The sequence below is a fragment of the Danio rerio genome, chromosome 22, assembly GCF_049306965.1.
Source record: "Danio rerio strain Tuebingen ecotype United States chromosome 22, GRCz12tu, whole genome shotgun sequence".
Taxonomy (NCBI): Eukaryota; Metazoa; Chordata; class Actinopteri; order Cypriniformes; family Danionidae; genus Danio; species Danio rerio.
Genome location: NC_133197.1, coordinates 19,495,427 through 20,017,500, shown reverse-complemented (window position 1 = coordinate 20,017,500; position 522,074 = coordinate 19,495,427). Strand labels below are relative to the sequence as shown.

General features: G+C 35.6%; 5 protein-coding genes, 3 long non-coding RNA genes and 1 other non-coding gene across 27 annotated transcripts in view; 4 read left to right on the top strand and 5 right to left on the bottom strand.

Annotated features, from left to right (window-relative positions):
* eef2a.2 (eukaryotic translation elongation factor 2a, tandem duplicate 2) overlaps positions 1–11,100 on the bottom strand; it is an 11,112-nt gene extending 12 nt beyond the window's left edge. Inside the window, exons 1-14 of one of the 7 annotated variants that reach the window (XR_012397481.1) lie at positions 11,022–11,100; positions 9,629–9,843; positions 6,120–6,301; positions 5,749–5,963; positions 5,472–5,644; positions 5,286–5,391; positions 4,914–5,166; positions 4,607–4,802; positions 4,156–4,513; positions 3,728–4,081; positions 3,178–3,360; positions 2,955–3,087; positions 2,530–2,866; positions 1,760–2,375 (exon numbers count right to left, since the gene is read on the bottom strand). Coding sequence is in view for 5 of the 7 variants with exons in the window: in XM_073936675.1 (XP_073792776.1) it covers positions 2,673–2,866; positions 2,955–3,087; positions 3,178–3,360; positions 3,728–4,081; positions 4,156–4,513; positions 4,607–4,802; positions 4,914–5,166; positions 5,286–5,391; positions 5,472–5,644; positions 5,749–5,963; positions 6,120–6,301; positions 9,629–9,843; positions 11,022–11,024 (2,565 nt within the window). In the remaining 2 variants the exon portion in view is untranslated. 7 annotated transcript variants of the gene reach the window in all.
* A 1,593-nt stretch (positions 11,101–12,693) lies between these two features.
* eef2a.1 (eukaryotic translation elongation factor 2a, tandem duplicate 1) lies at positions 12,694–20,857 on the bottom strand. Of its 5 annotated transcripts, none has more exons than XM_073936739.1 (14): positions 20,775–20,857; positions 19,189–19,415; positions 19,000–19,069; positions 17,457–17,638; positions 17,088–17,299; positions 16,811–16,983; positions 16,625–16,730; positions 16,179–16,431; positions 15,871–16,066; positions 15,306–15,672; positions 14,879–15,232; positions 14,421–14,603; positions 14,189–14,321; positions 12,694–14,100 (listed from the first exon to the last, which is right to left on the bottom strand). In XM_073936739.1, exons 5-14 carry the CDS (start codon positions 17,232–17,234, stop codon positions 13,913–13,915), a joined length of 2,100 nt encoding a protein of 699 aa, XP_073792840.1. In that variant the 5' UTR covers positions 17,235–17,299; positions 17,457–17,638; positions 19,000–19,069; positions 19,189–19,415; positions 20,775–20,857; the 3' UTR covers positions 12,694–13,912.
* LOC137489061 (small nucleolar RNA SNORD37) lies at positions 16,518–16,585 on the bottom strand. The gene has a single exon (XR_011010332.1). It is a non-coding gene; the product is annotated as a small nucleolar RNA SNORD37 (small nucleolar RNA).
* An 11,385-nt stretch (positions 20,858–32,242) lies between the features above and the next one.
* Positions 32,243–48,590, top strand: creb3l3a (cAMP responsive element binding protein 3-like 3a). 3 transcript variants are annotated; one of them, XM_073936497.1, is made up of 10 exons: positions 32,243–32,372; positions 32,637–32,750; positions 35,512–35,728; positions 35,926–36,059; positions 36,215–36,325; positions 36,417–36,523; positions 36,753–36,821; positions 36,909–36,993; positions 38,928–39,024; positions 44,240–45,951. In XM_073936497.1, the coding sequence occupies exons 1-10, from the start codon at positions 32,352–32,354 to the stop codon at positions 44,551–44,553; spliced, it is 1,269 nt and encodes a 422-aa protein (XP_073792598.1). In that variant the 5' UTR covers positions 32,243–32,351; the 3' UTR covers positions 44,554–45,951.
* A 3,365-nt stretch (positions 48,591–51,955) lies between these two features.
* rxfp3.2b (relaxin family peptide receptor 3.2b) lies at positions 51,956–58,112 on the top strand. 2 transcript variants are annotated; one of them, XM_073936143.1, is made up of 2 exons: positions 51,956–54,124; positions 54,207–58,112. In XM_073936143.1, the coding sequence occupies exon 1, from the start codon at positions 52,144–52,146 to the stop codon at positions 53,338–53,340; it is 1,197 nt and encodes a 398-aa protein (XP_073792244.1). In that variant the 5' UTR covers positions 51,956–52,143; the 3' UTR covers positions 53,341–54,124; positions 54,207–58,112. The 2 variants fall into 2 exon arrangements, with proteins under 2 accessions (XP_073792244.1, NP_001077348.1); NM_001083879.1 differs by lacking the exon at positions 54,207–58,112 and having other exon boundaries at positions 52,144–53,340.
* A 30,930-nt stretch (positions 58,113–89,042) lies between these two features.
* Positions 89,043–140,493, bottom strand: LOC141380314 (uncharacterized). 3 transcript variants are annotated; one of them, XR_012398142.1, is made up of 4 exons: positions 140,213–140,486; positions 99,935–100,018; positions 99,771–99,854; positions 89,043–89,138 (listed from the first exon to the last, which is right to left on the bottom strand). It is a non-coding gene; the product is annotated as an uncharacterized lncRNA (long non-coding RNA). The 3 variants fall into 3 exon arrangements; XR_012398143.1 differs by lacking the exon at positions 89,043–89,138 and adding an exon at positions 97,393–98,462; XR_012398141.1 differs by lacking the exon at positions 99,771–99,854 and having other exon boundaries at positions 89,044–89,138; positions 140,213–140,493.
* Positions 140,494–140,593: 100 nt separating this feature from the next.
* On the top strand, positions 140,594–514,106 carry celf5a (cugbp, Elav-like family member 5a). 2 transcript variants are annotated; one of them, NM_001130788.2, is given in 12 exon segments: positions 140,594–141,043; positions 167,532–167,614; positions 350,317–350,365; positions 419,226–419,354; positions 427,177–427,256; positions 455,217–455,363; positions 472,782–472,947; positions 500,795–501,010; positions 503,933–504,019; positions 504,511–504,654; positions 507,052–507,218; positions 508,535–514,106. In NM_001130788.2, coding segments are annotated over 11 exon segments (1,587 nt in total). In that variant the 5' UTR covers positions 140,594–140,685; the 3' UTR covers positions 507,180–507,218; positions 508,535–514,106.
* On the top strand, positions 317,981–320,552 carry LOC141380315 (uncharacterized). The gene is made up of 2 exons (XR_012398144.1): positions 317,981–319,615; positions 319,922–320,552. It is a non-coding gene; the product is annotated as an uncharacterized lncRNA (long non-coding RNA).
* On the bottom strand, positions 440,211–443,733 carry LOC141380313 (uncharacterized). 3 transcript variants are annotated; one of them, XR_012398137.1, is made up of 8 exons: positions 443,689–443,733; positions 443,063–443,135; positions 442,050–442,107; positions 441,867–441,960; positions 441,586–441,743; positions 441,391–441,486; positions 440,891–441,216; positions 440,211–440,364 (listed from the first exon to the last, which is right to left on the bottom strand). It is a non-coding gene; the product is annotated as an uncharacterized lncRNA (long non-coding RNA). The 3 variants fall into 3 exon arrangements; XR_012398135.1 differs by lacking the exon at positions 443,063–443,135; XR_012398136.1 differs by lacking the exon at positions 443,063–443,135 and having other exon boundaries at positions 441,099–441,216.
* Positions 514,107–522,074: the final 7,968 nt, after the last annotated feature.

Here is a 522,074-nt window from a genome sequence, read left to right as displayed (position 1 = left end):
ATTTCTAATCAAGATTTTTTTTTTTTTTACAAGAAATGGCTATTTTTAACCACAACAGCTTTTTAAATAATGTTTCAGTAAAAATTAAAAATGAAACTGTCAAAAAGTATTCCAATATTCCCAGATCGGTAAAGCCCATTGATAAAATTTTTGCTAAGACATAAGTGTTGTCGCCTTGTCTTATGAGCTTCACCTGTGACTAATAATGGATCAATTAGGTCTCAGGTGTGTATAAAAGAAACCCTAGTACACTAGACCTTTACATCAACTGCAACTAGACCACTGCAAAGATGCCTAAAAATCACCCTGAGACTAAAGTGTTAATTATCAAGAGGCTAAGGACCAGATCCACTGCTAATGCGTCACAGCGTCAAGTACAGAGAGGACCAAAAAATATATGTTTGATTTTTTCGAAGAGACGAGACGTTTTTGACAAGCCCAAGTCAGGCAGACCCCGCAAGACAACTGCTCGAGAGAACCGCTTGTTGAACTAAGTGACTTATCCACTTGGCAAAAGAAAATGAAACTATATTCTTTCATTTGGTGAATTCTTTTTCTTTACCATCATGTGAGATGCATAGCCGGGCTGAAAAGAAGAAGCCAAAACAGACACCCTGACGATTACGTAGCAGTTTCTGAACATCAGTGAAAGCGGCCCTGGCAATGCTTGCAGTGTAGTCTGGAAAGATGGCGATTGAATCTCAGCGGGGTCCGACTCCCCGCATGTCTCAGTACCTCGACACAATCTTGGAAATAATGAAGTTTAGCCACGATGGCCTGTAACTAACTGTCCAAATATCTCGGTGCAAGACATCTATGTGAACGCTGCACAAGTACATCTTTTTCCAGCTGTAGTGATTCTCTTGGCCTTGACACCGACATTACAGAACTTCATCCCTGTCTCAGCTACGCCTAGTATCCTAATGTTGCATCTTCAAATTCTTCCCTCCATGTCTTTACATTTCTCTCTCAGCATGATCATCTCTGCTTTTAAATCTGTTACCACTGTTTGCAAAGTTGTCACTTTGTCTGACTGTGTTGATAGCCCACCTTCCGTTTCCTCGATTGTATTCTTCATTTGGTCTTTCTCAGAGTGTATCGCCGTTGTGCTGTTTATTATTTTAGTTTTGACTGCTTGCATTTCATTTTTAAGGGAGTTGAAGTCATCAGCAAGAGCATTTTTCAGCTCAGACCTTGAGCGAGTGAAGAATCTTCGATCTCAGGTCCATCGAATCCATTTTCTCTGGGCTGACCGGAGGGGATAAGGTCACTCACAAACAGGTGATGGTGGAACTCAAAGACAAGGTGGCATTAGGCCTAGAACCAGGTGATGCGTCGTATTTGTATTTGCGCTTGTCCACCATTAGCTCATATATTTTCTCTTTTCTTATTTTAGAAACGCATAAGAAGCAGAAATCACAGTGTTTTATTATCAGGTGCTGATTTTATATCATATAGCAGGAGGTAAGCGGGAGCTCAAATCAGACACATCTTACTCCTTTGCCATGCAACTGGAAACCCCCAGAGGACCGTTTTTTTGGCTTGAAAATCCAAGGCCAGCTGATTCCTGTTCCTGTGTCAACCAGAACAGTTTGTCAGATTCTGTCTGGAAATGACCTCCATGGCCAAATCAGTGCCCGGAAGCCAACACTAAACAAAACACAATTGAAAAACCCTGTGGTATTTGCCAAGGCCCACAGCCTGCCAAAAAGAATGGACGCTAGAAAAGTGGCAGGAGGTGGATTTTTTCAGATGAATCTTTTGTTGAATTACACACAGGCATGCAAGACTGCTTTCTTTGCTATTTCTGAAGACTTAATCAATAAATTGTATGAATCCTTGCCAAACTGCATGGATCCAGTCCTTCAAGCACATGGATATCATACAAGATATTAAATTTGGGTCTTGCAGCACCACTACTCTAATTTGCTGACATGTTTTTGTATTTGCAGTAAATTTGTAAAATTTCTCTATAGCCAACAAAAAAACTTCATGAAAACTAATTCATTTCAGTGCATTAAACATCATTTAGGGGGGTTTAGCTTTTCATATGAGCTATTTCTAACACAATTTGCTTAATTAAACGTCAGGTTCATTGCAAGTGTTTCTACAAAATAGATAAGCGACAAGATTTGGTCAGGGAAAGTACAGTTTGGTCATGCCTGGTCTGAAAATTTAATTTGGAAAGTGCTTTTCATTAATGCTCAGGTTGATCTCTTGCCATTTTTCATACATGAGCCAATAAAATTATAGGTTTGAGATCAGACAGAGGAATTAAACTTGGTCATTTTCAGAGAACCTACCAGTTCATTATCAGGAATGATGTGTTGAACCGTTTAACACAGGGGTGTCCAATCCTGTTCCTGGAGAGCCACCTTCCTGCAGATTTCAGTTACAACCCATATTAAACACACCTGCCTATAATTATCACATGGTGTTTAGATCCTAATTAATTGGTTCAGGTGTGTTTGATATGGGTAGCAACTGAAATCTGCAGGAAGGTAGCTCTCCAAGAACAGGATTGGCCACCCCTGGTTTAACACATCTGAACCATTTGAAAATTAACTGTTTATTCTCTAAAAAGTGTTGTTTTTTTGTGGGAATTATAGGGTGGTCTGACTTAAAAAAGGTTCAAGTTCTTGAATACAAGATTTAAAGTCTGTGCAGTAAACCTAAAATTTGTCCAAGAAGCGATGTAAAGCTAGATTGGCTTCTGGCAAGCCCTTGCGCTTTCGTATGTCAGCCATAATATGAGCAGTTTTGGAGGTAGTATTCAATGGGTCTCCAGGCATGATCTGCCAATGATCAAACACACACTGTGAGAAGGCTTGGCCAGATGTGTTGGCACAAAGGTCAGCTGTAAAACCTGCAAAGAAAAGGAGATACCATTTACACTATGTAACTTGAATCATTAACCGGAGAAGACAAGCCAAGATTTTTTCAGCTTCACTCACCAAATGACTCACTGACAGGCAAGTAAGCCTTGAGCAAATAAATAGGAGTTCCCGTAACCTGGGACTCTGAAAACACTACTCCACGCCTCCTGACCAGTACAGCATGAATAATACCAATAACTGACTCTGGGCACTGTAGGCAGATCAAAAGTGTGGTACAATTAGAGATTGGCATCAAATACCAAAAGATCAATAAGCAGGAGTTTTAATGCTACTTTTATACCTGCATCTCCACCAGGTATACCGGCTCACTAAGCCTTGGTTCAGCTGTGAGCTGACAGCCATAAAGCACTCGGCGGGTTGCAGTAATCACTTGACCTGGACCACGGTGAATGGCAGTGGAAGTCAAAGTTGCATCATGAATGTCGAAGCGAATGCCACGCATGTTCTCTGCGCACAAGATTCCCTGGAATGAACAAAACACTTTAGAGAGCTGTGACTCAAACTAAAGCAAATGTGTCTAGTTGATAATAGAGGGACATCTTAATCCAATCAGAATTGAACATAAGCCAAATCAATCTTTGCAATTTAGAAAATTCCAGAAAGGTCTATCAAATCTATCAAGGTGGCCTTTACCCAAGAGAATCCAGAGGACACTCTAGCTTAAAGAACACTCCACCTTTGGAAGTTTATTTTACAACTCCCTTAGTGTTAAAGGTTTAATTTGATTCATTGATTTATGCCAAGGTTTTCTTCTGCCAGATCCAGAAATTAGCTGAATGGATTGAGTACGAGGAGTAGTGACATTAATAAATGTTATGCTTTTATCATACCTCTCTAGTGACCCACTGAAATCCAGCGATCACACTGTCCTTAATCTCATTCAAGTATTGCACTCTCTTGGTCAAATCTACCAAGATGTTGGGTCCAGTTCCCTCAGGGCCAAAGCACCAGATCTTACGAGCTTCAGTCACTTCCCACTTATAGTTTTCAGCAAGGTATTGGGCACGGGCATTCATCTCCTGGCTGGCAGTGACCCGACCCTTATCAATATCTTCTGCAAGACCATCAGCCAGAGGACAGGCTTTAAAGAAGAGACGACTTTGCTGGTTTGGGGTCTTGGCAAGGCACATTTTTTTGGAGCCATCACTGACTGTCTCTCTGTAGGTAGCAAATAGATCTGATTTCTGTAAAGAACAGCATGTTAGAGAACAATCATAGTTGGTATAATGTGGTGCACAATTGGACTAGCTATTGGTACCTTGAGACCATGGACCTCTTCAAGATCCTTAAGGCAAATCTCCAAGTGAAGCTCACCAGCTCCAGCAATGATATGCTCACCAGAATCCTCGAAGATGCATTGCAACATGGGATCTGACTTGGCCAGATGCTTCAATCCCTCCACCAGTTTAGGAAGGTCAGCAGGGTCCATGACCTCCACGGACACTCTCACCACAGGACTGACACTAAACTTCATCACACGCATATTGTAGGCTTTTGTGAAAGTAGTGATGGTTCCAGTCTTTACCAAAAACGGATCCACCCCTAACAGACCTACAATATTGCCGCAGGGCACATCTTCAATGGGTTCAACGTAGCGACCCATCATTAGAACAGTCCTGAAAAACACAAAAACATGTAGGCAATTCACAAATAAATGGTTATTCACCATACCTAAAAGTTTCATGGAAATACAAAACAAAATAACTTACCTTTGGATGGGTTTCAGGTAAAGATCATCCTTTTTTCCAGGGGTGAAGTTGGGCCCCATAATGCGCACATTCAGGCCAGTGGAGACACAGCCAGAGAAGACGCGACCAAACGCATAAAAACAACCTTTGTCAGATGTTGGTACCATTTTAGAAATGTACATCATGAGAGGTGCTTTAGGGTCACAATTCTTGATGCCTGAGTAAACAAACAAAACATTCAGGCTTTTACTACAAGTACAAACTCGATATAGTTACAGAACATGAGGATTTCCTTGCTACAGTTTTATACTCAAAAAGCAGAACATACCCATGGCAGCCTCATCATCTCCAGGTCCTTCATACAGGAGCTCACAGCGGTAAATCTGGGCAGTAACCGGTGAGGGCAGGTGGATGGTGATCATCTGAAGCAGAGCCTCTCCAGCCTGCAGCCAGCGGCGCATCACAGCCTTCAGTAGGAGTTTGCCCTCCATCTTCTCCTCCTCTGCATCTAGCTTGATGCCCATCTTCTCAATCAGCTTTGCAGTTTCTTCCTTTTTGAAGTTCATGATGGCATCAAATACCTTTATAGTGGCGAAGAATAAGATCTCTATGTAATATAGATATTCAGGTCAAAGTGAAGAATGTTTAAATCATCATCAATGGCTTGCATTAAAAACAGAATTGTTGCTAGTTTTCTCACTTTGAAGATGGGGTCCAGGACTAGTTGAACAAAAGTCCTGGGAAGCTTCTTGCCATTTGGGGATGTCGCAGACTCACTGAACTTGCCAGTAGTAGAGTCAAAGTAGCTGCAAACAAATGGACATAAAATGTCACGTACAAAAATGCAACATTACATTCATTCAGTTGTGTTGGAACATCCTCTCACCTGTTGCCCCAAAGTTTCTTCATCATGTCCTCCACCTTCTTGATGTACTCTTCAGGTCCCAGCTGAGCTTTACCAGCGAACTTTTTCACATAGAGCTCAGCAAACTGCTTCAAAGTGAAGGCCCATCCATGCAGTCCAGATCCAAAGGCAAGATTACCAATGAGAGGATCAATCTAAGATCAGGATGTTAAAAACATTCACAATGAATATTAGAAATAAGCCCACAGATAAAACAGAAAGCATTAATGGACCCATGACGGAGCCTTGAGGCACTCACCATGACGTTGCCCATAGGGCCTTTCTCATCCTCAGCATAGGTGGAGATGGTCACGTTGACTTTCTCAACAATGCGCTGAAAGATCTGGTACAGCTCTTCAGGGCCCAACTGTAGCTCGAGCAAAGCTCGATCCATTTTGTTAATCATCAAAACTGGTTTAATCCTCTCACCAATGGCCTGTCTGAGCACAGTCTCTGTCTGTAAGCACACACCTGCTAAACAGCAATTTGACATTTTAATAAGCCTCCAAGAGAGCTCAAGTTCAAGTTACAGAATTCATATATTAGGCATGACTATCAAAATTATACCAAGGAAGTCTTTGATTAATAAAACAGTGATTTAAAAATCAAAACTGCTATTTCTGCACATACCAGACACACAATCCACCACCAGCAATGCTCCATCTGTGATACGCAGTGCAGCTGTAACTTCTGAAGAGAAGTCAACATGGCCAGGGGAGTCAATCAGGTTGAGGAGGAAGCCGGAGCCATCTTTGCACTCTTTAATGAAAGCCAAATCCTTATCAGCAAGCTCATAGAATATGGAGATAGCACTGTGTGGGCAAACGGTGAAAGTATATTTATTAAAATGTTTGTAGACTTAAGGTTTATATTTCAGTCTTGCAATATACAATATGCCTTGAGACCCATTCAGACTACATCATTTTTATCATGACTGTCAGTTTAAGCAAACTTGTCTAGATAAAATCTTGATGTGTCGTGGGTAACAAACATGCCAGACTACAAGTTGGTTTGCAGTCAATCATCACATGACGTTTATACTGTGCGTTCAAGTGTTTCCGACAGACAGCAATTTACCTAATACATAGCTTTCTGAACAAAACTGTAGATGAGTAGATGCATTCTGTGGCAGAAAGAGCTGCAGAAGTAGATTCCCAGTGATGGCTGTAAATAAATCAGCGATATGCTCACAAACGCTAATGTTACTTCAAATCAAACTGACAAGGAAATTTTTAGCAGATAGCTGGTTACCTTTAAAGATACGTTCATATAAAATTAATTAGATCGCAAAGAGAATGAGAACATAATGAGTGGTTAAAATTTACATGCTAATTCTAAAACAGAAAACAGGGCTGTGCGATATGACGATTTATTGTATGGATGAAATATTGTTCATAATATAAAACAAAACAGTTTCATTTTTCGCTGTATTGTTTTTCATGGTTTTGCAAAATACATTGTTTATGGCAATTAGGGCTCGGTGCAGTACAGTACAGTAAATGGTTGAGTGTGATGACTTGTCACTAAAGTTTATAGTTTGCTCTTGCCCATTTTTCAAAATGTTTGCAAATTGATTTCAGAAACGACTGATCTACTGGGATTTTCAAGCACAACCATCTCTAGGGTTTACAGAGAATGGTCCGAAAGAGAGAAAATATCCAGTGAGCGGCAGTTCTGTGGGCACAAATGACTTGTTAATGCCAGAGGTCAGAGGAGAATGGCCAGACTTGTTCGAGCTGAAAGAAAGGCAATAGTAACTCAAAGAACCACTCTGTAATGGTGGTTGGTAGTAATAATTAGGTTTATATATAACTTGAATGAAGAAAAATAAAAAGAAATTTCAAAAAAACAATTTTGGTGGGATTCGAACACAGGTCCGCCTGCACCACAGTCCATCGTTCAACCACTTGTCCAAGTGATCACTGGGAAGTTTCAGAGTTTCACGGCCCTTAATCTCACTCCCAGTGGACCTCAAACAAAAAAAATATTAGGTATCAATATGTTTAATTAAACTTTGGGCGCCAGACAAGATTACCTTGCCAAAAAGAAAAACATTTACTAATACCCTGGTTAGCCACGGCTGGCATTCAACCACCATACACAATGAAAAACAAAAGGATAAATAATAACAACGCAACACACTTTAAATGAAATCAACTGTTGTATTTTTAACACACAGTACAACAAATATATATATTTTCTAAATAATAACTAGTTTTTTTCACCACTGTTCAATCTTGGTTGACGATTTTTAACAACAAAAAAATTATCACTGCTTAAGTTAAATAAGTCAATAAAATAAAAGAAAGAAAACATCAAACAAACAAACAATCAATCAAACAAACAATAATAACGTGTGGCTGAGGTAACAGAAACCAGAGAGAAAGAGAAATGTAAAGAAAGTTTGTGAAATTGAGTTGCAATGGGTGTGGATTGTATGGGTGTATGAATGAATGTGAATGACCTAAATAACTGACCCGGCAAACAACGCTGACTCGGTACAGATCCACCTTTGCTTTCGATCCCCATAAGATCCTGCAGACCCCTTCGCACTTAATCGCTTGTGTAGTTTTCTGGTCAGCCTGTCCACCATCACTTTCACACCACAGTATTTATCGTCACACCTCCATCTTCAAAGCCAACAGCTCTTCACCTTTGTATCTTTCTTGTTTCACGTCTTTTCTCCCCCACGATTTCACCACCAACACACGAATAAAAAAACAGCAAAGATGACAGCAACTCCAACAGCAGCTCTAACAACAATAACAACAACAACAACAACAACAACAACACCCCGGAGCAACCCTCAACACCCCCTTTTATGGTCTTCTATTGTGTACCTGATCTTCCGTTTCCTCCCGACCCCGGAAGAAAGGTTTTGGAAGCTCGAGGGAGGGCAGAACAGAGCAGCGCCTCCTAGTGGCACTTTGAGAAAATGGGAGAACATTTTATTCGCCACAACTCGTTACAACAGAGGTCTGCAGAAGAGCATCTTTGAACGCACAACACGTCCAACCTTGAGGCAGATGGGCTACAGCAGCAGAAAACCACACCAGGTGCCACTCCTGTCAGCCAAGCACAGGAAACTAGCTACAATTTACACAGGCTCACGAAAACTGGACAATAGAAGATTGTAAAAAATGCTGCCTGGTCTAAGGTGTCTTGATTGAGGTGTCTTGATTTCTGCTGCAAGATTCAGATGGTAGGGTCAGAATCTTCCGTCAACAACATGAAAGCATGGCTCCATCCTGCCTTGTATCAACAGTTTAGGCTGGTGGTGGTGGTGTAATGGTGTAGGGCAAATTATCTTGGCACACTTTGGGCCCATTAGTACCAATTGAGCATTGTGTCAACGCCACAGCCTACCTGAGTATTGTTGCTGACCATGTCCATCCCTCTATGACCACAGTGTACTCATCTGATGGCTACTTCCAGCAGGATAACAAGCCATGTCATAAAGCGTGAATCATCTCAGACTGTTTTTTTGAACATGACAATGAGTTCACTGCACTCAAACGGCCTTCACAGTCACCAGATCTCAATCCAACAGAGCACCTTAAGCATGAGTTAAAACGCGAGATTCGCATCATGGATGTGCAGCCGACAAATCTGCAGCAACTGTGTGATGCTATCATGTCAACATAGACCAAAATCTCTGAGGAATATTTCCAGTACCTTGCTGAGTCTATGCCACGAAGGATTAAAGTAGTTCTGAAGGCAAAAGGTGGTCACCACTGTACTAGTAAAGTATACCTAATAAAGTGGCCCGTAAGTGTATATGGCTAGCAAATAACTTTTCAATTCTGTATTATGTTAACTGACTGAATCTATAGTGATGTAGATTGTATCTTGTGATAGGAGATGTCATATCGCCCAGCCCTATCCAAGAACATCATGGAGTGGTTTGTTAGTTTACGTGCTAATTCTAGTACTCACCGGGCTGAAGCCTTGAAGGGATGATGTTGTGAAATGTCGCAGACATGGCATTGGTTGTCATACACTATGACACACTACACAAGAAGAAATGATTGAATCTCACATCACGACGGCAGTTTGTCATTTACGAATCCCCACAACACTTTGCCAAGCAAATTAGGCAAAATCTGTGAAAAATTTAGTAGTCTGACCTTAATACTCACGTTGACTTGATGGTGATGCAACGCTCTTGTTCATCACGCCTCGTATCCATAAATCGGGTTTCTCCAGCACAGGCTGAGCTGACGATACCAGCTTTTGACACCAGCCAATCTGTCAAAGTTGATTTGCCGTGATCAAAAGCTCCTATTACAGACATGTTACGGATGTTGGACTTCTTGTCCATGGTGGCACGGATCTGGTCTACATTGAAGTTCTCCTAAAGAAGTAAAATTAGGAGAAATTTAAAAGGAGGCATATTTCTAGTTTTAAAGTATGCTACTTAGTATCCTTTTTCTATCCTTAAATTTATTGCTAAAAAAAAGACAATTTTTAACAAGGTAGCTTTGTTCATTCATTAATGTTGAAAACGGATGTCCATTGACATCCATAGCAAAAACTCAAACAGGTTAAGCACAAGACAGAGTAAGATTGATGTAAAGTTGGTTTTATATTCACAAATTCCTTTAGTGACCATTTGTAACACACTCCCTATATTGTTTACCATGATGCCTTGAATATTCGGTCTGAAATAACATGCAAGTATGATTTGTATTATTTGACTGGGAACAATGTTGTACTTTGGTAGTCACTGGCTGCTAATACGATTTCACTTAGAATTTGCAAAGAATACTTTTCTGAAATTATAATAGGGATAACGTGTGAATGTGTGAATATAAAACCAACTTTCCCTCAATGAGGGCAAGTAAATCACGCCAATTTTTATTTCTGTGTGAATTATTATATAATATTATATATATTAACTTACCCCTATATAATAAGGCAATACACCCTACTTAACACCATCGACTACCAATCGATAAGCCTGGATGTACTACTAAATTCAGAATCAGAGGTTCATATCTTGCCATTTTCTAGGACTTTATTAATAGGTAATATCCATATATAACAAACACCTTCACATTAACCTCGTTTTAATAAGAATGATGTCTGTTCTAATAAACAATGCGTTTAGATTACTTGTAATTACTATACTTACTATATTATTAACTATGAAAATATGGATTTTTAAATATTTCTGAATTCTAAAAAAAACTTGTGAAAAGTTGAATATGAAAAATTAAAGCACTAAAAACACCGAGCTGAGAATAAATAAAGCTGACAGACTTTCAATAAAACAGTCAGAACAGGAAACAGTAAAGTTCTCTTATGATAGCTGCTAAACGCTAATAAGCTAATACTGGATTAAATAATCAAATGACCAAACTCTTTTAAACATTATTTGTCTAAAAAAACGTATATAGACGAAAGCAATTCAAACGAGTCACTTCTGATAGCATGTACGTCACCCTCATTATAGTCAATGTTGGTGCTTAAAACGAAACTACATGCCAACTGTAGGTTAACTATTGCATATAATTTCATAAATCGACTTACCATTTTGTCTAATGTTTTTGCATTCACTCAACAGTGAATGCACTTTCACGCCGCCTACCAGGGCGGAACCAAAGACTGTAAAATATAGGGCGGAACCGCCGATTATGTCGCGCGTTCTACATTTTGTACGTAATGACGTCGGGTCATTCTTCACTTTGGTTTAGTAATTTTTAAAATTAATTCACACTGACACAAAAATCTACAGAAAATGCATTATAATATCACTAATATATGCATTTATTATTTTTTTTATTTCGCTTCCTTAAAATCTTGACGCCTCTGTAGTTTCTGTTATGTCTATAAGTTATTTTACAGTCAGTATCAATCACTTGTTTACCTTTTTCTTGTAGTTGTGATACAGAATGGAACTGTGCAGTTATGTTTTGTATTCCTTTGATATTTACCTTGCGCATCGTGTTAATATTTACTTGTGGTTGTCAACTTAGTGCAAGATGTAGAAAACTAATTTTAGTCAGCTTTACGTCATGTTCTATCTATAAAAACCTAATATCTTGCTAACACATATTTGAGGTAATTTCCTAGCAGCCACTGCTGCCAGTTATTATAAAATGTACATATTTTGATTAAATTATATTTGTCCATCACACAAGCTGAAGTTAATTTGCATTTTTCCTTATCACATAAAAAGTTCATCCTACTCATTTGTGCACACAAGTTTGTCTGCACGTTTAGCAAATGTGTGTATCCATTTGAAAAAAATGCAGATCAGTGGCATCTATCTTAGAGATTTTAGCTCCAACCCTGATCCAACACACCTGAACCAATTAATTAGGACCTGAACAGCACTTGATAATTACAGGCAGGTGTGTTTGATATGGTTTGATTGCAACTGAAATCTGCAGGAACACAGTTGAGCACCTCTGATGTAGATCATAGGTCTAAAACTGAATTCCTGGAGGGGCACAGCTCTGCAGTTTTGCTCCAACCATATCAAACACATCTGACACAAATAATAGAAGTGTTCAAAAGCGTCTTGAACACCTAAATTAGTTGCATCCGCTGCGTTTGATTTAGAGCAAAACTGTGCAGAGCTGCCGCCCTCCAGGAATTGAGTTTGAGATCTACGATAGATTAAAAAAAGTAGATGGAAAGAGTCATTTTGTGAAGAAAGCATTTGACAGTGCACATAACCTCCTTTAGTTTTGTTATTGTCTTTGTTACAAACTACCTTTTTTATTTCAATAAATCTAAATAGGTTTTGTTTGAACCTTAAATCAACCCTAAATTAGTCACACCTGAGGCAGCTAATCAAGCTCTTCTAGGTATATTTTTGAAACTCCAAGGCAGGTGAATTTAAGAAAGGTAAACTATGCATGACAGGCCCTCCAGGACCAAGTCTGGACACCACTGCCTTAGATCATATCAACTACGGCAAATCTTGGGTTCTAGCCAGATCATTTGTAAAGCTATCTCAGCAATCTCACACAGTACACTTATAAGTGTGAAGAGTGTAATTTTAAGACTCTGATTTACATTTATTATTATGTAGTAATATCAATAATCTTTAAATAGAACAATCGACAGGATAATTTACATGGCACAATTGAAAGTATAACTGGGAGGAATAGACCTGCAATACATTTAACAGGTTAAACAGCCTATATTAAATTACACATTTTTTAAATTTTTATGAAAAAGAAGAGACGTTGCATTGCTGATCAAACAGGTTTTACATTTTATTTTTGCAGAGTTAAAAAAAACAAGACTTCCAGCCTCCTTGCATTAACATGGAGGTTGACTTCTAACATTTAACAATTACAAAATATCAATTCATACTCAGTACATGCATATTCCAACAGTACCTTCTCCAATTCATTACATTAAGTTTCAGCACAAATCACAAACTTACACTAGGAATTAAGAAATCCCATCATTAGCCTGTTGCTCCATAATACAAGGTCCCCATGCTTCTTAAATACATATGAATTCAAGCCCATCTACAAACAAATGTAGGCTCTTAAAAGTGCTTGAATTTCTGGAGTTATTTCAACAACTGTACAGTTCTGCTTTCAGAAACTGAACAAAAACTGGGAAATTCACAGACCATAGTTGAATATTACCAGTGTTAAATTAAACAAATTGTATTAAAGTTGTTTGAACAAGACTGTTTATCATTACTCTGATACTTTTAAATATTAAGTGTAAGGGAAATGTTAAAGTACAGTAAGAACTTAAGGTGCTACATAAGCTGAGGAAGTTTAATGATGTTTGATTTAAAATTAATGGTGCTTTAAAAATTCCTCGAAATTGCCGTTCATGAAAGAGTGGGAAACCCTGATAATAGGTGCCTTCGTAAGGCAGACAACAAGTCATTAGTTATGTAGTAGGAGTAAACCTTCAAGTTTGTTTACAGCCACATCAACAACTCCTGGCTATTTAATGGCAAGATCAACATTAATTTAGTGTCGTTTTATTTAATATACTTTCTCAGTTCAATATGATGTTAATTCTTCTTGAAAATGCATTTAAAATGAAAATAAAAAGTGCTCTTAGTATAAAATCTTCACCTAGTGGAGTTTAAAATTTCACAATCTATTAAAATAGGGACCCATTCAGCATTAAGTATATACAGTGTGGTCATGCCTGGTCTAAATTAATTTCAGAAAGTGCCTTTCGTTAATGCTCAGGTTAATCTCTTGCCATTTTTCATACATGTGCAAATTGAATTATAGGTTTGACATAAGAGGAATTTAACTATTCAGAGAACCTGCCAGTATCAGGAAGGTGTTTAGCACATCTGAAGCATTTCTCTAAAAAGTGGCATTTTCTTTCCTATGCAAGTTAAAGGGTGGTCAGACTTATAAAGGTCTAAGTGCTTAAATACAAGATTTAAAGTCTGTGCACATTGTAAACCTTATGTAAACCTACAATTAGTCCAAGTAGCAATGTAAAGCTGGAATGGCTTCATCGAGGCCCTTGCTCTTTCGTATATCAGCCATAATATGAGCAGCTTTAGAGGTAGGATCCAATGGATCTCCAGGCAATATCTGCCAATGATCAAACACACACTGTGAGAAGGCTTGGCCAGATGTGTAGAAGCGAAGGTCAGCTGTAAAACCTGCAGAAAAAAAAGGAGAAACCTTTCACACTATGTAACAAATCATGAACTGGAGAAGACAAGCCAAGATTTTTCCAGCTTCACTCACCAAATGACTCGCTGACAGGCAAGTAAGCCTTGAGCAAATAAACAGGAGTTCCCATAACCTGGGACTCTGAAAACACTACTCCACGCCTCCTGACCAGTTCACCATAAATGTTACCAATAACTGACTTTGGGCACTGTAGGCAGATAACAAATGTGGTACAATTAGAGATTGGCATCAAATACCATTGGCATTAAAAGATCAATAAGCAGGAGTTTTAATGCTACTTTTATACCTGCATCTCCACCAGGTATATCGGCTCACTAAGCCTTGGTTCAGCTGTGAGCTGACATCCGTAAAGCACTCGGCGGGTTGCAACAATTATTTGACCTGGACCACGGTGAATGGCAGTAGAAGTCAAAGTTGCATCATGAATTTCAAAGCGAATCCCACGCATGTTCTCTGCGCACAAGACTCCCTAGAAAGCACAAAACACTTAAATAAAACAAAGCAGTGACTCAAACTAAAGCAAAAGGTGTCTAGTTGATTATAGAGGGACATCTTAATCCAATTGAACATAACCAAATTAGTCTTTGCAATTTAGAAAATCCCAGAAAGGTGTAAAGATGCAAAATTTATCAAGGTGGCGTTCACCTTAGAGAATCCAAAGGACACTCTAGATTATAAAGAAAGGTAAAACTGTCTTACATTAGAGTTATAATACAATGAATAAATGTTGTGCTTTTATCATACCTCTCTAGTGGCCCACTGAAATCCAGCAATCACACTGTCTTTAATCTCATTCAAGTATTGCACTCTCTTGGTCAAATCTACCAAGATGTTGGGTCCAGTTCCCTCAGGGCCAAAGCACCAGATCTTACGAGCTTCAGTCACTTCCCACTTATAGTTTTCAGCAAGGTATTGGGCACGGGCATTCATCTCCTGGCTGGCAGTGACCCGACCCTTATCAATATCTTCTGCAAGACCATCAGCCAGAGGACAGGCCTTCATGAAGAGACGACTGTGCTTGTTTGGCGTCTTGGCAAGGCACAATTGTTTGGAGCCATCACTGACTGTCTCTCTGTAGGAAGCAAATGGATCTGATTTCTGTAAAGAACAGCATGTTAGAGAACAATCATAGTTGGTATAATGTGTTGCCGATTGGACTAGCCATTGGTACCTTGAGGGGAATGCAGGCATGGTCCTCTTCAAGATCCTTAAGGCAAATCTCCAAGTGAAGCTCACCAGCTCCAGCAATGATATGTTCACCAGTATCCTCAATGATGCATTGCAACATGGGATCTGACTTGGCCAGATGCTTCAATCCCTCCACCAGTTTAGGAAGGTCAGCAGGGTCCATGACCTCCACGGACACTCTCACCGCAGGACTGACACTAAACTTCATCACACGCATATTGTAGGCTTTTGTGAAAGTAGTGATGGTTCCAGTCTTTACCAAAAACTGATCCACCCCTAACAGACCTACAATATTGCCGCAGGGCACATCTTCAATGGGTTCAACGTAGCGACCCATCATTAGAACAGTCCTGAAAAACACAAAAACATGCAAAAAAAATTCACAAATAAATGGTTATTCACATTACCTAACAATTTTATTAAAAAGTGAGACAAATTTATATATATATATATATATATATATATATATATATATATATATATATATATATATATATATATATATATATATATATATATATAGGGAGAAAAAAAAAAAAAAAAAGGACCTTTGGATGGGTTTCAGGTAAAGATCCTCCTCTTTTCCAGGGGTGAAGTTTGGCCCCATAATGCGCACATTCAGGCCAGTGGAGACACAGCCAGAGAAGACGCGACCAAACGCATAAAAACAACCTTTGTCAGATGTTGGTATCATTTTAGAAATGTACATCATGAGAGGTGCTTTAGGATCACAATTCTTGATGCCTGAGAAAACAAACAAAACATTCAGGCTTTAACTACAAGCACAAACTTGATAAAGTTACAGAACATGAGGATTTCCTTGCTACAGTTTTTATACTCAAAAAGCAAAACATACCCATGGCAGCCTCATCATCTCCAGGTCCTTCATACAGCAGCTCACAGCGGTAAATCTGAGCAGTAACCGGTGAGGGCAGGTGGATGGTGATCATCTGAAGCAGAGCCTCTCCAGCCGGGAGCCAGCAACGCATCACAGCCTTCAGTAGGATTTTTCCCTCCTTCTCCTTGTCCTCCACATCTAGCTTGATGCCCATCTTCTCAATCAGCTTTACAGTTTCCTCCTTTTTGAAGTTCATGATGGCATCAAATACCTTTAGAGTGGGGAAGAATAAGATGTAATCTCTATGTAATATCCGTTTGCACATGACCATTAAGTTAATATACTTTGTTATTGCCATATCAGATTGAAAATTCTCATCACAAGATATTCAGGTCAAAGTGAAGAATGTTTAAATCATCATCAATGGCTTGCATTAAAAACAGAATTGTTGCTAGTTTCCTCACTTTGAAGATGGGGTCCAGGACTAAGTGAACAAAAGTCCTGGGAAGCTTCTTGCCATCTGGCGATGTCGCAGACTCACTGAACTTGCCAGTAGTAGAGTCAAAGTAGCTGCAAACAATGGCCATAAAAATGTCACGTACAGAAATGCAAGATTACATTCATTCAGTTGTGTTGGAACATCCTCTCACCTGTCGCCCCAAAGTCTCTTTATCATGTCCTCCACCTTCTTGATGTACTCTTCCGGTCCCAGCTGAGCTTTACCAGCGAACTTTTTCACATAGAGCTCAGCAAACTGCTTCAAAGTGAAGGCCCATCCATGCAGTCCAGATCCGAAGGCAAGATTACCAATGACAGGATCAATCTAAGATCAGGATGTTAAAAACATTCACAATGAATATTAGAAATAAGCCCAGAGATAAAACAGAAAGCATTAATGGACCCATGACGGAGCCTTGAGGCACTCACCATGACATTGCCCATAGGGCCTTTCTCATCCTCAGCATAGGTGGAGATGGTCACGTTGACTTTCTCAACAATGCGCTGAAAGATCTGGTACAGCTCTTCAGGGACCAACTGTAGCTCGAGCAAAGCTCGATCCATTTTGTTAATCATCAAAACTGGTTTAATCCTCTCACCAATGGCCTGTCTGAGCACAGTCTCTGTCTGTAAGCACACACCTGCCAAACAATGACATTTTTATAAGCGGCCCAAAAAACTATAGATTTAGTTACAGAATCAAAGTAAAGCATGCAAATCAAATTATACCAAGGAAGTCTTTGATTAATAAAACGGTCATTTGGGAAAAACAAACAAAAAAACTATTTCTGCACATACCAGACACACAATCCACCACCAGCAATGCTCCATCTGTGATACGCAGTGCAGCTGTAACTTCTGAAGAAAAGTCAACATGCCCAGGGGAGTCAATCAGGTTGAGGAGGAAGCCGGAGCCATCTTTGCACTCTTTAATGAAAGCCAAATCCTTTTCAGCAAGCTCATAGAATATGGAGATGGTCCTGTGTGGGTAAATTGGGAAAGTCCATTTATTAAAACGTTTGTGGATTTAAGGTTTATATTTCAGTCTTGCAATATACAATATGCCTTTAGACCCGTTCAGACTATGTAATTTTGTTTAATTATGAATGGTTATTTTGAGTTATCTTGATGTGTTGTGGGTACTCAATATGCCAGACTACACGTTGGTTCACAGTCAATCTTTGCATGACGTCTATGATGTGCGTTCAAGTGTTTCCAACACACAGCAATTTACAAAATATATAGATGTGCTTTATGAATAAAAACTTTAGATGATTAAATGCATTCTGTGGCAGAAAGAGCTGCAGAAGCAGATTCCCAGCGATGGTTATAAATTAAATCAGCGATGCGCTCACAAATGCAAATGTTACTTCAACCTGACAAGGAAACTTTTAGCAGATAGCTGGTTGGTTACCTTTAAAGATACGTTCACTAAAAAAAAAAAAAAAAAAATACATATGAATAATAATTCGCAAAGAGAATGACAAACTAATGAGTGGTTAAAAGTTGACATGCTGATTCCAAAACTCACTGAAATTAGGGCTGTGCGATATGACAAAATACATGTATCTCAAGGCCACAATATAGTTTCATATATTATGTTCCATTTCATGGTGTCGCAAAATACATCGTACAGTAATTAGGGCTCAGTACAGTAAACAGTGCGGACTTGTCACTAAAATTTGTGCATTGAAACATAATGCCCAATGCACACAGGGCTTCAGCATCAACACTTGATAGAGGGTGTGTCTGAAGTTGGGGCTGATGAAATAGTTAGTGTCAGCCAATAAAACTAGTCAGCAATTGGCTACTGTCTGAGCTGGTGTATTTGCATACAGTGATCTGATTGGTGGAAACTTCCGTCTGCATTTAAAAAGTTGACAAAGTCCCAACTTCTGCAACGAACAACGCCACTGATGTCAAATACCCGAGTATTGTTGCCAACCATGTCCTGTCCATTCATTTGTTTCATGTGCAGCCTACAAATCTGCAGCAACTGCATGATGCCATCATGTCAACATAGACCAAAATCTTAGAGGAATATTTTCAGTACCTTGTTGAATCTATGTCATGAAGGATTAAGGCAATTCTAAAGTCATAAGGGGGTCCAACCCAGTACTAGTAAGGTGTACTTAATAAAGTGGCCGGTGAGCCACTTTGAAACACTACTTGGCTTGTTTTGACAACTGAAAAATGTGGCTAACAAATAACTTTAAAATTATGTAATTATATTAACATATTAAATCTATAGTGATGTATATCGTCAATATCATATTGCCCAGCCCCATCCGAGTGCATCATTGAGTGGTTTGTTAGTTTAGATGCAAATTCCAGTACTTACCGGGCTGAAGGCTTGACGGGATGATGTCGTGAAGCGTCGCAGACATGGCATCAGTTGTCGTGCACTAACACTACACGAGAAGAAATAACTGAATCTCGCATCATAGCAACAATTTGACATTTACGAATCCCCACAACACTTTGCCGAGCAAATTGGGCCGAAATCAGGGAAAAAATTTAGTAGTCTGACCTTAATACTCACGTTGACTTGATGGTGATGCAACGCTCTTGTTCATCACGCCTCGTATCCATGAAACGGGTTTCTCCAGCACGGGCTGAGCTGACGATACCAGCTTTTGACACCAGCCAATCTGTCAAAGTTGATTTGCCGTGATCAAAAGCTCCTATTACAGACATGTTACGGATGTTGGACTTCTTGTCCATGGTGGCACGGATCTGGTCTACATTGAAGTTCTCCTAAAGAAGTAAAATAAGGAGAAATATGAAAGGAGGCATATTTCTAGTTTTAAAATTCACTACTTGGTAACCTTTTACTATGCTTAAAGTTATTACTCATATATATATATATATAAATATATATATATATATATATATATATATATATATATATATATATATATATATATATATAAAAAAAAGAAAGCTTTTAACTGGGTAGTTTTATTTATTCATTTATGTTGAAACTGATGTTCATTAAGATCCATAGCAAAAACTCAAACGGGTAAAGTACAAGTGGAGGGTAAGAATAATGTGAAGTTGGTTTTACATTCCCACACTTTTAGTGACAACTTTTAACATGATCCCTGTATTGTTTACCATACCTTAAATATTCGGTCTGAAATAACATGCAAGTATCAACTGAACAACACTAGCACTATTTATTCGGCTGTAAACAATGTTGCACTGAGGGAGACTAAAATTTGCAAGGCAAGCAGATTTTGTATTTTTATTACACATTACCGTCTAAGTGCCCTAACTTCACAAACTTCACGTTCAAAACGTGCTCAACCGGATGGTTGATTTGTCCCTTTATGGTGAACATAGAAAAGCAAAACTAATGTTTGCATAGTATGCATTTCTGCAGTCTGAATAGACTGACTGTTTGCTCAGAAATAACTTATGGTCAGTCACAGAATAAATGTCACAGCTTATATATTCATAAATATACTGAGATAATTTCTTTATATATATATATATATATATATATATATATATATATATATATATATATATACACACACACACACTTTTAGGATATTTTCGGAGTAAATATAATGAATTCTGAATTCTTACAACTAACGTGTGAAAATCACAACTTTTAATCAAGAGTAATGAGGTCTGTTTCAATAAAACAAATCATGTATTTAGATTATCATTTACTGTGATTACTACTGCTTACTATATTATAAACTATGGGAATACGATTTTTTTTTCTGAGTTCCAAAGAACTAGTGAAAAGTTTTGAACATGAAAAATTAAGCTCTAAAAACACTGAGTTGAGAATACAGTTAACTAGACTTTAACTAAAACAGGAAGCAAAAAGTAACGCAAGTGCTCTTATGATAGCTGCTACACGCTAACATTACACTGATAATGGATTAAAATATCAAATGACTAAACTCTTTTAAACATTATTTGTCTGAAAAAAAACTTCTAAAGACAAAAGTTAATTCAAACCAGTCACTTCCGAAACAGCATGTACTGCGCTTTCATTTTAGTCTATTTTAACCATTCTAAAGGGTTAAATCGCAACAAAACGTCAAACTGCATAAGGTTACTAACGTATAAAATAAATAACTTATTAAATCGACTCACCATTTTGCCTGATGTTTTTGGATTCGTTTAACAGTGAATTCACTATCATGCCGCCTACCACGGCGGACACAGTCAAAGAGACCGATGACGTCTACGCTCATGAATATATATACCAAGCGCGCGCTCTACGTTTCGTACGTAATGACGTCAGTGCATTGTTCACGTTTAAAGGTGAAAAACTGTTAATTAACCTCTAAAAGAAAAGTCTGTCGTCTTTTATTAATGTACTCACGTTGACACTGAAATCTAGAAAGTACAATGTAATATGTGCATTTTAAAAATGTTACTTTTCCGCCAGCAGGTGGCGCCTCATCCCTAAAATCAGGACGCCTTTATAATTTCTGTTGTAAAGTCTTGCAGTTACTGTTTTAGGTTTTACGCTATCATTCAATTGTTGATTTTTCCGTGTAGTTGAGATACAGAATGCAATCGGTAGAGGTGATATTAATCGGAAATGTATTTACAAGATCATACAGTTAGGATATTGAAGTAGTGCGTTGTGTTCTGACTGGAACCATTTTGTTGTCAAGTTACTCCACATGTCACTTTTTACAAGGTTTTACTGAAGAAGAAAATCATGGTTATTGTAGTTAGCCTTAAATTGTAGCGATGGTAATTACGCATTAATTAAGGTTTTCCTCAATTACATATGGTTCGTATAAACTGTTATATAGCATACAAAAGATGGATTAAAGCTACCATAAAACATCATTTGTTTTATTTATTTGTTTAAAAAAAAAAAAAAATATATATATATATAGAGAGAGATAATGTGTGTTTGTAATGATCTGGGTGTTGGTCTGGCAATTCATTCCCAGGTAGCAAAGAATTCTGGCCCAGATTTGACATAAAGCTGGCACAGCAGCCATTCATCCGGCTCTGGCATACAGCATGTGGCTCAAACATGGCCCAGGTTTGGAAGTGGTGGCACCGTCTGTAAGACATGGACCAGATGTCAATATTTGGCCCAGATGCCAATATTTGGCCCAGATGCTAAAATTGATATGTGTGCCCCATAAGTTTGGCCTATTTTGACCCACTTTTAAAATGCATTTTAATAATTTTTGGAGTAAATAAATATTTTGATGCACAGTTTTTATGTTTATCTTTAGTGTACAACTTACCAATGAAGGCAAAATTATTAGCCTTCTTTTTAAAATGTTTACCAAGTGCTGTTTAACAGAGAGATGTTAAAGATGTGTTTTCCCCACAAGTCCAAAAGACATGCGCTATAGATTAGATTAGATTAGATTCAACTTTATTGTCATTACACATGTACAATACAAGGCAACGAATTGCAGTTTAGGTCTAACCAGCAGTGCAATAGTAGCAAGCGCAGGATACAGGTATACAAGTTATAAAGTGCAGTTATAGAAAAACTATGGTGATGTTTACAGATGATTGTACTATGATCATTATGTATAGGTTGTATTAGCTATGAACAGAGATTTGCAATAAATGAATATATGTACAGTTTGCTATTAATAATTAGAAGTGTGCAGATAGATAAACATAATTACAAATGTATCAGTGTGTATATAACTACAGATGTCCATATGCTGTGGGTATGTACAGTTCAAATAAGTGAATCAGTGCAATGTAGTGCAATGAATATGTACAATTTTTAAATGTGCACATGTTGAATAGTGCAGTGATTGTGAAGAGCAAAACTTAGAGGAGAGTGGTGGGTGTAATAGGGGGGCAAAAGAGACAGTGAGGGGCAGAGTTCAAAAGGGAGACAGCTCTGGGGAAAGAGCTGTTCCTCAGTCTGCTGGTTTTTGCCCAGCAAAAAACAGCAGAACTATTGAATAGGTGAATTAGGTAAGATAAAATTGTCAGTGTATGTGTGTGTGTGAATGAGAGTGTATGGATGTTTCCCAGAACTGCGTTGCAGCTGGAAGGACATCCACTGCATAAAACATTTGCTGGATAAGTTGGTGGTTCATTCCGCTGTGGCGAATAGAAAATGAATGAATGAATTTACTAACCCTTTCATTCATCACAAACCTGTTTGTTTCTTTATTCTAGTGAACACAAAAGAAGATATTTTGAGCAATGTTGGAAACAGGTAGCCATTGACATCCATAGTATTTGTTTTTACAATGAATGTCCAACATTTTTCAAAATATCCTCTTTTGTGTTCCACAAAATGACAATATAATATGAGTAATTTTTTTTATTTTTGAGTATATTATTTTTTTATGCCTTTCAAATGACTAACTCGGATGCAAGATTCATATTGAGTGGCGGCCATATAACTAATCCTAAAGGCATTAAATCTGCTAGATAAACAATATGTTAGACTTTGACTGAATATGTGATTCAGCATGGTTTGGCTAAGGACAAGCATTTGATTTGAAGCCAAAGGCACAAGAGCAGCCTGATGCATGCTCTCAAATATAATGACAGATTTTGCACTTCAGAGCGAGAATGTTTCATTTCTAAACACTTAGTGCTCTATTTCTGTTTGTCTTGCAGGCTTTTCTCATCAGGTTACAGACTGTGTACATCCAGATGGCTACAGCGCCCACGCGGACTGCATGTAAAATAGAGAACAGTGGTACACAAAAGTGTTAGTGCTCATGCCGTCCATATGACGACAACAATGTAGGGCAGAAAAAAGAGACTGAAACCAAGTCAAGGTCACGAGGTCATTGAAAACAACTATTCTGAACCGAACCGAGAACAGAGGGTTTGTGACAGTGACACAATTGGACACCATCAGTCTGTCTAGCGATGAAATCAAAGTGACAGAAAAGAGCAGCTTGGTCAGGCGTGTGAGCCTTCAAACCTCTGTCTGAGTGGTAAGAAAGTATCAGTCAATAAATGAATTGAGTTGAAAAAAAAAAATAAAAAATTCCAGTCTGCGCATTCATGGCATGTTGGCTGCTGTCGCTTGAGCTTAGTTAAGTACTTTTTAGTGCCACTGGGTATATAAGTGCTGTCGTGCTCCACTTTAAAAAGTGGTTGGAATTCTGAAAGTAATTCACTGTAGATGTGCTACAGAAAAAAAAAACTTGGTCATTGGTAAGTTCTATACTGTAAAAAACATACCTCTAACAGAAGATTTCATGCAATAATACAGTGAAATACTGTGAATGTAAATCTTGTTTTTTTTTATCTTGAAAATATAAAACATTACATAATCTTCTAATTTCAAGTAGCAAACTAAGATTTTTCAATTGTGTTTTTATTGTCATATACAGTAGACTGTGCAGTTATGTTTATGGTTCTCAGTTTAGTATAAAGGTAAAAAACTCATTTTAGTCATTTAGTTTTTCATGTTTCATGTTTTTCAAAAACACCTAAAAACACTTTGAGTTCACATTTAGCTGATGATTTATTATAAAGCCTGTTTGGCATGCTGTCCCGGGAGAGAGCCCGGGGCTGCCTCCCATTTGCAAGGCGATAGGGGAGTTTGAGCTCAGGTAGATCTTGAGAACTCTCTTGCAGTAGTAGCTAATGAACAGATAGTGATTGCTTTTAAGAGATAACTACTTACTAGGAGAATGTCTATGATGCCAATTTGGATTAGTCAATTAACTTAAGTTGCATGTTTTTAGACGGTGGGAGGAAACCCGGGGACCCAAGGGAAACCCACGTTAGCGCGGGGAGAACGTGTAAAGTCTGCACAGAAATGTTGGCTGGCTTGACTTGAACCAGTGGTTCAAGGAAGGCTTAGGAATCATTTGATTGGTAAAACATAAAATTGAATAATGAGGGGCCAGCTGCAAGCAATCATAAGCATGTGATCCTCTCGAAATTAGTTTATAAGTAAACTTTACAAATTTGAGGTAATTTTTCTTGTAACTGCTGCTGCCAATATTTATTATAATTTTACATATTTTTATGGCTAAATTGCATTTGTCCAGAGGGCGGCACAGTGGCTCAGTGGATAGCCGTTTTGCCTTACAGTAAGAGGGTTGCTGGTTTGAGTCCCGGCTAGGCCATTTTGCATTTCTGTGTGGAGTTTGCATGTTCTCCGCATGTTGGCGTGGGTTTCCTCCCTTCTGCTGTGGCGACCTCTTAAAAAGTGACTAAGCTGAAGGAAAATGAATAAACGAATGAATGCATTTGTCCATCACCCAAGCTGAAGTCACAGGTAAGGGTCTGGTAGTCAACAACTGAAGTGGATTGAAGTGAATTTATATTTTACAAACCTGATCTTTTTTCCCATAGAACTGGTATTTTAATCACAGATTTATTTTTTTATTTTTTACAAATTTCACCTTTTTCCTAAAATTGTGACTTTACTTTCAACTGTGAATTGTGAAATCTCACATTTTTAGGTTTTCTGAGGCTATATTGTCACCTTGGAATCATAGGGTTCTATCTGACATTTTTTTTGTCAAAATTGAGTCATTCACATATTCTTTTTAAATGACATCTTATTTACATTATGGGATGTTTTTCTATAAGTTGTTTACATTTTAAGACTTTTTACTTAAAAAAAACAATTGTTCCATACTGTTTGCTATGAATTAGAAAAACCTTAAAGCTCATTATCTCAAAATCATTTACAACAGAATCTTATAATTCCAAGGTGACGAAATGTCTCAATATCTGTTCAATATATTAAAAATTGCAAGGCTCTAACTTTGAATTATTAATCCGGGGTTGCCACAGCGGAATGAACCACCAACTTATCCAGCACATGTTTTACGCAGCGGATGCCCCTCCAGCTGCAACCCATCTCTGGGAAACATCCATACACACTCATTCACACTCATACACTACGGACATTTTAGCCTTCCCAATTCACCTGTACCACATGTCTTTGGACTGTGCCGGAAACCGGAGCACCTGGAGGAAACTAACGCAAATGCAGGGAGAACATGCAAACTCTACACAGAAACGCCAACTGACCCAGCCGAGGCTCGAACCAGCGACCATTTTGCTGTAAGGTGACAGCTTTTCCTACTGCGCCACTGCATTGCCATTTATCAAGTGTGATTATGAATAATATAATTAATTCATTCATACCAATATTGGCTGTCTATATTCACACACTGTAGCCACAAACTGTGTTTAAACCACTTGTAAAATAAATTTTTGCATAATAGGTCCTTTTTAAAGCAGAAGAGGGAAAAAGCATCCAGGAAAAACTGTCCTTGAGTTTTCCTTCAAAAATTCCCTGAAATTTAAACTCCATGTAGGAATTTCTGCCTTCTAATTATGTCTCTAGTGGAGCAGTACGTGATCGCTTTGTAAAACAGCAGCTGATGTTTGAACGCTGTGCCTGACGCTGCTAACTTTGATGGTGAGTAAGCACAGTGGACTTACCTATATCCAGCGGTGCCATTAATGCCTGTTTAAAGTTTCCCTGCATATAAATGACAGCACAGTGTAATGGATGGCTGAAACCGTGCTTGTTAACGAACAGTAAGCAAAGAAACGGCTTCTGTAAATTCCAAAGTCAGATTGGTCCAAGATAGATTCCTTTGAGAGTGAGAAAATATTATTTTTTTAAAGCTCGGCCCACACAATAGATGATTCATCTGTAAATCACGGTAGCTTTTAAAGTTGGACAAAGCTGTTCAGCCTCAAAGTTTTATGTGGCAAGTGATGAAAAAGTCTTCAGATAAGAATAGATGGTGATGTTTTTCTTGAAGAGGAGACACTGTGCCCTATAAGATGATAGATTCCTGCGTCATTTAAAACAGCGTTTGGCGCCAAGAGCAGGACGCGAACGTCTGTATAATTCTGAAGTAAATATAGTGAAGTCATATGTTACAGTGAAGACTTGTGAAGACCGGCAGACACTGTAATGGACTCACTTTAATGTAATAATATCACCAAAATCAATCTGTAAGGGTGCGTTCACATCTGTGGTTTGGTTCATTTAGTCCAGACCAAGGGCAACAAATGATGCATTTTAGCATTTTAATGCCATTTTTGGGTCCTTTTCACACCACACTGATTGCTTTGGTCTGAACCAGTTGAAAAGAATCAAAATGCAGTCATGTGATAAAATCCACATCACCCATTCTCCAGATGTTATTGAACATATTTCCGAAACTGATTTTTGATTGGTCAGAATTAACGTTCGAGAAAATGCCAATGTAACTCCCGTAAGTAAACAAACTGGCAGACATAAAATGTCGCTTTTTACTATGAAGGATCGACTTCGCTGGCTGATTGTATCCCTGGTCAAAGTATACTATATAGTTTGTATACATCATATTAGACAAACTTTACATTTCGAGAATGAAGTGTGGTTGCGGCTGGAAAACAATGTTTTAATGCATTGCAAACAGCGAAGACGCGTCGCAAATCACTTCAGGAGGAGGAAATAATTTAGGTAAACTGCAACATGGTCATCTTCTTCCGGAAATATTACCAACGATTCATCAGGTAATGTCCCCCCCCCCCCCCTCTCTCTGTTTAAAACAAAGAGCTTGTGTAGCGAACGTATAAGAGCTTGTGTAGCGAACGCAGACGCGGTTTCGCGTCGTCCGCCTCAGTTTCGGCCCTTGTTTTGACTCTCGAGGCGTGTCCAGCTGAATTCAATCAGCTAGTGCTTTGGGGTTATATAAACAACTAGTTCACCGTCAGACAGGGAGAGGGGGTGGGACTGGACTACTAATTTCCAAAGAATGGAAATTTACTCTGATACCGTCCCTGCCAACAATCAGCTCCTTTGAATTCCATGCAGTCACCATTATCCACCCCTTCTACATAAATGTGGTTGTCAACTACCGCCCACCAGGTAAATTAGGTCACTTCCTAGATGAACTGGATGTTCTTCTCTCATCTTTTTCTAATTTTGCCACTCCCTTATTGGTGCTAGGTGACTTCAACATTTACGTTGACAAACCGCAAGCTGCAGACTTTCAGACTTTGCTTGCCTCTTTTGACCTAAAAAGAGCACCTACTTCTGCTACCCACAAATCAGGTAATCAGCTAGACCTTATTTACACACGACACTGCTTCACTGATCAAACAATAGTAACTCCACTACAAATATCTGATCATTTCCTTCTGTCTCTCAACATCCACATTACTCCTGAGCCGCCACACACTCCAACACTGGTTACCTTTCGCAGAAACCTACGATCTCTCTCACCCAATAGACTATCCACCATTGTTTCAGACTCTCTTCCTCCATCTCGCAAACTCACTGCACTTGATTCGAACAGTGCCACTAATACACTCTGCTCCACACTAGCATCATGTCTAGACCGATTATGTCCTTTTGCATCCAGGCCAGCCAGTGCCAGTCCTCCTGCACCCTGGCTCTCGGATGCTCTCCGTGAGCATCGCTCAAAACTTCGGGCTGCGGAGAGAATTTGGCGGAAAACTAAAAATCCTGCACATCTCTTAACATACCAAACTCTTCTGTCCTCTTTCTCAGCTGAGGTTACTTCTGCAAAGCAGACGTATTACCGTCTGAAAATCAACAATGCCACTAATCCTCGCCTACTTTTTAAAACATTTTCCTCCCTCCTCTATCCTCCTCCTCCACCCGCATCCTCCACACTTACTACTGATGACTTTGCTACAATCTTTTGCACCAAAACTGCAAAAATCAGTGCTCAATTTGCTGCACCTACAACAAACACGTAAGATACAACACCAACACCACACACACTCACCTCTTTTTCTCAGCTCTCTGAGTCTGAGGTGTCCAAACTTGTGCTATCTAGCCATGCAACCACCTGTCCACTCGATCCCATTCCCTCTCATCTCTTGCAAGCCATCTCTCCTGCAGTCATACCAACACTGACTCACATAATTAACACATCTCTTGACTCTGGTTTATTCCCCACTACATTTAAGCAGGCTAGGGTAACCCCACTGCTAAAGAAACCCAACCTGGACCATACGCTACTTGAAAACTACAGACCAGTATCCCTGCTTCCATTCATGGCCAAGATTCTGGAGAAAGTAGTGTTCAATCAAGTTCTGGACTTTCTTACTCAAAACAATCTCATGGACAACAAGCAACCCGGCTTTAAGAAAGGCCACTCAACTGAGACTGCCCTGCTCTCGGTCATGGAGGATCTCAGACTGGCTAAAGCAGACTCTAAATCATCAGTCCTCATTTTGCTGGACTTGTCAGCTGCTTTTGACACTGTCAACCACCAGATCCTGCTATCTACGCTTGAGTCACTGGGGGTTGCGGGCACTGTTATACAATGGTTCAGATCTTACCTCTCTGACAGGTCATTCAGGGTGTCTTGGAGGGGAGAGGTGTCCAACCTACAGCATCTAAACACTGGGGTACCTCAAGGCTCTGTTCTTGGGCCACTTCTCTTCTCCATCTACACATCATCTCTAGGACCAGTCATCCAGAGACATGGATTCTCCTACCACTGCTATGCTGATGATACCCAGCTATACCTCTCTTTTCATCCTGATGATCCCTCGGTTCCAGCTCGTATCTCAGCCTGCCTGTTGGATATTTCACACTGGATGAAAGATCATCATCTTCAGCTGAACCTCGCAAAAACGGAAATGCTTATAGTTTCTGCCAACTCGACTCTACACCATAACTTTTCAATCCAGATGGATGGGGCAACCATTACTGCATCCAAAATGGTGAAAAGCCTTGGAGTAACGATTGATGACCAACTAAACTTCTCTGACCACATTTCTAGAACTGCTCGATCGTGCAGATTTGCACTCTATAACATCAGAAAGATCCGACCCTTCTTATCTGAACATGCAGCTCAACTCCTTGTTCAAGCTCTTGTTCTCTCCAAACTGGATTACTGCAACTCTCTACTAGCTGGGCTTCCAGCTAACTCTATCAAGCCTCTTCAACTGCTCCAGAAAGCAGCAGCACGAGTTGTCTTCAATGAACCTAAACGAGCACATGTCACTCCGCTGCTAGTCCGTTTGCACTGGCTGCCAGTTGCTGCTCGCATCAAATTCAAAACTCTGATGTTTGCCTACAAAGTGACTTCTGGCCTAGCACCTTCTTATCTGCACTCACTTCTGCAGATCTATGTGCCCTCCAGAAACTTGCGTTCTGTGAATGAACGTCGCCTCGTGGTTCCATCCCAAAGAGGGAAAAAATCACTTTCGCTCACGCTCACGCTCAATCTGCCCAGTTGGTGGAATGAACTCCCTAACCGCATCAGAACAGCAGAGTCACTCGCTATTTTCAAGAAACGACTAAAAACTCAACTATTTAGTCTCCACTTCACTTCCTAATCTGCAATTGCCTCTTTGAATATCACACTAACTGTACAAAAAAAAAAAAAAAAAAAAAAAACTACTAATACTTCCCTTCTTAGACTTTACAGACCTGAAACTTGCCTTTAGTACTTATTCATTGTTGCTCTTAGTTGTGTAAATTGCTTCCTTGTCCTCATTTGTAAGTTGCTTTGGATAAAAGCGTCTGCTAAATGACTAAATGTAAATGTAAAATTGTTGGTAAAGCGCTGTCAACAAATATGTTTTCTTCACACCCCATAAGAAGCACTACAGCAGCTGGATTAGTCCAAAAAGGCACAGTACTTTTTGGGGTTGGGTCTGTTTTAGTTTGGATCATGTTCTCACCACTAATAAACCGCTTCAGGGTTCGTTTAAAAGTGTACTGAGACCACCACCCCAAGGAGGTCTCAGTACGCTTTTTTGATCCGCTTTTGGTGCACATTCGAGTGCGATTGCTATATTCACACCTGCCCAAATGAACCGCACCAAGAGGGAAAACAAACTCTAGTATGATTCAACCAGCATTGTCAACTATTTTCAACGAACAGCACTAAGCTCTGCCTGAAATGTCGCTAAATGTCGTTAGGTTACATCATACGTCAATTTGCATATTACTAACGTCATTACATTCAACGGTTTCCGTTTGTTTAACAGCCTATGGTTAATAAAGGGTCAGATGCATTGTATTTAGTGTTTATTGTACAGTATATTAGCACTACACTTAATGTATGTAAGTCAATTTAACTGAATTTATTGCTTTTTAAAAAAAAAGTTGCTAGATTTGTTGCTAGTCGCTTTTTTGAAAATTTGTTTCTAGAGGGGTCTGAAAAGTCACTAAATATACCAACACTGCAAATATACTAATACATTAAATATAGTTAAACTGGATTCAACCGAACTAAATAAGGCAAGTGTAAAAACACCCTAAATCAAACCAAATCAGTCTGATGCAAACTTATTTTAGTAAACAAAAAACTAAAACTATACAATATTGGTTAAAAAAAAAGCATTTTTGTTAACTTAAATAACAAATACAATCAAGATAATAATAATAAAAAACAAATACTAAACTAAACCAACAGTCACTGAAAAGCTAACTGAAACAAAATATTAATTATCAAAAATAAAAACTAATTCCAGAATTCATAAGGACTCAATATTTTTAGAAAAACAACAGTTGATGGTGCTTTTACAGCCAAACACACCAGTCAAAACAACAAAAAACTATTTCAATATAAGCATAAAACGAGTTCTAACTTGCCCAAAAATGTATTATTAGCATATTTAATTGCATATACATGATTTTCATATGAAGAAGATTGTCTAAATTGTGACTATTTTTCGCTGCATTTGTATATGGTTTTGGATTCAGTGTCTGTTAAAATGTTAAAGCGTTAATGTAAGCTGTGCAAACACTAAACTTTGCTCTGTTAACTGTGATAAACAAGAATTAATAAATCTAGAACTGAAACTAAGTATTTGTTAAATGTAAAATGTGTTTTAAAATATAATAAAACTAACTAAAACTAATAAACAAAAACTAAACTGAAATGTACAGCAAATTTTTAAATAATATCAAAATAAAAGCTAATTTTAAAATGCAAAACTATTTTAACCTTAATATAATGAAGTCAGAGTAATATAAAAATTATATTACAATAAAGATTACTCAAAAGAGCTCAGGTGTTAAGAACGGGATATAAACAATATGCTTATAAAAGCAGTAAAAAGACAAAGAAAAATGATTTTACATTTATTTTAAAATGAATCATCATCATTACAATATTCACTGTGCATTGTCTCAGCATTATCAAAACTGTGTAAAAGGTCAAATTACCTCAGACAGAAAGGAAAATATGACCTTTGAACTATGGATTAGGTGTTGTCCCATAACAAACACCTGAATCCCTTATTTGGAAGTGCAGTGAATTGTTGAACTGACTTTAAGGATCGATTTTCCTGAGGACTGTCAGAATAAAATCTGCAAATATTATACCTTCTTCCAGCTGTGTTTGTGCAAAAAAGTTTCCGCCATCATTGTTAGATTTTCAGGTTGCTCTTTTAATACGCTTTACCTCATCTGACTTGAGTCCCACTACTAAAGTGGACAATCTGAATGCTAAAGATATCTAGTCAGTACAAACTACCACCACATAAGTGTTAATGTTTGGTTAAAATGCAAAATAGACCATTTCTTGGGGGTGATTTCTCCCATTTTTATTTTGGTTTTTATCTTACATCCTAACAAAGAACAGCCAATCAAAAGTAGGCCAGAGAATGATGACCTGACTGTTGCGTTGGAGTTTGTACTTTGTCCTGGGTGAGCAGAGGGACACAGACAGAGTCAAGACAGATATTTGGGTTTTGCCCAATTTTTGGCATTTTTTCAAGGATTATTTGGAGTGTATCACAGCAATGGAGAACTATTCAGACCAGGTAGGTGCTAATGTTGGGAATTTCACATTCATTTCAGACTAAAAAAATGTGTATTAGATGTAGCGTATGTTATCTACCCTGCCTGGGTAATATCTCATACAGAGCAAAGTTCAGAAAAATGCTAAAGTTATCTTTCCTTCTTGTTTCAATGTTTGCTCGCTTTCAACAATTTTCTCAGCTTCCATCCATTTTCTGTCTTGTATTTTCCATTGATTCCCTCTGACAGCGTGTGAAATAAAAGCAAATATATTGACTGTTTCATAGGGCGGTGATGGGATAGAACTACTTGATTTGCTTTTTGACAAGAATGATGGCATCTTACGCTATGAGAATATGGGACAACAGAACAATCAGCTTTGGCCAGTTCAAGATCCTCATGTAAGTCAATGTTAACTAAGTCTGACTTAAATTATTTTATCAGGTGACAAATAAGGGTGCATTCACACTTGGTTAGAGTATGTAAGAGAGTAATACAACTAATACCAACGCAATCTCACAGCAATTCGTAACTTTTAATTTAGTTGCTAATTCGTATGTATTCGAACAATCAAATTCATACAATTTAGTTCGATTTGCTCATCACCCAATGTCGTTTGGGTTTAAGGGTGGTGTTGGGTGCCACACCTCCTATTTAAAATCTTACATTTTCATACGACTGAACTCTAAAGCCACTAAACTGTCAAAACGCAAAAAACTATGTTTTCTTGTGATAATTGGCTGCTAGTACTGCTAGTAATGTTTTGCTTAGTATTCATACAGTCATCATTAAGATTGAAACCTGAAATTACATAACAAACAGCAGCAAAAAAAAAAAAAAAAAGGCTCTTGTACATTTCGAGAAAGAACTTACCAGACATCTAAAACCGTAAGGATAAACTAATGCAATCTGATGACAATTCGTAACCTTTTATATAGTGGCTAATTCATATTAACTTGAACAACTCATTTGTACATTTTAGAACAATTTGCCGATCCCCCAATGAGGGGTGATGTTTGAGGGCACGACTCCGTTAAAAAAAACATTTACATTTTGATACTAATTAATTTTTATGAATAAATACTAAATAGACACTTTTCTGACAATACGTAAAATAGTTACGTTTCCTTGTGAGATTGGGCTGGTTAAACACTTTTTGCATGTGTGTATTTTCAGTTAAATAATGCTACTCATTTTTCAGTGTTGTTTGGTGCACATCAGACATGCCTAAAAAGGATAACACATGCAAACATGAAAAACTGTCATCAATTACTCACCTTCCCAGCAGGCACAGGACGTCAACATGATGTCAGATTGGTGTAGCACCACAACGTCGTAGGACGTTGCACTTGATTTGGAAATGAAAATCGGGTTGACGTCAGAACCCAACTTCTGGCCGACGTCAATGTCCAACGTCAGACAGACGTTGCGTTTCGGTCACTTTCCAACGCAACCTAAAACAACAAAACATCAACTATGTTACAGCTTGATGTTGTGTGGCTATAACCAATATGACTTCTATCAGATGTTGGCTTTTAGTTGCCATACCTGGCGAATAAATGTCAGCATTTGACGTCAATATGACGTTACTTTAAGATGTTGATGCTCGACGTTGGATTTTGGTGACTTTCCAACACAACAAAAAATTAAAAAAAACATTTGATTTCGTTATTGAACGTTAAAATACCATTGTCCTTAGATATCTTATGATGTTGTGTGTCTGCTGGGTTCACACACCAAAAAGTGCTTTTCTTACTTAAGAAATTACAGTTTTTTAATATCTAAAAAAAAAAACAAATCTAAAAATTATTAAATCAAGAAACATTTTCAAGACAAGCAAAACATATGCCTTTTTTTAATAAAAAAAACTACCAAAATAAGCTATATGCACAGCTTGGGCTCTATTTTGACGATATAGGCGCAAAGTTCAAAGCGCAGGGCACAAAAGCATTAAGGGCATGTCAGAATCCACTTTTGCTATTTTAAAGATGGAAAAATCTGCTTTGGGTCGTGGCGCATGGTCTAACAGGGTTGAGCTTATTCTCTTAATTAGTTATAGGTGTGTTTTGAAAATAAACCATTCAGAGTTTCATCTCCCATTCCCTTTAAGAGTCAGTTGCGTCGCATCATAGCACATTTGCTATTTACATGGCGGACTTTGTAAGTGGAAAAACTGAACTCTTCACCAGCGAGAAAACAGTTAAACAGAGTATCTACAGCACAAGAATGAGAGAATGAGCCTCCTTATTCTTTTACTCATGTTGTAAGCACAGACACCCATTAACCCACATAATTAATTTAGTTTGTTAAGCGCAAAGATTTGTTTCAAAACGATTTCTAAATTCAGTTCTAATTTCCACCAAATTAATAAATGAGCACTAATACCAAAGTGTGGTCAAACATTTTTTTTTCTTCCAAATACACATGCTATGCCCCATATGGTTTAAAACCTGACAGGTGGGCAAATCTAAGCTTGCTTTTTAATGAAACAAATATAAATATGCATGTAATAAATAATACTGCTTATAATAATAACATTAAACAAAAGCAAATTGTCATTAATAAATACAAAAAGCACCCCCGAGATGAAAAAGGCATGGAGGCGGTGGTTTTTACATTTATGTAGGCTAGAAATATATAAAAACATTTTTTTTTCATTTGTAAAGATATTTGCTTACTGCTGTACATCTTGTGTGTATTAAGCACTGTTTAAACGAGGCGCACAACTAACGTGCTCTGCACTGGACTTTAGACCTCCTCTCAGCTGGTCTATTGAACAGTCTAATTTAGTTCCTAAAATAGCAACGCACCAGCAATGTGCCTTAACACACCTCTTTTTTTTAGACCAGAATGCCTATGGGCGCACATGAGCGCAAATGCATTTGCTATTTAAACAGCTTGCTGCAAAACATCAAAATGACTCTTGCGCCAAGCTGAAACTAGCAAACAACAATTGTGTTGCGCCATGCGCCGCATCACGCCGGGTGTATGATAGGGCCCTATGTAATCTTTGTTCATTTTGCACATACAATGGAAGTCCAAACATAGGACCCAATTGACTTACAAAAGTAATTTTCCGAAATTGTAAATGGTTTGAAGAATATAATAAGGCATAATTCACAGTCCTCTATTTTTGACTGCCAGATGATGATGCCCCCGCAGGGCAACGAGGACTTCTTCAACGCACTTATAGGTGGCAGTGACTCTGTTTCTGGATCTCCTGTTTGGTCGCCCTCTCCTAGCGACAGCGGGATCAGCGAAGACCCTCATTCAGATCACATCGACAGTCCTCCACCGAATGCAAGCCCACCAATGGAGCCTCACATTGTCGTATCCCAGACTCAACACAGTCTCAACATCAACTTCCCTTTTGATTTCAGTGAGTACAAAGAATCTGTAAAGCCAACCATCCTGGTGACTCAAGATTGATTTACAGAGTAAACACAGATGATCAGTCTCCCACTTGTTGATTATGCATTATTTTGGTATACTTAAAAAAAATGCCCAATTCCAGCGCATTGTGAATATCTTCACACTCAAACAATGGATGATAAATAGTATTATCTGTGTCTGCAGATGGCTGGGAGACTGGTTTCCTCCCAGATCAGGCCGGAGGGACGCAGTGTGCATCTGAAACGCCACAGGCACAACCGGCCACTGGATTCCCCCTAACTGTCAAGGACCTGCTGCTATCTGGCACACCAGAGACTGTGAGTTTGCACTCAGGCGTGAAGCTAGTTAAAATACACAAGGCAGAATAGGGAAAAGGTGAACTTTACTGCAGATAAAAGGTGAAGTCGATAGGTTCCTGACCGTCCAGGCACACAGACATGCTCACTGAATTTGTTGCTTTTTGCCATTCCAGGCCGCGAAGGTGTCTCAGCAGTCCTACCAGGAGCTGATTCTCACAGAGGATGAGAAACGACTGCTTGCCAAGGAAGGGATGACACTGCCAAATCAGTTCCCGCTCACCAAGGTATGCCTTCAGCTGGCAATTGCTCCGTAATAGTAGAGTGCACTCATTTGTCTTTGTAGCTCAATGTTTCTGCTTCCCTCCCGTGATCAAGTATGAGGAGAGGATTCTGAAGAAAATCCGCCGAAAGATCCGCAACAAGCAGTCTGCCCAGGAGAGCAGGAAGAAGAAGAAAGAATACATCGATGGCCTGGAGAGCAGGTATCGACTGTTGTTCTTGAACAAATGAAGCAAAAGCGGAAGCTATACGTGTGTCGAATCACGTAGCAAAAATCATAATCCGAGCTAATGAAATTTGCAGCTACTGAACACAAACCCCCCTGGCAAGATACCAGGTTGAAGTTTACTGCTGTGTTTGAGAGTGGATTTGATTACTTACTCGGTTCTTACAGGAAATCTGTTTTTTTTTTGTTGTTGTTGTTTTTTGTAGGATGGCGGCATGCAGCGCGCACAACCATGAGCTGCAGAGGAAAGTCTTCCAGCTGGAGAAGTGTAACATGTGAGGGAATCATTTACTTGGGATCTTCACACTCCATATGTGCCCCTGAAAATCAACTTATTACCCCCCTCTCTCTTTCCATTTCAGATCCCTGATGGAACAACTGCGTCGGCTGCAGGCGCTGGTCATGAACGGATCCAACAAACCGGTCCAGGCTGGAACCTGTGTTCTGGTGAGAGTTAAAAGCAGCAAAAATTAGCACATGAAAGATACAGTCATACAGTAATCATGATTTGGGCATTTGGAAACACACCCTACACACATGCATAACAAATATTTGTACTCATGTTTTTTTTTTTCTCTCAGCATCTATACTATACAAAAGACAACATAAAATAAAAATGGCAATTAAATATTTTTAAAACACTAAATAATTTGATTGAATGATTTAATGGTACATTTTATTTATTAATTCATAATGTTTTCTGATGTTTTCATTATATTAATAAAGACATATTTGCATTTATCAGAATAAACAACAAAAGTTAGTCCAAGGCACTCGAAAAATGTGGAAAAAAGCCTTTATTGACATGGCTATTCCCTAAATCTGCGCCTACATGTTTAGACAAAAAGTTGCCTTTATCAGGGTAACATCAATTAGATGCATCTGTAGTTTCTTTTGAACACTATGGTCTCATAACCCATTAGAAGATCTACACAATACTACAATAATATATTGAACACAAGGTCAACCCAACAATCATTATTAATTCAGCATTCATCTGATTGTTTAATTGACCTTGAGTTCAATATATTATTGTACTATTGTTTAGATATTCTAATGAGTCACGAGACCATAGTTTTCAAAAGAAACTCCACGTACCTGATCTCTGTCCACTGTAAAAAGAAATCTGTTATTTTACATTATTTTACCCCAGCTTTTTTTACAGTGCTGTTGGAGGTAAGTGTTTGGCAAAATGAGTAAGTGCAGATTTAAAGAACAGCCATGTCAATAACGGTTTTAATATATGTCTTCCATATTTTTTGAGTCCCTTGGACTGACTTTTGCTGTTTATTCTGATAAATCCCTTACCCAAAGAGCACCGCCACATTATTTAAGCCACCCCTTAAGCCACCACTTTTTGTTTGATTTTGGATATTTGTATTAATATTTTGTGTGGGGAAAAATAGTAAGTTGGTTTGTAAAATTATAAATAGAATTATGAATGACTTTTAATTAAACTAGATTTTATATTAACATTGAACCAACAATAATTTAAGACATTTTTGGATTTGCCTAGAAAGATGCACTTCAATTATAAAAATAGGTCATACATTTACTAAACAAGTCTTTAATCTTTAAGTCGCAATCTGTAAAATCTTAGATTATGTTAACATGTTTTTTTATTTATCAAAGCATTAAATGGACCAAAAATAACAATATAGAAATGCGTATTATATTCTACTTCAAATAATATTTAATTTGATACATTTATTCTTTGAAGAACCCTGAATAAGACAAAATATTAAGCAGAACAATTGTTTTAAACATTAACAATAAAAATATTACATATTTTTTGAGCACCAATCAAAATACAAATATTTCTAAAGTATCCCAAAACACTGAAGCACTGAACCATTAAATGAGCATTAGTTGAAAATGCCAATTCTGTTTGAGTCCAAAGACATGCTGTACAGGTAAATTGAATATACTTAACTAGCCGTAAGGTGTGTGTCTGTGTGTGTGTGTGTGTGTGTGTGTGTGTGTGTGAGAATGTGAGTATATGGGTGTTTCCCATTAGTGGGTTGCAGCTAGAAGGGCATTCGCTGTATAAAACATATGCTGGATAAGTTGGCAGTTGATTCCGCTGTGGCGACCCCTGATGAATAATGGGATTAAGCAGAAGGAAAGGAGGCACCTGAAGAACTAAAGTCTCACACTGTGGTGCACTTTAAAACGCTGACTGACAAATGCTCTCAAAGCAATCATCAGTGTCCCTCAACATGAAGGAAGCAAGGAAACACAATAATTGCATAGCAAAGAGCTCCAATCTCCAGCTACTTGAGAGAACACACTTCCAGAACTGATGTTACAGCAAACTCGTGCTTTGCTAATGGTCGTCTGTGCCGCTAAACTCAAGTTCTCCATCTGATGCTGTCCCTCAGGTGCTGCTTCTGTCCTTCACCTTGATTCTGCTGCCCAATCTGAAGCCCTTCACAGACACCAAGGTCAGCCAACATGGAGACTTCAGCCCAATGAGAGGTGAGTTTTCTGCCTGAAACGTCTCTTCGATCCAGTCCTCATGGGGAAAAAGCCATTAGAACTTCCTTATATCCTTTCACCACTAACTCGAGAGGAAAATGTCATGCTTGAAGAACAAGGGCTTCTTGAATCTGTGTAATGTATCATTTGGTTGACAAGTTATTAGACTCTGGCTGAAACCTTATGACAGTTATTGGACGGACTGAGATGTAAAAGAATGGCAAACAGCTTAGTCATGTTCCCACACGTTGAATCAACGGCGTGGAAGAAAAGCTGTAATTTGTCCTCATCAAATCACTGTCAGTGTTTCTGAAGGGAATCAATTTTTATTCTGCAGGCTAAGCGCAGGTCATGGTTAAAGTTTGGCACACTTGGTAAATGTCTTCTTCGATTAGCGTCCCGACGCAGCTCTTTTGAAGTGAGTAGCAACATTTTTGGGAAAAAAAGAACAGGGTAAAATATGTCGCAACGTGATTTGACTGTTTATTTCACCCACGGATTTAAATTAAATAGAATTTGCTATTCATAAGTTTGATGAATGTGGTGTTCAAAACTTCTGGGGCTTTTATGTATCAAGCGGGCTCCTTGATGTCAAAATGACATCAAAAATACGTAAAAAGTGCAAATCAGTTTGATGATAATTGACTCTCTTGATGTCACACAACATGTTTTTTGATGCCAATGTTAGATGTCATTTTGATATCAAGGTGGTTAACATGCACTGTAGGGATACAGAATCCAGGGTAAATTTGGAATCGAAGGTTTCAGATGAATAAGACTTTTATTATAATAATTGCGGTCAAAAGGGATTGTTGACGTCAACTGAAGGTTTTGACATCAAATCGATTCGTTTTTTGACGTCATGCTGTATGTCAATGTCATTTTAACTTCAAGGTGCCCGCTGGGTACTAAAGATTTTATTAAAAGCAACATTTTAGTCAGTGAAAGTCAGATTTCAACAGTTTTGAAAATGTTTGTTACACTGCAAAAAGGGATTAGTTCCCTTTACTTAAAAAAGTGGATTAACCTGTTGCTTTTAAAGCGATTATTTGCCTCAACTTTAAAAAGTGAGTAAATCTGTTGCTTTTAAAGCGAGTAGTTGCCTCAACTTAAAAACGTGAGTTAAGCTGTTGCTTTTAAAGTGCTTAGTTGCCTCAACTTAAAAAAGTAGATAAACCTGTTGCTTTTAAAGTGCTTAGTTGCCTCAACTTAAAAAAATGGATAAACTTGTTGCTTTTAAAGTGCTTAGTTGCCTCAACTTAAAAAAATGGGTAAATCTGATGCTTTTAAAGCGATTAGTTGCCTCAACTTAAAAAAGTGAGTTAAGCTGTTGCTTTTAAAGTGCTTAGTTGCCTCAACCTAAAGAAAGTGGGTAAATCTGATGCTTTTAAAGCGATTAGTTGCCTCAACTTAAAAAAGTGAGTTAAGCTGTTGCTTTTAAAGTGCTTAGTTGCCTCAACTTAAAAAAGTGGGTAAATCTGATGCTTTTAAAGCGATTAGTTGCCTCAACTTAAAAAAGTGAGTTAAGCTGTTGCTTTTAAAGTGCTTAGTTGCCTCAACTTAAAAAAGTGGATAAACCTGTTGTATTTAAAGTGTTTAGTTGCCTCAACTTAAAAAAGTGGATAAACCTGTTGCATTTAAAGTGTTTAGTTGCCTCAACTTAAAAAAGTGGATTAACCTGTTGCTTTTAAAGTGCTTAGTTGCCTTAACTTAAAAAAGTGGATAAACCTGTTGCTTTTAAAGCAATTAGTTGCCTCAACTTAAAAACGTGGATAATCCTGTTGCTTTTAAAACGATTAGTTGCCTCAACTTAAAAACGTGGATAATCCTGTTGCTTTTAAAGCGATAAGTTGCTTTTACTTAAAAAAGCGTGTAAAGTTATTGACTTAAAATGATTAATGGAATAAACCATGTGCATAATTATAAAAATTAAGTCAACATCACATTTCCAAGTAACTATTTTAATTGAAGTCAACTTTTAGCTTTTAGGGCAACAGGGTTACGCAGTTTAAGTAAAGTAACCAATTGCTTATTACAGTGCACATTTCAAATCACATTTATGCATCATTTTCATTACTTTCGTGTGAAGTCAAAAATTGCAATGTTTATTTTGCTAACCCACATTGTTCACTCAAAGTCTGACCATTTGCATCCACATTTGGAGTAGTGGTCCGTCTCTCTTGGCGTCAGTTTTACAGCCTCAGCCACAATACTCTTACAAGCCCCTCTTACTGTATCATTTACACCCCACCAAACACATAAGTACAATATCGTTTTTCAAAAATGAGTGTACCCAGTTACCAAGAAGACCGTTGTGTAATTGAATAACTTGTGATGAAATATTAAACATGATGTTTTATACAGAAAAAAAACTATATTAATAGGTCAAAGAGAATACGTCCCATTTTAGTCTCGGCATTCAATTAAATTTGCAGAAGTGATTTTATATGCATTGAAAGCATATTAAATGAAAGTAATGCCTCTATGTTTATGTTCCAAACAACTTTGGTGAAAATAAAATGTCACACAATACGGAAGTGAAATATGGAAATAATTGTTTGGCTTAACAGATTCATAGAATAATGTAATACCTAGTTGTAAGTAATGCTTACTCTGACCTACAGTATACATAATGTATATCAAAATATCTTATTTTGTGTTCAAAGAAAAAAAAAACCCATAACGATTTGGAGTTTGAGTAAATAATAAATATATTTTTCTTTTGAGTGAACTGTCCCTTTTTAATACAAAACAATATAAAAGACACAGTGACATTTACTTTCAAAAAATCTAGGGTGAAATATGACTTTCTTAAAGTCCATTGGGCTAAAAGTGTTGAAAGTAACTCCATAATAAAATATCAAATCAACTGGGGTTTCCTTCAAAGACTGAAACCACAGACACACTTTTCACAAGAAGTCGGAAGCATTTTTTCTTACCTTTTCTTAACCTTTTGCAGTTCAGTCACGGTCACTGCACAACCTTCAGCCTTCCCTCTCTTTTTCAAGTACCATTTATATTTCATTGTTTTGTAAGATTATTTAAAATGATAATTACTTATGCAAGAAGCAAAGTTTGTCTTTTTCCATCTTTTAAGGTATAACAATATACACAACCTAACAAAAGTCATGTTGTCAATTCAAGCTGTAAAAGCAATAAATAATAACTTGACTTCAATTTGATCATTTAGAAAAGTGGCAGAAGGTAGATTATTTCGATGAGTCATCTGTTAAACTGCATCTCAATCATCACAAACACAGCAGAATACCTATTAGAACTTGCGTGGACCCAAGATTCTCACAGATATCAGTCAAGTTTGATGAAGGAAAAATCATGGTTTGGGGTTATATTCAGTATGGGGTGTGCGAATCGAGAAATCTTGATCAAGAAGTATCAAGAAATTTGTGCTGCCCATTACATTAAAAAACACAGGAGAGGGCAAATTCTTCAGCAGGATAGCGCTCATACTTCAGGCATTGAAGATGAATCTAAAGAATCTTGATGAACTCTGGGAGTCCTGCAAGAATGATTCTTTGCCATTCTAGATTACTTTATTAGTTAGTTATTTGAGTCATTGCAGAGATGTATGGATGCAGTCCTCCAAGCTCATGGGAGTCATACACAGTATTAATTCTTCCTCCACTGCTCCATGACTTTATATTCTATACTGTACATTATTTCTGTTAACTGACAAGACTTTTGTCTTTTGACTTTTGTCAAAGTCAGACCTTACTGTCCTATATAAATAATTAAAAATCAAGACATGATTATATATTTTTTTGTGGTAAAATAAGCGTAATCTAGAGGCCTTTGCCTTTCATATAAACCAATTCTGATACCAAATGATCAACTAGAAGTCAAGTTATTATTTGTTGTTTCTAAAACTTGGATACCTGACAAGACTTCTGTCAGGTAGTGTATATAAATGGTGAACTAGTTATAAACAATTTTTATAACCAGTGCCAACTAATTCAACTGTTCATCATTAAATGTTGTATCAACATTGAAACTGTCAAGAAATGCAAAGAACTGACATTATTGCAACCATATTTCTGTGTGGAAGGTTGGGTACAGATTTATACAGTGGCTGAGAGCTTAACGCGCTGCAATTTAAGAAAGCATTTGCAATTACAAAAAACACCAGCAAATACAGAAGCGATCTTCATCAGTTTGACAGCACACATGTTGCAAATTGGTCACAACACAAACAACTGAAGGAAATGTGCACCAAATTGGTCACAACACTTGCAAATATGCACGTAACACAACAGAAATGTTTTAAGGGGACCCAAAAACAAGACGGAACCTTCTAGATTCAAATACTGACCAATGTTAATTAACTACATGTACTTACTATGGTTAGGGTTAAGATGAGGCTAAGGTTTATGGTTAGTTATGTGTAATTAAAATTAACTTATTGTTATTCCACTGGCATGTGAAATGTTAGTAACAACCCCGCTAAAAACTCCAACAAACAATACAATAATTAGGCTATAAAAGTTACTAATGTTCCCTATACGAATACCATTAAAACCAGTACATTTTGATGGTTTATTGTTTGTGTTTTGGGACATATTCCATTAGGATTAACTGATTTTTAACATGCTACCAACAAAATAATAATAATAATAATAAGTAAAAAAAAAAAAAACAGTTTAGACCCACAGAACCAATACAAATAAAGCCAATGGAATTTATATAATGACTATTAAAACATTACAAAAGCAGTAGAACTTGTGTGATGATTTAGCTACAGGCCTATTGTTTTTTTTTCTTCAGCAGCTTAGCACATCCTAAACTAAACACAATTTCATTCATTTTCTTTTCGACTTAGTCTTTAATCAGGGCTTTACCTTATCCACCATATGTTTTAGGCAGCGGATGTCCATTTAGCTGCAACCCATCACTGAGAAACACCCATACACTCTCATTAACACGCATACATTATCAATAATTTAGCTTCCGCAATTCACATATAGTGTATGTCTTTGGACTTATGGGAAAATCGGAGCATCTGGAGGAAACCCACGCAAAAATATGGAGATGCAAATTCCACACAGAAATGCCAACTGACACGGCCAAGGCTCGAACCAGCGGCTTTCGCGCCACCTAAACACATTTAGTCTTTTTTTTACTATCAATTATAGTTATATAGTTCCACCACATCGTCACAAGTATTCTAAAGTGTCTTTGCTTTTTGTTTAACCTTTTGCAGTTCAGTCACGGTCACTGCACAACCTCCAGTCTTCCCGCGTCCTGCGCAACCTCGACCATCCGTACTCCATGACAGAAAACGCCAAAATTCTCCCGCGCTTTCCCGAGGATAAAACTATGGAGGAGATTGCGTCGCTTCTGGGAAGACTTCACAGGAGACCTCAATTCACGGAGTACGACCCCGAGTCTCACAATCATAGTTTCGACCAGCATGACGAGCACCATCACGGAGACCCCATAACCGGACACGTAGCGACGGTGACCTTGAATCCACGGCGCGGCTCCAGGCGGAGTCCTCATGCTGATGATATGTGATGGGCAGAAGGGGATTTAACCGGGGATTTGTCAAAACGCCTTCTGAAGACGGGAGCCAGCTCAAAGATTGCTGGAAGCTTTTCTTTTTCTTCTTTCTGCAAAATCTTCAGGAGATAGGCCTAAAGTAAATATTTGCTTTTTATTATCAGACTTAGGATTGAAAATAAGTAAAATTTATTTGTTTATCATCTCATTTTTAAACTTGACCCCCCCGCCAAAGAAAAAAAAAATTACCATGGATTTATATAGAGTCTATTCCTTTTTTTGCCATATTTTCAATCATATTTATACATTTAACGGGAAAAAAATGCTTAATGTGCTTTAACAATGTGATTTATAAAGACCAAACTTTATTAAATATATTCTGTGTGCAGATAGGCAGATTAACTAAGAATATGAACATTATATAAACGTTATACAATATAAAAGTTTTCCTCTCATAAATGAGAAAATGCTTGCTTTATGCTTTAGGAAAATGATATAGGCTACAGACCACATTTGATATATAATACAAATATATGTAATATGTGTGTATATATATACATAGTCATAGGCATATGATTAACATATTTTAACATATGTATTTATAATATAATTCATTAAAACATATGGATAGGGTTGGACGGACAAAAAAAAAAAAAAAAAATCGACCCTGGCATTTTGGGACAAAGCGGCCCACTTCATTTAATCAAAATGCTACCCATCTGCATGCCCTGGAATATCTTTACCAACTCCCATTATATAAAAGCACAAAAGCCATATATAGGAAATAATGAGTTAAAAAAAAAAAAAAAATTATGATTATATAAAATTTTAATCCACACTGGAACTAAATCTTGTGTGTGCCTGTGTGTATTGAGGGAGCTTATATTAAATAATGAACATAACAAAAACTGCCTGCTGACGCACACCGTTATCGTTGATTAATAAAGTAAAGATAAATAATAAAAGCAATGCACCAGAGACCCTTAAAGAATGTTTAACTCAACAATGAAACATCAAACATAGCTTAAACATTGTATATAGTCAATCAAATGAACCTAAACAATTAAAAAAGGCAACAAAAATTAGTTTGGGCCCGAACTACAAAACTAAATGTAAAAAAAAAAGTATTAGTTTTGTTTAAGTTGCACCCTATTTTGGTCATGTATAAATGTCATTAAAACCATTGTATAAATATTATTGTAACAATATAGGCCTACATCATGCTGACGATCAAAAACAAAATGACATGATATCTCATGAGATTGTCTTCTGACCGAGTGTATCTTAAAATACATGAATGACACTCCACATAAAGCTTAAAACGCATACAGTTTTTTATGATCTAAAAAGTTTGTAAAATAAAGACTTGCAAGTTAAGGAAACAGCATAGGAGGAAGTTGCTGCGGACCTTGGTGAAGATGAAAAGTAAAAAAAAAAGTATTTTAAAGTATTTATATAGACAGATAGCGTCCCACTTTATATTAAGTGTCCTTAACTACTATGTACTTACATCAAAACATAAATACAATGTATTTACTGTGCTTATAATGTAATTGAAAACACTTGTGGTGCTTTTGAGTTGGGATAGAGGTTGGGTTATGGACTGGTTTGGTGGCATGGGTAGGTTTAAGGGTGGGTTAAGGTGTAAGGGGATGTACAACAGTGTATTTACAAATGTAATTACAAAAGTTAATTACAGATGTAATTACATACATGTATTTAATTAAGCATAAGTACACAGTAAATACATGTATTTGCACAATAAGTACATTGTAACAAACTAATAATTCCTGTGTAAGTACATATTAGTTAAGGCCACTTGATATAAAGTGGGACCCAGATAGCTAACTAGATCGAATAGACAGAAATATATTGATCTTTGCAAACGCCTGCTCGCAGCTTCTGCTTTCCATACATGTGTGTGGGGCGAGAAAAAGGTGTGACTCTCGACTATTTTGCAAATACACACCGACTTACAGAGCCCAAAAGTTTGTGATTGGGTCAGCCCAATGTCAATAAAGAAAAGAACCAATGGGCTGCAGATTATGTCTGAAAAAAAACATCTTACTTTCACAGATCACAGCATCGTCAATTAATTAGGCAGAAAAAATGACTGTCTGCTAAGTGTTTTATGGGCCGATCAGATCATAAGAAGATGATTAGCCTGGCCAAAAAAAGTACGTCGGCCCAGCGGGAAACAGCCCGGTCTGCTAGATGGCCAGTCCGTCCCTATATGCTCTATGTCCAGAAAAGAAAATGCAACCCCCAAAATTGTAACTTAAAAGTCTCGTAAAGTGCTTTGAATTGGGAATTTTTTATTCGATATTTGACCTAATTTTAACTAAAACATATCATATATTTTTCGGAACACTGAGCAGCCCGTCCGCTTTTAAAACAACCAATAGCGTTTCGTTTTCTATCACAACTCTTCCGGTGAGAGTGGTTGAGTTCAATTGCATCAAATGAAAGGCAATTGACAAATGTCTTGAAGGGGGGCGGGGCATGTCAGATACAAGAGAGTATTTGATTGGTCAGAAGATTTGATGTGAGGTGATGTCAATAAAATCGCTGATCTATTTAGTAGGTAGAGGTGAAAATGCAAAGTTTTTATTGTATCTTCTAAATGCTAAATTAGTCTAAATGCTAGTTTTGTAGCACGCTAGCTTATAGATATTCTTAAGGCAAAATATAAACAATACCATTGTAAAAACTTGATTTTAATCTCACAGTTATTTTAAGCGCTTTCCTCATACAAACCATTGCTATATAGGCTCATTCTCAAAATGTAGCCCTATATACATTTCTGGAGATTGTGAATTATGTAGCCAGAAATATGTATGGCTGTATTTCATCTTTAAAACGAAGGCTACGGGGCGGTATGACCCCGTTCCTTTTCGCGCTTACTAGCTGAACTTTATTCCCACTGTTACCAGTTTGTCCAGTAGCTCGTCATGTACATCTGCGGACTTGAAATGGAGAGAGGAGTTGACCATGATGACTCCAGAAAGCGGTTAAGACAAAAAAAGAAGCCAAAAAATAAAATAAACAAGTAAATAAGAGGGTGAGAGTGTGGTAAAATGTGGTAATCAGGCAAGGGATTTTGTTTTTCTGGATTGCTTTTGGTTTTGAAAACACTATTGATTGGATTTAGGGGAGGAGGAAAGTGGGTCATTCAGTCAGTCAGTCAGTCAGTCAGTCAACAGCAGCCTCTGGTGAATTTATGCGAGAACAGAAGGCGTGAATGGCACTCACGAGAGAAATTTGAGATTCTCAAAAAACATACACAGCAGCCTCTGGTGGATTCGCGAAAACAAAAACTGCAAAAAAAAAAAAAAAACTTAGCTCCTGGGATGTATTTGGCGCTCTCCAAAATTGTATATAGAGATACTCTTTCAGAATGAGCCTGGGTTAAACCATTCATGTGTAGAATTAACAGCTTCGCCATGTTAAATATCAGACCACTGGATGACGTAATTAACCCCTCAGGATAAGGTATTAAAGTCTGCCTTGTAAAAAGTGTATATACAGTCATTGAATTTGAGTCAAAAGTTGAATTTAAAAGTGTATGATTTTCAAAAATTGGTGAATGCAAGCCAATCTGACTATTTGTACAAATGAATTAGCATGGTAATTCAGATTTAAATAGACCAACTTTATATTTTTTTCACATTGTTTTATGTTTTCATTGTATATTTTAGAAAGAAAAAAATATCCTGGTTGTGAATCACTTTTGGCTTTAATGTATATATTAAGGTTGTGATAACCTAGTATAGTAGTAGTGGTTTTTTTATCACTTATAATGAAGCAGAGGTGAATAAATAACACAGAATCACGCCATTCCAATTCATGAATTTTACATTTTGAATCCTTCAGCACATTTTTCCTAAAGAAGTGCCTTGTGTTTGTCTTGTCTTTAAAGACAGTTTTGCTTTTTTGGTATTAATCTGAAGGCTGATGTAAATTTTTTATGGACTAAGAACAAGTTGCTGTGCATAAATTGCTTTTGATAACAAATGTGCTTTTTCAATAAAATCACAGCGTGCTGAACTGTCTTTCGACCTACTTTATCGGTTTGCATTGTTGATGTATTTTCCCCAGATGAATGTTTTAAATTGTGTCTTTATGAAATGGACAACACTCTGTCTTCATCTCTGAGCTGACATCAACAAATAAATGCTTTTCAGCACAATTTGGATGTCACGAGAGACAGAATGAGGCCAGTGCAGATGTGAAGAACAGGTGAACAACCCATCTCAGGAAAAACAAATATGATCATCCCTGACAAATACAGGTTTTCATGTGGATAGTCCCGTCTTCAAGGTAAAGGCACTTCATGCTGCACGCTCAGATGAATAACTTGTGTAACACATGAATGAATCAATACATAAATGTCAACTTCAACTTTTTCTTCAGCTTTTTAAAGGCTGTAAAGTGAATAGACTTCAGCCCTCAGGACTGACAATACAGTGTAGGAAGTATTTCAAGCCATTTCCAATCAGAAATCTCTGAGAAAATACAATAAATGTACACTCACCGGCCACTTTATTAGGTACACCTTACTAGTACCGGGTTGGACTTCATTTTGCCCTCAGAACTGCCGTAATCTTTAGTGGCATGGATTCAACAAGGTACTAGAAATATTCCTCAGAGATTTTGGTCCATATTGACATGATAGCATAACGCAATTGCAGCAGATTTGTCACCTGCACATCCATGATGGGAATTTCCCATTCCACCACATCCCAGAGGTGCCCTATTGGATTGAGATCTGGTGCCTGTGGGGGCCATTTGAGTACAGTGAACTCATTGTCATGTTCAAGAAACCAGTCTGAGATGATTCACGCTTTATGACATGGGACGTTATACTGCTGGAAGTAGCCATCAGGAGATGGTACAATGTGGTCCTAAAGCGATGGACATGGTCAGCAATAATACTCGGCATTGGCACGATGATCAATTGGTACTTTTGGGCCCAAAGTTTACCAAGAAAATTTCCCCCACACCATTATACCACCACCACCAACCTGAACCGTTGATACAAGGCAAGATAGATCGATGCTTTCATGTTGTTGACCCTTCCATCCAAATGTTGCAGCTGAAATTGAGACTCATCAGACCAGGCAACATTTTTCCAATCCTCTATTGCCCAATTTTGGTGAACCTGTTCGAATTGTAGCTTCAGTTTCCTGATCTTAGCTGAGAGGAATGGCACCCAGTGTGTGTTTTCTGATGCTGTAGCCCATCTGCCTCAAAGTTCAGAGATGCTCTTCTGCATACCTTGGTTGTAACGAGTGGTTATTTGAGTTACTGTTGCCTTTCTATCAGTTTGAACCAGTCTGGCCATTCTCCTCTGACCTTTGGAATGTAAACTCTAGAGATGGTTGTGCGTGAAAATCCCAGTAGATCAGCAGTTTCTGAAATACCCAGACCAGCACGTCTGGCACCAATAACCATGCCATGTTCAAAGTAACTAAAATCATCTTTCTTACCCATTCTGATGCTCGGTTTGAAGATAATCTTGACCATGTCAACATGCCTAAATGCATTAAGTTACTGCTATGTGATTGGTTGATTAGAAATTTGCATTTCTTAGCAGTTGGACAAATGCACCTAATAAAGTGGCTGGTGAGTGTATACACCATCAAGCATAATGTTTCTTAGAATAACTTTTTTCAGTCAATAACTTTGTCTAAACTTCCGTGCAAAAAACAGAATTCAGTAGATTTTGATAAAGATTATTCTGTGCCTGAAGGTTTCTGTCTGACTCAGTGCCTCTTTAATCACGAAGAGAGACAAACTTGGATCTTTCATCCCACCATCATCCCCCTTGGGCCCCTGACCTCCAGTGTGCACATCTATTTTACTTTAAACAGACTGTCAAGAGAGCTGCAGTTTTAGTTGATTAATCTGCCATTGATTCGATGCACAAAGTTTGTAGAGAAACATTTTCAGACTCTTCACTCCACAGGGCAAAATCCGAAATCCTTGGCTCAGTAATCTTTTAAATTAACCCAACAGCTAAACAAAAGAACCAGTAGTCTGAAATCAATAAGTTATTGTGTGAATTTCTGAGTTATTTTCAAGAAATGTGGATTGCAATTAAAAGTGGCTGAATGTGGAAAAAACCTTCTGTGTGACCTGATTCATCATGAAATGAGAAAGTCTGAAACAAATTTGCACTGAATAAATTGGCACGGTGAGAGATTAAGAAAAAAAGAGTGTGGAGAGCAACATTTTAATACAATTGTTATTAATTACAGGGTACATTATATATATATGTTTAAAATGGAATTTTTGTATTATATAATATACTAAAAATAATAAGTATTAGATTAAGTTGAAAAGGTATTTTGCTTTAATTAAATTTTTTTATTAAATACTAAATAAATGCTTACAATTGTTGGATAGAGAAACTACAAATAAACTATTTTACTTATTAATTATTTGTGTGTTTGTGGGCAGGTTTACAGTCTATGGAGTTAACTTGTTAACAAAGGTTCGGCAGTGGGATCATGCCTCACTTGGCTTCCTTAACCAATCAACTACTCCCTAAAACTTATTTAAGGCAGACCGGCCCTCTAACACTGTTCTTCTCGTTCTCTTGAACCCATCCATCCTCCCTCCCTCTATTTACTTGCTTCCCATTAACATTCCTTATAACCCTCTCTTCCCTCCTAGGCTGAATCTTGGGATGCAATCACAATATTACAATTCTGTTTTGAGTCCCCATGTTTGCATGGGTTTCCTCTGGGTGTTCTGGTTTCCCCAAAGACGCCCGGTATATGTGAATTGGATTAACTAAATTGGCTGTAGTGTGTGAATGACGTACTAGTAGCCTACTAGTACTAGTACAGTTCCAGTATAGATTGTAGCTAGAAGGGCATCTGCTATGTAAAACATTTGCTGGAATAGATAGCGGGTCATTCCGCTGTGGCAACCCCCTGATAAATAAGGGATTAAGCCGAAGGAATCCTTTCTTCCTTGATGTAATGTGTGTGTTACAAAAAAGTAAACAATTTAAAGCCTGATGTAAAATTTGAAATTTAAGAAATGAACAACCAAATAAAGCTCAAATAGCATTTATATTTTCAATAGCACATTTCTTATGTAGTAATAAATAAGATGAAGGGATTCAGTTTACCTTAATTAATGCAAAAAGTACTTACGTGCTAATTTAGCAAATCAAGTTAAAAAAAATCACAAAATGGAACTGAAGCTACTTAGCTTCGTCCGTTTGAATTTTAAAACTTTAAAATTCACCAGTATGAAACAAAACAAAACACGTAAAGCTAGTGTTTCATTGAGCACCGACTGATTGTATGTGTCTGACATAAAAGCGGCGCGTGCCTGAGTGGAGCGCGGACGCGCGTCATGCTCAGCCGAGTATAAAAGAATGTGCGCGCGCGCGGCAGAGCTCAGAGATGCGAGAGTGTGTGTGAGAGAGAGGCAGACTGATGAAACCGCGCTCTCGCTGCCGGTGAAGTATTATTCCCGCAGGGAGACAAAGTGAGACGGTCACAATGAACTTGAGATAAATTAGATGAATGGATTTGTTTCTCCGTTTACATCCTTTGACCATGACAACGGACTGAGTGGGAGTCTGAAATGGAGAGGAATAACACCACACAAACTCTGGGAGAATGTGAACACACACTGGAAACCAGTGCAGTGCTGGACAACTGCACAGACGCAGGCTCTGGAAACCTGTCTTTACGTTGCTGGTTGCATTTGTTGACAAAGGAGTCAAGTTCAACACTTCAAGGTGATGGGTCTAGTTTGGCTGTGCGTGTGATGATCGCCCTCATTTATTCAGTGGTTTGTGCTCTGGGACTTGTAGGCAACTCTCTTGCACTCTACCTGCTACATTCACGCTACCGGCATAAGCAGTCTTCCATCAATTGTTTTGTGATGGGTTTGGCTCTAACAGACCTGCAGTTTGTCCTAACCCTGCCGTTCTGGGCTGTAGACACCGCGCTGGACTTCCGCTGGCCCTTTGGCAAAGTTATGTGCAAAATAATCAGCTCTGTCACCACTATGAACATGTATGCCAGCGTGTTTTTCCTGACTGCCATGAGCGTGGCAAGGTACTACTCCATTGTGTCCTCGTTGAAGATGCACAGTCGCAGAGCAGCAGCAGCTGCGGCCAAGTGGATCAGCCTGGGCATTTGGGTCGTATCCCTAATAGCGACGCTTCCACATGCCATTTATTCCACAATCGCCCAGGTCGCAACAGACGAGGAACTATGCTTAGTACGCTTCCCCGAAACAGGAAGCTGGGACCCGCAGTTGTTGCTAGGACTGTACCAGTTGCAAAAAGTCCTACTTGGTTTCCTGATCCCATTAGTGGTGATAACCGTATGCTATCTCCTACTATTAAGAATTGTGTTAAGTCGCCGGATTAGTGGTGTGGCTGGCTCTGAAACTGAGCAGGGCAGACACAAGCGTCGCTCCAAAGTGACCAAATCTGTTGTTGTCGTCGTCCTGTCCTTCTTTTTGTGTTGGCTGCCCAATCAGGCCCTAACTCTGTGGGGCGTCCTCATTAAGTTTGACCTCGTGCCCTTCAGCAAGGCATTCTACAATGCGCAGGCATACGCTTTCCCGCTGACTGTGTGTTTGGCCCACACAAACAGCTGCCTCAACCCGGTGCTTTACTGTTTGATCCGTCGTGAATTTCGTGCCGGACTTAAAGAACTCCTGCTGAGGGCCACACCGTCCTACCGAAGCCTTGCTCGGCTGCTCCCGCGCAAAGCCAAGGTGGCCGAAGCGCCTCCTGTGCTGGTTCTTGTGCAGATGGATGTTTGATTCTTCACTTTGTTTTTTTGATTGACAGGACGAAGCAGGCGTGAGGAGCGTCCTTTGGGAGCTGCCCCACTTTCCCTTCCTCATGTTCCTGAGCACTTTTTGCGCATTTTTCTTTCTCTCCCAATTTCCTTCATACCTTTTGACGCACAGCTATTTTCACATGAACCTTTGGTCATCAAGAGCCGCTGGGGGATTCAGGACCCATTCACCTTTTTTTGCTTTGCTGCATATTGGCAAGGATTTTTTTTAACCGTGAAACATGTTTGAAGGGGGAGTTAAATTATCTATATGTGTTTTTCAGGCTTTGAGAGAAAAAAAGAAGAAAAAGAAAGCTGGTGAGATATTGATGAACTCAGCTCTGTTCTTATTTAATGAGATATAAAAGTTTGATATGTGAAGGGGTTCGGTGGTTAATCCATCAATCATTTAATACATTGTCAATTATGAATTTACTTGAAGTCGTGTACACTTTTTAAAAAATTCGTCTGTCAGTGTATTCAATTCTTATGTTGTACAAAAGAAGATTAAACAAATAAAATACCAAACTATGTAGCTAACTAACAACATCATAAATGTGTGAATGAACAATCGAACTGTGCAACTATTGATTTTTTTTTCTCATTTCAACTGGATTGTCTGAATAATTAAATTGATCACAAACTATATTTTGTTATAAATTCAGAGCAAGAGATGGCATGTTTGAATCAAGTAATGCCACAAAAATATTTTTGCTAGTTTAAAATGAGCTGAATCAACATAATTATTGAGGATTTTTTGGGACAACGTAATTGTTTTATGTTCAATCTACTTAAATTTGTTAAAACAATTAAATTAACTTAATCGATTTGTGTTAGGACAAAATTAAGGAATTGTGGGGAACCCAGCATTTTTTACATTGTACACTCCAAAAAATATATTTTTGCTAGTTGTTCAAAACTACGCATTCAAAATCAGCTGAATCAACACAATTCTTGAGTTTTTTTAGGGACAGCTTAATTGTTTTGTGTTTAATCCACTTAAATTTGCAAAAACAATTATGTTAACTTAATCGATTTGTGTTGGGACAACATAAAGGAATTGAGTGGAACACAGCAATCTTTTGCAAAGCCATATCATTTCAACTGTCTTTTATGTTTAGAAAATGTTTAGAAGATATTTATCAAAATGTCCAAGCTGCTCTCTTTGTAATAATTGAACTGACTGGGGGTCTGGCTATCTACACTGTAAAGCCCCAAAAGTTATAGTAACTCAAACCATTTGAGGAAACCGATTGCAAAAAACCATTTAAGTTCAAAAACTAATCCTAATGAGTACTCTGAACTTGATCCATTTGAGTAAACGAAGCAATCTGAGCACAGTAAAACCCAATAAATGAAAAGAACTCAAACCAACTGAGTGCTGTAAAACCCAATAAGTTAAGGCAACTCAAACCATTTGAGTAAAAAAACTAATCTATTTGAGTACTGTGAACTTACTTCATTTAAGTTGAAGTAATGAGGTATTAAATTAACTCATTAAAATCAACACTGAGTTCAAAACTCCTCAAATGAGTAGAATCAACTTTCAGGTAATATTGAGTTAACTACACTCATTTCATTTGATAAAGTTAACGGTTGGGTTTTACAGTGCAGTATAAAATCACACGAATGTTTGTATAAAATCACATGAAAGTTTTTATGTGAGGAGTGGGCTGAAATTTAAATCAGTAAAACCACATAATAGTTTTGTTCATCACTGACTTCCATTGTATGGAAAAAAAACTGCTTTTGTTCATACAGGTTTGGAAAGATTAAGGTGGAATCAATATTAACAGAAATGGTTTGCTGAAAGCTTTCTTACGTCAAATATATCCTCAGGGACCTCATCAAAAATGCTTTGGCGTAAAATATCTTTCTGGGAACGCACAATGAATCATTTTTGCACTGTGAAACCCATTCCTAAGCCATCAAACAGAATAAAAATCTTTATGGGATAATTAGTTATCAGTTTTGTGCCAGAAAAACAACATTATTCATTTTTAATTAGTTTTTTTCAGTTATTTATTTGTTCAGTACTCATTACAGACACTGCTGGGGGTTTTTAATTTTAAATAATTTTGGTTCCACCAAATACGCATACTTGCACATGCCTTGCACGCAAGAGGAATACTTTACAATAAAAGAGTTTCAGCCTAGCACCATTAATCATTAGTCCTGCAATCTTCTGAAACTCTTCAAGGGCAATGTTCCTCTGACCGAACCATTTTAGATGAGACACAGATGAATTTAGGCTACGTTCGATGTATGCCTGCAATGACAATGCCAGGTCATGATAAAAGGGGAACACAGAAGCACTTTTTTGGTTATCTGTTCACAATAATTGCCTGGTAAAATGACACAGATCATTAAATAGCATGTTTAACCAACTCATAGAATTAGAAAAACACTGATGGAAACCGTGGCTACAAGTTCAGTTATTAATCTACTACTTATTAACATAAATAAATATATAAAGAGTTCATATTATTAACAGAGAGTCACCCCGGCTGAGTTTCTTTGTCTAGGTGTTGAGGGCATGCAGATGAGCCGGTGCGAGGGACCATTAATGAGCCGAACTGATTTAAAGATCTGAATCTGAACTCACTGGGCTCTATAATTACTTGTGGTGACATTTTGGCCTAAACTCAGAGTCGGTGTTGAGCTTTGTTGTCAGTATATTGAAGCCCTTGGGGTGTGTTTTTGCTTGCTGAACTTCCTTTACTGTCAGTATAAAGTGTTTAATTAACTTTTAATGTTATTATGTTGTTTGTAAAAATGTCTGTAGATCAACAACTACAACTACAACAACATGAAAAATAAACATTGCATACATTTTGATATAAATAGTGATCTAAAGGTGTAATTTATTTCATTCACATTTAAGATTCATTTCATTCAAGAGTGTTTGTAAAAATATGTTAGGCTACTTTCAATTTTCAATATTTTGAACAAAAATGTAAACCTTGATTTGGATAAAATGGTGATCAAAATTGATTTACCACATTTACAAGGGTTTATCCACAAAAAAAAGATTTTAAAAAGTTTTTTAATTCATATAACACATAACTAATACATCTTGCTGATTAAGTCAATATAGAAGAAAGCAATTGTGTGCATCCACACCACTAGGTGTCAGTATCAGTCGAAATTCCCATTTACACTGGTGCATATGTGTTTTAAAAAGCATATGTTTTATGGTTGCACCTGGCATCAACATTAGCAAATTAGACATGCCAAAACTAAGCCTTTCATGCAATGATATTACGTATCACTCCCTGATTCGTCAAGCTCCTCTCATATGACCATTACACAACCAGTATGGATGCTGGCAAAATATAGGCATGCCTAGTGAGAATGAATGCGGACGTGTTATGCAGTTTAGGCTGTATAGCATGGACAGAGGTCATATTCATGAAACACAATAAAAATGTCAGTCTGTATAAGGAGTGTTTTTCATTCTAAAATGCAGTATTGAATCGTATATGTAAATGTCACCTAAGTGACACCAAATAAATCATAAACGTCAAATCAGGAATATCTCTTGTTGATTAATTAATTGATTCACTCTGTTAAACTTATAATGGATTTTCAACCCAGGCTTATTCTGAAAACGTACCGCTATATACATACATTTCTGGAGAGAGCCAAATATGTCCCAGGAGGTAAATTTTTTTCATTTTTTTTTTCGTGAATTCACCAGAGGCCGCTGTGTACACTTTTTCAGAACTCAAATTTCTCTTGCGAGTGCCATTCATGCTTGCTGTTCTTGGGTAAATCCACCAGATAATGTTTTATAAGCAACGATTGACCCACACACCGACTTCCCTTTATTGTTTTAAAAAGCAATCCAGAAAAAGAAAAGCCCCAGCCTGATATTTACCACAGTCTCACCTTGCTATTTACTTGTTTATTTTATTTATTTTTCATTCTTCCCCACTTTCTGGAAACGTCCTTCACCGGATTCAAACCCTGTTGTTGTAGTCAACTCCTCTCTGCGTCTCAAGTCCACCAACGTACATGACGAGCTAACTGGACAAACTGGTAATAGTGGGAATGCTGTCTATGCGGAGGTAAGCAGTCAGGTGGTAAGTGCGTAAAGAAATGACTCTGTAGTTTTCATTTTAAAGACAAAATGCAGCCCTACGTACTTCTGGTATATGATTCACAATCTCCAAAAATGTATATACGTAAGGCTACGGTTTCAGAATGAGCCCATGTGGGGGATTTTATTTCCACACCACTAGGTGTCAGTATAAGTGCAAGATGAATACTATGTTATTAGGAACAGCCAAAAAAGCCATATTAGCACAAATAAAACCAACATTTTGTGTTGATTATGGCTACATTCTGCCGAAACATAAATAAAAACAATATTTTTAAATTAAATACCGCAACAGAATTTCTAAAACGACACTGGAAACCGAAAAGATCTTGCATCCACAACACCAGGTGGCAGTATCAGTCAAATACACAAACAAGAGAGTCAAAGTAGTCGTAATTAAATCTCTTATTAATTATGGCTACAACATTTTGGAAATAACACTAATACTTGAAAAGCTTGGCATGATATTGCATTCACACAACTAGGTGTTTGTGTCAGATCAGGACAGAATATATTTTTAACAGTAGAAAAATACTAGAAAGTCATACCAGTCATACCAAATTGTCTTCATACTTTATTTATTTATACTTCACTTTTATTTATGATCACATTGTTTGTTCCTCCTTAAATATAGTAATTTAGACACACCTTATAAAAACTAAAATTGAAAATAAAATAAAAGGTAAATTTAAAAAATATAGAGAAATATAGAGACTATAGAGAAATTATGCGAGAAAAAGACTCATTTTTTATTTGCTGTATTTAAATATTGATTAAAGTTATTGTAGTTATTTAGTAAAAAAAAAAAAAAAAAAGCAGCGAGTCTCTCATTTTGACACACTGTTTTGTTAGATAACAGATACGTCACTTTAAAAGTGCACAGATCTAGAATGAAAGCATTCGATTACTTTTGTAACTGTTTACGCTCATTTAAAGATTACGGGTGAAATATGCATTCAACATCAGGCATCACAAAATATTCATTCATTTTTTTTTCGGCTAAGACCTGGAGAAAATCCATGCGAACACGGGGAGAACATGCAAACTCCACACAGAAATGACAGCTAGGGTTTCGAACTAGCGACCTTCTTGCTGTGAGGCAATTGTGCTACCTACTGTGCCACCATGACGCCCCACAAAATATTTAACAGTCCCAAAATACTTTTCAAGTAAAGATCCTGAATGCCACCTTGTCAACTTTTGTTGAATCTGGAGCAACATTCCTGTCCAAAAAAATAATCCTAACTCCATGGCACCCAAACCACAATGCTAAAGGTTGTATGAGCCCTTGATTTAAACTTAAATTTGACATTAACCTTAAACCCTCAAGTCTGATTGGATGATTATAAGTTGGTCCAGGAACACGTTTCACAATGTTTCTAGTAAGAAATTAATCTTGAATGACAACCAGATGGAAAATTAAACTGCTTTCTAAAGCTAGATGGTGTCGCTAGGATGACTAGCTAGCTAACGTCAGTGAATGTATTATTATGAATCAATAATGAGTTAAGGTGCTAATCGTGAGCTAACTTTAAGAGTCACAAGAATTCTTGTGTGAATAATGGCTACCTTAATTACTTGTTAGTACATGTTGTTAATTAATGTATCAATGTAAGTGTAAGCTAAATGTAACTAACATGAACTCATAAGCTGTTAATGTTTAATTGTCTTGGAGGGGCACATTATTATGAACTCATCCTTAACTACTCATAAACTCCTGTATTTATTCTGTTGAGGTTGACTGAACACTTTATACTGTTATTCAGTGTAAACGCACATGACAGACATGCATGAGGAGTTCATGAGTAGTTAAGAATGAGTTAATGATAAGGTGCCCCTCCAAGTAAAATCATGACATAATTATACATTAACATATCATGAGTTCATGCTGGTTCAATTAAGCATAAACTAATGTTGTAATTAATACATTAAATAACAAACAATCATGTACTAATTAGTAATTAAGGCAGCCGTTATTCACACATGAACTCATGTGACTCATGTTGTAGTTAAAGCTAGTTTATGACTAGCGCATACATTAATTCATCATTAGACTACAATAAATAATGTTTAGATTACATATTTACACATTATTCATGCTCTGTTATTGTGAAGTGGTCCCCAATTTTTATATAAAAATGTATTTAAAACTATAACTTTAAAGCTAATGTCTGTGAAATATGAACTTACCTCAAGAGTAAGTGCTTCAGAAAAGTCCGCACTTAACTTTAAAACTTCTAAATTAATGAATGTTCGCTCCTGAAAGTGAAACCTGGATATGAGGTTAGAGATAATGGCTTTTTGCTCTTTTGACAGCGGCTACACACTCTGCAAGCATGGCTAATTGCCTAGCCTGTTATTATGGGATGGACTGGAGAAAGTGTTTCCTAGCAACAGGCTTTTTAATTTTTCAGCTTTACAAACACGTAGCCTGAACACCTAGTTTGAGGATTTGACGTCTGATTCATGAATTGAATTTTGCCTGTTGGAAGTAAAAAGTGATTGATCCATGCTTCTCCTTTCTGTTATTGTCAGAAAGTTTGTGCTTTTTTGTCCCCCAGCTTTAAATATGATATATACGCTGCTCTTTATCAGTCTGGCATTGTATTTGAACTGCTTTTCTTTTCTTTTTTCAGTTTGTTTTGTGTTCCTGCTGTGGGAGATAAAAATAGCAGTCAATCTTCAAACATTTGTATGCTCTATTTTCCTGTTGGGTTTGTCAGAACACTAGGTGGCACATGTTCAGTTTAATAATCCTCTGTAAACACACTGTAATTCCATCTCAACTGCCTCTTGTCATTTTGTCCAATTTGTTTCCAATTTATTCGGCGGAACTGAACAGAATGTCAGATTATACTGAACACAACAAAAAAGTATGGATTTAAAAAGAGTGATTCTGTAACAGAAACATATTCATATACATAAAATTTTATTTATTTATCGTAGTATAAAATGTGCAATGTAGATATGTGAACTCATACATTCACTAATTAAAAATGCTATATATGTTAGGAAATACATGCTATAATGATGCTATAACAGCATCATTGGCATCATCTAATAATTGTAAATAGTAAATTCTTCTATTGTAGTTTATCTGCGTTTTATCTTTTATAGTTAACTTTTTTATTAAAGAGCCCCTATTATGGGTTTTTGAAAATGACCTTTCATGCAGTGTGCAACACAATGAAAACATCCAGTGGATGTTTAAATCTGAAAGTACTCCTTGTTTAAAAATAAAGATTTTTTTTTAGCTAAAGATTCGACTTTAAGTCATTTAAATGATTCGTTATTGGTCTGTATTTTTTGCCTGTTGGAAACCATGTCGACATGAAACAATACCAAATATGTTTTGTGCTGGATCTGGTAAAACATGAACGCTCCTTTCCCATCAAATGCTAGCAGAGTGCAGGTGTGTGTGGGATCATGACTGAAGGTGAGTGAACATTGATGAGTGAAAGTTTTGGTGATTAATGCAATAATCTACCCTGCAACAGAAGATTCGTTGGCCGTTTGTTAAAGGAAAGATCAGAAAAGACTATTGATGTATGGGACTTTGTCAGAGCTTAATGAACTTTAACAGTACACAGTTAATGGATCAATTTCTTCCTCTATTTCAAAATTAAAGAGTTGACACTTAGCTGATAATCAATAAAGCGTAATTGGTATGCTGTCCCAGGAGAGCCCTGAGCTTGTAATATCCTCGAGCCCGGGGCTCCTTCCCGTTAGAAGGCGGGAGTGGAATTCAAACTCAGGTAGGTTTTCTAAGGTAATCTTGGGTGATAATTTGGTTTAGTCGATTTGCTATGGTAAATGTTTTTGAACGGTGGGAGGAAACCGAGGAACCCAGGGGAAACCCACATGAACACTGGGAGAACATAGAAACTCTGCAAAGAAACGTCAACTGGCCCGATAGGAGGTTGGACCAGCAGTGTTCTTGCTGTGAGGTAACAGAGCTAGCCACCAGGCCACCTTTTTGCCCTATCTTAAAAAAAATGGTGGGAAGTAGGGGTGGAAGGGGGTAAACTTCAAGACGAAGAAAACTGGAGTGAATAACTGGTTATTTCTAATGCTAATCATCAAAATAGAGCAGATTATAGAGCTAATGAGATGCCAGCCGTGTTGATCATGAGCATGTGATCCTCTCTTAATTATTTTAGAAATAAACCACAGGTGTAAGTGTGATTAAAATGGTTAACTCATTGTTTTCTCTACCCTGCAAAACGTGTATTTAATTGTGTTACTTGTAATTGCACCACGCGGCTTGTATCTGGTAAACTCTTTGGGCTCTATTTTGATGATTCAGGTGCAAAGTCGAACGCTCAGGGCACAAAAGCATTAAGGGCGTGTCTGAATCCACTTTTACTATTTTAACAATCTAAAAATCCGCTTTGCGCTGTGGCGCGTTGTCTAACGGGGTGAGCTTATTCTCTAAATTAGTTATAGGTGTGTTTTGAGAATAAACCCATCAGAGTCTCATCTCCCATTCCCTTTAAGAGTCAGTTGCGTCGCACCATAGCGCATTTGCTATTTACATCGCAGACTTTGTAAGTGGAAAAACTGAACGCTTCACCAGGGAGAAAAACAGTTAAACAGAGCATCTACAGCGCAAGAATGAGAGATGAGCCTCCTCATTCCTTATACTTTCACTTTCACTCTTTTGGATAAGGAAACGTGTTGTACGCACAGACATCCATTGGCTTATACATAATTAATTTAGTTTGTTAAGTGCAAAGATTCGTTTCAAAACTTTTTCTAAATTCAGTTCTAATTAACAGCAAACTAATAAATGACCAATAATAACAAAATGTGTTCAAAAAACTGAGCTATATCCAAACACACATGCTGTGCCCAAAATGGTCTAAAACCTGACCGGTGGGCAAATCTAAACTTGCTTTTAGTAAAACAAATATAAATATGCATATAATAAATAATACAGCTAATAATTATAAGATTAAACAAAAGCAAATTGTCATAAATGAACTAAAAAAACTAAACCCCCCAACGCCCCCCCCCCAACCAAAAAAAAAAAAAAAAAAAAACATGACTTTTTCGTCAAGCTGAAACTAGCAAACAACAAATCGCGCCAGTCCTTGCGCCGAATGTATGATAGGGCTTTTTATATTCTCATATCTTATCTTAAACCACAATGAAAACATGGCACATGCTGCTTTGTTTACAGATTTAAATGCATTTGTGAGCGATCCTCTGTCGTTTGTTGTTGCTATGGCCACTGTCAGCTGTTCATACCCAGGTGCTGCGGTCAAGTTTCAAAATAGTTCATCTTTTGCTGCGGTGTGGATTAATACTGAATGTGTGTTATGCTTCAGGGCAATATAGAGCAATAGAGCAACATGCTGGTGTTTAACTGTATTGCTTTAATTGCTGGATTGCTTTTCAAATTAGGTCAATAATTGCTATTTAAAACACTATCGGTTGGGTTTAGGGAAGGAAGAAGGTGGGTCAGTCGATTGGTCAGTCAGTCAGTCAGTCAGTCGACAGTGGTCTGTGGTGGATTAACATGAAAACAGCAGGCATGAATGGCACTCGCAAGACAAATTTGAGATCTGAAAAAGCGTACACAGTGAACTCAAAAACAAAAAAAACTGCAAAAAATGTACCCCCTGGGACGTATTTGGCGCTCTCCAGAAATGTATATAGGGCTATGTTTTCAGGACAGTAATGGATGCCCCAGGATGCCTCAGAAGTGCCACCACTGAAGACCACAGCAGGACTCACATCCTTATGTATCAATCTTAAACTAGCTGCTGGCAGCTTTTTTTTTCTTTATGTAATTCTATACTATAATTAATTTATAGTCCTCTGTGAAGCCCTGCTATCATTGAAATTCAATGAAACGATAAATTATGAAATCTGTCTGTGCCTGGTTGAGATAAAATGTAAGGGTGAAATCAACTTTAGTGTTAATGAGGCAAACTTTGGGAGGTTTAGGCGCCAGAAAATGAGAGACGGGGAGACGGGAGCATGTAGAGCATAAGAAAATCAGGCATAAAAAGAAAATCAAAGGTGATTCAGCACTGTGTGACTTCAACTTCTGATTTCAGCTCCATCAGCCAGAGAGGAGTGCTTTTATTCGTAGTTTTAAAGGGAGAGCTCAGACAAAAGAAAATTGTCACTTTAAAGAGACATGTTTTGCCCCTCAGGGCTCAAAATTAACTTTTTATTTTTTTTGCTGCTCCAAACTTTAATATTAAGCAGCACCAGCAAAAATTTTGGATCACCCACCAAAACAGAATGAGCACCACTACTACAAATGGCATCTTAATGGAATATTGCAATTTAAAACAACTCCAATCAAGACTAACAAAATCAAAACAACAATCTAACAAACGCTGTGATGAATTGTTAATTGTAGTGCAATAATTTAGATAATTTCAATAACTGCGAAAAATAAAATGAAATCAACTTTTGCACTATTGTTGTTTTTTTCATGTCAATTAAATAAACAAAATAAATACAATTCCGGCTACAAAACATACAAATGTAAGATTTAAAAATATATATATTTAAAATTGAAAGTTGCAAATCAGTCATTAATAAATAAATTAAAAAAATCAATCTGCATCAAAAAGAAAAAAAGAAAATAAATCCTAGCTTGTGTAGTTTGTAAGTTTTTGTTTCAGATTGTGACTTGAGTGCACATGCGCTTGTGTTTGAGAAAGAGAACGAGTGTGTGAGCTCTGCAACACAAACTCATTTGGAAATGTGCCTTGGTGTACATTTTAGAGAAGTGAGAAACATGTGCTCTTGTTAACATATGACTTCATTTTATGTTGTAAAACGAACGCTACGCGGCAGTCCGTATGGACTGCTTTTCTGGCATGACCTAGGTTTGGGTCTGGCGAAGGACAGTTCCTGAAAGCAGGTAAACCAAAACCCCAAAAAAGCAGCATTAGGTCAATTAGGAAAGCATTAGGAAAATGGCTTTTCTCTTCTAGTTGCTTTTGTAAACACTATCGGTTGGGATTATCGAAGCAGACAGGTGGGTCAGTTGATATCGAGCTGATATACTGTATTGTGCATAACGACAAGCTGACGGCTGTCTTTCATGGACATGCACGAGAAGACTTTAATATTCACAGAAAAAAACGCCCCTGGTGGATTTACGAGAAATGGGAAGTATTCAAAAGCTAGGCCCAGAAACGTATTTGAGATTGTCAAAAATGTACACTCTAGTAGATTTGGGAAAATAATGTGTTACTAGTAATGCGTTACTGTAACAGCATTACTTTTGATAGTAACTAATACTGTAACACATTACTTTTTAAAAAATGTAGTAACTCCGTTATCATTACTATATTATGCTATATTATTTGTTCGTTACTTGGTAAGTTAATTAAATTTGGCTGCAGTCTAGCCTACATCTTCCTGTTTACAGCAGCGACGCATTGTGGCCCGTAAAGAAGATACATCATGTATAAGTCGCCAAAGTGGACAAAAGTCAAGCGAAAACAGAGAGACCTCAGGCGCACGAGGTACACCAAGGGAGAGACCAAATGCGAGTGAGGTAGACCGAGTGTGTGTGCGAGAGAGACTTTAGAGGATATTAACAATACTATTAGTAACTAATATTACCATTATTATGTTTGTTGTTTCAAATAAATAAGCACACATTTGTTAACTGTATAACAAAATTGATTAGTTTAGTAGACACAGTGACACATTTCTGTTATATTTCAGAACATCCTATTTAAAGAGCCCCTATTTTGCAACAAAAATATTATTATATTTTGGTTTTGGGGGTCTCTAACAACATACTGATATGCGTGCAAGGTCAATAAACACTTTCATTGTCTTATAATATGCATTTATTTTTACCTAATCATCCTACCTTAGCAAAACCCTCCTTAGCGCGAAGCTAATCTGCGATGATTTGTCTTGTTTGGTCAGTTTGTTTCTGAATATATGATTGAGCTGGTTTACCACCAGCTACAATATAAATTTTTGGGGGGGCTGCTGGTCTGACTCAAATAAATCACAGTTTAAAAATTACTTTTTGATTAAGTCTGTCTGGTGTTTAAAACTGTCGATCAACAGTGTATTTTTCATGTAGCACTGACGTTAGAAGGACATTAATGGGAGCATTAAAATTGTTCTTTGGAAAAGTAACTCAATAATTACTTTAAACAGTAATGCATTCCTTTTTGGTGTAAGTAATCGACAAAGTAATTGAGTTACTTTTTAAATGAAGTAACTAGTAACTGTTACTACTATTTTTTAACAACACTTTGTGTAAACAAAAACTGCAAGGCAACGTTGTCCAGAGTACACATTTTTTGGTTCTCAAAAATGTAGTCCTTGGCACATATTTCTAATGAGTCTGGATTGGTGCTCTAACAAAAAAACTGCACAGTTTAATGTCTCATTACAGTATGTGTGGAAGTGATAATAACTTAGTTATCAGTCACACAGTAACTTAAACACACAGTATACATTTGTTTTGGTGAAGCAGGCATATATACGCTGCACATACATATGATGACTGTTATGTCACATCTTTATTTGCATTGGTTTATCCAACAAGAGAGCAATGTTTTTCAGGCACAGATCAGACAAAGCCTTGTAAAAACAAAGTATCTGCTTTATTCTATTTCATGTTTTCTGGATTGGGAGATGCACAGGAGACCTGATTATAGCATTTAGACATGGAAAATTCAGAACCTCATGATATATTCCCTTTAAAGGGATTGCTCAAAACCTGTTTCTTTCTTCTGTTAAACACAAAAGAAGAATGGTGTAAAACTGGAGCTATTGCTTCCATAGAATTCATTCATTCTAGACTTCTTCCTATTTTAAAAGACGACGACTATCCATTTCCAAGAGCTTTCAAATTATCTTCTTGTGTTCGGCAGAAAAAAAGAGATTCATAAAGGATTGGAGGATGAGTAAATGGTCAATTTAAGTGTTTGGATCAACTGTCCTTTCCTGTCATCATGGACCACAAAACCTTTCCTGGTTTTTACTGCATGTCTTGCACCGATAGTCTGGATGAAGGCATCTCGAGACTGGATGTAAGCGTGATAAAGCGTCTACCCGTGACCTTTCATTAGGCCTGGCTGGACGGATTAAGATGGTTAATTGTTTCTCATTAATGGCTGATTAGGAACTTAGAGGGGAACCAGAGGGAAACTGAAATAGCGGGGACACACACTTATATAGCCACTGATTGGGGCTAGTTGACACACTTTAGTGAATTATGATAGGAAGCCAGTTTTTGAACTTACACAAAATATACAGGCTGTTGACATCATGCTGTATTTTCATTGACATCTACATTTTAAATGCAGTAAATTGTTTAACATTTCTTTGTTTTCCATAAATCTCTTGTTATTAAAACTTCTGTGTTATAAAATTTTTGACCTAATCTCAAAACCATCCTATGGTGTGACTTAGACATAGTTTAATTATTTACAGCTCAGAATCATTAATAAATAACTAAGATAATAATCCTCCATATATTTCTAAAAACATAGGAACTTAATACATTTTGTCCTCAATCATGTCCTCCGATGTGACACTAATTTCTAATTTAAATTAGCCAATTTCACTGAAACTTTATTACTTGAAGGACCCCGTTGAAGATTTGTCAACTTCCCATATATGAATAAAGGCATTTTAACATAGAACATTACAGAAGAATAAACTAATGCAGATATTAAATGAAGCCAATAAAAGTATTGGTGGGAGGCCACACAGCAGGCACACAATGTCAACATGCACCTCAACACTGTGGGGACGTTGCATTTTGTTTGGAAAGTAAAATTAGGTTGACGTCAGAGCGAAACCTCAGGCTGACGTCAATTTCCAACATCCAACCTAAAGTCAACCAAATAGCAACATTTAATGATGTTACAGCTTGACGTTGTGTGGACGTTACCACTAAGATGTCTATCAGATGTTGGATTTTGGGTGCCATACCTGAAGAATAAATAATCTGACATCAATATGATGTTGGTTTAAGATGTTGGCTTCATGTTGGATTTTGGTCACTTTCCAACACCACCTAAAATCAACCTAATATCGTCGCTATTGGACATCAAAATAGCGTTGTACTTAGATGCTGGCTAGACATTGAATTTCGGTCAAGACCTAAATCTGATCTCTGCTTTGATTTCCTTCCTTCAGGGAAGAGGCTGCGTACACCATTGGCTACAAGTAACATGTATATAATGTCTTTCATTCTACTGGCAATTACAGTTCTTAACCAAAATCTCAGTTGAGGTTTTGCTGATTAGTGTGCGTTTATAGGCGTTTTAAAAGTTCACACCTAGCTGATGATTGGTTACAAAGCATGTTTGGCATCTTTCCAGGAGAAAACCCTGAGATCATAAGATCCTCGAGCTCAGGGCTCACTCCCATTTGCAGGGTGAGAGGGAAGTTTGAGCTCAGGTAGATCTCATGAACTCCCCTGCTGTTTGTAGCTAATGAGCGATTAGGGATTGTTATGAAGACCTACAAGTGGCAAGTCTATGGTGCCAATTTAGATTAGTCAAATTATTTAAGTCACTTGTTGTTGGATGGGAGAGGAGACCTGGGGGAAACACACGCGAGAATGGGGAGGAAAATTCATGTAGACTCCACACAGCAGCATCGACTGGCTTGGTAAGGACAAGAACCAGTGACGTTCTTGCTGTATAGCAACAGTGCTAACCACTGTGCTGCCCAATCTAGGAAAGGAGGAGTAATAATGGAAGGGGGCATTCTTCAAAACGAAGATGACTGTGGTATGGAACTTAGGTTATTTATGGTGACAGCAATCGTCTGATTGGTGAGTCATGTATTAGCTAATGCAGGACCAGCTGTGATCAATCATAAGCATGTGATCTTCCAGAAATTAGTTTATAAATAAACTTATAAAAACACAGATTGTGCCTCATTTTAGGGGAAATATGTGTTTTATGTGTTGTAGATACGCAAGTGTATATATTGTATTGTATTTTCTATGCAAGTGTTAACTTGACAATAAAGACAATGAAAGTAAAGTATGAATATTACTTATAAAATCTTATAAAAGCAATTAATATCCTATGCAGATAGGACAAATATAGACAGATAGACACAAAGAAGCAGTCTTCCTTTTATAAAAACACACACGTTTGCATTCACACAGGCCCCCACCATCCACTTCTCTCTCGACCCCCAATAAGAGTCCTAAATTTAAAGCAGCCCATGATCCTGATTCTCTATTCAACAGAATACAGAGAGCAGACGCTCCGCTTCCACATAAGTGGATCAAGTAAAAGAGATCCATCAGGCGTCACTCAATAGGATCGTCCGCTTCACAGGCACTCAAAGTCACTCAGAAATCAAGACCCAACTCGGTGGTACTTAGCTTTCCGAGCGAGAGGTATCAATGATAAACGCTATCTGCCGTGACCCAGCCTAATGCACTCCAGCACAGTCTTTTCACAGTCTTGATTATGTGGCGAGGGTGAGTATTTCCTGCAAACGCTCCTTGAATCCTCCATCCCTCTCTCTCGCAAGTCCAAAAAAGCCACAGAAATCCAGGAGGGAATTCATTGACTTCCCCTCAGCTTGAAGAATGAGCTCATCTCCATATTTATTAGCATGTTGACCGAGCGGACGCCTTGCTGTTCAGTTTTGTTTATTATTCTCGGATGTGTTTCCACAAACTCTTTTCATTTCCTTAGACACCAGTGCCGAACAGTCTCATGGTTCTCTGTAGGGGTTTTAATTTTATCATCAAATTCTGATTAAGTTTTCTCAACCTATTCACAAAAAGTGGCCTTTAGTTTTAGTCATGTTTTTGGTAAAGCATAAATAATTTTAGTTTAAGTTGCTTTAGTTTACTTTAATTCATACGATTTTAGTCAACAAAATTTACGCTAGTTTTTGTCAACTAAAATCATAACCATGTGACATTAATACTCATGCGAAAATACTTAAAAACGTTTATGACATTAAGGTTTGAACTAGAGATGGCTGACGGGAAACTGACTTTTCGACATAGTGTCAAGATCCCAAAGCGCAACTGTTTCATAAAATTGCACCGAAGCATGATCCGAAACACCCAAGTCATGTGACTAAAGTGTTTAGAAACACCCAGGTCACGTGACTAAAGTGTTTAGAAAATACCAGGTCATATGACGAAAAGCGATTCAAAGCATTGGTCATTTTAGAAGTGTTTCGAGAACTGGTGAATCTGCATTTGACTGATAGGGTCAGAAAAAAACTATATCTCATGTAGCCTAGTAGACCGTAAGTGTGCACAGACTGTGCTTGAGTTCAAATGTTACTTTTTTTATGACCAAAACAATCTATATTTATTTACAAAGTGTTTATTCGGATGTCAGACCAATGAAAAAAAAAAAACACGTTACAAGAACAGAGCATTTAGTTAAAAATGATTGAAAAAGATGGGAGCTTCTTCCTCTCTCATTACTGGGTAGAATTGAGGTAATAAGAATGAAAATACTACCCAGATTTCTTTTTTTGTTCCAGTCTCTCCCAGTAAATGTGCCTGTCTCAGAATTTAATTTGTTAGATAAAATATTTGGAAAATTCATATGGCAGAAAAAGAAAGCTAGGATAAAATATAAAACATTGCTTTTATCAAAAGATAAAGGAGGTTTAGGCTTACGCAATCTAAAATATTACTACTGGGCAGCTCAATTAACCGCAATAGTAGCTTGGATTAAAAATAATAAAGAATCAAGATGGGTCGAAATTGAACAAAGCACAATAAAAGAGACATCACTGTCCGTTCTACCTCTTATAAATGTAAAACAGGCTCCAAAAATTAAAATAGATAACCAATGGATAAAACATACTCTAAAAATTTGGAATAAAATAAAAAAAATGTTTGGGGGTCCACAATCTATATCCAGGGCCATGCCTATAGTAGGAAACATTGAGTTTCTCCCATCTGTGTGGGATGGTGGATTTCGAATATCGGCAGATAAAGGTCTTATAACAATAAATCAGTTATTAGTTGGAAAAGAAATTAAATCATTCTCACAACTCCAAGAACAATTTAATATTTCACCAAAAGATATGTATAGGTTCTTCCAAATAAGACATTACATTACAAACCATAAAGAAAAAGCTCTAATCATGCAAGAACCAAATAAAATAGAGGAATACTTCATAAATATTGCAGAAAAAAACACTCCAGCTAAAAATCACGTCTCCCATTTATACAAAAGATTACTAAATAATACTGTACAAAATACCGATCACGTTAAAGGAAAATGGGAACTAGAACTAAATACCATAATCGAGGATGAGGTCTGGACTGAGTTATGTGAAGGATGTCATAAAGGAATTAATAGTCAATTGTGGAAAGAATTTGATTGGAAAGTAAAAATGAGGTACTTGAATACTCCTTTTGTAATTTCTACATACGTAAAAGGACCATCGGTAGCTTTGTGTTGGAGAAAATGTGGTAAAATTGGAGACCATACCCACATTTTTTGGGACTGTTATACGATTCAAGAGTTTTGGAAAAATTTTAAAAAAGAAATAGATAATATATTAGATAGGGAGATACCCCTCAATCCAGTTGTGTGTTTACTGGGAGCACTGCCCAAAGAGATGTTTGATAAGGAAGCAAAATTTGTCCTAAGGATATTATTACTGGTTGCAAAAAAAAAAAATTATAACAGTACATTGGATGGAAGAAAGTTCTCCAAAAGTATATCAGTGGATTCAGAGACTTAAACAGGTCTATATAATGGAAAAAATGACTGCATGTCTACAGATGAAAACTGATATTTTTCTAAGGAGGTGGAAAAGTATTACGACATATTTGGATATGTATATTTAGAGATTGCTTAACCTCACCTTAACATGACTGTTATTTGATGTAACTACTATGCAATACAATGTAACTTGATGTACAGATGTATCCCCTGGAAAGTAATTATGATGGCAATACCTTTTATTTTAATTTTTTTAATTTTCTTCTTTGTTTTTTATTATTATTATAATTTCATTATTTATTTTTATTTATTTAATTTTTTATTTATAAATTTTTTGGGGAAGGGGTTGTTCTGTAAAATAAATATATAGAAAAATCTTAAATAAAAAGTAAAAAAAAAAAAAAGAACAGAGCATTTACAAACATTAATAGCTGCATAACCCTGGATTTGAATCCATTATCATGGCATGCTAGTCTGGAATTCTTACCGCTCCACTAAATCACTTGAGAACTCAACTCCACAACATGGGTTTTAATACCTCAATTTGCTTAACTGTTTCTTTGCTGAAGCTGTTTCAGAGCAATACTAAAAATTATCACTAGTTGTCACTGTAGAGACAGGTTTCAAAACATTTCGAAGCTTTGACACATTTGCTTTCGATTGTTTCAGTGTTTCATGAAGCCTCGCTCTGTCCACCACAAGTTTGAACAAAACATTAACATTTAGTCAATTAGCAGACACTTTTGTCCAAAGCGACTTACTGTAACATCCGGGTTAGGACAACAAAGATGAGGATCCACGTGCAGCTTTACTAGAAATGCCAGACAGGTAATGGTACAACAGGAGCAAACAGTTACATACAGAGCAGTCAAGTCACAGGCAAAAATATTGATATAGGAGGCAAATGAAAACCAGGAAACAAGGCAAGGAATACAGAAAGACTAGACACAGGAAACCGCTTCAGGATATTACAGGGATAAACCAACAAGACTAAGCAGTGTGTGCGGAAATAGGAGATGTCGTTATAATCCAGGTAATCATTGATGATGAGTTTTAACTGTGTGTGTGTGTCAAGATTATTGTCAGCTGTAGTGAGTGTTGATTGGCACACAGCTTTGTGGTAGTTTTAGCTCATGTGGTGGCGGATGTGTAGTTTTCCAGCGATCTGTATAGGCTAGATTACTGGTGATCGTGACACTTACAATTGAGGAGGAGTTCCGCGATTCAACAAGAAAAGTCAATAGACACAAGAAGGACTAGTGATAAAAAATTATTTGTTTGTGCTCAGAGAATTTTAGTTCTACAGTAAGAAAGGAAAGGTTTTTTTTGAGAGAGAGAGAGAGAGAGAGAGAGAGAGAGAGAGACTACTACACGTTTATACAGAGACAAAAGGAACTGTTGTTATGCGCCATTTACTAAAAACACTTCTTATAAAATAATTTTTTTATAAAAACTATTTTTTTTTTTTTTTTAAATAAATACCCTTTTTTTGAGTCATATTTCCTATATCTTCATTTTACATTTAGTTCATCTGGCCACTAGAGGGAGCCCTCTCCAGAATACTGGTCATGTACCAATTCTTCTACAATTACTTCTTGTTTGTCACATGTATTTTAGGTCTTACCACATCTGTCCTCATTGTAAAACATTTCCAGTGTTTAGTGTTTGATTGTATTGTGTTTTGCATAATGTTTTGCTAGCCTCTATGAATACACTACTTGACTTCCTGTTTTGGATTTGTTTGAGAAGTATGTTAAAAACTTGTGCCTCCACATTCGGTTCCTCACATCTAGTTTTACTTCACTGAATTACATATGATTTTTTTATACGCAATATTTATATCCTTGACCGATGACACGATACTAAAAGGCATTTAAGACTTCTCAAGGATTAAGATTTTGATTGAGAAATGTTTAGATGTTTTCCTTGCATCAGTTAAATAAATGTTGACTTAAAATATAATGAGCATTGCTTTTCAATGGAATTAAGACTGGTGCTAAACAGTCGCCACTCCCTGTGGAGGTTTCTCAAGGGCCCTAAGAGGGGCTTGAAATGAAAACCTCCACAGTTTTCAAAGAAGAGTCTCCCACACACTTCTACCTACTCAGTCTGAGTGGGAGAAAAGCCATGATCAACCAGACACTAGGGCTCTGTGACTCAGAAAGCCTTTCTAGCGCCAGTGATTTCGGGCGCCTTTATTCTCCTGAATGCAGCCGCATCTAAAAACAAGTTTCCGTCGGAGCGCCGTCTGATAATATGAAACATCGGAATAATGAACTGAGGTGGAGGAAGATGGAGCGATATTTCTCGGCTCTGCCCTATTTTCACGTCTTCACTCTCTGACAATTACCATATGTCAGTCATGCGTGGCAAGGAAGACTCATTCAATCAATCAATTCTCTCTCTAACAAACGCTACCCAAAAATCCCCTAGCAGGTGGAAACAAAGCTTTGAAAATTGCTATTGAGTAGCCTTGAGAGCAGGTGCTCAGAACCGTCAAGGCCATTTTAAACTGATATTTCAACCGAGTGGATTTTGGAGTATTCGGACAAAGGTTATAGTAGGCAATTGATGAGACTGATATAACATTTAGTTCAAAATATTAACACATTATGTAGTGTAATTTAATTTAGTTTGTTTATTATAATGTTCAATAATATACTAAACATAATTATTAATGTTGTCATTATTTTTTATTTTCTATGGAATACTTGAATCTGATTTGTCAATCACAACTTTCCAAGGTAGAGTATGAGGTAAGGCAGTGATCCCCAACCTTTTTATTACCGCGGATCAGTCAACGCTTGACTACTCTATCGTAGACTTGGGGGAGGGGCGCTGTTTCATAGTTTCGTAGTTCAACCATTTTCTCAGAGGATGAAAATCTGGCAAATAGTTGCTGTCACTCTGATATAAGTTTTATTTATGGAGAAAATTACAAAGCACTGCAGTGTTTGGGTGTTGTGTGTTTATCTGAGATAATTAGTCTACCAAAATGTGTATATTCCATACAATGTATGAAGCTGATTGGTCTGTTCTTGTCACATGACTCGTGGTGCGCTCGTGGCATTCATTCACTGGGTGTGCCTGAAAGGCGTGAGCGCATCATGCTGCTTTTGCGCACAAGCCGCACACCTCCATTGGAAATAATTAACTTGAGTGAAACGTCTATTGCGATCTCCAGGAGTTGATCTTCTTGCACAGCCATGGTAGATTCACCTGATTTGTTGATTAATAGGTTGTGGATCCATTCCTTTGGCAGTTGCAGGTCCAGGCCTTTTGCCCTTTGTAAAGAAACTTTCCAAAGACTTCTGTTTTACTCATTTTGCTGCTTGTGGGTTTAATTTAGGTGCTCAAGCTACCGAGATGTAAGCGAGAGAATATGGTCATTTTTCAAAATAAAAGATTTTTCAAAATAAAAGATCGTTTAGACACTAGATGATAAATAAAATGGAAATAATTAATGATTTGTTTTGCAGCCCGGTACCAATTGATCCACCCACTAGTTCCGATTTCTGGAGAGCGCGAATTATGTAGCTAGAGCTACATATGGCTGCATGTCGTCTTTAAAACAAATGCCACAGGGTAGTATGATGTCACTGATGGCTTCTTTTTCTTTTTGCGGTACCAACTGACTGCTTACATCTATGCAAATGACTTTTTGGCTGCTACCTGCTCGCCCAGTAGCTCGCCGTGTATATCGGCGGACTTGAGACGGCAGAGAGGACTTAACCACGACAACGGGGTTCGAGTCTGTTGAAGAGCAGTTCAAGAAAGAAGATAAAATGAAAACAAAAGGCATAAAATAAAATAAACAAATAAATAACAGGCTGAGAATGTGGTAAAATCTGAAAACGTAGTAAATATCAGGTGAGGGCTTTTCTTTTTTCTGAATTGCTTTTGAAAACACTATTGGTTGGGTTTAGGGAAGGGAAAGGGTGAGTGGGGAGATCGGTTGGTCGGTCAGTCAGTCAGTCAGTCAGTCAGTCAGTCAGTAAGTCAGTAAGTCAACAGCGGCCTCTGGTGGATTTACTGGAGAAGAGAAGGCATGAATGGCACTTATGAGAAAAATTTGAGATTTTTTTTTTTTGAGATGAGAAAGTTTACACAGCAGCCTCTGGTGAATTCACAAAAAAAAAAAAAAGAAAAAAATACCTCCTGGGACATATTTCACACTCTCCAGAAATGTATATAGGGGTACGCATCAAAAGGGAGCCCTTAGTTGTGTTTTTGTGTGTTTTCAGTTTAGCTTTTGCATTACATCTTGTTCCTTAGTCATTGTTTATTTGGTTTATTCAGTGTCGTCTCCCCCCTCATAATCTTCTTAGTTAATTGTCTTTTGCACTGTTTTTACCCTCTTTTGTTAACCTCTGATTGTCATTTGTTTCGATGCTTATATGATGTCTGCTTATCCCTCAATTTCCTTGCTTTGTTTTTGTTCTTTGGTTATTTAATAAAACTTCACAAGTCTCACCATTGTTTTTTCCTTTTGAACAACACGTTTTTCATAACAGCATCCAGCCATTCAAGATATTTTTCTTTCTGCAAGCTTTACGTTAAATTAAAGAGCTAGTAAATAGAATAGGTATGAGTTATAAAATTGAACAAATGGCCTGGTAGCCTACTTTCCCTCAACACCTTTCAAGCTGAATTGTCATTCAAACGGCACCCCAGGATTAACACAGAGACATTACAGCTGCATTTGAGCATGACATCTGGGAAAATTACTTTAGCCTCATTACATTCATAAATAAAATCTTAACACTGGCCTATTTGGCCGAGCAGCGGGAGGCTGACCTTTCTCGGCGGCCCCTGGCACTGATAACGATCACGTCCTGGACAAAGACAATAACGCTGCTGAAATATCACCCAGCATCCCTGCCTTATCTTCACCTCTCACTGTGAGTCAAACGCAAAAGTCACCATCAGCTGAGACAGCACAGCTTTCAGCCGGAGTCAGAAGAGAAAAAACAAAACCGAGCGAAACTGCCACTCCTGAGGTGACCTGGCTGATATCTCGAGCTGCAAATGGATAGTCTGGTGGTTCGTGTGATTGCTTGACCTCTATGGCAAGCCGTTTTAGTGTTTCATGTATAAATGTTCTGGTATCTATAGTTTTCATATATCTTTATTTCTTACATACACTGCAAAAAATGCTTTTCTTGTTTAGATTTTTTGTCTTGTTTCTAGTCTAAATATCTAAAATTTCTTATATTAAGAAGCATTTTTTAGACAAGCAAAACATATTGCCTTGTTTTGAGAAATAATATGCCAATATTAAGTCAGTTTTTCCTTAAAACAAGCAAAATAATCTGCCAATGGGGTGAGCAAATTAATCTTGTTTTTTCTTTTGACATAAGATTATTTTGCTCACCCCATTGGCAGATTATTTTGCTTGTTTTAAAGGAAAAACTGACTTAATATTGGCATATTATTACTCAAAACAAGGCAATAGATATTTGGACTAGAAACAGTACAAAAAATCTAAGAAAGAAAAGCATTTTTTGCAGTGTACTAGTATCTTTTCTATTGAGCCATTGTACTAGTGCTTTTTGTTTACTGCTTGTCACATATTAGATTCAGATTCAGATAAAAAAAAACACTTATGCTGTGTTCACACAAATATCGTGATTTATTTGCCTGATCTGTATCTGTTTTTTTTAATAGTGACCAGTATCTAAAGAAAAAAGTGCAGGTTTATAGACGTGTGAACATTTTGAGTTTACTTGCCTCATTCATGCATCAAACTCCCTTCAAAATAGACGCGGATGGGCAGGGCTTCTGTCTGCACGGTTACTCTAGGTAAAGTCTAGATGGGATACGCGGCTGGCCAGGAGTGCGATATACAAATCAATATAGCAGCATTTTTTCATGACACTGTATAACGATAATTGATATTTTTACAGTACTGTGACAGTTGGGTTTATGGTTGGGGTGGGGGTAGGCGATAAAAAATATAATCTATTGGGTAATTTAATAGATAGCTTAAATAATACTTGGTACAACTACTGTTTTTACATTACTGTGACGGTTAGGTTAGGTTGAGGGTTGGGGGGGGGGTAGATGTTAATAAAATACAATAAATGGGAGTTTTAATAAATAATATAAATAATTCTCGTTAACTGAGAACTCTCATTGCTAAATAGCTACTATGGATTTTATTGAGAGAACAGCTGTATTTATATGCATTAGGCAGGCTTAAAACAGCGTATATGTTTGTTTGGCATCATGTCATGACATCATGGCATCAGTCCACTAGATCTATTCAGAGGTGCACCCAGCTCTATGAGTTCATCAACTTCTCCAGAAACTATACCTAGATGAAGGAAGCTTTCAGAGGTGCTTTCGAATGAGCAGTGCCCTCCCGTGCCACCTCCTGCAAGATGCAGTCCTGGGCAATTGCCAATATTGCCCATGTCTAAATTTGCCACTGATTCCAGCAGTCAAATGTGCAATTAAACCACTAAACCAGCCCTCCTGAAAACAAGATTGATCGAATAAAAAAGCAGTGATGTTTACATTGATGACAATGTTCATTAATAGACATATATAACATGCAGGATATGCAACTATGCAAGACTCATGTTGTAATTTTTTAAAGATGTCCAAGAGATTTCTGTGAGGCACATTGTTTGATGGAATCTAAAAGAGATATCTATTATGCTGACTGGATATGCAGCGTTTGTCATTTTAAGGCGTCCCTAAAGTAATTTGACCCCTCACATCATCTTCCAAATGGCTCCCTCAAGGACAAGTGATGTTGCTGACTCACACAAATGGCCAGACAGGCTCAGAACTGGCCAATTTATCTGGCCATGGATCCTAATGCAAAAAAGTAATTGCACATGGTAATAACACAGGTGCATGATATGTTTTTGGCTTGATGAAGCTATCATGAGTGTCTCAAATCCCACAAAGGACCCCTGGATTTTGTTTTGTGCTTAATTTATGATTAAAGTTGATGAATGCATGCCGGTTGAGATTGAACTACTTTCACAGTAGCATCACACACATTTATGGCATAAATTTAAATCACAGAGAAAGAAACTCGACACACTGAAACAAAGAAACCCCACTCTCTACTGGAGTTTTAGAAGTGCTCTTGCAGAGTAACACAGACAGAACAAAAAATATATAAATGCTCACAACTGTGTCCATTACTTGGAGATCACTCCAAGTAATCACTTGCAATCACTCAACACAGAAGTATAAATTGAGCTTTTGTAGATCTGGCCGGTGGCGTCCTCCTAAATGGGCTGACTATGAAACTTGATCCACTGATCATTTATATTTAATAACAGATAAACATGATGGTGCCAAAATTTTCAAGTCATTAATAACAAAAGTCCAACAATCCAGTAGTACCGCCCAGCATGAAACAACATAAAGATACAATCATTGAAACCAGAATCAAAGAACCAATGAAGGACAGGAACTTTCTACAAATATCAATGTGTTGATTTAAGAGGTGTTGTTTTAGAATGGGTTATGTCATCCTATGAACAGAAGATTCTCAGTTAAGATGAGTGAACATTTCTCAAAAGATGCTCATTGTTTTATGCATTTAAACTGAATCCCTCAAGACCTGTTTGACAGAGATGAAGGCCTGGTTGTCATTAAGTTTTACAATTTTTAATGAAGGGAGAACTGAACTAATTATTTCCAGCTCGTCTGATCTCAGAATCTCCCTAAATTTGGACTTGGGTAAGATGTCATTATGTGTCAAATCATGGGCTAAAAATCTTGGATTTATTTTAGATGATGGCCCCAAGGTTTGACCGTCAAAAAAGCTCAGTTGTGAGAACTTTTTTTTTACTACAGTTACTTTCCAAAGCAAAGCTTTTAAAGCTTTTGAAAAGGTTTTACATGTTTTATCTCATCTAGACTGGACTATTGCAACTTACTTTACTTTAGGATTAGCCAGTCAGCACTTTCCAGGCTACAACTTGTCTAAAATGCAGTGGTCTATCTGCTGACTGGGACTTAAAAGAGGAAGCATGTTACTCCTCTCTTATGTCTTTACACTGGCTGGCCGTTCATTTTAAAGCTTAGTTTACCTTTTGTTTTTAAATCTCTAAAAGGTATGTCTGCTGTTCACCTTCATGAGGTCCTGACATAGCCTACCAGATCTCTTCGGTCCTCCAATCAGGATCTGCTCTGCATTCCCAAATCAATGTAGAGATTTCTGCATTGTGACAGGCTTTGGAATGATAATAAGACAACTTGTCAACTTCGATCACAAGCTTTAAGACTTTAGACTTAAAACTTATTTGTTCTCAAAAGCATTGGCTGTTGAGAGGTATGATCATTATTTTTAATCTGTTTGTCACTGTCTGTCTGTGTTCTGTTAATTTGTTGGAAAGCACTTTGGCCTTGAAAGTTGTACAAAATTGTAAAATATAAATAAAACGGTCATTGTTATCAAAATAGATACTAGTTTGTTTTATATGTTAAATGTTAAAACAGCTTTCCACTGAGCTCTGGGCTTGTGCCAGCCGTGAGTGAATCTCCTTCTGCTGGCGTGAAGAATCCAGTGGAAATGACAGTAGACAGAAAGCTGGTACACATCAGTCTGATTAGCTTTGATTTGCTGAAAGCGTTTTGCAGTGCTCAGGTGTTGAATGTAATCGCAGAGTATAATACTGTGACTCAGCGAATTTATAAACCAGAGGAGTGAAGCGTTAAACCTATAGAGCGCATTAGCGACTAGCCGAGTAAACATTGTGCTGGATGCTTGTCATTTATTCAGCCCTACACACCAAAATGGGGAGAAAATTCACTCTAATGTTGTTCAAAACCAAAACGACTTTGAGGAATACAGGAGAGGACAAGATTAAAGCTTCCACACTTCAAACGAAAATAGCATGCGAGTTGTACAAAAGCCTATGGAGAAACAGGGACTTTCACAAATCTGCCTCCTTAATGGTTCCTTTGAGAATATCTTTGGATTTGAGAATGAATTACTGGGATCATTTGAATAATACAGGCATAATAATAGGGAATAAACATGAAGGTTAATTTATTTAATCAATAATTACCATATATATGAAATACCACTGGAATATTGTGCATCTTTGTGCATGATGAATTAACAGCCATTGGTTCATAGAGTCAACACAAATATATATCAACTTGTAGTTAGATAAGCAAGTCATGTGATTGAAAAAATGCTCCAAATGATTTATAAAACCTTGTGATTCACCCCAGAAAACATCATCAACAACAACTCATAGGAGTAATTTGTTCAGGACTTTAAAGGCAGAACTTTTGATTTACTAATAGGATTAGTCTATAAGAGTCATTTGCTCATAAACTGGATTGAGTTTACTCACAAAGAGCTGCCTAGATTGAATCATTCATTCCAGTCTTTTTACACAGAATGTATGAACTGAGAGGAGAATAATGTCACCTTACCATACCGAGTTTTTAAAAACATTGTTAACTGTTTTAACAGTATAAAAGAAATTACATTAAATCATAAAAAATATGTATGTAGGACAGATTTTGTTAGGATTTTCTGGGGTGCAGATGTACAAAACCAGTGACGAGGGATAAATTCAGTCCAAGATGTTTATTTAAGTGCAAAAAAAAAAAAAAAAGTGAGTGAAAAAAACTTTTTTTTTTTTTCTACAAAATTATATACAAAATTTACAGAGTCAATGTGTGTTCTGGCTATGCCAACAGTTAGGCAAAAACACAATATATCGTTCTAGTTATATCGTTTAGTCATTTGGTAAGCAATGACACGCAAACAAATATTTCGCTGAACAGATCAGCCACTTTTGACACTCATAAACAATCAGAAAGTCCTCGTGCTGCAGGAATTAGGAGGTTTGCTGAAGGTGCAGCTGTCGTGCAGTGAGGGGTTCATTTGAGCAGTAAGAATGATTAATTAAACCATATGAAACGGCCCCTTAAAAGTCACGTTTCGCTTTCAGTTTCGGGCTTAGGCACGTTTTGCACTCACACACAAGCATAGACAAAGCCCAAGTGAACCGCACTCAACTGGGGCCAGGGCCAGCCAAGTGAACAGTGCCTGAGCCCGATTCAGAGCACTCACACTTCTCAAACGATCCGCTTTTTATAAATCCGATATTTAATATGGTAGTAACATGCAACGTATATATCTCACAAACATCTACAAAAGTGTCTGATAAATATGTTCCATCAAAATCATTGGTTACCTTGATTTATCCTCTATGATGTCACTGAAAATGGTAGAACTTTGATCAGTGGGGAAATGGAAATTTTAAAATGGCTGCTTTTCCTGCACACAGGTTTGGCTGTTTGGAGGTGACCCAGAATGTAAGTAGGACAGTATTATTTGTTTCTTAGTTATAATCATGAAAAATAAACTGTTATGTTTGCAACAGAGTCTGGATTGATTTATTTTAAATGGTAAATACAATAATTAAATGTTAAGCTTACTCAAACTAAATAAGGAATGAAAAATAAACAAACAGCAAAAATCATTTTGCAGAAATAAATGGAGCATTTCTAATCGCATAAAACAGTCAAGTATCTACACAAACAGTACAGTTGATGTTTCTTAGCTGGCATTTAGATTGTGTGTATAGCAGAAACTGTTTGTGTGAGTTAAATAAAAGTCGTAGTCACAGTCTATCTGTGACAGGTTTACATAAGAAACAGATTTGGAATTTAAAAAAGATAGTTGGGTAACACTTTACAGTAAGGGGTGTTCATAACACTGTCATGACACCTTCATAATCATGACATGATACATCATGAATATGAACGAGATTTTATACATGTAAACTGTCATTTACTGTCATTCTAAGTTATGCCATTTCAAATGCAAATATGACATTGTTTGATATGTCTTGGTTATGACAAACTGACCTAACCAAGACAAACATAAATTGTCATTAATCTGTCATAAACATGATTGTCATGAGGCTATTATAGCTGTATTCTGAATATTTTTTGATCACTTTTTGTTCTGTGAAAAAAAAAAGAATTTCCCAGTAAAAGTATCAATATGCTTTAAATTTTTAATAATTGAATTATTGTTTAATAATATTTTGTTGTAAAATTCAATTTGTACCACTGTAGATGAGGTCAAGAAAAAGAATGTAAGACGCTGTTATAAAATTCTTGACACAATTATAATAGCCTCATGACAATCATGTTTATGACAGATTTATGACAAGTTATGTTTGTATTGCTATAAAGTCAAGTTGTCATGTCAAAGACAGGTTGCTATACATTTTGTTATGTCAAGTTGTCATGACAATTTTATCTCAAACAATGCAATTTTTGCTTTTACAATGGCATAACTGAGTAAATGACACTTAATTAAATTAAATTCAATTTATTTTTAAAGCACTTTAAAACAACACAGTTGACCAAAGTGCTGACAACAAAAAGTAAAACAAACTTTAAAATACAAATAAATAAACAAAAAATGTCAACATCTCACGCTGTGCTAAAAGCCAAATTGAACAATTGGGTTTCAAGAAGAGATTTAAAAACAGTAATGGAAGAGGCTTAGCTAATAGACAGTTAATATTAATGACAGTTGTCAAGCAAAAGATGACATTCATTTTCATAACATGTTCATGTCATGATTATAAAGGTTTCATGACAGTCCTATAAGCACCTTTTCAAGAAAAGTGTTACCAATAGTTCTCTGTGAGCCTGTCACAATCACCAGCGATCTAATGCCCTATTCACACGGGGCATCAGCATCAATGCTTCCAATTCACTTTGAACGGGTGACGTCAAGCGTTGCCATACTGAATTGTGGGTCTGTCAGCGCTGCTTCAGCGGCGTTGCTCGCTGCATAAATTGGGGATTTCTCAACTTTTCAAGCTCCAAACAGAAGCGGCAGCCATTCAGATCACATTATGCAAATAAACCGTTTGCAAACTAATTTCATTGTCTGACGGTACTATAATGATTGCGTCAGCCCTAACTTCAGACACGCTCTCGGTCAAGCATTGACGTTGAAGCCCCATGTGAATGCACAGTGACCCTCATAGATCGCTGGAGAACATTACATTTTACTTGGATTACAATCATGTCTCCATAAGAACTACAAATCCTGTCATGCACTACCCACACATACCTGTTCCAGTTTGATTACACACACACAGCTGGGAGCTGCTCAAGGACTGATTACATCGACCATATATACAGCACACACACACTCAGACTTTGCTGAGTGTTGTTGGTTTCTAACCCTGTAACATTAGGAAGCGTTTCCTAGTTTACAAAGTCTCTCTGTGTTTTGACCCTTGCTTAGTTTTATTATTTATCCTGCCAGCCACCTGTACTGACCACTCGCCTGTTTTTTGACTATGATATTGGATAACCTGTATGCTACTGTTTACTCTGGTGTTCGACCATTGCCTGCATGACTATTCTTTGTGAAAAAAACTGCACTTGGATCCTCAACTCCGTTGTCCAGCATCTTTCAATTGCAATGCCAGACATTTTAGTATAAAAGCAATATATTGACTTCTAAATCCTCCTTTAAATGTTTTTATCAGCTGAAATAACATCAAAATCAAAAAACCACAGCAATAAAATCATGCTCAACTTAAACTTTAAATCCATTTACAGTCCTAGTAATACAGGGCAATAATTGTTCATATTTGCCGAGGCTAAAGCAAGTTTATCATTTTTTAATGAGACAAACAAGACATGAATAAACCATGGCTGGTGAGTACACGTTAACATGTGTATTTATCAAAAACCGTCAGCTCAACCGCTTCTCATTATCCTCTGCTGTTCACCGGCAAACAATGGGGAAATAATTGGTCTTGATATAGTGTTGCCATCGGAATATAAACTAGCTATGGAGGACACACATCCAATTTTTATTTAGTCTGGACACCTGTAAGTATAAAATTGAAAACTGACTTTTCTCTTTCCTCCTGTTAAATTAATACAATCTTTCTTTTTTTCCCCTCTAAATCCCTGCAGTCTTGTATCATATGAAATTCTGGATTGAAAATAAGTGGAAAAGTTAGGAAATGACATCTCGGCCTTGGATGACTTGAAGACGCAAGCAAAAGCAGAAGCGCAGAGACTCGAGCTGTCAAGGGAATGCATTTCCATATATTTGATCAGGCATGGCCAAGACAGCATGACCCCCAAGTTTAATCTACTACGCTTTGCACGAACATCCAATTGAGTGCCAGATCCTCTTTGACCTACAAAAGTCTGTAAATCCACCCATCTTTATCTTATCTATCTATATATATGTTTTGGTTTAAAAGAATATAAAAGAAGTCTGTTTGGTTTTGGGGTGAAATCACAGTGTCTGGAATTTGTATCTCCTCTATTTGTGTTTTTTGTTCCACTTGTCTGCGCTGCACATTTTTGACTTGCAAAAACATATTTTGCATTCCTCTTTGAAGTATTTTCGTAGTTTGGTTTGTCTATGAAAATATGCACTAGACCTGCATGGCACAATAAAAAAAAACATTTTGTTCAAGCTTAAAGACACTTGACTTGTAAAAATATCCTGCTGGAAATTAATGTTATTAACATTAACCGCCAATTGAGTGCCAGATTGATCCTATCAAACAGTAAGATATTAAGATAATATTAAGATATCTTAAACTTAAAAAATCCTATTAAAATAACATATCACATTTACTGTAAAAAAAAATGCTGGGTTCCACACAATTCCTTCATGTTGTCTCAACATAAATCGATTTAACATATTGTTTTAACAATTTTAACTGGACTGAACATAAAGCAATAAAGTTGTCCAAAAAACTCAGTAATTGTGTTATTTCAGCTCATTTCAAATAAGTAGTTTGAACAAGCAGCAAAACTCTTGTTTGTAAAGTGTACTTTCCTTTAAAAACAAAACAAAACAAAACAAAAAACAAAACAAATATAATTAAGATTGTATATATATTATGCAACAGTTCTGTCTGGTTTTTGAATCTGATTGGCTGATAGCCATGAAATATTTTTCAATAACAGAACTCCTACAGCCTCCTCACCTTTCTGTACGCGCACATAGCGTGACAGCAGATCAATAAGCTCACTACAGTTTGACAAATATTTCACCTGTTGGACAACATAATGTACTTTTGAGGCATTATAAGGAGAGAATGTAGTTGTTTAGATTACAACTATGCAGTTTATTTATAAGGATGGTGCCTATTTTAAATATTTATAATTTCTGAGATGCAGCATGTCTGCATCCATCAGCCTGTCATACTGAGCAGAACAAAGATGGGCAAAGACAATTTGCCACAAGATGACGACAGCGAGTGCATAATAAGCCCTTAAGGGAGAAAAACTCAGCGTAATTTCAAATTAAAAGTCGATCACTCTAATTTGTATGTTGTAGTGCTGTATTTATATTATAGTAATCAGCTAGTGTTTGCTTTGCTTTGGCTTTTTTGAGGTTAATTATTGTGATTTCCTGACTGCAACAGAAATACTAGGAAATGTCTCTACACTGATGGCATTTCATGCCGTTCAGTCTTATAATCTTAAAAGCAAAATCACCTGTTTTGTCATCACTTTAGACATCACGCTAGAGAATCATTCATATACTAGCTCTTAAGTGACGTTGGTGATGTTTCTGCTGTTCTGATGTCAGCTGCAGATGTGAATGAATGACGGAAGAAAGTATTTCCTCATACAAAAATGTTTTTAGACTGCATGTTTGATTTGTTGCCTCACAGCAAGAAGGTCACTGGTTTGAGCCTCGGCTGGGTCAGTTGGTATTCCTTTGTGAAGTTTGCATGTTCTCCCTGCATTCGCGTTGGTTTCATCCAAGTCCAAAATCATGCGATACAGGTGAATTGGGTAAGTCAAATTGTCCGTAGTGTATGTGTGTGAATGAGTGTGTATGGTTGTATGGTTGTTTCCCTAGCGATAGGTTGCAGCTGGAAGGGCATCTGCTGCATAAAACATGTGGTGGATAAGTTGGCGGTTCATTCCACTGTGGCAACCCCGAATTAATAAAGGGACTAAGCCAAAAAAAATATAAATGAGAATATATATATATATAAAATCATTGTGTCTGGAATTTGTATCTAACACACTTGTATTGTGTTCCACTTCTCTGCGCCACACACACACACACACACACACACAAACACACACACACACACACACACACACACACACACACACACATATATATATATATATTTTTTTTTTTTACACAAAACCCATCAATTGCTGTTTGTAATAAACATGCATTGTTTCTGGTAGATCACTAGTTTTAAATATATCAATTTCAATTTAGAGAAAACCCACATAAAAAAGGGAGAACATGCAAACTCCACACAGAAAAGCCAACTGGCCCAGCTGGGAGCAACTTAGCCACCGTGCCACCCTCACATCAGATTTTTTTTTAAGTTAAAAAGTGGTTTGTCCAATTAGGTGTAAACTTTTTTTAAATTTAAAATTAAAGTACAACTAACAAAATGACGGTTAAAGTGACTGCTCATTTAGAAGAATGAGTCTGTTCGGTCCTGGACTGAAATCACAATGTCTGGATTTTTTACCTCCTCTCTGCCCTCTACAACAAATGACTATTTCAGTCAGCTTTGTCATGGTGCTCAGCCCTGTAATCTAATGCTAATCTAATGCTGCGTGCGAACCCCTCCATTTAATGTTTTTATCTCCTGATGGTGCAAATGACTGCTCTGTTTCCAAAAGTACAGAGCCAGGATTCACTGCCAGCAAAAGAGTTTCTCTGTGGGTTGAACTGCTCTGAATGCTGCTTTTTCTTTTCAAAACCGGTAACAGCGGAAAAGCTGTCCATGCGGAGGTAAACGGTCACCAGGTAGCACAAAAAGAAACAGAAGCCGTTGGCGGCATCATACCACCCCAAAGCATTCGTTTTTATAGACAAAATGCAGCCATATGTGTCAGGATTCTGCCACTCCAGTCTTGTTAATTCTTGTTTTGGTGGATAGGCACTAGTCCTATCATGTCTTGTATGTTGTGCTCGAGTATTTTCAGGTCGAGCACTTCTCTTTCTCGTCATTGTCTGTCCTTGTCATTGTATGAACGCCATCCTGGTTGCACTTGAGCCATGCGCGTTCCTGCTTTATGCAGACGCGTGAGGTCTGGATGCACGCTCTTGTCCTGGTTTCTGTGTTTGTTTTGTCTGCGGCGTGATGTGCATTCTTAGCATCTCAGTCTAGTTGGTTTCGGATGGTGCTGGGAGAGAACATTCACGTTGCATATGTGATTGCCCAGCAAGTATCTTTATTTATCGTGTGCTTGTGTCTTGCGTTTTGTTGTGTTTGTGTTGTGTAGCACCTGGTTTCATTTTTAAATTGTAACCATGTGCTTCAGTGTCTTGTTTCATGTGAGCACGTGGTCAATGAGCTCTGTTTGTGTGTGAGCACATGGCTTGTCTTGTGGTGTTTGTACCATGTGCTCTTCTGTCTATCATCTCATTACATCCACCTTGTTATTCTGTTATCAATCATCATGTTTACCTGTCCGCTTGTATGTTCATTGGTTTGCCTTCTCTATTTATCGTCCTTGTGTGTTCTGCCCCATTAATTTAGTACCCATGTGTCATCATTGAATATGTAATGAAATTTTTAATGCCAGGTCCTGTCTAGTAAAGTGTGTATTTTGCCATGTTTTCCCCCTACGAGGAGATTTAAGTTATTTATACTTCAACCCCCAACCCTGACAATACAAAGCTCTGGGTACATAAGTCATGCTCTCCAGAAATATATACTAGGATACATTTTCACAATGAGCCTGTGATGTAACAAAATATTGCGCTCAACTTAAAAAGGATTGAACTTGTAAAGAAAAACACGTCACTATAACTTGCGTTTGTTCTGTTACACTGTTCTGAACTGCATAGTTTTAAATGCAAAATCTGCTTTCTCTGTGACGCATTTCCTGTTTTGTTGTATATGGCAACCTGGAGATGGATATGTTTATCATTGTGCTCATATTCAACATATTTAATATGAGCATGTTCAAGCTTAAAAAAAAAGTCTCTATATCTTTTAACCCAATTCTATTGCTTTGTGTGAATGGTCATCTTGATCTTTCATATGCAAAAATCTGTAGTGGAAGTCTATGTGCTTCGATACTTCACAGTCTGCTTAGAGCGCACAGCTTTTTTAGATCTGATATTTTAGATTTACCGTCTACCGTCTTCAGAAGGTTCGCTTTTCTGGTGCGCATCCACTCTCTAGCCATTGATCATGATATGAAAAGATGTTTTCAGTCAATGAGTTATTAATATTTTATCACAGTGAATCACTTATGAATTATGCACTCCGCGGCCCAGAATGCACAGAATGTCCTAAATCAAGTTTGTCAGATGATTCAGGATGTGTGTAAATGTAGGCCGCAATCTTGCGTATCAGAAACAAATATATCAAGTAATATATGTTTTCCACGCTTGATAAAGAACTCCATTTTATTTTCCTGTGGGCTTGCACAGAGGTTAAAGAAAAACAAGATTAAAAATTATTAAATGAAAGTCTTGAGGTGCTGTTGTTGACAGTGTGACAATAGAGAAGACTGAATTTGTTCTGACATATGGTGTCATTCAATCTAGCCATTTCACCATCTATTAGAGAGCATTGGGTTTCATTATAAAAAAGGAAATGTAAGACTCACTGAATGTGGCACCAAATTTCACTGTAGCCTTAATGGTGTATGGAAAAAGAGAGAAAGGGAATGATATATCTGTTTTCTGTTATGCTGTATGATTATATAGTCACTCAGCCAGTGCTATTAATTATTCCCATTTACTCATTGAGGGAATGCAGATATTTTGGGCACATTGTGAAACGTTGATAGTTGAGTTGCATCAGACTATATAGTTGGTACTTTTTAATCATTTGAGCATTTTGGAACAGTAGCAGCATAATCTCATTTAGTGCAATGAGGCTTAATCTGTAAAATGAAAGCCTACCTGATCCAGTTGTGTTGGAACACCATGAGTAATTTCCGCTGGCACAAACTGCTACCCAGCAGGGCACTGGCAGCTTTTAGCATGGATGCGTAGAACTAGATGGGAAGAGTAAATGTAGAAATCTGGTGTTATTTAAGTAAAGTTTGTTTATAAACTAATTTCAAGAGGATCACGTGCTTATGATTGATCACAGATGGTCCTGCGTTAGCCAATTCATGATTCACCAATCAGATAATTTGTAAGTCATCATAAAACAAATTTAATAATGTGGTCAAATTTATTTGACATTTAACTTTAAAGGAGACATAAAAATCTTGCGGAGGTAAAGCCAAAATAACAAACAAAAACTCAACAGCTAACTAAGTTTTAAACCCTCTTATCTGCACAAGAAATAAAACACATTAAACAACATCCACTAATCACAAGACAAGAGAAAACTTAATAAAACAAAAAGGCACCCTCCTCATCACATGCTTTGATCACAATAATTGTCAACACTCAGCGTTAAAATTCGACAATATCGCAGAGCAATAACAACACAAGCTTTTTCACAAATAAACAAAAGACTCTCTGAATGATTTTCTAGTCCTGTTTGAATAGACCTCACAAACACGCTGGCAAGCTTCCACGTGTCTATACCTGATTCAGCGCTCATGTGCATTCATAATGAAACCTGTCGGAAAGACAGCAGATAGAGGAGGAGAGAAGAGAACCACAACAAACATAGGCATATACAAAAACACAAAGAAAAACTCAGTACTTTAAATAAAATAAATAAAATAAAATAAATAAAATTTTTGTCTTTTAAAAATCTTTTAATAAATAAGAAAAATACATAACAACCAAAGAAATCCATGTATGCAAAGAAAACAAATCCAATTGGTTTTTCAAATTAAGTTATGTGTAATAAAATGAAATGACGCAGAAAACAGTTTTGAACACAAGAAGAAAGGAAGATGTAGAAAGGCAGTGAACGCCCAGCCAGCAGCTGAAATCCCTCAGTAGTTATTCAGCAAACCTCTGCCTTTCGTCAGTGTAAACTAATATTAGCTGCTTCAGTCCAACATCTACATTATCAGGATGATGAAGATAAAACCAGGGTGAACATTTCAGCAAGACAATGATCCAAAACAGCCAAGGAAATTCTAAAATGCTTTCAGAGAAGGAAAATCAAGCCTTAGAACCATCGAGATTTTTACACTTTGTTGGAGTCTTGAGCAATTTGTGTAACTTCTCTCTCCATATGAGAGGTGTCTTTAAGCTGCCATCATTAAAAAAAAACCTTTTATATAAAGTGTTAAATAAGTTTTAGTAGATTTGTACTTTATCCTTGTGTCATTTCATTCATTCATTTTCTTGTGGGCTTAGTCCCTTTATTAATCCGGGGTTGCCACAGCAGAATGAACCGCCAACTTATACAGCAAGGTTTTACGCAGCGGATGCCCTTCCAGCCGCAACCCATCTCTGGGAAACATCCACACACTCACACACTACAGAATATTTAGCTTACCCAATTGACCTGTACCGCATGTCTTTGGACTGTGGGGGAAACCGGAGCACCCAGAGGAAACCCACGCGAAGGCAGGGAGAACATACAAACTCCACACAGAAACAGCAACTGAGCCGAGTTTCAAACCAGCGACCCAACGACCTTCTTGCTGTGAGGCGACAGCATTACCTACTGCGCCACTGCCTCGCCCCTTGTGTCATTTCATTGTTATTAAACAACACATTTTCAGACACTTTTTTGTTTTGTTTTATTTTTATGTTTATATTGTTTGTGTTTTTTAAATTTTATTTTATTTTTTACCAAAATCTGGTTCAATTTCATGTCAACAGCTCCTTTAGAAATATTATTCACTGGAAAAAAACAATGTCAAATTCCCCTCTATTTGTATTCAATATAAAACTATAGCTTATAGTAATATGCGTTAATTATATGTTCTGCAATCTTCAATGCACAAAAACATCTGAATTACACAAAAAAAGTTATCCATTTTTATTAATAAACCTTTCATATATGAGTACTAAATTTCATAACATTTTTTTTTTCACTGTTCATACTCTCTTACCACATTAAAAGCCAAAATTCCTCATGAAATACTCTCACTTTCCCCCTCTCAGCTCCCATGTGTCATTTTCCGACATGGATTTAGAAGAAAAAGCCAGAAAAGCTAGATTGAGTAGATAGAGAGGGAAAGTTACAGGCAGGTTAGAGAGAACACCAGGTCTCTGGGGAGAAAAAAAGGGGGGCAGAGATGTGTACAGCCTGGATGGATGCCTGGCAACGAAGAGAAGATTAGAGCAAAAAATTAAAAAAGGTAAAAAAATCTGACAACAACAGAGCTGCATTCATTTTCTTAATGGTACCTGAGCCTCTGACCGAGGTCAAAGCCGTTGGGGTTTCAAGCCTCAAAAAAAAAAACAACAAAAAAAAAAAAGACAATACTGACAGATCCCATCCATCCCTCGTCACTCTGGTAGGACATCAGCGCTGACGGTTAACCTTTTCGTGGCGCCTACAGGGTTGCTTTGAAGCTCAAGATGGATGCAGACGGAAGATTTTAATTATGCCCTGATTAAACGCGAGTCTTTACGTTGCCTCCTTACCCCTCGATACTTAATCAGGGGCTGTCAGGCATCAAAGACACGGCAATTTATCAACAGCAGCACACGGCCTCCCTGCAGGTCATATACCCGTAGGGGCCCGTCGACACCCCTCATTCCGTTTCACGCAAAAAACTGCGAAAAAATTACAGATAATGGATTCCAGCGGCACAATGAAACTGAGTGTGCCAACACACTGTCATTCACGTTTGCTGAGTAAACGGCGTCTGACAACACAATGGAGGCCCGTGGATGGCACATTGATTGTGTTAGCACGAAAAACGAGTAATTCGCCGTACGTATGTGCGCATGCACCAACACCAACACATTGTAATCTAGTGCCTTGTCCTTGACAGCCCTCTTAAGAGATTGCAGTGGCGCTCCCAGAGGGCAGCGTCGAGGATGAGGATGATTCTCCAGCCGAACGGCCGCAAATTGAATCCGCTGGCAACGATTAGCGTTGGAGCAGGCGTGAGGCACTTCGGCCGTGTCCCTTTTCCCGATGAAATGCGCCTTTGAAGTTCACCTGACACAGTGTTTGGCGACTGAGGGGGTATGAAGTGTTTTTGAATGGACTGCAGGAAAAGTGCACCGCTGAGTAGGAGCTTTAACGGGAAGAAGTACACAATGGAAACAAACATCATTTAATATTGATTCATTCCTTTCAAGGACAAGCAGCGCCTACCGTTTAGGCTTTCTAAGGCATCTGAACAAAGTTTAGGATTTTAAAGTATTTGCCTTATAAAAAGGTAACAGTTTAGTTTAGGTCACAATTCCTGGTATTAAAAAACCATGATCTAACACCTCTAGCTTAATAAACTACCAATTAACTGTTTATTAACAGTAGGGTAGAAGTTGGGTTTAGGTTTTGAATAGGATTAGGGATGTAGAATAAGATTATACTTCTAATGAACAGTTAATATCTAAATAATAATAGGACAAAAAAAGCCTTAGAGGGTACAGCAAAGCATTAAGCTATATAGCGCAGCTGCGAGACTGACTGTTAACTTTAAGAGGGTGTCACAGACTGGAAAAGATTATAGCAGAACATTTTTACTTCATCTTAAAATCACCAACTTTTTTACTATAACTTTTGCTATAGAACCTACTGTACCCCACTCAAAAGACACCGTATCAATGCTTTCTTCAGTCCTCTCTGTGATAAATGTCCTGACCTGGATATTTTTTTTAATTGATGTGGGAATGTAGAAAAGTACAAAAATTCTGGGCTGAGATCTGTGTTATCTTATCTAAAATTACTGAATATCCTGTCCATTCTATTTCTGAACGATGGTTCTACATTGAATCTCACCAAGCTACAAAAAGCTATTTGGCTGACTGGCTTAGTTTCTGCAAAAAAACTACTAGCTCAACATTGGCTGCCTCCACATAATTTGGACATGTACAAGTGGTTGGTACAACTTAAGAACATTATAATGTTGGAATTATCCAACTTGGTACAAATGAGTATATTAAAGATCTGGTCTTCCGCTGCTGACAAAATCTTCATGTTTATTGCACAAAGCAATGATCAGGATCCAGAATAATTGCCTTGTTTTGAATAATTAATACTTAATACTGTACTTTGCTTTTTGTTTTTCTGTTAACTTCTATTCATTGGATACCCCAGTTTAATGAGACCGCAGGTGAGGGGGGTGGGGGTCATTGAATTGATATATTTCATTATATTGTTTTTTCAGTCTGTATGTTTTGTTAACAATTAAAAAATAATTAACAATATTTTTATTAATTAACAATAAAAATAATCAGATTAAATAAAAAAAAATACAGTTAAAGTCAGAATTGTTATCCTGTTTATTTTTTCCCCAATTTCTGTTTAATGGAGAGAAGATTTTATCAACACATTTCTCAACATTATAGTTCTAATAACTCATTTCTAATAACTGATTTATTTTATCCCTTTGCCATGATGACAGTACATAATATTTTACTAGATATTTTTCAAGACACTTCTTTACAGCTTAAAGTGACATTTGAAGGCTTAACTAGGTTAATTAGGTTAACTAGGCAGGTTAGGGTTATTAGGCAAGTTATTGTATAATGATGGTTTGTTCTGTAGACTATCAAAAAATATATAGCTTAAAGGGGCTAATAATATTGATCTTAAAACGTATTTAAAACATTACAAACTGCTTTTATCCTATCTGAAATAAACAAATAAGACTTTCCCCAAAAGAAAAAATAATATCAGACATACTGTGAAAATATCCTTGCCTTGTTAAACATCATTTGGGAAAAAAAAAAAAAAAATCAAAGAGAGGCTAAGAATTCTGATTCCAATTGTATATATCTTAATAATCTACAGGTAATAAGGCAGTAGTTAATAACATGAATTGTGACGTAAACTAAAGTGTTACCTATAAAAGAATTTGTTTTTTAGAGACTTTATGCTAATTAAACTATAATATTGCTTTAATATTTTTTTGTGTGCTTTTAGACATCCTTGAATATACACTAAATGTTGCTCAATAGTTTTGGGTCTACTGTACATGTAAATTTTCTTGCATTAGTTCCAGTGGGGTGAAGTAAATTGAACTTAATTAAATTGAAATTAATTAAATAAATCTCAGAAATTGTACTTAAGGAAGAAGTTTTAAAACTTTTACTTTCACTTGAATACATTTTTAGTGCTGTATCTGTATTTTTACTCCACTGTTTTCCTTCAATCTGCAATCACTACTTTATTATTTTTTACTTCTATCTTTTTTCTATGGTGATTGGCTAAAGTAGAATAAACAGTGCTGTGATTCCTGATCAAATTCACATAGAAAAATCACATCATTTCCACATAGAAAAAAATCTCTTGTCCAGCTCTGGCCCACACAATCAGCTTCTGCCCAAATGGCGCAGGGAATTACGGTACACGACTGGAGCAAGTCTGGCTTTCAGACAAGGCCGAACATGGAGTCTCAGCCAAGTTGATCACCCATAACTGGGCCTGAACTGGGCCACATGTTTTGGTGTGTCATGACTGAAATTAAATTGATAAACCCATAAAGCATTCCACTTTAAATGCACTATGGGTGTGTGTTTTTTCCTTGAAGTGACCCGATTGGTTGATTTTTTTTCTTTACTTAATTTTAAATGTGGGTCAAGACATTCTGTACTACCTGGGCACACAACAACCTCAAGACACTAAATCATTGCATGCAATGACTGACAGAATGTTTAGACTGCATATCATTGATGAGAAGATGACGAATGTTTCCTGTATGACTGAAATGGCCTTAAACAGTAACGAAATGTGCTACAGAATGTTACGTTTTCACACAAATTGCATGTAAACATAAACCTTTCACCGCGTAATACTCACTACTCTTGAGTACTTCTAAAACATTTCACTCATACTTTGAGTAATTTTACAAGATACTTTTGATACATTTTTGGGTTAGTAATGGTACGTTTACTTGAGTATGATTTTTCAGTGCTTTTTTCACCACTGATTAATACACAGTAATGTACTTGCAGTGATCGTCAGAAATGAAGTAAACGCAATTTGTTACTGTTATTAAGTATTTGGGGAGACTCTGCTACATTTCAATGTCAAATATCTTACTTTTTACTTAACTACATTTCACAAAATCAGTTGTTTATTGTTTTAAATGAGTGAATAAATTCAATTGCTCAAGTCACCAATCAGGGTACAGTGCATACTGTTTTAAATTGTTTTGGTTGCCGCCTGGTTGTGTCTACCAATGCAGTTTGAGAGTACCAGTGCGAAAGCTGTACCTGCTATTTCTGTGAGTCTGATGAATGTCTGTATAATACTGTTAAATGCTATTCAATTTTGAAATATCTAATGTCAATATTTGATCGCAATCATCTGTTATTGGCTCCACAAGATTATTTTTTTTTTCTATAACAGTGGACTGGTTCTTTAAAGGTTTTCAGAGTCCTCGATGTGCAGATTTTTGATTCATAAAGAAAAGTATTGAACTGTTTACTGTCTTTAAACAAGAATGGAAGCTTCTGGGTGTTTCGCTCTCTCTCCCTTATACAACCCAAGGCCTTTTACATCACATTTTGTCAAAAACCAAGAAGCTGCTGAATATTGTTTAATAGCAGCTGGAAACTACTTGAACTTGAACTTTCTGTAGGAGTCTTTCAAAAAGAACTTTGATGCTGCTGTTCATGCCTTTCGGCAACAATTAATTTTTCAGAATTTTTGGCGGAAGCAAGGGTGGAAGATTCAGAGACATTTTTAGTTCTCGCCGTCTCCTTGTGCCACCTGTCAGACGAGGTCTGCCAATTATTGCACGCAGCTTCAAGAGTGATGCATTGCACAAAACTTGGATTAACAGCCAGGAAATCCATGATAAACATTTGTAAGCCAGTTGGCAGTTGTAAAGTAAAAGCAAGTGCCCCGGAGGGCATGTAACACTCCCTCACTCCGCTACCATGAGTTAATGAGTCTGCTCTTACTGGCACAATAATCCAAACTCTTATGATGACACTTCAGATCTGATTTACTGCAGTGAAATAAAATCCCTCTGAACTAAATATATAGGGCGAGGCAGTGGCGCAGTGGGTAGCCCGTTCACCTCACAGCAAGGTCGCTGGTTCGATCCTCGGCACAGTGGGCGTTTCTGTGTGGAGTCTGCATGTTCTCCCTGCCTTCGCGTGGGTTTCCTCTGGGTACTCCGGTTTCCCCCAAAGACATGCGGTACTGGTGAATTGGGTAGGCTAAATTGTCCATAGTGTGTGTGTGAGAATGTGTGTGTGAATGTGTGTGTGATGTTTCCCAGAGATGGGTTGTGGCTGGAAGGGCATCCTGCGTAAAAACTTGCTGGATAAGTTGGCGATTCATTCCGCTGTGGCGACCCCGAATTAATAAAGGGACTAAGCTGACAAGAAAATGAATGAATTTATCTTCACGACATTACAAAGTTAAGGTAATAAGATTCAATTTTCAATGTACTGTATTATAAAACTAGCGTAAACAATTCAGCGTAGTGCGGGCCAAAATGTCATAGGGCACTTGTGAATTCTTTTCTAATTTCTTAGAATAGTATATAGGTATCACATTTTACAATAATACTGTAAAATAGTAACAAGCCTTTTTTTACATATTACCCTTATGTATTAGATGAAATGCTGTTGAGTACTGTTGAATCAGCCTTTCTGAACAAATTATTTGAATTAATGGCTCTAATTGTATACTATATAATAAGTCATTGTTCTTGATTTTGTCCTGAATGAATCCAACATAGGCTCATTCTGAAAACGTAGCTCTTTATACATTTCTGGAGATCTTGTCTGAATTAAATTAGCAAGATGCCCTTCTGGATCTTTCACTTACTTCGAATACACTACAGACTACATTTACATAGACATCTGTAATCTAGTTATTTGCCTTAATAGACAATAATATAATTACGGTGTTTACTTGAAGTGCTTGAAGTTTCCTGTAATTTTGGGTGACTTTAACTGCAGTTCGGCAGTTTCACATTCACTCATGAACATTTCATTCATGCCCCCCGTGACAAACTGGGGTATTAGACGCAAATATGGAGTAAGGACGGGTGAGAGTGCTGTGGAATTTAACTACACACGCCAAATGGAAAGAAATAACTTTGTGATGCATTTCGCGATGTGTGTGTGTGTGTGTGTGTGTGTGCATGTTTTCAAAACTCTTTACTGACAACATGTCCCTTGTTATTACTTGTGTAGGCCTACAGTTCAAAATTCATGAACAGTTGGTAAACACAAGTACATCTTATTGAACATCATTAATTTTCATCACCAATTATCAAAGTAGATTCATTTCTCAAGCAGTTTGTGATGCATTTTGGAAACAGGAGATGAGCCCCTGGTTTAATGCACCACCTGGCTTGAGAAACCTGCTCTCAAAAACTTATATTTAGTGATTCTTTGAAAAGCACACATATTCTTTGGCAGAATTTAAATGAGCTGTTTTAATCTAGATAATTTCCAAGATTAATCTAGATAAAAAATAATCTATGACCACCTATAAAAAAAAAAAAAATATTAATAAATTAACATACAATTGTCTTATATTCCATTATTGTTAAAAATAGAATTTTTGTCATTTGGTGTGTATCTGTTTTTCAGGAAAAGTGTAACACATTTCAAAGGTGGGGTCAGCATCAGATTTCCACATTTGTAAAATGAGTTTTTTTGCAATACACTTACAAAATAGAAAAGTGTGACTCGTTTTAAAAACACTCATTTGAGTCACTAAAAAATTTTGTTCCAACATACTTTTACTTTTACAAAAACAAGTGTATTTAAACTACTTGACATATGAGTAGCTTAAGTTTTGAAGCTGCATTTTAACTTTAAGCATCCAATGATTTTAATTCTCCCTTTTAAAGCTGTGGATTGATTTGCACACAGAGCTGTAGTTTCTGTCAAGATTGCGTGTGGTTGGAATACTGATCTATGGCCTGCTGACATAGCCTCCAGAAAACAGGTGAAGAGGGACCTGCAGCCAATGCCTCCTGCATAAATCCTGATTGCATCTGTCCTGCTTCTGTCCTCTAATTGCCTTGCAAAATGAGCCTGGTCTTTTGTTTCCCATCTAGCCGTGATTAGCTGCCAGAACATGCTCATTTCCACTGGGTGATTATGAATCGTGCCCATAACACACCTCCATCAAATGACACCGGGGATATGATCTGATCAGTCCTATTATAATGAGGTATTGTTAGGGAAACGCTTGATGGCCTGTTGCGGAAAAAAGTTACTGATAGCTTGATCTTGATGTGCATCCACACAACTAATAAAAGCGGTTAGTTGACTTTACTTTTAAAAGTGAGTTAACCTGAGGCCTGCAAGAGAAATGGGATGTGTGTTATCAGTTTGTAATGAATAATAGTGTTTCATTAAAATCTTAAATATTAACGACAAACATTTTTTTTTTTGATTTGGCATGCATTTTGTTTTACCACTGATGGATATTTATGAGCCATTAAGTACATCATTTAACTGACCAAGTAGAAATATCAAGAAAAAACAAATCAACAATTATTTCACTGTTTAAAATAATTGCTTCAGCCGCTCACTCAAATGATTTGTTCAAACATTCTGATTCTGTCAAGTATCAAAAAGTCCAACCCAGGCTCATTTTAAAAACGTATCCCTACATTTCTGAAGAGCACCAAATACGTCCCAGGAGCTATGCAGTTTTTGTTTTCGTGAATCCACCATAGGCCGCTGTGTACGTTTTTTTCAGATCTTAAATTTCTTTTGCGCATGCCATGTGCATCTGCTGTTCTCACGTAAATCTACCAGAGGCCACTGTTGACTCACTCACTGACATACTGACTGACTGACTGATTGACCGATTAATTGACCTGAGCACCAACTTCCCTAAACCCAACCGACAGTTTTAAAAAACAATCTAGAAAAAGAAAAGCCCTCGCTTGATTTTTACTACCTTTGTTTCTTTTTTATTTTTATTTTATTTTATTATTTGGCCTCTGTTTTTGTCTTTCCTGCTTTCTGGAACTGTTCGTCGCTGGACTCGAACCCTGTCGTCATGGTCAGTTCCTCTCTGCATCTCAAGTTCGAGCTAACCGCACAAACTGGTAACATCCATAGGGAGGTAAGCGGTCAGCTGGCAAGCACGAAAAAGAATTGCGTCTAGCTGCCCGGTAGCATTCATTTTAAAAACGAAATGCAGCCAAATGTACTTCTGGCTACATAATTTGCAATCTCCAGAAATGTATATAGGGCTATGTAGGTAAGTAATCTTTTAGGGTTGGGCGATGTCAACTGATTTGGCATTGTATGATGTCTAATGTAAAACATCGTGATGGATGATGGCATCATTGTCGTAGGTGCCAGTAAATTAACTAATTATGAATAATTGATTAATACACATATACCTGACCCTGGTCTTTGCTTTACCCATAACCAAATTATAAATTAAGATTAGTTACACACAAATTACCACCTGTCAATTATTTTTGGTGTCAACTCTGACATGAATAGACAGAGTGATCTGTGTCGTTATAATGGCGTCAACAAACATGGTTGGTAAAAAAGGTGCACAACCAACAGGAACAAACCAAATTACTAAGTACAAGCGTTAAAGCAAAAGATTGAAGCAGTCTACTGACGCTGTGACACGTTACCTGATGAAAACTCCTTCAAAGTCCCATAGTCTGTGCTGCCCCTTCAATAGCAAATAGCTGACAAATCCCGCGTTGCAGCGTAGGCTATTCGTCAGAAAAATTACAGAACCAAAAACAGCTCTAGGTTGGCTATACTGTGATATTGTTGTGAAAATTAACTTTACCCCTTTACTCCCTGCAGCCGAATCTCCATCTGTCAGTGACCGTCATCTTTGCGTCATGATCAGTCCCGTGATCCTCCGTGCCTCCTGTAATGCGTGGAGAGAAAGTGCATGCACATTTTACAGGAATTGGAAGTACATATTTGGTGATGTAGTTGAGGATCCAAATGCAGGTTTATTATGAGAATGGTCAGGCAAGCAATGGTCAAAACAGGGGCAAACAGATGCATGCAGAGAACCCAGAGTCGTGGTCGATGAACAGGTGAATGGTCAGTACAGGCAGCAAGCAACGTAAACAAACAAAACAAAGCAAGGGTTCAAGCAAGGCAAGGGAAATGCTTGATTATATTCAGAATACAGTATAACAAGACTCAACAACTAGTGTTTGTGTCTGTGCTGCTTTTAAAGTCAATTTAATCAGGTTTGAAGAGCTTTAGGAAAAGCAACACGTGGAAAGCCGGAACAGGTGTGAGTGTGTGGTGCATGACAGGATTTGTAGTCCATATGGTGACAGATTTGTAGCTCTCCAGTGATCTGCATTGGGCTAGATCGCTGGTTATTGCAACAGTTTTATTCCAGTGTGAATCAGATCATTATACCTTTTGAGAGATTGACTCAAATAGTTTCAGTTCTTATTTTAAGTTTTGTAACATCAACACTGAATGCGTTACTATTTTAGTATTATCATTATACTAATTATTATTAAAAGATACATTTAATAATATGCTTTAACAATTTAAATGCAGCTCAACATGGAAATCTATTTCTGCAGACAGATAAAAAAATGGTTCACACTTTAAATGAAAATGGATTGCTGTGAGAAATATTGCCTCACAGGGAAAACATCATTTATCTCAATTATTCAATACAAAGTCATACATTTTAGACATAAAGGGACAATTACCTTTTAGTTTTAGATCTGTGCATGTTGCAAACAGGTTTCAAAGATCTTCAGAGGTGAGAAACATTTTGGTCACATTTTACAATAAGGTTTCATTAGTTAATGTATTACCAACATTTACTAATCATAGTTTAACATTTACTAATGCATTATTAAGAGTTAAAGTCATGCTTGTTAACATTAGTTAATGCATCACGAGTTAACATGAACCAACAATGAACTTTATTTTGTGGTATGTGGTATGAACGTTTTAAAGGGGGAAAAAAGCCTGTATATGCAATGCAGTTTTGTGTGGCAACAGTCATTTAGCATGAACTTGTCAGTAAAAGCAGAATACTCCAAGCTAGTTAAGTTAGTACTGCCATTGCAAGACAGACCTGACATTTTACAGTCCCTATTACATCTCTGATGGCACTCTGAGCTGAAGATTTGAGTTGCAGACCATGCAAATGCAGATTACAGTGTGCATACTGCTCTCATTACAATCAATCTGTCAGTCACCCATTTCATTTAGATCCCTTTCAAAGCACGCCTACGATAACAGTTATTTTGGTGTGTGCCAATCAAACGTGCTTTTGAACTTGAAACTATCAGAAATGAAAGTGGCGTGCCCTCCCAACTAATAACACACAAGATTGTTTTCTTTCAAAACTACCAGTTACACATAAAGTGCAAGAAATGTAATATCAGAGTGCCATTAAATAATCCATATTTTACTGGACAACATGTCGCACATGGCTGAAACTGCATTGCTGAGAAAAAAAGAGAAAAGAAACAATAGTAAAAATGACATTTCTAAGCACAAAAAATGTACAATCGGATGTTTTAGCACATTTTATGTGTAGCTAACATGTTTTAAACTATTGTTTAGCTTATAGCATGTTTTAGCACATTGGTAGCAACAATTACAGAAGGAAAACAGCAAACTTGTTGTTATGTTGTTAAATTTTACATATTACTACCATGTTTTAGTAAGTAATAGCATGGTTACTATCATGTTTATGGATGGATGGATGGATGGATAGATAGATAGATAGATAGATAGATAGATAGATAGATAGATAGATGTTTTAGCTCATTATACACTTTAATATAGAGCTAGAATGCTTAAGCACACTGCTAGTAATTTCAAGCACAATGCTAACATATTTCAAGTTTTATATGTTTGTAATGCTGTTTCAAGCATGTTTGTTAGCCATTGCTAGAATGTGTTGGCATTATTAGGATGTTGCTACTGCCACACTGATTTAATCTGGATTGCTATGATATGTAACAGAACATGTACTGTCTTAACATACTGTAGGTAACTAGCACTCCAATTGCATGTTGCTGGTGTGTTTTTTCAACATTTCAACACACTTTTACATATAGTTAACAGGTTTTTACACGTTCATAGCATGTTTTAAGATGTTGCTATATGCTTAAGCCCACCCTTTTATTATGCTTTAGTGCATTGCTAGAATGTTTTAACATTTGTAAAATAGGTTTCTAGCATGTAAGTTTTAACATGTGGCTCACATGTTTTAAAAAATAGCCAGTACATTAGTGACATGTTGCTAGGAAGTGTTAGCATGATGCTAGAAAGCTTTATAATTTTCTTAGAATTTTGTTATAATTTACATTCTGGTAATATTTTAACATGTTTTAACACATCACTAGGATATTGTTAGGCTGTTTTAGAATGTTTCTAGCATGTGATGAACGTTTTACAATGTTTCTAGTTCTCAATGTTACATTTTATCATGCTGCTAGAATGTTAAATCGTAGCATTTGTAAGCACATTGCAGCCATTTTAAGCACACTGCTAACATATTTCTAGCATGTTTAACCATGCCACTAACATATGTTGCTAGCACATTAGCATCATGCTTTACATCTTTTACATCAACACAAAGGAAATGTGTTATTAAATGAACATATTAGCCTATTATGCTGCTAGAACATTAGCACCATGTTTCAACACATTACCAATATTTTAACACACCGTTAGCATATTTTAACACATTAGTAGTATGTTTTAACATACATTAGTGCTTGCTATCATGTAACTTGTACATCAACACAAAGAAAATGTGTTATTAACTTAACATATTAGCTTATTATGTTGCTAACACTTAAGCATCATGTTTTAATACATTGCCAATATTTTAATGCACCGATAGCATATTTTAACACATTAGTAGCATGTTTTAGCATACATTACAGCTCGCTTTCATGTAACTTTTACGTCTACACAAAGGAAATGTATTATGAACTTAACATCTTAGTTTAATATGTTGCTAACACATTAGCATCATGTTTTAACACATTGCCAATATTTTAACACACCGTTAGCATATTTTAACACATTAGTAGTATGTTTTAACATACATTAGTGCTTGCTATCATGTAACTTGTACATCAACACAAAGAAAATGTGTTATTAACTTAACATATTAGCTTATTATGTTGCTAACACTTAAGCATCATGTTTTAACACATTGCCAATATTTTCATGCACCGATAGCATATTTTAACACATTAGTAGCATGTTTTAGCATACATTACAGCTCGCTTTCATGTAACTTTTACGTCTACAGAAAGGAAATGTATTATGAACTTAACATCTTAGTTTAATATGTTGCTAACACATTAGCATCATGTTTTAACACATTGCCAATATTTTAAAACACAGTTAACGTATTTCACTACATTAGTAGCACGTTTTAGCACACATTACTGCTCACTATCATGCAACTTGTACAACAACACAAAGGCAATGTGTTAGCTTGCTTTAAAAGCACCACACTGAAATGACTGAAAGCAAAACAACTGTGTGAGTTTTCCCTAGGGCCTCCATCAGAGCAGCGAGTGTCTGGTGTAGATAATGACATGCGTTCAGGTAAAGCGGCCCGCAGGCCATCCAAACCGATAAGCCTGACATGCGCTACTGTAAAGGGATTTCTGGAAAGCCTTCCTCTTTTTCAAACAGTCATATTAGCTGAGTTATCAGCATGACAGCGACTGCCCAAGGCCAAACATATTGATCCACTGAAGGCTCACTGATTCGCTCACATGTAGCAGAGAGGCATAATAAATCTCAGATTGAAAATCCATTTTTCATACTGTACATTATAATGTCGGACGCCTCAATTGACTTTTAGCTGACTGTAGTTTTATTTCAAATAAAATAATTATACACAATTGCATAGAGTTGGCCATTTATCAATAATATAATATAATATAATATAATATATTATAATATAATATAATATAATATAATATAATATAATATAATATAATATAATATAATATAATAATACAATTCTTTTACAATGATGATTGATTTTGACCTCTCAAAATCCACAAAGGAGTTTTTATTTATAATATATAAATTAAAATATCAATTATGTTAATAAATATAAAGTTATAATTATTATTGTTTAATTTTTTTGATGTATGGAATTTTAACAATGCCATTTATCTGTATACTTTTTATGGTAAAAAAAAATAAATAAAGATAAATAATATATATATATATATATATATATATATATATATATATATATATATATATATATATATATATATATATATATATATATAAAATAAAATAATTAATTTTTTTTTTGAGTCGTCACAGCGGAATGAACCGCCAACTTATCCAGCATATGTTTTATGCAGCGGATGCCATTCCAGCAGCGGACTATCACTGGGAAACACCCATACACACATACACTATGGACAGTTTAGCTTACCCAATTCACCTATAGTGCATGTCTTTGGACTTGTGGGGGGGAGAACATGCAAACTCCACATAGAAATGCCAACTGACCAAGCTGTGGCTCAAACAAAGCAACCTTCTTGGTGTAAGGCAACAGCGCTACCCATTTGCCACAACGCCACCCTAAATAAAATATCATTTAAATTAATAAAATAAACCATTAAAAGGTAAAATGTGTAGTATAAACTCTGCAAATCCACACAGATTTTTTTTATGCACAATGGTGAAGTTCTGGCTTTGACTGAGACCGAGATACACTTCAAGTGACAGAAAGAGAAGCAGAAATATATATACGTCTCTTTTTCATCTAACGTGTCGAAAATAGTCTTTTTTATTTGGCAGCAAAACCATGCTCAGACTTCAGTAATTGTCTCACACATGAGCTACTCGGATTCAACATTGTCAACAATTTGCCATTGACTAACTACAGGTTTCCTTCTGAAGTTAAAGAAGAAAGAATATAGAGTACATTGTGATGATACGCAAGACAAATATGAAAAAAACCTATACAGTTGAAGTCAGAATTATTAGCCCCCCTTAGATGTTTTATTCTCTTTTAAATATTTCCCAAATGATGTTTAACAGAGCAAGGAAATTTTCACAGTATGTCTCATAATATATTTTCTTCTGGAGAAAGTCCTGTTTATTTTATTTCAGCAAGAATAGAAGCAGGTTTTAATTTTTTAAAAGCCATTTTAAGGTAAAAAGTATTAGCCCCTTTAGGCTATATATTTCTTCAACTCTATATACTAAAATAGGAGAACATTTGATGAAGAGTTAAAACATTTGAAAAGTAATATTATTTAATTTATTAATATTATTTAATTATTTAATAATATTAAAAGAGCTATAATTTAGGAATGAGTTACTGTATTGTTTTTTTTTTTTTTTACTATGAACAGCTTGTAATTAAAAAAATAAAATTAAAATTATGCTTTTCTATTTGAAGATTTTTTTTAGTTTAATCTAAAAGAAATGTATTTATTATTTTTATTTTTGCCTATAAATATAAAAAATTGGAAGTTATATATTTTTTTCTGTGGTCATTCATTTAATTACATAATATTTTTGGATTTTTTTATTTATTTTAGTTTAATCAATGGGATTTATTTTTTTAATGCAATTTATTTTTATATCTGATTTTTATATGGGTTTTTAAGACATTTAAAAAAATCCAAGTGCCATTCAAATTCCCTGTGTAATTATGGGTCAAAGTGCAGAGATATTATTAAAATGGCAGACGGGTTTTTTATATCTGAAATGAATGGAGATTCGTGGGTTTAATTAAAGTTTTCTGACTTTCTGCTTAATTTATGCTCAACAGATGTGCTATAAGCTGCCGTTTTGATTAAGTTGCTGCTCACAAAGCTTTTAAGAGTGAATGCTCTTCACTTATTCATAATTTATAAAGCAATAAATCAATAACATGCGAATAAAAATGCATCTGGTTTGATTCCACCCTCCAGCTTTTAATCACATCGGCAGGTAGAGCGATAAACTCGAGTTATGGAAGTTGATGAATTTCAATGTCACTCGAAAGTCACTCAATAGTCACCAAGTGGCTGTCAAAATCCTGTCAGTCAGGCTTGAGGATTGTCTGGATGGACTGACAGAGAGCAGAATGAGAGTTAAATATCAGGATGATGTTCAAAATTGCTGCCCTGCTTCTAAACTCGTCTAATGTATATGCAAATCCTTTTTTTCCTCAAGCCAAAACCCTCCTTTTTTTGGTCGAACGTGTTGGTCAACATAAATGAAAATTGCTGATTGAATAAAAACAATGAAACTTTACTGATAATTCTCTCACCTCCTTACCTTCTAAGTTATTAATTTCTTTCCTCAGTGTAAAGAAAACAATTTTTTTAGAAAAAACATTCCATGATTTTTCTTTCTATTAACTTCTATGGTGCTCAATCATTTAAACTTCCAAATAAAACAACACCAGCAAAGAAATAAGGGTCTTAAATATTAAAACAATCTGATTTTAAGCACAGGCCCATTGGAAAAATGCTTTAACTTTAATTTTTGCAAAAATCCATTGCTCCGGGGACGTTGTATTGCACATTTCAGATGTCAAATCTTGTAGGAAGCTCTGTCTACATTTTTGAGAATCTGAAGTATGTTACTCAGGGTACATTTTTATGACGGTATTTCTATGGCAAAAATAATTGAGCACACCGGTGATGTTTACGCACGAAGTGAAGCTTACAGACCTACATGCGTGGAAACTAGTGCTCGTGCGTGAACATCCACGCTGGACTGATCCTCTGGCCACTAGCGGATGACACAGGAGTGGATTTTCACTCTTGTCCCATCCTACCCCACAGAAAGAAATCTTGTCCCGTCCCACTACCGGACCAAAGTTTAAAAAATAATCTTGCCTTCCGCCGTACCGTACCCATATATGTTTTTTTTTTTTTTTCAACTTTTAGTCTTTAGGTAATACATAGAATTTGATTTTATCTGCTCCCCATACTGTTTTAGTCCAGCTTCTGACTAAAGGCCCTGTTTCTATATTTTCTGGATATCAGTTACAGTAAATAAACGGAAAACAATACATAGTTCACACAAGCTTCCTTTTACTCATTTACTGAATTTTTTTAAATAACATGCTAACAATTTTCATCTAGCATGCTCTTGCATAACAAGAGAAACACAGACTGCACAGTTTAAACATATTCTTTAAACATTAACATGTTTTAAAAAATAAGCAAATCAAATAAGCAGAAACAAAAGTTTTTACTTTTTTTGAGGAATCTGTGGCATGATGTACGCTCTCATGAGCAAGGTTATACCTCACAAAATGCTTTTGTAGTTAATAGTTTTATATTTTTAATGGAAGAGACAAACACAGCCTCATTGAAAATATTGTTGTTTTACAACCTGAAGTCATTACAGACTCAGCAGGTTACAAAATATGTCTCTAGTCATTATTTTAAAAGATTAATCCTTATTTGACCATTACCCCAAGAGAGAAAAGAGCCAGTGAGCGAGCGAGTGAGAGAACTGATCACATGTGAGCTGTGAGGCATAACCTTGCTCGCAAAAGCACACATCGTGCACACGGATGATGATATGCGCGCGTGAGGGTTTACAACTAGCTCACAACTGCATGATTCCTAGCAATGGCAAATGGATCAGTTCAGTGCGCATATGAACATCCCCTGCGCACGCGAGCACTAGTTTCACTAGTATCTTCTCGCAGTTCACTTCTCCTCGTGCTCAAACATCACTTGATTATTTTGGCATAGAATTGCCGTCATACAGTTTGTTCTAACTTTCAACACTTCTTTTACAAATCGATGAGATTGCAGTGCTTGTTGTACAGATCGCCTAGAAAACCACTAACCAGATCTCTTACCTAAACCCAACCAATAGTGTTTCCAAAAAGCAAAAGTAAGAGGAAAAAGTGCACTGCAATCATGTCCTTCATCTTGATTTTATCTCCCAAGTGTTCTGCATCACAAATGCATCACAACACTGTACAAAGTGAGCTACTGAACAGAACACAACAGAAAAGCGGTCTATATGAAAATAGATAGTTGAGGCAAACGTATTCAATCACAAGTTATTAATTCAATCAAATATTTGGTGCTGTGCAAATAAACTGCTTGAAAATAATCCTTTTCGCTCCATGGACTTCCATTCCTACGCATGTGAATGTGGCAAACTGTAGTGTGACCATGGCATAATTCATAATTAAAATGTCCCAGTAAATATCATTAGTGTGAAAAGAAAAAAGCTACCTGGCGGTGTTTATTTTACCAAGAAACTGCAGTCAAACATACACTGTAAAAAACAAAATGAAAAAAAGTCAAGACAATATTTTTATGTTGCTTTAACAAATTTTTATAGGTTCCAAATATTTTTATAGAGGTTATAGAGGTCTCTATTTTAATGATCTAGACATTAAGTGCAAAGCGCAAGGCGCAAAAGCATTAAGGATGTGTCAGAATCCACTTTTGCTATTTTAAAGATGGAAAAATCCGCTAATGTGCTCTGCGCTGGACTTTAGACCTGCTCTCAGCTGATCTATTGCCCAGTCTATTTTAGTTCCTCAAAATAGCAACGAACACACCTCTTCTCTAGACCGAAACACCAATGAGTCCACAAAGTGCCGCAAATGAATTTGCTATTTAAACAACGTGGCGGAAAATGGGAAAATTGTGGTCTACCAACACATCATAAAAACAAGTCTTGCACCTTATGCCGGGTGTATGATAGGGGCCATAAAGTCTAATGTTATTCTTTTAGTCAGTTTGATTGATCTAAGTTAAGATGACTTAAGTTGATTCAGCAAAAAATGTTAAGTAGCAATATTTTTTACAATGCATGTTGAAGTTCATTTTTGTAGTTTCACTTGTTTCTAAAACCCTAATATTTTATAACCCTAAAGTTCTAATATGTCCCAAAACAAACAAGAGACCATTCAAATGTACTGGTTTTAATGCACTGTAAACAAATGATCAAATGATGAAGTTTCACACAATTCCTTCATGTCAACACAAATTGATTCACGTAACTTAGTCACGTAATTTAAGTTGATTGAACATAAAACAACTAAATTGTCACAAAAAAACCTAAATAATTGGGTTGTTTCAACTCATTTTAAATAAGTAGTTTGAACAAGGAAAAAAAGTCATTTTTGGAGTGTGGTTAAAACTATATTTTTCAAAATACCTTTTAATGGTATTTTAAATCTAAATCATTCTGTGATCGTTTCTATCGGTTTCTTCAGCGTGATATCTAATCATTCTAAAGTGGGATTTTGAATGACATCTGAACTCAATAGCTCTGAAATAAAGATGTCTTCAGGGAAGCCGGTATGCGTTGGAAACCACCAAGATCCTCTTTAATTGCCAATCATGCTGTCGGAAAGAGAAACATTTTTTGAAACCTGCTGAGTCTGTAATTACTTCAGGAAATTTCTGGAAATAAACTAATCCTAAACTAATAATAAAAAAAAAAATTCATAATTTACTCATAATTCCAAACCAAACCTATTTGAATGTCTTTTTTATTTTGAAAACACACAGAAAAATACATTTGAAGAATGTTGAAAACCAGAACTCATTGACTTCCACAGAAAGGAAGAAAAGACATCAGTGATTCCCAGTTTCCAGCATTCTTCAAAATATGTTATTTTCATTTCAACATAAACAAGAAACTCAAATAGGTTTGAAAGTTGAGCAAACGATGGGTTAACTGTCCCTTTAAGAATCTGTGAAACTCTTTCTATGTGACCTGGAAGTCAGCAGCTCATTATCACTACATATATTTAGACAATATGTTAATAAGTTTTGAACTTCAGAGTGAATCCAGGATATTTGGGCCAAACAGCATTTATAGCTTGTAAATTAACCCAATAACACTGCATCATGGCAAAAAGTGTAATGCTAAAACTTAAAAGGTATATGAGGCCACATGGCAAGGGGGCAAAAAACAGGATTATATTTAAAGCTAACCGAAGCCTGACTTTCTTTGCTTTTATATTAAGAGAAAATCAGCCAAAGCTTTGCCTCTGGGGAATATCAGTGCGCAATATAAACTCTCCAGCTGAATTTGCACACGAAAAAAAAAAAAAAAAAACACTGCAAGGGATAAAACAGACTTTGTATTTGCTTTTCTCAGTTGCGTATATCTGTCCTCAGAGGCGCACCGAGAGATGTAGTTGTATCTCAGAATAGCTGTCGAGGCACAAGACAATGAGATTGGAGTGTTGAGGTTTGCCGGCGAAGCGCTGAGAGATGCGTGCGCCGTCGAGAGTTGCTTTTCTGCTTTCCCTGAAGCTCAACAACCTGATACACTGGCACTGGGAACAGATGTGTCCTATTTATGAGTCCAATTATGCATTTGAAACTCTTGAATAGCTCAATACATTTTTCAGCTCATTGCCTCTGTTGAGCTGAGGGAAAAGCTTGATAAAAGCAGAGCTTTTTGGCGTACATGATTTTTGATGGTTTTAAAAGTAAAACCCAAACACAATAAACCCAACAGAAACCATTACAGCATGGTTTTAACAGATTTAATGGGAATTTTATTGGTTTAAATGGACACTGTATTGGTCTCTATTGGTCTTTTTTAGGTTTCTATTGGTGCCATGTTTAAATCAATAAATCTTTGTGGAATATGTTCTAAAACACTCTAGAGACCTGGTTTTAATGGTTAAGATGGTTTATTATGGCTTTCAATAACATTTAAAGTGGAAATTGTTCAAATCTTCTGTGATGGTTTCAACTGTTTTCTTTAGCGTGACAACTAATCATTCTATAGTGGGATTTTGAATGACATCTGAATTCAATTAGCTTTGAAACTAAGATGCTGTCATGAAAGTAGGGATGCGTGGAATACAGCAAACTCGTCTTTAATGGGCAGTCACGCTGCTGGAAGGAGAGATATTTTTCGTAACCTGCTGAGTCTGTAATGACTTCAGGTTGTGAAAAACAAGGCTTCAATTGCACATATGCTTCAGCAGCCTATTAGTTACGAGTGGGCGGCATGTAATGGCTGAGATCTTCTTAAAGTGACTGATCTGAAGCTATGATGCAATCTTCATAGTGGATTCATGAATCAAAACTGCTCCGATGTTGTAATTATTTACCTCTAACCATGCTTTTATAAATAAAAATGTAAAACTGAATGCAGTTTCCAACTGAATGATAAACTGGTAGTGGTAAAAACCGAACTCCTATGTTTAAAACGATTGCTGTAAAAAAGTTCTTGCTCTTTGAATTTTTTTGAGTTGAATCAAATAAACATTTTTAGGTATCTCGACATCAATCAAACTGACTAAAAAAAAAATAAGTTAAAGTTTTCATAACTTAAAAAAATGCAGAAACCTAATTAAATTATTAAAATAGCTTAATGCAACATAAACATTTGCTTTCATGACTTTTAGACATATATCATTTATTACTTATTTGACATATCGTATGGTCAGCGCCAAGAGCCTAGTGGTTGGTACATTGACACATAGCACTGAAGTGCTCACAGCGACCTGAGTTCGATTCCTGACTCGAGGTCCTTTGCTGATCCTTCCCTTATCTCTGCTCCCCACACTTCCCTGTCTGTAAATTTCCACTGTCCTATCATAATACATATGAAAACCCCTAATATATATATATATATATATATATATATATATATATATATATATATATATAAGAAAACAAAAAACAAAACAAAAAATAGATCATATGAATGACTTAATATAATATAGATACAATCTTGTTCGTTTGAGTGATTCAAATACACACACACACACACGCACGCACGCACGCACGCACGCACGCACGCACGCACACACACACACACACACATTACAATAAGTGTAGTCTGATTCCTGAAAGTCATATGAGCATGTTCATTTTACTGCAACAAACACTTTCAGATTGATTGACTCATTTGAACTGGTTCATTTGAGTGAATCATAAGCATACAGTACAATCACTATGGGCCAGTTCCCATAAAATGACTCATATAAACTTGCTCATTGAAATCAAACACACGCAAAACGATTAGTGTATTTTGATTTCTGACCAATTAACAATATAACCTCAAGGTAATCTTGTTTGTTTCAGTGAATCAAACACACACACATCAAAATAAGTGTAGTCTGATTCCTAAGAGAATGAGTCATATTAGCTGGTTAATTTTACTGCAACAAGCACATCCAGAACAATCAGCGTATTGGCCAGTTCCAGAATGCTTGAATCATTTGACCTGATTTATTTGAGTGAATCATAAGCATACAGTACAATTACGGTAGTCCGATTCCCAAAAAAAAAACTACTTATATGAACTGGCTCATTGAATCAAACACACACAAAATGATGAGTGTAGTTTGATTTCTGACCAAAAGACTCAATATAATGTCGATATGATCTTGCTCATTTTAGTAAATCAAACACACACACATTAAATAAGTAGAGTCTGAATCCTGAGAGAATGAGTCATATGAGCTGGTTTATTTTACTGCAACAAACACATACAGAACAATCAGAGCAGGCCGATTCTAGAATGATTGTCTCATTTGAACTGATTCATTTGAGTGAATCATGAGCATACAGTACAAGAGTTGTAATCCGATTCCCAAAAAAAAGTATTTTTGTGAACTGGCTCATTGAATCAAACACGCGCAAAATGATCCATGTAGTTTGATTTATGACCAAATGACTCAATATAATCTTGATATAATCTTGCTCATTTTCGTGAATCAAACACACACACACACACATTACAATAAGTATAGTCTGATTCCTGAGAGAATGAATCCCATGAGCTGGTTCATTCATCACAATCACATACAGAACAATCAGTGTAGGCTGGTTCTAGAATGACTGACTCATTTGAACTGGTTCATTTGAGGGAATCATATGCATATAGTACAATCATGGTAGTCCGATTCCCAAAAATCACATGCAGAACAATCAGTGTAGTCTGATTTCTGATCAAATGACTCATACGAGCTTGTTCATTTAAATGATTGAAACAAATTCATTTTAATAGTGAATGCAGATCACTGGATTGCATTGGAGCCACCATTTTTAAAATGTGAGAACAATTTTAAAAGGTTGTTTAAGCTGACTTTATATCTAGGATATGTTTTTTATAAAGTGTGTGGGCACTTGGACTAAAGATCAGGGTCAATCAAACTTTGCCTAGCACAAATGTATGTAAAATATTAATCAGAGTCTGGAAAAAGCCCAGACAGATTCACATCACAAGAGTGCTCAGTCAGCCTAAAATTAATTCCTTGGGTGCTGTACAATTCCAGCTTGATAAATAGACAACAGCGAGACAATCAGGCTATAAGGCAATGGGTGCATTAACATGACAGTACATTTAAGGGATGATCAATGGCCTACGGTTCATGCAAGAGGGAATACTTAATGCACTGCCCTCAAGACTGTGACCCCGAAGAGGTTTAAAACTCAGTTACGGGCAGTAATGAGGTATTGCCTTAGTCAGAAAGAGAAAGGAGAGAATAGAAGTGTTGTGCTTGCATGGGGGGAAAATACAGAATAAAAGAATAGTTTCAGTGATACCAATAGCATCTGTTTGATGCCTCTGAGCATTTGCTATTGTTGTGCAGAGTGAGATTTGTGTTCTCTTGGGACTCCGGGGATTCTTCTGTTCAGTTTGCAAGGCTGAATATTTTAGACAGGTTGCTGCTTTTATGTGTACGTTGCACTTTTTGTTTATTTATCCTCACTTTTATGCTCTCTGTGAATCAATGACTTAAAAAAAGTTAAAAGAAGAAGTGTGAAAGACCATTAAGAAGACTCTGATTCTCAAACTATTTAGGAAAAGATATTTAGTCGAAAGTATTCATTCATTTTCCTTCAGCTTAGTCTATTATTTACTGCCACAGCTAAATGAACCGCCAACTATTACAGCATATGTTTTATGCGGTGGGTGCCCTTCCTGCTGCAACACAGTACTGGGAAACACCCATACACTCTTGCTTTCACACACACTCATACACTACGACTAATTTTGTTTACCAAATTAACTTATACTGCATGTCTTTGGACTGTGGGGGAAACCGGAGCACCTAGAGAAAATCTACGCGAACTTGGGGAGAACATGCAAACTCCAATCCAACCTTGGGCTCAAACCAGCAACCTTATTGCTGTTAGGCAACAGGGTTGACCACTGAGCCACTGTGTCATTGTTTGTCTAAAAAACAGTAATCAAATGATTACATCAATGATTGTAAAATTAAGATTACAACTAAAATTTTGGAAGGTTACAGCAGTCTAAAATAAGTTTGAAGTGAACATACCCTTGCTTTGAATGAATCGGCACATCTGGGGTCAAAAGACATGACTTTTTAGTCTCACAGAACATCATTAATCTCCCACAGGACATCATTAGTCTCTCTAGTCTCTTGTTTAGTTCAATTCAATTATTAAATTCAGCAACTGCTTCATTGGCGTGACAAATGTTACAAATGTATTGCCAAAACATTTATAAAAATTACATTAAAAATAAAAGAACATACATATATAATAAAAACAGTAAACACAGTAAATAGTAGAAGTAAAATACAGATATATACATATAATAATTACATCAAAATATAAATAATATATCATATTATTCATATGTCATATTTTTCAGTGTATCATATATAACTCAATATAGTATATTATTATTATTCAGTATATCACATTATTATTCAATATATAATATCATTCATAAACATCAATAAAAAATAATAAATCAGAATAAACTGTACATTTAACAATCAACATTTTAGGATAAAACAGAAATAAAAACAGTAATAATCAGTAAATTTACAATGATTTATTTATAATCATCTAGGTGTGTGTGGATGCGTGTGTGTGTTTGTAAGTGCATCACTGATGTTTTTATTGCTCACCTCTCTCTTTTTGTGACAGGCGTTAATGTATTGTGCCGCTAGAAGGTCAGTTTTTTCCCCTAGTAAATATTGCAGTTGTGTTTTACTGTCTGACTCAGTGAAATGTAGGTAAATGCTCTGGAGTTTGGGGTAGAATATTTCTTGGATGTGCTGATAGTTTGTGCAGCGGGTGAGGAAATGTTCCTCCGTCTCCACCTCTGCCTGGGCACAGTGTGGGCAGATGCGGCTCTCTCTGGGTTGCCAGTTCTGTCTGTATCGGCCCGTCTCTACAGTCAGACTGTGAGCACTCAGACTGTATTTGGTCCTTTATTGCACTCAGATTTGTTGCTGTAGTATAATCTCTATTTAGGTCTAAATAACATTGAAGTTTACTTTTTTTCCGGGTGCTTCATTCCAGTAACTCAGATACTCTTCTTTTCGTGCATTTATCATTTGATTGGGCTTAATTCTGTGGATGAGCATGTCTGTGTTGTAAGAATGGTTTTTAACCACAGCGGTTCGAACTGTAGTTCTGCCGAGTGACTAAAAAGTGATCAGCATGATGGTAAAAAACTGTACAATTCTAGTCAAACCATTCTTCTGCAATCTCATACCAAAAACGGAAATAAGGGCAGTATTAATAGCTATAAATGTGGGAGAGCGTTGATACTATGTGATTATATTGTATTGCAATATGGAACAATTAAGTGTTGATGTTAAATCAAAAGTAATTCACAATTACTTGAAAAATTAGATCATTTAATGACAATAATTCTCTATGGTTACAACTGAATTAATTACAAACAACTGTATAAAATGATAAAATATGAAATGATAAAACATATGATATTAATTGTACCCAGCTTAAATGTAAAATTAAAGTTACCAGAGTTAGATGGAGAGACACAAGGGGGAGAGAGAGAGAGAGAGACAAAGAGAGCAGGCTCAGAAGTTAGCCTGATTGCAGTAGAGTCAGAGAAGACTCCAGAGGAGGAGAGGAGCAGAGCAGGAAAAGACAGGCCAGGAAAAAGAGGGCAGAAAAAAAGACAGAGCCAGAGTTTACCACCTATTTTGTATCTTTCTTGACCATGTGACTAAAGCCCAAATGCTGAGACATTCAAACTGACCAATCAACATGTGACCACACCATAAAACCCCCAAACCTTCTTGAGTCAAAAAGACATGTTTTGTCATATAAACAAATGCATATGATAATTTAGCCTCTTACAGTGTCATGATGCTGCCTGCTGTTAGTGGTATTCATTGTGTTGGTTTGTGTTTGCAGCTTCAGGACCGTCTGAATCAGGGGCCTTTTTTGATTTAAAGTGATAAGAGTTGGGGTCACTTATTTTTGTTTTCAAAATTTGAGTTTCTCACAGACATAACTTTTCTCTCAGAGATGTCTTGCTGTGTTGTTCTCTAATATAGATTTTTCTCTCTATATATATTTACTGTTAATTAGAGGAAAATGAAAACTTACAGTGAACTAGTTTAAACATTTATATTTTTGCCATACATTTAACATGAAAAGCTGCATGCTTTTCAAACTAGTTGTGCAAGAATTTAAAATGACAGTGAGATCTGCGTGTAGAGATCATTTGAATACATTTATACATTGGTATACTAAGCAATCCGCTTCATGAAAATTTAATTTCCCTTGATGTTATCGCTGCTCAGATGTCATGCCACACTCCTGTCTGAAAACACTGTTATTTGTTCATGCCTCAGAACGTGAATAAGGAATAAATGAAAAGCCATGCAAATGCATTTCATTTATAAACGTTTCTCACAGTTTGGCTGTTTTAATAAGAGCCCTGATGGCCAATTCTGAACAGCGTGAGTATGTTTTAGCTGGTGGAGTTTGATTTGGCATTTCTTGTTTCAAGTGCACTGGGGCATGCCGGCTTCCAATCTATCAGCTGATCTCAAACTAAATTAAACTCATTTTAGTTTATCAAAGCCTCAGCTGGCTCCTCAGTGTTTGTGTTGGAGCCACAGGTAAAGCTGAATGAGTTTGTGATGCAAAAAGAGAATCAATTAAGATGAAACCAACCGAGATGAAGGATGTGTCCTTCTGACCTGTATTGCATTAAGAGGTAACTGTAATGCACAATATTATGAGGTTAAAAGAAACCAAAGGATATTGGAAAGGGGAAAAGGCATCACCAAAACCTCATATACACAAGAAAATATGTTTTCTGAAGTGTCCCAGTCAAACTGATTGAGACCTCAAAGGGCAATTCACTCCAGATGTCCTGAGAATATTTCTGAACTGCAACAGTTTTGTAAGACGTTGACCAAATGTGCAGGTCTGATGTACAATAACAGGTGGTGGTGGAGGCTACTGCTGTAAAATCTAAGCATTCACATACTTTTTTTGTACTATGAAAAATGTATCAATGTTTTTTTCTTGGTTAAAATTATGTCAAATGGAATGACCAGTGAAGAATCTAACTAAGGATCCAAGAATTCTTGTAGCAATCCTATGTGTGTGTTGTTTTAAGAACATTTGTGTTCATGAAGTTCATTTGTGTTGTGTTTCATTTTCATTTGTTTATATTCATTTATTCTTCATTTAATTATTTCACTTAATCATTCGATCATTAGTCATTTATATAATTATCATAATATGTTTAATTGATTATTAGTTAATGTTTTGATTATTATTATTGATTGTTAAGCCTTGCTCACAGTACATGACTTTAAACATCGGCTGTGCCATTTAGGGCGGCAACCCACTACATGATCTGACAACAACTTGTTCGCCAACAGCTCAGTCAAGCTACCAAACCACAGCCAATGAAATTTTGAGGGAGGAGTCGTCAGAAAAAGATGAACACTATTGGCTTCTTGTGTGCCGATACATCACTGACAGTGTATCAAGCAATGACTGTAAAAAATATGGACGACGCGACAGCCCCTTTTGCCATTGAACGCCTTGAGGGCAAAACGCCTGCTTGACGGGCACAAACTGTCGCAAAAGACTGCTGAAATTGGAGCCAGACATGCGCAGAAGGACTGTCTGATGGAGCCAGAGGAGGAGCCGCGATAATGAGCGGAGTCGAGCTTCCAACCAAACGCTTTATGTAAAATCAACCACGCCCCCCGAACTTCTCACTCGACTGCCGGTGTCTGCACTATAACAAACGCTCACTGATGTAAATAGAAGCACTTACATTAAAAAAACACAATAATATACGGTTTAAAAACGGTGTGATGTAAGCTGTTAAACTTTAATAAAAGCAATACATGGTGGACTGCAGAAATAAACGATCTTTTATACACTCTAGCCTGAATATGAGCACAAATAATATATTCTCTTATTGTTATATTTGTTGTTGGTACTTGTTATCTTCATAGGGGTAGAAATAACACTTGTAAAATATGAACAATAACATATAAACAACACATACATTTTTAGAAAGGTTTTTATTTTTAATTAGCCATCAACAGAACCCAAAATATAGCCTACACACCATAACGATTTACCATGCGGGAACAATCGTGCGTTTAGAAGATAAATACAGCAAGATTACTAAATATCAACAGGATATTTACACATCCCAACCCTGCAATTTGTCAATTTGTGCAAAAAAACTTTGCACTATTAATACAACGTCTATCTGCTGTAACATCACTAGTATATTGTTTATTCATTTTCGCTTGAATTGTTTATTTATTTAATTTTTTTGCCTCCGTTTTCATTTGGTTTATTCGATGCCTTCATTATATCTGGCAACGAGGAATTTACATTCTTTTTAATGTTAGCTGGAGTGTTCAAATAAAACGCCAACAGTAAATGATGTAAATAAATAATATCTAACATTTACAGCTCTATTAGGTTATATAAGATTCGATTTCAAGAACGTTATAATGATTTATAACAGCAAATTCAGTAGATCACTTAATAACATGCCAAAACTTAAAATGCAGAGACGTCCTATAAAGCAAGTTCAAATAACCTTACAGGAGATCAACGTGGAGATTATTATTTAAACACAAAGAGAATTACTGCTAACGATCTCCTGTATACCCCGTACTTAAATAGGGTTATTTTATTGTGCAGTTTTATTGTCATTTTCGTATTTATTATTATTATTATTTAATACTTGTGCAATCGATAAAGGTTTATTGTTATTTATTTTGTCCTTTATTTAAATAATTGCTATGCTGTTTGCATCTTTATTCAAAGGTTAAACTCAGTGATACACTTTGCGTTCACATAGTAGCATGCGTTTGTTGTTATATCAACAAAAATGGGTGTAATAACGTTAACAAATGTGAGGGTTTTATATAATGAAGATTCAATCGCGCCAGCTCCGGGCATCAGCGCATAACCTAGTCGCGGCGTCGCGGACTGATTCCGGCTCGCATGCGGCAGCGCCTGCTCGCTCGGCCGCCGCATCTGGCTCAATTGACTCAGGCTGGAATCGGGCAGTGAGTCCAGGCATCCGGAGTAGGTCCAGCAGAGGTAGTCAGTCTGAGGGGTAAGTCTCCGGCAGGCAAGAACTGGCCCCAGTGTATTTTGCTATCTGGGTGGCTAGGCGTGTATTAGCAAACTAATAAAGCCCGAAAAAAGCTCTGACCTTAGCGAATAAACAGTGTTCCACCAGATCATGTATGTCAGAAACTGTAGTTTACTGCTGAACTCATTTTGTCATAGTAAAATATCACAGAAATCGAGTAATAACACTTCAGTCTTCTACCGAAGCTCAGACGCCGCGCTTTGAGAAACTGTCAATCACAGCTGTCAATCACGATGACACGCCCAGCATTAAATTACTGCTAAAAACAAACTGTTTACAAAAATGAAGATCTGCACCTATTTCAGCACAATAATCAGTGCCTTAATCGACCAGAACCATCTTTCGGGACATTTTATTGCAAGTGTAATTAATTTTTTTATTTGGGCTCAAGTCTCCTTCATTAACACGGAGGAGGCGGGCTTTATGACTTGTACTGCAGCCAGCCCCCAGGGGGCAATCTAACGGCCGAGACCTTCACTCAAACGCAGGCTTGCGGCACACTTGGTATCAAGCTTTCAAGAAAGCATTTAAAAGCATTGCCATTCAGCTGTTGGTCAGCGGATCATCGCTCATCTGCAAGGTTCAAGTGGATATATACACAGAGAGTTTTTAGTTTTTGTAATTTATCTCTGTATTTCTATCTAACATTGTTATTTTTTATATTACAAAACATTAAAGAAATCAGCATTTCTGCATTTAATTACCATATTGGTCAAAATTACTGCAAGCATGTCTGCTACTTTTCGCTGTGACTTTAAATATGCATGCATTTTTTGCCTAGCATCTTCCTGCTAACATAAGCATAACTTTCTGATAGCAAAAACATAAATTTACTTCAGATACATATTTCAAAACAGCATATTCTGTGCTGCGAAATAGCTCCTGTTTGAAAGTGAATTAAGTGAGGCCCAGACCTTTGCATGTTCTAGTATATTAACTATATTTTTATAGGCTGTATACCAAAAAAAAGAAAATATTTTTAAGGCAAAGGTGTCATAAAATAAGATGACAGACATTCAAAGCTTAATTTTAATATCTCAATAGAAGCTTTGAATGTAAATACGACGTGAAAATGACGTCTTGTATGAAAATGGTCAGAATGACCAGTATGGTAATTCTAATAGTTACAGAATTTTAGTTTCACTGTTAATATAGCCGACTCTTGTGTCCATGTTAACACAGAAGGAAGCGAGGGCATCGATGCCCATTTTGGCCAATCACAAACGTTTCTGTTGAGTTCATGAGCACAATGGCCATACAGCTCGTGCTCTCTAACTGGCTGCAGCTTGTCACTACATTTGACTGCACGTGGGTCGAGTCGGTCGACTGCTCTGGAATATTCAGCATACTAGATATTGGATTTCTGTCTAAGAGGTCAGCAACACGTCAGCAACACGCCAGTGAGCCTCTTTGATGCATTGTCCAGTAGTTCACACATAAAGACTGCCGAGCACCCGCACATATTTTCCCCATCACAGCCCGATCTGTCGGCGAGCTCGTTAACTTCCAAATCGGGCTCAAAATAAGGCTTAAAATCTTGTAGTGTGAACTAGTCTTTATTTTTCATTTGATAGTTTTTTTTATGATTACTATTTTCATGTAATTATTTCTTTATTATTATTTAATTTTTCAATATTGTTATAATCTTATGACTGTGTGGGTTCAAGCGACACTTGTTTTCAAGAGAAAGAGATAAGAGAATGTCTCCATTTCAATGTCTGTATTGTCTCTGGACAATATTGTGAAGCAGTAATTTTCCATTGCTGTTGTTTGTTGTATAATAACATTTGTAGGATTTATCCTGGTCAGATGAAGTCTGAGCATTAAAACATATGCAACTAAGATTGTTCAATAAATTCTGCTCTTTCTTTATCATCATTACTCCTGCTTCTGCTCCTCTCTAGCTTTCTCAGTCAACTCCTATATTGATAGAAGATTATTCAGTTGAAAACTGGTTAACAGTATTGGGCGGCTCCGCTGGCTTGTTGTCTGGATACCCAGAGAAACAGATATTTTCTGACAAGATCTGGTGTCAGGGGCTAGATCTTATTCATCTGGCATGGAGAGTGTGTTCTAACACCAGTGACAGAGGGTTCACATGCTTTTTTATGCACTACTTTTCCTCTTAAGAATTTCTTAGTGTTGATATCATTGGAGGTCAACTTGTTATAAAACCCAAGGGTTCACATACTTTTTCCATGACACACTTTGAAAGTTTACCTGACCCTACCATCTAAATCTCGCAGTTGAAATCGAGACTGATCAGACCAGAGATGTTCAGAGATGCTCTTCAGCAGACTTTCAATGTTTCGAGCTTTTATTTGAGTTACTGTTGGCTATCTATGAGCTCAAACCAGTTTGCCCATTCTCCATTGACCTCTGGCGTCAGCATGACATTTTCACCCACTGAACATCTGCTCACTGGATACTTTAGGCATAATTTTTTGCAAACCAACTCTCTGTAGAGATGGTTGTGCATTTATTACAAGTAGTTCAAGATCAGCAGTTACTGAAAATCTTGCCGTCACATGCTCTTGTCAACTTCAGCAAATCACCCTGACCATGTCTACATGCCTAAATGCAGTGAAGTGCTGCCATGCTTGATTGGTTATTTCCATTAACAAGCAGAAGAACAGGTCTAACTAATAAAGTGGTTGGTAAGTGCAGAGACATTTTTGAAAAATGCCCTGCTAAAGATCAGATTAAAATTCCAAATGGCTCCCATATTTTTCCTCCAGATGTTCAAATTCACTGTTCTGCCCCTTAAGATTTCCTTGCACAATATTGCATCATTTCCATGACCAATTCTCTCACCAAAGTCACATCCGTGCCACCCACGGTGTGTACGGCTCCATTCTGGGGATGTGGAAGTGTCTTTCACAGCTTGAAAACTTAAAGCAACGGGATACAATGAGCACAAAGAGAAAAACTTTCAAGCATCTCAAGAAGTCATGCATGCAGGACATCAATTGTGTTTTAATTGCTCGTCATTTGCTTTTTATATAAATGTCATTCATGCTAATTATTTACATTTGCAAGCTAGCCACCTAGAGACAACACCTAGGGGGTTTTAATCAAGCAGCTAAAGTTTTTCAGACACATAAAAAAATCCCCCAAATGTACTGTAATTTGAAGCAGACAATTTACTGTACGATTCAACTAATTTGGGCAATTTAAAAGCAAAGAATAACCAGTCCACTTCATCATATAAGTACCTCAGATTGAACATACAAAGCTGCAATTTTCAGTCAGGGGGAATAAAAACCTAACAACCGCCTTATAATGGTGCACTGTGGGGTTACGCAGTCTCTGGAGGAGATGCTGGCATTCTTTGATGTCTCAAAAAAGACAACATGAGACGCTAACTGTCCTCGGCACAGACAGAAGTTTTTCTTTTCTCTTCTCGAGACATCAAGAATGCAGTATCAAGCAGAAGTTAGGAAAATACAGCGAAGGAACATGAGGTAAGGCACGACAAAGCAGTAAGCCAGATGAAATTAAAAATTCATGTCCCTTCTGCAGTGACCTAGAGGACCTTCCACGAGCCCTTGTGCTAATCTGACAGATGTTTTCAAGGGGAGAAATCTGGACTTGCAAAGTGACAACGATTTAATAATTGTGAACCCAATACTAATAAAGTTGGAGCCAACATTATGCAATTTACAAAAGAAAGATTATTGTTATATTCACAATACTAGAGTATATACAATTTTACTGTTCATTTAATTAGATAAAGGCAAGGCCAGGAAACCCCCGTTTCAGCAGGGTTTTTGTCACAACTCTATTTTGGAAAAAGTCAGGAAAGTGGCCGTGTTCAGTTCTGTTTAGGGGGAGTGTCGGAGAAGGGAAAGAGGGAAGGTCCTTAAATTTGCATAAAAATGGGAGTGTCCGTTTGGGTGCGCGCTGATTTTCACAGAGGCAAAACAAACACACAGGCGCAGGGGAGGACATCAGTAAACTAATTATTTGCCAAATTATTAAATGGCGGACTTTAACTGCAGTTCGACTCTTTCATTCAGGAAGTTCATTCATGCCCCTCGTGACAAACGAGATATTTGATTCGAGGAATTGCTGTAAGGGTGTATTTTTATTGCAATGTTTGATACCGCACAGCGACTGAAAGAAAAAAAAACATTTAAATGCTGAAAGAATACTGCTGACGATACAAACTAACTTTGGCTCTGAATAAACAAACAAAGACACCGATTGCTCACTTACCAAATCTGTAGAGACAGGACAATCAACACCAACTGGAAGTACGTCTTTATTAAAAGGAAACGAGCAGCAAATCCGGATTTCACTATTTCCAGATGAGAAAAGCTCTCAAGTAAAAAAAAAAAAGTTTCTTAGACACGTATTGCTGTCGCGCGTTGCCTGCACTGTAATCCTCATGTGAGTCCAGCTGCTCTCTCATAGAGGAAAAATTAAAACAAAACCTTCCTTGCAGCAAATTATAAAAGGAACACTGACAACCCGTATCTCCAAACAATTCCTGTTCTCCCACTTGGCAACACAACGTGGCGTCTCTCTGCCGTCTGAACACTGTAACAGGTAAAAACAGTCTTCAAAGCAATCAAGCATATTAATGAAGTTGCACTGCACAATAGAGCGCGCTGATTGGTTTGAACCAAGTCTGACTTATGAATAAATGCAGCACACTCAGAGACGTCACAAGGTACTCCCAGGTAAAGACGTCCAGGCTACACGCTGGAATACACGCTAAGATCTCATGGCTGTGACACAGCTTAAAAATAATTTGTTTTAAACCGGAAGTACGAATTTGCTCGAATTATTTCAAAAACAACAATTTTTCACTTTTTAGTGAAATATATGTGTCCTAATAGTGTTTTTAACAGTGTGAGACACATGTATGACTGTCAGCAGCTCAAAAAATGTGTTTTGGTGTTTCGTGACGCTTCCTACTGAAAAAAAAAAATGTCCCAAAACATCAACAACTAGTTGCTGGTTTGTTGGTCCTAATCACTGGAATCCTGGTTGCTGGTTTGTTTTTCTCCAACATTTGGATAATACTTGCTGGTTTTTGTTCTCCAACATAAGAATATTAGTTGTTGGTTGGCTGGTCTCTCATATGCGACACTGGTTGTTTCATTTCTAATCATCAGCGTGGGAAGTGGATCTGCTGGTGGACCCCATGTTGGGAAACAACAAACCAGCAAGTATCCCAATGTTGGAGAAAAACAAACCAGTATTCCAGTGATTGGGACCAACAAAACAGCAACTAGTATCCTGATGTTTGGGGATGAACAAACCAAAATACTGTATCCAAGCGTAATAATTTACCCTATACTGGTTTGTTTTCACCAACATTGGGATACTGCTTGCTAGTTTGGTGTTCTCTAACATGGGAATATTGATTGTTAGTTCGCTGATTTCCAATACAGGACACTGGTTGTTTCTTTTCTGGTCATCAGCATGGGAAGTGAATATGCTGGTGGACCTAAGCAAACCAACAGCCACATTCCCATATTGGGAAACAACAAACCAGCAAGTAGTATCCCAATGTTGGAGAAAAACAAACCAGTATTCCAATGATTGGGACCAACAGACCAGCAACTTGTATCCTGATGTTTGGGGATGAACAAACCAAAAAACAGTATCCAAATGTAATGATTTACCTGCTGATTTGTTTTTCTCCAACATTGGGATACTACTTGCTAGTTTGGTGTTCCCCAACATGGGAATATTGGCTGTTGGTTTGCTGGTCTCCAATATGGGACACTGGTTGTTTTTTTTTTCTGGTCATCAGCATGGGAAGTGGATTTGCTCGTGGACCTATGCATAACATTGCACATTGGGACCAGCTTGGGATGCTGTTCAACCAATGTACTATATGTGATCTTTTTGGGTGATATGTGTTACATAACAGTTCTCTTAGGGCATGGTTGTGGTTAACTAAAGATTAATAATAAAATTAATTTTACCTGAATATGTAATACAGATATATGATGCAGGTTCCATGTTTTTAGGCACAGCAAAATCCTCAGTGTTATATTAACCCTCCTCAATTTACATATGGTCCCACACTTTAAAGGGTAAAAGTACTGTAACACTTAATCAATGCTGTTAGTAAAATTAAGACTTATGGCCCATTTACACTAAGTGGTACAGTATGGTACGGTACGGGTCAAAACGGGTCCCCTTTATCAGGCTTGCGTTTCCACTGCCAAAAGAGTACCAATTGTTTTTTCGGCTTCTCCTTTGTTTTTGTTTTTTGCATGTCATTCTCGTGTCTGTCTGTTTCTGAAAGAATCAGATGTCAGAAGCACTTCAATAATCACCGCACATTATTATCAGCTCAAGAAGTTCATTATTTAAAATATAGATGGGCACAAAGTTATCAGGAGCTACCTGGAGAAAGTGAAACTGCTTGTGCTTTAGACGGCCTTGTAAACAACAACAGAGCACACAGTAGATTTTGCTTTTATTCTTGGCTTTGTGGCTGTTCATCAAGATGATGACAAGATTTGTTTGAGCTTGGGTCGACCATGGCTTGTTATTATATGTATATAATATTACAGTGTAATGTCTTGGCAGTGTATTTAAAAATGGCATGTCTTTTGTTTTCATTAAGTTAACACACTGCTTTATGTAAGAATGTTCAGTGTCCTTGATCCTCTCTTTGTCTCTCTATTTTAACTTTTTTTCCAGGAGATACACAAACCAGGTCACAGGTCATGGAGACCTCTCTCTCTCCCTCTTTTGAGCGGAATTACTGATGCTGAGGAGGGGAACACAACCCCTCATGATCATTATGACAATCATGATATTGTCTACAGTAATTTAGCTGTTTTATTGTAATTTTTTTTTTAAAGTAATTCCTTTTTATGCTAGATAGACTTTATGTGTACTGAGGATATTGTAGTCGAATGTTGAATAAACCAGTTTTTAACCAGTTCGATAAGACAGCTGAATGTACAAGAAACAACCTCGAGTTTCCACAACAGATTGTCTATTGCGTCCATGGTTTAGCTTTTTACAGGTCGGAGATCAGCTCTTAATAGTTTAGGGTCTGCCTGACCCCCAAGAACCATGCCGCCATCCATGTCTGGAGTTAGATACAATCCTCCATCGACGCACACATTTAGAATTGTCTACTTTTGCTGCCAGCTTTTCTGGACTTGTGTAAAGAGTATAATTGCTGCATTGTTGTACTGTAAGGCAGAGCGGCCAAGGAACTCATTGCGAATGTTAAAGCTCGCTTCTGCTGATAAAACTGCAAACTATCTTCAGTAAACTTTATTTATTTATTTGAATTACTGACTCCGGCTCTTCTTCATCTGATAGACTGGTCATTTTTTTGGGTTAAAAAGTTAGCTTTTTGGTACCTTTTGACAGTGGAAACTGCCATAAAAGTGTACTGAACCAAACTGTACCATACCGTAGCACTCTGTGGAAATGGGCAATTACTCTACATTTGAAGGGTTGTTTCTAATAAAAAATAAATGGTTATTTTAACCATATTTTTTGACCATTTTTAACCATTTATTTTTTGAAATCGCCCAGCATTTTTCAGAGTGTACAAGTGATGATGGGCCATGTGTGATGCAGCTAATGAGCAGAATCACTGGAGATAAGAAGAGCAATAAGAATAGATTCAAAAAATGTATGAAAAGAGCAGACAGCACATCTGCAGCTGATTTGGTCAGCCTTATATAGTATGAAACTGACTGCACAGTGAATCAATGATAATTAACCAGAAAATGCATGAGCAATTCTGAAAATAATCACAATTTTCACTTATTACAGTCAGTTTTGGTTTTATTTCATTCACATGCATGAATAAAAGTGATCTGAAGATACTATAATGGTCAGTGTCTTTTAGGAATTGAAAAAAAGTCCAAAACACTATTGTCATTAATATTTTATACTCCACACTGCAGATACATATTACAACATACACTTTTGGAAGATTTTGACATTAGCAAAAAATCATTAAAATACAGCAACTTTCAATGATAGAATTCATCATCAAGTGCGCATTGCTATAGCCCTTCTCAAAAGCCTTATTGTAAAGCCCGACCTTCCACTGCCAACTGGCATTTATGTTTGTTTTTCAATATCTGTAAATGCTTTTGTTTTGAAATATACATAATTAATATGCATAAGCTTATTTTTAACTAACATTGATTAAAATAAATGAAACCAAAACATCAAATAAAATCATAAAAAAATGAAATTCTAATGTCAACAAAGGAAGCAAAATAAATGATTGTTATAATTAAAGATCACGGTGAATAAAGTTTGCATTACTAAAAAAAAATCCGTAAAAAAACAGGAAATGTATTAGCAGCTCATTCTAGATTTTTTTACTGTTAATTAAAAAAATGAAAACTTACATTAATTGACAGTGTGCCCACATTAAAAGAAATTAAAGCTGTTTAACAGTTAAACTTCTATAAAAACACGAAACATTTCTATTGATTTAGGGGGTTTTATATTAAAAACGTTATTTTCTGTGTATTTAAGGGTATATTTTTTTCTGTGTTTTAAAAGTACAGTAAAAAAAATTGAGATTCTGTGTTTTAATGATATACCTACTGGTCTTTTTGTGTTTGTGTTACTATATTTTGTAATTCTCCATTCTAATATGATCAAAATTAATGCAAGAGCCAGTGATTGTATTTTCTAAGAAGGTTCCTGTTAGAAACTCGATTAACCTCAATTTCAGCGCAAGGACAACAGCCAAAAGTACTTGTTGAAATAGATCAATAGTCTACAAGGTTGGGAGCCTCTATGGCGTGACTGCAACAGTTTGTTTCACGGTTAGAGGAAAGTTTTCTGTCACTGCAGGTTTGGTCTCGGCTGACTGCAGAAAAAAACACAGCCAATCAGTGTTTAAATCTGTAGTTTTTCCCACAAGCTAGGCATTGCAAAATGACTTCTTAATGAGCTTTTTGGCTTGGCTTTTAGTTTAATATCTTTGAAATGATTTTTCCTTGAATTTTTTTTTATGTAACTACAAGCCTAATTTAAATCTATTATTTATTTAAATATTTTTGATCTCTTTAGTAATGTTATAAAGCATCAAAGTTGTGAGTGAACAACAGTGCAGGACAGAAATATCTCAAATTTCATTAAAAAATACTTTCATTTTTGTTTAAAAGAAACAGAATTTCAGAATTTTAATTTTGAACTTAACTAACCACAATTATTATTTTTTTTTAGAGTGGCCAACTACATTTTTTAGGTCAATCCCTATGCTGGCTGAGAGAGCTTAACATGCTGTAATTTAAGAAAACACAAGCAATTAAAAAAAAAAAACTCCAGCAAGTTGAGAAAATATCATCAGTTTAAAAGCACACATGCTGCAAATCCTCACAACGCAAACCCATTTAAAAAAAATGCATTTTCACACAACGCAAAAAATAATGAAATGTGCTGCATTTGCACACAAACAAATAATAAAATGTGCTGCATATGCACACAACACAAACAAATGATAAAACGCACTGAATTCTCACACAACACAAATAATTATTAAAATGTGCTGCATTTTACCACAACACAATGGAAATGTTTCAAGGAGACCCTAAACGTGACGGACTCGGCTATTTAGGTTATGGTTATTTAAGCTAACAATATACTAAAGACATGAGGATTGGGATATTGGAAAAAGAAAAAGAAAAACTCTCACTTTTAAAGATTACCAACAACTTCACTGACAAATAGACAGGGCACAGCGGTGTCCGTCACATTTAGGTCCCCTTGAAACATTTCCGTTGTTTTTTTAAATGCAGCACAATTTATTAATGTTTGTGTTGTGTGAAAAAATAGTGTGTTTTGTTAATGTTTATGTTGTGTGAAAATGCAGTGCATTTTTGCATTGTGAGGATTTGCAGCATGTGTGCTTTCAAATGGATGAAGATCTTTTCTTTATTTGCTGGCGTTATTTGTAATTGCATGTGTTTTGCAGCACATTAAACTCTCTTGGCCACCGTACAATCCACTTAATTTTGTAAAAACTAATAAATTGACTTAGTTCCTTCATGTTGTCCCAACACAAATCAATTGTGTGAAACCAAGCATTTTTACAGTGCTTTAAAGGGTTTCTGCACTGGCAGATATACATTTTAAGTTGTTTAAAATTCAACTTGGACAAATAACAGAATCAACCCTGTCATGTACTTTCAAAGAACAACGTTTATTTTCTTCATCTTTCGACTTGTCTTTCTGTCAGTTATGAATTTGACGTTGACAGTAAGTCATTTGAAATTCTAACACTTGTTACAGATGTCTTAAATCAACGCTCATGACAGCCAGAAATGACAGACTGTTGTCAGCAGATCCTGGATGGAAATTTAAATTTGAGTGATAGCCGCCCACACTGCTTAGGTAATAATTAAAGGTAAGCTTCAGGATGTCAATTAAATAAATGAATAAAACAACAATTCACTGTACTCAAAGCTTTAAGAAAAACTATATAGAGTTGAGTCCTTAAGACTAAAGTCATGATTAAATTATTTTTTGAACATTTAATAAAACTACAGATGAAAGGAAATCTCACTTAACAGTCTTAACCAGAGTGTGAATTATACACCAGTGGTTTGATAATACATGCTTAAAGTGATTTCAAATTTCTAAATGTATTTATTAATGAAATGTATACGCTTTTAGTGTTTTAAGGGATATATAGTGACTATTTTAGAGGTTACTGCCGACTAAACTACACAAATTATGTGTCTAATTTTTCTTTTTTTAGGCTACATGCAGATACGAATACCTAACACAGAAAAACGTGTCTTGTAAATAATTAAGATGTCTTACTCTAAAATTGAGCTCTAGAACTGCCAGTTTTAGACTGTTGAATCATATATTTTCTAGCATGGATTGGTGCGATTATGCATCCACAATAGTATGAACCGTTATGGGGAGGTCAAATGAATATTTATATTACACATTTTATTATTACTATATTTAAGATAAATCAGGGATCAGAGAAAGCTATTCTTACTGTTAAAGGACTGACCCCCATGCATCTTGTTTTGATGTCGTTCAGTGTGGGATCACATGTTAATTAGGGGGCTAAATCCCCCCCAAATCCCCCTATAATTCGCACCTTGGTGTGAACTCGCAGTATGAAAACACTTGATTCTGGTTTTAAGACTCAAAATGAATATATGGCTCCCCCTTGTGTTCAATATACGACCTGCAGGCTGACGTATTTACTCTATACCTGCTTGCATTAGTTTAAGTACCTCTCAATAATAACCAGCCTAACAATTTAATGTCTATGGAGAACTGATTTGTCAATGTTTGATTTTATTTTTTAAATACGTGATACACATATCTTTACTCAAATATTTAGTGTAATATATTCAAACAAGTTCAAACCATCTAATTGTAAAATACAGCATGCAATTTTCAACATTTCCAATTTAAAAGGCATGGTAAAACAATGCACATAAAACATTTAATAACTAAACACACTTTCAACAATCAAAATAAAATATTCAAAATATAATCACATTTTAAAATAGACTGCAAAAATTACTTAATGTACTTTTTGACCTGGCTTCTAGTTAAATATCTTTGAAATGACTTTTTCTTGGGCGACACAGTGGCACAGTAGTTAGTGCTGTCGCCTCACAGCAAGAAGGTCGCTGGTTCAAGTCTCAGCTAAGTCAGTAGGCATTTCTGTGTGGAGTTTGCGTATTCTTCCCACGTTCGCGTGGGTTTCCTCCAGGTGCTCCTGCTCCGGTTTCTCCCACAAGTCCAAAGACATGCGGTACAGGTGAATTGGGTAAGCTAAACTGACCGTAGAGTATGCGAGTGAATGAGTGTTTATGGGTGTTTTCCAGTGATAGGTTGCAGCTTGATGGGCATTCGGTGTGTAAAACATATGCTGGATAAGTTGGCGGTTCATTCCGCTGTGGCAACCCCAGATTAATAAAGGGACTAAGCCGAAAAGAAAATGAATGAATGAATGATTTTTTCTTGAAAAATTTATTTAAATGTACCTACAAGCATAATTTAAATCTGTTATTTATTTAAATATTTTGGTTCATTCCGCTCTGACAAAACCAGAATAATGAAGGGACTAAGCTGAAAAAAAAAATTATTGATGGATATATTTATTATAAAATAATTATGGATATACAAAAAACGCACTCAGAATACATCAGACTTTTTTAATAAGATAAATATATTTAGGTGTAAAATAGAAATAAAATAAAATTAATGAAAAAATTATTATTATTTTAAATTAAAATGCATAGACATTTAAGTAACTAAAAGTAAAAAAAATGTTTTGATTTTAAATGAACAATGAAAACATCATTCTTGTAGTGAACACTTTAACTGGTTAGATCACCCACAATTGGAAAAAAAAAAAAAAATCTGTCATTAATTACTCCTCATCATGCCATTTATCTTTCAAATACAAATAATTAACGACAGAATTTTCTTTTTTTGGGTGAACTATCCCTTTAGGGAATGTTTTGGGGGCGCAACTGCACAATTGCTGAGGGGTATGAGGATTATAGTTCATACCCTTGGACATTGTTCTTCTCAGTTTAAAACAGTGTTTTTCACCCTTTATTTATGTTTTGTGCCACAACACTTTCCTGTTCTGTTGTTAATATATATTTTAAAGGGGTAGTCCGCTACAATATCATATTTTAAACTTTAGTTGATGTGTAATGTTGTTGTGTGAAAATAAACAACATCTCCGAATGTAATATGCTCAAAGGTCAATGCAAATGGAGACATTGGCTTTTACAGAATTAGCTTAGCAAAACCTACAGCGAACGAATTTGAGGACTATAAAAAATACATGCGGGTTAATGAAATCATAAACGCTTCAAGTTTCTGTATTTGGGCTTCCAAAGGACACTACACAAAGAGAGATGTGCTTACAATTTAATTTTAATTATGTTCCATAGAATTATAATAAATATATAGCTAGCATTTGACAAAGAACTTCCAGAATCTCTGTCATTTCAGTGGTGGATTCAGCTAAAAACTTCTCCAACCATATTAGATGAGGCTGTGGATTGTGAGCCACAACCTGTAGCGAAGACGTAAACAAGGATGTAAACAATGGGAAATGCTGTTTGGCACCGCTAAATAGCAGTCAACCTGCTTTAACCACTCACAGTCTTCAGCAGTGCTTACAGTGTCTCTATGCAGACGCATTCCCTACATTCTACATCTCACAGTCATTTTCATGTTAGCTGAGTAGCTGTATATAATCAAAGTAAGACAAATGAAAACAATAATGTGATTTTCTACAAGTAAAGCATGAGCACACATTGCTTTGCATCTTATAAACACAACCAAGCCTTAAAATACACTGTGGACCACCCCTTTTAACACTTGAATAAAGATTATTTTCCAAAATTCTTTTAATATAATGGCGCCCCCCTAGAGCAGCAGTCTATACACCACAATTGTCCATACAACCCCATTTTTATGCCTCTGGAACGTATCTTTGCATACAGTAAGTAAAATTTTTAAATAATTAGTCCTGGTCTTCTCTACAGTTGCAGGATAGAGTGCCATAGTCAGGCAGAGGAAGCACAGTGTTTGAATGCGTGTGGGCCTGAGATCACAGATTTCCTGGGTGTGCAGCTGTGTGTGATCTCTGTACATGTTCATGGTGGCGCAGTGTTAAGTGCCCCCTTCAGCTGTCTGCGAGTCTCCCCTGAGCCCCAGCCACTTACTAAAGACTAAGCCTGACTGCCTCTCCACACCCACTGAGTGCTTAACAACCAGCGGCTAAAAAAACGCTCGCACGTTAACTTGTAATGCTACTTCTTTGCTCCGCACTAATAGCACTGGTGTCATTGATTTCTTGTCGCGCCCCCTCAGCCAGGCGAAATACTAATGGTGGTGGTCAATAAAGCACATGAACTGGAAGTTCGCGCTCCTCACACCTCTGTCAAACTCTGCCCTAAAAATAGCAGACACATGCTGCATCTCCACTGGCTCACTTAGAGTCGGCTTGTCTGTTTTATATATATTTAAAAAGAATAATAGTTTATATACGCATATATTTCCAGACACTGAAATTTTGTTATTTCAACTTAATTTAGAAAAGTGGAACCCACACAAGCTGAATTAACTCTGAATGTGATTAAATTCCATTCATTTAATTTATCTGGTGAATTTTACTTTAACATTGTTGTTGAATTAAATTGACAACCAGAATGTTTTGCTAACGGGATAGTTGCCCTCAAAATTAAACTCACATTTACTCATTTTTGAGCCAAACCATTATGAGTTTTTTTTCTGTTAAACACAAAAGCAGAACATTTTAAGAAAGCTGAAAACTTGTAACACTTCCATATAATAAAAAACAAATAACATGAAAGTCAATGGGGGTGACACGGTGGATCGGTGGTTAGCATTGTCAGCTCACAGCAAAAAGGCTGCTGGTTCGAGTCCCGGCTGGGCCAGTTGGTGTTTCTGTATGGAGTTTGCATGTTCTCCTTGTGCTGACGTGGGTTTCCTCCGGGTGCTCCGGTTTCCCCCACAGTCCAAAGACATGCGGTATATAGGTAAATTGAATAAACTAAATTGGCCGTACTGTATGTGTGTGAATGATGTTTCCAAGTAATGGGTTGCTGTTGGAAGGGCATTCACAGTGTAAAACATGCTGGATAAGTTGGCGGTTCATTGTGCTGTGGAGACCTCTGGTGAGTAAAGGGACTAAGCTAAAGGAAAAAAGGAATGAATAATTGAAAGTCAATGGTTTCAGCTGTTTCAAAGTATCTTTTTGTGTGTGTGTTCAACAGAAAAACTTTTGTGACAAGTAAAGGGTGAGTAAATGCATACAGAATTTTGGTTTTTCCCAGAACTATCCCTTTAAGCACTAAAAAGATTATTACTGAAAGTTAATTGGTGCAATGATTGTTTTGACTTTTTTTTTGTTTTGGCTTTCATTGAGTAAATGATGACAGAATATTCATTTTCGTTTTCTCTGCAGCTTAAACTACTTTAATAACGTTTGTTATTGTATGTAACATATGGACTTGGTGAGTAAAAAGATCTCAGTACTGGCAATAATAGCTATTGCTAATCTAGGAAAGCAACAAGCATTTTTATTGTTAATAAAACAATAATTCTATTTACACAATGAGCACTGCTTATCAGCGCAGTGGTAAACTGAAAACTCAGATCTTTAATTGTCAGCATTTTTCCATCTTGATGTAATTCCACTGAGAGCATACTGGAAACTATACATTCAGTACCCAGTTATGCCACAGTTGTTTTCATGCAATACCATCACAAAATGATTTTTTATTTTTATTTTACTAATTTAAATTAATTAAACATTGAACATACAACAAAAATAATTACATTTATTAAAAAAATGTTTGACAATAAATTGTCAAAAATTTTAAGGATTGTGTTTCAGCTAATTAAAAAAAATGACTTTGTTTAAGCAGCAACAAACTAAGTGTAAACTTTTGCGAGTGTGATTTTGGATTTATACTGTTGATATCACAAGTTTTACAGCTAAATAATTTTTTTATATTTTGATCTTAACATTAACCTCAGTCAGATCTGGTCATTTGGGCTTCTGATCCACTAATATCTTCATCAAAAACAAGTAGTTAAAATTATATCTTGCAACAATGAGCTAAACTAACTGACTCTGGGCCCTTGTATTTTTAAGAAGATAAAGCACAGAAGCTCTTCAGGTGCTATTATACTTTGGATATGCATTATTTTCTAATATTTCAACTATACCACTTTAACTATATTGGTTATAATACAACGTTCAGATGTTGTATTATGTTACCTTTGTAAGGTTTTTGTCCTCAAACAACTCCAGCATGTATGACTAATTTCCTATGCTTCTCATCTAAAGTCTCTGTGGCTTATTTCAAATGTCATTTTAGAGCTAGCAACAGGTGTTTCAGCCATTACTAGCAGATTAATGAAGTTATAAAGTTATGAGAGCGAGAAAGAGATTAAGCATGTGCACTCAAAAAATGACTTCCTTTTTAGGACTTTTTGGGACAACTTAATTGTTTTATGCTCAATCCACTTAAATTTTCCAGAAAGTGGGTAAGACAAAAACAGTAGCCAAAATTTTTTTTTTTTTAAAAATCAAGTAAATAACAGGGTGAGAATGTAGTAAAAATCAGGCGAGGGCTTTTCTTCTTCTGAATTGCTTTTTAAATTTGTCGGTCAGTTAAGGAAAGTGGGTGGGCGAGTCAATTTGTGCTTTTCAAAATACTATTGGTTGGTTTTAGGGAAGGGGGAGGGTGGGTCAGACAATCGGTCAGTCAGTCAAACAGTTAGTTGACAGCGGCCTCTAGTGGATTTACAAGAGAACAGTAGGTGCAAATGGAACCTTAAAAAGTGTACACATCGGCCTCTAGTGGAATAGCAAAAACAAAAACTGCCAAAAATATACCTCCTGGGACTTATTTGACGTCTCCAGCAATGTATACAGAGATTCATTTTCAGAAAGAGCCTGGGTTGGTTTTGCATGTTCATGTTCTTGGTTAGTAGATTGTCATTATGTGGAATTTTGCGACTGTTCGAACGCATTCGACTGTATGATCCATTTTCCCTATAAATTAAAAATTTGATGTTGGCAAGTTGTATTTAAAACCTGTATTTACAGTTGGCAACTTAAGATTAGGAAAACTGCATCGTAATACCTAAAACTGGGCTTTATTTATTTATCAGCATGAATGCAGGTTTCAGTTTAAAGTCAAATCAAATATTCAATACTATATTCAAAAAATATACTAGTATTCAATAATACTAATAGTTAATAATATTTAAATCTATTTCTGATGTTTCAGTATATATCAGTAATTGATTGTATCACAAATGATTTACATGCCAGATTGGAGCCAAGTTTAAAGAAAAAAGCAAAGTGAGAAATTGCTATAAAAAAGCTATAAATTAATCAATTTTCCTTCAGTTCCTAGTCCTTGATTTATCAACAAGGAACTTGCAATCTCCAACAGAAATACAACAAACTGCTACAGAGGTGGAGCATATTGAAAAATAAATAAATAAATAAAATTCAAAGAAAAATGTAAACCTCATTGACGAAAACCCCCGCACAATAACAAAATGGATTCATTGTGAGTTATTGCAGTTTTTGACTGTCACATATCTTACTGAAAAGCCCCTTCTGAGTGAGCTATCGATCGGTTATATAAAAGTTCAATGCCACTTCCTGCCAAGCGGATGAAGTGTAGATATTGCTCCATCACTTGTAGTTATGAAATTGCTTTGTCTCAAAACAGAGTTCCCAGAAACATCGATACTGTCAGTTTACAAAAGCCTGTGGTGTTTCTTGTTCTTCTCATAAATTCAACATTCACACCAGGGTGGCGATGTGATGGCTATTTTAGAGAATGGCATAAATAGCACTGCTTTCTTTTAATTAAAGCAACTGTTTGAGACTTTGCATGAATGGTTACATGAAATATTCATGGACATGGATACATATTGTGCAGCAATTCAGGCCTACTGAAGCAAATCTCTAGCATAAAGATACAGTATATTTCTTTATAAGTGGTGAGATTTTAATCGATTGTCTTTTAAGGTGAGTTGGTATTCTAAAAAAATTATTTAAAGATGTTGTTTTTAGACAGATAGAAGCAACCAGATCTAAAGCTATTCTTATATGCTATATAAACAAACAAAAACAAAGTCTCATTGTTGTGTCTGTTTACTTCAGTTTATTAACAGCTACGGCATACACTGAGTACTTGTGTTTTTATGGCCTCTAACAACTTTTGAAGATCTAAAGGTTGCACATATGGTTAGTTTTGAAAATAGGGCTACATTAAGACAGCGTTTAGCCTTTTAAGTTGCATTGTGTATCTAATACCAGACAAAACTAAGGTCAGTTCCAATCTGTATTCTCAAAATAGCCTTGAAAAACCCCTGTAACCGTAGTGACAGATAATGCCAGTATATATGAGATCAATTCTCTGGTAGCTTCCCTTAAAAATGCTATAGTAGTCTCTCCATGTTACTTTGATGGTTATGAATTACTTTATATTGATCTGCAGAGTTATTTCTATATTCAAAAGGTCCAAAGAATTTCATGACACTATACTGCATATTTGTTAATCTGGTTGATGGAATGTGAATTTTTTACACTTAAACATGTTAACAGGTTATTTAGAGGCTGCAGTGAAAAACTGTAATACATCTAAAAGAAACATACAAACAATTTAATTACAACAACAATGAAAAATCTGTTTAACTGAAATATGAAATCAAAGAATGTTTAAAAAATATTATGGGAACCATTTGTTTATGTAAGAGTTACTTTTTGTGACTTGTGAATTCAGTATATAGCATGCAACTGTGTGAAAAATCCGAAATGCAGAAAATGAGTGCTGAATCCAAAGAGAAACTTTAAACTTGAAGTTTGTAAGAAATAAGGTTGCTTATGCATCACTCAGTGTTGTAATGTAGGGCTGCATAATATGCTGTTTTATCATCATTATCGTAATATGCACATCCGCAATAATCACATCACAAAGATATGCAATGTTGAGATCGAATTATAGCTGACCAGGAGCTACAGAATTGTATTTAATCACTGTATTTATGCATCTTATACGATTTATGCAAATAATAATAATAATAATAATAATAATAATAATTTTTGTTTTGTTTATTTTACTTTCCCAATGGTAGATATTAGCTTGTTTTAAGAAAAAAAAAACACTCTTAAATCTGACCTTTTTCTTCTGAAAGAATTCAATATTTTTATTTGCTCTAAATTATTTTTTTGGACTAGAAACAAGACAAAGCAAAGTAAGAAAAGCATTTTTGCATTGTGATTGTTACATTTCTGTATCTGAATACTATTAGACCCATCAGAAAATTGTCAAACAGCGATATTCAAATCATGTGAAACCATATTTATATCGCAATATTTATAGTAGAAAAATAAAATATATCAAAATAACAGATTTTTTTTAGTAATTTAACATTTAGTAATTTATTTTCTCTTGCAATTCTAACATTTTTTTCTTTGAGTTTTAAATTTATATCATTATTTCATAAATCATATCATTGCATATCATTATATATCATAAATTTATAAAAAAAAAAATTTTTAATTGTGAGTAAAAAAGTAGGATAAGTGATACTGGATGGCAAAAAAAAAGTCCCAGTTACCTTGTTTATTTTTAATGATTTGTCCTATGGTGGAATTGGTTTTAATAGAATATTCATTTGAATTTTATTATTTATTTATATTATATTTATTTGTATTGATTTATCAGACGTGACTTATATATACATTAAATATACATTAAATATTAATGTTCATATTTTTATGTACTAATTTATTTTTTAAAAATTGTAAGTTTTTAATTTCTACATTTAAGAACAAAATTAAAACGATAATAGATAACATTACTCAACAAATAGTTAATAAGAGTTTTAATAATATCTAAGCTGTTAATAAAAAATAAAGCCTCTGTAGCATGGTAATCACACATTCACCAGTTTTTTTTTTTTTTTTTTGCAATCATAAACCGCCGCATTTGAAAAACTGTCATGGATATTTATACAATGCAAAAAAAGTATTACCTTTTTACCATAATAAAGTATGAAATCAAAAGAACGTGAAAAAATGATATGAAAGCCATTTGTTTCTGCAACAGAATTAAAATCAAAAAGCTAATTAATACATTTTTGTGAGTTGTGAGTTTAGTATAGAGCAAGCTACTATATGAAAATTCAGAATTGAGAGAAATGAGGGCAGAATTCAAAGAGAAACTTCAAACTTCAAATTTGTAAGAAATAAGCTTGCTTTTATATATATATATATATATATATATATATATATATATATATATATATATATATATATATATATATATATATATATATATATATATAGCTCAGTAATATAATTTGCTGTAAATTTAGTATTCTGATTTTTCTTGCAATTCCAACATTTTTCTTCTCTGAATTGTGAATTTATATCTTACAAATATTTGAAATTGTGAGTAAAAAGTAGGAATAGCAAGACAAAAAGTCTCAGTTACCTTGATTATTTTTATTGATTGGTCCTATGATAAAGTTGGCTTTCCATTGAATATTTATTTATACAATATTTAATTGTATTGATTTATCCTATGGTGGAAGTGGGTTTCCATAGACTACACTGATGTGCTTTAAATAATATATATATATATAAATAAGATTTATGTTCTTATTTTTAAACTTTTAATTAATCATTTTATTAAGTTATTAATTTCTACATTTATAAAAAACGGTAAACAGCATTATTAATAGATTATATCTATTTTCAGAATGTCTAAGCTGTTAATAATAATAATAATAATTGCATGGTAACCATTTTGTCTTTCACTCATTTTCTTTTCAGCTTAGCCCCTTTTTTATCAAGTGTCACCAAAGTGGAATGAACCGCCAACTTTTCCAGCATAATTGTACGCAGCATGCCCTTAAGCTGCAACCCATCACTTTGAAACACATACACTACCAATCACACATCCGGCCAATTTAGCTTACCCAATTAATCTATAGCACATGTCTTTGGAGTTTAGGGGAAACACACGTCAACACAGGGAGAACATGCAAACTCCACACAGAAATGCCAACTGACCCAGCCGGGGCTCGAACCAGCGACCTTCTTACAGGGCTAACTGCACAGTGCCTGTACAACATCTAAGCTAGTGTTTTAAAGTTAAGCAAATTGACGCAGATGTCAATTAATTAGCACACAAAAAACACTTACCCGGATGTAGCCCTCTAAACAAACATGCTGCCGCGTGAACTTGAGCGTCTGTTTATCTGAAAGAGCTTTGCCAGGTATGTTTACAAATACGAGGAATTTGTTTTCTTGACAGAATATATCAACCCAAAACACTCGTATTTTTCTCCATCCCAGAGGAATAATCAACGACTAATCATTTTGTGTGTTTCTGTTTTACAACGGAACAAATGTACTCAAAGGAAAACAAAGGTGTTTTTCTGTCGACGGACGGCCTAACAGACAGCACACGTTTGCCGCTGGGTGTCGCTCTGGAGCAACAAATGGCTACAAATCTCCCCCACCCCCTAAACATATACTCTGACTGTGTGCGTATGTGTATCGCCGAGAAAGTAAGTCTGTGTTTCCAGCTGACTGCTCGCTCTCTCTTAGTGTGTGTATGTGTGTGTATGTGTGTGTGTTGTCATTATTATTATCCAGTCTGCTCCCAGCTCAGAATGGCCAGATTCACTCAGACTGAGACAAGAAGGGAGCAGCACCCACAGCCGCCCCATCCCGCTTACTCCAGCCTGCTTTTCACTGGACCCGGGGCAGCACCGACCCAACATCCACTCCTCCTAATCCCGCACCAGCACCAGTACGCTCAGATCCCATTTCCTAAACCCATGAACGGGTCAGAATCCATCTCCATTCATCCGGAGAACGGCACCATGAAAGACCAAGATGCCATAAAACTCTTTATCGGGCAAATACCGCGGAACCTTGAGGAAAAAGACCTGAAACCATTATTCGAACAGTTTGGGAAAATCCACGAATTGACAGTATTAAAGGACCGATACACCGGCATGCACAAAGGTAAACGCGTGATTCCCTTAATGAGAGTGTGATTTGAGCTTGTAAACACCACCATATATTATTGTTTGTTTTTGGAATGACACAATAATAATAATTAGACCTGGTGAATGTTTAATTTTTACAAATATTATTTTGCCTTCTGCACAAAATGTACCCAATTCATTAGTGACGCATGCAATATTCTAATATTTATTATGAATCATGTATTCATTTTGTGGTCCACTGTCATGTCAACATCCAACACTAATATAAATATACAAAGCTTTCTAATATTAGGCCGCTTTAGGTACTATTTTACACTTAATCTACATCGTTTACAGATAACTTCTCAGCTTAGCTTTGGGTGTTTGCATGAATATTCATATTTATTCTCAAATAAAGCGCCATTCTTTATGGCAGTTTAATATTGGATGCTTTGGAACTGGGGCAAAGCCTTAGAAAATAATTTATATTTACAGAGTCATCTCCATCTTCCATTCTTTTTAATAGGGAAATATTCCCACTGCCTCCTTGTGCACAGTTCTGACGATAGAACAGGCGTTCTAGGCTTTCCAATAACAAAAAATAAATAAATTAACTGGTAGCTATTATAACGATCCAGACAGGTGAGCATTATGAAATGTAAATAATACACTAACAGTTATATGTACGTGAAGCTGCTTGCTTTTGATTATATTTGCACTTGGAACACGTTCTTTTGTGCGTCATAACGAACTACAGCGAGTTCTATATTGTGGCATGACGCTCTATTTGACAACTGACATGGAGTAGGCTACGTCATACACCCCGCTAAAACAAGAAGAATAACACTAAAATGAAACCCTCTTTTTTGGTATAATCTTGTTCTTATCATTTGCTATCCTCAAGCGATATGTGTCGGAAGGAGAATATCCACATTTGTCTTCGTTAGTGTCAGTTACTATTAGCCCTCGTATCAGTGCCGTGTTTATAATTATGCTAATAAGGCACTATTTGCTCAAGCGTTCATCCACGTTATTTACCCCGTGAGAAGCACTGCTTCGTATGGGGTTTAACTGTGTTTAACATGTCAGAGTAATGAGAATTTATACATTGATTTCGTGGCCGAGAGTTGTGGGTTTTCATTTGGCCAAGTTGGATGGTTTGGGTCGAGAAAACGGGATGAAATGTTAATTTATTCTTAATTTTAGCTCTCTGTGACAAATGCTTAAGCAGAGAGGATTTGCAAGACAAAATGTGCTGTTTTAGAGGGGAATTTATGGCTACTTAGCCTACATCAAGTCAACTGTTGAGTGTGCCAATTCTGAACTGAAATGGTATTCACAAGTCAATCCATGATCAAATGGCATCCAGTAGCATGTTGATTATTATATTGTTTGTAAATTTAACACGTTTAGACCATGTCAAATGTGGTCACAAACATTTCCTGCTTGATTTCAAGCTATTTCATAACTAACAAGAGGCAAATCAATCATTACTTAATGTTAAAACAGCTAACATAACATTTATTAATATGTGGACTTTTTTGGATTCTCTAAAGCAGTGGTTCTCAAACTGTGGTACGTGTACCACTAGTGGTACGCAGGCTTCCTTCTAGTGGTACGCGGAGGAATGAAATATGTCATGTACATGCAACACACATTTAAAAATTTATTAAAAATTATGTATATAATTTGCCATATATGACATATAGCCTATATTTCTATGGTAATCTGCCTCATTTTTTAAACTGTGCAGTTGTAGCTGCTTTCCTGGGCCTACTACGCTATTGTATTTCAATACTGCTCTTTTTGGTGGTACTTGGAGAGACTTTTTTTTTTCTGAGGTGGTACCTGATGAAAAAAGTTTGAGAACCACTGCTCTAAAGCTTTAAAAATGAAAAAGAAATACTTTTAACCATTGTTTTTGTTTACATCTCTCAAAATGGTCTATAGCAAATAATACAAGACAGAAACACAGGAGTATCCAATCTGAGTTGACTGTTCCTCAATAAGCATACTCTTGGGCATTGATGGATGTGGATACACCTTATCTAGTGCATTACTGTGAGCTGAATTGTCCTATCAATTAGTCGTCTAAAATATAGAGCTTGTACTTCTAAAACCAGAAGCGAATTTGCATATTTGAGCCATTGGGTTCCCTCAGGAATTTCCTGTGTATTTTTATAGTGGTGATTTTCCATTTATTAGTAACATTAGGGGTGTTGTGGGTAAGTTCCACATAAAGCATAAATTATGAAACCATGCTATTCTTTGGAAGTTGTTAAAAAATAGGGTTGTTCTTGTTTAAAATTAAACTTTCATTTATTTTAAAGCCTATTATTAATTCCTGAAGACCTACAAATTGACCTAATTACTAAATAGCTGCTTTTGTTTTTTTTATGCAAATTATGGTTCTGTACATATCATTATGAACTCGCTGTCAGTGCCAAATTACACCATCATAGGCCCAATTTGTTTTTCATCCGATTGTACTGGTGGTGCTTTGCCTTTGGGACAGGAACTGAATATGAGTTCTAAAGAATCGTACAGAGAATTGGCTCTTCAAGATGGAATTTCTTTTCATCTTATGTATTATTCTGTGAGGGGATGTGCAGATAAGAACAAGTCAGCAAATATTTACATACACTTTTTTTTTGTCAGCTTAGAGATTGTGCAGTCTTGCGAGCAGTCTCAATATGGACTGCATTGGTGATGTAGACCCCAAGGTTGTTTAAATGTTTGGCTAAAGCGTGGCTGAGGATGCAAATAGGATTTTTCATCCAAAACCTGACAAAGGAGCACAGTGGATGAATGTTTGTCAGTACTCATTGTGAAAGCCTATGAATACGATTTCACTGAGCATTAGCGTTTTAGCTGTACAAATAAGACATTTGTATATCTGTTTCATCGCTGAGTTCTGTTTTAAAGAGTTCTCGTGACTAAAGGGATCATATGTTGGTTTCAAAGTGGGGAGCATGTTTCGGTGCTAAGTCAGCTTGCTAATCCACACAGGAAAACACAGCATTAGTTTGCTAAGCGCGGTAATAAACCATGACCATAATGACGGAGGAGGATTAGCAACTGTAGTTATTGTCTGAGGTTGCGGTGGCTTGGATCACTTGGTTTGTCCCTTTACAGTGACTGCTTCTTTGCAATTAAAGCATGCTGTAGTCGTTTTAGCCTGCAGTGTTCAATATGAACAGCTATTATGAGGTCTGTTTCATAGGCCTAACAATTGCTTCCTCTTGATTTGTATTAACAGGTGAGCTTTTCCCCTTCAGGCTTTTCACCTGTGATCAGTTGAGCTCAGCATTTTATTAAAGTTTTTATATTTAGTATCAGGTTGGAAATGGGTTTTTACATGCACAGCAAAGCTTTAGACACTTGCTATGGTTTATTTGTAATCTTTCATGAGTGTGGTATATAGATCTCTTGCTGAGTTTAGCATAAATAGACTATTGTGGCTTTGCTTTGAACGCCTCTTATGCACATTTTGTACTCCGCAGGTGAAGATGTCCAAGGATAAGCTTGCATTAGCTTACAATACAAGAGGCGTGGAGAGCGTCTGAACTCTACACAAGACATTACAAGATCCTTTAGACTAAACCTGACGCTGGCTGATTGCCTGTGCTTAATGCCGCTCCATTCACATCTGCTAATGTGGAGTATCAATACCTAACTGCTTTCAAGAGACCTATTGTGCTTAGACATTTATGAGGGATTGAGAACTTCGTATAAAGTATATAAAAATCGTATGAAGTATTAAACAGTTTTAATTTCTGTTCTTTCTCATGCCGACAGATTGAGCAGCAGGGGGGCTGTGGAAAAGCTGAAAGTGGGGCTGTAGAAAGGTTGAGTGCTTATAAAATGTAAAGCTAATCCTGTTGGATTGTAGTTTTATGTGATTTCCAATATCATAAAGAGTTGAGCTAGGACTAAGATTGCTCTGATGCCTTGGCGTAAAATAGCATCTTAAATTGACTTATAAATAGGAAGATAAAACCTATTTTATTTGTTTCAACCATGTTGTGTTCATGCTAATACGTTCATATTTGTACTTAATTTTATTTTTTATTTTTTTATCTGTTTGAACAACAATATCTCTCTGCAGTTCAGTATCTTTTTGATTTAGTGGCTAATTTGTATGGATTTGTACAATTTGCTCATTCCCCAATAATGTTTGGATTTATTGGTTGGGTTGGGTGGCATGCCTCCTTTTTAACCCTTTGACTGTTGCTCTACCAAACCGTTGACCGCGATTATACTGTTATAAATAATGACTGTTAAAGTAATTTAAAGAATGACTGTTTTAAATAATGGCTTATGAACACACACCATTGTTGGTTTAAAAAAAAAAATCCCGCAAACGTAATCATGTTGCACTACTATGCTTGATTTTGGTTTTATTGTAAAAAAAAAAAAACGAAAACAAAAAAACAAGGCATGTTAAATCTAAAAATATTTTATGGCATACTTCAAAAAATAAAGGTGATTTAGTATTCAAAAATGTTTTATTTTGAATATTTTTTAAATAAATTGGTCTTACACTTCATATTTTCAAAATTTTCTTAGTATATGTATTAGTTCCGGTACTTTTACCATAAACCGACATCCGACATAAACCATTTGGTTGAGGCTGATATTTGAGAAATTATGGGATGTGTTGAAAAAAAAAGCATTGAGTGTGTCAATTAGCGACATTGAAGTTTCATGGTGGGTTAGTTAAAGGATAAAATTGTAAATTTTTATACGAATGAACTAACAAAATGTAAAATACTACATTTCCACATGAGATCAGGCTTGTTTTGACCCTGTTGGTATAGGACCTTGATAAGTTGAAAAATATTTATATTTTTAGGATGTGTTCACACTTGGAAGTCTTATTGGCTTTGCATTAAGATTGGAATGCTGCCATTCCAATCTTCATGCAAAACCAATAAGAGGACCAAGAAAAAATGAATATTGGACTTCTTCTAGACAAAGCCTGGTGTAGTTTGGCTGAAATATGGCTGTTTTCAGACCAAAACCAAAATGTGATGTCACAAGATGAGAGTTTAAAAATGACATAATTCTCATACATACAGTGCTCAGCATATATGAGTACACCCCTTACAAATGTATCTATTAAAATCATATTTTTAATAGGAAGCTATACAATATTATATTTGTGCATAGACATTAGATTAGTCAGTACTGAAGCCAAATCTGGAGTTTATCTAACAAAATAACTTACGATAACGGTCCAAAAACTAGTACACCCAAATTTATGTCTTGAAAAATATTAAATACAAATTTAAAAGGTAGGGCTATTGCCTCACAGCAAGAAGGTCGCTGGTTTGAGCCTTGGCTAGGTCAGTTAGCATTTCTGTGTGAAGTTTGCATGTTCTCCCTGCGTTTGCGTGGGTTTCCTCCGGGTGCTCCGGTTTCCTCCACAAGTCCAAAGACATGCAGAACAGGCGAATTGGCTAAGTTAAATTGTCCGTAGTGTATGCGTGTGAATTGATGTTTCCCAGTGATGGGTTACTGATGGAAGGGCATCCGCTGCGTAAAAACGTGCTGGATAAGTTGGTGGTTCATTCCCCTGCGGCATCCACAGATTAATAAAGGGACTAAGCCGAAAAGAAAACGAATGAATGAAATTCATTGTTTAAATGCATCAAATACATTGTCTATATTCACTGACAGTGGTAAAAAATATTCATTTTCAAAATGTGGTGTACTCAATTATGCTGAGCACTTTACCTAAGACTGTATAAGTCATATGTTTGCCCATGATAATTATTAAATGCAGACATCCAAAAATACAATATAGTTGTCTTGCAATATACCTTCATCTTAGGTTTAGTTTAAAAAATGACAGTATGAATTCTAAGTAAACCAAAACTAAAATGTATAATTTACTTCTTGATTATGGATCAATACAACCACTACAATTGTGAAATGTCCTGTATAGGGGTGCAAACATTATCGGTCAGTTAATTAAATACATACATTTTTAGAAAACAGCCTATCATTTCATTGAATAAGACCTTTATTCCTTGGTTTGGATCATGTAGAGCCATTTGAAGATGCATTCAATCTACAATTTGGACTTTCAACATTTAATCTATTTTCTCACAGTGATGCACACATGCACCAGTTGCCAGTGTGTACATCTAAGATGTTGTCATTAGTCATAGTCATTACATTTAATCATTAAATGATGATACTAAACAAGCAACCATAGCTTCTTTGTATCGTCTTACCATCCTTTTGTTTACAATAAAACCATTTTCAGTGTCGTTTACATATCTTTTCATGTCTGTAACAATGTTCCACTGAGGTAGACGCATCTCCCATTATTACGGTTAACAATTAATCCACAAATTAATCATTAATTTAATTGATAATCATGGGAATTTATGGTAACCAAGATTCTAGTCCTATAAGAGACTATAAAGTTTTTAGGAAACATTTATAATTTAAGGATTCAAAAGACAAGCAACAATGAACAGTAGAATGTAGTTCAACGTTGGATATTCTGTTTTATTCTGAATTTTAATTGAAAACATGCTTGACAAGTTATTTTTATGAGGTCTCTCTTTAATATAAAAAATGCCACTGGCTCCACTCTGGAAGTCAAATATGTCTCTTGGCTTTTTTTTTATGCTTTAAAAGTTGTCTGACAGTCCAAAGACTCAAACATCTGTAAATACTGTAACACACAACAAGGCCAATTCATAAAAAATGCAATGCTTCAGCAGCTCTTCTGGCAGGAACCGTAGCTCTGAATGTCAGGATGAGATGTTCCCTCCTCCACCGGCAAGCTTTGCTTTGAGCTACTGGCCACTTATCTCCCCTTTACCTGCTTTTAGATGGACTTCCCTTTATGCGGAGAAGGTTATTTCTCTTTTTAGATGGAAAATGTGCTTTTTTAAGGCCATTACCATTCATCAGGAGATGGCACATACAGTAGAGTATTCTAGACAACCCTCCGAGGAAAGAGGTTCAGTGACCTTCCGTAACATGTCCGTTTTGTGGACTGAACATAAAACACAAAAGCGAAATTATTGATGTGCTATTCTAAGATGCTGTGAATCTCTCCCTCGTGGCCGGTTTTACGGCTGATAATAAGCTGGTCTTCAAACGTGTCATAATGTCTGCTGTGTTTGCTAATAGAAAGCCCACCTGATTCCCTCTGCGCCATGCTGCTTACCAGATTGCGTTGTGATTTGAAAACACGACTCGACTCACTGCTGTTGAATTAGAAAAATAAATGTTTATATGTACAGTTGAAGTCAGAATTATTAGCCCACCTGTATATATTTTTTTCATCCAATTTCTGATAAAAGGAGAGATTTAATCAACACATCTTTAAACATAATAGTACATAATATTTTTAAGATACTAGTATTCAGTTTACAATGGAATTTGAAGGCTTAACTCAGCTAATTAGGTGAACAAGGCAAGTTAGGGTAATTAGGCAAGTCATTGTATAAAAATGTATGTCATACTGTAGACGATTGAAAAAAAATATTGCTGAAGATGACTAATAATCAGTGTTGGGGAAAGTTACTTTTGAAAGTAGTGCATCACAAAACTGAGTTACTCCCCAAAAAGTAACCAGTTGGGTTACTTAGTTATTTTTTTATGGAAAGTAATGCTTTAAGTTACTTTTGAGTTACTTTTGTGTTACATTTTTATTACCTGGCTAAGGCTTGATCTCCTTCAGAACTTCTTTTTTAATGAAGGAGTTCTGCAAATCACAATGCGCTGTATAACCTAGACCTTTATTTACCTTTAAAAACACTTTAAAAATACATATATGCAGATTATTGATCGTTTTTAAAGCAACGTGTTTGCATTTGTAAAGGAAAATCACTGTACAATGAGACAATCCCCTTTACCTTTTCTTCGATGCGTTCAATAATGAGCACGTACTCTCATTGACTGTGTGATGCATTGTGACTATTTTAATTTTAACACAGCAATTTAATTTTTAAAAGCTAATGAATTAAACTAAAATGGTACTCATGTTACATTTTTAAAAAAGTAACTCAAATAGTATTACTTTCTTAAAAAGTAATGCGTTACTTGACCTGTTACTTAGAAAAGTAATATTATTTCAGAACTCGTGTTACTTGAAATGCATTACCCCCAACACTTCTAATAATATTGACCTCATAATGGTTTGAAAAAAATTAAAAACTGCTTTTACTCTAGCCGAAATAAAACAAATAAGACTTTCTTCAGAAGAAAAAATATTATAGGAAATACAGTGAACAATTCCGTGCTCTGTTAAACATCATTTGGGAAATATTTGAACAAGAAAAAAAAAAAAAAACTCATTGCTAATAATAGTGCTAATAATTTTGACTTCAACTGTACATATATACACACTACCGGTCAAAAGTTGCATTTATTTCATCAAAAATATAGAACAAATTGTAAAATTGTGAACTGTCATTGCACTGTAAAATAACTGTTCAAAATTAGTTTATAATTTATTTTAACAATTTATTCCAGTGATTTTAAAGATGCATTTATTTGATAACTTAAGCACTTATTTAAAATTGTACTAAATATTTAACAATTAACATTTTTTTCATTTAATACATGCCACCTTGATGACCAAAATCATTAAAAAAAAAAAAAGAAAAAAAAAAGAAAAAAAAAAAGTGAAACAAATAAATCTGAACCCAAATTTTTGACTTATATATATATAGGACATCTATATAGTTTCTTCAAAAACTACAAAAAAACTGAAAACGATATTACAGTATAAATATCATAATTGGTCTTGGGTGCTAGACAAAAACAAACTAACCAAAAAACAACAACAAATATTTAAGTATCTGTACATTGAACCTAAAGGGAAAGTTCACCCCCAAATGAAAATTTACTCACTCTCAAGTGGAAAAACAAATTTTTTGGAAGTCAATGGTTACAGGTTTCCAACATTAACAAAATAACTTATTTTGCATTCAACAGAAAAATCTAAACTAATTGAAGCAGGTTTGTAATAAGTGAGGGGTGAGTAAATGATGACAGAATTTTTAGTTTTGGCTGAACGGTTCCTGTAAGCTCTAGAAAGTTTATTAGCAAAAGTGGACTCGGCACACGATTTTGTGTTTAATAGAAGTCTAATAGACATCTAAATGTAGACAGCTTGGCTACAACACGGCTAAATTTTGGCCTGTCATTGAAAATCTAATAAACATCTATAATAGCCCAAAACAAATTGTCAGATTAGACAGACATATACAGTATGTGTAGTCATTCATTTCTGTTTATTTAATGACTAGTCTAGTTTTGGCGTATTATTAGACGTCTATTAGATTTTCACTGACAGCCCAAATTTAGCCTTGTTTTTCCAAGACGACTGTATTTGGACGTCTATTAGACATCTATTAGCAGAAAACAAAAACAAAAAATTCTTGCTGGGTATTGAGGCAATGTTTTTTTGTTTTGAGAAATCAGAAACCGTCTGCAGTTCAGTGTGTGGATGCCATCTATTCAGTTTAATATTTTTTTCTATAACTTTAAATAAACTGTTCATTGCTTAATTTTCATGAACACTGTAAATATTGGCACTACAACATTACTTTGTTTGTATGCTTATCAGAAGTGCATTTTCTGAAAATGTCATAACTTGTTGCTTAATGGTATGATGCAATGTTAGAGAAATGAACTGGTTAGTCATGGCAGTTTCTGAAACTATTTTTGCAGATTTATCGCTTGTATCATGTTGGTTCTGCAATGTGGATTCATTTTTTACACTTGTGATTTCTTATTAACTTAAGTAATTTTGCATTGACGTTTGCAAATTTTAGTTGGAATCGCAACCATTCAAACAATGCATAACATCATTAGCTCAAACAGTGGTGTAAGTTTAAATGTGGTACCAAAGATAAATTGTAGATTGCATTTTCAAAAAATATTCCAATTAGGCTCCCTGCATTCGTGTGGGTTTCCTCCGGGTGCTCCGGTTTCCCCCACAGTCCAAAGACATGCGGTACAGGTGAATTGGGTCGGCTAAATTGTCCGTAGTGTATGAGTGTGTGTGTGGATGTTTCCCAGAGATGGGTTGCGGCTGGAAGGGCATCCGCTGCGTAAAAAACTTGCTGGATAAGTTGGCGGTTCATTCCGCTGTGGCGACCCCGGATTGGTAAAGGGACTAAGCCGACAAGAAAATGAATGAATAAATGTATTCCAATTAGGGCTGCACAATATATTGTTTCAATATTGATATCGCAATGTGGGCATCTGAAATAGCCACATCAAAGGATCTGCAATAGACCCTTTTCACATTTCAAGGTTTCTCAGAAGTGAAAAGCATCATGGTTGAGTAAACTTAGAGAGCAGTGAATCAGAGAGTATTTTTTTACAATCCTATTTGCTAAAATATTAAAGGAAAAACTCCATGATGGTGTTATCAAGACTTTCAGAAAAAGGAAAAAAAAATATGAGGCTAATGACGGCAACCAGAGGAGAGGATAAAATCTAATTTACTTTTAGCCCCATAAAAACCCTTTGCATAAGGAATTTGATGCAAAGATGATTTAATACATTCATAAATGCATGTAAATGTTCATACATTTAAAATAACTGTATATTAAAAACTTTAAAGTATTTAAAATTAGGATGACCGTTAAACGCATCATAACAGTCTTGTGAAAAGGGTCCATGTTGAGGTGGGATTATAGTTGACCAGAAACCACAGTTGATCATGTTTGTGTTTTTAAGGCATGTGATTTGTGTGTGTATGTGTATATATATATATACAGTTGAAGTCAGAATTATTAGCCCCCCTAAATTTTTAGACTGCTTGTTTATTTTTTCCCAAATTTCTGTTTAACGGAGAGCAGATTTTTTCAACACATTTCTAAACATAAAAGTTTTATAACTAATTTCTAATAACTGATTTATTTTATCTTTACCATGATGACAGTAAATAATATTTTACTAGATATTTTTCAAGACACTTCTATACAGCTTAAAGTGACATTTAACGGCTTAACTAGGTTAATTAGGTTACCTAGGTGGGTAAGGGTAATTAAGCAAGTTATTGTATAACAAAGGTTTGTTCTGTAGACTATAGAGAAAAAATATAGCTTAAAGGGGCTGATAATTTTGTCCTTAAAATGGTGTTTAAAAAATTAAAAACGGCTTTTATTCTTGCCGAAATAAAACAAATAAGACTTTCTCCTGAAGAAAAAATATTATCAGACATACTGTGAAAATTTCCTTGCTCTGTTAAACATCATTTGGAAAATATTGGAAGAAAAAAAATGTGTAGGGGGCTAATAATTCTGACTTCAACTGTGTGTGTGTGTGTGTATATATATATATATATATATATATATATTTATATATATATATATATATATATATATATTAGCGCTGTCAAAATTAACGCGTTAACGCATGCGATTAATTTTGAAATAATTAACGCGTTAAAAAAAATTAACGCAGTTACAGGTTTTTTTACTTCCTGTTGTGGTGGACGTATGGCGAGACTGTCTCCTTCGTTCGGTTATTCGTGGCACTATCCACTCGCCATAGTGGACTGGCCATCGGGAGCACCGGGACATTTCCTGGTGGCCTGACGGTCAGTCTGGCCTGCCGCCGTGCCGTCGAATACATCACCTCGACATGCCATAGGCTGCTTGCAGCTTGATGGACACCTCAAATCACGAATCAGGCGAGTGCGATTACCATAAGGTCCAATCATTTCATCGACGTAGCTATTTGCATATAACTTATGATACTTGCTAAAACTTCAGTCAGGCAAAAACACGGAACGTAAACAGAAAGGAGGAGCAGAGAGGGAGCGCATAAAAAGAAGAAAAGTCCTGGCAATGGAAGCAGAAAAATGCAGCACAATCACAACTACGTTTGCGAGCAAGGGAGCAGGTTGGTCAGAATACAGCACATTTACAGTTGAAGTCAGAATTAGCATCCGTGAATTATAAACACCCCTGAATTATCAGCCCCCCTGTTTATTATTTTCCCTATTTTCTATTGAACGGAGAGAAGATTTTTACTACACATTTTATCAATAACTGATTTATTTTATCTTTGCCATGATGACAGTAAATGATATTTTACTAGATATTTTTCAAGACACTTCTATACAGCTTAAAGTGACATTTAAAGGCTTCACTAGGTTAATTAGGTTAACTAGGCAGGTTAGGGGAATTAAGCAAGTTATTGTATAATGATGGTTTGTTCAGTAGACTATCAGAAAAAAATTATAACTTAAAGGGGCTAATAATATTGACCTTAAAATGGCCTAAAAAATAAATAACTGCTTTTATTCTAGCTGAAATAAAACAAATAAGACTTTCTCCAGAAGAAAAAGAATATTATCAGACATACTGTGAAAATAATTCTGACTTCAATTGTATATAATCATTTGGTAGATTTACGGGAGATTATCATTTATTTGCGGGCATCCAGGAGTCTGTGCATTTGCAAATAGTCCCGCAACTTCTGGGAGACTTAGGATGTCTGGACTGGACTGTCTTAGCAACTGGATGAATGTAAAGAAAGACTGAGTAAAAAGTTTCTACTTTATAATTAATGTTCTCAACTCACAGCAATACAACTTTACAATGAGTACAATTGTTTGTATTCAATACTTTATTTTTATTATTAATTTCCATTTTCCATATCTGCAATTCCTGTATTTTGGCATTTTTTGCAGTCCACTTAGAATCCAACTTGGAAATCAATGTTTTCTTTATTGGCATTGATTGTTTTGAAATTCAAATGGCATTAACATGCCTGTGTTTTAATTTCTTTAATAAATATGGCTGTCAAGCAGGATCTTGATGGTTTATTGTGGGTATGTTGTTTACATGATGAAATCTGTTACAAGTTAAACAAAAATGTGAATAAACAATTATATTTAGAATTTAAATAGTTATTGTTTTGCTTTTACATTAATTTTACATTTGAATAGCCAAAATTTCACGTTTCAGTATCTTGAATGCGATTAATCGCGATTAATTTTTTTAAAAAAGTGCGATTAATTAGTTAATTTTTTTAAATCGATTGACAGCACTAATATATATATATATATATATATATATATATATATATATATATATATATATATATATATATATATATATATATATATATATATATTTATTTATATATTTTTTTGGGACAAATTTATTGTTTTATGTTTGTTCAGTCAATCGATTTGTGTTAGGACAGCCTGAATGAATTGTGTGGAAGCCTGCATTTTTTTTTTTACAGTATATACAGATAAATACAAATTTAGATTTAAAATGTTCAGATAACAACAAACAACATGCATGCAAATGTGGAAACAAATTTTATTCTAAAATCTTTTCTGCAGAAAACAATGAAAATGAAAATGTGACCCCTTCCTTTCTCAAAATCATTTATAAATTACAGGTCTACAGTCCTCTTTTTTTCATGGTATAAAAATACAGCTGTGTGTTGGGCAGGCAGTGAGAGCAGCTTGCTTTAAGATGTTTAATTTAGTATGTTTAGTGACGCATGTGGTGAAGAAATTACTCGCTTCTATTTTTTACGCAGCTCGATTTTTCTTGAAGCATTCCAAAATGGACGTCAATTCCCCTATTAGTTTCTATTTAATGTTTACTCTTTTGCACAGTAAACTTTTACAAGCTCATTTCAGAGGTGTTTTTTTTATGGAGGTAAAAAGAGAATGACGACAGGGAATGAAACGTGTGATACACCGGCGTGACTGCTCTTCCTGACATTTCCTCCATTCGAAACCGTTGTTCTGGTTTTCCGAGCTTCCTGAACTAAAGATTTATTGTCAGGAGAAAAATAAATCAACACTCAGCACGGTTGACTAATGAACAGCGAAAGAAGGATTCTGTTGCCGTTGATGAGAACGGCATGGAAATATGTAAATGCCTCATTGGAATTTGAGCAGAAAAGCCTTTTTCCACTTCCTTTGATCTCAGGAAGGAGGGCATGGCCATTATGTCAGTCAGAGAGCTGTGACAAATGCCATGTGCGCGCACACACACGTGCACACACACACAGCTCGAGTGGACAGGGAAAAATGACAGTAAGGCAGAGGGCTAAGCACAATAGATGAACAGACTGAGAGAGATGGAGTGATTGTCAGAACCACTGAAAACAAATGGTGCCTTTAATCCGGAGGCAACGGCGGAGCAACGGGCCCTTCTGACAGGATGGGAGAGCCGGATCCACCCCGGTAGACAGAAGAGGGTGGAAACAAAGGGATTTAATATGAAAGGGGAGGTGTGGCGGGGTAGATGTAGCACAATGTCACCATGTTGAGAGAGAGACGGGATGAGAACATCAGGTTTGCATTAGTGTTTGGGGGATTTTAATCAGGTTTACGTTCTAGATTGGTGGTTCTGAACTGGTTTTGCTGGACAAACGTATTCACAGGTGACCCATGCTGTACTAACACTGAAAAATAATTAGCCGGCAGCTAGCTCTCTGCAACTTTCACAAGTTGCCCACTGAAACTAAGCAGGGCTGTTCCCGGTCAGTGCCTGGATGGGAGACCAAATGAAATAGCTAGGTTGCTGCCAAAAGTGGTGTTAGTGTGGCCAGCAGGGGGTGCTCAACCTGTGGTCTGTGTGGGTCCTAACGCCCCAGTATAGTGAAGGGGACCCTATATTGTCAGTTAATGTCATCTTTCGTATGTGACCTGACTCTCTGTGGTCGGTAAAAAATCCAGGGTCTCCTTCAAAAAGAATATAGTGGTTTAACCCCGGCATCCTGGCCAAATTTGGTCTCTGTTCATCATGGCCTCCTAACCATCCCCATATCATGACTGGTGTGTGGTGTGCAGTCTGGAGCAATATGGCTGTCGTCGCGTTAGAGCTGCAAAATGAGAATCGCTATTTTTTTTTTTGCTTAAAATAAAAATCACGATTTTCTCACGATTCTGTAGATGTAAAATAAAGCTTAATATGAGTCGGCTATTATTATTATTATTATTATTATTCTCAAAATATGATATATGAAACAACAATAAAATAATGTGTAAGTCTACTGGTTAAAATGCTTAATTTTGAATCGACTTTGAATGGTGGACTTAGACTTTAAGTTTGCCCTGGTCATTATTGCACAGTAAAGTGATGACATCTGAATACAAATATTCATAATTCTGATTGGTGAATTATTATGTTTGAGACATATGCTTGTCATCTGTCATTGACAACATTATTAAACCATTTATTCACGGGTAAAATTGGACATTTTTCATTATCAGATACCCTTACAATATATTCAATATAATAGAGGCTAGAGTAGGTATACTGAAACTGTTAAACAGTTAATTTATGCACAACACTGTGTTCGTACACTGTAAAAAAACATATTAAATGCTTGTCGTAATCATAACTCTATAATGTGATATGATTATTTAAATGTTGTGCATGCTTTCGGTTTCATTTTCACTGCTAAGTGCTGTTCATACTTCCCGCCCGCTCTCTCTGTAGTAACAGCTCATGGTAAGCAGCTCACATCACGTGGGATTTCGCGGCCGCGAATACATCATTACATGTAGACAAAAATGATATCTGTGGGTGTATTATACCTTATAAATACAGTATGTGACTCTTTCAACACCATTTGGAGGCGTCCATGTCGCTGAGCAACGCATGTAAAACAGTAAGAAGACTTAGCTTTTCTCCTGAACTTAAAAATTTGATTGGCAAAATTTAAAAAATGCTGGATTAAGATCGTCTAGGTGGTCGAATCGAGATCGCGATCTTATTTCGATTAATCGTGCAGCTCTACGTCGTGTCATCCTGGTGGATGCTGCACACTGCGTCACGGGGGATGAAGAGATTCCCCCCATATCAATAGTCTGCAACCACTTACCTTAGAAAAAAATGTAATTCAAGTGAAAAATCTTGTAAGAATGTATTGTAATAATAATATTGTTTTATTATGGATTAAGGCCAATAACATGCAAATTTACTGACACAATGTAACCATGAACGTTTTTGCTACATTGGATTCAAAGTTTTGTTGCCTTCTTGTGGTTAGTAGCCTTTTAATAGGTTTGACACAAACCTATGTTTTAGTGTTTGCTTTGTTTCTGTCTTTTTCATTTTTATTTATGCTTACTCATTTCTACAGTTCTATAAACCAGACCCCCTGGTTTTTTGCGATTCCACGATTGCTGAATCCAACACAAAATCAACAAAAAGTCTTGCAAAATTCTTAATTAAACACAAAATAAACGTAAAAAAAATGTTAATAATCTTATAAAACCTCATATTGTAAACCACATAATCAAAATATATTTATTTCAGTTTGCAATTAAATGTTTTACATGACTTATTGACGTTGCATTCGTTCAAGCAAATAAATTATACAACCTTCCTTTGGCTTAATCCCTACTGTTTTAGATCTGTTTCATTTTTATGATTTGTGTCCTTGTTATTGTGTCATATGACAATTTATATATATATATATATATATATATATATATATATATATATATATATATATATATATATATATATATATATATATATATATATTTTTATATTTTATATATTTTTTTTATGTACATAAATTTTAATCTCAAAACTGTCTGCAAATATCCGGGAATTACCGCCACAATTTTTTTTATTGAGGAAAAATCACAAAAAAAATCCTGATCAATGCCTGATTAACCATGTGGATGGATGATTACAGCATTCTAAGCCTTGTAGTAGGCGCAGAAGGCCCCTACTGGCCCATATCTATCAGCTGATAACCACTGATAACGCCCATTTAATCAAGTGATACAATCAAGTGCTGGTAATACAATCACTTTGTTATATTTTTGCTCATGTGTTCATGGTTTGAACACTTTTGTGTATTTAAATGAACACATCACTGACTTTAAGTAACTTCTAGCAACTGTCCTCCATCTGAACTTTCAGTCTTGCAATCAAAAATACACTTTCACCAGATCCTTTTCACAGTCCGGAACTTTACCGAATACGGTTGTTGTTTTTATTTTGGAATTGAAAAGCGATGCTACGACATGAGCATGGCTGAAAGGTGACCCGGGAGAGGATGTTGTCTGTGAGTTTGTGGGACCCGTCGGGGATGTGCGGAGAGGGCTTGCTGCACAGCACAGCTATTAATAGAAATCTGTGGTATTTCCGAAAATAGGTTAAGCTGCCACTGCTGGCATCACTGCTCGCATGCCAGCCATCCTCTGAAGACAGAAAAAGAGAGAGAGAAAGAGAGAGAGAGGAGGAGAAACAGATGTAGCCTACTGAGGAAGTGTCTTTGTTCTTCCATACCCTGCTTGCATTCGGTGCGGCATCAGAGCTTTCCGGCTGAGGACTTCCCAGCATGCCGTACGACACCGTGTCACCCCTCGATATTTTGAATTCACAACACAAGAGCTGTTCTGGACCTATTTGAGTCTTGCCATGACAAACAAGTCTTGCATATGTATTAGGAACTGCTTTATTCAGTATGCGTAGGCACTTTTTTCAGCAATTCACAGTGCTAAAGTTTTCCAAAACAATTGTTGTACTGTCTTGATACAGATTCTGATTTTGTTTGTCAGTTTTTCTTCAATGTTCAAGATGTAATCTGTTTATTGGTAACACTTTAGTTTAGGTCACAATTCATTCTATTAACTACTGGCTTATCTCCTGCCTATTATTAAGATATTACCTGTTCATTAGTAGTAAAGTATGATCTTATTCTGCATCTCTAATCCTACCCAAAACCTAAACCCAACTTCTACTTTACTAACTATTAATAAACAGCTAATTAGTAGATTATTAAGCCAGTAGTGTTAATTAAAGGTGTGCTAATACTGTGAACTGTGACCTAAACTAGAGTGGTACCCAAGGATTTTAAAGCTTTAATTTGTAAGTTATTTCTGAATAAATCCAAAGTATAATTTTTTAAAAATCTCTTTTTTTTTTTCGTGTATCGAGCTTCATATTAAGTGACGTGTGTATTCTTTTGCTCTGGTACATGAAGGTTGAGTGAATTTAAAGTTGGCTGCCTTAATTAAGGTTTACAGGTTACGCTAGCACACTGCTTATATTACAAGACTCATTACAAAGTAATTAGGCGAGGGCAGGTACAATACCGTTGTCTGGACAGTGACTGAGAGAGAAGTTGAAGGAAATCCAGCCCACATGCTTTTTTTTTTTAAAGGAAGCACATTAATGCATAAAGAGCATTTTACATGATGTTTGCTAACTGTATGTGACACTAAAAAGCAGCACCACTTTCCGAGAGCAAGAAATATTCATGTGTTTTCATGTGCGCATGCTATTGGCACATTGTGCCCGCATTTGAATAAATAGCTTTTTTTGTTATATTCTTTTCCACCAAATTATTTATTCATTTATCACACAATGCTGCCCTGTCATTAGACTGGTTTCCTTGACAGATTTTTGCAAAGCAAAAATGGCTAAATGACAGCAATTAACAAATCTCTTTTTTTTTTTCCTTTTTGCGATAAGTGTTCTGCAAGGTTAAATATCCAAAAAGGACTTTGCATTCAGATTTAAAGATGAATGGAGTTATGTGTGTCTTGTATAAATTAATTGCAATATCCTTAAAGAATGATCATATGACTTTTATGAATGTCATGTACCTAAAAAATGAGTCAATTTCAGATGTGTGAAATAGAAAATTTCATGTTTCTTAAAAAACACTTCATAAAAATGTGTGTGTATAGTGTCACCCCAGTGATGACATACAGCCACATTGCACTGCTACGAGTGTGATATTGCGTTTATACAACAGTTTGATGGTATAATAGTGTATATAAAAAAGAAAATCATACACTAACAGTTTCAAAATCATTTTGTTAGAGGAACTACTTTCTTTCGCTATTCATTCACATCTGCAGCTGATGTCGGAACAGCAGAGGCTGTTACTAATTCAAAATTCTATTTAGAGCTTGTAATTGAATGATTCTCTAGCGTAATGTCTTAAGTGATGAAAAAGCAGGTGATTTTGCTGATATTTTTATATTATATGGCTGAACAGCATGAAATGCCATCAGTCTACATCGATTTTCCCAGTTTTCTCTGTCACAATTGGGAGATCACAATAATTAACCCTGAAAAAGCAATGCAATCCCTACTAGATTACTGTTGTGTTTGTAATAACAAAAAATGCTAAACACATGCGGATATTTCTTCTTTCTTTCTGTTTACTGAACTAGTCTGCCTTAGCGAAAACAAGAGACTCATTAGAAACAGATGGCTATCTCTGGATTTAAGACTTTAAACACACTACAATTACTATGCTCTAAATACAGCTCTACAACACACAAAAGAGAGAGATTGGCTTACCTGTTACCAACTATTTGATCAGCTGTAGTTTAAAATTACTGAATGAGAATAAATTGCAGATATTTTTTTTTTTTTACTGCTTATTATGCAGTCTCTGTCGCAATCTTGTCGCTGGACAATGTTAACTATCTTTGGTCTTCTTAATGACAGGCTAATAGCCGCTGACATGATGTCTCTCAGAAATTATAACTATTTAAAATAGGCACTATCCTTATAAATAAACTGCATAGTTGCAATCTAAATAACTACATTTTCGACTAAAAAGCATCTTGCATCTTAATGCAAAAGTACATTATGTTGTCCAACAGCAGCAATATTTGTCAAACTGTAGAGTGTCCTCTGCTTGTTTGCTTGTTGCTGTATATATAACCCAACTTTGAGAATAGATTAACGGGGATATATATATATATATATATATATATATATATAATTTGCGCGATAAGAGTTTATGTTAATGCAGCACGTTAATGCCGATAATGGCCCACCACTATTAAATATAATAATGTTATATATATATAACATTTAGACTTTTATTATAATAAAAGTTCATCTAGACTTCTCACAAGAAAAAAGGGTATATTGTACACAGTTTTACCTGTCAGCCTTAAATCATTTAATATGGTTGGTAATCTAAACATCATAGACACCATTCATTTGCACATTTCCACTCACAGTCAGCTTAAAAAGTGCCATTATTGCTCGAGAAATCTTAAAAAAGAGGTAAAAGCAATAAACTGAACTCAAATCTGCATCTTCTTCTTGTTCTTCTTCTTAATTAACTTTAAGACATATGAATACCAAAACGGGTGGAAGAAATATAGCTGTACTTATGTCAAATATACATACGCTATGTTCTGGAAATGTATATGTACAGTATATATGCAGTATTTTGATACGTGATCAAAGCAGCTTTTTATGAAATAATTTTTCAAACCTACACAACAGTTTTAAGTTCAGTCCTTTGTTCTCACAGCTAAACTTGAACGTGTTGGAAAAGAGTGGGAGGTGTGAATGACGGGAGTGCTCGCGAAGTTGCAAAGTGCTCAGGCGAGAACGTGGAGAATAGGGGGGCATAGAAGCAGATTTGGCACCCAAGACCTTCGCACTTAACAGGCACCTCACAGTTCAGGGCTTGCACACAATTATGAGAGGGACAGGAACACTGGTGCGATGGCTTGACTCTTACTATTTAAAAAAAACACACACAGCAAATGGGGGCTGTCAGGAGCGGAGGGAGGGAGCAGCACCTTCAATTCAGCTTGCTTAATTACTGCTATGCCTCTCTACCTCCCCATGAAGCTCTGCGCCATTTCGTAGACCCGCAGGCCTCATGGGCCTCTGTCTGTGTGATTGCTTATTAGCACGGGGGTTAGATGTCATTTCTGTCCTGGAAGAGAGAGGCACACTTTTTTTTTTTTTTTTTGCTAGCGGTAGCTACATTTGACATGGTGCTGAATATTTTATTAAGTTTTGTAAAAAAAATAAAATAAAATATCTCCTACAATTAAAAAAATTGTGGGGGAAAAAATCCATGATTTTCAGTCTATTGCCTGTTTGTGAACCTTTAGATTATTTACATAAAGGTAGTTTTTGTAAAATGTAATTTTTAAAGAAGAAAATAATAATTTTTGAGTAGTTTGAACACTGAAAATTTTTTTTGAAAAATGTTGCAAACAATTTATAAAAGTTGTTTTTAAACAAGCAAATTACATTTAGTAATGTTTAACTTAATTTTTTTTTAATTCAACCCAAATAAATTGTTATTAAACACCTTAAAATAATTTTGTAAATCCAATGAATCATCTTTGAATATTTTTTTCATGGTGCAGGGTTCCACACAATTCATTCATATTGACCCAACACAAATTGATTAAGTTAACTTAACACTTTTAACAAATTTATGTGGATTGAACATAAAAAATTAAGTTGTCCCAATGAAATCTTAAGAATTGTATTATTTTAGCTCAGTTTAAATACAAAGTTTGAACAAGCAAAAATAAATATTTTTGAGTGTATTTGTATATTTTTAAGACTTGTTTTTATAAATTTTTGATATGTCACACCATAGGACTTTTTAACGGTACAATTCAGTAAAAAAAAAAAAACAGTGAAAGAATTGCCATATTTTTAATATTTTAATAATTTATATTTTACTTTAAACGTCAGACTTATGAGAGCGATTTATTTTTTTATTGTCGGGCACTTATATTCAAACAGTGCTATTTATTTGTTATTAAATTAGAAATATATATATTTTTCTCTCTATGATTTGTTAGTAAATATAGGTGTCAAATGTGACAGTTTACATAGTGGTTGCAAAAAAGTGAAATGTGTAAAAAATTCTAAGACAAAAACTTAACGGGGCTTCAGTCACATGATCTTGAATGGGGTTTTTCAGCTAATTTAAGTGTAATTGCAGATTTAAAATTAGCTTACACTTTCAGAAATAAAAGTACTGGAGCTGTCACTGGGGCAGTACCTTTTCAAAAGGTACATATTGGTACCTGAAGGGTCCATAATAGTACCTCAGAGGTACTTTTTAGTTAGATTTGGGCACTAATATAGAACTCTGAGGTACCACTATGGATTCTTTGGATACAAATATGTATCTTTAATAGGGTACTGCCCAAGTGACAGCTCCCGTACCTTTATTTTTGAGAGTGTATATTGTCACTCCAGAGAACATGGTTTTCAGTGTCACAATGTGTATGAAAAAAAGATTGCCATTTACTAAAATAGCCACTTGTAAAATTAGGCCTGAGGTATGTGTTAATGATTTTATGATTTTTCCTTTTTAATTTTTAAGAGCTGTAATATATTGAGCTATAGAGACAGTAACACCATAGGATAGTTTTGAAGTTTGGCTCAAAAACGAAGTATATAAAAAGAGTAAGACAGCCGTTGTAATAATTATAACAAGAGCTCAGTGTAATCATTTACTGCATTTTAAATAATAACAGTAATTATATTCATGTAATCTTACATCCACAACTCATTCCCATTTAGTGAAGGTTTTTATCAGGAATCATTCATTTACATACAGTATATAAACAAAAAGGATTATATTAGCTATAAATCCAAAGTCAAATGTATCACCTGCTTCCTCGGTTAATTTTTAAATCGTATTTGATCAAACAATGGAGATTGTTATCAAACAATGTGGTAGATCATTTCTACACTCTGTCCCCGGGGTGCTGCGTCAGCCTTTTCTATGCGTGATCGTTTTATGTCGAGTTTCAAATAATTTCATCATGCGGCCCAAAATTGCACGCCTGGTATGCAACAGCAGGGCAGTAATTTGTACGTGTTTGGATTCCAATTATGAAGTTGTTGGTGCCTATGGGCTGCAGTCGCACTACGCATTAAAGTAAGAGCCTTAGAATTAAAATGCTTCTCTAGCTATCTGTTTTACTGTCACTTTATCTCTCATGGACGCACACACACACACACACAAACACACAATTCTTTTGCTAACATTAGTGGGGCAACTAATTTAGTCTGGATGTTCTTTGTGAATGCATCCAATTTGGTTCCCAAGCAATTGCAAGATCAGATGGTCGCCACAGATTGAAAGGAGCCTATCTTGGCGGGAGGATTTGAGACATAACAAAGCTTTGATGTATTTGAAAGCAATGCAGGGTTAGTAAGACTGATACAATAATAAATATAAAAGAACACAAGAGACTTGCTTGTTTGTTTTTGTTAGCAATTTGCGTGGAGGCAGTGTTTGGTCTCATTTGGGCCTTACCTGTCTATGACCCCAAGTCATTTTGAGTCCTTATAAATTGGGACTTGATTGTTTATCAGCATTTTAGCTATTAGTATTTGCTGTTTGAGATAAATTGGCTTCTGCTGACCTTTTTTTCTGCTGGCTCATTTAGTTGGATGCAAATAAAAAACCAGGCTTAACCCAACTTCATTGAAGTAATGATTTTTATTCTGTGCAAACTGTATATTCTTTTAAAGTTTTAATATTGTAAATTTTTAGTTGTTAGACTTTGACCAGTATTGTGAGTTTGTGGTGGAGCAAATCTCATTTTTTGACTAAAAGTCGATGGGAAAAGTGGATGAAACCTGTCTGAAAACAATCCAAATTGTAGCACTTCTGTTTGATGAAATTACTTAAGTAATATGCTTCATGCTTAAAGAATAAATCCACAGTGTTTACTTCAGTGCAGCTGAACATGCGTTGAGAGAGAGAAGGTGACAGAAGGAAGAAAAAGCGAGACGACTGACTCCTTGGTAGTTACTTTCGCATCTACAGAAGTGTGATCCCCACATTGCAGTGAGTCTGTTATTTCTTGCAAATCCGAGACTTGGTTTGCTGTAAATAAATCTACCAGTTAGCACTGTTAATGCCACTAAAACGAATGGGCTAGGGGATCTTCTTCCTGCGAAGTCTTCTTTTGTGTGAAACCTGCGGCAGAACGGTTATATAATAGAGTGTGTATGTGCATGTTTTTTTATGAATCCACTTCTGTCTGGGGACCTGAGAGGCCTCAAAGTTTCTTTTCCTAGTTCTCCACCACTCTTCGTCTCTCTCTGTCAGGGTGTCAAGGGTAGTCGGGGCTTATTCCAGCTGGCCGAGAGCCTCGGACAGGGACGACTGGCTGATCTATAGACTTGCTCAAACACACACAAGCACACATACGGAGAGACACACATCCAGTGTAAAGCGGACTGGACAGGCTCCCCCATGTTAGAAAATAGACTGTCTGTATTTAGCCTGTCTGCAGGGACTGCTCACGGCACCTCTGGCCCTGTCATTGTAAGGGACGTGGAGGCTTTGTGCTGGCTCGTTTTTTCTGTGCTGGCGAGTGGTGATACTTGATGGGAACACAATGCTGTGGGTGGACTTGAATGTTGAATTAAATGAAGACCAATGCATCTGGTCTTTCTTTTCATCTGTTTCAAATCTTAATGCAAGCTTACAGAACCGTCTTGGGTCCACGGCCTCTTACATAAGCTCATTTCCCAAGATTTATGTTGCTTTGAGTTGTGCTGTGAATGAATCTTTTAGACTTTTAGAAACATTTACTTCCACTGTTCCTTTTCCTGAATAGCAGAATCCACTAGTTTTGTGACATACACCACTTCCAGTAATTAATGCTTTAATTTATGTTTGCAGGTAGTCAGCAGAAAAACCTTTTCTTACATGCACAATTGCGAGACACAATCTCATTGACACATTCCTGTCAAATGTCTTCTTTTGCTGTTCAGTACAAAAATGAGTACAACTTGTCTGCTTTTTTTTTTGGTATGCCACAAATAAACAATTTTTTGGTTGTCACAAATAAACAATTGCGATCACAGCCAATTAGCTACAGTGTTTTAGGATTGCAGGTCTTGTAATTGACACTAGTTTGCTATTTTGTTGTATACTTTACATCAACTTCAGTGAAAACAAGAACCTGCGGAACAAGAGAGTACATTTTCCCTTTGCAGTGAAGAGAGTTCTGAGCTTAAAGAGCTGCTTTACATGAATTTTGTAAGATCCCTGCAAGAAAACCAATCTTAAACCAGCCTGAATTGGTGTATTTGGTCCCAGTCCAATCCCAGTAAAAAAAGCATGGTTCAAAAGCAACATGGAACAAAAGCAAAACACAATGAAACATACCGAATTAAATGGTTCAAAAGGTAAATAAAAGTAATTACATGAATATAAATAATTCTGTTACACATTTGTCAAAATGTGTTTATAAAGAATGACATAGAGACTGAGTATAAATTGCATTTAAGTAAAGTGCTTTACCAAAACAAGATATGATTTTTTTTAAAAAGTAGCTATGTAGTACAGTTAATTATTCTACAAAATACATATAATTACAGTTTTAATTTTGTTATAGATATAGTATTATAAGCCAAGACTAATCTAAATTGATTATTTAAGCTGAAAATACATTGGTATCTACAGAAGCCCTGAACTGCATGATAAAGTAGTCTTGGTGATGAGGAAAAAAGAAAAGGTATCTCTTTATAATGAGATATTATGGTGTTATGACTAGATATTATGTTAATATGTCATTATAATGAGAATCGTATTTTTTCTCCCCACCAAGATTGCTTTTTTTTTTTTTTTTACCATGCGGTAAAGGGCTTCTGTACATATCTCATATAAAGCACAAATTTCCCAAAAAGCGATCCCAGAAGGCACAGGATCTCAACATGACGTCAGTTGGATGTTGTACCCAATGTCGTGGGACGTTGTATTTTGTTTGGAAAGAAAAATCAGGTTGAAATCAGAACCCAATGTCAGGCTAACGTCAACGTTCAACGTTTGGTTACTTGGTTACTTTCCAACACAACTTCCAACACAACCTAAAGACAACCCACTATCAATGTCTAATGATGTTACAGCTTGAAGTTGTGTGGACCAATATGACGTCTATCAGACGTTGGATTTTGGTTGCCATACCTGATGAATAAATGTCAGTATTTGACGTCAATATGATGTTGGTTTAAAATATTGGCTTGACGTTGGATTTTGGTCACTTTCCAACACAATCTAATATCTACAAAATATCAACATCATTTTACCTTGTTATTGGACGTCAAAATATTGTCCTAAGACACTGGTGACCTAAATCAAACCTAATATTAATGTCATTATGACGTTTTGTGTCTGCTGTAATGGAACAGGCTCGCATTAACCCACACAGTGCAACTTCTTCTGTGTACGTTTGACTGCATTTTCTGTCGATAATCCGGCTGCGATATATTGTTAGCAATACACTTAGATATTTCATCTTGTGCATGTTTCAGTGAAATCACAGTGACAACACTACCCCCTATTCCTCTGTTTTGTGCATTCACATGATGGTGTCTCAATAAGAGTTATTGATTAGGTGAAGGCCTTAGCCTGCTTGCATATAGAATGGTATGAACTTTGTATGTAGTAAGTCAGACTGGGAGACTAAGCAAATCCTCCCAAGAAACATAAGCAAACATAATTATTTGCATTGTGTCCTTCCTTACTTTCTTTTTCTTCATACAGAATCCTAATTTACAAGTCACTTTGGATGAAAGTGCCTCCTCTAAATGAATAAATGTAAATGTCTTACTGATGTTTCTGTCCTGATTGTTGGGCCACTGTTAGTTGCTATAGGAAGCTGTTTGCTTACTTCAAATGACTTTGGCCACCCGCCGATATCAGGCAGTATTGAGTTCAAGACCACTATCTATCCAAGTCATTGAAAGTCTCCTTTCTTTTTTGTCACACAGGCTGCGCGTTCCTCACCTACTGCGCCCGCGAGTCGGCCATCAAAGCCCAGAACGCCCTCCACGAACAGAAGACACTGCCGGGGGTAAGTCCGCTGCCAGCCTTTCGCCTCACCTCTTTAAGAGGGCCACCATGCCAGTCAAAGCTAAAGCCGTATGTTTTAGACAGAGAGCTAAAGCCTTTGGAGCAAAAATCAGTCGATAACCCAGCCTTTTAAGATCAGGCTTTGAGCCGTTTCATGGTACTTCTCCCCAGGGACATTTGCAAGCATTGATCCAATGCTTTCAGCGCAGGGCTCAGGGATGCAGTGATAGCAAATGTCAATTCATTTGTTCTCTCAATTTTTCCAAACTGCTCCATTTACGCAAAAAGCCAGTGAGTCATTGTTGCCTAGTTGCACAAAAAGTATTCTGGACGCACAAAAATAAACATGAGAGCGTTTCCTATTGAGGATTGTGGCAAATGCGACAACATATAAAGCAGTAAACGCACGAGGAGGTCCAGCAGCAGTCTGCAAGGCCTTACACAGCCAGAGTGTATGGTATGACAATGGCACATTGTTGCCATGCTACCAGGCAGACAGACATATCCTGAAGTAACCTGCAGGAAACCCGGATGCACCGAAAGCATCACATCTGGTGTCATAGATGCTATTATGGCACTAACAACACTGTTTATGATTTTTACAATTGCTATTATTAGTAATGTTAGTTTTTTATTATGTATTTTACTTTCTTGAGCTCGACATAATGCACAATAACATACTCAGCAGTCTAAAATGAGTGCTCAGCCAAACAACAAGAAGCACAAAATTATACAAAAAAATGGCAACACAAAAGCTCCAAAAATACGAACTTATTACCTTGAAAGGCTTTCACAGAGTGTTTGGATCGCACCATCTCTTCATCAAACTAATGTATATTTTACCTTGTAAATTACATATATTATTTGTACTGTTATGTTGATTGCTTGTTTTGTTTTTAACTTTCATTTGATTACCTTTTTTTATTTTTTATTATTTAATATTTTTTTATTTTGGTCTCTTTTGTTCTTTATTTTGTTCATCGCCTTTTTGTTTGTTTTATTATTTTTCTTCTTTGATTTGGTCTCTTTTGTGCTTTAGTATTGTTTTTGCTTGAGGCTTTTCTGTTTTGTTCTGTTGTTTGCTTTAATTTTGTTTTTGCGTTGTGTTTTGCTTTTCATTTGCTTTAATGTTTTCTTCTTTTTTGTTTTTGATCTTGCAAATTTATTTCTATTTTGTTACTTGTTTTGATTTGCTCTTTTTGTTCTTGCCGAGATCTGTTTTGTTCTCTTGTTTATTTTGACAATGTTATATTATTAGTATAATTTGTATTATATTTTATTATGTATATGAGTATTAGATTTATTTACATTTTATTTGATTACACTCAAAAATCATTTATTAGATGAACTCAATTCAATTGAGGGCTGGATTTTCATCCAATGAATAGTTTTTAATACTAATTAAAAAAAAAAAACTATTTACATAATTAAATGCAATTGAGTTTTTCCAACATGGTTTTATCAAATAAAAGTTTAAATACATTTGTATTTTTATTTAACATAAATGCAGGTGTCTGATAATATCATTTATGTTATGTAATGTACATCTCAAAGTCTCTTAGTTTTATTTTAAGCTATCCTAAATTAACTAAAAGAGCTATTTTAAGCATAATTCATGTGTTACGTATACAGTTGATTGAGACTGATCTCAGAACTATTTTTAGGACAGTTAGTGCATTTTTGCTGCAACACCTAAAGCATGGGTTCTTTTGCAAGATGGTAATGTCAAAACTTAAAGCATTACATGAAAATCTTCTAAATATTCAAACTAAAGTGAAAATTAAATTTTAACAAATCTTTCTATTAACTTTAAACACCTAAGATTACTTTTATTGTCAACATTTCCCTCTCTTAATTCAATCTTGCTCAAAACATGCTGGAAACTACAAATCCTCTAACCAGGTAGTTGGACCAACACAATTCCTTCATGTTGTTCCAACACAAAACACTTTAGTTAACCTAATTGTTTACAAATTTAAGTGGACTGAACATAAAACAAATATATTAGCCAAAGAAATGACAAGAATTGTGTTTCAGCTCATTTTTAAGAGGGACTTTAAACAAGCAGCAGTAGTCATTTTATTGAGTGTAGTATGCCTATACTAATATCCCTTAAGTTGTATTTAAAAGTCTGAATCTGCTTGTGAAGTTGCCCCTGTATTCCTTTTTTAATGCTATTTGTCATGACCATCATCTCTAATTTGAGTAAAATGTTGGATAATTGATATGAATTTCATTCTCCATATGCTTCTTCTTGTGCTCGAGTTGACATGGTCTTAATAATCCATGTTACTTATCCACTGGTATTAATGCTTCTACGGATTTACCAATGTAATATGTATGTTCAGAGATGCCTCAGCTTTCTGACCAATGAAACATTCACGTAAGAACCTCAAAGTCACAAGTTTTACGAGAAGCCAATGACTAGCGTTATATGACGTTCGATTTCATGGATATAGGGCAACCATGTCAGATACACACCCACACACACTTTTACCCCCAAGAGAACATTTGAGCCCTAAAGCAGAAAAAAAAGATGAAGGAGGGGGACACTCAGAATGTGACACATGTCATCTGAGCCAGTTGAGAATACATCACAAATTCCCCATCTCGATGTAGGGTGAGAGAAATACGTGTTCACATGCACACAGACTTGCTGCATGTGTGACATCATTGCATCAGCTTCACTTACCAGTGTTGTCATCCCTCGAGACAACTGCGAATAAGGTAGTAGGTGTTTGTTGAAGAGTCTGAGAACTAGAGGCATGTTTTTTTATGTGCATGTGTATGCCTGCTAGGAACAGGATATGATGGTTGAGTAGTTTCACTCAATTTTTAACTTTTTTTTTCATTTTTTTTTCTGCGGTGGCGCTTTAATTAGCATGCTGACAGCGGGCTATGTGTGTTAGCTTTTACAGATTGCGCTGTAAAATCCTCTTAGGAAAAGGTGCGTTTTCTAAATTTATCACATTTAAAACACTGCGTCTACAGCTATACACATTTAAAAGAGATGTCTCTTTGGCTGTTGCATCATGTCTTGCATTGTTTTTTTTTTTTTTTTTTTTGGGTGGCACAACATAAGAGTGGAGTTTTAGAAATAGTCAATTTTTGGGAGAAAAAAAAGGCTGCACAAAATCTCTTGTTCGGTTGCGCTCTAGATGTTTTTGAACACAAGAACGTGTCTCAAATGCGCCCTAAGAAATGTGTCCAATCTGGGTCAGTTGAACCTGAAACCAGTCTAATTATTTAGGCCTCTTTCTTAAAGGCACAGTTCGTCCAAAAAATATAATGATCACAGTATATTCTCTCTTGTGTTGTTCCAAATCTGTATGATGTTCTTTTTATTTCTCTAATACAAATGTAAATCAATGTCCATTTATTTTGTTCCTATCTAACAGCTGAATTTACATTTTGGGGTAAACTATTCCTTTAAGACCAATTAGCCACTCCACAACGATTAAATTTTGCAAATATATTGTTTGGGAACAAGATGTTATTTTACTGATCTACGCTGTGTCTTGGCCAAAGAGCCTATCACTAAATCTTTCCGCAACAACCCCGCCTTGCTACGTTGATGGTAAGTAGATATGCCAGTTGTTTGTTTGTTAAGTCCTGCTTGATATGCAGATTGCCAGAGGCTATGTAGTAATTCATGTAAACTAGAGTTCTCCCGGAGAGGACCTATAAGTTATTTATGCTTGCGATTTGTCCTTTACTCTTGACTGACTGTCCCTCTTAGCAAATCCCTTGATAGGATGCGATCAATCATTCTTTCACTCCAGTGGTATTTTAGCATTGTTAATTTGGTATTATTCATATTCTTCTATTTTGAATTAGCCTTACTTTTATATTTTTTAGTTTTCTTTCCTTTGTATTTATTCATTGTATTCATTTTTGTTTTCTTAATTATAACCATTCAGATTATATTTATTTCAATTTAGTTAGTTTTTATCTTACTATTTAATAAGAAAATTAAGAGTTTAGATGCAAAAACCTCTAAATGCGATTTGGTATTTTCTTCTAAAATGAACATTTTCTCATACTCAGTGTGTAGGCTCAGTAAGTTTTCTTTAATGTTACCAAATACGTTCATTTCATTGCCCTTTAAGTGAATTTAATGTTTTAATGTAGCCTACATAAACACAAGAGGCTGAAAAAAAGTTCATATTAGAAGTAATTTTCAGACGACATTTAGAGGTTTTTACACCTGAAATCTTCAAATTCTAACAATGCAGAGCCTTTAAATGATGGCTAAAATGCAATATGATACCAATATAGTGTGCATACTTTTATTCAATTTTGTAACAGCCTAAATTCTGCTCACCTCACAACTGCCAAGACTGTTCAGCAATAAAAAGCATTTAAGCTATTAGTCAATAACCAATATGGTATTGATATTTCAGCATTTTGTCTAAAAATATTGTAGTGGGCTAAACTGCACTCAATGTTGTGCATAAAAAACTTTTAATGACAACCGATATGTTACCGATATATCGCATAAATGATCAGATGTTAAGTTGCACTTTTCTCAAAGTTGTAATAACAATAACAAATTAAGTAAACTGCCAAGATCGATGAAACAATGTAGATCCACATTTTAATTCCTGTAGAGGATGAATGTGCTGTCTGGAATCATCATGACAGGGGGCCACATATGAGTCCCATTATGGATGCGCCTGTGTTGGACACCCTCAGGCAGAGGAGGAGTGGGAGGAGGACGTTGTATGGAGGTATTCTGACAGCTGTCTGCTTTAATAGATTGCTATATAAGGTACCAATATATGAGACAAAGAGCATATGAAATATTTAGTGATAACTTATATGGTACCATTTTATTTTGCATATTCATTTTCACAAAACATTATATTGGGCTAATCGTGTTAAGCTAGCAGTCATACAAAAAACAAAAATCAAAAAAGCAACAAACAATTGTGCAATTTTACTGCAAAGTTCTTTCAAAGACATAGCAGAACATATCAAAATATTACCCAATAAAAGATATGGTACCGATAGTGTGTACCCAAAGTATTGTAGAGTGCTAAAATGCCTGTAGTGATCAGTTGTGTATGTCTAACAGTACTCAAAGAAAAAATAAGATCTGTGTTTAAACAACACGGAGCATATAAAATATTGACTGATATCAAATAACACTGAATATTTTGAATATTGGCTAATAACCTAATAATATGGTACCGATATATTGCGTATCATTTATCAGTATTTATAAGTTGCACTCAGTTTGCTGTTGTGCACAAAAAGTTGTATATAAACTAGTGCAATTGCAACTGTTAGCTAATATTTTTCTAACAAAACAGAGCTTTTTGAAAATTGGCTTATAATTGATATAATACCGATACATTGCGCATCATGTATCAGGAGTTAAGTTGCGCTCAGCCGTCAGTTGTGCACAAAAAAAAAAAACAATAGATAATTTAGCGCATTAGCAACAACTAGCTAAGATTTTTAAAAAAACACAGAGCTTTTCGAATATTGGCTGATAACCGATATGGTACCGATACATTGAATGATTTATCAGGAATTATGTTGCAAGCAGCTTGCTGTTGTGCTCAAAAAACAATAGTTAAAATAGCACATTAGCAACAACTAGCTAAGATTTTTCAAACAACATTGAATATTTTGAATATTGGCTAATGACTGATATAATACAGATACATTGTGTATCATTTATCGGGAGTTAAGTTGCACTCAGCTTTCAGTTGTGCTCGAAAAGCAACACACAAACTAGCACAAAAGCAACAACTAGCTAAGATTTTTCAAACAACAGATCATATCAAATATTTACAGATACCGATATAGTACCGATACATTGTGCATCGTTTATAAAGACTGAAGTTGCACTCAGCCATCAGTTGTGCACAAAAAATAGATAAACTAGCACATTAGCTACAACTAGCTAAGATTTTTCAAACAACACAGCATTTCGAATATTAGCTAATAACCGATATGGTACTGATACATTGTACATCATTTATCAAGACATAAGTTGCATTCAGCCATCAGTTGTGCGCAAAAAACAATAGATAAACTAACACAATAGCAACAACTAGCTAAGGTTGTTTAAATAATGCAGAGCATATAAAATACTGGCAGATAACCGATATTGTCTTGACATATATTGTGCACAATTTATTAGAGGTTTCACTCAAATAAATAATGATAAATAAAATATTATTTAATAAACTGCCTTGTTTTTTTTGTAAATAAAACATCCCCAGTGCCCATCTCTCACGTGTCAACCGCCAAGAATGCTAAAACTACATAAATCCTCCCAGTTTAATTCCAGCTGGGATTTTGCAGCCCCTTCCGGTTCGACGTGCTGCCAAGAATTGCTATGACAGGGGGGCACATGTGAGCCCCATTATGGAAGGGTCTGTCTATGTCGGCAGGAGGAGGACGTCGGGTGGAGGCGAGGAAAGCGTTCTGACAGCTGTCCGCCTCGATAGTGCGCTTCCCCATCAGTGACCTCCGAGGAACATCAGCTCCGCGATGTGCGAGATGTGGTGATAACATCACTATGTATACATGGCAGCTTGTCAAGATCATCTAGGGCTAACGGCGGCAATCCGTGTCTGTTTGTGGCGAGCGGGATGGATAGTTGAATTTGTTGTTTGTGTTTTGCGCGGTTGGAGTCGGATGGGCAGTTTTGTAGGTGAGGGGTGTAGAAATGATCTGAAGTGTGTGGAGAAATGTTAGCAAGCTTGTCTTCATGAATATTAGGTGGGTGATGTAACATGCAGCCAATTGATTTGGTAAGCGAGGGCAGGGAATGGTGAGGATTACTGATTCCAGTTTTCTTCAGTACACATTCACAACCAAGCAACATTGAATTCTTGAAGGCATAGTTCATCCAAAAATGAATATTTTGTTATCATTTACTCAGCTTTTTCTTGTTACAAAACTGTTTGACTTTCTTTCTTCTGTTGGACACAAATGAAGATATTATAAAGCATGGAACAAACTATTCGATTTCCATAGAATTGGCTTTTATTTACCATGGAAGTCAATGTTTACCGGTTTATGTTTTCTTAAAAAAAAAATCTTCTTTAACAAACAAACAACCAACCAAACAAACAATCAAAAAAATACACTGAAGACTGATTAAAATGTTTAGGTGAACTATTACTTTAATATATGTCTTAGAGCTTACTTTACTACTTTATTACTGCAAACGAAAGACTCTAAGAAAAACCAAATAATAAATTATTTGAATGGCTTATTTAAAAAACAAAAATAAATAAATAAATAAAAAGATGGAAATATGTAATGAGCAGTTTGCGTATTTTTCTTCTTTTTATATTATTATTATTATTATTAATAATAATAATAATAATAATAATAATAATAATAATAATAATAATAATAATAATGGGCGACGAAGTGGTGCAGTAGGTAGTGCTGTTTTCTGCATGTTGCATGTTTTCTGCATGTTTTCCCTGCATTTGCGTCTGGACCCACAGTCCAAAGATATGGGTTACAGGTGAATTGATAGGCTAAAATTGTCCATAGTATGTGTGTGAATGAGTGTGTATGGGTTTCCCAGTGATGGGTTGCAGCTGGAATGGCATCCGCTGCATAAAAAACATATGCTGGATAGGTTGGTGGTTAATTCCGCTGTGGCGACCCCAGATTAATAAATAATCTGATGGGTGTTTTAAGCTGAAACTTTACAGACACATTCTGGAGACACAAAAGACTTATCTTAAATCTTGAAAAGGGGGTAAAATAGGTGCTCTTTAAAGCATCTAGAAGAACATGTGTATTTTTTATGCTTACCATGCCTCAAAAATAAATAAAGTATGCATGCTTCATTTTCGTCCTAATTAAATGCGGTACGCCAACATGTTTGTCCGTCTAGACATCTCACACTGAGTCAAAACAATGCGAAGACAAAGAAGACTGTTTGTTTTGACACACGGCTCACATTCTAAATCTGCTTTGGCACAGCATATGTACATACCTATAAAAATGGCACATTTCTCCTGCTGTGAGAAATCAGGCACGCTCTCAGATGTGTGTGTATGCAGGAAAGCCGGCTGCGCTTGGAGAAAATGCGAGCGGTTTGAGCGCGTGTGAGCTCACGGTGTCCGCGGGGCTCCGAACCCCTGCTGCAACTGCAAATTCACCTGCTCCGCTGCAGATCCGCTGTCATTTAAGGTGTGTGTTTTACACCCAGATCCGTTGCTCGTTATCACATCCGCCTGTGGAAGATGTGTGAACCGGCCAATTTTTTGTTTATGCCAGGAAAAGCAAAAGAAAACTAGTGCCTAAAGCAGCAAACCATGCTTTTCTGCCCTCTTGAAAATGAAGCTTTCTCTTTCTCTCAGAAAAACTGGAAATACGATTATTTTGCTTAGCCCACTGCACAATTATTTAGCTTGTTTAAAGAAAAAAGCTCACTTAATTTTGATGACTTGTTTCTGAGAATAACACTATTTTTTAGGGATGTCCAGATCCGTTTACGTGATCTAAAATCCAGCCCAATCACCCTGTTTCAGACTTGATGTTTCAGACTTTTCAGATGTTACCTCCAGATCAGGACTCAAATATGTATGTGTATATATTGTCATTATGTTTTAACACATCTATAGTTATGCGGTGGCACAGAGTTAGACCTCTTACTTGACTTCATACAAAAGAACATGGAAGCAGAAACTTGGCATTGCAAAGGTTGAGGTGGAAACAAAGAGTCTACATTTAACACAACAAACCTGTTAAGACATCTCAAAAACTAACATAGAACATAGATTTGAAATGCCGTCTTGCTACTATTTCACAAAGAAAGCTCTGTCAGCCTTTTATAAGTTTTCTGACAAACTACTTGTCCTGTTATCAGATGTACCCTACGTTTCATTCAGCACAGACATATGGAGTTCGTCCATAGCTCCCATGTCTCTACTATGCCTTTATGTATTATAGAAGTATTGGATCGGGTTTTGGTATTATTAATAGATAGTCAAAATGAAAAAACTCAGACTTAAGGGCAAAAAAACCTGATCGGGACATCACTTCTATTTTTTACTAGTCTAGAAAATGCTTCTTGCTTTTTTATTTATTTATTTTTTTTAGCTTCAAATTCCTATGTGTCAGCATAGTGGCGGATTCAAAAACAAGACTAAGGACCTATCTTAATGACAGTCACTAGTGGGCAGGGCTTTCCCCCTTTGATGACATGTACAAAGGGAGAATGTCAAAGTGTTTCTGCAGAATTAAAAAAAAATAAAATTTATGTATTTTTACAATTACAAGCTGGTTATATTCACAAAGTGACTCAACACTCAACTGTGTTTAAACCCAGGCACGTGCACACATAGTGCTCAACCTGTGTAGTGCACTGCACATGCCCTTTTTAGTCTTGGATTGAAAGTGCCCTTCCAAAATGATCAAAAGTTCCCCTTTTTTAGCATCTCTGCTTCTGTGAAGAACTTTAAACATTCAAGGAACTCCTTTATTATGCACAAAACATTGAAAATGTCACACACTAAGTCAGATTTATAGCATAAAATAAAATTGAAATTGTCAAATTATGATTTTAACGCCACAATTTTAACTTTTGTATTTATTTTTTTGTCAAAAAATTTGTTTAGAGCTTTTTGCCATAATTGTTATTTTGTCCTATTTGACATTAACAACATTTCCATTAAACAAACCTCTATTTAGATTATTTAAATGTTCCTCACACTTTAAAAAGTGTTCTTTTCTTATTTTATCCTTATCTAGAGCCTTTATTTCTTATCCATGTACCTGATGAACTTTGTAATAATGTGAAAGCAGCAGCCATAGCGATTGCCGGCTCCTATAAACTAACAGGAGTCTGTTTTTAGCTGCTGATGGACATGAAGGCAGGAGGTGTGAAGTGTGTGTGCTGACGAAGCTGTGTGTTTTTCTCTGAATAAATGCGGTGATGAGTTGCTGACGGCTGCTCATATCAAATCACTCTAATCAAGCGTGATGCGCAGCGCTGTTATTAATACACTGACGCCTGAAACAGAAGCTCAACTTTTAGGAAGTTTCAGGAAGTTTACAGTAAAGAAAAGATACAGCTCATAAGAAAGATTTCGTGTTCCACATTGTTTCTAGGTCACTATTAAAAATGTGAGAACAACAAACATTTATTGTTTATTATTACACAGTAAAAACATATAAATAAAGAAATTTAATATCTTTTTTGTGAAATCAAAACTGAAAATGATTTCACAAATGTATGTTTTTGTAATAGAATGCAAATATAATAAAATAAAAAATAGCAAAAATGCTAAATTCATACAAATTCAAATGTCAACAATGTTATGAAACAATTGCTAGCATTTTGATAAGTTTCAACAATAGTTTAAAGAAATTTTTTCAATAATTTAAATAATATGGTATAATAATAATATTGTTTAGTTTAATAAAGTAAGTATTAATAAAGTATTATATTATATTATATTATATTATATTATATTATATTATACTATATTATATTATATTATATTATATTATATTATATTATATTATATTATATTATATTATATTATATTATATTATATTATATTATATTATACTATATTATATTATATTATATTATATTATATTATATTATATTATATTATATTATATTATATTATATATATCATTTGACTTCTTATAGTAGCATTTTAAATTTAATTTATTTAAACATTTATTGTTATTTATTATTTTATATGAGGAGTATATCTAAACCTAACAATTTTGCATATATACATCATAAAACTATATGAAAAATGTCTTTTTTTTTGTTTTTTTCTTTCTTTTTTTTAGCAGCACACAAAAAATAGCAGAGCAAATCGCCATCATTGTTTAGCCATTGATTTTTATCTACAGGACAAATAGCGATTGTCCATCCCTTGGCTAATCTCCGATATGATTAGTTTGCGCTGGATTTTGGCCCTCGTGTGTGAATGTCCTTCTCTGTTTTTGTCTGTTTTGTGTTTGACATTCGCTGATTCATGGTTTGTGCAAATGCAGTGTGTGATGAATAGAAAGTCTCCAGTGGCGTCATATGAGAAAGCACAGCGGAGCAGCTTCTCACTTCATGAAGTTTTATAGCACCGCTTCTGCTCTTATGTATGTATGTGTGGGTGTGTGTGTGTGTGTGTGTGTGTGTGTGTGTGTGTGTGTGTGTGTGCGCACATGTGTTTGTTGGTGCATAATGTAGTAAAAGCCATTGTGCTGGATTGATCCTCAGGGATTTCACTTCACTCCCCACAATCCTGAAACAAGAGAAAAAACAAGATTAACACAATCTTACTTTTTTCTTTCACTGTAAAAAATGCTGGGTTCCACACAATCCCTTCAAGTAGTCCCAACTCGAATCAAATTAGTTAACTTAATGGTTATTACAGTTTTCTTAATAAAAGAAAGTACAACTTATTTTGTTTTGTATGCTCGATTTACTTAGAATGAGGGCACTATCAAGTAGCATTATATCATTCATTCATTTTCACGTTGGCTTAGTCCCTTTATTAATCTGGGGTCACCACAGCGGAAAAAACCGCCAACTTATCCAGCACATTTTTACGCTGGGGATGCCCTTCCAACTGCAACCCACCTCTGGGAAATATCCACACCGGAGCACCCGGAGAAAATCCACGCGAGCGTAGAGAGAACATACAAACTCCTCACAGAAACACCAACTGAGCCGAGGATCGAACCAGCGACCCAGCGACCTTCTTGCTGTGAGGTGACAGCACTACCTACTGCACCACTGCGTTGCCTAGCATTATATCAAGCTATGATGTTCTTAAAACAAATTATTAAAAATTAAAAATTATTTTTTTTAATTACATTTCATGTTCAAGGCTTTGTATTTATTTCATATTTGGAAAAAAATCATGACATGCCACAGTTCTGACTTTTTAGATTTTTAATTCGTGGTTGATTTAGTCAATTTTGAACTTTTATTCATAAAATTTTGTCACAATTTAGATCTAATTTGATCCCATTCTGAAATTTTCTCTCTAAATATCAACCTCATGTGGTCATTAGGATTTTTTTAAAATCTAATTATTTCCACTTTGTCTTAATCAAAACGTGTTAATATGTGTCATGTGCCATAATTAGGATTTTTATTGTCATTATGAATTAGTTTATTGTAATTTTACTTTTTATTATAATTCTTTTCCACAAGTGGATTTCAACAGTTTATACTATAATTTTGATTTAGTATCTCATAACCAGGACCAGACAGAATCTGCAGACTTTTTTATGCTACAGTATTTTTGTGTAGTTGTATAATTTATGTGGAATGACTTTTTTAAAGTATAGTAAATTAATAATAAATAGAAATTAATAACTTTTAAGCTTTTCTTTAAAGTTTACAGTGCAAATGCAATTAGAAATACTTGTTTGGAAAACAAAGCAAGTCTTGCATATAATACATCTACTAAAATACTTAATACATTACTTAAATAGTTAAACATTTGAGCATTATTTAATAATATTACCGAAATTAACGTAAAAACTGAATAAATCTTTATTTACACACCTTTGCACAATGGACTCAATGATGTGCTAAAAAGGTGGGTCTGAAATCTTCAGATTTGTGCGCGCCCAGATACACTGTAGTGTGGGCCTACTTATAACTTCAATAGCTTAAATAGCAATTTCTTTTCTTTGTCTTTTCTTTAACTTTCTTCCTCTCTACACTAGCTTTTCACCAGATGTTTAGCCAAACCTTGGCCTCCCATGAGCCGTTTACTCTTGTGAAGGTGTTTAGTGAAAAGCTGGCGATGCACTTTGGCACATTCCTGAGAGAAACAACAACAAAAACAGCACATAAACAAGCTAATGACTGCTTCATCTGCTCTGCCAATGAGGCTTTTCAGAACAATTGACAACAGTCCCCCCAAAAAACATTCTGGGTCTCTCACCTTCTGTTGCTCTTTTTTAAAGCTTAAATTTAAAGTTTTGCTTTCCATTACGGCTTTAAATGTGCTCTGGATATTTGGGACTTTCTGTTTCTGTTACACGTATTCAAACAAAGTAATATATAAGCAAAACGTATTATTAGTTATTATTTTTTATCCTTATTTCTTAGAATATGCAATAAACTGAAGGAATTTCAGGTAATATCAAGTATGAAAATCAAGTATTTATGCAAAATGCCATCTTAAACAGAAAACACTCAATCAAACAAAACTCAAGGACATGCACAGAACAACATGACTGTTTAAAGCAAATAAACAAACGTAAATATTATCCCGCTTGTTTTTTGAGCATTGTCAAGCGAGTTGTTAAATGCCTATGATTGGTCGCGTGCTCAACAGAAAAGACTGCTATTGGTTCTGACGCACTGCCACTGGTCACCAATGAGTGTCACTACTAAAAAGACATGGGGATCACAGCTGATTCATGATAGATGCTGAGAAAATTTGCTCTGCAGACACGCGCTCATGTCTGTATCTGCAAGTATCACTATAACATAGTATTAGTATACATAGTAATAGTATTCTACCGCTACATAGTGCATAGATAAATGACGTTAGGGCGTAATAACTGGTTAGGATCTATTACTGAACCAATACAGAATTGTACGTGTCTGCATTGCGGTGCACTGAAGAAACAATTCATTTCATTCACACGTGTGTGTGTGTGTGTATATTGTTTACTGTCTATCTTTGGTACATGTAACCCCGTTTTATGGTGAGTTTGTTCATGTTTGTGTTTGTGTTATCTAGATTGTTAGGTCATTGTTTTGTTTATTTTGTTCACTTTGTATTACATAACTGCACTTGGGTTTAATACTCAGCCCCAGTGCAACTATCATTATGTTATTGTTATTGTTAAATAAAAGTTTGCTGTAGAAAATAAAATTGTCTATTTAAGAAAAATATTATTTTTTATTAATTATTAATTTTTTTTATTTTTAATTTATATATTTTATTTATTAATTATGTATAATTATTATTAGTTGTAGTAGTAGTAGTAGTAGTAGTAGTAGTAATAGTAGTTCTACTACTAGTATTATTATTAGTATTATTCCTATTTTCACATTAGAAAATAAATAATATAAGACATATAATATGTAATAATAATAGTAATAATATAATAATAATAGTAATAGTTATTGCCAGTATTATAATTTCTAGAACAAAAAATATTAAGCAAAATAAGAAATGTTACTACTCTAATATTGCACGTTAGTATCTTATAAATGATGTTGTATTATTGTTATATATAACTGTTGAAACAAAGAAAAAGCAGCAATAATAATACTTATAATAATGTAAATAATAATAATAATGTAAATAATAATTATGTAAATAATAATAATAATAATGTAAATGTTAATCATAATAGCAAAATTATATATATATATATATATATATATATATATATATATATATATATATATATATATATATATATATATATATATATATATATATACATACATACATATATATATATATAAATATCCTTCTGTTGTAGTCTTTGCTCTTCATACTGAATTTCAGCTTCCCGTTTGAGCCCTTAATGTTCTCTAGGCATCCGGGACTGTTGCCAGTTTCTTTCTTCTGTTACAAAAATGACCCTCATGGTGTAAAAAAAATCTTCCAAACCGAGCTATTATTTAGGCACTCTCCTGGCACGAGTATTTTTTGTTGCTAAAAACAACAGCAATATGAATGTGTGCTATTTTGGTGTTTTTGGAGTCTTCTGGGCATTGCGGAGGCCCATGACGGTGCGGTCTGTGAGGTTGTTTTCTCTTCTGGGTCGTCTGGCTTTGGGACAAGAAGGAATGGGGCTGAACCAGGGCCCCGTCTCCAAATCCGTCTTGCTGTCCCCATCTCTGGAGCTTTCTGAAAGGGTTTAGAAGCTGGAGGGTCAGTAGTCTGGTAGAGATGAAGTGTATATTGTGGTACATTTTCAGAATGAGTCTGGGTTGACTATTTTGAGTAGGGCACGATATTGGAAAAAAACTGATGGATATTTTTTATTTTGCGATAGATATTATGATATGAATATGACTTCTCAGAAATCTTCTGAATCTGTTTAGAATAAAGTCATAATTTTACAATGATTGTAAGGATTTTTAGGGGAGTGAATCTGCATATAATAATAATAATAATAATAATAATAATAATAATAATAATAATAATAATAACAAACATAAATTAATACAATAGAACAAAGATACAAATTGAAAAACAGTGCTTTATGGTTTTTTGGAGAGTATTTACAACAGAGTTAATAAATACTATTAATAATAAATAATATAAATAAAAAATTAGTAATCAAATGTAAAATAACTGTGTATACAGTTATCAACATTTGAAGTGGAAAAAAATGTCAGTTGTCCTAAAACTATTCAACAACAACCATTCTTGTCTTAAGACAATTTTGAAAAACATTAATGACACCAATGTTGACTACTATAGTCTTAATTATAGAAATTATTAAATTCAAATAATTTGATAATTCAAGTTTGATAATTACTAGTGATCAAATGGTTTAAATACACTCTTTTTGGGTTAAAAGAACTGCGTTTTCTGGTTAATGATAATCCAAACTTGACATTGAAGATTCTATTATGTGACTATTGCAGATCCACACATTTGCGACATTGATGCTGAACCAATATATTTGTAACATACAATTGCTGACAACGGAGGTGAGGATCCAATTGCAGAGTCTTTGTTACACAAATAATGGTCAATCCAAAAGAGTAGTCAAAACCAGGCTAGAAATTGGTACAGGTAGCTAATATCAAAAATCGAACAAACAAAGCAAGAAATCAAAACATGGCAAGGTAAGGATAAATGCTTTGTAATGCTACAGGTAAAACAACAAGACTTAGCTGTATGTGTGTGTGTGTGTGTGTGTGTGTGTGTGTGTGTGTGTGTGTGTGTGTGCGCTGTATAAATAGTCCATGTAATGGGTCCTTGAGCAGCATGTGTTTGCAATCAGTGGGGATCAGGAACTGGTGTGTGTGCGGTGCATGCTGGAAGTTGTAGTTTGTATATGTGACAGATTTGTTGTTCTCCAGTGATCCGCAGTTGTTATATTGCTGGTGACTGTAACAATATTGTGCAGCCCTAATTTTTAAGCAAAAAATAAAAAATAAAATAAATAAATATATATATATATATATATATTTTTTTTTTATTTTACTTTCTTTTTTAGATTTAGAAAAAAACACTTTTTAAAATAATTATTGTTTCCAGTTTTAACAGTTTCATTTAAAGTTTTTTCATAAGTATAGTTAATTTAATAACTATAATTAAAAGTGTTAATTTAATAATTTATGCAGATTTACAGGTACATTTTATACTTTGTTTTTTAAATGTATTTTTTTGTATTTTGTACTTTTGTATTTTTATCTCATAATAATAATCTCATAATAACTAAAATGTATATAATATTAAATAATAATCACTGTTTTGAGGAATTTCTGAGGTATTTGTAAAGTTTCGTTTTAAGTGTAAATTATTTAAAATTACAAATCATAGAGATAAAATGAAGCTATAAACAATTTTACTACAAAATTTCAAACGAAAATGTAAATGTTGTTGATAAAAACAAACTGCGTAGTTGCAATACAAAATGTTTTTTAACATATACAAAATGCCACCGCGTAGTCAGTAAGATAGTTTGGAATTAGCACGATAGCGAATGATAAACGCTAAGCAGCGTCTCTGAGGCTGTGGATCCAGTGAAGACGGATGGAGCAATAAGCAGTGTGAGATTAGCAGTAGCTGGAGGAGGGAGGAGGGAGGGAGGACATCAGGTCATGTCGACAGCTTGAAGCCATACTTTCAGCAGGGTGCAAGAGCAGCGGTTCACGATAAAAGCAGAGAGAAATCTTTCTCCCTCTCCCATTACATCTCCATCTCTCCCGCATGCTCATTTAAAGGGGACATATTAAAAAATTCTGACATTTTCTGTCTTTAAGTGCTCTAATCGGTGCTTCTACCAACTCCGAAAATTTGAAAATGGACAACCCAGTGACTTTGTTTCAGTCTCTGCAAGTTAATCAGTCGGTCTTGTTGTATTTCCAGCCCTTAAAGTCAGCTTGAACTGGAAGTTTGATGACATGTTTACATCTGATATGCAATACTGAGTGGAGGGCGGGGTTTTGTTTTTGTGCTTATTTTCTCATCTTTTACTAGCAGCAAACTAACGATTGGAGGGGAGTGGCTAAGCAGATGTCAGTGAAGCTGACATCACCATAGAAGGAGAAATGGTTAGATTTTAATTCAAGAGTAGCAAAATGGAGCATTAACTAGTGCAAATTAATTGTTCACATTAAAGGTTATAGCACATTGAATCTGAAATATTAATTAAATATCCATTATTTTCGCTTTCTAAAAAATGAATTCAATCATATTAACACATAGCCTCTAAAACTTTCGTAGGTCCCACCCCAACTTTTTTCGTCATCATAATATTTTACAGGGAAGGCAAAATGCTTTCATACACATGATTTGAATGATGCGGGAGGCGATCTTACTGCAATTGTTATAAATGCTGGATTATGACCTACAAATTGTGTGTTATGACCAAACTGTGGGTTATGATCCGTTACACCCCTAATGAGATTTTATTGTTTGTGTAGTGTCAAAAAAAAAAAAAAATATGTAAAAGCTCTGCTCTATTCACCTTATTCTTCGCCGACGAGCGGGCAAAGCCATTTAAATCTTTTTGGCTCGAGACTTCCGGTCTCATTCACTTCCTTTTTAGACATTAAAAACTGCTCGTTTTGCTGTTTCATGATGCAAACTGATATTTCCTCATTATATTATTCTACTTGGTCTATATAGTAATGCAAACATTTGTTTGTAGAGTAAGTTTGACCGTTTTCTGCCGTTTATTATTCCTTGTCATTTCTCCCACAGGCAGCTGAATCGGAAGTTTTAAAACAATCGCGAAAACAGGCGCACTTCTGCATTTTAGAATAAGGTCAATAGACCCTTTTCACATTTCTGTGTTTCTCAGTGGCAGAAGTCCTCATAGTTGGGTAAACTTAAAACGCAGTGAATGCGAGAGTAAAGCAAATATATATACAGTATATATATACACACACTGAAAAAAGAGTTGCATGCAGAACTGTTGCAAACAATTTATTTGTGTTGAATTTAAACAAACAAATTAAGTTTAATAATGTTCTACTTAATTTGTTTGTTTATATTCAACACAAATAAATTGTTTACAACCACTTAACATAAAAAATTGAGTAAATCCAAGGAATCATCTTTGAAATTTTTTTTTTTTGTGTACATTTATATGTAAATGTTTATATCCATATATTATTTGCATGTATTATATCATCTTTGCATAAAATGATAAAAACAAATTACCGCTTGTGCGAGGCGTTTGAAAAGCATTTGACTGTATGGGCAGATCAGTCAATTTTTCTCTTTTCTGGCTACCGCTATTATTTTATTTATTTTTTATTTTAAAAAAATGATAGCGGTAGCCATTTTTTATAAATTTTTTTTTTGATTTTTCATTTGATGCACAGATGATATATTACATGCAAATAATACATGGATATGAACATTTACATATAAATGTGCATACGTTTTAAAAAAAATCAAAATATTAAAAACTTTCAAGAAATTAAGATTCTGATGACTATTAAACAAGTCTTTTAGAAAACAAGAACTTAAAAAAGCAACTTAAAGGCACATGCATCAAAACAACGTGTTTTTGCTGACACCCAAATATATGCTAATTTAACCAGCTATAACAAATGATCAGTGTCATATTTTGAGCTGAAACTCTACAGACACATTCTAGGGGACACCAGAGGTTTATTTGATATCTTATGAAAAAGGGCATAATGTGTCCCCTTTGAAAGCAGATCCGGCCTTTATGCATGAGAGCTGCTGTTTCATTGGCTGTCGGTGGTGCCATTAGGTTTGATGGACAGGAGGTGTGACTGGGGACTGTCTGGGCTTTCTCTGGCTCTCCCTAGAGGTCAGATTCGGATCCAGCACTCATACAAGCAGCATATGAGGTCATGACTCTGAACACGAGAGAACAAGAGCTCTGCAGGTGGCAGAGGTCATTTGCATCAAATATGGAGCATTGAAAGGAACATTCCATCTAGGTCTGCACAATTTGGGAGAAATAATGTTTGAATGGATATTATCAAGTCCCTGCTCCCTGGAGAACCTGATTCTTATTGACCATGTTAATGTGGAAGTGTGAAGGTGTGACTATATCTGTCATTTGGTCATTTGATGGGAATACTGCGGTCGCTGTCCAGTGCTGAAATCCACTACTCAACTGTGTGTGTGTGGGGAGCCTGGACACATTCACGAGGCTCTGAATTTATCCTGTTGTTTATCCTGTTGTTCTTTATACTGTAAAAATAATTCAATTCAATTCACCTTTATTTTTATAACACTTTTACAATGTGGATTGTGTCAAAGCCTTTTCACATAGAAGATCTTAGTAAACTGAAACAGTTTTCAGTGTTTAAGTTCAGTTCAGTTTAGCTGAGTTCATGTGGTATAATAATCACTACTGAGAGTCCAAACACTGAAGAGCAATCAACTGATGCGCAGCTCCACAGATCCCAAACCATGCAAGCCAGTGGCGACAGCGGCAATGAAAAAACTGTTGGCAAAAGAAAAAAAACAATTGGCGAAAGTGAAGAATTAAAAAACCTTGAGAGAAACCAAAAATAATTACTCAATTTTTATTAGTTGAATCAAATTAACTTTTTTAGTCATCTCAACTTACTTCAATTAAATTTACAAAAATATTAAGTTAAACTTTATATAACTAATCAATTTTGTTTAAACTTGATTATTAAAATAAGTTAAAGCAATATAAAACATACTTTTTGTCTTGTCTTTTTGTCATTCATTTTTTAGTGAATAATTTTCATTCTTTTCATTTTGTTAAACAGGAGTTCTATTTGAAGTTGACGTGTTCTCCATCAGTCTTTCTATACAAGTGTTTGTGTATAGACTATTCAGTGGGTCTTTCTGTCATTCTGATGTTTTGGTTTATATCTGTCTGATCTTTAATGCTCTTTCTGTTGTTCATTCTTTCATTCTGTTTGATGTTGTAAGGGTTTATCATGATGTCTATTGTTCTATTGCTCTTTATTGCTTTTTCTGGCATACTTCCATTTTCCCCTCTTTTATTCTATCTGATGTTCTACCATTCTTTTTGCTGTCTTTTCCCTCACACTCTACTGTTCTTTCTGTCAATCTGTGATGTTCTTTCATTCCTTTTGTTGTCCTTTTTTTCTGACATTCTTTCTATTGTTCCTTCTTTTATACTATCTGATGTTCTACCATTCTTTTTGTTGCTTTTTTCTGACATCTGTTTTTCGGGTTGCACGGTGGCGCAGTGGGTAGTACGTTCGCCTCGCAGCAAGGGAGTCGCTGGTTCAAGCCTCGGCTGGGTCAGTAGGCGTTTCTGTGTGGAGTTTGCATGTTCTCCCCGCATTCGCGTGGGTTTCCTCCGGGTGCTCCGGTTTCCCCCACAAGTCCAAAGACATGCGGTATAGGTGAATTAGGTAAGCTAAATTGTCCTTATTGTATGGGTGTGAATGAGTGCTTATGGATGTTTCCCAGTGATGGGTTGCAGCTGGAAGGGCATCCGCTGTGTAAAATATGTGCTGGATAAGTTGGCGGTTCATTCCTCTGTGGCTACCCCAGCTTTTTCTAATATTCTATTATTCCCTCTTTTAGTCTATCTGATGTTCTATCATTCTTTTTGTTGCTTCTTCTGACATTCTATTGTTCGTTCTGTGATTCTATCTGTTGTTCTATCATTCTTTCTGATGCATTTTTTTTTCTGACACTATTGTTCTTTCTATCATTCTTTCTGATGTTCTGTCATCCTTTTCTTTCTAAAATTTGATGTATTTTTCTTTCTGTCATTTTACCTTACTTTCTATCATTTTTTGTTGTTGTCTAGCATTCTTTTCGTGTGTGTGTGTGTGTGTGTGTGAATCTGAGTGTTTGACACATTAAGCATGTTGTGTAGACTCAGACCTTCATTTAGGTATATGTTTGATCTGCATTGTGTTTTTTTAATACTTTTTAAAAATATTTCTTGTCTCTCAACCACTTAAAGGTGGACCGAAATCGAAATGTTTTCTTATATTTTTATTTATATAAAAGTGCTTGTTATAAACATTTCATCTGTGCACTTTATTATTTTGTAAAAAGTCATTTTGCCCTCATAATCTTTAATAAAATATGACAACCTTATCCCCCCTGAAAAATATATATTTTTTCACTTCTGGTCACATGGAATAGCTTTAGGGTGTGTCTCGTTTCTGCCCTTTTTTTCTATTTGTCAGTTTTCCTTTATTTTATGAGCAACACCGATCTTCCAACGATCCAATCGGTTTCCAAAGGACAAAATATTTTTTTCTCATTTCAATCAGATGTATTTCACGATATGAAGAAAGGACAAACTTAACTAGGACTGCAATATTGGAAAATTCGGACATTGAAATGTATATTTTATAATTCCACCACATTGGTAGTATTGCTCTATTTCAAAAGGTTTCTTTCATTTAGGCAGATTGTCATGATCAAGTTGTTTTCTTTGCAATGCTTTTGCATGAATTATAATAAATTGCAAGCATATATAAATACAACAGAGCAGAGATAAAAGTGAAATAAGCAGTGCTTTATGGTTTTCGGTAGAGTCTAACAGTATTCAGGTACAGAAATTAAACAATCCATCATAAATTACAAGGCCCCTAGCCAGTGGGGTGTTCGGAAAGTTGAAAGACTCACTCTTCACTGACAAAGTTCCAGAATTTGTCTCATACACAAGCTCATTTGTCCTATTTTGACTGCTTTGCCATAATAAAATGCGAAAATAACCATTGAATAAGGCTTTAAGACCAAGCAGAATCCTCTTTTAGCTGTTGCTTCGGCGTGACTGAGGACAGTAGAATGTGCTGGCAAGTTTGTGTTTGCCTGATAAATGACAATAGGCTACTTTTTAATTTAAAACTTGAACAGCATCCTTTTTTCTCAAGATATATGATGCAATAATTTTGTGTTTAAAAAATAAGTACTTTTTTCATATTTGTTTATCTAAATCTTTAGTAAATGCTTTTGGTTCACCGAAAAATGTGGATGATAACCATCTGACAAGCTAATCCAGCAAAAATCGTGCTAATAAATTTATTTAAACTTCATAATTAGATATAAAATGAGGCTAAAAACTGCAACAAGGTCCATATTTCAAGAACAAATAACCACCCCTTTCTCCATGTGGCTACAAACCTAAATATAATGGTCATCATTCTATAAATAATTTAAAAAATAATAATAAATAATAATATCTTTATCTTTTAATATTTAATAAATAATTGAATCCATTTATGTGATATTATTGTGGGTACACACATTGCGATATCGATGCTCAGAGGATATATTGTGCAACCCTATTCTTAACTTCTATTTCATGATGATTTTAAAATTATTGAATTATGTCTTCTTGTTTTAATTTTGATTTCAGATGGCAAACTCACAAAAAGTAGCCAAGTCTTGAACTGCTCAGATTAAAGTAAACTATTTTCAAAAAACAAGCACACATTTTGCCAAAAAATCTCCTCTGGAATGTTGTCTAACCATGTCTAGAATTTGAGGCCAAGAACATTTTGTAGTTGTGCTGTGCAGTAGCAGGGTAATATGAAAATAATCAGAAACCATCCATGACTGTTCTTAGGTCCATCTAAAAGCCTTCGTTGTGATAGTGTATGAGAGCGATTAATACTAATTCATTATAGATCTGTCATTCCTTCTAGAAAGATTATAAAACAAATACAGTACATTCCCTGTATAACCTGCTCTCATTTAAACTCTACAATCCAGAGCTAAAGTTTACTGCAACGCAACCTGAACATGTTTAAATTCTGCTCAAACTCCATCCGCATGTCTGGGGGAGACTTCAAGTCACACAAATGTCATTTGTTGGCCTCTCTGTCAGCAGGAGCCTGGAACGCGCCATACCCAGATCTCCTGCTCTGAGCCAAAAAGCGTGGATGCCTCACAGCTGGGCCGAATCTGCCCGCGGAGGCAATTTAGAGCCCGAACCGCTCCGCGTGACGAGCCGATCAGCGTCTCTGAAAGCCGCTCGCCATGTCGTCCACTCTCATTAAGCAAAGTCTGCCACACGGAGTCAGATAAAAATGAATGGCGCGCTGGTCGAACTGTTTTTCTTTGTCTTTCTTTGGTCTTGAACTGCGGCCGATCCATTATGGAGGAGCGTGATGAACACCAAAGGCCTCCCGGGGACAATCATTAAGATGTCAGCGTGCCGCTATACGAATATTGCGCCGTTCTTTGAGGGGGTAAAAGAAAAAGGAAAGCAATCACGCTGCTCCAGCGCCTCCAGATAATACACAAACTTACTGTGATACATGCTTTTCATATAATAGGGGACCATTGTCCACAGAAGAGGGTCAGTACATTGAATTATATCAGTGTTATTTATATGCTAGCTTGTTTTCGTTTTATTATACTTATTTTCTGTTATTTTTATGTTTATCTTTAGTGTATTTTTCATCACAGTGTCATCTATGGTATATTTACTGTTGAAGGCAAAATTATTAGCTCTCTTTTTCAAATGTTTACCAAGTGCTGTTTAACGAAGATAAGACTTTTGTCTTTGCTGTGAAGACAGTACAGTTCTATAAGATTCTAGCTAGTATTCAACTTAAAGTGCAACTTGAAAGGCTTAACTACTGTAATATGTTAATTAGGCAAGTTTGTTTATATGTCAGTTAGGCTAATAACAGTGGTTTGTTTCGTAGCCAATCAAAATAATTATTATTTCGTAATTGGGCTACTAATATTGACCTTAAAATCATTTAAAATAAAATCTAGGTCACACTTTATAATAAGGTATCATTAGTTAATGTATTTACTTACAGGAACTAATTATGAACAGTACTTGTACAGAATTTATTAATCATAGTTCAACATTTACTAATGCATTGTTAACACCCCAACTCATGCTTGTTACGATTAGTTAATGCACCCTAAGTTAACATGAATAAACAACGAACAACTGTATTTTCATTAACTAATGTTAAATAACGTGAATAAATACTGTCATAAATGTTTGTTCATGCTAGTAAATGCATTAACTAATACTATCTTATTGTAAAGTGTTACCAAAATCTAAAACTGGTTTTTGCCCTGTATAATGAAAAGAAATAAGACTTTCTCTATAGGAAAGATATATTGTATATATATTGTATACAGTGAAAATGGTCTTACTTTGTTGAATCCCACCTTGGAATTATTTGAAAAAAAAATAAAATTTCACAGGAGGGCTAATCATTTCTTTGACTATATATATGGTAATCAAACTGTACAATGGTTGTGTAAAGCAAAAATAAAGTTAAAAAAGGCACCGTGGTGCTTTGGTGATCTACCGTGGTATTTTGTTTCGTGCTAAATCTTACGTTTCCATGGTATACACAGTATAATCAAGCAAAGTGTCTAGAATTGGGCATAAATTTTTAAGAATTTAAATAATTTAGTTTCATTTTCATTTAAAATTTCTGATTTTCATGATTTTTTGGGGTAAATATTAGGGATGTAACGGTATCAGAATTTCACAGTACGGTAATACCTCGGTATGAATGGCACGGTGCGGTATTTATTGAGTAATTTATAGGAAAACAAAACTAATGAAAAGACTCGAAAAAAAGTGCCAAAAGTACTTATTTACCTTAGCACTGAACATATCAATGACAAACAAATTAGCCATCTATCTGTAAGTTTTGAAACAGGAACTTAAATTTTTCAATTTTAATAACAAAAAACTATAAAACCATGTAAAAAAATTGTTGAAAACTCATCACAATTAACATTTATTCACTCACTCACTTAGATAGAGATGGGTTTTTTTAAGAAAAATTATCATATAAATATAATCTGGCAAAAGCTGGGATCTCTGGGCATTTACAATGTCCCCTGCAACAGAAAAAAAACCCTCTCATTTGGGACTGAGGTTTCTGGGACAAAGAGATATGATTTAGCCAAGGTTGACCGCAGTGGGTAACGCTGTGCATTGTCTTTCCACCACCTGAGTGGACAAGCCATGAGTGAGATGGAGGTCTCTTTGCGGTGCAAGTCAATGTCTGCATTAATCTAACAAGTGTGCTGTGTTCTGCAGTCCCCATGACTGTTTTTAGTCGTATTCCCCGTCTTATATTTCACCACAGTCTGGCAGTGCCTGCATACCGTTTTTTTCTTTGTCACCTTTTCTCCTTTTTCGTATCTTTTTAGAAAGAAACCGAAATACTTCCAAACATCCGATTTAAACCCCGCTTTAGGTTCGATCATTTCCAGCTCTTTTTCTTCCCCGCTACTAGCAACACACTCCATTTCCGCATTACAGGATCTGTAGTAACAACAGACTGCAAAGGATAATGGCCACGCCTAGGCTGATGGGAATTGTAGTTCCCGCTACCTCCCGTTCACTTCATTCGCCTGAGCAAATTTTCTCAGAAGACCTATAGTTTTATCGAGTCATGCGACTACGATAATATTGAAAAAAATTACTATTGTGGTATGACGGTATTTACAGTATTGTTACATCCCTAGTAAATATAGATTAGTGTAATTTCAATTAGCAACAGTTTTAGTCATTTCAGACTTTTAAGTGACACTTCTTATAATATTCATGTTATATTTACTCATTTCTTTACGTGTTCAACTAAAAAGTATTTTCACTTTCATTTTTAAATTTAATTTTAATTTAAGATAATATTTAAATGATATTTGAGCCATAAACTCATTTAGATGGCAATTTTTTAAAAAATATTTATATTTTAGTTTTTGTGTTTAAGTATATTTAAAATAACTAATGGTTATAATAAAATGACTAATTTGTCTTGCTACATTAAAATATTTGTTGCTGTTTGTTCAAACTACTTATTTAAAACAACACAATTCATGAGATTTGGTTGGGACAACTTAATTGTTTTATGTTCAATCCACTTAAATTTGTAGAAACAAACAAACAAACAAACAAACAAACAAACAAACAAACAAACAAACAAACAAACAAACAAACAAACAAACAAGTTAACCTAATTCCTGCATGTCCTTTCAACACAAATCGATTGTGTACACTGTAAAAAAACAAAACAAAACAAAAGGCTGGAATCTAAACAACTACTTCGTTATCCCAACACAAATTAATTAAGTTAACTTATTATTTTTTTATTTACTTTTTTTTTTCTACAAATTTAAGTGGATGGAACATAAAACAATTAGGATGTCTCCAAAAAAACTTGAAGAATTGTGAATTGTACTTGTAGAATTGTCAACAATAATACTGTGCTCTTTCTGTTCTGTGGCTTCCAGAAAGCACACAGACTTACAGTAATGCATGCTTTTCATACAATAACCACACACTGACCAAAGAAAAGGGTCAATACGTTCATTTAAAATAGTGAAGAGGCCAATAAAATGCTGAAACTCACCCTTCTAGAGTAACATTAATATTATATATCAGCCTGCGAGTTTCTGTAAGCGGTTTTGTGGGTTTATGTTTGTTTGTTTGTGTATGTCTGTGTGCTGAATTGAGTTGTAGCTCACTATTGGTTGAAAAAAAAAAAAGCTTAAATCTGTGATGCGTTAGCAGAGAGAACTGTAGACGACACATGTTTATTTACTGCATTTATTTACACGATTTTCCCCTGATTTATAATTGATGGCGTATCGATCTGTGTCCGTGTCGGGCAGGATATACTATCCTTTGTTATCTTCGATTGGATAAGGGAAGGTTCAGGCTTTAGTTTTGCCCCAGTACTACAGAACTGTTTCTTTTTACTCCCTTTATTAAGTGGCATTCACATATTTGTGTTTCGTTTAAAGTTTTGAATCATTTATATAATACTATGGTATTTATTAGTATTATTATTATTGGATTAGCTCTTCAGTTTTTGGGCTTTCAGCAGTGACATTTATATCAACTAAAATGAACTGCAACTCTGAAAACTGGACTGAAGAAGTTTCAGTTTATTTACTAAAGTTAAGATGTGGCGGCAGGGTGGCGCAGTCGGTAGCGCTGTTGCCTCGCATCAAGAAGGTCGCTGGTTCGAGGATTGGCTGGGTCAGTTGGCATTTCTATGTGGAGTTTGCTTGTTCTCCCTGTGTTGGCGTGGGTTTCCTCTGGGTGCTCCCCCACAGTCCAAAGACATGCACTATATGTATTTAAAAGCTAAATTGTCCGTAGTGAATGAGAGTGCATGAGTGTTTCCTAGTGATGGGTTGCAGTTGGAAGGGCCTCTTCTGCGTAGAACATATGCTGGATAAGTTGGCAGTTCATTCCGCTGTGGTGACCCCTGTTTAATAAAGGGACTAAGCTGAAAAAAATTAATAAATGAAGTTGATCAACAGTGTATTTTCCATGCAGAACTAAAGTGGGGTTATAAAGTCTTTAATAGAAGCATTACATTTTTTTTGGAAAAGTAATTCAATTACTTCTAAAAGTATTGCATTACTTTTTGGTTTAAGTAATCGACAAAATAATTGAGTTAATTTTTGAATGAAGTATCTAGTTATTTGTCAGCAGTGTTGGTGGTAACACGTTAAAAGAAACGTATGTTATGTAATATTACTTTTCTGAGGTAACAAGTAAATTAACAAACTACCTTTAAAAATAAGTAATAATATTTGAGTTACATTTAAAAAAAAATGTAACGTGAGTTACTTTTTACCTTGCTTAATTCGCTTTTACAAAATGCACTGTGGAATAAAAATGACCTTAGTCCAGTTGAATCACACACTCAATAAGAGATCATGCTGTGAGGGAACAGACAGACAGCTCACACTCATCATCATCAGGTCTCTTTCTTCATAGCAGATGAGTCCGTGTACTGCTCTAGTAGCTGAATAACTCAGCATATGGTTTTATTTAGAGTCAGAGGGGATATCTGCTATTTTAGTTCTTACTGAAGATGCAAACTGGTTCACGACAACTTCATTCATATTAATGAACTGGTTCGACCTGTTCACTTCGAAGATCCGGTTAAAACAACCGAATCACCCATCAGAAACAAAAACAATGGCAGTATGGAGACTTACAGTACATTTTTGATTCTTGTTATTTTGAACTCATCGAAGAAAAGAAGTGGATTGTGTCATGTGTAAAGCTCTTGACTACTGCAAGAAACACGACATACGTAGACAAAAATAAAGAAACAAAACAAAACTGAATGCAAAGCACTACACCCGCACCCCACCTCCAGCTAAGCAACAAATGAAGCTTTAAAATCTGTTTTTGGCTTTGATATAAATTATTTCATGTTAATACGCTTAGGCTTTATTGCAATCTTTATCTTAATAGACAATAAATTCACTTAACAATTAAAACAAAACATGCAAAAGTAGCGAACACATTACTTTACATGCTTTCATTAATCTGTTTAAACAGCATGTATAGCTCTGGGCTCAAAAAGTTCTCAAAATATAATTTCATTATACTTTTTTATTGGAAAATTAAGGTGGAGGTTATATAAGTGGTTGTTAAATGCAGAGCTTCTCTATAGAAAAGGTGAAAAATAAAACGCCTGCAAGATCTGTAAGAGATCAAACCTCAGCCAGGTAAGGAAAAGTAACTCAAAAGTAATATTACATTACATACAAAGTAACTAAGTAACACAGTTAGTTACTTTTTTTGGGTGGAGTAACTCAATATTGTAATGCATTGCTTTCAAAAGTAACTTTCCCCAACACTGTTTGTCAGTAACTAGCACAATACTGATTATAACAAACACTATAAACATGCATCCAGCTGGTTGTATTTCGCTTTTAAACAGCCGATGTGGTCAGTGTTTAAAGGCCGTCTGGTGTCTAATAACACCACCTGTACTGGACGTGGGTGGAGGCGCAGTAGTGGCTCCTGAGCGTTCGCTTCCTGTGAGCCTTTATTTTTGGGTTCTCCGTCGAGAGGCATCATAGACTCTAATTTCAGCCGCTGCCAGATCCTGTGGTCATCCATCCTGAGACCTGCTTTAGGAAGAGCAACAGCCTCGCTCAGGGTTTGTCCAAGACATTTGGCTCAGTCCCAGGATTCTGCTATGGAAAAATGGCAGAGAGCGAGTGGAAACTCACATGCATATGCCAGAGTGATGCTTTTTTTTTTCTCTTCCATGTGGGCGAAAGGTATTGGCATGACATGATGGTTTATAATTGAGCAAATGTTAAGGGGTAATTCAGCCAAAAAAATAATATTTGGTATTCATATTTACTCTAGTTTAAAACCTGTTTGAGTAAAACAAAATATTCTGTTGAACACAAAACAGGATTTATCGAAAACTAATATTGACTACCATAGCATTTAGGTTTTGGGTGATCGATCCCTTTAAGAATCTGTCATCTTGTAATAATGCAATTTGTTCCTAATTATTATTATTATTATTATTTTTTTACATTATCTGTTTATTTACACTTTCGAATGACCTCATTTGACTTCGTCTTCAACTCTGATGATCTTTGAAGTCAAAACATTTAACAAGGTGATTTTTATATACATTGGTATTAGTTTGAAGTGATTTATTCATTCAGTTTTCTTCGGCTCAATTCGTTTATTCATTAAGGATCGCTATAGTGAAATGAATCGGCAGCTATTCCGACATGTTTTATGCCTTTCCAGCCACGACCCAGTACTGGGAAAATTATATTTTTGGGAATTTTGATATTTTACAGAATTATTATGGTAAAATGTTATAATGTTATTTCTTCGCTATATATAGAATGTATTTCAAAATACAGAGAATGTCAATAGAAATCTTTAAAAAATTACAGGAAAAAGTCAGTCTCATACTTTGAAAGTGTAAATAAATTTAAAAATAAGAAAGTTATAAAAACTGTATATTATACAGTTGAAGTCAGAATTATTAGCTCCCCTTTTTCAACACATTTCTAATCATAATAGTTTTAATAACTCATTTCTAATAACTGATTTATTTTATCTTTGTCATGATGACAGTAAATAATATTTTATTAGATATTTTTCAAGACACTTCTATACAGCTTAAAGTGACATTTAAAGGCTTAACTAGGTTAATTAGGTTAACTAGGCAGGTTAGGGTAATTAGGCAAGTTATTGTAGAACGATGGTTTGTTCTGTAAAGTATTGAAAAAAAATTTCCTTAATTGGGCTTATAATTTCATCCCAAAAATGTTTTTTTTTTTTTTAAAAAAAAAAAACGGCTTTTATTCTAGTCAAAATAAAACAAATAAAACTTTCTTCAGAAGAAAAAATATTATCAGACATACTGTGAAAATTTCCTTGCTCTGTTAAACATAATTTGGGAAATATTTAAAAAAGAAAAAAAAATGCAAAGGGGGCTAATAATTCTGACTTCAACTTTGTGCTGTTATTCACAAACTTTCAACTCAATTGTTTAAAATGAAATGTTTTGCTGGACAGGGTTGCCATATTGCAGAAAATGGATTTTGTGAACACGACTTTTCCATCAACCAATCAAAAAATTGACAATCAAACAATTTTCCTTCAGCCAATGACAACTGACAACTTTTAGATTATAAATATTTAGATTTTCTTACTTCTTGTTTTCCAATCGAATTCACAAACAGCGTTTTAATATGAAGTCTTGCTTTCTGACAATTTTGGAATTTTGCACCAATAAAACATAAAACATTATTGATAATATATAGACATAAATAAAAAAAAAAAATCAATGATCCCCTTTTCTACATTGTGTACATGACAAAAGTCTTGTTGCTTATCCAAGTTTTAGGAACAACAAATAATAACTTGACTTCTGGTTGACCATTTTGTATCAGAAGTGGTTTATATATGAAAGACAAAGGCCTGTAGGTTACGTTTATTTTACCAAAATAAAATATGGTCATGCCTTCATTTTTAATTATCTAGTTAGGACAGTAAGGTCTGACTTTGCGTAGACAAAAGTCTGGTCACTTAACAGAAATAATGTACAGTATAGAATATAAAGTCATGGTGCAGTGGAAACTAAATTAATATTGTGTATGAAAATTGTTTCTCGGTTTTGTGAAAATGACTTTAGATATCATCCATGTCCAATTTCTAGGAAACCTGTGTTTTAAATAATTCCCTAATAATATGATGGCAACATTAATGTGATGTGTGTTTGTTACATATTCTGTTTTTATTATATCCTCCATCTTTTGCCCTTAAATCAGCATTTACTCACAGAAGGTGTTGCTGTTTTTGAAGGTAATTAGCTGTGCAGAACTATGCCATGCCTGGTGTTTTTCTCCTCCAAAGTCTGTGTCTGCTATCAGAGAGGACAGGGTTTGGAAATGTCCCTCATTATAATGTGATAGAGACCAGACTGTGTCCCATTAGGGAAAACAACACAAGGTGCACTGCATATGAAAGGCTTTATCAATTGGCCAATTCGAATGTAGGCATAAAATGGGACCCTATATGTATTTATGTGGAAGTTATGAAGTGTAGGGTTCATTTATAGACGGGGCTAATTGTGCTTAGAATCAAAGTTTTGATTTATGAGCCTCCATTTATCAACTAATGAACAAGCGAGTAGAGGGTGAGAGCAAAAAAGAATGATAATCAGATGTAATTTTAAAGACTGGAATGATGTTTGTGATGATTATCAGTCGGTTTATTTGCCGTTGTGTTGATGAGAACTTTCATTCAATACAATAGCATGGACTCTTTTCACATTTATTTATTTTTGCCAGCTGTTTCTATTCACATTTATGCTGCATAACAATGCTTAATAAAAAATAAAAACTTTTTATCTTTAAAAAAAATGTGCATACACTACAAAGCCCCTTCTTTTTTCCTTTTATGGATGAAATAGAGTAGGATAAATATTTTATCTGATGAAAAATAGCCATAAGCTAAACACATTTATAGAACCACTTCCAACATATGCAAAAACGTGGATAAAAAGTAGGTGTGCTCCAATGCACTCTGCTGTCAATCAGCAAAAGCTCCTCCCCTTTTCTCTTTAATGGACAAAACTGAGTAGGACAAAACGTTTTATCTGATTAAACAAATGTGCTTAAACTAGAATGGAAACATCTTTAACAAATCAATTCCAACATGCTCTGTAACGTTAAAAAGTATAGGCATCCACTTAAGGACTCAATTAACAATAGTTCCTTCTCATTTCTGGACAAAACTGAGTTGGACATATGTTTTATCTGATTAAAAATAGCTTAAACTATGATGGAAACACATTTAAAACCTAACATGTGCAACAACATGCAAAAAAGTCTGCTGCTACTAATGCACTCTACAGCTGTCAATCAGTAAAAGTTCCACCCTTTTTCCTTTTATAGCCAAAACTTAGTAGTATAACATTTTTTTCTGATTAAAAAAATTAGCATGAACTATGATGGAAACATGCACATTAAAACTAGGGTAAACAATTTATCTAATAAAAATATGTGCATAAATAAAATGGAATACAATCATAGAATAAATCACAACATGCGCAACAACATGCGAAAAAGTAGGTGTGCACTAATTATTTATGTTGCGAAACAAAATGCTTAATAGAAACGGCAAAATGCAGATACATTTAGAAAATTTGCATAAAAAAACTAAAATAAACATTTTATCTGATAAAAAATTGCGCACATACACGTACTACAACGGAAACATGGTTATCGAATAAATTGTAACATGTGCAACAACATGCGAAAAAGTTGGCTTTTACTAATGCACGCTACAGCTGTCAATCAGCAAAAGCTCCTTCCCTTTTTTGTTTTGTAGACAAAACTGAGTAGTATAATAATTTTTTTCTGATTAAAAAAATTGCATAAGCTACGATGGAAACCCATGCGCATAAAAACTAGGGTAAAGAATTTATCTGATAAAAAAATATGTGCATAAACTACGATAGAATACAATAATATAATAAATCATAATGCATAACAACATGCGAAAAAAGTCGGCTTCTACTAATTTGCTCTACAGCTGTCAATTAGCAAAAGCTCCTCCCTTTTGCCTTTTATGAACAAAACTGAGTAGTATAAACGTTTTTATCTCATAAAAAGTGCACATAAATTTAGAAAATGTGCATGAAAACTAGGGTAACCATTTTATCTGTTAAAGAAATTGCATAAACCGCGATGGAAGTACATTTATCGAATAAAATCCAACATGCAAAAAAGTAGGCATGCACTAATCATGTGTGTTGCATAACAAAAGGCTTAAGGGAAACACCAAAATGTGCATAAGCATTGAACATGCGCTTGAAAAAACTAGGGTAAGCTTTTTATCTGATAAAAATATGTTTAGACTATGATAGAAACACATTTATCGAGTAAACTCCAACATGCGAAAAAGTAGGCGTGCACTGTTCATTTATGTTGCATAACAAAATACACAATAGAAATAGCAAAATGCGCATAAGTTTTAAAAAATATATGCATAAAAAACTAGGGTAAACATTTTATATGCTTAAAAATTTGCATAAACTCCAAAAATTTGTAAAAATTCCAACATGCGCAACAACGTGAAAAATGTACGCACTCTAACTAATGCACTCTACAGTTATCTATCAGCTAAAGCTCCTCCCCTTTTCCCTTTTATGGACAAAAGTTACTTTATAAAAACAAGACTGAGTAAATATTTATTTTAAACCACCATATTATAAAGCTTCTCAAAGCACCTTATATGCCATCATTTGACATTAAAAGTCATTAATAATCCAAAACAACAAAAAGCCCTACCACAGTCTCATCTATGAAGGTGCGCATCTGAAAACAGTGCCTGCATTATTCATAAGCGCCGAAGTTACAGGAGAATAAATGAAGCAGTCTGTCGTCATTTGCACTATGAGACTAATTGGCTGCATTCAAGCCCCTTTGGTCCTGCGGATGAGTTTAATTAAGTTCAGGTATCGAATTAAGATCATGGCACAGATTTAAATGGCTTAGCCTGGGCTAAAAATAGACAAGGGCTCCATGAATCTCTATGCGCCGCTTTAAGCGAAGGCGGAGATGGAAACACATTTTCTAGTCAAGAACAGAGGGAGTTGTACAAATTAGACATTTTTAATACTAGACAGAAATTAATATTTTAATGGGTGCACATTTTAATATATTTACATAGTATTTTTGCTTTTGGAGTTTGTGATTCAATTCTGACTTGTGATTCCTATTGTAGTAGAATAATAAATTATAAATAATTTTCAACACTGTAAAAAAGATTTGGGCCATTATTGTTGAATGGTTCAATTTATAATAATAATAATAATAATAATAATAATAATAATAATAATAATAATAATAATAATAATAATAATAATAATAATAATAATTATTATTATTATTATAGTAGTTATTATAATAATAATAGTAATTATAAATAGTAAATAATTATAGTTAGAATAATGATAATAATAATGATTATATTTATTATTATTATATTTATATTCATTATTATTATTATTATTATTATTATTATTATTATTATTGTTATTACTGTTATTAGTATTATTAATTATTAATAACAGTGACTTATTATTATTAAAATTATTTTTATTATTATTAATAATAATATTATTTACAGTAGTTATAATAATAATAATAATAATAATAATTATTATTATTATTATACTAATTAGTAAATAATTATAGTAATAATAATAAGGATTATTATTATATGTAGCATTGATATTACTATTATATTTATTATTATTATTATTATTATTATTATATAATTATTACTGTTATTAGTATTATTATTTAATAATAACAATTATAATAATTAATAATTATTATATGTATTATTATTATTATTAATAATTATTATAATAATGCATTTTAATGCATTAACAACAATAATAATAATAATAATAATAATAATAATAATAATGCTTTTTTGTATTAACTGTTTAAACAGCAATAATAACGATAATAGTCAGTAATATTAATGAAAAATAATAATTAAAAAAATTCTTTCATTTGGTACTTTTTATCAATTAATACAATACATGTTTATAATAATAATGATAATAATAATAATGATTAAATTTCCTTATCTTTTTATATCTTTCTTTTTAGCGATTATTACAATTAATTTCTAGAACAAGAACAACAATAACATTAATAAAAATATTACCAACAACACAATAAAACAATTATAATATCAATAATAATAATAATAATAATAATAATAATAATAATAATAATAATAATAATAATAATAATAATACCCCTATTTCTGATAATATGTCCTTGTTGTTGTAGGGCTGACAAATATGAGTACATTTTTCAACAGTTCCGTTGCAGATGTATTAATTGAACATCCATTTTACAACCTCACATTGATTGCACGCAGTGAAATGAAATGGCAGAATGTTCGGGAATTGTTTTGCATTAGCTCATTTTAATTAGCTCAAGCGAACAAGCGGCAGAAATCAATGGTTTTGAGTGAAGTTCATCCACAGCTCCTTGAATACTTGATTTAGTCTAATCGATGTCTCCAAGAATAAGAATAAGATTTTTCTTTTACTCTGCTGAAAGTCTTGCATTACTGTAAAACGAAGAATTACACACAGGACTAGTTAGTCAGGAGTTAGTAGTCAGCAGTCAGTGACTTCTGAAGATTACAAATCACATTTTAAAGTGCAGCTTGCAAGGCTGAAGCTTTATTTAACAAGTGAAGCTTTCCTGTGTTTTATCACTCCATGAGAAAAGTGCAGGATGACTTAGAAACGCTTGCCTTTATTCTCCTTATGGAGTTTATTTCTCCTGTGTGTGTGTGTGTGTGGAGGCACTTTTGGTTTTGTTAAATACCTTAATTGGAAGTTTTGACTAAACATGGCTTTTTAAGTTTGTTTTTGAGTTTGCATGTTCTTCTAGTGTTGGCATGGGTTTCCACCGGGTGGTCCGGTTTCCCCCACAAGTCCAAAGAAATGTGCTATAAGAGAATTGGATAAGCTATATTGTCCATAGTGTATGTGTTTATGTTCTGGTCCTCCAGGTTTGGGGTTGAGCTTTGGGCTAACGACCTACCTTGTAAAAATTAAATGTTATAAAACACCAACATGGTGTTTAATAATAACAGTAAGTGCTTAATGCGTAATATTATAGTACAAAATATTTCACAACAATGACAAACCAACAACAGCAGCATAATAATAACAGCTTTCTGTAATGTGATGGGACGCTGACAACAGTGGTGTGGATCCAAATGTAGGGTTTATTGACAGGATGGTCAGGCAAGCAATGGTCAACACAGGGGCAAACAGATGTACTGTATATAGGCAAATCCAGAGTCGTGGTCAAATAACAAGTGGATGGTCAAAAGGCAGGCAGCAGACAAGAATAAACAATAAAACATGGTAAGGGTCAAAACACGGCAAAGCAAGGCAAGGGAAACATCATAATGTCACAAACAGTAAAACAAGGCACTGAAATGTGTGTGTGCTGTTTATAAAGTCCCTCTAATCAGTTCATGAGCAGCTACCAGCCGTGAGTGTGTTTACTCATCCCAACAAGGAACAGGTGCGTGTGAGCGGTGCATGACTAGAGCTGACTAGAGCTGTAGTCCATGTAATTTGTAGTTCTTTAGCGATCTGTGGTTTTACCAGTGATCTGCCAGGATTAGATTGCTTGGGATTGTGACACTTACATGTATGTTGTGCAATTTATTGTACAACTAAGTTTTTATTAATGTTGTTCTTTTGGGATATTTGTTTTGTTAAAAAGTTAAGTAAAAAAAAATAGCTGTTATAAGTTATTAAATAAATACTGATAATTATGTAAGGAGTAATTGATAAAGGGCTGTTGAATGATTAGAAAATATTACAGTAAAATAATTTAAGAAAATATACGAGATTTATACTAGTTTCTTTGAGGGCGTGTCCACTGAATATTCTTTCAGCTTTTTTTTTTTTTCTGTATTTATCAATGGAAGCACCGCTTTTTTAATGCCAGCAGCGTATAGTGAGGCATTGAGTGTGTGTTTTTGTTTTGCGAATCTTTTTGCTCTTGGCATCATTTAAATGCTTCATCAGTTTGAGTATTTTTAAAAGAGCGCTGGCATTTTCAGCTGCGTAAAAATGGTTTAGTGGACATGCACAGTTAAGGCATTTGCACACCAGACATGCTGCGTTTTACACTCGTTACATTAGAATAAAAACATTGTAAACATTGTTTATTGCATATGGCAACTTCATTCAGCATCTGTTCGCAAAGCTTAACAATGTATAGAAGACAATGTAAAGATGACACGCAAAACACATCTCATCCAAAGACTTTTGCTTTTGATTTGACTTTTTGACTGTTGCAGGCTGTAAAATATCATATCGAACCCTGCCTGGAGTTATCTTAGCTGTGTGTTTGTGTAAAGATAATTGCACCTGTTCATCTGCTTATCAGAATCAAGCATTCATCAGCCCCGTAGTATAAGTAGTTGTGTATTTGTTAGATTTTAGATCAAACATTAACAGAGGTGATTCCTCTTGCACATATTGTCACTGTGTTGCTGTCCGAGGTGCTGAAACTTGAATAGTTATTTGGCCCTGCTCATTTTCAACCCAGACTGTCCAGATTCTATTTCTGTAGATTGAAAAACTAGTAGTTCCTTCTCCAGTTGATATTTGTTGTCTTGACTTTTTGTCATTACTTTTTTTTACAGTTCTAGTACTAAATATGCACACATTTTCATGCACTTCAAACACAGAAACATCAAAACAAAAAAAAAAGTCTCATTCAACATTTTAACTTTATGTTTTAAAAGATTTTCATTCTCAAGGTATTTGGGGAATCTAGTTTTATCAGTCTATAATAATAACAAATATTGCAAATAGCCAGCAAAAAAAAATAAATAACTAAATAAATAAATAAGCAAAAAAAAAAAAAAAAAAAAAAAAAAAAAAAATATATATATATATATATATATATATATATATATAATAAATTGTTGAATAAAACATTCTCTCTCTCTCTCTCTCTCTCTCTCTCTCTCTCTCTCTCTCTCTCTCTCTCTGTCTCTCTCTCTCTCTCTCTCTGTAAAGGCCTTCAGGTTGCTAATATAAATAAAACTGTGCAGTTTAGAATGTGTAAAATTGTTGATTTTTGGCTCAACTCATTTTGAGGGAAAAAAGAAGCCTTTAAAATATGCATTGTAATTGAAATCTGAAAAAGTGTGAAAGAAAGAAACTCTTAAAAACCTATTTCGGAGGTTTTCATTAGACTCGACTGATGAAACGCTTTATGAAAGCCCAAAAATCTCTGCATGAATAAACAATGTTTTTCACCTTAACAAATCAGAGTTTCAGAGCAAAACAAATCAACTGTGCTCATTGTTGTCAGCAAGCTAAATGGGTAAAAAAAAAAAAAAGGGAGTTATTTCCGTGTGCCAAAGCATGTGCAAAACAAACTGATGGCAGTGAGAAGCTTGGCCTTCCTGCATTGTTCCTCACCTCAGTGCATTGCAATACAATTAACAACGGATGCAAATCAGCAGCAAATTGTGTTGAACAGCGAAGCGTCTGCTCACCTGAACACACAACCTTCAGGCTGTTTAATGACTGCTTCGCCTCTGTTAATCTGTTCATCCATATGACTAAAATACTCCAAGATTTTCCTGCCTCAGTGCCTGCTTTCCTCTCTTTCTTTAATGACATTCTTTTTTTGAAGCACTTTTCTACATACTATTTATAGTGTGTGTGTGTGTGTGTGTGTGTGTGTGTGTGTGTGTGTGTGTGTGTGCGTGTGTGTGTGCGTGTGTGTGTGTGTGTGTGTGTGTGTGTGTGTATGTATTTTCTTTTGCAAATAGTGATTATTTACTTATATTTTTATTATTGTTGTTGTGTTTTTTATTATTATTATTATTATTATATTCCTTTTCTCATCATTCATGTATAATAATAATAATAATAATAATAATAATACATTTTATTTTACTATATCAAAATAGTTATTATTTAAATATGTATTAATATATTTGTGTTTTGTTGTTTATATGTATTTACTATTTTCCCTTTTTTCGTTACAAATGAATAATAAAAAAATAATAATAATATTTATTTAACAATAATTATTTAACAATTACAATTTCTATAATATATATTTTTTGTTTTATTTTATTAAACAACCTTTTTATTTTGCTTATGAATCAATAATAATAATAATAATAATAATAATAATAATAATAATAATAATTATTATTATTATTATTATTATTATATTAATAATCATAGCAATATTTATTTTATAGAATAATTAATTATTTAACTATTATTATTGTTTGTTGTCATTATTATTATTATTATTATTATTATTATCATTATTATTATTTTTATTATTATTATATTAAACAACTTTTAGTTTTTCTTTATGAAAGAATAATAATAATAATAATAGCAATAATAAAAAATAATTATAATTATAATAATTTATGAATTATTTAGTCATTTAATTGTCTGTTTATTGTAAGTTGTGATTACTATTGACTAAAGTTCCTAATTAAACTATTATTATAGTGTGTTGTTTGTAGTATTGTTAATAGAAAATATCAATACAATAATTTCATTTGTACTATTTTATTTATTGATTAAGGCAAGCAATCAGCAATTTGTAATGATCATTATGATTTTTAGCATGATTGTAAAGTCCAAACAATATTTTTATATTTTTTCCCCCATCATGTCCCACAGCCGCTATTGATATGTGAGTTTTTTTGTCTGTAAGGGTGTACTGTCTCTTTAAGGCATCTCAGGTGAAGGTCTGTGAGTCTGCAAACCTAAACAAGATATTTCATTTAAAAGTCCTGTTCTTTCGGCACAACTCAGCCTTTGTTCTCGGTTTGTGCATAATTGTAATGGGGTCTCATTATAAACTATCTGCATAAATGGAGCAGATAAAAAAGATAACGACGCGTTCTTGGGCTTATGATAGGAAATAACTGCTTTGGTTTCCAATTAAGCTTTCGCTTTATAATTAGCCGAAAGGCTCCTTCGACCCCTTTTGCTTCAACCTCCACTTTATAATCACCACACACACACACACACACACACACACACACACACACACACACACACACACACACACACACACACACACACACACACACACACACACACACAGACACACTCATTGGGTTTTCATGTTTTTATGGTGTGTCCGCTTACACCTACACCTAAATTGAACCCTCACAGAAAACATCATTATTTTATGCCATTATCTTAACAATATACAGTTTATGCCCCAATAATAATAAATCTTTTTAATCAATCCTAATCAGTCTTTTTCAAAATTATTATTATTATTATTATTATTATTATTTTATTCTAAGTTATATATATATATATATATATATATATATATATATATATATATATATATATATATATAATATTATACAAAACATTTTAGATAATTTAATCTTTATAATTGTTTTATAATTTATTATTTACTATAAAACTTTTATAGTTTTTTATATTGTGAAAAGATTATATTGATTAGTACATTTATTATTACTATTATTATTATTATTATTATTATTATTATTATTATTGTTAATTAGTTATGTTTATTATTGTATTATTAATAACAAAATTTTTATAATTGTAATTAATGATAATACTAACTAAAACATCAACAATAATATCAAAAATGGCTTTTTAATGACCTTTTTAAAGGACCCCCTCCTCCCAAAAAAGATTGCTCAAGGGTTATCTTTTTATCTTTAATATCTTATTTGTAATACATAAAAAAGTAATTAAAGTAGTACACAATAATAGAAGTTATACAATTGTATTTTTTCACTGTCAAAGAACACCCAATCTTCAGTCCATAATATTCCAGTATATATTCATTCAATTAATGTCCAAAAGTTCTCCACTAAACCAGGGCCAATGTGTATAGCTGATACAATTAGCAGCACAAATGCTATTTTTCTTTCCATAATTACCCAGACCTTTGCTAACCAGAGGCTGCTGCGGTACGTCAAACAAGCAGGCTCATTTCAATCTGCTGTCATTCGCCAGGCCTCCAGACTCAAGCTTTTTCCACGACTTCTCTTTCATTTTTGCACAGAGAAAGACCATTAATATTGTTTTGGCTCACCATACATCTAATAGAGCGATAATGCAGGCATGAAAAGAGAAAACATTGCTTTCTGTCTGAGAGATGAGACATGAGGGGTAAGAAACTCCGGGTTTCAGATGCTGATACAAGTCTGATAGCTAGATTCAGTCAAATGATGATAGGGGAGTCTGGAGTAGGATGGGACGCTTTTTATTTTCCAGCTGCTGGGTGAGGAATAAAAAATGAGACTAGGGAAAACCTAATTTAAATATATATATTATGTGTCCGCTGTCTGTTTCGATTTCGATTAGTTGAGGTGAAAGTTTCCATATCACTTGTTTGAGGATCAGGAAAAATTTAAAAATTTAATAATTTTTTTGTTGGGGAAAATATGGTTTGGCTGCAGCACTTTTAGCTTAGCTTAGCATAGATCATTGAACCGGATTAGACCATTAGCATCTAATTTGCATTGAGTTCATTTATTCCGAGTACAAGTTGTAACTACAGAAGAGTCAAATTTAAATAAAAAAAAGACCAACATTCTTCAGGCATTTTTAAGCCAGAATAATGCTAAGGGTCTAATCTAATAAGAATTATTCTAAGCTAAGCTAAAAGTGCCCCTGCCAGAGATAAAAAAATGGTAAAACTTAACTGTTTGCCTCTAGGAGAGTTGGTTAAAAATGGTGTTTCTTTAATAATGTTACTGAACATTATTTTTTATCATGATAAATGTTATTAGTAAAATTATTAGTAGTACACTGCTAAAAATGCTGGGTTCCACACAATTGATTTGCATTGGTTCAACATAAAGGAATTAAGTTAACCTACTAGATTTTACAAATTGAAGTAGGTTGAACATAAACCAATTAGGTTGCCCCTATAAATGAATAATTGCGTTGTTTCAGCTCATTTTAAATATGTAGACATAATTTTTTGAGTGTAGTAGTATCATTATCTATTTAAAATCACAAAACTTATTCATAATTGATTCATTAATTGATTCAATAATTCATTAATACACAATATTTCTTTAGTAAAAATGTCAAATAAAGCTATTTATGCTATAAACAAATTCAAAGACCACTTGGAAATGTTCAGTTTATTTTGTTACTTATTACGTATTGGGAGCACTTTTAGCTTAGCTTAGCATAGAATCAGTTTAGACCATTAGCATCTAATTAGTGTTGAGTTTGTTCATTCTTAGTACTCAGCTGTAATTACAGAAGAGTCAAGCTTTAAATAGATTTCAAAAATCTTTTTGGTCTTTTGAAGTGAAATGCTAATGGTCTAATCTGATTCAACACTTTATGCTAAGCTAAGCACTGAAAAAAATTATACAGAAATGATTCCTTGGATTTACTATTTTTTTATGTTAAGAGGTTGTAAACAATTTATTTGTGTTGAATTTAAACAAACAAATTAAGTTGAACATTATTAAACTTAATTTGTTTGTTTAAATTCAACACAAATAAATTGTTTGCAACAGTTCTGCATGCAACACTTTTTTCAAGTGCTGTCGCCAGACATGAAGATTGGCTGAATTCATTCAAAAATGGTTTACAACAAACTGGTTGTAAAATTGGTCTTTTTAAATGGAGCATTCCTTTAATAATGTTACTTGAATATATTATATTTATCACCATTAGTATTATTATTATTATTATTATTATTATTATTATTATTATTATTATTATTATTATTATTATTATTATCTTTCTATTAAAGTCACTAAACTAATTCATAATTTAAAAAAATGCATAAGCACTGAATACTTCATGTATATTACAATTTCAATAATAGTACATTAATACACAATACTTTCTATAAGTAAAAATGTCAAATAAAGCTGTTTAAGCTATAAACAAATTACAAGACCACTTGAAAATGCTCAGTTTCTCGTATTACTTATTGCTTATGGGTTTTGAGTGAAATATTAACATTTGTTTATTTTTTAAGGTCTATTAATTTGATCTAGTTAATTTCAAACAATATATGTGTACACAACAATAGAACAGGACTACAATATTGGGTAATAGGTTGTGTCAGCTCCCAAACGGCACAACTAATCCCACTGTCCAGCACTGCTGATGGTCATGATCCAGATAAAATGCTCTCTGTCGAGTGTGTTTGATAATGAAAGATGACAGTGGCAGAGTTCATTGTCCTCAAAGGTCTCGCAAGGAATTGCAATGAAAAAGAGGACCCGATAAAACTCTCATAGCCTCTATTAAAAATCCTCTGGTTTCTCTCTCTCCGCTCGTTCGTTTCTGTCTATTTGACCGAGTCTTCAAGTATTTATGACGAAGCTTCTTTCTGATCGTTCGGCTCAGTCTGACTGACGGCTTAATCAGAATTAAGAGGACAGTCGCTCAAATCAATCTGTTACTCCTCACATCCGCTCATGGTTTATTCATCAGTGATGTCATAATGCAAAATTCATATTATTTAATAATGGACTGTCAGCGTGTAGGTTAGATGAGTTCACATTTAATTGGAGCGTATTTAGTGCGTAATTGGCAAATAATTTATGAAACAATGCTGCAGAACAATGGAACAGATGAAGACAACATTACTCACATCTTATTGCTTTAATAGAGAGAGAAAACATTTGTCAATTTACACACTGCCGTTGCAAGGATCTCTATAAGCATGCTTATGAAAATTGGTGTGTATTAATAGAGAATCTGGAATATTATTAATGTGAATTAAAATGTCTGTGATTTCTGCAGTCTAGAAAATTAAGATTAGTGGATTCTAGCTATTAATGTGGTTTTCATAAAACCGTTTCCCCCCATATGTGACCATGTACAACAAAAATAGTCATCAATGTTATTAACCCCTAAAGGTCCATCGTCACACCGGTGTGATCAGCATTTTTTTTTTAAATAAATCAGTGTCACACAAATAAGTGTTACACACCATTCAACTCACAATAACAAAAAAGTGTGTGGTTTTACAAAATAAGGACAACAAACAGTGTCCACATTCTTTATTTTATCTGTTTTTAGAAACGTGTCACTAAAATTAAACTCCATGAAAACAAGACACACAGACATATATCTATAGAAAGCTTGTTTAAAAAGAGATTTGTACATCAATATTCAGCCATTTGAAAATCTAATTATTTTTAAAGTTGTCCAACTTTTAGCAGTACAATAACCTATTACATTATGTGAAAAATTGTTACATTAAAATATATATTTTTACATTATGAGCTCAAGATTTCAAAAGTTATTACATTATGAGCTTTTCTTTTCAATAACGCTCTTGTTTTGTACACTTGTTACATCAGGTACAGTTTTTACATGATGAACATTATGAGTTGCTACACATATTTATATAAATATATTTTATATATTTATATATTTTTTGAATTATTTTTAATGTATTTACATTGGGAAAGATCCAAAACTATTTTCAAGGAACATGATCTTTACGTAATATTTGAATCTTTACTTTTTGGCATAAACAAAGCTAAAATGTTGACCTATGCAGTGTATTTTTGGTTATTGTTTTGTGGATTTGTGTCAAATATAGATTGTGAACGGAACATCACAAATCATATTCGAACCCAAAGCACCAATACAAGCACCATAGCTCAACACTGCACTAAACACTAGGCCATGCCTCCAACAGTATTTTCTTTTAAATCAGAGGGGTAATTTTTTCGAACCATGTTCAACAGAACAAACCATCAGTGTCGTTAACCCTTGAAGGTCAACGGTCACACCAGTGTGATCAGCATTTTTTTTATCAGTGCAGAAGACACTAAAAATACTCTTAAAAAGTTGATTTAAGGACAACACAAGTGTTACACACCATTCGACTCACAGTAACAACAAAAGTGTGTGCTTTTACAAAATAAGGACAATAAACAGTGTGCACATTCTTCTCTGTTTTTAGAAATGCATCACTAAAATAAGCTGAAACTTCGTGATGACAAGACGCCCAAACATGAGACAAATATCTATAGAAAGGTTTTTTTTATTGAGATTTATACATCAATATTCAACTATTTTAAAATCTAAATATTTATAATTTAAATATTTTATTATATTTAACGTGTCCAACTTTTGGAAATACAATAATCGATTATTACATAGTGAAACATTGTTACATTAAAATATACATTATTACATTATGAGCTCAAGATTTCAAAAGGTATTACATTATGAGCATTTCCTTTTAATTATACTCTCGTACATGCTAAATTAGGTAAGTTTTTTTTACATTATATGCAGTTGTTGCATTATGAGTTGCCACACATATTACTATTTTTTAAAATACCTTTTCATGTATTGACAGTACGAAAGATCCAAAAATATATTGGATTACAAACCATAATTCAACCTAAAACACCAAAACTAGCACTATGTCTCAACAGTGCACTTAACACCATGCCTCCAACATCAGTATTTTCTTTTAAATCAGAGGGTTAATTTTTGCAAACCAAGACCTGCATTTTTTATGCACAATGCACTGTTTAACCATTCAGAGACTGTTTAACCATTCAGAGACCCGCTAACTGGTTTTCTTGTAGTTTCTTAACCTCTTTAGCGACTCAGCATTGATAGGCTTTGAGTTGGAGACTTATCTGCTGCTTAGCTTGATGGGAAAACAGAAAGGAAACAAAAGACCGGGAAACATTTCAACTGCTTCAACATGACAGGATGAAGGGGGGTGAAAAAAATCTAATTTATTTGTTGAATTGACACGAAATTACTTTTACTCTTAAAAAGCGGCACACTCAAACGGCGAACAAAAGATCCCATACAGCTCATTTGAGAAATAAAAACACGTCTTGAATTGATGCGGCTAAGCCGCGATTCCATTCCGCTTCCACGTCGGACACAAAAGAGGCCTGTGCTTATTGCTCGAGAGTCACCCGTTTGAACATCAACGTGATAAAGACTGACGGCTACCCAGAACAATAAACAAAACAATGTGTTTTGCATAGACGAGTCTCAAAAACTATGTTTTTTTTGGTTCTTGCGCACAAGCGTCCCCCCCCCAGCTTTATCCTGAGATGCGACGCAAGGTTTTATTTCCCTGGTGGACATATTGGACTGTCAGAAGCAGATCAATTGCCAGTGTCCAGGGCACTTCATGGTTCCTCTAATTATAATCTGCTGCAGCTGGTGCAGGGCCTCTTGTAGCTGTGGGGCAGCCATTGTAATAGAGGCATCACTTGGCGATAGATTGTCAGGGAGGCTTCTTGGCACCCCTTTGCGACGAGACTCACTGGAGCAGCGGGCGTAGGAAGCCAGGCAGGCCTTATCTACCCGCCACATGTGTTCGCATGCTCTCTGGGGAACTCCGTTAGTGATCGCAAGCCTGACACTGCCTGCCCACATCCAGCCAGAGGACCCTTGGTGTGGTGCCAGGACACTGGAGAACCAAGATTCCACATTAATTCAAGTACAGCACTCTGTAGAGGTCGGATGCCAGAGAGTTTGCTCCCAATGTACTGCTCTGGTTTAAGATGTACTGTATTTTTTTTTTTTTTTGCCAATATTGATGCAATTTTTTGTTGATTTAGATATTATTGGTTGTAATTATCAACTAATACTATATATTACTATACTATATATTATAGTACTATAAATACTTATTTTACAGATACATGTATTTTAGTGAGTCGAGTGTGTTTGTTTATAGAAAATTGTGCAATTGTCCAAGTGCCCATTACACTCCAAAATTACTATTTGCTGCTTGTTTAAACTACATATTTAAAATGAGTTGAAACAACACAATTCTAAAGTTGTTTTGGGGTGACAACCAAGGTTATAATAGTTTAGTATCTTTTTATTAGTTTAGTTTAGGTTTTTTTTTTTTTTCAAATTCATCTAGTTTTAATTGTGTTTAGAGGTAGATTTACTAGTTTTTATATTTTGAAATTGCTTTGTTTTAGTTTAGGTTTCATTAGTTTCAATATTAGTTTTATGTATTTTTTTCTAAATAAGGTTATTTGTTACTGTAGGTGCAAGATGAAAAATCATTAGAATAAATAATGTATAAAAACTCAAACAAAGATAAGTTTTTTGAAACATGTATTTAGAGAAAACATAAACACTACCATCTACTACTATGATGAAATCATAATTTTAGTCAGTTAAAACCATAATCTAAAATGTTTTCTACAATTCAGTTTTGCTACTCAACTAAAGCCTGATTCACTTATTTAAACTCCATTACGACTTTCTGTTATGAAATAAACATACGTTTCGCCAGATCCTCTTATTTAAGCCCTCAATTTGCAGTTGTTCAAATTAGTTCAGTCACAGCAGGCTGTCATAAACTGTTTGTGTTCGGTCCACCATCTGCTGAATTAGGCATGTTCAGTATTATTTTTAGACTGCTTTTCACATCTGATCTCAATGTACTGTTCTAATAACTGAATAGCTCAGTATATATTGGTTTATTTCGAGTCAGAGGGTTTGTTAGGTATGTTAAAAAGTAAGTAGTTTGTGGATTAGAGTGCTTACTGAAGACGCAAATCAAATGATTCAGTTCGATTTGGTAAACTAGTTCAACCGGTTCATTATTCGTACGCGATTGCGATCCCTAATACAGAAATAAAACCCATTATTGGGCACAAATTAAATATATAATTTTAAGTCTCTGCATTTAATGTTGTCACCATGCTGCTGTCATGTCCATTCGTTGTTTTTGTCATTAGGAGCAACAGTGAGGCCTGACTGGAGGAGAACCGCCCTGATCTTGCCAATGGCATCACAGACTCTGAGATGCCGTACAGGTCAAACACCTGGCAGAGCGAAGTAATTAGATACGCATAGAGTAGGTTTATGTATTAAACACAATTGCAAAGACGGAAACAAAGGACGTTTTTTTGCTATAATTTAAGTTCGTTTCAGTTAGTTTTGTATGTAAACAATATAGTTTAAAAAATTGTTTTTATTGTTATTTCAGTTAATTAAAATGTTCTTCAATTTTAGTTTTCGCTTTTTTGCTAATTTTTGTTAACTATAATAACCCAACGCAATCTCACGGCAATTCGTAACTTTTTGATTTAGAGGCTAATTTGTATGAATTCGTATGATCTAATTCGTACAATTTAGTATAATTTGCTCATCACCCAATGACAGTTGGGGTAAGGGGTGGGGTTGGGTGCCACGCCTCCTTTTTAAAATCGTACATTTTTGTACGACTGATCTCGTATGAATGTGTACGAATTAGCCACTAAACTGACAAAACGTAAAATACTTATGTTTCCTCGTGAGATCAGGCTGAATAACCTTGGTGACAAATTAGTTGTATTTTGTTCAATCCACTAAAATTCATAAAAAGGACTAAGTTACCCTTTTTACATTATGTATTGATCAGTGCTTGTTAATTTTGCAACAAGTTACTGTTTTTTAAGTCATTGAATAATTACATCAAACAATTTGTTCAAACTTACATAAAAACAAGTGATTCATTTGAGTAATTCATATACTGTCGAAAACCCCAATTCATTCAAAATAGGGAGTATTTTAGAGTTACTGATGTTTTAGGACCGTTAAACTTTTTTGGACCGTTAAATTGATAAACAAGTTTGTGCTGACAACAAATATACTTTTAATGGGTCTTGTCATTAAATCATTGACTCTATTGGTTATATAATGAAAATACAATTGTAATTTTTTAACAAGTTTGATTTGAAAATGATCTAGATCAATTCTGATTAATTTAGAAACTAATCTGTGAGTTGTCAATTAACTTAAAATGTTTTTTTCTGCAACAAAAGAACTTTAAGCTATGGCGTTCTGCTGGGCTTTGCTTTATTATGTATTATTAATGTACAGTAAAACTATAATTCTGTCAGCACAATTCATTTTAAACACCAAAAACGAAATCAAAAACTAATGCTTTTAAAATGAACCATGATTCATTCACAAACCAATCAAGTTTTTCTTTCAATCTGTCGACTCATTTAAAATCATTCTAACATAATAAAGCATTTTAGTTTTATCATTGTAACTGTTCTTGTCAACGAAAACATAAAAAGTAACCAGAAACATTAAAGCCAAAGTTGCTCATCAACAGTTCCTCATCCACCAGAGCAATTCATGCGTGAGTGATTGACACAGCTAATTGATTAGTATACACATAATACATCTGATTACAAATGTGAATCTTTCAAACAGCTACCTTCTAAAGCTCTCCGGCCATGTTTGAACCCATAACCTTGCCATTTCTAGCACAATGCTAGCTAGCTCTTCGGAACGTGTTATTATTGTATCCCATCTGAGCAGAACAAAAGGACAGAAGAGTTGTTGAGAGAGGAAAGGAGAGTAGAGAGAGATGCCTGACAGTTCGGGCATAGATACTTCAAATTAAACCAAGTTATATAAGCAGATGTTGGCGGAGCGCTGTGGGCTATGGCTGGAGATGAGTAAGACTCCCTGTCACTAGGTTGAAGGGGGAAGGGAGAGATAGAAAGAAAGGGAAAGTGTGTGTGCGATAGAGAGCGCCTGAGGGGTTTGGGGAGACGGGGAGGGGTTGCGGTTGTCAGCCTGCCAGCGGTGGCTGAGAGCGGAGAGAAAGATGGTGAATGTCAGAAGAGGGGTGGAAGTGAGTGAATTACTTTAAGAAATTCAGAGAGGGAGAGAGAGAGGGATGTAAGGAGAAAGAAAAGGGAGAAATAATGATGCCTGCGAAGAGACTCCAGAGGTGTGTCTTTGCATGTGTGTGTGTCGTTGTATTTGCTGTGACGCGCCGTTGGGCAAATATGTACTCGCCCCCTTTCCAGCGGATCTTAATCATCTGACGCTCGCCCAATGAGAGTTCCCGGTTGTGAATTTTAAAGACGCAGTGCTTGTTGCTTCGTCGGGATGACCTGATTCTTCGAAAGCTCTGAGAATTTAAATAATTGCTGTGGATTTTTTTGAGGGAGGGGGGTTCATTTTGTGTTTGCGTTACTGAAGAGATGTTGCAGTGAGGTTGGCTCATCTTCAATTACCGTTAGCATTATTTTAATAGAAAGCAACAGTGAGAAAATTGTTCTGATTAGGTTTTTTTTTTGTTCCCTCTATTCTTAAATTATTTAAAAGCTAAAGCAATATATCAAGTCAGGCAGCTTTGAGATGAATCACATCTGATTCGGAGCAAACAAAAATCTTAATGTATTTTATGAGAATATAAACTACTAATCAAGTGAAGCATTGAGAATTGTGATTGAATCTAAAACTATGATACAAACAGAAAACTTATTGTTAAAGGGTCATGACACACCAAAACACATTTTCTGAGAGTCATATATATGTCAAACATTGTTAAAAATGCTATTAAGAAACTTATATTTACTGAAATCTGGTTGTTTTTGTGTTATTTGAGCAAATTCGTTGGAAATTTTAAAGCTATGTCACTGCCATGAGATCCTTGTGTAAATTCCAGCATGGAGATTGGATGTTTGTACTGACTGGTACAAAGTAAAGTCATTGATTTTTCTGCATTTACTCATGAGAAAGACTTTGAACCAATCAGCGTGCTCTATTGTGAACAAAATGCAACTTCTTTAATATGATGATATAGCTTTGAAGACTCTTTTGACCTGTTACAGTGTTCAGAGAGATGCCAAGTTGTGTTGCCAACCGTAATTCAAACCAGTAGTAGAAGAATTGTTTGGAGACATGGGTCGTCACTGTTGCATTTATAAATGTGTCGAATGAAGGCTTTGTTTCCATTTCCCCGCAATGACAGCACAACTCACATCTGTGGATTACAGTGGTCTGCTAACACGCGACAAAAATACGTTTGTAAAGACAATTTTTACCAGAGCTTTTCGAAATAGGAATTGATGAAATCTAGATTTGACGCAGCTTCACTTCGTATTGATTGTCCTGACTCTGCGAATTTTTTAAAGTGTGCAATGTTTTTTGTTTATGTTTATTTAGATGGAAACATCTAAATGTTGTCAAAACAATCCCAAATCAAATCAAACCAAATCAAAAGCATCCATAAAAAATGACTAAAATGGCTGCAATGTGCATGACAGGCCAGTAGATGGCAACTAACTAAACACAGTTAGTATCTTCAGCAGTACTCTTTCAGTTTATAAAGACATACCTTCGTCAAAATAATTTAGTTACCAAGTTTGCAATTATGTCACTACAACATTAAGCATTGTGAATTGTAATTGAATCCAAAACTACAAAATAGAAATCTCAAAGAAATTGTTAAAAGGTCAGGTAATTCCAAAGCACAGAGTCCCATGTTGATAAAAACACTATTAGGACACATATAAGTAGCTAACAAGTGAAAATTAGTGTTTTTTGCGTTGTTTAGAGCAAATTCTTTCTTCTGTTTTGAAAAGATATTTTTAAGCCATGTCACATTTATTAGATCATTGTGTAAAGAAAGACTTAGTTCGAACCAATCAGCACGCTCTAATTTGAATGAGATTAGTGATTAGTGAATGAGATTAGATTAGAGATGCAACTTCATTAATATGATGATATAGCTTTGAAGACTCTTTTTACCTGTTACAGTGTTCAGAGAGAAGCCACGTTGAGTTTCCAACCATAATTCAAACAAGTAGTAGAATAATTGTTTGGAGACATGAGTCATCAGTGTTGCGTTTACAAATGTGCCTCAACGCAAGTTTTGTTTCCATTTCCCTGCTATGAGAGTACAAAAATACGTTTGTCAGGAACATTTTTCACCCGAGAACTTTTCGCTTGTGGAAGTGGTGAAATACGGATTTGCTGCTCGTCAAATGTTTTTTGTTTATGTTTGTTCAGATGGAAAACATAGCTAACATTGTCAAAACAATCCCTAATCAAAAGCATCCATAAAAATGACAAAAAAAAACTGCTGCATTTTGCATGACAAGCCAGTAGATGGCAACTAACTAAACACGAGCTACTTAGTATCAACAACAGTACTCAGTTTTTAAAGACATACCTTCATCAAAATGATTTAGTTAGTAAGTTTACAGTAATATCACTACAATATTTTCGACTGAAAATCATCCACTTCCACACAGCTCTCAGATCCAATGTAAATGCTGCTGTCTATCTCCCCTGCGTCTGTGTTTGTGTGATCGAGTGTATATAAAAAAAAAGTCAAACAGGCAAAATCTAAAAATCCTTTTGCACAAGAAACTACTTTCTTCCGCCTTTCATACACGTCTGCAGCTGATGTCAGAACAGCAGAAACCATTGCTACGTCACAAATGTCACTTTAGAGATTCTCTAGCGTGATGTCTTAAGTGCTGACATTTTAACATTATAAGGCTGAACGGCATAAAATGTCATCAGTGTACAGAGATTTCCCAGTATTTCTCTGCTGCAATCGGGATAACACCATAATTAACCCCAAAAAAGACAGAGTAAAGCAAACACTACCAGATTACTATGGTATAAATACAGGACTACAACTTACAAAAGCGAGAGATGGACTTAGAATATCACTTACCTGTTTTATAATGATTTGATCAGCTGTAGTTTGAATTCACGTTGAGTTTTTCTACTTTAAGGGCTTATTAACCCATAACCTTGAAGGGTTATGGGTTATACTAATTATTTTAAATAACTAATAATTGTTATTAAAAATACTAATTTATACAAATACTAATAATTAGTTATTAGTTTTAATTTAAAACTGTTTAAAACATATGCTGGATAAGTTGGCGGTTCATTCCGCTGTGGCAACCCCTAATGAATAAAGGGACTAAGTCGAAAAGAAAATGAATGAATGAATGAATGAGTGTTCATCAATTGAATCAAAAAGAACCAAATCAGATGGTAATACAATGACATTCATCATATAATCATTGTAAATCTAGAATAAAAATATGATTTAGTCGTCAGAGTAATAGGCTCACACTTTTTTTCTTTAAAATGGGCAAATACGTACAAAACCTGAGCTGTCTGAGAGTGTGCAGACTATTACATCATTGACAGCGCTTCATGAGAGTGTGAGGTTTTAACACAGTATTTGTCTCCATGGTAACAGCGACTTCTCTGATTGGTGAATCCAGATATCTTTCTTTAGAATTATGGGTGGACCAGAAATGCAACTCGTGGCATCTAATCAAGCAGATATCATGTAATAGTCTCACATCACACCTATCTAGATGTTGTTTTTTTGAGCAACACAGCTAAACCAAACCGACAGTAATACGAAGGAAAGAAAACCATCGTATACGTGCACTCTTAGTCGTTTTCCCTTGAGAAGTGGCTGTTGCCCTCGCACACTCTCTTTCCTCTCTCCAGCCCTTTGTTCTTCTAACCGCGACATGTCCTCGCTCTTCTCCCTCTCTTCTCTCTTCCCTTTTCACATCCGATTTTCACCTCCCCGCTCTCCATCTCCAGCCGTAGTCTTGGTAACACTTCCTTTCATTCCATTTCCATTTCATTCCACTGAATGGGTAATGCCTGGATTTCATGGCGGAGCTGCGATGTGACAGGTGTGTCATGCTTCTCCACATCACTCTCCAAACTTGTTGACCTCTGTCTCCAAGATTAGTCCGGCTCACGGATCCTTGGTTCCCACCGCGGAACTACAAGATTGCCTGGATCTGATAGGATATGTTTCTTTGGTGTGACCACAACACCCAGGTTCGCTTACACATGTCCTCCAATGTGCATTCCATGTGTATCTCGTATACATAATGTTTTTTTTTGAGACATTGTCACATTTCCAGATAAGAGATTCACTTTTAGAATGGGCACTTACCGGCCACTTTATTAGGTACACCTTACTAGTAGCAGGTTGGACCCATTTTTGTCTTCAGAACTGCCTTTTGAACCAGTCTGGCCATTCTCCTCTGACCTCTGACATCACCAAGGCATTTGTGCCCAAAGATCTGTTGCTTGCTGGATACTTTCTCTTTTTCCAACCATTCTCTGTAAGCCCTAGAGATGTTTGTGCATGAAAATCCCAATAGATCTGCAGTTTCTGAAATACTCATACCAGCCCGTCTGGTACCAACAACAAAAGTCACTCAAATCACCTTTCTTCCCCATTCTGATGTTCGGTTTGAACCGCAGCAGATTGTCTTGACCATGTCTACATGCATAAATGCATTAAGTTGCTGCCATGTGATTGGCTGATTAGAAATTTGTGTTGATGATCAGTTGGTGTACCTAATAAAGTGGCCAATGAGTGTATACACACAAATTGACATAAAAGTAATTGACATACACATCAAATAATCATTGTAAATCGAGAATCAAAATATGATTTAATCATCAGAGTAATAGGCTCTTATTTGGATCCCATCATAGCATTGCATTTCAATTTCACTGTAAAACTCTTCACAAATATACCAAGGTGTTGCATCATGATAGTGTCCAATAAACCGTGGTATTAAGAACATTACATTATTCACTCTCAAACTACAAATACAAGAATACAAGAAAGTACTTCACGCTAGTCATATCTCGCCTTCACCCCCATTCCCGAACCTCTCAGTCTGTAAGGTGTAATCACTCAACCTTAGTGTTGTAATGTCGCCATCTGGTCTCAGGAAAGATGGCAGCTCCGCTCCAGCAGAAAAATGTATTGCATATATCCAGGGTGATTACAGCATCAGCTGTATCTCCCGCTCTCCCCCTCCCTCCTCCTCCTCCCGCTCTCTCTTTTTCTCTCGCTCGTCCTTTTTGTTTGTTTCAAGCGTGGGGAACATTGGCGGCTGATGAAAGGCTTAGGAAAGAAGGAGGCTCTGTGTAGGAAATCTTGCCTGTTTTTCCTCTGCTCTGGAAATGTGTGATGGAAGGTGCTTGCCAAAGTCGAAGGCCAAAAGGAAGCCGTGTGTTGATGCAGGCGCTGGCCTGAATCCTGCCGGTTCATTTGTAGTAGATTACAAGGAGCTGCAGCATTGTTGAAAGAGATTTTTGTGTTTTATTTGCTCTGTGTCATTTAATTGAGGGATGCTTATACCTGTGGTTCTTAAACGGGTGGGTTTTGACCCACATATTTCACAGCGTGCAAGTAGTACTCTGCTTTAATAAAATTGCGATGTATATTTTTAATGTACGTTTATCTCAATATATCAGCTTTTTGGATTTAGCATCGTTTGATCTCCATACACTTTTAATAATGGCATCCCACAGGGCTTTGTTCTGGGGCCGTTTTAATTTATATATACTGTAAATTATGGTTGTTCTATGGTACTATGGTAGTATCGTATCATTAAACTGGCTCCAAATATTGGTGATACCACTGTAGTTTGTAAATGGTAGTATCATCATTGTTCATCATGTTGCATGTGGAAAAGTCTTTAAAATGCTCACGTTTCGGCAACAATAGACCATTGTATTTTAATAGACTATGGAGCCTTCTAAGGTTGAGTTGAAGTCACACCTTTTATGGTAGCCTGTTGCATATTTTCTGATGCTTCAGTTCAAATCTGAATCCATTCATTTCTACTCATGTCAATATGATTTAGTAGCTACAACAATCGTGACAATCTCTTAATAAGAACAACTCACAAAAGGACATTTTGAATTACTTTGCATTCTTAGCTGATAAGACTGAAAGACAAAACAATAGATGAAAAACCCAAAATGGCAACAGGAAAACATTAAGACCATTTTTGACCACTTCATATATCCTTTTTGGAAAGTTTTGAAAAACTCAAGTTTGTTGGAATAATGCACTTTTTGTAATGAATTTTGTTTGGTATAATTTGTATCTTTATTTTAATGTATTTTTTGCTAGTACGGACACATTTTAGGTGAAGAGACGTGCAAATACTTTTTTAATAATAAGTTAATTATTCATTAAATTCAAGTAGGCCTATTATAACAAATAAAATTTAGTATTTCTGGCATTTTTTCACATGGATTTGAGTTATGAGATGCAGCATTGAAATACTACTTGATGGTATCACAACAACCCTACTGTATATTCAATATTCGATGTTCAATCAAATAATAAATATATTTAAAACAATATTTATACAATATTAAAACATATTACATTTATTTATGACATCCCATTGGGCTTTAAGTTAAATGTATTGATATATATTAAAATTTGAAAAACAATACATTTATAATCATATGTAACACGTTATTTGTGGTCTATTTTTGGAAGGTAAATTATAAATGATATAATATATTAGGAGGATGTTGGTTGCAATCATTTGAAATTCAGATGGAGGGCAGGAAGTAAAAATTCTAATCCGAGACATAGAGGAAAGTTGGTGATATAAATGGATATAAATGGAAAATAACCACAAATGTTGGGCAGGATCCTTATATCATGAAGACGGCCGAGTCATCGAGGCAGTAATCTAATACGTTACACAAAAATAATACCATAGTAAATAGTATAGTGTTTGGGAGCATATACTTGAATTAAACTGCCGTAGTAATTATATTGTTGCTGTGGTATGTGTATTCTGTAGCATTTACTAACAAAGAGTTGTACACGTTATACTTATGTAAACATTATGTTTGATTTAACAATAATAACCGTCTAGTTTTGTTGGAAGGGTTGCATTTCATTTTTGTTCTGTCAATGAACGTTACGGTTGTTTATTTCGCCAAAATGCCAGTAAAGACTTGCAAAACAAGACAGAGATTTCACTGCAGCGATTACATGCCAGAGTATGTCAATGATATTCTCCTGGATTTTGTATTAGTGTGGTGGTGTTTGTATCTGATTTTTATATTCATACACATAGCTAGGCCTGTATATAATCTTTATTGGTGCTGTCAAGCGAATTATCGCGTTCAAAAAAATGTTTGTACACATGGATGAGGCTTATTGTAAAAAAAAAAAGTTTATTAAATGTTGCCTTTTCTTCCGTTTTCAGCCAGTTTCTTGAACTTTCTCTCCTATAAGAGCAAAAATTTTGACAGTCTATAAAAGCTGTTTGGCATTTCTTATTTAGTTCGATTTAAATAATTATAAACAACATAAAACAGAAATATTTTGATGTTCTTATAACGATTCCTATGCAGAAGAATCACTGCCCTTCGTCCGAATTTTGCACATCATCAAGGTCATGTGACGTAATAATTGATAAAATATAAATTACTATATTTTGGTCACATTTAATATTCTATAATTATTATATGATTATATTTATTGTTATATATTACAAACATTTTTACCTTTATTATATATTTTTTTAAAATATATTTCTAGTAGTGCATATGCTATAACTTAGTTTTCATTTGAGCTACATCTAGGTTAAGTAGCATGTAGCTTTTAGATTTTGCAAATGCAAATCACTCATCGCAAGAACCCTGACAAAATGCCAATTGTGTCTAAATTTAACTCCATCCCACGCAGTTAGCAGACTTTACACGTCTTCTGTTTTAACAGCTACTACCTTAAGGAGTTATGTATTCTCAACCTGCAAACTGAAATAACAATTTCCTTTTATATCTGCCAGGCTTGATGTTCCATGTCCTCCTTTCCTCCTCATTTACTGTAACCCATCTTGTCATTTATTTTCCTAACAAATTGCTGTGCGTCCCCCCGAGGCGTTGTCGGTAAATATTTGGAGGCATTGCAGGAATGGCTGGTGTAGAGAGGCTTTATATGATGCCATGTGTTAAAATATTCGGTTTCTTTGTATTGGTGGAAATAAACAAGCACTCTGAACTCCCCTTTTGAACCCTCCATACTAAAGATGCACATAATAAATGTTGAATATTAGCTGTTTGGCAGCTTATAGCAGAATACAAAAAAATAAAAAATAAAATAAAAAATGAAAAAAATAAATAATAATAATAATAATAACAATATTAAGGTCTTATGTTTTTTCTATACTTTATATTGTACATTTCATAATACTTACCAAAATATATATAAAAAACATTCTTTTGTAATCATATTTTTGTTTTGCCAAATACATTAGCATTTTGTGCAGGGACAATATTATATACGAACAAAAATAAGAAATATGCTGTTCTGCTACTAAGAACCGAGGACAATAAAAAATTTGTTATTTAATAACACTGTAACTGTAAATAAATAAATAAATGACAAAACATAACAATAAAATTAATAAATAATAATTCAAAAATAATTGAAAAAGCTTTATTCCTCTTCTGCTTCAATAGTGTCAATATAATTTGACAAAGGTTTCCATGTTTTGTAAGAAGATTTTAAAGACCCTCTTAATAAAAACCTAGTTTAATATGCAGGATATTTTTATTAATCCATTTATCGGTTTCCAGTTAAAAAAAAGGCTTTTACCACTAACTTTATGAGGTGCTGGATCATTTGATCTTTCCTTTCAGTTCCTTTCCTTTCCTTTCCTTTCCTTTCCTTTCCTTTCCTTTCCTTTCCTTTCCTTTCCTTTCCTTTCCTTTCCTTTCCTTTCCTTTCCTTTCCTTTCCTTTCCTTTGCTTTCCTTTAGAAAAAAAAACACATTATTAAAAATGAATAATAATTAATTTCCCTTTTAGAAATCTCCCCTAGTGGATTGTATCAGTTTTTATTTTTATTTTTGATATTTCATATTTGGGGAAAATAAGAAAAGTAAATAATATTGGTTAATAAATGGTGCACTTATACTTTTAACATTCCACAGGGCATTATTTTCGGACCATAATAGTTTTATAATATAACATGCAAATAATACTAAATATTAATTTATAAATAAATATCAAAAACTAATCAGCTTTGTTGACTGAAATAAAATGTAATACATTATATAGATATTTTTTATGTCATTTGTAAGAAAGACAGTTTGTGCCATAAATATTTTAACTAGCATTTTTTGTAATATAATATAATATAATATAATATAATATAATATTATACAGTATAATATAATATAATATAATATAATATAATATAATATAATATAATATAATATAATATAATATAGATTAAAATTTATAATTGATCAAAAAAGCTTGCATTATTTTATTTATTTTTTAACATTCAATCAGCATCAGGTAAAAAAAAAGAAAAGAAAAAAGAAAAAAGATTTGATCAGCCTGAACGTCTTGTTGTAAACATATCTAGTGACTCTGCCCGAGTATGTTCAGGGGGAAAAAATACCTCTGGTAGTCAAATCTCATTTCCAAATGGAGTCCATCATGTCCGCCTGGTGCCCGTCTCGCAATGCTAGCGATCATTGCGCCCTGTTATCTGTGTTCCACTTTATTTGGAGCTGGAAGGAAAACAAACAACGCACATTGTTATTTTACATCTGTTTCAGCCGGCGCTCTCTCTCTCTCTCAGCGCCCTAAATATCCCCATTTCTCTTAGCACAGCCTAAGTGCCGCGCTGTGACTATAGCTGTATATAAGAAAATGAAAAGCGATGCAATTGTAGTTTGCACTGGTCGGACAGAGGGAAGGAAGGGTTTGAAATGCTCCAGCAGGGGGGTTTGTTCTCCTGCTGCTCTGTGTGCTTTTCAGATGATGAGAAACTGAAAGCGCCAAACAGAGAGCGATTGCAGGAAGGAGAGTTTAAGAGGCGCTGAAATGAGAAGTTAGACTGTGAAAGTGTGCAAAAAGAGTTTTTAATGCAGATGTTGTTCCAAAAAGCCATATCGGTAGTTTCTGTAGTCTTCTGAAAATATGAAATTTCCCAAATATAGGATATATTTAGATTTTTTTTTTTTAGTTTTGTCGTTTGTTTACATTACATTAGCATTTATTTATTTATTATTTTTTTTAGAATGATACTGTTGTATTACTCCTATGTGAACTATTAAAAGAAACAATATATACAAATAATAAATATTTGTCATAGACCAATAAATATTTTAAAATGTGTTTTTAATGTGTCAGCGCCAATAGCCTAGTGGTTAAGTGAGCTGATTAAGCACCATGGTGTTCACGGCAACCAGAGTTCGATTCCCGGCTCGTCCTCCTTTGCCGATCCTTCCCCTCTCTCTTCTCCCAACTATTTCCTGTCAATTTTCTGCACTATTCTATCCATTAAAGGTTAACCCCCCTCGAAAAATTATTATAAATTATTCTTTTTTTTATGTAGTTTTTTTATGTTAATATTTTTAAAATCTAATATTGGAATTTGCAGATGATTTTTTCGCCCTCTGAAAATGTGAAATTACGACATTGGAACAACTGTATATTTTAATTTTTAATTTTCATTTTTACCGTTTGATCGCACAACATTACGATATGTGATAATGCAGCAATTTGCTGTCATCTTCTGAAAATGTCAAATTTCCTGTGCATTAGTTTAAGGGTGTATTTCGATTTTTAGTTTTTGTTGTTGTAGCATTTTAGGTAATGGTACTGTTAAGGCCCGTGCACACTGGGAAGCTTTTTGTCGACGTTTAACGCCTCGTGACTAAATAAAGGGCGCCAGTATGATCGTGCATGCCAACATGATAAACAGCAAGCCTTAAAGCGTCATTTAAAAAAAAAAAACACCTCATGCTCGTTTATTTGTTTTGACACGCCACGTCAAAACCTTCTCCACCAATTAGATTGGCACTTTTGTTCACATGCACAGAGCTGCTGAAGTTACAGTAAACTGCACTTGGAGGCATTCAAGCGCAAAACTGTCAATGCGAGCCCATATTGAAGAAGATGCCCAGAGGTGATATGAATGTAGAGCTGCTTATTGCTCTGGTGAACAATTTCTTCATTTCTTCATCGCTAGAGCAGGAGCTGCTACTTGAACCATCAGTAACAACAAGCGTGTTAACTTTATCTTCTTCTGTGTTACAAGAGGGTGTCAGAAGCTTAAAGTTGTGTTGTGGCATCAAACGTCAAGGAGTGATTTTGCATACTCTTCTGCTTAATGCCAGTGAAAATCGCTTGGGTTTGAATCGGGACAAAACATCTCGAAAAACGCTGACGATAAACGCAAACGAAAAGTGTCCCGATGTGTACGAGCCTTTATATTTATTCATTCATTTTCTTGTCGGCTTAGCCCCTTTATTAATCTGGGGTCACCACAGCGTAATAAACCGCCAATTTATCCAGCACATGTTTTATGCAGTGGATGCCCTTCCAGCTGCAACCCATCTCTGGGAAACATCCACACGCACTTATTCACACTCATACACTACGGACGATTTAGCTTACCTAATTCACCTGTACTGCATGTCTTTGGACTGTGGGGGAAACTGGAGCACCCAGAGGAAACCCATGCGAAGCGGAGAGAACATGCAAACTCCACGTAGAAACGCCAACTGACCCAGCTAAAGCTCGAACCAGCGACCTTCTTGCTGTGAGGCGACAGCACTACTTACTGCGCCACCGGGTCTCCGGTACTATTATAATTTCTGTGTAAAATATTTAAAGAAACAGTTTTGTGAAAACAGTGGCGTTATACACATATGTATTGTGGGTCTTAATTGTAAGTGACATCGCCATCTACTGGCCTGGCATGCAAAACCTTTTTTTTTTTGGTCACTTAACTCTGCAAGATGAATTTAAATGTACAAATTACAAATATTTTTCATAAAACTGTAAAAAAACTTATTAAGTTATATTATAATGATTCATTTGTATTCAGTATGTAGTATATATTTTTAAGCTATACATGTATTGGTTGTCATACCCTAAAAATTCTTATATATATATATATATATATATATATTTTTTTTCTTTTTGAGACAAACACTTTTCTTAATCAGTAGATTGTAACAGTATATTATTATGGAATGAGTTTCTTATGCAGATTTTTTCAAAGTGCAAATTGGAATTCACTTGTTTTCATCTGAAGATGTGAATTTCAATAGAATTTACATTTTTAATGTTTTTAATGCATTTTTGTCATGTATTTGCACGACAATTGTGTTTTTGAGAACGATACTGGTGTCATTTTTATGTGAACTATAAAAAACATCTTTTCAAAAATGATTATGACGTTCTTTGCATATCTATGTTTTCTTAACGGCATGTGACATTGCTATCCACTGGTCTGGCATGCAAAACACAATGCTTTTATACATGTCAAGTCATTTTACTACTTTAAGATGAAATGAAACATGCTAATTAAGAATATTCATCATAGAACTTTGGATGGAAAATAGTATTAGCATTAGCATTAGGGCTTTAGTTAGCATTAGCAAGTAGTTATGTATGTAAATACTCACGTTTTCTGAGGTTCATAATATTATTATTATTATTATTATTATTATCATTATTAATACATTTTTATTATTATTAATAATATTGAAATTAATATTATTATTATTATTATTAATATTATTATTATCATCCCGTCTTATTCTGTTTCAGTTAATCTGTTGTTCACTTTAGGAAAAAAAAGATTTGGAAAATATTATGTAATATTTTTTTATTAGTAATATTATAATACAATATTCTTATTGTATTAAATATGGAATGATTAAAAGATATACATAATATATTCATATAAATATATTGTCCATATTTGTTGTCTAACCCTATTTTTTCATGGTAATACTTTAAATATTTCCCCTTTGTATGATTTAACAATGCTCATTTATTCAATATCACTTCTGAGGGGAAAACATTTACTTTTTAAACATGTATTTATCAGACAAACAGCTCTGATTGCTGTTTAATAAGAATAAACGCACACACAGCACATTCAAGAAAGCATAATAGACTTTATAATAGACTCTCAGACCCTAAAATAAAACAAAGGCTGTAATGGATGCTTTTATTTCATTCGGGGCCTTTTAAAACCCAGTCCACATCATGAAGTATTTATCTTTATATATCAGCATTTACATTCCCATGAATAATGAATGAATTCTGAACGTAAATGTGCAAATGTGCATCTTAAGCATCACAGTAGACACTGCATCCAAACTTTACTCATTCGGGCTCTTTCAGTCTTCATGAATTACTTCACTCATTTTTGTAAACTGTAAAATATTATCTATATGTCTATTTCAATAATTAATTATAATTGTTATTATTATTACTATATGAATAATAATTACCAATAATTACCATCATTAACATCCATAATAATAATAATAATTATAATAATTGCATCATCGTCATCATCATCATCATCATCAACATCATCAATAATATTAATAACAACAACAACAACAACAACTATTATAATAATAATAATAATAATAATAATAATAATAATGATAGCGCTAAAAATAAAATTGAGTGATAATATAATACAAGTTATTGTATAGTGTATTATTATCATCATCATCATCATCAACATCATCAATAATATTAATAACAACAACAACAACAACAACAACTATAATAATAATAATAATAATAATAATGATAGCTCTAAAAATAAAATAGAGTTATAATATAATAAAAGTTATTGTATAGTGTATTATTATCATCATCATCATCATCATCATCATCATCATCATCATCATCATCATAACCATTCTCCATAATTAAGATAATATTAATAATAATTATTTTATCAAAATTAACATTCATTATACTTGTAATATTTATTATTATTATTATTGCAATAATACAAATATTAATAATCATCACCATCATCATCACTAGTACTATTAATAATAATAATAATAATGATGCAAGAAGAAAATAATTGAGTAATAATGTAATAAAAGTTATAATAATAGTGATAATAATAATAATAATAATAATAATAATAATATAATTATTATAATTTTATTTTAATAATAATAATAATAATAATAATTTCTTATATAATTATATAACAACAATAATAGATCTGAATTCACTAGTGCAACTACAAATAAATGCAAGAAGAAAGTATTGACTATTATTATTAGTAATAATAATAATAATAATAATAATAATAATAATAATAATAATAATATTTATAATGGTACTAATTATGATTATAATAATTGTATTATTATTATTATTATTATTATTATTATTGTTATATGTTCACAATAATTCCAGGCAAATATAACAGACTTTATACTAAACTTGCAGTGTAAAAAAAACAACCAAAAAAAAAACTTATTTCCAATCAGTGAGCTGAACAGCGGCCAATATTATCTCCACCTGATCCGTCGAATGCTAGCCTGATAACCGAACCGAGCAAGAAAATTTCTGATTCCAGCGTAAAAAAGAGAGAGTGTCAGGCGTGAAATGTTAAATAAAAAATCTAAAAAAGTCTGGCACTCTTATCAGCACAGCATGCCCCGCCCCCTGTGCCTCTGTGACAGATTTGATTGGCCGGCACAGAGGGTGAGTGACAGCTGATAACAGTGGCCTGATGCTGAATGAGGATAAGAGAAGCACGATTACGGCCAGCAGGTGTAACAAACACACACATACACACATACACACATACGCACACACACACACACACACACACACACACACACACACACACACACACACACACACACACACACACACACACACACACACACATGGAGGCTGTAAATGGGGAGAGTGTAATCTTGGCGTGTTCAGATCTGTGTCGACTCTTAACACAGTTGTAATCACCACACCTCCACCCGAGGCTGGGTGAAATGCCTCGATAACAGAGCCTAGACTGACAGGCCTGTATTACCTTTTTTCTTTCTGCTTTCTGTGTTAGTTCAGTTCTATAATGCTTAGCGAAACAACAATCTATATTATTATTATTATTATTATTATTATTATTATTATTATTATTATTATTATTATTATTATTGTTGTTGTTGTTGTTGTTGTTGTTGTTGTTGTTGTTGTTGTTGTTGTAGTTGTTGTTATGTCAGACTTAAACATTGTTTATGTATTTATGTTATTTAAAAATTGTAAAAGTGTTTTAAGAATTTGTTAATAATAATAATAATAATAATAATAATAATAATAATAATAATAATAATAATAATAATAATAATAATAATAATAATTGTCTCTGAAACATTAAATATTAAATATTAATTAAACATTATAAAACGTCTCTAGAGGATTTTTAAAAATCATTTATAAAAAAATATTTTATGTTTTTATTTTGAAAACATTTTATAAAGTACACTTATTATTATTATTATTATTATTATTATTAGCTTTTTGCTTTCTTTCTTAGTTTAGTTTTTTTAAGCTTAGCAAAACAACATACTTTATTATTATTATTTATTATTATTATTATTATTATTATTATTATTAATATTATTATTATTATTATTATTATTATTATTATTATTATTATATCAAATTTAAACATTGTTTAAGTATAAATTTTTTTTTAAAAATTGTAAAAATGTTTTAAGAATTTGTCATTTTAATTATTATTATTATTATTACTATTACTATTATTATTATTATTATTATTATTATTTAGATATTTGTTTAAAATATATCACTGTTATTAAGTCAAACAGTTATCAAGTCAAAATCTCTAGAGGATGCTTGTTGGTAATTTTTCAAAGAATCATTTATGAAATATTTTAGGGTTTGTATTCTTATATAAGCTATTGTAAAAACATTTTATAAAGTACATTATTATTATTGTTATTATTATTATTATTATTTATTTATTTATTTATTTTTTGTCGTCATCATCATCATCATCATGATCATTATAATAGTAGTGTCTTATTTGATTTAGATGTTTATTATTCTTTTTTAAGGAATATCTATGAATGAAAAACATTTCAAAATATAAATAATTTCAGAACTATACAGTATATAAATACCTGAACATAAAGTCTTCATACGACTACATACGACAGTCCAGTCATCGTACCTTGAACACTATAAAATTGTCCTCGCAAATAAAAGCTTGAGAAATACTGTTTGATTCAGTGCAAAATAACTGACGCACGTCAGCGCAGAGACATTACCGCTGTCAATCTCTGTGCTTTACAAAAAGGAAATGGAGAGTAATTCCTACACAAACCATCTTTTTTCCCCTCCTCTTTTCTGTAATGCCAGGCTTGCCAACCTGCTGTTAAGGCCCGTGGGTCAAACCCCATGGAGAGGGCCATTGTATGGGGCCATTGAGAGAGGCAGGGGAGGAGAGCCAATGACTAGCGGCCCATTGTGCTTGCCGAGAAAAACTGACGACTATATAATTATTCCCCACCAACATTCGTCTTGTGCTTCCATTCATTTCTTCTCTTTGTCTTTGTCGCCCGCACTCTTTTCCGGCAGAGTGTGTGCTAATTAAGCATTGCTATTAGACAGCATGTAATTGGCTTGAGAAATAATGACAAGCAAGTTTATTTACAAGGCAATTAGAATAAAGGGAGCCTTTGAACTGATAATAATCATTTATGACCAGCAGTGAGAGATGGAGAGAGAGAAAGAGAGAAAGAGAGAGAGATGTGTGATGGGAAAGGTGGGACGGCCAGACCTTACAAGGCTTGCTAACTTCAGCAGTGTGTGTGTGATTGTGTGTGCGTAACATTATGTTACACTTTTACAAGACAAGACAGATGAATGAGTGAATGGATGAAAGACTGAATGATTACATTGGTGGTTGGATAAAAGGATGGATAAAATAAGGGATGTATATGTAAAAAGGATGGATGGATGGATGGATGGATGGACGGACGGACAAGAGAGATGCATGAGTGAATGGATAACTAGATAGTTGGATAAAAAGATTAATAAAAGGAGGGATTGATGAATAAAATAAGGGATGGATGAATGGATGGATGAGTGGATTAGTGGACAGACAAGACAGATGAATGAGTGGATGGATGAAAGGTTGAATGGGTAAATTGATGGTTGGATAAAAGGATGAATAAAATAAGAGATTATTAGGTTGATGGATGGATGGATGGATGGATGGATGAATGGACAAGACAGACAGATGAGTGAATGTATAAATAAATAGCTGGATAAAATATTAATAATAGGAGGGATTGATGTGGAAACGGATGGATGGATGGATGGATGGATGGATGGATGGATGGATGGATGGATGGATGGATGGATGGGTGGATTGGTGAACAGATAAGACAGATGAATGAGTGGATGGATGAAAGGCTGAATGATTATATTGATGTTGGATAAAGGGATGGATAAAATAAGGGATGTATATGTAAAAAAGATGGATAGATGGTTGGATGGATGCATGGATTGGCAAGACAGATGGATGTGTGAATGGATAAATAGATAGTTGGATAAAGGATTAATAAAAGGAAGGATTGATGGGTAAAAATAGATGGATGGATGGATGGATGGATGGATGGGTGGATGGACAGTCAAGACAGATGAATGAGTGCATGGATGAAAGAGTAATATAGATAATATGGATAGATTAATGGTTGAATAAAAGTATAGATAAAAGAAGGGATTGATAGGTAAAATGGGTGGACAGATGGACAGAAGACAGATGGATGAGTGGGCGGATGAAAGACTGAGTGGATTAAATGATGAGTAAATGAGGGATTGATGGGTAAACTAATGGATGAATGGATAGATGGAGGGGTGGACAGACATACAAGTCAGATGGATGAATAGATGGATGCAAGACTGGATGAATAAAAGGAGGGATTGATGGGTGGATGGATGGATGGATGGTTTGATGGGTGGACATGGACAAAGATAGATAAGTGAGTGGGTGAAGTAGTGAGTGGATAATAGGAGGGATCAAAGGACGGATTGTCGGGTAAATTAATGGATGAGTGGACGGACAAACAAGTCAGATGGACGAGTGAATGGATGAAAGACTGGATGAATAAGAGGAGGGATTGATGGGTAAATAGATGGCTGGCTGGCTGGCTGATTGGATTGATGGATGGATGGATGGATGGATGGATGGATGGATGGATGGATGGATAGATGGATGGATGGGTAGATGGGTAGACAGATAGCCAGACAAAATAGATGGATGTAGGTTTAATGGGTAAATGGATGGATGCATAGGTAGGTGGACAGATGGACAGACAAAACTGATAGATGAGTGGGTGAACGAAAGAATAAGTGGATAAAATGATGGACAAAAAGAGGAGTTTGTGGGTAAATGGATGGATGGATGGATGGATGGATGGAGAGTGGACAGACAAACAAGTCAGATGGATAAAAGACTGGATGAATAAAAGGAGGGATTGATAGGTAAATGAAAGAGAAAAGGGTGAGTGGATGGATGCATGGACAAATGGAAAAACAAATGAACTGATAGATATAAATTGACAGATAAGATGGTGGGATGGACAGATGGAAGATTGAAAATGAACAGATGGTTGGATGGACAAACAGAAAATAGATAAACAGACCATCAGAGTCATAGAGGAATGTATGGATTGGTGGATGTGTGCATGGATGGATACATGAAAAAATAGATGGACTGATAAAAATGGACAGACAAGATAACCAGTGGACAGATGAGTGGATGAAAGATTGACAATGAGTTGTGGATAGAGGAAAGGATGTGTTGATGGACAAACAGATGGACAAATAGAACAGTTTGATCAATGGATGAATAAATCCAGACAGATGGCTAAATGAATGAAAGATTGAAAAGATGGGAGGAAAGTCAGAAAAGTAAATAAATAGATAAATAGACAGACCAACTGATATAAAAGTAGACTGGCGAATGGGTGGTGGAATGGATGAATATTGAAAGGATGGATGGACAGATAGAGTATGGTCGGATGGACAAGATGGTTCAGATGTACAGAACAACAGAGTGATGGACAGATGCATGGATGAGTGATGAATAGTCTCTATGGATGGACAGACAGAAAAAAGAAAACTGAAAGAAGCGATAGACATATACAGACAGAATAAAATGGATAGATAAATGTTAAAACAGATGGAAATGATTCAAATGCAGCAGAAATGAGTTGCAGAATGCTTTCAGTGTCTAATAGAACGATCAGACTAGACATGTCTTTGTTTTATTTTCTGCACAAACCACACACACTCTTCTGTTTTCCCACATACCGCATTTTACTGTTGTGTTTGCAGTCGCAGGAAACAGCATTTCCCCAATAGCTGTCTTTGTTTAATAGAAAGATTGAGCTGCATCGGAGTTGACAAGAAGGCTTTGTCAACTTTTCCTCTCCGCTCCCGTTCCCTTGTTACATTAGCGCGTTTGGTGTCAAGTTTGTCAGCCGAGACACAACGAGCCGCTGCATGTGGCTGATAACGGAGTAACCAGAGAAGACCGGCAGTTTAATCATGCCTCCGTCCTCCAGCCTGCCCAGACTTCGGGATTGGGATGGAATAGCTTGGAATTTAGAGGAATGCTGGCGCTTTTGGCCGCCTCTGCCCTTTCGCTTCTGAAGGTGACAGATGGAGCGGGCGTATTAAGGCGCCCCAGGGTGACCCTGGGTGCCCGTCGGTAGGCCAGGTTCAGCGGGAGCAGGTGGGCATCTGCTCTGTGTCCGTAATCAGGCCCAGCCGCATGACTCTTGGCCTGCCCAGGCATTTGGACTTTGTTGATATCTGGAGGCTTTGATGGCTTTGACCCCCACACCCAGATTGGGCAAGTAAGGTGGATCCCCTAACCTGATTCAGGTTTGGATAAAGGCTGGAAGGTAGGTCGCTCTTTCCCTCTGTCCAGAAAGGAACATGTGCCATGCAGAGACAATTTGGTTGAATAGTCTATAATGCCAACGCTTTGAATCGAGTTACGTGGGTGTGTTGGGAATCCATAAGTGTGTTTTTGTGCCAGTATATGTGTGCATGGACAGCACAAATCATATTTTCCTCCAAATACGTTTGTGCATGGTTTAACCCAAATTAAATCAGCCTCCCAAAGACACATCCCAACTTTAACAAGACCTTTATTTGCTTTTTCATTTTTTCAGCCGTGGAGGTAAAGCACCCCGGACAGCAGCTGGTGTGTTAAGGTACTGATAGCAATTCATAGGCTCTGGCTTTAAATATTGAGTAGGCTTGGTGCTGAAAAGCAAGCCTCGGTAAATATGATTGGCAGAGGTGTTTTCAAAAGCCGGGCTAATTCCATTAAGCTATTGATCTCCCATCGCTCCTTGCAGCCAGCCTTCTCTCTGCCTGCCTGCCTGCCTGCCTGCTCGACCAGTGTTTACTCCAGCAAGAGCTGCAGACTGAGCTCCACCCCCAGAGCCTGCTGGTTCTTTCTTGACGGATATTAAGTTTTCAGAAATCTCAAAGTGTGCTGCCGATGCGGAGTCTGTAAACAAAGCAGCTGCAAGATTTAGACGACTTAATGAGATATAAAGATAGATGTGTAAACAGAAATAAATGGACGCATAGCGCAGATGGAAGAACAGATCAAAAAGTCTGATGGATAAATAAATAGATAGCTTGCAGAGTGGATGGGCAGACAAACAAATGTGTAGATAGATAGATGGAAGAAGAGGAAAAAAGTATGATGGTTAAAAGAATAGATAGTTTGGCTTATGGAGGGATGGATAGATGCATGGACACAAATGTGTAGATGGATGGATGGATGGATGGTGAATGGACACAAATGTGTGGATGGATGGATAGATGGACACAAATATGTGTAGATGGGTGGATCGATGAATGGATGGACACAAATGTGTGGATGGATAGATGGGCAAAAATGTGTGGATGGATGAATGGATAGATGGATGGTTGGATGGATGGACACATAAATGTGTAGATAGATGAATAAATGGATGGATGGATGGATGGTGGAACACAAATGTGTAGATGGATGGATGGATGGATGGATGGATAGACACGTGTTTATGGATGGGTGCATGGATGGATGGATGGATGGATACATAAATGTATAGAAGGATGGATGGATGGATGGATGGATGGATGGACACACAAATGTGTAGATGAACATGTGTGGATGGATGGATGGATAGACACAAATGTGTAGATGGATGAATGGATGAATGGATGGACACACAAATGTGTGGATGGATGGATGGATGGATGGATACAAAAATGCATATAAGGATGGATGGGTGGATGGATGAATGGATAGTTGGACACAAATGTGTAGACAGATGCATGGATGGCTGAATGGATGGATAGACAAACACAAATGTGTAGATGGATGGATAGATAGATAGGTGGATGGATGGACACAAATGTGTTGACGGATGGATGGATATATGGATGGATGGACACACAAATGTGTAGAAGGATGGATGGATTGATGCATGGACACAGGTGGATGGATGGATGAACACACAAATGTGTAAATGGATAGATGGGTGGATGGATGAATTGATGGATAGATGGACACAAATGTGTGTACAGACGGATTGATGGATCAACACGTGTGGATGGATGGATGGATGAATGGATGGAAGGATAGATGGATGGAGAGACAAATGTAGATAGATAAATGGATAGATGGATGGAGTTGGCATATGGTTGGATTGATGGATGGATGGATGAATAAACACACAAATAGATTGACAGAAATAGATAGATGGATGGACACAAATGTGTAGATAGACAGATGGAAGAACAGATAAATGTCTGATGGCTAAATGAATAAGATAGTTTGGCAGATGGATGGATGGATGGACACAAATGCGTGGATGGATGGATAGATAGATAGATAGATAGATAGATAGATAGATAGATAGATAGATAGATAGATAGATAGATAGATAGATAGATAGATAGATAGATAGATAGATGGAAATGCATGTCTAGAGAGATGGATCAATAGATAGACAGAGACAGATGGATAGATTGACGGACAGATAGAATGATTACAGGTTGTGTTGGTAGTCAATCTCCAGATCAAACATGTAGGTTAATACTAATGTCACGCGCGGCTGCACTCATACATCACATGCACGAGTACACACGCTTTCTCCCAGCCATCATCATTTGCGGCACTCTGGCATTTTATCCTGATTGCACTTACATCAGTAATAGTGTGTACATGACCCTCCGTTCTCACGGGGGAGACTTCATTACATAAAAAAGAAATTAATAACAACGGGGAAAAAGAATGAAAAAGCTTGTCTTGCACTCTCTGCCTTAACTTTCAGTCTGATGTGCAAGAGATCTAGGCGACTGGCCACGTGTAACGAGGAGGCATTGAGATTCATACGCCGTTCTCTAAGTAAACACTGCCGGAGAAATTGAAAAGATAGGCGGATAGTGACTTTTATTGATGATTATGATCTTAGATAGGCCTGTGTTTGACTTTATTACCGTTCAGATTTTCAGTGAGAGTTCATTTTAGCACATCGTTGTTCCTTACACAAGCACGTTTGACGTATTATTGTTGAAATGTGTGCTTTTTGCACCACAAGAATCTAGTTCCATTTTCCATTTGTTGGAAAAACACATACAAAGTAAAAGCTACATCTTGCCATGTCCATCAGATCTTTAGATAGATAGATAGATAGATAGATAGATAGATAGATAGATAGATAGATACGTGGTATGAAATGTTCACACGTTTATGTTTGTTACACTGCTACAATGTTTCAATTATTTTTTACCTCATATATTTAATTTCCTCACATATATTTCAAATATTGCCAATATTTTCTATTATTTTTATTTTTTTACTGTTGTGTCCAAAATCGTTCTGGATAATCAGTAGGATAAACAGCCAAGCAATGGAGATAAACTGTCGGATGGATAGATGGACAGATCGACATATAGACAATTAAGCTGAAAGACATGAATATAGAGGCATACAGGTAATGAATAAAGATGGATGGATGGATGGATGGATGGATGGATGGATGGACAGATGGAAGTATCGACAGATGAATAGATGGATAAATGAATTGATATTTCAGTTGGTGGATGAATGGACAAAAATAGATGGATGCATAGGTGGATGCATGGATCGATGGATTGATAGACGGATGTAGTATCGACAGATGAATAGTTGGATAAATTAATAGATATTTCAATGGGTAAATGGATTAACACACAAATAGATGGATGGATGGATGAATGGATGGATAGACGGATGAATGGAAGTATCATTATATGAATAGGATGTATAAATGGATAAATTAATAAATATTTCAGCGGGTGGATGGATGGACACAAATAGATGTATGGATGAATGCATAGATGAATGAATGGATGGATGGATGTAAGTATTGACAGATAAATAGATGGATAAATTAATAGATATTTCAATGGGTGGATGGATTGAGACACAAATGGATGGATGGATGGATGGATTGCTAGATGGATGGATGAAGTATTGATAGATAAATAGACGGATAAATGAATCGATATTTCAGTGGGTGGATGGATGGACACACAAATAGATGTATGGATGGGTGGATGGACGAATGGATGGATGTAAGTATCGACAGATGAATAGTTGGATAAATCAATAGATATTTCAATGGGTGGATGGATTAACACAAATGGATGGATGGATGGATGGATGGATGGATCGCTAGACGGATGGATAGAAGTATTGATAAATATATGGATGAAAAAGTATCGACAGATGAATAGATGAATAAATCAATAGATATTTCGATGGATGGATGGATGGATGGATAGATGGAGTATTCACAGATGAATAGATGGATAAATGAATAGATATTTCAGCAAGTGGATGGATGGACACACAAATACATGGATGGATGGATGCATATGGATGGATGGACAAACTGATGTATGTATTGACAGATGAATAGATGGATAAATTAATAGATATTTCAGCGAGTGGATGGATGGACATACAAATATATGGATGCATATGGATGATGGATGGACGAACTGATGTATGTATTGACAGATGAATAGGTGGATAAATGAATAGGTATTTTAGAGGGTGGATGGATGGACACAAATTGATGGATGGATGATGGATGGATGGATGGAATTATCAACAGATCAATAGATGGTTAAATTAATAAATATTTTAGTGGGTGGATGGATGGACACAAATGGATGGATGGATAGATAGACAGAAGAGTCTGAGATCCATCTTCTTCTCCTCCTCCTCAACAGTGCGTTTTCTTCTGGTTCTTCCACCAAGGTAAGGCAGTGAGCAGAGGGTCTCCACTCCACTCGTCAGCAGTTTAGTGTCTGATTGATGGCACAGAAGTGAGGATGATTGTGGGACGTGCCAGATCCCAATGACAAGCAATTACTCACTTCATGTAATGAAAACCTTAACACCAATCATTGGGGCCTTTACACCGTGCTAATGCTTTATGCAATATTATACATTCTCTCCCATCAAGCGCCGCATCCCGCGGGTGTCGCTTTAGACATTTGCTAAATAACATCATTTGTAAAAGGCGGCGGCGGTGATGGCAAGAGCGCGAAGCGAGGATGCTGAACGGGTTTTTAGGCCAGCAACACACTAGAGGAAGCTCAAAGGGTTTTGCAGAGACTGGGGTTTAATGTGCGCTTTTGAGAGTGAAGGAACAGCTGGGTCAGTCTCAAATCAGTCGGGAATACGACACACCGCCTTCCCAGAAACATTTAAACTATTGTCTGCTGGCTCTCTGACTGATAATTGTGATTTTGAAATAGGAGTTAGATACAGTCATAAGCAAGTTCCAACATAGTAGCTAACATAAATTTATTGGGGGAAGAGTTTATAAAAATAAAGTGACGTATTTAATTGGTTTAATTTATTTATTTTCATGTTTAAAAATAAATCCAGCAGTGAAGGCACTAACAATAATAACAAAGCTGCTACTACTACTACTACTATTACTACTACGACTACTACTATGACTACTACTACTACTACTACCAATACTACTAATACTACTACAACTACTTTCACTACTACTACTACTACTACTTCTACTACTATGACTACTACTACTACTACGACGATGACGACTGCTGCTACTACTACTACGAATAATAATGCATGCCATTTTTATTTTTAATGTGAAAATATTATTGTTTTATTGTTGTTGTTGTTGTTATTATTATTATTATCATTATTATTATTATTACCAGCAGCAACAGCAATACTACTAATACTACTACTACTACTACCATGAATAAGAATGTATAACATTTTTATTTTTAATGTAAATATATTATTATTATTCATTCATTTTCCTGTCGGCTTAGTCCCTCCACTAATCCGGGGTCACCACAGTGGAATGAACCGCCAACTCATCCAGCACATTTTTACACAGCGGATTTCCTTCCAGCTGCAACCCATCTCTGGGACACACACTCACACAGTATGGACAATTTAGCCTACCCAATTCTCTTGTACCGCATGTCTTTGGACTGTGGGGGAAACCGGAGCACCTGGAGGAAACCCACGCGAACGCAGGGAAAACATGCAAACTCCACACAGAAACTCCAACTGAGCCGAGGATCGAACCATTGACCTTCTTGCTGTGAGGCAACAGCACTACCTACTGCGCCACTGCTTCGCCCATATTATTATTATTATTGTTATTATTATTGTCGTTATTGTTATTATTATTATTATTAAAACAACAACAACAATACTACTAAAACTACTACTAAAGAAAAAATAGCATTAGAAGAAAAAATAGAAAAAGTGTAAAGAAAAATAGCATTTCACTGCTATGTAAATGAGGAAAGCTAAAAAATAACTGCTTTTAGAGATGGCGTAATAATAAAAAATAAATAATAATAATAATAATAATAATAATAATAATAATAATAATAATAATAATTAATTAATTTTCTAAAACATTTGTTACAATAACTTAAAAATTAAAGAAAGAAATTAAAGCATATTTCATAAATTTTACTTTGGAAACTGATTAACAAGAATAAGAAACATTGTTCTGTCTTTTAGGAGCAAGTAATGGTGACTACAAACTTGAATATAAACTAAACTAACTTTCCACTAAAGTTGTATGTTGTCAAAGACTATAAAATACACAAGACTTGTCACTCGTATAGTTTTGAATCGGAAAAAGAGTAATGGTCAATAGGGTGAATAAAGCCCCGCCTACTAGTACAGGAGCTAATAATTGATCGATATGGATTGAAGTTTTTCTTGGGTAGAAGCTCGTACCACACATGTGCTTTTACAAAAGTTTGGCGGTCAACAAACACAGTGGAATCTCAGCGAATACTTGCTTCACAGACAAAAGAAATATATCCACATAAAGCTTGTAATCTTTAAATGAACCAAGTGCACTGGAAAACACAAGTTTCTTGGTTTTGTAATCTGTATGAAATGAAGGCGAGCTATAGTTTGTCTTGTCAAACGCACATCACATGACAGCAATTACTTACGTGGCCAGAAACTTGTACACAAAGAATCGCTCTCATTTTTGGAGGAGATTCGCCATCAAGACCAAGTTGTGAAATACTTCAAAAGAGCAACGTGATCTGATTAAACATTGTCCAGAGAATGATAATATGAATGGCTATAAAAGAGGTTGGTGTTGTGATCTCGTTTCTTAAGAGTGTGCATTAGCTTAGGAAACCTGACAAAAATGCAGATTTAGTTTGATTCTAACATTTAGAAACTAAACTTATAAGACGGTTGTTTAATTGTATTGATGATTCCTAATATGTAATGTAATCGTACGTTTGGCAAACACTTTTGGAGAATTTGATGTTTCCCCATTCAGACAGAATGTCCGAGCATACTGCCGGAGATGCGTTTCAAAGATGGCCGACGAGTGAAATGACTCGCCTTAAAGGGACTTTGATGTTGTACACTGGACACGGGAGCGAACACATTATAGGCGCACTCTTGGTATCGTTAAACATCATAGGAAATCTGTTCTTAAAGCCGAACAGCATATATAAATGTCAAATTAATTATTTTACATTATGACGGGGAGTTGTCAGGGAGTGACAGAGACAACTGAGTTTGGATCCACTTGCAGATTTATTCAGAGTCAGGCAAGCAATGGTCAACACAGGCGCAAACAAATGTATAAAGGAAGTTCAGAATCGTAGTCAAAAGTATCAGGCGAGAGGTCAAAAGGCAGGCGGCAGACAGGGACAAAAAGGCAAGCTAGGCTAAGGTCAAAACACGGGAAAACAAGACAATAACACGTTGTAATGTCACTTTACAGATGAACAAGACTCGGCAATGGAAGTGAGTGTGTGTGCTGCTTAAATAACGTTTGTAATCAGTCTTTGACAATCCTCAGGTGGTGCGAGCGTTGTTAGTCAGAATAAGGAAGCATGTGTCAGTGAGCGGAGTGCATGTATGAAAATGTAGTTCAGAAATGGCGGAATTGTAGTCCATAAGTTATTGTGAGTGAGATCCAGCGATCTATGAATCTACGTTCGCTGGTTATTGTGACAATTACAATCATTCTTATTGGCATACTTCAATTTACTAGTCACTAATAACACAATAATAATAGCGAACATTGTTTTGAATTGTATTTAATTATATTTAGTAAATATATGTGCATAGCAAACTTGTATCCATAGGGAGAATATGGCAAACATCACTAGCATTTGAATGCATTTTATGCTAGTTGCTGGAAAAAGTTGTTTTTACTTTCATTGCTTTTTAATCTTTAGCTAGTCACTCCTCGCTAACACCATTACTGACTTCTGTGATGTAACCTTTAAATATGTAGCCTTATTTAGTCTCCGGTGATGCATCTTAAAGATTATATCCACACCACCTTTACATCAAAGTCATTAACGGCTTGCTTATTATCAAAATATTTGCCGGAGCTAATAAGCAGCAGAATCAGAACCCGTGTCAAACGCACCCTTCTCGGTTGGCATTAATTAGCGCTGGTATTCATGCCCTCTTCATGACGTCTTTCCGTCTGCCCGCTCCGGCTCTCAGCTCCACAGGGCCAGATTTCAAGCTCGGGGTCCTCGCCGCTTGCGCAATACACTGCAATTACTGCACGCTCCTCGCATTTACGCAAATCACTGTAATTATTTTCCGTTTGGATGTGCTTATTTCCAACAGGTGCTATTTGAATACAAAGATCCTCGTGACCCAGAGGATACAGCTAGGATGGGGAGTTATTTGGAAAATTTTATGAATTTTTTTGCATTTAGTTTTCAAATGCCAGGAATCCAGACTGGGTTTAAGCAGAATGGAGGTGATGGGTTAGCCGTCACGCTTTTTATTCAGGGAAGGGTATTGTTTTAAAGACTTGCCTACAAAAGCTATTAGACATTTTAGTTGTCATTTGACAGGAGTAAAAGACGACTTGTCATCCTTTGTCTTAATATACCCTCATAGCAATTTGAGTGTAGAAAAAATATATAATTTAAGAAAGTGTAGGAATGTACAACTATTTCCACAAAAAAAGAGAAACATTTGTTTTAGAAATTTCACTGAAAAACAAGAGATTTACTTGACAATATCTACACATCTGACCAGATTTTAATTTAACAAACAAACTAACTTAAAAAAAGGTTTAATTGGGAATGGGACTAATACGAGTTTAGCTTGCTTCTGTCTATGTTTGATTTGTTGTTTTGAGCATCTGTACAGGTTCAGTCGAGCTTTTTATAGTCCCTCACCTGTCATGCCATCAGTGTGAAGAAAAACAGGCATTTCACTGCTATGTAAATGCGGAAAGCTAAAAAATAACTGCTTTTAGAGATGGCAAACTTTCTGCAGATCCGGTTCCCTAGAGAGTGCGCACTCTTCAGTGCAGGAAGATCTCGTCTGGGAAAAAAAAGACTGTGCCCTACTGTATGTAAGCGCATGAGGTGTTTTCAGCATATGGAACAGACAAACTTTCAAAGCTGACAGCGTATGAATGGTTAAACTCATTCATTTTCTTTTCGGCCTAGTCCCTTTATTAATCCGGGGTCACCACAGCGGAATGAACCGCCAACTTATCCAGCATATGTTTTACGCAGCGGATGCCTTTCCAGCTGCAACCCATCACTGGGTAACATCCATACACTCTTATTCACACACATACACTACGGACCATTTTAGCTTATCCAATTTAACAAAATATCGGTGCAAATTTCACAATTACATAAATAAAAATTCAATGAATTTAATAAGAAAATACAAATCAGTATTAACTATAACTGGTGCAGTATACGAAATGAGAAGAACGCTACTGGACAAAAGTCTTGTCTTCGATCCCAGTTGTAAAAGCAACAAATAAATATTTGACTTCTAGTTAATCATTTGGAAAAGTGGCTAAAGATAGATTTTTCTGATGAATTATCAGTTGAACTGCATCTCAGTCATCACAAATACTGCAGAAGATCTATAAAAATCTGCAAGGAACTAAGATTCTCACTGAAATCAGTCATGTTTGGTGAAGGAATAATGATGGTTTGGGGTTACATTCAGTATGGAGTGTGGGAGAGATCTGCAGAGTGGATGGCAACATCAACAGCCTGGTATCCAGACATTTGTGCTGCCCATTACATTACAAACCATGGTAGAGAGCAAATTCTTTAGCAGGATAGCGCTCCTTCTCATAATCCATCTCAGCCTCCACATCAAAGTTCCTGAAAACAAAGAAAGTCAAGGTGCTTCAGGATTGGCCAGCCCAGTCTCCAGGACTGAACATTATTGAGCATGTCTGGTGTAAGATAATGGAGGAGGCATTGAAAACATGTATGGATGCAGTCCTCCAAGCTCATGGGAGTCAAACACAATATTAATTATTCGTCCACTGCATTATGACTTTATATTCTATACTGTACATTATTTTTGTTAAGTGACAAGACTTTTGTCTTAGCAAAGTCAGACCTTACTGTCCTAATTAAAAATCAAGGCATGATCATATTTTATTGTGGTAAAATAAGCATAATCTAGAGGCCTTCACCTTTCATATAAACCACTTCTGATACCAAATGATCAACTAGAAGTCAAGTTATTATTTGTTGTGCCTAAAACATGGATAGGCGACAAGACTTTTGTCAGGTAGTGTATGTGTTTATCAAATAGCTAAAATTAAAAAATAAAATAAAATAAAACATTTTGGAAGCATTTTTTCTTTATTAAGGAGCTTCGGGAACAACAAAAGTACATTTTCTATATTTATATACTTAATTCATAGCTTTTATTTTCTGTAATCCAGGAAAATAATTTTAAGTCTTCAGCCTGTGGAGCGTGCATGATCAATAATCTGATCAGCGAGTGTTTTCCTCCATACGCATCTCTCGTTTCTTCCACATTTCTCCTCTCCTCCGACATGGATGTCTCGCTCAAAATTTAATGCTGTTTGTTTTATACTCTTGACTCATTTCCTTATATCAAAATGTATGATGACATTCTCTAGGTTCCATAAAGTATTCATAAATGTCATTACTAATATCTTTCATAGATCATTTAAATCGATCCTTCTGTCTGCTGTTATTCCCTATCGCTGCGCTCCGATCTGTCAGTGTGTGCGTGAGTGTGTGTGTATATCTTGGACCCACATGTCCCCACAAGTATAGCACTACCAATAAATGTTGACCTTGTGGGAACATTCTTTGGTGCCTATACGAAAAATGGCTCATAAATCACACAGAATGAAGCAATTTAAAAAGATGATTATTTCCTGTGAGGGAACAAGGAATATTATATACAGTTTGTTCTGTATAAATCATGTCTATGGGAAGTCCCCATAAAGATAGCTGTACAAGTGTATGTGTGTACTTGTTTATATGGTTTATGAGGACTCAAAATTGTATAATGACATGGGGAGGTGGTTTATGAGGACATGCCTTGTGTCTTCGTAATTCAACATGCTTAAAAAATCATATTTATTGAGGTCTTGGTTATTTTAAGAGAGAATGAATTTAAAGTGAAAGATTAACTGTGTATAAATCTAGATTAACTGTTTATATAAACATACAGCATTTTGCAAATCGCTTATTGCAATTTTGCAGGATTTACCCTGAGTTTACAAAATGGCGATAACCAAACATCAATCGCTGTTTTAATGATAATGACAATTTTAAAGCTTAATACTAACCGTCAGAAAATGTACTGTGATTTACCTTGAATCCGGTAACGAAGAATACATTGTGTTTAAGTGTTTTGAATTATGTGCTGTGCTGTGTGTGTGTGCAGCAGGGGGTCGGGTGCTCGCGTGTCAGCAAGGTGTCACTTCAGCAGGCTTCACACAAGGCTTCCATCTCTCGACTGCCTGTCAAAACACTTACTTATCACTCCATCTCATCTTGGGCCTCCTTACACTCTTTCACTACTGCATCCATTCATTCGGCTCACACAAACAATGTTTTAAAAATACCAACAGATGTTGCGTGCTTATTGAAAAGAATTTGAAATATTTAGTTCATTTTAATGCGTTATTGTAGTTATGTATTACACAAACAAAAATGAAAGGAGAAAATGTATGTTTTATTTATTTATTATTATTTATTATATATATACACACACAAACAGTGCTGTCTTGTTCTCGAATTTGATTGGTTGATGGCCACGCAATATTTTGCAATATCAGAACTCGTAGAGCCTCCTCACCCTTCTGTATTACTCCGTCCGCATAGAGTGAGAGCAGATCAATGAACTCACCACAGTTTGACAAGAATTGCAGCTGTTGGACAACATAACTTTTGAGGCTTTTTTTAGGTGAGGATGTAGTTGTTTAGATTGCAACTATGCAGTTTATTTATAAGGATAGTGCCTATTTTAAATATTCAGTATTGAAGTAAAACTATATAAACAAACTATTATTATTATTACTATTATTATTATTAATAGTATTATTATTAAAATTATTCTTAAGGATGTGTTATTCATGAAGAAGAAATCTGCAGTTTATATTTAATTTCAATAAGCCCAGCTGTAAAATTTAAAATATCAAAAAACCAAGTAGTATCCATTTCAGCACAAGACAGCTCAATTATTAGCTCAATATTAATTCTAAAAATAAATAAATAAATGAGTAAATGAATGAATAAATAAATAAATAAATATGTGTATATCTAAAGTATATATAAAGTACATAAAGTATATATATATATATATATATATATATATATATATATATATATATATATATATATATATATATATATATATATATATATATATATATATATATATATATATATGCTCACATTACAATCTAGTGTTTCCCAGAGATGGGTTGCGGCTGGAAGGGCATCCACTGCGTAAAAACTTGCTGGATAAGTTGGCGGTTCATTCCGCTGTGGCGACCCCGGATTAATAAAGGGACTAAGCCGACAAGAAAATGAATGAATGAATACAATCTAGTGTGCATTTGCTGTGGACAAATTTTATGAAAATAGTTCAGGTCAATTATACTAGAGTGATTGAAAGAGACTCAAAAGAATAGTTCATTCACATATTAACTTAATAAAACATTTACACAGCTTACTTACAGAGTTTACATATACAAATAAAAGTATGTATGAAGACTTTTCACTTTTCTTTTTAAATAGTTTTTTGACTGATATTGCAAACAAATTACGATTTTCGCTGCAATGCATATTTCCATCCTTGTATTATTAGTATTACTGCAAGCACTTGTTGCCTCCTGTCGCAATTAGGCTGACATTTTAAAAGGGGCGTTAATTTTTACAGCTAAAGTTTATACAAGATGCGCAGCTTTGATTAAGACTGATTGCAATAATGCTAATTACAGGTGATCCTTGATTTTTACGCTTGCTCCGGTGGACAATGGGCCGTCTTTTTTAAACCCGTCTTCAGAATAAAAGAGCCCATTGTCTTCCCTGCGAGCCTGAGACAAAAGTGAAGGATCGAGATGGAGAAAGAAGGAGAAAAGAGACTGTAAGAGGGGCTGATGCGATTACCAAGGCCACTGATTGAAGTGGAGACCCAAATTATCTTGTGAGTGATTGGGCTTTGTCTTGAACTCCGAGTGCTCCTGTCTATGATTAAAATGTCAGAGGTGTGTGTGTGTGTGTCTGCGTGTGTGTGTGTGTGTGAATCTCTGTTTGTGCCTGTTGAGTGAATGCCTGTTTTTCTAGTGGAGGATGTATTTTAAATTGCTGGAAAAGACAAAGAAAGAATATGACCGCAGGTGTTCTTGGGGTTGATGGTGAACATGCAAAGACGTGATCAATTTTCTTTTGGTCAATATTTTCTTTCTAGTGAATCGCTTTGAAGTCTGGGCCTTTTTATAAGCATTGTAAGCTTAACGCAGTGCTCTACATTGAAAAAAAAAGATTTATTAGATTTGCTAAAATGATATGAGCTGAATGTAAGTGGAATGTTGCTACATTTTATTTGTTTGTTTAAATTCAGCCCAAATAAATTGTTTGCAATTAGTTATTTTAAAAGACATTCATAAATGCAATGAATAATTTTTTTTTTAGAGTAACTACATGCAACGTGACCCTGTGGCATGCTGTGAAGCAGAGGTTTTCAATAAATCGGGCACCTATTAAGGGGGCTGCCAGAATTTGAGCCATGCACTCGAGTAAATTATGATGACGATTTTTATGCATTTACTAAAGTGCATCTGATTAACATTAATTCCACAGCTAACTATCAGGCACCTGTAGAGTTAATGCGTTTGAGTGAAACATTTACAAATAAAATGGACAGGGTGCTTTTTAAAATTGATAAGGGTGAATGAAAGTAAAACTGGTCAGCCGTCTGACAAAAAAAAAAAGTGCCTTTTTGTATCAAATCAGCAGGATGCCCTTCTGGATCTTTCAATTACTTTGAAGACATACTGACTATGTTTACATGGACATCAGCAATAGTTATATACCTTAATCTGAATAAGACAATAATATAATTAAGGTGTTTACAAGAAGTGCATTTTGAATGTTGTGTCACCAGGCTATCCACGTTCCGTAAGTCTCATGTAATTTTGGGTGTTTCATCTTTAATTTTTCTACTTTCACTGTAGTTTTATTCACGTGAGTGAAATTGGAAAAACTGTGTGTCCTAAAGGGTTGAAAACCTCTGCTGTTAAGGGTTTATTATCCATGTTAAAAGGAGTTTTTTTCTTAACTATCTGTGACAGCATTGCACAAAAGTTTCTTTTTTAGAAACAGTTTCACTTTCTGCAACATCATGACTGAACAACTGCATGAACTACTAAGACAATGATCACCTCAGGTGCTGATTATGTGCTTTATTCATTGATAAATGTTCCAATGTGAGTCTGAAGATCGTTTTACATGACATTTATTGGCATACTGAAAACGCCAGCAGATAATTGACCTCAGATCTTGAAAACAACTAGCAAACACACAGTTTAAACATGAACTTTAGAACGGTGACTCGGAAACCAGCAACATCAGTCACTCAGTGTGTTAATGAGGTTTAATATTCATCAATTAGATTATAAACCTGTTCATTCAGCCTAGAAAACAGCAACTTTATATTTCCTGCCTGTCTTAATACACAATGTAACTACAGAGGAGTCAAGCTCAAATAGGGTAAAATGATCAAAACTATTTTTTGAGTGAAATGCTAATGGTCTAATCCGATTTAATGATGTATGCTAAGCTAAGCTGAAAATTCTCCCTCCAGACTTGGAGATTGGCTGAATGAATAAAAAAAAGGGTAAAATTCAATTGTTTAATTCTAAGTAATTGTGAAAAAAAAGCCTATCCCCCCCTCCCGCCAACTAAAAGTTCTAATTCTGAAAACGTAGCTCTATACACATTTCTGGAGAGCACGAATTATGTAGCCAGAAATACATATGGCTGCATTCTGTCTTTAAAATGAACACTACGGGAAGGTATAACACCGTTCTGTTTTTCGCTTACCAGCTGACCACTTACCTCCGTGTGGACGGAAATACTGTGGATTTGAGACGCAAAGCCAACTTGACTATGACAACAAGGTTCGAGTCCGGTAAAGAATGGATCCAGAAAGCAGTTAAGACAAAAAACAAAACAAAACAAAAGTCCCCCCCCCAAAAAAAAAATAAACAAGTAAATAGCAGGGTGAGAATTTGGTCAAATCTGAAAACATTGTAAAAATCAGGCTGCCATAAAGGGGTTTTCTTTTTATTTGAATTGCTTTTAAAAACACTGTCAGTTGGGTTTAGGGAAGGGAGTGGACAGGTCAACCGGTGCATTTTTAAAACACTATTGGTTGGGTTTAGAGAGGGCGGAGGGTGGGTGAGGGCACCCTCTGGTGGATTTATGTGAGAACAACAGACACGAATGGCACTCGCGAGAGAAACTTGAGAACTGAAAAAGCATACACAGTGGCCTCTGGTGGATTTGCGAAAACAAAAACTGCTAACAAAAAAAAGTAGCTCCCGGAGTGTATTTTGCTCTCTCCAGAAATATATGTAGTGGTATGTAATCAGAATGAGCCTGGGTTGGAAGATTTACTGTATACTTTGGTATACATTTAGAATAAAGAGTATAGGGATCACTTAAATGTTTTTTTTTTTTTTTTTAAGTGTGAAAGAAAACCTTTTAAGCATCAAAACATTTAATTTTGTTTTTCCAACTTATGTGCTAGGGATGACAAAAGGGTGAATAACTGACACCCAAATACTCATTTTTTTTGGTACAAACTAATCCTTTCACATAAGCTTTTTCCAGCTTCTGCTCTTGCCGGCACGTGCTCTGCTCATCTCATATGGAAGTTTCTAGAGGCATCACGTCGCCAGTAGCGGCTTCATCATCCTCCCCCTCTTGCGTCAACCATTCTCAAACATCTGACGCTCGGCGCTCATCCTCTGACGCCCGTTCATGCACAGCTCAAATCAGCTCATGTTCCAATGCCCCTGAGTCTTATTTTTCCCTCCCGAGCTTCACTTCCTCCACCCTTTAGAAAAAGAGAGAGGAAAAAAACAGAAATCGCTTGTTTGTTTATCATTCCGGCACACTCTCGCTCCAGGCCTGGCACGTTGCATCACGGCGGAGTTGAGTTGAAGCACTGTTGGTTAAAGCCTTTATTTATTTATTTATTTTTTTCAGTGAGCTCGTCCCTGTTGCCACTCCCAGTTGAGGCTCATTGGGAGCTGTCCGGTTCTGAAATGCAAACTCTGCTTTGTTCTTTATTCAAGGTGGTTCATGTAATTTTGTCCTGCGTTAACGCATGTTCTCGCATCCCAGCTTAATATGCAGAGACGACTATAAATAAGCTCTTTCAAAGTTGATTCCCCAATAGAGTTTAAAAGCTGTTGTTTGTTTTAACATCTCAAGCCCGGCAGAGCAGCGTTGATTTAACTAACGGGGAGAGTTTGGAGCAAGGTTATCTCTTTAGGAACCAAAAGGCTGAAGATTATTGCGCATGCAATTACAATACAATATAAAACACTGTCCAGTGCTGAAATGCATGACACAAAAACACATCAACATGCTTCATAAGCCACTGTGTTAACCTCGACGATGGATTTTTGCACTTTTGGAAGCATTGAAATAAAGTCTACTATACAATTTACAGAATGGAAAAGCTGGAATATTACTTATGACTATTACTTTTGGGTTTGGGTGAACTATTTCTTTAACAAATCATGCAAGTTGGGGGGAGCTGTCCGGTGCTGAAATTGAAACTCTGCTTTGTTCTTTATTCAAGGTGGTTTGTGTTGAAGTATGCTTTCATATCTGAGCTCAATATATAGAGAAGACTATTAATAAACCCTTTCTAGGGTGATTCCCCAATTAAGTTTGAACAAGGCAAGGCAAGGCAAGATTACTTATACAGCACATTTCATACACAATGATAATTCAGAATGCTTTACATAAACAAGAATAAAATAAACAATAAAATAAAAATTATTAAAATAATTAAAATGATTTAAACAGATATAAACATTAAAATGTGTTAACAGGTTATAAAAGAATGAAAAAGAAATGAAAGGCATAATAGTGCAATTTGTCAGACGTAGTGGTTGTTTGGTTCTTTCAAAGCTGCTATTTGTTTTTATATTCAATGAGCCTAACTGAGTTATGATATTAAAAAATGTTAAAATGCTGGCTATCTGTTCATCTAAATGGCAACCAGAGAGGAAAATGTTGATTGCTGTGTGCTCAAAACATACCATTGTATATTGGACGCTGTCCAGTGCAGAAATGTAGCTAACTATTTAAATATAATTTGTAGATGTCACTCATCTATTATTTTGAATTCTACTGCATTTTATATTGCTACAATTCATGCCTAGGTAAGGGTAAGGGTGATGTTTACTCTACCACCCCCTAGACAACTATATGTCATCTTTTTTAGGCTGATCCTGTGCATTACAGCACAATATAGAGAGCTGTCCAGTGCTAAAACGGATCCTACTTGCTTTTTTTTTTACTTTGTTTTAGGGTTTACAGCTGGGTTTAATGAAATAAAATATAACCTGCAGATTTCTTCTTCATGAACAAGACATCCCTATGAATATAATAATAATAATATTAATAATAATAATAATAATAATAATAATAATAATATTAATACATAATAATAATAATTGTATGTATAATTTTATTTAGTAATGTGTTAATTTTTGTTAAAAATGTCATTTCAAAATGTTATAATCCATATGATATTTTGTTTATATTATTATTATTAATAATAATAATAATAATAATAATCAAAATGCATATTATCGTTTGTTAATATAATGCATAAAAAGGGGAGCTCTATGGTGCTGAAATGCAAACTCTGCTTTGTTCTTTACTCAAGGTGGTTTCTGTTAAAATACATTTTTGTATCTGAGCTCAATTTGCAGGGAAGTCTATTAATAAACCCTTTCTAGGGTGATTCCCCAACAGAGTTTGAACAATGTTTGGTTCTTTTAAATCTGCTATTTGTTTTAATATCCAATGAGTCTAACTGGGATATGATAATTTAGAAAATGGGGATAGTTAGAGGCAAGGCTATCTGTTTATTCAAATAGCAACCAGAAGTGAAAATACTGATTACTGTGTGCTCAACACACACCATTTTATATTGGACGCTGTCCAGTGCTGAAATGAAGCTAACTTGCTTTATTTGAATACAATTTGTAGATATTACTCCTCTATTATTTGGAAATATACAGCCCTATAGTTTACCATATTTTAAGCCAAGCCAAGGGTGATGTTTACTCTACCGCCCCCTAGACAATTATATGAAAACGGCTGATCCTAAGCGTTATAGAATAATATAGTGAGCTGTCCAGTGCTGAAATTGATCCTACTTGCTTTTTTTGACATTGTTTTAGGGATTACAGCTGGATTTAATTCATTAAAATATAACCTGCAGATTTCCTCTTCATGAATAAGACATCCCTAGGAATAATAATATTAGTAATAATAATAATAATAATAATAATAATAATAATAATAATAATAATTATTATTATTATTATTATAGTTTATTTATATAATTTTAAGTCATAGTCAGTGTATAGTATGCTCAATTTTGTTGAAAAATAAAGAGAGATCAAATTCAATATGTTATGAGCTATAACATTATATATAGTAAGGGTTTGTGTTGGTAATAATTGTTAAGAAATAGTAAGTAATATTAAGAGGAAGGTTAATTGCGATTTAATATTGATAAAATCATTTGCCATTGGTATGAAAGCGACAGCATACATCAAACCCTCTTTAATTACTGTATGTCCATATTTTTCTATAAACGTCCCAGTGTAATACCCAGCTTATACAATCTCCCCTCCGTTTCCATAACATTAAGCATGGGCGAGGGCTATGAAAATCGTCTCTGGCGTGCATTATTTTCTGCGCTGGTGGTGGGAGAGAGCGAGATTGAGCACCGAGACGCAAGCTGTGTGTTTTTCTCCGCCTGCCGTGCCAAGTGTAGGTTGCCTTGGATGAGAGGATGAGGAACTGGCTGCGTTCTGGAAGTATGGAGGGGTTTGAAGGAGGTGAGAGAGAGCGCACAGCTTGACTCGGTCTAATGCAGATGGCCTCGGATTTTATAAATGCAGGCGGGTGGGTGGGGCTTATGTGGGTGGGAGGGTCAAGACATGAGCTCATGAATATTTATTGTTTCAAGCGCGCCAAGTATAACCCCAGTGCCCCTTAAGCAGAGGTCAGGAGCGTAACGTAGCGCTTAGCATGCTAAAATCACCATAATGCATTTGTATGCACGCGTTATTGTGGTTTCGAGCATCTATTTGGAGTCCGTACATCAAACAGTTATCTGTTCCAGGGCTTACTGTGTTTCACGCTTAGATCTTCGCAAGCAACAGAGGCATTAAATTTGGCACCTATGAAAGAAATGCAAAGTGATGTCACTGCCAGCATTAGCAATGAGGATTCATCCTCTGTGTAAATGCTGTTATTTGCTCTGTGATTTCTTGCCAAAGGTATGAAACAGTCTGCGAATGCTTTGAACTCTTTTTTTGAGCTTATCACTTACTCTTTTTTTTCCCTCTCTCTCTTTCTCTCTTTTCCATGTTTGCAACCAAATCACTTCCATGTTCTGCAAATCAGGTAAGATATATTTTGATTTGACACCATTTTTATTGAATTGACGCACTTCATTATGGAATGTTAAGCCGAATATCAGTTTTCTTGTTTGGGTGGACTACTATTTTAGTGTAACAAAAGTGAATCGTCCTTAGAAAGTTGATGTTAAACTACCAGTGTGTTTATAGCTAGCTATGTTTGACACCGTCACCCCCTTAAGCAGGGGTGGGTAAACTGGGTCCTGGAGAGCCAGTGTCCCGAATAGTTTAGCTCCAGCTCTAATCAAAAGCACCTGAACATGCCAATCAGTGTCTTCAAGATCAATAAATATCTATAAGCATGTGTATTTGATTAGAGTTGGAGCTAAACTCTGCAAGATACCGGACCTCCAGGACCGAGTTTGCCCACCCCTGCCCTGAAGTACAGAGATGTGAAGCACACTGAAGTATGAAATTTTTGTATGCGTTATTTTTATATTCAGATGGGAAAAATTGGTCACGTAAACAAAACTTGCACACTGAGACCGATGAATATTAGTTAATACATTACGAAAAAACACGAAACATTTCGGAGTTAGTTCAAGCATAGAGGCTTTGTTCTCCTCTCTTCTCCAAAGTAGAAAAAGAAAGAGGAATAGGCTGTTCATTCAACACTGGCATTCTGTATTCAGCTTTTCACTTGTTTGTTGACTTTAAACTGTTAAAACACCTCTCAAAGGACTTTTTGGATGCAAAAAGTGGAAAAAATCTAACCTGATTTGAGTTTTTTATGACGGATGAAAGTTTCGAAGGCAGTGTGTCAATACTCTTCACACAATGTGAGGTCAAATTTATTTTTTAACGTGCAAAAAATATTGATGAAACCTTTAAGGCTAGGTTTGCAACAAATGCAAATTTGTGTATTTGCAGGAGTAAATAACATTTTGTCAATGCAAACACACAAATAGAGGCAAATTTCAGACGGGTGGTGTGAAAGACATGGAATTTGATCCAATCGCATCATAAAAATCAACTTGATTGTAAAATTTGCAAAAACCATCCTGTAAGTATACTAGAATAAGTGACTCGATACGCAATGTTCTCTTTACGATTAATGTCAACCCAGGACAACACAAGCATTGTACTGACATATGTATTGCAATTTTGGATAGGTTGACTATACAGGCACCCGCTTCGAATGTTATCACTCGATTGAATGGGCGTTATCAGCTTATAGATATGAGCCAGTAGGGTCCTACTGGCCCATATCTATAAGATAATAACCACTGATAATGGCTATTCAGTCGAGTGATAACATTCAGATCTGCTGAAACAGGCATATTTGGGTGCTGCCTAAATCATGTTAACTTATAGCAAACACAGCTGCAAAAATGTATGACCTTCAAAGGCATGCAACTTTGAGTTTAAACACAAAGCATTTGGATGTCTAGAGATGAGGGAGATCTACAGACAAATGAAACAAAAACAAACAAATTAAGACTAATGCAAGTAAATTGTTTTGTTTTGTTTAGTTTAGTTTTGTTTTGTTTTGTTTTGTTCAGAATGTTATCTTATACTGTTTGTTGGTTGGTTTGCATTGCGGATTCTTGCAGTTTCAAAGGCAATTGCAAAAAAAAACGACTTTTTAATTCCATTCATTATTGTTTTAAAACTGATTTTCTTATCACAAACAAAACAAAACCAGCAAAAGAAAAACAATAAATCTAAACAAAAAATAAAGAACAAAACACAAGCAAAAACTTTGTTTCTGTTTACTTTTTTTTTTTTTTTTTGTGAAGGTTTTGTTTTGTGGGTTTTTTTGGGTCTTGTTTTTCATTTTATTTTCATTTCTGTTTGTTTGGTTTTGTTTAATTTTGTTTTGTTTTGTTTTGTTTTGGATTGGTTTTGTGGGTTTTTTGGGTCTTTTTTTGTTGCTTTCATTTTGTTGGTTTTGCTTTGTTCAGAACATTATCTAATACTGTTTTGTTGGTTGTTTTGCATTGCAAATTCTTGAAGGATCAAAGGAAATGGTAAAAAATGACTTTTTAATTCAATTAATTATTGTTTTAACCTTGATCTTCTTACCATTAAAAAAACAAAACCAACAAACGGTTAAGCAATAAATCTAAACAAAAAATGTAAAGCAAAACCAAACAAAAACTTTTATTTTCAGTGTTCTTTTGTTTTTATTTGTTTGATTATTTAGTTGATTTTGTTGCTTCCTTTGTTTAGGCTTTTGTTTTCTTCTTTTCTTGAAATTGTTTGTTTTCATGACCAAATTTTTTCCTCAAAATGTTGCTTGAAATGTTGCCTTCCTTAACCATCTGAACTTTTGGACCGGCACCCAAAGGCGATTAACAGAAGTGCTCCAAACGACAGTCAGGCTTTCCTTTACCTTAATCTGTGTCACTAGCAATGCTCAGGGCTGTCCTTCGTGTCTCTTTTTCTTACCATCTCACACACACACACACACACACACACACACACACACACACACACACACACACACACACGCACACACACACACACACACACACTGCTGAACAATCAATATACTTGCACATTTGCAGTTTCTCTCTCCCTCTCTCTGTCTTTATGTCCAGACGCTTTAATAAAGGGCTCTCCGAGGGCTCTGGCCCAAACTACAGGCTGCTTGCTTCTATTAATAAATGCCATTAAGCATCCGGCCCATAGGGGACTATTCATTGCAGAGATGAACTGGCCTGAAGTACAGCAGCACACAGACTCATTTCTACAGCACACAGACGAATTGCAAACACACGCGGCAGAATTACAGACGCCCCGCGGTCCGTAGACAAACACGAGCTGAGATTACCAGTGAGATGATGAGGAGGGAGAGGCCAAGGTTTTGTTTCACCTTTCTGGTCCTGGGTTTCCAAAAACATCAGCTTTTGTTTGAAACCCAAGAATAGTTTGGCTTGGTACAAAGGAGCTTGATTTGAGGGCTTGGCAACGAATTCAAAGTTTGCATAGCATGGAAGATATCATTAATATTTTTTAGTATTCAATTACGGGAATTTTATTATTCATTGTATGTAAAAAAAAAAGAAAAAAAAAATAATAATAAAAATAATTAAATATATTTATATTTTATTTTTGTATTATTATTTTTTTGAAAAATGGATCAACATAAATATATTCTAAACTTTCATTCATTCATTTTTTTTTGGCTTAGTCCCTTTATTAATCCGGGGTCGCCACAGCGGAATGAACCACCAACTTATCCAGCAAGTTTTTTATGCAGCGGATGCCCTTCCAGCCACAACCCATCTCTGGGAAACATCCACACACACATTCACACACACACTCATACACTACGAACAATTTAGCCTACCCAATTCACCTGTCCCGCATGTCTTTGGACTGTGGGGAACCACTGATAACTGGAAGGGAAACCCATGCGAAGGCAGGGAGAACATGCAAACTCCACACAGAAACGCCAACTAAGCCGTGGTTCGAACCAGCGACCTTCTTGCTGTGAGGCGACAGCACTACCTACTGCGCCACTGCCTCGTTATTAATAAGATGATATATAGTTTATATATTGAATTATTGATTTTATATACTTTTGACAATGTAATGTAAAGTTATTTACGACATTTTATGTCATTTTAAATGATAAAAATAATAAATAATAAAATATGTATGTTTTATAAAATTATTTTGGACAAATATGTCATGTCATGGACAAAAAAAAAAAAAAAAAAAAAAATATATATATATATATATATATATATATATATATATATATATATATATATATATATATAATATTATTTATATAATATTATTTATATATTTTTATATTTTCATTAACAAAATTAATGTTTTAAAGTTAAGACTATAAATTATTAAAACAAAAACGGTATAATAACAAATTAATACATTTTAAGTTCATATTTTCATAATTAACATATAAGCATATTTGCTTGAATTAATTTGTTATTCATTAATTTTTCTTCGGCTTAGTCCCTTTGTTAATCAGGGGTCACCACAGCAGAATGAACTGCCAACTATTCTGGCATATGTTTTACACAGCGGATGCCCTTCCAGCTTCAACCCAGTACTGGGAAACATCCATACAAACTCATTCACCCATACACTACAGCCAATTTAGTTTATTCAATTCACCTATATTGCAGTCCTTAATCTGTGTGGTAAACTGGAGCACCCGGAGGAAATCCACCCGAACATGGGGAGAACATGCAAACTCCACACAGAAATGCCAACAGACCCAGCCGAAATTCAAGCCAGCAACCTTCTTGCTGTGAGGAAACAGTGCCATTGTGTCGGCCCTGAATTAATTTGTTAATATATTACTTAATATATTACACATCATAACAAGTATTCCTTCAGTCATTAATTGATTTAAAAGCATGCAGTGGACTTGTGTTTATAATCTCAGATGGTAAAGCTAATAGATGTCTTTCTCTGCAGGCGTATTAAAGCTCTCTGTTCTGATAGATCTCATGTTTACTGTTTAAACAGACCAAGCTGTGGTAATTACCTCATATTAATCTGCTTTATAGTAAATATGGCAGGCCAATGTAGCATCCTGGGTTTTCTCCCCCCACCGACTGCAATTACAAACTTGACGCTATTTAACAGGCCTCTGTGCACAATATGTTGACCAGCCAATTTAGCATGATGGAAAAACTCTCTCTCTTTCTATCTATCTTTCTCAATTTAATTATTTTTGCTTATTATGTATAGATCTGTGTTCCGACCGGCAAACATGAAATGCATAGTTGACCAAAAATAAAAAATAAATAAATAAAAAATACAATTTCTGTCATTATTTGGAAATCTTCCAGCAATTTGTTTAAAAAAAAAACATGTTTTTAAAGTCGTATGTATGTATGTAAATGACAAACATCAACATTAAAGACCAGACAGATTCAAAAAACAAAAAAACTAAAGGTCATATTTATATGAATACACTGTAAAATACACAATAAATACACAATAAAAGTCACAACAAAAGCATGTGTAATGATGGGGTGTCTACACAGAGGTAAAGTTTCAAGAGGGGCTTTAATTAACGATGGTCATTCAGGCAAGGTCAAAACCAGGAGCTAAGCAGTAGCAAAAGAGATAATCCACAAAAAAAAAAAAAAAAAAAAAAAAAAAAAACAGGCAAAGGTCAGAGAAGGCAGCAAACACTTAAAATATCCAACAATGCACAAAAGTCCAAAAATACAAAAACACAAAAGGCAAGAACAGGTATTAGACAATTCTGGGAATTGTACACTTGCAGTGAAACAAGACTGAGCATGAAGATGTGTTCGAAAGCGAGGTGTATACAGTTGAAATCAGAATTATTAAACCCCCTTTGAATTATTATTTTTTTCTTTTTACAATTATTTCCCAAATTATGTTTAACAGAGAAAGCAATTTTTCACAATATATCTGATAATATTTTTTTTTTTATCTAGAGAAATTCTTATTTGTTTTATTTCGGCTGGAATAAAATCAGTTTTTATTTTTTTAAAAAAACGTTTTAAGGTCAAAATTATTAGAAAACAAATATGTAAATATACCTCTCTATGTGAACTGGCGTATATACTAAACATTTCTCATACTAGCCATTTATTTTGTGTCTTTTATTATTTTATTTTTTTGTTTAATTGTTGTGATTTTAGATTGTTTATTTTTACAGTTTTGTTTTGTTTTATTTATTTATCTTTGTTGTTTTTATCTTGTTTTGATGGTTATTTGTATGTTGTGGTTTGGGGGGGTTGTTATGCATTGTTGATTTTGTTTCGTGTGTTGTTTTGTTTTGTTCATTATGTTTTTTTTGTTGATTTATATATAATTTTAGTCTTTAAAGTTTTTGTTTTATTCATTTTCCATCTGTTAATGCTTGCTTTGTAGATTTTTTTGTTCTTTTTGTTTATTTATATAGTTTTAGTCTATTATTTTTTGTTTTATTGATTTATCATCTGTTTATCATGCTTTGTAGATTTGGTTTTGTTCATTCTGTTTTAATTTTTTAATTTATATATTTTCAGTCAATTGTGTTTTTTGTTTTATTGATTTTTCATATGTTTATTCTTGCTCTGTTCATTTTGTTTTTGTTGATTTTTTTTGTTGATTTATATATATTTTTTAGTTTTATGTGGATTTTGTTTTATTGATTTTTCATCTGTTTATTCTTTCTTTGTAGATTTTGTGCACAGTGTTTTTTTATTTAATGTTTCAGGCTTTTGATTGATTTTGTGCACTTTATTTTTGATATTTAGTTTGTTTATATTACTTTGTTTTGTTTTAATTTTTTGTAAATGTTTTTAAACTCAAATAAACAGTAAACAAAGCCATTTCTTGAACGCATCCTGCATTTGTTTTGTTGATGCTTGAACCAGAAATGGCGACACGAGGAATCGCACGCACCTTTCCTCAGCCCATATGTCAAAATATTTGTTGCAGAATTAGTTTTGTTTTAGAATCAGGCGGAGAGACTCAGGTTTGAAGTTCTGGATGAACAAGCTCATTATCCTCAGCCTAGTGCACAGTTACTGCTTATGAAGCACAGATAAAGAGAAAAGAGCAAGGAGAAATATAAAAAGAAAGAGCGAGGCGGAGGGAGGGACGAGAAGTGGAAGAAGAAAGGAAACAGGAACAAATGAGGAGGGGGAGAGTGACGGCATCATGTGCGTCTCGGAGGAGAAAAAGAAAAAAGTGAAATGAAATAAAATGTGTGTGATGTGTGCGTGGTGGAGACTCTTTTGTTGTTTTGTAGAGGGTCTTCCAGTGTTTTGTATCTGCTTGTGTTTTACAATCATATCTTTAGGGATGAATTCGCTAAACAGTTCTGCCACTTATGTGTGACATTTCTAGGCAAAAACTTATTTACGAACACACCGCGGGGAGAGGAGACGATTCTGTCTGCAGCACTCTTGCGGTGCTACAGTATTAATAATTTCATTTTTATTTTCTGTTTTATTTTTAAATGCTGTCTTGTTTTATTTAGTTTACCTTCTGGATTGTGTTTTATTTTTTTGTTTGTTGTTTTATTTTATTTGTTTATTATTCATTTTATTTTTCTGCTTGTTGATTTAGCTTTTTTGTTTGTTTTTTATGTGTAATGTTTTTATTTTTGCTTTGTGTTTTAATATGTGTTTTTTGTTAGGTGTTGTGTTTCTCTGTTGCATATCCATCATTTGAATTACGTTAGTTATAACATAAAATGCCAACAAATGATGCTCTAAACATGGTGGTAACAACTTCTTTAGAGCAGAACCCCATAATTTCTTTGTGCAAATTATATTGTTTTACATGCACACATATTTAAAAAAAATATATATATTGTTTATTAGTTCTGGTAAAAAAAATTCTCTTTCTTTCCATATTAATTGAAATGTATGTAAATGTCACATATAGGGCCAATGTTTCCTTTACAAATATTATTGAGAATAGTCCATAGTCTGTTCTAAATTAACATAAAATGACCTACAAAAGCTAACACATATTCTAATCTCATATATAAATCATATAAATGAATAATGAGGCTATTTATTAAGAAATGGAATGTAAAATTTATTATTTGTTTGGAAATGAAAATGGAAATGGAAATAAGTGTTCTAACCAACAGGCCCATGTCATATACAGTAAAGATACCTGATAAATAGCCTACTATAAATTAAAATCATTAATGTATGCTATGCTATGTTTTTTGTTTTCACAAGCTTTGGAGACGTAACATACCTTAAGTTCTGCTTTTAAATAATAGGTCACCTATAGCTTTTGTAATGAGCCACGGCTGTGTTAAAAATGATATCAATGTTTTCAAAGTGCACTGCGAAGTATTAAAAATTTTATTTGTACTACACAAAAATCACATGTACCCAAACATATAAAAATAAGCTCATCTACTGTACTTCTTCAGAAGCTGCAAATAATACACTATAAAAAAGTTGACTCAGCTCAATATTGTAAGGCAACTTGCTGCAGAGCTCTTTTTGAGTTGACTCAATTTTTAACTCAAGTACTGCACTTGAGTTGATTTTAAGTTGAATAAACACAAAAAACATTTTTTAATGGTTTAGTTTGTAAATCCCCCCCATTTTAAATCTTTAAAATATTTTCACAAGATAACAGACGTGCACATTTGCATGATGCTAACAGTTGAGTGGTCAGACAAGAATAGGAGGTCAAAGGGCAGGTTGGCAAAACCAGAGGGATTGCTGGTTTCATTTAGACTTTTGCGCAGTGCGCTGGTCAGTCCCCGGACCTCTGAGCAATGACTTTCATTCTGGCCGAGACAGCTGTGTCCACACAGGGTTCATTTGCTACAGATATTTTAATCCATCACTCCTACGTGACCCCCTTAAACATCCGGCCGGCCCAGGAAAACCTGCAGCCTTTACAGGGAACTGTTCAGGAAAATGTATTGAGTGCCATGATCTAAAAGAAAGGCAAAAACCGCTGTTTTTCAAAACTACAAACAGATTCACGAACAGATGACTCAGTTATTTTGAGCCACTATTAACTCTAAAATAATCCATTTTCTTTTATGTGTTTTTCTTAAATCAGTGTTGGGAAAGAGTCATTCTGAATTAGCTGTGATTTGAAGATTGAAAATGACATTGTTGAGAAATATGCTTTTATGAACAGCTGAATCCAATTTGTGTTTATTTAATTTGTAATTAAATGTGATTTTCGTGATGGACGACAAAAAAAAAAAAAAAAAAAATCACTGATTGTTTCCTACCATCGAAACTAATGCATCAACAAACATATCGTTACCAATAAAAAAATTACCTAAACAGTATAAATCACTTGTTTTCAACAGAATTATTTAAAATAACTAATCACTCTGCTTTTTTACAGTTAAAGGTGATTGATTGATTGATTGATTGATTGATTGATTGATTGATTGATTGATTGATTGATTGATTGATTGATTGATTTCCTTTCCGGCTTAGTCCCTTTATTAATTAAGGGTCGCCACAGCGGAATGAACCGCCAGCATACATTTTTACACAGTGGATGCCCTTCTAACCGCAACTTACTGTAGCACTGTGCAACACCCATACTCTTGCATTCAAACTAAAACACTAGCGACCTTCCTGCTGTTAGTTTTCCCCACTGAGCCACCATGCCGCCCTAGTTGATTGATTGATCAGTAATAATTAAAATAATAGTAATAGTAGTAATTAAATTCATATTAAAACAGCTCGAATTGTTATTATTAGTTACAAGATAAGCCCTTTTTAGGCATGTATTAATCTGATCTCGTATTATTTTCAATTTAAGATTGAACGCTTGGATTTACTAGATCGTAAAACTATACTGTATACTATTAAATTAAATGGAGCTATCATCAACTAACAATTCACTGCTGTGTGTTTAGAACTTTCTGTTTACTGCTGCATGTTTATTAACTAACATTAAAGGGACAGTTCATGCAAAAATGACAGTTCTGTCATCATTTATTAACCCTATTTTGAAAAATGCTGAAATCGTGTAACCATTAATTACCATAATATTACTTTTCCTACTATGGATGTCACTTTCCAACATTTTTTAAAATACTTCTTTTGTGTTCTACAGAAGTAAAATAAAAGAGACTTTTATTTTTATTTATTTTATTTTAAAAGAAAGTTTTGCAACCACCTGAGGGTGATTAAATAGGGAGTGAGTGTTCGTTTTGGGAGGGGTTGGGGATGCAAGGGGGGCAAAGTGGCATGAACTATCTTTTTACCAACAAATTCTCTAAATAAAAATGTAGCTTTTCCATACTATAACACTTAAGACTAATCAGAACAAGAACTACGACCATTGAGATTCCCATTAATGCTGTTTGAAGATAAAAGCAAATTCATAGCAAACTCCGATAAAGCAGGAGTTATTTTGTAGATGCCATACTCAAAACTCGTTTTCAGATGAGGAGTTACGGCCTCTCTCTCTCTCTCTCTCTCTCTCTCTCTCTCTATTCCTCGTGATCCCTGTCTGTGTTTTCTCTCGGGAGAGCAGCAGTGGGCCAGCATGTACTGCTATGAAAGCTTCTGCCAAAACATGCCTTTGAAGCCCAGTTCAGAGCCGCTGTGCCGGTGACACACACGTGCCGGATGACGTAAATCAGACCACCGCCTTCCCCAAAACCCAGCGCTCAGCAAACAGACAGACAGACTGAAAGACAGGGAGACAGACCATAGAGAGAGACAGACTGAAAGTCAGACAGACAGACAGACAGACAGACAGACAGACAGACAGACAGACAGACAGACAGACAGACAGACAGACAGACAGACAGACAGACAGTCTAAAAGTGAGAACCTGTAAGATTTCTCTTCCTCTCACACAGCCATTGTATGGCAAGCCCTTTGGACATTTAAACCATAAAACATATGGTATCTTTATCATTACCTGGTCTACTAGTATTCATTCATTATCTGCTAATACTTTCATTTGAGTTACTATCTTTTTGAAAGATACTACTAAAAACTAGAGCTTATGTTGTAGTGTTTCTTCTTTTGTTACTTGTACTTTTTAAAAAGATATTGTACTTTATTATAGTATGTATACTATAATAGTATAAATAAAGATACAAGTACTTTACTATAGTAATTTCATTAGATACTGGTATTTTTTGTTATATACTAGTTCTGATTTATTACATAGTAGTACTTAGTAGACTCTATAGTAGCCATAATGCAAATTCTGGGCCAAAATCCAAAGCTGAAAATTCCAAATGAACCAAAAACTAAAAAAATGGTTTGTAATAATAATTTTTTTTTTATCAAAACATTTAAATTAATAGCTTTAATTATACAGATTTTAAATAATAATGATAATAAAAATTATATAGCTACGGCGACGCATGGGGCAGTTGGTAGCGATGTTGCCTAACGGCAAAAAGGTTGCTGGTTCGAACCTCGGCTGGGTCAGTTGGCATTTCTGTGTGGAGTTTGCATGTTCTTCCCGTGTTCGCGTAGGTTTCCTCTGGGTGCTGCGGTTTACCCCACAAGTCCAAAGACATGCGGTACAGGTGAATTGGGTAAGCTAAAATCGTCCGTAGTGTATGAGTGTGTATGTATATCTCCCAGAGATGGGTTGGAGATGGAAGGGCATTCTCTGTGTAAAACATAATGCTGGATAAGTTGGCGGTTCATTCCGCTGTGGCAACCCCAGGTTAATAAAGGGACTAAGCCAAAAAGAAAATGAATGAATGAATATATAGCCACTCAGCATATCCCCTTTTTCAGATAACTTTTGGCTGCTGGAAATATGGTGCATTCCTATTTTTTCCCTAAAATGTATTTGTTGCCTGAAATGTGAATGTTATTTATTTATTTATTTATTCATTTATTTATTTATTTTAATTTATTTATCCAAGGATGAATGTACATGATGTATGCTATGCCGTGTGTGTACTACATAATTTTAGTAGTGACTTAAAAGTATTATATTTCTAATAATAACACATGTTTGCCCTTCAGTTACATAAGTACTTGGATTTATTTAATATTTACCACTTTCTCATGAATTAGTTGTAGGATCTAATGAATAATAGATATAATGTGTATAATGAATAATCAAGAGTATCTAAATAACAAGCACTACTTAGTTTAATAAATAGTCATTTCTTGTCGGCTTAGTCCCTTTCATAATCGGGGGTCGCCACAGCGGAATGAACCGCCAACTTATCCAGCAAGTTTTTACGCAGCGGATGCCCTTCCAACTGCAACGCATCTCTGGGAAACATTTATATACACTCATTCACACACACACTCATACACTACGAACAATTTAGCCTACCTAATTCACCTGTACCACATGTCTTTGGACTGTGGGGGAAACCGGAGCACCCGGAGGAAACCCACGCGAACGCAGGGAGAACATGCAAACTCCACACAGAAAAGCCAACTGAGCCGAGGCTCGAACCAGCGACCTTCTTGCTGTGAGGTGAACGTGCTACCCACTGTGCCACTGCGTAGCACTTTAATAAATAGTCACTAGTATTTTATCAATAAGATACTAGTATACAAAAAAAAAACCACAAAAATAATGCAGGGTTCCAACACAAATAAATTAGGTTAACTTAATTTTTTTGACAAATATAAGTTTTTTGAACATCAGCTTATTTTAAATAAGTAGTTTCATTGCAGATCCATTGTTCAAATAGCTTGCCATAACATAAAGAGGGTTTCTCCAAGTCTCTTTGTTTTGATGATGTTTTTTCGCTGTGAGACTTTCCTTTGAATACGAGATTGTGAAGAATGTGACGTGCTGTTGAATGATTCTGGCCTCTATCTTTATCTTTTGTTTATTCCTCATCTTCACCGAATGCGGTAGAAGTGCTTTTTTTGTTCTGTCACACTTCTTTTATGACCTCATTATGACTAATGACAATGATAATGTGAATCAGCAAGGCTGAGGACGATTACGCCTTTTGTTCGTCAAAGGCAGTTTACATGTGTTTAGTAATCGGCCTTTGTGTTGGAAATCTTTGTGTTGTCTCTGTTAATAATGCAGCTAGTCTTTTCTTTTAAGCGGTGTATAGTCACACTTATCTCAGAATTAAGTATTTATTTAGGATATAGCATTAGAGTGTTTCAACATTTAGATTAATATATATATATATATATATATATATATATATATATATATATATATATATATATATATATATTAATTACAATATTTTGTTTTTCTGCAATAAATATTGTGATATTCCAGTTTCACAAAATTAGAATAGCACTATTTGACGGTTTTCTAGGGAGTCTAACAGTATTTGGTTAAATAAATTGCTTTTCTTAATTATTAGATAATTCAGGGGGCTAATAATTCATCTAAAGGCTTCAATTTCAAATTTGGTTTCTGTAAGCGTCCTTCAAAAGACTCGAATCCCAGTTCACTTCACATCCCAAGTCTGATGCTGAATGAGGCGAGCTAAAAAGAAAAGCCATCCATACAGTGGTAAGCAATCAGCAGTAGTTAAGAAAGGAACTGAAATCGCCCTGTATCACTCATTTTACACATGAAATGGAGGGCACATATTTCACGGTTTCCCAAAAATTTTTGCCCTGGGCAAATATTCCCAATGAGCCTTTGTTGGGCTTTTATATGACTATAGTGCATGTAAAGTAAACCCTAATATCATAACAACATCAAATTGACAGCTAAAATTGGCGTCAAAAGATGCAGTGAAAATCAATTACAGGACAGTTCATTACAGGTAGTCAATTGACATCAAATAGATTAGCAATTTTGACATGTTTTTGATGTTGTTTTAGATCAACATGTCCGCTGGGTTGTATTTATTATTACTTTACTCTTTAAGCAAATATTATTCCCCTAAAAACACTGCCACAGAGCAATGAAGATGATCAAATGATTTCTTCACTTACGACCGAATATATCTAACATTATCAAAGGTGTATCTGGTTTCTCACTAATGTGCAGTGTACAAACCAATTCCCTTTACGTTCATCATATTGAATAACATGACACTGAGATTGACCGTGATAAATCGTCGACGCACATGAAGAAGCGTGGACTTTGTTTTAGCTAATCAGCCAAATGAGAAAAGCCGGTGTTGAAGTGTGTACACAGGTGAACAGCTCCCTTTGGGAAAAACCTTGGATGAGTGTAAGGCCCACCATGACTGAAGCCTGAACTGATCAGGGTTATTAAGCCACAGCGAAACCAAAGCAAGATCTGTAAGTGTTGGTTCACGGCTTTCCCAGATGCTGCTGCTGACCAAGTAAATTGGATAAGCCTCGCTCTATGTTTTTATTGCGCGCTGGTATAAATAAGGAGAAGCGTGTTCTTTGCTGAAAATGAAGGTGTTTAATGGATTTTTGCGTAATGAAGCTCTGAATCGTCGAACGCTGCTCCAGGCAAAGACCCGCCACACACTGACTCTATTGATCAATGATCAGAGTTCATAGAGAGACTGGAGGTAAATGAGATCCTGTCTGAAGGTAATTTAATACAGTTGGTGGGTTTTCAACACCAGTTTTGCTTGGGTGGATACAGAACCGTACAAAACTGGGATTTGATTATATAAGTATATGTGCTGTGTGTTTTAGAGTTAAGCGTGACAATTTTTCTAAACATGTAATGGGAATTAAAAACTCATAAATGATGCTTTTATATATACAGTTGGAGTCAGAATTATTAGGCGTCCTAATTTATATGCCCCCTGTATAACCCCACTGCCCCCTTGCCCCATTTTCTACTTAATGGAAACACAATAAACATAATCGTTTTAATAGCTCATTTCTAATAACTGATTTATTTTATTTTTGCCATGTTGACAGACTACATAATATTTTACTAGATATTGTTCAAGATACTTGTATTCAGCTTAAAGTGCCATTTAAATGCATTTAATAGGTTAATTAGTTGAACAAGGCAGGTTAGGGTAATTAGGAAAGTTATTGTATAACCATGGTTTGTTCTGTAGACAGTCAAAAAAAATATATTGCCTAAGTGGGCTGATAATATTAATTAATAATAAAATTAGCCTTAATATGGGTTTAAAAAAATAAAAACTGCTTTCATTCTAGCTGAAATAAAACAAATAAGACTTTCTCATGAAGAATAAATATTATAGGAAATACTGTGAAAATATCCCTGCTCTGTTAAGAATTATTTGGGAAATATTTAAAAAAGAAATAAAAAAATGAGGGGTTAAATTGTGTACAAATACATTTTCCGCTGAAAAATATTTTTTCAACATTTCTGTTTAGCTGCAGTATACACATTTTTATCAAGCCTGCAAACATTGTTTAGAGGATGCTCTTACCTGGAAATATGTATTTAAGCTGGAGAATTTATCAAGAACATGAGAAAGTTACCCTCTACCAGCAGGTGGCGCTTTAACTGTGACTGAAAGTGAATTTCTTTCAGACAGCAGACTTTTCAAACATTTGGCAGATTGGAAATTGCATGGCTTAAGTTGGAATAACTTCTTGCTTGATGAAACTACAAACTTTGCAAGGTCATAATAAACACACTATCCAATGAAAACTCCAACATCGCACAAATCTTTAGATTACACTGCGCAAATATGGTGTTGGTCTAAAGAAATCTCTTGGAGGAGTTTGTGAATCCTGAAAATGACTGCAAAGAAAGGTAAAAATAAACACCTTCGATTTAGGTTTTAGGATTTTCTCCAAGAGACTTTTTTTGTAGGTATTGGAGTTTGAGTTTGTCAATTTTTGTTCTGAAACTCGCATACAGTATATATAAGATGTAAATTTTGCCCCTTCTGTTGGTTGTGCGCAGTTTTGTAAGTTTTCAAGCATGTTTAGATTTTCAAAAAGGCAATTTACTCTGCATTTTTACAAATAAAACTTAAAATAATACATAAAAATATAGTTTTAATAGTGCACACAAATTTAATAGTGCACACTAGGAAAAGTGCTGTGTTGGTTGGCTTTTATGTCACAAGATTAATGCACAGGACATCAATATGACGTCATATTGACGTTGTACCCCAATGTACCCTAACGTCTTGGGGACGTTGAGCTTTGTTTGGAAACGAAAATCAGGTTGACGTCAGAACCCGACGTCAGAACCCAACATCAGGCCAAAATCAATGTCCAACCTGAAATCAACCTTAAGTTAACCAAATATCAACATCTAACCACATTACACCTGGACTTTATGTGGACATTACCACTATGACATTTATCAGAAATTGAATTTTGGTCACTTTCCAACACAACCTAAAATTAACCAAATATCAACGTAATTTGACTTCGTTATTGGATGTTGAAATAACGTTGTCCTTAGACGCTGGTTAGATATAAATTTTTTGTCACTTGATATCATGACCTAAATCCAAACTAATATTATTACATTCCAATGATGTTGTGTGCCTGCTGGGTGGAACACACATGTAATTCTCATAAACCTTTCCTTACTTTAAAATGATTATTTTTGGTTCAAGTGGTATTCGTAAGAATTTGGATGCAAGCAGCGTACGGCACTTTGTAAAGCATACAGTGCCATCTGCTGTTATAAACTAAGCTCAGAATCAATATAAGAGACAATAACGATGCATTTGGAAAAACTCAGAATCCATGCAGAATTGATTTCCCATATGATTTTTTTCACCACAGCTCAAGTATTTCCATTTTCATTCTAATATTGCAGTCCTAGTGGGATATGAATGGTTTCATGTATTTAGATCTGTTCTTCATTTTTAATAAAAATATTTTTCAGGCTTTTGAGGGCCAGCTAAAGCAAATCTAAACCAAAATTTAAAAGAACAGAGAATTTGATAGCAAGAATTTAGGTGGCTTGAAATGTGATTTCACATAGCCGGAGAGATTCCAAACTACTAACTGAATTTATAAACATACTAATGTTTTCAAAAGTTGTGCTAGCTAGCTAACTATCACAGTGTTTTTGCAGTCACTGCTGTAAGCAACAGAGATAAATAGTGATTGAACTCTACATCAAAAAATTCATTTCTTGCACATCTCTATGTAGTTTACTGAGATTTTTGAAGATGCAAAGCTTTTCGGCGCTTTCAGATTGACTTGGCATAAGTTTAGCTACTTCATGCTAAGATCCAGCCCATGCATTGACTGTCCATGTGAACTTTAGCCCCCAGCTGACATCATGCATTTCATTACAATGATTTAGATCAGCCAAGGGCCCCGTGCAAAGACATGATTTACCAGAGTCCAATAAAAGCTGATAGACTACCAGGCTCTGGGCCATTGTGTAAGAGGTCAGAGAGCACTTCATTAATGCAATAAGTGGGAGGACCGTGCTAGCATAGCTTTTTTTTTTGGGTCACATTTTCCATTGCTTTGATTTGGTTCTGTTTCCCTCTTTGTGAACCTCATATGAGGATGTTCTTCAATAAGATGAAAGTAAGTTGTAAGGGTTTGAAGTTAGCTCTGTAGCGGATGAGCATGACAGACCACCCCCTCCCTTAAATGTTGAGCAATTGCCACACAGGGGGATCTATCCTGACCCCTGCTCTCCCCTTTTGGTACTTGATTTCTACCTAGGGAGAACATAGACTTGCCATTCATGCAATGCAGGCTAGTGTCACTAGCTTTGTTTCCTTCGAAAGATGTGAATCAAACTGATGTGCAAAACAGGAGAAATGCATCAAACGTTTACAAATAAATATCAGTTTCCATTTAATGAATCAATAAGAGCAAAATCTTCACTTCCTGATAGACTAGTGTCAAATATCAAAAAGAAAAATTTAAAGTTTTTAAAGCAGGAGAAGCCACTGTGGGCCTTTTTTTTTTATTATAAATAGCTTGCGCTTCAGAAGACGAAGATGAAACACAAACTTTTGCAGTCATGAGACCACTCTTTGGGGGTGCAGCCGCTCAAGACAGTATTTAAAAGCAATAATACCCATCCATTTTGACGTTTGACTTTTTTCTAAGGGATTTTAATATGACCAAAACAACATTTTGGGGATGTTTTACAATGTGGTCGGACCAATGGTTTGTTCATTACAGTGGTCCCTCTGCGAAGTAGTCAGCTTTATTTTTTACAATTATTATTGATGTTTTAAGGCTGTAAAACCCCTCACAACACACTTTATACACTTTTCTTAGACATGCTTTAACATTTTTACACCTTTCTCTCTTGTTTAAACACTCTGAAAGTTCAAACTTTTGAGAAAAATGAGTCCAGTATTATAGAATGAAACCAAAGATCAAAACCATTTGATCTTCATTTATTTATTTCATAATTGCGCCCTACAGCTGTGAACTTTTATCTTCCTTTAGCATGTCCAAAAGTCCAACTTTTTGTGCGACGGTTAGCATCTTCCTCTGCCTTTTGGGTGCTACCGCAGATGCCTTTGACAGTGCTGAATGTTTCGTCAACATTGTGGGGAGAAAACTTGCAAACATGCAGTACAGCACTTAAGAGTCACACTGCTAGCGATCAAAGATTTATGTAAATTTGGCAAGCTGAGCGCATTTTGTACTGTACAGGAGATATTGCAGAGAGGAGATTGATTGACAATGGTCTACAGCCAGTCAGGATGCAGAACGCAATGCTCTAATCAGGATGCAAAACACATTGCACTGTAGAAAACAAGCATGTCAAATTGCATAAAAAAAAGCAAAACTGCAAAGTTGTGAAAAGTGAACCACTTTATAGGGAGGGACCACTGTAATGCCATCCCTTAAGCATTAATTTTTGGTATCTTATGATCTGTTAAAACAAAATCACATGACTTTTTTTTTTTGATGCGAATGCAGGAATTCATTCAATAAATGTGTTTCCATCTTAGTTTATGTTTTTTTTTTCTTCTTCTTTTTCAATAAAATCCAGTTTATCATACTCGGTTCTGCACTGTGTGTTCAAAATAGATGCACAACTTGCCATTTCCAAAACCTTTTTTATGCATTATTCCAAAACGCTTGTCAAGATGGATGGAAGCATGGCTGCTGATAATCCAGCAAGTTTATGGAGCAAATTTTCATTTTTAGGGTGAACTGTGTCTTTAAAGCATTCGATGCTGGAATGTGGCTCCAAATGGCACAATTTAAAGGACAAGCCAATTACCAGTCCAAACTCTTGATGCCGCCTTCAGCCTCCTTTTGAACAAACTGGCACGGCAAGTCAAAATCCATCTTCTTGTATCTAGGGAGTTGAAAACTTAGTGGAACAACAGAAAAATGCCAGCCAGCAGCAAAACAACAACTCGGAAGCCGCCAAAGCGGGCGGAGCGTCTGAGGGAAACTTATAACATGCGGGAGTGAGGATTAGAAGAAAAGGGCAGGCAAACGAAGGGGGGATAGATAATATGGAGAGAGCAGCTGTTTGGAGACCAGAGAGAAAGAAAACGAGGAGAAGGAGGGGAGCGAGGGATCTGTGTTCTCCGCCGGGAGCCGAGGGCCAAGGGAAAGTGATTTCGTCCTTGCAGTTTCAATCCCAGACCCTGGCGGACTCTATCGGAAGCAATAGAAAGTAATAAATGAGCGGGAAGTTTTGCAATGACTGCGCTTGAGAGTGGCAGAGTCCGAGTGTATTGCTGAGAAAGACCTCAGCACAGTTGCGCATTGGCACTTTGGAACGTGAGGAGAATTTTTATGGGGAGGACTGCAAAAAAAGCTGCCTGTGGTCTGGGTAGGAGGTTAGCGCTTTAGGTTAAATGTTGTTTACCAAGTAAAGCCACTGCTACTATGTGCCCCCATGATAAGTTCGGAAAACTAACTTGAACATGTAGTTTGACATTGACTGCATGAAATGGACTTGTGTATATATATATATATATATATATATATATATATATATATATATATATATATATATATATATATATTTTATTTTTTTTTTTTTTTGTCAGAAGAACACAGTCAAATTACTTTTGCTGTATAATGTTGAATAGTGGCCAATTTGTGAACTACTTATATTCATAAGAGGACAATTACAATGTTTGTTTTCTTTGTTACTTTGTTTATCCCAACTACCATGACTTTACAAAAGTTGCTTGGCCAATCATGTGCATTTGGAGGCGGAACTTACATTTTTGAGTAAGAAATAAGAAATACGGAGGTTTAAAAAAAAAGTTTGAAAATGTTTGTTTGTTCGTTCGTTCATCTGTTGGTTGGTTCATTCATTTGTTTGTTTGTTTTTTTCATTTGTTTATTTGTTTGTTCATTTGTTTGTTCAAATAAAATAACTACGTAATTTACTCACCCTCAAAGTATCCTTTGTGTATATATTTTTCCGTTCGTTCTTTCGTTTGAATAAAATAACCCTGTAAATTACTTACCCTTAAGAAATCCTCTGTGTATATAATTTTGTTTTCTTCTGTCAGACGAACACAGTCGAATTAGTTTTGCTGTATAATGTTGAATAGTGGCCATTTTTTTAACCCATACAGCTCCAGCACATTAACACATGTCTTAGGAAGCAAATTGATGTGTTATTGTAACAAAAATATTTCACACTCTGGAAATAGTTGTGGCTGTACCGAAAATTCATGTTCTCGACAAATTCTTATTGGATCTTTATACTGTAGTAAGATGCATTCGCCACGGAAGTAAAATACATCCGGAAATAAATACATCTCTTACCACACACTTTGTTTACCACAGAAAACGACAAAAAAAAAAAAAAGTTGGCTAGGTATTTTTGTATGACATTACACAGTATATTACTCTTACTCTTTCACTAAAAATGCATCTTATGTCATGTCGAATATTCAATCATTAGGCAAATGCCAGAAATAAGTGATTTGGGTAAACATTACATTTACATTTAGCAGAAATGTTTGTCCAAAGTAAGTTACAAAGGAGACATTTAGCAAGAAGAGGCAGTACACACAAGAAGCTATACAAAGGACCTATTAGCACTCAGAGAATTAAGCGCTAGAGGAATGGAGGAATGGAGGATTTTTTTTTTTTTGAGAGAGAGAGAGAGCGTTTCTACAGTTGGTTTGTCAAGCCCACTCACCTGTGTGAAGCACACTTAATAAATGCATAGTGTATTTTTTTGTAAGAACGTTTCTGGAGCAAATGTCGGTTAAATGTCGGAGAGATAAAAGAGTGTTTATTCTATAGGTGGTTTGTCAAGCCCACTTTCCTGTGTGAGGCATGCAAATACTGAGTAACTATTCTTCAGTAGTGGGAATTGGGGCAGATTGCCATCAGCCAGTTGCTGCTCCGAGGAAAGTGTTTGAATTTCTACTTGCTGAAAATACACATTTTATCCCCAGCTAACCATTTGTACTCATATACAGGCTATTTATGCTTTTTAAAGGACTGTTATGGTGACCTTATAAAATTATAAAGGTTATATGAGGTCTGTCTTACACAAATAACCCAAAACCTTTTCGGTTTATAAGGGCACCTCAAATCATGAAGCCTTGTATGAAATACCTTCAGAAGCAGCAGCCCACTATTACCTTTTATTCACTTACTATTTCTCTTTGAAAAAGCTTTCGCTGAAGATGTTTAAATGGTTCTACACATGCATGTAGGAGGACAGGAGCGCTTTATGAAAGATACTGGACAGAAAAAGCTTTTCGGACCCTTAGAAGAAATTTTTTGTCAGGGTCAAAAAATCATGCAGTATATATTTATATAAAAAAACAGCCCAGGTTCACTTGAATAACGCATCCCACACTCTGCGTGTCATTCTTTGACAGACTTTCAGTGCAGATCCAAAGCTAAAGTTCAGCCAAAACTTGCTGTTGTTTAAGAATTTTTGTTTACTTAATGAAACGTGAGTTTAAAACCCAAAGTATCCTGCTTAAAAAATGATAACTGAACATTATGTCAGAATTTCACTCGCCCTCATGACATTTTAGGAAAACCTTTTATTTGTTTAAAGGTAATGAATAAATTTTAAAATAGGAATGCTTTGGAAATTACAGTTTATTTAAAATGTGTGCCTTGAATTTTATACACCAAGTTTTGTAGCAAACAGTGTTTGAAATTATTGTTAAAGTAATTCATTGATATTATAATTGATTTATATATTGATTCATATTTTACTATTGCATAGTTTCTATTTTAAGCCTGACATTTATTTCATCAGAAAAAATAGATGTTCTTAATAAAATATTTAAGAACTTTTTAAGAGCTGAACATTCTAACAAATTCTTTAGAATTTACCTTAAGTCACATTTCTTAAAATTTTAATGATTTATGTAAATCCTTGTATGTTTGTAAAGAATGGACTGCTGTCGTATATCCAAGCCTGCCATTTTTAACACACAAATAGGATATTTTTAATCAATTGTTTGACGACTTCTTAAGAAATTTTTTTAGAATTGAACATTCTTACAAAACTTGCTTCAGAATTCATCTTAAATATTTCAGTGTTTTTCACATGATTTCTTTCTACATTTGTAAAGAAAAAAAGTTTTTTTCACACTTTTGTTTTTTGAAAGCTGTCAAAAAACGTCTGTGATCTTTAAAAAAAGAGGATGTCTTAAGATCCTTTCAAGAATTGATTATTCTGGCAAACACCTAATCCTCAGAAATGTGATTTAAATTATTATTTTTTTATTCATAGAAATGTAACATTTTGAAGATGAGTTTTGTAAATCTGGCTTGATTATTATAATGTATTATGCACCACAAACAGCGCAAAATAAATAAATAAATAAATAAACTACAAAAAAAAAAGTTTTTGGTGACAGCTGCTATGTAAATAAATAAACTCAATACCAAAATGAGCTGTTAACTATGGTTTATGTCTACATACTATTAGCAAAAATTGATCAAAAGGCTGCATATAAACATTTAGGGCAATAAAATTTGACTTTAAAAAGTCAGATTTTACTAAGCAAAGGCATTTTATGAAACACAAGTCAGAATCACAGTGCATAACATGTTTCGAATATTTTGTGCGAAATGTAGATTTCGTTACTAATTACGAAAATATCTGAAAACTTTTTAGGAGTCGACAGCCTGATCTCACAATGAAACGTAGGTATTTTACGTTTGGTCAGTTTAGTTGCTAATTTGAACAAATTTTATGAATATACACTTTTAAAAATGAGGCGTGGCACCAAACCCAAATTGTCATTGGGGGATGAGCAAATAATAAATTGTATGAATGAGATCAAATTACATGAATATGAATTAACCACTAAATAAAAAAGTTACGAATTGCTGTGAGTTACCGTTGGAATCAAACGTTCTAAGGTTTTCATGAATTTGATCACTGGAACAGTAAATGTCTCTGATTGGTTGATTGCACAGGTGGGTGGTCCTTACTTCAGTTTCCTGTTTCTTTTAATGAGCTCATTAATATTCACAGGAGCCATTTTCACCCTCGCCTTTTGCACCTAATTACCAGATTTGTCAGATTTGCAATGTATAACTTGTTTTGAAACTACTATTTTGTGTGAAATCCGTTGTTTTTGTTACTATTTTTGAAAATATCTGAGGGCTTTATTAGAACTTTAAAAAAATTAACAGCCTGATTTCACAATGAATTTTAAGTATTTTACGTTTTGTCAGTTACTAATTATTTAAATGTATGATTTTAAAAATAAGGCGTGGCACCAAACCCAAATTGTCATTGGGGATGAAAAAATCGTACTAAATTGTACGTATGGAATAAAAAAAATCAATACGAATTAGCCACTAAATCAAAAAGTTACAAATTGCTGTGAATTACAGTTGGAATTGAACATTCCAAGGTTTTCATGAATTTGACCACAGGTACAGTAAATGTCTCCGATTGGTTTATTGTACAAGTGGGCGTTCCTTACTTCATTTTACTGGTTACTGTTGCCATTTCCCGTCTCGCCTTTTGCACCTAATAACCAGCTTTGTCAAATTCGAAACAAAAAGCATTCGAAAGCCTTTTTTTCATTATTATTTACAAAAATTTCCAAGGACTTAGTTGGAATCAAGAATCGAACCCTGCTTCTTCATCTTATGAAGGTTTTTATGAATCTGACCACAGGTAAATGTCTCCAATTGGTTGACTGCACAAGTGGGTGGTCCTTACTTAAATTTACTGGTTCCTGTTGCTTTTAATAAGCTCATCCATATTCTCAAGAGCCATTTCCCCCTTTTTCTTAGCACCCAATTAATAGCTTTGTCAGATTCGCAATGCATAACATGTTTCGAAATTAAAAAAAAAAAAAAGGATTCAAAAGCATTTTTTTATTAATATTTTTGAAAATGTCCAAAGCCTCATTAGAACTCTTCAAGAATCAAAAATTCCTCCTCCATCTCATGGCCACAGGTAAATGTCTCTGATTGGTTGACTGCACAAGTGGGCGGTCCTTACTTCAGTTTACTGGTTCCTGTTGCTTTTAATGAGCTCATTAATATTCACCGGAGCCATTTCCCCCCTCCTCTTTAGCACATAATTACCAGCTTTATTCAGCTTTGCACAGCTGTACTTCATGTATTATTCAGCGTTAATTGCAACTTCGATAGTCATTAATAAAGACTTGTGTTCCTCCTTCAGAGGAGATGACGCACTCACTGTAGAAGGCCGAGTCGCTCTGTGTGTGTGTGTGTGTGTGTGTGTGTGTGTGCGCGTGTTTGTGTTGGGCCTCTGGTGCTGTTGATGATGATGGTGATGATGGTGATTATTATTATTTTGGGTGAATGTGCATTGCAGCAGTGTTCAACAGCTGTGGAAAAAGTGTGTGTGTGTCTTCTATTAAAAACGCTATTGAAATATTTGTTTGCACGCCTCAATGGCATTTAATCTCCTGTTGTTCATCAGTTTCCACTTGATTTATTTCTTCACCTTTGCTTATTTATTGAATTTAATTACACACAAAGCCGAGGATGGCGGCTGCTTGTTTGTGTGCAAGTTTGTTTTTTTCCCCCGTTTTCTTTTTTTGTACCTCCCTCCCTTCAACCATCGAAATTTATTCATTGCAGACTTGGGAGATTGATATAAAACTCCCATTTGGCTGCCAACGGTGGTGCTGGGATAAAGTTTCGCCCTGATAATTGTGTGATAATCGTCCGTATAGATGAGGCCTGAGGTTTGTGGTTTTTAGGACGGAGCGATTGGTGAACCTGCAGAACAAGGTCATCAGGTTGTTGAGTGATTTATAGATGAAGTGGATGCGTTGGAGATGTGTCTGTGGGTGACTAATTTTAGGGCAAGCTGCCCGCAGGCATTTGTGGAAGTGTGGCAGGGTTTGTGGGTTAATATATGCATGGTAGGGCTTGTGTGTGAGTGTGTGTGCGCAAGGGGAATAAAGATGAAAAATGTCATATTTATATATTTGTAGAAATACTGCTTTGAATTATGTATTTTTTACTTTTTTTTAAATTAGTATACTAACTTTGGCTATCATAGATTTCTTCCAAGACTTTTTTAATTTTTCTAAGTTTTTCTTTTCAACACATTTCTGGGTCATTTTATTTGTGCACAAGTACTAATAATATAGTCTTTTTTTCTACTTTTTTTGTAACTATTTTACAATTTTTTCCAGTTGTTATGGTTTTAGGTTCCTTAAAACAAACCTGAAGTTAAATTATTATTATTATGTTTTGAAATAATAATATTTTTGGAAATAATTTTTTTATTCATCATGTTTTAACGTCTTATTATTGTCTTATTAATTATGTTACATGTTATATTTGCAATACATTCTTACTTTGTTTAAAAATATGTAGTGTTTATTTAAAATATATAATTTCCATTCAGTCTTTCGATCTTAACTACTCATAGTTTAAACTACTAATTTTTAAAACATATTGTTACTAAATTTAGCCTTTAGAATTGTTGTTATATTTAATATATATTTACTATTTAAAATACATAATTTTATTTAATTTGATTTCATTTTAGCCCAGATGAAAAATTCTATAGTATTTTACAGTAAAGACTGTAGTGTTTTGAACCATACATAGTAAAGTGCTTAAATTAATCTGTTGTGATACATCTGTGGGAACACAACAACTATAGTACTGCTGTGCAAAGGCAAACTAAATCATTTTCCAAATCACATTCATCTACAGTATGTGCGAGTATTATTTATATAGCGTTAAAATATTTATGCATATTTTAATTTAGCTTTTAATTTTTTTCTTTTGGTTTTTATTTTACATGCCTTTATCATTTTAGCTTTTTGTTCAGTCTGTCTTTACTTTAGTTATTTTACTTTTATCATATAATTTCAGTTATAAAAAAATATTTTTAAAATATCTAAATATCTAATATCTAAAATATGTAAACATCTCTCTATATATAGTTTATTATCAACACTGATTTGCAAAAGATAATAATACATGTTTACTGTTGTATTTTTTTATCAAAATAGAGAAATATATATATATATATATATATATATATATATATATATATATATATATATATATATATATATATATATATATATATATATATATATATATATATATATATATATATATATATATATAGTATTTTTCAAGACACTTCTATACAGCTTACAGTGACATTTAAAGGCTTAACTAGGTTAATTAGGTTAACTAGGCAGGTTGATGTAATTAGACAAGTTATTGTAAAATGATGGTTTGTTCTGTAGACTATTGAAAAAAATACAGCTTAAAGGGGCTAATAATTTTGACCTTAAAATGTTTCTTAAAAAATTTAAAACTGCTTTTATTTTAGCCTAAATAAAACAAATAAGTCTTTCTTTAGAAGAAAAAATATGATCAGACATACTGTGAAAATGTCTTTGCTCTGTTTAAAATAATTTAGGAAATATTTAAAAAAGAAAAAAAAATTAAAAGTGGGGCTAATAATTCTTCGACTAAGAAGACTTCAACTGTATATGCATATTACATATTTACAACTTCAGATTTAAAGTAAATTTCATGTTTAATGTTTAAAAGGATAGTTCAACCAAAAAAGACAATGTACTCACTACTTACTCACTCTCGAGTGGTTCCTTATGAGTTTCCATCTTCTGTTGAACACACAAGAAGATATTTTGAAGAAAGCTGAAAAACTGTAACCATTGACTTCCATAGTACAGTAGAAAAAACAAACACTATGGAAGTCAATGGTTACAGATTTTTAGCATTCTTCAAAATATCATCTTTTATGTTTAACAGGAAAACGAAAAACAGGTTTGGAACAAGTGAAGGGTGAGTAAATGATGACAGAATTTTTAGGTTTGGGAGAAATATGCCTTTTATAATTTCATTTTTAACTATAATTCACCCCCCAGAATATTATATTATATTATATTATATTATATTATATTATATTATATTATATTATATTATATTATATTATATTATATTATATTATATTATATTATATTATATTATATTATATTATTATACACTATGATATGGTGTAACTGATCTAATGGCATGCTCACTGTCCATATTACTGCATGTTAATGAACGCATGATTAAATCACAGCAACATTTGCAGCCTTGCTTAATTTAACATCAGGCATTCACTGTATTTGGCTGTACTTAGGCTAAATGTTGTGTTTGACATGTGTGCGTGCGCGTGTGTGCGCATGTGTGTGTGTGTGACCTCGTGCCAGAGGTACAGTGCTGTGAGCCATAGGCCTGCTCGTATGTTTCAGCATCAGCACTGACCCTCACTGTCATTTCAGCTGATGAACTGAAGGCCGAGGATCTCCTGCAGACACACACACACACACACACACGCACACACACACACACACACACGCACACACACACACGCACGCAAACACACACACACACACACACATACACACTCACACACTCACACACTCACACACTCACACACACACACACTCTTGCTCCAGGGTGAGTCAGTATTAGGACTATGAGTCACGTATAGGGCTCTATGAATCATGGGCATCTCAGTAAAGCTCTGCTCTATAGAAAGCACTTTCACCTTTATGCTCTACTATCTGCTCATTCTCTCCTGCCGTGACTTAAGATAAGATTATAAATGCTCAGCTAAATGTTTGATGAAATACTTAACGATCACTCTGCATACTGCATTATTAAATCATATGCACATTCTCATGTAAAGCAGCCTGCAGGGATATATATTTGCTGTGCCATAATGCTAGATATTACAGATTTGTCATGCTGTTAGGTTCCCTAAAATAAACCTGATTTTTTTTTTGAATAATAATATTTAAAAATCAATCTCATCATGTTTTAATCTCTTGTTACTTTCTTATTATATGTTTCACATTTTATTCGCTATAGTTTAATACGTTGTTTTTAAAAGGTTTGAATAAAAATATTATGTAGTGTTTATTCAAACTGTTCTCTGTTTAAGTTTCTTGACTTTTAATACTATTTTCTTTATTCTATCTTTACTTTTGTTATTTTACTTTTATTACAAATCTTATTTCAGTTAAAATTTATAAAAATGTAAATTATATATTGTAACCTGCAATATATAGTTTAATATCAACACTGATTTTGGAAAAGATAATAATAAATGTTCATGTTTTCTGTTGTATTTTTTTATTTTCAAAAGACAGAATTTTTCTGAAAACACATACTATGCAAGTCAATGGCTACATATTTTCAGGTTTGGGTGAAGGAAATATTGCAAAGTATGCAGGAAAAATTGCAAAAGCACAACATAAATTAGTACAAATAATTTTAAAAAATCTTAGAGCTCATTTGCACAAACATTTTTTAAAGAATTAGATATGTTCACTCTTAGTAAAAGAGTTTATTTTTTTAAAACTGGGAATGATCCATAAAATGTATGATAGTGTGGTTTCTAGTTATTTGGTGAACTATTTTCAAATGGTGAGGCAACAGCATTCATAAGTCTAGGGCAGGGGTCACCAAACTTGAACTTAGAGGGCCGGTGTCTGGAGCTTAACCCTGCATGGCACCAGACCTCGAGGAATGAGATTGGTGGCCCCTGGTCTAAGAGTTGGGATTTAATATTTGTCTATTTAAATTTAGAAGTGTAGTGGGAAAAACATGTGCAATCATGTGGAACAAAGTACCAAACTGATCAAGGAAATAAAAGACTTAAGGAGGTTCAAAAAAGCGATCAAAAGATGGTTATTTGATAAGGATGGTTAGTTTGTATGGTGGATGAAGATGTTTCATTTTGTATGTTAGTGTATTATGAATAACTTTGTTTCTGTTTTTAAAATGTGGAGGTACTGTATGTTGCATGCATCCAATGTATTTCGCAGCCATACTTTTTTTTTTTTTTTTTTTTTTTAAACAGCGATGACCACAATGCAAACAAGCCCAGGGGTTTATTGTGTTTTTATCCTCGACGGTTTTATTTCAAAATGTATGGGATACTTGTATTTTTGTACCGTTTGTCTAAAATCTGTCAAATAAAAATTCAGTTCAGTTTAACTCAAAAATCTAATTTTAGCCTTTAGCATTTTTGTTATATTTAATATTCAGTATATTTCATATTTTTATTTTATGTAATTTCAGCCCAAATTAGAAATACTATAGTAATTTACAGTAAAGACTGTAGTGTTTTTGAACCATTCTATAGTAAAGTACTATTGTGATACGTCTATAGTTGCTTTTGTAACAAACCACCTACATGTATTGTAATATACAGTTATTACTAATATATAGAGTAATGTCTATAGTAATATGTAGTTATTAAAGTACTGCTATAATTTAAAAGTAAGACTATAAAACAATTAACCAAATGTTGTAGTTTTCTACAACTATAGGTTTTATTATACTACATCACACAAGAGATTACTATAGTAAAAGCTAAAGCATTCTACAGCATTGTTACATTTGATCAGTTCACTATAGTTAACACTAAAGTATGCTGTAGTATTCATTAGCAAAGTGTTGTAAATAATACACTCACTGGTCACTTTATTAGGTACACCTTACTGGTACTGGGTTGGACCCCCTTTTACCTTCAGAACTGCCTTAATCCTTCATGGAATACATTCAACAAGGTACTGAAAATATGGCCCATATTGATATGATAACATCACACAGTTGCTGCAGATTTGTCAGCTGCACATCCATAATGCAAATCTCCCATTCCACTACAACCCAAAGGTGCTCTATTGGATTGTGATCTGGTGTCTGTGGAGGTCATTTGAGTACAGTGATCTCATTGTCATTTGCACTTTATGATAAGGTGCGTGTTGTGCATTCAGAGATGCTCCTCTGCATACCTCGGTTGTAACAAGTGGTTATTTGAGTTACTGTTGCCTTTCTATCAGCCGGAACCAGTCTGGCCATTCTCCTCTGACCTTTGGCATCAACAAGGCGCCCACAGAACTGCCGCTCACTGGATATTTTCTCTTTTCCGACCATTCTCTGTAACCCTAGAGATGGTTGTGCGTGAAAATCGATCAACAGTTTCTGAAATACTCAGAAAATACTCAGAAAAGCCTTTCTGGCACCAACAACCATGCGACGTTCAAAGTCACTTAAATCATCTTTCATCCCCATTCTGATGCTCGGTTTGAATAGCAGCAGATCGTCTTGACCATGTCTACATGCCTAAATGCATAGAGTTGCTGCCATGTGATTGGCTAATTAGAAATGTGTGTTAATGAGCAGTTGAACAGGTGTACCTAATAAAGTGGCCAGCGCTTGTATGTCTAGTATACTCTTTATTGCTGTGAATGACTCTAGAATTAGTAGTGAACATTAACAGTGTGACTGACTGACACCCCCCAAACGTCATACATATGCAATTAGTACATGTAAAATTTTATATGTTTTAATTTGAATAAATGTAATTTAACATCTCATCAAATTTAAAGACACCCATGCTTGCCATGTAGCCTGAAAGCAACCGCCAATGACAATTACTCAAACCGTTACCAGAACCAAACGTGCCTGCGAAATCTTAATACGCTTATCCATTAGTAAATGAGATTCATAGTGCAATCAAATACAGCATGTCTGCTTTTATAACCACGGTCACGTCACAATAAAAGCCATGTCAAAAGAGACACATACACACTGAGCAGCAGCAGAAACATTGACACACACACACACAGTCGGAACAAGTTTGACGAAGCAAATAACTCCCATTCAGGGGCTTTCATGCCTGTCCGCCATTCCGCTATCTGAGGCTCCCGGGCTGCGCAGAGAAATCTCTCCATCTCTTTTCCTAGGCTCGGAGCCTCGCAGCGTGCCGATGGCATATCTCCAACACGGCCTGATGTGACGAGCCGCTTGGATAGCAGTCTGACGGATTGAGGGCCACATACCGAGAGCCCAATCCTCGTTCCCTATCCCGCATCATGCCGACCCGCTGATATCGCACCACATCGTCACCGTTAACTTTCCTGAAAAGCCTGTAGGAATGAAAAAACCAACGCTTTTTTTTTTTTTTTCGGAAAGAGATAATGACCGAGGCCATTTAGAAACCCGACTGGACTTTTTTTTTTACGACTTCTCAGAGCAATGAGTTTGCGGTTACAGGCCTTTGCTCATTGCCCTTAATCAACATTACATGAGATAAACAAAGCAGTGCTACTTTTAAAAGAAACTTGAAAAGTGTGCTGAAAGGTGAATTGTTTGATATATTGGTTTGCAATGTGCAATAGGACTACTATATATATTTAAAGCAGTGTTTCTCAACCATGTTCCTGGATGACCACCAACACTGCATGTATTGGATGTGTCCTTTGTCTGTCACACCAATTACAGATTTGTCAGTCTCTGCTAAAAGGCTGATGATCTGATACAGGTAGTTTTGGTCATAGACATTGTGCAGAAATGGTGGTCCTCCAGGAACATGGTTGAGAAACACTGATTTAAAGGATTTTAAATGCATAATGCGGAGGCAAAGACGTGCCATATGCAAAGCAGAGGTTGGTTGTCTCTGCAAATTGCATTTAAAATCCTTTAATACACAGCAAATAGTTTATTATCCTGCTTATCCCTTGGTCAGTTGTTAAGTTATAAACACGTTAAAACTAGTTTTGCTTTTTGCAGTGCGATATTTCAACACATTTTTGTCCACATGTCCAATCTCCTAGTCTCCACTTTAAATCAGTCGCATGCAGACAGAGTACATGTAAATGACACAGGCATATCTAATAGCTCTTAGTAGCATGTGTCAGCTACCTCTTTGTAAATATTGCATATTGCGAGTTGGTTGGTAAACATTGGCTCCCTGATGAAGCAAACGCCGGTGTCCTTAAGATAACAGATGGCCGAAGGCTCCGGCAAATGTCACTGAGCTACTATGGTTACTATTAATGTATGAGGGCAGTGCATTTATTCATTAAACTGTGATCAAAACTGACTGGAACTACCTGTGCAAATAAACAATATTGTTGCACACCTTCCTGATTTCGCCATGGAATAATTATGTATAAACTAGTTTATATGCAAGCCCATATATAGGTAATACTATGTATACTGTATATATGGCCTAAACACACATAAGGCCATTAAGAAACCCGTGTGAAGCTTTTTACCACTTTTAAAGGCAATGGGTTTGATCTTACGGGATTTTACATAATAATAATAATAATAATAATAATAATAATAATAATAAATTCCTTACATTTATATAGCTTTTCTGGACACTTTTGGGGGAATCTCCTCGTCCACCACCAGTGTGCAGCATCCACCTGGAGTTAAACCCCTTCTCTTTTTCGGAGGGCATGCTGGGATTTTTAACGACCACAGAGTTAGAGTCAGTACTAGGTTTAATGCCTCATCTGAAAGTTTGCGTTGGAACACCCTAATGTTGTGTTGTTTATACATACTGTACAACTGCTTGTTGCTTGTCTTTGTTGAATGATACAGTAAATAATGAGTTTTTAAAAAACCTGCATTTTAAACTGCAAAATATTAGTACAAAATATCACTATTAGATTATTTTCTAAAATTATTCAGCCCTAATTCTTCAGAAGATCACGTCTGCAATATCCATGCATGACTAGTGGAGCCCTGCGGTATATAAGGTCCATGCAGCGCTATTAGATTGCTCAGCGGGTGCTGATTTACACTCCCTGTCATGGGACAGGGGCTTTTTTTTTTTTTTTTTTTTTTTTTTGTAGTGCCGTCATTTTCTCGGAATAACCAGGGCCCCTCCTGGAAAAAGGCATTAAAACAAAACACTGTACGAAGGGATGAGGAAGAGGAAAGCAGGGGTGAGAGCAGGGTCTTGAATCTCATTTGATTTACACTCTGAGGAATGCCGTGGGGGAATTAGGAAATTAGCTGTGGAGAAAGCCCCCACAATTGGCACACTGAGACTTAGTGGCGTTGTGCCTGACTTAAAGATTTTTTTTGTTAGTTAGATGGGGTCCCACCACTGTTGAGATTAACATTCCCTGCCCTGGCTCTATGGATAATGAAGTGCTAATACTAGCAAGCATCCTCCAGTACATTCTGTTGTATCCAAAGTGCAAATAGGGATGTTGTGTATGGCGCTTATGCTAGTTCTTACCAAAATTTTCGGACATACTGTTCTCACTCTGATTCCTGTGGTTTCCATTTTGGCCTTTGCTGGAAAATGTGTTTTAAATTATAGCCTGAACTGCTTTCCTGGTCTCCCCGTCTAGTTAGTATCGTGTGTTTTGCTAGCTTTTAGTAATACAGTTTTTACTTTTGTGGTTTTGCGTACAGGCAACAACATTGTTGAGATAATTCCTTTTCACATGGACCCACAAAAATAAATAAATAAGTAATTGTATTATGTATTCCAGACCAGTAGGTGGCACTGTCACTTTGTATAAAGAAAAAAAAAACATAGTCCATTGTTGTTTTTATTTGTCAAGTACATTGCTTACATTGCCTGCCATTTTACAAGAGTGCATTGTTGTACTTAACATTTCAAAATGGTGTACTTTAATTTGTCAACAAAGTTTGATTTTCTGGACTCAAAAACTCCAAAGGACTCCAATGTTAATGACCAAAACACACAACAAAAGTTTTCTGCTTTTAGCTGAAAATGGTGTCATGTAAACACCCCCTTGGAATATGTTTGAACGCAGCTGGTTAGATTTGGAGAGCAGCTAAATTAGTTTCAGACAAGACGGACCAATTTCACTTGCTTTTACCAGATTAGCTCTTGGAGAAGTATTCTGGAATGAGCTTCAGCATTTGTTCCCAAAATTTATTTATTTCCAGCCCCTTTCCTCCGCTTCTCTTTGAAATCTAGGTTAGAGTGAGGAACTTGCAAATAAAAGTAAATTGGGCCATTCCTTAAGAACCTTAGATTAATAACGCTGCTGACATGTTTTTAATGATTAATGAAGGAGTTATGATGCTTTGTTTCATTATTTCATCTTCATTTACAAGTAGCAGGAAATTTACAGCTACAGTACTGTATATTTATGTTCCTTCGCATCCTGTCCCTTTGTACCCCCTGGTGGCATAGTCGCAAACTGCTGTTACACCTAAAAACATGCTCTTAATCCCTTAGTTCTGCGGTGGTGTGACATGGCGGTAATGGTAATTTTGAAGTGTCATTCACTGTATGTTAACAAATTCACATTTTAAAAGCCAAAAGGCAAAAATATGTGTCAGAGTTTTTGGTTTATTTTTTATATAATGTTTTTTATTCAATTATTTAATTTAATTAATTTTTATTTACAAGATTTTATCATTTCAACTTTCCTTTTTTGTTACCTTTAATCACCAAGATTGGCTTCACATGTGCCTTGTTTAGTTGTTTGTATATAAGTCACTCTTCTTTCCTCTTCCTCTCCAGTTATTGTGGGTCTAAGCCTGTCACCTACTATGAGTTTTCCCTTCTTGATATTTAAGCTTAGTTCTCTTGAATCAGTTATTCTTTGGAGTTTTTTTTTTTAGATTTAAAGTTTTGCCTGTCTGAGTTGAGGTATTTTTGAAACCCAAAGTTCCCTGTTTTTGTTAACTTTTTTTTGTCTTCTTTTGAAGATTGGAATCAAGGAATCAATTATCGTCTCATTGTTGGGTTCTTCAATTCCCAGTTGCTCAGTAGTAACATGACCACGTTGCTGGAGACCCGGGTTACATCCCCAAACCTTACAATATGCAAGCTAAAATTGTTTTGGTATGGACAAAATTGCTAACTAACCTTTTTGAGTACAATTATGTGTAACCCTGAAATAGCTGATTAAATAGTTGTTCTTGTTGAGTAATACAGAACTTTTAAAAGAGGAATAAATTAAGTTTTCTAAATGTATGCTTTTAAATTCCTCAACTTGATTGTAAGCCTCTTAAAGTAACCACCTTTAAGAAAATTAAGGAATCTAAATTATTATTGATATTAGTACTATTATTTGTGTCTCTCTATATGTGTGGTACTCAGCAATATGTCTTGAATGCCGTCAACTCGCATCAAATGCAGAAAATTGCTTTAATTTTTCTAAAGGGGAATGTGCAGGGAAGATGCTAAACAACTGAAAAGGATTTCAAGAAATCAATGCAGGAAGTAAAACCTTCCTCTTTCTCTCACTGACTTTATTGTCGGGGACTCAGCTGGCCTAGTCTGAGTTTCATGGCTGTGCTAAATGTGATTAATTTGTGCAGTTGTTACACTACTCTGGTCACCTCTCAGAAGAACCATACAGTAGTCTGCTTGTCGCATTAAATGTGCTAGAAATGCATAGCCATAAACCCACTATGTTTCAGATGCCTTTTATTAAAAGTTAGACTGTAGTAACTAGGGATGACGCAATACTCAGTATTATATTGAACCGCTACGACCTTCGTGGTTCAATACACAGGCAAATTTTATTTTGCATTTTTGAATGAATGGAAAGTAGCAGTAAAACTCATTTATGTTCAACAATTGTGTCAATGTGCCTGACTTGATGAGTATTCAATTGGTTATGCCTTGGAACATAAACATTAACCTTCCTTTAATTTGTACGTCGTGTTACATTTGATTACATTATTGCCAGTAAAAACTTTATTTTTATTTGATAGTGCCCTGTTTGGTTACTGAACATATCATATACCGAACCATATCAAAACCGTGACCATAAAACCGAGATACCATTAGAGATCTGTACCATTGCATTCCTAGTAGTAACACAACCGAGTATGTTGTCGTTGTTGAATTTTCAGGAACAAATGGTAACCTTTTTTCCCTTTTGTACCTTAATTCAGTTTCCTGGCTCATTTGCTGTTAACACAAGCTCCTGAGCTTGACTGCTTCTACGGCTCATGTATTCCATCTCATGCTTGGCCCCCTGCATTGCCAGTACCAGTTTGCCAACAGAGAGCAAACGACCCGACCCCAGAGTCTCGAAAAGATGTGCCAGCATTACTCTCTATTACCGCCTGTGCTCATCGAGGGTTTCGTCACCCCTCCAAGCTCTTTGTTCTTCTTCTTTTATGCATTTGCAGATAAATAACCAGGTTCCATATTAGTCCTGACCTTTTTGTTCTTGTGCAGATGTACATGAGGTGTCCGACAGGACTGTTAAAGTCCAATTGCGTTGTGAATCTTCCGTGCTAACAAATGTCAGATGCATCGATCGACAGCAGCACGCCAAAATAACATGGAAGCAAGCACTAGGATCCCTACGCTCCGGTAAAAACGAGGGAGCTTTGTTGTTTGTGTGTGCGAGCATATGTGTTAAGGAGCAATTGAAAATCCTGCTCATTAACTCCCAACTCTGCAGCTCCAGGTTTTCATGGATTAATCAATGCTAACTTACTTTATCAGAGCCACTTATCTTCCCAATGCAAGAATCCATGCTTGTCCCTGACCAGCGACTTGATAACAGGAAATATTCAATGTTGCCCATGTTCCGCACCACCTAAATGCCAAACTCCCTCACACTCAGCCTTTTTCAAATGCTCTTTGTGCTCATGTATTGGGGGAGAATTCATAACATATTAGTTCAATTTGTCTATTTCTTTCATTTGTAGCCATACTTTATTAAAGGTGCAATTAGGCAGTGGTTCTCAAAGTGGGGGTCGGGACCCCCCGAGGGGTCGCGGGGCAATGAAGGGGGGGTCGCCTGGTGATTTCCAAAAATCTATTTATTTTTATTAAACTATAAGAATTAACATATTTTATCCATAACTATACTGAAAATAAAAATAGTCGTTTATTGTTACTATATACTATATAGTTACTATAGTAGCTTATAGTTACTAGTTCTATTGGATTGCGACCCCTGGGGTAATTACATTATATTAAAGGCAGCAATAGCGTCAGATGCATTTTGATTTTATAACATCAGGTTATACTTTCTAGCACATTTAAAGCACTGACACAAATTTAATTGGTGTGTCTGCGTCATTGCATGCAAGGTTTCTGTATTTATAACCACCTCAGAGGATATTGGGGGTCGCGAGTCACTGGCATTGTTATTTTGGGGGTCGCGGGCTGAAAAGTTTGGGAACCCCTGCAATAAGGGATCGTCTTTCTGAAACAATTTTTGTTGGTTCAAAGTTGGCCGTAGTGTGTGTGAATGAGAGTGTGCATGGGTGTTACCCAGTACTGGGTTGTGGCTAAAAGTGCTGCATAATGCCGCATTCAGACTAACAGCGACTTTGTAGCTGCCTGTTGCTCTGGGTGGCGACCTGTTGCAGACTCAGGTCTGTGTAGGTGTATACAGCACAAATACAACCGGCCTCTTCCCTGGTGCTTAAGGAAGTTGCTCTTCATTAGCATAAAGTTGAAGAATTCTTAATTTTGTTGCATCGCTCGACACGCCAAACTGGTTGCCAGTGGTCGCTATTGCTCGCATAGGCGAAGGTCGCCGGATGACAATTTGTATGGTTGGACATAGGCTTTCTGTGCTATCATGCTAACATTAACATTTTCCAAGATCTCCTTTTGCACCTTTGAGACCGGTGTTTAATGAAGAATAAGATAAGCTGCTCCATTCTTCAAGATCCATGCAGACCCAATGTACAGAAGTTACCTAGGCATGGGTCTACAGCCTGGCCCCAGCACAGCAGGTCACTTCTGCCTTGACTAACAAACCAAATCCCCTCTTCCTCACATCTTGTGGGTGAACGGTGCCGTTTGATCTTACTTCTTCAAATCAATCATTGGAGGCAGACATTTTCTCGGCCAATGGAGCAGGCTGTTTTTTGCCGCTGCCTCAAGAACTGTCTCAGATGTGTCGGCCTCATCTGATGAACTATTTATGCATGTGTTTATTTATGTATTTATTAAATGCAGTTGCTCAGCAGTTGTACCGCCCAGCCTACCTCAGGGGAAGGTTGCGCTACAGACCGACAGCCTACTTGACAAGTTATTTGATTCTGGCAGGGTCGTAATAATGTAACCGTTTGAGTTGTTAACAACCCAGACCCCTTTCCCCTCCCTCTATCCAGTTGCCCTCTTTGTTGTCTAAAGTAATAACCAGCTCATTATGGGATGTAAGAAATATCTACTAAGAGATTATGCTCGAAATAAAAGGCGTGAAAGCATAAAGGTGATGGGAAATGGACCCTTGCAGCATCTGTAATTAGCTAAGGGGATTGTGGACAATGCTCCCCAGAGAGTCTTTCGTACCGCCCCCACTCAACTCGACGGCTGCCACAGTGGTGCTGGAAGCCACATTGAGTGTGTAATTAATGTATTTACTGTATGTACCGCTGGCCTGCTCGGCTCCTCTTCAGTTAGAGGGCATTTACGACTGGGGGATAACAGGGGCACAAGGTTACAGCTGCTCCAGTTTCCCTGGCCCTCACTCTCGCCACCGTTTCTTTTTCACCTTTTGCTTACGTGATGTGTGTCACAACAGCTGCGCCATTAGACCTAACCTTTTTGACAGTAGAAACGCATCAACTTATTTAGGTTTGTGCTGATTGCATTGCGTAGATAGTCTCGTAGACTTTCTCTCTCACTCTTTTCATCTTCTCGACGGCATTTCGAAATCGTGATGGAGAATGTGAAAAGTGCTGAGTCATTTGTCTGATCGGCTAAGTGAAACACATTTGGAGCAAATGAGTCAGGAAAAAGAAGTGATTGAAATAGAGGTGGAAATTTCCATGAGAGAAGAGCTAGAGTTTCTATAGAGGAGTGTGTGGGCTGAGGCAGATGGAGACGAGGGTCTAATCCCCTCACACACATATACACACACACACAGTGCCACAGGAACATTGAAGGGCAAATGTTTGAATCATTTAAAACTCAAGGGAACCGGATCTATTCCAGTGGCCAATGGCTTGCTAGAGATGAATGCGCGGCAATGACCTGCAGTGCTGCTTAATTAACAGACGGAAGACAGAGGGTCCGGAGACATGGAGATAGACAGGGAGAGAGGGATATATAGATGGGAGTGATAAAGATAGATAGTATTGGGAGGACTGATCTTTATCATGCCAGGTTTACTGGTACTGAAGGAGTAGTTAATTGGGGTTGGGGTGTTTGCCCCACCTGTCTCCAACCTTTTACGTCGGTAGTAACTTTTATGCATGAGAAGTCAAACCGTAAAATGAAAAGTGCACCAGCTAGAATCCCAAGTAGAATGTCAGATGACTCGTAAGTCTGGAATGATCACTGGATGCTGCTAACGTGCATTGCGGGACCTTCCCTATAGCCTAGTCCTTGAAGATATGACCCTGCTTCCTAAAGATAGGCTCGCTGCCCAAAGCCTAGGAGATTTTGATGATATAGTGGTCCCTTATTTAATCAACTGGCAAGCCTTTATTTGGTGTTTGTTACCCTCCTTTGACCTGTGGGGACTATTAAATGTCACTCTCCTTTAAGTGAGAAAGAGAGACAACTTTGCCCAACTTTGCTTCACCTTTAAAGGTCAGGTGTTGCCATGGTGACAATTGTACATCCCCCCCCCCCCTCCCCACCCCCACACCCCACCCCTCTTTCAAACCAACCAATCTGTGTCAGCTTGCTTTTAGTTTCCCACTTGTTTTCACTCCTACATCTTCACCTATCTCTCTCTCTCTCTCTCTTTCCAACCTTCTCGTCTTGCCTTGTCCTGACAGATTACAGGATGTTTTTCTTCAATGTTTGGCCTCTGATACGGTGGCTGACGTTTTTATTAAAAGTACTAGTCATGAACGCGGGGGCTTAAGTGAAGGTGCAACAGGCAGGACGGACATGGCCGCACTCCCCCATACCACCACCATGGCCCATTGATGAGAATTAATGCAGCGGCCGATATGCAGAGAGGTGGGAGAAACCGGGAGGATTAGAACTTGAGCTTTCCAGTCACGGTACAGCAATTTATTAGAATTTGTTTGCTTGGCCCTGAAGTCTTCATTCCCCATCCCTGACGAAACAAGAGAGAGAGGGAGAAGCTGGAGGTAGGAAGAGTGCCGGAGAGGAGAGGATTGCGATTCAGTGAAGACATAGTCAGCACAACATGACTTCAGGGGAATTTAGGCTACTTTGAGAGTCGTACTGTGTCCTAAACAGACTGAATGGAGACATTATGTGGAAAATATTTGCCGCTAACTAATTAGACACATTCTTCATTCACTTTCAGAAATAAAGGTTCAAGAGTTGTCATTTAGGTGGTATCTTTTCACAATTGTTCCTAAAGAGTCCATATTGGTAGCTCATTGGTGCCTCAGTTCTTGTACCTTTATTTCTGAGAATGTGTGAAAAAAAAACTCTTGAAGTACTATAACATGAAGGCATGGGTTGTGTTTTAGTTTAAATATAGTCAGAAAGATTTTGAATGATGAGGAGAATGTTTATGAGAAAGTGATAACATCAATAATACCATGATACTATGGCAATTTTAGTACTGCTTATAGTATTTGTTTTTTAACCCATAGGACTTGAAATAATACATTGGCAAATGTCCAGAAGCACCAAAAGTATTACAGTATAAAGCAATACTGTATTTATACGTCATAGCATTTTACAGTATTGACAGTATAGGGTAGGGCAGCGTGGTGGCGCAGTGGGTAGCTGCTTCCTATTGCTCTCCCCTGCTGTTGTCTGTTGCTCTCTAGCAAAGTGTAGCTGTAGCTTAGCTCGCCTGCTCTGCTTAGCTTGCCTGGTCTTCTAAGATCAGTTTTTATTTTAAATTGGATTACTAGTCATCGCAATCAAACTCCGCCAACCATATTAAATACTAACTCCATAAATCTCTGTTAATATAAAATATATATTATATATTATATTATATATATATTATATATATATATATATATATATATATATATATATATATATATATATATATATATATATATATATATATACATATATATATATATATATATATATATATATATATATATATATATATATATATATATATATATATATATATATATATATATATTAAACAAACATATTTCAACAGTCCAGCTGTAAGCAATCTTTAGCTCATCTTTGGCCTGTTTTATCTGTCCTATATAACTGTTTACAATCCCATTTCAAGACTACAAAACTCCGTTGTCGCCTAACAGCAAGAAGGTTGCTGGTTTAAACCTTGGCTGGGTTAGTTGGCATTTCTGTGTGGAGTTTGCATGTTCTCCTCTTGTTTGCGTGAGTTTCCTCTGGGTGCTCCGGTGTCACCCACAAGTCCAATGACATGCGGAAAAGGTGAATTGGGTAAGCTAAATTGTCTGTAGTGTATGTGTGTGAATGAGAGTGTATGGGTGTTTCCCAGTGATGGGTTGCAGCTGGAAGGGCATCCGATGTGTAAAGCGTGCTGGATAAGATGGCGCTATCGCGACACTTGATAAATAAAGACACTAAGCCAAAAAGAAAATTAATAAATGAATGATGTGGGTACTAAAGGCCAAGGTGTCCTCTAAACCAGTTCTTGTCTCCAACTGAGCCAAAATTTATTTGAGGGACCTGCTGTCTGGGGTTAAGCTCTTAGTTTTGACAGAAGATGATTCAGACAACATGACTTTCAAAAATCTCTTTGTACAGTAGGTTTGTTAAATCGAACAGGTGATTTTGGTGCACCCACATCATCCTCCGCAAATCGAATTTGACTTAAAAGACAGGATGACACAAAGAAGAGACGACAAGTACCGGGGAGAATCTCAATCAATTCAGTAAAATGTCAAGGAATGATTTGCCTCTCAATACTGATGCTGACTCTTTAAAAGGATAGTCATTTTTTTCATTTTCTTCCAAATCTGTTTGAATATCTTTCTTCCGTAGAACAGGAATGGAAAAATTCTGAAGACTGCGCTAGTTGCTGTTGGACAGGCTGAATCTAACAAGCCCTCAAAACAAAAATGATTATAACATTTTTATATTATAGACTTTATGATGTTATTCGATAACTTTTTGTGAGGATATTTTGATAAACTATTGTGCTAATTTGATATATATTTGATTTGTATTTGATTCATTATATTCAACAATTATGCGTTTTCGACCAATTCCTTCCAAGTACAAAGGCATTATTGATTTATTCAAGAATGAATCAGCTTCACGAATAAGGTGTTCTGATGAAACTTCTGCTTTAAGTTATTTGGAAAGATGCTACATTAATCTTCATGAGTGGCATATGTATCACCTTGTCGACAAGAAGTGTGTATATCCTGGGGAATGTAGATAAAGTATAGCCTACATTGTTAGCGGGAAAGACAGAAACAAAGTTAGAGAAGAACTATAACGTTAAGTTGGTGTGATGCTGGGAAGTGGGCTGCAATTCGATGTGACAGACATTGAGTCAGCTTCTGTTCTTCAGGGCCTGAGCTCAGCAGGAAAGCATATCTTTGGCCATGCCTTCCCAGCATGCAGTGCGGATGCAGCTTTCCACCTTATCAACTGCAGCAGGAATTTAGATGCCAAGCTACGCCGCGAGAGTCTGAAAAATTAAGACGAGAATGCCTTGGAGAATTTCGAAGGGAAAGTGTTTTTATATCCGTCCACATTATTTAATACTCCAGATAAATAGGAAAGTTTAATATTAAATTAAAGGAGAAACAACACAACCGTGAATGCAAGAAAAACGGCCCTTATTAAAAGAGATCATTCATATTCACAACATCGGTGAGGGAAAATCTATTTTGCTGCCCTCTTTCACCAGATATGTGGCAGACGGATTTATCTCAACGATATAAATAATTTACTCTGTCTAAATCCAAAATAATTCATGACTCGGAGAGCTGAATTATGCAATTTTAACATATTCCAGTGATAGGTTGGACATGAATTAATTGATAGCGAAATCGTCTAAAGATTTGAAAATGAAATCAATACATCTTCAATGGGCCAGGCTTATAAATAAGTCAGAGTACATAAACATAATAAGTCAGGATGCAAAATTAATGGGAGGTTGTAGCTCTTACAGAATCCTGTATCATTGATTGTCTATCTGAAATATCAACATTAAAATTACGACATGGCTTTCATTGTATGCCATGAGCAATCGTGTATACATAGTTGTGTTTGTTAGGGGACAAAGATTTGCAGTTTGTTATTGTTAAAGGTACACTTGATCATGCATTGAGCTACATTAAATTTGATGTACACGTAAACAAAACATTCCAAAAATCCAACCCAGCATCTAAAACACATCAAAAGGGAAAATTGATTTATGTCAGTTGTCTACCTTGATGTCAAAATCTAACATTGGTGTCAAAAAACACATTAGAAATCAATTAAAAGACAGTTTTTGATGTGTTTTTTGACACCAATGTTATGCTGTGTTCACATTAGATGTGGCATGTGCTAATAAATTCTTGCGTAAATGGATGCGTGAACATTTTGAGTTTTCTCAATTCATTCGATTGTCAAATGCACTTTATTTATGTGTCAAATTCACTTCACAATATTCACGTATTCACGTCATGGGCAGGGCTTCTGTCTACTCGGTGACTGTAGTTTCATTGCTAAATGGCTAACATGGATTTAATTGAGATAGTAGCTGTGTTTTATGTACTTTAAGAAGGTTGAAAAACAGCTTAGATTTGTTCGGCACCATGTTTTGTGATTTGTTCAAGTCCACTAGATCCTTTCAGAGGTGCACCCAGCTCTGTGAGTTCATCAACACCTCCAGAAGCTTACCCTGGATGATGGAGGCTTTCAGCATTGCTTCCGACTGAGTCGAGCCCAGTTTGATGAACTGTTGTTTGGTGTAAGCAAGAGGATTTCTCCTCCGGACACCAACAACAGGCACTATGTCTTAATCCACCCTCACAAGAATAGCTCATGATTGGTTAACGCGGTGCTAATGTCCGCTGAAGTTCAGATTTTCCAACTTGAGTTATTCAAAATGCGCAAAATGCTTAACTCGCACCGCTTCTTTTATGCAAATTGCATCATTTACGTCGCCTCATTAGTGCGAATCATGCCGCAGAATGTCTATTCGCATCTTTGCATTGACTTAACATTTAAATCACTCAAATCAATGATGCTTCATCCTGGTGTGAATGGAGCATCAGATATCAATTTGATGTCACTTTGATGTCAAGGTAGTTTACATGTAATGTAGGGATACAAAATCCAGTGTAAATTTGAAATTTGGAAAAACAGCATAGATTTCTCCATAGCTCGTGTCTGAGACAACTAGATCCGTTCAGAGGTGCACCCAGCTCTGTGAGTTCATCAATTTCTCCAGAAACTATACCTGGATGATGAAGGCTTTTAGTGGTGCTTCAGACTGAGCAAAACGATCAAGTCTCAGTGCTTCATCTGCGCCGCCTCATTCGTGCGAATCATGCCGCAGGATGTCTATTTGCGTCTTTGCATTGACTTAACATGTAAATCACTTGCGCTTGATGCTTCATCCGCATCTGATGTGAACTATTGAACTTATTTTGGTGGCTAAAAGGGCATCAATGTGTGGATGTCAAATGGACAAAATGTTTTGACATTAAATCGAGTTGCATTTCTGACATTTTATGTCAATTTGTCAGTTTTGACATCAAGCTGCCTGCTGGGAAGTAAACTTTTAAAACAATTTGAGGTTTTTAATCTGATAGGCAGTACGACAATATGTATGCTAGTGAAGATATACTGTTATTGTTATCGCAAGCACTGTTTATTTTAAACACGTAGTTTAGCACTAACAATTATGATAGATGTGTGCCAGTATTTTATCATACACTGATTAAATATGAGGTGTGCGTATTTATGCTTTACAAGCGTACCACAGAGAGCTAAGACAGGCTGGGTGGCAGCTAGCATGCTATTTGAGTGTATGTGTGTGCGAGTTTGTGTGGCTGCATGCTGGCTTTACGGTGACGGGGGTCATTTACATATAAATGAAAGTTGCCGATCACACGCGGCTGACCCCATTTATTCTGGCGGACGGACAGGCAGGGCCGGCTAGCGTCAATGCACTGCCGAATTACTCCAAATTACCACATTTCCATCTCCACATCGGCCCTGTCAAACAAGTGCTCATCGTCACCACGGTTTCTCTTCCTTTTTACCTTGCTCTTTTTTTTCTCCCGCTTTTTCCACCAGAAGGAATAAGTGTAATTGGCAATGGAGAATTTAAAAGGGCTGTCATTGCCTGTGCTAGGCACCCGGACAGCAACCCACCCGATTGAATTAGAGAGAAAGAGAGAGTTTTGTGTCGGGTGTGAAACTGAGACAGTGCAGGAAATACCTTAGAGACTCTAGCCCATCAGGGACTTGGAATTGAAATAGCGAAAAATTTTGTCATTTAGCTGTCACGACTCTTTATCCAGCTAACATATTTCAAGACGGTCTCTTTCAGAATGAGAAAGGATATGTTTGTTTCATATTCGGTCCATTAAAAATTATTTCTTTTTAATTTTACCTATGGCATTGGTTTCCTGTCAGGAAGAAATAAATAGCACCTTATAATTTAAATTTATTAATAATATTACAGATTGGTTTGGCAATAGTTCATTACACCTTAATATTGGGAAAACAAAAAAGTTATGTCTGGGTAGTCAAACGAGAGCAGTAGATATTAGACTTAGACAATAGTAGAGCAGGTCTCAAATTTTAAGTATTTAGGCACAATTATTGACAATAAACTGAATTTTAATAGTAAGGTAGAGGCTGTTTATAAGAAGGCAAGTCAGCGCCTCTGTCTCCTTCGCAAGTTGATTAGTTTTAATGTTAGTACACAGACTTTAAATATTGCATATGGATTATTGCTAGAAAGTGTCCTCGCATATAAGTGAAGTTTATTCATAAACTAATTTCGAGAGGAGCGCGTGATTATGATTGAACACGGCTGGTTCTGCATTAGCATGCATGATCCACCAATCAGGCCATTCCTAACCCACTATAAAGAGCCAGGGTTTTTTCACTACAGTCATCTTCGATTTGAAGAATCCCCCCTTCCACCCCTACCTTTTCACCTTTCCCTCCGTAGGGCAGCACGGTGGCCCAGTGACTAGCACTGTCGCCTCACAGCAAGAACGTCACCGGTTCTAGTCCTTCAACAGGCCGGTGGTCGTTTCTGTGTGTAGTTTGCATGTTCTACCCGTGCTTGCGTGGTTTTTCCAGGGTCCTCCGGTTTCCTCCCACATTCCAAAAACATACACAACAAGTAAATTGATAAATCTAAATTTGCAATTCAGGTAATCTTATAACGCAGCATATCTTGTAATAGCATTCAATTTTTAGTCATCAGCTCTTATCAAGGGGGAGTTGTCGAGATCTACCTGAGCTCAAGGCTCCCCTCACTTCCTCCAAACGGGAGGGAGCCCAGGGCTCAAGAACCTTCGAGCTCAGGGCTCTCTCCTGGGACAGCATGCCAAACTTGCTTATAATCAATCATCAGCTAAGTGTGAACTCTTGAATATTGTTTCATGGTTTGGTAACACAAAATTTAAACAGAAGAAGAAATTACTGCAAATTATCAATTAGGCAAAAAAGATAACTGGTCACAAACAACTTTCACTGCAGATTTTATATGACTCCTTTATGGAAAAAACAGCAATTGTGATTTTTAAAGATAATACACATCCCTTTCAGTCAGCGTTTGAATTGTTACCATCAGGACGCAGGTTTAGAATTCCTAAAGCACAAAGAAATGCGTATAAAAAGTAATTTTTCCCAATGGCAGTTGTTGTTTTAAATCGGATCACTGTTTGAAGTGAATGTGGTGGTTGCCAAGAATGATATGCAGTAGTTTGTATGGGGCTAATTTGGTTTTTAAACTTTTAACTTATGCTGTTGTCTTGATAAGTGTTGTTATTGTGTGATTGTTGTATGTGTGCAATTGTTGTCTTAAATCCAGTGTTAAAGACAAATTTCCTTTTTGTTCCAAGCAGAACAGACAATAAAGTTTAAACTTAAACTTAACTGTAAGGGATACGATCTAAAACAACTTTAAACAAGCCCAGCAAACATTTTTGGTGTTTAAAAGAAGTCTAATAGACATCTAAACATAGACTTCTTGGCTAAAACAAGACCTTGTTTGGACCGTTAGTGAAAATCTAAGAATATTCTAAAACTAGACTAGTCATCAAATACAGAGGAATGAATGACACCTGTGTAGTCTTCCCATAGATATGGGAAGTAATCTCTTTATTTGTTGACAAGTCAAGTTTTAGTGTATTCTTAAACCTCTGTTATTGTTTTGCTGACAACCCAAATCTAGCCTTGTTTTAGCAAAGCTGTCTATGTTTAGACATCTATTAAACACAAAGTCAATGGCTGTTTATATCCAACATTCATTAAAATAGTGTACTTTGTGTTCAACAGAAGAAAGAAACTCAAACAGGTTCAAGTAGAGGGTGAGCAAATAAAATTTTTGGTCGAACTATTCCTTTAATTTTATAAAAAACAGAGAAAAATCATTTTTAGGGGTAGAGAACTGTTTCTTAAGGGAAACTGTCCTGCAGATTTTAATTTTATCCTAATAAAACACACTTGTACCAGCTAATCAAGCTATTGTCACTCACTAGAAACTTCCAGGCAAGTGTGTTGAACCTGGTCAAAGCTAATGTCTGAAGGACGGTTGTCCTCTAGGAGCTGGAGTTGACACTCCTGCTTTAATGTGGTCATTTCTGACCAAAACTTCAGATTCCTCCAGTTGTCTTGCGAGTACAATCAATCCTGCCTCAGTCTGGGAGCTGAGAAGCAGTGATACAGAAATATTGAAGTTGTTCCCTTACCTTGTCAAACCCAAGATAGAAAAATCTCTGCAGTAAAACCTCCCAAATACCATTTATTTGATATTCCGTGCACCTACCGTATCTATAATCTTGGGTCTCTTCAGAGCAAGCAGCAATCAGTAGCACCATGAAATCAATGGCGGGGACAATTATGAGTGAGCGCGGAGGTTAACTGGACGTGTATGTCCATTCCATTGCGATGCACCCTGTCAAATGATGGTTACCCATCTCCAGTAAGAATAGGTCAAGCGGTCACAGCATGACAGGACCAGGACGGTGACTCAAGACCTCTAAAACCTGAGGCTAACCTATCTAGTCAGTAATGTCATTGGTGACATTGGGATTCTATTAGTGGCCTTGGAAGAAGAGCTGGCCCAAAGCCCAGCGGTACGACCATAATTGATCTGTCATAGAAGATGCCCCTGCAAACCTCCCTTGTGGCCCCAGCTGAATCCCCCAAAAGCCTGCTCCCCGCGCCTCCATCTCCACCTGGAGAATGAAGCCAGAAAGTGGCCTGAAGGTCACATTTAATGATGGAGGTGGAAAATAAAGAGGCCTGAGATGCTGGATACCGACCATAATTGCCAGTGAACAGTAGGGTTATTTGATATTGATTCTCAATGAGAGGAATCCATGATGTCTATACAGGCCGTTTACGTGTCTGCTCGATGACTGCAGGCCGGTCAATAGCACTGCATGGCACCTGAGAACCCAACAAGACCCTCCACCCAGAGGCTCATTTGAATGGGTGAATAGTTATTAGTTTGCTCGCCCCTGCAGTCGCCGCGTGGCCTCATTTGTATTTTTAGTGAATTATTCTGGTTGCACAACCTGAACCCACTTAAGCATGTCACTTAGAATTTGCTGAAGTTTCACCGGGGTGCGGGCCTCATCAGGTTTCAGCCTGGGAGTCTGCGGTTAAGTGGCCGCATGTCATGTTTATTTATTTCATTCTTTCTCTTTTTTGTGTTTTCATTTTGTAGCACTGGGTTGCAATGCTGATGGTGGCTGTCTAAGTTGTTTATGCAAGCATTTCTCAACCAGAGTTGTACTATCAATGCATTGCTTTCCTTTACCATGTTTACTTCTGGTTGTCTGAGAGTAGTGATATGTCATGCAATCTATCCATGCTAGCATCTGGCTAATTTGATTAGCATTTGTAAAAGTTGACTGATATACAATATTCTCTTGAGACCCAAAGAATTTTTTTTCTTTGATTTCCTACATCCTTTGGGTTAAAGAAAAAAAATCTACAATTTAGAGGTTTTACATTTTGTTTTTATTTTCAATTTTACAGCATGTCCACTGTAGTGGACCACAGGACCATTTTAGTTCAAAACGACAGCCAAACTCAGACAACAAAACTGTACAGGATATGACTGTAAAGGGATATTAATCCAATATTAATGTACCAAAAGCCATTTTTTCCTTTTGTATTGAAATTCCTGAAACAGTTAAGTCTGAAAGAGAGAAAAAATAAAATGAATAAATAAAGAAGTGATGTTAATCCAAAACAAATTTAACATGAAAGCGATTTAAAACTGATTGTCATTCTCTAATTGTCTCTAATTCTCTAATTGTCTGATTGTCAGACTCTAAGTCAGACTCTCCCTTCAACTATCTTATAAACAATCCTTCTCTTTTTTAGTTCTGCCTTACAATATGCAGTCATTAATTACATTAGAATGGTACTGATGTCCGCTATAGTGAACATTTAAAAAAGGATGATATTTTGAAACAAGTTAAAAGCTTTTAAAACCAAAAGTATTGTTCCTGACACTTTAATAAACAAATATATTTATAATTCTAATAGTTAAAAAAAAAAAAAAACATTTAAAAAGCTAAATTTTACATACTTCTCTCCTTCCCATAAAATGTGCTGGTTTGTAAGCCGGCCATTTTGGTTGCCGTGTAAGAAGTGGTTCCTAGCATGCCAACCAATCAAATGACATATGACTGGAAAGCCCAGGATGTCCTCTGAACAGCACAACAGGACTTGACAGAGTAGTTCAAAAAATTAAAAGAAAATTCATAAAAAAATAATTTCCACTACAGAGGACATAAGTCAGTGGGCGGGGTCTCAGGAGGGTATGTAAGTTTTGATGTCAACATCAGTGTGAAAGGTATGAAACCTGTTTTGGCCTACTTTTTGAATGTTGACAATTCTTGAATGTTCCTAATCTCTCAGGACATTGGCCTTCTAAGAGCTGCAATGGAGACCTCTGTTCTAAGGTGATCAGTTTTGACAAAATCTTGGACTTTCACAGTTGTCTAATTTGAGATTGAATAATTATAAGTTTCTCCAGTATTTTGCGGGACTAAAAGGACTCATTTTGCTGCAGCTTTTCTTATAATTTGCTGCAATATTTATGCCTTATTTTGTGTTGATTTGCTGTAAAAAATTATACCACAGTCAAAAGTCTTTATTGTATATAAATTGTATTACTCCTAGATCCAGACACTGAGCTCTGTAACTTACATTTAAAGGATACTGTAAGTTTAAAAAAATCTTGTTTCCATGTATAAATATTAAGTGCAAGTCAAAGATCAAAATCCATGGAATCATTGCACTGGTAGTCTCTCGTGAAGCCTATCCCAGTAAAAAAAGCAAAGTGCTGTCATTGTTTTTTACATACAGTTGAAATGAAAATTATTTGCCCTCTGGTGAATTATATATATATATATATATATATATATATATATATATATATATATATATATATATATATATATATATATATATATATATATATATATATATATATATATATATATATATATATATTATTTTTTTTTTCCTTTCTTTTCTTTTTTTTTCAAATTTTCTTTTACAGAGCAAACAATTTTTCACAGTATTTCCAATTATATGTTTTCTTCTGGAGAAATTTTTAATTAAATGAATTTGTTTGCTAGAATGAAAGCATTTTTACAATTAAAAAAACAACAAAAAAAACAATAATAAGGTCAATATTATTAGCCCACTTAAGCAATAGTTTTTTTTTTTTCGATTGTCTACAGAACAAACCACTGTTGTGCAATGACTAGTCTAATGACTCTAACTTGCCTAATTATCCTAGTTAAGTCTTTAAATGCTAATCGTGGCAGTTAAATGCTAGTTAAGTCTTTAAAGCTGAGTACTAGTATCTTGAAAAATATCTGGTCAAATATTATGTAGTCAACATGGCAAAGATAAACGAAATCTGTTATCAGAACTATCCCAGCAGGCACACAACATCCTAAGAAGTTAATATTAGGTTAGATTTAGGTTGTGACATCAGGTGACCAAAATTCAATGTCCAGCCAGCATCTAAGAACAATATTATTAAGGACATTGATGTTGGCCTGACATTGGGTTCTGACGTCAAACTGATTTTCATTTCCAAACAAAATCCAACGTCCCCATGACATTTTTGTTACATTGCGGTGCTGTGCAACGTCCTGTGCCTGCATGGATATGTTCAGAATTGTTCTGGAAAAAAAATCTTCTTTCTATTGAACAGAAAATTCCTGTGTTATGTGCTGTGCCTGCAACAAGTCTGTATTTAACTAATTTTACTCACCTCAAGTTTTCACGTTCTTTCATAATAATATTTGTAGATAAGTGCAACGTTGTATGTTTACTCATGTTTAACCTGCGCTGTCTTCTTTGTCTGCTTAAATGCTGAGTAACAGACCAGCGTAAATAAATATACAGCACCTACGACCAGGATGTGTGTAAAATCATGGCTTAACAAGGGTTTTTTTGCGTCAACATGGCCTTTGTTTTTGGTTTAAGCGTGTCGTGATGACATCATAGAAAGCATCTAGTAATTCAGCAATCATAAAATCGTAAAATTCCGGAAGGGCTGAATAAATATTGTAACCTCATTGTGGGAGACCAAAAGCAATTGTACAATATAAATACTGATTTTATTATTATTATTATTATTATTTTTTTTTTTTTTGCTGGGTGTATTTTAATAATGCAAAACAATCTCGATTTGTACAATTAGTAACTTTTTGGTCGAGTCACTAATTCGTATTCATTTGCAAGATCTCATTTGTACAATTTATTATGATTTGCTCATCCCCCACTGAGGGAAAGGGTTTGTAGTGGGGTTTGGGGGCACACTTCCTTTTAAAAAACAAAACATTTTCATTTTAATGATATCATATGAATCCGTACAAGTTAGCCATTTTTCTGACGACACATAGATTAGTTAAGTTTCCTCATGAGATAGGGCTTGATAATGTCATGTCACATTGGCTGCGTCCGAAATCGCATACTTCCATACTATATAGTGTGCTAAAAACAGTAAGCGAGCCAAGTAGTATGTCCGCATTCATAGAATTCGAAAATCAGTATGCAAGAAGTACCCAGATGACCTATTACTTCCGGCGAGATTCTGAAGTGCGCATTAGATGGATGCTACGCTATCCCATGATGCACCATGAGAGTATTCATGAATGAGAGTGACGCAACTAACATGGGTACAGTAGGTCACGTGATCATGAAAAAATGTGGGTGTAGAACATCCGAATTCCATTCATAGTACAGCCAAGTAGTACTTTTAAATTCAAATGCAGTACCTACTGAGTAGTAGTGGTTTCAGATGCTCCATTATCAATAGATGCTAGCATCTGGCTAATTTAACAAGCTACCAAATGAGAGAAGAAAATTCACTTTAAAAGAACATTTTAAAAGTTGAAGGCTAGTTTGACGACTATAGTTTTGGGCTTAGATGTTCTGTCCACAGCACTAAGACAACAGACTGGCACACTATTTCGGGTCACAACCCACCAGCTTATTTAAACACAAGCAAAGGATAGAAAACAGGTGAAGGTGTCGCCATATGCGCAGTGGCGTAATCCTTCTAAGTCGTCATTAGATTACCTGCCGGTGTCAGTTAACGCTGCAAATCCTCCAAACACTCATCCTGGCCTAACTTGAAAACATGTCGATGTTAAAGCCGCTATGTCTGATCCCAATTTGAATAATCTTAAATGTTTATATGTGGCGAGATGCCTAATCCTTGTGACTCACACTATAAAGGGAGCGCTCTCTTGAACACGTGTGACATACTGGTGTGGAAGCACAAATGGCACTGCATATTAAAATCGCTCCCTGAGGCAATTGCTCTTTCTTGTTCTATATCTTCCTTTTCCATGTCTCGTGTTTTTGTTTTGTTTTGACTCTCTCTCCTTCTGCAGGAGAGACTCTTCCTGGTGCCACTTTAGTATGCATGGAAAATCACTCACAAATCCACGATATACATTATAAATGAGGCATCCGATTCGGCACGCTTGTCATAGAGCAGAAATTTTTATGTGTCACCATTTTCCTGCTGGATTCACACACACACACACCGAGTCAAGACGTCAAGGGTACAGTGGTGGAGCAAGTGATCATTGTGGGAATATGTTGAACCTTGTGCCCCCTGGCCACTTGTGTCGTTGATTCGTCTCCCCTGGACTTTTTATTGATTTATTTTAAACAAGGTGGAAAAAATACTTGAAAAATGAGAAGCCTGAGGTGATGAGAAAGGGAATAAAAAAGAAAGATGGAGGGAGTTGCGGAGGGAGAATTTAGAGCTACAATTACAAAAAAACTTTTGTTGTTGTTGTGGACAGTTCATTTACACTATTAAATATCTGTTAATTATTTAATGGCTGTATTGAACAGTAGCTCAAGATTCAAGCGTTTTCAGTTTATTAGATTGCATTATACAGGTAGGACTTTGATCTATATTTTGACTTTTACTTTTAGAAAAGTTCCCATGAGATCATAGTAAAAAAAAAATCTAGATTTTAGTTTAGTCTGTTACTTTTAAGAATATCTATAAGCTAATGCTGAGTCCTGCACGCGAGCGGTTACCTGTCGGGTGAACCGCTAATGTTTGATTTAATGGGTGGATAGTTATTTACGTGTTATTTGCAGTTTGGTAATATAGACGTGGGCAGAATGTGGGTCCAGGAGTAAATCAGTGTGCAGCATAGTAGGCAATCGTGCAGCATGTTACCACGACTGGGGTGGAGTGACAGGAGACAACAGGAGGTAAGATCCAATATGCAGTTTTATTCAAAGTCAGGCAAGCAGTGGTCATCAGGTGCAAACTGGTATATGAAGGCAGTCCAGAATCGTAAACGTTAAACAGGCAAAAGGTCGAAAGGCAGGCGGCTAAACAGGATAACAAAGGTACAAGGCTAGGATCGAGACACGGAAAAACAAGACAGGGAATCGCGTTGTAATGTTACTAGGAAGCAAACAAGACTCGGCAAACTGGTAGCGTGGGAGAGTGGCTTATGAATGGAGTGAAATCAGTCTGTGAACAAGGTCCAGCTAGTGTGTGCAATCAGGATAGATGACTGAACAGACGTGCGTGTTTGGGAGCAGTGCATGTATGAAAATGTAGTCCTGGGAAAAGCGGAAATGTAGTTAGAGAGTTCGTGTGAAAACCAGCGATCCTCTGGGAAGCGATCGCTGGTTGTGTGACACAGCAACTGATGGACAGAGAGCATTTGACTCTACCCAGCAAACAGTTTTGTGTCAGCAAAACGAAGCTAAATTTTGGCAGGTTGGACAGACTTTATATGTGTAGTCATTCAATCATTTTTATTTGACGACTGATCTATACTGTAAAAAAATAGTCCTGACAGCAAATGTTTTTAGTTAATCATGTTCTAACTTAATTTTTCAGTTTCACAAACTGTTTTAAGTCAGTTTAACATAATATAAGTTCAATGGACTCATAACTTTAATTTGATTCAGCTTTAAAATTTAAGGCAACCAGGACTTTTTACAGTGTAGTTGTGGCCTATTCTTAGACGTCTATTAGATTTTTACTGACACCCCAAATATAGCCTTGTTTTAGCCAAGACACCTATAAGACGTCTATTAGACATCTTTTAAAAACAAAAAAATGCTTGATGGGGTTGCTTTTATCTCAACTTAAATAAAGATTTAAGCTTATCAAGGTGCTACCGGTCTCTTTCCTGCATTACACTTGAGCGTGTTGCAGTCAAGTCACACTAATGATGATGTCATGCACATCTACGTCTCATGAGGGTGTAATTCAGGTCGCGGTGTGTATGTCAAACGGTAAGGGTCGGGTACATAATAGCTCTGGGCAGATAAACGATATTATATCGAACTGTGATAAAATTTAAGTCAATATCAATGATAAGCTCTGATTTTTTTTATTCTATATTGATCTAAGAGCCAATCCCACAGCAGAAATGTGCAACAATGAGAATCTAGAAGCGTTTAGAAATTGGAGATGCACTGAAATTATCGGTCACTGAAAATAGGTGATGCTGTTTAATGGACCCCTTTAGTCATTATTTGGGGTACTCTTTTAAATCTAGAAACATTAGATCTAGAAACACACAAAAAATAACTGATATTGAAATATATATCATTATTGTTCAACATGGAAAATAATTATCGAAGTTGCATTTTTGCCATATCACCCAGGCCTAGTACCGAATTATATTAGTGCTGCTGTTGAGTGATGTCGGGTGTTCTTTTCATTATTGTTAGTGCGGGGCAGGTGTAGGTTTACCAAAAAAGAACCCGTGCAAGACTCCGAGCCAGTGTGCTCAAAAACAGTCACACAATTCATGTTTAGAAAATATAAAACTGCTATAAAATTGTAAATCTTGCAGTTTGTCACTTTCCCCTATATTGATCAATGTTCTTTTTTGACGTCACCTCATACTTCATTCATTCATTCATTCATTCATTCATTCATTCATTCATTCATTCATTCATTTTCTTATAGGCTTAGTCCCTTAGTTAATCTGGGGTCGCCACAGCAGAATGAACCGCCAACTTATCCAGCACGTTTTCACGCAGTGGATGTCCTTCCAGCCGCAACCCATCTCTGGGAAATATCCACACGCACTCATTCACACTCGTACACTACGGACAATTTAGCTTACCCTATTCACCTGTACCGTATGCCTTTGGACTGTGGGAGAAACCGGAGCACCCAGAGAAAAAAAAGTTTTGATTGACATGGCTGACTCCGAGCCAAGCTAATGTACGATCCACCAATCAGATGATTCCTAACTTAGTATAAATAACCAAAGCATCTTACCTTAGTCATATTGAAGAATCCCTCTTCCACCCCCTCTCCTTCTTTTTTTTACCTATATAGGGAAGCACGGCGGCCCAGATGCTAGCACTGTTGCTTCACAGCAAGAATGCCTCTGGTTGGGTTTCTACCCAGCCAGTTGGCATTTCTCTGCGGAGTTCATGTTCTCCCCGTGCTCGTGTGGGTTTTCCCCGGGTCCTCTGGTTTCCTCCCACAGTCCAAAACATGAGATATAAGTAAACTGACTGAACATGAATACATTTTCTCCATTCTCCTCGTTGCTAAATGATCTCCTCGCACAAAATTATCAAAAAATAAAAGTGACGCCACACAGTTCCTGCTCTAAAATGTCTCCCTGCTTAGTAAATCCTAAGTTGTGCCCTACCTAATCGATTCCCTCCGTTAATTCTTCCCGGCTTGGTTTTTAACGGTACAAACCTGGAGTTTAGCACTCCAGTGAAGCCACCTGTTCCGAACGGGTCACCTTTATAAGTCTCGGGTCTGCATTGATTTTCAGCAGGACTTATTTCATGAAGCAGGTCTTTGGGACAGGACACAGATGAAGATGAACTAGGAGGCTAAATCACTTTTCTTTGGCCTCTTTTTTCCACTCTCTCTTTCTCCCTCTCCCTTTCGCTTGAAATCCCCCCTCGCCCTTTCCCATAATTCTCTGCTGTCATGTTTCCAGTGGAGTGCAGCCAAGGCGGAGTTTCAGAAAAAAGACACTTTTATTATTATTTGTGTGTGTGTGTGTGTGTGTGCACTTAACACCAAGATGGATACATCATCTGTCACGTCTGAGTTGGTTTATGTGAATTACTAGCATGTGTAAACACACTTTACGCAAGCGGTGGGTTAAAATATCGAGCGTGATGTGTATGCGCAAGATTGCTCAAGCATTAGCTAGAAGGCTAGCGATGAGGTTTGACTTCCTCAAATGTAAATGCTGCATGATTTAGCAGATTTTGCGCTTCGGATATGGCGAGAGCGTGAACTTTATGAAAAAAAAAATACATTATTAAACAAAGCAAAGCTTGTGGCAGGAGGCTAGAGTTCACGCAGAGTGCATTCGAGGGACTCGCTCCGTCTCTCTTTCATTCTGTCTTGCATTCTTTCTTCCAGCGTTATAGACATCGGCGTTGACACCTTTAAATGCGATGCTCCCCATTGAATTAATGCCGGGGTAAAATAAATGTCCCTGGATGGCTGTGCGCATAGGTTGATGGGAAGTGAGCATCTGTCAGCGTGGTGGGATGGACACAGGTGGCGGAAATGATTATGGAAATGTTTATGGAAAGGCCTTGTCTCGCGGTGGGACACGGATTAAAGAAAAGGAAGGAAGTCGAGAAAGGCAAATCAACCCACAACCCTTGGGAATGCGTCATAGCGAGATCCCAAGAGGGAGAATGGGTGTACATTAAGGGTTTCCTTGAACACTGTATTCCCTTGTGTTACAGAGAAGTTTGTCACGTTTGTCATGGTGTGCGTATATTTAATAAAAAAGTTTGGCTATTTTGATTTCAGATACCAATGAGAAATCAGTAATGCATTTTCTTGTTCAATCAGTACTCAAAATGTGTAGAAAAGAAGCTGGTTGTTTAAAATCTGATTGATTTAAATTTCAAAAATTAAATAAAAGAGTTGTTAATTAACTACAGTCTAAAGTCCAAAAAGTTAAGGTAACTTAAACCATTTGAGGAAATCGATTGCAACAAAATGTTTAAGTTCAAAAAGTAATACTAATGAGCACAGTGAACTTAATCTATTTGAGTAAACGAAGCAATCTGAGCACAGTAAAACCCAATAAATGAAGAGAACTCAAACCAACTGAGTACTGTAAAACCCAATAAGTTAAGGCAACTCAAACTGTTTGAGTTCAAAAACTAATCTATATGAGCACTGTGAACTTGCTCCATTTAAGTTGAAATAATGAGGTATTTAATTAAGTCATTAACTTCAACACTGAGTTCAAAACTCTTTTTTAATGAGTAGAATTAACTTTCAGTCAATTTTAAGTTAAATACACTAATTCCACTTGATAAAGATGACTGTTGAGTTTTAAAGTGTATGGTTTTACACTTAAGCTAACAAACAAACAAATGTATTGTATTTCAACCATAAACTGTCTAGAGCAAGGGTGCCCAAACTTTTTTTTTTTTTCTTATGAAGAGCTTATGAATGAACCTGATTGAGGGCTGTGGGCCAAAGGTATTGTAAATACAACAAACTGTATTAGATTAAAGTTGCCATGGATAATTAGTAATATTTGAAAAATAAATAGAAATCATTGCTTTGTATTAACACAGGGGTGCCCACACTCGGTCTTGAAGGGGCAATGTTCTGCAGAGTTTAGCTCCAGCTTGCTTCAATACACCTGCCAGGAGCTTTGTAGTATACCTAAGAGCTTGATTAGCTGGTTTAGTTGTGTCTATTTGGGGTTGGAGCTAAATTCTGCAGGACACTGGCTTCTCAGGACTGAGTTTGGCCACCCATGTATTTAATAATGCAGTGTATATATACTGTATGTGTATATATATATATATATATATATATATATATATATATATATGCATATATTATAGCAAATAAGGGTCTAAGCAGTCCAGAGCCATCTTATTCATTTACAATAGTTTATTAAAAGATGTAATTTCAGTTTGCTTTTTTTGTAGCTCAGCAATAAAACAGACAAAAAAATTGTAAAGTTACAACAAAAATTACAACAATCTTTACAACAAACAATAATAAATATGATTAACTAAATAGTTCATTATGAAGTTTCACAAATTTTGCATACGAGTAAGAACTGCTTTTAATATTAATGATTATATTTGTAATTATCAATTGTAAATAAGCAAACAAAAAGGCCCATTTGTAACTTATTTATCTATTCAAAATATTTTTTTTTAGTCAAGACAGTCAAGAGAGCCAGCAGCTAGAGGCCCGTTGGTGGTGGATTTGTCTATTTTTATTCAGCAGACACTGGCTCAACTGTTCATACCTATATTATTCAGCCTGCAGTGCAAGAGGTGGATCCGCGGTAAATCCACACGCACTAAATAGCCTACCTTTTTCTTTTACAACACTGTAAACATAACTTCGCAGGTCGATCATCTTTAAACGCAAAAGACATTTTTAAGTGTCCAAAATTGACTGCTGCTGTAGAAGGGGATTTTTTTTTACATAACTGTAAACGTGTGCTTTAGCTATGCCAAAATGAAAGCAAATATTTTGTTCTGCATTTTGTCAATTGTATAGCTTAATAATAATAATTAAAATAATAATAATAATAATAATAATAATAATAATAATAATAATAATAATGGATATAATAAATTATAATATTATTTATAGTATAGACAGTTTTACTAGGCTACTTTAATATTAATCCCTAACTCAAAAACTAATGTGAAAATGAATGGCAGCTGTGCTAAAATTAATGTAACGGGAAATTTTTTCTGCGTTTTTCCCCTTTATAGCTCAATAGTTTTATTCAAAGAATTAGTTAAGCAAAACATGAAATAAATTAAACTGCGTGTCTTTGTGATATCCACTAGTCCAGTTTTCTCCAGTGTGAGTTTAGAGTGCGCCTCCACCGCATGCGCATTTATGCCTGCACCAGATCAAAGCAGGTGTAAAGTCCAGCGCAGAGCGCGTTGTGCGTTCAACTAACAATACCCGCTCCACTGTTTCCAACACACAAATACTCGAACTCTTTATTTGTGGACTTACTTTTGATAATAGGCTACTATCATTACCTTTATCATGATTCTATTTTTATTTTTATTATTCAATTTTTTTATTTTATTTTCTTTATTATATGTTATATCCATAATTGTTTGCACTACTGCCCTTTTTGCACTGTCTTTGTACGCAGTGACGCTGCACTGCTTTGGCAATACGAATGTACAGTTATTTGTCATGCCAATAAAGCACCTCAAATGTGAAAATAGCCTAGGCAACAAATAACAAATCGGAGTCTAATAATAACAAATGCCATTTTCATTTTCATACACGTGTGGGTTTTGACAATATGTGTTTAATTAAGCTATAAAGATTAGCCTATCAGATGAAATGCATAGTGAAATATGAAATAAATGTCAATTTTGCTGAATAATTAATTAATTTATATCTTTAATATTTTTAAAATCATCTCGCTTCGGCCCAGAGAAAGAGGCGCGCGGCACCAGCGGACCTGTGCTTTCCCAAACAAAGCCGTACAGTAACTTGCGCTGAATATGCATAGTTTGGAGGGGGGGGAGGATATAGTAGTGAGTGTTTCCCAAAACCCCTATAGTTTCTCTGTCGCAGATCCATCATTTGAATCACGTCACTATTAACCCTGCTTTTATTTATTAAATGCTTCCCAACGCCGCATTTCTGTTGAGCGAAAAAAAGCTGCTGAAAATAAATAAAGTTATGCCAATGCCATTTTAATAGTTTCATGATAGTAGTAGCTGGTGTGCTTCATCTGCGTGATTCTGATTTGACATTCTTCCGCTAAACTTGCGCTGTCTTGGTGTAAATGGGCTATGAACTGTTGCTATTGAGGCTAAGGTGTAAATAGGCTATAGTTCTCTCTGCAACTTTCAGGTTTGAGGTGGGGGAAGTGGCAGAGGCAATTCAAATGAACCATCTCTAAAAATAAAAAATGCCACGTACGCGGCATCTGTGTAAAGATCATTACCTTATTATTATTATTATTATTATTATTATTATTATTATTATTATTATTATTATTATTATTATTATTATTAATTCATTCTTTCATTCATTTTCTTTTCGGCTTAGTCCCTTTAAAAGTCTGTAATTGCCACAGCGAAATGAACCGTCAACTTATCCAGCATATGTTTTACGCAGAGGATGCCAGGAGGGCCAGCTGGGGCCTTGGGTGGCGAAGTGAAAGGAGAGGCGGACTTTGCCCCAAGTCTGGGAAAGATGGCTTGCCGTCATTACACTAGTTTTCCGAAGGCACACGAGTTACATGCGCCAAACACATGAACAAATAAATTAATAAATAAGGGAAAGAAAACATCTAGCCTTATGGGTTGAGAGGTCTTTTTGATTATAATCGCCGTTATGTTTCCGTTTTAAATGTAAGGCTGTTGCATAAAATAATACAATTTTAATTTATAAGTGACTTTGCTGCGTCCCCCTGGATGTTTCAATAACGCATAATAATCTTTACACCATATTAAAGACACAGCAGACTAAAGGTTTTCGAGAGTTTTTGTCAAGTTTAAACGGTGTGTTTGTGCGTGTTTATATGCCTGCATATGTGTGTGTGAGAGATTGAGCAAATGAGCGCTCCCTTCACAGCTCTGGTAAGCTGCGAGCAGCTTCTTTCTTTTTGTTATTTATTTTGCAGATAATACACAATATGAATAAAACAGAAAGAAAACTTTACGTGTACCCTTTTGTAGACTTAAAACAAGTGTCATATCTTTATAAAAGAGCCTAAGCCATATTGAAATATAATTTAAAGAATTACAAATATCTGATATAATAAAATCGAATGAAATAAATAAACCATTATAAAACAAGCAAAAGCAACAAGGTAGGCCTTTATAGCCTACATAAATGAAACCTTTAAAGCCATATTAAACAAAGCCATTTTACAAAGGCTTTGTTAAAAAAAAAGATTTTATATATTCTCTAAAAACAGTAAACACCAGAGAAGGTTTAAAATATTATTTATTTATTTATTATTTATTAAGGATACGATGATTTTAATAATGATTTTATTAAAAATTTGAATTTATCTCAATTTGAATAATCAAATCATGCAAACAGAGCATTTTTGGAGTGAGTGAACGCATGAACTGCGACCTTTTTTCAGTTAACCAAATGTGCAGTGCCACTTTAAAAACGGATCAGGGGAAACTACAAAAATAAGTGTGTTCTGTGTCCCCAAACAAGCATTGATGTTTTTATATGACGCGCTAAAATTGAAAAATGAAATTTACATGAAGAGCTTTATTAGTGAAAAGCTGCTGAGCGCAACGCAATATATGCTGTTTTATTACTCGCTCTGTGCTTAAATAGTCTACTAAACACTTTCCTTAAGATCACAGATACAATATGCAACATCTAATTCCGGGGACGTTCTGGGGGCAGGGTTTGCGTGTCATGCTGCAAGCTACTAGCCCGAAAGTGAAAACGCGACATGATTTCAGCCTCACTGATGCCCATTAACACCTAACAGACAAGCTTTTGGTTATGAATAGGGGGAAGGGGTCTCCACTCTTTAAATGTTTTTCATAAACATGAATACACAAAATCCAAAAATAGGACGGATGGCTTAACAAAACCTATGCGTTTAAAAACGAAACCGCATTAAATATGGGGCCTTATGAAAATGAATGTTTCTATGCACAACAACTGAACTTAATGTGTTATTTAAAATATCTATATTACGCTCCAAGCATTCGCCAAAACGAATATATTTTTACGTAAAAACACAGAACATAGCTGAATAGAGTGTTGCCTGCTTTAGACGATAGGTTATTAATTATATTATAAATGGTTATGTTCAGGTCAGTGAAATAATACCTTTAATAAATAAAATGGTGGGCCAGTGATTCCCTCGCTGTCATCAGTGCATGGGTTAATGGGCTTAGGAGAATTCTGCTTTGCATTTTTCTATGCATTACTAACATCACTAAACCAGACATTTGTTTTATAAGTTAACCAAATATTCGCGCAGATTCAGCAGTTTTTTTCTGACGCGTTTGCCATTCATGCCAGTCAGTGAAAAAAGAAGTAACTGTGGCCCTGTTTGCAGGTATTAAGATTCGTTTTCATCAATCTGATGCAACTTTTATTATTTACAGGACGTAAAAATGCAATTAAAAGTTTCAAATCAATTCAATTCAATTCAATTCAACTCAATTTATAAAAAGACTAGCCTATTTTATGCATTAAATAATGAAATATAACTAATTTCCTTTATTTCTGATCAGATCATGCATTTTAGACTATTTTACAATTGTAATATGTGCATATGCTTTTTTTAAAATAACATTCGTCTAACAAATATTTTAGCACATCGAAAGTAATTAAATGACCTGTTTTTGATTAAAAACCTTTATGCAAAAGGATCAGAAATTGATCGCGCACGCGTAGGAAAATGCAGTTATGTGACACATGACATGCATGGCTCCTATGCCGCGTTTTTAGGATAAATTGGCATATAGGTGCTGCTTTGAATAGAATAAAACTATTTAAAAACACATTAAAAACTTCACAAAGCGTATCTTATGGAAAAACACCAATTGCCGGGCTCTGCTTTCGGTTTTAAAAGAATCAAGCAGCTTTAAAAAAATATAATTTGCTGAAGAGAAATGACAGAAAAAAAAAGATTAAACATATTGGGACTGTTAAAAGAACATTTCTCTTTAATATATTCTTTCGACTCTGAAACATCAGCTAAGATTATGAATTACGGAGTGTCTTTATTGCCTGCTTCAGCAGTGCGTGGCTGGTTATGAACGAGGAGGCGGAGAGAATGCGCTGTTTAGTTTCGGCTTGATATATTTAAATAAAAACTAACACAGAACTGCTTTTAACGCTCAAAAAGTTAAACTAAAATGCACAACTCTTGTTGGTTGCACCCGCGGGATGCACAATAAACCTATCGCGCCATTATTTTAATTCTATATTCGTGAAGAATGAGCCACGAGATTGAGATTTTTGAAGGTGCTCTCCAGCGGCGAAGTTCATGGCAGAGTAGCGGGTGAAAAAATGTGCATGCAGAAATTGAACAAGAGGAATAACATTTTAAATTATATAACAAGCATTGTATTCTTTCTAATCCCCGCCCAGTTTTAATACAAGTTGTGTTCTTCAATATTTGTGGCTGGGAAGTTTATTAAGAATATATTTATAATTATATATTATTAAATAATTACATATATATATATATATATATATATATATATATATATATATATATATATATATATATATATATATAGAGAGAGAGAGAGAGAGAGAGAGAGAGAGAGAGAGAGAGAGAGAGAGAGAGAGAGAGAGAGAGAGAGAGAGAGAGAGAGCCATTACAAGTAAAACAACAACAACAAAAAACAACAATTTTACTTTAAAGAAAAACAGATGTTTTGAGAAAAAAAAACTGAACAAAACTGAAACCAAATTATTAAAACTAAACTTGCGGGACTTTATTTATGTCCTGTGGCAAAATTATTTTTATTATACTTTAAGTTATCTGCTTGAAGTAGGCTAGGTCACATTTATCAATGGTAAGTTTTAGTCTAAGTTTACATCAATAACAATGTGCATTGTCCTTTACCATACAAAAAAGGAAGAAAAAACATTATTATACACCATAGTAGCCGCAAATCTTTTTAAATGCATTAAAAAAGCAAGCACATATCTTAGCCTTACCTTGAGTTTGTTCACATTTTGCCAGTATTAACATACATGTTGTATTTTATTACAGTTCATTTTGATGAATTAGGTCTAACTGACAGCTTTTTCTTCTTTTTTCGCGGTTATGCGGCATTATATTTCACACGCATATGCAAGGTGACTGAAATTGAAATTAAAATACCAAACATACTGCCATTAATTAAAAAACAAAACAACAGTTATAGCTTCTTTAAAGGAGAACATTGACGTTTTGAAAAAAAAAAAAAAAAACTGAACTGAAACTAAATTATTAAAGATAAACCTGCGAGACTTAATTTATGTTATGTCCTGCGGCAAAATTTGTTTTATTATACTTTCAGTGATCTCCTTAAGGTAGGTCAATTTATTTATTTATTTATTTGCTTTTGATGAAGCAGCATTCAACTTAATCTCTTTAGACCATGCCCCTGACCGTTTCTCAGTGTTTCGCCGCATATCTTTAAATAAATAATTTATTTAGGCCTAATTTCATTATTAATTAGTTTTCATTATTCGTTTATTATTATGTACAATTTTTGAGACATAAAATAAGATAGTAAAATATAATCAACAACGAAAATTAAAACAAAAACAGAAATAAAAACATAAATGAAAATGTCTTGTCTTAGTCCTATCAAAATAGCAAACACTGAACATCTCTCTATATTTAGGCTAAAAGACTGCTTTATTTATTTATTTAAGACTACTTATTTGTACTGAATGTTTGTGCTTTCATGTTAGTTATCTTTTATTTCTTCAATTCTATTTTCCAAAACTAGTCCTCTTTGCACTTAAAATGTTTACAATAAAGTGTGTTAACAAATTTTAAATGATTAATGAAGGAATTGTAATGCTTTGACTTATTGTTTAATCTCATTTACAAGCACAGTAGCATATTTAAAGCTGCTGTAAAGGCTATTTCTGTCCGTTCGCATCCCATCCCTTTGCGCCCCCTGGCGGCTCATTCACAAGCTGCTGTCATATACTAAAAACAGAGCTGCAGTTATTTCAAACGGCGGCGGTATAAGACGCGGCGGTAATAGTCACTTTGAACTCTCACCTACTGTATATATATATATATATACATATATATATATATATATATATATATATATATATATATATATATACATACATACATACATACATATATACATACATATATATATATATATATATATATATATATATATATATATATGTATATATATATATATATGTATATATATATATATATATATATATATATATATATATATATATATATATATATATATATATATATATATATATATATAATTTATATGTATATATTATTTATTTATTTATTTTTTATCTAGTTTATAGTGTTTTTACCACATATTCACAATATGCGTTTAAAGTGTGCTTTCTCTGTGTTCTCGAGTGGGTAAATCCACTCTAATCTGTGACTATTGTCTTCTTTGAAATTATCACATTTGCGTTGTATTTTTTTTGCCTACAGTTTGCTTTAATTTAACCATTGCTGCAAATGTTTGGGTCTTATCGTAAAAACTAGTTTGCTTACATACATTTTCATCGGTAATTTAACCTTGACCAATGCATGTAAACAAGCCTTCCGTCTATCTAAAGGAGAAGAGAAACAGTCCCGAGACTGACAGACACTTACCAGCATATTTTCTGCATAACTGCACCGTGTTTTTAGGGCAGGATATGGAAAATGCTGGAGTTCATCTGTCTGTCAGTTCTAAGGTCACATTCAAGGTCTGAATCCGCTGTGTGTTTTATCTGTCTCCTTTCTGGATGAATAAATGAATGCAGGGAATGGTGTTCTGGAAGGAACATAAACTACTGAGGGAAAAACTCATGGGAAAAAAAAGTCATGGGATTACAGAAGAGCATGAGACTCGGTAATAAATAATGATAGACATTTACTTTTGGGGTGAATAATTAATTTATTAGTCATCAGTTGTAATTTAATAGTTGTTTTAAATCTTTTTTGATGAGCAACATGCATTTTGTGAACACTTATAGAGACGAAAAATGCAAGAGCAAAATGTTAATTCAGTTTAGTAGCTTTTCATTATACACTGAAACAGTGAAGCAGTTTACATTTGATTTTCTCCTCTAATAATACACAACCCAACGTCTGACAAAGCAGAAAGAAAATGCAATTAATTCTGCTCTCTGAAGTTTTCCAATGAAAACCTTGAGCTTTACTGCAAATATTGCTGGATGGTTTTCCCTCATTTTAAAGTCATTTTGGACAGATATTGATAAAATGCAGCTTATGCTAAAATTAAGGTACTGCTTGAAAATCTTATTTTGTGCAGTTTTGTAAGATACGTGTTTGAGTAAAATGTCAATATTTGTTTTGATCTGTGAAAGTCTAGACATATAGACATATTTTTGGGAAAATTACCTTTTTTATTTTTCATTTCCTTCAGTTTAGTCCCTAATCACCAAGGGTCGCCACAGTGGAATGGATCGTTAACTTATCCAACATATGTTTTACACAGCGACTGCCTTTCCAGCCAAAATTCAGTACTGGGAAACACATTTTATTGTTAAATAAGTTTATTATTATTATTATTATTATTATTATTATTATTATTATTATTATTAATACTACTACAATTACTACACTGAAAAAATTATGTCTGCAAAATTGTTGCAGTTTAAATGTGTTGAATTTACTAATGTTCAACTTAATTGGTTTGTTTAAATTCAGCCCAAATACATTTTTTCAACCACTTAATTTAGGTTGACATAGTTTACACACACTATACACACACTAGCACCGCAAGTCAGCGACCTGTCTGCAGTGCTCAGCTATGACCTTGTTAATATTTTTGCTGTGCCACAGAGCACCATCTGATTTATTGCATTTTAAATAACATTTTAATATTCACCATCATGAATTTGCACCTCCGGTGTCAGTTACTTTCAACTGTCATGTGCACAGCTCATCAGGTGTGCGCCCTCCTTAAGGATCAGTGACTGCAGGAAAAAGAACGTTATCCTGGATGTTTGACATTATCCGCACAAAAGCTAAAAAGGTTTATGAACCTTTCGCTGACAGAGATGAATGTTTGCGTCTGGCAACAGGTTTTGATCTTTGGTTTCATTCTATAATACTGGACTTATTTTTCTATGAAAGTTTGAACTTTGAGAGTGTTAAGAAAAGTGTAAAAACAATAATGCCTGTCTGAGAAAAATGTATAAAGTGTGTAGTGAGGGGTTTTACAGCCTTAAAACATCTATAATAATAATAAAAAAATTAACTACTTTGCTGATTTTGCCTATTGCAGGTTATTTTTCGAATGAATAATGGGAAAAAAAAGTCAGTGACTTTTAAAAGTGACTTTTATTTCTGGATGTTGATGTGTACAGTACGTACTTCCAATTGAAGCAGAGTATTGAGTTGAGGGTGCATGGGGCTTTTTTTTTTTGCTCATCATTCCCTCATAGCAAACTAACACTAAAGGGGGCGTGGTTAAGAATATTGTGTCTGAAGCAAATGTCAAACAAAACTGATATGAACAGAGAAGGATAGCCACTCAAAAACGAAGAAGCAAATGATCAAAGATGTCCAAAACACCCTTTTTTCCCCCTAGTAAATTATTGCATGGATTCATTAAAAATTTAGATTTTACACAAACTTTAACATAACATCTGTTTGATATCATAATCAGCATTACTTTTAATTACATGTTATCAGTAATCATTTCCATACTGGCCATAATCAGCATTTGTTTTTAATTACATGTACATGTCTGATTGGACTGATAACGGAAGCAGATAATCATTGAAATCGTACACTCTTTATCTCTGCCTCAGTAGAGTGGTGTTATTGGAGTTGACTTGGACTGCAATGATAAACAGATGGACTAAGCATGTTGGATCCTCAATGAGCTCTAGTTCGTACAAACACACACACAATGACAGACACAGAGACACGCTACCCTTCTGTAAAACACTGAACACACAAAGATCTGCTGTTTCACTATCGACCGTCGAGGCAATGGCCATTTAGATCACGCATGAGATAAGTGCACTGGAAACACTGGACAATGGCGCTTCCTTGATCAAATACCAGTTTGATTGGACACACAGCTTTGGAAGTCAATGATTGATGGGATAGTTTGACCAAAAATGAAAATTCAGCCATTATTTAGCCCATCTGGGGATGTTCCATTGCCTTAAACACTTACACAGAAGGAGAAATGTAAGTTACTTGTTCATATAATGGCAATGAAAAGAAACCAGCATTAAATGTTTCTATAAGATGTAAAATAATAATAGAATGTTAGATGCCTTAGTTTTACCCACACAAGTGTTATGCTTTCACACCAAATGCAAATTTAAGAGTTGTGTGTTTGCATTGATTTGTGTGCAATCTATGCTTACAAAGTCAATGTAAATACACAAATATAGACAATTGTTTGTCAGGCGCAGATGATACGATGAAAATTGCCATTGAAAATATGTGCAGTGTATTTGCCTCATGACGCCAAACAAAAAAATCATAAAAATGAAACTCGAGTGGAGAATTAATGAAGCAAAACACAACCTTATGATCTAGGGCAGGGGTGGGCAGTTTTTCCAAGGTGCCACATTAGACTCTGGGGCGGGCTTAGAGGGCCAGACCAATGCAGTTAATTTGTTAAAAAAAAAAAAAAAAAAAAAAAAAAAAAACTATTTAATAAACATTCATACAAACTCTAACTAAAGAATCTAATTTACACAAAACGTATTTTAAAGACCAGCATCACAAAAACAACTTCATATAAATGCCACAGGGTTGTTTGTTTGATTTCTTCACCTTATTCAATTTTTATTTACTTGTTTGTTAGTCTGTTTTTTGTTCATTCGTTGATTAGTTGGTTTGGTTGGTTTGGTTGGTTGGTTCGTTCATTGGTTCGTTCATTCATTGGTTTGTTCGTTTGTTTATTGGTTGGTTGGTTCATTTGTTGGTTCGTTAGTTGGTTGGTATGTTTATTTATTTATTTATTTATTTATTTATTTATTTATTTATTTATTTATTTATTTATTTATTTATTTATTTATTCATTCATTCATTCATTATTTTATATTCAGTGAGAGAATAGCCTGTTTTGGGCTGAACAAGTGCACTGAAGTCAATTTGAGGTGAATATGTGATAATGGTTGGTTGGTAAGTTGGTTGGTTGGTTGGTTGATTAGTTGGTTTGGTTGGCTGGCTGGTTGGTTGGTTGGTTGTTGGTTCGTTTGTACTGTAGTTTCTTTCTTTCTTTCTTTCTTTCTTTCTTTCTATATTTATTCATTTATTTTATATATTTTTTATTATAGATATTATTTTATATTCAGTGAGAGAATTCTATTCTAATAAACTAGTTAGGCTAAACAAATGCACTAAAGTCAGGTCAATGTGAGGTGTATCCAAATTTGTTAAATCGAGGAAATTAGTCTACCTTTATTACTGTGTAATAAGGTATATGCAGAAGTATGCCGAAGGACCTTTAAAAATCCACGATCTTCACTGCCTGATTGATATACGATAGAAAGTGGGCCTCAGAATGCTTAAGGATCACCGCATTAAATTACATTTTTCTGCACCCTGTCTTTAAAATATGAACATTTATGTTGCCCCAGTATATTCAATGGAGTTTCTGTGCTAGCATGTAAACAGCTTTTTATCTTGTTTTACATTTGAACAGCTAAATGAATGCTAAAGTCTACTTTACTGATTATATTTTAATTATATTACAAAATCGATTCTGTAAAAGGAACCAGAAGTTTATCTGTATGGGAAGAAACACTAGCTGTGCATATACCTTATTCCATACAAAGTGTGAAGTGCCTGGTTGGTTCTAGTCACATGACTCATGGTTCGCTTGCGGCACTCTGAAATGTTTAGTTTTTTTCAACTCCCTGTGCCAGGAAACGTGAGCGTGACATACTGCATGAGCGTCCCTTCCTATTTGCACACTGAACAGGCGCCTCTCCATTTAAAATAATGAAATTGAGCAAGCAATGTGGCCAGCGGGCCATAAAATGCCCAGGTCTGATCTAGGGTTTGCAGGAAAAACCCTATTTTTTTCTGTTGTGGTGAATCTACAGTTGCTACTGTATGGAAACACAACAATGTAGTAATATATAACAATCACCCAATACGTTTTCTACAACTACAGAGTATATTATAATACAATACACTCCAGTTTACTGTTGTAAAAATAAAGCATACTTTAGTATTCACTACAGTTTATCAGTTTAGGATAGCTGATACTACAGTATGCTGTAGCATTAATTAACAAAGAGTTGTAAATATTATAGTGTGGTTCGAAAACACTACAGTATTTACTATAAATTACTATAGTATTTAGTCATGTGGGATTTCTAATATTCAAATCAAGACATACAGTAAAACACATAGTTGTGCCTTTGAGTAAGTAAGGTGCTACCTCCGACAATTCCCACTGTTATGTCTTTCATTTCTTTTTTACTTAATTTAAAACCTGTATTAACATGTTTTTATAAGGTTTTTATAATGTTTTTTCTTTGTTGTTGTTTTTTTATTCTTGCTTATAAAAAGCACTTTGAAGTACCATTGAGTATGAAATGTGCTATATAAGTAACCTTGCCTTGCCTTATATAGACTGTTTTGGTAAGTGCTGGTCATTTTTAACAGCCATTACATGAACAAGTTTATTTTTGTTACACAACATCTCTCCTTCTGTGGTACGAAATAGAAAGTAGGACACACTCTGTTAGAACATGACTAAATGATGACAGAATTTCCGTTTTTGGCTTAACTGTCCCTTTAAAGTCATCTATTTCTATTCCGGTTAGCTGCGTTTTTATTTTTTTATTATTTTCATTTGGCGCACATTTTTTTCTCCACACTGTCCAAACCCTGTCAGAATCCACCAGCGTCCCATTTTTGCGTCGCGACCCACCGGTTGAGAACGGCTGCGGTCGGCCGCATTACCATTATTGCATCATCTCTCATGGCAGATAGGTGAATGAATGGCTTTGAGCAAATGCCACTTCTGGCTCCAGGTCTTTCTCTTTTTCCCTTTCCATCTGTCTATCCCAGTCATTCCCTTCGGCTTTTTATTTATTTTTTAATTTTTTTTCTGTCCACACCTGACACTCGGTCGGCTTGCATGACTGCCTCTCTCTATCTCTCTGCCTCTTCTCTTTCCGTTGGGCTGTTGTCGTTCCCTCAGGACTGCGAGGTGGAGAGAGGTTATACGTGGCATGGAAGGGTGCAGGGTGGCTTAAAAAAAAGAAAAGAAGGCAAAAAACTGCAAGCTGTGGTGAATTGCTAATAGGCTATCACAGCACTGAGAAGGCGTTGGCTCGCCGGAGGTCTGTAACCCATTAAAGAAACGTCAACTCGGCATAGGTATACCGGGAATTATGGGTCAGTGACCGGGAAGCGGTGCTGGCTATCCATTGGTCAGAGGATTGCCCTGTAATCTGTCACAATCCTGGAGAGCCAGTGACAGCATGGGGAGTTTCTCTGCTTTGGTCCGACACCGTGGTGCGAAGCGAGAACGGAACATGAACCGTGAACATTTTTGAATGCTATTAGCACATGCTAGTGGATTCTATAGGCACAATGCTATGGTTTTGCGTTTATAGTTTGTTTGGTAACACTTAAGATTAGGTCACAACTCATGCTATTAACTACTGTCTTAATACCTGCCTATTATTAACATATTAACAGTGCATTAGTATTAATAAGTATGATCTTATTCTGCTTCCCTAATCCTACCCAAAACCTAAAGACAACTCCTACCTTACTAACTACTGATAAACAGCTAATTAATAGTTTATTAAGCTAGTAGTGTTATTTAATGATTTGTTAATATCCTGATTTGTGACCTAAATTAACAGTTTATTTAAGTTACTGTTTATTTCATTTAATAAACACAGAAAATTAATCTAGTAAGATAAAAAAGGCAAAAGTTTTAAAGGGTCAAGTTTCACATATCTACAAACCTGCTGCACATTATTAACAAATCATAGAAATGTTTAATTCTGAGTGGGAAGGCTTCTTATTAACCTGTTATCTTGATCACAAAATAATATAGCTTTGTTAAGAACATTTTCTCAGGTCTATTTAGTCGAGATCAAGAAAACAACCAGTCTGTTGTTTTCCACATGTGAATATAATAAGAAAATCAAGTTGCGATGTTGAAAACAAAAGTTTTAATTGTAAAAACTTTGGAGCAAGCAGAGTAGGAAGTCATCAACAGTGAAATAGTCGTATTAAATAAATAAATACATTTAATTTATTATAATAATTAATAAATAAGCTTTTACCAGAATGAGAAAATAATTTTAATGTTGAGAAAATTTAGGTCGGTGTCTCGATTTTTTTAATTTTTTTTCTCTAAAATCCAAAAAAAAGTATTTACTATTTCTGAAAAGTTAATGCAGTGTCCTTTGTTGTGTCGAAATCGCAAGTAATTTAAGGAAACATTGTAATAGTATATACATGAGCCATACTACACTCGTAGCAGTGCTACATGGATGTAATTCGACACAAGTGGGAGGTGTGCATGGGCTAAAGACCGCAGGTAGAGTGCCCTAGTGTCCCACCAGTGCCGATATATAGCCATATCGCACTGCTACTAGTGTGATATTGCATTTATGCAACAGTTCAATGGCATTATCATGTGTATAAAAAAGAAAATCAAACACAGAGAGTCTTAAAAACCCTTTTGTACAAGGAACTACTTTCTTCCGCCATCCATACAAATCTGCAGCTGACCATCAGAAAAGCAGAAACCATTGCTATTTCACAAAGGTCACTTTAGAGCTAGTATTTGAATAACTCTCTTGCATAATGTCCGAAGTGATGACAAAACAGATGAATTTGCTTACATTTTAGGATTATAAGACTGAATATGACAAACACTCAGTTTCTGTGGTATAAATACAGCACTACAACATACAAAATAGAGAGATATCAACTTACTCATTATCAACCCAATTTATGATGATTTGTTCAGCTGTAGTTTGAAACTTACGTGGAGAAAACACTAATGCTGTGTTTTAAAAAACAATACAGTATGTTAAAATCAGTATGCGAGCTGAGTAGTATGTCCAAATTCATTATTTTCGAAAAACAGAATGTGAGAAGTACCCAGATGACTTACTACTTCCGGTGGATATATAGAAAAGAATAACTGTAAAAAACAGATAAGATGGATTTTTTTTACCTAAAAATGCAAGAAAATTCATGACAATAGAAAATACACTAATAAAATATTTAATGCCAACATATTTACATATTTATATTTAGAGACATATTCACTAAACGGCCTAAATTAGTAAAATAAGATAATCTGATAAAAGTAAAAGTGGGAGTGGAAAGTTTTGCGAGAGATTTATTGACAATGTGCAAATTAAACAATCGACAGCTCCTTTTTATAATATCCAACTTAGTGCAAATATTAGTTCAAATTAGGTCACGAACACGCAGTTCCAGTAATGCCTTGCATGATTAATTTAAACACTCTCCCCCCCTAAATATTCCATCTGAAAGAACAACTCTTACAATTATGTATGCAATAAGGTCAGATTCAAAAATAACTCTATTCACGCTCTTTCAGTGCTAACGTTTCACAGCATGACTCTAGTAAATCCTGTCAGTATTTTTTAACACCAAAAGAGGGTTTGATATGGTGCAAGCTGTTAGTAAATCTGGCCCCAAGAGTACATCAGCTTAATTATTCACGAGAAGGCGTGGCCACATCATCTGAGGAGGAACATTTCAACCATTTAAAAGCATTGTTTGTAAGTGCTTCTTTCTGTGAAATGACTGGAACCATTACCATCTGACATCCCCCCGCTTTTAAAACTGTCATCCCGAGACTTTGAAGACATAAGAGTCGCTAAACGTGATTGCCAACATTTTGACATGAAACGGCACCAATTGCTCTTCAAATGGGTTCGACGAGACAAGGCTGGAAACGAAATTGAGAATAGAAAGAGATCAAAACAAACACCGCGGCACTTCTTAGGAATTTGTTGACAGATTTTTTTTTCTTCCTCACGTATCTCTCTCTCTCCAGAAAGCGATGGCTTCTTTGAGCTCCAACGCCTTTACCAGAGATGTCTGGGAAAGATGCCCTTCCCCTGATAAAAGACCACGGCTGCTGTGAAGTCAGGGAATCTCTCTTGTGCACTACCTTTCTCTCTTAATCTCACTTTGACACTCCGGTGACTGGCTTGCGAGCGTTTGTAGGATTAGAGACTTTTTATCGTTTTTTTTTTCAGTATTTGTTCTTGTTGGGGTTTTTTAGCGTGGACCTTTCATCCACTTCCAGGTAAACCCATGTTAAGGCTAAGTTCGCTCTAGGAGACGTTGTACACGCTCATAAAGACAGTGTCTTCCTGACGCTTTTCTGGAGGATCTCGGTTGGAGAGCTGTGAAAGGTCAGCAGCCACGTCTAGCGGTGAGAACTTGGGAGGCCGAGGAACATTAAGGGGGAAAAGATTTAATCTGGACCGCTGACCTTTTGAGGGACGTCAGGCTGAAAGCGCACGCTTGATGTGGCGTAAGATAACTTGACGCTAGCTGGACCGCAGTGTAAGACAATTTCAGAGCGCTGTAGACATTTCCAGAAAGTGCGATGTCAACGGTCGACGGGACCCGAGCTACATCCGACCTCCAGTATTGTGCCGTTCTGAGAGAAGCTATTGGAGTTTTCGACTTGAGACGCTTGCGATTGACAAGTCGGTGCAGTCGATACCCTTATCAGGGCTTCCGCAGAGGTGCTGGGAGCAAAGTACCTCACACGCACACTCGCTGGCAGACACTTCTTCACCTCACGCTCCCTCATCCATTTTCTGTCTCGTTTTCTTCTTCCGAGAGACTTTTAAAGTCATTTTAAAAGAGTAGATCGAGTCAAAATGCTAATTTTGTCATTTATTTACCCTCTTGTTGTTTAAAACTTGTTGTTTTGAAACTTTTCCAGTATCTCGGCTGCTCTGTTTCTAAATAACATGAATAAATGGGGTCTGGCAAGCTTTTAAATGTGCTTTAGTTCACCTTGGAATTAAAATCTTGTCGTTTCAAACTCAAAAGACTTCTGTATATCTTTAAAACAGCAAAGATCTGCGCCAGTAGATTTGTGGGCTGTTCTACTACATGTAGTGCAACTGCACTTTAAAAGTCTTGAGTTCAAATTCCGACACCTGAATCTTTCCCAATCTCTTTCTCTTTAACTTTGATTTCTGTCAAAATAAAGGCAAACACCCCAATTACATCAATCTTACAACACAAAAGAAGATGTTTTCCCAAATGTTCACCTAAAACTCGGACGCTTCAGAGAGATCAGACACAATTGGTTTTAATGATGAATAAATCTACTTTACACTTCTGTTGACATATAAACACTGAATAATTTTCCAGCATTCATATTTGATCACAAAAGCTTAAGCATTCTTGGTTTATTCTAGGTTAATTCCTGTGTGCCTATAAGCTTCTTCTAAAACCAGTGAGGGTTAACTTCCATTGCACCCAATGAGGTTCATTTTTGTGCCACATTTGAGCTTCCGCAAGATTGAATAATTTTTACAGCTCCTAGGCTTATTGGAAATACATGCCTCAGTAAGTATTTTTACGAAATGTAAAATACATTGCTCTGGGTGTGTTTATTAGTTGTTTTACATGAAAAATCCACTAGAGGGTGCTGTCTACATTTTTGCAAATCTGAAACCCACTACTTAGGTAAGTTTTGTTGTATGTTTCAGATATACGTCCTTCTTTGTACACATCCACAAGAATGTGGGTCTTTTCTTACAGATCGCCTATACAGTGTGGTAAAGTAACAAATTACAAATACTCAAATTACTGTAACGGAGTAGTTTTTTTCAAAAGTTGTAATTTACTAGGTAGTTTTAAAATATGTATTTTTACTTTCCCTTCAGTACATTTTTAGTTTTACACCACTACTTTCCTTCAACCTGAAATATCTACTTATCTTTTCTAGTCTATAGGGATCAGAAAAATGAGGTCCGTGATTCCTGTTCAATCAAATCACACATAGAAGGTAAATCACATCATACTGAACTATCTCAAGACATGGGCGATTTAGAATTTATAACTGCGATAATATACAGTAATATAACTATTTAGAAACATTAAAAGTGTCTAAGAAGATGTCCAAAATCTTTACAAGCATTGACCAAGAGACTGTTTAGAAGCATGCCACTGATGAGAAGATGACGGATGTTTACTGTCTGATTACCAAAATAGCCTTAAACACCAACCAGCGTTGTGGGGACGTTGCATTTTGTTTGGAAATGAAAATCGGGTTGATATCAGAACTCAATGTCAGGTCGACATCATTGTTCAACCTAAAATCAACCATATATCAACGTGTAGTCATGTTACAGCTTGACGTTGTGTGGACGTTACCAGTATGTTGTCGATCAGATGTTTTTTGGAATTTTGATTTTGGTTGTCATACCTGATGAATAAATGTCAGTATTTGACATCAATATGATGTTGGTTTAGGATGTTGGCTTGATTTTGGTCACTTTCTAACACAACCTAAAATCAACCTAATATCAATGTCATTTGACGTCGTTATTGGACATCAAAATAACGTTGCGCTTAGACGCTGGCTAGACATTGAATTTTGGTCACCTGAAATCACAACCTAAATCTAATTAACATCTTATGATGTTGTGTGGCTGCTGGGCAATAACTAAATACACTACAGAATGTTACGTTTACACACATCCACAAATTACAGTTAAATGCATCAGCTTTTTTACAGCGTAATACTCGTTATTTACTAATCTTGAGTACTTTTGAAAAGTCTACATTTGACTTATTATTTGAGTAATATTTACAACAGATACTTTAACTCTACTTGAACCACAATTTTAGGCAAATAATAGTACTTTAACTTTATTATGATTTTTCAGTACTCTTTTCATCACTGCGTCTATAAAAACCACTTAACAAAACCCCTCCCTAAACCCAACCAACAGTGTTTTCAAAAGGATACGTAACAGAAAAGTCTACTGCGATCCCATAATTTTACCTTAATTGTAAGTTGTTTGTGGCGTTTGTTTGGTGTCGGGCAAAAAAACCCAAACACTTTTATGCCTTTGTTTATTAATTATATGTCCCTGTAAATATTATTAGTGTAAAAAGGAACCAATTTGTTGGTGTTACTAATTTTCGAGAAACTACAGTCAAACATATGTTGAAGTTTTTGTGGTTTCACATTCAGTAAATGTAGGCTGAAGCACATATTTCCATGCTCCATGTCCATGTCCATTTAAGTTTTTGCAAAAAACAATGAGGTTCATTTTCACTCACAAACATCCAGCAGCAAATCCAGGGTGACCAAAAATTTTCATTTGTGTTCCAAAGATGAACAAAAGCTCTGCAGGTACTGTATGAAACTACATTGGTGTGAGTAAATGATGGCAGAATTTTCAGTTTGGACTGAACTAGTCATTTAATAGAACTAGTGCATAATTGTACACTGAATAACAAACTGTACAGTGTCTTTAAGTGGAGATCATAAAAACTGCAGACTGCTGAGGATGTAAGAATAGCTCTCACTCGCTCTGTCCCGATCTCTTCCGCTCTCACCTTCCAGTACCTTAGATTTATTAGGCGAGTCGAGGCCCAAGGCTGTCACCACACAGCGCACTTTCAAATCAATAATTGGAAATATTAATTATCGCAGCCGGGATGCTCCAGTCAAAAGGTGTTTATTTCCCTATTAGGAATAACAGAGGAGAAGGGGCTTTGATGGCCTGCTAATGCTAAATAATGATCAGGGAATAGGCTGTTATCTCACTGTTAAACTCCAGCCAAACACACACACACACAGCTTCACCAAAGATGCTTGACTGCTAATCAGACACACTTGTTCACAGCAGGGTTGTTATGGTTTTGAAATCATCCCTAATGTGCATTTTTAATATGTGATTATTTGTTGTTGTTCAGTAATCATTTTTTATAATTGTTTGTTTTAGAAAATAATTGGTCAAACAATCATTATTATTGTCCATTTTACTTTTTATTTTAGAGAAGAAACATAATTTTTCATTGCTAGTTTTTATTAATTACAAACACACACTCGTGTTTAATAAGGATATGAGCATTAAAAATATAAAAAATGTTTAATATTAGAGAAAATGGCAGGCCTTACTCTACTTTAAGGGTGTCCAAACTCATTCCTGAAGGGCCCTGCACAGTTTAGCTTTAACTTACTTTACTTCAGCTTTAACACACCTGCCTGGAAGTTTCTAGTACACCTAGAAAGAGCTTGATTAGCTGGTTCATGTGTGTTAATTGGGGTTAGAACTAAAATATTCAAGACATCTGCCCTCCAGGACAGAGTTTGGACCCCCTGCTTTGCCTCAAAATTTTGTGATCCTTTAGAATTGCCTATGTGGGGCTTCAATATAATATTAAAGTTTATACATTATTACATGTAATTATAGATTTTAGCTAACTTATCTTTTCATATTTGTTTTTTTATTTGATGAGTAGAAGGATATTTTCAAAAGAACAATTAGTTGAGATAATTATCTTAAAATTATTAAAGTGTCACTATTAATTTGTAATATAATATCCTACATGAACAAAAAACATATTAATAATATACTGTTGGGCTTTTAAATTTCATAATTGAAATTTTATTTGTCACATACAAAGTTAGAAAGCCCATTACATTACGTCTGATATATCCCATCCTCTTTTTGATTCATTTCAAATACTTCCCTCAGGATCTCGGGTTAGGGTCCTTTAGGCAACGACCGACATTTAAAATATTTAATTGTTACTTGTGCGATTGGTTTGCTGAATTTTAATCGAAGGAGAAAGTTGTCGTGTTTTAGTAATATTGATGTTGTTTAGCGTTTGTCTTAAGTGTGTGGTATGACAATTGAAGTCAGAATTATTTAAGTATTTCCCAAATGATGTTTAACAGAGCAAATACATTTTCTCAGTATGTCTGATTGTTACATGGGAGATGCTGACAATGGAGTGTGGATCCAAATGCAGGATTTATTATAAAGAGAATGGTCAGGCAGGCAATGATCACACAGGGAATCCATAGTCATGGTTAATTAACAGGCGAATGGTCAGTACGGGCAGGCTGCAGACAACATAAACAAACAAAACAAAGCAAGGGTCTGACACAGCAAAACCCGGCTTTAAAGTCCTAAATCTGTCCATGAGCAGCTTCAGCTGTGAGTGTTTGCAATCAAACAGGATTAGGAACCTGTGTGTGTGTGTGTGTGTGTGTGTGTGTGTGCAGTGCATGACTGGATCATGTAGTTCATATAATGGCGGATTTGTAGTTGTATGCGATCTGGTCATCATATTTTCTTCTGGAGAAAGCTAGAATAAAAAGCAGTTTTTAATTTTTTTAAAAACCATTTCAAGGTCAAAATTATTAGCCCCCTTTTTTTTCAATAGTCTACAGAACAAACCATAATTATACAATTACTTGTCTAATTACCCTAACCTGCATAGGTAACCTAGTAAAGTCGTTAAATGTCACTGTAAAATAATATTAGTGTCTTGAAAATATGAAGTTAAATATTTTGTACCGTCATCTTGACAAAGACAAAAAGTAATCAGTTATAAGAAATGAGTTATTAAAACTATTATGTTTAGAAATGTGTTGGGAAAAAAAAAACTTCTCTCTGTTAAAATTAAAGAAAAAAAAAAAAAAAACAGGGTGGCTAATAATTCTGACTTCAACTGTGTGTTGTAAATCTAGTACGCTGCAGAACAAATCACCCCAAACGGGGACAAAAACACCTATGACCTTAAAAATAATAATAACAACAACAATAATAATAAGAAGAAGAATCTAAATTTGTAGAAATAGATATTATGAAAAAAAAGTAAAAGTAAAACAGCCTATTTAAAGTCTTTCGATATGGAGGATCTGGTTGTAGAAAAAAATACAAAGTATAAAATTATAAAGAGCTATCTGTACAAATAGAAACATAAAAGTGTTTCTAACAAAGAGCCTTGTGCATGAGAGAGAAAGAAGTGTATCCTATAGGTGGCTTTCAAAGCACAAGACATTAAAACTTTATTATTTAGTACATTTTTTGAGCATAATAAAACATATTTACCTGTACATTTACTTTTTGTCCCATTATTTACTTGTTAAAATATTTTAATAAAAATATTGCCTTTGCACTTTATTTATTTATTTATTTATTTGTTTGTTTGTTTGTTTGTTTGTTTGTTTATTTATTTTTGTTTTATTCATTTAATAAATGAATGAGAGGTCACAGGATGGGATTAACAATGGACAATATATTACTGCTTACACCTCTTAATATTTAATTTGTTTGCCATACAAAAAACCAACAAAAAGATTGAAATATATTTATCAAGATGACGAAAAATGACCTCACCCACATTTTGATGATAATTTCAGTTTTCATTTCATGCAAACACCTAAATGACTTGTATACTATAACATGTACTGGATGTGCTGTTTTACACAATTCTGAACTGTTAGAAGGCATTACCTGTTTTAATGTTGAGTTTGAGCAGCAAAAAATTAAAATAAAAAGATTAAATAAATGTGGTGCAAAACTCTTTTGAACACACAACCCCGCAGGTGAGCGAATCTTGAAGTGAGTTTGTTTCTTAAAAGGATTTTGAAGCCATAACTCTGACCTAGAAAAAATACTCTACCACAGTATTAATACATTTATCGTAGGTTAGCTACAAAAAATATGCCCTTGTTTTATTTTCACTCACAACTCGCTAAACGATTGCACACTCTCCGCGTTGACTGTTTGTCCTGCTTGCGATTTCTACGTGAAGAAACAAATACAGGAATTATTTCACATTCATCATCGACGGAGGCAACAAGGCGCAGTCCTGATTTGCTCAGAGCAGCTTGTTGTGAATTTCTCTGTAGCCCAGCACAGCGGTGCCTAATCAAACATCACTACAGGAGAACAGACTGTCTCTCAGGAGAACGCCTGTTTCCAGTCCCCCACTGCATTCTGTTTACCCTGTTTGATAGCTCCCCCTTTTGAAAGACAGCAGCACAGCAAACAACATGATTATGGAGAATTGTGTGTTTAAAGAAACAGATGACAAGGACAAAGAGACAACCGCTCCTGAAGCTCTGCTGCGAATCCCACAGAAAGCATTGCCGGTCAGGATTCAAACCCGCTCTTATGTGGAACATGTGTATTTGTGGAATAGAAAACAATACATTGTACGAGTCCAAATTATCGGTTTTGATTTTATGCCAAAAGACATTAGCAATTCCATGCCAATGGCTAGTTTTAAGCAAAATGAACTATTTTTAAGTTGATTGTGTAGGCTTGTGTTTTACTTAACTGTAAAATGCTCAAAAACATTCTCTGTCAACATTATCACTAGTCACACCTTGTCAAATTTGCATCGGTCACATCCATAACAAAGCTGTTTCCTCATAAATGTAAATTTTTTGTTCTATAGAGAGCCAACTCTTATCTTTTTGATTATTATTATTTATTTTTGGTTGTGCATAAGTTTAAATATTTTAATTCAGAGAATTTCACAGTATTTCTGTGAAATATATTCCACAGTATATTTTCTATACAGTATTTTACTGTATTTTTATAACTTTTTTTTTGGTTGCATCCACAGCGCATGTTTATTTCCCTAATTTAAAGGGATTTTTACCCCTTATACAAGATGTAAGATAAGCCTTTGGTGTCTCCAGAATGTGTCTGCTGAAAAGTTTCAGCACAAAATACCCATCAGATTATTTATTATAGACTCCAGAATTTCCCCATTTTGGTGTCTGAGTACAGTGTAGCTGTTTTTGTAGCCTGTGGCTTTAAATGCAAATGAGCTACTTCTCCCCGCCCATCATTCCCACATACGTGTCTGTTTCCCATCATGCGTTAAGTCAGATAAACAGCAGTGACAGAGACAGACACGAGCTGAAATACAGCTCATTAGTCAAAAAATATCCATGTTTTATGCATTTGTGGTGGAGTTTATTCAAGCCTTTCTGAAATGATGAGTCTCACACAAATGGCGTTCACATGGTGATTATATTGGTTAAGATTTACATGTCATGAATTTACCTTCTTTATTAGAAACATGTTCTGTTTTAAAAACTTTTTGAACTTGTTAATCACAGCGAGTTGGATTAAGTATTTTAATCCCAGGTTATATTCTGTGGACATGTGTATACATTTTATTATACAAACATGACACCTGTCAATCAATTCGATGGGCGGGGAAAACAGCACTCCTACGTCACGTTGAGATGGGCGTCAAAATCACTGGGATTTGGATCCTATTTTAATGTCAGGAAATTTAAAAAAAGAGACTTGTTGTGTTTATATCATTACAATACGACTGTGGACACACTTTACATATCGTCACCTTGGAATTAAAAGGTTCTATCTTACATTTTTGTCAAAATTTAGTTATCAATCTATTCTTATTAAATGACAACTTATTTACATTATGGGATGTTTTTGTTTACATTTTAAGGCTTTCTATTAAAAAACAAATGGTACGCACATACTATTTGCTATTGAATGCAAAATTTTTGAAGCTCAATATCTCAGAATCATTCAGAATGCAGATAGAACCTTATAATTCCAAGGTGACGATACGGGCAGTTCTGTCCAAACTGCTTACAACAAATGATTTACATCATAGGCGCTCTTTAAAATATATAAAAAACGTTTTTTTTTTTTTTATATAACTCTATGGTCAATTTTGGAAGAAGAAGTTTCAATATACTGTTAAAAAATAGATTCTCTGTGAATTTATATTTCAAGTGTTTATAGAAATATTTCCAGAAAGGCTATCACAGAGTGTTATGGCCTATAAACCTTTCAAGGCTTGTTTAAAAGTGCAAACATTGTAAATATTACAGGCTAAACATATAAAAGTTGGAAACTTCAGGACTTTTCAATCCGCAAAATTAAACACCAACACTCCAGAGAGAAACAATTCAAAAATATGTTTACAAAAATAATCCCCTAAATAATAGAAAACAAATAACAGTTCGTGAAGAGTAAAACAATGAACTCCTTTGTGTTTTGGGACAAATGCAAATAGATAGTTGCATTTTTCCTTTCGACCAAAGAGTAAGACAAAGCTACTTATTTCTGAATTACATTGAAAAGAAAAATATAAAGTACAACGTCAGACGTACAGTTTTTACTATATAAAGATTATCTATAACACGATCTTAATGTTTGCAATTATTTGCTTCAGTTGTTTTGAACGGAAGCCCCCCCCCCCCCCCCCCCTCAACACCCCACTCCCGCCTAAAAAAAAGACATTTGAAATGTGTGTGATAGCATAATAGAAAAATAGTTAGAGATATGCTGGGTTCACACCAAACATGGAATTAAGTTAAATATAAGCACTACTAAGTTACAAAAAACAAGGACAATGAATTATGTGAAATTTTTTTTAAAGATTCTGCTGACTTTTCTAGTCATTAAAGCTTACATCAATCTAACTAAAAATATTAAGCTAAACATCTGAAACAAACATATTCGTTTTCTTGACTTTTTGTCATTTAATATTTTACAGTGTAGAGATGAATTTCCTCGGGATGGTGCGATTGACACAGATTGTGTGTGGCGTTTGCCACAAATGCAGAGAATTCTCCATCTTTCCATCAACACATCTTTCACTCAAATTCTAAAAATTCAACTTGATCAGAAAATTAGCCTGACGCATCCGTTCAACATGGATGACAGTATCAGACGCGTGCGTTTAACATGGACGACCGTATGAGACGCGCCTGTTCAATATGGATGACCGTATCATTGTTGCTTTATGTGGATCTATATGTAAATATGCAACTGCCCCTATCCTGAAGCAGATGGTCAGGTGCTCTGCAGCGAAGATGGATTGCCTGTAGTTAATGTCCATCCCAGAAACCCTGTCAGCGGCCCTAGCTAGCAGGTCAAACTGGGAACCCGTCACCCTCAATTAGCACTGGAAGCGGCTGTCATCCAGATGCAGTTCCTGAAGGAAAACAGTGAAATTCACTTGAATTTCGTGCTTCTTTTGGATGGTGCATTGAAAATAGACACATTGATAATTGGATTTCCGGCAGTTTTGGGACTTCAGCAACATGTACAAAACAACAGTCGTAGTTATATCCTGTCTAAACTTGCAGGATGTTCTTCGCTTCACTCGCAAAGATTGTGTGAAAAAAAAACATTGTGTGACTGAATACATCATGCAAGTCATTGAGAATAAGTGAAGCGATGCCAATGTTTTTTTGTTTGGTGTGAACCCAGCAGTAGGCCAGCGTCAGGACGTAGACGCACCGGGGCGCTGTTTTATTAACATTTCAGTGTTTACAAATAAATTACATTAAAAAACACAAGTAATCTTGAATAACTATATATCAGTCTAAAGCTACAACCCTCAAGTAGCCATTGCAGCGAGTTGTATAAAATTGTTGTAAGTTGTACAGAACAAGCTTGGAAATGGTGTACATACTTACCATCGTAATAACAAAACACACATGCATTCATTGCCATACGTCACAGTTTATTTTGAAAGGTAAGAATCTTCAGAACAACATACCATCAAACACATTTAGTCCTCTGACTAAATAGTGTTGAATTATGAATGGTTATTCGTTTGTTTATGTCACCGTTTCCGCTGGAGACCTGTTGTTTACGTTGTTTACTATGGAAATTACACACGAAAATGACATCTTTGTAGTAAAAAGCAAGTCGTTGTCATAGCTTACATTGTTACAAATAAAAAGAGACCAAGAACTGAATAAAAAGTCAAAGTTATAAGTAAAAAAATCTTAACAAAGCAGTCGAGTCTTTTGACATTCTGCATGTGCTATATGGCAGTCACTTTTAGCCAGTAAATTACTTTCTTGCCTGATGGAGAATTTAGCCAATGGCTGCATGATTATTTCGACATATGATGGTTTGCTGTTAGGATTTAGAGTTAGGGTATAGGGTTAGAGTTAGGCACAGCTTTGTAGGTTATTTATTTATTTTTTGCTGTGTGAACCTGGAATTAAGGGTCAGGGTTAAGAGTTAGGGTATAGGGTTAGGATATTGACCTTATTCTGCAATGCGAAAGAGTGCTCAGTTTTCGTGGTTTGTTTTAGAACTTCTGATTCAATTGCCTATGGAAGAAATGACTAGGAATAATATACAGTAAAAAAAAAAGTCAAACCACTTCCTCAACAAACAAGTGTGTCCATGACTGTTACTTACATGCGAAAATGGCATCTTTGTAGTAAATAGCAAGTCAATATCATAGCTTACAGTGTTACAAATAAAATCAGACCAAGAGCTGAATAAAAAGTCAAAGTTTTAGTTATTGAAATCTAAATAAAGCAGTCGAGTGTTTTGACGTTTAGTCAGTCACTTTTAGCCAGTAAATTACTTTCTAATTTTCTAGTTTGACTAATAGATAATTTAGCCAATGGCTGCAGGATTATTTTGACATATGGTAACGTTTGTGGTTAAGGTTTAGAGTTAGGGTTTAATGTTAGGATATAGAGTTAGTGTTAGGCACAGAAAAGCTCAACCATATAAAGCGGTGTAGGTTTTTTTTTTCTTTTTTTGACTGTGAAAATGATCAAACTACTTGCTATAGAGTGTTCATGACTATTTGATTCTGCCTGTCCTACACTCATACCTGCCAACACTCTTGTTTATTTCCATGAGTCTCTTGTATATGAGACCCATCTTCCGTTTTGTTCTGTCTCCCTGCTTCACTCACTCCTGCAAACCTCACTCCCATCCGGGTCATGGCACCAGTGTAATTCCACCAGTCCTACACCACTCAACCCGCTCTGAGCTGGGATTGAACCGGAGACTTTATGTCTTAGCGTCTGTCACTAGAGCACCTTTAGAGGTCAAAGGACAGAGGTTTACCTAGGATCAAACCGGCAACCTTCTGCATGTGAGTGGCCTCTGCTACATATACAGTACATAAAAAGTTGAATAATATAATAAGAAAATATCAGTTTGCAGCATAACAAGCATTTTTAACAGGTGTTAATCAATGGATGTGAATGAGAGCAGAGGTCTCGAGCCAAAAAGTTTCCAATGGCTATACAGTACCTGCTCATACATGAGGAATAAGGTCAATAGGGTTAATTTTAGGCACAGAAAAGCTCAACCATTTAAAGGTTTATAGGCAAATTAAAATGTTTTGTTTGGCGTGAACTTGGCATTAAGGGTTAGGGTATATAGTTAGGATATAGGCTTAAGGTTAAGCACAGAAAAGCTCAATCATTGAAAGCTTTGTAGGTAAATTCAGATGGTGTGGATCATCCCAAATGAGATGCAACTGACACACTCCTGTTGGGACGTGGGGATTTGAATTGTTCCGCTGAGTTTAAACAACAGATTGGCAAACGCAGGGACTCCGGTGATATTGCTGCAGGCAGAAAAACGTATAACTACACGTTTCCCGCCAGCATATGTGAGGTGGAGTCGCGGATCTGGAAATGCCACTCAATTGAGAAGCAATCTTATCTGGCAGTTGCAGGCAGTCTTTCCAACCCCCTCTGTTTTTCATCCCAAACCTCAGCTTTCCGAGTGTGGAAACCTCGCTGAATCTATCACAATTACAACATGTGTTGTTGTTGATTTTTTTTTTCTCTTGTGGTTTTTTTTTTTTTTTTTTTGGTTGCAAGGAAGAAGCGGCATAAGGCGAAGTCAGTCGTTTTATCTTATGAGTAAAGAACGCGTGTGCAATAAAGGCACAAAAGCAGCAGAGAGGCGTAGGGGAGTCTCTCAGGACGCAGGCTAAATCAATGCTTTCCCTGACGACAGCACAAGTTCGGCTGGCACAAGGCTGGCCTTTTTTGTTTTTAGAGCCTGTGAATGTGTGTGGAAAGGGTGTTTACTGTTTACGGCTTATTTGTGGTTGGGATTGGCATTTTTTTGGCCACGGCATATTTAATTGTTTGTGACAGACATGCATCCACGTCTAAAGATGCCATTTAATTTTGATTTTGAGATAAAAACACTGGTGCACTGTTCAAATTTACTTTTCTTTTGTTATGTTAGAGATGAAAACATCCACTGACTTAAACTGATGTAAAAATGCATCAGATAAATATTTATATTTATTTGCATAAATCTGTTAATCAACCTCAGTCCTGTTTAAAACTACAAAATTGTTAAGAAAAGTACAGGATTTTAACTCTTTAATTGCCAATTTCATAAATGATGCCACTGATTTAGTGAAAAAAAGAGATGCATTTTCAGTATAAAAAGTTATTGTGGATTAGATTTGTTTTATCTTTTATCACAGTTTTAGACATGTGAACGATTAGTAACATGCAAAAATACACAGTCTTTGTTTTTGTCTACTCCATGTAGTTCTGATAGCTAAGATGCAAATTTAGATTTTCTCACACACATCAAAGTAAGTGCGTAAAGGTCACTCTCATACTCACAATCACACATATGCTGTTATACGCCATATAAAATAATAATAATAATAAAAAAAACTAGGCTTTATTTTGCACAGACCTATCTAGGGTTAATGGTGCCAACTGATGAGTAACAGTACATTTGAACTCTTCCCAACAAGGAAAACCCCCAACAATCAAAACTGCAGGATTATGTGGTGTGATGGTTTTGTAATAAAAAAATGTGGTTGTAATGAGATCAATGGGGCAAAAACAGTCACCAACAGTAAATTAGTGAAAAAAATCATAATTTATCAGAAACAATGCATCAAAGTCATTGTTGTTTCACATGTCTAGGACTTTTATAAAAATCCAGTCCCCAGTTACATTTTATATTGAAAATACGCCATTTTGTGTGTTTTTTTTTTTACCAAATCAGTGACATAATTAATGAATTTTGCAATTAAAGAGGTAAAATCCTGTAATTTTCGAAACAAATTAGTAGTTTTCATCAGGACTGAGGTTGATTAACAGATTTATGCAAAAAAGAAAACGTATACATATATTATACATTTTTACAGCAGTTTCATTTAGTGGATGTTTACATCCCTAACAAAACAAAAGGGTTGTAACTTTGCCCATCGTGTATCGTTGAGTCACCAAAAATCAAAGCCAAATTAAGACACAAAATCAGTGAATGAAAACTTCCCCAACATGACATAAAGGTTAATTTTCAGTATTATTTTTTTGTATACTATTATAATAATTATATCAAGCTTTATTATTGTTTTGAACTTTTTTTGTATATGTATATTTTATATTGAGGAATTGTCATGTGCATGTACTACTGTCATTTTAGTAACTGACAGTAAAATGTCTTATTTTAGTTAATGTTCAATGTTTTTAAGTTTAATGTTTGTTTTATTCAATCCAATTTTGTATGTATTTGAAATAATACAGTAAATATTGCATTTTTTAAGTTAATGGTTATAACAATGGTCAATGACATATAAATTATATATATATATATATATATATATATATATATATATATATATATATATATATATATATATATATATATATATATATATATATATATATATTACAATTAGTTATTTAGTTATTAATATCTTGTAATTATTAACTAAAAAAAACTAATTGTAATATATAATGTTATGATCAGAAGCAGCTTTACAGAAAACAATAGATAAAACAGATTTTATAAATGGCAAGAAAAAAATAACTAACAATGCAATTTTGAATCACTGCAAATGATGGAAGAAGAATTCAGCATAAAAAGTGCATATTTGATGCTCACAGCCATTAGTAAACCATTCAGAAGATGCACATTCTGTGTGATAAGACCTTTACTCTGCTTAAACTCATAAACAAACACTTGTGATCGGTTCATGAGATCGGCGAGATTAGCGAGTACCAATCGAGTCATGAATGTGATTACTGGCCGATACTGATCTCTGGTCGATCCCTACTGTTATATTTATTTGGTTTGTTAATGATTTTTTTAAAATTAGCTAGTTTTTCTGAAATAGTTTTATTACAGGTATGAACAAGTTTGATTATTAATTGTCAATTCTAACATATTTTATGATTTAATATACTGTATTTTATTTATTTATTTGCAATTACACTTTGCCATAAGTTTTCATTATTTAATGTTATGTAATACATTTCCTAACATGAACATAATGAACAATACATGCACAGCATTTATTAATAATCATAGTTCAGCAAATACTAATGAGATCTTTAAATCTATATTCATGCTTTGTAACATTTGTCAATGCACTGTGAGTTAACATGAACTTCCATAATCAACTGTATATTCATTAAATAACATTAACAAACATAAATACTGTTTATACATGGATTGTTCATGTTAGTAAGTACCTTTAATTACATTAACTAATACAACCTTATTGTAAACAGATTACGGATTTATTTATCCATGATATAGCGTTAACTACCCTGATTACTCTATTTACTTCACCTTTCTACAAAACAGATGGACACTAATATTATAAAGCATTCTTGTAAAAGTGAATGTGTGTGTATAGCCTCCTATTAGAGGTGAGAAAAATGCAATAAACTGAGTTTCGTCGATACTAAATGTACAAGGGAGAAACACATTGCTCTTAGGAAAAGAAATGGACCATTACACACACATTTTATGACCAGGACAGTGACTAGTTAGAGAGTTGAATCCATAAACCTTACACAAAAAAAGTCCAGTGTGTTTGAAGTACATCTCACTGATGGCGTTTACATATATGAGGCGGTTTGCTTTTCAATACAGAATCTGCTTTTTATTACCAGGCATTGAGTTTCATGCATGTTGCGAGGTAAATAAACGCCTCGGTTTTGTCTGATGTTAGAGTTTCATTGGTTTGGGATGGCCATTTCTCACCATTTGGTATTGGATCGGTTCTGTCATTCCGCTTGAGGGAAAACTCATGAAGTGCAAATAGACAGTTGTATTTTCCTTCAACGAAAGTGTAAAGCCTTATTTATACATCTGCGTCGAATGGTCGGCTGTACCCCTACCTTGCACATAGCCAAGACTATTTTCAGCATTTATACTTCTGCATTCGTCCTTTTTTGCTCTGGTAATAACACTTTTAAAATGTTAGTATGCTTGTGAGGTTTCGGTCTTTGTCAGTGTTTTGAGTTTTTGCCAGAAATGCTACTGTAGAAGCGACTCCAACTCACATTCATTCAAGGAAGACAGGAACTGTCAAATGTTCAACAAGTTTAACCATAAAGTAAACACAAAATAAAAGTATTTATCTCGAGCTCCTCTACGGCAGTTTTTCCCAACCCTCTTCCAGACGGAACAACAAAAGGACACGTTTTCAACTCCTTCCTAATCAAACACACCTGAATCAACTCATCGAAATGTTGGAAGAGTCTCCAAAACCTAAAAAGAATGGATCAGATGAGGGAGACATTGAAAATGCAGATTTGGCTACTGAGAAAGCGCGAGTAAATAAACGTGACCACATGCAGTGCTGCAGTGCTGCAGTACTGCGCGGCACAGCACAAAATGGTCTAAGACAAGAAAGATATGACCAACAGGGGGCAGTACTGTAACACAGTGAAAATACTAAATGGATATACTGTAGCAGCAAGAGTATGTGAGCGGAGCTGAGCGGTGTGACGCTAACCACTCAGTTGTTAACCACCCAAAGCAATCACTCCATTAACATTCTGCTTACGCTTGCTGGCAAACCAATACTGCTCAGATCCCGGTCCAACATAAAATTTCTTGAGTTGGCTAACTCTATTTTTCTTTATAACTAAAAATTATTAAATAACTGTTTCAAAGCAATATTCTTTCTTGTGCTTTTTACTTTAAGTAGAATATTTATATATTTTAATATTAAAGAATATTTTAAGTGCCTAAGTGATCAAGTGTATTTTATATGCTATTTGTTTAGGCAGCTGTGTGTGCTGTCTTATACTATAGTTCAACAGACTGTTAGCCTATTTTAAACAATGAAGCTCTGAACATGATTTGAAATTATATCGAATAATTCGAAAAATTTGTTCCTCGATTCTTACTAAAACTATGAAACGAAAGAATTAACTTTCAAGATAATTCACGCCATTTAAGCCTGAACAAAAGAACACATTCGAAATTCAAATATAATAGATTCTAAAAGGAATTTTTAATTGTTGGTGTGCCTCCTGGAACAGGGTTGGGAAACACTGCTTTATGGCACTTGGAACACTCCACTCCCATGACTCTCTGCTACCAAGTCGACCAATCAAAGATATTGTGCGATGTGTTGTCACGACATGTAGTTAAATTTTTTGAGAGGTGCCAGTCAGGGATCTCATCAGCCTTGTAACGTGTATGCGACTGCAATCCATGTGCAATCGACACAGAAGTTGGTCTTAAAACAAAGCTACCGAACTCTGACCTTTAGAAGAATGACATCTTTTGCCTTTTCCCCCTCCGCACAAAGACTTAGACCCTGCTAGTTATTATTTACGATGGATAAATTTATGGAATAATTTCTCCCGAGGAAGGTTATTCGGCTCCTCAAGGTGAAAATGGATACGTTTAACACTTAATGAATCTGGCCTGGTCCTCTTCCTCATATATCAGCATGTTATTAAGGCGTTTTTAAAATCCCATTATGGTGTTTCTCCTTGAACAAGTCATGCTTTTATGGGACTGGCCTGTCTTTAAAATTGACCTTTTTCGGTTTGCTCCCCCTCCTTTCACAATTGGACAGTAAAAGAAAATATGTTGAGGAGAAAGACAAAGTGTTGATCCTGTCTGCGGCTGCTTGGGAAGAAAGTTGCGGCATTTGGAAAGGCTTCATTTCAGGTTACAGATGGCTGGGGAGCCGGCAAAGGGCGCTTTGCAAATTTGGGTAATCTTGTCGCAAATCTCTGCACAGCTCTTGGCCCTTTTTCATCCAAACTGGGCCTGCTGTGTTGCTATTAGCAGTTTGTTTTGGATCGATAGAAAGCTCCCATTGGATTACAGTGCTGGGGAATGGATGTTATAGTGTAAAGTAGGCCTTCAGGACAGAACCTGTCTTGTCTTTTTAACAATTAAAGAAAGTACTATCGAATGTAATGTTATTACTATATTAATCAGAATTAATTTTATTACTGATTATGTCTGGAGTAGTAGACTTTCAAGCATTCCCACACACTAAATCCTAAAAGAGATGTCTCTTTAATCATTTTGATGGGATGCTCTAATGAAAACTGAGAATTGACTGTTAATTATCCTGCTAAATACACCACTTTCCAAATTAATAAAGGAATAAATTGTTTTTAATTTGAGTCACAATTGTTTGTTAATAATTATTAATTTTAAGTGCTATTTAATGTTTAAATGCATTTATGTGTACTTCTCTAATAACCAAACGGTCAACACTTACAGTATTCCATTCTGCATTACATCCCCAGGTAGGAATAAATGGGAGCATAGAAAAATCCTTTGAACATCCTTTGATCCTGCAGTAAAATCCTTTTGAATCCTTGAAAGATGAGCAAAAGAAGAAAATTTTTTTTTATTTTTTCTCTCTCTCTTTTTTTTTTGTTGCTCAAGTTTGTAGAATAAGGAACCAATCAAGAAAACTTCAACCTTTACAGGGATAATGGGAAAAAAAATTGTAGAGCAAAATACAGAGCACAAAAACTGAGATGACAGAGGCATCTAATCCAACAAATGCCATTCTTATCAGGCTTTAGTAGATTACTGTGAGCCTTCTACCCACAGAATCCCTCCTTGCCAGACACTCTCCGCAGCCTAAGGGGCAGAGATCAATAGGGCTTCATTGATCTCTCTCTCTCTCTCTCTCTCTCTCTCTCTCTCTCTCTCTCTCTCTCTCTCTCTCTCTCTCTCTCGTGGCTGCCTCCACTTTAATTGTTGTTGCATTTCACTTCCTCCTTGCCACCATTACTACACACTTTAACCAAGCGCAGACTGTTGAGCAAACACAAAAATAACTTGCTGATGAGACTTTTTAATGAAGAAAATGGACTTTGAGCTAAAGGCACTAATTTTATTATATTACAGTTGTAGCTTATCATTCCTGATTTGGAATGTCGTAGAAGGATACTTCTAATCAAATGTTGTAATAGATGAAAGATGGTATGTGCAGTAGGGTTGTCTCGATACTGGAATTCAGTACCAATCGATATTCAAATTAATACTTAAATAAAATTAAAACCTTCATTTCGCTAATATTAGAGCACGCTTAGTAAAAAGTGGTGACTTTGGTGAACTGATGACCTTCAAGGCCAATTACAGTCATTTCTGTTGTGAGCATGTGAACACAATGGCAGATCAGCTGTGTTTAAGAATGTGCTCCACATCACTCAAATGTTCGCAGGAAATGGACGTTTTTAAATTTTCAGTACCAATTTGTATCGAATTCCGGTATCAAATTCCCCTATACTCGTATGTACAGCAGCTTGAGAAATTATGTATCATGATTTAAGAGTGAGGTTTGGCTATTGGATCTTGTCCCAAGGTTCTCACAAAAACCAGGCCATTACTCCAAACTGAAGTGCTCAAATCTGGCCACTTCGAAGGGCCCTTTTTGGATTTTGAAGTATGCAACTGATGGACACTTCAGGCCATGATCCTTTGAGCAGGGAAGTTGTTTGGTGTCACACACTGCATTCAATTTGGAAGAGCTCATCCCTATGAACTAATCCCTTCAAAGGGACCCTGCGAATGGATTAGGGCACAGGGATGAGCCTTCCAAATGGAACCCAGTGAAAAAAGTTATTTAAATGCATAAGTAATCAATGCACACACATGATATTTGTAAGTACTTCGATTTCCTACGGAGAAAATAAAGTGGTTGGAGTAGCTGTGCAGTGTGCCAAAAACAGAATCAGGGTGCAAGTCAGCCGCAGGGATGCTGGTACAAATCAGCACTGTATATTGAGTTTAAGGGACACCGAGTACCCTGTTGATCTTTGCATCTGATCACAACTCAAACAGGATTGTTTTGTGTTGGACAAAGGCTCAACAGTTTCAGGCCGTAGGCTTAGTATTGTGGTGACAGCGGTCGACTGTGCCTGAACTAACCCCTTGTCTTGTCTGTACTGTTTTTCTTCTTTCAGATGACTCGACCCATCCAGGTGAAGCCAGCTGACAGCGAGAGCCGTGGAGGTATTTGTCTTGTTCTTTTTCTTTTCATGAACTTCACTACTTTATTTGCCTTTCTTAGTGCTGAAAAGACCAGCACAATGTGCTACAACCATTTGTGCTGTAGATGCTGGTACTCAGCATGTTCTGATGTCCCTACCAGGCTTCTAGATTTTTTTCCGCTCAATTAGCTTCAGAATGTTAATGTTGGTTGAAAACAGATCCACCAGCTAAACCACATAACCCTGCATGTACATTAGTAGTGCTGGTCTTTTCAGCAGGGCTTTAACTCCTGTCCCTTCATATCTTCAGAATTCTCTTTCTCTGGCTCTCTTCGTCTATCTGATGGATGCTCAGATTATTCATTTTAATTAAGGAGGCCGTTGTGCTAGTGAACGGAAGGGAAGCGGCTTCTGCTGCCTGTCTAACCTTGCTTCCCCTGCCAAACCCATTAATGACACAGTGTAAATTAAAAAGTAATTAGCTTAGATATTGGAACGGGAGCCCTGAGCCCCAAACCCCCAACTTGATGTCTGGTCAAATCAAGGGGAATATTATAAACAAAAGGTGTAAATGCCAAAGGGGTGAATGTTGGGGAAGGGGGGAGATGGTTAGGGGGTGTTGTAGAGCAAGGCTGGCTGAGGATGCACAACAGTCAATTATACTGCAGGACAATTGCCAAGATCCTTAACTCTTAGGCCCCGTTTACACTAATGCGTTTTAGTTTGAAAACGCATAAGTTTTGCTACGGTTACGCCATCCGTCCACACTACGCCGGAGTTCTCGAGCGCCGAAAACGTAGCGTTTCGAAAACGCTGGAGAGGCCGTTTTCATTCTGAAACGCTGCTGCTCCGTCTCAGTGTGGATGATGGAAAACGGAGACATCTGAAAACGGAGGCGGGGCTGCAGACATTCACCTCTTTGATTGGGGCTTTTCCTCAATATTAAGTAGCCTAACACACACAGTTCAGTCCTGCATCTTCTCCGTGTAAGTTCAGACTTCGCAAGTTTGATCAAGGCTGCAGTCTCTTCTTTTCAGTTTGATATGGAAAATAGACTATACCGAGGACACGGGTAAATCTTCAAAGGGAACAGTGTACTTTATAACTTCATTCATATCGTCCTGGCTACGTTGTTTCACTTTCTCAACAATAAAATGTAAACATGATATAAGGAACTGCCTATTTTCATTTTAATATTAACAACTAAACAGACAGCAGAAATGTTGAGGCGCCGTGCTGCATATATGAGCGTCATCTTCACTGTGTGGATGTTTATAACAAAACGGAGCCGATAACAACTGTCTTCTTTCAATTTCAGTGAAAATACGAAATACCCTCTGATTTGCTGAATATCAGTTTTAATAATCGATAATGGCCATTATAAAAGTATAACATACAATAAGTTTATACATTATAGGAAATAAAGGCGATCAGTTAATATACAGAATGTACTTGCTTACATTAATCATTAACTTATTTTTGCGCTCAGCCAAAACACATTACCTGACAAGTAATAGATTCCAATGACCAAAGTCAGGGAACATGTCGTTAGATAAAGACAACAAGATGAATGAAATATCCCGTTTAATAAATATAGTGAGATTAGATCCAGCGGGAGATGCTTGATGAGAAGTCCGACAAGCAGAGCTCTCATCTGGGTAGATGGGCTGCAGCGCTTGCCAAAGAGTGTGTGTGTGGTCACGTGATGTGCGTTTTCAGCGTTTTGGTGTGGACGGAGAGCAGTTCAGAAACGCTGGGCAAAACGTGAGTGTGGACGCGGATCGTTTTCATTCTAAAACGCCGTTTTAAAACTAAAACGCACTAGTGTAAACGGGGCCTTAGTCTTAACATGTGATCTGCTGTTTACTGTAAAAAGTTTAAATTTGTCTATTGAAATCACCCACACAGCCTCCCATACTGAGTTTCTTGCACTTGTAAAGGTTCAAATGCAGATTTAATTAGGTGTAAAGTTGGTTTAATCTTTAGAAATCTGCTTATGCCAAATCACTGTCCCCAGATTTTACTTCAAACACTAATTAAAGATGTCTAAACAAATCTTTCAGAATACGTACTTGATAGGTGTATATAAATAGTTTGTGAATAGACTGTTGCAGTTATAAATGGAGAACTAAGGGTATATTCTGTTGCCACCCTAAAGATCTTTTTAAATAAAAATTTCCAATTTTACCACTGAACAGACAAAATAATCTTTAAACAACCACGGATGGGTCAACAAAATCCCAAAAAGCCTTCCATGGAATTTTTTGAAAATGGCGACTGCCAAAGTCCCACATCCAAATGGTCCATCCCAGCAGTAGAAAAGCAGACCTTTGTAGAGGAGATTGATGTCTCATAAAGTCTCATTGATTTTGCCATTGTAGAGGTGTGTGTTCGCATTGACTCTGACACTTTGCTGTCTTTGGGCTTCCCTGTGAGTGGCCAGCCTTAGCGCTCCCTCGGCGCCCATTGGGTTTCCATGGGTCCCTTATTGCCTCCCTCTCGGTGGCCATGTTGGAGATGGAGAGTGTGCTTAGGTCAGGCCCAATAGTTGCACATCATCCTAAATGAACAGCTCAGAGTAGCACCCCAGGAGCAATCCAACACCATTGTGACTTTAATGGTTGCCGGGGATTTCTTTCCCCAACCTTAGGCCAATCCTAAAGTGTCCAGCGTTGACAGGCTTGCTATTGCTTTAGGCACTGCTTTCTGACTGTGTGTGCTAATGCTGCATTTTCTTCATGGACACGTCCTCCAATCCCTAGGTAGCAGGATCCATGCATTAGGACTTAATTATGTTACTCTCTCTAATTCCGAGGTGGCACCCAAATGGACACTGGATATTCTCTTGAGTTCAAGGGGGGTTGACTGTTGGGAGCCATAGTGGCTCCAGTTCTAATTACTCTTGTAATCTCATTAAGTGGTTGAAAGGTCACCACACCTGTTCAAAGAAAAACAAAGGAAGAGACCTTCTAAACCTCAAGGAACCTTCTCCACAAGGGCTTTCTGTCAGTGGTTATTAAGTCTATCCAGCTAATGTGATTAAATAGTTCTTCTAGATGCTTTTTAATCATTTCAATCTGCATGTGGTCATGGATTAGAAAGATTCTCTTGGTTGGATCACCCATTTCCTAGGTAAATTCATTTTGTGATGGCTTATCACTTAAAAAAGCAGTTTGCTACCTGGTGAAATGTACCTTTTTTTCTTTTTAGTTGATGCCTTAAGAATTGTAAGCATTGCCAGTAAAAATATTCTTTGTCTTGTTGTTTGAGTAATTCTGGTATCAAGGCTGTTTTGTTAGCTGGAATTTAAAGGACTTCTGCCCAAGTAAGTGTGTCCATGCTGAGCAGAAAAGGCAGAGAATTTGAAAATACAAATTAAAGTATGTTTGATTGACAACTCCCTCTGTACCATCCGAGCCTTTTTATATTAGTCCTCATCTCCAGATAACAGCATGTTTGCCTTATTGAACACTTTTCTATCCTTGCTCTGTTATGCAGCATGTGTCATTAAAAAGAGCTTTGGGGACAGATTGTACACTCACATACACTCTCTCACTCCTTCTCCCTTGGTATCTCCGATATGAAACAGATTGATTTTGCTTCACAGGCAAGCCTGATGACTGGCACAGGCTGGATATAAAGGTGGCTGCTATTGCTTTTTGAAGGGCTGTTCAATGCCTCTCAGAGGCATTTGAGCCCTAACACAGGATAAATCAGCTTTAGTCGCTTTGATCTTCTACCCCCCCGAAAGTCCCACCCCCCTGAGCAGATACCCCAACCATCTTGTCCTTTTTCAGAGGAGAATCATCACAATGACAGGTTTCATCTCTTAATTTTCCCTCCTAGCCTAGAAATAATATAGAATTATTCTGCATAGACCTGTCAGCATGGTATATAGATTTTAAAAAGTTAGTTCAAGGAAGTTGTCTTAATGCTTTTTGACACTCCAGTCCTGTTTAGGGGTCAGTAAAATGAAATAATGCAGTGTATTAGTATGAATAACTCTCTGGCTTTTCCTTGCATGTGCTTATGGATTCAGTGGCCATATTTAAAATCCTTCAAAAAAGATTTTTGATGTTTGGAGGTTCAGTTGCAATTTGCAACAAATGTGCTTTAACACATTGGGGGGAAAAACAGAAAATAAAACATGCACATACTGAACCTCTCAACTAAAATGGAACGGGTCAATTTTCCCCTCAGCGCATTGACTAACTGCTAGGTTCCACTCACGGTTAAGATTTAGCTGCACTTCACCATGCTTGCATTATCTCCAGTCTAAAGGATAGTGTGCATGATTGCATGAATTTGCTCGGATGTGGCAGTCAGGGGTTGATGTGGAGTGTGTCAGTGAGTGGGGTGAGCACTGTTGAATAATGAGTTCATCGGAAGGAAACCTCTTACAGCATGTACATGGATGCAAGCTAAAAGAAGTTATTGCCGGAATAAGCCTATAATGAACACAGGACGACGAGTACAGCGGTAATTGTAGCTTTTCCTCAGAATAGACAAAAAAGGACCAGATTACGCCTTTCAATTACACTTGGCTGATCCAAACATCTGAAAAATATATGTTAATCCTCTTCACACATACAGAGACTAAGTCACATGTTTAAAACCTTATTTGCCTTGCTGTCAAAGTATACACACCTGGAGAAAGAATGAAGATTTGAATAAGAATAAAACTCAAAGATATATTCACATAATTATAATGCTGTGTTCATAAAAGATGCAGCACACACAAATAAAAAGACGCATGAACATTTTGAGTTTACTTGCTTCATTCGCGCGTGAGATTCACTTCACAATCGATGCAGATTCACACGATGGGCGGGGCTTTTGTCTGCCCTGTGACTCTAACTTCATTGCTAAATGGCTAACATGGGTTTTATTGAGAGAATAGCTGTGTTTATGCGCTTTAGGAAGGCTAAAAAACAGCGTATATTTGTTAGGCGCCATGTCTGAGTCAACTAGATCCTTTCAGAGGTGTTTCCAGCTCTGTGAGTTCATTAACTCTTCCAGAAACTATACCTGGATGATGGAGGCTTTCACCGGGCCGAACCCAGTTTGATGAACTGTTGTCCGATGTTGGCCTCTCAGGACACCAACAACAGGCACTACGCCATAATCACGCTCCTACAAGAGCAAGCTCCTTATTGATAAATGCAGTGCGACTGTTCGCTGAGGTTTTTCAACTTGAGTGATTCGCGTGTTAAGTGCGTCAAACACACAAAGCGCTTAACTTGCTTCATTCGCACAAATCACATTATTCGTTCCACCTTATTCTCGCAAAACATGCTGCAGGATGTCTATTCATGTCTTTGCATTGACTTAACATGTAAATCACCCACACTTATGCTTCATCCACGTCTGGTGTGAATGCAGCATAACAAAGAAAATTTTGGTAGCATTAGCATTAGCAGCTCTATATGGTAACAAGATAGCTATAATATTTTGGGTTATAGAAATGCGATAGCTTTTACTTAAAGTCTATGTGAAATCCAACAACTAAAAAACAAAATGTTTGTTTTGGTAATCTTCAATCAAAATCTGACAATTTGCTTCAGCGTTTGTAGTGCTGGTTCGTCTCTGTTGACGTCAGTTTGATGGTTTCAGCCACAATATTTTTAAGCATACCCCTCTTACCGGTAGTTTGTTACAAGGGAATGATGCATAAAAAGAAAGCCCCGCCCCGCTTTATAGTCTATTTCAGTTGTCAACATACTGAAATAAATGTCTTAATGACTATAGAAACAATTCGGCTTCAATTAACATATCAAGCTAGAAGCTTCCAGACAGAGGACGGCAGCTGAAGTAACATCTTTCAACCGCTGATTCTCTCGTCATTCTCAGCCCTCAACATGCACGTAATCGCACGCGCAGCGGTCGGGAATTCATTTCAGCCCGTCTGTGCAAGCGGACCACCAAAGGTTACTGTTGAACACAAGAAGTAAAGGTCAGAAATCATGTTTAGTTTTCCTCCAGCTGCGAGGTAATTCCAGCCAGCAGATTGTGTCCCCGCCGAGGCAAAGCAGAGGAGCCTGGCGCAGAAGGGCGAGCAGGCACAAGGTTATCCAGTCAGTACTGCCTCCACGGCCCCTCCGCTGTCACCCCTAATAAGAACTGCTCCCTTATCACTGCTACAATCACCTTGAGAAACAAACTCTTCTTGCTTTTTTTCCCCCTTAGCGAAAAGCATAGACAAAGGTGACAGGGTTTCAGCCTGCCATTCTCATAATGGTTTATCTGCTTGCATCAAGCCAGGAGATGGAGGATAGATTGATGAAACTTGTTTTCCTCTATCGCTAGACTAAGGGTTTGGAAAATACAAGTCAGATTGAATAGTGTGGATGATGGTCTTTATGTTCGCTTTTGTATCACACCTACAGTAGTATTATCTCTACATAGAATTCTTACTCCTAGGTATAACACACTGATCCTCTTGGAAAAATTAAGATTTTCTTATTGTCATGTTTTTCCAACCAATGTGCACTTGTGAAATGCAAAATATAAATATTGCCTCATATAACTTTTGAATCTTTTTTAAAAGTACCTTATAGATAGGGCAAAAATGCAATCTCGATAATTATTTTCCATGTTAAACGATAACGATATATATTTTGATATATGTTGTTAATGCGTCCAGATTTAAATGAGTACCCCAACAATGACTGAAGCCAAAAAAATTAGAGGGTCCATTTAACATTTTCGGCTGTTAAATTTTAGATAAATATCTCTAATATCAGCAAAATTTTAAGGTGCCGTGAATGGATTTATGGATTTATAAAACAGGGATTTAAATTGTTACATTGTTGCTCTTTGTTCTTGGTGCAGTTCGCTTTCACACGGCAAAGTTTCCAAACGGACCAAAATAGCTAAAACAAGTCATGTGTCAGTATACTCTCCTCACATTGGTCAGAGTTTCACGGTTTATTTTGAGGAGTCCCGCTCTGCTGTCAGGGAGGAGGGAGGTGGGTTGGTGGTGGTTGGGACGTGTCTGAAGAGCGAGGAGGGTGCGCAACGTATTTAAGGAACGGGAGGGAGATGCACAGTTTCCTGGAGATTATCACTTATTTGCGGGCATCCGGGAGCCTCTGTGCATTTGAGGGAGACTCCCGGAACTTTTAGGAGACTTGGGATGTCTGGAATGACCTCCCTCCAACTCATAGTTCTCTCTTCATTACATATTCATAAAACACTGTGATATAGCCAAGCTCGGATCGTATCGCTTTCTCGCTACAATCGATCCGCTCCAGAGTTCGTTTCAATGGCACCAAGGCCACCTCATTCAGATGATCTCGGACCGGTTGTTTTGGCGGGGATCCGAGCACGATTGCTGGATTCACATATGCCAAACAAACCGTGCTAACTGGGCAAACGAAACTGGTTCCGAAACAAAATTCTAGGTGTGAAAGCACCTTTACATTCCCATTGTTGCACATTTCTGCTGTGTGATTACATTTTATTGCGATTCGATATCATATAGTTTATCGGCCCTGCCCTACTTAAAGATATGAACTTTTATGATATATTTATATACATTTCTGCATTAGGCAGGCATTTAATTCAATATTAAGTATAACTTTATATTGTGTTCCTTATACCTGTGAATGTACATTATAGCTACATGTGCCATTTACTGCAAACCTACACTGTAAAACCCAATAAGTTAAGGTAACTCAAACAATTTGAGGAAACCGATTGCAACAAACAATTTAATTTAAAAAACTAATCCTAATGAGTACTTTGAACTTAAATCATTTGAGTAAACGAAGTTGACTGCTGGGTTTTACAGTGTGTTAGCCAGGCATTCACTTCAATAATAAGTATAACTTTATATTGTTTCCCTTATACCTGTGAATGTACATGGTAGCTACACGTGTTATGTACTGCAAACGCAGTTGGTTTGCACAGTAGTAATTTTTTTTCATGCACAGATTCAAATTAACTATATGTGCAAAACTGGAATTACGTATAAAAAATTTGTGAGTAAATCACTGCTTCCATTTAATGAGTCAAAGAGAACAGAATCATCACTTCCAGTTAAACTAACACCAATGCACTATCTATAAGTGCCTTATAGATAGGGCAAAAATGCAATCTCAGTAATTATTTTCCATGTTAAACGATACCGATATATATTTTGATATACATTGTTAATGCTTCTAGATTTAAAAGAGTACCACAACAATGGCTGAAGCCACACAAATTAGAGGGTCCATTAAATGGCATAACATTTTTGGCTAATAAATTTTCAATAAATATCTCTAAGATCAGCACACTTTTAAGGTGCTTTCACACCTGTGAATCGATTCATTTGTTCCGAAACAGGGATTTAAATTGATACATTGTTGCTCTTTGTTCACCATAATACATAATAATACACTATATTCAGTTGGTTGTTACTTTAGAGTAGTTACATATGTGGATAATATGTAGCTATGTGTTCACTGTGGTCATATACTTACACATCAAGTTGCTATGCTATTTCACAGGTATAAGAGACACTTTATATAAATTGGGACCATTATCAAATACTATATTAGCATTTACACCAACAGTAGATAACATTCTGTTTAATAAAAGCATGCCCTATAATTTTTAAATACTAGATGTTATATCTAAAGACACAATGTGTATATTTTTTTCTTTGAAACAAAACCAAAACAAAGCAATACTATATCTGGATGGAGCCTTTATGATTCAAGCTGATATTGCATAACTCAGAGACACAATGCACTCAATGGAGCTAGTGACATCACTTTGAGGGATAGGGTTAGGGGTTTAATTAGGTGAGCACATTAAAAAGCCTTGCATGCGGCTCAGATTGCATCTGCACCGAGTCTGCAGTGAACATTCTGTCAACGTGTGTACTTATACATCCATCCAACTATGTTTAAATCCAATGAAATCTGTAGTTTTAATTAGTGGTACAATTTGTCTACAATTATAACACAACTTAAATAACTTTAAAAAGACATCCTGAAAATAACTAAGTAAAAACATGGGTTATTTAAAGGGCTCAAAAAGATTTGGGAACAAGTGGAGTGGTAAAACGAGGATTAATATTTACTTCTCCAAGATAGAGAAAGATTTGACTACTGAGAGAGAGAGGGAGAGAGATCTAATCCTGGATGTTTTATTACTGGCAAGTAGCTGTTTGGATACCTGTGTATGATAGTCTAATATTGATCTAGCCTACTCAAATATGCAATAAGTGTCTCAAACCTGCTACCAAGCTAATACAATAACATCATAACATTATACACCTCGTCAAACTACATCTTGCTATTGTTTTAAATTAGCAACCCACAGCATAACTCTAACTTTAAATACTTGAGTGGATTCAGACTGACTGTAAAGTTTTTATCTGTCACCACTTGGAAAACAGTGTTTGTGATGCATAGTTACAGTTACCATAGTTAATGTGGGTGGCTTTTTCATTATACATTTTATTAACTCATTGCTTTTTATAATTTGCTTAGTTGTTTTGAGACCAACTTACATTATAAAAGTGCAGCATGGACATTCGCCTAAGCATCTCCTTTTGTGATTTTTGAAATTATGGGTGCACAATTACAAAGATTCACATTTAAATATGCTTTCCAACATTCTTAAATTAAAATACTACCATGTTAAAGAAAATATTGCATCATAGCATTTAAATGCTTTTTTTTTGGTGACAATTCAGATTTGTGGAACCAATTCACAGTAATAAATAACTATGATTATTAACTATGACTTTTGCCTGAAATACAAATCTAATTTGCTGCTTGTTAATAATCAGTAAGGTGCTGTTATGGTTAGGCATGACGTCAGTTAAAGGGTTATGAAATATGGTAGTATTTTAGTAATATTCTACAGTTAAAAGTGAGAATTGATACCCAAACTAAAGTTTTACCCTTAATAAATAAAATAAAACAAAACAAAACAAAACAAAACAAAACAAAACAAAACAAAACAAAACAAAATCAAATTAAATTAAATTAAATAATCTAGATTTTGTGTTATTCCAGTAACATGCATTCTTTGCAGAGGCTGTATGATTTCTGGAGAACATAGTTCGTACATGTGTTCTCCGTTTTACTGGGTGGTTGTTGCTAAGTGGCCAACGTCCTGGCTGATTGCATGGCTGCGAAGTGAACTCTCGAAGGCTTCTGATTGGTCGGACAGGTCAAAAAGAGCGCTGCCAAATCACTGCAATCACAGACTGCTGCCTCTCTCAGCACTAATGACAGTCCTTCATATGCAGCCGTCTCATTAAAGCTATCATGTTCTCCGGCGCCACACACACTCATACACGCGTTCAATATGTCCGTCATATTTCATTTTACATGCCCGAGCATGCCACACAAAAATGCTGTCAGTCTCACCTTCTTACATGTGAAGGACAAGATATATTCGTGGAACTACTTTATATGTGCACATTTATTTATTTGTGTGTATTTTATATGTGGACATGCATAAGGCTTCTATTACTTTAATACCCGATTATATTCGATATAAAATTATATTATCTCTAATATTATATTTATAAAATAACATTATGGTATATTAATATCACCATTCTTTTCTCATCTAAACATCTAACTATAATATTATACATCATAGATCTATTAAAACTAAAGGCTGTACTGTTTACAGCATGTTCATTTTAAAGAAACCAGCATGGGATGTTTTGTGGAATTAAGGTTTTTATATGGATTTTAATAAAAAGATTTGGAAACATTGGTGATAATTTCAATATAAATATATTAATTATAGTTATGTATTATTTATATATTAAGTAGTTTGATTTGATCAACATAATCTTTTGTAGCATTATCATAAATGAATTTTATTTATAAAAATTATGTAATAATTTATTGATTATAACTTAGATAATTAGCCATTATATGTTATAATTGTGTATAATTTTAATTTTGTCTCACTCACTTACTCACTTTCCTTTTGGATTAGTCCCTGCTTTATCAGGGGTCGCCACAGTGGAATGAACTACCTATCATTCAGTTTTTTTTTTATTCTACATTTACTTAACTGATAAATAAAAATGTTCATTCATTCATTCATTCATTCATTCATTCATTCATTCATTCATTCATTCATTCATTCATTCATTCATTCATTCATTCATTCATTCATATATAAGTAACAACTATTTTCTATGTTCAAACCATACGCAACACTCAGAACATTATTATTTTTCTCTCTCTCTTTTTAAATTTTAATTAAGATGTTATTTATAATGTTTATTAAACCGGTTTTCTCATGAGCACTATTGGCTTTGCCCCATGCAGGCAACTTCTAGGCAAGTAGACTACTTTTACAAGCCTTGTGGGTGCATTTGACCTCCACATCATCACAACAACCTGACTAAAACCTACTCACAAAATGATTTTATAAAACAATATCTGACTAGACTGCAGCTCTGCCCTTTCATTCATTTGGCCTAGTTTCTCCCAAGCTCTGTTCTCCATTTCTGATAATTGCTGGAGTTTTTTTTTTTTTTTTTTTTTTTTTTGGTTGCCACTGTTACCTTTTGGTTTGTTAAGCGTTTAAGAATTGTACAAATATACTGGCAACAAATGCAATCCATTGCTAATTAAAGTAACCTTGATGTACTTATTGTCATCAATAAGAATGGATGTATGTATTAAAAATATAAATATATGCTCTATATCAATGGTCTCAAATTCAATTCCTGCAGGGCCGCAGCTCTGCACAGTTTAACTCCAACCACCTACAACTCACAACTTCTTAACAGTCTCTAGTACTGATGAACACCTTGATTAGTTGGATCAGCTGTGTTTGATTAGGGTTGGATCAAAATTCTTGCAGAGCTGTGGCCCTTGAGGAATCGAGTTTCAGATATGAATGTTTAAAAATTTTAGCATAATTTTGAATGTAAATGTGTAGCTAAAAAATAATGTTTAGCAGTCAAAATAGCACTTGACACTTTCATTTAGATAACATCACAATAATCTTTGCATTTGTCTAACCGAATACAGTCTCTATCCACACACTCCTGTTTGATTGCTGGCTGCCATTCAAAGTGTCAGTGTTGTGGTGTTGCTAAATATTTCGACAAAAAAACAAACAAACAAGCAGGCAAAAGCAATTACCAAAATATATATATATTTTTTCTGAAATATGATACGTAATTGCTAACCACAACTTTCATCTTCTCACTTTATTAACAACCTATGGAATTAACGCTCTCAGGTATTTGAATTGAATTTATTGAATGGGATAGCCCCTTTCTAATCTTATTTTCGAAAGGGTCCCTAATAAAAACAAGTCCAGTGATGCTTATGATATCTAGATTTGGCAACTTGCATTTAAAATAAATAAATAAATAAATCATTTATCAAGCTTTACAGAGGTCAGGACCATTGGTGATTACTGTGAAAATCTGTAACATGTTTTCCAAATGTATCTGTTTTTTAAGTCGTGACATATGAAATACTGTTCGTCTCCAAGCCACTACTTATTTGAATTGAAAAAATATTCGTTTATGACCACTTTTTAGTCATGTCACACATTAAAGTGAATTTTATATAAAATTGTGGTGTGCACAACAGTCTCTGGACTTACTGCATCACAGACACCAATATTTGAACAATTTATAAAATATTAATCACTTTCTGGCCATCAGATATAAGGCATAGTTATATATATATTAATTTGAATAAAATAATAATAAAAAATTTATATATTAACATCACTTTGTAAACGTTTATTAGCACCACTTGTTAAGTTTTCACATACTGTTTGATAGAGCGCTTGTACCTGGAAGCCGCTTCGCGTGACTTCACACTTACCAAAATCAGATACGTTGAGTAGATTGACTTTCTCAGAATTCCCCGCATGACACTTGACTTTTTATGCTTTTTTTGTCGTCATAACTAACAAAATATGACATAACAAACTATTTTTATCTTTAATAAAGTGCTGTTAAAGTTAAATGACTTGACTTGAATCCAAAAGGACACAATGGCAGTGTCCGAATAAGCCCAGATGGGGGAGAGCAGTTCCTCCAGCAGATGGGTGGAGATTACCACAGACTCCATCCAGAACCGCTCTGAGACCCGGCTCATCCGAACACACCGCCTGCGAGTCTTACATCACACACACAGACACTCTTTTTGGCAGGCCTGAAAATACCTCAAGGTTTTTCCGTGGCAAGTGAGCAAACTCAGCCTGATGAATATTACATGTAAAATCCAAGGATGGATTACAGCACAAGCATCCTTCGACATAATGCGAGGCAGGATTCAGATTTAGTCAGCGGGTTGCTTCTATAAACCACACTTTTTTTTTTTTTTTGGATTTGCCTTGAATTCGAATGCGATTCTCAGCCTTTTCTGGAATTATGTCACTGTATACAAACTAGGGCAATATAGTGACTATTATATGCTATGTAATACTTGTGTTGAAAAACTAAATGTGTGGTTTTATCGTGGTGTAAACAATAAGTGCAATCTAATTACAAAAATCTGGCTATATCAAGTATGCATTATTCATCGTTTTGAGATAGTAAATGAACTTACTTTGCGAAGAAATGTTGAGGACTTAGTCTGAGGGGCCATTTTAGGGACAGGCGAATCTATCAGTAACAACCTTTTTCAATAAGTGCACTTTTGTCTGCACTTCTTTTATTCTATAATTTAGTATGCCTCCATTTTATCCTGAGAAAAAAGACTCTAAAACACTCTGAACGAAGTTTGGTCGATGCCTGAGTTCAAAGGAAACCAAATGATAGCATATGCTGACTGCCATTTAAGAGAGACACTTAAATGAGAATATATCTGGAGAAGATTGCTTGGTGAAAAGATGAGGAGATATATACGCAAGGTCTGGCTTACACATTATTTTAAGGTGATATAGTTGCAGTGTAACTACTGAGTAGTATCCACAGCCATATCACCCTGCAGCCCAAGAGCGGTTGCTCACTGAAGCTAAGCAGGGGGTGCTCAACTTGTGGTCTGTATGAGTCCTTATGCCTCTATAGTTGAAGGGGGGGACACTATTCTGTCAGTGGGCGGCGTCTTTCAGATGAGACATATTAAACTGAGGTCCTGACTCTCTGTAATCATTAAAAATCCCATGGCACTTCTTGTAAAGAGTAGTGGTGTAACCCCTGGCCAAATTCCCTCCATTGGCCTTTAACCATCATGGCCTCCCAATCATCCCCATCCCCCGAATTGCCTCTATCACTGACTCCCCCCTCCATAGCTGATGTGTGGTGAGCGCACTGAAGCCGTTGTCCTGTGGCTGCTGTCGAATCATCCACGTGGATGCTGCACACTGGTGGTGGTGTGGAGAGACCCCCCTTCTGGTTGTGTAGCGCTTTGGGTGTATGGTCCTACACGATAAATGTGCTATATAAATACGCACATTACATTACATTACATAATATGCATTAATTACATGTACTTACTATATGGTTGGGGTTAGAATGTGGGCTATGTTTAGAGTTAGTTACTTGTAATTATGCAAGTCTTTGTACAGTAATTACTATAGTAGGTGCATGGAACATGTGTAACCTTAAATGAAAGTGATACCATGGCTATTAACGATTCATGGTTACAATTTATTATGATGGTCCCCCCTTGACAGTTAGCACTGAGAAACACCAAGCTGACGGTCGGCTGTTGGGCTTCGTCGGTTAGCATCAATTTGGCTATTTGGTTTGATGTGCTCCACATGTCGCCTCTCGTCGGGTTAATGTCGGAGCTTGTTGGCTCGATTCAGCATTGGCTGTCGTCTAAAGTGAGCACTCTGACTGGTTATTCAGCAACGAATCAAATCGTTAGTGTAATGAAATGTGATGTAATGTAATGTGTATTTACTGTATATAGAGCATTTACACCCAAAGCGCTTCACAATCATGATCCACTTGGATGATGCGACGGCAGCCACAGGACAATAGTGCCAGTTCACTCACCACACACCACCTATTGGTGGAGTGGAGAGACAGTGATAGAGCCAGTTCGGTGGATGGGGATGATTGGGAGACCATGATCTTAAGAATCCATGATCATGATCTTAGAAAGTTTTGGTTTCATGTTCTGAACAGACAGCTGCCCCTGCGGTGTGGGGCCTGTTGTATCAGTCGGCTGCTGTCCTTTTTGGTCCTGATGGAAGCAGATGTGAGCCACTGAGATTCAACATCATGTTTAGATTCGTCTGTGCTGGATGTTTGGGGTCAGCTTGGTGTGAATCAGCTCTTAGGACAATGGTTAGGGTTAGTAGAAAAAGTTGGCATGTTTTTTCAAAGTTAATGTACCTGCTTTTAGTACAATTTCTGCTGGGGACCATCAGCTGTAAAGTGTTAGCATATATTAACAGGCAGTTTTCTGCTTTCACTATCACTAAATGCAGATAGTCTACAAATACTCTACTGACTGTTAGTAAACATGCAGTTGAAAAGTTACTTATAGTTAACATAATGTCTAAAGGTAACCAAAAAACTATTAAAAGTCCAGTGATGTGCTTTGAAATGTGTCATTTTTATCCAAAGTTTGACAAAATTTGAACTGAAACATGAAGACAAGGTGGCATACCTTTTAAAAAACAGCCAATAATGTTTGTTTTTATCACAGTTTTGCCAGTGAGAGTGGTTGAGCTCAAGCGCATCAAATCAAAATCAAATGAGAAGAGTCTTGAAGGAGGCGGGGCATGTCAGATACTAGAGAGCATTTGGTTGGTCGGAAGGTTTGATGAGAAACTGAAGTATAAAAAAATCTGTTAAGGTGGAAGTTTTGGATGTTTCTAAATGGGAATTTTGTCACAGCTTTGGAGCACACTAGCTTATAAATATTCTTTAGACTATACTGATACTAGCATCTTGCGTTAAACATTTTCATTTCACAGAACCTTAAACCTATTCATCCCAAATAACTTGTAGCAATGTGTCATTCTGAATGCTATAGCACAACAATAATGGGATTCATCAGCATCCAAAAACGAATCAATCCACTGGAGTTCATGCCACAAAATTCAAGCACAAACTCGGTGTCATTCATCAGCGGCTGAAGATGTCTTGATGGGGCTTGCCCTCTCAAAATGCCTTTTTCCCCCTCCTTTTTGTGCTCCTTCGCTCCATTTGTCAGCGAGACCAGATGCGTATCATTTACAGGTACATTATTTATGATGCTCACCACACCTCCAAAAATACCCGCGCAGCAGACAGACACCAGACCTTGGCAGATACACATGGGTACGATGGGGACTCCAGGAGCAATGCACCATTAAAGAGAGCCCACGCTGCTTCAGAGGACACAGCAAAAAGCCTTTAAACGATGCCTGCTCGCTATAACTGAGAACAGTGTTCGTGTGTGTGTGTGTGTGTGTGTGTGTGTGTGTGTGTGTGTCATGTTGTCCGGCATGGGCTGCTGATTACTCCGCCAGGCAAGGCAAATGAGAGTGCAGGTAATGGAGAAAGAAGTGCTCACTAGTCGGTTGTAAAAGCCTCGCAGTTAGAAGATCTGTAACCTTTGCTGTGAAGCGTGAACAAAACGTCCGGCACATTAGCATCGATAACTGGCTCTGCCGTTATGTACATGTGGATTTTTTTAAGTACTGGGATGCTGTGAAGAGGGTTCAACAATGGGGATTTTTTTGTGTTGGGTCGGTAATTCAGAATTTTTACTTGTTCACGTGACTGTTTGGCTTTTTTAATGCCGCAAAATAAGTAATAATTCATTTCTATTGCTTCCGAGAATCCAAAAAGAGTCACATTTTGATAAATAAAGTTATGATATTTGTTTAAACATTAAGGTATGATTGTAGTGTCTCTTGTTACAGTTTGAGAACAAGCAGAAAACTATCATGGGCCAATGACATCACTACATTGAAATGGTCTATTCAATAATTGAATTTTTTTTATTTACATTTATTTTGCAACACAATGAACATAATTGCTGAATTTTTGTTGTTGTTGTTGTTTTACTGTAAGTAGTTAATATTGTAGTTAAGTAATTAAGTTAGTAGTGAAGTTAGTAGTTAGTTATTTTGAATATAAATGAATCTTGCATATGTTTTAAACAGCGGATGCCCTTCCAGCAGCAACTCATCACTTGGAAACACCCACACACTCACAGTTACATTCATACACGATGGACAATTTAGCTTACCCAATTCACCTATAGCGCATGTCTTTGGAATTGTGGGGGAAACCCATGCCAACATTGGGAGAACATGCACTCCACACAGAAATGCCAGCTGACCCAGCTGAGGCTCAAACCAGCAAACCTTCTGGCTGTCAGGCGATTGTGCTACCCACTGTGCCACCGTGACGCCCATTGAATTTAATTCAACTTTTGGATTTTATTTAAAAAGGTTAATTATAGTGTCTTCTCACCAAAATAATTAGTGAAAGTTATAATTTGGACAAATGAAATTTAGTTGCATCTATTAATTAATAATTGGTTCGATTTCTGAGGAACAACATCTAAAATATATGTCAAAATAAGAACAGGTTGAGTAGCCTGGTGAAGGTGGCAGGCAAGATCATCGGTTTTAACTAAACTAGTCTAATGGTAAATTACCATAATTATGTTTTAAAGAGAGCTCAGGGTATCCTATGCACCCCAGATCACCCATTCTACTCTGTTTTTCAGCTGCTGCCATCAGGATGTCGTTTTAGAATTCCTATTTGCAGGACAAATAGAATTAGAAATTATTTTATAATGGTGGCCATTACTGTAGGTCATTAAATGAGTCTAGTGGGGAGGGAGATGCACCTAAACGATGTATGTTGTGTGGTAATATTTTGTTAATGTGTACAATGAACTTCGCCTGTGTTACGGCACCTTGCTGCAATTTTAGTTTCTTTAAATACTAAAATGGAGTAAAAACACCACACAGACCAGACAAAACTAATTCATTTTTCATCACCTGCTTTAAAACCCCATAATGATACAATGTAAACTAAATCTTGCTGACTTAACTCTTTTTAGTTGAATCAAAACAACTTACATCAATCAAACTGACTAAACATGTGAATGAAAAAAAATTTAAATGTAAAAAAAAAAAAAAAAACTGTTGAAACCTGATTAAAATAATGTCTACACATACCACAAGGGTGTTTTATACACTGTTTTCACCGCTTTGGTTTAAAAAAAAATCTCTGTCCACATGAAAGTGCACTGTGATGCATGTTATGGGCACGCCGAACCAACAGGTGGCGATAATGACACTTTTATACTGAGTTTACATCAGACAGGGAATTAATATATTTCACGAGTAAATTGCATTCTAGCCAATGCAAACATTAATAGAGGTGGATTACCATCCCGTGGTTGAACAATGCAAAATATGCGATTCACTTGCCATGAATGTGAAGAATTTGATTCATTCAAGTCTTCTGTTTTTAGAGTCAACCCAGGTGTGTTGGCCAATCAGAGAGGAGAAAACAACATGCTCGCTGATGTCATGAGGCTAAAGCTCTGGTTTTCATACTAATAATTCCTTACACTTATATAGGGATTTTCTGGACACTCAAAGCGCTTTACGCTTTTTGTGGGGGAATCTAATCATCCATCACCAGTGTGCAGCATCAACCTGGAAGCCATATTGTGCCAGATTGATTGGTGGAGAGGAGAAAAGAGTGATGAAGCCAATTATGATATGGGTATGGTTAGAAGGCCATGATAGACAGAGGCCAGTAGGCAAATTTGGCCAGGATGCCGGGGTTAAACCCCTGATCTTTTTCGAAGGACATCCTGGGATTCTTAATGACCACAGAAAGTCAGGACCTCGGTTTAGCGTCTCATTAGAAAGACGGCGCTCACTGAGCAGTATAGAGTCCCCATTATTATAGTGGGTTGTCAGGGCCCACACAGACCAGATGTTGAGCGCCTGCTGGTCTCTCTAACACTACTTTCAGCAGCAACTTAGCTTTCTGATGTGGTCTTCCATCCAGGTACTGTCTGGGCACAGGCCTGCTTAGCTTCAGTGGGCGACCATGTGAGAGTTGCAGAGAGATAGCTGCCAGTTTTAGCGTCCACACAACCAGACTGTACCAGTAGTTTCTAAAAAATTTCTCTCTGGTTGGGGTTTTCAGAAAGTTGCAAGTCACCTGACATTGCATTTTCATGTGGACAAACAGGCAAACCATGTTGAAAAGAGTGCGGTTTTGTAAAATACCCATGTTTGTTCTCATTAAATTATTTATAATGTATGTAATCAGTGCTTAAAAAAGCAGGTAATGCTTACGAACGTATTGATGTGTACCATTATCCCTTTTGCCATTTCCTAAAAGACAAAAAGAAGCAGACTTCATAACTCCATCTAATGTAGACAGTATAAGCATCATCCAATTCAATGTCTTCCTTTCAGTTCTGGCACGAATCTTCCAACATCTTGTGAAAATAAAGAAGAAAAAAACATCTTGTTCCACAGTAAAGCTTGTCCTTTCTGCCCTCTTGCCATAATCATGAAGGGCCTGCTAGAACATAAAGGCACTGGAAGGCTTGAAATGACTGCCTTTACCTTTGGCTCTGAGAACTCTGACCTGACACCTGAACCAATCCGTCTGGAGAACAGCAACTTCAAAGAGCACTTTGATGGCAGGGAAGGCTTATTGGGTAGATCAGAGCATGAGTGGCTTTTCGCTTCAGATTAGCTTCCCTGACGCCAGCTCATGACTAATAACACAGATGCGCTATCAGAAGAAGGAACCAGGGATCTTGGGTTTGGAAAAGAAATCGTGAGCGTGAACAGCAGGAGAATCGGTGCGAATAATGGATACATGTGATACTGATGATGACGAGTTAGTCTGAGATGAAAAAAAGCTCAGCACCTTTATATCTTTTAAAAAGAACATTCTCTTTTTTTCGGTCTGACAGAGAGTTTGTGAAATGATTGAGAGATTCTGAGGTAGCAAATATGCAGTTTAAGTTATATGGGAATCGAATGGAGTGAAATGAATCTTTTTTTTGTTTCCGATGAACATGGCTTTTAAGGAAGTTCTCAATTTGTGTGATAAGCATAATTTGGGATTCAGTGAGTTGTGATGTTAATTTAGTATGCATTCCAACTGATTCAGTAAGTGAGTCACATGTAAATTCAGTATCCATTCTAGATTATTCACTAAGTTTCATACTAGTTTATTCATTTTTATTCATGTTAATCTATGTTAATCCAAAATCTATTCCAAGCGATTCAGTGAGTGAGTTGCAATGTAATTTGCTATCTATATTTCAGTAGGGTCAATGTCTAATTATTAATGTTTGAGACTGATTCAGTTACTAAGTCACATTTTAATCAAGTATCTATTCCAACCGATTCAGTGAGTGAGTTGTAAGGTAATTTGCTATCAATATCAACTGATTCACTGATAGCGCTGTAGGTTAAGTCAATGTAAGTTCTGATTCAGCGTTTCATCTGTTTAATTTCTATTCTGAATGATTCAGCAAATTTCATGTTGATTGATTCATTTTTCAGATTAAATGGGTAACTAAGATTCATGTTAATCCAGTATCTATTCCAAGCGATTCAGTAAGCTGCAAGTAAACTTGGTATGGATATCGATTGATTCAGTGACAAAGTTGTATGTTAAGTCAATGTCAGTTCTGATTCAGCGTTTTATCTTAGTATAGTATCAATTCTGAATGATTCAGTAAGTTTCATGTTGATTCATTTTTAAGACAGATTTGGTTACTGAGATTCATGTTAATCCAGTACCTATTCCAAGCAATTCAGTGAGTGAGTTGTGGGTTAATTTGGTATTGATATCAACTGATTCACTGACAGAGTTGTAAGTTAATTCAACAAATGAATGATGATTGCTGTTTGTTGAAATTACTTATTTAAAATAAGCTGAAATGATTTATACTATAACAACACAAATACATTTTGGGGAACCCAGCATTTATGTAGTCCAGTATTCCTTTTTTATGATTTCAAAAAACCCTTTTTAATGCTGTAAAAATGGCTGAATAGTGAAGAAATATGTTATTTCAGTCAAATTTGGTGGAATCAGTTCAAAACAACAACCATGCTGTTGCAGAATTAAAAGGGCTATGGATTAAATAAATATCCATGTGTGTGTTTTTTCCCCAACAGATGGTCTAAAATATTCTGTAATAAACAGATTCGAAAGTGGTTTAAACAATCAATCTTTTTTTGTCCTCCTGTGCATTTAAAGAGATTTGCATGTGCCAGTCCATCATGTCTATCGTCTGATAGAGAGGTTCATAAGCACTTGGTTTTAACATCACCTGGGATTTTGAAAGCTAAAATCTCTTTAATGCACTGCATGGCCAAAAAAAAAAAAAAAAAAAAAAAAAAAAAAAAACTTGGACTCCGTTATGGACATCTGTCTCCTATTAATGTTGTGAGGGAATAAGGGAGAAGCAAAATATGCTTAAAGGAGAATTAATTTGAGGGAATGCTGGGACTGATTCAGAATGTTAACACAAAACCTTGAAGTCTTTGCTAGAGCAAGGCCAATGCAATCTGGAGAGGCTTTTTAATCCACGCCGCGCGCCTGCTGTAACTCACAGCTACTGACAACAAGCAACAAACTGCGATAAATCAAATCAAGCCAGAGAGAACTGATAAGTCCTGCGGCTTTAAAACTCGAAGGCAATACTAAAAGCTTAAGTAGGAATGTTCCTGTCCCGGGCTGAGTGGAGGATCCTTGCCTCGAAAGAGAGCAGCGGCTTGCCAGTTTCCACTCAGAAATCTAATGCGAGTCCCTTTGGCTGCTGTCAGGTCGCGTGTGTATGTTCAGAGTGCAATCTGCATTTTTGATTTAGCAGATGGGATTTCTTGTGCTATTTTAAGGTCATTGGGTTTTATTCATTAACTGTGTGCGTGCAGATATTAGTGTACAGATTATGGATGCATGATATATTAGTGGCCATATCAATATCGGCCGATAAATTGATATCTTTAAGCCAATATGTTGAATTCAGCCACTTCACATGTTTGCTTCCTGCCACACACACACACAAAAAAATATATATAATAATAATAATAACAATAACATATATATACCTGGGGCAGTTGATGTTTCGCCCCAAGATGGCGACAGAGCCTGCATAATAAGCCCTTAGGGGAGAAAAAAATCTTCATAAAAGAAGTAGGCGACATCCTAAGTCGATCTCTCTCTACGTTGTAGTGCTGTTAGTAATCTGGTAGTGTTTGCTTTACTCTGGGTTTTTCGTGGTTAATTATTGTGATATCCTAGTTGCAACAGAGAAATACTGGGAAATGTCTGTAGACTGATGACATTTATAATCTAAAAATGTGAGAAAAATCACCTGTTTTGTCATCACTTTAGACATTACGCTAGAGAATCATTCAAATACTAGCTATAAAGTGACGTTTGTGGAGTTGCAATGGTTTCTGCTACACATTATGCCACATTATGCACACTAGTAGTAGTGCGATATGGCTGTATATAATCACTGGTGGGACACTCTGGCACTTCTTGTACATATATATATATATGTATATATATATATATATATATATATATATATATATATATATATATATATATATATATATATATATATATATATATATATAGATTATTTTATTTTATTTTAGTCTATTTATATCCATATTACATATTTGTTTTAAATCATAAATTATCTTACAGTATACAGGGTGTCTAATGTATATAATAGAAATGCTAACCTGCCAGTTATTAAAAATGCAAGCACAAGACATATTAAAAAAAGACCCTCCTTTGTGTTTTTATAGTAAAAGAGACCTACTGCCTTCCGTTTCTCAAATTTCCATACAGAAGAGTGAACAGAGCGTTTGCCCGTCTTTTCTTTCTCTTTCTCTTTCTCTTTCAATGCTTCTGTTTACAGAGCAAGTCCCAAGAAACAGCCTTTCTGATTACTAAACATGTCAGGTTTTGCAACAGAGCTACACCGCGGCTTCTCCATAGCACGAGGCATCATATTTACAAGTACTTATTTTTTGTCTCAATATGCTGACAAATAACCACAATCAAACCCTGTCACCTCATTAAATAATAAATGTTCTTGCATATTCCCTGATCTGCCTCGCTCTTCGATGGATCATTTGAGGTGTTTCTCAACTGAATAGTGTCATGTTCACTCAGTAGGGGGCACGTGGCTCGCTGTTCGGCCCTAGCTGGCTGACATTAATGAAACGTGAAAGGGAGGTAATCACAGATCACAATATTTTGCAATGGCTGATGTATGTTTCGCACAGGACGTTCCTCAGTCGCTGTCAGCGTTATTTGCGTCTACATTTGTCTCAAATCCACACCACTGGATTTTATCCTGACCGCAGCTAATGCTAAATAAACATGTAAATCTAGACGTCTTTATTAGCTCTCAGGTAACTGTGTGACATACATTATGCATTTTACATTTTACGTTTTGTATTATTGAATGAGAGAAAAAAAAATGGATTGGGGAAATTTGGTGGAACTTATTAGTATAGTAGTGAAGTAGGAGAACACTGTGGTGTCATACATAAACATGCACTTTTTGCACAACTCATGTTGTTCCAAACCTAAATAAATGTATTCATCTTTTGAGTAAAAGCATTGATGACCAAATGAAATTAAATGTAAAAGATGTCTGTCCTTTTACCTTAAAAATCTAAATATGTAATTTATAAGGAGATTGAAAAAAAAAATAACCCAAAACTTAATTTAAGTGTTCTGAAATGACATGATTGTTTTTTATGATGAACAGAATCGCATTTGCAATCATAAAAAAATCAACTGACCTAATCGAAGTTCTTGAACCATAATATAAACACATTTATTCATTTTCCGTTGGCTTAGTCCCTTTATTCATGAGGGCTCGCCACAGCAGAATGAACTGCCAACTTATACAGCATTTGTTTTACACAGTGGATGCCCTTCCACCTGCAACCCATTATTGGGAAACATCCATACATATTTATTCAAACACATACACTACAGAAAATTTAATTTATTCAATTCACCTGTACCTCATGTCTTTGGACTGGGGAAACCGGAGCACCAAGAGGAAACCCATGTGAAGAACATGGGTTTCCCACAGGGAGAACATGCAAACTCCAAACAGAAATGCCCAGCCACGACTTGAAGCCGAACCTTCTTGCTGTGAGGTGACAGTGCTAAACACTGAACCACTGTGTCACCCCTATATAAATACAATTAGGTTTAAAATGACAAAGCCCGAAATTCCTATATACTTTTTGGTGTGTTTTTCTTTTTTTGCAGCATGACATACAGTATATAAAAGTATGTATGTTTTTTCATTCACATATGTTTATATCCATTTTGTAATATAGCATAAAACATGCTTAATAGAAATGCCAAGATGCGCATAAATTATGAAAATGTGCATAAACAAAAACATGTGCGCACAACTGAGTAAGATCACATTTTTTTAATCCCATAAGAAGAAAACACATTTATTGAACAAATTCCACCATGTGCATGATTTTTATGTTTTGCACTACTTTGTTTAAATAGCAAATCAATTCGCGCCACTTTGTGGACTCATGGGTGTGCTGATCTAAAAAGGAGGTGTGTAAAGGAGCATTGTTGGCACGTTGCTATTGTGAGGATCTGAAATAGGGCGCGCCATTGACCAACTAAAAGTCCAGTGCAGAGCGCGTTAGTTATGTGCCGATGCGGGACCAAACTTTTCTCAAACTCTCCACATAAATATAAAAACCACTGCCTCCATGCCTTCTTCATCAGTATTACTCATTATATGCATATTTGTTCTTTCATTCATTTTCTTTTCGGCTTAGTCTCTTTATTAATCTGGGGTCACCACAGCGGAATGAACTGCAAACTTATCCAGCAGTGTTTTTACGCAGCGGATGCCCTTCCAGCTGCAACCCATCTCTGGGAAACTTCCATACACACTCATTCACACTCATACACTACGTTGGACCGGAGCACCGGGAGAACATGCAAACTCCACACAGAAACGCCAACTGACCCAGCCGAGGCTCGAACCAGCAACCTTTTTGCTGTAAGGCAACAGCACTACCTACTGTGCCTACTGCGTTGCCCTATGCATATTTATATTTGTTAAAGTTCAGATTTGTCCACCTGTCGGTTTTTGAGACATATGCATCATCATATGGGGCATACGAATAGGATGTGTGTATGGATATAACTCCACACTTTTTTTTGATGCGACTGGGTCGACCATTCTATAATTTAGGCGTGCTGTACAAAAAAGCTCTACCACCCATGGTCTTTAGTTTACAAGTCCAGATGCAGAACAAAGACTGCAGGTGGGAGTGGCGAGAGTTACCAGGTCACAAATGTAGTCAGGAGCTAGCCCATGCACTGCTTTATATGTTATTATCAAGGTCTTAAAATCAGTACGTGACTTTTTTGAATCTGAATTTTGAAAATCCAAAGTGAATTTAGAAATAGTTTTGAAACAAATCTTTGCGCTTAACAAATTAATTATGTAGGTTAATACATGTCTTAAGTGGAGGTAGTTTCCAAAAAAACTAAAGTAAAGGAGTGAAGAGTACAAGTAAAGTAAAGAGAGAGTAAAGAGGCCCAAACGAGGAGGTTAGATCTCTATTTTCGCGCAGATGGTCTGTTTAACGTTTTTCTCGCTAATGAAGCATTCAGTTTTTCCATCATGTAAATAGCAAATGCGCCATGGTGTGATGCAACTGACTCTTAAAGGGAATGGGAGATGAGACTCTAATTGGTTTAATGCATGGTATGCTCAAAACACACCCATAACTCATTAACCCTCCTGTCATGTTCGTCTCCTGCCCCTTACTTTAGTGCTCCCGGTCAAAATTAACGGGTCTGTTTTAACTGCTATTGTATTAGCACAAAAATAGTTTTTCTCCACCAAATTTTTATTCATTGTTTAGCTGTGAACAATGTCTCAAAGTAGTGTTTAACATGAATTTACAGAATTAGACATAAAAAACTACAATGAAAACAAAAATAGGTGCTGAAAATATATTACAAAATGAACAATAGATGACAGAAATCAAAATACTATTATTAAAATACTAAATAAATACTATTATTAATAGACAGTTTGCTAAAATTACTATCACAGGGTCTGACCAAAGAAATTGACATTTTAATCCATCTGAATGATTTATCAACCAGCAAAGAACAAACAAAATGCTATCCTTTCATGTGTTCTAAGTGATAGAATTTTCAGTCCTTCAAGTGTACTAATATAGCAAATAGTGACTGAGGATATATACGGTGAGCATAGACACAGAACTAGCACTAATTATACTTTGGTTATTGTTGAGCGAGATAATAAGGGTTTAATATAATAAAATAATTGTTGCTAAGCTAAAAGTGCTCCTGCTAAACTCAGAGCTTGACTGAAAGAAAGAAAGAAAGAAAAAAAGAAAGAAAGAAAGAAAGAAAGAAAGAGACACACAGATGGATTCACATAACAGACATCTAGTCTGTGTAAAGATATTATGCACTGTTTTATCAGGAAGTTGATTCACGTTGGAAGATCCAACACTTTCATGGCAATTCAAGACCTATTGGTTTACCTAATCCATTTAAATTTGTACAATCTCATTCATATAGTTTCATACAATTTGCTTATCCCCAATGACGATTGGGTTTAGGGATGGGGTTGGGTGCCACACCTCCTTTTAAAAATCATACAATTTTGTACGACTGAACTCATATGAATTAGCCACTAAACTGACAAAACGAAAAATAGTTATGTTTCCTTGTGAGATCAGGCTGGAGGATCAGCACATAAGCGCGTAAGAGATGTTTACCTGCAAAAGTCATAGTTCACTCTCAAATGACTGAATGAGTGAGTGAGTGAGTGAGTGAGTGAGTGAGTGAGTGAGTGAGTGAGTGAGTGAGTTAGTGAGTGAGTGAGCAAGTGAGTAGTTTGTGTGGGGATGCTTTCTGTCTGATGAATGAATATAGTCTGGATACCCATTCATTTCCTATGGTGGTCACTTTTGACCGGGAACACCACAGGTGTAACAAGGTTGATTAAAACACTCAAAATTCAATGAAAGAGGTGATCATCGCTTTTATATGTTCAAATGCATAGTGTGGAGGATATCATAAGGCCTTGAGGCAATCAGATGTAAAACACAATATTTATGAGTGATTTAAGTTGTAAATCGGTCAGATTTGACTTGAACTTGACAGGAAGGTTAAGAGAATAAGCATAACCCTGTTAGACCATGCGACAGGTAACAGGTAACAGGTTTTTCCGTCCTTAAAATAGCAAAACTAGATTCAGTCATGCGCTTAAGCTTTTGACTTTGCGCTTAGATCATTAAAATAGAGCCCAAAATGTCTTCATCTAAATTCTAAAAATGAGCTTATTTCTTCTACATACGAAATGAAATAAAGGTGAGCAAATGATAGAATAATTGTCACTTTACGGTGAACTAACCATTTATAGTTGCCTAACGCCAATCAGTTTCACTTGCACATTGTTCTAGCATGAATGCTAGCTAGCCAGGTGTCTGCCTGGGGTTTTGGTCCACCTATCAGAAACATGTTTGGAAGCAGGCGATGTTGGCATGCTCTGGAGTAAACCAGCTGCATTTGGTGTGCCAGACATGCAACAAAACAGCTTTCTGGCACAAACCTGTGCCAAACCTGAGATTGGCACGGGCGCAGATACACTTACAAGTCGCGTGTTAACATGGCAAAAACACAGATGAAGAGACTTAAAGACCATCTGCAGGGCTTAGACGTCAAACGGGGTCGTAAGCAAAGTTACGGTGATGTATTTTGGCTGGTTTACGGCTTGAAAGTGCCCAGAAAAGACATACAAAACACTCCTGATGATAAATGCATCCTGGAAAAAAAAAAAAAACTCTTATTTTATAAGGGGTGCTTATTTGTTTCAATTTATCAGGCTGCCATTAATTATGATTTCCTTGTATTTTCCGCTCCCCGGTGATTTCTTTAAGCAAATAAAAAAGTCATCAGGCAAAGCATGAAACTATTGCAGCTCATAAAAGCAGTCTCACCTTGCCGGTGAAATCTAAAGTGCGTCTCTAACTGGTGTGAAAGCCCTGCCAGTCTGCTGCAAATTAGCGCAGTTAAAACGCGCTCGCCATTGGCCCAAACATTTCCGAAGGCACTCTGCTTATCAGAAGCCGCTACGTGACTCGCATGATACGTTAGTCCAACAAAAGAAGTTCAGTAGGGCTACTGTACTCCTGCGGCAGCTCTGCTGGGATAAAATAAGAGCTTTATGTAAAAAACACCATCTTCACTTTTAGACGCATATGCTCATTTAAAGCTAATTCTATTCTACAGTATCATTCTTTGACTTTATTAATGCTAACATTACCCTGTTGAAGTCAAAAAGTACTTCAAACCAGCGTTTGAGCCGAGTCATGCTAATATCTTGGCTGTTTTTTAGAGAGGTTGGGCTTTGTTAGACTGGTTATAGCTATGCAGTTAATCTAACTTGTTTATTTATTTTTACAATAGATTTAGGGTACTTTTTCTTTTGATTCTTGATGCTGTTTTAGGCTGCCAATGGAAAAAATGCTGTGGGCACTTGAAAGCAAAAGTTCATTGATGATGCGGCTTCCAACAGCTAATAAGGTTCATTATTTATTATCATCATTTTTTAGACCAATATTAAGTACTTTGCTCATTTTAATGTTTTTTGACCACTCAATGAGGACCATTTCTACTGTTTTGGGCCGAATAATGAAAGTCAAATCTACTTGGACCCCAGTGGCTTCCATCATAAGCACAAAAACAATATACATGTTCTTTCTTTTGAGTTCAACTGAAACCCATAAGGTTTGGAAACAACTTGAGAAGTAATCAATGTAAAATTGTCAATTCTCAGGTGACCACAAAAAGTTGGCTATAAATCAGTAGATGTGTTCTCTTTTTGACTTAGGATATAGCATAAATGAGGTCAGAACTTTTTGTCTTTGGGTGACTAGGGACTAAAGTTGGTCAACTTCCAAGAACAAAACTGCTGTCTGTGATAATGGGACATGTGTCCAGTGCACCTTCCTGTGAACAAACACCTGAATACATGGCTTCACACAGTCCACGGAGTAACCTAACAAAGCTTAAACGCAGCCTCTAGAGGATGTGTTCTGCTCTTTTCGCAATGCGTCGCCCCCTGTCTGCGAGAAGACCCCAGTGCTTCTGGTCCCTGGTGTCCCCATTACAGACTCCTTGGCATTCTGGGTGGAATAAATTGGTTGGACGGGCTTTTCGGTGGGCTTAGCCACCATGCTGGCACAATATAGCAGATCGTCAGTTCGTTGAGGCAGGATCAGAGCCAGTGCCGCAGCTCGACAGACGCCCGGAGAGGAATGGCGTGGGGCGGCAGCTGTTTGCCCATAGGGAGTCTGTGCTTTCAGACCTCCTGGTCATTAGTGAGAGACACAGTGAGTGGAGCAACATGCTGCGGAAGAATGACACATCTGCAAACAGCTTGCTGAAGTTTCTCTTTCAGTTGTGTTTTGTGCAGTCAGACGCTGCTTTGAGCGCCTGTAGCTAGCCGTGGTGTTTGTTACGCTTGCCAAGGAGAGAAAACCACAGAAACCTGAAGAAGGATTCTGGGAAGTTGCAGTTTCTGTAATAATGAAGCAGCACTTATGATTCATTAAGCAGTGACATAAAGTCTAATTTGAAATTTTTTATTGTATTAACACTTTATCGTAAAGGGTGATCATAAGACATGACACTCTTTTTGTATATGATTGAGATTTTATGCATGCTTATGACTAGGGCTGCACAATATATAGTTTCAGCAACGATATCGCAATGTGATCGTTTACAAAATTCACATCGCAGGATCTTCAGTGTTGAGTCTGGATTATAAATGATCATTTGCATGGGTTTTTGAGGCCTGTGACTGTATGAAGATTTTAAAAGCATTCAAAAATTGTAATGTTTTTAATTTTAATAACAATTAATTTATGTAACAATTAAGACTGTGCAGTATTATTTTGCATTAGAATATTTAATAGCTGTGTACCGGAATACTGTAAGGCTCCTCTGAAAATTGTTTATTTAATGTAGCCTTTTTCTTTATTTTATTTATCTATGTTTGTGTATTGTTTATTAAATGTTATGCAGATGCACTTCCATAGACTCATCCCTATCAATCTAAAATTATAAATCATTCCAAATAGAGATATTCAAGTCATCTGGTGAAATTGTATTTCTATCGCAGTATATATCACAGAATAACAAAATTGTCATGTTCGCCAGCGATCTATGCCTAGAAAGATCACTGGTGATCAGTGATGAACTAACCCCTACATGCCGCTATACACATACACCAGAGTCCACTTTTCACTTATCACACATGCAGCTGAAACCTGTCATCAAGGATTGTTCAGACTATATATATACCCTGCACATGTAAGTTCGGGACTGAGACTTTAACTTGTGTCATGTGTTGTAAACCATGTCTTTATTTTTTGTTTTATTTCTGTTTGCTTATTTAATACTTTGCAATTGGATGGCCGATTTCGGTTCATCACTGATTTTTATTTCACAAATGATCTTTCATGACATAGATCACTGACAAACATGACAACAATATTGCAATGTTAGATTTTTCTAATATTATACAGCCCTACTTATGACACCTGTCTTTAGGTGTCATAATTTTAAATGCAAATATGAAAGAGTTTGATATGTCTTTCCCCTGACAACTTCAGATTACAAAACAACATAACTTGTCATAAATCTGTCATAAACATGATTGTCATGAGGCCATTAAAACTGTCAAATAATTTGATAACAGCCACATTAAAATGTTTTTTGACTTCAACTACAGTGGTACAAATTGGCATGTCATTAAATATAGATGACCTTATTATTATTTTAATTATTTATTAGTTATACATTTCTTTGACTGTCTATTGACACAATAAATAAGAAATATTAATGACAAATTCAGTTTGTTCCACTGAAAAAAGTGATCAGAAAAATACTGATGACATTTAAAAAAAGGTGTTACTGACAATTTGTTTGCCTGTTTATATACTTTTTGAAAATGACTAAAATGCGATATTCTACAAGATACCAGTAGACCAGTAAATGGCGATCTCACTCTGTAAAGGAAACACATCAAGCCCCTCGCACACCGGACACAAAACGCCATGCCAAACCTTTGCTGTTTCTCAATTCTAAGAGCACAGAGAACGGACTTGCGTTCTTGTAGAGACCAGTCTTGCCTGGTGTCCTCAGAAGAACGAACTCAGACCACAATGACCACATCGCATGCTGTGAGAAATGAGATGCTGCGTTCTTCCTGATGGTCACATGACCTTCACAAGTTTTTAATGGAATATTATTTAAACATTACAGCCTTCATACAACTATTTATTGTTTTTCCTCATTTCAAAATATATACGGTGCATTAAAACATTATAAATATACGTTGCACAATATAAATAAAATAGATTTTTATACGAATTTATCAAACAAACACCCTTAATGTGTTTTTTCCTTTTTTAAGATGTCCATGGTAATGTTTATATTCACCGTTTTATTTAGGGAAACTCCTGAGGTTAATAAGTTACATCTCTGAACTTTAATAATAAATCTAAATAAAACGCAGTGCTTCCCACCTCTAGTCGCAATGACTTCTGGGACTTCTAGAGCAAGTTCAGTGCTCAAGTCTGCATCAGTGCGTCCTCGATATCAAGAACACATCCGGGAAGTTTCACGCATCCTCTGTTCTTGCGGTCTTAAGTATTACAACTGAACTTTGGCAGCTGATGATGACGTTACATGAGAACATGTAAAAAGAATGCCGTTCCACTGCCTAATGCTGTGTCCAGTGTGTGACCTTTTCGCACATATGGGCCTAAAATTGTTACACATGTTAACATATGGGCCTAACATAACACATAATACACATTTTTATGAAATAAAACAAAAAACCCTCTTTTTAAATGCAAAATTATTTTCTGGGATGAAGATTTTTGTTAGCTTCTGGAAGCTCTGCTGCGTTTATTCATTTTCTAATTTTGAACACGCTTTGGTACTTGCAATAAATATAACCAGACCATTATTATAATCAGCTATTAAAGGACACTGCAAGAGCTAACCTTAAATTTAAGGACACCGAATATGCAAATGAGCCTAGTGTCTACCAGGAGAACAGCGCTTGGCAACCATACAGAAGACCCCGGGCTTTTTACGCTGGCTGGAAGCTAAATTAATCCATCCTAGCTGTCTTTTTCACTTTAGCACACTTCATATATTGCTTAAATGCATCAGACAGCAAAGCACATCACACATCTGATGTGTTTTCTTTGTGGTAAACTGCCTCTCCCGCTAATGGGTTGCTCTCGCATTAAAAATATTCTTACTCCCGTAATCATTTGCTGTGTTTACAGACACATGGAAAAGCAACGCTAATAAAAGATCAGTCATTTCAAACAAGAGTTACCAAATTGAGCAAATAAGCCACGAAGGGGTTATATTGAGAATACTCAATTGGTATGTTTACATGGATGTCACTAATCAAACTATTTACATTATTCAGATTATTATGTTTAATGTGTTCACATTAGTTTATTCCTTTTATATTTTTAGTAGGGGTCCTTTATTATGAAAAAAAATAATAATAATAATCGTGCTTACTTTGGTCAATATTGGCTGTAATTAGTTACAAAGGAACTAGTTAGTATAATTAGATTGCTTTTCTGCAAATATTCATAATGGTGTCATTATGAAAACAAAAGCAGACTACTGAAAAGGGAACTGAAGAAATAATCGTTTATTCTTGATTATTGCTTTTTCATAATCATTTTACGCCCAAATTAAAACTTATTTTCGATTAATTGAGCAGCCCTAAAACAAATTGGTTAAAGGCACACGATGTTATGTCCTCACACAATGCCATCCAGCATTCTCTCCAGAACTTCAAATATCAACATACAGCTTGTCTTTATTATAGTAGCATGTACATTTGTGGGTGTTTAATTTTTTGCTCAAAGTCCTGCCTAAGGTCTTATTAAAAAGCAAAAGGATTTTAATTTTATTTATTAAGGACTCTGGTATATTTCATATGATGAAAGATTTAAAGTGGTTCAATATTTAAGTTAAATATGTTTTTTTCACAGATCACAACTTTTGTGTGGGAATTGGATTGGATTGGAATGTCCTTATTGTCCCCAAAGGGCAGTTAGGTTTACAGCAATAAACAACAGTTAACAGCAACAGGTCACGCTCGACAAATTAGAAGTTACACAATAAACTTAATCATAGTTTTAGCCATTTGCGGCCCTCCCTTTTCCTCCCTCAAGCCTGCAACTGACGTCAAAATATAATGATATTCGCCCACCCAAAAACATGTTTTTAAATCACTTTCATTGTTGTGCAGTCTCATATAGCCACTTGTGATTTTGACCCCCTACTGGACATTTAAAGTACTGTTCTAAATACTCAGGTTACTTTTAAAATTGCATTGCTCTGTTAAACATGACTTGGGAAATATTTAAAAAAGAAAAAAAAATTCAAAGGGGGGGGGCTATTAATTCAGACTTTTTACTCTATATATTTATATACTCTTGTATACTGCACTTCAATTATGCAACTAAAAGAGTAATCCTTCACTTGCCTTACTTCAATTTGTTAACCTTAAGTATGACTTCAGCGAAATTAAGGTAATCATGCTAACCATGCTAGTTTAAGTATTGTTGTTAGTATCCGAACATTGTTGTCCACGTACATGTACTGAACGTTTCCAGGCCCAGCGATGACTTTACAACTCGACATGGAGCTCACGTACATCAGCGTGATCTTTTCAACCTCTCGCTGTTCTATATTTTCGTTCCCCCATCGGCCTCCCAAAACGCATTCAGTGCTTTTGCATGCATTGTTAAATAGGACTGATGGAAGCGCCCTGACCATTATTCACCGTGTCGCCTGGTTAATTTGTGTGCTCTTACAAGTACAAAGATGTCAGGATGGAGCGGCGTGCTTTACCTTGGCTTCCCATGGGACCATTAATCCTTTGGCTTCTGTCATCTCCTCCATGCCTAGCGGTGCTGCCAGGAAACTGCTGTTTGGGCCCTTTTCCATCCACTCTCTCGGCTATATTTATTCTTTGTTCCAGTCAGCTGTCATCAGCCGAGGAGAAGAAGCGTAATGTAATAAACGATGCTTTTGTGATGAAATAACAGGTGAAGCCGGTAACGGTTCTAGTCAAACATTAGGATCTCGCTTGGGACACAATAATAATAAGGAGGGGACTTAAAGAGGATTTAACGATCCGCTCGGAAGGTTTGATGGAGTGTTTAACGTAAATAGGTGCTGTTTGTTATAAAATATTCATGTTCTAATGTGATTTGATGCTTTTTAGCAGCAATATTTGTCAGTCCTAAAAATGGTTTGTCAAAAATGGGGCAAAGTTGCCATATTTGGGAGGACTGAAATATGGGCGGAAGCTTTTATGTAGTTCACAAGTATAGAAACATTTGGTATGATATTTCATACGCTGAAAAACAAATATAAGTAATGAGTTTTTAAAAAGTCTTAAGATAAATTAATGTACTTCACTGGAAGATTAGTTTAACTTATTTTTAAAACACAATCAGTTAACACTTGTGGGTCATTATGGACAATTAATTTTTTTGTTTCATTTTTGTTAATTTTGATTGATAATATTTTTCTTAATTTAATTTCTTACAAATCAAAGATCTCCATTAAAAGTTTTTGAAACTGCAGTATTTAATCCCAGTGCCATTTAAGCCGAAAATTTAAACTTTATATAAAGTTTTGAGTTTCACTTAAAAATAAAAACCAAAAAACAATGATATGCAGCCATATCACACTGCTACAAGTGTGATATTGCATTTATACAACAGTTCAACATCATAATCATGTATATAAAAAAGAAAATCAAGCACGGAGAGCCAAAATGTCCTTTTGCATGAGGAATTACTTTTCTCTGCTATTCATTCACGTGTGCAGCTGACCACAGAACAGCAGAAATCATTGCTAATTACACAAATGTCAGGTAATATTTGAAATATTCTCTAGTGTACTGTCTAAAGTGATAACAAAACAGGTGGTTTTGCTCAGGTTTTAAGGCTGAACGGCATGAAATGCCATCAGTCTAGAGCAGAGATGCCCAAAGAAGGGCATGCCGACCAAAGTTGGCCCACTGTAACCTTTGATATGGTCCATCACCCCAACTAAGAAGAGAGTGAGAATAATGAAGGGGATTGGGGCGAATGCCTTTAACACCGAGATTGCCATTTGTAATTTGACATGACCTTTTTTGTTAGTAATATTGCTGAAATACAAAGAAGCTAACTGAAATTAAATGTTTCAATAAAATGTTTTAATTTAATCAGATTTTTAAAAATGTAAATACTGTCACCCGACAGATAGAGGACAATGCAGAAGCAAATCAAGACAAAAACTAGTGTAATTCTGTTGTAAATTATATTTTTACTGTAATAAGTTCATTGTAAAATGTAAATCTCATTCAAAAGCAGGTCAAGTCTTATTGTTGTCCATTTTATTTACTGGGATTTAACTGGACTGTGAAAAGTGGTCTTTATATTACAGGCTGCTGGGAGGGAGGGGTTTAAAAAGTTAGAGCTTGGTGATATTGCATAAAAAGGAAAGTAATTTCATAGGTGGAGAAAGTTGTTGAGTTTACTTGTAAGAATTTTCTGTAACCAATGAATTATAGTATGACCAGGGTCATTTGTCATGTTCTGTAAGTAAACTCAGTCTCTATATTAACAAGTATTACAAGTCGAAAATTCTCTTGAATGCAAAACCGAACCATATAGAGGCTTAACCTGGCACTTACACAAAGCTGTAGGTTTTTGGCACAGGGACGGTGGCTGGTTCTACATACTGATCCTGTGGCTTTGGCCTTGGCCTGTTGATAAGTTGCGATGTGATCACGATTGGAGGAAGGTTGGGAAGGGTGGTGTGGGGGGAGAGAAACAGGGGAGTGAGATAAATGTGATTGGATCGCTGGCCGACCGCAGCCTCTCCCATCTGTCTCAGAGTCTGCCATCCCATCTCGCAGGCGGCAGGAGGTAATTGGGTTCATTGTTCTCACCGCAGGATCCCCTGGATTGAAAGCTTCATTATCTGGATAACCATGAATGTAAATGAGCCCCACGTATGCAGCTCGGATAATGGGGAAAAAATAGATCATTGCCCGCAAACACACGCCCCTCCCCCAATTCCTATTTGTACTTTTTCGACAAACCCTTAAACACTTTTCTCCATGAACACAAACCTCCCAATCCTCTTAATGTACTTTCTTCCACTTAAGGAGAAGTAAAGTCTTTAGAAAATTTCATTTGAAGAATCTGTCTTCTTGATTAACTTGTTAATTATTGTTTTTTACAAAAACAATGCATGGACCATTATAGAAGTGACAAAGAAGTTTAAAGGTGCAATAAAATGCACTTGTAGTATACAAATAATTTAAAATGTTCTTTGATATCAACATATAAAGTATATGGCTTAGGTAAGTGCAAAAACTCTTCAGAAAGGGTTTCTCTCGTTCATCTATTTACATTTCTGGGAATTGGCCCAAAAATGAAATGTTCTGTTTTGACCTTATTTGGAAGGCTCATGAATATTAATGAGCTCTGCTCTGACTCTCCTGTTGCTCATGTCAGTGACATTTACACAGGGTTATGTACTCTGAAATATACCAAAACAATCATACTTCAGTTGTCAAATATATTGTAACAGATTGAACGAATGTTTTGTCAAATTGTTTCAACTGAAGTGCGGGAGAAAGTTAAATTTTCTATGAGCGAGGAAAACAATGTAAGCGATGTAAGCAACCAGAATTAAGTGTTGTTAATGAATTATAAGATAAATTACAATTCTACCTGCAAAAGGGATGTACAGTTGAAGTCAGAATTATTAGCCCCCCTGTTTATTTTTACCCCAATCCCTTTTATCCGGAGATGATTTTTTTAGCACATTTCTAAACATAATAGTTTTAATAACTCATTTCTAATAACTGAATTCTTTTAACTTTGCCATGATAACAGTAAATAATTTTTTACTAGATATTTTGTGACATTTAAAGACCTAACTATCTTAGTTAGGTTAACTTGGCAGGTTATGGTAATTAGGAAAGTTATTGTATAATGATAGTTTGTAGATTATCAAAAATATAGCTTAAATGAGCTAATAATTTAAACCTTAAAATGGGTTTTAAAAAATTAAAAAACTGCTTTTATTCTTGCTGAAATAAAGCAAATATGACTTTCTCCAGAAGAAAAAATATTATCAGACATACTGTGAAAATGTCCTTGCTCTGTTAAACATCATTTGGAAAATATTAAAAAAAGAAAAGATATTCAAAGAGGGTTTAATAATTCAATTGTATTAACAGTTGTAATTTGTGAGTTTAAGGTAGATAAAAACACAAGAAGGACTTATTATTAGTCTCCGCATAAACAAATAAATACACTATAACCACTTAATGTGAACAATGACCAAAATTTTGTTTTTCAAAGTATTTTGCCACCCTTTCAATACAAAATAATTACTTTAAACTCTAAATTATAGGACACAATGGATGCTTATGCATTAAACACTTATTCAGCAGTTCACAAGTATCTGTTGCCTCATTTCAAATGTACATATTTCACAATTGACACGTTAAAGCAACTATTACACTGTAAAAAAATCTGTCATTTCATGGTTTATTACCAGCAGCTGGGGTGCCGAGGAAAAAAGTAAAATAACAGGCGTAAAATTACAGAAATTTACTGTAAAATAACAGCGGTTAAATTACAGAAATTTATCATAAATTTAAATTTAAGGAAATTTCTGTAATTTAAAGTTAATTATTTTATTTATTTATTTTTTTTCAGCACCCCAGCTGCCAGAAATAAAACGTAAAATTACAGATTTTTTTACAGTGTAGGGTTGCAATGATACTGGAATTCGATACTAATTGGTACTGACATTTTAAAAATGTCAATTTCCCGCGAACATTTGAGCACTGATGAGGACGTTCTCAAACAGCGCAGATTTGCCATTGTGTTGACGTGCTCAACAGAAATGATTGTGATTGGCCATGAAGGTCATCAGTTTACCAAACTCACCGCTGTTTAATGTGTGTAACCACACTGGATCCTTTTAAAGCCACAATTCAAAAGCGAATTGCTCGTATGTCAGCTTATAGACAAACCAGCTGATCGATGTGACTTTGAAATGCTCCAGCGTCCCTGTATCTGTGGTTACACTCAGTAAACAGCGGTGAGTTCAGTGAACTGATGACCTTCACGGCATAAATATTCGCGGGTCATGGATGTTTTTAAAATTGGATACCGATTAGTATTGAATTGCAGTATTGTGACAACCCTAGTTACAATAGATACTGTTAAACAAACTCTTTGCCTTGTTTGTCATATTTTGGTGCTTGCACCATTCTGATGAGATTTGATGAGGTGCTATGTGGTACCTGTTGCATTTATGATGCCCAGAGCTGTCCTGCTTGTACTGTTTTAAAAATAAGTCCCACACGCATATTAAATATCATAGTTGAACTTTGAAAAATACAGAAAGATTATAATAATTGTAGATATATCACTATGAAACGTGGCCATTATATAGTGGTCTTTTTCTGAAGCAATAATTTTTTTTTTTTTTTTTTGAGGCTCATTGTATGTCTTTTCCATGTACTTTTTTTACAACTATTCCTAAATTTTATACAGTTGTTCATTCTATGATACCTTTAGAATAATCACTGGGAAAAAGCCTGGGACATAACCCAAGCCAGCCTCAATTCCTGATCCTTACAAGAACAATAATACATGCTCGGAGTCTCTCACCACCTGGCTTGAATATCACTATCCCCGGTCTTCTTATGTTAAGAATGTTCTGCATTGAGGAAATGCTGTCTGTTATGCCGGATCACTCTATTTTGAACCATGAACCCATATCGCCAGATAACAGCAAACACAGCGCATGTAAAAATGCAGTTGTCAGCTAGTTACTATTCCATAAAAGCGGCGGTATATCTGACCCATTTCACAGACTGCCATGCCTCGTTCTCCATTTCACTTACGAGTGCACTCTGAGGTGGCCGGCAATCCGCTCTATACAGGCGACAACAATATGCCCGCTGTACTCCGGCAACCATTGCATTATTCATGCAAAACCAACATGCACACTGGAGAGCAGGCACAAACATTGTAATTATGTACAGGCCTGGGGAAGTGTCTGGAGATACTTTGACAAGCAGGTCACTACTGATCAGCCCCCTTTCCTCAAAAGAGCGGGCTACAGATGAAGAACACTCCCACTATCAAACTACCTCTCTATGGACTAAATCAACACGAGTACACACTGGAACGAGCCGCTCACAGATCCTCTAGCAAATCCATCAATTAGCCGCAGATGTGATCTGCATAGGAGATTACAGCAATTTAAGCATGTTGGGAGAAAAGGGCCTAATCCCGTCTCCGATGGGCGCACTGCTTTTTTTCAATTTTCTCTCTGGTGGGTACAGGAATCAAGACTTACGTGGGGGGAGGGGTGGAAAGTTTAGCATGTGCTACCTTGGACTCTTTGATAAGAGGCTTTTGAGAGTGGCAATCCAAAAATGGCAGCCAACCAAACCGATGAATAAACAGAGACAAAAGAAACAGGTAATCCTGAGCTAAGGGACGCTATTAAAGTGTATGAGGTAAGCAGGATGGAAAGTGCTAATGCTAATGGGGAAATGATATCTGATTCTTCATGGCCTCGGTCAGCTCTATTCTTCTGAAGGACGTGATGTTTATTCAGAGTCGGGAGAAAGGCTTGTTTATGAAGAATCCCATCTTCAATGGGAAACAAAAAAACAGGAAGAGTTCAGGTTAAATCTTTGGATTAAATAAACTAGTGTAGGTGGCATCAGTAATATTTTTAAACTGTTACATTTTAAGAAATGCGCTCCTGAGGTTTTAATAATAATAATAATAATAATAATACTTCACATTTAAATAGCGCTTTTCTGGACACTCAAAGTGCTTTACACATTTTTGGGGGGAATCTCCTCATTCACCACAGTGTGCAGCATCCTGGATGACGTGACGACAGCCATGATGCGTAAGACTGCACACCACACACCAGCAGATCGATGGAGAGGAAGCCAATTATGATATGGGGATGATTAGGAGACCATGCTGGACAGAGGCCAGTGGGCAAATTTGGCCAGGATGCCGGGGTTAAACCTCTACTTATTTTCGAAGGACATCCTGGGATTTTTAACGACCACAGAGAGTCAGGTTCTTGGATTAATGTCACATTCGAAAGATGTCCCTTTCACTATACAGGGGCGTTAGGACCCACACAGATTGCAGGTTTGCTAGTCTCACTAACACCATTTCCAGCGGCAACCTGGCTTTTCCATGTGGTCTCTCATCCAGGTACTGACCAGGCGCAACCCTGCTTTAGCTTCAGTGGGCGACCATGTGAGAGTAGCAGAGCGCTAGCTGCCATTTCAGAGAGCTAGCTTTTGTGTCTTCTGTTTGAAAATGCTGATGTAATGAGACCACACAAAGCTGAAATTTGTCCAAGAACCCTCTATATATCCACACCTTTGTTAAAAACAGAAAATATCATTGTCTTGCACACTAAGGTGCTTTTTTGGGAGTACAAACCTTTCTGAAATTTGAAAAGTCATCATTGGGAAGGGAAGACTTTTGCCTACAGAAGTGATGACCTTATGTTGCAAAGATATATAAGCAAAACTGCTGCTCTTTTGTTTGGCACTCAGACTGCTAAGTCGCTTTCTGGGCTTTTGTTGACTTAAGAGAAAAAAAGTGTATAAAAATGGATGAATCCAGACTGGCTGCATAGCTAATGTCATGACTTCAGCTTGGCAGATGGCAGGAACAGTTAGGGATCTCATTAGACCAACCAAGCGGAGGATGCATCGTTGCAAAAGCTTTCATTAAAGTTCCATGGCTGGAATAGTATGCCGCCTTAGTATCGGTCAAAGTCAAGACAGGAGAAACAAGTGTTGCTAAGGGTTTGTGGGACGTAAATGCATGCAACACTAGATGATGTATTTGCACAACTCTAGTAAATATTCAGGTCCCTGCTGAGCATGGTAAAGGGGATTTAAAAGGTCTAGGGAGCATTTCAAACATTTTGCTTTGTAATTAACTGAAATTTGTTCAGCACTAATGCAGTGTGATATGTGGGATTATGAAGAAGAAAAAAATTTCCTTGAAAGGGCATGCTTATCGATGGACCAAGTCTGTGTGTGCATGCCTGTGGGAGGAATTAGCTACTCCTTCTTGTTGGTATTTATTTAATTTTGTGTTATCTTTAATGACATGAAAGCTAAATGGACCCTATTCCAAATGGATGAACAAAATGACTTAATTTAGCAGCCCCAAGTCAACATGAATATGTTAGGACAGTTGGTTTTTGTTCAGACGCAGTAGAAGTAATTATATTCATGGCTCAGTAATAATGCACTATTTGTGTTATTTTAAGTTGCGATTGGTGCTTTTGGCCCAAATGTAATGAGTATTCATTTGACAGTGAATTACTTACACAATGACAATTCAAGAGGTCGTTTGAGCTATGAAGCTTTCTAGTCTTATAAAGAGAAAATATCTTATAATTATTATTGCTGTTCACATGACATTTTAAATAAACATACGTGACTTTTTCAAATCAATTATGCACACAAACTGTTAACTTGTTGTTCAGAGTCTTGATCTGTTTCAGCCCAAGCTCTGCTGTGCTTTGAAGCGGCAACGCTTTGGATTCCAAGCTACTGATCGACACCGTTGCAAAGTAATCGTCAGGTCTATTATGTGAGGCGATTTTCCCGTGGCACCTCTGGGTGATCGCAGCACGCAGGCAAGAGAGGAGGAGGCTGGAATGAAATTCGCATGGTGCCTGAGCCCTGAAAGCCAAACTATTTACAGGGAACAGCAGCCTCAGAACCCGCGTTTTTGCCTCCGGGTGCAAACTACTTGAAAGTAAGCAGTGGGTCTCTTTGATGTTTGCTCCAAATCTAAACGCGTTTCAAGTATTGCTGCCCATGAGTCAAGGACAAGCCTAAATTGTATCATAGGAAGGAGGAATTTCAGGATGTGGACTTTGATTTAAATTTCAATATCAAATATCTTTTTGGTGGGTGTTGAAAATGTCTCCATAATGCACGTCTAGATTGAGATCTTAATGGCACACGTGAGCAACATGTTGTCCTGAGTGGCGTAAGGACAGTGACTGTTCTTGTCGCATTTATTTTAACATTGGGGTTAAAGTTTCACGGGGAAGCTAGTTCTACTTGAAAAGGTTGATGCCATGAAAGGAAGTACTTTGAAATCATTCTGTGGATGGCTCCTTTAGCTGTCTCTATGGGCCATTTGGTTTTGGTCTTAGAGTGTTCTCTACAGCAGTCTGCTATTGTATCCCAGCAACAGTTATTCTTAACAGTCATTTTGGTATCAGAGACAGCGGTGTGCCTCTTAAGGCTGAGATGCTGCCGATTAGTAACAGTAGGGATCCACCTAATGCAAGCATGCACACACACATGTATTCGCTCTCAAGTATACTTAGACAAGTTTTTGCTTTCCGTTATGCAAAAAGTGCATCTAAGGGAATATGACGTCCTTGAAAAGTTAGCTTGCTAGAACTAGTACAAAAAGAAAGGACAACAAAGACCTTTGGAAGCCAATGGCAAGTTTGAAAATGTCTTTATTTAGAGAAGACAAGTCTCCGAACCTCATACTGGAGAAGGTCTGGTTATTCTAGTAAGGTTCCAGGCAACTTTAGGAAGAACGAGAAATAAACACACGCAATAAATAATGTTGCACAATCCTGAGCCTTTCATTTACTTTTTTTTCTGCGAGTGTTTTTATTTATTTATTTATTTTATAAAAAGAAGCAAATCCCAATCCTTTCATGCTTTAGAAGTGTGGCACTTCTGCTGTTCGTTCTCAATCTTGTGCCTTCTTGTGAATTTCCCTCCATTTTTCTTTACTGCCACTTTAGAGCAAGGGGTCTCTCGACTCTGACCGCCTCAGACAACAGACGTTTGAAAGCCTTGTTTGAAGATAAAAGTGACAGACAGAAGAATCCATATTTAGACTGAGCCACTGCTGCCACGCTATGCAGCCTCCAAGCCATCTCTTTTTTCTTTTCTACTGCTGAGGCCCTTTAAATGCCCCCGAGGGTTTTAATGCCTCTGTCACCTGCCCTAGTGATGAATGTACATACACTCAAAGTTTGAGCATGTATAAGCAGTGACGACCTTCATATATGCCCTCTGGTTAGTGTGAAACTTTTCAAGGTAAGCAGTCTACTCGGAAACTTATGGAGATGTGCCATATGCATCCCACAGACCATTTCTGCTCATTAAAAACAGTGGTCTACGTTTTCGCGAACAAGGCCCCATTAGGCTATCTTGCTCCGTAGACGCTCTCATCATTAGCCGATGTACATCAACCATCTCCTGCACTGATTCGCAGACCCCCTGGGCTTCAAGTTTCATCTCATCAACCCAGGGTAGATAGATTTAAGAGCAACATCTCGCCTTCTTGCCTTATACTTTTAGCTTATTGCTACATCTCGAGCCAGGCTGCACTCTTGCGGCCCATAAACCAGGCTACTCATCAGACAGGGGCATTTAATGAACTGATTAAAGTGTGGATTGGAGCCCTGCTAGTCAGTCTTCGTTTTCTTCTGAAGGGCAGGAAGATCTGCTCTTCTAGCCCCTGTCAAGAAGGGTCAGCCGGGAATTACCCCACCCTTTTGTTCCCATCTGAACTGCAGCAGTGTGGGATCAATCAAGGCTTTCACACCTCTTGCTCTCGTGGAGCATATATTAATCACAGGTAACTCCACGGTTCAAAGGTTTAATTTACGCTCAAAGAGGATGTGGCGCATCGGGATCAGACAAGCAGGATTGTCACTTTGACATTGTGGGCTGATGGATGCGCTGTGGCTTAAAGAGAAGGGCCTGCCTCTTCCCCCTGCACGCCCAATCCTTCACCACCCTCCCCTTCCAACTCGCATTGATTTCCTCTCCTTACCTCAGGTCACTGGCTGGAAATTGAATTGGAAATAGTAGGAAACAGAGGTCTATTATTTCTTGTTCTGGTGGCATTTATTTTTTTTTCATCACCTCCTCCCCCCTACCACCCTTACAAATCCCTCCTGCCCCAACTACCCCACACACACGCTCTCAGTGCCAACATTTCAACAGACAGCAGAGGAACTAATGGGAATAGCAGTTACCGTCAGGACACACTTAAACGACTGCGCTGACTTTGCCTCGTCTAATAACGCCGTCCTCCGAAGCGAAAGGTTACGCTCACCCCTGCGGTTTTAGAGCGCATCATTATGCCTTTATAGAAGTCTAGCTTCTCTCCCCTCATCCCCTCATGGGAGCCTCACCACTTCTGAGTGAAGGGGGGGAAATATTGGTGATATTGAGTTGAGCGGCTTGCTGAGCTATAGAGCAAATATAGAGAAAGGGCATCCGTTGCTTACCAAGGAAGTGAGAGCAGTGAATCCAAGAATAAATGACCATGTTACCCTTACTAATTCTGAAAGGTGACTTTTTCCTTCTACCTTTTGTTCAACCAATTTTATTGTTGGATTACTTTAATATAAAGCTCTTCAGTCGATGCACAGATTCTCATATTCAAGTGCATGGGTGGCCAAACCTGTTCCTGAAGGGCCACTTTTACACAATGTGACACAGCTGCGTGTACTTGAGCATTGCATCAATATAGCATCATTTTTGTGACAATGATCAACAATCAAAGAGCAAATCTATCGATGTGCAGCTCCACAAGTCCCAAACCAAGCAAGCCAGTGGCGAAAGTGGCAAGGAACAAAACTTCGGCAATTGATGAAAGTGAAAGGAAAAAAAACTTTCCAGAGAGACCAGGCTCAGTTGGAAATGACCATTTCTCCTCTGGTCAAACTTCTTGTGCAGAGCTGCAGTCTAGGAGCTGGAGGCTTGAGAATGCTGGACGTCCATTGTGGAGAAGCTGCAGGTGTGAGTAGTTCACCGGCGGGTGTACAGCCTGGCCCACAAGATCAATGCGGAGACTTGGCTGTTACTGGGGTGTTTTAGGAATCAGTCTGATGCTCTCAACTCCTCAATGAGTGCCACAACATCTGCTCAGGATGCGGCCTGGTCCAGGGTTATGGAGTTCTCTAGATGTCATCTATGGTTGGCATCATCTCTTTACAGGACTTGATCACATCAAGAATATAAATTATTCTTGTTAACTTCCGGCTGAAGCTGAATTGCTTCTAGCAACAACACTGTCCTTGATGCTGCATTCACACCATATCCGGCTGAAGTGTCAAGCGTGAGTGATTTAGAGGTTAAGTCAATGCAAAGACGCAAACAGACATGTGAAAGAGCCGACACGAATGCTGTGATTTGTGCGAATAAAGTGGCACAAATTTGAGCATTTTGTTTTGAACTTCAGCGGACATTCGCGCCCCGATAATAAATCAGAAGCATTCTCTTGTAGGGGTGTGATTATGGCTTAGAGCCTATAGTTGTTTTCCCAAGGGGAAATCCTCTTGCCACCGAGCTAGGTCCACCTCTGAAAGGATCTAGTTCACTCAGAAGAATATACACTGTTTTTCAGCCTTTATAAAGCACATAAACACAGCTATTTGCTTAATAAAATCCATGTGAGCCATTTAGCAAATCCGCAAATTTACATCTATTGGGAAGTGAATTTAATGCGTGAAAGAACCAAATTTGACGCGCAAATGAAGCGAGTAAACTCATTCGCGCATCAAACTTGCTTCTTTTGGATCTGGTGTGAATGCAGCATTATAGTTTAGCGCCATCCCTAATTAAAGACACCTGAACTAGGTAATCAAGGTCTTCAGCTAAATGTCCAGCATAGTTAATCGCAGCAGATAGGTTGATGGGCCTTGAGGATCAGGAAATTGTATCTTACGTATACTATTCTTTATAAAGGTACATTTATCTTTTTAATTGTAAATTTAGGTATTCAGTGTACTGTAGATCATTATTCTTTTGTTACTAGCTTTTTGAGTCACTAGCTATATTAAAATTATATAAGAGGGCATTATCTTTTTGCCAAATGTTTTGGGCTGAATTGGAAGCTATATTATTGCCTGGTTTAATACTTTGAAAGATATTTCCCCCTTGTGTAAATTCAGTGGAGTTGGCTGCTTTTCACAACTAGCTTGTAGCGTAACTAAAATGAAGCTGCGCAATGTCCAACTTATTTATTTCATCTGTTCGCTCGACTGTGTTTGGTTTTTGTTTTTTTGTGCCACAGTTATTTTTTGGGGACAAATCTTGTTATAGAATGTGTTATTTTGACTTTAGTGGCTGTCATGCTGCTGGAAAAAAAAAACAGCTGAGTGAGTAGAACTAATAGTTTTTCAGCAACACTTGTGGATGCTAAAGATGCAATTGCTATCTTACCGTAAAATGCTAAAGTATGTGGTACATTATGTGTATATAAATGCATTCTCTGCAGCATTATTTTGGAAACGTAATTTAAATTCATGTACACCTTGCCAAAAGAGTTTCTCCTCACCTTTTGGAAACAGAATGTAAATGAGAAAAAAAATCTCAGTTCCACTATTCTAGTGCTCCCTCTCTCTTTCTCAGTCCCCTTATTTTCTCTGTGTTTTATGACAGCCTGTTCTATGTGCTGCTCTCCAGGGAGCTTTAATTGACAAGTGTGTACAATAACTAATCAGCAGTGGAGGGACTGCCCTTTGTAATGATGAATTGACTGAACTAATTTCAGATAATCCCTCACGTTACCCGGCAACGCTGACGCCGCCAATTGATATTTGAAATACAAGACGCCCCTCGTTCTGCTCGCTGTCAGTCATCTCAGTATCGCTTCTGCAGCTAAAGAGGTGCAATTCGTAATGAGGCGCTGACTGTGCGCTGCAAAGATTAAAACTTTCCTCAAGCCATTACCATGCAACAAACCTCCACACATCCCGCACACACATAGAAAGTAATAGATCATTGTTAAAGGGCAAGCTAAGTGTTTGCTTTTTTTTACATTAGCCTTTCCACATAATTATTTGTATTTTTACAGCAGTTTAGCATTTTTAAGTCCTACAGCTCTAATAATGTGAAAGTTTTCCCCCAGAGGCTAATGGGCAATGAGCTATCGGACAGTGAGATTTTTTTTTCCAGCCCAATTTAGCCAGCTTTCACGCTGCAGAGATGTCGAATGTCTGACTTTTATTGGATATTAGGACTTTAATCAGAATTTCTGGGAACACTGAAGGACAATATCAATAAAAAAGAGGCCCTAAGGGCTCAGCGGTTGAAAATCCCAAGCAAATATGTAAAATTAGATGAGCAGTATCCACTGGGCAGATACATAATCACTGTTTCTAATCCTGAAATACGCTACATTCTAAGAATTTCCCTGATATTTCATCATACACATATTGAGGGCTACTCGTAATGACCTGGAGAGTGCTATCATGAGAATCAGCTGAGCTTGCCATCAGCAATTGCAAATCATGTATGTTAAGATTAGAGGAGACTCAAGAACTACAGTTGCGGAAAATTATCGTATTATGCTAGCATATTCTAGTTGTTCCCAGGGATACATTTCACTCATTGTTTTTTAAACTCAATGTTGATCTGTACATTTTTTTTTTAAATTCCTTCTTGCTTTACAAAATTTTTTGTTTAAACAGGAAAATGTTGTTAGGGGGCTGTTCATCACAGCCTCAAATGTTTGTTTTCTGCTTGCTAATTAGTTGCAGAGGTTATTTGGGGCAACATAGGGACATTCTGAAAGCGTAGCTCTATATACGTTTCTGGAGATCACGAACGCTACAGGGCGGTATGAGTCCGTTCCTTTTCTGGCTTACTGGCTCTGTACGGACGATATTCCTGCTGTTACCAGTTTGTCTAGTAGCTCTGCATGTACGTCGATGGACCTGAGACTTTGGGAGGAGTTGACCTTTATGACAGTGTTCGAGTTTGGTGAAGAACGGTTCCAGAAAGCATGTAAGACAAAAACAGAAGCCAAAAAATAAAATAAACAAGTAAATAACAAGGTGAGAATGTGGTAAAAGCTGAAAACATGGTAAATATCAGGCAAGGGGCTTTTCTTTTTTTCTGGATTGCTTTTTGAAACTGTCGGTAGGGTTTAGGGAAGTGGGTGGGCAGGTCAGTCGATCAATCAGTCATTCAGTCAGTCCAACAGTCAGTTGTCAGCGGCCTATGGTGGATTTACGTGAGAAGAGCAGGCGCGAATAGCACTTGTAAGAGAAATTTGAGATCACAAAAAGGGTACACATCAACCTCTGGTGGTTTCGCGAAAAACAAAAACTGCAAAAAAATAGCTCCTGTGACGTATTTGGTGCTCTCCAGGAATGTAAAGGTACGTTTTCAGAATGAGCCTGGGTTGATTAGAGGACAGCTTTTGATTGGATAAAAAAACTGTAGTGCAGGATGAGTCATCCCTAGAATATATATTTTTTTCTTTTACAAAATTCAGCATAGAAATGTCCAAAAACGTCCACAGGTTCTTTGTCATTACTATTTTTGTTGGCATTTGATTCATAAAAAGTGATTGACTTACAGTTTTACAAAATATTTCTTTTTCAAATGAATGCTGTCTTTTAAAACTTCTGCCTGTTTCAAGGCTGCAGAAATAGTAGCAGGAAACGTATTTATTATTTTATTTGTTATTCGTTTAGTTGTCTGCATTGTAAAAGCTCTTAGAGTTTGGTTTAATATCGTTTCCCCTTAAGTATACATACTGCTCAATTTCACGAGAAAATTTAAGTATTTTGCGAATTTAACAAATTCTTATGAGTTCAGTCGTACAAAATTGTAAGATTTAAAAAAGGAGGTGTGGCACCCAACCTCGCCCCCTAAACCCAAACGTCATTGGGTGATGAGCATATCGTACAAAATTGTACAAATTAGATCCTATGAATTCATACAAATTAGCCACTAATTGAAAAAGTTTTGATTTGTCATGAGATTGGTTTCAAACTCAGTTCCTTTCGTTTTAACCCTGCTTCAACACATTTACCTGTAGGTTTCAAAAAAGCCTGAAGGACTCAATTAGTTTGATTAGGTGTGTTTAATTGGGGTTGAAACTAAACTGTGCAGAGCTGCGGCCCTCCAGGAACTGAGTTTAACACCTATGCTGTATATCATATGTGAAAAAAGGTAATAAAGCTGATCATTTGAAGGTAACTTAACACACCATTCTCCTCTTTTATCACAGAGAAGAAAAAAAAACAATACTGCAATATTTAATTAACATGGATCACATTTTCAGCTGCATTAAAAATTGTAATGACAGTTGGTTATGAGAAAATATTTTCCCATGTTAAATTAAATTGCCAAATAAGGCTCAAAGGCATAGCAGGAGCAGGGAATGACAGCCGATGGACAATTATAGCCACCTTGCCCAATGTTTTAGTCAATGTATAGATAGTTATAGTATTTCATTAAGCATCAAGCACACCATCTTAAAAATCAAAACAAATGGGCCTGTCAAAGCTTGCAGATAAAGCCTAGGAAGAGGAGAGGGAGAGAGAGAGTTTCGCTCTCAAATCTATTTTTAATAAGTGTTAGGGGAAGGGCAGGCCTGGAGCATTGGGATTGAAGCTCCACTCTTGCTAGTTAAAACCCCACAAGACTGAGGCAGCAAAGAAGCGCTTCACCATAACCTAGCTACTGTAAAGACCAAAGCTTACAGTCCAACTGTTTGAAGTTTAAAGTTATGACGTGTGGCACATATTTTGTGGAAAATGCTCTGATTATGGCACTTTTACATACATTTGAAAGAAAAGAATGCAAAAGTTTCACATACAGATGATCCCCCTTATCACTGATCTATTTAAAATGGCTACATTTTCACAGTGTGTTATGCATGCTAGTTTATAGTGATGTCTCCCTGTAAAGACACACTAAGCATCTGCATACATTCACACTGTGTTTCATTAGGAGGGGATTATTCGTATGCCCTAAGCAAGGGGTGTTCAAACTCGTTCCTAGAGGGTCAGTGTCCTGCACAGTTTAGTTCCAACCCTAATCACACCGGGTCTAGCTAGTCAAGCTCTTACTAGGCTCATCAAGCTCTTATTAGGCTTTCTAGAAACATCCTTGCAGATGTGTTAAGGCAAGTTGGAGCTAAAATCTGCAGGACATCAGCCCTCCATGTCCGGGTTTGTACACCCCTGCCCTAAGCCATTACAAGCTGTCACTTTGGAAGTGAGCCCTTCCCTTATGGAATGAAGTGTGCAATGCTAATCAACCCTGTGTGAAAGATCATAGGGGTCCAGAGCGTCCATCAGTTGCACTCTTTGAAATCCTTCATTCTGAAGATACCTTGGAAGTTGCCAGTTCTGAACACTTCGGTTTGGAACGACACTTCAATTTGGCAGCTATGATTGTTTTTACAAAAAAAAAAAAAAGAAAAGTGCCCTTTGGAGGGTGATAGATCCCATTTGAAACGCACCGACAGTCCTGTAATCCACCATTGTTCTTTTGGTTGTGAAGTACTCATTTTTGCCTGTCAGCTAAACTTGTCATGACATTAACAGTTTCACAAAATGACAGTTTTATAATTTACGTAGAGGGTGGCATGGTGGCTCAGTGATTAGCACTGTCGCCTCACAGCAAGAAGGTTGCTGGTTCAAGTCTTGGCTCTGTCAGTTGGCATAACTGTGTGGAGTTTGCATGTTCTCCTCATGTTCGCGAGGGGGTGCTCTGGTTACCCCCAAAGTCCAAAGACATATGTTGGATAAGTTGGTGGTTCATTCTGCTGTGGCGACCCCGGATAAATAAAGGGACTAAGAAGAAAAAATTAATGAATTACAAATGCCACACTCCTCAAAATTTACTCATTTTCTAAAAATACAATTCTTGATTCATGTAATCTGTTTAGTTGTCGGTTCATTCCACTGTGGCGACCCTTTACAAATAAAGGCACTAGGCCAAATGAAAAGGAATGAATGAATGAATTTATTACAAATGCCACGCTCCTCATAATTGACTCATTCACTAAAAATACAATTCTTGATTTATCTAATCTGTTTAGTTGGCGGTTCATTCCGCTGTGGAGACCCCTGATAAATAAAGGGACTAAGCCAAAGAAAATGAATGAATGAATGAATTACAAATGCCTCGCTCCTCATAATTGACTCATTCTCTAAAAATACAGTTTTTGATTCATCTAATCTGTTTAAGATTCCCTCAGGTTACATAAGACGTCTTTCTGACCACCCAGAAATGTTCATCTTCTATTTTTGGACTTGATCCTAATAAGCTTTAAATGGCGTAACAGAGTCCGGATGTTTCCGTCAAGCTGAGCTCTCCTGTTTACTTCTATATTACACACCCCACATGGAGAGTGAAGATGTACCTGCTCAAAGTCAATGGCAGGCCTACGGGTCTCTCAGCTACTGCGCTATCCCGAGCCAATTTCCTACAGTCTCCTCCGGACTGCATTAAACAGCATGACAATGAGAGAGGAGGTGAGGAGTTCAAGGTTTATCAGTTTGCAGCACACTGTAATTTTAGCCTGTATACTGTACGGAGGAAATCAACCTACATTATTATGAAATCACCGAGATATGGGACTCGCTTTCGGGGCGGCTTATGTTTTTATTTATGTATTTTGCCACTTTACCATATCCAGCATTTTCCCCCATCTGTAACTGTTAACTCTGCAGATTTGGAAGTCAAAGCCCTGCGAGGGGCAGCTCGGGAACACACACTGAGATTAGAGAATAAATATGGATAAGGAGATCCATCCAGGAAGCTCTGAGCACATGTCTAATGATGACTGTGAAAACGTAGTACCACCCCCTGATCTGATTGGCCCTTATGTACTAGTGTTTATTATGTATTGACTGTAGAATTTGCATAAAAAAGTAGAGAAATTAGACAAAACGTGTGCATTGTAATGCATAACATGACTGTATTTTATTTGATTTATTATTAATAGTATTATTATTATTATTATTATTGTGATATGATGTATTTGATCTAACTTTGAAATTGCATAGTTTTGGAGGAATTGCCCAGCAGACACACAACATCATAAGACATTAATATTAAGTTAGATTTTGGTCACCAGCATCTCAGGACAATGTAATTTTGACGTATAATAATGGCATGAAATGACGTTGATACTTGGTTGATTTAGGTTTTGTTGGAAAGTGACTAAAATCTAACGTCGAGCCAACATCTTAAACGAACGTCATTTTGACATCAGATACTAACATTTGTTTGTCAGGCTTGGCAACCGAAATCCAATGTCTGACAGACGTCATATTGGTAACGTCCACACAACGTCAAGCTGTACCATCAATAGAAGTTAATCGTTTTTTTTAGATATTTATTTTTAGGTTGTGCTGGAAAGTAATCTGTCCGACATTTGACATTGAGGTCTGCCTGACGTTGGGTTCTGACGTCATCCTGATTTTAGTTTTCCAAACAAACTGCAGCAACCCACAACATTGGGGTACAACGTCAATCTGATGTCATGTTGACGTTCTGTGCCTGCTGTGTAACTTCAAGACCAAAATCACAAATATTAAGAGAAGTTACTTCTGCATTAGTTACTACATTTGATGATGAAGTGCTACTTTTGCTGAGGAATGAACATTGTTACTGTGACCGCACTACATGTGCTGCTCAGCATGCGCTGCAACGTGCATATGACAATAGGAAGTATCGTACACCAGACGCACACATTTTCATGTTATAGAAATTGAAAGTATTCAGATGGCGCTTTGTGACACAGCTAGGTGCCACGGACAGCTGCCGACTTGCGGCGCAGATATGCATACACTGATAAAAATCTATGTTTAGAATTATAATATTCAAATCGCTGCAAGGCGCGTCATCAAGCGGTGCATCTGGTGTGTTTTAGGAATACTACAAATTTAAACATGAACACTTACCCCTATTTCCCCTCCTTACCATATACACTCAAAAAATGACATTTGCTGCTTGTTCAAACTACTTACTTAAAATTAGTTTAAAACACAATTCTTAAGATTATTTTGATTTAAATTATTTTCAATATTTCTTTTCATTATTTTACGTTCAATCCACTTAAATTTGGAAAAATGATTAAGGTAACCTAATAGATTTGTGTTGTGACAACATGAAGGAATTGTGTAGAACCCAGCAAGTTTAGTTGGGAAGTAGACCTACTGTAGTTGGACACAGGTGTAGTATATATAATTTGCATACAGTACATACAAGTAAGAACATGTCATTGAGTGCCATTACAATAAATAGATATATCAAAGTACGCATAAAACTTTTTATATTGCAAAAATTTGTTACTACTTTCTACTAGTCAATATTATTATTTTATTTATCATTTTACTGTCATACTCATGTATTATAATATCTTAGTCTAATTAATTTGCATATTATTTTCTTCCACAAAAATAAGATAGTAAAATGTTCATATTAGAAGATGAACACTGTGTCCTCAGACATTGTCAGAGCATATATGATCATCACAACAATAGTGTAGCTCATTGGTTAACACTAGTGGCTCAATATCTGCCTATTATTAAAGTATTGTATGTTTATTAGTACTTATAAAGTACATATACTGCAAACAGAATCCTACCTAACACGTAAACTACTTTAATAACTATTAATAAGCAAAAAAATTAGCAGTCTATTGAGTTAAAAGTCATAGCTGATGGTTTAATAGTTGTACCTTTTTAATGCAAACTAAATGAGGTCAGGTGTCTTAAAAAGCAAGTTGAGTGCAATTTCAATAGATACTTATATCAAAGTAAGTTTAAAACCTTTTTTATTGCAACATATTTTTATTGTACCTTCTACTAAAGTCAAAGTTTGCAATTTATTAGTCATTTTACTGCCATAATCATGTATTTTAATATCTTACTCCAACAAATTTGCAAATCATTTTCTTCCACAAAAATAAGATAGTTAAATGTTCATATTAGAAGGTAAACACCTAAACATTGTTAGACCATATATGATCATCATAACAATAATGTAGCTTATTAGTTAACACTAGTGGCTCAATATCTGCCTATTATTAAGATATTGTATGTTTATTAGTACTTATAAAGTATGTCTGTCGTATGATCTTATTTAACTGAATCCTACCTAACACCCAAACCCAACTACTACCTCAAAAACTGTTAATAAGGAAAAAAATTGCAGTCTATTGAGCTAAAAGTCATAGTTGATGGTTTAATAGCAAGACTTGTACCTTAATAATGCAAGCTAGATGAGGTTCTTAACAAGCAAGTGTCTCATTTTGAACTAATCAAAGTTTTCAAAGACCTATTTTTTGGCCAGTATTTGGTAGCACTTTATTTTGATGGTCCATTTGAGTATTGAGTATTATTGTTGATACTGCTACTTTAACAGGCATTTAACTGACTATAAGAAACTTTGCAAGTGCATGTCAACTTACACCGACTCTTACCCAACCTAACAATCTACTTATAATCTAACAAGAATTACTTGAAATGTAGATGCAATGTATCAAACCGACCATCAAAATAAAGTGTGACTAATAAAATATAAATAAAAAATATTTCTTTGGCCTCGGTGCATCTGTTTCCCCATTATTTATCAGTCATCCCTCTTGCACACTTACGTCTTGTCCTCCGCTCCACTTTGCGCCTTGAAGAATCCCAGAAGGCCAATGCGGCCACTTCACTCTGTGGCTTTTATGACTGTTGTTCAGACTTGCTTTTATCCTCTTAATGAAGTTCTTTGTCCCATACAAGCAGACCTGCATCCTCCTAAAAAAATCAGAAAGCAGAGGTTAATGATTTGAGTGCACTACAGCATGTGACTCATTAACCAACCGCTTGTAAGAAAAAGTGTGTGTGTGGTTGGTTACAGCGAAGCATATAAATCAGTATCAGTCAAACAATGAAAAAAATAATGATGCATGTACATCAAACGGCAGCTACTGTACGTCAGAAAGCAGCTGCGCTTGTATATGTAATAAAAACAGCCATAAATGTAATGAAACAAAACAAAATCCATATCATAACCGTCTCGGAAGCGCCCGGCGAGTGGCATTATGAAGGAAGACAGTATAAATAGCCCTGCAATATTGTAAATGTTTATATACTGGCTTGCGTGGACGGGGTTTAGAGATTTATGAGCACCGATGTAATACGTCGAAGCCGACACAAGGTAGCAGGTCATATTTCATGTGTGTTATCATATCGAGTGTAAATTTGCCGTGAAGTATATGGTGGAGATAAAATATTTTAGGCCTACTGTTTCCTCCCCCGCATCCCAATATTAGCCTCGGTTTTATATGCATGCGGCCGCTTATAATATTTTCAAGGTTTCCCTCTGCACGTCAACCGTTTTGATTACACCTTTAGAAGTCTGCTTTTTTTAAACTTTCACTTTCATTTTAAACAAGCACATCTCTTGCTTTTTGTAAACTGGAAACGTACAGGAGAAGCTGTAAGCCACTGCTATTAAAGCGCACAAATAACTTTTGCAGCATTTTTACGTCGTTTGTGATGGAATGGTGACATGGAAAATGTGCTGGCCATTTGCTTCAAGTCTCCTGGTGATTTGTTGTTGCTGTCTGAAGGCCATCTCTGCAGCCGGCGGCTTTTATTTTATGTGTTGACCTAGCAGTTAACTGCAGACGCAACCCGAATACCGCAATCTATTTAGATTACAGTGTGCGGCGTTGCGGTTCAGTTCACTTAGTTACCGCTTGGAGATTTAGTGCAGCTTTGAGTCAAATACTTGATAAACGCTTGGTTTAAAAGCTATGTTTGTTGAATTTAGTATTTTTTTTTTTTTTTATTGTGGTAAAACAATATTTGGTCATGATTTGCATTAGTGTTCATTTTATTTTTAGTCATTCTAAAATGTATTTAAATATAAATTAAAAATTATATATATATATATATATATATATATATATATATATATATATATATATATATATATATATATATATATATATATATATATATAAAATCATGAATTTTTTTATTTACAAATAATACATACAAATATTTCACATTTATAAGAGATTTTACAATAATAAATATTTTATAAAATTATTTTATTTGTAAATATAATTATTAATGCAGTATTTATAGTCATTTCCATTTAGTTCATTATTTAAAAAATACAATTAATTTTCATACATTAGAAGAAAAATCTAATAATGAATCCAATTTTCTTGGTATTACTATTTTAATTTTTAAATAAATATACATACAAAGTAAATACATTTTATAATAATTCATTCATTCATTCATTTTCTTGTCGGCTAAGTCCCTTTATTAATCCAGGGTTGCCACAGTGGAATGAACCGCTGACTTATCCAGCAAGTTTATACTCAGCGGATGGCCTTCCAGCCACAACCCATCTCTGGGAAACATCCACACACACATTCACACACACACTCATACACTACGGACAATTTAGCCTACCCAATTCACCTGTACTGCATGTCTTTGGACTGTGGGGGAAACCAGAGCACCCGGAAGAAACCTCCGCGAACGCAGGGAGAACATGCAGACTCCACACAGAAACACCAACTGAGCCGAGGCTCAAACCAGCAACCTTCTTGCTGTGAGGCGACAGCACTACCTACTACACCACTGCTTTGCCATATTTTATAATAATAAATAATAATAATATTAATAATTTTATTTTAATTGATTAAATTAATTGTATTTGTTCCAAATGTTTACATTAAATGTACCTGTTTCCCAAAAAAATATGTATAGATTTTTTTATAAATAAAAAACAACAATACAAAATGAATTATTTTGAATACATTAAAAGCAACAAATAATAATGTTACCTCCAGTTTATCATTTGGAAAAGTGGCAGAGGGTAGATTTTTTTAGCACATTTTACAAGTATAAATAGTATAAACTGTAAAATCCAATGTGACAACAAGCCAAAAAGTTTTGCAAACAAAAGTCTTGCAAAAATGTCATCAGAACTGTCCAAGCAAGTCTGCTTGGCCGGATGAACAAACTCCTTGTGATATTTAGCAAGCCAAAGTTACATAAACTGTTTAGCTTTACATAACTCTGGCACGCAGTGTTATGGAAATGAAGTTGTTGACTTCTTTTTTACTTCCCTTGATCAAATTTTGATGCCCATCTGTTTGCTAAAAACTGCCAAACGTCTGTGGCTCGATGTAGATTAATCTATTTGGCCAAACCCTTGGTGAACTAATCCGAGTCTGATTGTTTCAGATTAACTCACGGGAGGTGAAACTCGAAGACGCGCCTCAAAATCGACAGCAGCCAAAAGACCTCGAAGCCCCTGATCATCTGTGCCAGATAGAGATCCCGACGGATGCGCGTATTCCAACAAAACAAGATATGTTATATATAATGAATTGGATCCAAATCTACTGGGTTTGTTCTGTAGGTTAATTACTTTAACCCTCTTTGTCTGTTTGTTGAGCTTGTGTTTTGTTACATGCGGTAATTGTTGTGTTGTTTTTAATTAGTGTTCGGGGCCGCGCGCCGCTTTCAAAGGCTCAATTCTGGTCTGCCAAGTGGAAATGGCAGCAAAATCTATCTCGGCCCCGTCCTATCTGTCTACATCGCTTATCTGCGCGCTAAACCAACACTTTTCTTTGGGTTTGCTCACTCTACACATGAATAATTGCCCACCCAGTAATTCTCCGCTAATGTGTTTGTTCATTCGTATGTTGCTTTTTATCAAGATGCTAATATTGTTCATCATTTCTCCTTATCGCCGCCTCAGACAATGGGATTTACTCACTGAGGCCTGACAGCAGATTTAAGGAATGACCCCCCCCCCCCCCCCCCCCACCCTATTTAGGCTTGACTGACAGGTAGTCCATCGACTCTCCAAAAAAAAAAAAGAGTGGGAAAAGTGATGATTCACTATCACTCGTCTCTCTCTCAGGACAGTGATTTACAAACTCGACCGTTCACCTCGCGGCTTATCAGAAGCTGCAGGATCTGCTCTTGTGAGCCAGGATACTGTCTGCATGTTTGCAGAGACGCTTCTTGCAGACTAAACAACAACACAGATCTAAATTGTGAAAACGCGATTGCAGTTAAGCGGTGCTTTATCGGTTTTATATGTTTAGTAGTAGATCAGGATGATAACCTGCTGCAGTGGGTTCCTGTCTTTTATTCTGAACGATTGATATCTGTAAATGAGTTTATGTGAAATATTATGATTGTTTGTGTAACTCAGATGGGCCTGAATTTTTTCAGTTTCTTATTTCGGGACCTTGTTTCAGTTTCCTGTTCTTAGCTGACAGGAGTGGCACCTGGTGTGGTTTTCTGCAGCTGTAGCCCATCTGCCTCAAGATTGGATTTGTTGTGCGTTTAGATATGCTCTTCTACCAGTCTGACCATTCTCCTTTGACCTCTGGCATCAACAAGGCATTTGTGCCCACAGAACTGCCGCTCACTGGATATTTCCTCTTTTTTGGACCATTCTCTGTAAACCCTAGAGAGGTTGTGCGAGAAAATCCCAGTAGATCAGCAGTTTCTGAAATACTCAGACCAGCCTATCTGGCACCAACAATTACGCCACATTCACTTAAATCACCTTTTATCCCCATTTTGATGCTCGGTTTGAACTGCAGCAGATCGTCTTGACCATATCTAGATGACTAAATGCATTGAGCTGCTTCAATGTGATTTGCTAATTAAAAATTTGTGTTAACGAGCAGTTGAACAGGTGTACCTTATAAAGTGGCTGGTGAGTGTTTATATAATTGTACATTGTATACTATTTATATCTGTTGATTGTTGATTTGTCATAATCTGCAATAATTAAATAACATTAACTGTCATTTATAAATAAAAACCTAAGTTAACTAATGTAATGTAGCCTTATTGTACAATCTTACCCCATATCTTTTTTGCATAGTTAAATTATTGTTGTCTATATAGTTTCTTGTCTATATAATGATAACATTGTTTGTCACAGGTATAAATATGTCTTTATAATTTAGATATCAGAATCATCATATTTCAAGTCCTTGGCATTAACATTTGAAACCCCTCCAGGCTATTATATTTCCTTTATTTAATGTGTGAGAAATTTAGAAGTAAACACACGGCTGTATATAGTCAAGGCCTACAGTAATAGCTATTTCTGCAGTCGAGGCGCATTACTCCTATAATAAAGATAACAAAAATCAGTCGTGATATTAAACAAATACGAATTTGCTCCCAGTCATATCACAAGGACGTAAATTCCCTTAGACATGGAGCTAGCAATCTTGTTCTCCCCTTGTCGTTTTGTCGCTTAATTTGTGATGTATTAAACAAAACTCTTTCCAGCCGCTGAAGTTGATGAAGCTTGATAGGAGTAATTTTTGGAGGCAGCATCACAGCTGGTGGGGCCGGACCGAGTATGAAGGACACACGGGAGTAAAGTATGCAAATATCAAGAGCGCTAATCAATTAAATGTGCGATGAGAACGCTGGAGCACCCTGATGTCACTGTAGTGATTAAACAGCTAGCCAGATGCATTGTCACTTTTTGCAGTAGTCTAAGACACGTATTTGTATATACAGATCACTGCAGTTCTCATGAAACAAACTCTAGAGCAGGGGTGCCCGAACTCAGTCCTGGAGAGCCGATGCCCTGCAGAGCTTAGCTCCAATTTGCCTCAAAACACCTGCATTTCTAGCAAGCCTACTAAGAGCTTGATTAGCTAGCCCAGGCGTGTCTGATTGGTATTGGATCTAAACTATGCCGGACACGACCCTCCAGGATGGAGTTTGGGCACCCATGCTCTAGAGTCAGCTCTACACAAACTTTAATTTCATTCAAGTGTAGATGATAAGCTGTTTTCAAACATGTTAAAGTTGCTGAGACTTGATTAAGTGGTTAAGAATGTTGTAGCTGATGTCATCAAACTGATGTCTACCCAGAAGGACCACCACTTTAAATGCAGAAGCAAATGCTCAGACCTTTTCTTCTGTGATTTAACTTGTATGGAATAATTGTTTTCCTTAAGAATAACAATGTGCACTAGTAAAATAAATATGGTAAATTTTGATTTCACATGGACTTTAAAGCATTGATCTTTACACCTCATTTAGCCAACCCAGGCTCATTCTGAAACGTAGTCCTGTGGATGTTTCTGGAGACTGCGAAATACGAAATACTTTTTGCAGTTTTTGTTTTTGCGAATCCACGAGAGGCCGTTGTGTACGCTTTTTCGGATCTAAAATGTCTCTCGCGAGTGACATTCATGCTCGAACTGTTCTCGCATAAACCCACCAGAGGCCACTGTCGAATAACCGTATGTCTTGACTTGATGTCTGAATGATCGACTGGGCGACCGGCCAATTGGCTGACCCACTAGAGGTTGCTGTTGACTGACTGTTTGACTGACTGAATGACTGACTGAATGGCCTCCTTCCCGAAACCCAACCAATTTTATTTATTGACCCCCCAACCCACTTCCCTAAACCCAACCAACAACTTTCAAAAGCAATCCAGAAAAAGAAAAGCCCTCGTCTTGTTTTTACCACGTTTTCAAATTTTACCACATTCTCACCCTGTTACTCACTTGTTCACTTAATTTTTTGGATTCTGTTTTTGTCTTACCTGCCTTCTGCAACCGCTCTTCCCCAGACAAACCCTGTTGTGGTTGTCGTGGTCAGCTCCTCTCTGTGTCTTAAGTCCGCCGATGTACACGACGAGCTAACTGGACAAACTGGTTGCGGCGGAAAAACCCTCCACATGAAGTTAAGCAGTCAGCCGGTAAGCGCAAAAAGGAACGGCATCATACCGCCCCGTAGCGTTAATTTAAGAAATTAAATGCAGCCATACTTACCTCCGGCTACATAATTCGCAGTCTCCAGAAGTGTCCATGGGACTACATTTTCAGAATGAGCTTGGGTTGCATTTAGATATTTAGTTTCCAAAGCCGCAATATGAAGGTTTTTTTTCTTTAAGAAATGTAAACATTTTTACATTCATTAGACACTCACTAGACATTTCACTTTGTAACTCCCATAAATCATACACAAGGGAAAATAATAACATATTTGCAAAAATGTCTCTTTGGTGTAATGATGGACAACTAGTAAGAGCTGTGCAGCTAAACCTCGCTACAGTGATTTTTAAAGACAAACAATTTACTTATCATAGAGACTGTGGTATTTGTTTGTTAGCATGTCTGCCAAAAAATCTGGTCAAATCCCAATAAGAGTGGGGGGACTACAGTTGGAAGGGTTACATTGGTGCCTGACGGATGGGACTGAGGGTTAGGAAAAGAACTAAAAATGGCATTAAAAGGACTAGCAACTGATGCTACATATTGTGGTCTTTAGCACCCTTGCTAACACATTTCCTTCATTTGCCAGAAACACACAGGATGACTACAACTAATGGGTTACCATTGCGCTGTGACCCTGTTGAGGGGGGGTAAGGTTAGATTAATGGAGATCAGCTTGTAAACGTTGTGTGGGCAAACATCTCTCTGGCCTTTCGAGGCTGCCTCCTATGCCAGAAATGCTGGTTTGAATCCTTTCTCAGAGCAAAGCGAGAACAACAATTCAGGATAAACTTGTCAGAGGTTTACTTGCACATCTATTAGGAGCTGGCCTTAGTTACACTTGCCACCCTTGTCCTTGCTCCGGTCAGGTAAATCTCAATCCTTGGGCCTAGAGAGCTGGCTCTGATCGTATACGTATACCAGAAATCAGTACAAATCTGTTTTGTACTGGAATACGCCTGTTTGAATCCTGTGCTGGAGAGGGTGAATGGATTCCATAATTGTTACATTGGTGCTGTTACCCAGATGGCAGTGAGGCCTCTTCAGTTGTAGTAAGGTTTACTTGCATCTCGTTGTAGCTGTCCTTAAGCCTGGGTCACACTGTGTGTTATTTGGCCATGATTTGATTGTTAGAGAAAAAGTTTAGGAATCCTAAAGATTTTTTATAATCCTAGACTAAAATAAGTGGTCTTATCATTGATTTGACATGTATGCCAACAGGCGATTTATGGCTGTTGTGATCAGATTTACACTTTGTTAAAATTCTGCTAGTGTCAGAAGATTTGAAACACTTTGCTGCAGTGTGACTTCTCTGCCAAACGTGATGATGCAATTCAAATCACTGCTAGGAACCTTTGCATGGTTTTATTATCAAGGCATATAAGCTGGCTTACTTTTGCTGTTAGGTACCATTTCAGGATGCGTGTTGCTGAATATGTCATGGTTGGATGACATCAAACTCCAGATGGGTCTTCTTTGGCATGTCTTGATTGTCATGCAGTCTGACATTATGACAACTGAGATCTTACACTGTGACATGGGGATCATGTTCATATAGTCTGACAAGCTACAGTCATAAAGGTCTATTAAAGATTGCACAGTGTAAGCCTGGCTATAGCCACACACACGACCAGTCACTCTCATCTGGGTCATGGCACCAGGTAAATCACAATCCAATGACTTTAAGAGGTGCACTAGAGGCTGAGATCTTTAGCTTCCTTTTTTTAGCACCCCTACCTCCTATGTCAGAAAAACTGTTCAAATTCCTTTGCTGGTCTAGTAAGGCAACTTAAGGGACAGGTGGGGTTAGGCCTAATGGTTAGAGAATTGGACTTTGAATCCAAAGGTTTCAGGTTCAAGTCCTGTGTGTGGGGGGATACTTTTTGCAGGGATACTTTTTTTGATAGATACGAGGCACGTTGAGCTGTTAACTTTATTATCCTTGAGGTTAGATATTCTCTGCTCGGCCTTGATGACTCTCTTGATCATACTGTCCAACTTGCCTGATATCTCGGTAATTGGATCCCATATCGTCTGTAACTTCTTTTTAAGATCAATTGACATCTGTTCGATTATAGAATTAACTGCGTCATACGATAACGTAGTTTCGTTTGCCCCGGATTATTGCCTTCTAGCTTGGCAATAGTGCTCTAGTTTTGGCATTTATTTCTTCTACCTTGAATTTGATTGCGACCAAAAGGCATCGAGAAACATCTTGATCACTTTCTTATCAATTCTGTGCACTCTTAAAGCAATTAGGGTGACTGTTTAGTAAAAGATTCAGCTATATGTTGAGCTATTTCAGGCACGTCTTGTCGCTCTCAAAGCATCACATGATCCCCCATGTGAGGGGAGTAAATAACCAGCACTCTCTTCCACCCTTAATTCCACAGCTGAGGTATTGCTCCCTGGGCAGCCCGCTGTCTTGGGTGTGTGTTCATGGGTGAAAGTTGCTTTGGATAAAAGCATCTGCTAAATGCTAAAATGTTAATGTTTAGCATTTAGAATCCAGTTCCAGGAAGACCAGTACTAGCCCTGCTCAGAGCAGAACAACGTACAGTAGAACTGGATTAGTATTATAAACACATTTTTCATGAGCCTAAGCTGCTGAACCGTTTATCACGGCGTGCAATATATATATATATAAATAAACAGGATACTGTACAGCATGTTATACTTCAATGCCTTTTAATGAATCTGCTGTGGTCATGCTGTCGATAAACTCACTTTGCCTGCTTATTTATAGACAGCAACTGCATTATTGACTACAGTCAACTCTCATAACCTTTTGTTGTCTGAGTAAACAGAAAAAGTTAAATTATGCGAGACAGCCACACATTCACCTATACAGAGTGTAATATAATGCAGACTGCATTGTTTTGTGTTTGTGCGAGTGTGTGGTACTCTTTTGTCTAAAAGTGTAATGTCAGTAGCGGTGTCTGTTTTTATTTTCTTATGGCGGCCCTGTGGTGATGCTTTATCCCTCATCCCTGTCAAAAAGAGTGATGAAAACATTCTCTGGCTGATTTATTTTATAAATCGCTTGAAGGTTCTCAAAACTTTTCCTTTTTATTGAACCGGGGGAGAACAGCTAAAGTGCTAAATAAAATATCCAGGGACTCAAAGGAAACCACATTAAAGAAATCTTTCACCATAAAAAATCTAAATTCTGCCCTCGCTTTTTTCATCTTTACATACTTTAAAAATGGCATCAATTTATTTAGTATAACACTAAAATAGAAACTGTGAATGGGCTTCGGTAGGGATGCAAAGAACAATAAGTGGTACAAGTGCCACCAGACATTTAAACAAATTGAAAAATGGAAAAAGGTTTTGATTTTGTTTATAACTTAAAATATCAAGACAAGTTTTTTTTTTTTTTTTTTTTTGTATGATTAATTAATCAGAGTGTCTTTAGTTATTCATTGAAAAGATTACATTCAAAATCAAAACTTTTTTATTTAAAATCCATTTATCCATAAATCAAACAACTGTTTTTTTTTTATCAGATAAATAATTTAAATGGGTTTCGTGTTTTAAATTTAAATTAGATTTTAATCAAACAACTGATTTGTCACAAATCAGACAAAAACTGAACTATTTATTTTGGTAACCCTTTATAAAAAAAGCACTTTTCTTTCTTACACTGCACTTTTCACCCCATAGACTTCCATTCATATGCACGCGAACGCGTCAGAGCGGAAACACAAGCTCATACGACAAGTTTCGCAGTTCGCTGCATTGTAAAGTTCAAACTTGGTGAATTCTGACCTGTGAATTCACATCACATGGTTGCATGAGATCAATCAAAGATTAAAATGCCACTTTTCACAGGGCCGTATAACAAAATTTCCCCCGCACAAACTTTAGTGTGACCGCAGCATAATGGTCCATTAGTAAATGCTATTTAATGTGTATAGCTAACATTATCTTAGTATGAATGCTATTGTAAAGCATTTATTGATCACAGTAAACATTAACTAATGCATTATTAAAATCTAAAGTTGTGCTTGTTAACATTAGTTAATGCACTGAGTTAACATGAACTAATATTTTTTACCTAACTAACATTAACAAACATGAATAAATACTGTAATAATTGTGTAACGAATAGTTTATTCATGTTAGTTAAAAACAGTAATTCATATTAACTAATGGACTTATTTTAAAGTGTTATCTGATTTTTTTCCCACGAATAAGACAAATTAATCGCATTCATGTTCTGATTTACCACAAATGTAAATCAGACATGAATCATCATGAAAGCGCCAATGACATATAGCCAATATTTTCACGAAAAATAAACTAGGACACACTTTTCAGCCTCCTGTGAGTTTAGAAATCTCTATATGAGTTGCACATGACATATGAACGACAGTATAATAAATTCCTAATGCATTTATGTACATTTTTATTGGTAAAGTTTTGTTCCTTGCCACGGTCGCCACTGGTTTGCTTGGTTTGGGACTTGTGGAGCTGTGCGTCAATATATTTACTCTTCAGTGTTTGGACTTCCAGCAGTGAAATTTAAACCACACTGAACTGAATTAAACTGAACTTCAACTCTGAACACATAAATTGAATTGAATTAAATTTTAAGTGATTGTAAATTTGTGGGAATTAGTGAATCTTCAAAAAAAAAATTAAAATTAAAAACCAAATGTGAAAATATGCCTATTCTGATTGATAGTGTGTATTACTGTTCCACTGTTTCCGCCTATAAGCATTATTCCATTCAGCTGTCAACCATCGGACAGCCGCAAGGGTGTATTTTAAAGCATGCTACCAAAGCAGCGCTCATGGCATAAATATTAAGGTGAAGCACACGCAGTATTAAATTCATACAGGTCAGCTTCGTACATTAATCCTGTCCAGTCAGACTCCCCCACCAGTTCAGACATCACAAGGAGCACTGAAGGACCTCAAGGCCACGTCCATGTGAGCGTGCTTGTGAATGCGTCCAGGAACGTTATACCAGCCCACCTTCGGATCGGAAGATTCCCTGCAGGCGTTGTTGAAGGCCCATCCTGCCCTTTTATTTTCCAGTTCAGGGCCTTCTTTTTTTGCAGATAAATGCTCTCCGATGTAACGTGACAGATGTCACAATGCATCGCCTCTATTTTGATACATACCCTCTGATCCTGCCACAAACGATAAAGAGCGTGTACGGGGCCCAGACAACATGCTGACACTCGTGATTATTTTAGAGCGCATCACAACTGCGGCGAGCCGGCCAGGTTCCTGAGTAGATGAGGGAATATCAATACGTGCGGGTCAGAGTCACCGAGACTAAGAGATTCTCAATAGACACATCCATCCCAATGACATATATTCAAAAAGATCAATGCGCTGATAAAGTTGTATAGTTGGCTTGGAGTCGGCCTCATGTCCCTTTTTGCACCTGACATTCACCGGGATTTGTTTATATTTAAACCCAATGTGTACCTTGATGTTTAACCGACTTCAAATTGGCATAAGATCAAAAAACACATGCTAATCGATTTGGGTCCATACACAATTCTATTTTTGTACCCCATCCTCTTTCCCATTGAAACTGAGTGTAAAGGGGAAGGGCTTCAAAATTTACCCCTAAGAAATGGGACAGCTCTACAACCCCTGCACGCGTCATCAAATGTCATCAAACTTTGAAAACACAGTTATTTATTTACACCTTACTACTGTACATATGAGATTGACGATCACGACTGCTGTAGTTACTCCAGTTGCATTTTTTTTTGTATTTATCTTCAGGAAATCACCGAAGTCTTCAAAATCATGTTATTACGCCGTTATGAGTGTGTTAAGACATATGCTTGTTTGTTGTAGAAATTTGTAATAATGACCAAAAATACTAGGGTGCATAGGGAATTGATGGAAATTAAAAGGTAAAAAAAAAAAAAGAAAAAATGCCAAATGAAATTTTAATGATTAAATTATATATATTGAAAAAGATTTAATAAACAACCAAACATTTTGAGATAAAAAATATATAATTCTGAAGTACAAGTATAACTGTATATATTTATTTATCGTATATTCATTTAATCAAATATTTATTACATTTTAGCTAGATTTAAATGTCACTAAATATGATTTTGAAATGTATTTGACACTAGCTAAATCGTCATATAATATATAATTGTCATATTTGACTGAATATAATAACAGAATATATATATATATATATATATATATATATATATATATATATATATATATATATATATATGTGTGTGTGTGTATATTCCCAAATGATGTTTAACAGAGCAAGAAAATTTTCACAGTATGTCTGATAGTATTTTTTCTTCTGGAGAAAGTCTTATTTGTTTTATTTTGGCTAGAGTAAAAGCAGTTTTAATAAAAAAAAAAAAAAACTATTTTAAGGTTAAAATTATTAACCCCTTTAAGCTATATCTTTTTTGCTAGTCTACAGAACAAACCATCGTTATACAATAACTTGCCTAATTACCCTAACCTGCCTAGTTAACCTAATTAATCTAGTTAAGCCTTTAAATGTCACTTAAAGCTGTAAAGAAGTGTCTTAAAAAAATATCTAGTAAAATATTATTTACTGTCATCATGACAAAAATAAAAAGAATCAGTTATTAGAAATTAGTTATTAAAACTATATGTGTGTGTGTGTGTGTGTGTGTGTGTGTGTGTGTGTGTGTGTGTGTGTGTGTGTGTGTGTGTGTGCGTATGTACAGCAAAAAAAAAAAAAAAAATGCCTGAGAATTTCTTTGATTTTCACTGTTTTATTTTATTATTGAAACTAACACCATAAAAGTATGATCTTTATTTCCCTTTTACTTTTTAAAAGTGAAGGAGGTACACTTTCTTAGCATCAAATAAAATGAAACCAAAAAGCTTCTTAGATAACATTAAATGTATTATTGTAGTATTTAAACAATCAGAAATAAAAGAACAATTTTGTTTTATATGGAACTTAGTTTCAATCAACTTTCAAGTATTTTTTATTAATAATGTGACAGGGCTTAATTACATTTAACGATTTCTTAAAACATGAATTTTCCACTACCGAGTGAGGTCTTATATTTTCATGTACCGATCGCCTCGGTGATGTGTTTTGCACTGTTCAAATCTGTAGTAAGAGCCTGTCTGAATACCACAGGAATAGCTGTTCGTAGTGTGCCTCATTTTAGTTTTATTCTTTTCCTAGTTATTGACACACTGGCGTGATTTTGAAATGTATGACTGGTACATCATTTGGGATGCCTTGTTGAACAAAGCTACACTGAAAACATTATAATTTATGCACTTTATTCTCCTTTATCTTTTCAGATATTAGTCTGAATCGTTTGGTTTTGTAATGCATACCAAACCGAAAGCCTCGCACCGAATGGTTCAATACGAATACGCGTATTGTATGTATATATATATATACATACACACACACACACACACTCACACACACACACACACACAGACACACACACATTTTGTCAGATTTAGATTAGGTTAACTATAACAACACTGTGTCGACCTGACCATAAACTAAGCAAATTCACTTTGGATAAAAATTCTGGGTTTTTCTTTTTAATAGCGAAATTGCCCTGTAAATGAATGAAAAGATTTATTCAGATTTCCTACTGTGATTCATTTATACGAGATGTCCTTGGCCAGTATCTCCAGGCATGGAGCTCTTTATAATTTCATGTTAACATTCAAGATTTCAGCTCGAAGAAAGCATTATCTATAAACACAACCAATTAGCACAGACTAAACACAAAAGCCGATGACAGCATCTCACGTTGCTTTGGTTTTCAGGTCAACCGTAGCTTTAGTCTCAGCCTATCTCCACCCTCCAGAGTTTGGTAGAAACTCTGTCCGCTTCTTCCCATTAAAGCAGGCCTCTAAGCAGGACAGCTTAGCGCTATCACCTCAGGCCTACCCTACCATTTCCAACACGGGGTTGAACCCAATTATCCCCCAAATTAAAATGAACAGACTTGGCACGGGGAACAATTACTGCTGCGACTCCATTCCGCAAGCTAAATGGGCCAAGCAAAAGCAGTCCCTGTTTGCCGGTCCTGGCCGAGGCCCAAAAGTCTGAGTGCTATTTGGGCTGTGCTTACAATAGTAATGTATGCGGGTAATGGCTAGGTTAGGGGTGACGCCAGTCGTTTGATTCGTGCTGTTTTTCTTTGCTTCAGAAGACAGGAAGCTGTTCGTCGGAATGCTGAACAAACAGCAGACGGAGGAGGACGTGTACCGTCTTTTTGAGCCCTACGGAGTCATCGAGGAGTGCACTGTGCTTAGAGGTCCCGACGGAAATAGCAAAGGTGGGTTACGCCACTTTTTATGGCATGATGATATATTAATAGTCAATATGTCAAAAGGAACACTGTTATGTTGACTGAGGATGTGTTTATTTGATGAAATAATTAGTGCAATCTAAGGAGGGATTCCCTTGACTCCATTTTCAACCAAAAACAAACAAAATAAGTTGTTTATTCACACAACAACAGCGTATTTGGCAGACCTGAAAACAAACTTCTTAATGATTATATATGTATATATATATATATATATATATATATATATATATATATATATATATATATATATATATATATATATATATATATATATATATTACAACAATCATAGGTCTGCCAAATATGTATATATATATATATATATATATATATATATATATATATATATATATATATATATATATATATATATATATATATATATATATATATATTTTTTTTTTTTTTCTTACTGTATTTTTATCAAATAAATGTAGCCTTGGGGAGCAGAAGAGATTTCTTCCAATTATATTAACAAAAAAATAAATAAACAAACAAATCAACAAAGAGATAAATACTATAAAATGTTACCTGAAGTGGGTGTTTATTAGACTGTCATGAAACCTTTCTTTTAATAGAAGGGTGCTGAATATCAAAGTTGAGGATCCACATACAGTTTATTAAACAGACAATGGTCAGACAGGCAATGGTCAAAACAGGGGCAAAAAAAAAAGCATACAGGTAATCAAAAATATGTATGTCATATTTAACTGTATATATTTCGATATATTCAATGTATGGTGAAATCATTGGAAACAATAAAAAAGGCAAAGGGTCAAAAATACGGCTTCAATACGGCATGACAAGACAAAAAAAAAAAAAAACACTTTGTGGTGTTACAATAACAAAACACAAAGAAGTGTGTGTGTGTGTGTGTGTGTGTGTGCTGAGTTTATAGTCCTGGTAATCAGCCAGAATAAGTTTCATCTGAATGTATGTCTTCATGAGTGTGATTGATGAGTGTGATTATTGTCAGCTGTAGGGATTGTAGATTGGCGCAAGGCATTATGGTAGTTGTAGTTCATGTAGTGGCAGATGTGTAGTTCTCCAGCGATCTGCATAGGATTGCTAGTGATCGTGACACATGAATGTGAATGAGCTTTTAAGTTTGCTTATGACAACTGTCATTGAGTGTCATTCACACAGCAAAAGTGACATTGTGTGAGATGTCTATGTTATAACAACTTTTCAACATGACTGGTCATAAATCTGTATCTGTCATAAACATGATTGTCAAGAGGCCATTATAATTGTGTCATGATTTTTTTTTCAAAAGTGTCATTAATATTTTTTTTTTCTTGACCATAACTGTTGTGGAAACTGAAATGTCAGTAAATATTAATGATGCTGTTATAAAATTATTTTACACTTTGAGTATGGATATTTTAATGAGAAATTTTATTGACAAATTCAGTTTGTTCCACTGAAAAAGGTGATTTGAAAAATATTCACGAGTTTTAATGGCATCATGACATTCATGTTTATTACAGATTTATGCCCAGTTATGTTATCTTGGAAAAGTCATGTTGTCACAGCAACGACATCTCAAACAATGTCTTCTTTGCACTTAAAATCACAAAACTGAGCGAATGTTACTTAATGAAAGTTGTCATAAGCACACATGAAATCTCCCTCATATTCATGACTTGCACCATATCATGATTATACACTTATGAACACTCCCTGTTCTGTATTTTCTGAAAAAAGAATCTTTTCAAGAAAAGAAACACCAATGAGTCACATGATTCGTAAGCCATATCTTAAAAGTCCTTATAATATATAGCTACCAGTAACATGTTACAATGTAACAATGCTAGAAACAAAAACATGGAATTAAGTTCCTCTCACTTCACAACTAATACTTTAAATATAAATTTTTAGTACATGAGAATTTTGACAAAACAACACTTAATATTTTAAATGAATATTAAGTCTAAAACATTTTTATGTGAAACTGTGGGAAACGCACTATAAAAATAGCTGCATGCACTCCATGTTACAACTATAAATTAACTGCTTATTCGTTAATTCTAAATGTTTCTTCGCCTATAAAATGAAAATCTTCATTTATTTATTTATTTATTTATGTATTTATTCATTCTTCTTTTTTCAGAAAATAACAATTGGTTAAAATTACAAATGTTTTCATTTCTTGATATGGGAAATCAGGATTATTCCACCAAATATGTATTTCTCAATCCTTCTAATAAAACAACCAAACAAACAAAAAACATTGTTATTGTGTTGTCTAAAAATAAATATACACTCACCAGCCACTTTATTAGGTACACCTGTCCAACTGGTCGTTAACAAATTTGTAATCAGCCAATCACGTGGCCGCAATTCAATGCATTTAGGCATGTAGACATGGTCAAGGCGGTCTGCTGCAGTTCAAGCCGAGCATCAGAATGGCAAAGAAACGTGATTTAAGTGACTTTGAACATGGCATGGTTGTTGATGCCAGTTGGGCTGGTCTGAGTATTTCAGAAACTAATGATCTACTGGGATTTTCAAGCACAACCATCCCTAGTGTTTACAGAGAATGGTCAGAAAAAGAGAAAATATTTAGTGAGCTGCAGTTCTAGTGGCCTAAATGCCTTGATGCCAGAGGTCAGAGAAGAAGGTGTGGGATTTGTGATGGTGTAATGATTCTTGAACATGACAATGATTTCACTGTACTCAAAGGCCTCCACAGTCACTAGATCTCAATCCAATAGAGCATTTTTAAAATGTGGTGGAATAAGAGATTCGCATCATGGATGTGCAGCTGACAAATCTGCAGCAACTGTGTGATGCTATCTTGTCAAAATGGGCCAAAACCTCTGAGGAATTTTCCAGTACCTTGTTGAATCTATGCCACGAAGGATTAGGCAGTTCTGAAGGCAAAAGGGGGTCCAACCCGCTACTAGTAAAATGTACTTAATAAAGTGGCCGGTTAGTGTATATGTCTAAATATATGTCTAAAAACATGGCACCTTTTTAACATTTTAAGCTCTAAATGACAACATTTTTATTTTAATTTTAAAAGTAATGTAATCAGTAACACAAAATCTGACGCGCCTATAAATCATAAATCCAGAGAAGCTGAATATTTTATTTTTTTCAAAACATAACTGTACGCAATCCTCAATCAATTTCTGGCAGACGAAATCAAGTTCCTCCCTCTATTATTCTTCTCTTTGTGTACTCTCCTAAATACTAAAACTTAGCGTTGACATTTCGCTCGGTCCAAAAACCAACAATTTGTCACTCATTGAACACAGAAGACTCTTCAGAGACGCAGAAAAAGCACACATCTGAGCGCTCAACTTTTTATAGACTCCATTGTTTGGCCAGCGAGGCCGCAGGGACAGTGGTAGACACTAATACAGCCTGGCATTTGGAAAAGCACAGTGGGAGTCGCCGTTCTTCCCTCGCCAGTCGCACACAAATTGCTGGAGGATTATTTCTGCTACTTAGGGGGGCCGATCGGTGAATATATCCAGTCTTATGGAACAGACCAAAGAAGATAGACGTCATAACAGTCACCGAATAACTGTTTCATTTACACTACTGGAAAAAAGGTTGTGATATTCTGCACTCAGTAAAAACTGTAAAATTGTTAAATAATATTAGAATTTAAAATGATTTTACCTCCTGAATATAGTTTACACTTTAAATTATTCCTGTGGTTTGGTTATTTACACTACTGGGATAAAAATTGTGACATTTTGCATATTCTGCATTCATTTGATTTAAAGTACAGTAAAAGCTGTAAAATTGGAAAATATATTTTTTAATTTTGAATAATTTTGCCTGCTGAATTTAGTTTAAAATACAATTTATTCATGTGGTTTATATATATATATATATATATATATATATATATATATATATATATATATATATATATATATATATATATATATATATATATATATGTTTATGTATATATGTATGTATATATATGTATGTATACATAAAGCATATTCTGCATTTGTTTGACTGAAAATACAGTAAATAGTGTACAATTGTGAAACTTATTAGAATTTAGAATAATTTTATTTGCTGAATATATTTTTACATTGAATTTATTCCTGTGGTTTTGTTATTTACACTACCGGTATAAAGGTTGGGATATTCTGCATTTATTTGATCAAAAATACAATAAAAGTTGTAACATTTTTTGATGATATTAGAATGTAAAATAATTTTATTTGCCAGATGTAGTTTGAAATGTCACTTATTACAGTTGTTTAGTCTTTCACATTACTAGGATAAAGGTTGTCATCAGAAATGTGGCATATTCTGCTTTTATTTGATCAACAATACAGTAAATTTTTTTGAGGAATGTTGTTTACAATGTACTTATTTTTTCTGTGGTTTACTTATTTACACTACCAGGATAAAGGTTGCGATATTCTGCACATTTAGCATTTGTTTGATAAAAAATGCGGTAAAAAACAGTAAAATTTTGAAATATCATTAAAATTTAAAATTATTGCTTAATGTAGATTAAAAGTAGTTTAAATGTTTTCATCAGAAATGTAGCATATTTTGCTTTTTTTTTAATCTAAAGTACAGTAAACGCTGCAACATTTTTTGACATTATTAGAATATAAAATAATTTACTTGCTGAATAGTTTAAAATGTTACTTATTAATGTGGCTAAGTCATGTATACCACCAGGATAAAGGTTGCCATCGAAAATTCTGCATATTCTGCATTTATTTGATAAAAAATAAAGTAAAAGCTGTAAAACTGGTAAATATTTTTAGAATTTTAAATAATTTTACTGGCTGAATTGATTTTAAAATATACTTTATTCATGTGGTTTAGTCATTTACACTGCCAAAATGAAGGTTGTAATAATCTGCATGTTCTGCATTTATTTGATCAAAAGAAAAAAAAAGTACAGTAAAAGCTGTAAAATTGGTTAATATTTTTAGAATATTAAATAATTTAACTTGCTGAATTTAGTTCAAAATACATTTTTGTTGTGTGGTTTAGATACTTACACCGCAGGGATAAATGTTATGGTCAGAACTAAGTATATTAAAAAAGCATAAAAAAGTATATTCTACATTTATTTGATAAAAAAGCAGTAAAATTGTGGCATTTTTTTAGAAAATAATTACTTTCTAAATATAATTTTACAATTTAATTTATTACTGTGGTTTGGTTACACTAATGGTATAACGGTTGTACTTCAGACACTCTGCATTAATTTGAAGAAAAACAGTAAAATATTTTTTGAATATAAAAATAACTTTACTTTGACGATTTTATTTTAAAATACAGTTTATTCATGTGGTTTAGATGTTTACACCACAGGGATAAAGATAGTGGTCAGAAATATAAAATTTAGCATATTTTGCATTATTTGATCAAAAGTACAGTAAAATTGTTCAATATTATTTTATTTTAAAATCATTATACTTGCTGAATGTAGGTCAAATTGTCTGTAACTCCTGTGGTTTAGTCATTTACACTACCAGAATAAAATTTGTAAATTTGAAATTAACAAATTCTGGATTTAAAAATAATAAAATCAAAAATACAGTAAAACTGTAACATTGTGAGTTCAATTCTTTAATTTAACTTTTAAATCTTTTGCTTGCTGAATGTTGTTTATGATACTTTTTTAGTTACTTACACTAATAGGATAAAGGTTGTGATATTTTGCATATTCTGCATTTATTTGATAAAAATGCGGTAAAAAACAGTAAAACTGTGAAATATAATTAGAATTTAAAATGATTTTACTTGCTACATTTAACATAAGAGTCATTTATTCCTGTGGTTTAGTCATTTACACTCCCAGGATAAAGATTTTTTCATCGGAAATGTGGCATATTCTGCATTTATTTGATCAAAAATACAGTAAAATTGTAAAAGAAAAAATAGTACAATTAAAATATTTTTGAAGAATGTTATTTAAAATTTAATTTATTCCTGTGGTTTAGTAATTTGCACTAAATAAAGATTGTAATATTCAACATATTCTGCATTTATTTGATAAAAAATGCGGTAAAAAACTATAAAAATTGTAACTATCATCAGAAATTAAAATGATTTTACTTGCTACATTGAATTAAAATGTAATTTATTCCTGGGGTTTAGTTATTTACACAATCTGGAGAAAGGTTGTGGTCATTTTTTTAAACAAGCATATTCTTCATTTATTTGATCAAAAAATACAGTAAAACTGTAAAAGTTGTGAAAATGTATTTACATTTTTTATATATAATTTTACTAGCTGAATGTCATTTATTACAATTTACAATTTAATTTATTCCTATTTCGTCATTTATACTATACCGGTATAAAAGTTGTGGTCAGAAATGTAAAAAAAGAAAAAAAAGAAGCATATTATGCATTTATATGTTCAAAAACACTGCAAAAACTGTAAAATACTTAAAATTGTTCTTATGCAAAATGCATCTTCTTTCTGAGTTTAATTTGAAATGTCATTTACTCCTGGGGTTTAGCCATTTACACTACCACGATAAAGGTTTTAGTCAGGGATTTTATAACAAAAAGTAGCATTTTCTGCATTTATTTGATCAAAAATACAGTAAAAGTTATGCAATTATTTTTGCATTTAAAATGATTTTACTTGCTGAATGTAGTGTAAAATGTTATTTATTCTGGCTGTTTAGTCATTTAATAAATATATCTTAAACATAAATGTTGTGATGAGGATGCATATATTTGATCAAAAATACAGTAAAAAAACTTTAAATGACTGTTCTTGCTGGATGTAGTTTAGAATGTCATTTAGTTTAGTCTTCATTGTGACATGTTACTCATTTATATATTAATCATTTGCTCAAGGAACATTTCAGTATTGAAACTTAATAAAGTACCATTCAATAAGTACCATTCCCGTATTTACTTTGACTCAGCAAGAGCACATATAACTGCATGTAAAACATTTGTAATGTAAACACAATATATTTTATTCCAAATCAATGTTATTTTAACTTTCTTTATAAATAAAAAAACAAAGTAAAAGGTTTCACGGTTTCCACATTCATGTGTACAACATTGCTATTTATTAGAATCATTTTTAAAGATTCAATACCAATAATAATCAATCATAACAAAACAGCAAATCAGCATACTAGAAAGATTCCCGATCACTTCCAATCACAAGATTTAGGAATCACTGAAGACTAGAGAAGATAAAATAAATCAGTTTTGCATAATAAGAATAAAAAAGACATCAAACAAGAAAACAGTTTTTTTAAACTGCAGTAAAATTTCAAAACTTTACTGTATAATAGAACAAAATAAATGCAATGTCAGTGAATTCTTTCAAAATCATTTAAAAATTCAAATCTTAGTATATCTCTCTATATATATATATATATATATATATATATATATATATATATATATATATATATATATATATATATATATATATATAAGCTGCATTAACACAAACCCTTAATATTTTATCAGCTTCTTCAACGATTTGCAACCCGACTGCTCTCAAATCCCAAATGGCACGATGAATATCAGCAGCCGCGCTTAAAAATGTTATCAATTATCCTGTATTTAGTGTTTTTGTTTGCATAGATGGGCATGTGGCAGTAAATAGCCCGCTTTTTGAGTCTCTAGAGGAAAGGTTTGCTTACATTGGAGGGTTTTCTGCCTGTCTCTAGTGTTTTAATGTGCTTTTCTACACTGTAGTTAAAGGGTTTCTGTGTGTGTGTGTGTGTGTGTGTGTGTGTGTGTGTGTGTGTGTGTGTGTGTGTGTGTGTGTGTGTGTGTGTGTGTGTGTGTTTTTCTCCATCAGGCTGTGCTTTTGTAAAGTTCTCCACACATGCTGAAGCTCAGTCCGCAATCAGCGCTCTGCACGGCAGTCAAACCATGCCTGTGAGTACACACTCCTCCAGAACACACAAACACTCTAAAAAACAACAAAAACCCTCTTATTTTCTGGCCTATTTTCTTTCTTTGCTGTTCTTCTGACAGACGGCAGCTGCAGTGACTTTTATACATGTGTTTGAATTGCTTTTAGGGTCACTGCATTACTGGAAGGGTCATGCAAAAAGAAATCTTGTTTCTGGTTCATAGAAAATGCTGTCTTTGTAAAGTTTCATTTTTAAAGTGTCAGTCTGTTGACTTCAGCAACAATTTCTACAGATATCATGACATTTATTAGGATTGATTGATTGATTGATTGATTGATTGATTGATTGATTGATTGATTGATTGATTGATTGATTGATTGATTGATTGATTGATTGGCATGACCTTTTTCAATCAGGTAATATTTATTATCCACTAAGTTAATTCAAAGTGTTCCTTTTTTGTATTAGGTATGTTTTTAAAACCATATACAGTATAACCTAATATTTTTATTATTACTTTAATATTTACACTATTACATAATATTTTACTATTATTGATTATAAATATTAATTTATAAAGGTCATTGCATAAAGAATAACACTTTATGACATTTTACAATCACTCAAAAAATTTAGTTGGACGTTCATTGAAACTTATTTAAAATGAGCTGAAATAACACAATTCTTGAGTTTTTTGAGGGGGAAACTCTTTGTTTTAAGTTTAATCCACTTAAATTAACATGAAGGAATTACTAGCTACTTAATTCCTTTATGTTGTCTCAACACAAATCAATTTTGTAAAACCATTTTTTTTACAGTGCACTAAAATAATGGTTTCTTGTCTTATAAAAGGTCATGATTTTAAATTTTGGTTGTTTAGATTTTATCATATTAGATTTTACCATTTTAGATTATATATATCGTTGAAATCTGAATTCATAAATTCCCTATAAAATTTATTTTTAAAATATTTAAAATTTAATACAACTGGGTAGGTTAGGGTAATTAGGCAAGTTATTGTATAACAATCATTTGTTCTGTATACAATCGAAAAAATCTAGCTTAATGGGGCTCATAATTTTGTCCATAAAATGGTGTTTAAAAAAAATCAAAAATGTTTTTATTTTAGCCGAAATGAAACAAATAAGAGAAAAAAAAAGTTTTTTTAGACGTACTGTGAAAATTTCCTTGCTCTGTTAAACGTTATTTGTGAAATATTTAAAAAAGAAAAAAAAAATTCAAAAGGGGGCTAAGAATTCTGAATTCAACTGTGTGTGTGTGTGTATATATGTATACATACATACATATATATATATATATATATATATATATATATATATATATATATATATATATATATATATATATATACACTTAAATTTCAGTCTAGGTAGCTTAGTAGTTGTAATGTTAAACTTTATAACTCGTATAACAATGACTGCCTAAGACTTTGCAGCTGAATGAAGGCAAACCAGGCAATTAAATCGATTCTGCGCAAACAAATAAGAAAAAAAAATCAGTCACTTCAACTCTCAAACTGCATATTTGGCCATATTGTTTTGTTGAATAGCTGCATTGCCAGCATATCAGCACGTGGCCTTTGTCCGGCCGTCTCAATCTCGAGGACTGGACGCTGAGCCATAAAAAGCCAACTATTCAGCACAGTCTGTCTGAATCACACAGCCATTCAGTCACAAACCCATTGTTCGGCTTTCAGAAGTAGCTCACACACTGCTGTTTTATTTGCTAAAAGACGGTTTACTCCTGACAAAATGATGGACTGTCAAAATGCTTTTTAATATGTGCTTTTATCACAATAAAACTATTTTAAAGAGGTTTATACAACAAAATATAATTCAGATGTGTTTTCTTTTTTCTATGCACTACCATGTGATCCCAAACCTGTATGACCTTATTTATTCTGTGAAACGTACATGGAGATATGTTGAAGAATGCTCTGCTTATTAAATGATCAAAAATTGATAATGATCAGCTGAAATATGTTGGACCTAATAGGACTTTTATTTTGACAGAGATGCGAAAGAAGATTTTTTGAATTATACTTTCTAATTTAGCGAATATGTGAAACAATATACATTTACTTGCAGCAACTGTTTTGCATTCGTTCGTTACGTTAGCATCTTTTTTTTCTGTTTGGGCTGTTAACAATTGTGGATTTTTGTTTTGACAGTGCAAAGAACTCTCTCTATATATATTACTCCAGCAATCTCCAGCTAAACTCCAGGTCTACCAATACATCAGCCAATAATTTTATTTATTTATTTATTTTATTTATTTTTTGTTGAGAATGGCTGCTAAGATTTTGTATTTTGCCAGTGCTGGAGCCTGGACCTTTATTTTGAGAGTCCTGAGAATGCAGAATTTTCAATTTATTTATTTATTTATTCATTAAGAGGAATTTGAGCCTTGGTTGATTTTTTTTTTTTTTTCACATTCAAGGAACACAATTGTGCAAATAGGATAATTTTACAAGTCCCCGAGGGTTAAACAGTTTATACTCTCCAGGTCTGGTAGGCAGCACTTTTAGCTTAGCTTAGCATAAATCATTGAATCGGATTAGACCATTAGCATCTTTCTCCAAAATTTCCAAAAATGTTTCCATTTACTTTCCTGTTGCTGCTCGATTCATCTACAGTTACATCATGTACTTAGACTGCCTAAAATAGAAAAGTTGCTATTCTTTAGACTGCTATGGCTAAGAACTATACTCTCATACCTGTATAATTAGAGTAATCTATGCTAAGATAGTGCTCACATCAGACCCGTAGAGTGATTAAAACATAAAATACTCAACTGTTTAACTCTATAGGGGAGTTGTAAAATGAGCCTTTTCCTAAAGAAGTGGAGTGTGCCTTTAAAAATCAGTGGTTTACCAATATTCCACACAATGTATGTCATTTTTTTTTTTACATTTTCGACAACTGCCAATAACTTTTTCTGTCAGTATGATCCACGCTTTTATACTGAAAACGCAGTTGTGATAGTATTATTTTACAGTTAATGACATCATTTTCACATTTTGCTGAACTGTCGCTTTAAGACAAAGAAATACGCAACTAAACAGCGCGAGAGATGCATCCACCTTCTGATCTGCTCTCGGTATAACCTTTAGGGTCAAGCAAGGTGCAAATGATTCAGGGGGACATTGAAATGTAAACCACAGTCCTAAAATCTTCAGCGCTCAGACATCTCTCTCTCTCCCCTCCGTCCTCTCGGGACATTAGGCAATAGACTTGTTTACCTCACCTTTCACCACATTGACTGGTGAATTATTCATTGGCATGTACTGAGGTGGGAGTGGAGGAGAGAAAAAGAGAGAGAGCGCGAGACAGAAAAGTAGAAAGAGAGACAGGGGAAGCTCACGGGGGAGGGATGGAGAAGGTTTATGTTCATCTCGGAAGGTAAATTGATTATGGAAAACCTTACCGGCCTCCATTCTCTCGAGTCTGGAGTTGTAGAAGGAGGGGGTCGCGACTCGCGCGGCTCACAGGTGCCGAAGTGAGATGTTTAGCCCAGATAATGGAGTTCTTCTCAAGGCAGGTCTTGATGAAGCACTCATCCATCTGCAAACTCTTCAAAAAGAAGCCGCGGCGAACTTAGCGAACACCCACCAGCCTCTCACGCCCTCAGCGCCGCCATCTGAGAATCACATGCTTATTGAAGTAACTCTCGCACAAGACATGATGTGATTTATAAGTTGAAGTCATACGTAATTTATTTTCTGCTGTCAAAACAAAATTCTCTGATAAAAATGGTAAGCAGTCAGAGTGTGTTGGATGTTTAATTTAGAACTTTGCGTTGCGCGATTGGAATAAAGACTGCACCAGTAGTAATTCATTGTTTTTTTTGGTGTTTTCATTTACAAAAACAATAAATTAAAGTGTTAGTTCACCCATAAAATTATGTCATTAATTAGTCACCCTTGTGTCATTCCAAACCCCTGAGATCTTTGTTTGTTTGTCTACGGAACACAAATTATGATATTTTTAAGAAATTTGAGAGCTCCCTCATCGTCCATAGACAGCAAGGTTCCAAACTTAGGCACATAAACTCATTATGTGCACATAAAACAAAAATAATGACTTTATTCAACAGTTTCTTCGTCTCATTATCAGTGTAAGTACAAGAGTGTGCCCTATACTGACACCGAGGTTAGAAATCTGTTGAATGAAGCCATTATTTTTGTTTCATGTGTGCACAAAATTATTCTTGTGGCTTGATAGTTATGTAAATATTCAGAGAATCACATGCTTATTGAAGTGACTCTCGCACTAGACATGATGTGATTTATAAGTTTAGGGCATACATCATTCACTTTCTGCTGTCAAAACAAAACGCTCTGGTAAAAATGGTAAGCAGTCAATGTTTAATTTAGGCTTTGACGTTGCGTGATTAGAATATTGAATGCAACAGTAGTAATTTGATGTTTTTCTGTTTTGTTTTTTACAAAAACAATTTATTAAGTGTTAGTTCACTCATAAATTAAAACTTTGTTATTAATTAGTCATCCTCTTGTCATTCTAAACCTCTTGGACCTTCGTTCATTTGTCTACGGAACCCAAATTATGATATTTTAGGTAAAATTTGAGAGCTCCTTCATCCTCCATTAAAAGCAAGGTTCCCGACTTGTGCACTTAAACTCATCGTTTGCACATAAAAGAAAAATAATGACTTTTTTTAAACAGTCTCTTCTCCTCATTGTCAGTATAAGTACAAGAACGAGCCCTATACTGACACTGAGGAGAAGAATTGGTTGAATAAAGTCATTACTTTTGTTTTATGTGTGCACAAAAAAAAAAAAAAAATTCTTAGCTTGATAGTTATGTAAATATTTGGAGAATCACGTTTATTGAAGTAAAATTAAGATATTCTTGGTGAAATTTAAGAGCTCCCTCATCCTCCATAGACAGCAAGGTACCTGAATTGTTCAAGTCCAGAAAAATACAAAAAAGCATCCTCCAAACAGTCTGTATGCCTTCAGTGATTAAAGCGGAACAATATTAAACTATGAGAATACTTTTGTGTGAACATTATACAAATTCTTCTTCTCATTGTCAGCATAAGTACAAGAGCGAGCTCTATACTGACACTGATGAGAAGAATCTGTTGAATAAAGTCATTATTTTGCTGTGTGTACAGGGCAAATTCTCGTAAATATTCTGATTGAACCACTGAAGACACACAGACAATGTTTTTGGTGCCTTTCTGGAATTTGAATGAGTCTGGACCGTTGCTGTCTATGGAGGATGAAGGAGCTCTCAGTATTCATCGAAAAATAATTGTAATTATTATATTAATTTTTATTTTCCGAAGTTAAACAAAGGGCTTGGGGGTTTGGAACAACATGAAGGTGAGTAATTATTGCCAGACTTTTTATTCTTGATTTAACTATGCCCTATAAGATTGAGATTTCATTGTGGGCGGGGCTATATAGCTTTATGCAATTCTAACACTAAAGCAAAGCAGTAAAGAGTATGAAGGATCAGATTTACAACATCGGGTAATTCTTCAGACTAAAGTCAAATATTGGCAACCAAACATTGATCCAATCCGATTTAGATCCATGTTTAATTCGTGTAAAAAAAAAGACTATTAATTGAATTTCATTATAGACAGGGCCTGAGACACAGCATGCTAAAAATACCCAAAACATTCAAGAAATCCTTTAGCGACATGCTAAGAACTACTCTAAACTGAGTTTTTTTATATTTGTTTTGCATGTAGAGGTGCATGCACCTATTTTTAAACGCGTTTAGTAAAATTGCATCAAAATTTTAAATGGAGATACCAAGATGCACATAGATTTGAAAAACGCACATAAAAACGTATACGTGTAAAACTGATTAGGCGAAACCTTTTATCCTATTAGACAAAAGTAGATAAACTACAACAGAACAGCCTTATCTCATGAGAAAATTTAACTATTCTAAGTTTTGTAAGTTTAGTGGCTAATTCGTACAAAAATGTACGATTTTAAAAACAAGGCGTGGCACCCAACCCCACCCCTAAACCTAATCGTCATTGGGGGATGAGCAAGTTGTACTAAACTGTATGAATGAGATTGTACAAATTCATACAAATTAGTCACTAAATCAAAAAGTTACGAATTGCCGTGTGATTGTGTCGTATAGAAAGACATATACTGACTACATAGTATGACATATGAAATGTTGTTTGGGCCATTCTAAAATATTGCAGCCCAAAATTCATCATTAAAATGATCCAGAATTATTATTATCAGTACTATTTTGAGTGGCTGCAATCCAAAAGAGCGGCTTGCGCCTTCAAAAACCACTGCTTGTTCATTACGTTTCGTCGTCTGAGATGCAAGTAATTTTTTATATTAGAAAAAAGGCCCACTGTGGCTTCTCCTGCTGCATCATATTCTATGTTTCTTTTTGATATTTGGTAGCAGTTAATCACAAAGTCACGTTTTTCATCTCTTTGACTCATTCGATGGAAGCGGTGCTTAATTCGCAAATATTTAATGCGATATTTCAGTTTGATTTACATCTCTGGATTTAAACATAGTTATTGATTTGTACGAATCGTCATGAACGGTTAAATACTTCATTAGTTATCTACATTTGACATGGCCTGAGTGTGAGTAAACAAACAGCAAAATTTTAATTTTGAGCTGATCTGTCCTTTCAATGCTGTTGTTATAATAAAGATTACCATTCGTTGCTTTACTCGCAATCCAGCATCCATCACATCCCCAGTTCACTCTTTCTTCGCACCAAAAGCAGCTCGTAGTTCTTACAGTAAGAACTCCAGTGAAGAAATGACTGCTAATTCATTTTCAACAGGCATGCACAAAGCAGTCAGCTAATGATGCGATTGTGGACAGCATGAAACTGGCCTTATTGCAGAAACCCTCGCCACTAACAGTCAGTCCAATTTTATATTCGACTCAAATCCCCCCGGCTCATCGCATACAGCGCATTATCTTCATACACACACACATGCATTCATGCACACACAGCCCCCTTTCCATGTATCTCCCCTTATTTTCCGTCCGTTTCTCTTGCTGGCACAGCCATGGGGTCAGAACTACATACTCTGATCTAATTTTCCAGCTCCAGAAACTCGGGCTGAATGCATTTGTGTGTTTTTTGACTGAATGTGCATATGCACCAATAGGAAGATCCTACTTTCAAGTCAGAGCATGTTTGTGGGTTTTTATTCGACTCACGCCCCTTCCCCCATTGTGGACGTGGGGCAATTAAAAATTTACACCATCATGCGGTAAAGCAAATTGCTGGACTTCAGGAAAGCCTTGTACAATGAAAGACCAGGGATAAAATTACACCCAGAGAAGGTTAGGAAGGGTCACAGATCTCTAACCCTGTGCTTCGGTCTCATTTCCAGCCCAGTGTGTACGCCTGGGATTGACCGTATTTCAACAAATACAGGAAAATGAAACTGCCGCTGCTATCTGATATTACAATCTGCTTGGTTTAGGAGAGTTTGCGCCGCTGAACCGATTGCCACTGTCTATGGTTGAATGGCAATGTGTTCAGGATTTTCATTTCCTCATGACTGTGTGGATATCTGAGCAACAGCAACTAGGGGGAAAACGCCGGGCCGAAATTGCAGGCCATAATGTTTGGCTTCTCACAGCTCAATTGTGATTTATACAGCTTTTTATAGAGATGTTTCTCGTGTTTTCAAATAAAGTTTTCGAAATATGAAATATCAGCATAAATAAATAATTTCTTGACAGTATGATTTACTTGATAAATAAATGTGTAATATAAATTTATAAATATAAATTTACCAATATTGAATAAATACAGTTTAAGTTTAAGTTAAGATATCTCAATATATTTATACATTAGCGTTATACATATTTTAGCGTATATTATTGATAATATAGTAAAAAAATATTTAAAATATCTAATATTTTAATAATTGGTACTGCTAAACGTAATTAATGTAAAGCAATATTTAAAAAATATCATTTAAATATATTAATATTTAAATATTTATAAAATACTAGTTTTGATGTTTAATGGTTATGTATTCTGTAGTTTTAGAATAAGTGTAAATATATTAAACTAAATTTATTATTTTTCCCAGTGTTTGCTTGAGGCTGAAAGGGCATCCGTTGCGTTGCGTAAAACGACCCCAGATTAATAAAGGGACTAAGCCAAAAAGAAAATGAATGAATTAATGAATGAAAATGTATTATTGAACTGTAAAATATTTACAAATTATAGTTACATATATTTACATTTGTGGATTAAGAATGTTAATTGGTCTTCTTTATTTATAAACATATACTAAGATTTCAAAATATACTCTGGTATTAATTACTAGAAAATACTGGTCACACTTTACAGTCAGGTTTCATTTGTCAATGCATTAGTTAACGCACTGTAAAACCCAAAAAGTTAAGGTAACGTAAACTATTTGTGGAAACCGATTGCAACAAACCCTTTAAGTTCAAAAACTAATCCTAATGAGTACTGTGAACTTTTGTGAACTTTGTGAACTCCATTTGCGTTAACGAAGCAATTTGAGCACAGTAAAACCCAATAAATGAAGAGAACTCAAACCAACTATGTACTGTAAAACCTAATAAGTTAAGGCAACTTAAACCGTTTGAGAACACCGATACAAACCATTTGAGTTAAAAAAACGAATCTATATGAGTACTGTGAACTTACTCCATTTAAGCTGAAGTAATGAGGTATTTAATAACTCATTACCTCCAACACTAAGTTCAAAACTCTTTTCAAATGAATAGAATTATCTTCCAGTCAATTCAGAGTTAACTACACTCATTTCATTTTAATAAAGGGTTTGCTGTGTCGACAAACAATGGACAATAGATTTATTTCAGTTTTGGTTATTTTGTTAATGTTAATGTAAATACAGTTGTTCATTGTTAGCGCATGCTAGTTCACAGTGCATTAACTTTTGAATAATGCATTGGTAAATGCTGAGCTATGATAAATAATGTTGTACAAAATTTGTTCATACTTAGTTATAATATATTAATTAAAAAACGGGACACATATTTGTAAAGTGTGAACGGCATTCATTAAAAATTCTCAGTTTAAATTAATATTTAAATATTTTATTGTTTACTCTTTATTTTTAAGGTGACGTAGATGCAGTGTAACTATTATCAAAGACTATAGAATACACAAGACGTGTCACTCGTATAGTTTTGAATGAGGAAAAATGTAATGGTCAATAAGGCGAATGAAGCCTCGAGTACAGGGGCCAATCAGCGATCGCTATAGACAGACGTTTCCCTGGGGGAGAAGCTCGGAGCAGATGTGTGCTTTTATGACTATTTGTTTGGTCAACAAACACATGGAATCTCAGCAGATACTTGCAGACATAAGAAATATATCCTTGTAAAGCTTGAAATATGTACTTAAATGAACCAAGTGCACTTGAAAACAAAAGTTTTTTTTTTTTTTTTTTTTTGTAATCTGTATGAAACTAATGTGAGGTAGAATCCGAAGGTAGAAGACCAAGTTGTGAATTACTTTAGAAGACCAGTGTGATTTGACAAAGCATTATCCAAAGGATGATCATATGTAGAACAGCCATAAATGAGGTTGGTGTCGTGATCTCGTTTCTTTCAAGTGTACATGTGCACCTATGCTTATTACAATTCATTTGTGTGGTATTGCTCTTTTAGGTTTTGAGAATGGCCTCTGATGACCACTATAGCTTTATACATTTGCTCATAATTCATGAAATGGGATTTAAGTAATACAGATGTGTTGCATCTTGAGCGATTAGCTGGAAATATTACTTGGCAATAGAGCCCAGAGTTTCAGTAATATCAGATTTTAAATGGAAATTTAATCTGTTTGAGAGGTACATTACAGTGTCTTGTGGTGTGTCTACTGTCTGCTGTTCGGGCAACCTGAAAAAAAATGCTGATTTTGTTTGATTTAAATGCTTAGAAACTAAACTTCTGAGACAGTTATAGCTTAATTTTATTGATGATTGCAAATATGTAATGAAATTGTAAGCTTCGCAAGCAGTTACAAAGTATTTGATGCTTTCCCATCCAGACAGAATGCCCAAGCATACTGCCCGAGAGGTGTTTCAAAGATAGTCGCCGAATGAAATGACTTGCCCTTAAGAGACTTTGGTAATATTCATTAATTACATGTACTTACCATATGGTTGGGGTTAGAATGTGGGTTATGTAATTATGAATATTCATTGCAATAAGTATAATAAGTTTATGGAACATGTGTAACTATGTCACCTTAAATCAAAGTGTTACCATTTTATTTACTATAAATGACTCAAATATTATATACTGTCAAGATCTAAAGGCGTCAACCATTTAAATGGTTAAAATGTTGCAATCAAGACTCTGTTTTTCCACTTCTGGCTGTTTTATGCTCAAGATAATCCATCCTTATTATCTTCTCCACAGTTAATGCACAGAGACAGATGTGTAGAGTTCTATCAGATATATGGCTTAGTTAGCGCATTTACGGTCCACGTTTGCACTGAAAATCGGGAAAGCACGAAGACACCCCCTGCTCTGCGGCTTCTCGTAAATCCGAAGCCCCTCGCTTTGATTCCCAGCCCTCGTTTTCCTCCTTCTCTCTGTAAAACAGCTGCACTTTTTATTCCCCCAGTTTTACTCTCTCTCTCCTGAATCCATTTCTCTGGGTCCTGGACCTAAGGGAATTCCTGCGGGTGCTTGGCGGCTTAAAATTTAATGAGAGTTTTACTTCACAGATCAACCACCACTCTCTCTCTCTCTCTCACGCTTTCCCTCGCTCTCTCTCTCTCTCTTTCACGTTCTCTTACAAACACACAGCCTATATCTTGCTGGACCAACAAGCCCTCGGCCCTGATATCCGCTGAATGTCTCAAAGCTAAAGCAAACAAACAGTCAAGAAAGGATTGGACAAATACCATCAACAGATTCGAAAAAACATTCGTGCTCCAAAACTTGGGACTAAAGGAGCATTGAATTTCGTCTTATTGGCTTTGCCCGGGAACTTTCATAACACATTGTAAATATTTTTTGCTCTCCTTTTTTAATAGCTCAAGGTGGTGTGAAGAACGTCTAGGTTTTTCAATAAATACTCGCAGCGCTGCGGATAATCGCATTCAAGGTTAAGATTAAAATGCCAGCACAGGGTCTAAAGCGTGCATACAATTTAATATCACTAGTTTAAAAAGTTAAAAAGGGGACAGATTATTTAGTTTTTTAAATGTTCAAAACAGTTCTTATTTTAGCACACAAGCACTATACAAGTACAAACAAGGATTTTGTGTGCTTCACGGTGATGAGTAGGCTTGACAAACCACCTGTAGGTGTTACACTTAGGCCTGTCACAGGAAGGAATTTTTGTTGTGTGACAAATTGCCATAGACATTGTTGCGACGAGCAATATTGTTGTCATTGTGACATAATTTCCTGCCACTGATTATATAATAATTGTACAACAGCATCATAATGCAATTTTGTTTTTTACAGTGTATCCGGAAAGTATTTATGGCGCTTCACTTTTTAAACTTTTTTATGTTACAGCCTTATTCCAAAGTGGATTAAATTAATTTATTCCTCAAGACTCTACACACAATACCCCCTAATGACAAGTGAAAAAAATTTTTTTTGAAATTGTTGCAAATTAATTAAAAATAAAAACCCTGAAAAATCACATGTGCATAAGTATTCACAGCCTTTGCTCAGTACTTTGTTGATGCACCTTCGGCAACAATTACAGCCTCAAGTCTTTTTGAATATGATACCACAAGCTTAGCACACTTTTCTTTGGGAACTTTTGCCCATTTCTTTTTGCAGTATCTCCCAAGCTCTATCAGGTTGGATGGTAAGCGACAGTGTACAGCCATTTTCAGATCTCTCCATAGATGTTAAATAAGATTTAGGTCTAGGCTCTGGCTGGGCCACTCAAGCACATTCACCTACACTGTAATCCCGAATAAGTTGACAAAACTCAAAAAATTTGAGGTAATCAGTTACGTCAAATTTTTTAAGTTATGAAATTATCTATTTTAAGTAAACAGAAACATTAAGTTTTGAGTTTGTTGTACTCATGCAAGACACTTCACCTAACTTAAAATACCCAAGTTACTCAGCTTATACGTTTTAATTGCAATTAACTTAATTGTTTTAATTTTTCCAAACTTTAAATACTCAGTCACCCAGCTCATACATTTTAATACCAATTAACTTAATTGCTTTAATTTCTTTCAACTTTAAATACTTAAATCACCCAGCTCATACATTTTAATAGCAATTAACTTATTTTTAATTATTTATCTCACCTTTACATACTTAGTCACCCAGCTCATACATTTTGATAGCATTTTTTTAAAATTAACTTCTCCATAGTCAGTTTCACAAATAAAATTAGCCATTATTTTAATCTTTAAACCCCATAAATCTGTCAAAATAAATCTGTAATTTAAAACACACAGACAATACCATTTTAGACATTTATTTTTAAAGAAAAAATGTCCAATAGTACTTTCAAATTTGTCTCCTATGCAATTACAAATGTCTTAAAACGATAAAAACTATTAGACATAAAGAGATTGAAAATGAACACTATTCTAAATTTAATAAAAATTACCCACAATGTAAATATGATATCAGACATAAGAGCCTCAAGAAAAAACAACTATAAGTTTGATAAAATTTAATAATACATTAATAAGTGTAAAACTTAGTCTTAAGGCATTCGTTAAAAAAATAATAAGTGCACATTCTATGAAGTGACTCGTTTAGTGTAAACTACACAGAAACTGTATATATATATATATATATATAGTTTAAGTCAGAATTATTCGCCCCCATTTATTTTTTCCCCCAATTTCTGTTTAACGGAGAGCAGATTTTATATATATATATATATATATATATATATATATATATATATATATATATATATATATTGTAGCGAGGCAGAGGGAAAACAGCGACACAGTAGGATGAGTTTACAGACAAGTCCCCGGAGGGTGCTTTATTTACAAAGTGAGGGTGTTGTAAAAGGTGCTCTTCTTTAAGGTGAGGTGCTCTGGTGCTCCGGGAAGTAGGTGAAGGACAGTGAGTAGTCGGGTGAAGGATCGTCACGAGCTGGAGTCCGCTACGGAGAGACAAAGAGACAAGCATTAGCACAGGGAGTCATTGAGAGAATGAAGCTCATCTTCTCCTGGCGTAGGTTGGGCTTATATGCCTCTCCGCGTGATGCCGTCCAGCTGTGAGAAATCCTGGCTTGATGATGGTCCAGCTGGGTGAAATTAGCGACCAGGGCGACGTGGCATGTGATCGCTCGTTACAATATATATATATATATATATTCAGTCTTGGTTGAACTATGATTCTGTCATTTACTTATTCCAAACCTGTTTGAGTTTCTTTCTTCTGTTGAACACTTAAAAGGTTATTTTTGACCAAAAAAAAAAAAAAAGCTGAGACCTGTAACCACTGATTTCCACAGTATTTGTTTTCCTATTAGAAAGTCAGTGGTTACAGGTTGTCAGCTTTACTTAACTTTTGTGTTCAACAGAAGCAAGAAATTCAAGCAGGTTTGGGACAAGTGAAGAGTTAGTAAATGACAGAATTTTACATTTGGACAAACTATACCTATATATAATAAAATGCATACTTACCAATTAAAGGTAAATAAATGTTTTGAAGTTACTACCCCAGAGACAGTCTTTATTAAGTAAAAAAAAAAAAGCTCTACATTAACTCATTCTTTAAGGTTTCCATGCCACGAGACTTTTTATTTTCCATCATCCATGCCAAGCAAAACTTTTTGCACAAGTTCAAAGTCCTTTACTATATATTATGTGAAGAGCATACATTAATCCATACAAGACAAGAAAGGTCTGGAAGTGTGCTGTGGGTGGTGTCCAATTCATTCTTCAGGACAACAGAGACCCTCAGTGAATGCAGGGCCAATAAAGCATCTTCAGTCAGCAGGATTATCAATCTAAAAATATAATTCAAGGATATTAATGTAAGGACAGTATCACAATGACTGAGCCAATATTATATGATTCATCAACTATTCGTGATTACAAATATGTTATTAAGTAAAAGTTTTCAAAACTTTCATCTTTTCATTAAACATGCCTAATTGTGAAAAGAATGAATGAAGTCTTACCAGGGTGTTCCTAAAGAATCTTAAGTCACGCTCACGCAGCAAGACCAAAAGACCTCTGATAACAGTAGTCCGTCATGAACTGACATCATGCAGTTCCTGGAAATCAAGAATCAATTTTTTAAAAATTAAAAAAAAAAAAAAAAAAAATTCTAATTATATTTTAATGTATACTTTAACACGTGACCCCAAACATACCTGCTCATCATAAACCTTTAAAAGATTAGCCAGGGAATCTGCTGTCTTGCCAGTTTTGGATGCTGTTTGCCTTAAAATTGTCATCAAATGAAATAGGTGGTGGTCCAGTTGTGCAAAGAATTTGTGGGGAAAATTCTCATTTGTAACATGTTGGTACTCTGCAAACAGCAAAAAGAAACAAGAGAGAATTTCATAAAACAAACCCACACCACAAAATATACAATTCTAGAAAAAATGTATTAATATTATTATTATGTTTCATTTACTTATCTATTTTTTACCTCAGATGAAAATCAGGTGTTGATCAGATGTTGAAAGCAGGATCTTCATGTTGTAAACTGAACTCAAGGTCTAGCTGAAGTTTCACTTTCCTTGCTGCAAAAGTATCATTGATAAATACACTGTAATATTTATTTTATCTGGATATGCCAGGCATAGTAGTACAAAATAAATATTTTACCCACCTTTCACATGCCTCCATTTAAGAACCTATCTGTAGTCAGCAACACCCGACCTTCAATTCTGTATGTACACAAAGTCACAGTGTCATTTAGCTGAGAGTGGAAGTAGTACAATTGCATGATGTCTAACGTTAACCTCCAAAACGGTTAGCAATAGAGCTGATTATCATGTTAGTTGCTTTGATTCGATGAACACAGATTTAATTTAAACAGTATTGAAATTTCTAAAACAGAATAGGACGACAAAGAAATTTAAGGCCTGATTTTAAAAGCTAGAAATAACAAAACTTACCTTATTGTCTAATGATGTAAAAATATATACTAAAATATTTATATTTTTAAGATATAAATATATTTTAAGCTACAAAATTTGCACATCAGAAAACTATGTCTTGTTTACCACGTCTTGAATATTTTGTTTTGTTATTATTTTATTTAATAACATAATTTTGTATTAATGTGATATAGATATGCATACTTTGTTTTTTAGGCTGTTTATATTCTCTCCAGAGTAAACATTTTAAAAAATAGATTGAAAAAAAAAAAACTTTTATCATACCTTTAAAATACATTTGACCTAAATGACATTTAAACTCATTTAACTGATCGCATTAATCAGGTAATCATTGATATGCAGAGATGTCGTCTTAAGCGCGAGGAAATATTAAGTGTTGATCAGTGCTGGTGATTGAGGTAAAGTTAGTTTTATATTTACACATTCAGACTTTCTCCTTAATAATATAATTTCAGAAAGGTAATTTTTGCATATTCTTAATGGTGAAATCATATTAGCAGCCAATGACTTTCAAAGTACAACATTGTTCAGTCAAAAAAAATAGTGCATTTAGTGTAATATTGTTTTCATGTCATACTTGCCTGTGATTTCAGAACGAATACACAAAGTACCATGGTAAACAATTTATGGAGCGAGTCACAAGTTGTTACTAAATGAATGCATGAATATAAAACCAACTTTACCTCAATGTGGTAGTGTAAATTGAAGCTCTGCTCTGTACCTGCTCAGATGAGGAGCGCAGCTTAAATGTTCTCCGTCTGGCTATCCTCATACATGGATCAGCAAGCAACAAGCTGCATGTGACAGAGTTAAGTTTTGAGACTACGTTTTTGCGCGTCATCAGAAAATACCGTTTAGGGTTTAGGCGGAGATCATTTGAGTTATGATTAACGTTACGTTTCTTGCGCCTTTCGTTTCCGAAGTGCCTACAGAACGCGAAGATAATACCACATTCACATACTGGATGGAGTTCAGCGCAGCGCCATGACATGCGGTTGTGAGAGCGCACGTCTCCATGACAACTTCAGCACAGGCTGAGAAAAGGCATACTCGCCAAGATTTAATTTTTTTGAAAAATGTAATCTGCCGATTTTGAATATTTTTGTCTTTATCACACTCTGTTAAAATTCAGAGTTAACACATTACAACTAACGCTAACGTTGCACTGATTCTAACTTTTTAAACAGTAGTGTTAACGTTAGTTAGCAACAAGTGAGGCTAAACATGTTTTCTGTAATGTACGACATGTAAACGCACCCTGATTACTCTACATTACATTGAACCGTTACTGTGATTATATTAATTAAAACATACATTTAATATTGGATTTGTAAATATTTTACTTACTGTAGTGTGAAGCGATGCCGATCCGCCATCTTGAAAAAAACGAATGAAGCATGAGCACGTACGTGAACCTGGATGACGTCAGACGCAAAATCACTGGGCTGACAGATTTTGAGTTAATGAAACTTTAAAGAAACATTTTGTATAAATTAAACCCAGCAGAATTGTTCACCTTACTTGAAAGATTAAATTTTTTCAAACTCAAAAATAAGAAAAAGTTCTAAATACTCATCAAGGTTAATTAAGATAAACGAATTTTAATGATTTAAGTTAATAGAACTCAATTCAATTAATTAGTTACAGCATTAGGGTTTACAGTGTAGTTGTTGTGAAGCCACTCCATTGATATTTTGGCATGTGCTTTGGAATCTTTTGGAATAAGGCTGTATCATAAAAAAATGTGGAAAAGAGAAAGCGCTATGAATACTTTCCAGATGCACTATATATATATATATATAGTTAACAGATTACAGTTAAGATGACAGTTAAACAGATGAGCAAGCATCTTTGAAACTTTAGATCTATAGTGTCTGCTTTTTGCTTGCTGTATGTGGGCGGAGTAATAAACAAAGGGTAAAGAGGCTGTACGGGTGCTGATATTGCTTAAATATATCACGGCTATCAGCCAATCAGATTCAAGAACCAGACAGAACTGTTGTATAAATAAATAAATAAATAAATATATATATATATATATATATATATATATATATATATATATATATATATATATATATATATATATATATATATGTCTGCACACACACACACACACACACATGTATATATATATATATATATATATATATATATATATATATATATTTTTTTTTTTGCTATTATTATTATTATGAACTTGCTAATTTATATTATTTTGGTATATTATTATATTATTTTATATAATTTTGGGGTGATGCGGTGGCACAGTAGTTAGTGCTGTCACATCAGAGCAAGAAGCACTCTGGTTCGAGCCTCGGCTGGGTCAGTTGGTGTTTCTTTGCGCAGTTTGCATATTCTCCCTGCGTTAGCGTGGGTTTCCTCCTGGTGCTCCAGTTTCCCCCACAGTCCAAACACATGCGATATACTGTAGGTGATGTGAATAAACAAATTTACGAGTCTTTTCTTAAAATTTTGTTTTCTCAGACTCTTAAAATCATTTTAACTAGGTGTGGGAGTGAAAAATTATTAATTGATGAATCACGATTCTTTCTGTAATGATTCTGAATCAATTCTCAAAAGTTCAGAATCTATCCTGTAGTCAAAAAGACCTGGATGGTTCTGGCTTTTACAGGCACAAGGTAGAAAAAAATAATAATAACCATTGACAGGCACATGTATCGGAACTGGATCAGATCAGATGGTGAAGTCTCTAAACATTCCCACCCCTAATGTTAACTGGCTTAGTGATAAGTCCACTGCACTTGTATGATTCAAATCAAGCTGAAATGTACATCATAAACTATGGTCACCATTCAATTTCATCATGTGGAAAAGAGCAGTTTGGACATTTTTTTTATTATTATTTTTTTTTTTGGGGTCTACCTAAAAGAGAAAATCAGGTTAAGAGCATGAAAAGAGAGGAAATGATGAGACAGTTGCCATTTGTAGTCAAACTATAGCTTAAGTCAAAAGGAAAATATGGTGCTACTGGTCCCAGTGTGTCCACAGTCAAGCTTTTATCTCTATTTCTCATATGTATTTCAGAAAAGTTTTCAGAAAAACAGATGCTGCTTTGATAAAACCTCTTTTGAAATTGAATAATTTCAGACTAAAATTTAAATTAAAATTAGCATTAATTGTATGTAAAAAAGCAGCTTGGGCATTCTGGAAAATATCATTTTTGTGAGTGTTCCACTGAAGAGACAGTCCTACAAGTTTAGAAAAACACGCGGGTGAATAAATGATGTGAAAGTTGACACTTCTGGCCAAAAATTAAAATTAGGCTGAAGTGTACATGAAAGACTGTAGTCATTATTCAATTTTATCATATGGAAAAGAGCAGTTTGGACATTTTTCAAATGATCTTATTTTGGGTTCTACCTAAAAGAGAAAGTCTAGCAGGTTTAGAGCATGAAAAGAGAGCAAATGATGAGACAATTGTCATTTGTAGTCAATCAATAGGAAAATATGGTGCTACTGGTTTAAGTTTTTATCCATATTTCCATATTTTATCCATATTTCCATATTCAGCTTAAAGAAATTGTTTACATCCACTTAACGTATATATATATATATGTATATATATATATATATATATATATATATATATATATATATATATATATATATATATATATATATATATATATATATATATATATTGAATAGTGACCAGTTTTTGTTGCACATTTTAGCCTGATTTGAATTATAAAAGTACTCACTAAACCAGTTTACATTAGGGGTGTGAATGTTTAGGGACTTCATCTGATCTGATCCAATTCCGATACATGTGCCTGTCAACATTTTCTTTTCCTTTTTTAAGGCGTAGTTTGGCCAGAATTGACAACTTTCATCCACCCGCATGTTGTTGTAAACTTGTAGGACTTTCTTCCTTCAGTGGATATATATACTGTGAGTTTTCCACTGAAGGAAGAAAGTCCTACAAGTTTACAACAACATGCGGGTGGATGAAAATTGTCAATTCTGGCCAAACTACGCCTTAAAAAAGGAAAAGAAAATGTTGACAGGCACATGTATCGGAATTGGATCAGATCAGATGAAGTCCCTAAACATTCCTAACCCTAATGTAAACTGGTTTAGTGAGTACTTTTATAATTCAAATCAGGCTGAAATGTGCATCAAAAACTGGTCACTATTCAATTTCATCATACAGAAAAGAGCAGCTTGGACATTGTGGAAAATCTTTTTTTTTTTTTGTAAGTGTTCCACTGAAGAGAGAAAGTCCTAAAAGTTTAGAACAACATGCGGATGGATAAATGATGTGAAAGTTGTCACTTCTGGCCAAACTATGCCTTAAAAGGAAAGAAAAAATGCTTCTGGTCCCAAAGCGTCTAAAGTCAAACTTTTCCTATATCTTGCCAGTCTTTTCTAAAAGTTTTTGTTTCAGTCCGCAGATGTCTCAAACTCCCATGAGGGCATACCCAGAAATCATTTTAACTGCTTTGGTGATAAAAACCTAAAGGGGATACAAGATAAGGCCTTTTTTGTTGAGATTGCAGCTTTGCGCTGCCTTGCACTTGGGCGTTTTTGTGGTGAAATTTTTGACCTGCAAGGGTTGATTTTGTTTAGTCGTGTAGCAAGCCTAATGAGCAGTGACTGAATGCATTGATAATGTCTCTGGTAATGATATCCTAACTAAGCAGTTGGGGAAGCAATACAATAAAACAGCTGGGGAAGGCTAAAGGCTTGAAGGTTCAAACCGAGTGAAATCGAAAATCAAATCTGCATTTATCTTCCCCAGTGTTTTGTTGCATTTCTGGCAACCCCTTCAAACGCCCACATGAGTGCCATATGCCTAGAGCCAGAGATGCTGGGCTTGTATGTGCAAACTGATTGCTTTGTACTCAGCCTTTGCTAAGTGTTCTGACAACAATACAGAGAACAACATTGACCACCCACTTTTTCAACAGTTTTTTCCCCTCATTCAGCGTAGGGATTTGGGGATTTTAGTTTATTTTTGAGATTTAATCTGGATCAATCTGTTCTGAGGTAAATCAGAACATTACCAAACTTGATTTAAAGCAAAGTTGCTTATGGATTTATCAACAAAGCACATTATTTCCAGCTTATCAGTACTGTAGAAATATTGAAATATTTATTGATTTAAAAAGTGTAGACTGGCCTAATTGGTTGTTAATGTGTAATGTTGTTATTGTTGACTAAATCTAAAGCAATTAAAGTGATAGTTTACCCAAAAATGAAAATTGACTCACTATTTACTCACCCTCAAGTTGTTTTTCAAACCTTTATTGACTTTTTTCGCTCTGTTGAACAAGAATGAAGATATTTTGAAGAAGGCTGAAACCCTGTAACCAATACACTGCCTGACAAAAGTCTTGTCATCGCTCCCAGTTGTGAAAGCAACAAATAATAATAACTTGACCTCTAGTTGATCATTTGGAAAAGTGGCAAACAACATACTTTTCCAATGAATAATCCTTCTCATACTTCAGCCTCCACAACAAAGATCCTGAAAGCATAGAAGGACAAGGTGCTCCAGGATTGGCCAGCCCAGTCAACACACATGAACATTATTGAGCATGTCTGGGATAAGATGACGAAAGAGGCATTAAAGATGAGTGCCAAATAAATATTGATGAACTCTGGAAGAGTCCCGCAAAAATACGTTCTTTGCCATTCCAGATGACATCTGAGTCATTGCAGAGATGTATGGATGTCCTCCAAGATCATGGGAGTCAAACACAATATTAATTCTGTTTTCACTGCACCATGACTTAATATTCTATACTGCTAATTATTTCTGTTAACTGACAAGACTTTTCTCTTAGCAAAGTCAGACCTTCCTAATTAAATAATTAAACATCAAGACAAGGTCATATTTTATTTTGGTAAAATAAGCGTAATCTAGAGGCCTTTGCCTTTCATATAAGCCACTTCTGATACCAAATTAACAAGTAAGAGTCAAGTTATTATTTGTTGTTCCTAAAACTTGAATAGACTTTTGTCAGGTAGTGTAGGAAAACACATGTCAATGGATAAAGGTTAATGGCCTTCAAAATGTCTGCATTTGTGTTCATCAGAAAAAAGAAACTCAAACAGTTTTGTGACAAGTAAAGGATGAGTAAACGATGACAGAATTTTCAATATTGGCTGAACTATCCTTAAGATAAATAAAATAAAGGTTAAAAAATCAGAGATATTGTGTATAATCTGAAACAACACTAATTTTAAGATGTATTTGTTTAAACGTGTATTTATTTTTCAAATGTTTTTCAAATGTTGTTGAAATCTATTTAATGATTATAATTGGTTTATTTAAAATTTCTAAATGCCACTTGAATCATAGTAGACAGATAGTAGTAATTCATGGCACAAAGCTGGATTCTACCCAAATTATGCACAATTATATCATTAGTTGCTTTAAACATTGCCATTTAGCATTGCTTTTTCCTCCTACCCAGATAAAAAAAGTCGCTGATTAGATTTTAATAAGCGCATACTCACGAGATTATGATTTGGTGTTTATTGCAGTGATTCATTTGTTTATTTGTTTTATTTTTAGCAACATTTTTGTTTGCATTTATCATATCTTTTAAAAAATAAAAACACATGTCAGAAAACATTCATGGACACATTCCAGGATGATTGCCAAGATTCATTAAGCTTAAACAGTGAAAATAATCATTGGCACACATAGTTTGACCACAATTAATGCAGCAAACTATTAAAAAAAAATCATCTGTTGAACTGCACAAATACTGCAGAAGACCAATTGGAACCCACATGGACCCAAGATTCTCATAGAATTCAGTAAAGTTTGGTGAAGGAAAGATCATGGTTTGGGGTTACATTCAGTTTGGGGGCATGCTAGAGATCTGCAGAGTGGATGGCAACATCAACAACCTGAGGTATCAAGACATTTGTGCTGCCCATTACATTAGAAACCACAGGAGAGGGCAAATTCTTCAGCAGGATAGTGCTCCTTCTCAAGCCTGTTTCACCATAAGCGTAAGCGGCGCATGAGCAGAGCGTAAGCAGCGCTTGTCTTTTCGGTGTCCATGTTAACAGATTAGAGCTTTCATACCGCACAGAGCAGCAGCACGTCAGTGCGAGGCGTGAGCGTCCCTGAAGCAGCAGTCCTCACGCTCAATTAAAGTGACAGTGCATTGATAATAACCAAAACACATTGAATGACAGTAAAAAGTAGCAATTTTACCCAATAAATGCGGTAATAATATCCACTGATTTATATATAGTGAATTAAATTAACCTAAACGATTAAAAACTGCATCAAACATTTATTTAGGCCCGAACTACAAACCTAAATGTGAAACAATTTTCCTATTCATTTTGCTTAAGTTGCACACTAGTCTTGCAGGAGAGGGGGAATGGAGGAGGCCGCTTCAAGACTGCTATTTATGGGAGTTGTAGTCTATAGCGAAGTGTATTGTGGGTAGTGTAGTTCGACACGCATGCTGGATGATATGAGCTCGCTGCGTGCTGTGCAGCTGAAGCAGAGAAAGAATATTTTATTCGGCTTTGTGTTATGTTCACTCAAGTTATTCTACCCGTAGCTGTTTGCACTGTGAATGTGACAACACGAAAATAAGTCAAAGAAAAGCATGCATTAATTACATTTGTCCTTCTGTCTCATTCATGCACGAGCATGAATTAATGAGCTGTTACTCTGCCACTGGACATTACTGAAGTTTAGAAAGTAGCACTAGTTTAATCATGTATAAATATCATTATAACTATATTGTATAAATATTATTATAACTAGTCCTACAACAAACTGACTATCAACAACCAAATGACATATCACAGGCGATTGTCTTTTGAGTGCACCAGACATGAATGACAGTCCTCATAGAGCTTGAGAAGCATACAGTACTGTATGATCTATATAATTTGTAAAATAAAGACTTGCAGGTTAAAAAAACAGCATAGGAGGAGGTCACACACTACTTTCACTTGCGGTGTTAAACAGGCCTCATACTTCAGTTTCCACATCAAAGTTCCTTTAAGCAGAGAAGGTCAAAGTGCTCTAGAATTGGCCAGCCCAGTCCTCAGACATGAACATTAGTGAGCATGTCTGGGATATGATGAAGGAGGAGGCATTGAAGATGAATCCAAGGAATCTTGATGAACTCTGGGAGTCCTGCAAGAACACTTTCTTGATTAGTTTCTTAATTATGATTACTAAAATATAGAAATAACTACTCTCTGAAAGCAAAGAAAGTCTAGCTATAGTATAGTGTGCAACCTTTTTTGTTGTTTGTTTAGAAATGCAGACCATTTTTTGGGTCACAATCCACCATTTGAAGGCCTAAAGCACGATCCTATTTCACCGTACGGATGGCATGTGTCCTCACCTGATATTTTCCCATATTGTGGCTGCTTATCGACATTTTCACATCAATTTCAGCTTGCCTCTTATCTCAGCTGATGCACAACCTTTCTCTACCGTCAGATCACAGTCATATTTCGGCCTTTTTGCCAAAATCGATTCTGTGTTTTTTTTTCTCTCTTTCACTCTCTCCGTTCGGACGGTATAGTGCTGGAACAGAGGATGTTGTAGCCTGATAAAGGTCAAGTGTAGCATCGAATCATTGAGAGATTCATAATGAATGTGAGCGCGGCTTTTCACGGCAGGTGTTTCATTACCACGGTACGAGAGAGAACGAGCGAGCCAGACTTAGAAACCCACACGTCCAAGGTCAGAACATGATCACTGGTGGCCTTGTCAATCTCCAAACACACCCACGTTCCATGGATAATCTGTTTGATATTTCAGGAGCAATATCATAACCGAAATCTGAAATAGATTTTGTTATGTAACGATCAAGCTGCCAAGGCTCGTGGCGGTCTACTGAGTTTTGTAGATGTGTTGGTTTGATTGACTGAGGTTTAATGTTGAGACGTTGTCGAACAGGATCTTTGGGGGGAGGCCATTTTTGAGATTATTTGTTGTATTTATGATACATCAGGACAGCGTTTGTATTGTGAGAGGTTGAAGTGAAAAAGTCAATGTCGGTTTAATGTGAAGTCATCGTTCTTTGTTTAATATATTGTACCACAATCATGTTGCACTGCTTGCTTCTACGTTATATAATATGTTAGTTATGTTTTGTTTTTTAAATAGCTCTTCTGTCCAGTGTTGTGTTTGTATCTATGATTAATCTATGTAGCACCGTTGTTCTGCAAGACACGACATTTCGTTCCTCTGTATTTCCACACTTGTAGTGGAATGACAATGAAGCTTGGCTTGGCTTGACTTAACTTGACTTAAAGTGACAGTTCACTCGAAAATCACAATCTAATTCACTCATATCATTCTTATTGAACTGCTCTTTTGCATATGGTAAATGGATCAACATAAGCAACTGAAAAAGTCAAAATGTCATTGAATGACTGAAAATAACTGAATACCCCTACAATAAGCTTTGACCAGAGCCTTGAATCAGTGAATTGAATTTGAAAATTGAATGAGTCGAATTAATGATTGAATCATTCTGGGATGCGTTTTCTGGGGTGCATGTCATATACAGTATACATACATTTCTTAATAAATAGCCTACTATAAATTAAAACTATTGACGTACAATATATATATATATATTTATGTGTATATATAGCTTTGGAGACGTAATGTTGATTCCGCTTTTTAAATCATAGGTCACCTATAGCTTTCGTCATGAGCCATGGCTGCATTCAAAATGGCATAAATATTTTCAAAGTGCACCATGAATGGAGGAAAATTGTCAATTTAAAGATCACTAAAAAAGTGTAACTGAACTGTAAAAAAATATTTTGAAAATAAAATGACATTTGAGTGAGTTTACTTTATTGTTTTTGTTTTTAAATTATTCCAAGTTTAAATGTTGGAACATTTGAAAGATATAAACATAGGGGGATAACTGGGAATAGAACACAAGCAGGAACTATGCTTCAGACTACTGCTCTAGAGGAAGTAGAAGTTTGCAGCGCAGTTTGCGAATGTCTGTTGGTACGATTGAAACGGCAAATGAATGATTTGTTTGTAACGACAGAACTTGCAACCTTAGTTGGCTAACTATGGTTTTCAGAAACGCACCCCAGGCTGGTTTGTGAACAAAATACTGTACATGAAATGATCCAACCACCAGAGGAAGAATCATTCAAAAATGAATTAATCAAGTATTTCTTATCTTATACTGTAAATGTGCTAAGTAGAATTGTTACACCATACTGGGTAAATAAAACAAAGGTACACTGTAAAAAATGCTGCGTTCCACACATTTCCTTCAAGCTGTTTCAACACAAATGGATTAAGTTAACTTAATTGTAACATAAAACAATTAAGTTGTGCCAAAAAAAACGCAAGAATTGTGTTGGTTTAGCTCAATTTAAATAAGCAGTTTGAACAACAAGCAAAAATCTTTTTTTTTTTTCATTGTGGTGACTGATTAAAGCATCATGCAATCAGAACAGAGCTTGTGCTTTAAAAGCAGAAGATAACATTCCAACATGCATTTAAACAGATTACTGTCAACTATAGTGTTATAGTTAACCTTTTTTTTTTTTTTTAATTTTGTGCAGTAGAATATTGTAAAAGCTCAGTTTTTGGTGAAATCTCTCTTTTTTAGGTCCCATCAATTTATGTCTTGAAATATTACCCTTCGGTTTTATGATGCGTTATGCTGGATTCAGACTACAAGATGTCAGCCAGACTTTGGCACAATTTATTTGACAAAGAAGTCATTCTGAGATGTAAACAAAAATTTGTACCAAAGCTTAAAATCAAGTTTTATTTCATATAGAACGTCACAATGTACTTCTGATGTCACATCTGTGATGCTTTACAACCTCCCAACAGAAACGACTACTATGTTTACATTTTTTGATCCTCTGTGATGGGTTCCATCACATCTGGGACATTGAGCAATATGCGAAAATGAAGAGAGATGAATTTAAGGAAAGTCCATGAAGCTATATTCTTGCCTTTAAACAATTTCTTTGATAGTGGCTACCTTGACAGAATGATGAAAGCATGGTACCCTGGTAGCCATTGCGTGTTTACATTTAGGTTTTGAGATGTTAGTCACCTGGGGGCTGTTTCATAAAACTGGTTAAGAAATGAGAGGATTAAAGTCAAAAACACGACTTCAATGAGCCGAACTAAACGTTCACGCTTAAACTGGTTCCATAACAGCAAGTTGAAGATCATTTGATCTAGCTAATCAGTTCAGTTAAAATAATCTAGATAATAACATCTCGTGCACGTTATTGTCATAAAACCTTAGAGGTCGAGCATAGATGCATTGATTACGTTGTGTGCTACCAAGGCAACAATGAGAACTAAAAGAGCTCTGAAATAAGACTCAGCTGTTCATAGCGAGTGAGCCGCGTCGCAATACATTGAAATTGCGATTGACTGCGTGCGTGCGAAAGAGAGAGCTACAAAGAATAGGCGCTTTCTGCCTGTTGCTTGCTATAGAAAAAGTGTTAATTCATTGCAGACTAACAGTAACACACAAAATATATATACAAAAAATAATGGCGACGGGATTTTTAATTTGCTATCGAAACCTCTACAGAATGCTGCTTTCCCTTTGACACGTGTGTTTCACGTGACCTGTGGGTAAATATCTTTAGAAATAAGTAAGGCTACTGCTCTGCCCAGATTTATCACCTGATTATTCAGCTTTAAAGTCATTCTTTAAGAAATGTAGTGTATTTCTTTATATCAGTCAGTGCTTTCTCTTAATATATTTTCTTTAGTATTTTGTAATTCATACTACATAAATAGCTAAGTACACCCCTCACAGATCAATATTTTCAATTAATATGTTCTAAAGAATGCTATATAATAAAATGCTTGTGCATATACATTAGATTATTCAGTTCCAAAGCAAAATTTTGGACTAATCTAACAACTAACAAACTGAAGATCACAGTCCAAAAATTAGTACACCCAAATTATTATGTTGAGGGAAAATGTTAAGTAAAATTTTAATAAACATAAAAAAATATACATAAACATTAAAAAAATTATTAAAATGTTGTAGTTTGTATTTGTTCTGTTTGCAGTAACTTATTAATAACTTAATTTAAATGTATATATTGTTCTCTTCTAAGAGATGTTTGGTGTATATATGTTTCCTATTAAGTGACTAAAGTTTTAATCATTATTAAGAGGATAAGTGAATTAAAATGGCATCAAATTACAGCAGACAAATGTTAACATTACTTTGATTAAGCTTGACTTAGCCTAAGAGTTAACCTGCCCCGGACCAGGCTAGCTTCCCAGCATAAGTTGCTATGATAGCTGAGTTTAAACTATTGTAATTTTAATTTATGAAACAGAATCCACCATTAATAAACCTGACTTACCAAAATAAGCCTTTTTCTCTAAGCTTGGTTTATGGAACAGCCCCCAGTTCCGACTTCATATTCATTACATTCGTTGATCTTAAGAATTGACCAATCTAAACTGTTTAATGTGACACAGTGACTTTCGTAACAAACAAAAATATGATGTAGTCTGAATCTGGCATTACAATAAAGGTGTGGTCACATTTATTGGTGAAATTTAGTATGAGAGAAATGATTTCAATTGTAATACCAATGCAAAGTTGCCACTGCAAAATTTGCCAATGTTTAAGTCGGCTATTGCTATAACAGCAGTGACCAACACAAAGTTGCTTTGCTTGAGAACACGTGTTGACCTTTTTTGAAGCTAAATTTCACTGGAAGCTCCCTAATGTGACTGCACCATCATTCAGAATAACATCTGTACATTTTGAGTTGTATTTTCTGTGATGGTCAGAGGTCTCGCTTACAAAGCGGGAGGTTAAACGTAGCCTGCCCTCTCTCCTCAGACTGGCTCCGATTCTCTCCTCCCTCAGGGCGCATCGTCCAGCCTGGTGGTCAAGTTTGCCGACACGGACAAGGAGCGCACCATCCGCCGCATGCAGCAGATGGTGGGCCAGTTTGGCATCTTCAACCCTGCCATCGCCCTGCCCTTCAGCACCTACAGCACCTACGCACATGCGGTGAGTAGCCTTCCCCCCTTCGGGGCAACTTGGGCACCTCCGGCCCGACACTTTTTGATGATCTCATTGCCACCCACGTGCACCCACATGCTATTCGCTCACGTCCCCAGGATGACTCAGAATATTCCAATAGGAAAATCATCACCTGGTTATTTATAGCACGAATCGGTTCCTTTGGCGGTGGAGGCTGAATAGCCGTCGGAACCTAATATTCATCAGTTTTAGGGAATATACTGTTGGGGAGAACGTATCCCTGTAGTTAGTTCCTCCATATGGAGTGGAAAGATATACATATATTCATGTACTGCTAGGCATAGGTGAATTTCCCTCCTAAATGCCAGGATTAATTGTAGGAGTCGACCCGACCCCTAGGGGCTTATCATTCACACTCATTTTCATATCACAGACATGCGGGGGGCAGCGGAAGACGTGCGTACGGACAATCCCACAGTAACTGGCGGCCTGGTACGAGGGGAAAAAATACGCCCTCATTACCATTTATGAGATGCAGAGCGTCCGTGGCAAATGCAAATGGTCCGAGAGCAGCGTGCAGGAAGGCAGGCAGGGTGGTTGCTGTGGCTCCCACAGGTTGGCAGTGACTTTTATCTCCTGTGTCAGAGATGGTGCAGTGTTTCGCTCGGTGGCAATGACACTGTCTCTATAATTCACTGTTCCAGACCCGAGCCACAACCCACACACGCTGAAACAGTGCTGGATGATAGTGCATGCAGCTTGTGGCGAAGTTTGCTAGTGTTTATATGTGGGTCATTTTTTTGGGGGACTTGTTAACTTTTCTGTTTTTCACCGAACTAAACAAGGACATTGCTAAACCAGATGCACTGAAATATAAGTAAATATTTTATCATAATTTTTGTCGTGGTCTCACATTAAAATGACTTCTTGAGAAATATTATATGCACATTACTTGAGTTGAGGATCAGTATGCTGATAAGCTGTTTTATTTTATTTCAGCTAGTGAATATGAGTTTTGTGTTGGCGTGGGTTTCTTCCAGGTGCTCCGGTTACCCCCACATGCCAATGACAAGCGGAAAAGGCGAATCGAATAAACTAAATTGGCCATAGTGTAAATGAGAGAGTGCATGGATGTCAGTCTGCTTTGGAAAGTCAGGGAAAATCCTAATTTTTAGGTCTAAATATGCACTTCTAAAGATGTTTTCACACCTACCCTATTTAGTTCAATTGAATCTCACTAGAGTTTGTTTTCCTTCTTGGTGCTGTTTGTTTAGGCAGTTGTGAATGCAGCAATCGCACTTGAGTGCTCACCAAAAGTGAACCAAAAAAGTGTACAGAGACCACCTTCAAGTGGTACACTTTCAAACGAACCCTGGGGCGGTTAATTTGTGGTGAGAATATAATCCGTAACTAGAACAGAAACAACCACAAAAAGAACTCCAGCTTTTTGCAATAATCCAGCTGTCGTAGTCGATGTGCTGTGCATTATTGGATGTGGAGGAAAAGTATTTGTTGATAGCACATTTCCAACAGTTTTAAACAGAGAGAGAGAGGGAAAAACATTACCTGATGGACCGTTGGTAATATTTCCGGAAGATGACCATGCCGCGGTTTAGCTAAATTAATTCACGTGTCCTCCTGAAGTGACTTGCAATGCACCTTCGCCGTTTACAATGCATTAAAACTGCCGCAGCTGCGCTTCATTTTCGAATCTATGGTTTATTTAAAAACTCATTTCAAGAGGATCACATGCTTATTATTATTAGCACTGAAAACTGCTCTATTAGATAAATCCGGAAGCATTATTAACAACCAAAAATTTACACTCCAGTTGTTTCCTCCCACCGTCTAAAAACATACACCATAGCCAATCACCTAAACCAAATTATCACCCAAGACAACCTTAGTTTACCCTTCTCACATGGCGACAAGCAGGGGAGTTCTCGAGTTATACCTAACGGGAGGGAGCCCCGGGCTCGAGGATTATATGAGTTCAGGGCTCTCTCCCGGGACAGCATGCCAACTGCGCTCTATTGATTATCAGCTAAGTGTGAACTCTTAAAATGTATAGTTTGTCTAAAGTCATGTATACAAACTTTATAGTATACTATGACCAGGGATACAATCAGCCAGCTCAGTATCCCTCCATTGTAAAAAAGCAAAATTTTGTATCGAAATCGGTTTGTTTACTTGCGGGAGTTCCAGTTGCATTTTCTTGCACGTTAATTCTTGACAAATCGAAAAGCAGTTTAGGCAATACGTTCAATAACATCTGGCCAATGAGTGATGTAGATTTTGTCAGATGACTGCATTTTGGTTATTTTCAACAGTTTCTGACCAATGCGATCAGTGTGGTGTGAAAAGGACCCAAAAACAGCAGAAAAATGCTACCATGTATCATTTGTTGCCCTTGGTCTGGACCAAATGAACCAAAGCACAGATGTAAACGGACCCTAAAATACTCTAAACTTCCCCCTCTGCTAGGTTCATAAAAGGTGTTGCTCAAAAGAAACATTGCTACTAGCATGTAAAGAAGTAAATTGCGTTTTACTTCTTTACATGCTACGTCATAAAGTCAGCTTAGCGTTTACAATTCTCACCTGTTGCAGAGGTATAGCATTGGAAGTGAATTCAGATAGATAGATAGATAGATAGATAGATAGATAGATAGATAGATAGATAGAGAGAGAGAGAGAGAGAGAGAGAGAGAGAGAGAGAGAGATAGATAGATAGATAGATAGATAGATAGATAGATAGATAGATAGATAGATAGATAGATAGATAGATAGATAGATAGATAGATAGATAGATAGATAGATAGATAGATAGATAGATAGATAGATAGATAGATAGATAGATAGATAGATAGATAGCATTATAATCTGTTGTGAATGTATCCAATGATATTTCTGAACTCCATTAAGTCTGTAGTTTAAAAGGTTGATCACCAAAATCAGCTGTCATTAGTTTGTGCTTAAATTTTTTTATATAAATTGGATAAAAACATGCAAATGTGCTGTATTGTAGCTTATCAGGTTCTTTGGGGGCACTTTTGATTATTCGGCTAGTGAGTAACTGTACATATAGCCTACAAATTCTAATAACATTTGTAACATTGAAGTAACACAGCAGCCATGTTAGATCTTTATAGATGCTATCATGGCTGCTACGCACTGCTCTGTAGTTAGCAACTTGCTAGTTGCAGCCATGCTAGTGTCTATAATGATCTAGCAAGGATGCTACGCACTGCTCTGTAAATAGCAACTCGCTAGTTGAAGTTAGCAACTCGCTAGCTCCGCGTTGGACTTATTTTCTCACCTAGCAGAACCTAAAAAGAGTCTCCTTCATCACGCCTTCATAAACAGGTGACAAATCGCCTAAGCTAACGTTTAGCTTCAGATATGGCAATGGTACATTTAGAAACGTGGAGGACGAGCAAATTAAGAGGCTCCTTCCACAAACACAGCTGTGCAGAGGATTACTGGGTTGAGCTGACAGCCAGTAAATTGGATTTTAGTCAGAGCAGAGGAGGGGGGCATCTGAGCACAAATTGGAGGGGTAATAGTGCTGACAACATTGTGCCAAAAGACAGATGCATTTTTATTATTATTTAATATTATTATAATTTTTTTTTGAAGCAGGGTATATCTAACTCTGAAATCCAACAAACAGCTTATCATTCAGCATTACATGAGGATGTTGGAAGTATCAGATGTGGCCCCGTCCTCGTCTCTGGAGTGGAATGGGGTGTTGGGTTGTGGGGGGGTGTGACATAAACACGCGATGAAAGCGAGAAACATTAATTTTCTTTCAGACGCTCTTGTCAATACAAGCTGAACATCTTTTATCTGTCTTTTTCTCCCGCTGTCGTGTGTTTGATCTTTTTTTTTCCTTTTCTGAGCGAAGCCATCTTCATTTTCGACTCTCTCTCTCTCTTTTTTTTATTTTTTTGGAAGATGAATAAAAGCACGGCTGTTGATGGAACGCCAGAAAGATCTCTTTTACTTGACGCCAATCACCAGAGACGGTGCATTAGATTAATATGACGCACAAATTGCTTGAAAGCACTTCAGAATGTTCTGAAGCCAACATTAATGAGGGGAATGTTTGTCTGGGTGTTTTTTGGGAGCAGGGCGAGAAGAGGGGGGGCACACACTCTGCTATTGACCTACATTGCCCCCTGTTGTTGAGAAATATAAAAGTGCTGGGTATTTAAGGCACGTTAATAGTGTTTGTTTACTTCTTATTCATCTATTCCAAATGACTTTTGTTGTTTAGAAATGCAGTTTCTTTTGGACCAGCAAAATGATCGATGATGTGTTATGATTCGATGTATTATCTCACTCTGCGTTCTGCAGTAGGATGTTGTACGTTTTATTGTAAATGTCTTTTTTAGGTGTTAACTGAAACCGTGTAGTAAATATGTGATCTATTTTACTTGTAAGCTGTTTGTGTAAAGAGTAAAGAAAAGACAACTTAAAATTGTCTCAACAGATACAGTCAAGTCCAAAGTGTTAGCGGAAATACATGTTTGAGATTCCGGATGGTTCCATTTTGATATATATATATATATATATATATATATATATATATATATATATATATATATATATATATATATATATATATATATATATATATATATATATATATTACACTTCCAGTATTGCCAAAGGGGGTGCCTTAGTAGACACTAAACATCTTAAGAATGGAACTTTTTTGAGTTTTGACTGTTTATTTACATGCAATCTGAGTTTTGGGGACCTATAAATGCGTAATTTTTTCTAGCAAGGACGTTTTAAAAACAATATTGTTATTGTTTTAGTGTAAACTACTAACTAAACTACTTTGTCGAATATACAGAAGTCAACATTTGAAGTGGATCATCACCTCTCATTGAGGTTGTCCTAAAACTATTGAACAGCACTCATTCTTGTCTCAGGACAATTTTTAAAAACATTTTTGATTATTTTTGGATGTTGACTACTGTATTCGTTGATCTGAAAAACAATGCTAAAGTCAGCTATTCTGCTTTGAAAATGTGCGTTACATATCAGAATGTCTGTCTTTGTGTTGGTCTCTATAACCAGCCCACTGCCAGTTTACATATTTAGGACAGTGTTTCCCAACCCTGTTCCTGAAGCCACACCAACAGAACACGTTCAACCTCTCCCTAATCAAACACACCCGCACCAACTCATCAGAACATTAGAAGAGACGCCAAACCTAAAGTTAATGGGTCAGAAAAGGAGACTTCCAAAATAAGTGCTGTTGGTGTGCCTGCAGGAACAGGGTTGGGAAACACTGATTGAGGAAACATGCTAAGTGGACATACAGCAGTCAACATTTGAAAAGGATCATCCCCTTTCATCAAGATTGTCCCAAAACTATTGAACAACACCCATTCTTGTCTAAGGATATTTTTTAAAAACATTTTTGATTAACTTTGGATGTTGATTACTGTATTTGTTTGTATGAAAAATAATGCTAAATTAAGTTATTCTGCTTTAAAAAAAAAAAAAGTGTATTATATGTCGGAATGTCTGTCTTTGGCCCCGTTTACACTTTCAGGTCTCCATGCCCAATACTGATTTGTTGCCTATATCGGATTATTAGGTAAGAAAGGGCCATCATCGAAGCTTGCTATGGTTTATATATGGTGTCCTCCACATTCAGAGAAATTTGTGGGTACGAGAGAGATCTCAGGTCTGGTGTGAGCAAATTGTGGCGACTGACATCTTTCCTCCTCCATGTTTCCTCTGTTGTTGTTGTTTACCATGTTGGCGTCTTCACACACGCTCTTTCTTCTATGTCATTAAACCGCAAAGAATTTTTGCTTAAGCACCACATTGTCACAAGTTTAATAACGTATAAAACGGAATGCCTCAATAAATCTGATCTGTTTACATGACAGTCGCATTGTCACATATACTATTTATATCTCGTTTATTTCCACATACGAAGGAGGGCTGAAACCGATCTCTGAATATCCGAATGCGTGCATTTTTTTTTCGTGTTTACACGGCCATAGAACAGATCCGATTTGTGTCACAAATAAGCAAAAAATCGGAATTGGGTCCCAACCCTGTTCCTGAAGGCACACCAACAGTACACATTTTCAACCTCTCTCTAATCAAACAGGTCATCAACTCATCAGAACATTGGAAGAGACTCCAAGTTAATGGGTCAGAAAAGGAAGAAAATATTTCCTAAAATAGTTAGAAAACAGAAATATGACAAATATTTATTTTTAAAATACAAATTTATCATATATCATTAGAAATAAAAAGTTTTTAATTAAAAACTGTGGCCTATTACAATTTATTTGACAAATAACAAACTGGCCAGCACATTCAACTTTTTGTTAGAATAATAAAAAATTAAAGCATAATAATAATAATAATCATCATCATAATAATAATAATTATAATAACAATAATAATAATGAGCTTCACAATTTTACATTAATAATTCTTGAATAACAACATTAACCAAAATATTTGGTTTTAATCTGGTCAGCTTTTTTGGCTTTACACTTTTTTTATTGGTCATGTTTAGGCTCACATGAAATCTGCGCGCACAGAAATCCGCAGATTTCCACAGATTGTTTCAGATCAATAATAGTAATTGAATAGTAATATTAAAATGTTTATATGATTTATGTACAATAGTTTGTAAAGTAAATATTTTCTGTCATTTAGTAGATACATTATAATGGAGACTTGCTTTATTTACCAAATAAGTGGATCTATATGGATTTGCATTGTAAACATTAAATAAAAGTTAAAAATGTATTATTTTTTTATATTTAAAAACAATACAGTAAAGCGCAAGATGACTTCACTTATGTCAGATGTTTTCTTGCACAGCTGGATGTTGAACTCGTGAATAATAATTGTTTGCATTGGCCAAAACTGATTAACTGAAGTCAAACCAGGATTCCGCTTGGTCTTAAAGCCTTTTTTGATAGATTATTTTTACAATTTCTGATGGCATAGCAGTCAAAATAGAACAAATGAGCTTATGAATGGGACAAATTCTGGACCTTCATCAGTGAGAGACAGGTCTTCTGAACCACCTGAACCCCCCCTGTCTACGGGCCTGTTTTGAAGTGCTCTCTAAAATATATAGGGGTACTTTCCTATATTATTTGTAATCATTTATATTAAGGCAAACTACTTCTAAAAAGACCACACGCACTCTCTACAAATTACAGCTAAATATTCAAATCTCCTGTCAACAATGTTTAAGCTCTGGCACAACCAAACTTGTGTTTGCATCATCTCTGAGCTCCTGAGTCCTGAAGATGAGTCTCTGCAAACAGCAGCAAAAGGAAGCCAAGCCGTTTCAGGCAATCTTACAGGTCCAGAGACCTTAATAACCAGGGTCCTCGCATTCAGCTCACTCCATTTCTCGTCTCTCTATAAATATCTCTCCAGCGCTGCCGCCATTCAGGCAGGGCCAGAGTGACTCTACAGGGTCATGTGTGATGCAGCAGAGGTGGGCAGAGACACACAGCAGCTCTGGCTTGATAATTGCCAAGTGATAAAGAGGTGATTGCCTGCTGGCACCGAGGGAGACTAATGCCATCGGCAAGCCATAAAAAAACCCACATGCCTGACACTAAACGAATGCCGTGGTTTTTTTCCCCCATTTTGAAGGAAGAAAAGGTTAAGACCTCACTGATGAAGACTTGGCTGAAGGCAATTTGGTCCATTTTTGCCTGCGCTTGAAGGCTTGCTGTCTATTCAGGATGCAGGGTGAAGTTTTTGTTTTGAAATGCGTAGCAATCACACGCCCGGTTTAATTGTTATAATTATTTTTAATTACTTATAATTATTATTTTCCTCTCATGTCCTTACAAACCTGTATGCTGTTCTTCTTTAAAAAATATTTTATGCAACCCTTAGTAACTTGTAATAACTTAAAGTTAGCCGAACGTCATTCATGCAAGTATATAACAGTAAGTTTCCAGAAGTTGTAGGATATTTTTACATAAGAGCATTTTAAATATTATGTTCAATATATATTTGTTGTCTCTGCAGCTCTTCATATTAGCTCATTCACAAAACTTCAAAAAATAACAAAAGTTCTCAAAAGTTCATCATATAAAACAGGACAGTTTATACACATGGCACATCGCAGTATCAGATTCGACAAAAGTGTTTCTGGCTTGTTTTAACACCGTTATGATTTTCATGTCATGCGCCACATTGTTAAAATAGCAAACGCATTTGCACACACATGCATGTTGGTATGGGTATCATTAAGGTTTTAACAGTATTATTACTTTTATCGATAACACTTTTCGGTTCGTTACTTTAACGGTTCTCTTATTGGTACTTTTTGTAGTGTTTTTTTATGAAAAAACAAATTGAACAGAATTAACAATACTTTATTTTATTATTGCGTTTTTAATGTTAAATAAATCGAAACCATTATTTGTAAAACAAATAATGTAAAAGAATGTTGAGAAAAATCAACATGTTTGCCTTTTTTTATTAACAAGAACCAGCATGTGCCATTTTCTTATACAACAGAATAGAGTAAAGGAGAAAAAAAGGAAATTAAATAAAAAGAAAAAGAAAAAAAAATATTATGAGAAACAAAAACTTCAACATTAATCCAAAAAAGTTGGGTATATTGGCTAGACCAAAATAACATGTTTGCCTTTTCTGGCAGAACTGGATCTTTTTCTTGCTTTATTGTGCTCCCTATAGTTGAAAATACCCTCTTTGTCCTGCAAAATGCAGTTAAATGAGATAATATTGATGATGGGAGTTAACTGTGTTTTTAATACAGTTTTGAAGCATTTTGCAATGTAAAAATAAGCAGTTTTTTTATAATTTCTTAATAAGCATAGTTTATTATTAGGCTATTCATACGCTATATTTGTAAATAAAGCTGATGTAAATGCATTTTTATTGTTTAAGATTTATTTAGGCTATCTCAAAAAAAAAAAAAAAATGCTGTTTTTATTGTAACCGAATGTGTGTTTATTATTGTTATACTAATTTAGGTGATTGACTGCTGACATAATGATGTGGATGATCTAACGTTACCATTAGTAGCTAGGCACTCAAAAACTTTTCATGATAATTTCACTTAGCTAGACTGCTTGCGTTTCTGCTTATACAAGAAAACAACTTGTTGGTGCAACAGGCATTGTCGCTGTCCACTCTGAAAATACAACCCATTTGCTTCACTCCGAAAGCTTATGAGCTGTGTGTGTGCACTTAGCATGAGCCTCCACTGAGTGCGCGCGCACAGCCGAGAACTGTGAAGGCTTTTATACTTGACGTGCTTACCGAAAAACGCATTTCTCATTCAAAGCAACAAAGTCAACAAAGCAGACGAATATCAAATATCGTAGATTAAAAAAGGTTGGTAAGTTAAATTATGCTAAAGTAAATAATGTTTATTCAGCAATAATTCTTCAGTACCAGTAGCAGAACCATTAACGGATAACCAGAGCTTATCAATACTTCTGTCTTTTATAATGTAGCACTGATACCGATAAAGTATCGAGTTTCGGTACCCATCCCTACTTCCATGCCTATGACCTCTAGTCAGGACATGAGGTGTGTTCAGGTGCATTTTGGATACTTTGCTATTTTGAGGCAACTGAAATAGACTACACCACTGACCAACTGAAACTTGCTATAAAGTCGATGGCACAATTATTTGTAATTTAAAGAGTACATTAGTAATATGCACCTATAGCCGATTTCATAGCACGCAAGCACTCTGCTTATTACAGACACAGACAGACAGATGCTCACACACATTAACCTCATGGACTGGCTTTTAAATTATAAATTGTCACCATTAGGGATGGGTATCCTTTATCAATACCGAATACTGTTTAAACATACCGATTCTTATCAATAGTTTTAACTTTTGACTGATTCAACCTAGCCCCCGATGACAGATTATTGCACATAAACACACCCCACACATGCACAGGGATATAATGTGTATGTTGAAATATGATGACATCATTCAGGGATGTAAAATCATAAGCAGCAGCTTCTGGTTTGCTGTTAATACTGAAGTGTGATCTGGAAACAAATTAGCAAGTATCGTTAACATGCCATTTGTCCTGAAGCTTACCGGTAGTCTGCAATTGATCGAATTACACAAAGGTCCAAAAAAAATGAAAGAGACAGTTTTCATTACCCAGCCCACCATTTACTTTCATCAAATGAAAAAGAGCAGCCTAAACATTCTGCTAAACATCCCATTTTACTATCTACTCAATAAACAATGTAACATTATTTGGAAATAACGGTTAAGAAAATGATTCATTTTCAGCTGATCTATGCCTTCAAATGTAACTAACAAAGATTCCCTTGAGATGTTTTTTTTTAATAGTCTCGTTTCGCCTGCCGACAGCCGAAAGACCTTGTTTTTTCTGTTCTTTCCCCCACCCTTCCTTTTCCCCTCTCTACCTCCTCCAAGAACAAATTGATGTTGCTCACTTCTCCCCAACATAATTACATGCTTGGGCCTCCAATTTTCTGTTTTAATTCCTAAAGAGCAGAACTGAATGCCACATCGTTATCTGAAGCAATCTGGTGGCAGCCATGAAAGGCGACATTATCCGAGCCGTTCATGGAGGGAAATTACAATATGGAAGTCTTCAACTCGCCGCTCTACGCTGTGCCCAAAGCCTGTCCCTCTGGCTTTTAAAGGGCATTAGCGAACTGTCACAGGGCTAGTGCCAGCCAGCTTAACTCTGATGCCCCATTCAGCAGGAAGATGCCCACAAAAGCGTCTGATTACTGTGGCATGGCTATTACATGGCGGTGAGAGAGCAGACTGTCTTGTCTCACCCTTGCTTGAAGGTTGACAAATGCATTAAATCAGTGCTCCGTGACGCATTTCTAACATCCAAATTTTTGCGAAGTCACCCACATAACTGCTTAGTGAGATCGGAATCTCACAGGCAGCGAAATGCACTCTTAAAGCGGTAGTTCACTCAAAAAACAAAGCTGACATTGTGGCTGGTGATTTGTATACACACAAACACACACAATTTATTCTGGTTGGTCCTGTTGGTACATTTGGTTTATGTTTTTTTTGTGTGTCTGTGTGTAAGAATGTTTTTTCAGAAATACTTAAAGGAGATGGATTTCTGGAAAGGCAGAAGATGAATTAAATGAGATAGTTTGCTGTCATATTATTAATTTATCTTCATATATATTTCATATTATAAATAAATTATTATTTATATAGATTGTGTTGGGAAAATAAGTGTTTTTACAGAACTGTTTTGAAAGCACACGAATCAACATCTGTCAGTGAGACTTTATACAGTCAAGCCTAAAAATATTCATACCCCTGGGGTATATATATAAAATGAAAATGTTCTTTAGGAATATATTTAAACATGCTTGAAAGAAGATTTTTTTTTTTTTTGAGAAGCAACATTATATTAAATAAGATAGATTGGTGACATGAACTATTAATATAGGATTATTCCGTTTTCATATTTATTTCATATTATAAATCAATTAAAAAATATTATTAAAAAATAATGAAATATTTTCAAAACAACTGTTGATAAATTATTCACTTTTGCAATTTATATATATATATATATATATATATATATATATATATATATATATATATATATATATATATATATATATATATATATATATATATATATAGTTAAAGTCTAAATTATTAGCCCCCCTTTGAATTGATTTTTTCTTTTTTAAATATTTCCCAACTGATGTTTAACAGAGCATTGAAATTTTCACAATATTTCTCATAATATATATTTTTTTTCTTCTGGAGAAAGTCTTGTTTTATTTCGGCTAGAATAAAAACATTTAAATTTTTTAAAAGCCATTTTAAGGTCAAATCCGTTAGCTCACTTAAGCTATATATATATATATATATATATATTTTTTTGTTATACAATAACTTGCCTAATTACCCTAACCTGCCTTGTTAACCTTTTAACCTAGTTAAGCCTTTAAATGTCACTTTAAGCTGTATAGAAGTGTCTTGAAAAATATCTAGTCAAATATTATTTACTGTCATCATGGCATCAGATAAAATAAATCAATTATTAGAAATGAAGTAATAAAACTATCATGTTTAGAAATGTGTTGAAAAAAGAGACGGCACTTTTTGAAAATTCCAGTAAATTTGTTCAGCTAATTTTCCAAAAAGAGAAGTTGTAATACTGGTAATTTGCCGAAATGCTGCTCTGTGTGAACGCAGAAGGAAAATTGTCAGAAAGAGCACGTTCACAATTAGAACGCGCTGACGTTAGATGTCTATTCCAGCCAATAAGAACATTTAGACGCATTCCCATCTGTGCTTTTAATAGGAAATAAAATCCTTTAAATATTTGTTCAGACACATTAAGCTGCTAGATGTTAGTCAGATAATGTTCCTAAAAGCCAAGTCTGGAAAAAATTATCAATAATATGCTTATGAAAAACTACTGTTTGTTTACCTTTAAGCTCTGCTTCCTTCAGTTGCTTGACGCGTGCATGTGAGGCAGCTGGTGAGCGCCAGCACACACACATATAATGTAATGTCACCAGCCACCATCAACAAAAGGCTGACCCCTTCTATGTTTACAAATACAAGCGCAGCTGTTTAGAGCTCATTTCTGGTTAATGATATTAAAATTTACCAGTATTTTGGAATGGATGTGTGAATGGTCTTTTCCCGAAACATTCCGTGACGTTCTTGCCTGTGTGAACAACGCTTTTTTGATTTTACCAGTAAAGTCATTCCAGTAATTTTCCAGAAATTTACTGGTATCGCTGTATGAAAGGGGCTATTGTTGGTAAATTTGTCTGTATTATACATCTATATTCACTTCATATCATCTTGACTTTATATTCTATTTAAATATGTATGAATATAAATATTCTCCCTGTATAAGTGTTAAACTATTAAAAAACTATATTAGGCATGCTCAGTCTTTTTTTTAAATTTAATTTTTTTTAAAAATTTACAATTTAAAATTGTTGTGATCGCCGGCAATCTGGATCTAAGGAACTAACTACAACTCCCTGCATGCACCTTGCACACACCAGTTCCTGTTTCCCACTGATTACACTAACACAACTGGTAATGCATCCTGACTGATTAGCTGGACTTTTTATTCACCCCTTACACATAAACACACACACACACACACACACACACACACACACACACACACACGTGGCAGTCTTGTTTTCCTTGTGAAACTGTTTATGCATATTTCCCTGCTTGTCCTGCCATGTGTTTAAATCTTTGCCTGGTTTACCATTTATTGATTATTTGCTAGTTCTGACTATTTGCCTGTTATAACAATGGTCTTTGGATTACCCTCATGCTCCTGTTTGTTCCTGTTATGAACTACACCTGTTTGACTTAAAATAAACTACAAGTAGATCCTTCATTTCAGTTGTCCAGTGTCTACTGTTACAAAAGACTCAGCCATGTGTGCGTATGTGAGGGTTGAATATAAAGTCCAGCTTATTATTCCATGAAGAGTTACTAGTTGTGTAAATGTAATCAGTGGGAAACAGGAACTGGTGTGTGCAAGGTGTATGCTGGGAGTTGTAGTTCGTTCCTTTGACGTGTGTAGTTCTCCAGCGATTTGCAACTCCCAGATTGCCGGTGATCACAGCACTGCTACTGGTTTCCCTAACGAAATTCATAACTTTTGATTAGTGTCTAATTCATATTAATTTGTACAATCTGATGTGTATATTTTAGTACAATTTGCTCATCCCCCAATGAGGGGTAGGGTTCGGGGTGGGGTTTAAGGACATGTATCCTTTTAAAAATATGTTTTGATACATATTAAGTCACAAAAATTCCTACAAATAAAACCCTTTTCTTACAATCCTATTCTTACAATGTTTCCTTGTGAGAACTGAGATATTTCCGACCTATTCTAGCAGCTGCTGGTGTGCAGTTTGTAGCTGGGATTATGCAGATGTGAGGAGGAGTTTATAGACAGTTGAGGCTTATAGATTTGTTTTGTGGGTGGACGGCATCTTTCAGGCTCAGTGACAAGGCCAATGAGAGAATATGATTGCCTTTCTGCTATCGGCCGATGGAGAGCAAAGCATGAACAATATCATCCTCAGCATTCAGATGAAGAGTGGCAGCCGGATGATTATTGCGTTTATTTCTGCCCTTGTTTCCTCGGTGAGAAATGAATGCTGGTATGTGCATGAATGATGCTGGATTAGTTGTAGCATTGTTGAGTTTAATGGCAATAGTTTAATGTAAGCCTCGTTTTCAGAAGGGTTGTTTTTAGTGTGAGAGGACAGTGTTGAATGTTTAATTTGTTGTGAACAAAGCATTGTCGTATGCATTGTGTTTGTGAAGATGTATAATACAAACACTGCTTGAGTGCATAAAAATACCATTTATATAAAAGAAATCTAGATAAAAATGCAAATGTAAAAATTCAATGCAGTTTCACAGAAATTCGTAAAGTTTTGATTTAGTGGTTAATTCATATTAATTTGTATGATTTCATTTGTACATTTTAGTGCAATTTGCTCATCCCATACTGAGGGGGATGTTTAGGGACATGTTTTCATACAAAAAAAATCTAATGAATTGATAGGATATAGCCTCTTTTCTGGCAATATGCAGCGTAGTTACATGTCCTTGTGAGATGTGCTGAAAAAAATGTTATGATCAATATGGCATGACAATATACGTTTTAAAGTTAAATATAGCTTATTAAACTAATGTTTAAGTCAAATTAAAGTTATTCAAGCTGTTTTAACTCAGTTTAAATTAATTTAGGTTAAAATAAGTCTTATATAGGTTAATATAGCTTAATTATAACTTAATATAGGTTAAAAAAAATGTAAGGGCAACCATGTCATTTTTTAAATTTAGTTAGTTTTGATTAGTTAGCTAGTTCATATAGGATTAGGCTATTAATTCAAAATTAAATGTAAAAATATATATTTTATTAAAATTTATATATTTATATTATTGCATAAAATTATTTACACAATGATGATCAAATGATTTTACAGTTGATTGCTCAATTTTTGTATTTGAATACTGTTTGGCCATATAACCGTAACTCACTATTTACTGAACCTTTGTTTGTTCTCTGTTGTATTTATTCTGTTGTATTTATATATGCTTAATTATTTTTCTATTTTATGCAGATGTAAGGCATAGAAAAATACTTGATCACCTTATAGTGGATCTAAATTAGCTAAATCTTTCCAAATAGAGCTATTCAGTCATCTGGCGAAATTTTATTTATATCACAATATACATCGCAATATATATCGCAATGTCAAATTTTTCCAATATTGTGCAGCCCTAATATATACAGTTGAAGTCAGAATTATAAGCACCCCTTTGATTTTTTTTCTTTTTTAAATATTTCCCAAATTATGTTTAACAGAGTAAGGAAATTTTCACAGTGTGTCTGATAATATTTTATCATAAGGAGAAAGTCTTATTTATTTTAATTCAGCTAGAATAAAAGCAGTTTTTTTTTTTTAAGCACCATTTTTAGGACAAAATTATTAGTCTCTTTAAGCTATTTTTTTCCGATAGTCTACAGAACAAACCATCGTTATACAATAACTTGCCTAATTACCCTAACTTGCCTAGTCAACCTAATTAACCCTATGTAAGCCTTTAAATGTCACTTTAAGCTGTATAGACGTGTCTTGAAAAATATCTAGTAAAATGCTATTTACTGTCATCATGGCAAAGATCAAATAAATCAGTTATTAGAAATTAGTTATTAAGACTATTATAATTAGAAATGTGTTGAAAAAAATCTTTTTGCTAATTAGAAACTTGAGAAAAAATAAAGAGGAGGGCTAATAATTCAGGGGGGCTAATAATTCTGACTTCAAATGTATATAGTACTGTCATCTTTTACTCACTCTAATAGTTTTAACCTGAATGACTTTTTTTTTTGATGGAACATTTAAATAACAAGAAGAAATATTGAATAACAGTGCTTACCAAACTTTTCTGGAAACCATTGACTTTTATTACAACAAAACATCTTAAATTTTTTACAGTCATACAAAATGTGTGATTAGTTGCTTTTCATTGGAGTCAATCATGTAGTTAAATATATCACCTTAATACAGTACGTTACATTTATTTATTTATTTATTTATTTATTTATTTATTTATTTATTTATTTATTTATTTATTTAATTCCTTGTAAACAGCTATAATCAGCCTTGTTTTTATTCCCCCCCAAAAGGTAGAGATCGACAAAATAGTTTCCAAATTGCTTCATTTCCACAAATTCAAATAGCGTCAACACCCACCATCTTTCATCTTTAGCCTGACTGATATATGTTTTTTTTCTGGGTCAAGTTTTAAGTCATGTTAGTCAAAGTTTATACACTCTAAATCAGTGGTTCTCAAACTTTTTTCATCAAGTACCACCTCAGAAAAAAATTGTCTTTCCAAGTACCACCAAAATGAGCAGTATTGAAATACAGTAGCGTAGTAGGCTCAGTAAAGCGGCTACAACTCTGCACAGTTAAAAAAAATGTGGCAGATTACCTCAGAAATATAGGCTATATGTCATATATGGCATATTATATACATCATTTTTGATAAATTTTAAAATATATGTAGCATGTATATGACATATTTCATTCCTCCGCGTACCACTAGAAGGAAGCCCGCGTACCACTAGTGGTACACGTACCACAGTTTGAGAACCACTGCTCTAAATGCTACATTTAATTCATTATTCCATTTTTAGCCCAACCAAAATAGCAAAATCTAGACCAGCCAACCAAGATATTGCAATTGTAGAATATTTAGCTGATAACTATTGCCATTTTCATTTTCACTCACAACAAATTCAACAGAGCATCTTTTTCGACATAATCTACATGTGGATGTTAGAATAGAAAATATGTTGACATTTCTGGTATATGATGCATGTAATCTTGCATGAGGTATGGCTTAATGCTCATTTAGCCTGAATCTAAAAATATCTGCTTCAGCGTAACCCTGATATATTCTGCCTTGATAGCTGTCGCGTTGTGAAGAAAAATACGAGGGGAAACAGAAGTTCCTCTGTCAAGGCCATGAAGAAAGCATCATCTTAAAGTTTGAAAAAAAAAGAATACAATTCAATTGTTCCTGCTCGGAACTCCCAGGTCCCTTAAGGACTACAATAATATGCGCGTGGATCCCTCCATTAGAATGAGCCAGACCGACAGCTATTGAAATGTTTGGAGGGGCTTTGTGACAGGCCTCTGACTGGGAAGATGGACGCTTTCACTAAACATAGGTTGACACATTTTTCTCTTTTTCCGCTCTACTTTCTCTTCTACTCTGTGAAGCACTGCCTATCCATCATGCCCACATGTAGCCCGTGTGCTTCTAGTAACTTTTCTCTCTCTCTCTCTCTCTCTCTGTTGTTTTTCTCTCTCTATCTCTATCCGGCAGCTGATGCAACAGCAGGCGGCCCTCATGGCTGCCAGTCACGGAGGATACCTGGCGCCCAGCGTGGCCTTTCCCACCACCCAGATCCACCAGATGGGGGCGCTCAATATCAACAGCCTGCCGCCCACCCCCATGACCCCGGTGTCGGGTGAGTTTCATCAGACACTGGGTGAGCAACGCTGCTTCATTTCCTCTCTTACGGGACGGGGGCTGAGATATGAGGTGTTAGAGTCGTGTTAGGTGAAGCTTGTGCGCAGTTTGAAATCTTCATGCAATTAGTTGTAATTAGTGGTTAGTCTCACCCAAATCATGTCTTGAGATAAAAGGTTACAGGTGTGTTAATCAGAGCATAAAAACATTTTACAAGTAACATTTCAGTCGAAATAAATCAATGTTGTTGATGTTTTTATTGGCACGTTTCAAATGAAGTTTTTGTTTTGTTTTGTTTTTTGCACAGTTTGACTGAAATCTTACCTGTAATCTTAGTCTTTTTTAACCTTGATTTTGATCAGACTAACAAACGATATCAGTCATTAATATACATTTAAAGTCAGAATTATTAGCCCCCCCCCTGAATTATTAGCCCTCTTGTTATTTTTTTCAACACATTTCTAATCATAATAGTTTAAATAACTCATCTCTAATAACTGATTTATTTTATCTTTGCCATGATGACAGTAAATAAAATTTTACTAGATATTTTTCAGGACACTTCTGTACAGCTTAAAGCAACATTTAATAGCTTAACTAGGTTAATTAGGTTAAGTTGGCAGGTTAGGGTAATTAGGCTAGTTACTGTATAACGATGGTTTGTTCGGTAGACAATCGAAAAAAATTTGACCTTAAAATGGTTCATAAAAAAAATTTAAAACTGCTTTTATTTTACCCAAAATTAAACAAATAAGACTTTTTCGAGGAGAAAATAAATTATCAGGCATGCTGTGAAAATGTCCTTTCTCTGTTAAAAGTCATTTAGGAAATATTTAAAAAAAGAAAAAAGAAATCAAAGGGAGCTAATTATTCAGACTTGAACTGTTTATTAGTCGTTAGTCTGAAACAAATCATGTTTTAAGGGTAAAAGTTATGTTAAATGAGAGCTTAAAAACACTTTACAGTTTAAATAAAGCTGTCGTATTAGTATTGTTATTATTATTAGGATTATGATTATTATTATTATTATTATTTGCACAGTTCGACTGAAACTATGCAGTTTTTTTTTTTTTTTTTGCACAGTTTGACTGAAATCTTACCTTTAATCTTAAGCCTATTTAAGCTTTGATCTTAATCAGACTAACAAACAATATCAGTCATTTATTTATATATATTAGTCGTTAGACTGACCCAAATCATGTCTTAAGATAAAAGGTTACAGTTATGTTAATTACAGCTTAAAAACAGTTTATATAAACCTGTCTTTTATTATTATTGACACAGTTCAACTGAGAACGCTGATTTTTTTGCCCAGTTTGACAGAAATCTTACCTGTAATCTTAAATATATTTAAGCTGTAATTTCAGTCAGACTAACAAACAATATCAGCCATTAATATATGCTAATATATATGTCATTAGTCTGACCCAAATCATGTGTTGAGATAAAAAGTTACAGTTGTGTTAATCAGAGCTTAAAAACACTTTATTACGGTCTAAATAAACCAATAATATTTTTTATATTGCACAGTTTAACTGATACTGCACATGCTTTTTTTTTCTTTTTTTTTTTTGGTGAGACTAAAAAAACAAGATTACACATTATTTTGATGGTCTGTTTGTTGAACTCATTTTACATTGCATCTACATGCCAACTAATTCTCATTAGATTATAAGTAGACTGTTAGGTTGGGGATAGGTTTAGGGTTAGTGTAAGTTGACTTGTAATTGCAAAGTTTCTAATAGTCAGTTAAATGTCTGTTGAAGGAGCATATCAACAAATATTAATCTGACAGTCCACTAATACTCAAATAAAACATCAAAATAAAGTGTTACCAGAAACAATATTACTTATTAATAACTACTAATATATATATTAGTCAATAGTCTGACTAAAATCAGGGACGGACGTTACAAAATGACATCAGTCATGTTAATTAAGCTATACAATTTACAGGTAACATGTCAGTTGACAACACATATAATCTGTATGATTTTTTGATTGTTTGTTTGTTTGTTTTTGGGGGGGTTGTGTTGGAGTCTTTAGCAGTGTTTGCAGTCTTGTTTTAAGCCTGGACAGCATTGAGCGATTTGCACAACTGACACATCTGACCTATATTGTATGTTTTTTTTTTGTGCAGTCAGGGAGGAGTATGCGATGAAGTTTGTCATGTCATGTTCAGATTTTTTGTCAGTTTAAACCTTTGAAGGTTCAGACTAAAACAAAATAGTGAGATGAAGTGTTACAGCTGTCAATTGAACCTTGCATATACTTTAAAAGTTACATTTCATTCTGATTTAAGCTAGATATTGTTTTAGTGTTAGTATTATTATTTGTAGGTCCAAACTAGGGCTGCATGATATTGGAAATATGAATTAATATATTAATTAAATTTCTTGACTTGAATAGATTTATTTCTGAAAAATTATTAATTTAGATTGGTTGGGTTGATTTTGTAAGGGTGTAAATCATGTATAAAAAAAATAGAATTGCGAGAGTAATTACAATAGGAGCAAAGAAAAAAATAAATACAGTTTAAATGGTTTTCTGGGGAGTCAAACAGTATTCAAATACAGAAATGTTGTAGAATAACTGCATAGTCTTTATTGTATTAATAAATCAGTCATTTTTCTTTATTAAAGTTACAATTGTTATACATTATTGTGCTCGAATACTTTACACTATTTTGAAATACCTTTAAAACACATGCAAATGATAAAATCTCACTCTGTTCTGCTTAAACGTTGCAATGACTCCACAAATCTCATGCATGCTCAATTGTTGATCCATTATAATCCCAATTTAACATTGCAAATCCAGCGATGTGACTATTGCGGACACACACGTTGCGATATTGATGCTGAAACAATATATTGTGCAGCTCTAGTCCAAACTAAATCATCTCTTGTTTAGCGTAGACATGGATGAGTCTAAGAAGGTTAAATAACAAACACTTTCTACGTTTTCATCAGTGGTGGAAAGAGTACTGAACAATCATACTTAAGTAAAACCACCATTATTTGCCTAAAATTGTAGTTTAAGTACAGTAAAAGTATATGTTGTAAATATTACTAAAAATATGAGACCTTTAAAGAGTAGCGAGTATTACGCTGTAAAAAGCTGATGCATTTACCTGTAATTTGCGGATGTGTGTAATTGTAACATTCTGTTGTGCATTTAGTTATTGCCCATCAGGCACACAACGTCATAAGATTTAAATATTAGGTTAGATTTAGGTTATAATGTCAGGTGACCAAAATTCAGTGTCTAGCCAGTATCTTAAACCAACATCATATTGACGTCAAATAATTTATTCGCTATGTATGGCAACCAAAATCCAACATCTGATTGACGTCATGATGGTAACGTCCACGCAACGTCAAGCTGTAACATCATTAGATGTTGATATTTGGTTGATTTTAGGTTGGACATTGGACATTGACATCAGCCTGATTTTGAATTCTGATGTCAACTCAGTTTTCATTTCCAATCAAAACGCAACGTCCCTAGGACGTTGGGATACCACCACGTCAATCTGACATCATGTTGACGTCCTGTGCCTTCTGGGTGTTAAAGGCCATTTCGATCATCGTAAACATCTGTCTTCTTATAATCAGTGACATGCATCTAAACCAGGGGTGCCCAAACTTTTTCTTATAAAGGGCCAAAATCCTAACTTAATTGAGAGTGGTAGGCCGAAGCCAAATATACCAAACTCTATCACATTAAAGTTGCCATGGTAACTTCTGAACTTAATAATATAATAAAAATATATAGAAAAAAATACTTTAATCATATCAGTAATTATATCTGATTATATCTTATATTATTTCCCAGAGATGGGTTGCGGCTGGAAGGGCATCCGCTGCGTAAAAACTTGCTGGATAAGTTGGCGGTTCATTCCGCTGTGGCGACCCCGGATTAATAAAGGGACTAAGCCGACAAGAAAATGAATGAATGAATATCTTATATTAAATTTTATAATGTACTTCTTACAATAAAACCATAAACAATCTCATTTATAACACAATATATATGTCATGACGCTATAAAAATCTGATTAATTCACATTAAATTGAAACATTTCATTTTAGTTTTGCTTTTTTTTGGTAGCTAAGCAAATAAACAAACAAACAAAAGGTTATGTAAAATTAGAAATGATGATTTCTGTTTGAGGAATTCACCCCAACCTTCCCCATCATTTGTCCACCTCTTCTCTGATTGGTTGGTGGGCCAAATCAAAGGTTATCATGGGCCAACTTTTGAGCCTGGCCCTAGTGTTTTACATCTCTGATCTTAACAGTCTCTGGGTATGCATGTAAAGACCTTGGACATCTTCTTGGACACTTTTAATGCTTCCTAACAGTCAGCTGCAATTATAAATCGGCCGTGTCTTGACGTTGTACATTATGATGGGATTTATCGTATGTGTGATTTGATTGGACAGGAATCACAGGACTGATTTTTCGAATCCCCATAGACAAGAAAAAATAAAGTAGTGACTTCAGGTTAAAAGAAAGTAGCAAAGTAAAAGTACTGATACTGCACTAAAAATGTACTCAAGGGAAAGTAACAGTACATATTTTTAAAACTACTTAGTAAATTACAAATTCTGAGAAAAACTACTCAATTGCAGTAGATTGAATATTTGTAATTTGTTACTTTACACCACTGGTTTTCATCCACCTACAGTATTTTTAGGCATATTATGGATTATCATATAAAAGATGCTTAATTTAACACCAAGATGTGTCAATAGTATCCGGATGCAGACTTTATGATGCAAGCTGAAATTGCATTTCTCAGCGATGCAATGTCAGATACAATGCACACAATGGAGTTAGTGACATCACTGTAAGGGGTGAGGTTAGGTGAACCCATTAAAAAGTATTGGATGCAGCTCAGATCTCAACTGCACCGAGTTTACAGCCAGACCCCTCTCAGATATGTATACATTTTAAAAATGTTCATCCAATAAACATATGTGCACAACTGAGTAAGAAAAAACATTTTATCTAGTAAAGAAATAAAGTCAAATGTGCATCTGTACTGGAGGTTTTTGTGTGGAAATTCACGATAAACAGTTTGAAAATACACATTTCTTCAACAAATCAGCCAATCTTATGTCACATTTTTAAGTTGCTGACATTTCCTAAATGGCACAGACGTCAGAATTGCAGATTGTGTTTTCTTCATGCTTCGGAAATAGCTTTGATAATCAGGACACACGACTGCTCTGATTGTCATTCCCAACACCCCGGTTATCATGCAATCTAAACAAACAGGAGATCTTATTGGATAATGGCCACCTTACAGCATTTGCTTATGCAGCAGTATTGCACTTTTCCAATCCCTTCCGAAAACATGCCAGCCAGTGAATTATGCTCAGCTTTAACAAAGCTCATTCCTCTTTTGTCAACAGCACTGCTGTACCAATTTACACCGTACACCACGACACCGGACAATATAATTTGTCATTCTCGCTAGTTTGGCACCATATGAGTAGCTTGCAGCTAACTGGCCGGCCAATTTCGAAACACATTATTAGTTTGGTGGCTAATTGACTGACCGTGGAATGAAAAAGCGCGTGCGCTCGTATGCAAAGTTAAAACACAAGCTTTTATTACCTGAGGGGTCTGGAACGGCAAGACGCTCCCTCTGGCATCACATATAGATTTAATATTCTTCCATCTTTTACAAGCCGCCATCCAGTCCCACAAAAAGCCTGGTCCAATTAAAGCGGCGAGCTGTCAAGCCACGCTCCTCCTCGCCGCGGCTGAGGCCATCCATGTGTGGCATTACATGCAAATCTACTTACTTGCTACTTCAAATATTAAGTCAGACAGACAGGACGGTTTGTCAGATTGTTTTGTTGCGGTGCGAAACATGCACTTTTTCCATCACAGGTCATCCATCACTCACTGCATATTGGTTTTAGCAGCACCTTTTGTGTTAGCAGTGCTGGAGTTGTTTATATTACTTGATAACCGACGTTTTTTTTGTAGGTTAGAATGCCAGCCCGCATGAAAACAAATACTATAGTATATACTCATACTATGGTGTTTTGGAACCATTATTGGCTTCATCTGTTGTGGCAATTCTATAGTTGCTATGGTAATGCAGTTATTATAGAGATATAAACAAATTGCACATTACTATAATAAATTTTTTACAACTATATATACTACAATATAACACAGTTTACTGTAGTAAAAAATAAGTATACTACAGTGTTTATGGTTTATAAGTTCATAGTTAATACCACAGAATGATGTAGTATTCATTAACAAAGAGTTGTAAATGCTATAATATATACAGTGTAATGCACTTTACTAGTATTAGTGTTTGGCATAAATTACTATAGTATTTTTACTTGTGGGAGTGCTTGCTTGGTGGTACTAGGGTGCAGCTATTGCATCAGATGTTTTACTGCTGTACTTTGAGGTGAATATATTATGGTAAAGCCATGTCCAGAATCATAGTATTACTATGATATGTGTGCTAAAAGCACTATACATACAATGTTCAACATAATATCACCATGGTAAATAATTTATTGCCATAATTGTCTGTGAAACCATGGTAAATGTCACCAAAATGTCCACAAAACCTGTTTAATTCCATGGTAAATGTCAGGTTAATGTCCATGAAGAGATGATGCAAAAACATACTATTACCATTATAAATGTGCATTAAACCATATAAACACAGTGCCAACTTGAACTTACCATGGCAAATAATATTATTACCATGTCAAATATCTATTAGACAATGTTAATAACCTGGTTAATGATACAAAACCTTGTACCACAATGGCAAATCGCAATAAAACATTGTTTTACCATGGGAAATGACACAAATCCTATACTACTTAAGTGGATGTCCATAAAAACATGGTAATGTCATTGTAATTGTTACATAAACAAAGTGTTACCATGGCAAATGTCCCTGAAGCTATGTTTATATCATGGTATTTGCCAAAGTAACATACTATTGCTATGATAAATCTGCATTAAACCATATTAACACAGTAAAACTTCATTTTACCATGATAAATATAATACAACACAGTATTATCCTGTCAAATGTCTATTAAATCATGTTAATGCCATAGTTAATAACACAAAAGTTAATATCACAATTGCAAATTGCAATAAAAATATGATTTTACCATGGGAAATGACACAAAGCCCATTGCTATCATAGTGGATGTCCATAGAACATGGTAATGTCGTGGAAAATGTCACATAAACATAATATTACCATGGTAAACATCCCTGAAGTCATGTTATTATCATGGTATATGCCACAGAAACATACTATTGCCATGATAAATGTGCGTTAAACCATACTAATACAGTAAAACATGATTTTACCATGTTAAACGTCACACAACATAGTATTTCCATGACAAATGTCCATTAAACTATGTTAATACCATGGCTAATAACACGAAAGCTAATATCACAATGGCAAATTGCATTGAAAACATGATTTTACCATACAAAATTCCACAAAGCATAGTGCTATCATAATGGATGGCCATAAAAACATGGTATTGCCATGGTAAAGTTCCTTAAACGTAGTATTACCATGGTAAATGTCCCTGAAGCCATGTTGATATCATGCTATATGCCACAGAAACATAGTATTGCCATAAAAAAATGCCTATTAAATCATATTAATACAGTAAAAATGTGTTTTTACAATGGTAAATGTCACACAACATAGTATTGCCATGGCAAATAAACCATGTTAACACAAAACAGTATCACAATGGCAAATTGCTATGAAAACATAGTATTCGCATTGCAAATGTCTACAAAACTATCATAGTAAATGTCACACAACATGGTGTGAACCTGATGAATGTCAATGAAAACATGATAACGCAATGTTTAATGTTAATAAGAAACAGCATTATAATAGCAAATGTCCACAAAGTCATGTTAATACCATAGTAAATATTAAAGGAGGCATAACAGTATTACCATGAAAAAATGTCTACAAAACCTACCACAAGGGTTTGTCCACAAAACCATACTGCAGTATAACTATGTAAATGTAACAAAATACAGTATTAAACTGTATTGAAAGTGTTAGTTTTCACATTTTTACATGCATTGTTGTAAATAGCATTGTGTACCATGTTTATTACGATGCTAAATGGTAATGAAACCACACTAGAACTACGTTATTTATTGTATTTATCTACTTTTTTACTTTCTCACAAAAACTGATCCAGCTCTGTGTAAAACAACTGCATCCCTAATTTTGTATTTTATCCTCTTTGACTGGGATCAATGTCATATTAGCATGCAATGCAGCTGCTGGGGTGAATTGGCCTCTCTTACACTGACTTAATTGAAAGAGACTGGCGGAGCTGCGCGGATCTCCTGTGGACGCGAGATGTGCTGAAATATGCGCAGCGTTGGACATGCTCATGTGTGTTTGTGTGTGTGTGCTCGCCTCTACTGATTGCCTTCCATTATTGAACCTATTGGAAACTGTTGCATTATTAATCCTGCGCGAGATAGAAAGGCTGGCGTTAAAAATATTCCAAGGACTACAATAAATAAGACATTCGTGTGCTTTTTTTTTCATTCATTCATTCATTTGCATCTCCCTGACAGGCACAGCACCTCTGGTTTATTCAGTACATCTGCCTTTGGACACACACACACAGAGACTCACTGCTATTGGTTTTGACTTGTGTATAAAGCATTGTGAAAGCACAGACTGAAATCTGGTTCAAATGTAAGAGATAGCGCTGGACAATTTTTCTAATTTTATTGATCAATTTAGAACTTTATTTTTCGGATTGGCTTTTTTGTTTAGCAAATATAATAAATAAACATATAAGGATAAGTTTCTGATCATGAGATGGTTTTATTGCATGACTGCGCACCCAACTCGATGTCAGTGGGAGAAAATGTAACATTTTTACATTGGTAGCTAAATTATACGAATTCGTAAAAGTCTAAATGTTCGATTTTTATTTAAAAGTTAACCGTAAAGACTCACACATGAACGCAACCTACAATTTAGATCGTACAATTTAGCTGCTAGTTTGCCAAAATATAAAAAGTTTACAAAATTGCCATTTGCTATATGTTTCTATCAAAAGATGCCAATTAGATTTGTGCGCAAAACTGGGATATTGCACAAAATATTTGGAAATAAAGCACAGTTTCCATCCAATGAATCAAGATCATCACTTCTTGATAAACTGCAGCAAATATCAAATATATATAATGGAATTAACTGCTATTTTTGTTATTAGATGATCTGTCACATGACTTTTTTTAATGTGCATGCTGGAATTTATTCGGTAAAGGTGTTTCAACTGCAATTCCTCTAATAAAATAAAACATTTATCCCACTCAGTTGTGCACAATGTCAAAATAGATGTGCATTTTGGCATTTCTGTTATCCAAAAGTGCATAAAAATAGGTGAATGGAAACATAGCTAATGTCAATATGCAAGTAATAGAAAAACAACAAATATTAAAAAAGATTTGACTGATTGAGCACTCAAGTGTGACTATTTTACATTTTTTTTCCAAATGACTTGTTCATTCGCATGAATTTGTTTAATGTCATTCATACAAAAATGTACGTTTTTTTGGAAACAAATGAAGCTTAACATGAGGTAGGTGTGAGCCGATTAAATTCAAATTATATATACAAATTAGTCACTATTCTTTCAAAACGAAAATTTGTTACGAATTACTAGTACAGACTATGTTGTTATACACAAATATTACAATTTGAGACTCAGTCAATACAGCAAACATGGCCTGATCTGACAAGAAAATTTAACTATTTTATGTTTTGTTGAATTATCCGCTTGTTAACTGTGACATCACGCAAAGCAGCTTCTGGGTCTAAGCGCTCTATCTAACTGTAAGGGGAGACTCATTAAATAGTAATAATAAACATTTACAAAGCGCTGTAATACTTTCGAAAATCACAATTGCAATAAATATGTCCATGTCTAATATCAGATAAAGTAATACATTTTTTTATAAATGTTGGTATTTGTGATTCAGCAAGCCCAGATACTATAAATTCACTTTAAAGTGTGATATGATTAAAAAGTCATGGCCATAAACAAATATTTTCCCAATTCAAATGAGTAGCGGCTGGGACCCGGAAACAGTATTCCATATGTCACCGATACGTCAAGACTTAACAAGCAGATTGGCTAATTTATATGAATTTTTATAACCTTATAATTACAAAAACGTACATAGATGTCACAAAACTCTATTACCATGTCAAATATCCTCGAGGCCATGTTAATATAATGGTCTATGCCACACACACAAAAAAAAAAAATATTACCATGATAAAAGTCCATTAAACTATATTGACAGTACAAACATGATTTTACCATGATAAATGTCACACAACATAGTATTGTCCATTAAACCTTGTTAATACCATGGTTAATAATACAAAACCTTGTATCACAAGCTCAAACGGCAAACAAAACCTAGTATTATTATTGCAAATGTCTGCAAATCTATAGCAATGTCATTGTAAATGTCACACAACATAGTATTACCTCATAAACGTAATTTTAACTGAGAGTCGCTGAAAATAGTTGAGGATCCACTTGCAGCTTTATTTTACAAAATCATCAGGCAGGTAATGCTTCAAACAGGAGCATACAGAAAATTCAAAAGCACAGTCAAAATACATGCAAATGGTTGGGACAGGCGGCAAGACAACAATAATCAAGACAAGGATCAAAAAAATTAGAACGCTTTGAATTGCTCACTTACAGCTTGCAAGACTCAGCAAAATGTGTGTGTAAGTGAGCTGCATTTATAGTCCTGGTTATCAATCCATTATGAGCCTCCAGCTCTTTGTGCAATCAGGGACTGGTGTGTGTGCAAAGACTACTCGGAGTTGTAGTTTAATAAAGTGGCATATTGTAGTTCTCCAGCATTCTGCACAGGCTAGATTGCTGGTGGTTGTGATAGTAATGCTGGGATATAGCATAAAACATTTGAAAATAAAGCACCGTATTCATTCAATGATATGAAATAATTCTGTGTATTTATTTTATTATTTAAAATAATTAAATCATGAATTGGCTAATAATTTAAATAAACAAATGTGTTACTAATTCCAACTACAGATATTGTTGAGTTATTAGAAACAATTCCAAACATTGTCAAAATGGCAAATGCATCCTGGTGTCAACACACAACAACAACAAAACAAATCTTTGATTATGATTTAACGAATTTTTGGCCAATTTCTATGAATTTCTACATTTTTGTTCATAGGAAAATGTATGATTTTTACAAAATAAGCAAGAAGGCCTGTCCCAACAGCAGGTTGTATTCAAAGACACAAAGGAGATCACACAAATTAACCACTAATTGGCAAAAATGTAAAATGGTAACAAACTGCCATTTTTTTGGTGGTGTTTTGTTAACACGTGAATGTCTACAAGGACTCCAGTGCATGTTTTAATTGAAAAAAACACAAGAAGTAGTCAGTAGAATGTGAAAAAAGAAATTTTTAGACGCAAGTTTTATTTATTTTAACTTGAGCAGCACATTTTTAGTTTCATGAGCAAAAAAATAAAAATAAAAATGCTAAAAACATAAGAAGGCATTGAAATCCCAGCAATATTAAGAGCTGTTGTTGGCTTAAAAATGCTTTTCTTCCATCTTAATGAAATGTTTTCAGATCAGTCTTTAAAATTGACTGAACAACTGATGTATTGTGATGCAAAAAAATGCCTTCCATGTATAGTGAAGTGGTTTTTAGGGAATTGCGCTGCAATCTGAAGACATCTGGCAAGAGTAGAAGTGAACGGCAGAACAGCTGTCACATCATCTGAGGCTGCGTTCAGATCTCAGGCTTTTACTTAATGCACAAGCATGGATTATTATTCCTGCGAAATATCCTCTGTGTTACAAATAACATTAGCGTGAAGTAACAATGTATTAGCAGAACATCTTTTTGTGCTCAAGTGGATTTGCAGAAAAGACGTTAGTGAAATTGGATTGCAAAACAGACAACATCTGGAAGCATTATTGCGATGTGGGCCACAATGAACCATTTTTACATGCTGTGAATTTCATAATATTAATTTTCAAGATCAGATTTCGCTGGGATAATGCGCTTACAATGACAGAAGACCTGATACGATTTTTTTTAAAGTTTTAAAATATATATATTTCAATAGATAACAAGTAAATAACAAATTAATTTGTTGTTGTGTTGTTTATCACTTTTTAAAATGTGATATCAGTCAAACATGAATTCTCATTTCTAAAATGTACTGGCAAAGAGTTCAAATGTGTCATGGAATGGCAAAGAGTTCAAATGTGTCACATATTTTCACATTTTTCTACAATGATACTGTCAGAGTTCAAACGGTCATGGAAAACCTGGAAAAGTCATTGAATTTTGACATGGCATTTTCCAGGCCTGGAAAAGTTTTGGAAAAACAGAAAAACCCACAAAGTTTTGGAAAAGTCATGGAAAACAAATAGCTGTATACTTGAATATAGGTTAGTTGTCTTTACTTCTTTTCTGTCCTTGGCCAATTACATACTCTCACATTAATGGTGCGGTGTAGGCATTATCTAAATCAATTTTACATAGATATAAGTTTTACCAAACAAATGTGGACATTGCATGAAACATTAGGTCTGGAAAATTTACTTCATGGTAAGTCATGGTATTTTAGTAGTTAAAATGTGTTTTACTCCGTACTGTTTATTCATATGTTGTTTACAAATGGTAAAAATATTGTTATTTTTATTAATTATTGTGATAATGAAATTGAGATATTTTTTACTTGTAGCATTTGAATCCTTATAAAAATGTGTTCTAATATTATTATTTAAAAATGTTTATTACTTAATTATTTGTTTATTGTTTATTGTTTGTTTGTTTTTTTGTTTTTTGTTTTTAATTACACTGATGTGGACATTTAATAATATAACTTGTCAGATAAATAACGAATTCCTAGAATTTAAAGCTTATTTTTATTTTTTAATGTAACTACCTCCGTTAGAAATATTATATATATATATATATATATATATATATATATATATATATATATATACATACATATATATATATATATATATATATATATATATATATATATATATATATATATATATATTAATAGACAAATGCTTCGATATATATATATATATATATATATATATATATATATATATATATATATATATATATATATATATATATATACATACACATATAGCAGCTTTTATTATTATTATTCATTTATTAATTAATTTATTCTACTTATCAGTTATTTAATTATTTATTATTTGCTTATTTACCTTGCTTATTACTCCCCAGTATTGCAGTATTGCAGTATTGATTATTATTTAAAATTTTATAGTAGATAAAACTACTGTACTGTACCATAGTACTGAATTATTACTATTTTATATACATGCAAGCACGTAGCCAGGGGAGGTGCGGGTGGTTCGGAAGATTCACCCCACACTGACAAAGGTCCAGAATACGTCCCATACATGAGCTCAATTGTCATATTTTGACTGCTATGCCATCATGGTGAAAATAATCCATCTAAAAAAGCTTTAAGACCAAGTAGAATCTTCTGTTGGTTGTCGCTTCAGTGTGACTTCTGCTAATCAGTTTTGGCTAATGCTAACAGTTACTTTTCATGAGTCAAACATCCAGCTGTGCAAGAAAACATACTGTTTATAAATAATTTTTCGTTGTAAATCTTGGACCTTATTTTTTAAACAAAAAATGACCTACAAAAATATGTGAAGCACCAAAAGTGGCCCATGTTCAAAATGATTTAAATAATATTTTGGCTAAAATAGTCAAAAAGTGTGGTTATGATGACCATCTGACAAACTAATTCAGGATAGTGCTTAAAATCGCACTAAAATGCAGTATTTAAATTTCATAATTAAATAGAAAATAGGCGTATAATTGCAAAAAAGAAATCAAGAAAAAGGAATCACCCCTTTTACCAGGCTGGCTACATGCCTGACATGTTTTTACACAGTCCAAACAAAGAAGGCCATGTGTATGTTCATGATACCCCAAAAAACATAACATTTCTGAAACTTCATCCAAACAAAACAACAAACGCCCTGCATTTACAACCTGGAGGATCTGCAACATCATTAGCACAACATTTCCACCAAACATATGTGCATCTTCAGTATCTGCGCTAACCTATAAACCCGCTAGTCGTCCTCCAGAGGAAGAGTGTTGACATCCCGTTTAGACGAGCGACCGAGAGGTTAAGAGCGCTCGCTGAAAACAATAGCGCGACCGCTCTATTACCAGATGTAAAGCACTTAAGCGCGATGGTGCGAACACGTTCAGCCAGATGGCGCCCTCTATTAGAGGATGCATGGTGATGTTTATCTCAACGTTTCTCTTTTTTTTTTTTTGTATACACATATAAGAGTAATGTTCAGCAGGTGTGAGCTCTTCAGCTTTAAAAACAGCATGACAGTCTAATCGTCAGTGGCACGATTAAATGGCTCGAAACTGGTCGCGTTATTCGTCTCTGCCCTGAAGTTCGCCGCTTGATGGGTTTTTTCTTGGTTTAAATGGAGACGTGTCACAGACTGATGAGAGGCTGCTCTTTGGTTAAACATATGTCGGATGTTTCTGTTGTGTTTAAAGTTAATGAGGTGTCAGGTGCAGTATTCGCGAACACGATGGCGACGCTTGAGTTCACCTTGTGTGCCTTCGGGGTCATAAAACCCATTGACTTTGTTTTGCGGTCTCGCGGGGGCTCCAAATAGAGATTGTGCTCACTGGAAAGGGCCGAAAGCGTTTGGAGAGGAGCAGCTGCGCGGGCTGGTGGCCCTCAGAGATGCTGTTTTTCTCTTTTTAGGAAGCCACCGGTTGTAAAAGTCAGGATGTTTATGCTTGTGTTGCTCGGTGAAGGATCTGAGATGCATGTTTAGAGGCCCGGAGCTGCACCGGAGTGGAGATAGCTCGCCGAAAATGGCGGTGATAGATCATTTCGAATCGTTTATCTGTTATTAACTGAAGGAGCTGGGTTATGAAAGCTGGTCTCGAATTTATAGTGATTTTGATAAACACTGAAAATCATCCTAAAATGGATGCAGTTGTGTCCGTAGGTAGCAGTTGTGTTTTATGTGATGCTGGGAGACTGTAAATATCTTGCTGGCGAATTTGTTACTGTGACACATTTTACAGTGTGACCCCTATTTTGTGCAAATAAAGAATATGTGTACTGCAATAATTAATGAACTACATTGAACTACTCATTTTTGAGGTTATAAATATGTTAAAAGAGCAGCCTGAACATTCCGGTAAATGTCTGATTTTTTTGTTTTACAACTTTTATTTTGGTCCCACTTTATGTTAAGTGGCCTTAACTAATATGAATGTACATTGAAACTAATAATTCATTACAATGTTTCTATCATGTAAATACATATTTTTACATTGTACGCATGCTCGATTTAATGCCTGTCTCTTATTATATTTGTAATTAATTTCTGTAACACTGTTGACCAGTGTTGCCAACTTAGCAATTTTGTTGCTAGATTTAGCAACTTTTCATACTACATTAGCTACTTTTTTTCCAAAAAGCACCTAGCAACAAATTTACGAATTTTTCATTCATTTGGCTACTTTTAGCAATTTTTTAAAAGGTACTCAAAAGAGCAGTGGCTGCAGGCTTCACTAATGCCGAGTTCAGACTGCATGATTTTCAAAGTAGACGTGTCACAAATGTGTTTACACTGCATGACTATCTGGGCTAGCTATTTGTCGCTGCTTTGTTTACACTGCAAGATGGATCGGCGAGCTGGGCTTTCACATTGCAGGACTTTACAATAGGAAGAATTGCCGACAACTTCGTCCAAACTACATCTCACAGCCAAAAACACGTAGTATATCTTTTGTTATTAGCCACATGACGAGAAAGAAGTCTTTAATGGGGTAGAGAATTTGCATATTTGCTCACCTGGGTTTGAAGGGAATCAGCAATTTCTCAACTCTCTTTTTTAACTTTTTGTATGAAACGTCAAACAGACACGGGTGCTCCTGTCAAAACTTTTCTATTCTTCCACCATTTCTTGGGCCCAAACAAACTGAAAATGATGGCACACACAAGTGAATGGTGCTCTCTCATTGGCTGTAGGCGATCGCCGATGTTATTTTCAGTCAAAACACATTTTACACTGCATGATTTGAATCGCTGACAGCTCCAGTTATTTAGCATGCCAAATATCTCACAGGCATCGGCAACTCATCTGCGATCATCTCTCAGATCGATTCTTTGATAGTTCATAGGCCTACTATGGGATTGTCACTCACGTGCACGAGCACCGATCTGCCTGTGATTTCAGGCATTTGTCTGCAATTTTTCAAAACCTGTCGGCGAGTCAAGATCAGGGCTAAAATCATGCAGTCTGAACTCAGCATAAGTAGAGTAAATTGCTAGCTCAGATTGTTTTTTATAACTGTTAATTTACTGATATTTGTTAACATGTATAATTGTTGGTAATTTAGGTGGCAATAAATTCCAATAGTGCTATAATTGTTATCACTTTCACAAATGTGTTAATTTTACAAGTTAAAAAGAGTAAGTACACAAGCTGTGATTAAAATAATGCAACTGTTCATCTTTAGTGTTATATTTAAAAAAACAAAATTCTAATCAAAAAGTTTTTGTATTAATTTTACAAATAGTAAACTATACAAATCTAAATGGACATATTTCAAATAATGTTTTGCCAAGATTTCCAGTCAATTTGAGAAAACATTAATTATTTTGTATACTACATAAAGATGTAGTTTTGAGTTGCGATTACGCAATGACGTCATCACGCAAAGTAATATGTTAATAAGAACCTATTAATTGTGCATCTGGATGTCATGTTTTAATATGAAATAATACACTGCGCCTCCGAGAGTAGACCCATGACCGGCTTACGCTTGTCAGGGTTCAACGTTGTGACGTCTCTGATATACAAATTAGTGTGTGACGTCATCTGGCAACAGTTAGCTACTTTTCGGGCAGGCTTTAGCTACTTTTTATTGGAAACACTTTACACCTTAAACCTACCCATATCACCAAACCTCAACAGCACCAGAAGTGTTCTGCAATACATTATAAATACATTAATACACTGTCATGTCATTTCAAACCTGTATGAATCTCATTAATAAGGTAATTTTTGGAGCTTTTAGCATGTCATTTATGTATAAAAGATCAGCATGGACATTCTGCTAAATGTCTGATTTCATGTTTCACAGCAATATACAGTTGAAGTCAGAGTTATTAGCCCCCTGAATTTTTATTATTAATTTTTTCCCTAATTTCAGAATTTATGAAAGAACTCATTTCTAATAACTGTTTTATTTTATCTTTGCCATGATGACAGTAAATAATGTTTTACTAGATATTTTTCAAGACACTTATATACAGCTTAAAGTTACATTTTAAGGTTTAACTTGGTTAATTAAGTTAGCTAGGCAGGTTAGGGTAATTAGGCAAGTTATTGTATAACGATGGTTTGTTCTGTAGACTATCGAGAGAATAGAAATTAGCTTAAAGGGGCTAATTATTTTGTCCTTAAAATGTTTAATAACTGCTTTTATTCTAGCTAAAATAAAACAAAAAAAAGACTTTCTCCAGAAGAAAAAATATTAAAATATTAGCAGATATACTGTGAAAATGTCCTTGCTCTGTTAAACATAATTTAGGAAATATTTTAAAAAGAAAAAAATCAAAGGGGGGTGGGGGGGGGGGGGTGGAGGGGGGGTCAAATAATTCTGAATTCAACTGTTTATGTAAAAAGATCTACACAAAATGTAAACATTTTTGCTTTGATAACATTAAGTTATCATATACTTGACTTTGTCTGAATATATATAAAAAATTCTGTTTGCTATTCTTACATGCATTATATACACTTTTTATATATGCAATATGTGGTTTAAATAAGCCCATGCTTATCCTATTATGTCTGATATTATGTTTATTATACCTGTATATGAAAATGCAGAAAGCTCACAATGTTATTTATATATATACAATATGTTTAGAGTAATCGTATGCTAAATATTATGCCTGATTAAATGTAGATTTATCAATTATATAAAAATAAAGGTTCCACTTTATATTTATTGGCCTATTGGCACACTACTATGCACTTACATTAAAATATAAATACAATGTACTTAAGCACGGGTGCTTTCCATTAAGCATAAAATAAGTTGTACAACCACAGATGGTTGATGTAGTAGAACAAAATTTCCTAAAAGGTGCCATAAACATACTTATAGCTGTACATAGATGGACCAGCATTAATTCTTGAATCTTCAACGCAACCAGAGCAAAGCTCTATTAAAACACAGGTGTAAATAAACATAAGCCATCCTGAGTATTAAAAATATGGATGTAGTGGGAGTTAGTTATTGTGATTGGTTTGGCTGCAGTGTTAACCGATACGGTTCCAGCACTCCTTGTTGATTTCAGTCTATAATTTGCATAATAAATCCTTTTGGTGCATATGGTAAGCTGTTCCTCATTGTAGTCACCATCGGGTGCAAATCAGCATGATGCACGAGGGCAGATTGCAGTAATGTAAATCCAATTACACTTCCCTAACGTGAAATAACAGTATTTGCCGAATATGCGACATCTCATAGTGCTCAACATACTAACGGGACTGACAGATAAAAGATTTATTTAATAACAGATGGATTCATTCTGGACTTTTGGAATTGAATGCCAAAATGTGCTCCATCTGGAACAAACTGCTGTGATATGGACCATACAGAACCAAAGAGAAGGTTGATACAGTGTGCACTTGGATCTGCACTAACAATCCTCTATTGATCCTGTGACATGTGAACTGCATGTCATATGTTGTTATTTTGGAACCAGTGCAAAAAAAGAAAAACTTAATTAAAAACAACTTTCACAAACATTTTGCCTTTCAAAATATTTCAAACAAGAGATGTTATAAAAATGTTATGCCAACATTCTTTAAGCCTAATTGAAACATTCATTCATTAATTTTCCTTCGGCTTAGTCCCTTTGTTCATCAGGGGTCGCCACAATGGAATTAGCTGCCTAAATGAAACATTATATTTATAATTGATAAAATTTAGAAACTTATTTCAAGGTAAAATATTTAATCTTATTCAGTCCAGAAAGTAACAGGGATAAATCTACTTCAAATTGGCATTGTTAGCTTAGCAACATGCTAACATTAATCTTAACTGATTTAATACCAAAACATGTAAATGCAAAAATAGGTGAAATCTACATCAAATTGGCATTGTTAGCTTAGCAGCATGCTAACTTCAATCTTTACTGATTTAGTTTCAAATTTAACAATAATATGGCTAAATAATTTTCATATTGTATTTGTTAGCTTAGCAGCATGCTGTCATTAATCTGTACCTATACCAAAATGTAGCAAAACAATTCATTTTACTTTAAACTATTATTGCTAGCTTAGCAGTATGCTAAAATCTGTTTTAGTACCAATATACAGTTAAAAAAATCGTAATATATATTGAATTTATATTGTTATTATTGCGATTAAAACTAGTGTATATGTATAGTGGTGTGCAAATGCATCCATAAATGAAGTTTGATGTATAAATTAAAATTCCATGTCATTTTCATGATGATAAGTAAAAAGTACTGAAAAAGTACTTAGAAACACTTTTCATTGTAGAATTTACAAATATAATTCATTCAGTAACAAAAGCTAAATTAACATTAAAATCGTCATTGTTAGCTTAGTAATAGTCTATGCCAGGGGTCTCAAACTCGCGGCCCGCGGGCCATTTGCGGCCCTCAGTGCATTATTTTGTGGCCCGCGCCGACCGCTGTACACTTACAGAATCAGCGGAGCGGGGAGAGAGAGCGCTCCCCGCTCCGCTGATTCTATCCGTACACAGCGGACACTGGCATTCCCCGCCCACCGTGTTGTCGCGCGCGTTCTGATCAGCTGTGTTGTCGTGCGCGTACTCAAGAGCGGTGTTATCGCGCACCTACTGAAGGGCGGGACCGAGGGTGTGTCGCGTCGCTGGGACACTTTTGATCATTTTGGAAGGGCACTTTCTATGCAAGACTAAAAAGGGCATGTGCTCTGCACAGGTTGAGCCCTATGTGTGCACGTGCCTGCCCTGCATCTTATATATATTATAGGTAGATACAGACTGGTACAGACTGATGTGACTGGAGTGGGGTGGGGGTGTTTTATTTATACATCTATACGCCTTTTTTTAGGTGAGGGAATGAAAGTTTTGAGTGAGTTCCCCCACTTTTTCCCTAGGACTTCAATAAGTCAAAGTACAGGTCTAGACTTAATGATGATCATCTTCAAGCCATACTGAGGGTCTCAACTGCTTCTGCTCTAAAGCCAAATGTGGTTCAGATTTGTGAGAAGAAGCGTTGTCAAGTCTCTGGCAGCAAGAAGTAGGCAAAAGATGCCATGTTCAGAAAAACTGTTCATAATCTTCACTCAATGTTCTATTAATGTTCAGGACACTTTATGTTCTGAAAAAATAATTAAAACTGTTAATAATGACATTTGAGGACTTTTTTGTGTAAAATCCCTTATGCGGCCCAGCCTCACCCAGACTTTGCCTCCTGCGGCCCCCAGGTAAATTGAGTTTGAGACCTCTGGTCTATGCTAACATTATTCTCTTCTGACTTAATAACTTAAAGTCCTAGTAAAAACAGCTAAATCTACATTAAATTAGCTTTGTTAGCTTAGCAGCATGCTAACTCTACCTTTAAAGCCTGGTTTATACTTCTGCGTCATGACCAGCGTGACCCACAGCGCATGCAACATGTGTAGCTGTGCATATACAAATAATTCCAGCATTTTTATCTTTTGAGGGGAGTTTTAGGTCCAAACATTAGGGGAAATTCACACAGAATCCAAGACTTACTTAAAAAAAGTTTTATATCCGATAGCTGTGTTTTTAGATTGTCATATCCTGCCCAAAACTGTGTAAATCACTCAAACGTTTTGAGAGCCCTCATCTAACAGAGAACAACAGAAAAAGCCATGCACTGATCTGTGCTCAACTACCAACTTTTTTTCCTGTGCTAACTCCATTGTGTACCCTGAGTCATATCATCTGTCTTGTCTTACTAGCTTTTTTTGATGCCTGCTGAAGCCTCAACCAGAACATGATCTAAGCTTCCACGAGCTCAGTCTGTTTCCTAAAACTTCCTGCGGGCTGGATCGTCCTGTCAGCGCTCAGCTTTTCTCCAAACTGTCACATCACAATGATAGATTCGCAATATTATAGCAGCATGAAGCTGCCGCTCGGCCCCGCACGTGTGGTAGGCCCAGCTAAAGCTGCCTGTCGGACATCCCAGAACAAACCTGGTCTCCTGGGCTCCGGGAAGAATGGAGCAGAGGCGTCATCTAATTTATCAATGTGCCGTGTGGGAAGCAAACAATCGCAAAAAAGCTTAGGAACAGGAAATGGCACAAATGAGAGTAAAGACCTCACTGGAATTCCCACAGGTCAATGCAGTGGAAAGCTTGAATACAGTTTTGGGAACCTTTAGTTTCTATTCGAGACTTTCCCTAGTGGAGAAAAAAAAACTAGTCAGGAGACACTATCACCAGGTTTTTATGGTTCACTGTAAAATCCCCTATGAAGAAAATCATCTTTTGTAAGCTGTTTGAATAGAACTGTGTGTAGGTATAGTGTGTCCACAGTCATATTGGAAGGATATAAACACAATAAGTCTCTGTTTTAAAAATAGGATAAAATCCCTCTCATTTTGAGGCCAACCACAACATGACATAGGAGTGCAGTTTCCCCACCCACCGAACTGACTGACAACTGCCTATTAACATGTCTCTGTAGTAACGGATGAAAGACAGATGTGCCCAAAGCAACTGGGATTAAAAGATCTGTTCAGCTCTCTGTGATCATCAGTCATCATCAAACGTGATCAAGAATAACTTTTACAAGTTTAAAATGTTTTTAAAACAGTGCATGTTTGTAATAAAATAAGTTAAAGATGGTAAAATCGCTGTAATTCATCATCACAGCCACATAACAATACAATAATAAAAAAAGACGCTTCAATCCCCTGTTAAATCCAGCCTGATCTCACGAGAAAACGTAAGTATTTTACGTTTTGCCAGTTTAGTGGCTAATTCGTACGAATTCGTACGATTTCAGTCGTACGAAATGATACGATTTTAAAAAGGAGGCGTGGCACCTAACCCCACCCCTAACCCCAACCGTCATTGGGGGAAAAGCAAATCGTACTAAATTGTACGAATTAGATCGTACGAATTCATACGAATTAGCCACTAAATGAAAAAGTTACGAATTGCCGTGAGATTGTGTTGGTTAAATCAGGTTTATTTTGTACATTACATAACAGATATCCATACAGCGGTGGATATTAATGTGTATCTTGTCACATTTGCAGTGCAAAAACACTGCAAAGTTAAACACACATGTGTGTGTCTATGTTTGTATCTTTGTAACGACACTGTATGTGACTCATCATTGCAGAAAGGCTTGAACAAACCCCACAACAAATCCATCAAATAATCATTGGGAAAGTTCTTACGGTAGTATTTCTCACAAACGTTACGTGAGATCTGCTTCCTTCATGTCTGTCACTGAGCAGTTTATCTGATGCAGCCAAGGTGAAGATTGAGGCACACTAGAGATGCGCGGTTGGCGGTTATTGCCGCGGACTCCGCGGATAAACCGCGGATCGGGCGGATGACGTTACGAAAAAATAATATTTTAATTAAATTCGGGCGGGTGGCGGGCGGTTGTACTGTTTTTATAGGCATAGCTGGCGCACCAACGAAAAAGCCTAGGACTGACTTCACAGAATGGGAGGAGGAATCGGATACACTAATTCTGGATGAAGTACAGAAGTATTCCTCTACAAACTTCCGTATAGACGGATCAGCAGAGGAAAATCTACTTTCCTTTTAGGAGAAATAAGGCCAGTCATTCTCACAACTACAGCACCTTTCCAAGAGAATTCTATGCATTTCAGCAACAAGTGCTGCGAGCGAGCGCTCCTTCAGTGCAGCAGGGCGCATTATAGTGGCTATGCAGGCGCGCCCGTCTGAATCCTGACACTGTAGATGCTATTTTATTCCTGCATTGTGCCAAGAAAAAATCAAACTAGACCCAACGTCAGGCATATTAAACCAATTAGCCTATGTTATTTAGGCTACACATATGTTCAATATAAACTTTTGAGTTCGGTCAGCTGATAATTTTACGTTCATATTGGTTTAGCCTATTCTATTCTAGACATGTTGGCCTCGCTTTTACGTTCCGAGGCTAAGGTTATTTTGCCAGAATTTCTTTGTCGTAACTGGCGTAGTATTTCGTTATGCTTCAAGTTTGAGGGGAATGGGGATAATCCTAAATCCATGGGTTATTGGGGCACTTGTCATACATGCACTTAGCCTGGTCAGACTTTATGTTTGCTCAAAGAGGGATGGCATATCTATTTTTCTAATTTAATTTCTAATTGTGGGGGTGACTGAGCCTACAAGGCTTAGGCACGATATGACGTTTTTATTAAAAAATTTTTCAACTGTTTGCCAAAGCATGCGACTATAGCCTATGCCTACATTAAGATATTTATGTTAATATTTTTTTACTGCCTGTTGTTTCTTTTGGCATATAAAATAGGTATTGTCTGATAGAGATATCAATAAAGGTTCATCTTGTCGCAGAACTGGTGTTGTTTCCGATTTCTGCAAGCTCAATAACATCCACAGCAAAAAATAAAAAATAATAAATAAAAAAATAGTCGAAAAACTGTGCCCATTAATTAGATGTGCAAGGCAAGCAGGTACGTTTTTGGGGTTGCTATGGACAACTACAATTGTAAACATTATTAGGCTATAATGTAAATGACTTATTATTCTATCTATTTACTAAAAAATAAAGTGAAATAGGCATTTAGTTGTAGGCTAAATAGCAGCATGTTGAAATGATGTGTCAATGCGTTTTCTATTAGGCTACAATAAAAAAAGTTGTATAGTACAGTGCGTTTAATTTAGGCTATTTATTTACTTTTGTCCCTGTGCGCCGATTGGAGACGCAGTTCACTGCTGATATTCTGAGAGCTCGGGTGCTTCTCATTTCTTATTTGTGCATCCTCGTTTCCTTTCCTTGCTTTCTTTCCTCGTGTTTCCACCCCACCGGGATAACGTTACGAGGGAAGGACGCAAAGACTGAAGGACCGAGGAATCGAATCAAGTGAAAAGACACGTCCTCGTATCTTTAGCGTCACTTCAAAGCGTCGTCAATTAATGACTTGCACGTTTGGATTAACTGCATGTCTACATTAAAGTCATTCTCTGTTCTATAATGATCAATAAAGAAACATTCATTTAATAATAAAAAGGAATAAGCCATTCAAATAAAGTGCCCAATCAGCAGATGGCGGGCGGGTGCGGTTTTAAAAATTGGTCAAAAATGTTACTGCGGATGGATGGCGGACGGATGATGAATTTTGTCATGCGGTTGCGGATGAAATAATAGCCCATCCGCGCATCTCTAAGGCACACTCTGACAGGCACGTAGTAACGGTGCACAGAGAGAACTAGCATTAAAGGCACAGGCAACAAAAACAGCTACATTGTGTTCAGAGCAGAAAATCCCAATATTCTGATGGGTGTTTGAACTGAAACATTACAGACACATTCTGGAGACACAAAAGACTTATCTTGAAAAAAGGGTGAAATAGGGGCCGAAAACATTCATGCCATCAAATTTTAACCTTTAAAACCAGCCCATTTTAATGATTTCTAATGTACTTTAACACATATTACAATTAGGATATGCCACCAATAGAAAGCCCAACAAATTAGACATAAAAGACCATTATTGTTTTCACTAAATCAATAAAATGTTCATTTCAACCATCACACACCTTCATGCTGTAAGCAAGCCATCAGCTTGCTTATATTTCTATAAAGACTTTTCTATAGGGTCTTTGGCCACACTGTAATTGAAGCATGCTGGGGGTTTCCATGACGACCGTCTATCTCCATGTCCATCATTGTTCACGAGTACAGATTGAAATGGCATCCTATGGGAAGCGTTTTGTCGTTTGTACTGATGCACAGCCGGGGGTTCAGAAACACTCAATGCTTGGGATCAAACACATGCTAGCAAGGTGTCCATTAAACCATTCTGTCGCAGACTGTTACGAAATGTTTATTCTGTATGTGCTTAAGCATGTTTTTGTAACCATGATTGGGTCATTAACAGACAGCAGAATGATTGACACTGTGTATGTAAATTAGCAATGTGCACATTCATTTATGTATTACACTTTCATGTCATTTTTACATGATAACTTGTGCTTGACAAGTGCTTATATGCATTTTATTATTATAATAAGTATTTATTCAATTTTTAAATAAAAAGTCTGTTTATATATGCTGTTCTTTTAATATAGCAATATGCTATCATCAGTCCTCAAATTAGCATAAAAAACGGGGTGCTAAAACAATATAAACATGTAAATTAATGTTATATTGCCGTAGTTAACTTAAATGCAAACATCAATTATTGACTACTTTTTCAAATTGTCATTAGCTATGTTTCCATACAATAATGTGAATTAAATTTATGAGCAAAACTAGAATATCACATAAAAGACACGCTAATAAAGCAGTGTTTCCATCCAATAAGTTAAAGAGAACATAATCGTCACTTCCTGATTAACTGGCTCCAAATATCAAAAATAAAAACGTAATTTGGAGCGGTAGGAGAAGCTGCGTGTTTCTTTTCTTAATTTAAAAAACGACTTGCGCCTCAGAAGACAATGCCAACATGCAAAGGCATGAGATGCAGAGCCAGATGCTCTTGACAGTTCTGGGGGTCATTAATAATATAGTAACACTAATGCTGAAATGGTTAAGGCGTTTTAGATTGACTAAAACAACATTTCAGATGTTTTACAATGTGGTCCGCTGACTAGTTTTTTCATTCACACACATTTTTATCATCACAAGACCTCTTATAACAAAATCACATGACACTTTTATTGCGCATACTGGAATTTGTTTGGTAAAAGTGTTTCCATTGTAGTTTATGCACATTTTTTTTTATTATAAAATAAAAATTTTATCCTACTCAGTTATGCGTATAAATTTTTTATGTGCATTTTCAAAACTAATGCGCATCATGGTGTTTCCAACAAGTGTTTTTTATGCGCATATCCAAAATGTGCATAAAAATAGATAGATGGAAACATAGCTACTGTTAGCTTTCTTTCATTAAACAGTATTGTATTGTAAAGACTTATACATAACAATATGGAAGTATAACAAGATGTTTTCCTAACCTAAATGAAACATTTATAATTTGTATATCTTAAAGCTAACATGTCATGATTAACTTAGCATCAAACTCAACTAGTATTGAATTTATTTGTGTGAAAATATAATTAAATGTAAACAGTGGCTAAACGAAACGTGCAGTACATTTTTGTGTTTGTGTGTGAATATGCGTGATAAAATTGGGATTTTGTCAGCGTTTAAAGCCTTTCCACTGTGTTCGACATTCTGACACGACTGTTGGAATACGCCCTCTTGTGGCAGTCGCACAGAATTGTCAGTTTTGTCATGCACCTTGGGATAGAAGCTGATTCTCGCAGTGTCCAAAATAAAAGAGTGCAAAACCAAGAGCCTTTATTTTCCGTGCGTTCAACATGGTTGGAATAATGAATGAATAAATACTAGAAAGATATAGACCACTAAAAAATTTGGAGCGAATGTTGAGACAACATAAAAACATTATGTTTTTTAATACTCATTTATAAATAGAAATGTTTTTTTTTTAATATTGACTTTTTTCTGACTCAAAAAATAACGAAAAAAACTACTATTTTTCATCTTGCATACGGTTTAGGTTACGCTTAGCATACGGTCTAGTCGCAAGAGTTTAAATATTTCAACGTATCCACAGCTCAAATTGTATTCGAATTTTTTCACATATGGAGACGATCTGAACTCCACGTATTTCTATTGGAAATGAATAACTTCCAGTCTGTCGCTTGTCGTGTGCAGTGGAAAGGTGGCTTAACACCATAGCACCATTAGCCTTAAAGCTAGCTAGCTAGCCCAAAGAAAACACAAGGAGCATTTCAAATCGCATACTTATGCACTATTCTACTCCATTTTGTACTATAAATAGTAGTACATTCACACTGAAAACTAAGAAGAATAAGTGCACTTTAATTACTCGGATGATGCACTTATCCAATCGGTAAAAGGAAGTGTGGAATGTTGGACACTTCACGCACTCAATGGCTGCTTGCTTTGCTCAAGTAGCACAAGCGGTGGAGCTATTAGGCACTGATGCTGGATTACTTTATTAATTTTGGAATGTGAAAGCAAAATTCTCTTAAAAGAGAAATTATAGCGCCTCCCGATGGTGAATGCGGTAATACTCATGGCAGGTATTATTTGGTAGTTTGGTCATTCGTTTTGCTAATTTGGCAACCGCCAAATGTCATCAGGGAAACGGTTTGAATCTCCACTTAGTAAAAAAAAAACATTAGTGTTCCATTTGGGTCGACGCTCCATTCATATACTATGCTGTTGAGAGTGTAAGTGCATAGTGCATAAGCGAATAGTGTATAGTGTGCCATTTGGTATGCAACTACTGTCATTTATTACATCAAAAAATGTCCAACTCATCCAACATCCACAATGCCTTAATCTATGTATACTTATTGCATGTCTTAATATGAACTGAACATGATTCATTTTTCGTAAACTGTTTCAGCGTCTGACCTAGAGTGTGTGTTTGTTTCTCTGGCTCAGCAGGCCTCAGCTCACCGCCTGCCAACATCACTACATCAGCCGTCCCCAGCATTGTCACTCCTATCGTCAACGGCTTTACCAGCATCCCCCACCAGCCCAACGGTCACCCTGCAGTGGAGGCCGTGTACACCAATGGTCTGCCCCCATACTCCACCCAAAGCCCCACGGCTGCAGACACCCTACAGCAGGCCTTCACTGGGGTGCAGCAATATACAGGTGAGCTACCTCAATTATTAATTTTCCACTGAATTGTATGGTACAGCTTACTTTTAGAGGCTTTTCTGCTGTGTTACATACTTAATACTGGTACTTTTTTAGTACCACCTCATGTGAGGTATGGTTGTTCTGAGAGAATTGTGACCTCCAGCATCACTGGCTTTGCAACACGAGACACCAAATCTGCAACAGCTAGGTGATGTCTACAAGTGTTTGAACAAAAATGCACTGTGATGCATGTGAGGGCACAGCAAACCAACAGGTGGCGATAAAAGCCTTTCTGCTAGGTTTACTCCAAATGTGGAAATAAGTATTTGTTTATTACATAAACTTTGATGCAAATGTGGTTAACTGGACTACTTTGGGGTGAATGTGTGTAATTTTCCTCAATCGCATCTTCCATTTAGTGTTAACCTAGCTGACGTCATTTAGGCAAGAACTCCAGTTTTAGTGGCCACTAGGGCTGTGCGATTAATCGAATCTCAATCCCAATTTGAAACTATGCGATTAACTAATCGCAAAGGGCTGCGATATAAAATATTTTGGTATTATTTAATTTTCCCTGCCCAGAGCAAATGCGTGATAGCCTTACTAGCAATTGAGTGAGCACAATTGAGTGATGATGAGTGTCTTGCTAAAAAGTCAACTGAAAGTATTGTTAGTGACACTCAATCTAGTAGCAAGCGATTGTTTCAGCAATGTTAATTTGCTGAGTGTTCTGTATTTTTATAATAAGTATTATTTATTGTTTGTATAAAAAGCACCACTGTCTCCCTAATGTGAGTTGAACTTTTTTACAGAATAGTAAGGTCATTTTATTTGTGTTTACTGCTTGCTCTAGAGAAAAATGAGTGTTTCATTTCTGAATATTTAATAAATGTTAAAGTAAGTTAATATATTTTCAGTTCCTTTTTTGACACTAACAATCACTGCATTTTAACAGTAAGAAGCCATGATACTGATTATTGAGCTGAATCTTGACTACAAAATTAAATTGCAAATCAATTGAAATTGCAATATCTGTCAAAAAAAATCGCAGTAAGATATTATTTCCAAATCGCACAGCCCTAGTGGCCACATGGCAACATTGTACCTGGATATATATGGAAATTCTGGTTTCAGTCACCTGATTTGATTATTTATTTCGATTTTGATTGAGTAATATATATATATATATATATATATATATATATATATATATATATATATATATATATATATATATATATATATATATATATATATATATATATATATATATATATATATATATATATATTAGGCATGAGACGATAACCGGTTTCAAGGTTTTGGAAAAAGTCAAGATATTAAAACCGCAAAATATATGTAGAGGGTTTTTTAAAGTTACTTTTTAGGTGCTTTAAGGAAATCTGTGTTTTTGAAGCTAATGAAAATAGAAGTCAATGGTTCATTTTAATTATGTAGCCTGACATGTTTACTGTTCCAAAATATTATGTTTCCTAAAATGTATATATTGTATTGGGTTGCTGTTTTTTTACTAAGACATTTAAAAGAAATTATTTTACAGCAGTAAGCACAATACCGTGATACCGTCATATCGTCATATTTTTACTCAAGGTTATTATACTATCCGAAACTTATACCGGCACATGCCTAATATAATAAATATAATAAAAATACACTTGACCACCGTATAATGGTTCATATCATAGGAAATGCACATTTACATAAGCAGGAAAATTTTCAGTTGCCGATCTGGCAGATGTAGCCTACCCTTGAAGTGTTTTAATTTAAAAAGCTCTTCTTTTAGACTTCATACTCTAAGTTAGAACCACCACTAATATTAAATTGTAACATTTGTTTCATTCTTTGAATGTCTGATATAATTTCTTCCCAAATTTTACTAATTTATAACTAATGTAATTTGTTCTTATGTGTCTGAAGTTAAACAGGTGTTCTATGGTGTAAAGATTTATATAAAAACCTAAAAACAGGTCACTTTTTTATGGAACAACAAACATGCTTTAAATAACAAAACTACAGTAATTTTGGAAGAATTTTGCATGTTAGAAAGTCACAAAGAAATTTCCATTTTGCAGTTAGGGTTGAGATTCAAACCTCTTTATTGCACATTATTTATAGTATAGTCTGTTTATGTTCACTATATTTGTTTTCATTGCATTTAGGATTAACATTGTTTTTGATGAACGTTGCAGGATTACATTTTGGTTATAAACTATTGTGCTTAATAATTTTTTATAAAAAAAAAAAAAAATAAGTAAAAAATCATAAGGCCAAACACGAGACAGGCAGGATGCAAAATCCGCCAAATATTGTCAACTTTGGCATGTTCGAATCCTATAAAGAACCTGACTGGACTTTTTGGGCCAAAAACTGATCCCCAACAGACCAATTTTTTTTCCTAAAACAGTAAAATTCATCTACAGTAATATGATTTGATAACTCTGCAACTGCAATACAACCATCACCAAGTAGCAAATAAATGTATCCTGGATTGTTTGCTTTTGACAGTTACAAACCAAAAAAGGTAAGAACCACATAACAACAAATGAGCATATCCGCAAATGTATAGCAAATCTTTTGGCCTATCCTGACATTTTGTACATTTTATGAGAACAGAGGTTTGTTTTGTTGAAAATGGTGTTTGATTGTCTTTGAATTTGTCCCCCTAAAATGCAGATCTATCAGATATCAGAGAACATCCCTTGTATTTATACAGTATGTGAATTTATTTATTCATTTATTTATTTACTTATTTATTGTGCTGCTTTTTTAAAATGGGTAGTTGTGTTTGACCAACCATCCGTCCATTTCTCTCTCTTTCATTCTCTCTTCTCTTTCTCGTAGCCTTGTTCTGTGCTGTATCGCATAAATCCAGCCCATGTTTTCACACACATTTCTTTTTCTTTGTGCGTTCAGCCATCTACCCAGCTACCACACTGACCCCTATTGGCCAAAGCTTGCCACAGCCACCACAAGTCATTCAGCAGCAGCAGCAGAGAGAAGGTGAGGGTGAGAGACTTTACATTCATTCTTTTGCATAAAGGTTAACAGTGTTTGCATTATTTTAACAGAAGTGTTTATATAGCTAAAATAATCAGAATGTGCATCTTATACTAATGTTTTATTTGATAAAATTTTGTATTCAAAAATGCATGTGTGATTTTAGCTCTAGCGTAACAACTTGACAGTATTTTGAGGATGATTTTCTAATCTCGATCATACAATTTAACATGATTTCCTTATCCCCCAATGACAGTTGGGTTTAGGGGTGGGGTTGGGTGCCATGCCACCTTTTTAAAATCTTACATTTTCATATGACTGAACGTTTGTATGCATTTGTGTGAATTAGTTTACAAATTGTACTGACAAATAGTAAAATAGTTACATTTCTTTGTGAGATCAGGCGGGTTAACTCAGGTGTCTTGTATCTGTTGTCTTTGTGACTTGTTTTGAATGAAGACTCCTGAGTGAGTAAAAATGTCTTTGTTTTGCAGGACCAGAGGGTTGCAACCTCTTCATCTATCATCTACCACAAGAGTTTGGTGACAATGAGCTTATGCAGATGTTCCTTCCATTCGGTACAGTCATCTCCTCAAAGGTCTTCATGGACAGAGCCACCAACCAGAGCAAGTGTTTCGGTAAAAGAAAAATCGATTCATTTCTATCTACCTATTGACCTTATTCTATTGCGATCGTTTTAGAACTTAAGATTTAGTTGCCTATGGGAGAAAAGACTAGAAATAATAAATGACAGAAAATGGTCAAACTACTCACTCTACACACAAATGTTTGCATGACTTTACAGACAATGCAGAATAATATAATAAGAAAATATCAGTTTGCAACATCAAGCAGCGCAACAAGCTCTTTTAAACATCTAAATAGGAATGGAAGTGAATAAGACCGGAAGTCTCGAGCAAAAGAGATTTGTACGCAAAGAATGAGGTCAATAATCATGCATTTTTGTATGCATCTTTTTCTGAAATGTATAGACAAATTATATATATATATATATATATATATATATATATATATATATATATATATATATATATATATATATATATATATATATATATATATATATATATATATATATAAAGATATCGATACAAATGTGTGTGTGTGTTTAACTTATTTATAAGAATTATGTTGCATCAAGATCAGAGGATCTCACATGTAACATTATTTATAAACCAAATAATAAATTTTGGCTCTTATTAGTCATTTTGAGAGACTGAAACACAAACTTTTGAAATCGATACTGTTCCTGTAAATGTGATATAGTGACAATTGTGGCATCATGTGCATGTGTCTTGGCAGTCTATGGTCATTCACAAGTTTAGTTCTCTCTTTAGTTTTTAGTACATTGCTGTTTTGTAAACACACCCCTAAACATAAATGCTAAACGAGGAACCAAACAAGACACAGGTGAGCACAGTCATTCAATGATTAAGTATTGTAACTGCCAAAACCAAGCAAATAAGATCCTAAAAACAGGATGAAAACATGGAAAATGAAGAAGTGGTGTTAAATTTAACTACTTTTTGCATCAGGTTAAAATGTGCATTAATGTGGTGTATAATCCATACAGAACCAATGTAATGTTTACTAAAATTCTAAACATATTTTATGTCCTCAAATCTTTTACTTTTAGCAGTATTCAGAGGAGGAAAAACCATTAAAAAAAATAAAAGTATTAAACAAGCATCAATTCTATTTTTATAAATGCAAAATTATTATATATAGAAAATCTAATTTGGTGTTGTGTGTGTGCTTTCTACAAGCGTGTTTTACTTGCTGACGTTAATTTAATTGTTATATTTGTTGTTGTTTTTTATTAAAAAGGTGTGCAAGATTAAAAAAAAGCTCTGATTACAACATTCTAAATCTTAAGCAGCTACGTGAATTAAGTAACACTTCTACACTTAGTCCATCCCAGATCGTCTGGTAATCAGTCTCTGTCCTTTTCCCCCATGTAAACTGTATTCTATGTCAAGCCACAAACCAGAGAGGAACTGCCTTTTAAAAATCCCTGAGCCAGAAAAAAAGTCCTAAGTGAAGCAAAAAGGCCCATTATGGATCAACATCTGTTCCCGCTCCAGGGGGAGACATTTCCCAAGCCACAATTAATAGCAGCTCCCGTCTCCTGGGGGAGGTTAATAAGATATAAATTTGTGAAGTAGGACCTATTTGCGGTATTGACTTATACACTATGCATTTACTGCATAATGTCAGGTCTGGGTAACAGGCGCTCGGTAGAGTAATTAATCTGCGGTGGGGGCCGCGGCTCGAGATGGACCGATGGGACTTGGCTGAGAGCACTGACATACATAGATTCCCTATTAAGCAGCATTGTGGCTTCATCCCCAACTTCACCTCCACGTGGACCCTCTTTTCTTGTAGATACAAGCCTGGAAATAGGGTTGTTTTAGACACCTAGGCCAATTTGTTCCCAGGTGGCTGATGACCGACGAAAGCTTCCCGCTGTTTTTCATGGTTCACAGGCGTTTACTGATGTAATGCCAGCGAAAGTGCATCCACACTTCAATGGGGTTTTTTGGTCACTGGCTTTTAGTAGCCGATAGGTTTAAGTTGGAAGTTGGGGTTGTTGTGGATGAATGTGGTTTGTGTGTTGAGCATGGCCCACTTTTTTGGGTCCTTTGGGGCAATTTGTCCCTGTTCTATACCACCAGTGGCAAATATATATATATATATATATATATATATATATATATATATATATATATATATATATATATATATATATATATATATATATATATAGTGCTCAGCGAAAATGAACACACCCATCATAGATCTCTCTTTTAAATGAATATTTTGTATAAGATGCTTTACAATAATATATTTGTTTATATACGTTATCCATATGTATGGATATTCTGAGTTGATTTGTTCATTAAAGAGCCATTTTTGATTTGTTGGAAACTTGCTGCATTTCAAATATAATGGAGTATGTAAATCTTTTGTATCCAAACAACTTGGTTCATATCTCTTTTTGTGATTTCTTGCAGGCTTTGTGAGCTTTGATAACCCTGCAAGTGCACAAGCTGCAATCCAGGCTATGAATGGCTTTCAGATTGGCATGAAGAGGTTGAAAGTGCAGTTAAAACGGCCGAAGGACGCAAGCCGCCCATACTGACAGGGCCCAACACATACTAGGCTCTCAGCAACAGCACAGGTATTAATATGAATGCAGCTAATCAATGTCCTGTTAATGTGTTTTCTGTATGTTTGTGTGTTGTGTGTAACTGTAAACTAACTTTTTTTTTTTATCTAATACATATTAAACATATTTTATTTTCATTGATATAAATGTACATTTACTTTTAATATCTAAATATTTGAATTCTTATTTTTTAATATCTATTATATAAATATTATATATAAATATTATTATGAAATGTTGCACTTCCCAAAAGGTGTCTGTGTGATATTCCTGAAATAAAATGCAATGATCATTATTAGTATTTTTCTGTGTTAATATCAATAATTGTGTGTCTGTCTATATATATGTATATACACACACAAACACACACACATACAGACGAGTAGCAGTGCAATGTGGCTGTATATCGTTACTGGTGGGAGGCGTGCGTCAGCACGAGGCAGCAGGCCCCGGGTGCCTTAGTGTCCTACCAGTGACAATATACAGCCACATTGCACTGCTACTAATGTGATATTGCGTTTATACAACAGTTTGACGGCATAATTGTGTAGAAAAAGAAAATCAAACATGGACAGTCTCAAAACCCTTTTGGAAGAGGAACTACTTTCTTCTGCCATTCATTCACATCTGCAGCTGACATCAAAACAGCAGAAACTGTTGCTCAGTCACTAACGTCACTTTAGAGCTAATATTTGAATAATTCTCCAGCGTAATGTCTAAAGTGGTGGCAAAACAGGTGATTTTGCTCACAATTTAAGATTATGAGGCTAAACGTAATGAAATGCTATCAGTCTACAGAGATTTCCCAGTATAACATACAAAAGAGAAAGATCGACTTAGAAAGTCATTTACCTATTTAATAACGATTTGATCAGCTTTAGTTTTTCTCTCAGGGTTTATTGTGCTGTCTCTGTCGCTATCTTGTGGATCATCAACATCATCAACTGTCTTTGCTCAAAGACAGGCTAATGGCCGCTGACACGCTGTCTTTCATAAATTGTAAATATTTTAAAATAGGCACTATCCTTATAAATAAACTGCATAGTTGCAATCTAAACAACTACATTCTCGACTAAAAAAGCATCAAAAGTACATTAGGTTGTCTGTATATATATATATATATATATATATATATATATATATATATGCGTATATTTGTTTATAACTTCTTTTCTATATCTTAAAGTACCTTTTATATCATTATACATTATATTATTATTCATTATTATTGTTAATTCTTGTATTTTTTGTTTTTGTTTCATTTTAATACTAGTTCTTGAGTATAATTGTATAACTGACTTTATCTCTAATGGAATTTTGTTTCACAGGATTTGAAGAGATTCGCAGGATTTGAATTCAAAAGGAATTTAACTTTTTCTTTCAAAACAAACAAGAATGGATTTTTTTGAAGACATATCAGTATTTATTTTCCGAAGATGTTCAGTACAGTGGAGGGTTGCGGGTGAACCGACACCAGTGGACAAAACCACACTCGGCACAGCACGGCACGAAAGACAAGAGGAAAGATCTCTCTAAAGACAGAGAACTCGACACGTCCTGTCTCTCGCTGAGCTTCGAACCGTCAGTCAAGCAACAAACTAAAAAAAAAAGAAAAAAGAAAAAAGAAAAAAACACGAGCGAGAACAACTTCAATTTCTATATACATATTATACACACATATGCTATTTAAAGGAAGAGGCGCTTATGGCTTTTATTACACTGGACAAATGAGGGTTAAACTTGAAGACCAAGGAAAAATGCAGTGGAAAAAAAGAAGCTCTTCTTGTCCCGCTAGTGGACTTTCTTTCTCTTTCCCTCTTTACTTCTGTCACCATCTTTCAGCAAACGCAGGACATTCTGTGGTCACAGAGGTTTCCATGCCCTCAGTGAAACTGATAAATCTTTCACCCCAAAGGGACCAAAGGACCAAACATTTTTATTCCTCAACAGAAATATATGGTATTAATAACAATACTAAAACTACAAACTACTACTAACGACATACTTTTAAAGAGAAAAAAAAAAAAAAAAGCATACATTTTTGCTTCAGGTCGGAAGAGGAAAGGGACTTTGATTTCTTTTCCTTTTACATTTATAGCTACTGGGTTTCAGAATATTTAAAAATAGAAAAAAAACTAAGAAAAAAAAGTATTTTAAAAGCTATACTATTTTAGTGGAGTAGAATATGTGGATTGGAGATTGTTAGGAGCATGTTCAGACATTTTCATTCATGAAGAGAAAAAAAAAAAGTGAGGGAACGGACCATTAACCATTGTCATTTATTTATTTATTTTTTTGCTAAACTGTCCCACATTCCAGAGAACAAATGCTGAGTATAACTATTTATGCATGTGCGAAATGAAGTTTGAACACTTAAACATATTTATCCGATGAAAGCTTTACTTATCAAGCAGAATAAGTACCTGTGGCTTCAACTATCCGCAATATTAACAGCTGTACTATACAGTTTGGCAATGATGGAAAATGTTTTTTTTGCGTTGATCTACGATCATGTTTTGTTGAGTACCGCCCAAATTTACCTTTACGAGGGACCAGCAGATCTTTCATATCATCCATTTTATTCCATTTTATCTTTCTCATCAGACAGTCAGTGCCAAATGCTGAATATCAACCGATAAAGCACATTGGTATATAAACCAAGCCTTAAACCTAAACACAACCCACAAAACGTCCAAGCAGAGGCTTACAACAAACCTCCAGAAAGGACTTGTTCTTAACGCTTACAAGCACATCAGAATTTTACAGGGACCATTTTTGGAGCATCAAAATAATAAGTGAATTTAGCTTCGGAAAACTTGCACAATCAATCAACACGGATGTTTTCAGAGTTCATTTTGCTCATAAATGAGTTTAAGATATAGATGGGATGACTCACCCAATCCACAAATAACCCATATTTCTAAGAATACGCTTCTCAGGCTGGGTATGGATTAGCTTGACGCTAACTGTCTGCAAAGGTCTAATGAGCAGCCTGTAAAGAGCTCACCAACAGCTTGCAAATAGCAGCCATGGGGGGTTACAGTGGGAGCAAACTGATCCATCAATAAAAGAGCCACCCAGTCTGACATTATGGTGTACTTAACCGCAGCTGTTACGTTGCTTTCAGACAAGACGCAAATATACACAACTCTGAAGCACTTGACAAGAATCTTAAAGACCCTGTGAAATTGAAATGAACATTTTGCAGTGTTACATTTGTGTTTGCAATGAGGCTAAAGAACAATACTGGCTACAATTTTTTTTTGTCCAATCATGCTAGTGGTTATTTCAAAAATGTGGTTTTGACAATTAGCTTATTTGTTAGCTTTGAGGCTAATGTTAACTGACGAAAACAAAGGCCAATTGTAACCTTTTGATTATGTGGCTAATTCATATATTTTGCACAATCTCACGTACATTTTAGTGTGATTTGCTCATCCCCCAATGAGGGTTAGGGTTAGGTGTGAGGTGTAGGGGTTTGTAATTCTATAAATTGTAAAAATTAGGCACTTTACTGACAATTCATAAAATTGTTATGTTTCCTTGTGAGATTGGACATACACATTCTTTTTCAGTCTTATTAAAAACAGTTGTGATGTTTAGTTTGCATGTCATATCTGAGGATAATGCTAGCTGACAAAACTAGCGCATGAATGTTAAAAAAAGACCAAAATATTTTTTTTGTTGTACAGTAAATTCCTCTTAAATATTTGGCGTTTCAAAGCTGTAATATGGCCCATATTTTGTGTGTTTGCTCTAAGGCTAATGCTAGCTGCCATATCTGATGATTAGTTATGTACTATTCTATTTCGGCCTTTTGTAGTGTAAATGGGGTAAGTAGTGCGTTCACAATGAAAACTCTAAAAAGAAGTGAACTTTAAATTCCTGGATAATGCACTTAACCGCTGTTAAACTGTTAAAGAGAAGTGTGAAATGTTGGACACTTTAACCACTCAACAGCCGCTGCTTTGCACACCTAGTGGAAGGGGCGGAACTTTCAGGCGCTGATGTTGGATTACTTTATTTATTTTAGATTTTGAATGCAAAATTCTCCTACGAGAGTGATTATAGCGCCTCCCAATGGTGCATGCGGTTATACTCATGGCAGGTAGACTGAAAGAAATGACTTTCTTGTGTAGCCAAATCTAATAAATTGACTCTCATAATTTTTAAATTGTAATATTGAGTATCAAGGATAACTTAAGTACATATTTAATATTAACACATTTACTTCATTTAATAAATAAAATGAGTGGAAAGAGTTGAACATTAATATTCATTTACTTGTAATATTTGAATATTTTCTAATTGTCGCAAACCTAGTAATATTAAGTAAGTTTTAATTACGGATATGTTCCAATGGAGTGAAGTTTCCAGCATGCTTTGCATGGGATTGAATTCAAAGAAATGTATTTAAAAAAATAAAAGCAATCTCAGATGTTTACATTTGAGAGAAAGAATTGTTAGTTTGATCATCATTAGTTTGTAGATTAAGAAGAGTTTTGAGTATGACTTAGTTTTAAGGTTACCACCTTGCAGAAGAGCAGCACTCATGGTTTAAGTCTTGGCCTTTTTATTATCAGCATTTATGTTGACGCTTCATTTAAAAAATCATAGCTGTGCTAACACAAGTAAATCAGTAAACATTTATAAAGTAAATTTGCTCTTGCTAAATAAATTAGCTTTAAATAAAGTGAAATAACACATTTCAAGTGGAAATGTGTGTCTTAATTAAACCAAGTTGTGCCAAATGTGCTAATTTGTAACATACGATTTATTTAACTGATAAAAGCAATGTTCCTTCTGCTAAAACAAGAAAATGACATTACTTGGTTCATTTAAATAAATAAAGACTCTAAAGTAAAGCTAATCAATTATCTTTTACCTAATGTTTAACCTAACACTCCTAAGTTACCTAATGTTTAACCTAAATTTTACATGATATTGACAAGGAAATTGTACCTGATTGAAGATTGTAAAATTTACTTGAAATTTAATTGTGCAAACTGTTAAGTAAACCTTAAGAGTTATTCTTTCAGTGTACTATTTGGTAGTTTGGTCATTTATTTCACTAATTTAGCAACTGTCAAACGTAATCATGGAAACAGTTTGACTTTCCGCTTAGTAAAAAAACTGTTAGTGATCCAATTGGGATGGCATTACATTCATATACCATGCTGTTGAGTGTGCAAGTGCATAGGTACGTAGTGCAGATATATATAGTGTGCCAATTGGGACGCAACTATCACTTATTAGCTTTAATGCTAATTTAAGTGGTTCAAAGCGCTATTGGAAAATATCTTAAAAGTGTAGAGTTTTATCGACTTGTTTAAAATGATGCATTTTCACAATATGTATTTTGTTTTTGTCACATTTAATCCGTACAAAATTGCTAATTAAGGCAAGGCAAGTTTATGTATATAGCATTTCATACACAGTGACAATTCAAAGTGCTTTACTTGAACAGGAATAGAAGAGACAAGACTAATTAAAATAAAAACAAATAATATATATGTATAAAAAAAATGAAAACAGGATAAAGACACCGGTGTATCATATTTTCTCATTTTACTCTGTGACTTCCCCATTCTGGTAATCACCCCCTCTCTGTGGAAATTTTAGGTACCTATTATTAAATAAAACGAGGCCAGTTTCAAATGGAAATGACTCAATGCTGCACTCATCAAACAATTTCATGGGGTCTTTAACAATTAAAAGGACAGTATTATTGACAAAAAAAATCTATTTTCCTATGCATTTAAAGTTCTCGTTTGCCTTTTCCGTAGATTTTGACATTCCATCAATGCTGCCGTTACTGTATTCTCGCCGTACTCTCGTCAACTCCGCACTGCCTTCATAGATATACCAAAACGGAAGCTAATATAGACAACAGAAGGGCAACAAGTTCCGAATTCACAAACAAACACAACTAGCTGAGCTCCAGAATCTAGGTAGGACAGAAAAGCACATATTTTGACCTCATTTGATTTCCGCTGTGGATATATTTGACCTGTTTGTCTTACCTAAAAATATATCGGTATGTTAAATGTTTAATCTGGCCTGGCGTCAGAAATCAAGTTTCGACGTCGCCCGTATATATCACAGCCGTTTTTTTAGCCTCAGGTCGCGCCGAAATGGATCGCATTCGATTCACAGGTTATAATGGCCTTTTTCTGCTGAACTCCCTTCATTTCATCTTGCCTCTCCTGTCCTGTGGTGGCATATCTGAATGTGGTGATATACAGACATGCAGCCCTCGGGCATCGGCGCTCTAATAACCTCATGTTGCAGGGGCCTTCCTTGCAGAATCTCTCCATGCCAGATGTGAATTATTAAAATCAAATTAAATTTGGCCTGCATGTAAAAGCAAGTGTAATACAAATTAAAAATGGCAACTAGTGCCTGAAGTTTAATAAGTTTGAAGGATGATATCATTACAGCTTGAAAGAGAAAAAATGAGATTGGAAAGGCATAGAAAATGAAAGGTGAACCGACGGCGTTAATACAAATTGCATCTTTTTTTTGTGTGTGTGTGTGTGTGTGTGTGTGTGTGCGTGCGTGCTTGAGAAACGAAGGAGGATACGTTTTGCACTACAGGTATTTCTGAAGAAACCAGACCACCAGCATTTCATATTTGCGTTCTTCTCATTCAGTCCACGTTCACGTTTGGTTCCTCAGAGATCTTCATGCCGAACTTTGATCTATGAGCATGCTCAAAAGGGGGGAAAAGGGTGGGAAAGCTTCGGGGGGTTAAAGTGTTATAAAGGTACTACTCATATTAACAATATGATTCTTTAACTATGGTTTGTATGCTAAGGAAAGTAGCTTATTATAGATATGAAATCTGTATATTAGGGAAGAGCAGCACATTTCTCAGATTCTATGAGGGGTAGTTGGTGGGTGGTCAAGCGGGTGGGTTTTCGGGGTGGGGCGGGTTTTTTTGCTTTATAAAGATCATGTTAAAGTTCTGGTTTTCTCAGCACAAAGCGTAAGGAAATATATATCAAGAGTATTGATTCTGCTGTGTGAAATGTGCAGTGGGAGAGCCAGGCACTCCCTGCGCTGTTCTTAAAGCCTGGATGAGACAATGCTGTTTACAGTTGTTTTTGCTTTTCTTGGTAATGTTTGTTGTTTTCCTTTTGATATTTTCCAAGAAAAAGGGGACAAGAGGTGCACCATTTATCTCCGCGATGAGCTCGGTGCCGCATGAACAACTGAAATGGACAATGTTGGTTTATTTATTTCTTTTTTCTTCCGTTCTTTTTTTTTTTTTTTTTTTTGAGACAGAGAAGACAAATTGCCTGAGAAACCAAACATCCTGTTGACATTTCTCAAATACTTGCTGCTTACATTGGTTTACTGTTATGCCTACTCATCTAATGATTTGCCAATTAATTTACGAACATGTTTATTTATTTATTTAATTAATATTTATTTATTTATTTATTAATTTAATTATTTATTGATTCCTGACAACAATCTGTTTATGAATCGCCTATTTATTGATTATGTTTAGAAAAATGTATGCATCGAAAAGAAACGCTTAATGGGCTTCTCTCTCTTTCTCTCTCTTTTTTTCAATTTTACAATAAAATTTTAAATTTAAATATGACGTCTTTGTGTTCAGTTCTTATAGTTGTGCATCTGCATTTATATAATATGTGTGTATAGGGAAAAAAAGGTGAAAAGAGCTTTAAATGTAGTTTGTTACTGAACATTAGAATGTTCCCAATAGTATTTTATACCAAAAAAAATCCTGTCATGTTTAGAACAAGAATCATTTGATGACAAATTTTACTTTTTTTTTTAGTCATTTTAAATCTTTATATTTCATTTCTTAATTTTAATCTCTATACTTTTTACACATTTGTCAGAAAAACGTTTTTAATCATATAAAATATAATACAATTAGTACTATCAACTTTTCCTATATATATTTGAAGTCAGAATTATTAGCCCCCCTTAGTATTTGTTTTTCTTTTTTTAAATATTTCCCAATTGATGTTTAACAGAGCAAAGACATTTCCACATTATGTCTGATAATTTTTTTTTTTTTTTTTTCTGGAGAAAGTCTTATTTGTTTTATTTCAGCTAGAATAAAAGCAGTTTTAAATTTTTTAAAAACATTTTAAGGTCAAAATTAGCCCCTTTAAGCTATATATTTTATTGATAGTCTAAAGAACAAACCATCGTTATACAATAACTTGCCTAATTACCCTAACCTGCCTAGTTAACCTAATTAACCAAGTTAAGCCTTTAAATGTCACTTTAAGCTGTATAGAAGTGTTGAAAAATATCTAGTAAAATGTTTTGTACTGTCATCATGACAAAGATAAAATAAATCAATTATTAGAAGTGAGTTATTAAAAGTATTATGTTCAGAAATGCATTGAAATATTCTCTCCGCTAAACAGAAATTAAGGAAAAAAATGAACGGGGGCTAATAATTTAGAAGGGCTAATAATGCTGACTTCAACTATATACACACACATGTATAAATTTGACTTAAGAATTTTGTTTAATTTCTACATAAGTATATCTGTTATGCTGAATGATGACAGCATTATTTGACCCATATTTTTATTCTATTTAACTTTCACAAGCCCTATTTGGTGGCAGCATGGTGTCGCATGGGGTAGCACAATCGCTTCACAGCAAGAAAGTCGCTGCTTCTGGCCCCGGCTGGGTCAGTTGGCATTTCTGCATGTTCACTCTGTTTTGGCCTGGGTTTTCTCTAGGTGCTCCGCTTTCCCCCACAAGTCCAAAAATATGTGGTAGGTGAATTGGATAGGTCAAATCGTCCGTAGTGTATGTGTGTAAATGAGTGTGCATGGATGTTTCCCAGTGATGGGCGGCAGCTAAAAGGGCAACCGCTGTGTAAAACATATGCTGGATAAGCGTATCCAGCGGTTTATTCTGTTGTGACGACCCCTGATTTATAATGAATAAATGAATGAATTAATGAAGCTATTTAAAATGTTTACTGTATATATTTAAATTATTTCTATATATAATAACGTTTTGTCACTTTAATTTGATGTTGACAACAAAATGGAGCATTTATTGCTTAATGTATTTGCATTACAAAGGTCTACCAAAACTAGACTCGTATAAAGGTAAGTACAAAATACGTTTGTTATACCGAAATTGTATATGTATTCAGGCAATTGTAATTTATTGTAAATTCTCACGCAATTAATGATTCTAAAATGTTTTATAGAACCATTGCTTATTTAATCTCATATTTAACAGGGTTCAACACTAAGGATTTTTTCTACTGATCCGACCGGGCCAGTGGTTTAGATTTTTATTTGCCCTGCCAAAATTTTTACTGGCCCCACCAAAAAAAAAAGAAAAGTAAAAAAAGAGAGAGAAGTTAATAGCTATTTTTAGCCATATTTTAAATAATGTGTCAAAAATAATATAATGTCTGTGAATCTAGAACTTCAATACCTAAAAAATGTTAATAAATATTTAATGAGCAAAATTCTAAGTGTTATGCAAACAAAAAGAGCAGTATGGAAAATGTGGAGGTATTGTATTGCAGTTTGAAATTATTTAACAAAAGGTGGCTGACTTGTCAAACCAATGCAAATTGTGCAAAACATCACTTCATTTTTTGTTGTGTTGTTCCAACGTAAATGTCTGCTTCCAAGACGTTAGAAACAGACATTTTCTTTTAGCCTCATAATTTGTTGTTGCCATGTTGACGTTTCTTCTCTGTACTGATTGTCACCAGGTTATGGGAAAAACAGCATGCTCAAAACATCAAATCACATAAGAGGAACCAAAAAGCAATATGTTGTTTACGGCATCACAGAGAAGATAGCAGTTAAAGACTTAAAAGCACAAACTTAAAATGCACGCAATTGACAAATAGTCGCAGGCAAATTAAACTTTAGTGACAAGGCAGAACTGTCCCAATTGGGCCAGTAATGATCCTGTCTACTGTCCAATGCGTCTCTAACGCTGGCCCTGGACCACCGGGCAGTCCTTTTAGTACAAAGTATTGTTGAGCCCTGTTTAATTAAATGTGCATTAGTGTTATTCAAAGAAATAAACATGCATGCTTTTTCTACATGGTTTAGCCATTCGTCCACACGAAAACGCACAAATGAAAAAAAATTATTTTGCTTGTGGTTTTTTGTGACAACTTAATTTATTTGTATGTATTACAAATTTAAGTGGATTAAACATAAAATAATTAGGTTAACTTAATCGATTTGTGTTGGGCCAACATGAAGAAACTATGTAACCCATTTTTTTCAGTGCAGTATCTGGTGACTGAAAACCAAAACTTTCTGAAAAGTCTGGCCAGGGTGACGATTTTCAGGCAGTGTGGTGGTGTGACCGCTAAAACTAAAGGTTTGCCTCATGACATCAGTGTAACAGCAGTTTTCTCTTCCTGACTGGTCAACGCGGCTTTATTCACCTTTTATCGCTGCATGTCTTTCGGCATCACAGTGCATTTTTTGCATCTTCATGTGGACAGAGATTTTTTTAACAAACTTGGGAAATCTTTTTTTTATAAATCTGAACATAGCTGTGGATTTAAGTGTAATAAATCTGTTTAATTGATTCTTATATTGAAAATCATTTAAAAAATGACTTTGCCATATACATTCTGAAATGAGCAAATCATTTTTTTGAGAATCTGTTCATCTTAAACTATTCAACAGTCCTTCAGTCGGTCATGGTTCTCATATGTAGGTGTTAGAAAAGCCGATTCATTTGCGTGAATTTGTTCATCCTTGATGACTTCCTAGTGCTTTCGAGATTCATTCTATGAACCAGTTTGCCCTAAAAATTGCACTAGAACACCAAATTTAGTTGTTATCAGAGCATTGTGGAAGTGGCCGGAGTTAAATATAAATTTGGCACACTTTGCTTGCTGCAATTTTCTGCATTTTGTGCAAACCATCAGTGCTAATGTAGTTTTTTTTTAAACATTACAAATTCCACTATTAAACAAGATGGTTAAAATAAGATGAACTAATTCTAACAGACTGCTGAAAAGTCATTTCCATATGTCAAGTGAAAAGAGTGATTCTTATGTCCTGAATTGGTTGCTTGGGTTTTTTGTCATGTATTTCATATGCATCAACATGTCATAATGCTGGCCAAGAACTAAAAAGTCTATGTTAAAAAGACAGACATTTGAAACAGTGAATATACAGTTTGTCTGGCAGCTGAAATATGGCAGGAGAATAAATGAGGATGTGCTTGAAACATTACAGTAATGAACTGGGGAAGAGAGAGAGAAAAGAAAGAGAGAGCCTAAAAAGTGGAGGCAGTGGCTCATGAAATAAATTGGCCCAATTACAATAAAGTGTGGCTCTTGGTCAGCGTGCGGGCCGAGCAGTTCATCTTTATTACAATCTGTTAATGAAAATCAATCCTCCTCCTGATAGACTCTTATCTCCATGGCCTCTGAGCGTCTCACACGCGGAAAGATAATAAATTAGGGTAATATTGCCTTTGATGAGGGAGTGAATTGCAAATTATCATAACTTTCCAAGATTTATGATACAGATGCCTAATTTTCAGCCTTGGTTTTTTCAGGCTTGGAGGTATAGAGGAGCCATTTGTTAAAAAGTTCTGTAGCGTAGACTTATTAACAAATATACAACGCGGAACCTGAATGTAGCGCATTGCGTATACAGAGCTGTAGACCTCAGAGTGAACAAATGACCTGTACAAATGCTAAAAAGTTCTTGAAAGAAGATAAAATATTGCTAATAAATTAGAATTCAGTGATGTGACTAATTAGGTTTCCAAAAAATTTGAAACAATTTAACAGTTTAATAAAAAATGCGGCTGAAATGCAAATCCTTAAGTTGTAAAAACATTTTAAAAAGCACTTTTTTAAATAATAAAAACTTTTTTTTTTAATTCACTATTAATTTACTCAGCCTCACCCCATCCAAAATGTAGAGTAGATGTAGACTTTTTTCTACAGAGAAATATGGAAGATTTTAATTAGAAACTACGATCCTTGGTTATTTATAAAATGCACGTCTACAACTAGGCAGTCTCTAAGAAGTCCCTTTAATTCTGTAGTCTTTGGCTATCTGTGCTTTGGGAGTAAAAAATAAACATACAGGCAATAAAGTAGTTCATGACATTACCAACCCAGTCTCATTCTGAAAATGTATCTCTATATTCTTTTCTGAAGAGCACCAAATACATCCCAGGAGCTACTTTTTTTTTGCAGTTTTTGTTTTCGCATAAATCCACAAGATGCCGCTGTCGACTGCCTGTTTGACTGACGCACCGACTGACTGATCGACTGACCCCCCCTCCTTCTTCCCCAAGCCCAACCAATAGTGTTTTCAAAAGCACTGATTGACCCGCCCACCCACTTCCCTAAACCCAACCGACAGTTTTAAAAAGCAATCCAGAAAAAGATAAGCTGACCTATAAATAACCTGATTTCTACAACATAGGCTCATTCTGAAAACGTAGCCCTATACGTTTGTGAAGACCGCAAATTATGTATCTAGAGGTACGTATGGCTGCATTTCTTTTTAATTGAACTGTACGGTGGCAGTATGATGCCTTTCCTTTTCGCGCTTACCAGCTGACCACTTACCTCCGAGTCTGGTGAAGACCGGTTCCAGAAAGCAGGTAAGAGAAAAACAGAATCCAAAAAATTAAATGAACAAGTAAATAACAGGGTGAGAATGTGGTAAATCTAAAACCGTGGTAAAAAAACAGACGAGGACATTTCTTTTTTTTTATATTGCTTTTAATAATTGTTGGTTGGGTTTAGTGAGGTGGGTGGGCGGGTCAATCAATAAAATTGGTTGGGTTTAGGGAAAGTGAAGGGTGGGTCAGTCGGTCGGTCAGTCAGTCAGTCATTCAGTCAGTCAATAGCAGCCTCTGGTGGATTTATGTGAAAAAAGAAGTTGCGAATGGCATTTTTGAGAGAAATTTAAGATCTCAAAAAGCATACACAGAGGCCTCTCATGAATTTTTGAAAATCCAAACTTGAAAAAAATAACCTCCTGGGACGTATTTTGTGATCTTCAGAAATGTACAAAGAGGTACGTTATCAGAATAAGCCTCGGTTGGATTTTTACCACGTTTTCAGATTTTACCACATTCTCACCCTGCTATTTACTTGTTTATTTTTTTTCAGCTTTTGTTTTTGTCAATCCCTTTCTGGAACCGTTCTTCACTGGATTCCAACCCCATCGTCGTGGTCAACTCCTCTCTGTGTCTCATGTCCACCGATTTACATGCCAAGTTAACAGGACAAACTGGTAACAGCGGGAAAGCCGTCTATATTAAGGTAAGTGGTCAGCTGGTAAGCGCGAAAAGGAATGGCATCATACCACCCTGTATCGTTCCTTTTAACAACGAAATGCAGCCATACCAAGCCTAGTTCTGGATACATAATTTGCGATTTCTGGAAATGTATATAGGGCTACATTTTCAGAATGAGCCTATGTTGGACAATACAAGGTCTTATGAAGTGAAATGATTAATGTGCAAGAAAATTAATATTGGCTTACAAAAACAAACATTTCAGAAATCACCTATTTCAACAGAATCTGAAATTATATATCACGTTATCTATGTATTATAAAAATGTGTGTTAAAAACTATTTCCAGACTGTGAATGCTGATGGCAATGTTTCTAATTAATTAATTAAAAATGCCTTTGTTTAAAGAGAGCCATCCATCTATCAATTAATCAATCAGCGTGCGGACAGGTCCCGTGCTGTCTATTTATCTTGCCAAATATCCTATTAATGTCAAATTAATTTGTCCAGTCTGAATATTAATCACTCTCGGGGCTTATTTTAATTCATTAACTTAGCCCAATAATTGTCCTTGTTTATTAGATCAAAGTGAGCAAAGAACAAAGTGATTGTTCTTTTTTAATATTTGTTTATTTATAGGCTACCTCATTACATCTATAGGTCTATGACTAGAACACTCATTATAATAAGACTAATTAAAAGGATGGCTGTGGGGAGACCAAACACATAAAATGCAGCTCAAAGATACGATAAAACAGGCGCTTTACTAAAGTAAAAGAATCATATACCTGTCATGTTAACTACAGGTCTGCAGTAGATGTATGAGATGATTTCTGACAGCCTTTAGCATGAAAAAGCTGCCTCTTTTCTTCTCCTCGCATCGGGCGCAGTTAAAACTTGAGAGTGATGGAGTGCCGAGAGCTGCAAAGTACAAGAGAAGGGCAGTGTTGGAAAATGCTTAATTTAGCATGATGAATGTGGTTAAACTGACGACGTTTTAATCTCCGTCACTCGACCCCCGTCATTTCTTACCAGTTTCCACCCGAGGCCTGAAGGGTCCTTAACTTTACAGGAACGTGAAGAATGGAAAAAGTGAAAAAGTCAAGGGCAAACGTCAACCACTTTCGTGACTAACTGGTCAGTCCTACAATTTGTGCGGTTTTATACCTGTCAGAAAATCTGTGAAAATTGCTTAGCTATAGTCATAGTTAACTTAGTACTTACCCTGGATTGGTGAATTGCTGTATTATTATTATGTATTATGGTGAATTAATGTATTGCTTCTGATTGGTCAGTTGATTCATTCTCAGCTTAACGACAAATCTTTTTCCAAACGACAATTTGGTTTCACATTGCTCCGCAACCACTTCTCACATTACAAAGTAGTTTTAACTTGAATTATCTTTCAGGTGTTTATTTATTTGGTAAGTAGCTGTGCAATAAGGTAAGGTGCTGATCATCTTGTCAGGTATGTTTTGTAGAACAAATAGCTACTTGTACATTATTGTTAGCATAACTATGACAAAAAAAAATTAATCCAAGTACTTCCCACGATGACCTAAGATTTTTTTTTTAATGTTTTATTGATAGCTTATAGGGA

Coding starts and splice junctions, on each gene's coding strand:
- eef2a.1 (XM_073936739.1), bottom strand. CDS start 17,234: ATGATTAACAAAATGGATCGAGCTTTGCTCGAGCTACAGTTGGTCCCT. Junction 14,322..14,420: donor TATACCTGGTGGAGATGCAG/GTATAAAAGTAG, acceptor ATCTGCCTACAG/TGCCCAAAGTCAGTTATTGG. Junction 14,101..14,188: donor GCCTGTCAGCGAGTCATTTG/GTGAGTGAAGCT, acceptor TTTTTTCTGCAG/GTTTTACAGCTGACCTTCGC.
- rxfp3.2b (XM_073936143.1), top strand. CDS start 52,144: ATGGAGAGGAATAACACCACACAAACTCTGGGAGAATGTGAACACACA.
- creb3l3a (XM_073936497.1), top strand. CDS start 32,352: ATGGAGAACTATTCAGACCAG. Junction 36,524..36,752: donor ATCGATGGCCTGGAGAGCAG/GTATCGACTGTT, acceptor TGTTTTTTGTAG/GATGGCGGCATGCAGCGCGC. Junction 36,822..36,908: donor CAGCTGGAGAAGTGTAACAT/GTGAGGGAATCA, acceptor TTTCCATTTCAG/ATCCCTGATGGAACAACTGC.